At 39.8% G+C, this 576716-nt stretch overlaps 1 protein-coding gene across 1 annotated transcript; it reads left to right on the top strand.

The window, feature by feature from the left end:
- The first annotated feature begins 113667 nt into the window (after positions 1-113667).
- Positions 113668-114896, top strand: LOC149849056 (uncharacterized). Its single transcript, XM_090006811.1, has 2 exons — positions 113668-114074; positions 114749-114896. The coding sequence occupies exons 1-2, from the start codon at positions 113668-113670 to the stop codon at positions 114894-114896; spliced, it is 555 nt and encodes a 184-aa protein (XP_089862937.1).
- Positions 114897-576716: the final 461820 nt, after the last annotated feature.

Raw genomic sequence — 576716 nt, 5'->3', positions numbered from 1 at the left:
GGTTCATAGCCATGAACTGCTTATAGGGCACGACTGTCACTGGAACTGGAGAGGGAGTAGGAACCGGAGTCTCCCGCTCCTGAGAGGTCTGCATGTTCTCTCCCATAGCACACATGGCCTCAGCCTGCCTGCCCACAACCTCGGCCAGGTTGCTCACGGTGTCCATGATACGATCACAACGTTCGCACCAAGCCATCTTAAACAAAAAAAAGAAGGCTCATATAACCAAAGAGCAGATGCTAGAACAAGATTTCATTATACGATCAAAGATGCATACATATTTTTAGTACAAGCCAAAATTACCCTCTATAACAGGGTTACAAAATACACTCCTCCGTAACAACAGGAGACACTGACTCAGTGTCCTAACAAAACATTTATATCAGTGCGACCGCTCTCACTTCCTACTAGTGTAGAGGTCACGGTAGCTGTCTCGATTCCCGCACCGTCTTCGCTTCGGACGAGGAGGAGAAGAAGGTGTGTACTCGGGTAAATCTGACGGAGTATGTGAATCTCCCACTGGGTCAGCTGCCAGGTCTTCCAGTCCACGCCGGCACTCAGCCTCAATATGCCCTTTAAGGCCACAGCAAGGGCAATGACACCATTCACGTGGACAAATCTGTCCCTCATGACAGACTTTACATCTCGCACACGGAGGTGCCGGTGGTGCCATCATTTGAACACCTCGGGCCAAATGCTTCACCGCATGATCTAAGGATCTTACGCCTTGACATAGGTCATGCAGTGCTTCTAGGATCATTTCATACCTCGTGTCTGACGACATCTATCAAACCACATTTTGAAGCATGCATATGTAAACTAAGTAGCACAGGAAACAACAATAATCAACAGAATTAACTGAACCAAACATACTTACAGTGCGATGGACGATGCACGCAAAAGTCTTGGACCACACTTAAAGCTGCTCTGATACCAATCTCTGTGACGCCCCAAACCCGGACCTTGTAAAAACCCTTGGTTTTTTAGCAAAAAAAAAATTTTTTTGAAGAATACACAGAGTGAAAAACAACTAGCGGAAGTAAAGGAGGGAAAACAGGGGTAAAGCAAAGGCCGCAAGTCTGAGCGGGCCACAGTAAGAGATATAAACCACATGTCCATTTGTAAACACCCCAAATTTTCACCCTCATCCAGTGCTTACATTTCATGTGTCATTGCATATCATTGCATGCATTCGGCATATCATTTCATTGCATTGCAAAGCATTGCATGCCATTACATCTCATTTTCGAGATCTAGAACTCCTATTTTCAAAATATTAAATCCAGATTCGAGCTTTTTAAACTTTTCTTTCAAAATCAATTTTAAAACCTGGGGTTTTAATCAACATTATGTCATTCGCCAACCCCCAGGACCTTATATTTTGAAGTGTTTTTCTCATAAAACAATCTGGATTTGTTTTAAACTCAATTTTCAACTGATTTCAATTCTCAGATGAGACCCATTTAGGTGGTGTCGCTTCTGGATTCCTTTACTTGTCAAAAATCTCCAAAATTTTAGAGTCCTAGTTGGATCAGGACTCTTTTTCAGAATCCAGTCGGATCAGAACTCTACTTTTCAATACCTTTTTACCTGTTTTTGGAGAAAACCTTTTAAAATCTTTTGTTTTGACCAAAATCTTAGAGTCCTAGTTGGATCAGCACTCTTTTTCCAGAGTCCAGTCGGATCAGGACTCTTCTTCAGAGTTTTAATCAGATTAGGACTCTAATCTGTTACAACTATTTTATCCATTTTTAATCAAATCTTTCAAAATCTTTCAAAATGAGTCAAAAATTCAGAGTTCTAGTTAAACCAGGACTCTGTTTGAAGAGTTCTAGTTGAACCAGGACTCTGTTTGAAGAGTTCTAGTTGGATCAGGACTCTGATCCTGATTTCAATTTTGAGAGAATCTTTCAGAAATCTTTCAATCTACCAAAACTATTATACTTTTATCAAAGAATTTCAAAATTCTAAGGTTTTAGCCCAGAGTCCTGATCAAATCAGGAATCTACCCCCAGAGTCCTGATCGAATCAGGACTCTATCCAAAATTGGTTTTCATACTTCATTTTCACTGGTTTTTAAAAGCTTTGCCCAAATTTCATCATTTGCTTATCAGAAAACCAAAATTCTTAGAGTTCTGATCGAATCAGGATTCTTTCTCAGAGTCCTAATCAGATCAGGACTCTGAACCAAAACTTCAATTTCATCCTGTTTTTAACTATTTTCTTAAAATTCTCTCATTTGTTTTCTCAGAAAATCCAAAAATCTAAGAGTCCTAGTTCAATTAGGACTCTGTCCTCAGAGTCTCAGTTGAATCAGAACTCTGTTTTATTTCAACATTTGTTATTGTTTACATTGTTTTTACAAGTTCTTTCATCTGTTTTTCAGAAAATACCAAAAAATCTAGAGTTTCAGTCCGATCAGGACTCTGTCCCAGAGTCCCAGTCCAGTCAGGAGTCTGTTTTGAAGTCTGTTTTTACTTCCATTTTCGTTTCTTTCTATTTGTTTTTAAAATTTAGGTCATTTTGTAGAGTCCAGTTAATCCAGGACTCTATTTCAGAGTTCTGATTGAGTTAGGAGTCTAACCCTGACCGTATTTTCTGACTTATTTCATCATTTTGATAAAATCTTTTCAGAAACTCCTTCATTTGGCTTTTAAAACCCAAAATCTCAGAGTCCTATAAATCCAGGACTCTAACCCTGTAAGCCCCACTGTTTTTCTAAAAGATATTAAATGATATACATATATTTCACAATTGGGAAATTCTTGTTTCGGCACAAGCATTGCTCGTAAGTTTGGCAATTATCGCTTTCTGAGGTTCTGAATAGCATAGATTTGCTCTACGAGGTGATTCAGAGCAAACCGCGAGGAATCGAACCCCAATATTTGTAGATTTGATTTATATTATATTCATTTGGGTTCGCTTTGATTTTTGAGCCTAAACGAGGAAAATATCTTATTATTTCAAGTATTTGGCGAATAAGGGGTATATCGGTAATTATGAGTCTTACCGAGGCCCAATTTCGCCATAATTGGGAAATTAAATATACTTTATGATAGTTTATATTTTTATTCACATTATGTAATTTAAAATTTTAGTTTTTGAATTAGTTTAAATGAGTACATTTAAATACTCGTGGTATTGAGTTTTACAAAAAAAAAGAGAAGTAAATTGCAAATTACTAAAAACCTAGAAGAGGGTTTTTGAAAACACTTTTACATGGGGTGGGTTTTGACATTTAAAAAGGGTTGGCATGTGCTCCACCTCAGCCCATGTCCCTTTTAAAGGTTTATGAAAAACATAATTTGCAAAAAACTTACCTTTCATCGGCATTTTTGAAAAGTTTCAAAAATAGCTAATTTGGGGTCTTAAAACAGAATTTTGGGAAGTGGGTGGGCTCAGCCCACGATTTGGGGGAGTAGGCTGGGCGCCCCTTAGGAGGGGGTAGCCCCTACTTGTTTCAAAATAAAAAAAAATAAAAAAAAAGATGGCGATTTTTCTTTTGGAGTGGCTTGACCTTGACCTTGAAAGGTCAAGGCCAACCACTCCCCTTAAATTAAAGGGAGTGGTTGGGGGGGGGGGGGTACCTTGTACCTTAGACCCCCCCCCCCCCCCTATAGGTCCTTAGAGGAGGGTGGGGCGTGGGAGAGGGAGACCTCCAATCTCCCTTCCTTCCCTCCCCACCGTCCATCTCTCCTTCCGCTTTTTAAACAAGGGAAGGGAAGAGAGAGAGGGTCAACACCCTCTCTCTTCTTCCTCTTCTTCCTCTTCTTCCTCTTCTTCTCTCTCTCCCTCCCACTTGTGTTGTAGTTCCAGCTGGGCCAACCTTGCACGAGGTGAGCTTCCCCTTTCATGCTTTTCATTTAAGTTTTCAATTTTTTTTTATGCATTTCGTTTTCATTAATGGTTTTATTTGCCCTTTAGGGCTGGTTCTTGGTGGGACGTTGGGCTGAGCCTTCAATGGCCAGCCCAGGTTCCCTTGGTGGCCTGGGTGGGTCCGTTGTAGGTCTTGCAACTGGCTCACGAACTGACCCTAGGTCGGTCAGTCCGGTCCCCCCCCCCCTTCTTTTTTTTAGTTGCGCCAGCCATGGCTGGGGCGTGCAGCAGTCCCAGTCGGACTGCTGCAGCCCACCGGCTGGCAGGGTGGTCTGGGCCACTCTGGACCCAGACCTACCCGGGGTGGACTCACCTGTAGGGTGAGCCCACCATTGGTGAGCTCCCTCTCTTTGTTGGCCCAACCGAACCACCTGAGTGCTTTAGCACTCGGTGGTTTTTGCGTGGGAATTGACCCGCATGGTCAAAGGGGCCACAACCCTGGTCTGAGCCACCCTTTGGCTCGAACCAGAGGCCTGTGTGGGCCCCTTTTTTCCCCTTGATCGCTGCCTAGGAGCAGCTGAGGGTCGGGTGCACGTGGCACCCGGGCCACCTCCTTGGCGCACCCACTTGGTAGGCGCGCCAGGTAGGTGCGGCCTGGCTCAGCCCATGGTTGGGTTGAGCCAGGTGCTACAGACCTAGGGTCTGTAGCAGGTGGCTGTAACCCCCCCCCCCCCCCCCCCCCCCCTGACCTATTTGGCTGCTGTGCAGCTTGAGGCCGGGTGCTTAGAGCACCCGGGCCTGTGCTGGGCGCGCCCCTTGGTGGCGCGCTGGCCCACTTGTGGGCCTGGTCTGGACCCATGACTGGGTCAGACCAGGCGTGGCCTGCCCCCAGCAACCTCAGTTGCTGGGGTAGTCAGGCTGGGTCTGGACCCCCAGTGGTCCAGACCCCCACCTTGGTGAGGCGCCACCTAACCCGGGTGGGCGCCCCACCATAACCCCTCCTTTGGCGCCCCCTTGTGGGTTGCTGCGCACCCAGCGGGTGCCCTGGGTCTGGACCCACTTGTGGGCCAGACCAGGGGTGCCTATGGGGCACACTCCCATGTGCCCCAACCCCCTCCTTGTCAGCTGGGCCTGGACCAATAGGGTCCAGGCCAGATCGGTCGGTCTAACCCACTTGGGGATGTGTTTGGGTTAGCCGCACCCTCAAGGGTGTGGCTAAGGCGCAGCACCCTAGTCTGAACCCCGACTGGGTTCAGACCAGGGGCTTTCATGACCCAGCAGGGTCTGGTCTCGTGCGGACCAGACCTCGCTTGGGGTCTTGGTTGGCCCGTTGGTACCTGGGCTAAGCCTAGCACCCTTGGGGGCGCTTTAGGCTTAGCCGGGTGTTGACACACCCGGATTTGCCAATGTGGGCTGAAGCCATAGTGGCTGTCAGCCCCACTTGGACTGCCGCTGGGCTTGGACAAGGATGGCATGGCCCCCGTGGCCTGGCCACTTGTTCAGTCCCTCCGGGTTTTTGGTCCCCCGTTGGCGCCAAATCGGTACCGGGTGCCAAGTCACCCGGCCACCTTGCCGCCAGTGTGAGCAGCCCTTGTTGGACTCCGGCATGGGGTCCGGACCACTCGCGGGATTTGGCAAGATTGGCACGACCCCGTGGAGTCCCACGGGAACTCCCCCGTGAAGACTTTTGCCCTGCCGTGCCGATAGGCGATGTTTTGCCTTCAAGCGAAGTTCGTCGCTTGCAAGCAACGCTTGTTGCTGTTTCAGGCTTCGGTTGCTCGTAACACGCCGCCCCGTAGGAATGGTAGAAAGGCTGAGCTTGCGCGCGGTGTCGTGACTCACGCTTGCGTGGGTTTGTCCGGTTTTACAGACCTTTCAGGTTTCGGTCTTGTTCGTGCCCCAGTGGTGCGGACAATGTGCGGCCGCGCATCTGGACATGCCAATGTTATTCCCATTAGCATGGGATTAGGTTGGATTCTATCCCTTGACACTCGTGAGTATCGGGTTCACGAGGATCCCTGGTGGATGGCTTCGCTACACGAGTTTTGCCACGTTATGATAATTGTATGCATATTTGGAAGAAATACGTAGTCCAGGCTCGGGACGCTCCTCGCATGCCCCGTAACTACAGTATATGTATTTTGAGCCTTGCGTCGCTTAAAACTTGTAATTACGGTACCTTACCTGCTTATCGACGTATCGTTGCTCACAGCACGATACTTGGGCGAAATTACACCTGTGTGGGTTGTCCTGTTTCGTACGTGCAAGTCGACACGTCTTGACAAGTATGTCACTGGCTCAAGTGTCGAGTGCCTACCTGTTTGGCTTCCATTCGTATATCGACGGATATACACTGCACCAGAGGCGTGCTTTACACTCGACATGACATACACTTGGAAAGGAACTGAAAATATCGTAGGGTTTGACGCTTTTGACCTATTGAGGTCCTGAGACTCGGTTGGAGTCTACGGGCAATGGCCCGGGTTAGTGAGAATGTGCTCACATGTTCGTGTCGCCCGAGGCATAAAACAAAATGGTATATTATCATCATCACAGGCGATGTGCTCGTGGTAGCCGTGTGAGGCTGAGCACGTGAATGGGTAGGCCAAGTCCTCGGTTGCGTACCCTGCGGGGACCACGAGGCACGACTACCTCGAGAGGAGGTACGACTTGAAGTTTGAGCCTAAATAAGATAAACCTGCCGCGTCCCATTCACAATTTGGTCACCCAAGGAGAGGGTGAATGGTACAACCCCGAGTGACGTGTCGTTACTACGACTTGTTCTTTTGAGGAGCCGGTGTGCCCTCTAACCTCCAGTCACTCGGAGTTAGGGAGGTCAAGGTTGCCCTCTACAGGGACCTTTGCTACTGCAGTAGCACGGTGTGATCATCGCAAAATTTTTCCTCTCTTGTGGTTCCTCTCTCTTCCTTCTCTTTTCCTTTTCTAACCTCTATTTTCCTCCTTTTTGAAGGGAGAAAAATAAAAGAAAGAAAATAAAGAGAGAAGAGAAGAGAAAAGAAAGAGAGAGAGAAGAGGAACTCTTTTGCGGGGGTTTCACTTGACCTTGATTTGAAAATATTTAGCAAATAACTCGCCTCCGTTTTGAAATATATTGCGGGAAAATGGAGAGACGGGATTCGCTCGTCGGTACGAGGTTCGACCGTTCCTGGCGCCTTTACCAGGGGTAATCGAACCAAGGATCGAATCTATGCCTTTTGCTTTGCCTAAATATAATCTAAGAATTTATTCTAACTCTAAATGCACAAAGAATCGTACTTGTGCAACGCAAGGATTTATGCTCTTTTCGAAAATTGATTTGAAAATTTCCATTCTGAGATGAACTTGATAAGGGAGTGAAGAAATGGTTGAATCTAACTTAGAACTTGAGATAGATCAGAGAAGTTCTAAGTCTTTAAAGTAAATCAGAGTTTGGAAGGATAAATCTTGATTTTTGAGAAAGAATGACTTGAAGCTTTGAAATGAAAGGAAATGAAGTTTTAAATTTAGAAATGGACTTTGAATTTTGAACTTGAATTTAGGAAAGGAAATGAATACTTGAGATGGAATTGAATTTAGATTTTGAAGTTTGAAATTTAGAATTGGGAATGGAATTGGATCTTAAGATGGATTTGGATCTGAAATTTGAGATCCAAAGTAGAATTGGGTTCTGGATCCTAGAATGAATTTGGATCTGAAGTCTGAGATCCAAAGTAGAATTTGATTCTGAATTTTAAAATGGATTTGGATCTGAAGTCTGAGATCCAAGATAGAAGTTTGAGTTTTGGATCCTAAAGTAGAATTTGGATCTTAAGATGGATTTGGATCTGAAATCTGAGATCCAATATGGAGTTGGACTCTGGACCCTAAAATGGAATTGGATCTGGAGTTTGAGATCCAAAAATAGTACTGGGTTCTGGATCCTAGAATGGAGTGGATCTAAAGTCTGAGATCCAAAGTAAAATTGGATTCTGGATCCTAAAAGTGGAATTGGATCTGAAGTCTGAGATCCAAAGTAGAAATTGGATTTTGGATCCTAAAAATGAAATTGGATCTGAAGTCTGAGATCCGATATGAATGTTGAATCTTGGATCCTAAAATGGATTTGTTAAATTCAGAAGATGAATCAAGAACTTCCAAGTTTGAATTGAACTTGAAAAATGAAATTTAGAATTTGAATCTTGAATATACAAATGAATTTCAAAGTCAATTTAGACTTTGAATTTGAAGTTTGAATTTGGAATCAGAAGATGAAAAGAATCTCAAAGTTAAATTGAACTCTGGATTTGATTGGAGTTTTGAATATAAATTGAATTTGGAATTTAAAAGTCAAATTGAACTTTGAAATCTGATTTGTATTGGAATTTTTAAATATAAAATGAATTTTTGAAGTCTCAAAGTCAAATTGGACTTTGATATTGAAATCTAAATCTTTGAAATAAGATAGAAGAATGAATTGAAATAGAGATTTGAAGAAGGATATTTGAGATCACTTGGATTTTGAAAAGAATTTCGAAAATATGATGCAGTTCTATCCTAAATGATGAATGAATTTAAACTTTTGAAATTGGATTTTGAAAATTGTATTTCATTCTTTACATGAATTGAAATAAGATTGAAAATATAATACATCCTTGACTATGGTCATTGAATGTATTATATAATAATCTATATTTAAATTCAGGTGAAGAATAAAACATATTTTTATGCTTTTATAGAGTTTAAAATGAAATTAACTCTCAATATACCCTGACTATGGCCATTGGTATACATTTTGAGCTAATTTTAAGTTAAACTCTAATAAAAGAAAGAAATATTTGAAAATATGATGATTTTTGAAAAGAGGATCCAGTGTAGATTCAATGTTATTTTATAAAAGATAAAAATCCTAAGTTTTGTTTACATCCTAACTATGGCCATTGATGTAAATCATCAACTTAGGATTAATTACCTCTTATGAAATGGTGTACGTGCCATTCATGTTTCACCATTTGTGAGAATTTGAGAAATAAAGACAAAAATGCATGAAAACAAGCAATTCATGATATCTACAATACTCATTCATTCTATCTAAAACCGGAAATGTTAATTCTCATTAAGATCTAACTATTACATAAAATTTAAATTTATAACTCTAAGTAATGATATTTTCCATGTATTCCCTGCAAAACATTTAGTTAGCACAATGTAAAAGAAGTTTATGGAAGGAAATTTTACAAAATATCATGGTGAATGTAAATGAAGAAAGGATTTATACATATACCTAGGTGTTATGCACGTGAGGATGCCTGTATGAGTTAATACATGTGTTCAAAGAACATACATAATCAAACATATGTGAAACTAATCACAAGTGAATAATAAGGATGCTGATGCACCATGTGGGCATCGAGGGAAGGACCATCATGACTGGAGAACTATGTTATGTATGAGACAGATGGAGGATGGAATGAGGGCTGTACAATAGGTAATATATAGAGAAGGTGGACAGCCACCGCAGTGCTGGTACCTGATGTAGATACCAAGATAAAGCCACAACAGTATTTCGTTGTGGATATGTGAGAGCTACAGCAACATGTTATGTGAATCTTAAATGACATGCTATGTGTCTGCATTACAATGTGATGAGAAAATGTAATATATGAGGTACATATTATAAACACCCCAAATTTTCACTCACCTTCTTGACATCGCCCTCAATCATCATATTTCATTTTTTTCAGAAGCAATGAAGGGCAAAATGGTCATTTTCCAAGATTGAACTGAACAGAAAGTCCTAAATTTCATTCTTGAGCCTCAAAATTTCTATATTTAGGTTCAGAGACATCTTCAAATTGCAAAATTTCAAAATCCTTTTTCTGGACAAAAAGCTAGAATTTCCAAGTCCGAGCTCAGAGTGACATTTCATAGAACATGTCTTTGCATAGCATCGCATCATTTCACTGCATAGCATGTCAGTTTGAGATCCAAAACTCTTGATTTTCAAAATTGTCCATCCAGATTTGATTTTTAAACTTTTTCAAATTGATTTTTAACCCTGGGTATTCAAAATTACCAAATTTTCCCATTTTACCCCCAGGACTTTGAATTACAAAAATTTTTCTCAAGAAAAACAATCTGGATATTTGGATATTGATTTTAAAGATTTTATCTCAAAACTTTTTGCAAAAGATTTTAAATCTCTTTACAAAATTTTTTACTTTTATCCATATTTTGCCTTGAAAAACCAATTTTTCCAAATTCTTGAAAACAAATAATGTTTTATCTCGTATTTTCAAATAAATGGAGCAGGACCCGCCTTTGAACTAGCATCATACTCAGAATCTCAGGTAAGTTGTTTATTCTCAAGCGGGACCCACCCGAAGTTCATACCAATTTGCAAATTTTTCTTTTTAATTTCTCAATATTTATTTATTTATTTTTAGTTAATCGGCCCACACACATGTGGCACCCCAATTGAAAATAAAAGACTTTCAAAAACAAAACAAAACTTTATTTTCAAAAGGATTTTAAAAGTGGAGTGAGATGGCATTTCCATAAAAGCCTCTCATTTATGTCATTATTCATTTTTTTTATTTTTATTTCTTTTACTTCTTTTCATTAATTTGCTTACCTAAAATCTTAAAAGGAAACGGCCCAAACGGCGCCACAACCATATTTTCAAAAAATTTTCATTTTACCCAAAACTTAGGTAAATGAAACACATTTTTTTTTAAAAAAAATACAGCAGCGCCCTTTTGAAAAACGGCTACTTTAATGTTTCAGTTTCAAAATCTTCAACGAAGGTAACGGATTTTCAAAAAAAGGAAGTTGCGATCTTTTGAAAAAAAGAAAGAAGCACAACATCTTTAAAAGAGGGGGAGCCTGGCCGATGAGGAGAGGAAAATTTTGTGATTTTTTTTTGTTTTGTTGGGTTTTTGCAAGGGCTTTCTTCCCAGCAGCAAAAGACACAGGGATCCAACCAACCTCTACACCTTCTTCAACCTTCTACATACCTGCAGCTGCCTCTTTCTTCAATCCCATCAGCAAAAGGCTCCAACGACTGCTGTCCACCTTCTTCAGCCCAGCCGATTGCCATCCCCACTTCAACCACAGACCATCCAGCTTGAACAGGTCGCCCCTTTCCTTCAGCCCAGTGTGTCCATCCCCAGCAGCAAAGGATTCCAGCCGGCTGCATCTTCCTTCAACCCCAGCAGCAAAAGGTTCCAGCCAGTTGCAATTTGCTTCAGCTCACCTGCAGAAAATCCCATCCAGCAAGGCTCATCCTTCATCTTCTTCAGTCTAGCCACAGCAAGAGAGCCCAGCCAACGGTTCCTGCATCCCCACTTCAGCCCAGCCGCAGGATCAACCACCAGGCGTTTCAACGGTTCCTGCATCCCCACAAAACCCAGGTAAAAGACACTCTCTCTCTGCCATCATCCGTCATTGCCCATCTAGTTAGTGTGATCTCTCTCTCTCTGCGGTGTGATTGATCGTGGCCACCATCTTGGACACTTTTATCTCCGTTGGTTGAGCTTCTTCATCTGCTCTTTCTGAAAGAGTTAGGCTTTCATCATTGTTGACATATGTTTTGTGTTTGGTTCAGTTCTAAAATTACTATATATATCTTAGAATCACTTTTGAAGCGGATTCATAGCAGGACTTGGACATTGAGAACTTCAAGAAATTGGCTTTAACTATAGACTGTTGCTCTGTTGGGTAAATTTGAGGTTTTACCACGGGTATAATAGACGATCATGGCAAAAATTTCCTTGCAATTCGCTATTCTGCGGATCTTGTTGATGGGCAGCCTATCCATGTTTCTTCAAATTGTCTGCCTGTGAAGGCTGCAAATTTTGAACCAACAGGTCAATCTTTTCATTTCTGCTGCCCTTAAAATGCTTGGTTTCTGTGAAAAAGATGAAGCAGATGCTTTTGAGTCAAGTTTGCTAGATAAAAAAAAAAGGTCAGGGCTCTATACCTTCAGAATTTTATGGTGGTAAAGACAAGAAGTCTACAACCCAGTTGGATTCAATAAATTGGTATCTTACCTATATGTACAGGTCATTTGCAGGAGGTTTATTACCCACCTATATGTCATCTCATTCACTATTTCCTGCACCCGTGCCCTTCACAGCCGTTGGTTATACCTATCCATCATAGCTATGGTACACATGGCACATACATGCCACCCATCATCTACAATCAGTTTCAGCTCCAGCATTTTGCCCTACTGCAGCCCCTGTTGCTGCTATACCCACCTTTACTTGCCATATGATACATAGATCATTTGATTCCTTGAAATTTCCAATCAGATTTTAAGCTTTTGCTGAGAACACATTGAAATACTAGCTTAAAACCAGGTTTGGAAGCACTATGAGATGTGTTTTTATTGACTAAGTCTTGTTTTAATATGTATTACATCCTCTACATATTCATTGTATGTTGTACATCAACTTCCGGTCCTGTGGCAGGTAAATAGTTAGAAAGTGAAGTTAGGAAAAACAAAATTGCAGGTGAATTCAATTTTGTACAATATGGCTGTAATGCCAAGAGAACATCAATGACCTCCGGCTATATTGCACCAACACTCTCCTTCAGCCCAGCCGCAGCCCATCATCCATCATCCATCATCCATCTCCACTTCAGCCCAGCCGCCGCCCTTTTCTTTCAGCCCACCAGCAGAAGGTCCAGCAAGGCCTCCTTTCCAACTCTTTTCAACCCAACAGCAGAAAATCGATCCTTATCCGCTGCCTACAGATCACTTGGTGCAGGGGATCTACAAGAATGTTTGTATCGTCAAGTCTTGGCTCAATATACATCTATAAACTTGGTGGTGGTGGAAATTTAAGATAATATCACCAACATTTATATGATTTCTGCAAATGTGGTCCGAGAAACTTCTCCTTTTTCTATGTGGGAAGGTTTGGGTTCTGTAGCTTGAAAGAAAATATTTTCTGCTGCTGCCAATCTGCCATGGTTTGGATGTGATATTGTTTTTTTTTTTTGAGACTTATTTTTGGTCAGCTAGTCTAATCTTTCTTGCTAAACAACTCTTTTGGCTAAGGGTTCTGGATTTTGATATGTTACCAACAGAGAGCAGTGATCAAGCTTTTGATGATGATAGCTAGTATTGTGGTGCCATTAATGATGTTGATGAGTTCGAAGATCTTTTGGAAAGCTGTCCTCCAAACCAATCATTTATGCCTCGAAGCTGATCTGATTTCTTGTTGAGAACTGCGGATGTAAAACAAGAATATCATTGATCTCTGTGTTCAGTTTTCTGATTGCAAGAATTATTGCCATTCACCTGTTGCTTCATCCACTGCAGCATATTTCATGCACATATCCATTTTCTGCTGTGGGTGTGCAGTCTTGATAATCGGCTATGTTCATGAACGGATATATCCATATCCGTTCATGATCTGTATGCCATCTTTTACAGGCTTCGTTATTGATATATAGGGAAGCTCCATACCCATTTTTATTGAAAATTATCTTGTAATTTGAGAAATACAGCTGTGCAAAATCCCCTACAGAAACTGTATATACCTGTATTTTCTAATTTTACCCATTATATGGAATTTCCATTAAATATGTATATTTTCTCATTATATATATATATATATATATATATGTATATGTATATCTATTATATATCTACCTATATGGATACGTATATATGTATATATATATGTAAATATATATATATACATATATATATACTTATATATATGTATATATATCCCTTCATGTGCATTTGTTATCACATATTTTTTTCTTTTCCTTTTCTTTTTTGTAAATGCATCTTCATTATCATATATCATTTATCATAAATTCAAGTATTTCTATATTTACCTATATATCTTTGTTGTATATAGTATATATACCCATTTCCTTGGCTATCTGATACTAACTCTCATTTTGCAGGAAAATATAGAAGATGCTGATTCCTTGGCTCCATTTCATTTTTTTTTACTTTATGTTAGCAATGTAATAATCCAATGTAAACCTTGGAATAAGATTTACTTTTACTGCTTAGATTAGGCCGCATCTCATATAGCTTGATTTCAGTAATATCCTGATTCTATGATGCATATATCTCAATTTTCCAAATTCACCGTGGATGAACACGAATGGCACGTGCACCAACTCTTAGAGAGTTGATGAACTCGGTGGAGTCCATATTTACGGCCCTAGTCGGAATATGGACGAGACCCAGATCCATCATCTTTCTACCAGTCACATTGAGCCTACACTCTTGGGCTATCTTAAAAATGCACATCATATTTCTAAATTTTCAAAATATTGTGAATTAACTCAAGTAAACTCTGAACATATTCATGGCCACAGTCAGAATATGTGAAGGATTTACTTTGGCTTAATCCACATTTTTCCAACTAATTTTTCAGAAATCTTTTCAAAGTGCATTCATTCATGCAAATCATCTGCATTAACGGTTTTTCTCATGATTTTTTTAAGAGATTTTCACTTCATGGAATCGATTTCTCAAGAAACTATGATGATATTCGAAGTTGGATTTTACAAATCAAAGTTTTCCCGTGAATTTCCTTAAAAGGTTATTTTCCTAAGATCCATTTTCAAAAAGGAATTTTCATCTTTCTCAAGAATAAAAAGTTGATTTTCAGACATTTCAAAGACAAGATTCTCAAGAATTCAATTTCCTAAGTTTTGAATTTCCTTCTCCAATGAGTTTTTCCTACAAAATTTTCTATCATTTTCCTAAGAAAATTCTCAAAGTTCGAGTTTTCCCAACAAGTGCTTTCCTTTTTAAATGTTCATCTTTTCTCAAAAGTTCCTACAGTTTTCCTGAGATTCTCATTTCTTCATGGTTTTCTAAACTTTCTCAAAATTTTCCTGAGATTCTCATTTCTTCGTGGTTTTCCAAGTCTTTCTAAACTTTCTCAAAATTTTCCTGAGATTCTCATTTCTTCATGGTTTTCTAAGTATTTATAAACTTTCTCAAGATTTTCTCGAGATTTTCACTTCTTCAAGATTTTCCAACTCTTTATAAACTTTCTCGAGATTTCAAACCTTCTTCGTTTGAGTTTTCCTGAGAGATTGATTTCCATCTTTTCCTGAGAAATGCTTTTCAACTCCAAATGTTTTCTAATCATATATCATATTTTCCAATTTACATTTTCCAAAATTCTCATAGCACATGCCTGAATTCTCTGTGCATTTAGGATAGAATACAATTTCAATGATTTTACTAAGTCAAGCACAATTTTGGTCCTTGGTTCGATTACCCCTGTTAAAGGCGGCAGGAACGGTCGAACCTCGTACCGACAGGTCGAGCCCCATCCCATGGATTTTCCCGCAATTTTCAAAACCAAGGCGAGTATTTCAAAACAATTTCCAAAATCCGGTCAAGTCTGAATCGCGAAAGCATTTCCCTCTCTCTTCTGCAAGAAAGGGAAGACGGGAAAAATTTTGCGACGATAACAGGTTTGGCAACCGAGATGGGACCTGTCCTTGTCTGACCAAAAGTGTGCTTAACTTAGTTCAATTATCGAAATTGTGTTCACAAAATGTCAGCACTTTTACTTTTGATATCATGCGAACCTAGGAGCCTAGATTCTGACCTAGCTGACATTGACTGCATATAGCCTAGGCATGGTTTGGTAGGACCAGATTGAGGAGATATTTTCATGTTCACATAGACTTAGGTCTAAATACAACTCTCCTCAATTTTGGATTTGAATGCAAACAATGTATGCTTCTTCAAAGATTTTTCAAAAATCTATCTCTCTAGGACTTAGAGCCCTCTATTTCTTGTATGTGATCAATATTTCAAACCTCAATTACCTATCATTACCCGGTCTTCACGTTGCTGGGCTCTCTTCCAGAACCCTAGTTCGGGACAGAGCCTCACAACTGGGCCACTTATTTGGGTTGACGCCCCCCTACCACGTACCGCGGGCCACAGTCCGAAGTATATCGGTAGGCGCTCAAGGATGTTGGAAAACCTTACTTAGAACCGGAGTTGAGATTATATGCTACGTACCTCGGATTTCGATTCGGGTATATCGGCATAACTGGATTAGACAAAGATGATCTGAACTTAGAGTTAGGATTAAGGTCCTACAGCTGTTTTCAAAATGATGCATTTAGAGTCAGCCTTTTAGGGAGTGCTCTATGTGCATAAATGTTTGTGCAGGATGTAATTGTTCTTATATTACCTCTATTTTCCTATATTTTTCCCAAAAATATTTTCAAACACCCATATTTCTCATCTTTTCCTTTTATTTTCTCAAACCCTGGACGATTTTCCCAAATATCCAATTTCCTTCAAAACTCCAGGTGATTTTTCATTCTCCCATTCTACTGGATCTCGAATTTCCAGCTGCATTTTATCCTGCCTGCAATTTTCCCAAAATCATATATTTTCTCTCATTGGATTTTCAATTCTTTTGTCTATTTGCAAAAATTCTTCATCTTATTTTCCTCGTGCATACCTTGACTATTGCGGTGGAAATTGTTTACCCACTTGCCTTCTCCTTATTCTAAATCTGTTTGCGGATTGTTTTTCCAAGAGATATCTCTTTCCTTCAAAATGGTGTTTTCCTCGTGGTTGACGACCTCGCCTAGGTAACAAGGCACATTTTCCGTTGTTATTTCTCTTGCAGAGAATGACAACACAATTGTCGTGATTTCAACGACGACTCCATCCCTAGTAATGGGATATTCTTCCAATTGTCTACCATATCATCAATTATCGTTATTTTACTTAAAATTTTTCTCCCTAGTTACACTGGGGCATTTTTTTCAAAAATTTATCTCAAAACCTCCTGTATGCAGGCAGGATAAACCAATCTCTCATTTTGCATATATATGCACTCATTTGCATTAATTTTGCATTCATTTACATTTCATGTGCATTTGCATTTCATTTTGCATTAATTCTGCATCCATTTTATTCCCCTTCAGGTTAAGGGATAAACCTCAGATTTCCCCTTCAGGTTAAGGGATAAACCTGAATCATTTTCCATGATTTTCCAATTTCTATTCATATCCCCGTTCAGGATAAGGGGTTAATCCTGAAAATCAGACCACATACATCTAAATATGATGGTCTTTTTCATTGCAAGTCAAATAATCCAGTCCGCGAACTGGCCATTATCAAAACTTTCAATCTCGGCTCTCGCACTATCGATTTTCAAAAATTCAATCTTCTGATTAAAGATTTTCCTTTGAGATTCGAGCTCTGACTCGAACTTCCCAGCTTTCTTTTGAAGCTTTGAGTTTTAACTCAAGTTTTCTTTCCTTCAAGACCTAAACTTCTCAGTTTTCCTTTGAGATTCGAGCCCCGACTCGAACTTTCCCACTTTCCTCTGAATATCTGAGTTTCGACTCAAAAATCTAAATTGGCCTAGTTTTTCCTTTGAAGATTTGGGTTTTGACCCAAACTTTATCTCCTTAGAAACCCAACTTCCTAGCTTTCCTTCGAAGGCTCGAGTTTCGACTCGAATCTTCCATCTTTCCTTGTAAAACCTGAGTCCTGATTCGGATGGTCTTTCAAAATCCAACATTATGCTAGGACTTACCTTCAAAATTCCAACTTCGTATTGGATTTACCTTTGAAATTGAGTACCATCGTCATGGATGTGTCAACTCGGATGTCAAGCGATCTCTTTTACTAAGGATTTCAAGAACACTTTGTCAATTTGTCAATCAATTACCTGTTGATTTCAGAATGTTATTTCACAAAATTTTACTTCAGTTTACCTTTAGTACTACTTCCAAAAGAGTGAAACTTTTGCGAAAAGAGATTCAAAATTCAAATTCTTTCTATTGGCCAACCAAAAGGATGAAGGATAAATCCTCGATATGGCCAGAAAAGAAGATTCAATGTTTTGCAAAGCCATAGATGATTGATATTGATCGCAGTCAATGACACATTTTTAAAGACCATTCTTGTGAAAATGAGGCAATGGAAATATCCTGAGCGCTAGAAAAAGAGAGAATTCATCCAAGCCCTGTCTCCTCAAAATCACCTAAGCTGTAATTAAGTATCCGCAAAAGGGATCTCTCACTTGTCGTCAAGATGAAGGCGAATTAAGCGAGTAGACCCCCAGGGCCAAAGAAGATTTGAAACATCTCCAAGATGACGGAGTTTGCGACGGATTCTTCCAGGGAAAGTCCAAAGCACTGTCGAGATGAAGGCAGATGCGATGAACCTCCCGACAATCCCCAAAAGATATTCAATTTCAGCTATTACCCAAAGATCTCCAAGCCAATGAGCCAATATCATCAACATGACCCCTGAGGCAAAGAAGGATCGAAACATCTCCAAGTTGACGGAGTTTGTGACGTACCCTTTTCAAAAAAGAGAGATAGAGAGGAAAAAGAAAGAAAGAAAAGTCAAAGACATCTCCAAAATGAAGGAGAATGCAACCAAAAACCAAAAGAGCGCAGAAAGAATATCATGAGAGAAGCTCTCAGGATATCAAACTGCCACATTTATCAAGAATCTTCTTTAAATTTGTGAAATTCTATTATCAATATCCTTTCATAGATTGCTTTCATGATATCAAACTCTCTTTCCTGTTCATATCAAGGAAATTGATAACTTCTTTAAAGAAAGTCAATCGCAAACAATTTGGATTCCAAATCTTGATTCTATGAAGTCAATCCTGTTTAGAGGTAATACTTCAGGCAGAAAAGAAGGAATATTTTTGCAACAATGAGCATCATTTTCAATTACTTTGAATCAACAAAATTTTCAACATTTTGACAATATTTTCTAGCTATCCTGATGTTAAGTGAGAGCTTGATGTCCATATTGATGCATCTTGACCCCTTTGAGAGAGTTTCCTTTGTCTTCTTTCACATTGTTGAAAGATTAGCCTTATCTTCGAAAGGATAGCCTTTATCATCTTTCACGTTGTTGAAAGATTAGCCTTCTCTCCGAAAGGATAGCCTTTATCATCTTTCACGTTGTTGAAAGATTAGCCTTCTCTCCAAAAGGATTACCTTTATCATCTTTCGCATTGTCGAAAGAATTGCCTTATTCCTTTGGATTACCTTTATCATCTTTCACGGTGTTGAAAGATTAGCCTTATCTCTGAAAGGATAGCCTTTATCATCTTTCACGTTGTTGAAAGATTAGCCTTATCTCCGAAAGGATAGCCTTTATCATCTTTCACGTTGTTGAAAGATTAGCCTTCTCTCTGAAAGGATTACCTTTATCATCTTTCGCGTTGTCGAAAGAATTGCCTTATTCCTTTGGATTGCCTTTATCATCTTTCGCGTTGTCGAAAGAATCGCCTTATTGCCTTTGTCATCTTTCGTGTTGTCGAAAGAATCGCCTTATTGCCTTTATCATCTTTCGCGTTGTCGAAAGAATCACCTTGTTCCTTTGGATTGCCCTTGTCATCTTTCACGTTATCGAAAGAATCGCCTTACTCCTTTGGATCGCCTTATCATCTTTCGCGTTGTCGAAAGAATCACCTTGTTCCTTTGGATTGCCTTTATCATCTTTCGTGTTGTCGAAAGAATCGCCTTATTCCTTTGGATTACCTTTGTCATCTTTCGCATTGTCGAAAGAATCGCCTTGTTTCTTTGGATTACCTTTGTCATCTTTCGCGTTGTCGAAAGAATCGCCTTATTGCCTTTGTCATCTTTCGCATTGTCGAAAGAATCGCCTTGCTCATTTGGATTGCCTTTGTCATCTTTCGCGTTGTCGAACGAATCGCCTTATTGCCTTTGTCATCTTTCGTGTTGTCGAAAGAATCGCCTTATTGCCTTTATCATCTTTCGCGTTGTCGAAAGAATCGCCTTATTGCCTTTATCATCTTTTGTGTTGTCGAAAGAATCGCCTTATTCCTTTGGATTACCTTTGTCATCTTTCGCGTTGTTGAAAGACTCGCCTTATTCTTTTGGATTACCTTTGTCATCTTTCGCGGGGTCGAAAGACTAGCTTTATTCCTTTGGATTACCTTTGTCATCTTTCGCGGTGACGAAAGAATCGCCTTTCTCCTTTGGATCGCCTTTGTCATCTTTCGCGTTGTCGAAATACTCGCCTTATTCCTTTGGATCGCCTTATCATCTTTCGCATTATTGAAAGAATCGCTTTATTCCTTTAGATTGCCTTTGTCATCTTTCGCGTTGTCGAAAGAATCGCCTTACTCCTTTGGATTGCCTTATCATCTTTCGTGTTGTCAAAAGAATCGCCTTGTTCCTTTGGATTACCTTTATCATCTTTCGCGTTATAAAAAATCGCCTTGTTTCTTTGGATCGCCTGCGTTCATCTTTCGCATTGCCGAAAGAGTTGCCTTATTCTTCGTTGAAAAAATTGCCTTATTCATCTTTTGCGTTGTCAAAAGAGTTGCCTTACTCTTCTCCGAAAGAGTTTGCCTTGTCTGTCTTTCGTGTTGCCGAAAGAGTTGCCTTATCAAAAGATTGCCATATCCATCTTTCGCGTTGTCGAAAGAGTCGTCTCACTCCTTACCTTATTCATATTTCACGATGATGAAAAAATCACCGGATCGTCTTGATCATTTTCCAAAATTGCCTCTTACAATTCCATTTCCATCGCCTCGTTCATCTTCAAGAAAAGTTGTCTTATTCACCTTCCAATATTCTATTTTCCGCCCAATTAGGTCAAGGGTACAAACCTGAGTCTCATTTCGATGAGATATTCCATTCCCCAATCTGGTTAAGGGTCAAACCTGAGCTTCGTTCCATACGAAGCATTTTCTGTCCCATCCACGTCAAGGGCATAAACCTGAATTTCACTCTCACAGAGTGAGTCTTTCCTCTTCATTTCTCAATTTCATATCTACCATCTTCCTCGGACTAATTTTCTTCATACCCAATCAGATCCTTCTAACTGGGGCATTTTTTTATATATAGCCCAAATTTGGTGTGTTTTCTTTGCCACTAAGCTCGACCATAAGCTGGCTTAGTAGCAAAGAGGGGCATCTGTAAACACCCCAAATTTTCACTCATCTTCTTGACATCGCCCTCAATCATCATATTTCATTTTTTTCAGAAGCAATGAAGGGCAAAATGGTCATTTTCCAAGATTGAACCGAACAGAAAGTCCTAAATTTCATTCTTGAGCCTCAAAACTTCTATATTTAGGTTCAGAGACATCTTCAAATTGCAAAATTTCAAAATCCTTTTTCTGGACAAAAAGCTAGAATTTCCAAGTCCGAGCTCAGAGTGACATTTCATAGAACATGTCTTTGCATAGCATCGCATCATTTCACCGCATAGCATGTCAGTTTGAGATCCAAAACTCCTGATTTTCAAAATTGTCCATCCAGATTTGATTTTTAAACTTTTTCAAATTGATTTTTAACCCTGGGTATTCAAAATTACCAAATTTTCCCATTTTACCCCCAGGACTTTGAATTACAAAAATTTTTCTCAAGAAAAACAATCTGGATATTTGGATATTGATTTTAAAGATTTTATCTCAAAACTTTTTGCAAAAGATTTTAAATCTCTTTACAAAATTTTTTACTTTTATCCATATTTTGCCTTGAAAAACCAATTTTTCCAAATTCTTGAAAACAAATAATGTTTTATCTCGTATTTTCAAATAAATGGAGCAGGACCCGCCTTTGAACTAGCATCATACTCAGAATCTCAGGTAAGTTGTTTATTCTCAAGCGGGACCCACCCGAAGTTCATACCAATTTGCAAATTTTTCTTTTTAATTTCTCAATATTTATTTATTTATTTTTAGTTAATGGGCCCACACACATGTGGCACCCCAATTGAAAATAAAAGACTTTCAAAAACAAAACAAACTTTATTTTCAAAAGGATTTTAAAAGTGGAGTGAGATGGCATTTCCATAAAAGCCTCTCATTTATGTCATTATTCATTTTTTTTATTTTTATTTCTTTTACTTCTTTTCATTAATTTGCTTACCTAAAATCTTAAAAGGAAACGGCCCAAACGGCGCCACAACCATATTTTCAAAAAAATTTCATTTTACCCAAAACTTAGGTAAATGAAACACATTTTTTTTGAAAAAAAATACAGCAGCGCCCTTTTGAAAAACGGCTACTTTAATGTTTCAGTTTCAAAATCTTCAACGAAGGTAACAGATTTTCAAAAAAAGGAAGTTGTGATCTTTTGAAAAAAAGGAAGAAGCTCAACATCTTTAAAAGAGGGGGAGCCTGGCCGATGAGGAGAGGAAAAATTTGTGATTTTTTTTTGTTTTGTTGGGTTTTTGCAGGGGCTTTCTTCCCAGCAGCAAAAGACACAGGGATCCAACCAACCTCTACACCTTCTTCAACCTTCTACCTACCTGCAGCTGCCTCTTTCTTCAATCCCATCAGCAAAAGGCTCCAACGACTGCTGTCCACCTTCTTCAGCCCAGCCGATTGCCATCCCCACTTCAGCCGCAGACCATTCAGCTTGAACAGGTCGCCCCTTTCCTTCAGCCCAGCGTGTCCATCCCCAGCAGCAAAGGATTCCAGCTGGCTGCATCTTCCTTCAAACCCAGCAGCAAAAGGTTCCAGCCAGTTGCAATTTGCTTCAGCTCACCTGCAGAAAATCCCATCGAGCAAGGCTCATCCTTCATCTTCTTCAGTCTAGCCACAGCAAGAGAGCCCAGCCAACGGTTCCTGCATCCCCACTTCAGCCCAGCCGCAGGATCAACCACCAGGCGTTTCAACGGTTCCTGCATCCCCACCAAACCCAGGTAAAAGACACTCTCTCTCTGCCATCATCCATCATTGCCCATCTAGTTAGCGTGATCTCTCTCTCTGCGGTGTGATTGATCGTGGCCACCATCTTGGACACTTTTATCTCCGTTGGTTGAGCTTCTTCATCTGCTCTTTCTGAAAGAGTTAGGCTTTCATCATTGTTGACATATGTTTTGTGTTTGGTTCAGTTCTAAAATTACTATATATATCTTAGAATCACTTTTGAAGCGGATTCATAGCAGGACTTGGACATTGAGAACTTCAAGAAATTGGCTTTAACTATAGACTGTTGCTCTGTTGGGTAAATTTGAGGTTTTACCACGGGTATAATAGACGATCATGGCAAAAATTTCCTTGCAATTTGCTATTCTGCGGATCTTGTTGATGGGCAGCCTATCCATGTTTCTTCAAATTGTCTGCCTGTGAAGGCTGCAAATTTTGAACCAGCAGGTCATTCTTTTCATTTCTGCTGCCTTTAAAATGCTTGGTTTCTGTGAAAAAGATGAAGCAAATGCTTTTGAGTCAAGTTTGCTAGATAAAAAAAAAGGTCAGGGCTCTATACCTTAAGAATTTTATGGTGGTAAAGACAAGAAGTCTACAACCCAGTTGGATTCAACAAATTGGTATCTTACCTATATGTACAGGTCATTTGCAGGAGGTTTATTAGCCACCTATATGTCATCTCATTCACTATTTCCTGCACCCGTGCCCTTCACAGCCGTTGGTTATACCTATCCATCATAGCTATGGTACACATGGTTGTCACTTACTTTCAGCCCTGCACATACATGCCACCCATCATCTACAATCAGTTTCAGCTCCAGCATTTTGCCCTACTGCAGCCCCTGTTATTGCTATACCCACCTTTACTTGCCATATGATACATAGATCATTTGATTCCTTGAAATTTCCAATCAGATTTTAAGCTTTTGCTGAGAACACATTGAAATACTAGCTTAAAACCAGGTTTGGAAGCACTATGAGATGTGTTTTTATTGACTAAGTCTTGTTTTAATATGTATTACATCCTCTACATATTCATTGTATGTTGTACATCAACTTCCGGTCCTGTGGCAGGTAAATAGTTAGAAAGTGAAGTTAGGAAAAACAAAATTGCAGGTGAATTCAATTTTGTACAATATGGCTGTAATGCCAAGAGAACATCAATGACCTCCGGCTATATTGCACCAACACTCTCCTTCAGCCCAGCCGCAGCCCATCATCCATCATCCGTCATCCATCTCCACTTCAGCCCAGCCGTCGCCCTTTTCTTTCAGCCCACCAGCAGAAGGTCCAGCAAGGCCTCCTTTCCAACTCTTTTCAACCCAACAGCAGAAAATCGATCCTTATCCGCTGCCTACAGATCACTTGGTGCAGGGGATCTACAAGAATGTTTGTATCGTCAAGTCTTGGCTCAATATACATCTATAAACTTGGTGGTGGTGGAAATTTAGGATAATATCACCAACATTTATATGATTTCTGCAAATGTGGTCCGAGAAACTTCTCCTTTTTCTATGTGGGAAGGTTTGGGTTCTGTAGCTTGAAAGAAAATATTTTCTGCTCCTGCCAATCTGCCATGGTTTGGATGTGATATTGTTTTTTTTTTTTTAGACTTATTTTTGGTCAGCTAGTCTAATCTTTCTTGCTGAACAACTCTTTTGGCTAAGGGTTCTGGATTTTGATATGTTACCAACAGAGAGCAGTGATCAAGCTTTTGATGATGATAGCTAGTATTGTGGTGCCATTAATGATGTTGATGAGTTCGAAGATCTTTTGGAAAGCTGTCCTCCAAACCAATCATTCATGCCTCGAAGCTGATCTGATTTCTTGTTGAGAACTGCGGATGTAAAACAAGAATATCATTGATCTCTGTGTTCAGTTTTCTGATTGCAAGAATTATTGCCATTCACCTGTTGCTTCATCCACTGCAGCATATTTCATGCACATATCCATTTTCTGCTGTGGGTGTGCAGTCTTGATAATCGGCTATGTTCATGAACGGATATATCCATATCCGTTCATGATCTGTATGCCATCTTTTACAGGTATATAGGGAAGCTCCATACCCATTTTTATTGAAAATTATCTTGTAATTTGAGAAATACAATTGTGCAAAATCCCCTATAGAAACTGTATATACCTGTATTTTCTGATTTTACCCATTATATGGAATTTCCATTAAATATGTATATTTTCTCATTATATATATATATATATATCTATGTATATGTATATCTATTGTATATCTACCTATATGGATACGTATATATGTATATATATATATATATACATATATATATACATATATATATACTTATATATATGTATATATATCCCTTTATGTGCATTTGTTATCACATATTTTTTTCTTTTCCTTTTCTTTTTTGTAAATGCATCTTCATTATCATATATCATTTATCATAAATTCAAGTATTTCTATATTTACCTGTATATCTTTGTTGTATATAGTATATATACCCATTTCCTTGGCTATCTGGTACTAACTCTCATTTTGCAGGAAAATATAGAAGATGCTGATTCCTTGGCTCCATTTCATTTTTTTTTACTTTATGTTAGCAATGTAATAATCCAATGTAAACCTTGGAATAAGATTTACTTTTACTGCTTAGATTAGGCCGCATCTCATATAGCTTGATTTCAGTAATATCCTGATTCTATGATGCATATATCTCAATTTTCCAAATTCACCATGGATGAACACGAATGGCACGTGCACCAACTCTTAGAGAGTTGATGAACTCGGTGGAGTCCATATTTACGACCCTAATCGGAATATGGACGAGACCCAGATCCATCATCTTTCTACCAGTCACATTGAGCCTACACTCTTGGGCTATCTTAAAAGTGCACATCATATTTCTAAATTTTCAAAATATTGTGAATTAACTCAAGTAAACTCTGAACCTATTCATGGCCACAGTCAGAATATGTGAAGGATTTACTTTGGCTTGATCCACATTTTTCCAACTAATTTTTCAGAAATCTTTTCAAAGTGCATTCATTCATGCAAATCATCTGCATCAACGGTTTTTCTCATGATTTTCTTAAGAGATTTTCACTTCATGGAATCGATTTCTCAAGAAACTATGATGATATTCGAAGTTGGATTTTCCAAATCAAAGTTTTCCCGTGATTTTCCTTAAAAAGTTATTTTCCTAAGATCCATTTTCAAAAAGGAATTTTCATCTTTCTCAAGAATAAAAAGTTGATTTTCAGACATTTCAAAGACAAGATTCTCAGGAATTCAATTTCCTAAGTTTTGAATTTCCTTCTCCAATGAGTTTTTCCTACAAAATTTTCTATCATTTTCCTAAGAAAATTCTCAAAGTCTGAGTTTTCCCAACAAGTGCTTTCCTTTTTAAATGTTCATCTTTTCTCAAAACTTCCTACAGTTTTCCTAAGATTCTCATTTCTTCATGGTTTTCTAAACTTTCTCAAAATTTTCCTGAGATTCTCATTTCTTCATGGTTTTCCAAGTCTTTCTAAACTTTCTCAAAATTTTCCTGAGATTCTCATTTCTTCATGTTTTTCTAAGTATTTATAAACTTTCTCAATATTTTCTCGAGATTTTCACTTCTTCAAGATTTTCCAACTCTTTATAAACTTTCTCGAGATTTCAAACCTTCTTCGTCTGAGTTTTCCTGAGAGATTGATTTCCATCTTTTCCTGAGAAATGCTTTTCAACTCCAAATGTTTTCTAATCATATATCATATTTTCCAATTTACATTTTCCAAAATTCTCATAGCACATGCCTGAATTCTCTGTGCATTTAGGATAGAATACAATTTCAATGATTTTACTAAGTCAATCACAATTTTGGTCCTTTGTTCGATTACCCCTGTTAAAGGCGGCAGGAATGGTCGAACCTCGTACCGACAGGTCGAGCCCCATCCCATGGATTTTCCCGCAATTTTCAAAACGGAGGCGAGTATTTCAAAACAATTTCCAAAATCCGGTCAAGTCTGAATCGCGAAAGCATTTCCCTCTCTCTTCGGCAAGGAAGGGAAGACGGGAAAAATTTTATGACGATAACACATATACAGAGCTTCACTGTGAAAACTTGGGTGATATGACATATATTTGCACAACAGTACGCTAAAAAAAATGAATGGCCTATATTATGAAGATGTTTTGACATACTCCATCAATCGAATACTAAATTCAACCTGAGGAAGGACATATAATGGACAACACGTAGATATATATAAAAAAAATGATGTACAGAGATGTAGTTAAGAGGACAATAACATTATATTTGCAATCTAAGGTGAAATGGGACAGAGCAGTGTTATGTTACGAACCTGCTATGGGTACAATGTTGTATAGGGGTGTAGATGCAAAAGACTATGAAGGGATTGTGAAAGCATTCAAATTTGTCAAACTCACAGACAGGACTCTCTATTGTCTGAGATGCAGCCCTGAATCCAGTTGGCTCTTTAAAATGTTCAGCATTCCTTTAGAGTTGGCGCCTCCATGCCAGTTCAGTCTTATGAAGAAGGATATAGCAGTTGCAGCATGTATAGGAGCGATAGCTTTTGATCTTTGCCAGCATAACCCCAATGATCCAACACTTGGCAGATGCTGCTGTTTTTGGATTTGTAATTTTAACTAGGATCAGAGGCTATCGAACAACTCTCTTGAATCACAAAAATTTTGGAACTTGATGTACATGTATCCATTTCAGAAAGCTCTTGAGCAATGTCCTAAAAAATCTTATGAGGTCTTTTGTAAACTGTAGCATTTCTTGGTTTTCCTCCTTCTTCAGACCAGTCTGATTGTTTGGAACTGAAAATAAAAGGTAACCATGCCTCAATTAAATCAATTGATCCACTGGAAATGGATCCTGGACTCTCTAGAGTCAGCAAGTATACTCGAAGATAATGATTTTTCAGATCCACCAGAAATTTATAACTTGCCATAGTCAATTCCAAAGATGAGCCACCTTTAAGGATCTGGAAAACTTACAAGGAACCTGATGCAGATTCATTAGTAGGAAAGGGTATAGGCTGTCTAGATTTCGCATATTCTAAAAATATAACCCAGCCATCGAGAAACTTGCCATCTATTCCCTTAATTCCTTCAGCAGCTTCCTCTATTGTGGCATATATAACAAATCCATATTCCTTAGAACAGCCAGAGACCCTGTCTGTGATAACTCTTGCATGGACTACTTGACCAAATCTGGAGAATGCTTCCCTAAACATCTCAGTTGTGGTACGCTTGCTAAGCCCTGAAACTTATTGCATAAGTCAGACACTAAGATGACATGTATGGCTTATGCTGAATGTAAATGAAGCAGAATTTACAAGAAGCAACCAAAGGTGAATACTGTTGAATCAAGATTTGAATGATTCTTCGAGCAACTGCTGGTAAAATTCTGAGTCATCAAGCAGTTCAGAGTTGAAATCCACATTTGCTAGCTCATACTTTGATTGGAAGCATGTAATTTGCCTTCAAAAAGCAACTGCACCAGTCGCCTTTGATGTCTTTTCTGCCATTCGTCAATTGAGCTATCTTTGAACGATACAGTCCTGGACTGCCTTATTGAGATTTGTGATCATTCCCTCTTGAAACTTCAAGCAACTCTCCATTGTTGGGTTTGGTTGAGACTAACGGCACTTTATAAATTTCATCCATCACTCCATCTGTGATGCAGAACGAGGACCTTAAGGATTCCTGCGGTTATTTGTGTGAACTTGAGAATGCTTTCAGACCCTGCCATAGGATAGGCTGGACTGCTGCTCGCAGTTTACCCAAGCCAACTTCTTTGAGATCTTTGCCGTCAGACCCAGAGATGCTAGGAACAGGAGTCTGGGGAGGGCCTTGCTTGTTTTAAGTGATCAGCACTTTGACTTGTTGTTCAGAAGGAAGATTCGATCTTTAAAAGAAGCTGTATACTTGCTGCCCTTACTAGCAGAATTGAGGCATTACCCACATACCAACTGACATATCATGGGCCCATCAGGTAATATGCTAACTGAGATGCTGAAAACATAGCAATTGCCCAGCTTATGAAAGACAATAATAAACTATAGTTATGAACCACGTTGATCTTAAAACATATACAGGAGAATTCATGGCAAGTTGCTGTGAAATAGAGCCTCATGGTGATGGCAAATTATGCCTTATTTGTATTGCAGCAAAGAGTTTGATCATGAGCTATACTTTCCTTCGTCCCTTCTGAAGCATCAGCATTGGACCCTTTCAGGAGCCCTAATCCTCTCTGAGCATAGACAGACCATTCCAGTGATATGCCCTTATGAATCTAATGGTGTGGAGTATGTGTAACGCCCCAAAATCGTCGACTTGAAACCTTTTATGAAAAAGGTTGAAAGCTTTGAAATCAATCATTTATCAGAGTTTAAAACAGAAGTTCAGCGGAAGATCAGGTTCAAAACAACAAGTCCCTAGACCTTGGGCACATTACAACAAAAAAAAACAGATTCCCCTTTACAAACCGATTTGCAGTTCAAATATATATTTTATTGAAAGGAAAAGAAGAACCACATTTTGGTAATACAGTTTTAGAAATGCAGAGTTGTAATCAAAAGAGATGCTTTCAAAGAAACCTTATACCGCATCTATCAAAAGTATCCCCAGGAGCGCAACGTCAGGAAAGGGCATTGCCTTGAATTCATCGCGTCATCGTGCCATCGCAAGCTGTAAAACATGTTCACCACCTGTCCATGAAATGGGTCAGTCTCACAACAGACTAGTAGGGGTGCAAAGGACAAGAAAGAGCAAAAGCTGCAATAAGTAAGATAAACGCTAGCTAAAGCAGGAACAAGCAAGACTAGCAAATCTAATCAAACATGCTATGGGGTAAGCAAGGCTCTAGTAAGGCAAACAGCTACGTACAAGAGCAATAAGGATTATAGTGCTGAACAAGCAACTATAGCAATCCCACAGATATAATAGGTGAAGAGTGACTAACTCTATCCACCAGCCAAGTATTCATAACAACACTCGTAATACATATACAAGTACCATAGGATGGCTCGGTCCATCGACAAGTGATTATATTAATCGTGAAGCACAAGCTATTGCACTACAAGAAATTCATAAGCTACACAGGATAAGCAATCAACTAGTATGAGAAGCTAGTTATTACTAAGCAAGGAACTGCGTAAGCAGTTTAACCAACAAGAGTAACCCTCGACAGACGTACCTAGCTCAACGAGTAGTATGCCGAACTATCGAGCTAACAAGCAAGCAAGCAACGCACGTCACAACATGCATATCTCATGATCATGTGTATGAGTTATATCTTGTCTCATTACTGAGTAGGCCGTTGTGGGTACGCACAAGGCAAAACGTAGAAACAGCCGAGATCGATTCGGGGGTCCATTATGCTATGTATTTTATTATACCCCGAATGACTGACTGAGTCCGCTTCCTAAGGGGACGGTCTGTGACCAAGAGAGTAAACCCCCAAAGGCAAACAAAGGCCCAATGGATGCGCATCCGTACTTCTGCAGAAGTGGCCCAAAGGATTTCCCCTAACCTCCGATGACTAGGGAAGGTCGGATCTTTGCCCGAGATTGCCATATATGACTGTCCATCGGAGTTTTGTACCATCCATCCTCTCTCTTGATGAACCGTCCCGAATGAGCACGACGGAGGGTTTCTTAACTGCCGTCCCATTCTCATGCTCTGGTCTTCCAACTCAATCGAGCATCTTGCCTGTGAAGGCGCATGATTATTATTTAGGTGGGTTATACGCGCCATTGCGCGTTCGAGGCAAGCACACAATTCACATCTTACTCACCGTAGTACGCATCGTACCTATTCAAATGTATAATCACGATGAAAGGGGGGTCAATCCCCAGTGAGGGTAGAAACATCACTCTTGTGATCTCAAACACATGCCCTTGCATGTTCGAGGCAGACATAGACCTCTCATCCTACTCATCGTAGTACGCAACGTACCTGTTCAAAAGTACAACCACGATGAGAGGGGTGTGGATCTCTCGCAGGAAATCCCAATGCTTCTGCTTTACAAAAGCCCACAGTGAACTCATTCTAGTTCCAACTGATCATGCTCGGATCCTATAGACAATCGCGAGCAACCTGCCTATTAGGCGAAAACAATATAACAGGATTAGCTTAATGTGTCAATACACGTTTAGAGGTTTCTATAGACCTCTCATCCTGCTCTTCGTAGTTCAACCATATCGTACGTGACTAAGGGTACAACTACAAGAGGAGGAACATGGATCCCTTGTAAGAGATCCAACAATACCTTCGCGAAGGAAGGAAAGTGCTACAATCTTGATTGAACCAGAAAACCTAGAAACTAGGTCTCGCATCAGAAGTGAGGTAACGCCGATCTATTGATGGCGCAAGTACCTCGCTACGATCCCCGCCCTACACGGGCACAGGATCTTAAACAAGGTTATCTAAGTCATATCGAATAGGTGAACTAAGGTTGTAACACACCTATCCCGAATGCATCGATTTGGGAGATCTGGCCGCTATCACCTTACAAGCTATACATTCCTGAAAAATAGGATCGCAGCTAAGACCATCGTCTTTGGAGAACCGAAGTGCATAAGTGTGTGTCGAGACCTTTAAGACAAGTGAAACGATATACACTATACACTCAAAGCTGCACTCAGGGAATGCAAGCTGACAAGAGGCAAACTCATGCACATACTAATACAAAAGCACAACGAGGGACAAGACTCGGTGGGCGAAGCCGCACCGCGAGGATAGAACACTAAAGCTCCACACGAGGTATGAGATCATACCTCGATCATCGTAACACACAAGCAAGCAACTCGTGAGGTATGAGATCCTATACTGACTACGCAAGTGTAAAGGACGACTCACGAGGCATGGGGTTGCACCTCGATAACGATAAGCGTAAGCAAGAGAGAGAGCATCCGACAGAGATAAAAATACATGCATGAGCAAGGATACAGCAAGGTAAGGACAAACACAAGCAAAAGGCAAGTGCAAGAGCAAGCACGACAATACAAGAAAGTAAAGCACGAAGAGTAAAGCGAGAAGCAATGGCCATGGCGCATAAAGCGCAGGGCAACAAGTAATTGCAGGAAGTAAGGTGCAAGAACGTAAAGGAGGACCAAGCATCCTGGAGAACAAGGCAAACATAAGCAAGTAAATGCCAGGGCGCAAAGCGCGGGGCAACAGGAAAGTAAAGTGCGGGAAAGTAAAGAGGACAAAGATCGCGAAACCGCGTCTTTGAGTTAAAAGACATGGAATGTGAAGACAGAAATGGAAAGCCTAAGCACATATAGCGCGGCAGCGATAGAAAGGAAAGTGCAGGAAAGTAAAGAGGACAAGGATCGAGAAACTGCGTCCTTGATGGTAAAGACATACGTATGTATATTATACGTATACATATATCTCCTCTTTTAGTTATCTTTCTTATTTTAGCATTTATCAGTTCATTGTCCTTTCACGCAAAAATCCCCTACCTTAAGGGGTTGCGAGTCCTCGTACGCATGCAGCGTAGGCAAACAAGAGCTCGAGCCATAGAGGGCGAGCTGGATCCACCGTTCAACCTAGAGAGCTTAGATCGTTAGCATATGCCGAATATACACAAGCAACAAGGCAGCAAGGCCTCCTGCCTGCAGGAGGCAGATGCAGGGACTTTGCATCCTATAGGGGTGCCAGAGGCAGGGGCCTCAGCCCTGCTTGGCAACGGCAGCAGAGGCAGGGAGCAGAAGCTCCCTGTCTGCCAGGCACGAAGAAAAAGGCAGGGGAGGGAGCAGAGGCTCCCTGCCACACCTGCCACAACAAGGCAGGGGGGACACCCCCTGTCAAAACACGAGACAGGGGTGCAGCCCCCTGCCGGCAGAAAGAACAACGCAAGGGGGCAAAGCCCCTTGCCAGAGAACAACACAGAGATGCAGGGGGCAAGCCCCTGCTCGAAAGCAAAAAAGCAGGGGGCTTCGCCCCCTGCTGGCATAACGCAGAAGGCAAGGGGGCCTCGCCCCCTGCCGACACAACGCAAGAGGCAGGGAGACAGAACCCCCTGCCGAGGAGCAACAGATGGTGCAGGGGGGCTCCGCCCCCTGCAGGGGAAACAATCGAAGGCAGGGGGCCCAGCCCCCCCCTGCCGGCAAACAAAAGAAGGCATCAAGGCAGGGGGACCCCTCCCCCTACCGAGAACCAAACAAAAGAGCAAAGGGGCTCAGTTCCCCTGCTGACCCACTGCAAGAAGGCAGGGGGGTAACCCCCTGCCGACAAGAGGCGACAGGGGGCTCAGCCCCCCTGTCGACCAACAGCAAAAAGGCAGGGGGGTTAACCCCCTGCCAGAACAAGAGGCGACAGGGGCTCACCTCCCCTCTGTCGACCAACAACAAAGAGTGGCAGGGGGGTTTAGCCCCCTGCCAGAACAAGAGGCGACAGGGGCTCACCTCCCCTCTGTCGACCAACAACAAAGAGTGGCAGGGGGGTTTAGCCCCCTGCCAACAAGCGGTGATGACAGGGGGCTCAGCCCCCCTGTCGATCCACCCAGCACACAGGAGAAAAGAGGGGAGGGTTATACCTCCGAAGACCGCAGCGACGGGGGAGGAGCTGAGTGGAAACGAGTGGCGAATCGCCGGCGCTCAGCGACTGCAGGGAGGAACGCAGGTCGTCGTCGGCTGAGGATCGTCGACAGAACTCTCGGACTCACCAGCGACAGGAGGCTGGTGGCGACGCTAGCTGGCGGCGAAAGGGGAGTAGAGAGGGGAGGCTGATGGCAAGGAACCCTCGCTCGAAGGGTGAGAGGCGAAGAGGAGACAGCAAGGGTGAGGCGACGATCGTCGGCGGCTGCAGCACCTAGGACGGCGGTCGTGGCTGACGGCGAGTCGTCGGTGCTCGAGGTCGTTGGTGGCTGGGGATGACGGTTGCGAGTAGCCGACGACTGAGGGGAAGACAGCACCTCCCGGCAGCAGCTGCAGGGAGAAACAACAGCAAAGGGGGAAGAAACAGGTGACCGGCGGCGAGTCGATGGCGCTCATTGGCCGCAAGGAGGATAGCCTGTAACGCCCCGGATTTTCAAAACAAAGCTAAGTTAAAATTTTCATGGATTTCTTTTTTTTCTTTGCAGCGAAATAAGACGATAATGAGTCGTCGGTTTTAGAAAACTCCGAGCACGTTGCAGGTATGTGGCCAAGCAACTCATTGACCACCAAAGTGTTCCATTTTATCGAAAGCACATGTTTATTACAACACTACTGCTTAGAAAAGCAGTGAAGGTTCAATAAAAAGGAAGCAGTACAACTCTGTCTAGAGAAACCCTGGAACTTGATGCCGCCTTGCTCCGCATATCGCCACGCAGGTTCAACACCTGAAATCCCCATTAAACGGGGTCAGAACCACTAATGGTCTGGTAAGTAGGCAAACACCTATCTATTCAACTCAAGTAAATGCATAGACCACTCAGGGTCGCAGTTCGTAATACGACGCTCAAGCCTCCATGACTTAGCGTATATCGCACAAGCCTCATCAGGGCTATGAGTTGAACATCCACGCAAGTCGTCATGACTTCGCATAAGCCTCTTCAGGGCTGTGAGTTAGAATAACCTCTCAAGTCTCTACGACTTAGCCTTGACTTCCTCAGAGTCACGAATGGATGTCTAGCTCAAGCCTTTATGCTTGGCACATCCGTATCCTACGAATCTAAGGACAGCTCTTCGAGCTTCACTTAGTCGTACGGATATCAATGGGGTTCTTTCCCAATCGGTCCAGTAGTATACCGACTATGACACCTTCATAAAGGTTATGCAGGACTGACTCAACAACGTCATCCACTCATACATTCAAAATAGCGCTGTACCTAAGCTAATGCTTTGTTTCGATAATTGCACCTCCCCCTGGGCTTAGGGGACTCATATCTGGGCGACAACGCGATGATCTGGGGGTTGATTATTCTATGTATTTTAGATACCCCAGAGGCCTGTTGACCCCATCCCCCTAGTAGGACGGTACAGCATACCGGAAGAGATCCTTACTAGGTATCCGAATGCATTCTGCTACTGCAGTAGTTGGGTTCAATCCTTTGATATTTAAGGATAACCACGACCTCCATACCTCTGAGTGACGAAGGCCATCAATGAACTCTATCAGGTTCGGGTGAAATATATGTCACTCAAGGCTGCGCCATCACCGTCTTCCTCGGTGAGAAATTCTGAAAGGGGCCTGCCGGTCTTACAATTACTTGACGAACATTGCATGCCTATAGGGCAGCCTTTGAGAAGTATGTACCCGACCCCAATCAACCACACGGCTTTCACCGTGGAACAAAGGTTTTTATTCATATGCATGCTTAACTCTGCTCTCGGCACTTCGGCCTTGACGAGCACTTCACCTTTTTCGGTGGAAACAACACACTCCGGCTCAGCGGCCCTTACGAGTCTGGCTGTCTGATAATTCTTAATGAGCATGCACATGACTCGATCTCTACGGATCGGCTACTCGGCGTATTTTTATGCAACGAGCTCAGGACCTTGTCAAGGCGCTACCACTACTTTGGCGCAACGGCTCTTACAAGTATGATGCCCTTGCAGGTGTCAGGGAGACGAGTCATTCTGACATCGTTCCCACAAAGGACATCATTGTGCCACTTAACTGGTTTTGGCAGCTCTTCTGCCAACCATTCTGTCAACACCTTCTCTGCTCTACCGGCAGTGGTGCGACGAACCCTTCTACATCATAGAAGGCGTTCCATAACTGGGTAGCACTTCTGCTACGTTCTTTCTGAGCCATTCTTAGCTCCTTCAAGAATTTCAGCAGCACTTCCTCTCTTTTACGGAGAAAGCGTGCGTTTCTTTTATCCGTTTCAGCGGCATCTCCCCTCTTTGGTGGGAAGTCGCTACGCTTAACTCGGGAAATGGATGCGCACCGTTGTGCGTACTTTGCATCCATCAAGGTTGCAGGAACCTTGGGCCATAGTCAGGCCATACGTAATTGATTTAGTCTTTACGTAAAGAGCATTTTTCCAAAAGGCGAAGCCTTTCCAATAGGGGCTTCATTCGTCAAGCAGAATCTTGTACGAGGAGCGGTAAGGGAATCGCATGGGCGATTTTGGAGTTTATCTCCGTTTGAACGCTCACTTACGCGCCATATATGTAATATAAGCAGAAACCTGTGCTTTATACAGCGGCGGCGTAAAGGAAATGCATATACTATTGTTCAGGGTGTGTAACTGAACGAAATATTCTACATATATAACAAAACAGGAGCCTTGGCATCGTTCGACGCGACGACGTAAGTAAATACATTGCAGAAAGCAGGAGCCTTGGCATCGTTCGACGCGACGGCGTAAGTAAATGCATAATCGGAAGTGCAGTAATCGGAAGTACAGAAAGCAGGGAGCCTTGGCATCATACGACGCGACGGCAAAGGTAAATTACATGGCCTGTGCGATATATGACGCGTCGGCAGTATCAGCAGATATACACCTAGATCTGTATCCAACGATAGTTACGAGGCGAGCGAGTGAACACCGAAGTGTCCTAGAGGGCTCAACCAAGAACTAGGGTGAGATACTATTTTGAAGAACGCATATACTGCGTATTCGAACATATATATCCGACGATAGTTACGAGGCGAGCGCGTAAACACCGAAGTGTCCTAGAGGGCTCAACCAAGAACTAAAGCAAGATACTACTTCAGAAAGTATATGCTATATACAAACAATCAAATACTTGAGAGAGATGGTTTAATGAAGCGAACTTACTTCAATTTGAGGAAGAAATGACTCCGATTGCTTCAAACGCTTCGAACGAGGCTCGACTTCGAAAAAGGATCAACTTCGAACTTTGGACGAAAAAGGACTTGGACTTTGACTTTGAACCAAACCAGGTTCAAGTCAAGTCAACTGGGTTCAGACTTAGGTCAAGTAGGTTCAGACCTAGGTCAGGTGGGTTAGGACCAGGTCAGGCAGGCTCAGACCAGGTCAAGCAGGCTCAGGCTAAGTCAGGCAGGCTCAGACCAGGTCAGGTGGGCTCAGGTGGGCTAGGCTAGGTAGGGGAGGTTTGGAAAAGGAGGAGAGAGAGAGGGGTTGGCGATTTTCTAAAGGAGATCGGGGTCCTCTATTTATAGGTTCTGAAACTTGGGCCCCAAGTTTCAGAATCCCCTCTTTACCCTTGGGCTTTTCTGAGAATCCCTTCCATGGAAGGTGCTAGAAGGAGCTGGAAGGCTCTGGAAGGTGCTGGAAGGTGCTGGAATATTCTAGAATCTTCTAGAATATTTTCTGAGAAATATTTCTATGGGTCCCACCCATATTTCTGTGGGTCCCGCAAGAATTTCGGGTTTTCGGCGATTTTTTTCCGAAAAATTCTGAGTACGCCATTATCTTCGTATTGATGCCACTAAGAAAGTTGGCTCGCAGGAATCCTTTGATTTTGTTCAGATAGGAAGTTATGGCTTCCAGAGTGTTTGAGCATATATTCGCGATTCGACGAATATCCTAAGTGTAACTGGCTCGCAGGAATTGATTCGTTTCGCATTCTGAGAAAAATGCCATTTTTACCGGTAAATGCCTCATGAATTTTATTCAGATATTTTCTGAAAAATTGCGGGTCTTACATCGCCGATCGCCGGAACTCAGAGGCTGTCGTCGGCAAGCCAGCCGGACGGAGAGGAGGCGCAGTCGACAGCAGACAAGGCCGGCGGCGAGTCGCCGGCGGCAGCACTCACCGATGACGGTGAAACGAGGGAGAGGAGTGGAGATGGTCACCTGAGCTCAAAGGCCGTCGTCGGCTGAGGACACCGGCGACGGGGAGGTCGGCAACAAAAAGGGGGAAATGCCGATGGCTGCGATCTCCGGCGACGGGGAGGCAGCGAGGGATGCTTGCGTCGCCGGGAAGGCTGCCAGAACTCAAAGGGGAGGCGGCTGGACGGAATCGCTCGCCGGCACCTCCGATCGCCGGCTGCAGCGTGAGGGGGGAGATCGGACCAGAGGAGAGAGAGAAGGGGCGAGGGTTTTTGAACCCTTGCCCGAGACGCCTGCGTCTTTTTAAAAGACGCAGGTTCTCGAGAGTTCGAGAACCCGGGTCCGGGTTCGGGTTCGGGCTCGGGTCAAGCTCGGATCCGGGTCCGACAAGCCCAGACCCCCGACACGTGTCCGACACGTGCAGGGCACGTGTCTGACACGCGTCGGACACAAAAATTTTTTTTTTTTCACGGGCTTTACATCCTACCTCCCTTAAAAGAATTTCGTCCACGAAATTTCATAGGAAGGTGATCTGCCTAGACCGCAGCCTAAGGAAACTAGGTAGATTAGGATGCACGTGCGCACACGAACCCCCAAACACAAAAGCTTCTGAAGGGATCAGGACAACACATAATGATTCCCAAAGAAAGGTTCGAAGCCAACAACTTGATCGAACAAAACGTATGTGTGACATCATTAATAGCTTGTCTTCACAAGAGTTCTCATGGAGAGCCATAAAAAGAAAGGGAGTTTAGCAGAAGGCTACAAGAAAGGTTATTCGCTATCTTCAAGGATGAAGAGACACGATGAGTCATCAAAGAAAATGAGTCTAGTAGAAGACCATAAGAAAGGTTTAATCATTAACTTCTACTTGATGCGATAAGGGATGAAGAGACAAAACGAGACATTGCTCTAGCTGCGTTCCTTGAACAGGGTCTCTAAATCATCGTCAAGACATCGTGTGTCACACTCGCAAACTCTAACAAACTCTGTGTCATGAATAAACACAATATATATACTCTCTCAAGGCCTAATGCGGCCAACTGCCACCTATCAAGACTCACTTAAGGCGACATACTTTCTCATAAAAGTTCACCCTTCCAAAAGAAGGTCAAAAACATGATCAAGATCTAAAAATCAATACAGATCTAATTCTCACATCTGAGTTGCGCATATAATCACATTATAACAGAAAGCCAAATCTATAGATTCATAACAGGCTATATCAATCAATATCAGAAGATCAACATAATTCACCATAACCTTTTCATGGCAATCAAAGTCACACAAGTTCCCCGCCTGGGAAACGTACGACCTCACAAGGGATTACCGCTCTAGATGGTATACCTGGTCTTGGACAGTACACTTCCTCACAGTTCACCGTCTCCGCGGCTACCCGCTCTTGGACAGTGTATATCCTCACAGAGATTCTACCACTCTAGCCGGGTTACCAGATCTTGGTCATACGAACCCTCACAGAAAACCCTTGGGAACCCAAACCTCAACAAAGGCCATAATCAAAGAAAATCACTGCGATAGACGCGTCAACACAAATGACCGCTCACAGGGTCGATAGCCACAAATAATCAATAAGATCCACGCCGAATCACCTGGTCTGGGAAAATATACGACCTCACAAGGAATTACCGCCCTAGATGGTATACTTGGTCTTGGACCATACACTTCCTCATAGTTCACCGTCTTCGCGGCTACCCGGTCTTGGACAGTGCACGTCCTCACAGAATTCTACCACTCTAGTGGGTCACCTGATCTTGGTCATACACTTCCCTCACAGATAATGCATTGGAGATCAGATCCTCAACAAGCGTCATACATAGTGATACATGCTTCAATACAATCGACTAATCAAAACAATTGACCGCACTCGGGGTCAGCAACCACCAATATGGGCATAAGCATATATACCAACAATATGCATCGTATCACTTCACATGGCAGAGCGAAACACAGAATCACACATTCTTCCAACAATTTTTATCACGTGGCATATCAATCACATCACATAGAAGATTGAAACTACACAACTCATTAATGCCACAAGAAACATTATACCCTCAAATAGGACCTTCAAGCATGCGCAATCAAAGCATAAATTCTAGACACAGAAATACGCAAATTTATGAATCAACTTAACTTCAACTTACGTAACTCCTACGTAATCCAATAAATTCACAGGATTCAAGTTGTATGTGCAAATACTCTGATCATTGCATCATCATATGCATCCACAATTCTTACCTCGAAGCACATCGCATTCGACCACTTCAGCACGCACATATCTACAAGACATCTTAATCCAATATTCGTGATACTCATCAATCATGCTATACAAAGATGATATAATCACACAACCAATCAAAATGCAAAACCCTGCAACACAGTTATGTAGGCGTGATGTATCATCAAACTACTAATCATTTGTAGTCGGGAGGTGTCATATATCTAAATGATCTAAACTAATGATTTGTAGGCGTACAAGTCAAACACCTAAAAGTTAATCATCTATAGGCGTAACGAGTCAACTACCCAAAAACTAATCAGTTGTAGGCGTGACACGTCATTCACCTAATAAGCATCACAATCATTAAGATCACAAGGACACCAAAGTCACACGAAAATTCATTGATAAGCTTTTACTTAACAAAAATACACAAAAAAGTCTAAAACTAAGACTAACAAAGGTGTCTACTCGACGATTTCTATGTGTTCTGTTGCTACTGCTGAGGAGGTTAGGGCGTACTGCCCACTCGCTGGAGGTCATCGACCTTCTTAATGCGACAATCATGGATAAAGTGGCCCATCCTGCCACAATAAAAACAGCCACCAGAGGCTCGGGGACATGCCTGTCCACAGTGAACACGATCACATCTCAGACACTTTGGGTTTAACGGTCGTTGAGGCTCATTTTCTTCACTTAGTTTCTGCCTTTTAGCAGGTCGACGTTTGTTATCAGCACTATCTTCGGCAGACTTTCTGTCGCGACATTGCTTAAAGTGGCAAACTTCAGTAGAATGACCCACCTTTCCGCAAAAATAACAACCATCGAGGTCCCAAAGGCACATCGGATCAGACAAAACATGAGGGTTGATACTACGCCCTAGATTGGTGCTCGTGCAAACCAACCTATCAACCTTATGATCCAGGTTCTGGACCATCACTTGGAGCTTCTCAACTGCTCCGGTTAATGCGTCTATAGATTTGATCAGTTTATTGAACGACATCTAAGCAAAAACACATTCTTTAATTAAAATAACTACAAAACAATTTAAGAGAAATAGATACTCACAGTAAGATGTAGATGGCGGATGATCAAGGATTACCACTTTTCCTGTTGCTCTGATACCAAAAGCTGTAACGCCCCAAAATCGTGGACTTGAAACCTTTTATGAAAAAGGTTGAAAGCTTTGAAATCAATCATTTATCAGAGTTTAAAACAGAAGTTCAGCGGAAGATCAGGTTCAAAGCAACAAGTCCCTAGACCTTGGGCGCATTACAACAAAAAAAAACAGATTCCCCCTTACAAACCGATTTGCAGTTCAAATATATATTTTATTGAAAGGAAAAGAAGAACCACATTTTGGTAATACAGTTTTAGAAATGCAGAGTTGTAATCAAAAGAGATGCTTTCAAAGAAACCTTATACCGCATCTATCAAAAGTATCCCCAGGAGCGCAACATCAGGAAAAGGCATTGTCTTGAATTCATCGCGTCATCGTGCCATCGCAAGCTCTAAAACCTGTTCACCACCTGCCCATGAAATGGGTCAGTCTTACAACAGACTAGTAGGGGTGCAAAGGACAAGAAAGAGCAAAAGCTGCAATAAGTAAGATAAACGCTAGCTAAAGCAGGAACAAGCAAGACTAGCAAATCTAATCAAACATGCTATGGGGTAAGCAAGGCTCTAGTAAGGCAAACAGCTACGTACAAGAGCAATAAGGATTATAGTGCTGAACAAGCAACTATAGCAATCCCACAGATATAATAGGTGAAGAGTGACTAACTCTATCCACCAGCCAAGTATTCATAACAACACTCGTAATACATATACAAGTACCATAGGATGGCTCGGTCCATCGACAAGTGATTATATTAATCGTGAAGCACAAGCTATTGCACTACAAGAAATTCATAAGCTACACAGGATAAGCAATCAACTAGTATGAGAAGCTAGTTATTACTAAGCAAGGAACTGCGTAAGCAGTTTAACCAACAAGAGTAACCCTCGACAGACGTACCTAGCTCAACGAGTAGTATACCGAACTATCAAGCTAACAAGCAAGCAAGCAACGCACGTCACAACATGCAAATCTCATGATCATGTGTATGAGTTATATCTTGTCTCATTACTGAGCAGGCCGTTGTGGGTACGCACAAGGCAAAACGTAGAAACAGCCGAGATCGATTCGGAGGTCCATTATGCTATGTATTTTATTATACCCGAATGACTGACTGAGTCCGCTTCCTAAGGGGACGGTCTGTGACCAAGAGAGTAAATCCCCAAAGGCCAACAAAGGCCCAATGGATGCGCATCTGTACTTCTGCAGAAGTGGCCCAAAGGATTTCCCCTAACCTCCGATGACTGGGGAAGGTCGGATCTTTGCCCGAGATTGCCATATATGACTGTCCATCGGAGTTTTGTACCATCCATCCTCTCTCTTGATGAACCGTCCCGAATGAGCACGACGGAGGGTTTCTTAACTGCCGTCCCATTCTCATGCTCTGGTCTTCCAACTCAATCGAGCATCTTGCCTGTGAAGGCGCATGATTATTATTTAGGTGGGTTATACGCGCCATTGCGCGTTCGAGGCAAGCACACAATTCACATCTTACTCACTGTAGTACGCATCGTACCTATTCATATGTATAATCACGATGAAAGGGGGGGGGGGTCAATCCCCAGTGAGGGTAGAAACATCACTCTTGTGATCTCAAACACATGCCCTTGCATGTTCGAGGCAGACATAGACCTCTCATCCTACTCATCGTAGTACGCAACGTACCTGTTCAAAAGTACAACCACGATGAGAGGGGTGTGGATCTCTCGCAGGAAATCCCAATGCTTCTGCTTTACAAAAGCCCACAGTGAACTCATTCGAGTTCCAACTGATCGTGCTCGGATCCTATAGACAATCGCGAGCAACCTGCCTATTAGGCGAAAACAATATAACAGGATTAGCTTAATGTGTCAATACACGTTTAGAGGTTTCTATAGACCTCTCGTCCAGCTCTTCGTAGTTCAACCATATCGTACGTGACTAAGGGTACAACTACAAGAGGAGGAACATGGATCCCTTGTAAGAGATCCAACAATACCTTCGCGAAGGAAGGAAAGCGCTACAATCTTGATTGAACCAGAAAACCTAGAAACTAGGTCTCGCATCAGAAGTGAGGTAACGCCGATCTATTGATGGCGCAAGTACCTCGCTAGGATCCCCGCCCTACACGGGCACAGGATCTTAAACAAGGTTATCTAAGTCATATCGAATAGGTGAACTAAGGTTGTAACACACCTATCCCGAATGCATCGATTTGGGAGATCTGGCCGCTATCACCTTACAAGCTATACATTCCTGAAAAATAGGATCGCACCTAAGACCATCATCTTTGGAGAACCGAAGTGCATAAGTGTGTGTCGAGACCTTTAAAACAAGTGAAACGATATACACTATACACTCGAAGCTGCACTCAGGGAATGCAAGCTGACAAGAGGCAAACTTATGCACATACTAATATAAAAGCACAACGAGGGACAAGACTCGGTGGGCGAAGCCGCACCGCGAGGATAGAACGCTAAAGCTCCACACGAGGTATGAGATCATACCTCGATCATCGTAACGCACAAGCAAGCAACTACGCAAGAAACTCGTGAGGTATGAGATCCTATACTGACTATGCAAGTGTAAAGGATGACTCACGAGGGATGGGGTTGCACCTCGATAACGATAAGCGTAAGCAAGAGAGAGAGCATACGACAGAGATAAAAATACATGCATGAGCAAGGCAACAACAAGGTAAGGACAAACAAAAGCAAAAGGCAAGTGCAAGAGCAAGCACGACAGTACCAGAAAGTAAAGCACGAAGAGTAAAGCGAGAAGCAAAGGCCATGGCGCATAAAGCGCGGGGCAACAAGTAATTGCAGGAAGTAAGGTGCAAGAACGTAAAGGAGGACCAGGCATCCTGGAGAACAAGGCAAACATAAGCAAGTAAATGCCAAGGCGCAAAGCGCGGGGCAGCAGGAAAGTAAAGTGCGGGAAAGTAAAGAGGACAAGGATCGCGAAACCGCATCCTTGAGTTAAAAGACATGGAATGTAAAGACAGAAATGGAAAGCCTAGGCACATATAGCGCGGCGGCGACAGAAAGGAAACTGCAAGAAAGTAAAGAGGACAAGGATCGCGAAACCGCGTCCTTGAAGGTAAAGACATACGTATATATATTATACGTATACATATATCGTCCTCTTTTAGTTATCTTTCTTATTTTAGCATTTATCAGTTCATTGTCCTTTCACGCAAAAATCCCCTACCTTAAGCGGTTGCGGGTCCTCGTACGCATGCAGCATAGGCAAACAAGAGCTCGAGCCACAGAGGGCAAGCTGGATCCACCGTTCAACCTGGTGTTATCGTCGCGAAATTTTTCCCCCGTCTTCCCTTCCTTACGGAAGAGAAAAAGGGAAGGAAACGCTTTCGCGCCTCAAACTTTGACCGGATTTTGGAAATTGTTTTGAAATACTCGCCTCCGTTTTTGAAAATTGCGGGAAAATCCATGGGATGGGGCTCGACCTGTCGGTACGAGGTTCGACCGTTCCTGCCGCCTTTAACAGGGGTAATCGAACCAAGGACCAAAATCGTGCTTGACTTAGTTAAATTATCAAAGTTATGTTCTATCCTAAATGCACAGAGAATTCAGGCATGTGCTATGAGATTTTGGAAAATGCAGCTTGGGAAAACATGATGTATGCTTGGAAAATATTTGGAGTTGAAAAGATTCTCTCAGGAAAAAGCTGAAAGTCAATTTCTCAAGAAACTCAGATGGAAAAGATTTGAAATCTCAGGAAAGTTCATAAAGACTTGGGAAAATTATGAATGGTTGAAAATCCTGGGAAAATGGAAGTGATTCTTGAGAAAAGATGAACCTTTTGAAAAGGGAAACACTTCTTAGGAAAACTTGGACTTTGAGAGTTTTCTTAGGAAAATGATGGAAGATTTATAGGAAAACTCATTGGAGAAGGAAATTCAAAACTTGGGAAATTGAAATCCTGGGAATTTTACCTTTTGAAATACTTGGAAATCGATTTTGGATCTTGGAGAAAGTTGGGAAATCCCCTTTGAAAATCTTAAGATAACATTTTCCAAGGCAAACTGTGGAAAACTTGTCTTTGGAAAACCGATTTTTTTTAAAAAAAATCCTTAGAGTTTCTTGAGAAATCGATTTCTTGAGAATGAAGTTTTCTTGAGAAAATCTTGAGAAAATCAATGATTTCATGATGCAAATGACATGAGTGAATGAATGCACTTTGAAAAGATTTTCTAAGAGATTTGTTGGAAAAATGTGCATTAAGTCAAGATAAATCCTTCACATATCCTGACTGTGGCCATGAATATATTCAGAATTTAGTTGATTTGATGCACATGATTTTGAAAACTTTGGAAATATGATGTGCATTTTTAAGATAGCCTAAGAGTGTAGGCTCAATGTGACTAGTAGAAAGATGATGGATCTGGGTCTCGTCCATATTCCGACTAGGGCCGTAAATATGGATCCCACCGAGTCCATCAACTCCCTGAGAGTTGGTGCACGTGCCATTCGTGAACATCCATAGTGCTTTTGAAATAAAATGCATGAATCATATAATCAGGATATTGCATAAATTCAAACTATATGATATGCATCCTAGTCTAAGCAGGAAATTAAATCTCTTATTCCAAAATTTATATTATTACATCACTAATCAAATGAAATAAATGGAAATTGCAGACTTCAGCTCCTTCTTTTGAATGTCCCTGCCAAACTTGAAATAAGGTTAGCTCAAATATGTGGGTTTTTCCAAGATTTTCCAATAATATTATGAAATTATTGGATTTAATTGGATATAAACCCTAACCTCATGCTTCCTTGATATTTTGAAATGATGCAAATGTAAGAAATTCAGTAGAAAACAATTTGAAATTCGGCATTGGGGTCAAAATGACCAAAATACCCCTAATTATAAAGTTATGCCTTTAAAATCAGGGTTTTTTTTTTGAAGGAAAACTTGGTAAAATTGAGATTTTGAAGTTCAAATTGAATCAAATGATGATAAAATGCAGTAAGAGATATGATGACATGCTGCTAGACACATTAAGACTGTAAAATCAGAATTTGGTATTTTGCAATTTATCAAAATAACGAATTTCGCTTGTTTTTCGCTTGGATCTGGGTCCTGCGGAACCCTGTTTTGGTATTATGGATGATCCGAACCTCAAATGGATTCCAAATTACACCAAATTCGGTATGAAGCATCTAAACACTTTGATAAACAACCTAGAATGCTAAAATTCACGAAATGATATGATTTGAAATGCTAAAATTTAAAGAAAATCCTAAAATGGTGGATTTTGCCTATGGATCCGAACCAAATGCAATGCCTAATATGATAATGCAAGATTTACACCATGGAAACTTCTGATATTTTGCAGACTGCTAAAAGACCCGAAATGAAACATTTTTGGTTTTTATAGCCTCGGGATTTGAGCCATAGTGAATTCAGAAACAGGGATTTAATTCTGACAGAGGTAAAAATCACCCTGATCGATTGTAAAATGCCAAAAAAATATATAACGGCCATGGAAATTTGTGAAATTAATCAGAGTCATGCACGACACCTACATGAACAACTTTCATGTTTATGACTTTGGCATTTGATCAACGGAAACATAGATAAAAATATAACTATTTCTGCCTAAACTAACAGACCAGACAAATGTAGCAAAACATAAGACTGACAAGAAAAATCTGAAGCAGGGTTCAACACTGTTCTAAAAATTACAGGATTTTAGATTCAAACAGAGGACATCTCGGACACCACTTTCACTTTTTACAGTTTCGGATTTGAAGCAACACACAAAGAGAAACCATAGCCCTAAGTCGATCCAAGATCTCAGAGGCCCAAATTAGGCTCTGACACGTGTCCCGAACTCTCGGATGTTTGTCAGTCACAAAAAAATCATAAAAATCTGAAAAAATCATATTAAAAACTAGACATTCTCCCGAGTTCAGGGCATTTTTAGGATCGAAAATAGGATCTCCCAGGAGGGAGCACTCGATTTTACAAGTCGGCAAAAGGGTTTTCAAAACGCATCCCGGGTTACAAAACCCGACTTACCATTTTGGATGTTTACCGCAGTAAACAAATTCAAATGGCTCCGAATTTTTGGCAAAATTTCAGGGACACCTAGGGTCGCATTCCGTGATTTTTTTGGGATTTTTAATAAAAAATAAATGCATGAAATGACGTGTGGACTGACTGACAAAAACAGAGACCTACTGAAAATAAGCAGAATTGAAATAAAGGCTAAATTAATCCTAATTAATTCATGAAATATGCTAAATGAATGAAATAAAATGCAAATTAAACCTAGCTAACTACATGCATGTTAAAATCATCAAGGAAGCATAATGACACATTTTTATGTATGTCGTTTTATGAGAATAGCTCAATCCATCCCTCGGATGAGCTCTTTCTTCAAACGACTCCCGATTCGGATTATAGCATCACATCAAGGGGAAAAGAAGTGCACCTTGCTTCGTTACGCAGCGTAGGAGCTCCTGAAAGGGTCAGCTATCACGAGATTCCTTCGTCCTTCGCTCCAAGCTTCGGATGGTTCACAAAAATCGACCTCTGTTGGAATCGAATTCGCCACGGCACGAGCTCTACTCCACCTTCTTCAATGCGCCAAAGGGGGCACGATTTCCAAAGTTCAAAAGTTGGATTTTCCAAGTTCACAAGAGCTAAAAAATTGATCCCCCAAGGCTGGGCGTGAACCCTTGTTTTTATAATTTTTCTGAAAATTTTTGAAATTCAAACAGGCTGGATCTGAGCCCTCCATGTGGCGCCATCTCAGGGGGTGCCATCTGGGGGTTTTGAAATTCGAATTTGCCTTTTGCAGGGAGCCCTCAGATGGCGCCACCTCAAAAGGCTATTTTGATTTTTTTGAGAAAATAAAAATGGAAATTTTTGTGGTTGAGACACCTCAGCAGGGGGAATTTGGAATTTTTAAAAAGTTTGCTTGATTCTCTCTGCAGGGAACTCCCAGAAGGCGCCACCTCAGAGGGTGCTCTCTTGGAATTTGAAATTCAAACTCACCTTTTGTAGGGAGTCCTCAGGTGGCGCCACCTCATGGTGGGCTACCTTTATTAAAAATAAAATAAAAATAAAAAATGGAGCCAAGTGGAGTCCTGGAATGGTGCCACCTCAAAAGGTGTTTGACACATGTCAGAAGGACAGAGCAGTGGGCTCAGAAGGCGCCACCTCAGAGGAATTTGAATTTTGCTTTTTCTGGTGAAAGGAGATCTGGACATGTGGAGGACAAGTGTCAGCTGTCTGGAGAGGCTTTCTCAAATGGCGCCACCTCAGGGGGAATTTGAAATTCAAATGGAGGTTGGCTCTGGAGGAATGGAGGATGGACATGTGGCGCCACCTCAGGGTGGCTCCTACAATGCCATGTGGCAAGAGGGAGGAAAAGGAGGGAAAGGGACATGTGTCTCCTACTTTTTTGAAAAAAATAGGGAGAGGACATGTGTCCTCTACTTTTTCTGAAGGAATGAGAAGGAGACATGTGTCACCTTCTTTTCCTGAAAGAAGTAGAAGACGACACGTGGCAAAGGGGAGAGAAGGTGGGCCAAGCCATGTGGCGCCATCTCAGACAGGATGAAAAAGGTAGGAGTTCTTGATTTTCGCCACCTATGGGGGTTTTTGAATATTTGAATTCTAGCTTTTCTGAAGAAAGCAGGAAATGACACATGGCACTTGCCTTTTTCTGAGGAAATGAGGACTTGCCATGTGTCCTCTGCAGGAGACACTCCAGATGGCGCCACCTCAGAGGAGACAAGCCTACCTTTTTTGTAGGAATTTAGGAGTGATACATGTCTCCTACTTTTCTGAGAAAAGTAGGAAGAGACATGTGTCAGGCTACTTTTCTAGAAGGAAGGAGGGGTTGACACGTGTCCTCTGCAGAAGACACACTTCAAGTGGCGCCACCTCAGAGGAGACAAACTCTACTTTTTCTAGACAGGACAACCTATGACACTTGGCATCTCCTGGTAGTCTTTGAAATGACACATGGCGCAGGATGGATAGGGTGACGCATGGCAGATAAATGGGATGACATGTGGCGGCTTCTGAAGGTACCCCCACACTGACACTTGGCATGGAAATGGGAGGAGAGAGAAATGACAAGTGGCACCAATCTAGGGGACAAGGCTCCTATATTTTTGGGTTTTTCGAATTTCAAATTTTCAGAAGGGGAGCTTGTGTGACACCACCTCAGTGTGGGTCCCACATTGCTTCTTTATTGAAATAAGGATAAAACAACTTCTTTTTGGAATTTTCATAAAATCTGGACTAATGGGCAAAACAGGAATTTTGGAAAGAGTTGGCCCTTGTAGGGCGATTTTGTAAAAGAAAGATATTTGAAATTGTCAAAAAGGGCAAAATCTGAGGTGAAGTGACTCAAATCCATATTGAAAACTATCCAGATGGTTTTCCTGAGGAAATATTTTGAAATTCAGAGTCTTGGGGGTAAAATGGGAAAAATTGATAATTTTGAAGACCCAGGGTTTTGAAATCAATTTTGAAAAGAGTTGAAATTCTAATCTGGAATGAAGATTTTGAAATCAAGAGTTCTGGACCTCGAAATGACATGCTGTGCAGTGCAGTGATTTGAAACGCTCATGCAATGATATGCAATGTCATGTCTTATGTAATGCAATCTTGAATCAAGACTTGGAGATGCCTGTCTTCTGTCAGGAATAAAATTTTGAACATCTGAGCTAAAATAGGGAGACTTTGAGAGTTCCAGATGAAATTTGGACTTTTACAAGGTTCGAACTCAGAAAATGACCATTTTGCCCTCCGGCAATTTCAAAGGCTGAATGTTGATGATTAGTGAAAATGTCGGGGGAGTGAGTGAAAATTTGGGGTGTTTACAGATGCCCCTCTTTGCTACTAAGCCGGCTCATGGCCGAGCTTAGTGGCAAAGAAAAAAACACACCAAATTTGGGCAATATGAGAAAATGCTCCAGTTAGAAGGATCTGACTGGGTATGGAGAAATTAGCCCGAGGAAGATGGTAGATATGAAGCGGAGAATAAAGAGGAAAGATTTGCTCTATGAGAGTGAAGTTCAGGTTTATGCCCTTTGGATGGGATAGAAATACCTCGCATGGAACGAAGCTCAGGTTTGACCCTTAACCTGATGGGACAGAAATACCTCGCATGGAACGAAGCTCAGGTTTTGACCCTTGACCTGATTGGGGAATGGAATATCTCATCGAAATGAGACTCAGGTTTGTACCCTTAACCTGATCGGGCGGAAGATGAAATACCTCTTTGATTGAGGCTCAGGTTTGTACCCTTATCCTGATCGGGCGGAAAATGGAATACCTCTTTGATCGAGGCTTAGGTTTGTACCCTTATCCTGATCGGGCGGAAAATGAAATGGAATCCTCGAAGGAAGAGACCATGATGGAACCTTTGGATTTTGCACAATAAATCCAATAGGGTTTTTGCAAAAGGAAGGAAAATGGGGTCCCTAAAGCTTGAAAAGGGATTGGTTTTGGGCGTCTCATTGCTGAGACTAAAATTAGCTTTTGAAATTGCCTTTTGCGGGAAATGATTGGTGGTTCGACCTCGAACCGAAATGGGACTGTCTATGGTGGGACAGTGGGGACACAGGGAAGTGTGCAAATTTGAGAGTTCATGCTCTCAAAGAAGGGAAGGAATCAAGTCCTTAGGAGGGATTTAAAATTGGTGTCAGGATGCATCGAAGACGGACATCAAGCTCTCACTTCATATCAGAATAGCTAGAAAATATTGTCAAAATGTTGGAAATTTTGCTGTTGATTCAAAATATTTGAAAATGTTGCACATTTTTGCAAAGATATTCTTTCTTTTCTACCTGAAGCATTACCTCCAAACAGGGTTCACTTCGTAGAATCGAGATTTGAAACCCAAATTGCTCGCAATTGACCTTCTTCAAGGAAGTTATCAATTTCCTTGATATGAACAAGAAAGAGAATTTGATATTATGAAAGCAATTGATGAAAGAATACTGATAATAGAATGTCACAAAGTTAAAGAGGATTCTTGATAAATTTGGCAGTTTGATATCCTGAGAGCTTCTCTCTTGATAGTCTTTCTGCACTTTTTTTTTTTGGCTCTCTGGGTTTTTTCTACATTCTCCTTTATTTTGGAGATATTCTTACTTTTTCTCTCTTTCTTTTTCCTCTCTTTCTCTCTTTTGGGAAGGGTACGTCACAAACTCCTTCAACTTGGAGATGTTTCGATCCTTCTTGGATGATGGGTTCGGAGATCTTTGGGCGATAGCTGAAATTAAATATCTTTTAGGGATTGTCGAGAGGTTCATCGCATCTGCCTTCATCTCGACAGTGCTTTGGACTTTCCCTGGAAGGATCCGTCACAAACTCCGTCATCTTGGAGATGTTTCGAATCTTCTTTGGCCCCGGGGGTCTACTCGCCTAATTCGCCTTCATCTTGACGACAGGTGAGAGATCCCTTTTGCGGATACTTAATTGCAGCTTAGGTGATTCTGAGGAGACAAGGCTTGGGTAAATGCTCTCTTTTCTAGCACTCAGGATATTTCAACTGCCTCGTCTTTACAAGAATAGCCTTTAAAGATGCGCCATTGACTGCGATCAATATCGATCATCCATGGCTTTGCAAAACATTGAATTTTCTTTGCTGGCCATATCGAGGATTTATCCTTCATCCTTTTGGCTGGCCGATAGAAAGAATTTGAGTTTTGAATCTCTTTTCGCGAAAGCTTCACTCTTTTGGAAGTGATGCTGAAGGTAAATTAAGATAGAGATTAGTGCAATAAAAGATTCTGAAATCAACAATTGATTGACAAATTTGACAAAATTTTCTTGAAATCCTTGGTGAAAGTGAGTATTTGAAATCCGGCTCAACACATCCGTGACGAAAATTCTCCTCTCTTTTCCTCAAAGGAGGTGACTATCAGTTCACTGGGAACAATATCAGTTCAATTAAGAACGACCATCGGTTCGCTGGAAACAATATCAGTTCAATTAAGAACGCCCATCGGTTTGCTGGGAACAATATCAGTTCGATTAAGAACAACCATCAGTGGGAATAATATCAGTTCAATTAAGAACGACTATCAGTTCACTTGAAACACTATCAATTCGATGAGGAACGACTATCAGTTCGCTTGGAATACTATCAGTTCAATGAAGAACGACTATCAGTTCACTTGGAACACTATCAGTTCGATGAAGAACGACTATCAGTTCACTTGGAACACTATCAGTTCGATGAAGAACGACTATCAGTTCACTTGGAACACTATCAGTTCGATGAAGAACGACTATCAGTTCACTGGGAACACTATCAGTTCGATGAAGAACGACTATCAGTTCACTTGGAACACTATCAGTTCGATGAAGAACGACTATCAGTTCACTTGAAACAATATCAGTTCAATGAAGAACGACTATCAGTTCACTTGGAACACTATCAGTTCAATGAAGAACGACTATCAGTTCACTTGGAACAATATCAATTCACTTGGAACACTATCAGTTCAATGAAGAACGACTATCAGTTCACTTGAACACTATCAGTTCAATGAAGAACGACTATCAGTTCACTTGGAACACTATCAGTTTGGTTAGAACACTATCAGTTCGATGAAGAACAACTATCAGTTCACTTGGAACACTATCAGTTCGATGAAGAACGACTATCAGTTCACTTGGAACACTATCAGTTCAATGAAGAACGACTATCAGTTCGTTTGGAACACTATCAGTTCGCTTGGAACGACTATCAGTTCAGTGAAGAACGACTATCAGTTCGTTAGGAACACTATTAGTTCAATAAAGAACGACTATCAGTTCGTTTGGAACACTATCAGTTCAATGAAGAACAAGGACCATTATAGAGAGTTGAATCGCTTCTATGAATGGTTTCAGGATTATCCCCTTATCCTGAACGGGGAATGAAAATTGGATGACCTGGCGATCAAAATTGAGAATTTTGGTGATTTTAAAATTGGGAATTGGGTGACCCGGAGATCGAAATTGAAGAATTGGATGACCCGAGGGTCGAAATTGAAGAATTATGGAAAATGATTCAGGTTTATCCCTTAACCTGAAGGGGAATGGAATTGGGTGCATAGTCAATGCAAATGCAATGCACATGCACATGAAATGCAAATGAAGTGCAAATGAATGCAAATGAGTGCATATATATGCAAAATGAGAGAATGGTTTATCCTGCCTGCATACAGGATGTTTTGAGGTAAAGATAAATTTTCCAAAAAAATGCCCCAGTGTAACTAGGGAGAAAATTTTGAATAAAAGAAGGATAATTGATGAATAAGGCGACAAGCTTCTTGACTGATAGATGTCCTCAAGATATTCTTCACAAGAGAGACATTATGAAAAGGAAGAGGAAGTAAATAAGACGACACCAAGCTATTGAAAAATTCGATGACTTTATTGATGCTTTAAAATCAAGGAAAGAGAATGGGACTACATTATTCTTTTGAAAAAGCAAGATGGGAAATGGGAAATTGTTGGCATTGTCATCTTCTTGAATGATTGTAGAAAAAATCTTTGTCAGGATGACTAGTCTTCCTTTTCATCTTCAACGAGGAGCTTCTTGTCAATGCAGTCTTGAACAATGTTCTTAAGGACGAAGCAGTTTTCTGTATCATGCCCTACTGCTCGATGAAACTTGCAAAACTGTTCTTTGAATCTGCCCATAATTGTTGGAGGATCACTGGCTTTAGGCAACCGAACAAGGTCTTTCTCAAGCATATACTCGAGTATACTCTCGAGTGTCTGATCCAGAGGGGTAAATTCTCGATCAGTTCTCCAGTCCTTGCGCTTTGATTTTTCCTGATCTTTCTTTTGATGCTGAGGGCTGGATTGGAGAGGTTTATCACTGTTGATGTCCTTCCCCTTTTGCTTTTTGATTCTCTCCAAACTATGATCATTCTTGTTGCCTTTGCTATTATTGAAAGATTTGTCCGCAAAAGTGAAGTGAGCCTTCTTCTTTTGTTCACCTTGAGAGTTATTCTTGGAAAATGTGAAGCCTTCATAGACTCCATTCTCCACACTCAACTCGAGCCATTCTGCTCGTTCAATGAGTTCAACGAAAGATTTGGATGGTGAGGTAGAAATTAATCCTCTCAGAGGTTGCAAAAAATTATTGAGGATCAATGATAAAGCATGTCTTTCTGATATAGGATCCCTCATTTTGTTGCAGGTCTCTCTCCATCTGCGAATGAAGTCCCTTGCCTTTTCATTTTCATTCTGCCTTAGGTTGCAGAGATGGCTCAATGTTGGGAGCGCTTCAGTATTGAACAAGAATCGTTCAACGAACAAATTCACGACTTTGTCGAACTCTTTCAGTTCTATAGGATTGACATGTTCCGCGTACCATTTGGCTGCGACTCCTTCCAGGCTGCGGGGAAAGCATAAGAACAATGCTCTGTTGTCTCTCTTGAACCTAGAGCATTCAGCGAAGAACATGGCGAGATGGGCTTTTGGGTCGCCAGAACCATCGAACTTGATGAATTTTCGGGGAAGATTCTCCAGATCATCATCCCCTTCTAAACCGTCGTAGAAGTCCTCGCTGGTGAAGACTTTATTGCCCTTGTCGCGGGCTTGCAGATCCTTGACCACTCTGGCCATTTCTCTGAATTGTGCTTGCAGGGGCTCTTCTGCGACCTGACTTTTTGATTTGTGACTCCTTTGGCCACATTTATGAAATGCCGGAGGCACCTCATATTCTTCATCGGTATCATCTTCGTCTGAAGTATCTTGAACATTCTCCTCAGAGGACTTGGTTGACCTCTTGGCCACACGATCTCTAATTCTCTGACTGAATGGATTTTTGTCTGAGCTGGTGCCAGCCTGCTCACTCATCATCCTCTTCATCATCTTCTGAAACATTGCGTACATCTGAGGGTCGATACCATCATCTTCTGGCTGCTCTTGGTCTTTGTCTGACCTTGGCGAATTCATCTCTCCTTCTGATGTTGATGAGTAACTGATACGCTGAATTGGTGCGGTCTTCTTCCCTGACCTTGTCTGAACCATCAAATGTTGCGAAGGCTCTCTGCAGGATAAGGTCTTGATTAGACTCTGAGGAAAATTTTGGATTGGGAAGAAAATTATATGGTGAACAATTGGAAGAATATCCCATTACTAGGGATGGAGTCGTCGTTGGAGTCACGACAATTATGTTGTCATTCTTTGTAAGAGAAATGAACAACGGAAAATGTGCCTTGTTACCTAGGCGAGGTCGTCAACCACGAGGAAAATACCATTTTGAAGGAAAGAGATACCTCTTGGAAAAACAATCCAGAAACAGATTTAAAGTAAGAAGAAGGCAAGTGGGTAAACAATTTCCACCACAATAATCAAGGTATGCATGAGGAAAATGCGGTGAAGAATTTTGCAAGTAAACAACAGGATCGAAAATCCAATGAGAGAAAACATATGATTTTGAAAAATTGCAGGCAGGATAAAAATGCAGCTGGAAATTCGAGATCCAGTAGAAAGGGAGAATGAAAAATCACCTGGAGTTTTGGAAGAAAAGGGATATTTGGGAAAAACCATCCATAGTTTTAGAAAATAAAGGAAAATATGAGAATATGGATATTTGGAAAGATATTTTTGAAAAAAATATGAGAGAAATAAAAGTAGCATACAAACTCACATCCTGCATAAACATTTATGCACATTCAGCACTCCCTAAAAAGCTGACTCTAGATGCATCATTTTGAAAACAGCTGTAGGACCTTAATCCTAACTCTAAGTTCAGATCATCTTTGTCCAATCCAGTTATGCCGATATACCCGAATCGAGATCCGAGGTACGTGGCATAGAATTTTCACTCCGGTTCTAAGGTAAGGTTTTCCAACATCCTTGAGCGCCTACCGATATATTTCGGACTGTGGCCCGCGGTACGTAGTAGGGGGGGGGTTAACCCAAATAGGTGGCCCAGTTGTGAGGCTTTGTCCCGAACTATGGTTCTGGAAGAGAGCCCAGCAACGTGAAGACCGGGTAATGATAGGTAATTGGGAGGTTTTGAAAAATGATCACATGCAAGAAATAGATGGCTCTAAGTCCTAGAGAGATAGACTTTTGAAAATCTTTGAAGAAGCATACATTGTTTGCATTCAGATCCTAAATTGAGGAGAGTTGTATTTAGACCTAAGTCTATGTGAGCATGAAAATTTCTCCTCAATCTGGTCCTACCAAACCATGCCTAGTCTATATGCAGTCAATGTCAGCTAGGTCAGAATCTAGGCTCCTAGGCTCACATGATATTGAAAGTAAAAGAGCTGACATTTTGTGAACATAATTTTGATAATTTAACTAAGTCAAGCATAATTTAGGTCAGACAAGGACAGGTCCCATCACGGTCGCCAAACCTGTTATCGTCGCGAAATTTTTCCCCCGTCTTCCCTTCCTTGCGGAAGAGAAAAAGGGAAGGAAACGCTTTCGCGCCTCAAACTTTGACCGGATTTTGGAAATTGTTTTGAAATACTCGCCTCCGTTTTTGAAAATTGCGGGAAAATCCATGGGATGGGGCTCGACCTGTCGGTACGAGGTTCGACCGTTCCTGCCGCCTTTAACAGGGGTAATCGAACCAAGGACCAAAATCGTGCTTGACTTAGTTAAATTATCAAAGTTATGTTCTATCCTAAATGCACAGAGAATTCAGGCATGTGCTATGAGATTTTGGAAAATGCAGCTTGGGAAAACATGATGTATGCTTGGAAAATATTTGGAGTTGAAAAGATTCTCTCAGGAAAAAGCTGAAAGTCAATTTCTCAGGAAACTCAGATGGAAAAGATTTGAAATCTCAGGAAAGTTCATAAAGACTTGGGAAAATTATGAATGGTTGAAAATCCTGGGAAAATGGAAGTGATTCTTGAGAAAAGATGAACCTTTTGAAAAGGGAAACACTTCTTAGGAAAACTTGGACTTTGAGAGTTTTCTTAGGAAAATGATGGAAGATTTATAGGAAAACTCATTGGAGAAGGAAATTCAAAACTTGGGAAATTGAAATCCTGGGAATTTTACCTTTTGAAATACTTGGAAATCGATTTTGGATCTTGGAGAAAGTTGGGAAATCCCCTTTGAAAATCTTAAGATAACATTTTCCAAGGCAAACTGTGGAAAACTTGTCTTTGGAAAACCGATTTTTTTAAAAAAAATCCTTAGAGTTTCTTGAGAAATCGATTTCTTGAGAATGAAGTTTTCTTGAGAAAATCTTGAGAAAATCAATGATTTCATGATGCAAATGACATGAGTGAATGAATGCACTTTGAAAAGATTTTCTAAGAGATTTGTTGGAAAAATGTGCATTAAGTCAAGATAAATCCTTCACATATCCTGACTGTGGCCATGAATATATTCAGAATTTAGTTGATTTGATGCACATGATTTTGAAAACTTTGGAAATATGATGTGCATTTTTAAGATAGCCTAAGAGTGTAGGCTCAATGTGACTAGTAGAAAGATGATGGATCTGGGTCTCATCCATATTCCGACTAGGGCCGTAAATATGGATCCCACCGAGTCCATCAACTCCCTGAGAGTTGGTGCACGTGCCATTCGTGAACATCCATAGTGCTTTTGAAATAAAATGCATGAATCATATAATCAGGATATTGCATAAATTCAAACTATATGATATGCATCCTAGTCTAAGCAGGAAATTAAATCTCTTATTCCAAAATTTATATTATTACATCACTAATCAAATGAAATAAATGGAAATTGCAGACTTCAGCTCCTTCTTTTGAATGTCCCTGCCAAACTTGAAATAAGGTTAGCTCAAATATGTGGGTTTTTCCAAGATTTTCCAATAATATTATGAAATTATTGGATTTAATTGGATATAAACCCTAACCTCATGCTTCCTTGATATTTTGAAATGATGCAAATGTAAGAAATTCAGTAGAAAACAATTTGAAATTCGGCATTGGGGTCAAAATGACCAAAATACCCCTAATTATAAAGTTATGCCTTTAAAATCAGGGTTTTTTTTTTGAAGGAAAACTTGGTAAAATTGAGATTTTGAAGTTCAAATTGAATCAAATGATGATAAAATGCAGTAAGAGATATGATGACATGCTGCTAGACACATTAAGACTGTAAAATCAGAATTTGGTATTTTGCAATTTATCAAAATAACGAATTTCGCTTGTTTTTCGCTTGGATCTGGGTCCTGCGGAACCCTGTTTTGGTATTATGGATGATCCGAACCTCAAATGGATTCCAAATTACACCAAATTCGGTATGAAGCATCTAAACACTTTGATAAACAACCTAGAATGCTAAAATTCACGAAATGATATGATTTGAAATGCTAAAATTTAAAGAAAATCCTAAAATGGTGGATTTTGCCTATGGATCCAAACCAAATGCAATGCCTAATATGATAATGCAAGATTTACACCATGAAAACTTCTGATATTTTGCAGACTGCTAAAAGACCCGAAATGAAACATTTTTGGTTTTTATAGCCTCGGGATTTGAGCCATAGTGAATTCAGAAACAGGGATTTAATTCTGACAGAGGTAAAAATCACCCTGATCGATTGTAAAATGCCAAAAAAATATAAAACGGCCATGGAAATTTGTGAAATTAATCAGAGTTATGCACGACACCTACATGAACAACTTTCATGTTTATGACTTTGGCATTTGATCAACGGAAACATAGATAAAAATATAACTATTTCTGCCTAAACTAACAGACCAGACAAATGTAGCAAAACAGGGGACTGACAAGAAAAATCCGAAGCAGGGTTCAACACTGTTCTAAAAATTACAGGATTTTAGATTCAAACAGAGGACATCTCGGACACCACTTTCACTTTTTACAGTTTCGGATTTGAAGCAACACACAAAGAGAAACCATAGCCCTAAGTCGATCCAAGATCTCAGAGGCCCAAATTAGGCTCTGACACGTGTCCCAAACTCTCGGATTTTTGTCAGTCACAAAAAAATCATAAAAATCTGAAAAAATCATATTAAAAACTAGACATTCTCCCGAGTTTAGGGCATTTTTAGGATCGAAAATAGGATCTCCCAGGAGGGAGCACTCGATTTTACAAGTCGGCAAAAGGGTTTTCAAAACGCATCCCGGGTTACAAAACCCGACTTACCATTTTGGATGTTTACCGCAGTAAACAAATTCAAATGGCTCCGAATTTTTGGCAAAATTTCAGGGACACCTAGGGTCGCATTCCGTGATTTTTTTGGGATTTTTAATAAAAAATAAATGCATGAAATGACGTGTGGACTGACTGACAAAAACAGAGACCTACTGAAAATAAGCAGAATTGAAATAAAGGCTAAATTAATCCTAATTAATTCATGAAATATGCTAAATGAATGAAATAAAATGCAAATTAAACCTAGCTAACTACATGCATGTTAAAATCATCAAGGAAGCATAATGACACATTTTTATGTATGTCGTTTTATGAGAATAGCTCAATCCATCCCTCGGATGAGCTCTTTCTTCAAACGACTCCCGATTCGGATTATAGCATCACATCAAGGGGAAAAGAAGTGCACCTTGCTTCGTTACGCAGCGTAGGAGCTCCTGAAAGGGTCAGCTATCACGAGATTCCTTCGTCCTTCGCTCCAAGCTTCGGATGGTTCACAAAAATCGACCTCTGTTGGAATCGAATTCGCCACGGCACGAGCTCTACTCCACCTTCTTCAATGCGCCAAAGGGGGCACGATTTCCAAAGTTCAAAAATTGGATTTTCCAAGTTCACAAGAGCTAAAAAATTGATCCCCCAAGGCTGGGCGTGAACCCTTGTTTTTATAATTTTTCTGAAAATTTTTGAAATTCAAACAGGCTGGATCTGAGCCCTCCATGTGGCGCCATCTCAGGGGGTGCCATCTGGGGGTTTTGAAATTCGAATTTGCCTTTTGCAGGGAGCCCTCAGATGGCGCCACCTCAAAAGGCTATTTTGATTTTTTTGAGAAAATAAAAATGGAAATTTTTGTGGTTGAGACACCTCAGCAGGGGGAATTTGGAATTTTTCAAAAGTTTGCTTGATTCTCTCTGGAGGGAACTCCCAGAAGGCGCCACCTCAGAGGGTGCTCTCTTGGAATTTGAAATTCAAACTCACCTTTTGTAGGGAGTCCTCAGGTGGCGCCACCTCATGGTGGGCTACCTTTATTAAAAATAAAATAAAAATAAAAAATGGAGCCAAGTGGAGTCCTGGAATGGTGCCACCTCAAAAGGTGTTTGACACATGTCAGAAGGACAGAGCAGTGGGCTCAGAAGGCGCCACCTCAGAGGAATTTGAATTTTGCTTTTTCTGGTGAAAGGAGATCTGGACATGTGGAGGACAAGTGTCAGCTGTCTGGAGAGGCTTTCTCAAATGGCGCCACCTCAGGGGGAATTTGAAATTCAAATGGAGGTTGGCTCTGGAGGAATGGAGGATGGACATGTGGCGCCACCTCAGGGTGGCTCCTACAATGCCATGTGGCAAGAGGGAGGAAAAGGAGGGAAAGGGACATGTGTCTCCTACTTTTTTGAAAAAAATAGGGAGAGGACATGTGTCCTCTACTTTTTCTGAAGGAATGAGAAGGAGACATGTGTCACCTTCTTTTCCTGAAAGAAGTAGAAGACGACACGTGGCAAAGGGGAGAGAAGGTGGGCCAAGCCATGTGGCGCCATCTCAGACAGGATGAAAAAGGTAGGAGTTCTTGATTTTCGCCACCTATGGGGGTTTTTGAATATTTGAATTCTAGCTTTTCTGAAGAAAGCAGGAAATGACACATGGCACTTGCCTTTTTCTGAGGAAATGAGGACTTGCCATGTGTCCTCTGCAGGAGACACTCCAGATGGCGCCACCTCAGAGGAGACAAGCCTACCTTTTTTGTAGGAATTTAGGAGTGATACATGTCTCCTACTTTTCTGAGAAAAGTAGGAAGAGACATGTGTCAGGCTACTTTTCTAGAAGGAAGGAGGGGTTGACACGTGTCCCCTGCAGAAGACACACTTCAAGTGGCGCCACCTCAGAGGAGACAAACTCTACTTTTTCTAGACAGGACAACCTATGACACTTGGCATCTCCTGGTAGTCTTTGAAATGACACATGGCGCAGGATGGATAGGGTGACACATGGCAGATAAATGGGATGACATGTGGCGGCTTCTGAAGGTACCCCCACACTGACACTTGGCATGGAAATGGGAGGAGAGAGAAATGACAAGTGGCACCAATCTAGGGGACAAGGCTCCTATATTTTTGGGTTTTTCGAATTTCAAATTTTCAGAAGGGGAGCTTGTGTGACACCACCTCAGTGTGGGTCCCACATTGCTTCTTTATTGAAATAAGGATAAAACAACAACTTCTTTTTGGAATTTTCATAAAATCTGGACTAATGGGCAAAACAGGAATTTTGGAAAGAGTTGGCCCTTGTAGGGCGATTTTGTAAAAGAAAGATATTTGAAATTGTCAAAAAGGGCAAAATCTGAGGTGAAGTGACTCAAATCCATATTGAAAACTATCCAGATGGTTTTCCTGAGGAAATATTTTGAAATTCAGAGTCTTGGGGGTAAAATGGGAAAAATTGATAATTTTGAAGACCCAGGGTTTTGAAATCAATTTTGAAAAGAGTTGAAATTCTAATCTGGAATGAAGATTTTGAAATCAAGAGTTCTGGACCTCGAAATGACATGCTGTGCAGTGCAGTGATTTGAAACGCTCATGCAATGATATGCAATGTCATGTCTTATGTAATGCAATCTTGAATCAAGACTTGGAGATGCCTGTCTTCTGTCAGGAATAAAATTTTGAACATCTGAGCTAAAATAGGGAGACTTTGAGAGTTCCAGATGAAATTTGGACTTTTACAAGGTTCGAACTCAGAAAATGACCATTTTGCCCTCCGGCAATTTCAAAGGCTGAATGTTGATGATTAGTGAAAATGTCGGGGGAGTGAGTGAAAATTTGGGGTGTTTACACCTGGAGAGCTTAGATCGTTAGCATATGCCTAATATACACAAGCAACAAGGCAGCAAGGCCTCCTGCTTGCAGGAGGCAGATGCAGGAACTTTGCATCCTGCAGACAAGGGTGCCAGAGGCAGGGGCCTCAGCCCTGCTTGGCAACGGCAGCAAAGGCAGGGAGCAGAAGCTCCCTGTCTGCCAGGCACGAAGAAAAAGGCAGGGGAGGGAGCAAAGGCTCCCTGCCACACCTGCCACAACAAGGCAGGGGGGGGGACACCCCCTGTCAAAACACGAGACAATGGTGCAGCCCCCTGCCGGCAGCAAGAACAAGGCAAGGGGGCAAAGCCCCTTGCCAGAGGACAACACAGAGATGCAGGGGGCAAGCCCCTGCTCGAAAACAGAAAAGCAGGGGGGCTTCGCCCCCTGCTGGCATAACGCAGGAGGCAGGGGGGCCTCGCCCCCTGCCGGCACAACGCAAGAGGCAGGGGGACAGAACCCCCTGCCGAAGAGCAACAGATGGTGCAAGGGGCCTCCGCCCCCTGCAGGGGAAACAATGGAAGGCAGGGGGGCCCAGCCCCCCCCTGCCGGCAAACAAAAGAAGGCAGGGGGGCAAAGCCCCCTGCCAAGAGGCAACATCAAGGCAGGGGGACCCCTCCCCCTACCGAGAACCAAACAAAAGAGCAGGGGGGCTTAGTCCCCCTGCTGACCCACTGCAAGAAGGCAGGGGGGTAACCCCCTGCCGACAAGAGGCGACAGGGGGCTCAGCCCCCCTGTCGACCAATAGCAAAAAGGCAGGGGGGGTTAACCCCCTACCAAAACAAGAGGCGACAGGGGCTCAGCCCCCCCCTGTCGACCAACAACAAAGGGTGGCAGGGGGGTTTAGCCCCCTTCCAACAAGAGGTGATGACAAGGGGCTCAGCCCCCCTGTCGATCCACCCAGCACACAGGAGAAAAGAGGGGAGGGTTATACCTCCGAAGACCGCAACGATGGGGGAGGAGCTGAGTGGAAACGAGTGGCGAATAGCCGGCGCTCGGCGACTGCAGGGAGGAACGCAGGTCGTCGTCGGCTGAGGATCGCCGACGGAACTCTCGGACTCACCAGCGACAGGAGGCTGGTGGCGACGCTAGCTGGCGGTGAAAGGGGCGTAGACAAGGGCAGCTGATGGCAAGGAACCCTCTCTCGAAGGGTGAGAGGCGAAGAGGAGACAGCAAGGGGGAGGCGACGATCGTCGGCGGCTGCAGCACCTAGGACGGTGGCCGTGGCTGACGGCGAGTCGTCGGTGCTCGAGGTCGCTGGTGGCTGGGGATGACGGTTGCGAGTAGCCGACGACTAAGGGGAAGACAGCACCTCCCGGCAGCAGCTGCAGGAAGAAACAACAGCAAAGGGGGAAGAAACAGGTGACCGGCGGCGAGTCGCCGACGCTCGTTGGCCGCAGGGAGGATCGACGGAACTCAGAGGCTGTCGTCGGCAAGCCAGCCGGACGGAGAGGAGGCGCAGTCGACAGCAAACAAGGCCGGCTGCGAGTCGCCGGCGATAGCACTCACCGATGACGGTGAAACGAGGGAGAGGAGTGGAGATGGTCGCCTGAGCTCAAAGGCTGCCGTCGGCTGAGGACACCGGCGACGAGGAGGTCGGCAACAAAAAGGGGGAAATGCCGATGGCTGCGATCACCGGAGATGGGGAGGCAGCGAGGGATGCTTACGTCCCCGGGAAGGCTGCCGAAACTGAAAGGGGAGGCGGCCGGACGGAATCGCTCGCCGGCGCCTCCGATCGTCGGCGGCAGCGTGAGGGGGGAGATCGGAGCAGAGGAGAGAGAGAAGGGGCAAGGGTTTTTGAACCCTTGCCCGAGACGCCTGCGTCTTTTTAAAAGACGCAGGTTCTCGAGAGTTTGAGAACCCGGGTCCGGGTCCGGGTCCAGCTCGGATCCGGGTCCGACAAGCCTAGACCTTTGACACGTGTCTGACACGTGCAGGGCACGTGTCTGACACGAGTTGGACACGATTTTTTTTTTCATGGGATTTACAGTATGAGGTTGTAGTGAAGAAGAGTGCAGCGAAGTTCAACCACACAACAATATGCTGGGATAACCTGAAGGAATTGATCTCCAGGATAACTACAAAAGCCTGCCACCAAATGGATCCAGAAAGTGCAACCATCGATAGCTCTTCCATTTCCATTTCATCAACAGTAGATATAGATAGGCTAGCGACAAGTGTATGGAAACGGGGATCTCCTGTAAAATTTGAAATAACCATAAGTATGAGATTAGGGTGATAGCCTTCACAAGATCCCTGACCAATTTCTCTTGTTGATAATTCTTTTGAATTGGCTGTGAGGGATATTATAACTTCTTCATCTTCTTTGTCTTGATCTGAGATAGCAACACAACCCGAATCAGAAAGAAAAAAAGAATCAAACCATAGTATGATGCAAATAATTCAGTAGGACGATGATTGAATTTTTCTAAACAAGATAACCAGGGTATAATGGTGAGTGCTCTTTAACTCCTCCTCTACTTCTGAAAGCAGAAGTCTGTGGCAACACAGAGAAATTTGTCAAGATCAACGTTTAGACCTCATCTCTGCAATAAGAACCCAGAAATCAAATAGCATGGAATGTAGCTAGCATATGTGATCTGATCTCAGTGGGGCAACATGTAAATGGAATAGACAACATACCATGAACAGAAAAGTATAATCAAAAGGATGATCAAATGCCATGAAATCAGAAGATCGAAGGCAACCAGAGGATCAATCGGACGTGATGCAGTTATGATCAAATGGTTAAAGGAATATGATGCAGTGAAAACACAGGACATGTGATAAAACTGGAATATTAAGAAGTAAAACAGGCAATCAATGAGATACCACTGAACATGAGGTAATCAATGGCTAAAATAAAATAAAAGAAGATCATGCAACATACCTTGTGAAGACGCTGCGGAGTATAAGCAGTTGTAGTTATGCTGACTGGAAAATGCTTCTGAATGATAGCTCTAAAGGGCGTATCTACTTTCTTGGGAATGAATGGGCCACTCAAGTTATACTCTAGACGAAGGTATCATCCTTCTTTGTAGAACACCCTGTAAATACCTGCTATGTATATGTCCTTGATCAATGGTACCAATAAGTAGGGAGAAGGAGTAATTTCTCAGCTGGGTAACAAGAAAATCAGCATTTACAGGGATGTTTCTTCTTTTTTTTACTACCCAGAACAGGGCCTCTTGGGATCTATGAGGTGGATCAAAACCTTCAAGCATTGCAATCATCTTCAGTCAGTCCTTCTTCAGTTTTATCAAATCTTAGATCCGAATCCGTAACATAGAGAAATGAGATAGAGGTTCGAACAGTGTTGGACTGAGAACCAACTGGGAAGCCTTCCCTGCTCACGGACTTACCTGCCTCAAGAAACTAAACTTCTTTTTTGATTGAGGAAGATATAGCAGTGACATTCCACGTTAACACTAAAACCCAGAATATTGTCAATGAGATGGTCAATTTCTGGTTGAAAACAAGAGGTCATCCGATCGGGAAGCTAAAATGATGCGATGGAATCTCATAGAGTAAATCCGATCGGACACTAGATCAGATCGGACCTTACTGCGGAGACCATCCCTAAATACAGGATGATGATGAAAGAACACAGAATCGAAATGAACGCTATGGATAGAAAGTAAATATTGAAGCCAAAGACAAACCATAAAACACAGATGGAAACTTGATAATACAACAATTAATTTTAACATAATGAAGCCCATCATCAATGAACAAAAGTAAACGGGTATTAAATCGAGATTTGTACATCATGAACTGCTAAATAAATTGCAGATATTAGAGGGATCCAAAATAAATTGGGAATAGGAACATTCCAGCAACGTCACCCAAGCATGGATTGCAACGCGCAACTCAACATTACAAGGGACTTGGATGGGTCGATGATAAACAAAATTTTTCAGAAAATGAACAGAAACGGATTCAAATAAAATACTGGAAATAAACAGAGACTGTCATACGAACCACAATCCGATGATCAAAATGCCATTAAACCCTATTGAAACAGGACATCGACTAAAATGAGCTCAACAAAGAGCTGCTGGAGCGAAAAATGAATGAAATAATGTGTTAAATGACATGCTATGAACTAGGTATAAGTAAGAACTTATCAGCGAGATGTGTCACAAATAAAAGGGGAAAACAAACAATCGAACAAAATCAACAAAAACTAAAAAAAAACAAGGGGATCGATAAAGGCATTACTGGATCTAACATATTACAGCATAAGCAGATATTAGAAACAAGAATTTCATAAACAAATAGCAAAAGGGAAAAATAAAAGAAATGTAGGAACGTGTATGTTCCGTTTGTTGTAGCACAAGGATGGGCCGAAATAGCTGTGAGCGTTTCGAACCCTATCCATAGTGCGGTAATGAAATGATCAGCAAAAGGACGCAAGAAAAATTAGAGTTACAGATAGAAAAGGGAAGGGAACAACTTACGGAGATGCAGTGGTATGGTGAAGACGGGTCTTCAACTTGCTACTTGAGGAGAATCAGGGGAGATAGGAAGGTGAAGAAGGAGAAGAAGAAGAAGAAGAAAAAGAAGGAGAAGAAGGAGCATGGTGGGGTGAAACGCGGTCCGAAGAAGGGTTTTCGTTTGCCTCTTTTAAAGGGGAAGAAGGAGGATGCGGTTGGGGGTTTGTTGCAGATGGACGGAGATCAGGAGATGGAGGAGCTCGCACATGGGGGCGTGCGGCTGTTTGGAGAGGAGAAGTCGTAAGAGGGTTTTTGCCAGAGGGAGAACTCGAGAGGGTCTCCCCCCCCCCCCCCGAAACCCTAACTCGACTTTAAGGGTTTTACTTTAAAAAGAGGTCTTTTATAAAAAGATTTTTTTCTAAAGCGGGTTTCCAAAAACCATTTTTTTGCAATTTCCTTTATTTATTTTTTAATTTTTGTTCTATTCAATATTTTATCTTTTTTGTATTTTTGGAATGAAAATCTAAGATTTTACGAGAAAACAAAAATTAAACGCTATTTTTTTTGTATTTTTCTGAGAAATATTTACAAAAGTATCTTTCTGAGAATTTCATATCATTTCGGGAAAATTTCTTCAAAAAAAAAGGGGTTTGGACCCAGGTTTTGAGAAAAATGTTCAAGTTTTGACACTCGAATCGAGAATTACAACGTGATGGATCCAAACGGATGTCGGATGGACTGTCCGAGCTATTTAAAAAACTATTTTTGGTATTTTCTGTAAATTTAATTTAAAATTTGGACAATGAGACTCAGATTTGGATCTGGACAATGGATCCAGATCCGAAACCAAGTCAGACATATAAAATGAATTTAATTTCAGTAAGACTTGAGAAATGTATTGGAATTTATATTTAAAAATTGACTTAATTGCTTAGGAAATGATATCAGGGGCAAAAGGGGAATATTTAAAAGATTTTGAAAAATTTGGGGTATTCACAGATGCCCCTCTTTGCTACTAAGCTGGTTGGAAGCCGAGCTTAGTGGCAAAGATAACACTCCAAATTTTGAAAATGCCCCAGTCAGCAGATCTGAACTGGGTGTGGAAGAATTTATTTGAAAGACATGGCTTCTCAGACTTAAAACCTTATCCTGAATGGCTTGGGGGAGACGAAATCCTCGAAAAATGATATGACTGAATAATAGAAATGAGGAAATCGTGATGGGACTTTGGGTGAAGATCCCAAAATAATGAAAGGTAAGAATTTTGATTAAGTCTCGGGGGTGAGGCGAGATCAACCTTTGTGGAATGACTCAGGTTTAGCCCTTAACCTGGATGGGACGAAGATATATCAAGATAACTTGAATGGGGAAAGGAATATATGATGACTTTGATGGGACATTTTTGGCAAATGTCTCATGAGATGAAGCTCGAGTAGGATCCTATCCTAGATGGATATACAAAGCATGGATTCCTCGATGGGAAGAACCATGATGGGACTGGAAGAAAACACCTCGTCGAAACGAGAGAAACTCGTTGGAACGAGATTCAGGTTTAACCCAAACCTGAAAAGAAAGATACCTCGAGGGGCGAGGTTCAGACTTAACCCTTAACCTGAAGAGGACGACCAAATGGAATCCTCGAGTGAAGAGACCATGATGAGACATTCAGAGTTTGGACGAACAAATCCGAAAGGAGTTTGCGAAAGGAGGAAGATGAAATTCCCTGAAGCTCTGAAAAGAAATGGTCTTGGGCGTCTCATTGTTGAGACTGAAATAGCTTTTTTAATTTAATGACTTCTCACGGACAGTACAGGTTTTGACCCTTAACCTGAGTGAGAACAACCATACGGATTTCTCCAAAACCGTGATGGGACAAGAGAGATACCTTAACTGAATGGGGTAACTCTTCTGGGAATGTGAGAGATGGAAAATGAGAAGATGTGAGGCAATGAACGATGAATAAGGTAATAGGAGGCAAACCCTTTAAGGGCGTGAAAAGATGAATAGGGCGAACCTTTTATCAAGGAGACGAATCTCTTGACAAAGCGAAAGATGGAAGAGGGCAATTTCTTTGGACAGGAGAAGATAAAAGCGAAATATGAAGATGGCGATGAAGATGGCAATCCTTTTAGCAAGGAGAAGGTAAAATATGAAGATATAAAGATGGCGATTCTTTTGGTACGGAGAAGGCAAGTCTCTCGACAAAGCGAAAGACGGGGAAGGCAATCCTTTTAGAAAAGAGAAGGCGAGTCTCTCGACAAAGCGAAAGACGAGGAAGGCAATCCTTTTATCAAAGAGAAGGCGAGTCTTTCGACAAAGCGAAAGACGAAGAAGGCAATCCTTTTATCAAGGAGAAGGCGAGTCTCTCGACAAAGCGAAAGACGGGGAATGTAAACAACTCTAGATTGCATTCAAATGGATATTGAATCTTTATTTCATTCTTAGAATATCTAGAAAATTTTGCCAATAAGATAAATTTATAGTTGACTTCAACGCTTGAAAATGTGCACATGTGTGAAAAGATATTCCCTCTTTTACCTAGAGTATTTCCTCCATCGAGGTTAACTCCTTGGTTTTAAGAGTCAAATTCAAAATTTTAGCGCTGATGATTTTCTTCAAGGAAGTTATCCATTTCTCTGATATGAGAGGAGAAGAAATATTCTTAATTTCATAAAAACAAGTAGTGAAAGGATATTGATAAAAGAATTTCGCATAAGAAAAGACAACTTCTGGTCAATTTAGGCAGTTTGATATCTGGGTGTTTTCCCGTGATGATCTTTTTGCACTCCTTTTGAGTCATTGGGCTTTTTCGGGCTTTTTACATCATCCTTTATTTTGGAGATGTCCTGACTTTTCTCTCTTTTTCAGGGAAGGGTACGTCACAAACTCCTTCATCTCGGAGATGCTCCGATCCTTCTTTTTCTCAGGGATTATATATGATATTGGCTCAAAGGTCTTTAGATGATAGCTGAAATCAAATATCATTTAGGGTTTGTCGGTAGGTTCATCACACTCGCCTTCATCTCGACAGTGATCTGAACTTTCCCTGGAAGGATCCTTCACAAACTCCTTCACCTCGGTAGATGATCCAAATCTTCTTTGGCCCCGGGGGTCTACTCGCCTATTCGTCTTCATCTTGACGACAATTGAGAGATCCCTTTTGCAGATATTTGATTGCAGCTTTAGAAATGAGAAGATATGGATTAAGTGGATTCTTTTTGTAGCTCAGGATATTTCCACTGTCTAATTGCCAGAAAATCATCTTTAAAGATGTGTCAAAGCTATGATCAATATCAATTCGTTTCTGGCTTTTCAATGTCATCGAACATTTCTTTTGCCAATCATACCGAGGATATTTCTCTCATCCTTTTGGTTGATCAACAGGGAAAAGATTTGAATTTTACCTCTTTTTTGCAAAAAGTTTCATCCTTTTGGAAAGAATACTAGAGGTAATCAGAGGCGATTCTTCTGTGCAGTAAGAATATTTAGAATCAACAAATGCTTTTAGCAAATTGGCAAAGTTTTCGAGAATTCTTCGTGAAATAATCACTCAATATAAATTTTGATACGACCTTTAGTTGCAATTTATGGTTTTGGACATTCTGACCAGTAAAACTAGGACCTTTCATTTAACGACCAGCGAAGTAGCTAGAACCTTTCATTTAATCACCAGCGAAAACTGGGACCTTTTATTTAACGACCAGCGAAGTAGCTGGAACCTTTCATTTAATGACCAACGAAAACTGGGACCTTTTATTTAACGACCAGCGAAGTAGCTGGAACCTTTCATTTAATGACCAGTAAAAACTGGGACCTTTCATTTAACGACCAGCGAAGTAGCTTTAACCTTTTATTTAATCATTTAACGACCAGCGAAGTAGTTGGGACATTTCATTTAACGACCAGCGAATTAGCTGGGACATTTCATTTAACGACCAACGAAGTAGCTGGGACATTTCATTTAACAACCAGCGAAGTAGCTGGGACATTTCATTTAACGACCAGCGAAGTAGCTGAGACATTTCATTTAATCATTTAACGACCAGCGAAGTAGCTGGGACATTTCATTTAATCATTTAACGACCAGCGAAGTAGCTGGGACATTTCATTTAATCATTTAACGACCAGCGAAGTAGCTGAGACATTTCATTTAATCATTTAACGACCAACGAAGTAGCTGGGACATTTCATTTAATCATTTAACGACCAGCGAAGTAGCTGGGACATTTCATTTAATCATTTAACGACCAGCAAAGTAGCTGGGACATTTCATTTAATCATTTAACGACCAGCGAAGTAGCTGGGACATTTCATTTAATCATTTAACGACCAGCGAAGTAGCTGGGACATTTCATTTAATCATTTAACGACCAGCGAAGTAGCTGGGATATTTCATTTAATCATTTAACGACCAGCGAAGTAGCTGGGACATTTCATTTAATCATTTAACGACCAGCGAAGTAGCTGGGACATTTCATTTAATCATTTAACGACCAGCGAAGTAGCTGGGACATTTCATTTAATCATTTAACGACCAATGAAGTAGCTGGGACATTTCATTTAATCATTTAACGACCAGCGAAGTAGCTGGGACATTTCATTTAATCATTTAATGACCAGTGAAGTAGCTCGGACATTTCATTTAATCATTTAACGACCAGCGAAGTAGCTGGGACATTTCATTTAATCATTTAACACCAGCGAAGTAGGTGGGACATTTCATTTAATCATTTAACGACCAGCGAAGTAGCTAGGAAATTTCATATAATCATTTAACGACCAGCGAAGTAGCTGGGACATTTCATTTAATCATTTAACGACCAGCAAAGTAGCTGGGACATTTCATTTAATCATTTAACGACCAGCGAAGTAGCTGGGACATTTCATTTAACGACCTTTGATTTAAGATTGAGACTTTTGAAAGACAACCAGTATGAGGACTGAACTTGATCTTTAGATTTAAAAACTTTAGCAAAATAACCAGTGCGAGCACCGGGTTTTTTCAACTGAGAGTCACGAAGGAGACCGGCATTCTTAAGATATTTAGAGATTGAAGCAGGAATGATTGCCGGGGTTTCAGGATTATCCCTTATCCTGAAGGGGAAATATAAGATTTTATGAAGAGATAACCTGAGACTTGAATTTAGAAGGGATATGACAAGATTTAGAATTTATGATCTATGATTTAGATGGACCAGGTATGTGACAGGAAATATAGAAAGAATAAACGTTGAGAAGACAGAAGGATATAGAACTTTGAAAAAAATGTAGAACATTCAAGGGAATTGATTTATTTTTGTAAAAAGAATTCTCACAGGTAGCATGGTTGCCCCTATGAGTGATCTCAGAATTATCCCTTATCCTGAATGGGAAAAAGAATAGAATTTAGAGAGAAATTGATATAAATTTAGAAATCAATAAAGATCAATAAAAACTTGTATTTTGCAAAAAGAATTCTCGTAGGTAGCATTGTTGCCCCTACGAGAGGTCTCAGGATTATCCCTTATCCTGAATGGGAAAAAGAATTTAAGGAATTTTAATAAAGAGAAATTGATATAAATTTAGAAAATCAATGAAGGTTGACGAAACTTGTATTTACAAAAGAATCCTCATAGGTAGGGTTATTGCTCCTACGATGGGTTTCAAGATTATCCCTTATCCTGAATGGAAAAAAGAATAGAATTTAAAGAGAAATTGATATAAATTTAGAAATCAATAAGGATCGATAAAACTTGCATTTGCAAAAAGAATTTTCATAGGTAGCATTGTTGCCCCTACGAGAGGTCTCAGGATTATCCCTTATCCTGAATGGAAAAAGAATTTAAGGAATTTAAATGAAGAAAAATTGATATAAATTTAGAAAATCAAATGAAGGTTTACGAAACTTGTATTTACAAAAGAATCCTCATAGGTAGTGTTATTGCTCCTACGAAGGGTCTTAGGATTTTCCCTTATCCTGAATGGGAAAAAGAATTCAAGGAATTTAAATGATGAGAAATTGATATAAATTTAGAAAATCAATGAAGGTTGATGAAACTTGTATTTACAAAAGAATCCTCATAGGTAGCGTTATTGCTCCTACGAGGGGTCTCAGGATTATCCCTTGTCCTGAATGGGAAAAAGAATAGAATTTAAGAAAATTTAATGAAGGGAAATTGATATAAATCTAGAAAATCAATAAAGATTGGCAAAACTTGTATTTACAAAAGATTCCTCATAGGTAGCGTTATTGCTCCTACGAGGGGTCTCAGGATTATCCCTTATTATGAATGGGAACACCTCGGACAACGAGGGTCAGGTTTATCCCTTAACCTGAGGGGAAAACAAGAATAAAGGAAATACCTCATGGGAAAGCGGCATCAGGTTTATCCCTTAACCTGAAAGGGTAATGATAAAATTTTAATAGAATTGAGGAAAATTTGATAAAACTCGATAAAACTTGATAAAATTGATGTAAACTTGATAAAGATATGAATAAAATGAATGAAATTGATAAAGATATTCAAATTAACTGAAAATTTATAAGATTTAAGAGAAAAAGAAGTTTTTCTGATCCTGCCTGCATATGAGATCTTGAAAGAAAAATGTTTATTTAAAAGATAAGTGAGAAATCATTTTGGGAAGAAAATCTACTGCAAGAAGAATGATCAGTGCGAGGTCTGATCCTTTAAAAAGGGAATCATCATGAGAGATCATCATGAGGTTTGATTTCGAGGATAGTGGTTTAAAAAACCAATTTTGAAAGAGAAAACAAAAAACAAGGTGATGAATTTGAAGACAAATGGTTTTCAAAACCTAATTTGGAAAAGGAAAAATCAACATGTTGGTTTATTTAAATGGGATTTAGATCAAAATATTTGAATTTTTGAAGACTTTTGCAGAAATTTTTGAGATTTTATGATTTTAAAAATCCTCATAGGCAATATCATTTCTCTCATGATGGAGGAAAATGAATTTTGAAAATAGATGACAAGGATTTAAAATTTTTGAAAAATAGCAGGCAGGATCAAAAAGAATTTGAAGAAATCAGAAGAAGAGACAGTACACCTGTGTTTTAAAAGGGGAAATTTTGAAATAATATATACCTAGGGTTTTGGAGAATATAAGGAAAATATAAAATATCATGCAATCACAGATATACAAACAAAAAAAAAGATGTACAAACAACACTCCCTAAAGCTGACTCTATATGCAATATTTGAAATGGCTGATAGGATCTTAATCCTAACTCTAAGATTTATATCATCTGATTCCAATCAAGGTACGCCGATATACTCAAGCCGAAGCTCAAAGTACGTGGCATATAAAGATATCTCTCAAGTTCTAAGGTAATGGCTTCCCAACATCCTGGAGCACCTATCGATATACCTCGGACTATGGCCCTTAGGTACGTGGTAGGGGGGCGCGAACCCAAATAAGTGGCCCAGTTGTGAGGCGCTCTCCTGAACTATGGTTCAGTGAGACAGCCCAGCAACGTGAAGACCGGGACAATATAGGTAGGGATGTTTTCAAAAACATGTTCAACATGCAATAAAATCAGAAGGCTCTAATGCAAGTCCTAAAGAGATGAAATTTAAATGAAAAGAAGCATACACTTGCATACATTGTTTGCATTCAATCCCTAAAATTGGGGAGAGTTGTATTTAAGACCTAAGTCTAATGTGAACATAGAATAATCTCTTTAATATAGTCCTACCAAACCATACTTAGATCCTATATGCAAAATAATGTCAGCTTAGGACAGAGTCTAGGCTCCTAAGGTTTGCATGAAAAATGAAGCTGACATAGAAGAATAAAGACTTAGATAATATCAAAGCAAAGCAAAGACATAGATTCAACCGGACGAAGACGGGTCCCATCACGGTCGCCAAAACTATGATCATCGCAAAAATTTTCCTCTCTTGTGGTTTCTCTCTCTTCCTTCTCTTTTCCTTTTCTAACCTCTATTTTCCTCCTTTTTGAAGGGAGAAAAATAAAAGAAAGAAAAGAAAGAGAGAAGAGAAGAGAAAAGAAAGAGAGAGAGAAGAGGAACTCTTTTGCGGGGTTTCACTTGACCTTGATTTGAAAATATTTAGCAAATAGCTCGCCTCCGTTTTGAAATATATTACGGGAAAATAGAGAGACGAGATTCGCTCGTCGGTACGAGGTTCGACCGTTCCTGGCGCCTTTACCAGGGGTAATCGAACCAAGGATCGAATCTATGCCTTTTGCTTTGCCTAAATATAATCTAAGAATTTATTCTAACTCTAAATGCACAAAGAATCATACTTGTGCAACACAAGGATGTATGCTCTTTTCGAAAATTGATTTGAAAATTTCCATTTTGAGATGAACTTGATAAGGGAGTGAAGAAATGGTTGAATCTAACTTAGAACTTAAGATAGATCAGAGAAGTTCTAAGTCTTTGAAGTAAATCAGAGTTTGGAAGGATAAATCTTGATTTTTGAGAAAGAATGACTTGAAGCTTTGAAATGAAAGGAAATGAGGTTTTAAAGTCAGAAATGGACTTTGAATTTTGAACTTGAATTTAGGAAAGGAAATGAATACTTGAGATGGAATTGAATTTAGATTTTGAAGTTTGAAATTTAGAATTGGGAATGGAATTGGATCTTAAGATGGATTTGGATCTAAAATCTGAGATCCAAAGTAGAATTGGGTTCTGGATCCTAGAATGAATTTGGATCTGAAGTCTGAGATCCAAAGTAGAATTTGATTCTGAACCTTAAAATGGATTTGGATCTGAAGTCTGAGATCCAAGATGGAAGTTTGAGTTCTAGATCCTAAAGTGGAATTTGGATCTTAAGATGGATTTGGATATGAAATCTGAGATCCAATATGGAGTTGGACTCTGGACCCTAAAATGGAATTGGATCTGGAGTTTGAGATCCAAAAATAGAACTGGGTTCTGGATCCTAGAATGGAGTGGATCTGAAGTCTGAGATCCAAAGTAAAATTGGATTCTGGATCCTAAAAGTGGAATTGGATCTGAAGTCTGAGATCCAAAGTAGAAATTGGATTTTGGATCCTAAAAATGAAATTGGATTTGAAGTCTGAGATCCGATATGAATGTTGAATCTTGGATCCTAAAATGGATTTGTTAAATTCAGAAGATGAATCAAGAACTTCCAAGTTTGAATTAAACTTGAAAAATGAAATTTAGAATTTGAATCTTGAATATACAAATGAATTTCAAAGTCAATTTAGACTTTGAATTTGAAGTTGAATTTGGAATCAGAAGATGAAAAGAATCTCAAAGTTAAATTGAACTCTGGATTTGATTGGAGTTTTGAATATAAATTGAATTTGGAATTTAAAAGTCAAATTGAACTTTGAAATCTGATTTGTATTGGAATTTTTAAATATAAAATGAATTTTTGAAGTCTCAAAGTCAAATTAAACTTTGAAATTGAAATCTAAATCTTTGAAATAAGATAGAAGAATGAATTGAAATAGAGATTTGAAGAAGGATATTTGAGATCACTTGGATTTTGAAAAGAATTTCGAAAATATGATGCAGTTCTATCCTAAATGATGAATGAATTTAAACTTTTGAAATTGGATTTTGAAAATTGTATTTCATTCTTTACATGAATTGAAATAAGATTGAAAATATAATACATCCTTGACTATGGTCATTGAATGTATTATATAATAATCTATATTTAAATTCAGGTGAAGAATAAAACATATTTTTGTGCTTTTATAGAGTTTAAAATGAAATTAACTCTCAATATACCCTGACTATGGCCATTGGTATACATTTTGAGCTAATTTTAAGTTAAACTCTAATAAAAGAAAGAAATATTTGAAAATATGATGATTTTTGAAAAGAGGATCCAGTGTAGATCCAATATTATTTTATACAACATAAAAATCCTAAGTTTTGTTTACATCCTGACTATGGCCATTGATGTAAATCATCAACTTAGGATTAATTACCTCTTATGAAATGGTGTACGTGCCATTCGTGTTTCACCATTTGTGAGAATTTGAGAAATAAAGGCAAAAATGCATGAAAATAAGCAATTCATGATATCTACAATGCTCATTCATTCTATCTAAAACCGGAAATGTTAATTCTCATTAAGATCTAACTATTACATAAAATTTAAATTTATAACTCTAAGTAATGATATTTTCCATGTATTCCCTGCAAAACATTTAGTTAGCACAATGTAAAAGAAGTTTATGGAAGGAAATTTTACAAAATATCATGGTGAATGTAAATGATGAAAGGATTTATACATATACCTAAGTGTTATTGTAAACACCCCAAATTTTTACTCTTATCGAGTGCTCACATTTCATGTGTCATTGCATATCATTGCATGCATTCGGCATACCATTTCATTGCACTACATGTCACTACATGACATTACATCTCATTTTCGAGATCCAGCACTCCTATTTTCAAAACATTCAATCCAGATTTGAGTTTTAAAGCTTTCTTTCAAAATCAATTTCAAAACCTGGGTTTTTAGTTAACATTCTATCATTTTCCAACCCCAGGACCTCATATTTCGAAATATTTTCTCAGAAAACAATCTGGATTCATTTCAAACTCAATTTCAATTGATTTCAATTCTCAGATGAGACCCATTTAGGTGATGTCGCTTCTGGATTTCTTTACTTGTCAAAAATCTCCAAAAATTTCAGAGTCCTAGTTGGATCAGGACTCTTTTTCCAGAGTCCAGTCGGATCAGAACTCTACTTTTCACTACCTTTTTACCTGTTTTCGGAGAAAACCTTTTAAAATCTTCTGTTTTGGCCAAAATTTTAGAGTCCTAGTTGGATCAGGACTCTTCTTCAAGAGTCCAGTCGGATCAGGACTCTTCTTCAGAGTTTCAATTGGATTGGGACTCTAATCTTTTACAACTATTTTATCTATTTCAATCAAATCTTTCAAAATCTTTCAAAAAGAGTCAGAAACTCAGAGTTTTAGTCAAAACAGGACTCTGATCCTGATTTCAATTTTGAGAGAATCTTTCAGAAATCTTTCAATCTACCAAAACTATTACACTTTTATCAAAGAATTTCAAAATTCTGAGGTTTTATCTCAGAGTCCTGATCAAATCAGGATTCTACCCCAGAGTCCTGATCGAAGTAGGACTCTATCCAAAGTTCATTTTCTCTGGTTTTCAAAAGCTTTGCCCAAGTTTCATCATTTGCTCATCAGAAAACCAAACTTCTTAGAGTTCTGATCGAATCAGGACTCTTTCTTAGAGTCCTAATCAGATCAGGACTCTGAACCAAAATTTAATTTCATCATGTTTTTAACTATTTTTCAAAATTCTCTCATTTGTTTTCTCAGAAAATCCAAAAATATGAGAGTCCTAGTTCAATCAGGACTCTGTTCTCAGAGTCTCAGTTGAATCAGAACTCTGTTCTATTTCAATACTTGTCATTGTTTACATTGTTCTTTTGTCTGTTTTTCAGAAAATACCAAAAAAATCTAGAGTTTCAGTCCGATCAGGACTCTATCCCGGAGTCCTAGTCTAGTCAGGAGTCTGTTTTGAAGTCCGTTGTCATTTTCATTTTTTCATTTATTTCCATTTGTTTTAAAAAATTAGGTCATTTTGTAGAGTCCAGTTAATTCAGGACTCTATTTCAGAGTTCTAATCGAGTTAGGAGTCTAACCCTGACTGTATTTTCTGACTTGTTTCACCATTTTCGATGAAATCTTTTCAAAATTTTCTTTATTTGGCTTTTAAAACCAAAATCACAGAGTCCTAAGAGTTCAGGACTCTAACTCAGAGTTCCAGTTCACTTGAGACTCTATTTTAAAAAATCTTCAATTTTAAATATCGATTTTAACCCCTTTTCAAAACCATTTTCAGTGTTTATTTCAAAATTCTTTAAAACTCGATGTGGGCCCACTCAGTTGGCACCATATCCAGAGGAGTTCTAATCCAGTTAGGACCCCATGCCATTTCAAAACTTTCATTTTAAAAGTTTTCTTTTGAAAACTCCTTCAATTTCAAGTTTTAAAATCGCTTTTTGAAAAACTCAAGTAGGGCCCACTCGGGGTGGCGCCATATTTGAGTAAGTTAGGGCTAGACTAGGGTTAGTCATTGTACTAGTTAGGTTAGGGGTTTATAGGAGTCAAAATCAATTTTGAAAATCCATTTTATTTAAGTTTTAAACCATTGGTTTTTAAAGGTTTTAAATTCAAGTTTTTAAAACCAAATGTGGGTCCATACTAGGTGGTGCCACATTTGGACTTGCTAGGGTTTAATTAGGTGTTAATTAGGGATTAATTAGAGTCCATTTAGGTTAGAATTCTCTAAAAAAATCGTCCTCCCCATGTGGTTTATCAAAAACAATTAAAAAGAGTCCAAAAAATCAAAACTCTTCCTAACAAATCAAAAAAAAAAAAAAAATCTATAAATAGGGGACCTAAAGGGGGTCAAAGAGGGCTCTTTTTCTCTTAAATTTTCGTGGCCTCTCTCTCCTATCCAGCACCTCTACCTTCCTCCATTGCAGCTGCAGCCCCAAGGTGAGTTTATTTAATATTATTTTATTATTATTTTATTAGTTTTTTATGATTTTTCAATAGATTATGGAAACTCTTGTGTTCATGGATGTAACCATGGATTTCGTCAAAGAACCTCAAAATCGACCCAAGAAGATGATCTAACTCAGTTTGAGGGTGATTTCAAGGATTCTAGTCCATTAGAATCGATGAGAGGTACGTTTTTCATATTCTTAACCGACGAAACATGAGATTTACCCGTTAAATGGGTTAAATCCATGATTTCAAAGGTGAAAGCAAATTCCAGCCATTGATTCCCTGTATTTTATTTATTTATTTCTTTATTCATGTTTATTACACGTTTTCCAGGATAGAAATAATTTTTATTTTACTGTTTTATGGTTTATTTTATTGTTTTTCATTAGTTAATGCATATTTTCTCAAGTTTCTTAGATTTCTGTGTGTTTTTAGTTTAGAATAGAAAAGAGCATGCTGTTTCGGATTGAAATATGTGTTGTTAATTTCTTATTTTTTTATATGTTATGCATGCATATGTGATTGAACTACTGTAAAAAAATCAGAGATTTTGGACTTCGTGAACCCTGTCAGAAAAATCAGACATCAAGTCGGGTTTTTAAATCTTTAAAATCGGTGTTAAAATCAAGAAGGTAACTTGCTATTATGATATTTCTCTCATCCTATATCCGATTTTAGATCTGTAAAGTGCCATGGATTCACATTGATTAGATCTATCTACTGTGAAATTTTCGAAATTTTTTATTACTGTTTAGTATTTTTCCTCTGTCAGAGACTCTGATTTTCAATTTAAAACTCGTTAGGGTTTACCAAACCCCTAATCAGACTTGTGTTGGTCATAAATCCCAAACCACAGATCCGATTCATGATCTGTAAAAAGTGAGTATTATTATTTTTCTGTCTATTGTTTACTACGAAAATTTCAGAGATTTTTGTTTAGGTTTGCTATTTATTTCTGTATTTTCAATCTGAAATAGCCGTTTTAATCCCTGTTAAATGTGTTATGTTTTAGTTCGAATTGACGGAAGGGGATCTCCTTGATCCTAAGTGCTTTTTCAGATCTGTAAAAAATAAAAGTTCTGTTTTCCTGTCTATTTATTCTCTGTAAAATTTCATAGATTTCCATGGAGGTTTGACCCCTGGTTTGGGTCTTGGACTGAGACTGGTTGGTGAACTAAGTCAAAAATAGCATATTTTTAGGGTTTGATGCTATTTTCGGATTAATTTAATGCCAAAAAAATATTTTTATAATTATAATTTGATATTAGGGTTATAACAAGTGCAGGTACCAATTTTGAGGATTTTTAGAATCTGTTTGATGTTTGAATGGCTTGAATTGCAAAACAGGGCACCCGAAGAATTCCAAAACACTGAAAAAATCACAAAATTAGTGATATTCTTGGATTTTCGTGCATAAGCATATATGTTTAGGGTTTAATCATATTCATAATCATATTAGGATGCTTTAGGTTTGATTTGATGCTCATTTGATTTCATTTAGTGCATAAAACCTAAGTTTTTACCAAAATTTATTTCAGAAACCCTTGATTTCAAGGCCATAGTCTTGCTATTAGGGGCAATTTGGTCATTTAACCTAAATTTCGAAATCCCTAACCCTAATTTTAATATTTTTAATTATGTCATATCATATTTGGTTTGATTTATTTTCATTTGAACTTCAAAACTTGCATTCTACCAAATATCTTTCTAAAAAACCTAATTTCAAGGCCATAGTCTTGTTATTAGGGGTATTTTGGTCATTTTGACCCCAATTTCGAAAATTCAAATTTCATTTTCATATTTATTCAATTTTATTTCATATTTTATCAATTTTTATTTAAGGGAATCATGGAAAAGGCTTATATCTAGCAAAATCCAGCAATTTCCAGATATTGCTGGATAAATCTAGAAAAGCCCACATATATTCACTAACCTAACTTTTCAGTTTTGCAGGTATATTGAAGACTTTATTTTTCATGTATTTAAATTTCAATAGTGATGTAATTTGTAATTAAACTTTGGAATAAGAATTTACATTTCCTGCTTAGCTTAGGCTGCATTGCATATAGTTTATTTTCTTTTTAATAATGCTAATGTGTGATGGATGATGATTCATGCATATTCAAACTCACCATGGTCTACACGAATGGCACATGCACTAGCTTTTATGAAGTTTATAAACTTGGTGGAATTTGTATTTATGGCCATAGTCAGAATATGAAGGATATCTAGATTTATGATCTTCACATTAGCCACATTCAGCCTACACTATTAGGCTAACTTCAAAATGCACTGCATTTCTCAAAAATACAAAAAGTATTTCTCAATTCCTCAAATCCATATTCATTCATTTCATGCATTTGCCAATTCCAATTCAAATCTCAATTCAAAGAAGTTCATTTTCTCAAAAATTTCCTAAGTCTTATTCAAAAAAATCGATTTTCTCAAAATATTGATTTGCCAATTATATTTCAAGTATTTCCCAAGTTCCAAATTCGATTTTCTAAGTTATATTTTCAATTTCAAAGTTCTAATTCAAAGAAATCAAGTTTTCCAAAGTTATTTCACAATTCTCAAAATCGATTTTCACAAAAATCTCTTGAATACTTCAGAAATTGATTTTTACTTTTCTCAGAAGTACATTTCAAATCCCAATTCACGATTTTCCATGTGATATCTATTCTAAGTGTTTCAGTTATTCAAAGCAAATATCATGTTTTCAAACTTGCATTTTCAGAAATTCATAGCACATGCCTAATTCTATGTGCATTTAGAAATTAGAATATGATTTAGACAAGTTGAATAGAGCAGAGCAGTAGATTGATCCTTGGTTCGATTACCCCTGTTAAAGGTGGCAGGAATGGTCGAACCTCGTACCGACAGGCGAGTCCCATTCTACGGAATTTTCCCGCATTTTAAAACGGAGGCGAGTTATTTTCAAAAACTTTTTCAAAGGTAAGTTTGACTCGCAAAAAGTAAAAATTTTGCGATGATAACAGTTATGCACGTGAGGATGCCTGTATGAGTTAATACATGTGTTCAAAGAACATACATAATCAAACCTATGTGAAACTAATCACAAGTGAATAATAAGGATGCTGATGCACCATGTGGGCATCGAGGGAAGGACCATCATGACTGGAGAACTATGTTATGTATGAGACAGATGGAGGATGGAATGAGGGCTGTACAATAGGTAATATATAGAGAAGGTGGACAGCCACCGCAGTGCTGGTACCTGCTGTAGATACCAAGATAAAGCCACAACAGTATTTCGTTGTGGATATGTGAGAGCTACAGCAACATGTTATGTGAATCTTAAATGACATGCTATGTGTCTGCATGACAATGTGATGAGAAAATGTAATATATGAGGTACATATACAAAGCTTCACTGTGAAAACTTGGGTGATATGACATATATTTGCACAACAGTACGCTAAAAAAAATGAATGGCCTATATTATGAAGATGTTTTGACATACTCCATCAATCGAATACTGAATTCAACCTGAGGAAGGACATATAATGGACAACACGTAGATATGTATAAAAAAAATGATGTACAGAGATGTAGTTAAGAGGACAATAACATTATATTTGCAATATAAGGTGAAATGGGACAGAGCAGTGTTACGTTACGAACCTGCTATGGGTACAATGTTGTACAGGGGTGTAGATGCAAAAGACTATGAAGGGATTGTGAAAGCATTCAAATTTGTCAAACTCACGGACATGACTCTCTATTGTCTGAGATGCAGCCCTGAATCCAGTTGGCTCTTTAAAATGTTCAGCATTCCTTTGGAGTTGGCGCCTCCATGCCAGTTCAGTCTTATGAAGAAGGATATAGCAGTTGCAGCATGCATAGGAGCGATAGCTTTTGATCTTTGCCAGCATAACCCCAATGATCCAACACTTGGCAGATGCTGCTGTTTTTGGATTTGTAATTTTAACTAGGATCAGAGGCTATCGAACAACTCTATTGAATCACAAAAATTTTGGAACTTGATGTACATGTATCCATTTTAGAAAGCTCTTGAGCAATGTCCTAAAAAATCTTATGAGGTCTTATGTAAACTGTAGCATTTCTTGGTTTTCCTCCTTCTTCAGATCAGTCTGATTGTTTGGAACCGAAAATAAAAGGTAACCATGCCTCAATTAAATCAATTGATCCACTGGAAATGGATCCTGAACTCTCTAGAGTCGGCAAGTATACTCGAAGATAATGCTTTTCCAGATCCACCAGAAATTTATAACTTGCCATAGTCAATTCCAAAAATGAGCCACCTTTAAGGATCTGGAAAACTTACAAGGAACCTGATGCAGATTCATTAGCAGGAAAGGGTATAGGCTGTCTAGATTTCGCATATTCTGAAAATATAATCCAGCCATCGAGAAACTTGCCATCTATTCCCTTAATTCCTTCAGCAGCTTCCTCTATTGTGGCATATGTAACAAATCCATATTCCTTAGAACAGCCAGAGACCCTGCCTGTGATAACTCTTGCATAGACTACTTGACCAAATCTGGAGAATGCTTCCCTAAACTTCTCAGTTGTGGTACGCTTTCTAAGCCCTGAAACTTATTGCATAAGTCAGACACTAAGATGACATGTATGGCTTATGCTGAATGTAAATGAAGCAGAATTTACAAGAAGCAACCAAAGGTGAATACTGTTGAATCAAGATTTGAATGATTCTTCGAGCAACTGCTGGTAAAATTCTGAGTCATCAAGCAGTTCAGAGTTGCAATCCACATTTGCTAGCTCATACTTTGATTGGAAGCATGTAATTTGCCTTCAAAAAGCAACTACACCAGTCGCCTTTGATGTCTTTTCTGCCATTCGTCAATTGAGCTATCTTTGAACGATACAGTCCTGGACTGCCTTATTGAGATTTGTGATCATTCCCTCTTGAAACTTCAAGCAACTCTCCATTGTTGGGTTTGGTTGAGACTAACGACACTTTATAAATTTCATGCATCACTCCATCTGTGATGCAGAACGAGGACCTTAAGGATTCTTGCAGTTATTTGTGTGAACTTGAGAATGCTTTCAGACCCTGCCATAGAATAGGCTGGACTGCTGCTCGCAGTTTACCCAGGCCAGCTTTTTTGAGATCTTTGCCGTCAGACCCAGAGATGCCAGGAACAGGAGTCTGGGAAGGGCCTTGCTTGTTTTAAGTGATCAGCACTTTGACTTGTTGTTCAGAAGGAAGATTCGATCTTTAAAAGAAGTTGTATACTTGCTGCCCTTACTAGCAGAATTGAGGCATTACCCACATACCAACTGACATATCATGGGCCCATAAGGTAATATGCTAACTGAGATGCTGAAAACATAGCAATTGCCCAGCTTATGAAAGACAATAATAAACTATAGGTATGAACCACGTTGATCTTAAAACATATACAGGAGAATTCATGGCAAGTTGCTGTGAAATAGAGCCTCATGGTGATGGCAAATTATGTCTTATTTGTATTGCAGCAAAGAGTTTGATCATGAGCTATACTTTCCTTCGTCCCTTCTGAAGCATCAGCATTGGACCCTTTCAGGAGCCCTAATCCTCTCTGAGCATAGACAGACCATTCCAGTGATATGCCCTTATGAATCTAATGGTGTGGAGTATGAGGTTGTAGTGAAGAAGAGTGCAGCGAAGTTCAACCACACAACAATATACTGGGATAACCTGAAGGAATTGATCTCCAAGATAACTACAAAAGCCTGCCACCAAATGGATCCAGAAAGTGCAACCATCGATAGCTCTTCCATTTCCATTTCATCAACAGTAGATATAGATAGGCTAGCGACAAGTGTATGGAAACGGGGATCTCTTGTAAAATTTGAAATAACCATAAGTATGAGATTAGGGTGATAGCCTTCAAAAGATCCCTGACCAATTTCTCTTGTTGATAATTCTTTTGAATTGGCTGTGAGGGATATTATAACTTCTTCATCTTCTTTGTCTTGATCTGAGATAGCAACACATCCCGAATCAGAAAGAAAAAAAGAATCAAACCATAGTATGATGCAAATAATTCAGTAGGACGATGATTGAATTTTTCTAAACAAGATAACCAGGGTATAATGGTGAGTGCTCTTTAACTCCTCCTCTACTTCTGAAAGCAGAAGTCTGTGGCAACACAGAGAAATTTGTCAAGATCAACGTTTAGACCTCATCTCTGCAATAAGAACCCAGAAATCAAATAGCATGGAATGTAGCTAGCATATGTGATCTGATCTCAGTGGGACAACATGTAAATGGAATAGACAACATACCATGAACAGAAAAGTATAATCAAAAGGATGATCAAATGCCATCAAATCAGAAGATCGAAGGCAACCAGAGGATCAATCGGACGTGATGCAGTTATGATCAAATGGTTAAAGGAATATGATGCAGTGAAAACACAGGACATGTGATAAAACTAGAATATTAAGAAGTAAAACAGGCAATCAATGAGATACCACTGAACATGAGGTAATCAATGGCTAAAATAAAATAAAAGAAGATCATGCAACATACCTTGTGAAGACGCTGCAGAGTATAAGTGTAACTCCCCGGATTTCCAAAACAAAGCTAAGTTAAAATTTTCATGGATTTCTTTTTTTTTTTTCTTTGCAGCGGAACTTAGAAAAGCTTTTAGCAGCGGAATAAGACGATAATGAGTCGTCGGTTTTAGAAAACTCCGAGCACGTTGCAGGTATGTGGCCAAGCAACTCATTGACCACCAAAGTGTTCCATTTTATCGAAAGCACATGTTTATTACAACACTACTGCTTAGAAAAGCAGTGAAGGTTCAATAAAAAGGAAGCAGTACAACTCTGTCTAGAGAAACCCTGAAACTTGATGCCGCCTTGCTCCGCATATCGCTACGCAGGTTCAACACCTGAAATCCCCATTAAACGGGGTCAGAACCACTGATGGTCTGGTAAGTAGGCAAACACCTATCTATTCAACTCAAGTAAATGCATAGACCACTCAGGGTCGCAGTTCGTAATACGATGCTCAAGCCTCCATGACTTAGCGTATATCGCAAAAGCCTCATCAGGGCTATGAGTTGAACATCCACGCAAGTCGTCATGACTTCGCATAAGCCTCTTCAGGGCTGTGAGTTAGAATAACCTCTTAAGTCTCTACGACTTAGCCTTGACTTCCTCAGAGTCACGAATGGATGTCTAGCTCAAGCCTTTATGCTTGGCACATCCGTATCCTACGAATCTAAGGACAGCTCTCCGAGCTTCACTTAGTCGTACGGATATCAATGGGGTTCTTTCCCAATCGGTCCAGTAGTATACCGACCATGACACCTTCACAAAGGTTATGCAGGACTGACTCAACAACGTCATCCACTCATACATTCAAAGTAGCGTTGTACCTAAGCTAATGCTTTGTTTCGATAATTGCACCTCCCCCTGGGCTTAGGGGACTCATATCTGGGCGACAACGCGACGATCTGGGGGTTGATTATTCTATGTATTTTAGATACCCCAGAGGCCTGTTGACCCCATCCCCCTAGTAGGACGGTACAGCATACCGGAAGAGATCCTTACTAGGTATCCGAATGCATTCTGCTACTGCAGTAGTTGGGTTCAATCCTTAGATATTTAAGGATAACCACGACCTCCATACCTCTGAGTGACGAAGGCCATCAATGAACTCTATCAGGTTCGGGTGAAATATATGTCACTCAAGGCTGCGCCATCACCGTCTTCCTCGGTGAGAAATTCTGAAAGGGGCCTGCCGGTCTTACAATTACTTGACGAACATTGCATGCCTATAGGGCAGCCTTTGAGAAGTATGTACCCGACCCCAATCAACGACACGGTTTTCACCGTGGAACAAAGGTTTTATTCATATGCATGCTTAACTCTGCTCTCGGCACTTCGGCCTTAACGAGCACTTCACCTCTTTCGGTGGAAACAACACACTCCGGCTCAGCGGCCCTTACGAGTCTGGTTGTCTGATAATTCTTAATGAGCATGCCCATGACTCGATCTCTACGGATCGGCTACTCGGCGTATCTTTACGCAACGAGCTCAGGACCTTGTCAAGGCGCTACCACTACTTTGGCGCAACGGCTCTTACAAGTACGATGCCCTTGCAGGTGTCAGGGAGACGAGTCATTCTGACATCGTTCCAACAAAGGACATCATTGTGCCACTTAACTGGTTTTGGCAGCTCTTCTGCCAACCATTCTGTCAACACCTTCTCTGCTCTACCGGCAGTGGTGCGACGAACCTTTCTACATCGTAGAAGGCGTTCCATAACTGGGTAGCACTTCTGCTACGTTCTTTCTGAACCATTCTTAGCTCCTTCAGGAATTTCAGCAGCACTTCCTCTCTTTTACGGAGAAAGCGTGCGTTTCTTTTATCCATTTTAGCGGCATCTCCCCTCTTTGGTGGGAAATCGCTACGCTTAACTCGGGAAATGGATGCGCACCGTTGTGCGTACTTTGCATCCATCAAGGTTGCAGGAACCTTGGGCCATAGCCAGACCATACGTAATTGATTTAGTCTTTACGTAAAGAGCATTTTGCCAAAAGGCGAAGCCTTTCCAATAGGGGCTTCATTCGTCAAGCAGAATCTTGTACGAGGAGCGGTAAGGGAATCGCATGGGCGATTTTGGAGTTGATCTCCATTTGAACGCTCACTTACGCGCCATATATGTAATACAAGCAGAAGCCTGTGCTTTATACAGCGGCGGCGTAAAGGAAATGCATATACTATTGTTCAGGGTGTGTAACTGAACGAAATATTCTATATATATAACAAAGCAGAAGCCTTGGCATCGTTCGACGCGACGGCGTAAGTAAATACATTGCAGAAAGCAGGAGCCTTGGCATCGTTCGACGCGACGGCGTAAGTAAATGCATAATCGGAAGTGCAGTAATCGGAAGTACAGAAAGCAGGGAGCCTTGGCATCATACGACGCGACGACAAAGGTAAATTACATGGCCTGTGCGATATAAGACGCGTCGGCAGTATCAGCAGATATACACCTAGATCTGTATCCAACGATAGTTACGAGGCGAGCGAGTGAACACCGAAGTGTCCTAGAGGGCTCAACCAAGAACTAGGGTGAGATACTATTTTGAAGAACACATATACTGCATATTCGAACATATATATCCGATGATAGTTACGAGGCGAGCGCGTGAACACCGAAGTGTCCTAGAGGGCTCAACCAAGAACTAAAGCAAGATACTACTTCAGAAAGTATATGCTATATACAAACAATCAAATACTTGAGAGAGATGGTTTAATGGAGCGAACTTACTTCAATTTGCGAAAGAAACGTCTCCCGAATGATCCAACGCTTTGAACAAGCTTCGATCCTTCCGTCAAGAGGTCACACTAGGTCAGATGAAGTCGGCCTAGTTGAGAAAGAGGTAAAGCAGGTCAAGCTGCTTAACCTAAGTGGTTTGAACCAAACTGGGTTCAGTCCAAGTCAACTGGGTTCAGCAGGTTCGAACTCAACCCAAGTAGGCTAAGTCTGGGTTCAGAAATCCAAACCAAAAGTTGGACCAAAAGGGACTTTGACTTTGACTTCCAACCCAACTAGGTTCAAGTCAAGTCAACTGGGTTTGAGCTAGGTCAGGTGGGTTCAGACCTAGGTCAGGTGGGTTAGGACCAGGTCAGGCTGGCTCAGGCTAAGTCAGGTGGGCTCAGGTGGGCTAGGCTAGGTAGGGGAGGTTTGGAAAAGGAGGAGAGAGAGAGGGCTAGACGATTTTTCAAAGGAGGGGGGCTCCTCTATTTATAGATTCTGAAACTTGAGCCCCAAGTTTCAGAATTTCCATTTTAGTCCATAGCTTTTTCAGAAATTCCCTTTGATCTTATCCATCTGACTGCTTGATCTTATCCATCTGAGATATTTCCATGAGATATTTTCGTGGGTCCCATCGGATATTTTCTGAAGAATATTTCTGTGGGTCCCACCAACATTTTCGTGGGTCCCGCAAAAAAGTTGAGTTTTTGGCATTTTTTTCCGAAAAATTCTGAGTAGGCCATTATCTTCGTATTTATGCAACTAAGAAAGTTGGCTCGCAGGAATCTCTTGATTTCGAGCAGGGAGGAAGTTATGATCTCCAGAGCGTTTGAGCATATATTCGTGAAGATACGAATATCTTAAGTATATCTGGGTCGCAGGAATCGGTTCGATTCGCTTTACGGTAAAAATGCTATTTTTCACTGAAGAATGCCTCAGGAATTTATTCAGAGTTATCTGAAAAATTGCGGGTCTTACATCATTACCCCCTTAAAGGAATTTCGTCCGCGAAATTCAGTTAAGAGTACTAAGTGCGTAACTCGGGATATTTCTCCCATATGTTAGATTCATAATGTTGTTCACTTAGTTCAACATCGTATTTATTCCAATCATTACCTCATATCATGATTCCTGATCAATGAGGTATGTTTCTCATATCTGAGTTCAAATTATGCTACAACCACGATAGTTTGTTGAATCAATGTTCTTCCAACCGGCTATTTAACATAGCCATCTTGTGTAACTATTTCATACACACAGATCATTCTTCTAGAGATTAACCATATTGGAATAAGTCCCCTGTCAGACTACCTGGTATTGAAAACGTACCTCCTCACAGGTTCGCCCTCGTCAGACTTACCTGATATTGGATCAGTACACCCTCACAGAATCATACTAACCAAGCTACTGGTTTTGGAACATATACACTCACACGGAGCTGTATACCCTCACAGGCTCGCTCTGGCTAGACGATCTGATCTTGAATATGTAAAACCTCACAGGACTCTCTTCTTGGGAACAATTCCTCGATGGTTTATTTTATTAAGTGACTTTTATCGTTCTAATTACGCAAACTTAATTTCTCAATCATGGGGTCTATAGCCATCAACCTTTGGGCATAAGCACTTAAGATTTTATTTTGACAAATCCAAAATTTCTTTAGAGAGCAAGGATACATATCGATCCAGATGACCGTACAAAAGGTCATAAGCCACTTGTCTCAAGCATTCATTGGATCTTGTCTTTCAATCGCTTTTTACCCATTACAACTCTATCTATCAAGGTATCCAGATTCCTTGATATGGTCATCATTCGTGAGTTGTTCGGCTGTCACCGCATAGACACGACCTGCCACAGGTTTCTGCTCTATTCTGGATAGTGGCAGTCGTTGTTGTTGTATTTGTTGAGAGGGTCCTCCAGATCCCATATTTCTTCGTTGAAGATCTGAGGCCTTCTTGCGGCATTCGCTTACACGATGCCCTGGTTTGCCGCAATACAGGCAACCTCCCGTATCGCGAGGACAAACCCCTCCGGGATGATCTGAGCTACACCTTGGGTATCGAAAATTAGATTGTTGGTAGAGCTGATTGGCTTCTACCATCTGTAATGGCCGCTCGGCCGGTGGAGTAAAGTTGTTGTCTTGAAAATTCCTCTTATAAAAAGGTGGTCGTGAGTCCTGGCCACCTGATAACGTCCTCTTATTGTTCCGACCATCAACTATGGGCCTCTTTGCTATAATCACCTTAGATCGCGCCCAATCCTCGCTAATCTTTGAAGATGCTGCTACAGCAGCTTGAAAAGTCGAGGGCATACTTGTTATTACACGAGATCGCAACCCTTCTTGCAATCCATTTATATATTTATCGGCCCTTTCTTGGTCAGTATCGAATAACGTGGAGCAATATCGTTCAAGGTTTTGAAATTTAGTGGTATAGTCCATCAGACTCATAACACCTTGCTCCAATTCCAAAAACTCGATATTCTTTTTATTTCTGGAGTGTATCGGAAAGTAATTATCCAAGAAAGTTCTCCGAAAATCATCCCAAGGGATGACTTCAAGCTGAGAGAACTGGATTATCTTAGTGGTATCCCACCACTTTCGTGCATTATCCTTCAGCCTATATGTGCCGAAGTTAGTCTTTCTATCCTCTGGTACTCCCAATACCAGGAATGCACGCTCCGTCTCCTCGATCCAGCTTTCTGCGAGCTCTGGATCGGCACTACCAACGAAAACAGGTGGGTCGAGTTTGAGGAACTTTTCATAAGTCACTCCTTTCAGATTCTCATTGCGAGGTGGGGCTGGTGCTTGCCTTGAATGATGAATGACAGACACAATTCTGTTGTGTGTTTCCAGCAGGAAGCCCTGTGTATGGGACTCCTCACTCGGCATGGTTCTCCTCGTCCTAGGAGCCATTTTATCTATTCACACAAATACACCCAAATCAGAGAAAGTATAAAATTTATACTTACAGTGTGATACCGCAAACACGACGGATCTTGAACCAGGTTTCTCAGACTCATGCTTTGATACCAATTCTGTAACGCTTCGGATTTCCAAAATAAAGCTAAGTTAAAATTTTCATGGATTTCTTTTTTTTTTTTTCTTTGCAGCGGAACTTAGAAAAGCTTTTAGCAGCGGAATAAGACGATAATGAGTCGTCGGTTTTAGAAAACTCCGAGCACGTTGCAGGTATGTGGCCAAGCAACTCATTGACCACCAAAGTGTTCCATTTTATCGAAAGCACATGTTTATTACAACACTACTGCTTAAAAAAGCAGTGAAGGTTCAATAAAAAGGAAGCAGTACAACTCTGTCTAGAGAAACCCTGGAACTTGATGCCGCCTTGCTCCGCATATCGCTACGCAGGTTCAACACCTGAAATCCCCATTAAACGGGGTCAGAACCACTGATGGTCTGGTAAGTAGGCAAACACCTATCTATTCAACTCAAGTAAATGCATAGACCACTCAGGGTCGCAGTTCATAATACGACGCTCAAGCCTCCATGACTTAGCGTATATCGCAAAAGCCTCATCAGGGCTATGAGTTGAACATCCACGCAAGTCGTCATGACTTCGCATAAGCCTCTTCAGGGCTGTGAGTTAGAATAACCTCTTAAGTCTCTACGACTTAGCCTTGACTTCCTCAGAGTCACGAATGGATGTCTAGCTCAAGCCTTTATGCTTGGCACATCCGTATCCTACGAATCTAAGGACAGCTCTCCGAGCTTCACTTAGTCGTACGGATATCAATGGGGTTCTTTCCCAATCGGTCCAGTAGTATACCGACCATGACACCTTCACAAAGGTTATGCAGGACTGACTCAACAACGTCATCCACTCATACATTCAAAGTAGCGCTGTACCTAAGCTAATGCTTTGTTTCGATAATTGCACCTCCCCCTGGGCTTAGGGGACTCATATCTGGGCGACAACGCGACGATCTGGGGGTTGATTATTCTATGTATTTTAGATACCCCAGAGGCCTGTTGACCCCATCCCCCTAGTAGGACGGTACAGCATACCGGAAGAGATCCTTACTAGGTATCCGAATGCATTCTGCTACTGCAGTAATTGGGTTCAATCCTTAGATATTTAAGAATAACCACGACCTCCATACCTCTGAGTGACGAAGGCCATCAAGGAACTCTATCAGGTTCGGGTGAAATATATGTCACTCAAGGCTGCGCCATCACCGTCTTCCTCGGTGAGAAATTCTGAAAGGGGCCTGCCGGTCTTACAATTACTTGACGAACATTGCATGCCTATAGGGCAGCCTTTGAGAAGTATGTACCCGACCCCAATCAACCACACGGTTTTCACCGTGAAACAAAGGTTTTATTCATATGCATGCTTAACTCTGCTCTCGGCACTTCGGCCTTGACGAGCACTTCACCTCTTTCGGTGGAAACAACACACTCCGGCTCAGCGGCCCTTACGAGTCTGGTTGTCTGATAATTCTTAATGAGCATATACAGCGGCGGCGTAAAGGAAATGCATATACTATTGTTCAGGGTGTGTAACTGAACGAAATATTCTACATATATAACAAAGCAGAAGCCTTGGCATCGTTCGACGCGACGGCGTAAGTAAATACATTGCAGAAAGCAGGAGCCTTGGCATCGTTCGACGCGATGGCGTAAGTAAATGCATAATCGGAAGTGCAGAAATCGGAAGTACAGAAAGCAGGGAGCCTTGGCATCATACGACGCGACGGCAAAGATAAATTACATGGCCTGTGCGATATAAGATGCGTCGGCAGTATCAGCAGATATACACCTAGATCTGTATCCAACGATAGTTACGAGGCGAGCGAGTGAACACCGAAGTGTCCTAGAGGGCTCAACCAAGAACTAGGGTGAGATACTATTTTGAAGAACGCATATACTGCGTATTCGAACATATATATCCGACGATAGTTACGAGGCGAGCGCATGAACACCGAAGTGTCCTAGAGGGCTCAACCAAGAACTAAAGCAAGATACTACTTCAGAAAGTATATGCTATATACAAACAATCAAATACTTGAGAGAGATGGTTTAATGAAGCGAACTTACTTCAATTTGCGGAAGAAACGTCTCCCGAATGATCCAACGCTTTGAACAAGCTTCGATCCTTCCGTCAAGAGGTCACACTAGGTCAGATGAAGTCGGCCTAGTTGAGAAAGAGGTAAAGCAGGTCAAGCTGCTTAACCTAAGTGGTTTGAACCAAACTGGGTTCGGTCCAAGTCAACTGGGTTCAGCAGGTTCGAACTCAACCCAAGTAGGCTAAGTCTGGGTTCAGAAATCCAAACCAAAAGTTGGACCAAAAGGGACTTTGACTTCCAACCCAACTAGGTTCAAGTCAAGTCAACTGGGTTTGAGCTAGGTCAGGTGGGTTCAGACCTAGGTCAGGTGGGTTAGGACCAGGTCAGGCAGGCTCAGGCTAAGTCAGGTGGGCTCAAGTGGGCTAGGCTAGGTAGGGGAGGTTTGGAAAAGGAGGAGAGAGAGAGGGCTAGACGATTTTTCAAAGGAGGGGGGCTCCTCTATTTATAGATTCTGAAACTTGAGCCCCAAGTTTCAGAATTTTCATTTTAGTCCATAGCTTTTTTCAGAAATTCTCTTTGATCTTATCCATCTGACTGTTTGATCTTATCCATCTGACTGTTTGATCTTATCCATCTGACTGTTTGATCTTATCCATCTGACTGTTTGATCTTATCCATCTGAGATATTTTCGTGGGTCCCACCGGATATTTTCTGAAGAATATTTCTGTGGGTCCCACCAACATTTTCGTGGGTCCCGCAAAAAAGTTGAGTTTTCGGCATTTTTTTCCGAAAAATTCTGAGTAGGCCATTATCTTCGTATTTATGCAACTAAGAAAGTTGGCTCGCAGGAATCTCTTGATTTCGAGCAGGGAGGAAGTTATGATCTCCAAAGCGTTTGAGCATATATTCGTGAAGATACGAATATCTTAAGTATATCTGGGTCGCAGGAATCGGTTCGATTCGCTTTACGGTAAAAATGCTATTTTTCACTGAAGAATGCCTCAGGAATTTATTCAGAGTTATCTGAAAAATTGCGGGTCTTACATCATTACCCCCTTAAAGGAATTTCGTCTGCGAAATTCAGTTAAGAGTACTAAGTGCGTAACTCGGGATATTTCTCCCATATGTTAGATTCATAATGTTGTTCACTTAGTTCAACATCGTATTTATTCCAATCATTACCTCATATCATGATTCCTGATCAATGAGGTATGTTTCTCATATCTGAGTTCAAATTATGCTACAACCACGATAGTTTGTTGAATCAATGTTCTTCCAACCGGCTATTTAACATAGCCATCTTGTGTAACTATTTCATACACACAGATCATTCTTCTAGAGATTAACCATATTGGAATAAGTCCCCTGTCAGACTACCTGGTATTGGAAACGTACCTCCTCACAGGTTCGCCCTCGTCAGACTTACCTGATATTGGATCAGTACACCCTCACAGAATCATACTAACCAAGCTACTGGTTTTGGAACATATACACTCACACGGAGCTGTATACCCTCACAGGCTCGCTCTGGCTAGACGATCTGATCTTGAATATGTAAAACCTCACAGGACTCTCTTCTTGGGAACAATTCCTCGATGGTTTATTTTATTAAGTGACTTTTATCGTTCTAATTACGCAAACTTAATTTCTCAATCATGGGGTCTATAGCCATCAACCTTTGGGCATAAGCACTTAAGATTTTATTTTGACAAATCCAAAATTTCTTTAGAGAGCAAGGATACATATCGATCCAGATGACCGTACAAAAGGTCATAAGCCACTTGTCTCAAGCATTCATTGGATCTTGTCTTTCAATCGCTTTTTACCCATTACAACTCTATCTATCAAGGTATCCAGATTCCTTGATATGGTCATCATTCGTGAGTTGTTCGGCTGTCACCGCATAGACACGACCTGCCACAGGTTTCTGCTCTATTCTGGATAGTGGCAGTCGTTGTTGTTGTATTTGTTGAGAGGGTCCTCCAGATCCCATATTTCTTCGTTGAAGATCTGAGGCCTTCTTGCGGCATTCGCTTACACGATGCCCTGGTTTGCCGCAATACAGGCAACCTCCCGTATCGCGAGGACAAACCCCTCCGGGATGATCTGAGCTACACCTTGGGCATCGAAAATTAGACTGTTGGTAGAGCTGATTGGCTTCTACCATCTGTAATGGCCGCTCGGCCGGTGGAGTAAAGTTGTTGTCTTGAAAATTCCTCTTATAAAAAGGTGGTCGTGAGTCCTGGCCACCTGGTAACGTCCTCTTATTGTTCCGACCATCAACTATGGGCCTCTTTGCTATAATCACCTTAGATCGCGCCCAATCCTCGCTAATCTTTGAAGATGCTGCTACAGCAGCTTGAAAAGTCGAGGGCATACTTGTTATTACACGAGATCGCAACCCTTCTTGCAATCCAGTTATATATTTATCGGCCCTTTCTTAGTCAGTATCGAATAACGTGGAGCAATATCGTTCAAGGTTTTGAAATTTAGTGGTATAGTCCATCAGACTCATAACACCTTGCTCCAATTCCAGAAACTCCATCTTCTTTTTATTTCTGGAGTGTATCGGAAAGTAATTATCCAAGAAAGTTCTCCGAAAATCATCCCAAGGGATGACTTCAAGCTCAGAGAACTGGATTATCTTAGTGGTATCCCACCACTTTCGTGCATTATCCTTCAGCCTATATGTGCCGAAGTTAGTCTTTCTATCCTCTGGTACTCCCAATACCAGGAATGCACGCTCCGTCTCCTCGATCCAGCTTTCTGCGAGCTCTGGATCGGCACTACCAACGAAAACAGGTGGGTCGAGTTTGAGGAACTTTTCATAAGTCACTCCTCCCAGATTCTCATTGCGAGGTGGGGCTGGTGCTTGCCTTGATTCATGAATGGCAGACACAAGCCTGTTGAGTGTTTCCAGCAGGAAGCCCTGTGTATGGGACTCCTCACTCGGCATGGTTCTCCTCGTCCTAGGAGCCATTTTATCTATTCACACAAATACACCCAAATCAGAGAAAGTATAAAATTTATACTTACAGTGCGATACCGCAAACACGACAGATCTTGAACCAGGTTTCTCAGACTCATGCTTTGATACCAATTCTGTAACGCCCCGGATTTCCAAAACAAAGCTAAGTTAAAATTTTCATGGATTTTTTTTTTTTTTTTCTTTGCAGCGGAACTTAGAAAAGCTTTTAGCAGCGGAATAAGACGATAATGAGTCGTCGGTTTTAGAAAACTCCGAGCACGTTGCAGGTATGTGGCCAAGCAACTCATTGACCACCAAAGTGTTCCATTTTATCGAAAGCACATGTTTATTACAACACTACTGCTTAGAAAAGCAGTGAAGGTTCAATAAAAAGGAAGCAGTACAACTCTGTCTAGGGAAACCCTGGAACTTGATGCCGCCTTGCTCCGCATATCGCTACGTAGGTTCAACACCTGAAATCCCCATTAAACGGGGTCAGAACCACTGATGGTCTGGTAAGTAGGCAAACACCTATCTATTCAACTCAAGTAAATGCATAGACCACTCAGGGTCGCAGTTCGTAATACGACGCTCAAGCCTCCATGACTTAGCGTATATCGCAAAAGACTCATCAGGGCTATGAGTTGAACATCCACGCAAGTCGTCATGACTTCGCATAAGCCTCTTCAGGGCTGTGAGTTAGAATAACCTCTTAAGTCTCTACGACTTAGCCTTGACTTCCTCAGAGTCACGAATGGATGTCTAGCTCAAGCCTTTATGCTTGGCACATCCGTATCCTACGAATCTAAGGACAGCTCTCCGAGCTTCACTTAGTCGTACGGATATCAATGGGGTTCTTTCCCAATCGGTCCAGTAGTATACCGACCATGACACCTTCACAAAGGTTATGCAGGACTGACTCAACAATGTCATCCACTCATACATTCAAAGTAGCGCTGTACCTAAGCTAATCCTTTGTTTCGATAATTGCACCTCCCCCTGGGCTTATAGGACTCATATCTGGGCGACAACGCGACGATCTGGGGGTTGATTATTCTATGTATTTTAGATACCCCAGAGGCCTGTTGACCCCATCCCCCTAGTAGGACGGTACAGCATACCGGAAGAGATCCTTACTAGGTATCCGAATGCATTCTGCTACTGCAGTAGTTGGGTTCAATCCTTAGATATTTAAGGATAACCACGACCTCCATACCTCTGAGTGACGAAGGCCATCAATGAACTCTATCAGGTTCGGGTGAAATATATGTCACTCAAGGCTGCGCCATCACCGTCTTCCTCGGTGAGAAATTCTGAAAGGGGCCTGCCGGTCTTACAATTACTTGACGAACATTGCATGCCTATAGGGCAGCCTTTGAGAAGTATGTACCCGACCCCAATCAACCACACGGTTTTCACCGTGGAACAAAGGTTTTATTCATATGCATGCTTAACTCTGCTCTCGGCACTTCGGCCTTGACGAGCACTTCACCTCTTTCGGTGGAAACAACACACTCCGGCTCAGCGGCCCTTACGAGTCTGGTTGTCTGATAATTCTTAATGAGCATGCCCATGACTTGATCTCTACGGATCGGATACTCGGCGTATCTTTACGCAACGAGCTCAGGACCTTGTCAAGGCGCTACCACTACTTTGGCGCAACGGCTCTTACAAGTATGATGCCCTTGCAGGTGTCAGGGAGATGAGTCATTCTGACATCGTTCCAACAAAGGACATCATTGTGTCACTTAACTGGTTTTGACAGCTCTTCTGCCAACCATTCTGTCAACACCTTCTCTGCTCTACCGGCAGTGGTGCGACGAACCTTTCTACATCGTAGAAGGCGTTCCATAACTGGGTAGCACTTCTGCTACGTTCTTTCTGAGCCATTCTTAGCTCCTTCAGGAATTTCAGCAGCACTTCCTCTCTTTTACGGAGAAAGCGTGCGTTTCTTTTATCCATTTTAGCGGCATCTCCCCTCTTTGGTGGGAAATCGCTACGCTTAACTCGGGAAATGGATGCGCACCGTTGTGCGTACTTTGCATCCATCAAGGTTGCAGGAACCTTGGGCCATAGCCAGGCCATACGTAATTGATTTAGTCTTTACATAAAGAGCATTTTGCCAAAAGGCGAAACCTTTCCAATAGGGGCTTCATTCGTCAAGCAGAATCTTGTACGAGGAGCGGTAAGGGAATCGCATGGGCGATTTTGGAGTTGATCTCCATTTGAACGCTCACTTACGCGCCATATATGTAATATAAGCAGAAGTCTGTGCTTTATACAGCGGCGGCGTAAAGGAAATGCATATACTATTGTTCAGGGTGTGTAACTGAACGAAATATTCTACATATATAACAAAGCAGAAGCCTTGGCATCGTTCGACGCGACGGCGTAAGTAAATACATTGCAGAAAGCAGGAGCCTTGGCATCGTTCGACGCGACGGCGTAAGTAAATGCATAATCGGAAGTGCAGTAATCGGAAGTACAGAAAGCAGGGAGCCTTGGCATCATACGACGCGACGGCAAAGGTAAATTACATGGCCTGTGCGATATAAGACGCGTCGGCAGTATCAGCAGATATACACCTAGATCTGTATCCAACGATAGTTACGAGGAGAGCGAGTGAACACCGAAGTGTCCTAGAGGGCTCAACCAAGAACTAGGGTGAGATACTATTTTGAAGAACGCATATACTGCGTATTCGAACATATATATCCGACGATAGTTACGAGGCGAGCGCGTGAACACCGAAGTGTCCTAGAGGGCTCAACCAAGAACTAAAGCAAGATACTACTTCAGAAAGTATATGCTATATACAAACAATCAAATACTTGAGAGAGATGGTTTAATGAAGCGAACTTACTTCAATTTGCGGAAGAAACGTCTCCCGAATGATCCAACGCTTTGAACAAGCTTCGATCCTTCCGTCAAGAGGTCACACTAGGTCAGATGAAGTCGGCCTAGTTGAGAAAGAGGTAAAGCAGGTCAAGCTGCTTAACCTAAGTGGTTTGAACCAAACTGGGTTCGGTCCAAGTCAACTGGGTTCAGCAGGTTCGAACTCAACCCAAGTAGGCTAAGTCTGGGTTCAGAAATCCAAACCAAAAGTTGGACCAAAAGGGACTTTGACTTCCAACCCAACTAGGTTCAAGTCAAGTCAACTGGGTTTGAGCTAGGTCAGGTGGGTTCAGACCTAGGTCAGGTGGGTTAGGACCAGGTCAGGCAGGCTCAGGCTAAGTCAGGTGGGCTCAAGTGGGCTAGGCTAGGTAGGGGAGGTTTGGAAAAGGAGGAGAGAGAGAGGGCTAGACGATTTTTCAAAGGAGGGGGGCTCCTCTATTTATAGATTCTGAAACTTGAGCCCCAAGTTTCAGAATTTTCATTTTAGTCCATAGCTTTTTTCAGAAATTCCCTTTGATCTTATCCATCTGACTGTTTGATCTTATCCATCTGACTGTTTGATCTTATCCATCTGAGATATTTTCGTGGGTCCCACCGGATATTTTCTGAAGAATATTTCTGTGGGTCCCACCAACATTTTCGTGGGTCCCGCAAAAAAGTTGAGTTTTCGGCATTTTTTTCCGAAAAATTCTGAGTAGGCCATTATCTTCGTATTTATGCAACTAAGAAAGTTGGCTCGCAGGAATCTCTTGATTTCGAGCAGGGAGGAAGTTATGATCTCCAGAGCGTTTGAGCATATATTCGTGAAGATACGAATATCTTAAGTATATCTGGGTCGCAGGAATCGGTTCGATTCGCTTTACGGTAAAAATGCTATTTTTCACTGAAGAATGCCTCAGGAATTTATTCAGAGTTATCTGAAAAATTGCGGGTCTTACATCATTACCCCCTTAAAGGAATTTCGTCCGCGAAATTCAGTTAAGAGTACTAAGTGCGTAACTCGGGATATTTCTCCCATATGTTAGATTCATAATGTTGTTCACTTAGTTCAACATCGTATTTATTCCAATCATTACCTCATATCATGATTCCTGATCAATGAGGTATGTTTCTCATATCTGATTTCAAATTATGCTACAACCACGATAGTTTGTTGAATCAATGTTCTTCCAACCGGCTATTTAACATAGCCATCTTGTGTAACTATTTCATACACACAGATCATTCTTCTAGAGATTAACCATATTGGAATAAGTCCCCTGCCAGACTACCTGGTATTGGAAACGTACCTCCTCACAGGTTCGCCCTCGTCAGACTTACCTGATATTGGATCAGTACACCCTCACAGAATCATACTAACCAAGCTACTGGTTTTGGAACATATACACTCACACGGAGCTGTATACCCTCACAGGCTCGCTCTGGCTAGACGATCTGATCTTGAATATGTAAAACCTCACAGGACTCTCTTCTTGGGAACAATTCCTCGATGGTTTATTTTATTAAGTGACTTTTATCGTTCTAATTACACAAACTTAATTTCTCAATCATGGGGTCTATAGCCATCAACCTTTGGTCATAAGCACTTAAGATTTTATTTTGACAAATCCAAAATTTCTTTAGAGAGCAAGGATACATATCGATCCAGATGACCGTACACAAGGTCATAAGCCACTTGTCTCAAGCATTCATTGGATCTTGTCTTTCAATCGCTTTTTACCCATTACAACTCTATCTATCAAGGTATCCAGATTCCTTGATATGGTCATCATTCGTGAGTTGTTCGGCTGTCACCGCATAGACACGACCTGCCACAGGTTTCTGCTCTATTCTGGATAGTGGCAGTCGTTGTTGTTGTATTTGTTGAGGGTCCTCCAGATCCCATATTTCTTCGTTGAAGATCTGAGGCCTTCTTGCGGCATTCGCTTACACGATGCCCTGGTTTGCCGCAATACAGGCAACCTCCCGTATCGCGAGGACAAACCCCTCCGGGATGATCTGAGCTACACCTTGGGCATCGAAAATTAGACTGTTGGTAGAGATGATTGGCTTCTACCATCTGTAATGGCCGCTCGGCCGGTGGAGTAAAGTTGTTGTCTTGAAAATTCCTCTTATAAAAAGGTGGTCGTGAGTCCTGGCCACCTGGTAACGTCCTCTTACTGTTTCGACCATCAACTATGGGCCTCTTTGCTATAATCACCTTAGATCGCGCCCAATCCTCGCTAATCTTTGAAGATGCTGCTACAGCAGCTTGAAAAGTCGAGGGCATACTTGTTATTACACGAGATCGCAACCCTTCTTGCAATCCATTTATATATTTATCGGCCCTTTCTTGGTCAGTATCGAATAACGTGGAGCAATATCGTTGAAGGTTTTGAAATTTAGTGGTATAGTCCATCAGACTCATAACACCTTGCTCCAATTCCAGAAACTCCATCTTCTTCTTATTTCTGGAGTGTATCGGAAAGTAATTATCCAAGAAAGTTCTCCGAAAATCATCCCAAGGGATGACTTCAAGCTGAGAGAACTGGATTATCTTAGTGGTATCCCACCACTTTCGTGCATTATCCTTCAGCCTATATGTGCCGAAGTTAGTCTTTCTATCCTCTGGTACTCCCAATACCAGGAATGCACTTTCCGTCTCCTCGATCCAGCTTTCTGCGAGCTCTGGATCGGCACTACCAACGAAAACAGGTGGGTCGAGTTTGAGGAACTTTTCATAAGTCACTCCTTCCAGATTCTCATTGCGAGGTGGGGCTGGTGCTTGCCTTGATTCGTGAATGGCAGACACAAGCCTGTTGAGTGTTTCCAGCAGGAAGCCCTGTGTATGGGACTCCTCACTCGGCATGGTTCTCCTCGTCCTAGGAGCCATTTTATCTATTCACACAAATACACCCAAATCAGAGAAAGTATAAAATTTATACTTACAGTGCGATACCGCAAACACGACGGATCTTGAACCAGGTTTCTCAGACTCATGCTTTGATACCAATTCTGTAACGCCCCGGATTTCCAAAACAAAGCTAAGTTAAAATTTTCATGGATTTCTTTTTTTTTTTTCTTTGCAGCGGAACTTAGAAAAGCTTTTAGCAGCGGAATAAGACGATAATGAGTCGTCGGTTTTAGAAAACTCCGAGCACGTTGCAGGTATGCGGCCAAGCAACTCATTGACCACCAAAGTGTTCCATTTTATCGAAAGCACATGTTTATTACAACACTACTGCTTAGAAAAGCAGTGAAGGTTCAATAAAAAGGAAGCAGTACAACTCTGTCTAGGGAAACCCTGGAACTTGATGCCGCCTTGCTCCGTATATCGCTACGCAGGTTCAACACCTGAAATCCCCATTAAACGGGGTCAGAACCACTGATGGTCTGGTAAGTAGGCAAACACCTATCTATTCAACTCAAGTAAATGCATAGACCACTCAGGGTCGCAGTTCGTAATATGACGCTCAAGCCTCCATGACTTAGCGTATATCGCAAAAGCCTCATCAGGGCTATGAGTTGAACATCCACGCAAGTCGTCATGACTTCGCATAAGCCTCTTCAGGGCTGTGAGTTAGAATAACCTCTTAAGTCTCTACGACTTAGCCTTGACTTCCTCAGAGTCACGAATGGATGTCTAGCTCAAGCCTTTATGCTTGGCACATCCGTATCCTACGAATCTAAGGACAGCTCTCCGAGCTTCACTTAGTCGTACGGATATCAATGGGGTTCTTTCCCAATCGGTCCAGTAGTATACCGACCATGACACCTTTACAAAGGTTATGCAGGACTGACTCAACAACGTCATCCACTCATACATTCAAAGTAGCGCTGTACCTAAGCTAATGCTTTGTTTCGATAATTGCACCTCCCCCTGGGCTTATAGGACTCATATCTGGGCGACAACGCGACGATCTGGGGGTTGATTATTCTATGTATTTTAGATACCCCAGAGGCCTGTTGACCCCATCCCCCTAGTAGGACGGTACAGCATACCGGAAGAGATCCTTACTAGGTATCCGAATGCATTCTGCTACTGCAGTAGTTGGGTTCAATCCTTAGATATTTAAGGATAACCACGACCTCCATACCTCTGAGTGACGAAGGCCATCAATGAACTCTATCAGGTTCGGGTGAAATATATGTCACTCAAAGCTGCGCCATCACCGTCTTCCTCGGTGAGAAATTCTGAAAGGGGCCTGCCGGTCTTACAATTACTTGACGAACATTGCATGCCTATAGGGCAGCCTTTGAGAAGTATGTACCCGACCCCAATCAACCACACGGTTTTCACCGTGGAACAAAGGTTTTATTCATATGCATGCTTAACTCTGCTCTCGACACTTCGGCCTTGACGAGCACTTCACCTCTTTCGGTGGAAACAACACACTCCGGCTCAGCGGCCCTTACGAGTCTGGTTGTCTGATAATTCTTAATGAGCATGCCCATGACTCGATCTCTACGGATCGGCTACTCGGCGTATCTTTACGCAACGAGCTCAGGACCTTGTCAAGGCGCTACCACTACTTTGGCGCAACGGCTCTTACAAGTATGATGCCCTTGCAGGTGTCAGGGAGACGAGTCATTCTGACATCGTTCCAACAAAGGACATCATTGTGCCACTTAACTGGTTTTGGCAGCTCTTCTGCCAAACATTCTGTCAACACCTTCTTTGCTCTACCGGCAGTGGTGCGACCAACCTTTCTACATCGTAGAAGGCATTCCATAACTGGGTAGCACTTCTGCTACGTTCTTTCTGAGCCATTCTTAGCTCGTTCGGGAATTTCAGCAGCACTTCCTCTCTTTTACGGAGAAAGTGTGCGTTTCTTTTATCCATTTTAGCGGCATCTCCCCTCTTTGGTGGGAAATCGCTACGCTTAACTCGGGAAATGGATGCGCACCGTTGTGCGTACTTTGCATCCATCAAGGTTGCAGGAACCTTGGGCCATAGCCAGACCATACGTAAATGATTTAGTCTTTACGTAAAGAGCATTTTGCCAAAAGGCAAAGCCTTTCCAATAGGGGCTTCATTCGTCAAGCAGAATCTTGTACGAGGAGCGGTAAGGGAATCGCATGGGCGATTTTGGAGTTGATCTTCATTTGAACGCTCACTTACGCGCCATATATGTAATATAAGCAGAAGCCTGTGCTTTATACAGCGGCGGCGTAAAGGAAATGCATATACTATTGTTCAGGGTGTGTAACTGAACGAAATATTCTACATATATAACAAAGCAGAAGCCTTGGCATCGTTCGACGCAACGGCGTAAGTAAATACATTGCAGAAAGCAGGAGCCTTGGCATCGTTCGACGTGACGGCGTAAGTAATAGCATAATCGGAAGTGCAGTAATCGAAAGTACAGAAAGCAGGGAGCCTTGGCATCATACGACGCGACGGCAAAGGTAAATTACATGGCCTGTGCAATATAAGACGCGTCGGCAATATCAACAGATATACACCTAGATCTGTATCCAACGATAGTTACGAGGCGAGCGAGTGAACACCGAAGTGTCCTAGAGGGCTCAACCAAGAACTAGGGTGAGATACTATTTTGAAGAACGCATATACTGCGTATTCGAACATATATATCCGACGATAGTTACGAGGCGAGCGCGTGAACACCGAAGTGTCCTAGAGGGCTCAACCAAGAACTAAAGCAAGATACTACTTCAGAAAGTATATGCTATATACAAACAATCAAATACTTGAGAGAGATGGTTTAATGAAGCGAACTTACTTCAATTTGCGGAAGAAACGTCTCCCGAATGATCCAACGCTTTGAACAAGCTTCGATCCTTCCGTCAAGAGGTCACACTAGGTCAGATGAAGTCGGCCTAGTTGAGAAAGAGGTAAAGCAGGTCAAGCTGCTTAACCTAAGTGGTTTGAACCAAACTGGGTTCGGTCCAAGTCAACTGGGTTCAGCAGGTTCGAACTCAACCCAAGTAGGCTAAGTCTGGGTTCAGAAATCCAAACCAAAAGTTGGACCAAAAGGGACTTTGACTTTGACTTCCAACCCAACTAGGTTCAAGTCAAGTCAACTGGGTTTGAGCTAGGTCAGGTGGGTTTAGACCTAGGTCAGGTGGGTTAGGACCAGGTCAGGCAGGCTCAGGCTAAGTCAGGTGGGCTAGGCTAGGTAGGGGAGGTTTGGAAAAGGAGGAGAGAGAGAGGGCTAGACGATTTTTCAAAGGAGGGGGGCAACTCTATTTATAGATTCTGAAACTTGAGCCCCAAGTTTCATAATTTCCATTTTAGTCCATAGCTTTTTCAGAAATTCCCTTTGATCTTATCCATCTGACTGTTTGATCTTATCTATCTGACTGTTTGATCTTATCCATCTGACTGTTTGATCTTATCCATCTGACTGTTTGATCTTATCCATCTGAGATATTTCCATGAGATATTTTCGTGGGTCCCACCGGATATTTTCTGAAGAATATTTCTATGGGTCCCACCAACATTTTCGTGGGTCCCGCAAAAAAGTTGAGTTTTCGGCATTTTTTTCCGAAAAATTCTGAGTAGGCCATTATCTTCGTATTTATGCAACTAAGAAAGTTGGCTCGCAGGAATCTCTTGATTTCGAGGAGGGAGGAAGTTATGATCTCCAGAGCGTTTGAGCATATATTCGTGAAGATACGAATATCTTAAGTATATCTGGGTCGCAGGAATCGGTTCGATTCGCTTTATGGTAAAAATGCTATTTTTCACTGAAGAATGCCTCAGGAATTTATTCAGAGTTATCTGAAAAATTGCGGGTCTTACAATAAGCAGGTGTAGCTATGTTGACTGGAAAATGCTTCTGAATGATAGCTCTAAAGGACGTATCTACTTTCTTGGGAATGAATGTGTAAGACCCACAATTTTTCAGATAACTCTGAATAAATTCACGAGGCATTTTCAAGTAAAAATAACATCTGAACCCGAAATACAAATCAGATCGATTTGTACGAACCAGTTATACTTGAGATATTCGTCGCTTTGCGAATATATGCTCAAACACTCTAGAAGCCATAACCTCTTAACTAAACAAAAACAAAGGATTTCCTCGAGCCAACTTTCTTAGTTACGTCAATACGAAGAGAATGGCGTACTCAGAATTTTTCGGAAAAAAATCGCCGGAAACCCGAAATTCTTGCGGGACCCACGGAAATATTGGTGGGACCCACAGAAATATTCCTCAGAAAATATCTTGTGGGACCCACAAAATATCCTATGGAAATATCTAGTGGGCCCCACCTCAAAAGGAACCTCCTGGAATTAAAATAAAGCTCAGGGGCAAAAGGGGGATAAAAATTCCCAAGAGGAGGTGGGCTTGGGCTATAAATAGCCCTCCCCACTCTCTCTCTTCTCATAATTTCGACCCCCCCTCTCTCTCTTGCCTCCTCTCTCTCTCCTAAACCTCCCCTAGTGAGCCCAAGTGAGTCTGAGCCCACCTGACCTGGCCTGAACCCACCTGACCTGGTCTGAGCCTGCCTGACCTGGTCCTAGCTCACCTGACCTGGGTCTGAACCCACTTGACCTAGTCCAAACCTAGTTGACTTGACTTGAACCTAGTTGGGTTTAAAGTCAAAGTCAAAGTCCGTTTTGGTCCAGATTCCGGTTTGGATTTCTGAACCCAGACTTAGCCTACTTGAGCTGAGTTCGAACCTGCTGAACCCAGTTGACTTGGATTGAACCCTGTTTGGTTCAAACCACTTAGGTTGAGTAGCTTGACCTGCTCTACCTCTTTCTCAACTAAGTCAGCTTCATCTGACTTAGTCTGACCTCTCGAAGGAAGGCTCGAAGCCAAAGAAGCAACCCGGAGCCGTTTCTTCCACGATTTGAAGTAAGTTCGCTTCGTTGATCCATCTCTCTCAAGTATTTGATTGTTTGTATATAGAATATACTTTCTGAAGTAGTATCTTGCTTTAGTTCTTGGTTGAGCCCTCTAGGACGCTTCGGTGTTCACGCGCTCGCCTCGTAACTATCGTCGGATATATATGTTCGAATGCGCAGTATATGCGTTCTTCAAAAATAGTATCTCACCCTAGTTCTTGATTGAGCCTTCTAGGACACTTCGGTGTTCACTCGCTCGCCTCGTAACTATCGTTGGATACAGATCTAGGTGTATATCTGCTGATTCTGCCGACGCGTCTTATATCGCACAGGCTATGTAATTTACCTTTGCCGTCGCGTCGTATGATGCCAAGGCTCCCTGTTTTCTGTACTTCTGATTACTGCACTTCCGATTATGCATTTACTTACGCCGTCGCGTCGAACGATGCCAAGGCTCCTACTTTCTGCAATGTATTTACTTACGCCGTCGCGTCGAACGATGCCAAGGCTTCTGCTTTGTTATATATGTAGAATATTTCGTTCAGTTACACACCCTGAACAATAGTATATGCATTTCTTTACGCCGCCGCTGTATAAAGCACAGGCTTCTGCTTATACTACATATATAGCGCATAAATGAGCGTTCAAATGGAGATCAAACTCCAAATCGCCCATGCGATTCCTTGACCGCTCCTCGTTCAAGATTCTGCTTGACGAATGAAGCCCCTATTGGAAAGGCTTCGGTTTTTGGCAAAATGCTCTTTACGTAATGACTAAGTCAATTTCGTATGGCCTGGCTATGGCCAAGGGTTCCTGCAACCTTGATGGATGCAAAGTACGCACAACGGTGCGCATCCATTTCCCGAATTAAGCGTGGCGATTTTCTACCAAAGAGGGGAGATGCCGCTGAAATGGATAAAAGAAACGCACGCTTTCTCCGTAAAAGAGAGGAAGTGCTGCTGAAATTTCTGAAGAAGCTAAGAATAGCTCAGAAAGAACGTAGCAGGATACTCTGACATATAGCAGAGTGCTACCCAGTTCATGGTTTGCCTCTACAACGTAGAAGGGTTCGTCGCACCACTGCCGGTAGAGCAGGGGAGGTGCTGACGAAATGGTTGGCAGAAGAGCTGCCAGAACCAATGGAACGGCATAATGATGTCCGTTGATGGAACGATGCCAGATCGGCTCGTATCCTTGTGCCTGCAAGGGCACCTTGCTCGTAAGGGCCGCTGAGCCGGAGTAGAGGTTGCGCCTTGGCTAGGTTTGGACTCGTTGCGTAAAAATACGCCGAGTAGCCGATCTATTTAGATCGAGTCATATGCATGCTCATTGAGAACGGTTACACAACCAGACTCGTAAGGGCCGAAGAGCCAGAGTGTGTTGTTTCCACCCAAAGAGGTGTGATGCTCGTGGTGGCCGAAGTGCCAAAGAGCGGTGTTCTGCATGCATATGAATAAGACTTAAGGTCGCACATACCCCGCGGTTGAAGATCGTGTTAGGGGTACCCCCTCAGTAATGACTGTGTTGGGGAAGACTGAATGGGGTCGGGTACATACTCCCGTAGTGCTGAAAGCACGGGCTGCCTAAATGGCATGCAGATTCTGTCCAAGTAATTGTAAGACTGGCAGACCCCTTCAGGAATTATGCTCACTGTGGAATGACAGTGATGGTACAGCCTTGAGTGACATGTATTATACTTTGGACCTGATAGAGTCCACGATGGCCTCAGTCACTCATGGGTTTTGGGGTCGTGGTTATCCTTAAGATCTAAGGATTGAACCCAACTACTGCAAGTAGAGGATGCATCCGAATATGGGCCTAGTAGGGTTCTCCCAGTTGAAACACACTGCCCTACTATGGATAGGGTCAACAGGCCTCTGGGGTATCTAAAATACATAGAATAATCAACCCCCAGAACGTCGCGTTGATGCCCGGACAATAGCTCTACCTGCGTACCAAAGGCGGGAGCGGTTAATTATCGAAACAATGCATTAGATTAGGTACAGCGATGCTTTGAATGTATGAGTGGATGACGTGTTGAGTCAGTCCTGCATAACCTTTGTGAAGGTGTCATGTTCGGTATACTACTAGACCGACTGGGCAAAGACCCGTGTTGTATCCACACGACTAAGCGAAACTCGAGGAGTTGTCCTTGGATGCGTGGGATACGGATGTGCCAAGTATGAAGACTTGAGCTAGACATCACTTTGAGACCCGGAAGAGGTCATGGCTAAGTCGTGGAGACTTATGCGGCTATTCAAATTACAGCCCTGAAAAGGCTTGCTCTAAGTCATGAAGACTCGAGCGGATGTTCAACTCATAGCCCTGAGGAGGCTCCTGCGATATACGCCAAGTCTTGGAGGCTCGAGCGTCGTTATTGCGCATTGCGACCCTGAGTGGTCATTATCGTGCTTGAGTTAAATGGTTACATGATTGCATGCTTACCAGACCATCAGTGGTTCTGACCCCGTTTTATGGGGATTTCAGGTGTTGGACCTGCGTGGCGATATGCGGAGCAAGGCGGCATCGAGTTCCAGGGTTTCTCTAGACAGAGTTGTACTGCTTCCCTTTTTATTGAACCTACACTGCTTTCCTAAGCAGTAGTGTTGTAATAAACATATGTTTTCGATAAAATGCAACACTTTGGTGGTCAATGAGTTGCTTGGCCACATACCTGCAACGTGCTCGGAGTTTTCTAAAACTGACGACTCATTATCGTCTGATTCCGCTTCTAAAAGCTTTTCTAAGTTCCGCTGCAAAGAAAAAAAAAAGAAATTCATGAAAATTTTAACTTAGCTTTGTTTTGGAAATCTGGGGCGTTACAGAATGGGCCACTCAAGTTATACTCTAGACGAAGGTATCATCCTTCTTTGTAGAACGCCTTGTAAATACCTGCTATGTATATGTCCTTGATCAATGGTACCAATAAGTAGGGAGAAGGAGTAATTTCTTAGCTGGGTAACAAGAAAATCAGCATTTACAGGGATGTTTCTTCTTTTTTTTACTACCCAGAACAGGGCCTCTTTGGATCTATGAGGTGGATCAGAACCTTCAAGCATTGCAATCATCTTCAGTAAGTCCTTCTTCAGTTTTATCAAATCTTAGATCCGAATCCGTAACATAGAGAAATGAGATAGAGGTTCGAACAGTGTTGGACTGAGAACCAGCTGGGAAGCCTTCCCTGCTCACGGACTTACCTGCCTCAAGAAACTAAACTTCTTCTTTGAATGAGGAAGATATAGTAGTGGCATTCCACGTTAACACTAAAACCCAGAATATTGTCAATGAGATGGTCAATTTCTGGTTGAAAACAAGAGGTCATCCGATCGGGAAGCTAAAATGATGCGATAGAATCTCATAGAGTAAATCCGATCGGACACTAGATCAGATTGGACCTTACTGCGGAGACCATCCCTAAATACAGGATGATGATGAAAGAACACGGAATCGAAATGAACGCTATGGATAGAAAGTCAATATTGATGCCAAAGACAAACCATAAAACACAGATGGAAACTCGATAATACAACAATTAATTTTAACATAATGAAGCCCATCATCAATGAACAAAAGTAAACGGGTATTAAATCGAGATCTGTACATCATGAACTGCTAAATAAATTACAGATATTAGAGGGATCCAAAATAAATTGGGAATAGGAACATTCCAGCAATGTCACCCAGGCATGGATTGCAACGCGCAACTCAACATTACAAGGGACTTGGATGGGTCGATGATAAACAAAATTTTTCAGAAAATGAACAGAAACGGATTCAAACAAAATACTGGAAATAAACAGAGACTGTCATACGAACCACAATCCGATGATCAAAATGCCATTAAACCCTATTGAAACAGGACATCGACTAAAATGAGCTCAACAAAGAGCTGCTGGAGCGAAAAATGAATGAAATAATGTGTTAAATGACATGCTATGAACTAGGTATAAGTAAGAACTTATCAACGAGATGTGTCACAAATAAAAGGGGAAAACAAACAATCGAACAAAATCAACAGAAACTAAAAAAAAAAAAGGGGATCGATAAAGGCATTACTGGATCTAACATATTACAGCATAAGCAGATATTAGAAACAAGAATTTCAGAAACAAATAGCAAAAGGGAAAAATAAAAGAAATGTAGGAACGTGTATGTTCTGTTTGTTGTAGCACAGGGATGGGCCGAAATAGCTGTGAGCGTTTCGAACCCTATCCATAGTGCGGTAATGAAATGATCAGCAAAAGGACGCAAGAAAAATTAGAGTTACAGATAGAAAAGGGAAGGGAACAACTTACGGAGATGCGGTGGTATGGTGAAGACGGGTCTTCAACTTGCTACTTGAGGAGAATCAGGGGAGATAGGAAGGTGAAGAAGGAGAAGAAAAAGAAGGAGAAGAAGGAGCATGGTGGGGTGAAACGCGGTCCGAAGAAGGGTTTTCGTTTGCCTCTTTTAAAGGGGAAGAAGGAGGATGCGGTTGGGGGTTTGTTGCAGATGGACGGAGATCGGGAGATGGAGGAGCTCGCACATGGGGGCGTGTGGCTGTTTGGAGAGGAGAAGTCGTAAGAGGGTTTTTGCCAGAGGGAGAACTCGAGAGGGTCTCCCCCCCCCGAAACCCTAACTCGACTTTAAGGGTTTTACTTTAAAAAGAGGTCTTTTATAAAAAGATTTTTTTCTAAAGCGGGTTTCCAAAAACCATTTTTTTGCAATTTCCTTTATTTATTTTTGTTTTTTTGTTCTGTTCAATATTTTATCTTTTTTGTATTTTTGGAATGAAAATCTAAGATTTTACGAGAAAACAAAGATTAAACACTATTTTTTTTGTATTTTTCTGAGAAATATTTATAAAAGTATCTTTCTGAGAATTTCATATCATGTCGGGAAAATTTCTTTAAAAAAAAGGGGTTTGGACCCAGGTTTTGAGAAAAATGTTCAAGTTTTGACACTCGAATCGAGAAATACAACGTGATGGATCCAAACGGATGTCGGATGGACTGTCCGAGCTATTTAAAAAACTATTTTTGGTATTTTCTGTAAATTTAATTTAAAATTTGGACAATGAGACTCATATTTGGATCTGGACAATGGATCCAGATCCGAAACCAAGTCAGACATATAAAATGAATTTAATTTCAGTAAGACTTGAGAAATGTATTGGAATTTATATTTAAAAAGTGACTTAATTGCTTAGGAAATGATATCAGGGGCAAAAGGGGAATATTTAAAAGATTTTGGAAAATTTGGGGTGTTCACACACGGATTGCAATCCTTTACCCCTACGAAAGGTTTCTTCTGGCTGCGTGTCACCCGCAGGTGGTTTTCTCGTTCTGTAGCATCCCCGGTTACCACATTAGAAATTGAATAACCGACGCTGGGTGCATGACTCACAGAACTTGAGGGTTTTCCTTCGCATACCCGAAGGAGGTAAAAAGATGAACATAAGGACTAACCGAATAGACTGACTTACTGTAGTTGTTACTTTAGAGCAGTATACACTTTTGTTCCATTGCTACACTCTGTTGGTTGGTTCCTACTCTGTTTCTTAGCTGCTACCTTCTGTTGTCCAGTTTCTGTTTTGTTACTTTAGTGGCTGCACTGTTACTTACTTGTAGTTTTACAGTCTTGTGGCACGTGAACCTACCTGACACGCACTTGTACTTTTTTTTCAAATGCTTCTAACTGTTCCATCATGATAGTTATAGTCTAGTACTTAGCATACTTGTATCATGCTGCCTACTTTCTGTTTTTCCTTAAAAATGAAAATGTATGGATGGTTTCTCTCACCAGCTCGCAAGAGTACTGACCCCGTTTTATGGCGATACAGGTGACGAGTAGACGCAGGGTGATGCGACGATGCACAGCAGGAGCCTTGAGACCCACACTTTGCAGCAGATTTTGGGCTTCTTCTGGTTTTGGGGTTTTGAGGGGTTGTACCTCTCCTTTTTGTGAGATTGTTCCTTTTTGTACCCAGTCTCATTTTTGTATCATTGTAACTATTGTGGAAATGAAAAATACTTTACTTAGCTTGTGGTTTGGTTTTCTCACTATGGCTCGCTCAGACTTGCGACCTTTGCTTTGTCCCTGTTTCCCTCCTTTACTTCCGCTAGTTGTTTTTCACTCTGTATATCCCTTCAAAAAAAAAAATTTGCTAAAAAACCAAAGGTTTTTACAAGGTCGGGGTTTGGGGCGTCACAGATATTGGTATCAGAGCTGCAGTTTATAAGTGTGGTCCAAGACTTCTGCGTGCATTGTCCATCGCACTGTGAGTATGTTCTGAATTATTGCTTTCATTTGTTTTTTAATGATTTCTGGAGTATGTAGTTTGCATGCTTGATTAGTTACATAACTTGTTAGATGCCTGCTGATTCGAGGAATGAGCGAATGCTCTTAGCTCTTATCGACTTGATTCGAGGCATAGAGGCGCTCGATCAAGCGGTTCAGCGGATTGTGCGGAGTGCCCGGATACTTGCACATCCGGCACCTCCTTGTGGGAGATGTGACCAGTATCACGCGGGACAAATTTGTCCTCGTGCTTTGAGCATATGCCCCTACTGTGGCCTTAGGGGGCATATTGAGGTTGAGTGTCAGCGTAAGTTGGGCGATGAACTCGCGATGGGTAACGCTGAGACTGAGGAAAATGAGGCTCCTGAGGGCGGTCAGGCACAGTCAGCAGTTGACCCAGTGGGAGATGCACCGGTTGCACCAGGTTCTCCCGAGTACACGCCAGCTTACTACTCACACTTTGTTTCGCCCGAGTACACGCCAGTTTCACCTCCGTGGTCTCAGGCAGTGAGTCCAACTGAGTACACACCTGCTGCTCCTCCTCGTCCGATGCAGAGACAATACGGGAATCGGAACACCTACCGCAACTACTACACTCGTAAGCAGCGGTGATTGTGTTGTTCAGATGAGAACATGTGTGTTTGGAACACTGAGTCAGTGTTCATTTTGTAGATTTGCCTTGTTTTTGCATTGTTGCGGAGGTTTATGCTTTGTAACCCTGTTGTAGAAGGGTAATTTTGGCCTGTACTGGACATATGTATATTTTCCTTAGTTCAAGTAATGAAATTATGCTTCAACTTGTCTCTTTGCTTATACGTGTCTTCTTTTGTTAAGATGGCTTGGCGCGAGCGTTGCGATCGTATCATGGACACTGTGAGCAACCTAGCGGAGGTTGTGGGCAGGCAGGCCGAGGCCATGCGTGCTATGGGAGAGAACATGCGGACCTCTCAGGAGCGAGAGACTCCGGTTCCTACTCCCTCTCCATCTCCAGCGACAGCCGTGCCCTATAAGCAGTTGATGGCTATGAACCCTCCCTCCTTCGATGAAAGGTCTTCACCCGAGGCAGCCGAGGACTGGATACGAGAGATCGAGCGGATCTTTCGGGTGTTGCAGGTCAGTGATGATCGGAAGGTAGATTTTGGCACGTATCGGCTCCGGAAGGATGCCGAGAGGTGGTGGGCAACTACCTTGGATGTTAAGTTCGCAGGCGGTGCAGTCACATGGGAGCAATTCGTTGAGGTTTTCTACGCGGCCTACTTTCCTACCCACGAGCGCAGCCGAAAGATGCAGGAGTTCCTCGACCTTCAGCAGGGGAACTCTACTCTGGCGAACTGCATCACGAGGTTCAGAAGCCTGATGCGCTTCTGCCCTCACGTATACGTGACCGATAAGGAACGAGCGATGAAGTTCGTTTGTGGATTGAAGTTAGCCGTACGCCTGAGAGTGTTCACGCGTTCTCCCTCGACTCTAGAGGAAGCCCTGGAGACGGCTACACTTCTGGAGCAGGAGTGGACAGAATCCCAGAAGACTCCGCAGTCCAAGGGTAACCAGCAGCAACAAGGCCAAAAGAGTTGGTCTAAGAAGTGTTTATTTCAGCAGAATTCGGGTGGAAAGAAGTCCGCCCCGCCAGCAAAGAGGAACCGCAACAACAACAACCGGCAATGACAGAATCGTCAGCCACAGCAGCAGTAGAGACAGATGGTGGCAGCATCGGGTTGCCCAAAATGTCGGATGGATCATCCTGGCTGACCGTGTCCACGGGACCTCGGGGGATGCATCTATTGTGGCAAGATGGGCCACTACATCAAAGATTGTGGGAAGAAGCAGTCCGACGATCTAAGGAGGAACACGCCAGGAACGTCGCAGCCAGCACCTCAGTGACTTCCTCAGCAGCAGCAGCAGCCGCAACAACAACAGTCGTACCCACCGCAGCAATCTTCCCAGCAGAAGACGAGTAAGCAGAGGACGGTGGCAGGGCGTGCCTACGCAGCCACTATCGAGCAAGTGACCAAGGGAGAGTTGGTCCAAGGTACTATTCCAATAGCTGGTTATGCAGCTTTTACCTTGTTTGACTGTGGTGCTTCGCATTCTTTCATAGCTTCGAGATTTGCTGGTTCTTTGCCTATGTCTGCTGTGTTATTGAATTATCCGTTGGAAGTTCGTACACCGACTGGCGACCAATCCTTGTGTACTTTATACATCCCGAGCGTGGAGGTGTCAGTGGCAAGCCAGAACTTTCTAGCTGACTTGATCCTGCTAGACATGACAGAGTTTGATGTCATTCTAGGCATGGATTGGTTGTTTGAGTATCATACTCAAGTTCTGTGCAGAGAAGGCAATGTGGTTTTGTGCCCTCTTGATCGTCCGGTTTTGGAGATCAGCCTTGCTCGACCTATTCGAGATAGTCGTATGATTTCGTCGTTTAAAGTTCAGAAGTATCTGCGGAACGGGGGTACTGCTTTCTTGGTCAGTATCGCTCCAGTTGACTCGGTGTTAACCCCTATCGAGGATCTTGAAGTAGTTCGGGAGTTCCCCGATGTGTTTCCAGAGGAACTGCCTGGATTACCTCCGAAGCGTGAGATCGAGTTTTGTATTGAGTTGTTACCTGGAACGACTCCGATCTCAAAGGCACCATATCGTATGACTCCGGCACCAAATCTTCTTTGGCGCCAAGGGTCCACTCGCTTAATTTGCCTTCATCTTGGCGACAATTGAGAGATCCCTTTTGTGGATATTTAATTGCAGCTTAGGTGATTTTGAGGAGACAGGACTTGGGTAAATGCTCTCTTTTTCTAGCGCTCAGGATATTTTCACTGCCTCGTCTTTACAAGAATATTCTTTAAAGATGTGCCATTGACTGTGATCAATATCAATCACCTATGGCCTTGCAATAACACTGAATCTTCTTTGCTGGCCATATCGAGGATTTATCCTTCATTCTTTTGGTTGGACAATAGAAAGAATTTGAATTTTGAATCTCTTTTTGCAAAAGCTTCACTCTTTTGGAAGTAATGCTCAAGGTAAACTGAGGTAAAGATTTGTGTAATAAAGTTTTGAAATCAACAAATAATTTGATTGACAAATTGACAACATGCTCTTGAAATCCTTGGTGAAAGAGAGCACTTGAGGCCCGGCTTAACGCATCCGTGACGAAAATTATCCTCTCCTTTCCCCAAAGTAGGCGACTAACAATATCAGTTCAATTAAGAACGACCATTGCTGGGAATAATATCAGTTCAATTAAGAACGATCATTGGTTCGCTGGGAACTATATCAGTTCAATGAAGAACGACTATCAGTTCACTTGGGGGAACAATATCAGTTTGATTAAGAACGACTATCAGTTCACTTGGGAACAATATCAGTTTGATATAGAACGACCATCAGTTCACTTGGGAACACTATCAGTTCAATGAAGAACGACTATCAGTTCACTTGAGAACGCTATCAGTTTAATGAAGAACGATTATCAGTTTGCTTGGAACACTTATTAGTTGGATGAAGAACGATTATCAGTTCGCTTGGAACAATTATCAGTTCACTTGGAACACTATCAGTTCGATGAAGAACGAATATCAGTTCACTTGGAACACTATCAGTTCAATGAAGAACGATTATCAGTTCACTTGGGAACACTATCAGTTCGATGAAGAACGATTATCAGTTCGCTTGGAACACTATCAGTTCACTTGGAACACTATCAGTTCGATGAAGAACGACTATTAGTTCACTTGGAACACTATCAGTTCAATGAAGAACGATTATCAGTTCGCTTGGGAACACTATCAGTTCGATGAAGAACGACTATCAGTTCGCTTGGAACACTATCAGTTCACTTGGAACACTATCAGTTCGATGAAGAACGACTATCAGTTCACTTGGAACACTATCAGTTCAATGAAGAACGAGGACCATTAGAGAGTTGGATCGCTTCTATGAATGGTTTCAGGATTATCCCCTTATCCTGAACGGGGAATAGAAATTGGATGACCTGGCGGTCGAAATTGAGAATTGAGTGACCCAAAGGTCGAAAATTGGAAATTGAGTGACCTAGAGGTCAAAATTGAGAATTTGGTAATTGGATTTGAGAATTGGAATTTGAAATTGAAAATTGGGTGACCCTGGGGTCAAAATTGAGAATTGACTGATCCAAAGATTTGAATTGAAAATTGGTGGGCGAAATATCAAATTTGAGCAATTGACAGACCCTGAGGATCGAAATGACTTGGATCAACAAAGGAGAATGATGAGTTCGAGTTAGAGCTCGAATAAAACACAGAGATCACGAGTCGGAGCCCGGATCAACAAAAGAAAATGAAGAGCTCGAGTCAGGGCTCGAGTAAGGTAATGAGATCACGAGTCGGAACCCGGATCAACAAAAGAAAATGAAGAGCTCGAGTCAGGGCTCGAATAAGGTAATGAGATCACGAGTCGGAACCCGGATCAACACACGAAGATGAAGAGCTCGAGTCAGGGCTCGAATAAATAAAGAGATCTCGAGTCGGAACCCGGATCAACAAAAGAAAAATGAAGAGCTCGAATCAGAGCTTGAATAAGGTAAAGAGATCACGAGTCGGAACTCGGATCAACAAAGAAAATGAAGAGCTCGAATCAGAGCTCGAATAAGATAAAGAGATCTCGAGTCAGAACCCGGATCAACAAAAGAAGATGAAGAGCTCGAATCAGAGCTCGAATAAGATAAAGAGATCTCGAGTCGGAACCCGGATCAACAAAAGAAAAATGAAGAGCTCGAATCAGAGTTCGAATAAGGTAAAGTGATCTTGAGTCGGAACTCGGATCAACAAAGAAAAAATATGGACCAACTTGAAAGTTGGAGTTTGAAAGAAAAAGAAGCCTGAATCGGAATTCAGATTCTCAGAGAAGAACCCGGTTAGGGGATCAAAATTTTGCAAATCACCATTGTGGGGACTGGATTTTTGAAAAGAGGATTCTATCTGAAGAATTTTGAGGGAAAATCAACAGAGATTGTAAACTGGAGATTGATGATTAAGATGGGAAATCATTCATAGTCTCAGGATTTATCCCTTCTCCTGAATGGGAAGTGAATTGGGTGCATAATTAGTGCAAATGAAATGCACATGCACATGAAATGCAAATAAAGTGCAAATGAATGCAAAATTAATGCAAATGAGTGCATATATATGCAAAATGAGAGATTGGTTTATCCTGCCTGCATACAGGATGTTTTGAGGTAAAGATAAATTTTCAAAAAAAATGCCCCAGTGTAACTAGGGAGGAAAATTTTGAATAAAAGAAGGATAATTGATGAATAAGGTGACGAGCTTCTTGACTGGTAGATGTCCTCAAGATCATTCCTCATAAGAGAGACATTGTGAAAAAGAAGAAAAACAAATAAGATGGCTCCAAGCTATTGGAAAATTTGATGATTTTATTGATACTTTGAAATCAAGGAAAGAAAATGGAATTACATTATTCTTTTTGAAAAAGCAAGATGAGAAATGGGAAATTGTTGGCATTGTCATCTTCTTCAATGATTGTAAAAAAAAATCTTAGTCAGGATGACTAATCCTCCTTTTCATCTTCAACGAGGAGCTTCTTGTCAATGCAGTCTTGAACAATGTTCTTAAGGACGAAGCAGTTTTCTGTATCGTGCCCTACTGCTCGATGAAACTTGCAAAACTGTTCTTTGAATCTGCCCATAATTGCCGGAGGATCAGCGGCTTTAGGCAACCGGACAATGTCTTTCGCAAGCATATACTCGAGGATACTCTCGAGTGTCTGATCCAGAGGGGTGAATTCTCGATCAGTTCTCCAGCCCTTGCGCTTTGATTTTCCCTGATCTTTCTTTTGATGTTGAGGGCTGGATTGGAGAGGTTTATCAGTGTTGATGTCCTTCCCTCTTTGCTTTTTGATTCTCTCCAAACTATTGCCATGATCATTCTTGTTGCCTTTGCTATTATTGAAAGATTAGCCGCAAAAGTGAAGTGAGCCTTCTTCTTTTGTTCACCTTGAGGGTTATTCTTGGAAAATGTGAAGCCTTCATAGACTCCATTCTCCACGCTCAGCTCGAGCCATTCTGCTCGCTCAATGAGTTCAACGAAAGATTTGGAGGGTGAGGTAGAGATTAATCCTCTCAGAGGTTGAGAAAAATTATTGAGGATCAGCGATAGAGCATGCCTTTCTGATATAGGATCCCTCATTTTGTTGCAGGTCTCTCTCCATCTGTGAATGAAGTCCCTCACCTTTTCATTCTCATTCTGCCTTAGATTGCAGAGATGGCTCAATGTTGGGAGCGCTTCAGTATTGAACAGAAATCACTCAATGAATAGGTTGACCACCTTATCGAATTCTCGCAGCTCGATTGGATTAATATGCTCAGAGTACCACTTGGCGGCAGTGCCTTTTAGGCTACGAGGAAAACAGAGAAATAGGGCCCTATTGTCTCTCTTAAATTTGGAGCATTCGGCGAAGAACATGGCAAGGTGGGCTTTGGGATCACCAGAACCATCGAATTTAATGAACTTGCGGGGCAGATTTTCCAGATCTTCGTCTCCTTCTAGACCATCATAAAAGTCCTTGCTAGTGAAAACTTTCTTACCCTTGTCGCGGGCTTGCAGATCTTTGACCACTCTAGCCATTTCCCTGAATTGTGCTTGCAGGGGCTCTTCTGCAACTTGACTTCTTGGTTTGTGGCCCCTCCTTTGGCCACGTTTCTGAAATGCCGGAGGCACCTCATATTCTTCATCGGTATCATCTTCGTCTGAAGTATCATGAACATTCTCCTCGGAGGACTTGGTTGACCTCTTGGCCACACAATCTCTAATTCTCTGACTGAATGAATTTTTGTCTGAGCTGGTGCCAGCCTGCTCACTCATCATCCTCTTCATCATTTTCTAAAACATCGTGTACATCTGAGGGTCGATACCGTCATCTTCTGTCTGCTCTTGGTCTTTGTCTGACCTTGGCGAATTCATCTCTCCTTCTGATGTTGATGAGTAGCTGAAATGCTGTGATGATGTTTTCCTTCCGGACCTTGTTTGAACCATCAGATGCTGTGAAGGCTTTCTTGTGTTCTCTTTCTTTCTCTTTCTCTGCAGGACTCTGCAGGGCAAAGATAGGATCAAATTTTGAGGAAATTTTTTGGATTTTGAGAAAAATATGGTAGACCATTGGAAGATTATCCCATTACTAGGGATTGAGTCATCGTAAGGATTACGACAATTGTGTTGTCATCCTTTTGCAAGGAAAATAAACAATCGAAAATGTGCCTTGTTACCTAGGCGAGGTCGTCAACCACGAGGAAAACACCATTTTGAAGGAAAGAGATATCTTTTGGAAAAACAATCCGAAAATGGATTTAAAATAATGAGAAGTCAAGTGGGTAAACAATTTCCACCACAATAATCAAGGTATGCCTGAGGAAAATAAGATGAAGAATTTTGCAAATAGACAAAAAGGATTGAAAATCCAATGAGAGAAAACATATGATTGCAAGTAGGATAAAAAAATGCAACTGAAAATTCGAGATCCAGTGGAACGGGAGAATAGAAAATCACCTGGAGTTTTGAAAGAAATTGGATATTTGAGAAAATCATCCAGGGTTTGAGAAAATGAAGGAAAAGGTGAAAAATATGGATATTTGAAAATAGTTTTGGTGAAAATATGAAGCATAATCACATCCTGCACAAACATTCATGCACATTCAGCACTCTCTAAATACTTCAGATTTTACAGTCCTGATTTCAACTCCGGTTCTAAGGTAAGGTTTTCCAACATCCTTGAGCGCCTACCGATATACTTCGGATTGTGGCCCGCGGTACGTGGTAGGGGGGTGTTAACCCAAATAAGTGGCCCAGTTGTGAGGCTCTGTCCCGAACTAGGGTTCTGGAAGAGAGCCCAGCAACGTGAAGATCGGGTAATGATAGGTAATGGAGATTTTGAAAAATGATCACATGCAAGAAATAGAGGGCTCTAAATCCTAGAGAGATAGATTTTGAAAACTTTGAAGAAGCATACATTGTTTGCATTCAGATCCTAAATTGAGGAGAGTTGTGTTTAGACCTAAGTCTATGTGAGCATGAAAATATCTCCTCAATCTGGTCCTACCAAACCATGCCTAGTCTATATGCAGTCAATGTCAGCTAGGTCAGAATCTAGGCTCCTAGGTTCACATGATATTGAAAGTAAAAGAGCTGACATTTTGTGAACATAATTTCAATAATTGAACTAAGTTAAGCACAATTTTGATCAGACAAGGACAGGTCCCATCTCGGTCGCCAAACCTGTTATCGTCGCAAAATTTTTCCCGCCTTCCCTTCCTTGCGGAAGAGAGAGGGAAATGGCTTTCGCGATTGAAACTTGACCGGATTTTGGAAATTGTTTTGAAATACTCGCATCCGTTTTGAAAATTACGGGAAAATCCATGGGATGGGCTCGACCTGTCGGTACGAGGTTCGACCGTTCCTGCCGCCTTTAACAGGGGTAATCGAACCAAGGACCAAAATTGTGCTTGACTTAGTTAAATCATCAAAATCGTGTTCTATCCTAAATGCACAGAGAATTCAGGCATGTGCTATGAGATTTTTTAAAATGCCAGTTGGAAAAATATGATGTATGCTTAGAAAACATTTGGAGTTGGAAAACATTTCTCAGGAAAAAGGTGAAATTCAATTTCTCAGGAAACTCAGATAAAAGGGGTTTTGAAATCACGAGAAAGTTCATAAAGATGTGGGAAAATCATGAATGGATGAAAATCCTGAGAAAATAGAAAGAATTCTTGAGAAAAGAGTGAACATTTGAAAAGGGAAACACTTCTCAGGAAAACTCAGACTTTGAGTATTTTCTTAGGAAAATGATGGAAAATTTATAGGAAAACTCATTGGAGAAGAAAAAACTGAACTTGGGAAATTGAAATCCTGGGAATCTTACCCTTGAAATACTTGGAAATCGATTTTGATCTTTGAGAAAGGTGAGAGACCTCTTTTGAAAATCTTGAGAAAATAAACTTTTCCATGGAAAACTGTAAAAAGGACTTGACTTGGGAAAACCGATTTTGGAAAATCCTCAGAGTTTCTTGAGAAATTGATTTCTTGAGAATGAAACTTTCTTAAGAAAATCCTGAGAAAACCAATGATTTCATGATGCAAATGATATGAGTGAATGAATGCACTTTGAAAGATTTTTTGAGGAATTGGTTGGAAAAATGTGTATTAAGTCAAAATAAATCCTTCACATATTCTGACTGTGGCTATGAATATGTTCAGAGTTTAATCGATTTAATGCACAATACTTTGAAAATATTAGAAATATGATGTGCATTTTAAGATAGCCTAAGAGTGTAGGCTCAGTGTGACTAGTAGAAAGATGATGGATCTGGGTCTCGTCCATATTCCGACTAGGGCCGTAAATATGGATTCCACTGAGTTCATCAAATCCCTAAGAGTTGGTGCACGTGCCATTCGTATACATCCATAGTGCTTTTGAAATAATGTGCATGAATCACATAAACAGGATATTGCATAAATTCAAATTATATGATATGCATCCTAGTCTAAGCAGAAAATTAAATCTCTTATTCCAAAATTTACATTATTACATCACTAAATAAATGAAATAAATGGAAATTGCAGACTTCAGCTCCTTCTTTTGAATGTCCCTGCCAAACTTGAAATAAGGTTAGCTCAAATATGTGAGTTTTTCCAAGATTTTCTAATAATATTATGAAATTATTAGACTTAATTGGATATAAACTCTATTCTCATGCTTCCTTGATATTTGAAATGATGAAAATGCAAGAAATTCAGTAGAAAATAGTTTGAAATTCGAAATGGTGGTCAAAATAACCAAAATACCCCTAATATTAAAGTTATACCTTTAAAAACAAGGTTTTTGAAGGAAATTTTGGTAAAAATTGAGATTTTGAAATTCAAATTGAATCAAATGATGATGAAATGCAGTATGAGACATTATGACATGCTGCTAAACACATTAGGACTGTAAAATCAGAATTTGACATTTTGCAATTTATCCAAAATAACGAATTTTGCTTGTTTTTCGCTTGGATTCGGGTCCCGCGGGGCCCTATTTTGATATTATGGCTAAACCAAGCCTCAAATGAATTCCAAATTACACCAAATTCGGTATGAAGCATCTTCCTACTCTGATAAACAGCCTAGAATGCTAAAACTCACGAAATGATATGATTTAAATGCTAAAATTTAGAGAAAAACCTAAAGTGGACGAATTTCACCTACGGACCCGAACCAAATACAATGCTTAATATGATAATGCAAAAATTACACCATAAAAACCTTTGATATTTTGCATACTGCTAAAGGACCCGAAATTGTACATTTTTGGTTTTTACAGTTTCGGGATTTGAACTACGGTGAGTTCAGTAACGGGTATTTGGTTCTGTCGGAGATAAAATTGACCTAATCTAATATAAAAATGCTAAAAAAATAGAAAACAGCTATGGAAATTTCTGATATTTAACTGCGCTACTCACGACATATACAGGAACAACTTTCATGTTTATGACTTTGGCATTTGATCGACAGAAACACAGATAAAAATACAACTTTTCATGCCTGAAGCAACAGAACAAACAAATGTTACAAAACAGAGGACTGACAAGAAAAATCCGAAACAGATCTTAAAACTGTTCTAAAAATCAATAGCTTTCAGATGCAAACAGAGGACATCCCGGACATGACATTCACTTTTTACAGATTCAGATTTGGATCATTACCCAAAGAGAACCCATCTCCTTAAGGCGATCCAAAATCTCAAGGGCCCAAATCAGGCTCTGACACGTGTCCCGAACTCTCGGATTTTTGTCAGACATCAAAAAAAATCCAAAAACTCGGAGAAAATCATGTTAAAAACTAGACATCCTCCCAAGTTCAAAACATTTTTTGGATCGAATATCAAACTCCCACGAGAGAGATCTCGATTTTACAAGTCGGAAATGAGTTTTTAAAATGCATCCCGGGTAACAAAACCCGACTTACCATTTTGAATGTTTACCACAGTAAACAAATTCAAATCCTTCCGAATTTTTGGCACATTTCTAGGGAAACCTAAGGCCGCATACCATGATGTTTTTAGAATTTTTAATGAAAATTAAATACATGAAATAACGTGTGGACTGACTGACAAAAACAGAGAGTTACTGAAACTGAGCAGAATTGAAATAAATATCGAATTAAACCTAATTAACTTATGAAACATGCTAAATTAACGAAAAAAATATAAATTAAATTTAGCTAAATGCATGAATGCTAAAAATCATCAAGGAAGTATACTTGTATTTTTATATATGTTGTTTTATGAGAATAGCTCAATCCATCCCTCGGATGAGCTCTTTCTTCAAACGACACGTGAATCAAATCATGATATTATGAAATCAAGAGGAAAGGAGGTGCACCTTGTGTTTTTATGCAGCTTTGAAACTCTCGAGATGGACGGCTACCAACGGCTTCGTTCGTTCTTCGATCCGGGCTTCGGATGGTTCACGAAAATCGACCCACGTCTAGATCAAATTGGCCACAGCATGAGCAAGGTCGGTGCTTCACTGCACCTTCTCCACTGAGCTCAAAAGGGGGCGTGAATTCCAAAGTTCAAAATCGTGTTCTGAAGAAAATCTAGGTTGAATTTCATAGTCCAAAAGGAGCTCCCTTAGGCTGGGCGTGGGGCCTTGTATTTATAGAAATTTTTGGGAAATTTTGAAATTCAAAGAGGCTTAATCTGAGCCCTCCATGTGGCGCCATCTCAGGGCATGCCATTTTGATTTTTGAGAAAATAAAAATGAGAATTTTGTGGGTGAGACACCTCAGCAGGGGATTTTTTTGGAAATTTTCAAAATGTAGCTTGATTTTCTATGCAGGAGTCTCCCAAATGGCGCCACCTCATAGGGTGCTACCTGGGGTTTGAAATTCAAAATTTGTCTTTTGTAGGGAGCCCTCAGGTGGCGCCACCTCATGGGGCTATTTTTATTTTGAATAAAATAAAAAAATGAAAATTGAAGCCAAGTGGGGCTCTGGGATGGCGCCACCTCAAAAGGTTCTTGAGATTTGAATCTAGAAGCAGTAGGAGCATGCCATGTGGCATCACATCAGAGTGGCTCTGGACACGTGTCAGAAGAACAGGGCAGTGGGCTCAGAAGGTGCCACCTCAGAGGAGTTTGAATTCTACTTTTTCTGATGAAAGGAGATCTGGACATGTGGCAGTCCAGGATGGTTTCATACCTGACAAGTGTCAGCTTGCTGGAGGAGGTTCTTCAGATGGTGCCACCTCAGGGAAGAAATTTGAAATTCAAATGAGGTTGGCTCTGAAGGAATGGAGAGTGGACATGTGGCGCTACCTCAGGGTGGCTCCTAGAGTGCCATGTGGCAGTTGGGAGGAGCAAAGAACATGTGGCGCCCTCATAGACCATGTGGAAAAGGCAGAAGTCAGGATTTGTGCCACCTAGGCCTTGTCTGAAAATTTTTGAATGGTTTGCTTTTCCTGAAGAAGGCCAAGAGTGACATGTGTCTTCTACTTTTTCTGAAGGAAGCTAGAAATGACATGTGTCATCTACTTTTTTGAGAAAAAGTAGGGGAAGACATGTGTCATCCTGCTTTTTCTGAAAGAAGCAGAGATTGACACGTGGCAGAGGGAAGAAAAGAAGGCCCAAGCCATGTGGCGCCATCTCAGACAGAATAGAAAAGGTGAAGTTCAGGATTTGCGCCACCTCTGGAAGGATTTGAATGTTTGAATTCTAGCTTTTTCTGAAGAGAGCAGGAAATGACATGTGTCATTTGCTTTTTCTGAGAAGAGCAGAGAATGACACGTGTCACCTGCTGCAGGAGAGAATACCTCAGATGGCGCCACCTCAGAAGGAGACAACTCTACTTTTTCTTTAGGAAGCTAGGAGTGACACGTGTCTCCTACTTTTCTGAGAAAAGTAGGGAGAGACATGTGTCAGTCTACTTTTCTGAAGGAGGGAGAGGTTGACACGTGTCCTCTGCAGGAGACACACTTCAAATGGCGCCACCTCAGAGAAGACAAGCTTTACTTTTTCTGGACAGGACAATATATGACACTTGGCATCTCATGGTGACTTTGAATGACACATGGCACATGGTGAAGATGGTGGATACTGACACATGGCATGGAATGACATGTGGCGGCTTCTTAAGGTAGCCCCACACTGACCCTTGGCAGATAAATGGGAGGAGAGAGAAAAGACAAGTGGTGCCAATCCAGGGGACAAGGCTCCTATATTTTTGGGTTTTTCAAAGTTCAGGTTTTTCAAAAGAAAAGCCTATGTGACACCACCTCAGTGTGGGTCCCACATTGCTTCTTTATTGAAATAAGGACAAGACAACAAAACCTTTTTTTGGGAATTTTCACAAAATCTGGACTAATTGGTAAAACAATTTTTTTTGAAAAGAGTTGGCCCCTGTAGGGCGATTTTGTAAAAGAATGATAGTTGAAATAGTTTGACAAAAGGGCAAAATCTGAGGTGAAGTGATTGAAATCCATATTGAAAACTATCCAGATCGTTTTCCTAAGGAAATATTTTGAAATTCAGAGTCCTGGGGGTAGAATGGGAAGAATTAATAATTTTGAAGACCAAGGGTTTAAAATCGATTTTGAAAAAAGTTGAAATTCTAATCTGGATTGAAAATTTTGAAATCAAGAGTTCTGGATCTCGAAATGACATGCTGTGCAGTGCAGTGATATAAGATGCTCATGCAATGATATGCAATGCCATGTCTAATGCAATATAATCTTGAACCAAGACTTGGAGATGCCTGTCTCCTGTCAGGAATAAAATTTTGAATATCTGAGCTAAAAATAGAGAAATTTTGAGAGTTCTAGATGAAATTTGGACTTTTGCAAGGTCCGGGCTCAAAAAATGACCATTTTGCCCTCCGACGATTTCAGAGGCTGGATGCTGATGCTTGGTGGAAATGTTGGAGAGGTGAATGAAAATTTGGGGTGTTTACAGTAGGGTTTGACACTTTTGATCTATTGAGGTCCTGAGACTCGGTTGGAGTCTACGGGCAATGGCCAGGTTGGTGAGAATGTGCTCACATGTTCGTGTCGCCCTAGGCATAAAATAAAATGGTATAATATCGTCTTCACAGGCGATGTACTCATGGTGGCCGGGTGAGGCTGAGCACGTGAATGGGCAGACCAAGTCCTCGTTTGCGTACCCCGCGGGGACCACAAGGCACGACTACCTCGAGAGGAGGTACGACTAGAAGTTTGAGCCTAAATAAGATAAACCTACCGCGCCCCATTCACAATTTGGTCACCTAGGGAGAGGGTGAATGGTACAACCCCGAGTGACGTGTCGTTACTACGACTTGTTCTTTTGAGGAGCCGATGTGCCGTCTGACCTCCAGTCACTCGGAGTTAGGGAGGTCGAGGTTGCCCTCTACAGGGACCCTTGCTACTACAGTAGTACGGATTGCAATCCTTTGCCCCTGCGAAAGGTTTCTCCTGGCTGCGTGTCGCCCGCAGGTGGTTTTCTCGTTCTGTAGCATCCCCAGTTACCATATTAGAAATTGAATAACAGACGCCGGGTGCATGTCTCACAGAACTCGAGGGTTTTGCTTCGCGTACCCGAAGGAGGTAAAAAGATCAACATAAGGACTAACCAATCAGACTGACTTACTGTAGTTGTTACTCTAGAGCCGTATATACTTGTATTCAGTTGCTACACTCTGTGGGTTAGTTCCTACTTTGTTACTTTAGCTGTTACTTTCTGTTGTTTAGTTTCTGCTCTGTTACTTGTAGTTTTACAGTCTTGTGGTACGTGCACCTTCCTGACACGCACTTGTACTTTTATTCAAATGCTTCTAAATGTTCCATCATGCTAGTTATAGTGTGGTACTTAGCACACTTATAGCATGTTGCTTACTTTCTGCTTTTCCTTAAAAATGATAATGTATGGATGGTTTGTCTCACCAACTCGCAAGAGTACTGACCCCGTTTTATGGGGATACAGGTGACGAGTAGACGCAACGCGATGCGACGACACACAACAGTAGCCTTGAGACCCACACTTTGCAGCAAATTCTGGCTTCTTCTGGTTTTGGGGTTTTGAGGGGTTGTACCTCTCCTTTTTGTGAGACTAACCCTTTTTGTACCCAGTCTCGTTTTTGTATCATTGTAACTATTGTGGAAATTAAAAATACTTTACTTGTCTACTGTGGTTTGGTTTTCTCTACTGTGGCTCGCTCAGACTTGTGGCCTTTGCTTCACCCCTGTTTTCCTCTACTTCCGCTAGTTGTTTTTCACTCTGTATATCCTCAAAAAAAAAAATTTTGCTCAAAATCCAAGGGTTTTTACAAGGTCGGGGTTTGGGGCATCACAGAGATTGGTATCAGAGCCTGGTTTTATAATTGTGGTCCAAGACTCCTGCGTGCATCGTCCATCGCACTGTAAGTATGTTCTGAATAATTGCTTTCATTGCTTCTTAATGATTTCTGCTGTATGTAGCTTTGCATGCTTGATTAGTTACATAATTTGTTAGATGCCTGCTGATTCGAGGAATGAGCGAATGCTCGGAGCTCTTATCGACTTGATTCGAGGCACAGAGGCCCTCGATCAAGCGGTACAGCAGATTGTGCGGAGTGCCCGGATACTTGCACATCCGGCACCTCCTTATGGGAGATGTGACCAGTACCACGCGGGACAGATTTTTCCTCGTGCTTTGAGCGTAAGCCCCTACTGTGGCCTTAGGGGGCATATTGAGGTTGAGTGTCAGCGTAAGTTGGGCGATGAACTCGCGATGGGTAATGCTGAGACTGAGGAGAACGAGGCTCTTGAGGGCGGTCAGGCACAGTCAGCAGTTGACTCAGTGGGAGATGCACCGGTTGCACCAGGTTCTCCCGAGTACAAGCCAGCTTCCTACTCACGCTCTGTTTCGCCCGAGTACACGCCAGCTTCACCTCCGTGGTCTCAGGCAGTGAGTCCTTATGAGTACACACCTGCTTCTCCTCCTCGTCCGATGCAGAGACGATACTGGAATCGGAACACCTACCGCAACTACTACACTTGTAGGCAGCGGTGATTGTGTTGTTCAGATGAGAACACGTGTGGTTGGAACACTGAGTCAGTGTTCATTTTGTAGACTTGCCTTGTTTATGCATTGTTGCAGAGGTTTATGCATTATAACCCTGTTGTAGAGGGTAATTTTGGCTTGTACTGAATATTTGTATGCATCTGCTTTTTAAGTAATGAAATTATGCTTCAACTTGTCTCTTTGCTTATACATGTCTTCTTTTGTTAAGATGGCTTGGCGCGAGCATTGCGATCGTATCATGGACACCGTGAGCAACCTGGCCGAGGTTGTGGGCAGGCAGGCTAAGGCCATGCATGCTATGGGAGAGAACATGCGGACCTCTCAGGAGCGAGAGACTCCGGTTCCTACTCCCTCTCCAGTTCCAGCAACAGTTGTGCCCTATAAGCAGTTCATGGCTATGAACCCCCCTCCTTCGACGGAAAGTCTTCACCCGAGGCAGCCGAGAACTGGATACGAGAGATCGAGCAGATCTTTCCTGTGTTGCAGGTCAGTGACGACAGAAAGGTGGATTTTGGCACGTATCGGCTCCGGAAGGATGCCGAGAGGTGGTGGGCGACCACCTTGGATATCAAGTTCGCAGGCGGTGCAGTCACATGGGAGCAGTTCGTAGAGGTTTTCTACGTGGCCTATTTTCCTACCCACGAGCGCAGCCGGAAGATGCAGGAGTTCCTCGACCTTCAGCAGGGGAACTCTACTTTGGCGGACTACATCACGAAGTTCAAAAGCCTGGAGTGCTTCTGCCCTCACGTATACGTGACCGAGAAGGAAGGAGCGATGAAGTTCGCTCGTGGATTGAAGTTAGCCCTACGCCTGAGAGTGTTCACGCGTGCTCCCTCGACTCTAGAGGAAGCCCTGAAGATGGCTACACTTCTGGAGCAGGAGTGGACAGAATCCCAGAAGACTCCGCAGTCCAAAGGCAACCAGCAGCAGCAAGGCCAAAAGAGTTGGCCTAAGAAGCGTTTGTTTCAGTAGAATACGGGTCGAAAGAAGTTTGCCCCGCCAGCAAAGAGGAACAACAACAACAACCGCCAGCGACAACATCGTCAGCCCCAACCACAGCAGAGACAGGTGGTGGCAACATTGGGTTGCCCAAAATGTCGGGTGGATCATCCTGGCCGACCGTGTCCACGGGACCTCGGAGGATGCATCTATTGTGGCAAGATGGGCCACTATATCAAAGATTGTCGGAAGAAGCAGTCCGATGATCTAAGGAGGAACACGCCAGGAATGTCGCAGCCAGCACCTTAGCGACTTCAGCAGCAGCAATCGTACCCGTCGCAGCAATCCTCCCAGCAGAAGACGGGTAACCAGAGGACGGTGGCAGGGCGTGCCTACGCAGCCACTATCGAGCAAGTGACCAAGGGAGAGTTGGTCCAAGGTACTATTCCAGTCGCTGGTCATGCAACTTTTACCTTGTTTGACTGTGGTGCTTAGCATTCTTTCATAGCTTCGAGATTTGCTAGTTTTTTGCCTATGTCTGCTGTATTATTGAATTATCCGTTGGAAGTTCGTACACCGACTGGCGACCAGTCCTTGTGTACTTTGTACATCCCGAGCGTGGAGGTGTCTATGGCAAGCCAGAACTTGCCAGCCGACTTGATCCTGCTAGACATGATAGAGTTTGATGTCATTCTAGGCATGGATTGGTTGTTTGAGTATCATGCTCAAGTTCTGTGCAGTGAACGCAAGGTAGTTTTGTACCCTCCTGATCATCCGGTTTTGGAGATCAGCCTTGCTTGACCTATTCGAGACAGTCGTATGATTTCGTCGTTTAAAGTTCAGAAGTATCTGCGGAATGGGGGTATTGCTTTCTTGGTCAGTATTGCCCCAGTTGACTCGGAGTTGACCCCTATCGATGATCTGGAGGTAGTTCGGGAGTTCCCCGATGTGTTTCCTAAGGAACTGCCTGGATTACCTCTGAAGCGTGAGATCAAGTTTTGTATTGAGTTGTTACCTGAAACGACTCCGATCTCAAAGGCACCGTATCGTATGGCTCCGGCAGAACTGGAAGAACTGAAGCGTCAGTTGGAAGAGTTGATGGAGCAAGGGTTTATCAGAAACAGTGCATCGCCGTGGGGTGCACCTGTTCTGTTCGTGAAGAAGAAAGACAAATCCCTGAGGTTGTGCATTGACTACAGAATGCTCAACCAAGAGACGATTAAGAATAAGTATCCGTTGCCGAGAATAGAGGATCTCTTTGATCAGTTGCAGAGAGCGAGAACATTCTCGAAGATCGACCTCAGATCGGGTGATCATCAACTCCGGATCAGAGAAGAAGATGTCTCGAAGACAGCTTTCCGAACTAGGTACGGGTTGTACGAGTTCGTTGTGATGCCTTTTGGGCTCATGAATGCACCAGCAGCATTCATGGATTTGATGAATCGCATTTTTCGTCCGTTCGTGGATACGTTTGTGATCGTATTTATCGACGATATCTTGATCTACTCAGAGACCCCTGAGCAGTACCGAGAGCATCTGCGTATTGTGCTGGGAGTACTTCAGGAGCACAGATTGTTCGCCAAGTTCTCTAAGTGCGAGTTTTGGCTTCGACGAGTCATGTTTTTGGGTCATGTGATATCCAGTGATGGTGTATCAGTTGATCCGTCGTAGGTCGAAGCAGTGTTGGACTGGAAGCAGCCTCAGTCTGTTACAGATATCCGCAGTTTTCTCGGGTTAGCTGGATACTACCGACGTTTCATTCAGGACTTCTCCAGGATTGCGCTTCCTTTGACGAAGCTTCTGCGTAAGGGAGTCAAGTTTGAATGGACTGACTCTTGTGAAGAGAGTTTCCAGATCCTGAAGACGAAGCTGACGACCTCTTCGGTGTTAGCTTTACGTTCTGGTAGAGGCGGTTTTGTGGTGTACACAGACGCCTCAGGTACAGGATTGGGATGCGTGGTCATGCAGCACGGTCATGTTATTGCGTATGCTTCACGACAACTGAAGATTCACGAGAGGAATTATCCGATGCATGACTTGGAGTTAGCAGTTGTGGTGTTCGCCTTGAAGTCTTGGCGACATTACCTGTATGGAGATACATTCGAGGTCTTTTCTGACCACAAGAGTCTCAAGTATTTATTTTCCCAGAAAGAATTGAATATGAGACAGCGCCGTTGGCTCGAGTTTATCAAAGATTATGAGTTTACGTTGTCTTACCACCTTGGTAAGGTGAACGTCGTTGCAGATGCGCTTAGTCGCAAATCGAGCAGTGTTCTGGCTAGTCTTGTGTGGAGCCAGAAGTTGATCGAAGATTTCGTGGCTTGGAAGCCATTCGCGATCGGAGGTGGAACGATCAGATTGTCTGGGTTGGCCATTCGATCAGAGTTCTTGCCTAAGGTTATCGAGGTGCAGAAGCGAAACGCTCAATATCAGAAGTTTGTTGACCAAGCTCGTGAAGAGGGCTCAGTCTTTCGCATTGATGACAGCAGTTGTATCCGCATGAAGGATCGACTTTGGGTGCCAAATGACCCTGAGTTGAGGAAAGCGATTCTTGATGAGGCACATCTGTCGAAGTACACCGTCCATCCTGGTGGTACTAAGATGTTTAAGGACCTTCAGCGAAAGTATTGGTGGAACGGGATGAAGCGTGAAGTCGCAGCGTATGTTTCGAGGTGTTTGACTTGTCAGCAAATCAAGATCGAACACCAACGTCCTGGTGGTTCCATGCAGAGGATCGAGATTCCTCAGTGGAAATGGGAGGATATCACTATGGATTTCGTGGCAGAATTACCGCGAACCAGGCGAAAGCATGATGCGATATGGGTAATTATGGACAGACTCACCAAGTCCGCTCACTTTTTACCTATCCGGATCAGTCAGCTGCTTGAGAGCTTAGCATACTTGTATATCCGAGAGATTGTACGGTTACATGGTGTACCTACGTCTATCATTTCGGATCGTGATCCCAGATTCACGTCGCGATTGTGGGGACAATTGCAGTCAGCTTTGGGAACAAAACTAAAGTTCAGTACCGCTTTTCACCCTCAGACTGATGGCCAGTCGGAGAGGACGATTCAGACGCTAGAAGATATGTTGCGGGCTTGTATGCTCGACTGGAAGGGTGATTGGGATTCGCACTTGTGTTTGGTCGAGTTTGCCTACAACAACAGTTATCACGCTAGTATCGGTATGGCTCCATACGAGGCTTTGTACGGGAGACCTTGCCGATCGCCATCATATTGGGACGATATCAGCGATCGATCCAGTGAATCGCCGATTATCCTTCAGCACTACACTCAGCAAGCGCAGAAAATCCGAGAACGTTTGAAGGCAGCTCAGGACAGACAGAAGAGTTACGCCGATAAGAGGCGACAAGAGCTTCAATTTGATGTGGACGACATGGTTTTCGTGAAAGTATCACCGACGAAGAGCGTCTTTCGTTTCGGAAAGAAAGGAAAGATGAGTCCTAGGTACGTTGGGCCGTTCAGGATCCTTGAGAGGATCGGTGGAGCAGCCTATCGGATTGAGCTACCGCAGCAGTATGCTCAAATTCATAATGTTTTTCACGTGTCGATGCTGAGGAAGTACATTCCGGAACCATCGCACGTCATCCAATACGAAGATGTCGAAGTACAAGAGGACTTAACTGTGGCCGAGAGACCTGTTGAGATCGTTGATCGTCACGATCAAGTTCTGCGTACCAAGACCATTCCGTTGGTTAAGGTACGGTGGCAACACCATGACATTGAAGAATGCACATGGGAGCCAGAGGTCAGCATGAGGGAGAAATACCCTGATCTTTTTGTAGCCTAGCGTTCGTGATTTCGCGGATGAAATCCCCTTTTAGGAGGGAAGGATGTAAGCCCCACTGTTTTTCCAAAGGATTTTAATTAATATATATTTCCATTGTGGCAAAAAATCTTGTTTCGGCACGAGCAATACTCATAATTTTGGCAATTATCGCTTTCTGAGGTTCTGAATCGCGTAGATTCGCTCTACGAGGTGATTCAGAGCAAACCGCGATGAATCGAACCTCAATACTTGGGGATGCTATTTATATTGTGTTCATATGGGTTCGCTCCGATTTTTGAGCCTAAACGAGGAAAATATCTCGTTATATCAAGTATTTGGCGAAAAAGGGGTATATCGGTAATTATGAGTCATACCGAGGCCCAATTTCGCCATAGTTGGGGAATTAAATATACTTTATGATAGTTTAAATCTTAATTCACAAAATGTAATTTAAAATTTAAATTTTTAAATTAGTTTAGATGAGTCCATTTAAATACTCATTATATTGAGTTTTTACAAAAAAAAAAGAAAGTAAATTGCAAATTCGTAAAAACCTAGAAGTGAGTTTTTGAAAACACTTTTATATGAGGTGGGTTTTGGTATTTAGAAAAGGTTTGGCATGGGCTCCACCTCAGCCCATGTCATTTTAAGTGTTTATGAAAAAGATATTTAAAAAGAACCTCTTTTCAAAAAGAAGATTTTGAAAAGCTAGAAAAAATCCAACTTGGGGCCTTAGAATGGCATTTTTAGAAGTGGGTGGGTACAGCCCACGATTTGGGGGAGTAGGTTGGGCGCCCCTTAAGGGGGTAGCCCCTACTTGTTTCAAAAAAAAAAAAAAATGGCGATTTCTCTTTTGGAGTGGCTTGACCTTGAAAGGTCAAGGCCAACCACTCCCCTTAAATTAAGGGGAGTGGTTGGGGGGGTACCTTGTACCTTAGACCCCCCCACACATAGGTCTTTAGAGGAGGGTGGGGCGTGGGAGAGGGAGACCTCCCATCTCCCTTCTTTCCCTCCCCATCGTCCATCTCTTTTTTCCCCCTTTTTAAACAAGGGAAGGGAAGAGAGAGAGGGTCGACACCCTCTCTCTTCTTCCTCTCTTCTCCAACTTCTCTCTTTTCTCTCTCCCTCCCACTTGAGTTGTTGCTTCAGCTGGGCCAACCCAGCACTAAGGTGAGCTCCCCCTTTCATGCTTTTCATTTAAGTTTTAATTTTTTTTTATATGCATTTTGTTTTCATTAATGGTTTTATTGCCCTTTAGGGTTGGTTCTTGGTGGGACGCTGGGCTGAGCCTTCCATGGCCAGCCCAGGTCCCTTGATGGCCTGGGTGGGTCTGTTGCAGGCCTTGCAACTGGCTCACGGACTGACCCCAGATCGATCAGTCCGGGTCCTCCCCCCCCCCCCCCCCCCCTTTATTTTTTTTTCTTTAGCCATGCGCCAGCCATGGCTGGGGCGTGCAGCAGTCCCAGTCGGACTGCTGCAGCCCACCGACTGGCAGGGTAGTCTGGGCCACTCTGGACCCAGACCTACCCGGGGTGGACTCACCTGTAAGGTGAGCCTACCATTGGAGAGATCCCTCCCTTATGTTGGCCCAACCGAACCACCCGGGTGCCTTAGCACACGGTGGTTTTTGCGTGGGAATTGACCTGCATGGTCAAAGGGGCCACAACCCTGGTCCGAGCCACCCTTTGGCTTGAACCAGAGGCTTGTGTGGGCCCCCTTTTTGCCCCTTGCTCGCTGCCTAGGAGCAGCTGAGGGCCGGGTGCGCGTGGTACCCGGGCCACCCCCTTGGCGCACCCACTTAGTAGGCGCGCCAGGTAGGCATGGCCTGGCTCAGCCCATGGCTGGGTTGAGCCAGATGCTACAGACCTAGGGTCTGTAGCAGGTGGCTATAACCGCCCCCCCCCCCCCCCCTTTTACCTGTTTAGCTGTTGTGCAGCTTGAGGCCGGGTGCTTAGAGCACCCGGGCCTGTGCTGGGCGCACCCCTTGGTGGCGCGCTGGCCCCCTTGAGGGCCCGGTCTGGACCCATGACTGGGTCAGACCAGGCGTAGCCTGCCCCCAGCAACCTCAGTTGCTGGGGTAGTCAGGCTGAGTTTGGACCCCCAGTGGTCCAGACCCCCACCTTGGTGTGGCGCCACCTAACCCGGGTGGGCGCCCCACCATAACCCCTCCCTTGGCGCCACTTGTGGGCTACTGCGCACCCAGCGGGTGCCCTGGGTCTGGACCCACTTGTGGGCCAGACCAGGGGTGCCTATGGGGCACACTCCCATATGCCCCAGCCCCCTCCTTGTCAGCTGGGTCTAACCCACTTGGGGATGTGTTTGGGTTAGCCGCACCCTCAAGGGTGTGGCTAAGGCCCAACACCCTGGTCTGAACCCCAGCTAGGTTCAGACCAGGGGCTTTCGTAACCCAGCTGGGTCTGGTCACGTGAGGACTAGACCTCGCTTGAGGTCTTGGTTGGCCCGTTGGGCCCTGGGCTAAGCCTAGCACCCTTGTGGGCGCTCTAGGCATAGCTGGGTGTTGACACACCCGGGTTTGCCAGTGTGGGTTGAAGCCATTGTGGCTGTCAGCCCCACTTGGACTGCCGCTGAGCTTGGACAAGGATGTCAGGGCCCTCGTGGCCTGGCCACTTGTTCGGCCCCTCCTGGTTTTTGGTCCCCCGTTGGCGCCAAATCGGCACCGGGTGCCAAGTCACCCGGACACCTTGCCGCCAGTGTGAGCAGCCCTTGTTGGACTCCGGCATGGGGGTCCGGACCACTCGCGGGTTTCGGCAAGATTGGCACTACCCCATGGAGTCCCACGGGAACTCCCCCGTGGTGACATTTGTTGTTCCGTGCCGATAGGCAATGTTCGAGCCTTATAGCGGAATGCATCGCTTGTTAACAACGTACGTTGCCGCTTCAGGCTTCGGTTACTCGTACCCCGCATCCCCGTAGGGGTGGCCGTGCGGTTGAGCTTGCAAGCGGTGTCGTGACACACGCTCGCGTGGGGTTGTCCGGTTCTACAGACCTTTCAGGTTTCGGTCTTGTTCGTGCCCCAGTCGTGCGGCCGCGCATCTGGATATGCCAATGTTATTCCCATTAGCATGGGATTAGGTTGGATTCTATCCCTTGACACTCGTGAGTGTCGGGTTCGTGAGGATCCCTGGCGGATGGCTTCGCTACGCGAGTTTTGCCGTGTTATGATAATTGTACGCGTATTTAGAAGAAATACATAATCTAGGCTTGGGACGCTCCTCGCATACCCCGTAACTACAGTATATGTATTTTAAGCCTTGTGCCGCTCAGAACTTGTAGTTAGCGGTACCTTACCTGCTTATCAGCGTATCGTTGCTCACAGCACGATACTTGGGCGAAATTACACCTGTGTGGGTTGTCCTGTTTCGTACGTGCAAGTCGGCACGTCTTGACAAGTATGTCACTGGCTCAGGTGTTGAGCGCCTTCCTGTTTGGCTTCCATTCGTATATCGACGGATATACACTGCACCAGAGGCGTGCTTTACACTTGGAAAGGAACTGAAAATATTTTAGGGTTTGACACTTTTGACCTATTGAGGTCCTGAGACTCGGTTGGAGTCTACGGGCAATGGCCAGGTTGGTGAGAATGTGCTCACATGTTCGTGTCGCCCTAGGCATAAAATAAAATTGTATAATATCGTCTTCACTGGCGATGTGCTCGTGGTGGCCGGGTGAGGCTGAGCATGTGAATGGGCAGGCCAAGTCCTCGTTTGCGTACCCCGCGGGGACCACGAGGCATGACTACCTGGAGAGGAGGTACGACTGGAAGTTTGAGCCTAAATAAGATAAACCTGCCACGCCCCATTCACAACTTGGTCACCCAGGGAGAGGGTGAATGGTACAACCCCGAGTGACGTGTCGTTACTACGACTTGTTCTTTTGAGGAGCCGATGTGCCCTCTGACCTCCAGTCACTCGGAGTTAGGGAGGTTGAGGTTGCCCTCTACAGGGACCCTTGCTACTGCAGTAGTACGGATTGCAATTCTTTGCCCTTGCGAAAGGTTTCTCCTGGCTGCGTGTCGCCCGCAGGTGGTTTTCTCATTCTGTAGCATCCACGGTTACCACATTAGAAATTGAATAACATACGCCGGGTGCATGTCTCACAGAACTCGAGGGTTTTCCTTCGCGTACATGAAGGAGGTAAAAAGATGAACATAAGGACTAACCAATCAGACTGACTTACTGTAGTTGTTACTCTAGAGCCGTATATACTTGTATTCAGTTGCTACACTCTGTGGGTTAGTTCCAACTTTCTTACTTTAGCTGTTACTTTTTGTTGTTTAGTTTCTGCTCTGTTACTCTAGTTGTTGCACTGTTACTTACTTGTAGTTTTGCAGTCTTGTGGCACGTGCACCTTCCTAACACGCACTTGTACATTTATCCAAATGCTTCTAACTGTTCCATCATGCTAGTTATAGTCTGGTACTTAGCACACTTATAGCATGTTGCTTACTTTCTGCTTTTCCTTAAAAATGATAATGTATGGATGGTTTGTCTCACCAACTCGCAAGAGTACTGACCCCGTTTTATGGGGATACAGGTGACGAGTAGACGCAGCGCGATGCGACGACGCACAGCAGTAGCCTTGAGACCCACACTTTGCAGCAAATTCTGGCTTCTTCTGGTTTTGGGGTTTTGAGGGGTTGTACCTCTCCTTTTTGTGAGACTAACCCTTTTTGTACCCAGTCTCGTTTTTGTATCATTGTAACTATTGTGGAAATGAAAAATACTTTACTTGTCTACTGTGGTTTGGTTTTCTCTACTGTGGCTCGCTCAGACTTGCGACCTTTGTTTCACCCCTGTTTTCCTCCTTTACTTCCGCTAGTTGTTTTTCACTCTGTATATCCTCAAAAAAAAAAAAAATTGCTCAAAAACCAACGGTTTTTACAAGGTCGGGGTTTGGGGCGTCACAACCTTGATGGGACATTTTGAGAGAAATGCCTTATGAGATGAAGTTCAAGTATGACTCTGTCCTGGATGGATATACAAAGCATGGATTCCCGATGGGAAGAATCATGAGGGGACTGGAAGGAAACACCTCGTCGAAACAAGGAGAACTCGTTGGAACGAGTTTCAGGTTTAACCCAAACCTGAAAAGGAAGATACCTCGAGGGGCGAGGTTCAGGCTTAACCCTTAACCTGAAGGGGATGACCATACGGAATCCTCGAGTGAAGAGACCATGATGGGACAGGAGAGACACTTCAAAATGAATGAGACAACTCTTCTGAAAGATATAAACAACGCTAGGTTGTATCAAAATGGATATTGAATGTTCCTTTCATTCTTGGAATATCTAGAAAATTTCGCCAATAAGATAAATTTATAGTTGACTTCGACGCTTGAAAATGTGCACGTGTGTGCAAAAAGACATTCCCTCTTTTACCTAGAGTATTTCCTTCAACGAGGTTAACTTCTCGGTTCTAAGAGTCAGATTCAAAATTTTAGCGCTGATGATTTTCTTCAAGAAAATTATCTATTTCCCTGATATGAGAAGAGAAGAAATATTCTCAATTTCATAAAAGCAAGTAGTGAAAAGATATTGATAAAAGAATTTCGCATAAGAAAAGATGATTTCTGGCAATTTTGGTAGTTTGATATCTAGGTGTTTTCCCATGATGATCTTTTGCACTCTTTTTGAGTCATTGGGCTTTTCGGGCTTTTACATCATCCTTCATTTTGGAGATGTCCTGACTTTTCTCTCTTTTTCAGGGAAGGGTACGTCACAAACTCCTTCATCTTGGAGATGTTACGATCCTTCATTTCTCTCAGGAATTATATTGATGTTATTGACTCAAAAGGTCTATTGATGATAGCAGAAATCAAATATCATTTAGGGTTTGTCGGTAGGTTCATCACACTCGCCTTCATCTCGACGGTGATCTGAACTTTCCCTGGAAGGATCCTTCTCAAACTCCTTTATCTCGGTAGATGATCCAAATCTTCTTTGGCCCCGGGGGTCTGCTCGCCTATTCGCCTTCATCTTGACGACAATTGAGAGATCCCTTTTGCAGATATTTGATTGCAGCTTTAGAAATGAGAAGATATGGATTAAGTGGATTCTTTTTGTAGCTCAGGATATTTCCACTGTCTGATTGCCAGAAAATCATCTTTAAACACGCGCCATAGCTATGATCAATATCAATTCGTTTCTGGCTTTTCAACATCATTGAATATTTATTTTACTAATCATACCGAGGATATTTCTTTCATCCTTTTGGTTAATCAACAGGAAAAAGATTTGAATTTTACCTCTTTTTCGCAAAAAGTTTCACCTTTTTGGAAAGAATACTAAAGGTAATTTGAGGTGATTCTTTTTGTGTAGTAAAATGTTTGGAATCAACAAATATTTTTAGCAAATTGGCAAAGTTTTCAAGAATTCTTCGCGAAATAATTACTCAATATAGATTTTGATAGGACCTCGAGTTGAAACTGAGAAGGAATATTTAGATTTTTGTTTTGACCGACCAGCTCGAAAGCAGGATTTTTGGAAGTACCAGCTCGAAAGCAGGATTTGTTTGCCTGACCAGCTCGAAAGCAGGATTTTATGGAAGTACCAGCTCGAAAGAAGGATTTTGGTGGAAGTACCAGCTTGAAAGCAGGATTTTGATTGACCAACCAACTCGAAAGTAGGATTTGTTTGCCCGACCAGCTCAAAAGCAGGATTTGATTGACTGACCAGCTCGAAAGCAGTTTTTTGTTTGACCGACCAGCTCGAAAGCAGGATTTTGATTGACCGACCAACTCGAAAGCAGGATTTGTTTGCCCAACCAGCTCGAAAGCAGGATTTTGATTGACCAACCAGCTCGAAAGCAGGATTTGTTTGCCCGACCAGATCGAAAGCAGGATTTGATTGACCGACCAGCTCGAAAGCAGGATTTTGTTTGCCCGACCAGCTCAAAAGCTGGATTTTATTGACCGACCAGCTCGAAAGCAGAATTTGTTTGACCGACCAGCTCGAAAGCAGGATTTGATTGACCGACCAGCTCGAAAGCAGGATTTTTGGAAGTACCAGCTCGAAAGCAGGATTTGATTGCCCGACCAGCTCGAAAGCAGGATTTGTTGTTCGACCAGCTCGAAAGCAGGATTTTTGGAAGTACCAGCTCGAAAGCAGGATTTGATTGCCCGACCAGCTCAAAAGCAGGATTTGATTGACCGACCAGCTCGAAAGCAGGATTTTGTTTGCCCGACAAGCTCGAAGGCAGGATTTTATTGACCGACCAGCTCGAAAGCAGGATTTGTTTGCCCGACCAGCTCGAAAGCAGGATTTGATTGACCAACTAGCTCGAAAGCAGGATTTGATTGCCCGATGTTATCATCGCAAAATTTTTACTTTTTGCGAGTCAAACTGACCTTTGAAAAAGTTTTTGAAAATGACTCGCCTCCGTTTTAAAATGCGGGAAAATTCCGTAGAATGAGACTCGCCTGTCGGTACGAGGTTCGACCGTTCCTGCCACCTTTAACAGGGGTAATCGAACCAAGGATCAATCTACTGCTCTGCTCTATTCAGCTTGTCTAAACCATATTCTAATTCCTAAATGCACAAAGAATGAGGCATGTGCTATGAATTTCTAAGAATGCACATTTGAAAACATGATGTTTGCTTCAAAGATTGAAAAATATTTGGAAGATTCTTGGAAAAGATAACACTTGGAAAATCGTGAATCATGATTGAGATACTGTATTTAAGAAAGTGAAAATCGATTTCTGAAGAAATATAAGGATTTTGTGAAAATCGATTTTGAGAAATGTGAAATAACTTTGAAAAACTTGATTTCTTTGAATTCAAACTTTGAAATTGAAAATATAACTTAGAAAATCGAATTTGGAACTTGGGAAATACTTGAAATGTCATTGGCAAATCCATATTTTGAGAAGATCGATTTTGAATAAGACTTAGGAAATTTTGAAGAATTTGATTTCTTTGACTTGGAATTAGAAAATTCATTAAATGAATGAATATGATTTTGAGGAATTGAGAAAAACTCTTTGTATTTTTAAGAAATGCAGTGCATTTTGAAGTTAGCCTAAGAGTGTAGGCTGAATGTGGCTAATGTGAAGATCATAAATCTAGATATCCTTCATATTCTGACTATGGCCATAAATACGAATTCCACCAAGTTTATAAACTTCATAAAATCTAGTGTATGTGCCATTCTTGTAGACCATGGTGAGTTTGAATATGCATGAATCATCATCCATCACACATTAACATTATTTAAAAAAAATAAACTATATGCAATGCAGCCTAAGCTAAGCAGGAAATGTAAATTTTTACTCCAAAGTTTAATTACAAATTACATCACTATTGAAATTTAAATACATGAAATTAAAATCTTCAATGTACCTGCAAAACTAGAAAACTTTGTTAGTAATGATATGTTGGCTTTTCTAGGTTTATCTAGTAATATCTAGAAATTACTGGATTTTCCTAGATATAAGCCTTTTTGCCATGATTCCTTTAAATCAAAATTGATAAAATATGAAATAAAATTGAATAAATATGAAAATGGAATTTGAAATTTCAAAATTGGGGTTAAAATGACCAAAATACCCCTAATAACAAGACTATGGCCTTGAAATTAGGGTTTTCAGAAAGATATTTGGTAGAATGCAAGTTTTGAAGTTTAAATAAAAATAAATCAAACTAAATATGCTATGACATGATTAATAATATGAAAATTAGGGTTAGGGATTTCAAAATTTAGGTCAAATGACCAAATTGCCCCCGATAGCAAGACTATGGCCTTGAAATCAGGGTTTTTAGAAAATATTTTGGTAAAACTTAGGTTTTATAGACTAAATGAAATCAAATGAACATCAAATTTAACCTAAAGTATCCTAATATGATTATGAACATGATTAAACCCTAAAAATATATGCTTATGCACAAAAATCCAAGAATATCACAAAAACTGTGATTTTGGCAGTGTTTTTGGATCTTTCAGGAACCCGGTTTTGCAATTTGCTTAATTCAGCCATCAATCAGATTCAAAAATTCATAAAATTTGGTACCTGCACTTTTTATAACCCTAATATCAAATTAGAATTATAAAAATATTTTTTTGGCATTAAATTAATCCGAAAATAGCATCAAACTCTAAAAATATGCTCTTTTTGACCTAGTTCACCAACCAGTTTCAGTTTAGGACCCGAACCAGGGGTCAAACCTCCATGAAAATCTATGAAATTTTACAGAGATAAACTAGAAAGGAAAACAGAGATTTCTCAATTTACAGATTGGAAAAAGCATCTCCGGTTAGGGAGAAACCCTTCCGGCAATCTGAACTAAAATATAACACATTTACCAGGGTTAAAACGGATACTTCAGATTGAAAATACAGAAATAAATAGCAAACCTAAACAAAAATCTCTGAACTTTTATCATTGAATAATAGACAGAAAAATAATAATACTCATTTTTTATAGATCATGAATCGGATCAGTGGTTTGGGATTTATGACCAACACAAGTCTGGTTAGGGTTTTGGTAAACCCCAACGAGTTTTAAATTAAAAATCAGAGTCTCTGACAGAGGAAAAATACTAAACAGTAATAAAAAATTCTGAAAATTTCACAGTAAATAGATCTAATCAATGTGAATCTATGTCACTTTACAGATTTAAAATCGGATATAAGATGAGAAAAATATCATCACATCAAGTTACCTTCTTGATTTTAACTCCGATTTTAAAGATTTAAAAACCCGATTTGATGTCTGATTTTTCTGACAGGGTTTCCAAGGTCCAAAACCTCTGATTTTTTTACAATAGTTCCTTTAGACATGCATGCATCACATATAAAAAAATCAGAAATAAACAACAAATATTTCAATCTGAAATAACATTATATTTACTGTTCTAAATTAAAAACACACAGAAATTTAATAAACTTGAGAAAACATGCATTAATTAATGAAAACCAATAAAATAAAAACTAAAACAGTAAATAAAAATTATTTCTATGCTGGAAAACGTAAAATAGACATGAATAAACAAATAAATAAAATAAAATCAAGGAATCAATAGCTGGAATTTGATTTCACCATTAAACACATGGATTTGACCCATTAAAAGGGTAAATCATGTATTTTATTGGTTAATAATATAAAGAATCATGCTTAAATCACTTTTAATGGATTAAAATCCCTGTAAATCACACAAAACAGGGTTAGATCACCTTCTTGGACCTTTCTTGATGATTCTTGATGGTGATTCATGGTTGAATCCATGAAATAGATGGCATCCAAGGCTAATTCTAGGTTTAAAGCATTTAAAACATTAAATAAAATAAGAAAAAGAGAAAAAATTAATACCTTGGAGTTGCAGCAATGGAGGAAGGGCTGGAGAGGAGAGATAAGCTCCAAGAATCCAAGGAAGAGAGATTGGGAAAATCGTCCCCCCTATGTGGGCTTTTTATAATAAAAAAATTAGGTTTAAAAATGACCTTTTTGAAAATTTTTGGACTCTCTAAGGGGGGGGGGCGATTTTTGGGTGGAATGACCTAACTACCCCTAGCCTAAATTATCTAAACCAATGCCTAATTAACCCCTAGTCTATCCTAGAAATCCCCCAAATGTGATGCCACTTGGCATCCTTCACATTTGGGTTTTTAAAACACCTTTAAAAACATTTAAAAACACTAGTTTTAAAAACTAATTTTCAAAATGAGTTTTCAAAATGGTTTTGACTCTTCTAAACTTCTGACACTAACCAAGACACTGACTAACCCTAGTCTAGCCCTGACTTACTCGAATATGGCGCCACCCCAAGTGGGCCCTACTTGAGTTTTTCAAAAAAAATGATTTTAAAACTTGAAATTGAGAAAGTTTTCAAAAGATTTTCAAAAGTAAGCTTGAAATTAAAAGTTTTGAAATGACATAGAGTTCCAACTGGGTTAGAACTCCTCTGGATGTGGCGCCAACTGAGTGGGCCCACATCAGGTTTTGAGAAATTTGAAATAAATACTAAAAATGGCTTTAAAAAAGGGTTAAAATCAACAGTTGAAATTCAAAGTTTTGAAAATAGAGTTCTAAGCGAACTGGAACTCTGGGTTAGAGTCCTGAACTCTTAGGACTCTGAGATTTTGGATTTTAAAAGCCAAATGAAGGAGTTTCTGAAAAGATTTTATAAAAAATGATGCAATAAGTCAGAAAATACTGTCAGGGTTAGACTCCTAACTCAATCAGGACTCTGAAATAGAGTCCTGAATTAACTGGACTCTGAAATAGAGTCTTGATTTAACTGGACTCTGTAAATGACCTAATTTTTGAAAACAAATGAAAATGGAATAAAAGCAGACTTCAAAACAGACTCCTAACTGGACTAGGACTCCGGGATAGAGTCCTGATCGGACTGAAACTCTAGATTTTTTTTGGTATTTTCTGAAAAACGAATGAAAGAACTTGTGAAAGCAGTGAAAACAATAACAAATATTGAAATAAGACAGAGTTCCGATTCAACTGAGACTCTGAGGACAGAGTCCTGATTGAACTAGGACTCTCAGATTTTTGGATTTTCTGAGAAAATAAATGAGAGAATTTTGAAAATCAGTTAAAAATAAGATGAAATTGAAGTTTTGGTTCAGAGTCCTGATCTGATTAGGACTCTAAGAAAGAGTCCTGATTCAATCAGAACTCTAAGAATTTTGGTTTTCTGATAAACAAATGATGAAATTTGGGTAAAGCTTTTGAAAACCAATGAAAATGAAGTATAAAAATCAATTTTGGATAGAGTCCTAATTCGATTAGTACTCTGGGGATAGAGTCCTGATTTGATCAGGACTCTGAGCTAAAACCTCAGAATTTTGAAATTTTTTGATAAAAGTATAATAGTTTTGGTAGATTGAAAGATTTCTGAAAGATTCTCTCAAAATTAAAATCATGATCAGAGTCCTGATCCAACTAGGATTCTCTGAACAGAGTCTTGTTTTGACTAAAACTCTGAGTTTCTGACTCATTTTGAAAGATTTTGAAAGATTTGATTGAAAATGGATAAAAATAGTTGTAAAAGATTAGAGTCCCAATCCAGTTGAAACTCTGAAGAAGAGTCCTGATCCGACTGGACTCTTGAAGAAGAGTCCTGATCCAACTAGGACTCTGAAATTTTGGCCAAAACAGAAGATTTTAAAAGGTTTTCTTCAAAAACAGGTAAGAAGGTAGTGAAAAGTAGAGTTCTGATCCGACTGGACTCTGGAAAAAGAGTCCTGATCCAACTAGGACTCTGAAATTTTTGGAGATTTTTGACAAGTAAAGGAATCCAGAAGCGACACCACCCAAATGGGTCTCATCTGAGAATTAAAATCAATTGAAATTGAGTTTGAGATGAATCCAGATTGTTTTCTGAGAAAATATTTCGAAATATGAGGTCCTGGGGTTGGAAAATGATAGAATGTTGACTAAAAACCCAGGTTTTGAAATTGATTTTGAAAGAAAGCTTTAAAACTCAAATCTGGATTGAATGTTTTGAAAACAGGAGTGCTGGATCTCGAAAATGAGATGGGATGACATGCAGTGCTATGCAATGCGATGAAATGATATGCAAAATGTATGCAGTGATATGCAATTACATATGAAATGTAAGCACTGGATAAGGGTGAAAATTTGGGGTGTTTACAGATGCCCCTCTTTGCTACTAAGCCGGTTGTAAGCTGAGCTTAGTGGCAAAGAAAAACACACCAAATTCAGACTATAAAAAAAATGCCCCAGTTAGATAAATTTGACTGGGTATGACAGAATTAGTTCAAATGATGGTGGTAGATACAGCATAAAGAATAAAGAAGAAGATTCACCTCATCGAAATGAGGCTCAGGCTTAGCCCTTAACCTGGATGGGACGACAAATGAAATACTTCATCAGAATGAAGCTCAGGTTTAACCCCTTGACCTGAAAGGGGACGATACCTCGTGGAAAAACGAGGCTCAGGCTTAACCCTTAACCTGAAAGGGGACGATATACGGAGTCCTCGAATGAAGAAACCATGATGGGACCTTCGAATTTTGCACAATAAATCCGAGAGGGGTTTGCAAAAGGAAGAAAGGGGGTTCCCTAAAGCTTGAAAAGGGATTGATCTTGGACGTCTCATCGCTGAGACTGAATGGCTTTTAAGACAGATGACCTTTTTGCAAAAAATTCAGGTTTAACCCTTAACCTGAACGGGAACTGTCTATGGTGGGACAGTGGGGAACACAGGGAAGTGTGCTAATCTGAGAGCCCAGGCGCTCAAATTAAAACAAGAAGGGAAGGATCTTGAATGACTCCCATCATCCGATCCTAAAAGGGATAACAACAACGCCTGGATACATCAAAATAGACATCAAGCTCTCACTTCATGTCGAGATAACTTGAAAAGATTGCCAATAAGATAAAAATTGTGGTTAATTCAAGAATGATAAGCATATATATGAAAAATATTCCCTCTTGTCTACCTGAAGTATTACCTCCGACTGAGCTTAACTCAGTAGAATCAAGATTCGAATTCAAATATCATTGCCTTTGACTTTATCTCAAGGAAGCTATCAATTTCCTTGATATGGGCGGAAAAGAATATATTCTTGATATTGCGAGAGCTACTAGTGAAAGGATATTGATAAAAGAATTTCACAAAATTAAAGAAGATTCTTGATAGATTCGGCAGTCTGATATCCTGGGATTATCTTCTCATGATGATCTTTCTGCACTCTCTTTTTAACAGAATTGGAGCTCTCTTGGATTTTTCGGGAATTACATCATCCTTCATTTTGGAGATGTCCTGACTTTTCTCTCTTCTTTTTTTTTTTGAAGGGTACGTCACAAACTCCTTCATCTTAGAGATGTTCCGATCCTTCTTTTCTCTCAGGGATTATATTGACGGTTATTGGCTCATTGGTTGGGAATCTCTTGATGATAGCAGAAATTAAATATCTTTTAGGATTTGTCGGTAGGTCCATCACACTTGCCTTCATCTCGACGGTGATCTGGACTTTCCCTGGAAGGATCCGTCACAAACTCCGTCATCTTGGAGATGATCCAAATCTTCTTTGGCCCCGGGGGTCGACTCATCTAATTCGCCTTCATCTTGACGACAGTTGAGAGATCTCTTTTGCAGATATTTAATTGCAGCTTAGGTGATTGAGGAGACATGGAGATTGAGTGGATTTTTCTGTATCACTCAGGATATTTCGACTGATTTTATTTTCCAAGAATGATCTTAAAAAGTGTGCCATTGACTGCGATCAATATCAATCACTTATGGCTTTGCAACAACATTGAATTTTCTTTGCTGGCCATATCGCGGATTTATTCTTCATCCTTTTGGTTGGCCAATAGAAAGATTTTGAACTTTGAATCCTTTTTCGCAAAAGCTTTGTCCTTTCGGAAGTAATACTGAAGGTATTTCGAGGTACAATTTTATGCAATAAAGATTTTGAGATCAACAACTATTTTTCATGACAAATTGGCAAAATATTCCTGAAATCCTTAGTGAAAGAAATCACTTGAGATCTAAATGACACATCCGTGGCTAGATTCTCCTCTCCTTTCCCCAGAGGAGAGACTCAGGCTTGACCCTTACCTGAACGGGTAACAAAAGATACTCCTCTCTTCCCTGAAGAGGAGGTGTTTGTAAAACGAACTTTCGAAGAGAAATAGAGTTTTCGTCAAAACTCCCTATTTCTAGGCTTCTCTTATGGAAAGGGGGCCGCTAACAAAGATTGAAAGGATATCATAGAGGAACGAGTCGATCACACTCTCCCTGGAAAAAGGGTCCTCGACGATGGGGGTGGCCTAACAAAAGACATTTAGGGTTACAAGGAGGACGAGCTTCCGTCGAAACTCTCCCTGGAAAAAGGGTTCCTTGTGTGACAATAAAGATTGTTTTGCAAACTGTTCGTGAAGCACGAGTCCCTTCAAACTCTCCCTAGAAAAAGGGGTTCAACGAACGAACAATAAAGACATGCGAAAAGAAACGAGCTCCCTCAAACTCTTCCTGGAAAAAGGGTCCCTCGCAAGAGAAGTACTTGACGATTGATTTTGATAACTCAAAGAACTGCTTGATAACACGAATGACTAAAGGTCTAACAAAACTGGCAACCCGAATGTCAGATTAATAGAATGGAACGACCCAAGGGTCTGATACAGATTGTTTGGTTCGCAGGTTTGAAGATTAACATTGAGTCTGAACCCCAATATGAGATTTATGTTGCGACCAGTATGAAGACCGAATTTTAATAAAATACCATTACGAGCACTGGATTTTAAAGGATTACCAGTACGAGCACTGGATTTTGGAAGATTACCAGTCCGAGCACTGGATTTTGGAAGATTACCAGTACGAGCACTGGATTTTGGAAGATTACCATTACGAACACTGGGTTTTAAAAGGTTACCAGTACGAGCACTGGGTTTTTAAAAGATTACCAGTACGAGCACTGGGTTTTAAAAGGTTACCAGTACGAGCACTGGGTTTTAAAAGATTACCAGTACGAGCACTGGATTTTAAAAGGTTACCAGTACGATCACTGGGTTTTAAAAGGTTACCAGTACGAGCACTGGGTTTTAAAAGGTTACCAGTACGAGCACTGGGTTTTAAAAGGTTACCAGTACGAGCACTGGGTTTTTAAAAGGTTACCAGTACGAGCACTGGATTTTAAAAGGTTACCAGCACGAGCACTGGATCTTGAAGGGTCATCAATTGACGATGACTTGGACGATTTGACGGGATCTCAGGATTTATCCCTTATCCTGAATGGGAAATTCAATGCACTTGATGCAGATGAATGCAAATGAATGCATGCAAATGCAAATGGATGCAACTGAGTGCACACGCGTGCAAAATGAGAGATTTATTAGATCCTGCCTGCACACAGGTTATTTTGAATAAAAGACAACTTTATAACAAGAATGCTCCATTATATTCTGGGGAAGAGAGATATTTCGACAAAAGAATAATTGATCATTTATTGAAAGGAATTTTTGAAGAATACAAAAGATAGAATAGAGATTTTCTAGGTATAGAATTTCTTCAGATGTCGAGCATTAATGGGGTCAGACAGTTCTACCCCGTCTGCATTAATCAGACGATATGAATTACGGGGCAACGCTTCTTTCACCACGTAGGGACCTTCCCAGTTTGGTGACCATTTGCCACGTGGACGATGCTTGAGATGAGTCGTTGATCTAAGGACCAAGTCATTAACTTGGAATCTCCTTTTGATGACTGACTTGGCATATTGCCTTGCTATCCTCTGACGATAAGACTGAGCGTGCTCTGCTGCTTTGAGTCTTTTCTCATCGAGTAAATCCAACTGTACCAATCTCTGTTGCTGATACTGATCGAGTGGTAGCTCTAAAAGAGATGCGAACTTAAGGGCGGGCTTCTGAACATGAAGAGGTAACACCACCTCAGTCCCATAAACAAGTTCTGAAGGAGTCGCATTGGTTGGGGTTCGAATGGTAGTTCGATATGCCCAAAGTGCATCATGGATTTTCTCGTGCCAATCACGACCCGTCTCAACGGTTCTTTCCAAGATGCGAATCAAACTTTTGTTGGTTGCTTCTGCCTGACCATTTCCTTGTGGATAATAAGGAGCTGAAAAATGATGATGAATTCTGAATTTTGAACAAAAGATCTTCATTCTCTCATTCTTGAAATGAGTACCATTATCTGACACGATGTCGTGCGGTATACCGAAACGACAAAGAATGTTCTTATGAATGAACGAAACTACATGTCGACCTTCCACTGTACGCAGAGTGACGGCTTCAACCCATTTGGTGAAATACTCTGTTGCGGCAAGGAAATATTTATGACCATTAGAAGCTGAAGGAGAGATGGGTCCTACAACGTCGAAGGCCCACATAGAAAATGGCCATGGAGACACGACTGATTGCAAGTACGTGGCTGGCGCATGAATGGAAGGTGCGTGTATCTGACACTGAACGCACTTCTTCACAAAATGATAGCAGTCTTGCTGCATGGTTCTCCAATAGTATCTTGCCTGAATGATTTGTTTAACAAGGGTTTGGTAGCCGACATGACCACCGCAAATACCTTCATGTGCTTCTCGTACGATTTCTTTGGCTTCTTCTTCGTCTAAGCACCTGGAATACTCAGAACTGAACCCACGACGATAAAGAACATTGGCAAGGATAAAATAGCGGGCGGACATATGCTGAATTGCTTTTTTGCTCCTTCTTTGATAGTTCTGGGGGAAGCTCACCAGTTTCAATAAAGTTTTTAATATCTTGGTACCAAGGCTTCTTTTTCTGTTCCGCCTGGTTGACTTGCATTACCGGAACGAAGGCAGGTTGGTCAAGTCTACTAATTTCAAAAGAGCGACAGGATTCTCCATTTCTGAAAGACATAATGGAGCCCAAACTGGCCAAACCATCAGCTATTTGATTAAACTCTCTTTTGATATGGAAAAGCTGAAATTCATCGAAATTGTTGATAAGGGCTAAAACGATCTTTTGGTAAGGGAGCAACTTCTGATCTTTTACCTGCCATTCAGCTTTGACTTGGCTGACGACGAGCAATGAATCGCCGAAAGCGTGTACCCTCTGAACATTGAAGTCTTGCAAAATTCTCATTCCTTGTATTAAAGCTTCATACTCAGCCATATTATGGGTACATTGAAAATCCAATTTCAAAGAAAAGGGGATCATCTCTTTCTCTGGTGTGATCAGCAAGATTCCGATCCCTATGCCGGCCATATTCTTGGATCCATCGAGAAATAGATTCCAAACTGGGGATTGTTGGACATTACAGATCCGTTCATCGGGAAAACTATCCTCGATTTTAACTTCTTCTGCCAAAGGAAAATCTGCCAATTGGTCCGCAATTGCTTGACCTTTGATAGATTGCTGAGAAACATACCCCAGATCATACTGCATTAACAGGACTTGCCACTTAGCAATCCGTCCACTGAGAAATGGTTGTTCGAGAATATACTTGAGAGAATTAAGTTTTGAGAGAATCTTGACTTCTGATGCTAACAGGTAATGTCTCAACTTCTGACACATCCATACCAGTGCTAGGCATGTCTTCTCTATCTGAGAATATTTCTTCTCGTAATCAATGAAAGTCTTGCTTACATAATAGATGGCATGTTCAATCAAACTGCCTTCCTCATACTGTGCCAAGAATCCGCCACAAGCGGCTTGGTTAACTGAAACATATAGCAAAAGAGGCTTTCCCAATTCTGGTGGCTTCAGAACGGGCGGATTAAGAAGATATTTCTTGATACGTTCAAACGATTGCTGACACTCTGGTCCCCATTCAAATTTCACTCCTTTTCTGAGTAGATGATTGAAAGGTTCACATCTCATGGCAAGGTTGGATATGAATCTCCGAATTGATTGCATACGTCCCTGAAGACTACGTAATTCCTTAAGAGTAGTTGGAGGTGGCATGTCAATGATGGCCTTTGCTTTAGCGGGATCCATTTCTATCCCCTTTTTGCTGACCAAGAAACCTAGCAATTTGCCTGATTCAACCTCGAAGACACATTTCTGAGGATTGAGTCTCATTTTGTAAAGAATGAGTCGCTTGAAGACTTGACTTAAAGCATCGATATGATCTTCTTCTTCTTTGGATTTGACCAGGATGTCATCAACGTATGCATCCATAGTCTTGTGCATCTGATCATGGAAAATGGCAGTCATTGCACGCTGATAGGTTGCCCCAGCATTCTTGAGCCCAAACGGCATAACTGTATAACAGAAAATGCCCCATGGCGTAGTGAAGGATGTTTTGGATTGGTCACGAGCGGCTAACTTGATCTGATTATATCCGGAGTATCCGTCCATGAAGGAGAACATGGCATGCCCAGCCGTGCTATCAACTAGGAGGTCAATATTTGGGAGTGGATAGTCATCCTTCGGAGTAGCTTTATTGAGATCGCGAAAGTCAATACAAATTCGCACTTTGCCATTTTTCTTGGGAACTGCAACGATATTCGCCAACCAGTCTGGATAATCTATTGCTCGAATGAATCTTGCTTTAAGCAAGTCCTCAAGTCCTTCCTTGACCTGTTGCTCGATTCGAGGATCCATTTTTCTTAACTTCTGCTTAACAGGTTTCGCATCAGGCTTCAGAACGAGTCGATGTTCCACCAATTTAGGATCTAAACCCGGCATATCTTCATAAGTCTATGCGAACACTTCTTGGTACTGCTTGAGAAAGTCAATGAGCCTTTCCTTCTCATCTGTACTCAGACTGGTGCCGATCTTGAGAATTTTCGGACTATCTTCTGAACCAATATTGATGTCCTCAGTCGGGTCCTGGACTAGGGTCGATGGTTCATCTTGTTTCTGAATCGCTGCAAATTCTGGCAACTCTGGAAGCGACGAATCAAATTCTATCATTTCTTCTAACTGCTTTGTGACCTTACTGTCCTCTGCTCTTGCCCGGACCCGATGTATCCTTGCCGGTTTCAATAGGATTGAAGGATTGATGACTAATCTTTTTATCGGTTGAGAAGACATTCTGAAATTTTGAAAAGGAATAGCTTTTTAGAGAAAGTTCATTCATTATGACATAAATTGCATGAGAATAAAAAAGATAAGAACAATGAATTTTGAAGACAAATTGCAGAGGAATAAGAGAAAGATGACATCCAGATAGACGAGAAAATTGATAACTTTATTGAAGACTTGAAATGAAATAAGGACATTTAAAATGAACTGAAATAGGACATTGTCCCTACAAACTGCAGAAATCAAATGAATGAAATAGAAAAGACAGATGGTAGAAATTTTTTTAATGGATCCCTTTAACGAAGACAGTATTTTTGTGAGATCTTTTGCCCATGAATCCTAGTCCTGCCCTGCGCGGATGATGATCAGGGATCACTGGCTCTAGCCGGCCATCTCCGTTCTTGCCCAATCCTTTGAAAGGCTGATAACCATGCTTCAGTAATAGGTCAAATCCTTTCTTGGTTCTAACAAACTGCAGGAAAAGAGGATGGTCTTTGAAAGTACTGTAATCGAGACGACCTCCGATCTTAAAGAAATGTGGTCCTTGCCATTGGACCATCGCTGTTGTGTGGTTTGTCTCTGATGCTGCTTCTAACTTTAGCATTTCAAGGCTTTCACTGAGAACAACCTCTTCACTTTTCCTAATGCTGGGGATATCAGCAGTATAAGTTGGCCTAGGGATCATAGGCTGAGGTAGCCTCTGTTCAGGATCTTCCCCCAAAACAGTAGTTATCATGCCACCTTTAGACCATTTGATGCATTGATGCTCTCTGCAAAGTAGAACTGATGATTAGGCTTTTGAAGGAAATTTGGTTGGAGAAAAATATTTGTTGCGAATCTTGGTAGACAATTGAAATAATATCCCATTACTAGGGATTGAGTCGTCGCTGGAGTTACGACAATTGCGTTGTCATTCCTTTGCAAAAATAAACAACTGAAAAATATGCCTTGTTACCTAGGCGAGGTCGTCAAACCAAGGTGAAATGAAGATTAAAGGAATTTTATTGAAAATATGATTTTAATAATACACTTGACAAAGGGGAGGGGGAGAGACAATTTTCCACCACTCCTGATAATCAGAGGACACTCGAGGACCAGGAAAAATAGTAAGAGTGACAAAAGAATCCCAGCCATGTCTGGCAGAATGATATGCTCTGGACCACTGATCTGATGTGACATCAAACTCTGGCAAGATCCCTGATAGTAGACGAATTTCTACACGCTTCTGTCTCTAAGAGAACTGTCTGACACACCGCTCTGGATGGTAATATGCGCAGAAGAATCGGCCAAGTAGCTTGAACCTCTTGCCATATGTAAAGTATATCTGGGAGGTGACTCCTAACGATCAAAGTAGTCCCATACGACTTCTTCCTCCTGAAGGTTATCGATCAAGAATCGGTATCGCGCAGCTGGAAGAAGCTTTTCACCATTGTATCTGAATGAACTGACTCGAGCTGGCACATGCCGGAGGAACCAAGATTGCAATGCATAGGTGCACCCTTCGACTAGAATTGATTCTCCGAGTGTGAAATGGGTCAACCCTCGGTATAGAAAAGCGAGTGCGGCCATGGCTATAGAGAGGTGGCTGGTCTGTCGACTTCCCCACCTTCGCAGAAGTTGAACTATCCTGATATCCATGTAATTCTGTCCATCTGAAAAGAGAGCTAATCCCACAGTGCATAAGACCATCGCATGCTGGATTCTCTCTCGAGCTGTTCGAGATAAGGAACTGACTTCTGGAAATGTTCCATACTGTTTGTAGATTTCGAGCAGGTCCACATATTCATTTCCATCCTCCTCGATCAAGGGCCACGACTTGCATCCTGTCATGCAAGCTAAAGCGTCCTTAGGGTCCGGACCCTTAACATTAATCAGAACCTGTTTCTCCAATGGGTCTCCAGGCTGACCGGCTGGCTCGGGTAATCCCATAATCTCTGAAAATTCATCTATCAGTACCGTCATCTCGCCCCACGGGAACCAGAAGGTAGAAGTGCTCGGATTCCACCGCTCTGCTAGTGCATGGATCAAATTGCCGTTGACTGTCTACTTTCCCACCGCGGACTCCAGTTCTAGCCCACAATCGTCACAATGGTCCGGAAACATACGAGAGAAGTTCTTGAACCATGAGTAGTACCACCGGGGAAAGAAGGATCCAGTGCTGAGGACTCGATGTTCTGGAAGACCTTGTCGCACCTCGTAGGAGATGTAACCCTCGGGGAAGACTGAATCAAGCTGACTGGATGCCATCAGAATCGACTGGAAAACATGGAAAATTTGGAATAAGACTTTGGGAAAATAGAGAGACTTTTAAAAAAATGCAGGCAGGACAAAATGAAGTAGGAAATTTGAGATCCAGAAGAAAGGAGAAATAGGAAGTCACCTGGAGTTTTGAAGGAAATGGAGGAATTTTATGAAAATCGTCCAGGGTTTTAATGGAATATATAAAGAAGTATTTCATAAAATGAGATATTTGAAAACCGTTCAGGGTTTAAAACATGGACAGTACATGGACATAGATTGGGGAACTTTGAGAAATCGTCCAGTATTTTTAGAAAATTGGGAAAATATGGAAAATACAAAGAAAATGACTATAACATATTCAATCACATCCTGCATAAGCATGCACATACAACATTCCCTAAAAGCTGACTCTAGATGCACAAATTTTGAAATAGCTGTAGGACCTTAATCCTAACTCTAAGGTTCAGATCAACTGTGTCCAATCATGCTATGCCTATATACTCAAGCCAAGGCTCGATGTACGTGGCATAAAATCAATTCCTCCGGTTCTAGGTTCAAGTTTTCCAACATTCTTGAGCACCTGCCGATATACGTTGGACTATGGCCCTTGGTACGTGGCAGGGGGGTTTTCACCCAAATAGGTGGCCCAGTTGTGAGGCTCTGTCCCGAACTATGGTTCTGGAAGAGAGCCCAGCAACGTGAAGACCGGGACAATATAGGTAGGGTGGTTTTTTGAAAAATATGAGCACATGCAATCAAATCAGAAGGCTCTAAGTCCTAAAGAGATAGAAATTTTGAAATATTTGAAGAAACAAACATTGTTTTCATACAATTCCTAAATTGAGGAGTGTTGTATTAGACCTAAGTCTATGTGAGCATAAATAATTCTCCTCAATATGGTCCTACCAAACCATACCTAGTCTATATGCATTTCATGTCAGCTGGGTTCAAGTCTAGGCTCCTAGGTTCACATGATATCATAAAGCAAAGCTGACATTCCATGGAAATCGATTTTGACAATTTGAACTAAGTAGAGCATTAGATTGATCAGGCGAAGACAGGTCCCATCACGGTCGCCAAACCTGTTATCATCGCAAAATTTTTACTTTTTGCGAGTCAAACTGACCTTTGAAAAAGTTTTTGAAAATGACTCGCCTCCGTTTTAAAATGCGGGAAAATTCCGTAGAATGGGACTCGCCTGTCGGTACGAGGTTCGACCGTTCCTGCCACCTTTAACAGGGGTAATCGAACCAAGGATCAATCTACTGCTCTGCTCTATTCAGCTTGTCTAAACCATATTCTAATTCTTAAATGCACAAAGAATCAGGCATGTGCTATGAATTTCTAAGAATGCACATTTGAAAACATGATGTTTGCTTCAAAGATTGGAAAATATTTGGAAGATTCTTGGAAAAGATAACACTTGGAAAATCGTGAATCATGATTGAGATACTGTATTTGAGAAAGTGAAAATCGATTTCTGAAGAAATATAAGGATTTTGTGAAAATCGATTTTGAGAAATGTGAAATAACTTTGAAAAACTTGATTTCTTTGAATTCAAACTTTGAAATTGAAAATATAACTTAGAAAATCGAATTTGGAACTTGGGAAATACTTGAAATGTCATTGGCAAATCCATATTTTGAGAAGATCGATTTTGAATAAGACTTAGGAAATTTTGAAGAATTTGATTTCTTTGACTTGGAATTGGAAAATTCATTAAATGAATGAATATGATTTTGAGGAATTGAGAAAAACTCTTTGTATTTTTAAGAAATGCAGTGCATTTTGAAGTTAGCCTAAGAGTGTAGGCTGAATGTGGCTAATGTGAAGATCATAAATCTAGATATCCTTCATATTCTGACTATGGCCATAAATACGAATTCCACCAAGTTTATAAACTTCATAAAATCTAGTGTATGTGCCATTCTTGTAGACCATGGTGAGTTTGAATATGCATGAATCATCATCCATCACACATTAACATTATTTAAAAAAAATAAACTATATGCAATGCAGCCTAAGCTAAGCAGGAAATGTAAATTTTTACTCCAAAGTTTAATTACAAATTACATCACTATTGAAATTTAAATACATGAAATTAAAATCTTCAATGTACCTGCAAAACTAGAAAACTTTGTTAGTAATGACATGTTGGCTTTTCTAGGTTTATCTAGTAATATCTAGAAATTACTGGATTTTCCTAGATATAAGCCTTTTTGCCATGATTCTCTTAAATCAAAATTGATAAAATATGAAATAAAATTGAATAAATATGAAAATGGAATTTGAAATTTCGAAATTGGGGTTAAAATGACCAAAATACCCCTAATAACAAGACTATGGCCTTGAAATTAGGGTTTTCAGAAAGATATTTGGTAGAATGCAAGTTTTGAAGTTTAAATAAAAATAAATCAAACTAAATATGTTATGAAATGATTAATAATATAAAAATTAGGGCTAGAGATTTCGAAATTTAGGTCAAATGACCAAATTGCCCCCGATAGCAAGACTATGGCCTTGAAATCAGGGTTTTTAGAAAATATTTTGGTAAAACTTAGGTTTTATGCACTAAATGAAATCAAATGAACATCAAATTTAACCTAAAGTATCCTAATATGATTATGAACATGATTAAATTCTAAAAATATATGCTTTTGCACGAAAATCCAAGAATATCACAAAAACTGTGATTTTGGCAGTGTTTTTGGATCTTTCAGGAACCCGGTTTTGCAATTTGCTTAATTCAGCCATCAATCAGATTCCAAAATTCATAAAATTTGGTACCTGCACTTGTTATAACCCTAATATCAAATTAGAATTATAAAAATATTTTTTTGGCATTAAATTAATCCGAAAATAGCATCAAACCCTAAAAATATGCTCTTTTTGACCTAGTTCACCAACCAGTTTCCGTTTAGGACCCAAACCAGGGGTCAAACCTCCATGAAAATCTATGAAATTTTACAGAGATACACTAGGAAGGAAAACAGAGATTTCTCAATTTACAGATCGGAAAAAGCATCTCCGGTTAGGGAGAAACCCTTCCAGCAATCTGAACTAAAATATAACACATTTAACCGGGGTTAAAACGGCTACTTCAGATTGAAAATACAGACATAAATAGCAAACCTAAACACAAATCTCTGAAATTTTAGCAGTGAAGAATAGACAGAAAAATAATAATACTCACTTTTTAAAGATCATGAATTGGATCTGTGGTTTGGGATTTATGACCAACACAAGTCTGGTTAGGGTTTTTGGTAAACCCTAACGAGTTTTAAATTGAAAATCAGAGTCTCTGACAAAGGAAAAATACTAAACAGTAATAAAAAATTCTGAACATTTCACAGTAGATATATCTAATCAATGTGAATCCATAGCACTTTACATATCTAAAATCGGATATAAGATGAAAAAAATATCATCACAGCAAGTTACCTTCTTGATTTTAACTCGGATTTTAAAGATTTAAAAACCCGATTTGATGTCTGATTTTTCTGACAGGGTTCCCGAGGTCCAAAACCTCTGATTTTTTTACAGTAGTTCCTTTAGACATGAATGCATCACATATAAAAAAATCAGAAATAAACAACAAATATTTCAATCCGAAATAACATTATATTTACTATTCTAAATTAAAAACACACAGAAATTTAATAAACTTGAGAAAACATGCATTAATTAATGAAAACCAATAAAATAAAAACTAAAACAGTAAATAAAAATTATTTATATTCTGGAAAACGTAAAATAGACATGAATAAACAAATAAATAAAATAAAATCAAGGAATCAATAGCTGGAATTTGATTTCACCATTAAACACATGGATTTGACCCATTAAAAGGGTAAATCATGTATTTTATTGGTTAATAATATAAAGAATCATGCTTAAATCACTTTTAATGGATTAAAATCCCTGTAAATCACACAAAACAGGGTTAGATCACCTTCTTGGACCTTTCTTGATGATTCTTGATGGTGATTCATGGTTGAATCCATGAAATAGATGGCATCCAAGGCTAATTCTAGGTTTAAAGCACTTAAAACATTAAATAAAATAAGAAAAAGAGAAGAAATTAATACCTTGGAGTTGCAGCAATGGAGGAAGGGCTGGAGAGGAGAGAGAAGCTCCAAGAATCCAAGGAAGAGAGATTGGGAAAATCGTCCCCCCTATGTGGGCTTTTTATAATAAAAAAATTAGGTTTAAAAATGACCTTTTTGAAAATTTTTGGACTCTCTAAGGGGGGGGGCGATTTTTGGGTGGAATGAATTAACTACCCCTAGCCTAAATTATCTAAACCAATGCCTAATTAACCCCTAGTCTATCCTAGAAATCCCCCAAATGTGATGCCACTTGGCATCCTTCACATTTGGGTTTTTAAAACACCTTTAAAAACATTTAAAAACACTAGTTTTAAAAACTAATTTTCAAAATGAGTTCTCAAAATGGTTTTGACTCTTCTAAACTTCTGACACTAACCAAGACACTGACTAACCCTAGTCTAGCCCTGACTTAGTCGAATATGGCGCCACCCCAAGTGGGCCCTACTTGAGTTTTTCAAAAAAAATGATTTTAAAACTTGAAATTGAGAAAGTTTTCAAAAGATTTTCAAAAGCAAGCTTGAAATTAAAAGTTTTGAAATAACATAGAGTTCCAACTAGGTTAGAACTCCTCTGGATGTGGCGCCAACTGAGTGGGCCCACATCAGGTTTTGAGAAATTTGAAATAAATACTAAAAATGGCTTTAAAAAAGGGTTAAAATCAACAGTTAAAATTCAAAGTTTTGAAAATAGAGTTCTAAGCGAACTGGAACTCTGGGTTAGAGTCTTGAACTCTTAGGACTCTGAGATTTTGGATTTTAAAAGCCAAATGAAGGAGTTTCTGAAAAGATTTTATCAAAAATGATGCAATAAGTCAGAAAATACTGTCAGGGTTAGACTCCTAACTCAATCAGGACTCTGAAATAGAGTCCTGAATTAACTGGACTCTGTAAAATGACCTAATTTTTGAAAACAAATGAAAATGAAATAAAAGCAGACTTCAAAACAGACTCCTAACTGGACTAGGACTCCGGGATAGAGTCCTGATCGGACTGAAACTCTAGATTTTTTTTGGTATTTTCTGAAAAATGGATGAAAGAACTTGTGAAAGCAGTGAAAACAATAACAAATATTGAAATAAGACAGAGTTCCGATTCAACTGAGACTCTGAGGACAAAGTCCTGATTGAACTAGGACTCTCAGATTTTTGGATTTTCTGAGAAAACAAATGAGAGAATTTTGAAAATCAGTTAAAAATAAGATGAAATTGAAGTTTTGGTTCAGAGTCCTGATCTGATTAGGACTCTAAGAAAGAGTCCTGATTCAATCAGAACTCTAAGAATTTTGGTTTTCTGATAAGCAAATGATGAAATTTGGGTAAAGCTTTTGAAAACCAGTGAAAATGAAGTATAAAAATCAATTTTGGATAGAGTCCTGATTCGATTAGTACTCTGGGGATAGAGTCCTGATTTGATCAGGACTCTGAGCTAAAACCTCAGAATTTTGAATTTTTTTGATAAAAGTATAATAGTTTTGGTAGATTGAAAGATTTCTGATAGATTCTCTCAAAATTAAAATCATGATCAGAGTCCTGATCCAACTAGGATTCTCTGAACAGAGTCTTGTTTTGACTAAAACTCTGAGTTTCTGACTCATTTTGAAAGATTTTGAAAGATTTGATTGAAAATGGATAAAAATAGTTGTAAAAGATTAGAGTCCCAATCCAGTTGAAACTCTGAAGAAGAGTCCTGATCCGACTGGACTCTTTAAGAAGAGTCCTGATCCAACTAGGACTCTGAAATTTTGGCCAAAACAGAAGATTTTAAAAGGTTTTCTTCAAAAACAGGTAAGAAGGTAGTGAAAAGTAGAGTTCTGATCCGACTGGACTCTGGAAAAAGAGTCCTGATCCAACTAGGACTCTGAAATTTTTGGAGATTTTTGACAAGTAAAGGAATCCAGAAGCGACACCACCTAAATGGGTCTCATCTGAGAATTGAAATCAATTGAAATTGAGTTTGAGATGAATCCAGATTGTTTTCTGAGAAAATATGAGGTCCTGGGGTTGGAAAATGATAGAATGTTGACTAAAAACCCAGGTTTTGAAATTGATTATGAAAGAAAGCTTTAAAACTCAAATCTGGATTGAATGTTTTGAAAACAGAAGTGCTGGATCTCGAAAATGAGATGGGATGACATGCAGTGCTATGCAATGCGATGAAATGATATGCAAAATGTATGCAGTGATATGCAATTACATATGAAATGTAAGCACTGGATAAGGGTGAAAATTTGGGGTGTTTACACCCGACCAGCTCGAAAGTAGGATTTGTTTGCCCGACCAGCTCGAAAGCAGGATTTGATTGACCGACCAGCTCGAAAGCAGGATTTGTTTGACCGACCAGCTCGAAAGTAGGATTTGTTTGCCCGACCAGCTCGAAAGCAGGACTTTTTGGAAGTACCAGCTCGAAAGCAGGATTTGTTTGACCGACCAGCTCGAAAGCAGGCTTTGTTTGACCGACCAGCTCGAAAGCAGGATTTGTTTGACCGACCAGCTCGAAAGCAGGATTTGTTTGCCCGACCAGCTTGAAAGCAGGATTTGTTTGCCCGACCAGCTCGAAAGCATGATTTTTTGTTCGACTAGCTCGAAAGCAGGATTTGAAATGGTTAGAATGATTGACATTGATAGAGTTGTGACCCAAAGGTTTGAAACTGATGGATATTTGATGAAATTGTAACCCAAAGGTTTGAACTTGATATTCATTGATGAATTTGTAACCCAAAGGCTTGAAAAGGATATATATTGATGAAATTGTAACCCGAAGGCTTGAAAAGGATATACATTGATGAAATTGTAACCCGAAGGCTTGATAATAAAATACATTTGATTAAATCGATAGATTTTTTTATGAGAATTTAGGATATAATAAACAATGATTCAGGTTCATTCCTTAACCTGAAAGGGAAAAGAATATATTGTGAAGAGATAACCTGAGACTTGAATTTAGAAGGGATATGACGAGATTTATGATTTATGATTTAGATGGACCAGCACAGTTAGCTGTATGTAGTCCGATTTTTAGGATTAACCCCTTATCCTGAAAGGGGAAAAGAATAAAATTTAAGCAGATAGAAGGAAATAGAATTTGATGAAATATTGATAAAAAATGGAGAAAATTTTGAGGAAATTTATTTACTTTGTAAAAGAATTCTCACAAGTAGCATTTGTTGCTCCTATGAGCGATCTCAGGATTATCCCTTATCCTGAGAAAAGAATTCCTCGAATGTCGAGGTTTAGGTTTATCCCTTAACCTGAAAGGAGAAAGAAAAGAAAATTAATATAAATTTAGAAAATCAATTTGATGAAACTTGTATTTGCAAAAAGAATTCTCATAGGTAACATTATTGCCCCTACGAGAGGTCTCGGGATTATCCCTTATCCTGAATGGGAAAAAGAATAGAGTTTAAGAAAATTTAGTGAAGGGAAATTGATATAAATCTAGAAAATCAATAAAGATTGATAAAACTTGTATTTGCAAAAGAATTCTCATAGGTAGCATTATTGCTCCTAAGAGGGTTTTCAAGATTATCCTTTATCCTGAATGGGAACACCTCGGACAATGAGGGTCAGGTTTATCCCTTAACCTGAGCGGGAACACCTCGGACAAACGAGGGTCAGGTTTATCCCTTAACCTGAAAGGGTAATATGAAAGAATAGAATTTTTGGGGAAAATTAAAAGAGAAATTGAGACATTTACAAAATCGAGAAAAATTGAAAAATTGTCTTTATAAAAGAATCCTCATAGGTAGCATTCTTGCTCCTACGAGGGGTTCCAGAATTATCCCTTATCCTGAATGGGAACGCCTCGGACAAACGAGGGTCAGGTTTATCCCTTAACCTGAGCGGGAAAAAGAATAAAAGAATACCTCATGGGAAAGAGGCATCAGGTTTATGCCTTAACCTGAAAGGGTATATGAATTGATAAAATTTTAATAGAATTGAGGAAATATTGATAAACTCGATAAAACTTGGTAAAATTGATGTAAACTTGATAAAGATATGAATAAAATGAATGAAATTGATAAAGATATCCAAATTAACTGAAAATTTGTAAGATTTAAGAGAAAAAGGAGTTTTTCTGATCCTGCATGCACATGAGATCTTGAAAGAAAAATGTTTATTTAAAAGATAAGTGAGAAATCATTTTGGGGGAAGAAAATCCACCATAAGACGAATGATTAGCGCGAGATCTGGTCCTTTTAAAAAGGGGAATCATCATGAGAGATCATCATGAGGTTTGATTTTGAAAATAGTGGTTTAAAAACCAATTTTTGAAAAAGAAAACAAACACGAGGTGATGATTTTGAAGACAAATGGTTTTCAAAACATAATTTGGAAAAGGAAAAATCAACATGTTAGTTTATTTAAAAGGGATTTAGATCAAAATATTTGAATCTTTTGCAGAAATTTTATGATTTTGAAAATCCTCATAGGCAATATCATTTCTCTCATGATGGAGGAAAACAAATTTTGAAAATAGATGATAAGGATTTAAAATTTTTGAAAAATAGCAGGCAGGATCATAAAGATTTTGAAGAAATCAGAAAAAAAGGCAGTATACCTGGGTTTTTAAAAGAGGAAATTTTGAATAATATATACCCAGGGTTTTGGAAAATATAAGGAAGATATAAAATATCATACAATCACAGATATACAAGCAAGGATGCCCAAACAGCACTCCCTAAAAGGCTGACTCTAAATGCAATATTTGAAATAGCTTGTAGGACCTTAATCCTAACTCTAAGATTTAGATCATCTGATTCCAATCAAGGTACGCCGATATACTCAAGCCCAAGCTCGAAGTACGTGGCATATAAGATATTTCTCCGGTTCTAAGGTAAAGGCTTCCCAACATCCTTGAGCATCTACTGATATACCTCGGACTATGGCCCTTAGGTACGTGGTAGGGGGGCGCGAACCCAAATAAGTGGCCCAGTTGTGAGGCTCTCTCCCGAACTATGGTTCAGTGAGACAACCCAGCAACGTGAAGACCGGGACAATATAGGTAGGGATGTTTTCAAAAATATGATCAACATGCAGATAAAATCAGAAGGCTCTAATGCAAGTCCTAAAGAGATAGATTTTAAATGAAAAGAAGCATACACTTGCATACATTGTTTACATTCAATCCCTAAACTTGAGGAGAGTTGTATTTAAGACCTACGTCTAATGTGAACATGGAATAATCTCCTCAATATGGTCCTACCAAACCATACTTAGATCTTATATGCAATGATGTCAACTTAGGACAAAGTCTAGGCTCCTAAGGTTTGCATGAAAAATGAAGTTGACATAAAAGAATAAAGACTTAGAAAATATTAAAGCAAAGCAAAGGCACAAATTCGACCGGATGAAGACGAGTCTCATCTCGGTCGCCAAAACTGTGATCATCGCAAAATTTTTCCTCTCTTGTATCTTTCTCTCTCTTCCTTCTCTTTTCCTTTTCTAACCTCTATTTTCCTCCTTTTGAAGGGAAAAAAATAAAAGACAGAAAAGAAAGAGAGAAGAGAAAAGAAGAGAAAGAAAGAGAGAAGAGGAACTCTTTTGCGGGATTTCACTTGACCTTGATTTGAAAATATTTAGAAATTTAATTCGCCTCCGTTTTGAAATATATTGCGGGAAAAATGGAGAGACGGGATTCGCTCGTCGGTACGAGGTTCGACCGTTCCTGGCGCCTTTACCAGGGGTAATCGAACCAAGGATCGAATCTATGCCTTTTGCTTTGCCTAAATATCATCTAAGAATTTATCCTAAAGATCTAAATGCGCTAAGAATCATGCTTGTGCAATGCAAGGATGTATGCTCTTTTTGAAAAAATGTCTTGAAAATTTCCAAGTATTCTGAGATGAACTTGATAATGGAGTGAAGAAATGATTGAATCTAATTTAGAACTTGAGATAGATCAGAGAAGTTCTAAGTCTTTGAAGTAAATCAGAGTTGGAAGAATAAATCTTGATTTTGAGAAAGAATGATTTGAAGCTTTGAAATAAAAGGAAATGAAGTTTCAAAGTCAGAAATGGACTTTGAATTTAATCATGGATTTAAGAGAAGAAGATGAAATTTTGAAGTGATATTGAATTTGAATCTTAGAATGGATTTGAGAAAATCAAATGGTATTTAAAAATAGAAATGGATTTAGGAAGTTCAGATGAGATCTGAAAATGGAATTGGATTTGAAATCTAGAATTGGGAATGGAATTGGATCTTCAAATGGATTTAAGATCTGAAATCTGAGATCCAATGTAAAATTGGGTTCTGGATCCTAAAATGGATTTGGATTTGAAGTCTGAGATCCAAAGTGGAATTGGATTCTGGACCCTGAAATGGATTTGGATCTGAAGTCTGAGATCCAAGATGGAAGTTGAGTTCTGGATCTTAAAATGGATTTTGGATCTGAAGTCTAAGATCCAAGATAGAGTTGAATTCTGGATCCAAAAATGGAGTGGATCTGAAGTCTGAGATCCAGGATGAAATTGGATTCTGGATCCTAAGATGGATTTGAATATGAAATCTGAGATCCAATGTAGAATTGGATTCTGGATCCTAAAATGGAGTGGATCTGAAGTCTGAGATCTAGAGTAGAATCGGGTTCGGGATCCTAGAATGGATTTTGGATCTATAATCTGAGATCCAAAGAATGGAGATTTAAACTTGGAAATCTTGATCCAAGTTGAGATTAGGATCTATCTTTGGACTTGGAATTTTGATTTGAGATTTTGAACTCTGAATATATAAATGAATTTCAAAGTCAAATTGGACTTTAAATTTAAAAACTTGAATTTTGGAATTTTAGAAGATGAATCAAGAATCTCAAAGTAAAATTGAACTTTGAATTTGATTGGAGTTTTTGAATAAAAAAAATGAATTTGGAACTTTTGAATTTGAATATAAAGTGAATTTGAAATCTCAAAGTTAATTTGAACTTTGAGATTGAAAAAAATGAAATAGAATTTGAAAATGAAAGGATGAATTGGATTTTATAAGAATCGAGGATTGATTGAAGAAGATATTTACATCACTTGGAGTTTTGAAAAAGGAATTTTTGAAAATATGATGCAGTTCTATCCTAAATGATGAATGAATTTAAATTTTGAAATTGGATTTTGAAAATCGTATTTCATTTTTTACATGAATTGAAATAAGATTGAAAATATAATATATCCTTGACTATGGCCATTGAATGTATTATATAATAATCTATATTTAAATTCAGGTGAAGAATAAAACATATTTTTGTGCTTTTATAGAGTTTAAAATGAAATTAACTCTCAATATACCCTGACTATGGCCATTGGTATATCTATTGAGTTAATTTTAAGTTAAACCCTAATAAAAGAAAGAAATATTTGAAAATATAATGATTTTGAAAAGGATCCAGTGTGGATCCAGTGTTATTTTATAAAAGATAAAAATACTAAGTCTTGTTTACATCCCGACTATGGCCGTTGATGTAAATCATCATCAACTTAGGATTAATTTACCTCTTACGAAATGGTGCACGTGCCATTCGTGTTGCCATTTTTGAGAATTTGGGAAAAATAAAGGTAAAAGCATGAAAAACAAGCAATTCATGATATTTACCATGCTCATTCATTCTATCTAAAACTGAAAGCATAGAATTTTCATTATGCTCTATCTGTTACATTATTTGAATTGAATTTGAAAATGTCAAAGCTTCTAAGCCAAGGGAGAAGTCCTGCAAAACAAGCGTTAGCACAAAGAAGCTTATGGAAGAAAAACCTGCAAAATTTGTGTTGAATCTAAAGATGGGAATGATAAAAGGGTTCATATATACACCTATGTGCTATGCATGTGAGGATGCTTATATGGCTTAATACTTAGGTCCAAAGGAAACATATGATCATGAATGCATAAAGCTAATCCTAAGTGGATGGTGAAGACATTGATACATCATATGGACAATGAAGGAAGAACTGCTATGAATGGAAAATCACATATATACATATATATATATATATATATATATATATATATATATATATATATATATATATATATATATATATGTACACATTATGTGATACATGAAAATGAAAAGGATGATGAGAGAGGTGTCTAAATGCTAAAAGGTAAGGTAAGAATGATATATATATAACATGAGGGAAAGTGCAAAGTGATATATACTGTAAGTATGATGAAAATTTCTGTAGGGTTGCCCTAGAGACGAAATTCTGCTGTTGTTGATTCAATTTTTCCACCTGACTGCCCCAGATAGGATTTTCTTTGTGTGCATGTCCTGCAAGTGAGCTGCTTGTTCATATTGAGGTGATCTCAGGCTTGGGAAACTGCCATTTTGAATATATTATGGGGTGTATATACTACTGCTGTGGTGATGTTAGAGTGTAGATATGTGACAGTAGTAGTGGAAGATGATGGTGAGCTGGCTATTATGAAGGTGCAAAAAATGGTGATGCACAGTATGGTTTTACTAACACTAAGTCATGAGATGTTGTATTCAACTAACGGCTCTAATATGCTATATAGCTCAAATAGAAATGCTGGCATGCTATAATGAAATATGAGCAAAGCATTGAATATGTACTATGATATGCAGGCAATTGTAGAAACAGTGGAAAGCGAAAATGTGCAGGGGATCGAATGGGGTACTAACCTCTGTTTCCATGATGGCTGAACAGTTGACAGGAATCATCACCTGGACAAGCTGGAGACAACACCATCTTGAAGTTGTTGAAACTATTTTCATAGCCATCATCCGAACGATTGTTGTCAATGTCACCTTGAATTCTACAGGTATACCCTCTGAATTTCTTTAGGCAAATGTCAGCTCTAGCTTAACAGGTGGAGACGTGCCTTTGTTATCTTATCACGGCTATTTGTTGCACACTGAGCTCCCATGAAGATAGACTCTTCATTTTGGAAATGCTAGAACACATGAGAATTTAATCTGTAACAGAACTGGTTGCCAACAACCAAAGATAATTGTATTACAATTGAAGCTGGTGCTTAGATTTCTAAGAACAGAATTCGTGAGAATAAGAAACTTCGCTCCCCGGTCGTGACCAGATTGCTACCAATTGGCATTAAACACCGATTTAAAGAGTTTAACAACAACATCATATGAGGCCACTTAACCTTAAACAGATCTGGAATTTTCCAACATAGCCTAAACCTGAATTGTCACATTACCGATCATAGCATACACACAGATACTGATGTTTGCAAAAACGAATCTAAATATAGGAACAGTTGATTCATCGGATATGCTGAAAATCATTGCATCATCAGCAGGGACGCCGATCAATATGGTATCTGGTGAAATTTCAATATTACAGTAAAAAAAAATGCGATGGTGAACAAGAATAAAGTTATATTACACAGAGACACCTCCTGTATATGAAAGAAGATATCATGAGTCATTAATTTATTAAGAATGCAGTAAACAGGAGATATATACTGGATGGAATAGACAAAGCACCATCAGATATTGAAGATCCAAAGCCCTTCAGTTAAAACCAGAATTACCTGAACAACTCTCAATTATCGTGATATTTAGTAGCAATGATGAAGTACTGTAGTTCTTGTTTAATGATACATAAAACTTGTGGTTGCAATGTCACTTCTATCAGCTGTATTGAGGTTGATGCTTCTATGGTGCAGAATATGGTTGTTCTCTTCAATGGAACATGCCTTATCCTTGTCTGGAATCTTTTTAAGGCAATGGTGAATGGAATGTACTAGCTGAAATTCCTTCTCCTCCTGACTTCCCCACAAAGCATAGGTGAATCACGGGCAGACCAATAGGTCCCCTATATGCTGCTCGATTTTTTGCTCAATGACTACGCCAACATTATAGCTCAGGATTTGTGACGTGGAACCTGTATTCATCTCTATCAGCAGAGATCGATCAATGGCAACAAATGCTCTTTAATTCCTACATCACTATAATCTTTAATATGCCATAACACCTGCAAACCTGCAACTCGAAAAAGACATATCAGCAATGGTCCTGAAATAAAAATCACACAATATTAAATATAAATTCCCGAAGGGAGGTGGAGGTATTGGAAAAGTCAGAGGTAAAACTGACTCTCCCGCAACCTGAGCTTTCAAAGATACACTGACAAGATCAATATATTGTAAAATCTGTATAGAAGTCTGGGTACGCACTGTTACCTTCCCTTTTACATCAGTAAAACCTTGTTTGAAACTCCGACCCCAAAGTAATGCACTCGATTCTTCTTGAATGATGGTGAATTACTCATTTCCCAAAAACGCAAACTAAAGAATTATTAATGGTTGATATGTAGGGCTTATCAAATATCATCACCAACGGACTTACAAAAGGCATAATATGCTTAACAATCAGAAGAGGAAATGCTGGACGTAGTATGTAGGGTTTATTATAGCCATTCTGGGTATGACTCTTTAAACAATAATCCAGATTAGTCTCACCACTTAAGGTAAAAAAAAGATGGCAAAGTCTATTTTAAACATATGAAATAGGACATACTAATGCAGATGAGGTAAATGAGCAAAAGATACTAATCAGCTACTACAACCTGAATACAAATGAACCCATATCAGCATGTAAAAATATGAATGAGGATATAGGGGATTAACACAAGGTGAGGTGGGGAATATTGAAATGCTCGTTCAGGGCATTGAAACTATCAGCATCTGCACTGAAACTGCGCGGCGAATTTTCAGACATATTGCCAGCAATCTTGCTGGACCAAGAAAGGCCCGATTCCAGTGCGTGGATGTATCAAGAGGCTGGTACCCACGGATGCTGAAATGGCTCCACAGATGCTACACAGCCTTCGTTGTAGCCATGTTTCCCCGATTGCCAGGGACAACACGGGTGACAAAAGAGATGACATATGCTGGAAGCAATGAATGGATATCGAAAGATCGAATAATAAAAAAAAAATGAAATCAACAGAGCACTTAGATCAGGATGATGACCAAAACAGTAAGTGGTCAATGAAATCAAATACAGTAAAATGCTATCAACAGAAAGATTAAAAAGGTAACTAAAAAAAAAAATAGGGAATAAAGGGGAATGCGATGAATGAATTTTCAGACGAACCATCAATTATAAAATAAGGAGTTTAATGTGAATCGGGAACGCAAGCTCACTATGACTTTCAGGCATCGAAATCAAAGCAGAATTTAAAAAAATCAACGAAACAGTAATCTGAATACCAATAAGTGATTGAATACAAAATCCATTTACTAAAAGAAAAACTGGAAATCAGATGCAAGAGAAATAAAAAAGAAAAAAAAATAAACAAAATAAAATATAATGAACCATCTTGTGCAATGAAATTTAAGGCAGGAATACGATAAAATGGAACGAGCTACCAGTAATTTGATGCCATTAAAACAAGAGATCAAATACAAGAGACAAATTAAAAGGAAAAAAAAAGGAAAGAAGAAATTAGGTGTTGGAATCGATGGATTCCGTTAATGTTGCAATGGATGGATCGATCCGGCATTGCCGGTCGATTCCATCATTTTGCTTTGTAATAACAGAAAAGATATGAAGAGGAATAAAAATTAGAACAGGGAAATGCTAAAAACCAACGGAAAGGAAAAAAAAAAAGTAAAGGAAGGTGGTCACTTATCTGTAACTCTGCTGCCGGAATGATCGACTTTCTTAAGCCAAAGGGGAAAAAAAGCAAATAAATCAGAGGGAAGAAGAAGAGGAGAGGGGTGCGGTGGTGAAGAAGTGGGGGTCTGAGAGGAGGATGGAGAGGTTCTTTTAAAGAGGAGGAGGGTTCGGGAAGAAATTGGTTGAAGATGGGTGGAGGAGAGACAGATTGTTGGTGATGGACGAGGGAGGGGAAAGGTGCCATGGATCACCCGCGAGAAGGAGAAGGTCCTCCTATTCAATCCTCTTGCGAAGGGTTTTTACCGAAACCCTAAAAAAACGAGTTCAAAGGGGGCCCCTTTATTTTCAAGTTTTTGCAAAGAGGGGGCTCCCTAATAAATTTTTGCAAAAGAAGTTTTCTCAAAAACCCGATTTTTCAAAAGGGTGTTTTTCGAAAGGTTTTTGCAAAAGAATGGTTTTTAAAAGTGGTTTTTTCAAAATCAATTTTTTGTTTCTTTTCTATTTGTATTTTCCATTTTTTTGTATTTTTTTTAAAATAAAATCCTAAAGTTTTACGGGAAAACAAAGATTAAACACTAATTTTTTTGTATTTTTCTGAGAAATATTTACAAAAGTGTTTTTCCGAGAATTTCAGACCATTTCGGGGAAATTTCTTCAGAAGAATGGGTTTGGACCCAGGTTTTGAGAAAATGTTCGAGTTTTGACACTCAAATCGAGAAATACAACGTGATGGATCCAAACGGATGTCGGATGGACTGTCCGAGCTATTTAAAAACTATTTTTGGTATTTTCTGTAATTTTAATTAAAAAGTTGGACAACGAGACTCAGATTTGGATCTGGACAATGGATCCGTATCAAGTCAGAAATATAAAATGAATTTAATTTCAGTAAAACTTGAGAAATGTATTGGAATTTAGATTTAAAAGAGACTCAATTGCTCAGAAAATGACATCAGGGGCCAAAGGGTCATTTTTACAGAACTTTGAAAAATTTGGGGTGTTCACAGATGCCCCTCTTTGCTGCTAAGCCGGTTGAAAGCCGAGCTTAGTGGCAAAGATAACACTCCAAATTTTGAAAATGCCCCAGTCAGTAGGTCTAAACTGGGTGTGGAAGAATTTATTTGGGAAGATATGATTTTTCAGGCTTTAAAAACTTTTTCCTAAATGGCTTGGTCGAGACAAAATCCTCGAAAATGATATGACTGAATGATAAAAATGAGGAAATCGTGATGGGACTTTGGGCAAAAATCCCGAAACGATGAAAAGATAAGAATTTGGATCAAGTCTTGTAGGCGAGGTGAGATCATCATTTTGGAACGACACAGGTTTAACCCTTAACCTGGATGGGACAAAGATATATCAAGATAATTTGGATGGGGAAAGGAATATATGATGACCTTGATGGGACATTTTGAGAGAAATGCCTTATGAGATGAAGTTCAAGTATGACCCTGTCCTGGATGGATATACAAAGCATGGATTCCCGATGGGAAGAATCATGAGGGGACTGGAAGGAAACACCTCGTCGAAACGAGGGGAACTCGTTGGAACGAGTTTCAGGTTTAACCCAAACTTGAAAAGGAAGATACCTCGAGGGGCGAGGTTCAGGCTTAACCCTTAACCTGAAGGGGACGACCATACGGAATCCTCGAGTGAAGAGACCATGATGGGACAAGAGAGACACTTCAAAATGAATGAGGCAACTCTTCTCAAAGATATAAACAACGCTAGGTTGTATCAAAATGGATATTGAATGTTCATTTCATTCTTGGAATATCTAGAAAATTTTGCCAATAAGATAAATTTATAGTTGACTTCGACGCTTGAAAATGTGCACGTGTATGCAAAAAGACATTCCCTCTTTTACCTAGAGTATTTCCTCCAACGAGGTTAACTTCTCTGTTCTAAGAGTCAGATTCAAAATTTTAGCGCTGATGATTTTCTTCAAGGAAGTTATCTATTTCCCTGATATGAGAAGAGAAGAAATATTCTCAATTTCATAAAAGCAAGTAGTGAAAAGATATTGATAAAAGAATTTCGCATAAGAAAAGATGATTTCTGGCAATTTTGGTAGTTTGATATCTGGGTGTTTTCCCATGATGATCTTTTGCACTCTTTTTGAGTCATTGGGCTTTTCGGGCTTTTACATCATCCTTCATTTTGGAGATGTCCCGACTTTTCTCTCTTTTTCAGGGAAGGGTACGTCACAAACTCCTTCATCTTGGAGATGTTCCGATCCTTCATTTCTCTCAGGAATTATATTGATGTTATTGGCTCAAAAGGTCTATTGATGATAGCAGAAATCAAATATCATTTAGGGTTTGTCGGTAGGTTCATCACACTCGCCTTCATCTCGACGGTGATCTGAACTTTCCCTGGAAGGATCCTTCTCAAACTCCTTCATCTCGGTAGATGATCCAAATCTTCTTTGGCCCCGGGGGTCTGCTCGCCTATTCGCCTTCATCTTGACGACAATTGAGAGATCCCTTTTGCAGGTATTTGATTGCAGCTTTAGAAATGAGAAGATACGAATTAAGTGGATTCTTTTTGTAGCTCAGGATATTTCCACTGTCTGATTGCCAGAAAATCATCTTTAAACACGCGCCATAGCTATGATCAATATCAATTCGTTCCTGGCTTTTCAACATCATTGAATATTTATTTCACTAATCATACCGAGCATATTTCTTTCAACCTTTTGGTTAATCAACAAAAAAAAGATTTGAATTTTACCTCTTTTCGCAAAAAGTTTCACCCTTTTGGAAAGAATACTAAAGGTAATTTGAGGTGATTCTTTTTGTGTAGTAAAATGTTTGGAATCAACAAATATTTTTAGCAAATTGGCAAAGTTTTCGAGAATTCTTCACAAAATAATTACTCAATATAGATTTTGATAGGACCTCGAGTTGAAACTGGGAAGGAATATTTAGATTTTTGTTTTGACCGACCAACTCGAAAGCAGGATTTTTGGAAGTACCAGCTCGAAAGTAGGATTTGTTTGCCTGACCAGCTTGAAAGCAGGATTTTATGGAAGTACCAGCTCGAAAGCAGGATTTTGGGGAAAGTACCAGCTTGAAAGAAGGATTTTGATTGACCGACCAGCTCGAAAGCAGGATTTGTTTGCCCGACCAACTCGAAAGCAGGATTTGATTGATCGACCAGCTCGAAAGCAGGATTTTGTTTGCCCGACCAACTCGAAAGCAGGATTTTGATTGACCGACCATCTCGAAAGCAGGATTTGTTTGCCCGACCAGCTCGAAAGCAGGATTTTTGTTGACCGACCAACTCAAAAACAGGATTTGTTTGCCCGACCAGCTCGAAAGCAGGATTTGATTGACCGACCAGCTCGAAAGCAGGATTTTGTTTGCCCGACCAGCTCGAAAGCAGGATTTTATTGACCGACCAGCTCGAAAGCAGGATTTGTTTGACCGACCTGCTCGAAAGCAGGATTTTATTGACCGACCAGCTCGAAAGCAGGATTTGTTGTTCAACCAGCTCGAAAGCAGGATTTTTGGAAGTACCAGCTCGAAAGCAGGATTTGATTACCCGACCAGCTCGAAAGCAGAATTTGTTGTTCGACCAGCTCGAAAGCAGGATTTTTGGAAGTACCAGCTTGAAAGCAGGATTTGATTGCCCAACCAGCTCGAAAGCAAGATTTGATTGACCGACCAGCTCGAAAGCAGGATTTGATTGACCGACCAGCTCGAAAGCAGGATTTTGTTTGCCCGACCAGCTCGAAAGCAGGATTTTATTGACCGACCAGCTCAAAAGCAGGATTTGTTTGTCCGACCAGCTCGAAAGCAAGATTTGATTGACCGACTAGCTCGAAAGCAGGATTTGATTGCCCGACCAGCTCGAAAGCAGGATTTGTTTGCCCGACCAGCTCGAAAGCAGGATTTGATTGACCGACCAGCTCGAAAGCAGGATTTGTTTGACCGACCAGCTTGAAAGTAGGATTTGTTTGACCGACCAGCTCGAAAGCAGAATTTTTTGGAAGTATCAGCTCGAAAGCAGGATTTGTTTGACCGACCAGCTTGAAAGCAGGATTTGTTTGACCGATCAGCTTGAAAGCAGGATTTGTTTGACCGACCAGCTCGAAAGCAGGATTTGTTTGACCGACCAGCTTGAAATAAGGATTTGTTTGCCCGACCAGCTCGAAAGCAGGATTTGTTTGACCGACCAGCTCGAAAGCAGGATTTTTTTTCGACCAGCTCGAAAGCAGGATTTGAAATGGTTAGAATGATTGACATTGATAGAGTTGTGACCCGAAGGTTTGAAACTGGTGGATATTTGATGAAATTGTAACCCAAAGGTTTGAACTTGATATTCATTGATGAATTTGTAACCCGAAGGCTTGAAAAGGATATATATTAATGAAATTGTAACCCGAAGGCTTGAAAAGGATATACATTGATGAAATTGTAACCCGAAGGCTTGATAATAAAAGACATTTGATGAAATCGATAGATTTTTTTATGAGAATTTAGAATATAATAAACAATGATTCAGGTTCATTCCTTAACCTGAAAGGGAAAAGAATATATTATGAAGAGATAACCTGAGACTTGAATTTAGAAGGGATATGACGAGATTTATGATTTATGATTTAGATGGACCATCAAAGTTAGCTGTATGTAGTCCGATTTTCAGGATTAACCCCTTATCCTGAAAGGGGAAAAGAATAAAATTTAAGCAGATAGAAGGAAATAGAATTTGATGAAATATTGATAAAAAATGAAGAAAATTTTGAGGAAATTTATTTACTTTGTAAAAGAATGCTCACAAGTAGCATTTGTTGCTCCTATGAGCGATCTCATGATTATCCCTTATCCTGAGAAAAGAATTCCTCGAATCTCGAGGTTCAGGTTTATCCCTTAACCTGAAAGGGGAAAGAAAAGAAAATTAATATAAATTTAGAAAATCAATTTGATGAAACTTGTATTTGCAAAAAGAATTCTCATAGGTAACATTATTGCCCCTACGAGAGGTCTCAGGATTATCCCTTATCCTGAATAGGAAAAAGAATAAAGTTTAAGAAAATTTAGTGAAGGGAAATTGATATAAATCTAGAAAATCAATAAAGATTGATAAAACTTGTATTTGCAAAAGAATTCTCATAGGTAGCATTATTGCTCCTAAGAGGGGTTTCAGGATTATCCCTTATCCTGAATGGGAACACCTCGGACAACGAGGGTCTGGTTTATCCCTTAACATGAGCGGGAACATCTCGGACAAACGAGGGTCAGGTTTATGCCTTAACCTGAAAGGGTAATATGAAAGAATAGAATTTTTGGGGAAAATTAAAAGAGAAATTGAGACATTTACAAAATCGAGAAAAATTGAAAAATTGTTTTTACAAAAGAATCCTCATAGGTAGCATTATTGCTCCTACGAGGGGTTTTAGGATTATCCCTTATCTTGAATGGGAACGCCTCGGACAAACGAGGGTCAGGTTTATCCCTTAACCTGAGCGCGAAAAATAATAAAAGAATACCTCATGGGAAAGAGGCATCAGGTTTATCCCAACCTGAAAGGGTATATGAATTGATAAAATTTTAATAGAATTGAGGAAATATTGATAAACTTGATAAAACTTGGTAAAATTGATGTAAACTTGATATAGATATGAATAAAATGAATGAGATTGATAAAGATATCCAAATTAACTGAAAATTTATAAGATTTAAGAGAAAAAGGAGTTTTTCTGATCCTGCCTGCATATGGGATCTTGAAAGAAAAATGTTTATTTAAAAGATAAGTGAGAAATCATTTTGGGGGAAGAAAATCCACCATAAGACGAATGATCAGCGCGAGATATGATCCTTTTAAAAAGGGGAATCATCATGAGAGATCATCATGAGGTTTGATTTTGAAAATAGTGGTTTAAAAACCAATTTTTGAAAAAGAAAACAAACATGAGGTGATGATTTTGAAGACAAATAGTTTTCAAAACCTAATTTGGAAAAGGAAAAATCAACATGTTAGTTTATTTAAAAGGGATTTAAATCAAAATATTTGAATCTTTTGAAGACTTTTGCAGAAATTTTATGATTTTGAAAATCCTCATAGGCAATATCATTTCTCTCATGATGGAGGAAAACAAATTTTGAAAATGGATGATAAGGATTTAAAAATTTTGAAAAATAGCAGGCAGGATCAAAAAGATTTCGAAGAAATCAGAAAGAAAAGGCTGTACACTTGGGTTTTTAAAAGAGGAAATTTTTAATAATATATACCCAGGGTTTTGGAAAATATAAGGAAGATATAAAATATCATACAATCACAGATATACAAGCAAGGATGCGCAAACAGCACTCCCTAAAAGGCTGACTCTAAATGCAATATTTGAAATAGCTTGTAGGACCTTAATCCTAACTCTAAGATTTAGATCATCTGATTCCAATCAAGGTACGTCGATATACTCAAGCCGAAGCTCGAAGTACATGGCATATAAGATATTTCTCTGGTTCTAAGGTAAAGGCTTCCCAACATCCTTGAGCACCTACCGATATACCTCGAACTATGGCCCTTAGGTACGTGGTAGGGGGGCGCGAACCCAAATAAGTGGTTGTTCTCGTCGCAAAATTTTTCCCGTCTTCCCTTCCTTGCGGAAGAGAGAGGGAAATGCTTTCGTGATTCAAACTTGCCTCCATTTTGAAAATTGCGGGAAAATCCATGGGATGGGCTCGACCTGTCGGTACGAGGTTTGACCGTTCCTGCCGCATTTAACAAGGGTAATCGAACCAAGGACCAAAATTGTGCTTGACTTAGTAAAATTATCGAAATCGTGTTCTATCCTAAATGCACAGAGAATAAAGGCATGTGCTATGAGATTTGGTAAAATATAAGTTGGAAAACTATGATGTATGCTTAGAAAACATTTGGAGTTGAAAAGCATTTCTCAAGAAATCAATCTCTCAGGAAACTCAGACGAAAAAGATTTGAAATCTTGGGAAAGTTTATAAAAATTTGGAAAATCTTGAAGAAGTGAGAATCTCGAGAAAATCTTGAGAAAGTTTATAAAGACTTGGAAAACCATGAAGAGATGAGAATCTCGGGAAAAATGGAAGGAATTCTTGAGAAAAGATGAACATTTGAAAAGGAAAGCACTTATTGGGAAAACTCAGACTTTGAGAATTTTCTTAAGAAAATGATAGAAAATTTATATAAAAATTCTTTGGAGAATGAAATTCAAAACTTAGGAAATTGAATTTTTGAGAATCTTGTCTTTTGAAATGTCTGAAAATCAACTTGGATTCTTGAGAAAGATGAGAAATTCCTTTTGAAAATGTCTTAAGAAAATAATATTTTCAGGGAAAATCACGGGAAAACTATGATTTGGAAAATCCAACTTCAAAAACCTTCATAGTTCCTTGAGAAATCGATTTCATGAAGTGAAAATCTCTTGAGAAAATCATGAGAAAAGCATATGATGCAGATGATTTGAATGAATGAATGCACTTTGAAAAGATTTCTGAAAAATTTGTTGGAAAATTGTGGATTAAGCCAATGTAAAGCCTTCACATATTCTGACTGTGGCCATGAATATGTTCAGAGTTTATTTGAATTAATTCACGAGATTTTTTTGAAAATTTAGAAATATGATGTGTATTTTAAGATAGCCTAAGAGTGTAGGCTCAATGTGACTGGTAGAAAGATGATGGATCTGGGTCTCGTCCATATTCCGACTAGGGCCGTAAATATGGATTCCACCGAGTTCATCAACTCTCTAAGAGTTGGTGCACGTGCCATTCGTGTTCATCCACGGTGAATTTTGAAAATTGAGATATATGCATCATAGAATTAGGATATTGCTGAAATCAAACTACATGAGATGCTGCCTAATCTAAGCAGTAAAAGTAAATATTATTCCAAGTTTGATTAGTACATCTCTGACATAAATCAAAATAAATGAAATACATAGTGTAGAAAGAATCAACATCCTCCAAATTTTCCTGCAAAATGAGAGTTTGTACCAGATAACCAAGAAAATGAGTATATATATATAATATATACAACGAAGATATATATATATATATATCAAAATGCTAAAATTGGTGCTAAATGACATGTAACGATGGAGGTGTATTTATATGAGAAAATAGATACATGGATGCTCATATATGGAAATGAGTGCACATGAAGGGATATATATATATATATATATATATAAGCATATATATATGTATATATATATATATACATAACATATATATATATACATATATACGTATACATATAGGTAGATATACATAGATATACATATATATATATATATATATATATATACATATAATGAGAAAATATACATATTAATGGAAATTCCATATAATGGGTAAAATCAGAAAATACGGTATATACAGTTTCTGTAGGTGATTTCGCACAGCCGTATTTCCCAAATTATAATGTATTTCTCAGTAAAAATGGGTATGGAGCTTCCCTATATACCAATAATGAAGCGTGCAAAAGATTGTATAGATGTAACGCCCCGGATTTTCAAAACAAAGCTAAGTTAAAATTTTCATGGATTTCTTTTTTTTTCTTTGCAGCGGAACTTAGAAAAGCTTTTAGCAGCGAAATAAGACGATAATGAGTCGTCGGTTTTAGAAAACTCCGAGCACGTTGCAGGTATGTGGCCAAGCAACTCATTGACCACCAAAGTGTTCCATTTTATCGAAAGCACATGTTTATTACAACACTACTGCTTAGAAAAGCAGTGAAGGTTCAATAAAAAGGAAGCAGTACAACTCTGTCTAGAGAAACCCTAGAACTTAATGCCGCCTTGCTCCGCATATCGCCAAGCAGGTTCAACACCTAAAATCCCCATTAAACGGGGTCTGAACCACTGATGGTCTGGTAAGTAGGCAAACACCTATCTATTCAACTCAAGTAAATGCATAGACCGCTCATGGTCGCAGTTCGTAATACGACGCTCAAGCCTCCATGACTTAGCGTATATCGCACAAGCCTCATCAGGGCTATGAGTTGAACATCCACGCAAGTCGTCATGACTTCGCATAAGCCTCTTCAGGGCTGTGAGTTAGAATAACCTCTCAAGTCTCTACGACTTAGCCTTGACTTCCTCAGAGTCACGAATGGATGTCTAGCTCAAGCCTTTATGCTTGGCACATCCGTATCCTACGAATCTAAGGACAGCTCTCCGAGCTTCACTTAGTCGTACGGATATCAATGGGGTTCTTTCCCAATCGGTCCAGTAGTATATCGACCATGACACCTTCACAAAGGTTATGCAGGACTGACTCAACAACGTCATTCACTCATACATTCAAAGTAGCGCTGTACCTAAGCTAATGCTTTGTTTCGATAATTGCACCTCCCCCTGGGCTTAGGGAACTCATATCTGGGCGACAACGCGACGATCTGGGGGTTGATTATTCTATGTATTTTAGATACCCCAGAGGCCTGTTGACCCCATCCCCCTAGTAGGACGGTACAGCATACCGCAAGAGATCCTTACTAGGTATCCGAATGCATTCTGCTACTGCAGTAGTTGGGTTCAATCCTTAGATATTTAAGGATAACCACGACCTCCATACCTCTGAGTGACGAAGGCCATCAATGAACTCTATCAGGTTCGGGTGAAATATATGTCACTCAAGGCTGCGCCATCACCGTCTTCCTCGGTGAGAAATTCTGAAAGGGGCCTGCCGGTCTTACAATTACTTGATGAACATTGCATGCCTATAGGGCAGCCTTTGAGAAGTATGTACCCGACCCCAATCAACCACACGGCTTTCACCGTGGAACAAAGGTTTTTATTCATATGCATGCTTAACTCTGCTCTCGGCACTTCGGCCTTGACTAGCACTTCACCTCTTTCGGTGGAAACAACACACTCCGGCTCAGCGGCCCTTACGAGTCTGGCTGTCTGATAATTCTTAATGAGCATGCACATGACTCGATCTCTACGGATCGGCTACTCGGCGTATTTTTACGCAACGAGCTCAGGACCTTGTCAAGGCGCTACCACTACTTTGGCGCAACGGCTCTTACAAGTATGATGCCCTTGCAGGTGTCAGGGAGATGAGTCATTCTGACATTGTTCCCACAAAGGACATCATTGTGCCACTTAACTGGTTTTGGCAGCTCTTCTGCCAACCATTATGTCAACACCTTCTCTGCTCTACCGGCAGTGGTGCGACGAACCCTTCTACATCGTAGAAGGCGTTCCATAACTGGGTAGCACTTCTGCTACGTTCTTTCTGAGTCATTCTTAGCTCCTTCAGGAATTTCAGCAGTACTTCCTCTCTTTTACGGAGAAAGCGTGCGTTTCTTTTATCCGTTTCAGCGGCATCTCCCCTCTTTGGTGGGAAATCACTACGCTTAACTCGGGAAATGGATGCGCACCGTTGTGCATACTTTGCATCCATCAAGGTTGCAGGAACCTTTGGCCATAGCCAGGCCATACGTAATTGATTTAGTCTTTACGTAAAGAGCATTTTCCCAAAAGGCGAAGCCTTTCCAATAGGGGCTTCATTCGTCAAGCAGAATCTTGTACGAGGAGCGGTAAGGGAATCGCATGGGCGATTTTGGAGTTGATCTCCGTTTGAACGCTCACTTACGCGCCATATATGTAATATAAGCAGAAGCTTGTGCTTTATACAGCGGCGGCGTAAAGGAAATGCATATACTATTGTTCAGGGTGTGTAACTGAACGAAATATTCTACATATATAACAAAACAGGAGCCTTGGCATCGTTCGACGCGACGGCGTAAGTAAATACATTGCAGAAAGCAAGAGCCTTGGCATCGTTCGACGCGACGGCGTAAGTAAATGCATAATCGGAAGTGCAGTAATCGGAAGTACAGAAAGCAGGGAGCCTTGGCATCATACGACGCGACGGCAAAGGTAAATTACATGGCCTGTGCGATATAAGACGCGTCGGCAGTATCAGCAGATATACACCTAGATCTGTATCCAACGATAGTTACGAGGCGAGCGAGTGAACACTGAAGTGTCCTAGAGGGCTCAACCAAGAACTAGGGTGAGATACTATTTTGAAGAACGCATATACTGCGTATTCGAACATATATATCCGACGATAGTTACGAGGCGAGCGCGTGAACACCGAAGTGTCCTAGAGGGCTCAACCAAGAACTAAAGCAAGATACTACTTCAGAAAGTATATGCTATATACAAACAATCAAATACTTGAGAGAGATGGTTTAATGAAGCGAACTTACTTCAATTTGAGGAAGAAACGACTCCGATTGCTTCAAACGCTTCGAACGAGGCTCGACTTCGAAAAAGGATCAACTTCGAACTTCGGACGAAAAAGGACTTGGACTTTGACTTTGAACCAAACCAGGTTCAAGTCAAGTCAACTGGGTTCAGACTTAGGTCAAGTAGGTTCAGACCTAGGTCAGGTGGGTTAGGACCAGGTCAAGCAGGCTCATGCTAAGTCAGGCAGGCTCAGACCAGGTCAGGTGGGCTAGGCTAGGTAGGGGAGGTTTGGAAAAGGAGGAGAGAGAGAGGGGTTGGCGATTTTCTAAAGGAGGGGGGGTCCTCTATTTATAGGTTCTGAAACTTGGGCCCCAAGTTTCAGAATCCCCTCTTTACCCTTGGGCTTTTCTGAGAATCCCTTCCATGGAAGGTGCTGGAAGGAGCTGGAAGGCTCTGGAAGGTGCTGGAATATTCTAGAATCTTCTAGAATATTTTCTGAGAAATATTTCTCTGGGTCCCACCCATATTTCTGTGGGTCCCGCAAGAATTTCGGGTTTTCGGCGATTTTTTTCCGAAAAATTCTGAGTACGCCATTATCTTCGTATTGATGCCACTAAGAAAGTTGGCTCGCAGGTATCCTTTGATTTTGTTCAGATAGGAAGTTATGGCTTCCAGAGTGTTTGAGCATATATTCGCGATTCGACGAATATCCTAAGTGTAACTGGCTCGCAGGAATTGATTCGTTTCGCATTCTGAGAAAAATGTCATTTTTACAGGTAAATGCCTCATGAATTTTATTCAGATATTTTCTGAAAAATTGCGGGTCTTACATCATTACCCCCTTAAAGGAATTTCGTCCGCGAAATTCAGCTAAGAGTACAAGGTGAAGAGTTCAGGATATTTATCCCGCATATCCGATTCGCGCTCCCAAGTGCAATCATCGACTCCGTGATGTTGCCATCTTACTTTGACAAGTGGAATGACCTTTGTCCTTAGCACTTGCTCCCGTCGGTCCATGATCTCTACTGGCCTTTCTTCCACCGTCATATCCTCCTGGATGTCAATATCTTCATGTTGGATGACGTGGGAAGGGTCGTGAACGTATTTTCTAAGCATTGACACATGAAATACATTGTGTATCTGTGTATACTGCGGTGGCAATGCTACTCTGTAGGCGGTCTCTCCTATCCGGCTCAAAACCTCGAAGGGACCAACGAATCTGGGTCTGAGCTTCCCCTTCTTTCCGAAACGAAACACACTCTTGGTTGGGGAGACCTTCATAAAAACCTTATCTCCAACCGCAAAAGTGAGTTCCCTACGCCGCTGATCAGCGTAGCTCTTCTGTCGACTCTGAGCAGTCAGTAGCTTCTTCCTGATCATGTGGACCTGCTCAGTATAATGCTGCAACACTATGGGCGAGTCCAAGGTTCGCTCACCTACTTCACCCCAATGAATTGGTGATCTACAGGGTCGCCCGTACAAGGCTTCATACGGTGCCATCCCAATGCTAGCGTGGTGGCTATTATTATAAGCAAATTCAGCCAACGCTAGGTGGGAATCCCAATCACCTTTCCATTCTAGCATACAGGCTCTTAGCATATCTTCGAGAGTCTGTATGGTTCGTTCTGATTGCCCATCTGTTTGGGGATGGAATGCTGTACTGAACTTGAGTTTCGTCCCCAGGGCTCTTTAAAGCTGCTCCCAAAAGTGAGAGGTAAATTTCGGGTCACGATCGGATATGATCGAAATCGGCACTCCATGGAGTCTAACGATTTCCCGAATGTAGATCTCCGCCAATCGTTCAGTTGAGTATCGAGTGTTGATTGGCAGGAAGTGAGCAGACTTGGTGAGTCTGTCTACGATCACCCATATTGAGTCATGTTGTCTCTTGGACCGAGGCAATCCAACGATGAAATTTATCGTAATGCCCTCCCATTTCCATTCTGGAATCTCGATCCGTTGCATTTTTCCACCAGGTCGTTGATGCTCAATTTTTACTTGCTGACAGATTAAACACCTTGAGACAAATGTAGCCACATCCCGTTTCATACCCCTCCACCAGTACTTTCTCTGTAAGTCCCGAAACATTTTCGTACCTCCAGGGTGAATGGTGTATTTGCTGTTATGAGCCTCCTGGAGTACTTCCTGTCTTAGCTCAGGGTTATTTGGGACCCAAATCCTTTCTTTCATCCATATTCCTCCATCTTCTTTTAAATGGAAGAAAGTGTCATCTCTTTCGGCACGAGCTTTTAATTCCAAGTACTGGGGGTCCTTGAACTGTTCGGCTACAATGCGATCGAGGATCTCGATATGGATTGTCAGGCATGACAATCGAATCTTTCCTGGGTCAGCCAGGAATGGCTTCCAACTGACAAAATCCTCCATCAGCTTCCATTGTCCGGTGAGGCTGGCCAGAGTGCCAACAGTCTTGCGACTAAGGGCATCTGCTATAACATTCGCCTTTCCAGGGTGATAGGAAAGCGTGAATTCATAGTCTTTGAGGAATTCCAGCCATCGCCGTTGTCGCATATTGAGTTCTTTTTGAGAAAAGAGGTATTTTAGGCTTTTATGGTCCGACATGACCTCAAATTTCTCTCCATACAGGTAGTGTCGCCAGATTTTAAGCGCGAACACTACCGCGGCAAGCTCCAGATCGTGGGTTGGATAGTTTTTCTCATGAATTCTTAATTGACGGGATGCATAGGCGATTACTTTGCCATGCTGCATCAATACACAACCCAGACCCGTTCCTGAGGCATCGGTATAAGCAATGAAGCCTCCCTGACCAGAAGGTAAGGTAAGGACAGGGGCAGTGGTAAGCCTCTGTTTGAGAACCTCAAAGCATTCCTTACACTGGTCAGTCCATTCAAACTTGACTCCCTTTTTCAGTAATTTCGTCATTGGTACGGCGATTCAAGAGAAGTCCTGTATGAACTTCCGATAATATCCGGCAAGTCCAAGGAAGCTGCGGACCTCAGTGATATTTTCTGGCTGCTTCCAGTCTATCACAGCTTCGACCTTCGCAGGATCTACTGCGATTCCATCTTTTGAGATCACATGGCCAAGGAACATTACTTTGTCTAGCCAGAATTCACATTTTGAAAACTTGGCATATAACTGATTATCTTGAAGGGTTTTCAAGACGATTCTCAAGTGCTCCTTGTGTTGTTCCTCATTCTCTGAATACACGAGAATGTCATCAATGAAGACGATGACAAAAGTGTCTAAGTATGGTTTGAACACTCGGTTCATCAGGTCCATAAAGACAGCAGGCACATTTGTAAGTCCGAAGGGCATTACTACGAACTCATAATGGCCATATCTCGTTCTGAAGGCAGTCTTAGGTATATCCTCCTCCTTAACTCTGAGCTGATGGTATCCAGACCTGAGGTCGATCTTGGAGAACACTCTCGCTGTTCTGAGCTGATCGAATAAGTCCTCAATCCGAGGCAACGGGTACTTATTTTTAATAGTTGCCTGGTTAAGCATCCGATAATCGATGCATAACCGAAGGGATCCATCCTTCTTCTTTACAAATAGTACCGGGGCTCCCCATGGTGACATACTTGGTCGGATGAACCCTTGTTCCATCAGTTCTTCCAACTGACACTTCAACTCACTGAGTTCAGCTGGTGCCATACGATAAGGAGCTTTGGATATTGGCGCTGTTCCAGGTAAGGATTGAATTCCAAATTCAACCTCACGAAGTGGCGGAAGTCCTGGCAATTCCTCAGGAAACAGATCAGGAAACTCCCGCACTACTTCCAAACTCTCAAGGGGTTGGTCGTTGGATTTTTCCGCCGAGAGACTCAACAGGAAGGCCACACAACCCTTCCTAAGGTATTTTTGTACCTTAAGTGCTGATATGAGCCTTTTTTGTAGAACTGGTTTGGATAACCGGTATTCCATCTTAGGTAATCCGGGTCGAGATAGAATCACTCTGCCCTCGCGGCACAGAATCTTGGCATTATTCTGAGCCAACCAATTCATTCCCAGAATGACATCGTACTGTATCATATCGATCAGGATGGCGTCAGTAGGCAAGTGTTGCCCTGCTATCTCAATATCCAAATTTTTCACACACCGGATACATTTGGTGCGTGAACCCAACGGGTTATATACTTCGATCATTTTATCAATCGGTTGCACCGAGGCGTGGAGTTGTTCGGTGAAATCGTCGGAGATAAACGTATGAGTAGCACCACAATCAAACAAGACGTAAGTTGCATGTCCATTAACAGGTACGGTGCCTTCAATGAGGTCACCGGTTTCGACTTGTTCAGTCGTTACAGCGTATACACGACCTGCAGCAGGCCTTTGTTCTACTCTAGGTGGGGGTCGTTGGACTTGTGTTCGTTGTGGTACTTGTTGAGAGGGTCCGGCAGATCCGGCATTCCTCCTCTGCTCATCAACAAGCTTCTTCCTGCATTGTCTTGCAATGTGGCCCACTTTGCCACAGTAGAAGCATCCACCTGTGTCACGTGGACATGGTCCTCTTGCGTGATTAACATGGCATTTTGGGCAGTTTGGGTTGGACTGCAGGTTGTTTGGAGCCATGTTCTGCCTTGGCCTTACAACTTGTTGAGTGTTGTTCCCACCTTGGAACCTTTTCTTCTGAAAGGGTTGTCGTGAACCCTGGCCACTTGGAAACATTCTCTTCTTGTTCCCACCATCAACTATGGGCCTTTTTGCTATGATCACTTTTGATCGCTCCCAATCCACTTGTATTTTTGAAGTTGCTGCCACAGCCGTTTGAAACGTTTGGGGCATGCTGGTGATAACCCGTGACCTTAGCCCTTCTCGCAGTCCATTGATGTACTTGTCGGCCCTTTCTTGGTCGGTCTTAAATAACCGGGAGCAGTACCATTCAAGATTTTGAAATTTGGTGGTATAGTCAATCAGATTCATGCCACCCTGCTCCAATTCCAGAAACTCCATCTTCTTCTTGTTTCTGGAGTGTAATGGAAAGTAATTATCCATGAAAGCTCTCCGGAAGTCAGTCCAAGGAATGACTTCAACTTCCGAGAACTGGATAATCTTAGTGGTATCCCACCACTTTCGTGCGTTGTCTTTCAGCCTGTACGTGCCAAAGTTGGTCTTCTTTTCTTCTGGTACTCCCAGCACCAGGAAGGCACGTTCGGTCTCTTCGACCCAACTTTCTGTCAGTTCAGGATCGGCTCTACCAGCGAAGACTGGTGGATCGAGCTTGAGGAATTTTTCATAGGTTATTCCACCAAGGTTTTCGCTTCGAGGTGCGACTGGTTCTGGCCTTGTTTCTCGAATGGCAGTAACCAAATTGTTGAGTGTTTCCAGCAGAAATCCTTGAGTATGGGACTCCTCGCTTGGTATGGTTCTCCTCGTCGTAGGAGTCATTTATCTACCACATACAAACAACGTGTTTTAGTTTCATAATGTATATATGGAAGCAAAGTTTTATTTACTTAATATACATCACATTTACACAAGCATCGCCTTAAACAAAACGTCATGCCGCACTGGCAGACTTTTAGGCATTGAGAAACTAGGTACATGAGTCTATTGACTCCAAAACACTACCAGTCTCTTCTAGGAACTGGATTTCTTTCTTGACCCAAAGAACCCGAAGTATCGTTTACTTCCACATTGCCTTGGTGCATGCACAACTAGCTTTGGCTTGGGCGGCACTTCCGCACTCTCAAGCGACTCTTGTGGATAGATCAGTGATGCCGGTCCACTTGCCCATTCAGTGGCATCATGGCTCGGAGAATCCGAGACCATAACGGGATGATATAGGTTGTATCCCTCTTCCTGGCCATTCAGACTCGGCGTTGGTGTAGCCGCTCTGTTCCCCCATATAATAGTACTTTGATTCGAGGAATCTGAAATCATAATGGGATTATAGGAGTTGTTGCATCCCTCCTCCCAACTGTGCAAGCTAGGCGTACATGATGCCTGTTGATAGCCTTGCGATTGACCAAATCCCTCAAGGAAGTTCAAGTCAAATCCTACCAGAGATGGTAGTTCATCAGAAGTTGCTGGAGTATGGCTACTCTCTCTACTGGAGTAATGTGGCCCACTAACATGCGAGGTCTCATCCCTAAGACCAAGCGATCCCCGCCGACCCATATCGGCGGTATGCTTCATTTGGCATTCATTGACGGAATGCCCTTCTTCGCCACAATATTGACAGTCTTGGACTTCATATGGGCATACCCACTCATCGTGCATGATCCCGCAACGATAGCAGTATCCTCGGGAGTCGTGAGTTGCCATCTATACAAAGATGCACCCAGATCAGAACAAGAAGTATAAAATATACTTACAGTGCGATATAGTGGACAAGTCGGATCTCGAACCAGGTTTCTCAGACTCTTGCTCTGATACCAATTCTGTAACGCCCCGGATTTTCAAAACAAAGCTAAGTTAAAATTTTCATGGATTTCTTTTTTTTTTCTTTGCAGCGGAACTTAGAAAAGCTTTTAGCAGCGGAATAAGACGATAATGAGTCGTCGGTTTTAGAAAACTCCGAGCACGTTGCAGGTATGTGGCCAAGCAACTCATTGACCACCAAAGTGTTCCATTTTATCGAAAGCACATGTTTATTACAACACTACTGCTTAGAAAAGCAGTGAAGGTTCAATAAAAAGGAAGCAGTACAACTCTGTCTAGAGAAACCCTGGAACTTGATGCCGCCTTGCTCCGCATATCGCCACGCAGGTTCAACACCTGAAATCCCCATTAAACGGGGTCAGAACTACTGATGGTCTGGTAAGTAGGCAAACACCTATCTATTCAACTCAAGTAAATGCATAGACCACTCAGGGTCGCAGTTCGTAATACGACGCTCAAGCCTCCATGACTTAGCGTATATCGCACAAGCCTCATCAGGGCTATGAGTTGAACATCCACGCAAGTCGTCATGACTTCGCATAAGCCTCTTTAGGGCTGTGAGTTAGAATAACCTCTCAAGTCTCTACGACTTAGCCTTGACTTCCTCAGAGTCACGAATGGATGTCTAGCTCAAGCCTTTATGCTTGGCACATCCGTATCCTACGAATCTAAGGACAGCTCTCCGAGCTTCACTTAGTCGTACGGATATCAATGGGGTTCTTTCCCAATCGGTCCAGTAGTATATCGACCATGACACCTTCACAAAGGTTATGCAGGACTGACTCAACAACGTCATCCACTCATACATTCAAAGTAGCGCTGTACCTAAGCTAATGCTTTGTTTCGATAATTGCACCTCCCCCTGGGCTTAGGGGACTCATATCTGGGCGACAACGCGACGATCTGTGGGTTGATTATTCTATGTATTTTAGATACCCCAGAGGCCTGTTGACCCCATCCCCCTAGTAGGACGGTACAGCATACCGGAAGAGATCCTTACTAGGTATCCGAATGCATTCTGCTACTGCAGTAGTTGGGTTCAATCCTTAGATATTTAAGGATAACCACGACCTCCATACCTCTGAGTGACGAAGGCCATCAATGAACTCTATCAGGTTCGGGTGAAATATATGTCACTCAAGGCTGCGCCATCACCGTCTTCCTCGGTGAGAAATTCTGAAAGGGGCATGCCGGTCTTACAATTACTTGACGAACATTGCATGCCTATAGGGCAACCTTTGAGAAGTATGTACCCAACCCCAATCAACCACACGACTTTCACCGTGGAACAAAGGTTTTTATTCATATGCATGCTTAACTTTGCTCTCGGCACTTCGGCCTTGACGAGCACTTCACCTCTTTCGGTGGAAACAACACACTCCGGCTCAGCGGCCCTTACGAGTCTGGCTGTCTGATAATTCTTAATGAGCATGCACATGACTCGATCTCTACGGATCGGCTACTCGGCGTATTTTTACGCAACGAGCTCAGGACCTTGTCAAGGCGCTACCACTACTTTGGCGCAACGGCTCTTACAAGTATGATGCCCTTGCAGGTGTCAGGGAGACGAGTCATTCTGACATCGTTCCCACAAAGGACATCATTGTGCCACTTAACTGGTTTTGGCAGCTCTTCTGCCAACCATTCTGTCAACACCTTCTCTGCTCTACCGGCAGTGGTGCGACGAACCCTTCTACATCGTAGAAGGCGTTCCATAACTGGGTAGCACTTCTGCTACGTTCTTTCTGAGCCATTCTTAGCTCCTTCAGGAATTTCAGCAGCACTTCCTCTCTTTTACAGAGAAAGCGTGCGTTTCTTTTATCCGTTTCAGCGGCATCTCTCCTCTTTGGTGGGAAATCGCTACGCTTAACTCGGGAAATGGATGCGCACCGTTGTAAGTACTTTGCATCCATCAAGGTTGCAGGAACCTTGGGCCATAGCCAGGCCATACGTAATTGATTTAGTCTTTACGTAAAGAGCATTTTGCCAAAAGGCGAAGCCTTTCCAATAGGGGCTTCATTCGTCAAGCAGAATCTTGTACGAGGAGAGGTAAGGGAATCGCATGGGCGATTTTGGAGTTGATCTCCGTTTGAACGCTCACTTACGCGCCATATATGTAATATAAGCAGAAGCCTGTGCTTTATACAGCGGCGGCGTAAAGGAAATGCATATACTATTGTTCAGGGTGTGTAACTGAACGAAATATTCTACATATATAACAAAACAGGAGCCTTGGCATCGTTCGACGCGACGGCGTAAGTAAATGCATAATCGGAAGTGCAGTAATCGGAAGTACAAAAAGCAGGGAGCCTTGGCATCATACGACGCGACGGCAAAGGTAAATTACATGGCCTGTGCGATATAAGACGTGTCGGCAGTATCAGCAGATATACACCTAGATCTGTATCCAATGATAGTTACGAGGCGAGCGAGTGAACACCGAAGTGTCCTAGAGGGCTCAACCAAGAACTAGGGTGAGATACTATTTTGAAGAACGCATATACTGCGTATTCGAACATATATATCCGACGATAGTTACGAGGCGAGCGCTTGAACACCGAAGTGTCCTAGAGGGCTCAACCAAGAACTAAAGCAAGATACTACTTCAGAAAGTATATGCTATATACAAACAATCAAATACTTGAGAGAGATGGTTTAATGAAGCGAACTTACTTCAATTTGAGGAAGAAACGACTCCGATTGCTTCAAACGCTTCGAACGAGGCTCGACTTCGAAAAAGGATCAACTTCGAACTTCGGACGAAAAAGGACTTGGACTTTGACTTTGAACCAAACCAGGTTCAAGTCAAGTCAACTGGGTTCAGACTTAGGTCAAGTAGGTTCAGACCTAGGTCAGGTGGGTTAGGACCAGGTCAGGCAGGCTCAGACCAGGTCAAGCAGGCTCAGGCTAAGTCAGGCAGGCTCAGACCAGGTCAGGTGGGCTCAGGTGGGCTAGGCTAGGTAGGGGAGGTTTGGAAAAGGAGGAGAGAGAGAGGGGTTGGCGATTTTCTAAAGGAGGGGGGGTCCTCTATTTATAGGTTCTGAAACTTGGACCCCAAGTTTCAGAATCCCCTCTTTACCCTTGGGCTTTTCTGAGAATCCCTTCCATGGAAGGTGCTGGAAGGAGCTGGAAGGCTCTGGAAGGTGCTGGAAGGTGCTGGAATATTCTAGAATCTTCTAGAATATTTTCTGAGAAATATTTCTCTGGGTCCCACCCATATTTCTGTGGGTCCCGCAAGAATTTCGGGTTTTCGGCGATTTTTTTCCGAAAAATTTTGAGTACGCCATTATCTTAGTATTGATGCCACTAAGAAAGTTGGCTCGCAGGAATCCTTTGATTTTGTTCAGATAGCAAGTTATGGCTTCCAGAGTGTTTGAGCATATATTCGCGATTCGACGAATATCCTAAGTGTAACTGGCTCGCAGGAATTGATTCGTTTCGCATTCTGAGAAAAATGCCTTTTTTACCGGTAAATGCCTCATGAATTTTATTCAGATATTTTCTGAAAAATTGCGGGTCTTACAATAGAGATCATGAACGGATATGGATATATCCGTTCATGAATGTGGCTAATTATCAAGACTGCATACCTGCAGATAAAGAGGATGGGTTAATGCATGTATTGCTACACTAGCAATATACATGATCAAATTTTGATGTATATACAGAAATGATCTAAACGAATCCAAGGAATTAGATGAATGGAAATGAATAACGTCTAGATCTTAAAGACATTACATTGCTTGAATAAAAGAAATTTGAATATCATATTGTGACCACAATTCACAGCAAATCAAATGATGTCTTATTTTAAATCGTTGTAATTTTGAAAAGATTTTTATATGTAAAACATGTGAAAACCAGACATCAAATAATAAAAACCGGTTCTCAATAGTAGATGAGACCGGGTCGAACTCAGGGAACGGGAATTTTTTGTATTCAAACACACAAATCTAAACTAATCTTTATTGCCGTATTATTAAAATGTAAAATGTTCGAGTAACGTAAAAACAACTATCTATTACAACAAATGAATACCCTTCGTAGATGGCGTAAAGTGCAATATTTACAAACCCAATTAAATTCCTAATTCTAAACTGAAAAGTAAAAATCTTCTATTCTTTTGCTTTCCCGTGTCACGTAATCACTTCCGCTCCAATCCCTTGCAATCCTGCACAAGTCAAACGAAACACGAGCAGTACACGAAAGAAAAACAAAAACTAACTAACTAAATGTTAATACTGAAATGACAATTCATTAAGAAATTTTAAGACTAATTGTAATATCAAAAACTAACTAACAATATTTTCTTAACTAAGTAATACTAACTGCTAATTAACTAAGTAATCTAATTACAACTAACAGCTAACTTAATCACTATTATTTAATCAAAACACTTAGTAAAAATCAGTGAGACACTTAGTAAAACACACGTAAAATTCAGTGAAACTCAGTAATTCAAACAATGAAGTTCAATCAGTGAATTTTAACATCCCATATATGATACCATTACCAAACTGTAATAAACTTCAGATTTTCAAATTTAATCAAAATCCACTTAATATTCAACAAAACTCAAATCTGATATAGTTAATATCAGTAAAAAAATCTGGTAATCAGATTGAATTTTACTGATAGCAGTAAAAAGAATGTCTAAGATTGCATATCGATCCAATTGTTCACATGCCGAATTTAGATTTCCAATGGATATCAATTTGCTTTGGAAACAATCAGTGCTGGAAGACCTGTAAATCACGATTAGCCTAGAGGAATCCCGATTCCTCTTTAACTCATGGCTGAAACTCTCGATGTTACAGCTTACACAGGTGGAATCAGTTGGAAATCAAATGTTACAGCTATTGGAGATCAATAAAACACGACACTCAATTGAATTTCAACAATCGATCACCGAAAAAAAAACTTCAATAAAAATCAGTCAGTCACCGGAAAATCAGTAAAACTGAGTCACAATTCAGTCACCAGAAAAAAAAAACAGTAAAACTGATTAAAAAATCAGTATCTCTCTGGCTAACGCAGAGGATTCCGGCAGAGATTCAGCCGATTGCTGGAATTACTTTGATCAGTAATCCGATATTTTCAAATTGAAGTTCAAACAATTTAAATCAGGAATCAATTGGAGATACTCGATCCAGACATCTAATCGTTCACACTCAAACAATCAAGCACCAGAAGACTTATTCAGGCTGGACTTCATTTGCCGGAAATCAGATTTCAATTATTACGATCAACAGAATTTTGAACACAATTCATCTACTTCTGATATTGATTCAGATAATCAATATACAGCAATTCCTTCAGCAGATTCCGATCAAGATTTTTGATCGAGAATTAATGCAAGCATTTATCACAATTATTCCTCAGAACAAATATTCCGGCAGATCTCTGTTGATCACCGGAACTCTTTTGCAGATATTTTTTTTTTCTTTTTATGTTTTCTTTCTTTTTTTATCTTTTCCACATTAAAATTCAAACATTACGAAGATTAAAATTCAGAAAGAAGAAGAAGAAGTTTCAGAAACACTTACCGTGACTTAGGAGGGGTTAGAAGAGAGTTGATCCCCTCCCGTACACCATCGCCGGATTGAAGAAGCCTCCACCGGAAAAGAGAAGAGAGAAATAGGGAGAAGGGGAAGAAGGAGAGAAGAATGAGGTGGAGGGGAAGGGTTAGGAAAGAGAGCTTTGATGCACAAGAGAGAGACGAGGGAAAATTTCCCCCTCTGTCGATTTTTAAAGATGTGCAAACCGGTTTGTTTTATTTTTTTCAAAAATTAAAAAAAATTATTTAAAGAATTTTTTATTTACTAAAAACCTCAAAACTACTTTAATCCAAAGACTACTTCTTAAAAATATTTACACTAAACCTCATTTCAACTTATTTATTTATATATTTTTTTAACTAACTATATTCTCAACTCTAATTTTTAATTTTTATTTTATTTTTAGGAACTCAAAATGACAAACATTAAAATATTCATTAAATTGCAAAATAACACTAGTTTTCAAGCATTTTCTATTTTTAATTGATTTTAGCTCATTCACTCAAAACCAACATAAAATTGGGTTTTAAATAATTTTTTAATGAAATCATGCATATTTTTTATATGAAATAACCCTAAAATCTATGGATGATCAAATACCCCCATGCTTATGTTTTGCTAGTCCTCGAGCAAACTAGAAAAATGCAAGAAATCAAACTATCACCTAACTCACTTTCGTAGGAATCACGGTTGCATTTAACTCATGCAACAAGCCCTTTCAACACCTGGGTTACCTCAGTGGACGAGTAAGGTCTCATGAGGGTTTGCAGTGATGCTACCCATAAACATCTCTGTCATGTATGCATAATATTACACATCCTCACAAGTAGTAGGTAATTAAAGACTTTATTTTCACAAATATTTCCTGTTATTTCAAAATCAAAACATAATTAGAGTCTTTTATATACCACCACAGAAAAGAATTTCTTTCACTTTTCTAAATATCACAATTATTTATGTTTTATTCTTAGAAAATCCAATAAAAACATATTATTATTTACTTATCCTCACTCATATGTTTTCTACACAGGTTTTCTCAATCACACTTCTAAGCACTGAACTTATCTTTTTTTTTAAGCTCTTTTCTCTCTTTTCACGCTTTTTCTTTTTTTCTTTCACTTATTCTTCTCTTATAGCTTGCGTGTGGTCTGCTTTTATGCCTTGTGCAATGTCAATATCTTCTATACTTTTTTTAATGCATACCAAAAGATATCAACTAAGACATAAAAGTGACTTCATTCACCTTTATAACGTGAGAGTCAAACATTTCAACTTGTATCTGTTCTCAGCTACTTAGGATCACGAAGTTTTTCACTCTCCTTTTCGAAATGGAATTAAAAGTTTCAACTTACATCTAAGTTCCATCTACTAAGGATTGTAGAATTATCCAAAAAACCTAACGCATGCTTCTTCTTTTTCACTTTTTGAGCTCTTTTTTACGCTTTTGTTCATTTGCTTAGTTTTTCAAAAATAGAACTGTGCATATTCATATTTGTGATTCAAAATAAATTCTAACATGTATCTATCATCATTTCTTCAAAATCCGCATAAACAACCATAATTTTTAGATCTATGTCAGAAAAAAAATTTCGTGGGGCTTAAAAATCCTCTAAAAACATCAGATTTGAAATAACATTCATATAAGTTCAAACTCTTTCTTTAAAAATCTACTTTTTATGAGAGATGTGTAAACATGTGCAAGAACGTAGACAAAAATATTCAAGGTGTGCAAACTACACCCTCCCCCATGCTTGAATGACACTGTCCCAGTGGCACTCCCCCATGCTTATATGAAACTGCGTGAATGCACATGAGAGGAAATAAATGAGGGAAAAGAGTAGAAACAACTTGACATGAATTAAAATTGCATGTTCTATGAATATAATGAATGCAATGTATACATGACATGACATGAAAACCATGAATGAAACAAAAAGCCCATGAAAAACTCATGAATCAAATGAAAAAGGAAAAACAAAATAAAATCTATGAATTCTAAGCAAATCTAATAATATACAAGATATGGGTTGCCTCCCATAAAGCGCTAAGTTTCACGTCCCCAGCCAGACAGATCCCTGGAAAAATCTTCATCGTCCATGAGATCAATGGACATGAAGTCAGGCTCAATCGGGCTCTCTATGAAAAATAGTGTCATCTGTGACACTGCGCACTGTGTTCCCATCCTGTCTACCTCTAAATGGCTCAAAGAGCCCGATCCAACTCAAATCACCTATTTGATTCTTAAGTAATTCTAGGTGATCCTCTTCTAGTGATTCCTTATCCTCCTCAAGGGGTGGATCACTCAATAACCAAGCATATTCTGCTTCTACGAGGTCTTGAATGACATCAACCTCGAAAGAAGCCTCCTCAACAACAGGCCCCATAGCAGCACGAAAAATGTTCAGCCGCATCTTCCTATTTCCGAATGACACATCCATTGCACCAGTGCGGCAATTAATGCACGCGTTGGCGGTAGCTAGGAAGGGGCGACCGAGAATAATAGGGGTCTGTTGTGGGCTATCAACTCCCTCCATATCTAATATCACGAAGTCGACAGGGAAATAACAATCCTCCACCTTGACTAAAACATCTTCAAGTATCCCTCTTGGGATCTTGATAGATCTATCTGCAAGCTAAAGAGTCATAGGTGTAGGTTTCATCTCTTTCAATCCAAATTGGTCATAAAAGAAACCCGGCAAGATGTTAACACTTGCCCCAAGGTCGAGCAATGCATGCCCAACAGTGATGTTTCCTATGACACATGAGATGATAGGAGTCCCTGGGTCCTTAAGCTTAGGTGGGGTTTGGTGTTGCAATACTGCGCTTACCTGCCCAGTCAAATAAATCTTTTTCTGCACATGGGACCTCGACTTCCTTTTCTGCGTACAAAGCTCTTTGAGGAACTTTGCATATGCAGGGACTTGCTGAATAACATCTAGTAAAGGGAGGTTTATCTGAACGTGCTTGAATATCTCAAGCATCTCTTGCATGTTCACTCCGGACTTACCTAATGCTCTCGGCCTCTCTAACGCCTCAGGAAAGGGGGCTTTGGAAATATAGGATGGTGAAGGCTCAGACGGAAGAACCTTCTCGCTTTCCTGAGGTAAAACATTACTGCTTCTCACTTATCTTCTCTCTTTCTTCTGCAGCCTCCCTCGCTTGGTACTGCTTCCCACTCCTAAGAGTTACTACTTGAGCTTGCTCTTTATGTGCATCGGTCATATGCAAGCTACGCATGGGTTCCTTTCCCTTAGGGTTGACAATAGGCTGGCTAGGCAATGTCCCCTCACTTCGCCTGCTAAGCGCCTCGGCGAGTTGCCCCATTTGAGTCTCTAATTTTGCAATAGTCTGAGTATGTGAGCTCAAAGCTTGCAAAATCTTATCCTCAAAGGACTGACTATGCAAAGGCTCATGAGATTGGGGGTGAGTATAAACAGGTTGGACTAGGGGATAACTGGATCTTTGAAATCCAGGCGCATAACCGCCTTGACTGGGTTGACTCTGGGAAGGGTTAGGGGGTTGGATCTGTGAGTTGCGCCATGAGAAATTTGGATGGTTTCGCCAGACCGGGTTATAAGTGTTGGAAAATGGATTGGGTGCGGGCCTAGTGAAGTTTTGAGCCATCTGAGCTTGCTCTTGGACAAACTCAGAATACTGTGGCGCAACTGGGCACTCGAAGACATGGTGTGCAGGACTCGCACACAATGCGCACACCTGCATGGCAGGAGAGGGACCCAACAACAACTGATCTAATTTCTGGGACAGTTGGTCTACCTTGTTGCTCAACTCAAGGTTCATCCCTAACTCGAAAATACCTGCCTTCTTAATGCTATCCTGTGCAGGTGCAGCCCTATCGAACCGTGAGGCTGTCGCATGGTGCATCGAATTCTCGCTCAATGTCTCAAAAAGCGACCACACTTCATCCTCACTTTTGAGCATAAATGTGCCCCCACACGCGACATCGACCATCTGACGGTTCTTCTCAGTAAGACCGTCATAGAAATATTGCACCAGTTGCCAGCGAGGCACCTGGTGGTGGGGACACTTGCGGAGAAGATCTTTCAATCTCTCCCAAGACTCATGAAACTGTTCTCCCTCAATTTGGGAAAAACTGGTTATCGCTTTACGAAACTGGTTCGTCTTACCAATTGGGAAATATTTCTTTAAAAATTCTCTTTGCATATGTTCCCAAGTGGTAATTCGAACCATATCTAATGATTTTAACCAACTCTTCGCTTTGTCCTTCAGAGAGAAGGGGAACAAGGTCAACCTCATCGCATCGTCTCCAAAGTTGTTGATTCGCACTGTCGAGCAAATCTCTAAGAATTCGTCGAGATGACGGTATGGGTCTTCATTGCTAAGGCCATAAAATGAGGGTAGCATTTGGATTACACTGGCCTTAATCTCAAAATGATTCGCTCCTACATCAGGTCTTGTGATGCAGGAGGCGGGAGTATAGGTGTTAGGCATGAAGTACTCCCTAAGAGGATGAGTAATCTGCTGATTCTCAGCCATGGTTGCAGATCTCTGGGCTCTTCTAATAAGGGACTCGGGGTCCTCAATCAGCTCTACCAGCTCAGGGTCAAGTGAGCGTCGCCCTTGCATACACCTCGTAGTAGACCGGTGTAGCTCACATCCTAATCTTTGGGTTTTCTACCTAACTAACGCACTAAGCGGCCAAACCACGCAAACCACAAAGCAAGTAAACTAAAAACAACAAAAACTAAACAAACACCACCCAGTTACACATAACAGAGATTATGTAAAGAAATATAAAATCTATGTGTACGGTACCAATCGTACACAGTCACCTCTAAGGGGATCCTAGTAGGTAGGCTGTGCAGAAAAGTAAGCTTGTCTCTAAGATATACACATACGTGGTTCCAAACCTAAATGCAACAAACGCTTAGCAATAAAGCGAATACTAATATTACACTGTTCCCCAGCAACAGTGCCAAAAATTTGATGTCTTATTTTAAATCGTTGTAATTCTGAAAAGATTTTTATATGTAAAACATGTGAAAACCAGACATCAAATAGTAAAAACCAGTTCTCACTAGTAGATGAGACCGGGTCGAACTCAGGGAACGGGAATATTTTGTATTCAAACACACAAATCTAAACTAATCTTTATTGCCGTATTATTAAAATGTAAAATGTTCGAGTAACGTAAAAACAACTATCTATTACAACAAATGAATACCCTTCGCAGAGGGCGTAAAGTGCAATATTTACAAACCCAATTAAATTCCTAATTCTAAACTGAAAAGTAAAAATCTTCTATTCTTTTGCTTCCCCGTGTCACGTAATCACTTCCGCTCCAATCCCTTGCAATCCTGCACAAGTCAAACGAAACACGAGCAGTACATGAAAGAAAAACAAAAACTAACTAACTAAATGTTAATACTGAAATGACAATTCATTAAGAAATTTTAAGACTAATTGTAATATCAAAAACTAACTAACAATATTTTCTTAACTAAGTAATACTAACTGCTAATTAACTAAGTAATCTAATTACAACTAACAGCTAACTTAATCACTATTATTTAATCAAAACACTTAGTAAAAATCAGTGAGACACTTAGTAAAACACACGTAAAATTCAGTGAAACTCAGTAATTCAAACAATGAAGTTCAATCAGTGAATTTTAACATCCCATATATGATACCATTACCAAACTGTAATAAACTTCAGATTTTCAAATTTAATCAAAATCCACTTAATATTCAACAAAACTCAAATCTGATATAGTTAATATCAGTAAAAAAATCTGGTAATCAGATTGAATTTTACTGATAGCAGTAAAAAGAATGTCTAAGATTGCATATCGATCCAATTGTTCACATGCCGAATTTAGATTTCCAATGGATATCAATTTGCTTTGGAAACAATCAGTGCTGGAAGACCTGTAAATCACGATTAGCCTAAAGGAATCCCGATTCCTCTTTAACTCATGGCTGAAACTCTCGATGTTACAACTTACACAGGTGGAATCAGTTGGAAATCAAATGTTACAGCTATTGGAGATCAATAAAACACGACACGCAATTGAATTTCAACAATCAATCACCGAAAAAAAAACTTTAATAAAAATCAGTCAGTCACCGGAAAATCAGTAAAACTGAGTCACAATTCAGTCACCGGAAAAAAAAACAGTAAAATTGATTCAAAAATCAGTATCTCTCTGGCTAACGCAGAGGATTCCGGCAGAGATTCAGCCGATTGCTGGAATTACTTTGATCAGTAATCCGATATTTTCAAATTGAAGTTCAAACAATTTAAATCAGGAATCAATTGGAGATACTCGATCCAGACATCTAATCGTTCACACTCAAACAATCAAGCACCAGAAGACTCATTCAGGCTGGACTTCATTTGCCGGAAATCAGATTTCAATTATTACGATCAACAGAATTTTGAACACAATTCATCTACTTCTGATATTGACTCAGATAATCAATATACAAAAATTCCTTCAGCTGATTCCGATCAAGATTTTTGATCGAGAATTAATGCAAGCATTTATCACAATTATTCCTCAGAACAAATATTTCGGCAGATCTCTGTTGATCACCGGAACTCTTTTGCAGATATTTTTTTTTTCTTTTTATGTTTTCTTTCTTTTTTTTATCTTTTCCACATTAAAATTCAAACATTACGAAGATTAAAATTCAGAAAGAAGAAGAAGAAGAAGAAGAAGAAGAAGAAGAAGAAGAAGAAGAAGTTGCAGAAACACTTACCGTGACTTGAGAGGGGTTAGAAGAGAGTTGATCCCCTCCCGTACACCATCGCCGGATTGAAGAAGCCTCCATCGGAAAAGAGAAGAGAGAAATAGGGAGAAGGGGAAGAAGGAGAGAAGAATGAGGTGGAGGGGAAGGGTTAGGAAAGAGAGCTTTGATGCACAAGAGAGAGACGAGGGAAAATTTCCCCCTCTGTCGATTTTTAAAGATGTGCAAACCGGTTTGAACCGGTTTGTTTTATTTTTTTCAAAAATTTTAAAAAACTGTTTAAAGAATTTTTTATTTACTAAAAACCTCAAAACTACTTTAATCCAAAGACTACTTCTTAAAAATATTTACACTAAACCTCATTTCAACTTATTTATATATATATATATTTTTAACTAACTATATTCTCAACTCTAATTTTTAATTTTTATTTTATTTTTAGGAACTCACAATGACAAACATTAAAATATTCATTAAATTGCAAAATAACACTAGTTTTCAAGCATTTTCTATTTTTAATTGATTTTAGCTCATTCACTCAAAACCAGCATAAAATTGGGTTTTAAATAATTTTTTAATGAAATCATGCATATTTTTTATATGAAATAACCCTAAAATCTATGCATGATCACCAAACGAACAGAAAATGACTCTTTTGCTTAGCTTATTTCCACAAGTTGGAGCCTCACATCTATCATTATTGCAGTTGGATTTTAAAGGGCAAACGCTCAAATGCTAACAGCATCAGATGGGTGTATAGGGAAGTATGAGGTAAACATACAAACAATAGATTGGAGATGGATTATGATACCTAAGAAAAACATGAAGTTGTATAAAAGCCATAGCACTTTGATGGACTGTGGTGATGAGCATAAAGCCACAGTCTTCCACAATTCTAAATGAGCACATCTAGGTTGTGGATGAAAAGGCAATCAACGGTAAGGTATATAATCTATTCATGAACAGGTTGAGTAATATACAGGTTAAAAGGTTAATCCACCATGATATACTGAAAATGGCTATTAACAAATGTGCATGTAACCAGTATAGGTACTTCAGATAAAACGTATAGGGGAATAATTACTGCAGCTGAGCATTAATACAAGATGGCAACCTGATTTTCAGAAGTAGCTATGCTGCTAACACTGTATATACAAAATAGTGTACAGGTAGTAATGTTAATAGGCAAAAGACGAATGATAATATTATAATAGCTATGAGGTGGCAAAGATGTGCCGAGGTATGGCAATATGCTAAAGGGCGTCTAGTAAATCATTGGGAAAGATTAAATGACACTCTGTTAGCATATCCAGCAACGTGTTTATTAAATAAGGTGCCTGTGCAAATCAGACTTTAAGTTTCTTTCAACAGGGGTAAGCAAATTCACACCAGAATTTCATACAACTACAAATCGAAAATCACCTATAGGCTTTCTGAAAAACAGGAAGAAGAGAGGATTAATAAGATGGGAGATTCTAAAATGTGGTCTGCAGAAGTTACACAAATCCCTCAATAAAAAGACCCATTGTTGATGAAGAAGAAGTTGTTCTGAATCAGCACCAAGAAACAGCACCACAAAGGCCAAGAGGTTCACTGACTAAAGAGCGAGGATTCGTTACCATATATGGAACAGAGAGGAAAAAAAAAAAAAAAACAGAGGACGAGGAATACAACAAGGATAGCAAGCAAGAAAACCGTTAGCAAAATTGAAGAGAGATAGAGAGAGTACTGATCTTTTACCTTGGTTCAATAGAGGTTGCTAATGGAGAGGGAAACAGCCGTCAGAGGTGGGCCTTCTCCAAGGAAATCACAGCCTTCTCAGAGAAAACGCAGACCCCTTTTGTGTTGGGCCCTCTGCTGCTGGACTCAAAGAAGAGGCAGCAACCGTGTGGCTTCTGTTGAGGGGCTGAAGGGAAAGAGGGATCCGCTGGATCCCCTTGCTGCTGTGTGATCTGCGGCTGGCTTGAAGGAAAGAGGGAGCAGAAATTGCAGATCTCTGCGTCAGATGACTTGTAAGCTGAAGAAGAAAAGGGCAGCAACTTTTGAAAACGCTGGATGGAGTTCACGTTGGACCTCTGCTGGTGGACTGAAAAAGGGGCAGCAGCTAGATGAAAACTTGCTGCTTTCCTTGTTGCTGGGAAGAAAGCCTCCTGCGAAAACCCAAAAGACCAAAAAAATCAAAAAAAAATTCTCCCTCTTTCCATCGGCCAGGCTCCCCTTTTTAAAGATTTTCAGCTCCTCTTTTCAAAAGATCGGAGCTTTCCCCTTTTGAAAAATCGTTACGCTTCTCTTGAAAGTTTTTGAAACTGTAGAATTAAATGTAGCCGTTTTCAAAAGGGCGCCTCCTGTATTTTTCAAAAAAATTTCCTTTCATTTACCTAAGTTTTAGGTAAAATGAAACTTATTTTATTTTATTTATTTATTTATTTATTTATTTTTTTTGGAAGTTCGGCTGTGGTGGGCACGTTTAATGCTGCTTCCTTTTGAAAATAGCATCTCATGCAAGCAAAAAAAAAAATGAATAAATAAATGAAGGGTTTTTATGGAAATGCCACCTCAATCCACTTTTAAAATCCTTTTGAAAATAAAGTTTTATTTTGTTTTTGCAAATCTTTTTATTTTCAAGTGGGGTGCCACATGTGTGTGGGCCCAATAACTAAAAAAATAAATAAATAAATAACATTGAGAAATTAAAAAAAAAAAATTGCAAATTGGTGCGATCTCCGGGTGGGTCCCGCTTGAGAATAAGAAACTTACCTGGGAATCTGAGTATGATGCTAGTTCAAAGGCGGGTCCCGCTCCATTTATTTGAAAATACGAGATAAAACATTATTTGTTTTCAAGAATTTGGAAAAATTGGTTTTTCAGGGCAAAATATGGATAAAGTAAATGTAAAAAATTTTGTAAAGAGATTTAAAATCTTTTTGCAAAAAGTTTTGAGATAAAATCTTTAAAATCAATATCCAAATATCCAGATTGTTTTCCTTGAGAAAGATTTTTGTAATTCAAAGTCTTGGGGGTAAAATGGGAAAATTGGTAATTTTGAATACCCAGGGTTTTGAAAATCAGTTTTAAAAAGTTTAACAATCAAATCTGGATTGACAATTTTGAAAATCAGGAGTTCTGGATCTCAAAATGACATGTTGTGCAGTGAAATGATGCAAAGTGTTCATGCAATGCTATGCAAAGACACGTTTCTATAAAATGTCATTCTGAATCTAGAATTGGAAATTCTAATTTCTTGTTAGGAATAGGATTTTGAAAATTTGCAGTTTGAAGATGTCTCTGAACCTAAATATAGAAATTTTGAGGCTCAAGAATGAAATTTTGGACTTTCTGCAAGGTTCAATCTCAGAAAATAACCATTTTTCCCTTCATTGCTTCTGAAGAACTGAAATGTGATGATTGAGGGCGATGACAAGAAGGTGAGTGAAAATTTGGGGTGTTTACAGATGCCCCTCTTTGCTACTAAGCCGGCTTATGGTCGAGCTTAGTGGCAAAGAAAAACACTCCAAATTTGGGCTATATAAAAAAAAATGCCCCAGTTAGAAGGATCTAGCTGGGTATGAAGAAATTAAGCCCGAGGCAGATGGTAGATATAAAATGGAGAATAAAGAGAAAAGATTTGTTCTGGTAAGAGTGAAATTCAGGTTTTTGCCCTTAACCTGGATGGGACAGAAGATGCTGCGTATGGAATGAAGCTCAGGTTTGACCCTTATCCTGACTGGGGAATGAGATATCTCATTGAAATGAGATTCGGGTTTGTACCCTTAACCTGATCGGGCGGAAAATGGAATACCTCTTTGAATGAGGCTCAGGTTTATACCCTTATCCTGATCGGGCGAAAAATGGAATACCTCTTTGAATGAGGCTCAGGTTTATACCCTTATCCTGATCGGGTGAAAAATGGAATGGTATGATGGAACCTTCGGATATTGCACAATAAATCCGACAGGGGTTTTGCAAAAGGAAGGAAAATGAGGTCCCTAAAGCTTGAAAAGGGGTTGTTCTTGGGCGTCTCATTGCTGAGACTAAAATCAGCTTTTGAATTGCCTTTTGCGAGAAAATGATTAGTGGTTTGACCTCGAACCGAAATGGGACTGTCTATGGTGGGACAGTGGGGACACAAGGAAGTGTGCAAATCTGAGAGCTCACGCTCTCAAAGAAGGGAAGGAATCAAGTCCTTAAGAGGGATGTAAAATTGGTGTCAGGATGTGTCGAAAACGGATATCAAGCTCTCACTTCATGTCAGGATAGCTAAAAAATATTGTCAAAATATTGAGAATTCTGTTGTTGATTCAAAGTTTTTGAAAATGATACGCATTGTTGTAAAATATTCCTTCTTTTCTACCTGAAGCATTACCTTCAAACAAGATTCACTTCGTAGAATCGAGATTTGGAATTCAAATTGATTATGATTGACCTTCTTCAAAGAAGTTATCAATTTCCTTGATATGAACAGGAAAGATAATTTGATATTATGAAAGCAATTGATGAAAGAGTATTGATAATAGAATTTCACAAATTTAAAGAAGATTCTTGATAGATTTGGCAGTTTGATATCCTGGGAGTTTCTCTCATGATAATCTTTCTGCACTCTTTTGGCTCTCTTGGGTTTTGGCTACATTCTCCTTCATTTTGGAGATGTTCCGATTTTTCTCTCTTTCTTTTCCCTCTCTTTCTTGCTCTCTTTTTTTTGGAAGGGTACATCACAAACTCCTTCAACTTGGAGATGTTCTGATCCTTCTTTGATGTTATTGGCTCATGGGTTAGAGATCTTTGGATGATAGCTGAAATTAAATATCTTTTAGGGATTGACGGGAGGTTCATCGCATCTGCCTTCATCTTGACAGTGCTTTGGACTTTCCCTGGAAGGATTCGTCACAAACTCCGTCATTTTGGAGACGTTTCAAATCTTCTTTGGCCCCGGGGGTCTACTCGCTTAATTCACCTTCATCTTGACGACAAGTGAGAGATCCCTTTTGCGGCTATTTAATTGCAGCTTAGGTGATTCTAAGGAGACCAGGCTTGGGTGAATGCTCTCTTTTCCTAGCACTCAGGATATTTTCACTGTCTCATCTTTACAAGAATGGTCTTTAAAAATGTGCCATTGACTGCGATCAATATCAATCATTTATGGCTTTGCAATAACATCGGATCTTCTTTTCTAGCCATATCGAGGATTTATCCTTCGTCCTTTTGGTTGGCCAATGGAAAGAATTTGAATTTTGAATCTCTTTTCGCAAAAGCTTCACTCTTTTGGAAGTAATACTAAGGGTAAACTGAGGTAAAGATTTGTATAATAAAGATTCTGAAATCAACAAATAATTTGATTGACAGATTGACAAAATTTTCTTGAAATCCTTGGTGAAAGAGAGCGTTTGAGGTCCGGCTCAACACATCCATGACGAAAATTCTCCTCTCTTTTTCTCCAAAAAGAGAGACTTAGGCTTAGCCCTTACCTGAATGGGAAATGGGAAATACTCCTCTCTTCTCTGAAGAGGAGGTGTTTGCAAAACAAACTTTCGAAGAGAAATTAAGCTTTCGTCAAAGCTCCCTAATATTAGGCTTCTCTTATGGAAAGGGGCCGATAATAGTGAGGTCAGAAAATTGGGTCATGAAAGGAACAAGTCCATCACACTCTCCCTAAAAAGAGGGTCCTCCATGACGAAAATGGCCTAGTATGAAATTGAGGGGTCACAAGAAAAGCGAGTCTCCGTCGAGTCTCTCCCTTTATAAGGGTTCCTTGTGTAAAATTGGAAATTGTTTTGCAAACGGTTCACAAAGACGCAAGTCCCTTCAAACTCTCCCTGAAAAGGGGCTAAGTGAATGAATTGGATAGTATGCGAAAAGAACGAGCGCCCTCGAACTCTCCTTAAAAAGGGTCTCTCGCAAGAGAAAATGATTGAAATTGGATATTGAAATTGATTGACCCAAAGGTCAAAATTTGGAAATTGGAAAATTGATTGTTTGGAAATTGGATGACCGGACGGTCGAAATTGAGAATTGGTTGACCAAAAGGTCAAAATTGGAAATTGAGTGACCTAGAGGTCCAAATTGAGAATTTGGGTGACCCGGAGGTCAAAATTGGAAATTGAACTTGGAAAATTGGAATTGGGTGACCTAGAGGTCAAAATTGGAGAATTGAATGATCCAAAGATTTGAATTGAAAATTGGTGGGCAAAATATCAAATTTGAGAAATTGACTGACCCTGAGGATTGACATAACTTGGATCAATGCAGAAGAATGGATGGCTTAAGTCGGAGCTTGGATAAAGTAAAGAGATCACGAGTCGGAACCCGGATCAACAAAAGAAAATGAAGAGCTCGAGTCAGGGCTCGAAAGAGATCACGAGTCGGAACTTGGATCAACAAAGGAAAATAAAGAGCTCGAATCTGAGCTCGAATAAGATAGAGAGGATCTCAAGTCGAAACCCGAATCAACAAAAGAAAATGAAGAGCTCGAATAGGGTAGAGAGATCACGAGTCGGAACTCGGATCAACAAAGAAAGAATGAAGAGCTCGAATAAGGTAATGAGATCACGAGTCAGAACTCGGATCAACAAAGAAAACGAAGAGCTCAGGTCATAGCTCGAATAAAGAGATCTCGAGTCGGAACTCGGATCAACAAAAGAAAATAAAGTGCTCGAATTAGAGCTTGAATAAATAAAGAGATCTCGAGTCGGAACCCGGATCAACAAATGAAAATGAAGAGCTCGAATCTGAGCTCGAATGAGTAAAGAGATCTCGAGTCGAAACCCGGGTCAACAAATGAAAATGAAGAGCTCAAGTCAAAGCTCGAATAAGGTAATGAGATCACGAGTCAGAACTCGGATCAACAAAAGAAGATGATTTGAATAAAAACCCGAGTCAGAACTCAGTTTTCCAAGACCAACTTAAAAAGTTGGATTTTGAAAATGTACCCATTTGAACACTGGATTTTGGAATAATACCAGTTCGAGCGCTGGGTTTTGGTTCAGTACTGGTGATTATCTTTCGCTTTTGAATCATTAGGAATTGTGATGGGACTGTTTGTTGAAATCTCAATACTGACCGAATTGATGTTAATGCAATTGGATGCAAATGAATGCAAATTGATGCACATGAATGCACAAGTGCGTGAAATAAGGAATTTGTTTATCCTGTCTGCATACAGAACGATATTTTAAAAATGCCCCAGTGCAACTGGGAAAGAAAGTTTGATCATTATTTAAAGAAAATAGGAAGATTACAAAGGGAGAATAGAGGCTTCAAGTATAAAACTTTTTCAAGTGTCGAGCATTAATGGGATCTGGCAATTCTACCCCATCGGCGTTGATGAGCCGATATGAGTTGCGGGGTAATGCTTCTTTGACAACATATGGACCTTCCCAATTTGGCGACCACTTCCCGCCGGGATGATGCTTGAGATAGGCTATGGATCGAAGTACTAAGTTATTGACTTTGAATCTTCTTTCGATGACAGATTTCGCATACTGTCTGGCTACTCTCTGTCGATAGGATTGACCGTGCTCTGCTGCTTTTAGCCTTCTCTCATCGAGCAAGTCTAACTGCACCAGTCGCTGCTGTTGGTATTGATCAAGAGGTAATTGTAACAGTGATGCAAATTTCAAAGCGGGCTTTTGAACATGTAGCGGCAATACTACTTTTGTTCCATAGACCAGTTCTGATGGAGTAGCATTCGTTGGTGTGTGAATAGTGGTCCGATAGGCCCATAGTGCATTGTGGATCTTCAAGTGCCAGTCACGGCCTGTTTCCACGGTTCGCTCCAAGATACGAATTAAGATTTTTTTAGTGCCCTCTGCCTGACCATTCCCTTGAGGATAATATGGAGCGGAAAAATGATGATAGATCTTGAACTTTGAGCAGAATGTCTTCATTTTTTCATTCTTAAAATGACAGCCATTATCTGACACGATGTCATGTGGGATGTCGAAACGACAAAGGATGCTCTTGTGAATGAAAGAGATCACGTGTCGTCCTTCTACTGTGCGAAGAGTGATAGCTTCTACCCACTTGGTGAAATATTCTGTTGCGGCAAGAAAGTATTTGTGGCCATTTGAAGCAGAGGGAGTGATGAGACCTACGACATCGAAGGCCCACATAGAGAATGGCCATGGAGAGACAACGGATTGTAAATAAGTTGCCGGAGCATGAATAGAAGGTGCGTGTATCTGACATTGCACACACTTCTTCACATAATGATAACAGTCTTGCTGCATAGTCTTCCAATAGTAACCTGCTGTGATGATTTGCTTGACAAGGGTTTGGTAGCCGACGTGACCACCACAGATGCCTTCGTGTGCTTCTCGCACAACTTCTTTGGCTTCATCTTCATCTAAACATCTGGAATATTCTGAACTGAATCCACGACGATAGAGGACATTGGCCAGAATGAAATATCGGGTAGACATACGTTGGATTGCTCGCTGCTCTTTCTTTGAGAGTTCTAGAGGAAATTCGCCGGTTTCTATGAAAGTTTTGATATTGTAATACCAAGGCTTCTTCCTTTGCTCAACCTGGTTTACTTGTTCCGCTGGAAGGAAAGCAGGTTGGTCAAGTCTGCCAATTTCAAAAGAGCGACAAGATTCTCCATTTCTGAATGCCATAATGGAGCCTAAACTGGCTAGACTATTGGCCACTTGATTAAAATCTCTCTTGATATGGAAGAGTTGAAATTCTTCAAACTTGCTGACAAGAGCTGAAACAATTTTCTGATAGGGGAATAGTTTTTGATCTTTGACTTGCCATTCGGCTCAAACTTGATTGACAATAAGTAATGAGTCGCCGTAAGCATGCACTCTCTTAACATTGAAGTCTAGTAGGATCTTTAGACCTTGAATCAGGGCATCATATTCAGCCATATTGTGAGTGCATTGAAAGTCTAACTTGAGAGAAAATGGAATCATCTTTTTCTCTGGAGTGATTAATAGAATTCTGATGCCTATTCCGGCCATGTTCTTAGAACCATCGAAAAATAAGTTCCAGACTGGAGATTGCTGAATATTGCAAATTTGCTCATCAGGGAAGTCATCTTCGGCTTTCACTTTTTCTGCCAGAGAAAAATCCGCCAATTGATTTGCAATTGCTTGGCCTTTGATTGATTGCTGCGAGACATATTCTAAGTCATACTGCATCAATAAGACTTGCCATTTTGCGACTCGTCCGCTGAGGAAAGGTTGCTCTAAAATGTACTTTAGAGGATTGAGTTTGGACAAGATTTTGACTTCTGATGCTAGCAGGTAGTGTCTTAGCTTCTGACACATTCATACCAGAGCTAGGCAGGTCTTCTCTATGTGAGAGTATTTCTTTTCATAGTCTATGAAAGTCTTACTCACATAATAGATGGCATGCTCTATCAAGCTGCCTTCTTTGTATTGCGCCAAGAATCCGCCGCATGCGACTTGATTGACTGAGATATATAGCAAAAGAGGCTTTCCCAATTCTGGCGGCTTCAAGATGGGAGGATTGAGAAGATACTTCTTGATCCGATCGAACGATTGCTGACACTCTGGTCCCCATTCGAACTTCACTCCTTTTCTGAGCAAATGATTGAAAGGTTCACATCTCATTGCCAGGTTGGAAATAAACCGTCGAATTGATTGCATGCGTCCCTGAAGGCTACGCAATTCTTTGAGATTTTTCGGGGGTGGCATATCAATGATAGCCTTTGCTTTAGCTGGGTCAACTTCAATTCCTTTTTTACTGACCAGAAAACCCAACAATTTGCCTGATTCGACTCCAAAAACACACTTTTGTGGGTTAAGCCTTAACTTGTAAAGAATGAGTCGCTTGAAAACTTGGTCAAGAGCTTCGAGGTGATCTTCTTCCTCTTTAGATTTCACGAGGATATCATCAACATACGCATCCATGATTTTGTGCATCTGATCGTGAAAGATAACGACCATTGCTCGTTGATATGTTGCTCCAGCATTCTTGAGCCCAAAAGGCATGACCGTATAACAGAAAGTGCCCCAAGGCATAGTGAAAGAAGTTTTTGATTGGTCGCAGGCGGCCAACTTAATCTGATTGTAGCCGGAATATCCATTCATGAAAGAGAACATAGCATGTCCTGCCGTGCTGTCGACTAGAAGATCGATGCTTGGAAGTGGATAGTCATCCTTCAGAGTTGCCTTATTGAGATCTCTGAAGTCTATGCAGATCCTGACTTTGCCACTTTTATTTGGGACAACGACGATATTGGCTAACCAATCTGGGTAGTCAATAGCTCGGATAAATCCTGCTTTGAGCAAATCTTCAAGTCCTTCTTTGACTTGTTGTTCTATTCTGGGATCCATTTTTCTCAGCTTTTGCTTAACTGGCCTAACATCTGGCTTCAAAACGAGTCGGTGTTCAACCAATTTGGGATCTAAGCCCGGCATATCTTCATATGTCCATGCGAATACTTCTTCATGTTGCTTGAGAAAATTTGTAAGCCTTTCTTTCTTTTCCGGACATAGACTGGTACCAATCTTGAGAACCTTGGGTCTTGTACTAGAGCAGATGGTTTATCTTGTTTCTGAACTGAGGCGAATTCTGGTAATTCCTGAAGAGACTGATCAAATTCTGCATAATCATCTGACTGCTTTGCAACCTTGCTATCTCCTGTGCTTGCTTTGACTCGGTGAATTGCTGGCGACTTCTGGAAAGCCTTTTGATTGAGAACGAGTTTCTTAATTGTTCGGGAAGTCATTTTGAAATTTTGGAGGGGAAATTTGATTCGGATAAAATGACCCATCATAAGACAAACAATCATTTGAAAAGAATCATGCATAAAATGACATTGAATTATAAAATGAAGAGATAGAGAAGGAAGATAGATGGCATCCAGATAGACAAAGAAACTTGACATTTTATTGATTTGATTTGATCAAAAACACTAAGACATTTATTTTGAAAGGAATAGAAAGGAAATGCAACAACGATTCTCAATGTGCCCCTTTAACGAAAACAGTCTTCTTTGGTGAGCTCCCACCGGAAAACCCCAGTCCTGCTCTATGGAGATGATGCTTCTGGATCATTGGCTCGATGCGGCCATCTTCATTTTTGCCCAGTCCTTTGAAGGGTTGATAACCATGCTTCAGAAGTAAATCAAATCCCTTTCTTGCTTTCATGAATTGTGGGAACAATGGATGATCTTTGACAGTGTCGTAGCTGACACGACCTCCAATCTTGAAGAACTTGGGACCTCTCCATCGGGTCATGGCTATAGTGTGCAGGGATAATTCTGATGTTGCCTGGAGTATTTCCCGACTTTCTCTGAGACTGATTTCTTCACTCTCTCTGATGCTAGGAATATCTGCAGTGAATGATGGTCGAGGGATCATAGGCTGTGGGATCCTTTCTTCTGGGTCTTCTCCCAGTATCGTTGTAATCATTCCACCTTTGGACCACTTTACGCATTGATGCAGGGTGGAAGGCACTGCATTTGCATTGTGGATCCACGTTCTTCCGAGCAGCAGATTGTAGGTGGGTGGCACATTGACCACATGAAAAAGCACTGAATGTACCGAATAATTGATGAACACTTCTAGGAATATCTTGCCTTTAGCCATTTGACCATGATTGTCAAACCCATAGATGGTAATAGGATCTGGAATGTATTCTTCTTCCTTAATGCCTAGCGCCTTTTGCGGTCATTTTGGGACATATATTGAGGCTGCTGCCTCCATCAACTAGCACATGGGGTACTGTCATTCCCCTTACGCGAACGACGATGTAGAGAGCATTATTGTGAAAGGAATGAGGCTTTGGAAGGTCCTCATCCGAGAAAGTGATTGGCGCGTTGGTCATGGCCGAATTCACTATTTGTGCCATGTCTTCAGGAGTGGTACTGGGCTTAACTTTGATCTTTCTGAGCAGATCATCCAGTACTTGCTGATGCTTGCAGGAACTTTTGGCCAAGTCAAGAATGAAAACATTGGACAGAGCGGTCAGAGGCTTCAGACTTGAACTTTCTGGCCTGGGTTTGATGATTTGATTGAGGAAGTCAGGAATTCCCTTTGTCTTGGAGGTTGACTTTACAGGTGCTTCAGAAACTTTCGTCTTGCCGAATGCTGAAATTAGGTCCATCTTCTTATAAGCTGGAGCTGCTTGTCATAGCACTGACACCTGATGCTGAACTTGTAGATCTTGTGTGGAACACGGTTTGATGTGTTCGTGAGGTAAGAAGGGTTGTTCCGATACTACTGTTGTAGTGTGTGAAGGAAAAGGTTGCTTGAGAATATCCATTTTCTCTTCTTCTTCTCCTTCTACCAATAAATTCTTGTCAATAAGATCCTGCACAATGTTCTTGAGAATGAAACAGTTCTCAGTGCTATGTCCCACTGTTCTGTGGAACTTGCAAAATTGATCTTTCTATTTTCCCATAGGCACAGGGGGATCGGCCAGTCTAGGCAACTTGACAATTTCCTTCGACAGCATATACTCGAGTACATCTTCGAGTGATTGATCGAGAGGAGTAAACTTTCGGTCATAACTCCATCCTTCATGTTTAACTTTTTCACGCAGTTTCGGCCCTTGGTCTTATTAAGAAGGCTTACTGTATTGAGGAGCAGGCTTCATTTTCTGATCTCCTTTATTGTTGGAATTGCTTGCGCCGTAGCAGTAATCTTTCTTCTGCCCTTTATATTGATTTTTGTTGTTGTTGTTGTTATTAGCAGAGAAGGTGAAGTGAGCTTTCTTCTTCTGCTCACCTTGAGGGATGTTCTTGGAAAATGTGAAGCCTTCATAGACTCCATTCTCTACGCTCAGCTCAAGCCATTCTGCCCGCTCAGTTAGCTCAATGAAGGTTCGGGATGGTGCAGTGGAGATCAGTCCTCTTAATGGTTGTGAGAAATTGTTGAGGATCAATGACAGGGCATGTCTTTCTGAGATAGGATCTCTCATTTTGTTGCAGGCTGATCTCCATTTGTGAATAAAGTCCCATGACTTTTCATTCTCATTCTGCCTTAGATTGCAGAGATGACTCAGTGTAGGAAGCGCCTCTGTGTTAAACAAGAAGCGTTCAATAAACAAGTTTACCACTTTATCGAACTCCTTGAGCTCAATGGGGTTGATATGCTCAGCATACCACTTAGCTGCAACTCCTTCCAAGCTGCGAGGGAAACATAGAAATAGTGCTCTGTTATCTCTCTTGAATCTTGAGCACTCTGCGAAGAATGTGGCGAGATGAGCTTTTGGATCGCCAGAACCATCAAACTTGATGAATTTTCGAGAAAGGTTTTTGAGATCGTCATTCCCTTCTAAGCCGTCATAGAAGTCCTCGCTGGTGAAGACTTTCTTGCCCTTATCGCGGGCTTGCAAATCTTTAACCACTCTAGCCATTTCCCTGAATTGTGACTGCAGGGGTTCTTCTGTGACCTGGCTCTTTGATTTGCGGCTCTTCCTTTGTTCTCGACCACGTTTCTGAAATGCCGGAGGCACCTCATATTCTTCCTCAGTGTCTTCCGTTGATTCTGATTCATCTGAAATTTCTTCTGGCTGAACCTGCTTCTTGGAAGCCTTCTTATTCTTGTGTCCGTGGAACTTTTCTCTGAATTGATTCTTCTCTGCACTGGTCCCAGCTTGTTCACTCATCATTTTGTTCATCATCTTTCAGAACATGGCATACATTTGCGGGTCTATGCCATCATCCTCTTGTTGTTGATCTTGATTCACGGGATGATCCATTTCTCCTTCTGAGGCTGAGGAGTGTTGTTGTGATGCAGTTCCTCTTCCTGACCTTGTTCGAACCATCAAATGTTGCGGATGCTCTCTGCAGGGCAAAGACCTGATTAGATTCTGGAGGAATTGGCTTTTGGAAGAAATATTTGCTGGAAATATGGCAGACAATTTGAAAAAATTATCCCATTACTAGGGACTGAGTCGTCGCAGGAATCACGACAATTGTGTTGTCATTCTTAGAAAGAGAAATAAACAACGAAAATGTGCCTTGTTACCTAGGCGAGGTCATCAAACCACAATAGAAAGAGAGAGAATTTTATTGAAATGAGAAAACATGATTTTATTGATCTTGACAAAGAGGTGGAGGACAAACAATTTGCCACCATTCACGATAGTTGGCAGACACTCTAGGACCAGGAAAGATTTTAAGAGAAACAAAGGAATCCCATCCGTAGCGGGCAGAATGATATGCCTCGAACCATTGTGCGGAAGTGAGATCGAATTCTGCCATAGCTCCTGATAACATTCGGGCTTCGACGTACTGTTGTCTCTGGGAGAACTGTCGAACACATGTCTCTGGTTGGTAGTAAGTGCAGAAGAATGGTCCCAGCAACTTAAACCGCTTGCCATAAGCGTATGTGTATCTGGGAGGGGATAATTGTCGATCAAAATAATCCCAGACTACGTCATCTTCTTGAATGTTGTTGATCATAGACCGGTACTGTGCCACTGGAAGAAGTTCTTGACCATTATATCTGAAAGAGCTTGCTCGGACTGGAACATGCTGGAAGAACCAGGATTGAAGTGCGTAGATGCAACCTTCGACTAAGATGGATTCTCCAAGTGAGAAACGGGTCAGACCCCGATACAGGAAAGCGAGCGCTGCCATGGCTATGTAGAGCCGATTAGTCTGTCGACTTCCCCATCTTCTCATAAGCTGGATTATTCTGATGTCCATGTAGTTTTGTCCGTCTGGGAAGAGGGCTAATCCTACAGTGCATAGAACCATTGCATTCTGAATCCTTTCTTTAGCTGTCCTGGATAGCGAGCTGACTTTGACGAAGGTTCCGTACTGGCGGTACAACTCGAGCAGGTTGACATATTCATTTCCGTCCAACTGGATTAGGGGCCAGGATTGGCGGCCTGTCATACGGGCTAAGGAGTCTCGGGGGTCCAAACCCTTGACATTGATCAGGAATTGATGCTCCAACGGATCTCCTGGTTGACCGGCTGGTTCGGGTAACCCCATAATTTCTGAAAATTCATCCATTAAAACGGTCATCTCTCCCCATGGGAACCAAAATGTGCATGTCCGAGGATTCCATCGTTCCGCCATTGCGTGGATCAGGTTGCCATTGATGGTCTGCTTTCCAACTGCTGACGCCAATTCTAATCCGCACTCGCGTAAATGGTCTGGGAACATTCCGGAAAAGCTTTTGAGCCAGGAATAGTACCACCGGGGAATGAAAGTTCCCGTGCTAAGGGATCGATGTTCAGGACGACCTTGTCGCACCTCGTAGGAGATGTGACCTTCAGGAAAGATAGGATCGACTTGACTGGATGCCATCGAACTGAAAACAGAGCAATACTCGGAATCAAACTTAGGAAAATGTAGGAAATTTTGAAAAATTTGCAGGCAGGATATAAAAGGTAGCTGGAAATTCGAGATCCAGTAGAATGGTAGAATGAAAAACCACCTGGGGTTTTGAAAGAAATGAGATATTTGAGAAAATCATCCAGGGTTTGAGAAAGTAAAGGAAAAGGTGAAAAATATGGATATTTGAAAATAGTTTTGGTGAAAATATGAAGGAAATAAAGGTAGCATACAAACAATCACATCCTGCACAAACATTTATGCACATACAACACTCCCTAAAAGGCTGACTCTAGATGCATCACTTTGAAAACAGCTGTAGGACCCTAATCCTAACTCTAAGTTCAGATCATCTTTGTCCAATCCAGTTATGCCGATATACTCGAATTAAAATCCGAGGTACGTGGCATATAATTTTAACTTCGGTTCTAAGGTAAGGTTTTCCAACATCCTTGAGCGCCTACTGATATACTTCGGACTGTGGCCCGCGGTACGTGGTAGGGGGGTGTTAACCCAAATAATTGGCCCAGTTGTGAGGCTCTGTCTCTAACTAGGGTTCTGGAAGAGAGCCCAACAACGTGAAGACCGGGTAATGATAGGTAATGGAGGTTTGAAAAATGATCACATGCAAGAAATAGATGGCTCTAAAACCTAGAGAGATAGATTTTGAAAATCTTTGAAGAAGCATACATTGTTTGCATTCAGATCCTAAATTGAGGAGAGTTATATTTAGACCTAAGTCTATATGAGCATAAAAATTTCTCCTCAATATAGTCCTACCAAACCATGCCTAGTCTATATGCAGTCAATGTCAGCTAGGTCAGAATCTACGCTCCTATGTTCGCATGAGATAAAAAGTAAAAGAGCTAATATTTTGTGAACACAGTTTTGATAATTTAACTAAGTCAAGCACAATTTAGGTCAGACAAGGACAGGTCCCATCACGGTCGCCAAACCTGTTCTCGTCGCAAAAAATTTTCCGTCTTCCCTTCCTTGCGGAAGAGAGAGGGAAATGCTTTCGCGATTCAAACTTGACCGGATTTTGGAAAATGTTTTGAAATACTCGCCTCTGTTTTGAAAATTACGGGAAAATCCATGGGATGGGGCTCGACCTGTCGGTACGAGGTTCGACCATTCCTGCCGCCTTTAACAGGGGTAATCGAACCAAGGACCAAAATTGTGCTTGACTTAGTAAAATTATAGAAATCGTGTTCTATCCTAAATGCATAGAGAATTCATGCATGTGCTATGAGATTTGGTAAAATATAAGTTGGAAAACTATGATGTATGCTTAGAAAACATTTGGAGTTGAAAAGCATTTCTCAAGAAATCAATCTCTCAGGAAACTCAGACGAAGAAGATTTGAAATCTCGGGAAAGTTTATAAAGATTTGAAAAATCTTGAAGAAGTGAGAATCTCGAGAAAATCTTGAGAAAGTTTATAAAGACTTGGAAAACCATGAAGAGATGAGAATCTCGGGAAAAATTGAAGGAATTCTTGAGAAAAGATGAACATTTGAAAAGGAAAGCACTTGTTGGGAAAACTCGGACTTTGAGAATTTTCTTAAGAAAATGATAGAAAATTTATAGAAAAATTCTTTGTAGAAGGAAATTCAAAACTTAGGAAATTGAATTCTTGAGAATCTTGTCTTTTGAAATGTCTGAAAATCAACTTGGATTCTTGAGAAAGATGAGAAATTCCTTTTGAAAATGTCTTAAGAAAATAATATTTTTAGGGAAAATCACGGGAAAACTTTGATTTGGAAAATCCAACTTCGAAAATCTTCATACTTTCTTGAGAAATCGATTTGATAAAGTGAAAATCTCTTGAGAAAATCATGAGAAAAGCAGATGATGCAGATGATTTGAATGAATGAATGCACTTTGAAAAGATTTCTGAAAAATTTGTTGGAAAATTGTGGATTCAGCCAAAGTAAAGCCTTCACATATTCTGACTGTGGCCATGAATATGTTCAGAGTTTATTTGAATTAATTCACGAGATTTTTTTGAAAATTTAGAAATATGATGTGTATTTTAAGATAGCCTAAGAGTGTAGGCTCAATGTGACTGGTAGAAAGATGATGGATCTGGGTCTCGTCCATATTCCGACTAGGGCCGTAAATATGGATTCCACCGAGTTCATCAACTCTCTAAGAGTTGGTGCACGTGCCATTCGTGTTCATCCACGGTGAATTTTGAAAATTGAGATATATGCATCATAGAATCAGGATATTGCTGAAATCAAACTACATGAGATGCAACCTAATCTAATCTGTAAAAGTAAATATTATTCCAAGTTTGATTAGTACATCTCTGACATAAATCAAAATAAATGAAATACATAGTGTAGAAAGAATCAACATCCTCCAAATTTTCCTGCAAAATGAGAGTTAGTACCAGATAACCAAGAAAATGGGTATATATATATATAATATATACAACGAAGATATATATATATATATCAAAATTCTAAAATTGGTGCTAAATGACATGTAACGATGGAGGTGTATTTATATGAGAAAATAGATACATGGATGCTCATATATGGAAATGAGTGCACATGAAGGGATATATATATATAAGCATATATATATGTATATATATATACATAACATATATATATATACACATATATACGTATACATATAGGTAGATATACATAGATATACATATAATGAGAAAATATACATATTAATGGAAATTCCATATAATGGGTAAAATCAGAAAATACAGGTATATACAGTTTCTGTAGGTGATTTTGCACAGTCGTATTTCCCAAATTATAATGTATTTCTCAGTAAAAATGGGTATGGAACTTCCCTATATACCAATAATAAAGCATGCAAAAGATGGTATAGAGATCATGAACGGATATGGATATATCCGTTCATGAATGTGGCTAATTATCAAGACTGCATACCTGCAGAAAAAGAGGATGGGTTAAATGCATGTATTGCTACACTAGCAATATACATGATCAAATTTTGATGTATATACAGAAATGATCTAAACGAATCCAAGGAATTAGATGAATGGCAATGAATAACGTCTAGAGCTTAAAGACATTACATTGCTTGAATAAAAGAATATTGAATATCATATTGTGGCCACAATTCACAGCAAACCAAAAGGAACAGAAAATGACTCTTTTGCTTAGCTTATTTCCACAAGTTGGAGCCTCACATCTATCATTACTGCAGTTGGATTTTAAAGGGCAAATGCTCAAATGCTAACAGCATCAGATGGGTGTATAGGGAAGTATGAGGTAAACATACAAACAATAGAGTGGAGATGGATTATGATACCTAAGAAAAACATGAAGTTGTATAAAAGCCATAGCACTTTGATGGACTGCGGTGATGAGCATAAAGCCACAGTCTTCCACAATTCTAAATGAGGACATCTAGGTTGTGGATGAAAAGGCAATCAATGGTAAGGTATATAATCTATTCATGAACAGGTTGAGTAATATACAGGTTAAAAGGTTAATCCACCATGATATACTGAAAATGGATATTAACATATGTGCAAGTAACCAGTATAGGTACTTCAGATAAAACGTATAGGGGAATAATTACTGCAGCTGAGCATTAATACAAGATGGCAACCTGATTTTCAGAAGTAGCTATGCTGCTAACACTGTATATACAAAATAGTGTACAGGTAGTAATGTTAATAGGCAAAAGACGAATGATAATATTATAATAGCTATGAGGTTGCAAAGATGTGCCGAGGTATGGCAATATGCTAAAGGGCGTCTAGTAAATCATTGGGAAAGATTAAATGATACTCTGTTAGCATATCCAACAACGTGTTTATTAAATAAGGTGCCTGTGCAAATCAGACTTTAAGTTTCTTTCAACAGGGGTAAGCAAATTCACACCAGAATTTCATACAACTACAAATCGAAAATCACCTATAGGCTTTATGAAAAACAGGAAGAAGAGAGGATTAATAAGATGGGAGATTCTAAAATGTGGTCTACAGTAGTTACACAAATCCCTCAATAAAAAGACCCATTGTTGATGAAGAAGAAGTTGTTCTGAATCAGCACCAAGAAAAAGCTCCACAAAGGCCAAGAGGTTCACTGACTAAAGAGAGAGGATTCATTACCATATATGGAACAAAGAGAAAAAAAAAAAAAAGGACGAGGAATACAACAAGGATAGCAAGCAAAAAAACTGTTAGCAAAATTGAAGAGAGATAGAGAGAGTACTGATCTTTTACCTTGGTTCAATAGAGGTTGCTAATGGAGAGGGAAACAGCCGTCAGAGGTGGGCCTTCTCCAAGGAAATCACAGCCTTCTCAGAGAAAACGCAGACCCCTTTTGTGTTGGGCCCTCTGCTGCTGGACTCAAAGAAGAGGCAGCAACCGTGTGGCTTCTGCTGAGGGGCTGAAGGGAAAGAGGGATCTGCTGGATCCGCTTGCTGCTGTGTGATCTGCGGCTGGCTTGAAGGAAAGAGGGAGCAGAAATTGCAGATCTCTGCGTCAGATGACTTGTAAACTGAAGAAGAAAAGGGCAACAACTTTTGAAACGCTGGATGGAGTTCACGTTGGACCTCTGCTGGTGGACTGAAAAAGGGGCAGCAGCTAGATGAAAACTTGTTGCTTCCTCTGTTACTGGGAAGAAAGCCTCCTGCGAAAACCCAAAAGACCAAAAAAATCAAAAAAAAATTCTCCCTCTTTCCATCGGCCAGGCTCCCCTTTTTAAAGATTTTCAGCTCCTCTTTTCAAAAGATCAGAGCTTTCCCCTTTTGAAAAATCGTTACGCTTCTCTTGAAAGTTTTTGAAACTGTAGAATTAAATGTAGCCATTTTCAAAAGGGCGCCTCCTCTATTTTTCAAAAAAATTTCCTTTCATTTACCTAAGTTTTAGGTAAAATGAAACTTATTTTATTTTATTTTATTTTTTTTTGGAAGTTCGGCTGTGGTGGGCACGTTTAATGCTGCTTCCTTTTGAAAATAGCATCTCATGCAAGCAAAATAAAAAAAAATGAATAAATAAATGAAGGGTTTTTATGGAAATGCCACCTCAATCCACTTTTAAAATCCTTTTGAAAATAAAGTTTTATTTTGTTTTTGCAAATCTTTTTATTTTCAAGTGGGGTGCCACATGTGTGTGGGCCCACTAACTAAAAAAATAAATAAATAAATAACATTGAGAAATTAAAAAGGAAAATTTGCAAATTGGTGCGATCTCCGGGTGGGTCCCGCTTGAGAATAAGAAACTTACCTGGGAATCTGAGTATGATGCTAGTTCAAAGGCGGGTCCCGCTCCATTTATTTTATAAATACGAGATAAAACATTATTTGTTTTCAAGAATTTGGAAAAATTGGTTTTTCAGGGCAAAAATATGGATAAAGTAAATGTAAAAAATTTTGTAAAGAGATTTAAAATCTTTTTGCAAAAAGTTTTGAGATAAAATCTTTAAAATCAATATCCAAATATCCAGATTGTTTTCCTTGAGAAAGATTTTTGTAATTCAAAGTCCTGGGGGTAAAATGGGAAAATTGGTAATTTTGAATACCCAGGGTTTTGAAAATCAGTTTTAAAAAGTTTAACAATCAAATCTGGATTGACAATTTTGAAAAGCAGGAGTTCTAGATCTCAAAATGACATGTTGTGCAGTGAAATGATGCAAAGTATTCATGCAATGCTATGCAAAGACACGTTTCTATAAAATGTCATTCTGAATCTAGAATTGGAAATTCTAATTTCTTGTCAGGAATAGGATTTTGAAAATTTGCAGTTTGAAGATGTCTCTGAACCTAAATATAGAAATTTTGAGGCTCAAGAATGAAATTTTGGACTTTCTGCAAGGTTCAATCTCAGAAAATGACCATTTTGCCCTTCATTGCTTCTGAAGAACTGAAATGTGATGATTGAGGGCGATGTCAAGAAGGTGAGTGAAAATTTGGGGTGTTTACAGTGGCCCAGTTGTGAGGCTCTCTCCCGAACTATGGTTCAGTGAGACAGCCCAACAACGTGAAGACCAGGACAATATAGGTAGGGATGTTTTCAAAAATATGATCAACATGCAGATAAAATCAGAAGGCTCTAATGCAAGTCCTAATGAGATAGATTTTAAATGAAAAGAAGCATATACTTGCATACATTGTTTACATTCAATCCCTAAAATTAGGGAGAGTTGTATTTAAGACCTACGTCTAATGTGAACATGGAATAATCTCCTCAATATGGTTCTACCAAACCATACTTAGATCTTATATGCAATGATGTCAGCTTAGGACAGAGTCTAGGCTCCTAAGGTTTGCATGAAAAATGAAGTTGACATAAAAGAATAAAGACTTAGAAAATATTAAAGCAAAGCAAAGGCACAAATTCGACCGGATGAAGACGAGTCCCATCTCGGTCGCCAAAACTGTGATCATCGCAAAATTTTTCCTCTCTTGTATCTTTCTCTCTCTTTCTTCTCTTTTCCTTTTCTAACCTCTATTTTCCTCCTTTTGAAGGGAGAAAAATAAAAGACAAAAAAGAAAGAGAGAAGAGAAAAGAAGAGAAAGATAGAGAGAAGAGAAACTCTTTTGCGGGATTTCACTTGACCTTGATTTGAAAATATTTAGAATTTTAACTCGCCTCCGTTTTGAAATATATTGCGGGAAAAATGGAGAGACGGGATTCGCTCGTCGGTACGAGGTTCGACCGTTCCTGACGCCTTTACCAGGGGTAATCGAACCAAGGATCGAATTTATGCCTTTTGCATTGCCTAAATATCATCTAAGAATTTATCCTAAAGATCTAAATGCGCAAAGAATCATGCTTGTGCAATGCAAGGATGTATGCTCTTTTTGAAAAAATGCCTTGAAAATTTCCAAGTATTCTGAGATGAACTTGATAATGGAGTGAAGAAATGATTGAATCTAATTTAGAACTTGAGATAGATCAGAGAAGTTCTAAGTCTTTGAAGTAAATCAGAGTTGGAAGAATAAATCTTGATTTTGAGAAAGAATGATTTGAAGCTTTGAAATAAAAGGAAATGAAGTTTCAAAGTCAGAAATGGACTTTAAATTTAATCATGGATTTAGGAGAAGAAGATGAAATTTTGAAGTGATATTGAATTTGAATCTTAGAATGGATCTGAGAAAATCAAATGATATTTAAAAATATAAATGGATTTAGGAAGTTCAGATGAGATCTGAAAATGGAATTGGATTTGAAATCTAGAATTGGGAATGGAATTGGATCTTAAAATGGATTTAAGATCTGAAATCTGAGATCCAATGTAAAATTGGGTTCTGGATCCTAAAATGGATTTGGATCTGAAGTCTGAGATCCAAAGTGGAATTGGATTCTGGACCCTGAAATGGATTTGGATCTGAAGTCTGAGATCCAAGATGGAAGTTGAGTTCTGGATCTTAAAATGGATTTTGGATCTGAAGTCTAAGATCCAAGATAGAGTTGAATTCTGGATCCAAAAATGGAGTAGATCTGAAGTCTGAGATCCAGAATGAAATTGGATTCTGGATCCTAAGATGGATTTGAATTTGAAATCTGAGATCCAATGTAGAATTTGATTCTGGATCCTAAAATGGAGTGCATCTGAAGTCTGAGATCCAGAGTAGAATCGGGTTGGGGATCCTAGAATGGATTTTGGATCTATAATCTGAGATCCAAAGAATGGAGATTTATACTTAGAAATCTGGATCCAAGTTGAGATTAGGATCTATCTTTGGACTTGGAATTTTGATTTGAGATTTTAAACTCTGAATATATAAATGAATTTCAAAGTCAAATTGGACTTTGAATTTGAAAACTTGAATTTTGGAATTTTAGAAGATGAATCAAGAATCTCAAAGTAAAATTGAACTTTGAATTTGATTGGAGTTTTTGAATAAAAAAAAATGAATTTGGAACTTTTGAATTTGAATATAAAGTGAATTTGAAATCTCAAAGTTAATTTGAACTTTGAGATTGAAAAAAATGAAATAGAATTTGAAAATGAAAGGATGAATTGGATTTTATAAGAATCGAGGATTGATTGAAGAATATATTTACATCACTTGGAGTTTTGAAAAAGGAATTTTTGAAAATATGATGCATTCTAAATGATGAATGAATTTAAATTTTGAATTTGGATTTTGAAAATCGTATTTCATTTTTTACATGAATTGAAATAAGATTGAAAATATAATATATCCTTGACTATGGTCATTGAATGTATTATATAATAATCTATATTTAAATTCAGGTGAAGAATAAAACATATTTTTGTGCTTTTATAGAGTTTAAAATGAAATTAACTCTCAATATACCCTGACTATGACCATTGGTATATATATTGAGTTAATTTTAAGTTAAACCCTAATAAAAGAAAGAAATATTTGAAAATATGATGATTTTGAAATGGATCCAGTGTTATTTTATAAAAGATAAAAATACTAAGTCTTGTTTACATCCCGACTATGGCCGTTGATGTAAATCATCAACTTAGGATTAATTTACCTCTTACGAAATGGTGCACGTGCCATTTGTGTTGCTATTTGTGAGAATTTGGGAAAAATAAAGGTAAAAGCATGAAAAACAAGCAATTCATGATATTTACCATGCTCATTCATTCTATCTAAAACTGAAAGCATAGAATTTTCATTATGCTCTATCTGTTACATTATTTGAATTGAATTTGAAAATGTCAAAGCTTCTAAGCCAAGGGAGAAGTCCTGCAAAACAAGAGTTAGCACAAAGAAGCTTATGGAAGAAAAACCTGCAAAATTTGTGTTGAATCTAAAGATGGGAATGATAAAAGGGTTCATATATACACCTATGTGCTATGCATGTGAGGATGCCTATATGGCTTAATACTTAGGTCCAAAGGAAACATATGATCATGTATGCATAAAGCTAATCCTAAGTGGATGGTGAAGACATTGATACATCATATGGATAATGAAGGAAGAACTGCTATAAATGGAAAATCACATATATACATATTTATATATATATATACACATTATGTGATACATGAAAATGAAAAGGATGATGAGAGAGGTGTCTAAATGCTAAAAGGTAAGGTAAGAATGATATATATATATATATATATATATATAGCATGAGGGAAAGTGCAAAGTGATATATACTGTAAGTATGGTGAAAATTTCTGTAGGGTTGCCCTACAGACGAAATTCTGCTGTTGTTGATTCAATTTTTCCACCTGACTGGCCCAGATAGGATTTGCTTTGTGTGCATGTCCTGCAAGTGAGCTGCTTGTTCATATTGAGGTGATCTCAGGCTTGGGAAACTCCCATTTTGAATATATTATGGGCTGTATATACTGCTGCTGTGGTGATGTTGGAGTGTAGATATGTGACAGTAGTAGTGGAAGATGATGGTGAGCTGACTGTTATGAAGGTGCAAAAAATGGTGATGCACAATGTGGTTTTGCTAACACTAAGTCATGAGATGTTGTATTCAACTAACGGCTCTAATATGCTATATAGCTGAAATGGAAATGCTGGCATGCTATAATGAAATATGAGCAAAGCATTGAATATGTACTATGAGCAGGCAATTGCAAAAACAGTGGAAAGCGAAAATGTGCAGGGGATCGAATGGGGTACTAACCTTTGTTTCCATGATGGTTGAACACTTGACAGGAATCATCACCTGGACGAGCTGGAGACAATACCATCTTGAAGTTGTTGAAACTATTTTCATAGCCATCATCCGAACGATTGTTGTCAATGTCACCTTGAATTGTACAGGTATACCCTCTGAATTTCTTTGGGCAAATGTCAGCTCTAGCTTAACAGGTGGAGACGTGCCTTTGTTACCTTATCACGGCTATTTGTTGCACACTGAGCTCCCATGAAGACAGACTCTTCATTTTGGAAATGCTAGAACACATGAGAATTTAATCTGTAACAGAACTGGTTGCCAACAACCAAAGATAACTGTATTACAATTGAAGCTGGTGCTTAGATTTCTAAGAACAAAATTCGTGAGAATAAGAAACTTCGCTTCCCGGTCGTGACCAGATTGCTACCAATTAGCATTAAGCACCGATTTAAAGAGTTTAACAACAACATCATGTGAGGCCACTTAACCTTAAACAGATCTGGAATTTTCCAACATAGCCTAAACCTGAATTGTCACATTACCGATCATAGCATACACAGAGATACTGATGTTTGCAGAAACGAATCTAAATATAGGAACAGTTGATTCATCGGATATGCTGAAGATCATTGCATCATCAGCAGGGACACAGATCAATATGGTATCTGGTGAAATTTCAATATTAGAGTAAAAAAAAATGCGATGGTGAAGAAGAATAAAGTTATATTACACAGAGACACCTCCTGTGTATGAAAGAAAATATCATGAGTCATTAATTTATTAAGAATGCAGTAAATAGGAGATATATACTGGATGGAATAGACAAAGCACCATCAGATATTGAAGATCCAAAGCCCTTCAGTTAAAACCAGAATTACCTGAACAACTCTCAATTATCGTGATATTTAGTAGCAATGATGAAGTACTGTAGTTCTTGTTTAATGATACATAAAACCTGTGGCTGCAATGTCACTTCTATCAGCTGTATTGAGGTTGATGCTTCTTTGATGCAGAATATGGTTGTTCTCTTCAATAGAACATGCCTTATCCTTGTCTGGAATCTTTTTAAGGCAATGGTGAATGGAATGTACTAGGTGAAATTCCTTCTCCTCCTGACTTCCCCACAAAGCATAGGTGAATCACGGGCAGACCAATAGGTCCCCTATATGCTGCTCGATTTTTTGCTCAATGACTACGCCAACATTATAGCTCAGGATTTGTGACGTGGAACCTATATTCATCTCTATCAGCAGAGATCGATCAATGGCAACAAATGCTCTTTAATTCCTACATCACTATAATCTTTAATATGCCATAACACCTGCAAACCTGCAACTCGAAAAAGACATATCAGCAATGGTCCTGAAATAAAAATCACACAATATTAAATATAAATTCCGGAAGGGAGGTGGAGGTATTGGAAAAGTCAGAGGTAAAACTCACTCTCCCGCAACTTGAGCTTTCAAAGATACATTGACATGATCAATATACTGTAAAATCTGTATAGAAGTCTGGGTACGCACCGTTACCTTCCCTTTTACATCAGTAAAACCTTGTTTGAAACTTTGACCCCAAAGTAATGCACTCGATTCTTCTTGAATGATGGTGAATTACTCATTTCCCAAATACGCAAACTAAAGAATTATTAATGGTTGATATGCAGAGCTTATCAAATATCATCACCAACGGACTTACAAAAGGCATATTATGCTTAACAATCAGAAGAGGAAATGTTGGACGTAGTATGTAGGGTTTATTATAGCCATTCCGGGTATGACTCTTTAAACAATAATCCAGATTAGTCTCACCACTTAAGGTAAAAAAAAGATGGCAAAGTCTATTTCAAACATATGAAATAGGACATACTAATGCAGATGAGGTAAATGAGCAAAAGATACTAATCAGCTACTACAACCTGAATACAAATGAACCCATATCAGCATGTAAAAATATGAATGAGGATATAGGAGATTAACACAAGGTGAGGTGGGGAATATTGAAATGCTCGTTCAGGGCATTGAAACTATCGGCATCTGCACTGAAACTGCGCGGCGAATTTCTGGACATATTGCCAGCAATCTTGCTGGACCAAGAAAGGCCCGATTCCAGTGCGTGGATGTATCAAGAGGCTGGTACCCAAGGATGCTGAAATGGCTCCACAGATGCTACACAACCTTCGTTGTAGCCATGTTTCCCCGATTGCCAGGGACAACACGGGTGACAAAAGAGATGACATATGCTGGAAGCAATGAATGGATATCGAAAGATCGAATAATAAAAAAAAAAAATGAAATCAACAGAGCACTTAGACCAGGATGATGACCAAAACAGTAAGTGTTCAATGAAATCAAATACAGTAAAATGCTATCAACAGAAAGATTAAAAAGGTAACTAAAAAAAAAATAGGGAATAAAGGGGAATGCGATGAATGAATTTTCAGACGAACCATCAATTATAAAATAAGGAGTTCAATGTGAATCGGGAACGCAAGCTCACTATGACTTTCAGGCCATCGGAATCAAAGCAGAATTAAAAAAAATCAACGAAACAGTAATCTGAATACCAATAGGTGATTGAATACAAAAATCCATTTACTAAAAGGAAAACTGGAATTCAGATGCAAGAGAAAAAAAAAAGAAAAAAAAATAAACAAAATAAACAAAATAAAATATAATGAACCATCTGGTGCAATGAAATTTAAGGCAGGAATACGATAAAATGGAACGAGCTACCAGTAATCCAATGCCATTAAAACAAGAGATCAAATACAAGAGACATATTAAAAGGAAAAAAAAAAGGAAAGAAGAAATTAGGTGTTGGAATCGATGGATTCCCTTAATGTTGCAATGGATGGATCGATCTGGCATATATTGTCGGTCGATTCCATCATTTTGCTTTGTAATAACAGAAAAGATATGAAGAGGAATAAAAATCAGAACAGGGAAATGCTAAAAACCAACGTAAAGGAAGGCTTACAAAAAGAAAAGAAAAAGTAAAGGAAGGTGGTCACTTATCTGTAACTCTGCTGCCGGAATGATCGGCTTTCTTAAGCCAAAAGCAAATAAATCAGAGCGAAGAAGAAGAGGAGAGGGGTGCGGTGGTGAAGAAGCGAGGGTCTGAGAGGAGGATGGAGAGGTTCTTTTAAAGAGAAGGAGGAGGGTTCGGGAAGAAATTGGTTGAAGATGGGTGGAGGAGAGACAGATTGTTGGTGATAGACGAGGGAGGGGAAAAGCACCATGGATCACCCGCAAGAAGGAGAAGGTCCTCCTATTCAATCCTCTTGCGAAGGGTTTTTACCGAAACCCTAAAAAAACGAGTTCAAAGGGGGCCCCTTTATTTTCAAGTTTTTGCAAAGAGGGGGCTCCCTAATAAATTTTTGCAAAAGAAGTTTTCTCAAAAACCTGATTTTTCAAAAGGGTGTTTTTCGAAAGGTTTTTGCAAAAGAATGGTTTTTAAAAGTGGTTTTTTCAAAACCAATTTTTTGTTTCTTTTCTATTTGTATTTTCCATTTTTTTGTATTTTTTTTGAAATAAAATCCTAAAGTTTTACGGGAAAACAAAGATTAAACACTAATTTTTTTGTATTTTTTTGAGAAATATTTACAAAAATGTTTTTTCGAGAATTTCAGACCATTTCGAGAAAATTTCTTCAGAAGAATGGGTTTGGACCCAGGTTTTGAGAAAATGTTCGAGTTTTGACACTCGAATCGAGAAATACAACGTGATGGATCCAAACGGATGTCGGATGGACTGTCCGAGCTATTTAAAAACTATTTTTGGTATTTTCTGTAATTTTAATTAAAAAGTTGGACAACGAGACTCAGATTTGGATCCGGAGAATGGATCCGGATCAAGTCAGAAATATAAAATGAATTTAATTTCAGTAAAACTTGAGAAATGTATTGGAATTTAGATTTAAAAGAGACTCAATTGCTCAGAAAATGACATCAGGGGCCAAAGGGTCATTTTTACAGAACTTTGAAAAATTTGGGGTGTTCACAGCCCGATGTCGGTTATTCAAATTATATTGTGGTAACCGGGGAAGCTACAGACCGAGTTCAACCTCATGCGAGCAGTACACGGCTAGGAGAAAATACTCGCATAGGCAAGGATTGCAATCCATACTACTGCAGTAGTGAGGTCCTAAAAAGGTAACCTCGACCTCCCTAACTCTGAGTGACTGGAGGTCAAAGGGCGCAACGGCTCCTGTCAAAACATGTGTCGTAGTAACGACAAGTCACTCAGGGCTGTACCATCCACCCTCTCCCAAGGTGAACCATTTTGTGAATGGGGCGAAGCAGGTTTATCTTTCTTAAGGCTCATGTTCAATCATACCTCACCACGAGGAATTTGCCTCATGGTCCCCGCGGTGTACGCAAAACGAGGACTTGGCCTGCCCATTCACGTGCTCAGCCTCACGTGGCCAACAGAGCACACTGCTCGTGAAAGCAGTCATAACACCATATTATTCATTTCTGTTTTAGGGTATATCACACAAGAGTCCACTCAACAAAAGGGCCACTGCCCGGGGACTCCAACTGAGCCCACAACAAGTCCATTCATTATACATGCCCTATGGTGTTCAGTCTTTTCTTTTCAAGAAGTAAGGGCACGTGGTGCACTTACCAATGTCTCAAGCAAAGTACCTCCTCAGGGTACGCACTACTCAACAACTGTGTCAAGGTATGCCAAGTGCAAAGTGTAAGAATGTCACAAGTTCTATCTTTTGCACAAACATAACCACAAAGGCATTGCATATATCATTTCTGAGAGACAGTTAAGTGTACAAGCAAATACACATTTATATGCATATGATATTTCATCAATATTCCATTACGTAAAGCATTGTCTCTAAATCATTAACAATGGCACTCGCATATCCACAAACAAAGCGAAACAATACGAGTATGTACTGAACAATCAAGTGTGACCATGCATCGCAATTCAATGTAATAGTACGAGCTAAGCGAGTATATCTCAAGTGTGAGTAGTCATACATGAGCATAATATGACAAGTATACAACAAGCTAATTCAACATTGCAGAGCAACTTGCCTCATGATGAGACAGTTAGAAACATGTGGCCACGGTAAAACCGCTCTCGAACAAATCGAGACAACATTCAACGCACATATCTTTAATATAAGCGGGCTCATCTTGCAAAGTGGGTCTACAACCCAAAAATGACATGCTAAGGAGGTCTACGACCAGAATACACAGAGTATCGTTGTACAAACACTCGCATCTCATGAATCTCGTGACTATACAACGAGGGACAAATACCTCGAAAGGAGTGCAATAGCCGAGTGTTATGAACACTGATGTCTTCTTTTAAATCGTTGTAATTTTGAAAAGATTTTTATATGTAAAACATGTGAAAACCAGACATCAAATAATAAAAACCGGTTCTCACTAGTGGATGAGACCGGGTCGAACTCAGGGAACGGGAATATTTCGTATTCAAGCAAACAAATCTAAATTATTCTTTATTGCCGAATTATTAAATGTAAAATGTATGAGAAAATTAAAAACAACTAACTATTACAACAAATGAATACCCTTCGCAGAGGGCATAAAAAGCGATATTTACAAACCCAATTAAATGCCTAAATTCTAAAATAAAATAAAAGAAATCTTCTATCTTTATGTGCTTCGTGTCACATGTGCTTGAGCTCCACTCCTGTGCAATCCTGCACAAATCAAAAGAACACGAGCAATACACAATAAAAGAAATAAACTATACTAAAAAAATTATAAAATCTAAATGACACTTCTAATTAAAAATGATTACTAACTACTAATTGACATGAAATAAAATGCTAACTATTACAAAGATGCTAATAAAATCTACTACTAACTAATTGATTAATCTAATTACTAACTATTAATGAACTAACAAGTAACTATTGGTATATTAACTAAACAACTACAAGCTAATGAATTAATATTCTTTAAAATGAAGCATCAACAATCAATTCTCAATAAAACTCAAATTTGCTCCAGCTAACACTTAATGAACACATGCAATGAAGCTCATGAAAAATCAACATTGAAATTCAGTAAAAATCAGTAGTTAACAATCAGTAAAGATATAACGATCCACAATTAGTGAATCACATTGATCCAATCAACTGAAAATCACACCAGGAATCCAATTTATTCCGAAAAATAGTAACATCAATAGAAATAGTAGCTCAGCACTTAAACTGGATACAGATATCCAGTTTAACTGATCCACAACATAACCACCAATACCTGACTTCTGTTGTAGAGCAATCCAGAAAGCAATTTCACGGCAACTATGAGGTACCGATCAACTTTAATACTTACTGATTAATTGAGGTTAACCTTGATCAAGAGAGATCAGAAAAACCTTAGTTAATTCAGTCCATTCACCTGAAGCTAACACTCCAACAGTAACACTCTCACCGGAAAATGAATAACTAGTGAACTTCACGATGGCTTAAAAAAAAATTAAAAATGCTCTTCACGATGAAGCGAATCTGGCTTAAGCAAGAGATTCCAGCCAGTGATAGAGATCAAGGAGATTCAATCGGCTGGAATTACTGTCTTTCTCTGATTGATACAGGAAATCAATCTAGCCGATGGCTTTGGACACAATACTCGTCGGATTTTCAATTATTCCAGATCATCGCTGGAAAACCGTAATCAGCAGTCGATCAACACTCAGATAGATGATTATTGGAATTCAATCGATTGAAATTCCAATGATCTTCAGTTAGATCAGGCATCAACACAATTCTAACAAACTGGAATCAATCTAGTCATTCGGTCGATCAAAATCAGGCAGTCGATCGGTCAATCGATTGGATTTTCACATTCAATCACCGGAAAACATCAAATAAAACACACGGCCAGAGGAACTTTCAATTGTCGATGGATCCAGTAAAAAACCACGATTCTGATTGACATTCACAGGATATAACAAAGCATTCAATTTCTGAGCCAGAACATCAAATTCTATTCACCTGACTCTGCAGGAATCTCAAATTTGTTCACCTGACTACGGTGATGCTGTGCTTCAGATGCCTCTAATAGGTAGGGGATTCCGGCAGTATCTACGACAGATCCAGCGATTTCAGGCGATTGAACCTATATCCGGATTCCAGCAGGCTCTTTACGACAGTCCAAAGCTTCGATCGGTACCAGATCTTTCAAGAAGCTTTGAGAAAACAATTGATCGTCGGAAAAAAAAAAAACAGAAATCGATCCAGATGATCGATTGAATTTTTATAGAAATTTGTTAATTGATCTAGATCCAGACGATCTGGATGCTCCGGTGACAATTTCAGATCACTGTAAACTGAAATTTTAAATCATACTATCGGCAACCTTGAATCAGATTAAAACAACATTCAAATCATATTCTCAGTTTAAAAATTCAGATCAAAGTATCGACATATCAAACTATCAAATCTCTGATTTTTTTTCTGTTTTTTTTTTTTTATTTTTTTATTTTATTTTAATGCAGAAATGATTCACTAAAAATGCATATAACTACAAACTAAAATCTATTCTAAAGATTTCTGAAACAAAAACAGTAAATCAGAACAATTTTTTAACATGAGTTATGAATTCTTAACAGAAAATAAAATGAAAATTCAGAAAGAAGAAGAAGAAGAACACTCACCAAACCAGAGGGATTAGAAGAGAGGTTGGAATCCTCTCTCTTGCTTCAGCCGTTGTCGGAATTCTCCACCGGAAAGAGGATGAGAAAAAGAGGGGAAAATAGGGAGAAGGAGAAGAAGAGGTGGAGAAGAAGGGGAAGAAGAGAGGGCTTAGGCAAGAAAGAGAAGACAAGCTTCTCTTCCCCCCTACGTATCATATTTAAAGATTTGAACTTTTGTCCATAAGTCCATCTTCTTTTTAAAATTGCATTTCAAAACCTCTCTTCAAAAAGTTATTTACAAAACAACTCAAAATGACTATGTTTTAGAAATTGTAAAACTAAGTCTATTTTAAATCTAATTTTTTTATGATTTTCAAAAACTAAACTACTACAATTATGTCAAACACTAAAATATGCATAAAAATGTAAAATAACACTATTTTTCATGCATTTTCTATTCTTATATTATTTTAGCACATTTACTCGAAACTAACATAAAATTGGGTTTTTAAATCATTTTCTCATGAAATCATGCATATTTTTATATGAAATATCCCTAAAATATATGCATGATCAAATACCCCCATGCTTATGTTTTGCTAGTCCTCGAGCAAACTAGACAAATGCACGAAATCAAAACTATCAACTAACTCACTTTCGTAGGAATCACGGTTGCATTTAGCTCATGCAACAAGCCCTTTCAACCCCTGGGTTACCTCAGTGGACGAGTAAGGTCTCGTGAGGGTTTGCAGTGATGCTACCCACAAACATCTCTGTCATGTATGCATAATATTACACATCCTCATAAGCAGTAGGTAATCAAAGACTTTATTTTCACCAATATTTCCTGTTATTTCAAAATCAAAACATAATTAGAGTCTTTTATATACCACCACAGAAAAGAATATCTTTCACTTTTCTAAATATCACAATTATTTATGTTTTATTCTTATAAAATCCAATAAAAACATATTATTATTTACTTATCCTCACTCATATGTATCTATCATCATTTCTTCGAAATCCGCATAAACAACCATAATTTTTAGATCTATGTCAGAAAAAATTTTCATGGGGCTTAAAAATCTTCTAAAAACATTAGATTTGAAATAACATTCATATAAGTTCAAACTCTTTCTTTAAAAATCTACTTTTCATGAGAAATGTGTAAACATGTTCAAGAACGTAAACAGAAATATCAAGGTGTGCAAACTACACCCTCCCCCATGCTTGAATGACACTGTCCCAGTGGCACTCCCCCATGCTTATATGAAACTAAGTGAATGCACATGAGATGTAATAAATGAGGGAAAAGAGTAGAATGACCTAAGATAAATTAAAAATGCACGTTCTATGAATATAATGAATGCAATATATACATGAAAACCATGAATGAAACAACAAGAACATGAAAAACTCACGAAAAAGTAAAAACAAAATAAAATCTATAAATTCTAAGCAAATCTAATAATATACAAGATATGGGTTGCCTCCCATAAAGCGCTAAGTTTCACGTCCCCAGCCAGACGGATCCCTGGAAAAACCTTCATCATCCATGAGATCAATGGACATAAAGTATCAATCAATGAGGCTCTATGAAGAAAAGAGTGTCATCTGTGACACTACGCACTGTGTTCCCATCCCGTCTTCCTCTAAATGTGGGATCATGACTCTCTCGACATGAAGAACGGAAATTAGTCTCATCTGAGAGACTGGTCAAGAAATGAGAGTCTAGGACCGACCGACTATCAATGAATGCAACTTCAGACAAGTGGTGAATATGATTAGGCTTGACTTGGTCAAGCACCTTCTGCATCTGTACCTCTTGCTTACTAAAATGAATCAGTGATCTTAAAAGCTGAGAGAATGGGGCTTTATGAAATGATGATAACTGTAACAACTGAGGGCCTTGCCCCTTCTGCTGAGGTATCATGGAGATCGACTCGTTAGTAGAAATGATATGGGGCTCATGAGTGGATTCCTGAATGGGATGATACGCCTTCCCATATTGAAGGGATGTAACAAATTTGACTTGCTCATGATGTGAATCAGTGGGTTGCAAGTCAAATGACATGGAATCCTCTCTCTTTGAGACAACAAACTTACTAGATGGGTTCCCCTCACTTTGCCTATTAAAGGTCTCAACCAACTGTCCCATTTGAGTCTCTAGCTTGACTATTGACTGCGTATGGGAGCTCAAAACTTGTAATATCTTATCTTGAAACGATTGACTAGATGACGGCTCATGAGAATGGGGCTGAGTATAAGCAGGTTGGGCTAGGGGATGAACCTGTGGAAAAATGGGATGCGAGTAACCTTGTGAAGGGTTACTGTGTCTATACTGTGTCTGGGAGAGCTGATGGGATGGAGAAATGAACTGGTTTCACCAACCTGGGTTATATGATGGTATAAATGAATCCGGCATGGGTTTAGCGAAACCTTGGGCAACATTCATCTGCTCCTAAATGAATTCAGGATATAATGGCGTTGCCGGACAATCCGCAACACAGTGTGCAGGGCTAGCACAAAGCTCACACACTCTTTCTACTGGAATTTGCGAAGAATTGGCTAGGAGTTGATCTAACTTCCTAGTCAACTGGTCAACCTTGGTACACAATTCTAACTCGGACCTAACTTCGGAAATCCCAACTTTCCTAGGACCACTAGACAAAGATGTAGTCCTATCGAGCTGTGAAGACAAGGTATGATGCATCGTGTTTTCACTCAAGGTCTCAAATAGAGACCACGCCTCATCCTCACACTTGAGCATAAAAGTGCCCCCACAAGACGAATCAACCATTTGACGGTGCTTCTCAGTAAGCCCGTCATAGAAATACTGCACCAACTGCCAACGAGGCACTTGGTGATGGGGACACTTGCGTAGAAGATCTTTCAATCTCTCCCAAGACTCGTGAAACTGTTCTCCCTCAATTTGAGAAAAACTGGTTATAGCTTTACGAAACTGATTCATTTTACCAATTGGAAAGTACTTTTTGAGAAATTTACGCTGCATTCCTTCCCAAGTAGTAATACGAACCGTTTCAAGAGATTTTAGCCAGTGCTTGGCTTTATCTTTGAGAGAGAATGGAAACAAAGTCAACCTCATAGCGTCATCTCCAAAGTTATTGATTCGCACAGTCGAGCAAATCTCAAGGAATTCATCGAGATGATGATATGGGTCCTCATTGCTAAGGCCATAAAACGAAGGTAGCATTTGAATCACACTGGCCTTTATCTCAAAATGGCTTGCTCCTACATCAGGTCTCGTGATGCAGGAGGCGGGAGTATACGTATTTGGCATAAAGTACTCCCTCAAAGGACGGATCAAATGATAATCGTCAGCCATTGCGTACACCTTGGAGTAGACCGGTGTAGCACACGTCCAACTTTGGGTTTTCTACCTAACTAACGCACTAAGCGGCCAAACCACGCAAACCACAAAGCGAGTAAACTAAAAACAACAAAAACTAAACAAACATCACGCAGTTACACATAACAGAGATTATCCAAAAGAAATATGAAATCTATGTGTACGGTACCAATCGTACACAGTCACCTCTAAGGGGATCCTAGTAGGTAGGCTGTGCAGAAAAGTAAGCTCGTCTCTAAGATATGCACATGCGTGGTTCTAAACCTAAATGCAAACAAACACTAGGCAATAAAGTGAATACTAATATTACGCCGTTCCCCGGCAACGGCGCCAAAAATTTGATGTCTTCTTTTAAATCGTTGTAATTTTGAAAAGATTTTTATATGTAAAACATGTGAAAACCAGACATCAAATAATAAAAACCGGTTCTCACTAGTGGATGAGACCGGGTCGAACTCAGGGAACGGGAATATTTCATATTCAAACACACAATTCTAAACTATTCTTTATTGCCGAATTATTAAATGGAAAATGTACGAGTAAAGTAAAAACAACTATCTATTACAATAAATGAATACCCTTTGCAGAGGGCGTAAAAAGCAATATTTACAAACAGAATTAAATGCCTAAATTCTAAAATAAAAGAAAAACATCTTCTATTCTTGCACTTTCGTGTCACGTAATCGCTTCCGCTCCAATCCTGTGCTATCCTGCATAAATCAAATGAACATGAACAGTACCAGAGATAGAAATAGACTATACTAAACTAGATAAATGCTAAAAAAAATGTGAATCAAATTATGCAGGAAATCTAAATGACAAAATAAAATTGATTTCTAATTAAATCTAACTAACTACTTACTAATTACAAACTAAGTACAAATGCTAATTATCTTGCTTAACTAACAACTAACTCAATTAACTGATGGCTAACAGAAAAGTAAACTAATTACTAAAACAAAACATGAAATCAATGAAGTTAAAACAAAGAAAAATGATTGATTAGAAAAAAACAGGAAATCTACTTATAACAACTAAAAAAAAATACGAAATAAAGAAAAAATAGAAAATGGAATGATTAAAAACAAACACAGAAAAATGAATTGAAAAAAATATAGAAAATGAAATGTAAAAACAGAAATCGGAGGTTGCAAAACAGAAAATTAGAAAATGCAGAACATAGGAATTTACTGAAAAAAAAACACAAGAATTCAACAAAATGAGAAGGAAATGAATGCAAAAGAAAAAAACTGGAAAATGAATGTAAAAAGAAGAAATGACTTAATTGAAAAACAGAAAATAAAGAAATCCAAACCAAGAAGATCTCGTAGATTGAAATCAGGAAGTCAAAAGAAATTAAGAACAGAAATTTTTAGTAAATGAAAACAAAAATTCATGTAGATGTTTAATGTATTTCAAACTGATAATTCAAGCATACATTCGATTGGATTCATCCACATTTATTTAATCAATCCACTTCCACAGGAATTAGGTACTTGATTTATCGGAAGCAGACATTTGATTGCTGGATTTCAGCCATTTAATCCAGAAATCAGACAGTCGATCACTGAATTTTATCTGATTAATCTGTTGTATCGTGAATCAGAAAAAATAAAGCATATCAATCTTTGTTATTCATATAAACAACAGATTTATTTCTGCTGGACCGTTGCAGAGTAGTTCATGGCAAAGCAAGAAATTCCGGCAATGAAGAGAAATTCCGGCGATTGAATAGTGAATCGTGAGAGAAGATCACTATTCTGCAACGTATATAAATCATTCCGGCATCTAATCGCCTGATCAAGACTTCCTCAGAATTTATCAACGGTGACCTGGAACAGAACTACCTCTTGCCGAAAAACTGACATAAAACCAGAGGTTTTCTAATAGCTGCCGTAAATTTCAGGAAAAAAAACATTTGCTGGATATTATTTTGATCGATCCAGATGATCGATACTTCTTTATCAACATTTATTTATCGATTAAGATAATCGATATACAGAAATGATTCCAGCAGATCCAAATCAAGATTTTTTTTTTCACAAATTAATGCAAGTATTTATCAAAAATATTCACCAGAACAAATATTCCGGCAGATCCCTGTCGATTGCCGGAATTCCTTTGCAGATATTTTTTCTTTTTATGTTTTCTTTCTTTTTTTTATATTTTCCATATTGCTGATCAGCTAACATTCATACATTACAAAGAATGAAATTGAGAAAGAAGAAGAAGAAGAAGAAGAAGAATCTGAAGATGAAAAAGAAGAAGAAGAAGATGATGATGCAGAGTACTTACCAAACCAGAGGGGTTAGAAGAGAAGTTGGCCTCCACCATCCACGCCGTCGCCGGATTGAGTAGCCACCTCCATCGGAAAAGAGAAGAGAGATAGGGAGAATGGGAAGAAAGAGGTAAGAAAAACGTTGGAGGGAAAAGAGGGGAAAGGGGAAATGGACTGGTTTCGCCAACTTGGGTTATATGATGATGTAAATGAATCAGGCATGGGTTTAGCGAAACCTTGGGCAGCATTCACCTGCTCCTGAACGAATTCAGGATATAATGGTGCTGTCGGACAATCTGAAACACAATGTGCAGGGCTAGCACATAGCTTGCACACTCTTTCTACTGGACTTCTCGAAGAATTGGCTAGGAATTGATCTAACTTCCTAGTCAACTGGTCAACCTTGGTACGCAATTCTAACTTGGACCCAACTTTCCTAGGACCACTAGACAGAGATGTAGTCCTATCGAGCCGTGAAGACAAGGTATGATGCATCGTGTTTTCACTCAAGGTCTCGAATAGAGACCACGCCTCGTCCTCACTCTTGAGCATAAAAGTGCCCCCACAAGACGAATCAACCATTTGACGATGCTTCTCAGTAATCCCGTCATAAAAATACTGCACCAACTGCCAACGAGGCACCTAGTGATGGGGACACTTGCGGAGAAGATCTTTGTGAACACCCCAAATTTTTCAAAATTTTGTAAAAATGCCCCTTTTGCCCCTAACCTCGTTTTCTGAGAAAATCAAGTCGTTTTTCAGATTTTCTGAATTAAATTCCATATTGGTATATTCAAAATTAATTCCGGATCCGAATCCAGTACTTTAAATCCATATTTCCTCAAAATCCGGATCCAAACCCATTTATGAAGAAATTTTCTCAAAATAGTTTTTAAATTCTCAGAAAAATTCCCTTTTGTAAATATTTTTTGCAAAAACACAAAAAATTAGTTTTATCTTTGGTTTCTCGTAAAACTTTAGGATTTTATTCTAAAAATGCAAAAAAAATAATAATAATAACATAAAAAACTAAAAAATTGGAAAAAATTACAAGAAAAACGAAGGATTTTTTTTTAAGCCTTTTGAAGCCATCTTGCCGAAAACCTCATTTTTTAAAACCATTTTATAAAAATTGCCTAAAAAGGGGACCTCTTTTTGAAAAAAGAAAAAAATTACAACGGCCAATTCATGCGGGCTCGCTCTCCACCCTTCGATAACTGGTTTCTCCCTCTATCGCCCTCCATCTCCAACGAAGCCCTCATCCCTCTCTACCTTCAAACTCCAACAAATCCCATCTCGGTCGCCAAAAACTGTGATCATCGCAAAATTTTTCCTCTCGTAATATTCTCTCTCTTCCTTCTTTTTTTCCTTCCTAATCACTATTTCCTCCTTTTTGAAGGGAGAAAATAAAAGACAGAAAAGAAGAGAGAAGAGAAAAGAAGAGAAGAGAAAGAGGAACTCTTTTGCGGGGTCTCACTTAACCTTAATTTGAAAATATTTAAGAAAATAACTCGCCTCCGTTTTGAAATATTTGCGAGAAAAAACTGGGAGACGGGATCCGCTCGTCGATACGAGGTTCGACCGTTCCTAGCACCTTCACCAGGGGTAATCGAACTAAGGGTCGAATTCATGCCTTTTGCTTTGCTAAGAAATTATCTAAGAATCTATTCTAAGTCTAAATGCACAAAGAATCATGCTTGTGCAATGCAAAGATGTATGCTCTCTTTTAAAAAATGATTTTGAAATTTTCTAAGTGTTTCTGAGATGAAAATAGAGTGAAGAAATGGTTTTTGACTCAGAACTTAAGATTTAAAGTTCTAAGTTTTTGGAATAATCAGAGTTTGAAAATAAATCTTGACTTTGAAAGGAATGATTTCTGAAGTTGAAATAAAAGGAGAAGAAAGAAAATTTCAAAGTCATAAATGGATTTTGAATCAGAATATAGATGAATTGGAATTGAATTCTAACTTTTGAAATTTTGAAATAAAATGTGGGAAATCCAAAATAGAGTTGAGAAATGGAATTGATTTGAAAGTTGGAATTCAAGATGGAATTTGAATCCAAAGTATGGATTCTAAATTGAGATTAAATATGAATTTTGGATTTAAAACCCAAAATGAGAATTAGATCTGAAATCTAGGATCCAAGATGGAATTGGATACTATATCTTAAATGGGATTGGATCTGAAGTCTGGGATGGGATTTGGATCTGAAATCTGAGATCCAAAATAGAATTGGATTCTGAATCCTAAGATGGATTTTGGATCTGAAATCTGAGATCCGAGATGAGATTGAATTTTGGATCCTAGAATGGATTTGGATCTGAAGTCTGCGATCCAAAGTGAGGTTGGATTCTGGATCCTATAATAGAATTGGATCTGAAGTCTGAAATCCAAAGTGAAGTTGGATTCTGGATCCTAAAATAGAATTGGATCCAAAGTCCAAATCCAAAGTTAGATCCCAATCCCAACTTGGATCCAGTTTTAAAAAATGAGGTTTTCGGCAAGATGGCTTCAAAAGGCTTAAAAAAAAAAAATCCTTCATTTTTCTTGTAATTTTTTTCAATTTTTTGGGTTTTTATGTTATTATTTTTTTTTTTGCATTTTTAGAATAAAATCCTAAAGTTTTACGAGAAACCAAAGATAAAACTAATTTTTTGTGTTTTTGCAAAAAATATTTACAAAAGGGAATTTTTCTGAGAATTTAAAAACTATTTTGAGAAAATTTCTTCGGAAATGGGTTTGGATCTGAATTTTGAGGAAATATGGATTTAAAGTACTGGATTCGGATCCGGAATTAATTTTGAATATACCAATATGGAATTTAATTCAGAAAATCAGAAAAATGACTTGATTTTCTCAGAAAAATGAGGTTAGGGGCAAAATGGGCATTTTTACAAAATTTTGAAAAATTTGGGGTGTTCACAGATGCCCCTCTTTGCTACTAAGCCGGTTGAAAGCCGAGCTTAGTGGCAAAGACAACACTCCAAATTTTGAAAATGCCCCAGTAGGCAGATCTGAACTAGGTGTGGAAGAATTTATTTTGAAAAATATGGCTCTTTAGGCTTAAAACCTTATCCTGAATGGTTTTGGGGAGACAAAATCCTCGAAAATAATACGATTGAGTAGAAAACGAGGAAATCGTGATGGGACTTTGGGTGGAAATTCCGAAATGGTGGGAAATGAGAATTTTGATCAGGTCTCGTGGGTGAGACAAGATACTCTTTTTGGAATGATTCAGGTTTAGCCCTTAACCTGGATGGGACGAGGATATATCAAAAATGAACTGAATGAGGAAAGTAATACATGAGAACCTTGATGGGACATTTTTGGAAAATGTCTCGTGAAATGAAGCTCAAATATGATCCTATCCTGGATGGATATATGAAGCATGAATTCCTCAATGGGAAAAGCTATGATGGGACTGGAGGAAAATATCTCGTCAAAACGAGAAATCTTGTCGAAATGAGACTCAGGTTTAACCCAAACCTGAAAGGAAGATACCTCGCGAAGCGAGGTTCCGGGTTAACTCTTAGTCTGAATAGGAAAACTACCATACGGATTTCTTAAATGGAGAAACCATAATGGGACCTTTGGAACTTGGACGAACAAATCCGAAAGGGGTTTTACGAGAGGAGGAAAATATAGGGTTCCCTAAAGCTTTTAAAAGGGGAAGAAATTGGGCATCTCATTGCTGAGACTGAAATAGCTTTTTGAAATCAAATGACCTCTCGCAGAAAATTCAGGTTTTGACCCTTAACCTGAGTGGGAACCACCATACGGAATCCTTGACTGAAGAAACCGCGATGGGACAGGAAGAGATACTTCAACTAAATGAGGCAACTCTTCTGGAAAGATATAAACAACGCTAGGTTGCATCAAAATGGATATTGAATGTTTATTTCATTCTTGGAATAGCTAGAAAATTTTGCCAATAAGATAGAATTATAGTTGATTCAAATGCTTGGAAATATGCACGTATGTGCAAAGATATTCCCTCTTTTACCTAGAGTATTTTCCCCAAATGAGGTTAGCTCCTCAGTTCTAAGAGTCAGATTCAAATTTTTAGCGCTGATGATTTTCTTCAAGTAAGCTATCCATTTCCCTGATATGAGAATAGAAGAAATATTCTTAATTTCATAAAAGCAAGTAATGAAGAGATATTGATAAAAGAATTTTGCATGAGAAAAGATGACTTCTGGCAACTTTGGCAGTTTGATATTTGGGTGTTTTCCCACGATGATCTTTTTGCACTCTTTTTGAGTCATTGGGCTTTCCGAACTTTTTACATCATCCTTCATTTGGATGTATCCTGACTTTTTCTCCCTTTTTCGGGAAAGGGTACGTCACAAACACCTTCATCTCGGAGATGTTCTGATCCTTCTTTTGTCTCAGGGATTCTATTGATGATATTGGCTCAAAGGTCTATTGATGATAACAGAAATCAAATATCATTTAGGGTTTGTCGGTAGGTTCATCACATTCGCCTTCATCTCGACGGTGATCTGAACTTTCCCTGGAAGGATCCTTCACAAACTCCTTCATCTCGGTAGATGATCCAAATCTTCTTTGGCCCCAAGGGTCTGCTTGCCTATTCGCCTTCATCTTGACGACAATTGAGAGATCCCTTTTGCAGATATTTGATTGCAGCTTTAGAATGAGAAGATATGGATTAAGTGAATTCTTTTTGTAGCTTAGGATATTTCCACTGCCTGATTGCCAGAAAGTCATTTTAAAACATGCGCCATAGCCAAGATCAATATCAATTCGCTTCTGGCTTTTCAATATCATTGAAGATTTCTTTCATTGATCATATCGAGGACATTTCTTACATCCTTTTGGTTGATCAACAGGAAAATATTTGAATTTTACCTCTTTTTCGAAAAAAGTTTCATCTTTTTGGAAAGAAATACTGGAGGTAATCTGAGGAAATCCTTTTATGTAGTAAGAATATTGGAATCAATAACTGTTTTTAGCAAATTGGCAAAGTTTTCATGAATTCCTGTGTGAAATACTTTACTCGATATAGATTTTGATGCAACTTTTAGCTATATCTTTGATTTCGGAAATACATGACCAGCAAAAGCTGAAACCTTTGAAATACATGACCAGCGAAGGCTGGAACCTTTGAAATACATGACCAGCGAAGGCTGGAACCTTTGAAATACATGATCAGCAGAAGCTGGAACCCTTTTGAAATACACGACCAACGAAAGCTGGAACCTTTGAAATACATAACCAATAGATGTTGAGATTCTTTTAAAATACTTGACCAGCGAAAGCTGGAATGTTTGAAATACCTCACCAGCAAAAGCTAGAACCTTTGAAATACATAACCAATAGATGTTGAGATTCTTTTGAAATACTTGACCAGCGAAAGCTGGAATGTTTGAAATACCTGACCAGTAAAAGCTAGAACCTTTGAAATACATAACCAATAGATGTTGAGATTCTTTTTAAGTACTTGACGAGCGAAAGCTGGAACGTTTGAAATACCTGACCAGCAAAAGCTGGAACCTTTGAAATATTTGACCAGCAAAAACTGGAACGTTTGGAAGGTTTTAAGAATGATCGAAATTGGAAGATTATAACCCGAGGATTGAGAAAATGATGAAATTTTGAAAACATTGCATCCAGAGGTTGGAGAATTGATAGAATTGAGAGATTTGGAGATATGAAGGTTTGGAAATGATAGATTTGAGAGATTGAAACCCGAAGGTTTGGAAATGAGAGAATAAAGAAATCACACCCTGAAGGTTTGATTTGTGGAACAGGTTGATTTGGGAGCTCGACAATTGTGAGCTGGGACCTTTTGAGATATATGACCAGTGAGAGCTGGGTCTTTTGGAAATACATGACCAACAAAAGCTGGATCCTTTTTTTTTTTTGGGAATACATGACTAGCAAAAGCTGGAACGTTTGAAATGCATGACCAGCGAAAAAGCTGAGACGTTTGAAATACTTGACCAACAAAAGCTGGAACGTTTGAAATACATGCCCAACGAGTGTTGGATCTTTTTGAAATACCTAACCAGCAAAAGCTGGAACGTTTGAAATACCTGACCAGCGAGAAGCTGGAACGTTTGAAATACATGCCCAACGAGTGTTGGATCTTTTGAAATACCTGACCAGCAAAAGCTGGAACGTTTGAAATACCTGACCAGCAAGAAGCTGGAACATTTGAAATACATGACCAACGAGTGTTGGATCTTTTTGGAAATACCTGACCAGCAAAAGCTGGAACGTTTGAAATACCTGACCAGCGAGAAGCTGGAACGTTTGAAATACATGCCCAACGAGTGTTGGATCTTTTTAGAATACCTGACCAGCAAAAGTTGGAACGTTTGAAATACCTGACCAACAAGAAGCTGGAACGTTTGAAATATATGCCCAATGGATGTTAAAATCTTTTGAAATACCCGACCAGCGAAAGCTGGAACGTTTGAAATACCTGACCAGCAAAAGCTGGAACGTTTGAAATATATGACCAACGAGTGTTGAATCTTTTGAAATACATGACCAACAAAAGCTGGAACGTTTGAAATACCTGACCAGCAAAAGGCTGGAACGTTTGAAATACATGACCAACGAGTGTTGGATCAAATTTTGAGAGATTTAAGTCAGAACTTGAATTTTGTAGAAGAAAAGATTTTGATGAAAAGACTGAGTGTAGAAAGTCATTGGTGCGAGGATCGGATCCTCCAAATGAGCTCAATATATGATGGAAGATTTTGAGAAATACCCTAGTGCGAGAACTGGGTTGTAAAGATGAGCTAAACGAAGTGAAATTTTTAGAAAATAAAGATTCTTTGGTAAAAATTAATGGACCATCATAGTTTAATTGTATGTGGTCGACTTTTATGATTTTGTCCCCTTGTTCTGAGCGGGGGAAATAACAAAGAAAATACCTCATTGACAGGAGGCATCAGGTTTATCCCTAATCCTGAAAGGGTATTTTTAAAGATAAAAGTAGATGGAATTTTAATTAAGATTGAAAAAATTTGTTAAAACTGGACAGAAATGAGCAATAGCTTGATGAAAATTCGGTCAAACCAAAAAGTGAATCAAATGAAATGAAAATAAAGATCACAAGATCAATTGAGAATTAACAAAATTTAAGGAAAAAAAGCTTTTGTCTAATCCTGCCTGCATATGATGAAAGAAGAAGATTATAGATCAAAATAAAATGCCCCAGTATGATGGAGAAGAATGTAAGAATTGATAGAAAGATCATTATTTTATTGAAATTGCTCTTTGAAGAGTACAAAAGGCTTTAGAATGAACATTTCAGGTATAAAACTTCTTCAAATGCAGAGCATTGATGGGATCTGGCATTTCAACCCCGTCTGCATTGATCAGACGATAAGAATTGCGAGATAATGCTTCCTTGACCACATAAGGGCCTTCTCAATTAGGTGACCACTTGCCCCGTGGTCAATGCTTGAGATGAGTTGTCGATCTGAGCACCAAATCGTTAACTCGAAATTTTCTCTCAATGACGGACTTGGCATAGTGTCGAGCTATCCTTTGTCGATAAGCTTGAGCGTGTTCTGCTGCCTTGAGTCTCTTTTCATCCAGTAAATCTAGCTGCACCAATCTTTGCTGCTGATACTGATCAAGTGGAAATTCTATAAGGGAAGCAAATTTGAGAGCGGGCTTTTGAACATGGAGAGGCAATACCACTTCAGTTCTGTAAAAAAGTTCTGACGGAGTGGCATTAGTCGGAGTCCGAATGGTGGTTCGGTATGCCCAAAGTGCATTATGGATTTTCTCCTGCCAATCTCGACCTGTTTTCACAGTCCTTTCCAGAATACGAATCAAAATTTTATTGGTGGCTTCTGCTTGGCCATTCCCTTGAAGATAATAGGGAGTTGAGAAATGATGGGAAATTCTGAATTTAGAGCAGAATGTTTTCATCCTCTCATTTTTAAAATGGGTTCCATTGTCTGAGACAATATCATGTGGTATGCCGAAGTGGCAAAGAATGTTCTTATGAATGAAAGAAACCACATGGCAGCCTTCTACCGTGCGTAGAGTAATAGCTTCAACCCATTTGGTGAAATACTCTGTAGCAGCCAGAAAGTACTTGTGGCCGTTGGAAGCAGAAGGAGTAATCGGGCCCACGACATCAAAAGCCCACATAGAAAATGGCCAAGGAGAAACAACTGATTGTAGATATGTGGCCGGTGCATGAATGGAAGGTGCGTGCATCTGACATTTGACGCATTTCCTCACAAATCGATGACAGTCCTGCTGCATGATATTCCAATAGTACCCTGCTCGAACGATCTGCTTGACGAGAGTTTGATAGCCGACATGGCCACCACAAATCCCTTCATGTGCTTCTTGGATAATTTTCATAGCTTCTTCTTTGTCTAAACATCTGGCATATTCAGAGCTGAAACCACGGCGGTAGAGGACATTGGCCAGAATGAAATAACAGGTAGACATGCGTTGAATTGCACATTGCTCCCTTTTAGGCATTTCTCGTGGAAATTCACCAGTCTCAATGAAATTTTTTATATCTTGGTACCAAGGCTTCTCCTTCTGATTGACCTGGTTTACTTGCATAGTTGAAGTGAAAGCATGTTGCTCAAGTCTGCCAACTTCGAAAGAACGACATGACTTACTGCCTTTGAAGGATAAAATAGAGTCTAAGCTGGCTAAGCCATCGGCTATCTGATTATGCTCTCTTCTGATATGACTGAGCTGCAATTCTTCGAAGCTGTCCATAAGAGCTAAGACGATCTTCTGATACGGAATTAATTTGGAATCTTTCACTTGCCATTCAGTGTTAACTTGACTAACAACAAGTAGTGAATCACCAAAGGCATGCATTCTCTTTACATTGAAACTTTGCAGAATTTTGAGGCCTTGTATTAGAGCTTCATACTCGGCCATGTTATGAGTGCATTGGAAACCAAGCTTGAGGGAATAAGGGATCATTTCTTTTTCTGGAGTGATCAGCAAGACTCCAATCCCTATGCCAGACATATTTTTAGAGCCATCGAAGAACAAGTTCCAAACTGGGGGCTGTTGGATATTACAGATGTGCTCATCAGGAAAATCATCCTCTGCTTTAATTTCTTCTGTAAAAGGAAAATCTGCGATCGCTTGGCCTTTAATCGACTTTTGAGAAACATACTCTAAGTCATATTGCATTAGGAGGACCTGCCACTTTGCAATCCGTCCAGTGAAAAATGGTTGTTCCAAAATATATCTGAGAGGATTAAGTTTCGATAGAAACTTGATTTCAGAAGCCAACAAGTAATGTCTTAATTTCTGGCACATCCAAACCAGGGCTAGAGAAGTTTTCTCTATCTGAGAATACTTCTTTTCATAATCAATGAAAATTTTGCTCACATAGTAGATGGCGTGCTCTATCAGGCTGCCTTCTTCATATTGCACGAGGAGTCCACCACAGGCATTCTGATTGACAGAAATGTATAATAGGAGAGGTTTCCTCAATTTAGGCGGCTTCAAAACTGGTTGATTAAGGAGATACCGCTTGATGAGCTCAAATGAGAGCTGACATTCTGATCCCCATTCAAATTTAACTCATTTTCTTAGCAAATGATTGAAAGGTTCCCATCTCATGGCCAAATTAGAGATGAATCTGCGAATAGACTGAATACACCCTTGAAGGCTTCGCAGTTCCCTGAGATTAGTTGGAGGCGGCATATCAATAATGGCTTTTGCCTTGGCTGGATCCACCTCGATTCTTTTCTTGCTGATAATGAAGCCGAGCAGTTTGTCGGACTCCACTCCAAAAACACATTTCTGAGGATTAAGTCTCAACTTGTAGAGAATAAGTCTTTTAAAAACTTGCCTAAGAGCATCAAGGTGATCCTCTTCTTCTTTAGACTTAACCAGAATGTCATCCACATATGCATCCATATTCTTGTGCATTTGATCGTGGAAAATAACGACCATTGCCCTCTGATAAGTTGCCCCGGCATTTTTGAGCCCGAATGGCATTACAGTGTAGCAAAAGGTACCCCATGGTGTAGTAAATGAAGTCTTCGATTGATCACGAACGGCCAGCTTAATCTGATTATAGCCTGAATATCCATCCAAAAAAGAAAACATGGCGTGACCTGCTGTGCTATCGATCAACAGGTCAATGTTGGGAAGTGGATAATCATCTTTCGGGGTAGCCTTATTGAGATCCCTGAAATCTATGCAGATCCGAACTTTTTCGTTCTTTTTAGGGACTGCTATGATATTTGCTAACCAATCTGGATAATCAATGGCTCGGATGAAGCCTGCTTTTAGCAAATCTTCAAGTCCTTCCTTAACTTGTTGCTCAATTCGAGGGTCTAATTTCCTCAATTTCTGTTTGATTGGTCTGGCCTCTGGTTTCAACTTGAGTCGATGCTCAACCAGCTTGGGATCTAATCCTGGCATATCTTCATAAGTCCAGGCAAATACTTCTTGATGCTTCTTAAGGAATTGGATGAGTCTTGCTTTTTCTTCTGCTTTTAGACCCGAACCGATTTTGAGAATTTTCGGATCATCTTCTGACCCAATGTTGATATCTTCAGTTGGATCTTGAACCAAAGATGATGGTTCATTCTGCTTCTGAATGTGAGCAAATTCTGACAATTCCTGAATGGTGGAATCAAATTCGGCTGGCTCTTCGGTCTGCTCTGCTGCCTGACTGACCTCTGCTCTGTCTTTCATCTCAGGAAACCTTGCCAATTTTAGGTATTTCGGATTGATAATGAATTTCTTCATTGATTCAGGAGTTAATGGTCCTGAAAACGTAAGAAAGATTTTTAGGAGAAAGTACAAGTCAAAAACAAGCCTTTTGTACAAAGCAAAGAAATAATGGTACCGACAAAATATAAGATAAGAATGATAGATGCTCAGATGTGAGGAGAAAATTGATCTTTCATTGATTGGAAATGAAGTATTTACAAGACATTGACAAAAGAAATGGGATTGCGTCGTCCCTACAAGATTAACAAAAAGATAAGAAAAGAAAGCAGGAAAACTAAGGCATCATCTTCTTCATTTGCCTCCTCTGACAAAAATGGTCTTCTTGCTGGAATTCTGGCCGGTAAACCCCAACCCTGAATTGTCTGAATGCTGAACTGGAATGATAGGCTCTACTACGCCGTCTTCATTTTTCCCAATGCCCCGAAACGGCTGGTATCCATGTTTTATCAACAGATCGAATCCCTTTCTGGCTTTGGAAAACTGAGGAAATAAAGGATGATCTTTGAAGGAGGCGTAATTGATGCGTCCTCCTAACTTAAAGAAACAAGGTCCCTGCCATCGGACCGTGGCTGCAACGTTCTCTTCTTCCATGACATCTTTTAATTTCAGCATCTCTAAGCTTTCTCTGAGATTGATTTCATCTGCTTCTCGGATGCTAGGAATATCAGTCGTAAATGTTGGTCGGGGAATCATAGGCTGTGGTAGCCTCTCTTCAGGATCTTCGCCCAGGACAGTGGTAATCATTCTGCCCTTGGACCACTTTATGCACTGGTGGAGAGTCGACGGGACGACATTGGCATTATGAATCCATGTTCGTCCTAACAAGAGATTGTAAGTTGGTGGCACATTGACGACATGGAATAAGACGATGTGCACTGAGTAGTTTATGAAGATTTCTAAAAAGATCTTGCCTTTGGCAGTCTGCCCGTGATTGTCGAAGCCATAAATGGTGATAGGATCAGGCACATATTCCTCTTCTTTCAATCTCAGGGCCTTTGCTATCATTTCTGGGCAAATGTTTAAACTGCTGCCTCCATCGACAAGTATGTGCGGGACAGTCATGCCCCTGATCCTTATCACAATGTACAGTGCATTGTTGTGGAATGAATGAGGCTTTGGCAGGTCCTCATCTGAAAATGTTATAGGCGCATTGGTCATTGCCTGATTTACAATTTGCGCCATGTCTTCTGGCGTAGTACCCGACTTCACCTTAATCTTTTTCAGTAGATCATCTAGCTTTTCTTGATGCTTAGGAGAATCGTGAGTTAATTCGAAGATGGAAATGTTGAAGAGTGCTGTAATTGGCTTCTGAAAATCATCAGCCCGCTCTTCTGCTTCCTTAGAGGTTTCTGCTTCCTCTGCGCAGGCTTCTTTCTTAAGGAATCTTATCGGAAAAACTTGAGTTCTTTCGTTCTCAATTGGTATGCTCACTTGGTTAAGCAGCGAGAAGATATCCATCTTTTGGGATACAAGTTGATCCTGATGTAGAACCATTACCTGATGTTGGAGATTTAGTTCCTTACTAGAGCATGGATATATATGGCTCTGTGGAAGGAAAAAATGTTCTGAAATGGTTGATGTGGAATGTTTTGGGAATGGAGCAGATAAAATTTCCAGTTTGCCTTCCTCTTCATCTTCTACGAGGATGCTCTTGTCGATACAGTCCTGGACCAAGTGCTTCAAGATGAAGCAGTGCTCTGTATCATGCCCCATGGCTCTATGGAATTTGCAATATTGCTCTCTGTATTTCCCCATGATTACTGGAGGATCTGCAATTTTGGGCAGTTTTACCATCCCGTGGGACAGTAGGTATTCAAGCACTTTTTCCAGAGGTTGGTTCAAAGGAGTGAATTTCCGATCCCTACTCCAATTGATGTGCTTAGGTCTTTCCTGAAAGTCCCCTTTTTGTTGAGGACCGTTGGGGAGAGGCTTATCGCTGTTCTTAAAGAACTTTCCTTTTCTACCTCTATTCTGCTCGGGCTTCGTGCCACTACCGCTGTCATTCTTGCTGCTACTGCCCTGATTATCTTCGGGAACATCAGCTGAGTAGGTAAAATGAGCTTTCTTCTTTAGGTCCGGGATATTCTTGGCCAAAGCAACGCCTTCATACATTCCATTCTCTACCCCCATTTCGAGCCATTCTGCTCGCTCTGTCAGTTCGATAACGACTTGGAGGGGTATGGGAAAAGGAGACTTTTTAGAGGCTGACAGAAGTTGTTTACGATGACTTGAAGGGCATGCTCATCAGAAATGGGATTCCTCATCTTGTTACAAAGGCTCCTCCACTTGTGGATGAAATCTCTGGCCTTCTCATTGGGCTCCTGCTTTAGGTTGCACAAGTGGTTCAGAGTAGGTAGGGCTTTTGTGTTGAACAAGAAGCGCTCAACAAACATGTTGACGACTTTATCAAAATCCCTCAATTCGATGGGATTGACATGCTCAGCGTACCACTTGGCTGCTATCCCGTCCCGGCTGCGGGAAAAACAGAGAAATAGGGCACGGTTGTCCTCACTGAATTGGGGGCATTCGGCGAAAAACATTGCCAAATGGGCCTTGGGATCTTTGGATCCATCAAACTTAATGAATTTCTGGGAAAGATTCTCCAGATTGCTGTCCCCTTCCAAGCCGAGGTAGAAGTCTTGCCTGGTGTATGACCTTTTTCCTTTGTCACGGATTTGCAGGTCTTTGACTATCTTGGTCAAGGCTTAGATCGAATCCTCTGCGGGGGCCCCATACTTGGGCTTGTTTACTGACAGTGACTCTTCCACTGGCCTCTTTGATTGTCGCAGATGTTTCGGGATGTAAATCAGCTGCTCTTCTTCTTTAGAGACTTCTTCTGCTGACCCGGAATCCTCAGAAGTACTGTCACGCTGTACCTTCTGTTTGCTGATCTTAACGGGCTTTTTCATGGGCTTCTTCTTAACTTTGCTCTTAGAAGCCGCCTTCTTGGGACCGGCCTTAGCCTGCTCGGCCATCATCTTGGTCATCATTTTTTGAAAGACCCGATACATGGCTGGATCAACGTTGCTCTCATCCCCCGAGTCATGCTTTTTGGATAATCTAGGAGAATTCATCTCCTCTGGTTCGCTGTCACTGTGCCGTTGAGCAGCCTGCTTACCAGCCCTTGTCTGAACCATCTTCAGATGCCAAAGTTTTCCTGCAGAATATGGGAATGGTTAGAGTATGGAGAAGCCTTTGAAAACCAAAATTTTTGAGAAAAAGGAATGGAGGATTTCGGCAGACAATTTCAAGAGATTATCCCATTACCTGGGATTGGGTCATCACAAGATTTATGACAATTGTGTTACCATTTTGATGATAACGGAGAAATATGCCTTGTTACCTAGGCGAGGTTGTCAACCATGATAAAATATATTGAAGAAATGTGGGAGGAATGTCCCATTTACCTGAGATGAGGTTGTCACCAAAATTGTTACCATTTGTGCTATGAAACAAAATACAAGAAATAAAAATTTTGGCCAAAAAGTAATTTTTATTGATATTTTTAACATTCAAAGACAAAGAGAGGGTGGGCAGATAGTTTGCCACCACTCTTGATATTCAGATGATACATTTGGCCCAGGAAATACAGACAGAGAAACAAAGGAGTCCCAGGTATATTTAGTGACATGGTATGCCCCAGACCACTGATCCGACTGCAGGTTGAATTCTGGCATGTTGCCTGTCGAGAAGCGGGTGTTGGCACGAACCTGCCGCTGCGAAAACTGCCTGAGACATCGTTCCGACTGATAATCAACACAAAAGAAAGGGCCAGGCAATCTGTAGCGTTTGTCGCGAGCATAGGTGTAACGAGGAACAGTCTCTCTTCTGTCAAAGAAGTCCCAAACAATATCCTCCTGATGCAGTTTCTCGATCAAAGCTTGGCACTGAATGGCTGACTTCGGCTGCTTACTGTTGAATCTGAAAGAACTGGCCTTCGAGGGAATGTGTCGCAGAAACCACGACTGCAGAGCGTAAGTGCATCCTTCTACCAGAATGGTCTCTCCGAGGGCAAATCGAGCCAAGCCTCTGTAAAGAAAAGCCAAGGCTGTCATAGAAACTGATAGCGGATGGGTCTGCTTACTTCCCCATCTTCGAAAGAGCTGGGCAACTCTGATATCCATGAAATTCTGGCCATCTTGGAAGAAAGCTAATCCTACTGTGCATAGGATCATGGCATGCTGAATTCTGTCTTTCGCTGCTCGAGACAAAGTGTCAACCTCCTCGTAAGTTCCATACTTACGATAGAGTCCGAATAGGTCAATGAATTGATTCCCACCAATCTCAGTGAGAGGCTAGGATCTGCTCCCTGTTGCTCTGGCCAAGGCTTCTCGAACATCCACCCCTTTGATGTTGATAAAAAACTGTTGCTTGACAGGATCATCTGGTTGGCCACCTGGTTCGGGCAATCCCATAATATCATTGAACTCGTCCATTAGTAGAGTCATCTCTCCCCAAGGAAACCAGAATGTGCAGGTACGTGGATTCCACCATTCTGCCATAGCTTGAATAAGAGCTCCGTTGATGGTTCGCTTGCCTTTCGCTGATGCCATCTCTAACCCACAGTCATCTAAGTGGTCTGGGAACATACGTGAGAAGGTGGCAAACCAAGAATAATACCACTGATGGAAGAAAGGGCGAGACTGGATGACCCGTTGATCCGGGGATCCATCCTAAATCTGATAGAAGACATGATCTCGGGGAAAGACCGCATCGAGAGAATTGGATGCCATCGAAATGATACTGGGGCAAAGAAGAAATGAGGAGAATTAGATAAGATGCAGGACTTACGGATAGACTTTTTGAAGAATCAAACCTGGAAAATTTTGAAAAGATCGAGGAAATTTTTAAAGGAAGTTTCCAGGGTTTTGAAGAAAATTTGATCTAAAAGGAGAAAAGAAATGTAGATAGAGAGAAAAATATACTCCTGGGGGTTTTGAAAGTAAGGGAAAATTTTGAATAATACACCCAGGGTTTTTTTTTGAAAAAAAAGGTTTGATACATATACATGAAAGAATAAGAGAATTATCATACAACTAAAGCTGCACAAACAAGGATGCGCACACAACACTCCCTAAAGGCTGACTCTAAATGCAATATTTGAAATGGCTTGTAGGACCTTAATCCTAACTCTAGGATTCAGATCATTTGATTCCAATCAAGATACGCCGATATACTCAAGCCGAGGCTCGAAGTACGTGGCATAGAAATATTCCTTCGGTTCTAAAGTAAGGGTTTCCTAACATCCTTGAGCACCTACCGATGTACCTCGGACTATGGCCCTTAGGTACGTGATAGGGGGGCGCGAACCCAAATAAGTGCTCCAGTTGTGAGGCTCTCTCCCGAACTATGGTTCAGTGAGACAACCCAGCAACGTGAAGACCGGGACAATATAGGTAAGGAGGTTTTCAAAATATGCTCAACATACAAGAAATCAGATAGCTCTAATGTAAGTCCTAAAGAGATAGATTAAAAATGAAGAGAAACATACACTTACATACATTGTTTTGCATTCAATCCCTAGAATTGAGGAGAGTTGTATTTTAGACCTAAGTCTAATGTGAACATGGAATAATCTCCTCAATATGGTCCTACCAAACCATACTTAAATCCTATATGCAATGATGTCAGCTTAGGACATAATCTAAGCTCCTAAGTTTTGCATGAAAATGAAGTTGATATTTTGAAGAATAAAGACTTAGATAATGTCAAAGCAAAAGAAAAAGGCATTAAATTCGACCAGACGGAGACGAGTCCCATCACGATCGCCAAAACTGTGATCATCGCAAAATTTTTCCTCTTTTGTGGTTTCTCTCTCTTCCTTCTCTTTTCCTTTTCTAACCTCTATTTCCTCCTTTTTGAAATGAGAGAAATAAAAGAAAGAAAAGAAAGAGAGAAGAGAAAAGAAAAGAAAGAAGAAAAGGAACTCTTTTTGCGGGGTTTCACTTGACCTTAATTTGAAAATATTTAGCAAATAACTCACCTCCGTTTTGAAAATATTTGTGGGAAAATGGAGAGACGAGATTCGCTCGTCGGTACGAGGTTCGACCGTTCCTGGCGCCTTTACTAGGGGTAATCGAACCAAGGATCGAATCTATGCCTTTTGCTTTGCCTAAATATCATCTAAGAATTTATCCTAAAGATCTAAATGCACAAAGAATCATGCTTGTGCAATGCAAGAATGTATGCACTCTTTTGAAAAATGATTTTGAAATTTTCCAAGTGTTTCTGAGATGAAAATAGAGTGAAGAAATGGTTTTTGACTCAGAACTTAAGATTTAAAGTTCTAAGTTTTTGGAATAATCAGAGTTTGAAAATAAATCTTGACTTTGAAAGGAATGATTTCTGAAGTTGAAATAAAAGGAGAAGAAAGGAAATTTCAAAGTCATAAATAGATTTTGAATCAGAATAGAGATGAATTGGAATTGAATTCTAACTTTTGAAATTTTGAAATAAAATGTGGGAAATCCAAAATAGAGTTGAGAAATAGAATTGATTTGAAAGTTGGAATTTAAAATGGAATTTGAATCCAAAGTCTGGATTCTAAATTGAGATTAAATTTGAATTTTGGATTTAAAACCCAAAATGAGAATTGGATCTGAAATCTAGGATCCAAGATGGAATTGGATACTATATCTTAAATGGGATTGGCTCTAAAGTCTGGGATGGGATTTGGATCTGAAATCTGAGATCCAAAATGGAATTGGATTCTGAATCCTAAGATGGATTTTCGATCTGAAATCTGAGATCCGAGATGAGATTGGATTCTGGAACCTAGAAATGGGTTTCGGATCTGAGATCCAAGACAAGATTGGATTCTGGATCCTAGAATGGATTTGGATCTGAAGTCTGAGATCCAAAGTGAGGTTGGATTCTGGATCCTAAAATAGAATTGGATCTGAAGTCTGAAATTCAAAGTGAAGTTGTATTCTGGATCCTAAAATAGAATTGGATCTGAAGTCTGAGATCCAAAGTAGAATTTGATTCTGGATCCTAGAGTGGATTTTGGATCTGTAATCTGAGATCCAAAGAGTGGAGATTTATACTTGGAAATCTGGATCCAAGTTGGGATTGGGATCTAACTTTGGATTTGGACTTTGAAAGTCAAAATGGGACTTTTAAAGATGGATCTGGGTTTTGAAAACCCAGATTGAATTTAAAACTTAGAAGAAGACTTGAGTTTTGAAATTCAATCTCAAACCGTGATTGAAGATAAGAAGATAAACTTGATTTTGATTTTGAGAATGAATTAGAAACTTCAAAGATAAATTTGAACTTTGAAATTTTGAATTTTGAATTGGAATTTTGAATATAAAATGATTTTGAAATTCCAAAGTGAAATTGAACTTTAAAATTGAGATAGAATTGATGAGTTTGAAGTAGAAATTGAAGAAAAAGATGTTCAAAATCGCTTGGGTTTTTGAAAAGAAATTTTGAAAATATGATGTAATTCTATTCTGAATGATGAATGAGTTTGAATAATTTGAAATTGGATTTTGAAAAGCTATTTCATTCTTTAAATGAATTAAGAATAAGGTTGAAGATATAATATATCCCTGACTATGGTTATTGAATATATCATATAATAACCACATTTAAATTCAAGTGAAGAATAAAATACATTGTTGGTGCTTTTATAGAGTTTAAAATGAAATTAACTCTCAATATACCCTGACAATGGCCATTGGTATATGTTTTGAGCCAATTTTAAGTTAAACTCTAATAAAAGAAATAAATATTTGAAAATATGATGATTTTTAAAAAGGATCCAGTGTGGATCCAGTGTTATTTTATAAAAGATAAAAATACTAAGTCTTGTTTACATCCCGACTATGGCCATTGATGTAAATCATCAACTTAGGATTAATTTACCTCTTACGAAATGGTGCATGTGCCATTCGTGTTGCCATTTGTGAGAATTTGAGAAATAAAGCAAAATGCATGAAAAACAAGTAATTCATGATATTTTCAATGCTCATTCATTCTAATCTAGAAGCTGGAAATATAAATTCTCATTTAAGACCTAACTTATTACATCATTTAAAAATGAAAAATGCAACTCCCAAGTAATGACATTTTCCACATGTTCCCTGCAAAACACTTAGTGAGTATGGAAAGAATATCACCTTGATTTCAAAGATGCAAAATGAGATGCTCATATGGACAGATGAAAAGTGATATATGCCTATATACATATATGTATATATAGTCTATATGCAATGCAGGTGAAATATGCCAATCAGACACATGGTATAATTAAGTAGCTAGGAAATTGTAGGGAAATAACGCAGAGGATTCCTAAGACGTTGTTTATAATAGTGCAGCAGGGGTCTATAGGTATCTACCAGGTGGATTGTGAAGATTGAAAGGATGATGGTGAGTGGGATTGTTATGCAGATAAAAGGGGCAGAACAACTTATTGAGTTGCTATGAACAGATAAAAGGTGCAGCAGTTCTGTGAATTCCTGTGCAATTAAAGTGAATACAACAATTCCCTGAGCTTTTTGTAAAAAAGAAAGATGAAAGTTGCAGCAGCTTGGTGAACTCTTGTATCTTCTGCAACTGTTTCTAAAGTAGCAGAAGTTGAAAGACTCAAGTGTGATTCCCTCAACTCAGAATGACCTCTTACCAGACAAGTAATCAAATTCCCTTTCATAACTAGAGAAAGGATCTTCTACTGCCAGTGAATAAATAGTGTTATTAGTGTGGCTGGTATCATGATTTCCCTGGAAACTATGAATAGGATTACTATCTATGGCTGAGAAAATGCAATCAGCAAGGTCCTTTGTATTTCTAACTGGATCCACAGGAAATGTGCTACTGCAGCTCATACTTCCTGGACTTATTATCTCACGTCCTAGATAATTGGAAGTTGGTTGTACTGCTGAGACAAATGGGTGACATGTTGCACCAAGATGAACAACTGTAGGATCTGCTGTACACGGATTTATGCTGATTGAAGCATTTATTGGTAGAGACAAAAACTGAATGTGTGAATGTCCAAGCATTCACAGCCAGCGAGACATTTGATGAAGATGGTTAATGATTATTTAGTATAAAGAAATATGGATGCAAATGCAAACTACTGAAACTAGATTACAAAGATTGTAACAAATCAGGTGGAGCATATAATAGTGAGGTGAAATCTAGCAAGCTAAATTACCGGGGTTTTACTGTATCAGGTAATCAGACTTCAGAAAAGTCGTGCACACCTGAAAGAAAAGAAAAGAATGTGAGAAAGTGCATGGAAAATGTACTGCAATGTTGTACCTGTAAAAAGAGAATCAACTAAAAGAAAATCTCATAAGATGTGAACTAAATAAAAGAAATGAGAAGATGCAGAGATGCATAATCCACTCATATGGATAAGATTTTCTTGCTGGGATTCTTGGATTTAGTTCCAGTTGGAAAGTATGAGACTCCTAGAGCATTTGCGGTGGCACTGTGTGAAGTCATATATGAAAGTACCTTGTTAATAATAACTTCTGCAGCAAATTCAACATCATCGCCAGGTTTTAAATACTTTGGTCCTGTCTGATGAGGCATTTGCATATCATGACCTCTTCTTATAATGCAAATAAATCACAGAATGTCGTATGACCCTCCTGGGCCTGTTTGTCCCAACAACAATAGCTCTTACAGGAACCCAAAGTCCTGTCGTATCTTTATAGCAGAACACATTCATAGTGGGTATCGATCTTTTCCCTTTTCCAGTAAGGTAGCACTTCGAACATCAGAAATGGAACTTTGACACCATAATGAAAATGCGAGAAAGATAATCAAATAGAAAGGATTGCAATGCTACGAGAGATGAGTCAAATATCTAGCTTCCAAATTATATGTCTTGCAGGGAGTAAAATACCAAAGATTTAAATTAATGACTTTGTTCAACACAAAAGAAAACAACTTCCTCAGTGATGACCTTACAACAAATCAGTGCATTTCCAAGGTAATGCACATTAGTACAACTCCTACCAGCTCATCTTCAGTCGATGCTTTGAACAGTTTCTAACCAGTTATATATGCAGAAAAAAAAAGGTAGTTACACACTGTTAAAATCTATTGCAGCAGATGACTGAACGTAACCATCATAAGAGAAAGTAATGGGACGCACCTGCAAAGGACTAACCCCTTTCTAAAGTTATTTGATATGATGATTTCATCATTCAGAATTCTCTTGTTTAGCAGAAATTGCAAAAAAGAGAAGCAGGGCTTCTGTTCTATCCTGGAGACCTTTTCCTCACGGATGTGAATGGATCTCTGACTTTATAGAGTCCGGGAGGAAAGCACTCCTGCTGGATGTTACTGTTACCAGATGGAACTCCTTCGTCAGAGACGATGGAAATGCAGAGAAATTTAATACTTGATGTGGAAAATGATGTTTGTTGGAGGAGAAGATGGATTCGTGAGCGTGGATGCCCGCTTACAGATGATCGATCCTCCAGAAGCAAGGTTGATGCGCGAGACGAAGAAATGGATGGAGACTGAAGAAAAAGGGTGGATCCCTCGATAATGGATGAAGACCTCTTCTTAAAGAAGAGGTGGAAGGTTCCCGAAGGTGGTTCGTTGGAGATGGAGGATGGAGAGAGAAGAAGAGGGAAGCGCGGGAGGAGTCCGTTAGAAATCCTCCCTTTTTCCAAAAGGAGGTTTCCTTTTTAGGAAATTTTTTAAAAAAATGGTTAAGAAATGAGGTTTTTGGCAAAAATGGTTTCAAAAAGCTTAAAAATCCTTCGTTTTTCTTGTAGTTTTTCCAAATTTTTATGTTATTTTTCCATTTTTTTGCATTTTTAGAATAAAATCCTAAAGTTTTACGAGAAAATGAAGATTAAAACTAATTTTTTTGTGTTTTTGCAAAAATATTTACAAAAGGGAAATTTTCTGAGAATTAAAAGCTATTTTGAGAAAATTTCTTCAGAAAGTGCATTAGGATCCGGGTTTTGAGGAAATACGAATTTAAAACACTGGATTCGGATCCGGAATTGAATTTGAATATATCAATATGGAATTTAATTCAGAAAATCTTGAAGAATGACTGAATTTTAGCTTTGAAATTGCTTTGATTTTCTCAGAAAACGAGGTTAGGGGCAAGAGGGTCATTTTTACAAAACTTTGAAAAATTTGGGGTGTTCACAGATGCCCCTCTTTGCTACTAAGCCGGTTGAAAGTCGAGCTTAGTGGCAAAGATAACACTCCAAATTTACATCAACGGCCATAGTCGGGATGTAAACAAGACTTAGTATTTTTATCTTTTATAAAATAACACTGGATCCACACTGGATCCTTTTTAAAAATCATCATATTTTCAAATATTTATTTCTTTTATTAGAGTTTAACTTAAAATTGGCTCAAAACATATACCAATGGCTATAGTCAGGGTATATTGAGAGTTAATTTCATTTTAAACTCTATAAAAGCACCAACAATGTATTTTATTCTTCACTTGAATTTAAATGTGGTTATTATATGATATATTCAATGACCATAGTCAGGGATATATTATATCTTCAACCTTATTCTTAATTCATTTAAAGAATGAAATAGCTTTTCAAAATCCAATTTCAAATTATTCAAACTCATTCATCATTCAGAATAGAATTACATCATATTTTCAAAAATTCTTTTCAAAAACACAAGTGATTTTGAACATCTTTTTCTTCAATTTCTACTTCAAACTCATCAATTCTGTCTCAATTTCAAAGTCCAATTTGACTTTGGAATTTCAAAATCATTTTATATTCAAAATTTCAAAGTTCAAATTTAACTTTGAAGTTTCTAATTCATTCTCAAAATCAAAATCAAAATCAAGTTTATCTTCTTATCTTCAATCACGGTTTGAGATTGATTCTCAAAACTCAAGTCTTCTTCTAAGTTTTAAATTCAATCTGGGTTTTCAAAACCCAGATCCATCTTTAAAAGTCCCATTTTGACTTTCAAAGTCCAAATCCAAAGTTAGATCTCAATCCCAACTTGGATCCAGATTTCCAAGTATAAATCTCCACTCTTTGGATTTCAGATTACAGATCCAAAATCCATTCTAAGATCCAGAATCAAATTCTACTTTGGATCTCAGACTTCAGATCCAATTCTATTTTAGGATCCAGAATCCAACTTCACTTTGGATTTCAGACTTCAGATCCAATTCTATTTTAGGATCCAGAATCCAACCTCACTTTGGATCTCAGACTTCAGATCCAAATCCATTCTAGGATCCAGAATCCAATCTTGTCTTGGATCTCAGATCCAAAACCCATTTCTAGGTTCCAGAATCCAATCTCATCTCGGATCTCAGATTTCAGATCCAAAATCCATCTTATGATTCAGAATCCAATTCCATTTTGGATCTCAGATTTCAGATCCAAATCTCATCCCAGACTTCAGATCCAATCCCATTTAAGATATAGTATCCAATTCCATCTTGGATCCTAGATTTCAGATCCAATTCTCATTTTGGGTTTTAAATCCAAAATTCAAATTTAATCTCAATTTAGAATCCAGACTTTGGATTCAAATTCCATTTTGAATTCCAACTTTCAAATCAATTCTATTTCTCAACTCTATTTTGGATTTCTCACATTTTATTTCAAAATTTCAAAAGTTCGAATTCAATTCCAATTCATCTCTATTCTGATTCAAAATCCATTTATGACTTTGAAATTTCCTTTCTTCTTCTTTTATTTCAACTTCAGAAATCATTCCTTTCAAAGTCAAGATTTATTTTCAAACTCTGATTATTCCAAAAACTTAGAACTTTAAATCTTAAGTTCTGAGTCAAAAACCATTTCTTCACTCTATTTTCATCTCAGAAACACTTGGAAAATTTCAAAATCATTTTTCAAAAGAGAGCATACATCCTTGCATTGCACAAGCATGATTCTTTGTGCATTTAGATCTTTAGGATAAATTCTTAGATGATATTTAGGCAAAGCAAAAGGCATAGATTCGATCCTTGGTTCGATTACCCCTGGTAAAGGCGCCAGGAACGGTCGAACCTCGTACCGACGAGCGAATCCCGTCTCTCCATTTTCCCGCAAATATTTTCAAAACGGAGGCGAGTTATTTGCTAAATATTTTCAAATTAAGGTCAAGTGAAACCCCGCAAAAGAGTTCCTCTTCTTCTTTCTTTTCTTTTCTCTTCTCTCTTTCTTTTCTTTCTTTTATTTCTCTCCCTTCAAAAAGGAGGAAATAGAGGTTAGAGAAGGAAGAGAGAGAAACCACAAGAGAGGAAAAATTTTGCGATGATCACAATCTTTCAATCTCTCCAAAGACTCGTGAAATTGTTCTCCCTCAATTTGAGAAAAATTGGTTATAGCTTTACGAAACTGATTCGTTTTACCAATTGGGAAGTACTTTTTGAGAAATTCGTGCTGCATTCCTTCCCAAGTAGTAATATGAACCGTCTCAAGAGATTTTAGCCAGTGCTTGGCTTTATCTTTGAGAGAGAACGAAAACAAAGTCAACCTCATAGCGTCATCTCCAAAGTTATTGATTCGCACTATCGAGCAAATCTCAAGGAATTCGTCGAGATGACGATATGGGTCCTCATTGCTAAGGCCATAAAATGAGGGTAGCATTTGAATCACACTGGCCTTAATCTCAAAATGGCTCGCTCCTATATCAGGTCTCGTGATGCAGGAGGCGGGAGTATACGTATTTGGCATGAAGTACTTCCTCAAAGGATGGATCAATTGATGATCGTCAGCCATTGCGTACACCTTGGAGTAGACCGGTGTAGCACACATCCCAACTTTGGGTTTTCTACCTAACTAACACACTAAGCGGCCAAACCACTCAAACCACAAAGCGAGTAAACTAAAAACAACAAAAACTAAAAAAACACCAAGCAGTTACACATAACAGAGATTATGCAAAGAAATATGAAATCTATGTGTACGGTACCAATCGTACACAGTCACCTCTAAGGGGATCCTAGTAGGTAGGCTGTGCAGAAAAGTAAGCTCGTCTCTAAGATATGCACATACGTGGTTCTAAACCTAAATGCAAACAAACACTAGGCAATAAAGTGAATACTAATATTACGCCGTTCCCCGGCAACGACGCCAAAAATTTGATGTCTTCTTTTAAATTGTTGTAATTTTGAAAAGATTTTTATATGTAAAACATGTGAAAACCAGACATCAAATAATAAAAACCGGTTCTCACTAGTGGATGAGACCGGGTCGAACTCAGGGAACGGGAATATTTCGTATTCAAGCAAACAAATCTAAACTATTCTTTATTGCCGAATTATTAAATGTAAAATGTACGAGAAAATTAAAAACAACTAACTATTACAACAAATGAATACCCTTCGCAGAGGGCGTAAAAAGCGATATTTACAAACCCAATTAAATGCCTAAATTCTAAAATAAAAGAAAAGAAATCTTCTATCTTTATGTGCTTCGTGTCACATGTGCTTGAGCTCCACTCCTGTGCAATCCTGCACAAATCAAAAGAACATGAGCAGTACACATAAAAAAAGAAATAAACTATACTAAAAAAATTATAAAATCTAAATGACACTTCTAATTAAAAATGATTACTAACTACTAATTGACATGAAATAAAATGCTAACTATTACAAAGATGCTAATCAAATCTACTACTAACTAATTGATTAATCTAATTACTAACTATTAATGAACTAACAATTAACTATTGGTATATTAACTAAAACAACTACAAGCTAATGAATTAATATTCTTTAAAACGAAGCATCAACAATCAATTCTCAGTAAAACTCAAATTTGCTCCAGCTAACACTTAATGAACACATGCAATGAAGCTCATGAAAAATCAACATTGAAATTCAGTAAAAATCAGTAGTTAACAATCAGTAAAGATATAACGATCCACAATTAGTGAATCACATTGATCCAATCAACTGAAATTCACAACAGGAATCCAATTTATTCCGGAAAATAGTAACATCAATAGAAATAGTAGCTCAGCACTTAAACTGGATACAGATATCCTGTTTAACCGATCCACAACATAACCACCAATACCCGACTTCTGTTGTAGAAAAATCCAGAAAGCAATTTCACGACAACTATGAGGTACCGATCAACTTTAATACTTACTGATTAATTGAGGTTAACCTTGATCAAGAGAGATCAGAAAAATCTTAGTTAACTCAGTCCATTCACCTGAAGTTAACACTCCAACAGTAACACTCTCACTGGAAAATGAATAACTAGTGAACTTCATGATGGCTTAAAAAAAATTTAAAAATGCTCTTCACGATGAAGCGAATCTGGCTTAAGCAAGAGATTCCAGCCAGTGATAGAGATCAAGGAGATTCAATCGGCTGGAATTACTCTCTTTCTCTGATTGATACAAGAAATCAATCCAGCTGATGGCTTTGGACACAATACTCGCCGGATTTTCAATTATTCCAGATCATCGCCGAAAAACCGTAATCAGCAGTCGATCAACACTCAAATAGATGATTATTGGAATTCAATCGATTAAAATTCCAATGATCTTCAGTTAGATCAAGCATCAACACAATTCTAACAAACTGGAATCAATCTAGTCATTCGGTCGATCAAAATCAGGCAGTCGATCGGTCAATCGATCGGATTTTCACATTCAATCGCCGGAAAACATCAAATAAAACACACGACCAGAGGAACTTTCAATTGTCGATGGATCCAGTAAAAAACCACGATTTCGATTGACATTCACAGGATATAACAAAGCATTCAATTTCTGAGCTAGAACATCAAATTCTATTCACCTGACTCTGCCGGAATCTCAAATTTGGTCACCTGACTACGGTGATGCTGTGCTTCAGATGCCTCTAATAGGTAGGGGATTCCGGCAGTATTTACGGCAGATCCAGCGATTTCAAGCGACTGAACCTGTATCCGGATTCCAGCAGGCTCTTTACGGCAGTCCAAATCTTCGATCGGCACCAGAACTATCTTTCAAGAAGCTTTGAGAAAACAATTGATCGCCGAAAAAAAAATAGAAATCGATCCAGATGATCGATTGAATTTTTATAGAAATTTATTAATTGATCTAGATCCAGACGATCTGGATGCTCCAGTGACAATTTCAGATCACTATAAACTGAAATTTCAAATCATACTATCGACAACCTTCAATCAGATTAAAACAACATTCAAATCATATTCTCAGTTTAAAAATTCAGATCAAAGTATCGACAAATCAAACTATCAAATCTCGGATTTTTTTTTCTGTTTTTTTTTTATTTTTATTTTTTATTTTAATGCAAAAATGATTCACTAAAAATGCATATAACTACAAACTAAAATCTATTCTAAAGATTTCTGAAACAAAAACAGTAAATCAGAACAATTTTTTAACATGAGTTATGAATTCTTAATAGAAAATAAAATGAAAATTCAGAAAGAAGAAGAAGAAGAACACTCACCGAACCAGAGGGATTAGAAGAGAGGTTGGAATCCTCTCGCTTGCTTCAGCCGTTGTCAGAATTTTCCACCGGAAAGAGGATGAGAAAAAGAGGGGAAAATAGGGAGAAGGAGAAGAAGAGGTAAGAAGAGGTGGAGAAGAAGGGGAAGAAGAGAGGGCTTAGGCAAGAAAGAGAAGACAAGCTTCTCTTCCCCCCTACGTATCATATTTAAAGATTTAAACTTTTGTCCATAAGTCCATCTTCTTTTTAAAATTGCATTTCAAAACCTCTCTTTAAAAAGTTATTTACAAAACAACTCAAAATGACTATGTTTTAGAAATTGTAAAACTAAGTCTATTTTAAATCTATTTTTTTTATGATTTTCAAAAACTAAACTACTACAATTATGTCAAACACTAAAATATGCATAAAAATGTAAAACAACACTATTTTTCATGCATTTTTTATTCTTATATTATTTTATCACATTTACTCGAAACTAACATAAAATTGGGTTTTTAAATCATTTTCTCATGAAATCATGCATATTTTTATATGAAATATCCCTAAAATATATGCATGATCAAACACGTAGGACAAGACATATTGTTTGGATCATCGAACCAAAGCCTCCAGATAATCTACTTTCATGCAAACCAATACGCACACGGTTACAGTGAATCGTGTCACACACAAGTGTTCACATGCTTTACATTTGGCAAACCATACATAACAAAGAGTGCTAACTCCAATGTACTTATTGTAACAATGCACACATAACAAAATACATATTTAACTATTTACTATTGCCATCAAGGCGGCGACAGAGACAGTCGTTGTTAACGAGTAAAGTTGCAACTATGTCGTGCAATGTGGAAGGTACGGCTAGTCAACTAGCTATCTCGTACAAAGGACTACGAAACTATAAGGACGAAACCCGAACACTTGCTGTGCCGAAACCGCAGCAGCAACCACCCAACCTGGTTGTAGCAAGGCCAAACTCTTGCCTAACACCCGTAGAACAATCTGGCTAGAATGCAGCCCTAGTGCTGTAACCGCCCAACTCAGGAATGAAGTCTCCAAAACAACTATAAGGGTGATACCACTATGCGAACCTACGTGGCCCGCTGGTCTAGACAACTGCACAGACCTAGGCAACAGGATCATCCGGTCTTGTGTCACCGATACTAGTACAGTCCCATAGGCTGGAGTCTGGAGCTCTCTATTGAAATGAGAACACGAGACAAAAGGAAGGAAAAATCCAACAGTGGTGTTGGAACAGTTCCCAAAGGGGTCGGCAACCTTACCAACCACACAGATGTCAAATGACACTAAGCGCACACACGCATGCCCAGCTTGGGCTATGCTGCCTGATGATGCATGAAATGCACATCATGTTAACAAGTTATTCATGCATTTTGTAGTGAGATTAAGATTTTAAACCCATGTTTAGATGCATTTTGATAGTAAGAGGTTGTGGTTCGAATTTCAGAGAAATCAGAGTTAAAATGAGAGAGTTATGGCTATTTCAGTGTTCGGGCATGGATTTCGAGGTAGATCGGATCAATATCCGACCCAATTAGGCTATTTGGACCTTGGATCAACCTTTAGAAAGCCCAAATCCAACCCACACGCATATCCATACTCATTTAGAAAAAGTTTTACAGAAAACCCCCCAAAAAGTGGCGCAGGGTAAAAATTTTCATTATAACCTTGTTTTTGAAAATACCAAAAAGTATAAATATACTTTTTAGAAGAGCCCTAGACGTCTTTGGCATTGGGATTGACGCCTCTTGCAGTGATTCTAACTCCAGCCCCTTTACTACCTCTCATTCCATCACATTTTGCCTTGAAGACCGGTTTTTGCTTGGAAATCAAGCATTCTTCGATCTCTCTATTCATTTCTATCCATTGCTTTATCATCCTTGTTGCGTTTTGTTTACCATTTACTGTGTTTTTGCAGGTGTAGCAGAGGTGGAGACCATTAATCTTGCTTGGAAGTGTGAAACATCCCAACAAGATGAGCCGGCCCTACCTCCATCCGGTTTTCTGAGCCCTCCGATCTCGAATCGGCACCCGTTCCATCTTCGGTGGATTTCCAACGTGTTGCAGCTGTAGATACCCTATTCATGGTGATACTCCAGCATTCTCGAACCGTTCAGGACGACAAATCAAGGCCATTGTCCGCTCTCTTCTCCCCCACAATCGTTGGATCGCCCTTGAGGTTGAAAAGCATAACCATTTTCCAAGGTTTCTGGTCCAAGTGCGAAGATTGGATAATTGGCAAAAAGACAAAAATACCCTTGGCGTGCAACAGAAGACTGAATTGCTTTTCCATTTTATTTTAGTGTTAAATTATAATTGTTATTAGCCTTGTGATTGTAGACTGATATTGGTGATTAATAAATTAAATTTTTGAGAAATATTTGAGTAACTCCCGTTCCCTGTGGATTCGACCCGTACTTACCACTTCGTGGAAAGTCGGTTATTTACTTTTGGTTGACGATTTTCCCAAAGAGTTTATTGAAAAATATTGTTTTAAAAATACCACTTCCAAAATATCAAGCAAAATTTTGGCGTTGTTGCTGGGGAACGGGGAATTACTTATTTTATTTCTTAGAGTTTGATTTATTAATTTGTGTTAATTAGTTAGTTAGCTGTTTTGTTTTCTAGTTAGTAGGATTAGTAAGTGAATATAGGATTAACATAGTTAGTACATATAGGATTCACGTACTGCTTTTCTAGGATTCACCACATTTTTCATTCCGCAAGGAGCGATTAGACAGGTGGGTTTTAGAGAACTTAGTTTGTGAATTCCTGTATTTCTTTTTCCAGTAAAGTAGAATAGTTTACTTTATTATTTTATTCATTTAGTAGATAGTTCTGACATAGCTAGTTTAGCATATTTGCTTATTAGTTGCTTTATTTGTGTTATTTACATTTTAATATCTGTGTTAGTTTTAGTTTTAGTTTAGATTTATATCGTGTGCTTACATCTGGTCTTAGTATCAGTGTATGCAGGGGCGACGAGCTCTAGGAACCCCATTACATCCATTCGTTGACAACCCAGAGAGGATTTTACATTCTCCTCGAAGTTCGACAACAATGGCTGATATGGATCCTCCACCTCCACCCCCAGTTCATCCACGTCCTCTGAGGGAATACTTCATTCCCAGAGATTATGTCTAGGCATCCTGCATTCAGAGACCCGATGTAGGAGCGCCTCACTACGAGATTAAGGCCAACATTATTCAGATGCTCCCATCTTTCTATGGCCTTAGTCACGAGGATCCCTACCGGCACTTAGACGAATTCCTCGAGATCTGTTCTACTGTGAAGATACAGAATTTCGATGACGATGCTTTGAGGTTGACCTTATTCCCGTTTTTATTGAAGGACAAGGTCAAGTATTGGCTAAAGTCCTTAGATTCTGTAGAGATAGGGTCATGGGATCAATTACAGCAGGAGTTCCTTCAGAAGTATTTCCCCATTGGTCGTACGAACCAATACCGGAGAGCCATCACTAGCTTCTCAGAGCTAGATGGTGAGCACTTTCATGAGACCTGGGAGAGAATGAAGGATCTCCTCAGGAAGTGTCCCCATCATCAGGTGCCGAGATGGCAGCTGGTGCAGAGTTTTTACGATGGATTGTCTGACAGGAATCGTCAGATGATCGACTCTTCATGTGGGGGGACATTCATGTTGAAGAGCGAGGATGAAGCATGGAGGTTGTTTGATACATTGGCCGAGAATTCCCTCCACCATGCTTCGAGCTCTCATTCAGATAGAGCCACACCCAACATCCAAAAGAAAGCTGGTGTTCTTGAGATTGGTCCATCTACTACACTACAGTGCAAGGTAGACATGATTGCTCAGAAGCTGGACCAGCTTCTCTCAGGACCACCCACTACTCAGCAAGTGTGTACTCTGTGTGCCAGTCCGGCACATGAGATTACTGAGTGCCCTTTGGCAGCTCAGTATCCTGAATTTGTTTAAGAACAAGTTCAGGCAGCTCAGGGTTACGTCAGACCGCAGAACAACCCATTCTCATCTATATATAATCTGGGTTGGCGTAACCATCCCAATTTTTCATTGAAGAATCCACAGTCTTCCATGCAGATGCCTACATCCTCTCAGCCAGCTCGGCCGCCATCTTTTTCTCAGACATTTCCGAGGCCGAGCTATTCTCAGTCTTCTCCTTCGTTTTCTCCCCCGATTCCGCAGGAGTCTGCCCCGCAGACATCTTTTGAGGAGAGACTTCTCTAGGCATTCCAAGAGGTGAAAACCTCTAATCAGAATGCCTTCGAGAAGTGTAGCCAGATCTTGAGCTCACATACGCAGTCCATTGCGAAGCTAGAGTCGCAAATGGGACAGTTGGCAGAGGCTATCAGTAGGAGACCCGAGGGTACATTGCCGAGCCAGGCTATCATGAACCCAAAGGGCAAGGACCAGATGACCGGAGGCCTGTTTCATGTTGAGTCACAGCAGGAGGCCAAATCTGTTATGGCCCTGAGGAGTGGACGTGAGTATCACGTCGAGAGCAAAGAGAGTAGAGAGAGGATCGAGGAGCCAGAGACCATTGTTTCACCTTCGTCGGCTCAGCCATCATCATCTCCTTCACCTTCATCATCATTATCATCCTCAGTTCAGAAGAAGGATAGGAGTGAGCCTTCTCACAAAGAGGAGGAGCCAACCATGTATATTCCCCCACCACCCTATCCCAAAGCATTAGAGTCTCCTGGATTCAGAGGGAAGCAGGGCACGAAGATCCAGGACATGCTTGACATTTTCAAGCATGTGCAGTTCAACTTGCCTTTGCTCGATGCGATTCAGCAGGTGTCGGCTTATGCCAAATTCCTGAAGAAGCTATGTACTCAGAAGAGGAAATCCAGAGAGAGAGTTCCTAACAGGGTCCATCTGACTGAGCAGGTGAGTTCAGTACTTCAGCATCAGACACCACCGAAGCTCAAGGACCCTGGAGGCCCGATCATTGCTTGTACTATAGGGAACATCCGGATAGAACGCGCTTTGCTCAATCTTGGAGCAAGCGTGAACATTCTGCCCGAATATTTCTATGATTCTTTCAGGCTAGGAGAGATAAGATCAACTCCGATTACACTTCAGCTGACAGATCATTCTGTCAAGGTACCGAGAGGTGTCTTGGAAGACGTGCTAGTGAAGGTGGATGACTTTTATTTCCCCGTCGATTTCATCATCCTCGATATGGAAGGAGTGGATAGCCAGCACCAGACTCCGATCATTTTGGGCAGACCATTCTTGGCGACTTTCAATGCATGTATCAACTGTAGGACCAGAGCCATGGATCTCTCATTCGGCAACAGAAAGGTTAAGCTGAATATTTTCAATGCCGCGATGGGTCCAGCAGGAGACATGGTGTAAGGTCCGGGAATATTTTTGAGGAGTTTACTACTTACTTAATGTTGATATATATGCTTTCGTATAATTACGAGGTTATATTGCATAATTAAGTATATTTTGAATATGCCTTGTGTTTTGGCTTTGTACGCGCGACCCGAAAATCGCGTAAATATACTGTGTAAGTAAGAAGTGCCTAATACTGGATGAATTAACCTTTGAAATTTTAAGGGTTAATTTATAATATAATTTTATAGTTTGTCCCCGAATTTGGGACCTATACGACATAAAAGCCTTGTCAGTGCATGGGAATTACGAGTTTTGGACCCGAAATCATAATACGCTTAATTCTCGCGAACAAAAGGCAATTTTATTGAAAGGCCTTAACCATTTCGTATTAATTGAGGATAATTAGAGAACTGAATGATCTATTTGAATTTAACTAATATTTTAGTGCATTAATTAAGCGTAGTTTTAAAGTTTAACAAGTGGCGATTTTTGGTTCTGGAGCGGATCAATAAGATGAGGACCCAAATCCATTGGGCGTCCTCTCTAGTGGACATCCTTAGTCTTGGTTGACCAGCTGGTCAAGGTCTGACCAGCTGGGTGGCACTTTTGTGACATTTTGCATGGCATTTGAAAAGTAAGCCACTATTGGCCATTGCTTTTTCAAAAAGGCTCATAATGAAGCATTATGAAGGGCACACCTTTCAAAGAGAGAGCATGGGGCTGGCGCCCCATGGCATTTTTGCAAGGTTTTTAAATGAATTCAAATGCTGGAAAGAGATTGGGCATAGCCAAGGGGCAGCCCATGTTATTTCCTCAAGTTTTAAAGGTACTTTTAAATGGCACTTTTGAAAGAATTCTGAAAAGTTTTAAAACACCTACATGCATTGGGCGTGGGTTTCTAGGAGGGGGGCGTGGAGCACCCCAGCCCTCCATCCTAGCTGGGTAAATCCCAGTCGTCCATTAGTAAAACCCTACCTATTTAGTGTTGTGAAGAGAGAGAAAGAGGCATTGCCCTAGACGTTTTTCTTGAGGAGCTTCTCTCTCCTCCTCCCCTTTCTTCTCCAACGTGAGTGAGTGTAGAGTGAACATTGTTGCAACTCCAACCGTGTACACCTTCTCCTTCTTCTCCACTAAAGCCTCGAAGGTGAGACTTTCCATCTCTTCCAATGTGTGAAAAATATATATTTCGTGAGCTCCTTTTTCTCACCTATCCTTGTTGTTTTCAAATAAATAAATCCACTTGTTGTACTATAGAATTGCAGATTTTTAATAAGTATGCATTCATGCATCACGTGGTAAGTTTCGATTGAACAAATATTGTGCATTCTTGCATTTTTGTGGGATCTCCCTCTTACATATCTTAATGTGGGTTTCCGCTAAATAGCATTTAAGTTTTTGTTGCCCATTGTTGCTTTTGTTGAAGTAAGCATGCATGCATTGAAGTTGGGTTTTCAATTTAGCTATGTATTGGTGTTTTTGCATGATTTGTGAGCCTCCATTACATGTTTTAATTCAGCTTTGTAAATTTTAATGGTTGTGATTGCATGTGTTTTCTTTTCCCTATTTGAGGGGAAGTTGGGCGTTGGTTTCTCCTGGCCTGAGCACATGCTCAGACAAATGGGGAAGGCCCCGTTGAGCCTATGGCACGCCGAGTGCTGGGATAGCACTCGGGTGACCGGGGTGCGCTGGCGTCCATGCGCCCAGCACTGGCACCATAGGCGCCGACCCTTTTACCCTCCGTGGCTGGTGCGGCTGAAGCGCCCTGCACTACTCTGTGTTGGTGCATTTCTGCACCCTTCTGCTGGTCTGGACACTCTTGTCCAGACCATGCTTTCAGCATCGGACTCGAGCCTGCAGCAGATCTGAGTCATGCCGCATGCACCTGAACCGAACACGGTTCAGGTGTTGCACATATTTCTGCGTAGGCAAGTCTGGTTCAGACTTACCGTGGGCTTCTTGGCCCCTTTGGCGCAGACACAAGTCTGTTCCAGACTTATGTTTGGCCCCGTTACACCTGAACCAAACATGGTTCAGGGTGTTTTTCGTGGACTTGAGCTGGAGCAAGTCTAGACCCATTTCCAGACCTGCTGCTAAATGCTTTTGGACCCCATGGTCCAGCTGTCTAGGTCTGGACCGTTGTCCAGACCGGCGGGCTATTTGGGCATCGTAGGGTAGCAGCAACCTATTTGTGTAGGTTCGGAGTTGCGGCAGCACTTTGGCTGCGTTATCGGATTGAGTAGTGTCGCGGTTTTCGGGCCAAGGCGTGGCCTTGGTTGCAGCTTGTTTGCGGGGCTGTTGCGGTTGTTTGGGACAGCAAGTAATCATGACCTGCCTGTGTCATTTCATGGGTTCTTCGCATACTCTAGCCGCCTTAGATTCGCAGCACACCGCCTTATGCTCGATTAGGTTGCCGAATCCTCCTTTTCGCAAACACACTTGTTGTCGCTGCCATGGCAGCGAAACTAAAGAGTAAAATATATGACCTGATCCTGCGTTCTTGGTACTGTTAGTAGGCCTTCGAGCTGCAGCCTATGGGGGCTACAAGCACGCTTATAGCACGTGGTCCAATACCCCAATCACCTTGCGGTTTTGACTCGTTGTGTCACAACGAATAGTGCGCGCCAATCAAAAGTAAACTTATGTTTATTCGGTTATGATTGTCTGTAGTTGTGTTGAATTCATCGTCGTGGTACGATGGTCTCCCACTTGTGTCCGTGGGTTCGTCTTGCAATAGAATGTGATTTTCTTGCTAATGACACCCCATCGAAGGTTTCTAAATGAAATAAGGGTTTTGCGTAGTTAATGAACCGTTGGTTCATGTCAATGAAATAAATATAGTGTTGGCAATTCCCTTGTCATACGTGATTGTCATTGTGACGTTTTGTTATGCTTTTTGAAAAAAATTAAGGTTCTTACGATAGTGAGAAGTTGATAGCACTTCTCTTGCCGTACATGGCACGGCTCAACTACGTGATTATATACGTAATCGTCACAAGTGTATGTTTGCAAGAGATTATAATGAACTACGTACTATATATATATTGATAAACCCACCAATGTGGGTAGTGTCAATGCTTATCCCTGTACATGTGCTTGTTTCGCTTAGAATGCGAATTGTTGCAATTGATGCCTTCATGAATGCCTTCACATAATGTTATATTTACTTATGAAACCCATAGTGTATATCAACAAATTAATGCTATCATCATATTCGTTGTATTTGAATGTATGATTCAGCTTTGGGCAAATTATATGTTTTCCCTAAGCGTGAAGGGAGTTTGCGGCACACTTATGTATAGTCGCAGTCTTATGAGACCTATGCAACTGTTGGAACTCCTTGGCGAGTCCAGTTGCGGGCAATGGTCTCACTTAGAGAGACGAGCTCGCTTGTAGTTGCGATGCATGGTTTAAGAACCTTGGCACAGCTTCTGAGTCACACTTTACCGTGACAAATGCTTCTAACTGTCCCATCATAGCATGCAATGTCTGTATTGACAATTGACTAGTTCTCGCACTTGTGACATGGTGCACACACGTGTCCATATGTATCTGTATACAATTCACGATGTCACATCAATAACTTTATGTTCTGTGATGCGTACCTCTTCCGGTTGCCATCACTATCCTTGGTGGTTCTTTTGGGACCAAACCCATTTGGTCTAGGGGATTTGGTCCCAATAGTGTGCGGGATAGGGGACAGTACAGTTTGATGATTCGTCTCCTTCTTCAGTTGAACCCTTATGGGGTGTTACCACCTCGTCACGGGTGTTGCCGCAGTTCGGCGGCACAGCCCAAACCGGGCAGGCCTGTGTGCGCTTAGTGTCTTTTACATTAGTGTGGTTGGTAAGGCTGCCGACCTCTTTGGGAACTGTTCCAACATAGCTGTTGGATTCTTCCTTCCTGTTTGTCTCATTCTCCAATTTTGTCAGAGGGCTCCGGACTCCAGCCTATGGGGCTGCATTTATACCTACGACTCACAACCTGATGAACCTGCTATCTAGGTCTGTATCGTTGTCTAGACTAGCGGGCCACGTAGGTTTGCATAGTAGTATCACCTTTATGGTGTTTTGGAGACTTCAATCCCGAGTTGTGTGATTGGAGCACTTTGGCTGCAATCTACTTAGTGGTACTGCGACCTTTGGGCAAGAGTTTGGCCCTTGTTACAACCAAATTGGGTTGTTGCTGCTGCGGTTTCGGTGCAGCAGGTGTTCGGGCTTCGTTCTTGTAGCTTCGTAGTTTTTTGCATGCGATAGCGAGTGGCTAGCCGTACTTTCTCCATTTCATGACTAAGTTGCCACCTTACCCTTTCACAACAACTGTCTCTGTCACCGCCTTGATAGCAATAATAAGTAGTTAAATATGTATTTTGTTATGCATGCCATGTTATGCTAAATGCATCGGAGTTAGCACTCTCCGTTAGGTGTGGTTCGCCAAATGTAAAGCATGTGAACGCTTGTGTACGATGTGATTCAGTGTAAACCGTGTGAGACTAGATCATCTGAATGCTTTGGTTCGATGATTCGAACAATGTGTCTTTTCCTACGTGTTCATGACACTTGGCTATTGCACTCCTTTCGAGGTGTTTGTCCCTCATTGTATAGTCGCGAGATTCATGAGATGCGAATGTTTATACGACGATACTCTGTGTATGCTTGTCGTAAATCTCCTTAGCATGTCATTTTCGGGTTGTAGACCCACTTTGCGAGATGAGCTTGCTTATATTAAAGATACGTGCTTTGTATGTTGTCTCGATTTGTTCGAGAGCGGTTTCACCGTGGCAACATGTTTCTAACTGTCTCATCGTGAGGCACGTTGCTCTGCAATATTGTATTAGCTTATTTATGTACTTGTCGTATTCTGCTCATGCATGACTGCTTGCACTTGAGGTTTACTCACTTAGTTCGGACTATTTCATTGAAGTATGATACTTGTTCACACTTGATTATTCAGCACACACTCGTGTTGTTTTGCCTTGTTTGTGGATATGCGAGTGCCATTGTAATGTTTTAGAGACAATGCTTTATGTGATGTAATATTGATGAAATATCATATGCATATGAATGTGTATTGGCTTATACACTTATTTGTCTCTTAGAAATGTTATACAATGCCTCTGTTGTTTATACTTGTGCAAAGGGTAGAATCATGTGATACTCTTACACGTTGCACTTGGCACATCCTAACACAGTTATTGAGTAGAACATACCCTGAGGAGGTACATTGCTTGAGGCTTTGGTAAGTGCACCACATGCCCTTACTTCATGAAATGAAAAGACTGAACACCATAGGGTATGAATAATGATATGACTTGTTATGGGCTCAGTTGGAGTCTTCGGGCAGTGGCCCTTGTGTGATATACCCTAAAACAGAAATGAATAATATGGTGTTATGACTGCTTTCACGAGCAGTGTGCTCTGTTGGCCGCGTGAGGCTGAGCACGTGATCGGGCAGGCCAAGTCCTCGTTTTGCGTACCTTGCGGGGACCAAGAGGCAAATTCCTCGTTGTGAGGTATGATTGAACATGAGCCCTAAGAAAGATAAACCTGCTTCGCCCCATTCACAAAACGGTTCACCTTGGGAGAGGGTGGATGGTACAGCCCTGAGTGACTTGTCGTTACTAATACACGTGTTTTGACAAGAGCTGTAGCGCCCTTTGGCCTCCAGTCACTCAGAGTCAGGTGTGAACACCCCAAAATTTTCAAAATCTTTTAAATATTCCCTTTTTGCCCATGATATCATTTTCTGAGCAATTGAGCCACTTTTGAATCTAAATTCTAGTTCATTTTCCAAGTTTTACTGAAATTAAATTCGTTTTATATGTTTGACTCGATTTCGGATCCAGATCCATTGTCCAGATCCAAATCTGCGTCTCGTTGTCCAACTTTTTAAAAATTATAGAAATACCAAAAATAGTTTTTAAATAGCTCAGACAGTCCCTCCGACCTCCGCTTGGATCCATCGTGTTATATTCCTCGATTCGAGGTTTAAAACTCGAATATTTTCTCAAAACTCGGGTCCGAACCCATTTTCTGAAGAAATTTTCTCAAAAATAGACTTGGAAACCCTCTTTTGTAAATATTTCTCAAAAATATAAAAAAATTTGTTTAAATCCCTTTTTTTCTGTAAATTTTAGGATTTTATTCCAAAAATATCAAAAAAAAAAAACTTTTAAAACACCCCTTTTTTTTTTGAAAAAGAGGGCGAGAGAACCCCTATTTTGAAATTTTGAAAAACGTGAAGGGCCAGCTTTTCGAAAAAAATCAAATTTAAGGGGAGGGACCTGTAAAGCTTCCTTTTAGGGTTTTGAAGAGGAAACTTCGTAAGGAAGAAAAAGGGGAAAGATCGCCCTTCGGCCTCAGCCATTACGAACCCCCTGACTCTCGCCTCTCTCTCCCTCCATGGCCGACTCCCCCCATGTGCGACCCCCATTCTCATCCTCCATCCACCCTTCATCTTCAACCATTTCCCTCCTTCGCGAACCTCCTTCTCTCCTATAAAGGAACCATGCAACGAAAACCTTAGGCACCGCTTTTTCACCCCTCCATCGCCTCTTTCTTCCTTCCCTTTTTCTCTTACTCGCATTATTCTTTTCTCCTTTTGCATATTTTCAATTTTTTTTCCCATCGCCTGGGAGAAGTCGACCCTATGTTTCTCCATGCTTCTTCTCTGATTCTCCTCAAGTAGCAAGTGGAAGACCAGTTACCGCAGCCACCGCAGGTAAGTAACCGTTCTTTCCCCTTTTGTTTTTCCCTGCAAAGAGCCAACCCCCCAGGTGGGCTACGGTAAGTGGCCATTCTTGCTTTATTTTCTGAATTTTCTTTTGTTTTCCTATCTTAACATTCCATTTACGCACTAATGATGGTGCCCGATTGCTTGTGCGATCTCGGCCCATCCTCGTGCCACAGCAACGGGATTTCTGATCCTAACAACTTTCATTTCCCTTTTTTTTTATATATTTTGATCTAACTCGATTTTAGTTTCCTCTCTGATTTTGCTTTATTCGATTCATGTTCTTGCTTTTTAGCTTGATTACTATTTTCCTCTTAGTTACTTTGATTTTGGTTTTCAATTTTTGTTGATTTATGCTTTTGTCTCGATTCTTGTTTTCTTTTCATCTCTTGAGCTGTTTCTAATTTCAATTTGTGTTTATCGTTCTCACTATTTTGACTCCATTATGACATTCCCCATTTCATCGTGACTTCTTCATCAGCACCTCAAGGTTTACACACCCTGCCTTACTTTGCTTTCAATATTTCTGCAAGACTACTGTAATCATTCCCTCTACCGTGTGCATCTATGGGTGTGTTACAGAGGAGTTTCCCCTTTTTTCTTTTTTTTTATCATTGACGTGTGTTCTTCAGAAGTTGGCTAAGGTTATGGTCAAAGTAATTACTGCCAAAAGCAACTTCGATGTTCATCCAATGGAGCAATCCCCATGTTTCTTTCATATATCTTCTCTTGGATATTCAGTTTATCAATAAACCAGATCGGAAAATGGCTCATATCTGATATGTGGTGAAGACATTGAGGCTTAATATACAGTAAGCCTTGGGCAGTCTTACAAACATGGAAGTGGTCGGAGATCTGATCAGTTTTGAACCTGTTGATATTCTCGAGATTGGAAGATGGTCAGCGTCTGATGAAGAAGAATCCTGCTACAATATTATTTGCAGCAACATCACTGTAGTCTCACTGCATGTTTATGTCTTCTCTGACATGTTCCTGCTCATTTGTTATGTATCAGCATTGCATCAAGTGTTATGATTTCTAGATATATCTAGTTTACTGTATGAGCCCATTGATTCTCTGTATTTATGTTTCATTATATTTCCTGCACACTTTGTTCCGCAGTCAAAGAAGAAGTTTGAGATGGCTTAATATACCTGAAAGTAGGTATAAAGTGAAGTTATGTCCATGAGCAACAAGGGTAAAAGTGAAGATAAGAGCTTTAAGCTAATCAATGGAGGGTTGTTTCGCATTGTCCAAATAGCTACAAGTTTAAACAATCTTCAACCATATTTTCGGGCCTTGCTTAAACAAATAAAAATACATATATATATATATATATATATATATATATATATATATATATATAGCAGAAGTTGGTCATTTCCATTTTTTTCATTATCCTTCATCCTATTTCCTGTATTAGCATCTTTGCACCTTCAATCAGATAATCATCTCCCTTTTATTCTGAATGGCAAAAGTCGACCAGAGCTTAAAACACAGAGGTAAGCCTACATTCAATTTTAACACTGGCATTTGTATTCCATGGTTATGCAATATTTATTTTCGTATGGTTTGATGCTTCAGTTTTCTCATAGAAATTATCTAACAAACATGGTTGCTTTATACGCAGATAAGCCTGGCTAAGGTGTTACTTTGGGACACTCGGAATCTTCATTGTTGCACATCATCATAACCCTTGCATATTAAAGAGTTGATCTGCTAGGCCTGCCGAGGGGTCTGATATTCGATTTCACCATGAAACTCTGCATCCTTTTTAGGGATGATTTATGATCATCATGAATTGTTCAGCTTTGTTGTGAAGCCACCATGTGTTCGAGCCAAGAGGGTGAAGCTCGATTTAAGCTTTGATATGTTTGTTGACAATTTCCTGTTAAATATGAAGGTCAAGTACGAACAGATCCATTCTGCTCGTCTGGTCTTAAACAAGGTATGTTAAAGAGACAATGTTGCACGGAATTCCATGATAGATGGTTAAATTTTGGTTGATCATTTATGAAAAATCCTGTGGCCTCTCTATGAGTTAACATGATGAAGCCATTTCGTTGGGTTGCCTATAACTAAGTCAAGTCTAGAATGTATTTGAGCAATCGATCGAAGTTGGCGTGACTGATCATGCATATATTTTAGGGTTATTTTATATAAAAAATATGCATGATTTCATAAAAAAAATGATTTAAAACCTAATTTTATGATGGTTTTGAGTAAATGAGCTAAAATGAATTAAAATTAGAAAATGCTTGAAAAAGTAGCTTTATTTTGCAATTTAGTTAATAAAATAATTTTGGTTTTCTTTACAGAAAAGAAGAAAAAAAAATATTAAATATATAGATTAGAATAGTTATATTTTAGAAAAAAATAATAATCAAATGAGGTTTTGAGCTTTTTAGCAAATAAAAACTTTTAAATAGTTTATTTTAGATTTTTGAAAATAAAAACAAACCATTACACGGTTTGTGATTTTTGAAAACTGAAAAAAACTGAAAAAAAAATTATAATAACAAACCGGTTTAACCGGTTTGTTTTTTTTTTAAAAACTGAAAAAACAAATATATCACAAACCGGTTTAACCGGTTTGCATTTCTTTCAAAAATTGTTACAAACCGGTGAACCGGTTTGAAATTTTTTTAAAAACCCAAAAACGAAAAGAGCAAAGGCGTCTTCACCCTGTACGTCAGACCCTCTTCCCTTTCCCTCTCTTCCCTCTCTTCTCAGCAGCCACCACCATCGGCTGCTTCTTTCCCTACCTTCTCCTTCTCCCTCTTTCTCTATTCATTCTTCCAGCCGACGGTGGTGATGGATCCTCAATCCGGCGACGACGCACGGTGGATGACCGCCTTTCTTTCCTAACCCCTCTGGTAAGTCTTCTGTTCTTCTTCTTCTTCATCTTCTTCCGATTCTTCATCTTTTTCATCTTCTTCTTCTTCTTCTTCCGATCTGTCATCTTTTTCATCTTCTTCTTCTTCTTCTTCTTCTTCAGATTCTCTTCTTTTTCTTCATCTTGTATTTCATTTCTGTTGTGCTGTTTTACTTCTGAAAAAACAAAAATAAAAAAACATATATTCCCGATTTGTTTTTTGTTCATCGGCCGATACTTTACTTTGCAGTGATTCTTTAGCTAGATTTTGTTAAGTAATTCATAGTTTTGTGTAATGTTTTTTTTTTACAGCAGTACATTTTCAATTTTTGTTCAGTCATTAGTTGTTTAAAGCAATTTTTTTAATTTCCTGTTGTTTTCACCCTGTTTTCATTCATCGCACAGATTCTCATTGTTTTATATTTAATTTTCTGTAGGCATTTGTTTTGGATTTGTTTGCATCTGAATTTTCATCTCTGCTTGTCATTTCTGTTGCTTTATATTCTCGTTTTTTATTTCATATCTATATTGCTGCTTATTTTGCATTTTCCATTTCTGTGTTGATTCATTTCTGAGATTTCTTGCTGCTTGTTTCATTCCTTGTAATTCCTGTTTTGTAATTTCCTATTTTCAGCATATTCTATGTTTTGTATTTTCAGCATGTTCTATGTTTGTAATTTTAGTTTATCTGTTTTTTGAATGTTTTGTTTTTGTTTCTAATGTCTTCATTTTCTGTTTTTTTTGCTAGTGTTTCTGTTTTGTCCGTTTACTAAGTTTCTTGTTTTTCCTGTTTTTTTACTTGCTGTTTCCCTGTTTTTCACCTTCTAAATTCATTTTGCTAAGTTCCTGTCTCTTTCATTTCTAATTCCTGTTTTAGTTTTTCAATTTTTTCCTGTTTAGTTGAGTTGTTACTCATTTACCTTATAGTTTTTTTTATTGCAGTTTGTTCTTCAAGAATGTAGGTTTGTTTTTCATTTTATTGAACCTCTTGCCTTTCATTACATGCATTGTCTGTTTTTTTTTTTTTATATAATACATTTCAATTCATTTACATCTTTTCAGTATATCGTTAAGTTTCTGTATTTTTTATATTGCATTTTTCTGTGTTAATTAGGTGTTAGTTGTTAATTGAATTCTCTGTTTTGTGAGATTTGCTTAGTTGTCTTTTATGTTAGTTTTAGTTTTAGAATTATTTAGTTAATTACATTAGTTTAATATAGTTCTAATGGTCATTAGATTCTTTTGATGATATATTTCAGTGTTCTTAGCATTTAGCTAGTTTAATATTGTTTTTACTTCTATCTCTGGTACTGCTCATGTTCATTTGATTTGTGCAGGATAGCACGGGATTAGAGCGGAAGCGATTACGTGACACGAAGTACGAAGATAGAAGATTTTTACTTTTCAGTTTAGAAGTAGGAATTTGATTTTGGGTTTGTAAATATTGCACTTTACGCCCTCTGCGAAGGGTATTCATTTGTTGTAATAGTTAGTTGTTTTTACCTTTCTTGAACATTTTACATTTTAATAATACGGCAATAAAGATTAGTCTAGAATTGTGTGTTTGAATACGAAATATTCCCGTTCCCTGAGTTCGACCCGGTCTCATCCACTAGTGAGAACCGGTTTTTATTATTTGATGTCTGGTTTTCACATGTTTTTCATTTAAAAATCTTTTCAAAATTACAACGATTAAAAAGAAGACATCAGTGACCAAATCCACTTTCAAGTGGGTCGGATTCCTTGATTGCTCCTGACTTTGGAATAACTCTTCCAATTTTGGTTTTGTCAAAATGTCCAGTTTTGTCTCTCTTAAGCAATATGAACATTTCGAGATGAGATCTCGACCTATTTGGTGATCCGGAGTCTTAGCTACTGCCCAGCGCAAGGTGGACAATCAAGCATTGCTCAATTCGCTTTTAATCTAATTAATTTCTATGCTTACCAGGTATTTTCTCAATTTGTTCTTAAAGCTAACCCCTACAGTATAGCGTATCCATCTATGCTTGTATCTTTTCCTGTTATTGCATACCCTGTTCACCACCATGTATGTCCTTAATTCTAGCAATTGATGTTGTGTTTCCATAAGATTTAGTTGAGATGACACAGTCTAAGCTTCATTCGTTACATTTACATTAGATCCATCTCAATATACAGGTGGGATAATTTGTGGGGTCCTGTATGTCTGCTATCAGGACAATACTAATTTATCTAGAAGTTTCCCATCTAGACTATATTTTTAAGAACTTTTCATTTTCTGGATTGAATGGATAATCTGTTCACTGGGGTGATGATCTCAGTTTCCTGTGGTGACAAGCTGAAATTGTTGAAACCGAGCCCTACAATTTGGGAAGATCTGTTACTAGCATGAAGCAAATTTGCCAGGATTTGATTAGTCTGGATCTTAGCTTTGAAAGCAACCCATTAGAGGAGTATCGGCAGGGGGCCGCCCTACAATGATGATGGGAGTTGCTGGATGGTGGTCTCAACACTGATGGAGTTTGTGGATATGGCCTCTCTGGCATAAAAGCTGATAACAGAGAGATTTCTCCTGGATATATGAATGCCAATCCGAAGTTCAGTCTGACAGGGAAGTTGTCAGTCGCCCGGTCCGATCCTGTGAATGTTTTAGATCCTTGGAGGGTAAAGGATATCCTTTCAAAACAAGTTTTTGTCACCTTTAGAAGCCACCAGCAGGCCCTGTTGAAAAGCTCTTGGCTTTGAAAATTTTTAGCTTGGAAAGAGAACAGTGGGCAAGGCACAGAAGGATGATCAATCTTGCATTTCACCCAGGCAAGTTTTAAGGGGATGACACCTGCATTTGTTACCAGTTGCCATGAATTGATCAAGAGATGGGAGAAGTCAATTGATCAAGGATCAAGTGAATGGGATGTGTGGGTTGAACTCCAGAATCTTACAACAGACGTGATCTCAAGAACAAGCATTGGTAACGGCTATGAAAAAGGAAAATATGTATCTTGCTGTAGCTTTTGTATATCTCCATAAGCACAAACAGCCACCACACTTTACCTCCTGCATTATCCATTTCATACGAAACTTGATTTGTTGAAGGTTTGTACCCATTACAGGTTGCCAAGTTTGTAAGGTATATATCTATCCATCATCCACTCCAGTTCCCAACCACTTATCACCTCGTTGGATATGTCTCTGTAGTCTCTACTTACAGCATCCACCTCACAGCATCCTAAATCAAGAGACGAATGGCAATACAAGTTGGATCACTCTTCTACAAAATCCTTTTGATAGATCAATTTTGTTTTACTACTTTGAGTTGAACATTGGTACCGTGGTAAGTAAAAGTTAAATATCTACTGATTTATGCCACTCACAATCTGAAGTAATTGCTGCAGCTCCCCATCATAGCAACAAAAGGGCAGCTACCAACCTTCCACTGCCAGTGGAAACATTGCATTCTCAGTCAGGGAGTTATTATATTGTAGTATGCATCATTTTCATTTTCGTCACTGAAAAGATGTCCATCTTATTCCCTACGTGTTGAGTAGTTTACTTTACTGTATATGTCATATTGTTCTCACTAAAAGATAATATATTTTCTTCATTTGATCTAGGGAGGGACTTGTCTTGGCACTTTAAGTAGATGTCAGCTTGATTGATTTGTGTGTGTTAACTGCAAGTCTGCAATTGTTGCAGCCAGCAACATTACTGGAGCTGGCCTATTGGTTCATTATAATGATGAACGAAGAGCAATTATGAAAGGTTCTACTGTATCAATATCTGTTCTTCTGCTTCTGTCATGCCATTTTCTTTCTGTAAAATCTCATTGATATCAATTTGGTGTTCAACAATTGATTTAGCTAACCACCTCTCTCTATTCTCTCTACATACACTTCCACATGAACATTGGGTCCTGATTTCCATGTGTATTTAAGTAAATATACTATCATATACATCTAGACAAAGGTATCTTCTTTTCCATTTAAATGAGATACATTTCCTTATAAATAAATGCATTCCTCCATATGTATTTAGATGCACACATTCGTTTATACATTCTCCACCTAACTTAAGTATGGTATTAGGATTTTACTTGATATTTTCCATCATCCTTCATAGTTTGCCATTTTGCTCTGTATCAACTCTGTTTTACAGGAAATATATGGAAGATATGATCATTGGGGAGTTGTAAATTCAATATCATGTATTGTAATAGTTAGATCTTAAATGAGAATTTACATCTCCTGCTTTAGATAGAATGAATGGGCATCATAAATATCCTAAATTGCTTATTTTCATGCTCTTTACCTTTATTTTCCAAAATCTCACAATGATGAAACACGAATGGCACGTGCACCATTTCGTAAGAGGTAATAAATCCTAAGTTGATGATTTACATCAATGGCCATAGTCAGGATCTAAACAAAACTTAGTATTTTTATCTTTTATAAAATAATACTGGATCCACACTCGATCCTCTTCAAAAATCATCATGTTTTCAAATATTTCCTTCTTTTATTTAGAGTTTAATTTAAAATTGGCTCAAAATATATACCAATTGCCATAGTCAGGGTATATTGAGAGTTAATTTCATTTTAAACTCTATAAAAGCACAAAAATATGTTTTATTCTTCACCTGAATTTAAATATAGATTATTATATAATACATTCAATGGCCATAGTCAGGAATGTATTATATTTTCAATCTTATTTCAATTCATTTAAAGGATGAAATATGGTTTTTAAAATCCAATTTCAAAAGTTTAAATTCATTCATCATTTTGGATAAAACTGCATCATATTTTCGAAATTCTTTTCAAAATCCAAGTGATCTCAAAATATCCTTCTTCAAATCTCTATTTTAATTCATTCTTCTATCTTATTTCAAAGATTTAGATTTCAATTTCAAAGTTCAATTTGACTTTGAGACTTCAAAAATTCATTTTATATTTAAAAATTCCAATTCAAATCAGATTTCAAAGTTCAATTTGACTTTTAAATTCCAAATTCAATTTATATTCAAAACTCCAATCAAATCCAAAGTTCAATTGAACTTTGAGATTCTTTTCATCTTCTGATTCCAAATTCAAACTTCAAATTCAAAGTCTAAATTGACTTTGAAATTCATTTGTATATTCAAGATTCAAATTCTAAGTTTCATTTTTCAAGTTCAATTCAAACTTGGAAGTTCTTGATTCATCTTCTGAATTTAACAAATCCATTTTAGGATCCAGGATTCAACATTCATATCGGATCTCAGACTTCAGATCCAATTTCATTTTAGGATCCAAAATCCAATTCTACCTTGGATCTCAGACTCCAGATCCAATTCCATTTTATGATCCAGAATCCAATTTCTACCTTGGATCTCAGACAACAGATCCAATTCCATTTTAGGATCTAGAATCCAATTCTACTTTGGATCTTAGACTTCAAATCCAAGTCCCTTTTAGGATCCAGAATCCAACTCTAATTTGGATCTCAGACTTCAGATCCAAAATCCATCTTAGGGTCCAGAGTCTAACTCTATTTTTGGATTTTAGATCCTAAATCCATTTTAAGATCCAGAACCTATTTCAGGATCCAGAATCCAAACCCATTTCCCAATTCCAACTCTCAAATCCAGTTCCATTTCATTTCCAGATTTCAAATCTAAAGTCCATTTACAGATTACATCTGGATTTCTTAAATTCATTTTCTATTTTGGATTTCTCATATCCATCCTGATTTCAAATTTGAAATTCAAATTCAATTTCATTTTCCTTTCCTAAATCCAAGTTTAAAACTCAAATTCAACTTCAAAATCCATTTCTGACTTTGAAGCCTCATTTCTTATCTTTCATCTTCAAATCTTTCTCTTCAAAATCAAGATTTATTTTCCCAACTCTGAAGACTTAGAACTCCTCTGATCTATCTCAAGTTCTAAGTTAGATTCAATTATTTCTTCACTCCCTTACCAAGTTCATCTCAGAATACTTGGAAATTTTCAAAACATCTTTCAAAAAGAGCATACATCCTTGCATTGCACAAGCATGATTCCTTGTGCATTTAGATCTTTAGGATAAATTCTTAGATGATATTTAGGCAAAGCAAAAGGCATAGATTCGATCCTTGGTTCGATTACCCCTGGTAAAGGCGTCAAGAACGGTCGAACTTCGTACCGACGAGCGAATCCCGTCTCTCCATTTTTCCCGCAATATATTTCAAAACGGAGGCGAGTTAAATTTCTAAATATTCTTCAAATTAAGGTCAAGTGAAACCCCGCAAAAGAGTTCCTCTTCTCTCTTTCTTTCTTTCTTTTCTCCTCTCTCTTTATTTTCTTTCTTTTTTTTCTCTCCCTTCAAAAAGGAGAAAATAGAGGTTAGAAAAGGAAAAGAAAAGGAAGAGAGAGAAACAACGAAAGAGGAAAAATTTTGCGATGATCACAGTTTTGGCGACCGTGATGGGACCCGTCTTTATTCTAACAGATGTCAGCTACATTTCCATGCAAACCTTAGGAGCCTAGATTCTGTCCTAATGCTGACATTATTGCATATAGGATCTAAGTATGGTTTGGTAGGACCATATTGAGGAGATTATTTCATGTTCACATTAGACTTAGGTCTTAAATACAACTCTCCTCAATTCTAGGGATTGAATGCAAAACAATATATGCAAGTGTATGCCTCTTTTCATTTAAATCTATCTCTTTAGGACTTGCATTAGAGCCTTCTGGTTTTTATCTGCATATTGATCATATTTTCGAAAACATCCCTACCTATATTTGTCTCGGTCTTCACGTTGCTGGGCTGTCTCACTGAACCATAGTTTGGGAGAGAGCCTCACAACTGGACCACTTATTTGGGTTTGTGCCCCCCTACCACGTACCTAAGGGCCATAGTCCGAGGTATATCGGTAGGTGCTCAAGGATGTTGGGAAACCTTTACCTTAGAACCGGAGAAATATCTTATATGCCTTGTACTTCGAGCTTCGGCTCGAGTATATCGGCGTACCTTGATTGGAATCAGATGATTTAAATCTTAGAGTTAGGATTAAGATCCTATTTGCCATTTTAAATATTGCATATAGAGTCAGCTTTAGGGAGTGCTATTTGTGCATCCTTGCTTGTATGTCTATGATTGAATAATATTATATATCTTCCTTATATTTTCCAAAACCCTAGGTATATACTATTCAAAATTTCCTCTTTAAAACCCAGGTGTATTGTGTTTTTCTTCTGCTTTCTTCAAATTCTTTTTGATCCTGCCTGCTATTTTTCAAAATTTTAAGTCCTTGTCATCTATTTTCAAAATTTGTTTTCCTCCATCATGAGAGAAATGATATTGCCTATGAGGATTTTCAAAATCATAAAATTTCTTCTAAAGTTTTCAAAAGATTCAAATATTTTTCTCAATCCCTCTTAAATAAACTAGCATGTTGATTTTTCCTTTTCCAAATTAGGTTTTGAAAACCATTTGTCTTCAAAATCATCACCTCGTGTTTGTTTTCTCTTTTAAAATTGGTTTTTAAACCACTATCCTTGAAATCAAACCTCATGATGATCTCTCATGATGATTCCCCTTTTTAAAAGGATCAGACCTCGCACTGATCATTCTTCTTGTAGTGGATTTTCTTCCCAAAAATGATTTCTCACTTATCTTTTTTAAATAAACATTTTCCTTTCAAGATCCCATATGCAGGCAGGATCAGAAAAAACTTCTTTTTTTCTTAAATCTTATAAATTTTCAGTTAAATTTGATATTTTTTATCAGTTTCATTCATTTTATTCATATTTTTATCAAGTTTATATAAGTTTTATCAAGTTTTTATCAAGTTTATCAATATTTCCTCAATTCTATTAAATTATATCAATTGTTTGCCCTTTCAGGTTAAGGGATAAACCTGACCATCGTTGTTCGAGGTGTTCCCCCTCAGGTTAAGGGATAAACCTGACCCTCGTAGTCCGAGGTGTTCCCGCTCAGGTTAAGGGAAAAACCTGACCCTCGTTGTCCGAGGTGTTCCCATTCAGAATAAGGGATAATCCTGAAACCCCTCGTAGGAGCAATAACGCTACCTATGAGGATTCTTTTGTAAATACAAGTTTTGTCAATCTTTGTTGATTTTCTAGATCTATATCAATTTCCCTTCATTAAATCTCTTTAAATTCTATTCTTTTTCCCATTCAGGATAAGGGATAATCCTGAAACCCCTCGTAGGAGCAATAACGCTACTTATGAGGATTCTTTTGTAAATACAAGTTTCGTCAACCTTCATTGATTTTCTAAATTTATATCAATTTCTCTTTATTAAAATTCCTTAAATTCTTTTTCCCATTCAGGATAAGGGATAATCCTGAGACCCCTCGTAGGAGCAATAACGCTACCTATGAGGATTCTTTTGTAAATACAAGTTTCGTAAACCTTCATTTGATTTTCTAAATTTATATCAATTTTTCTTCATTCCTTAAATTCTTTTTCCATTCAGGATAAGGGATAATACTGAGACCTCTCGTAGGGGCAACAATGCTACATATGAGAATTATTTTTGCAAATACAAGTTTTTATCGATCTTTATTTATTTCTAAATTTATATCAATTTCTCTCTAAATTCTATTTTTTTTCCCATTTAGGATAAGGGATAATCCTGAGATCACTCATAGGGGCAACCATGTTACCTGTGAGAATTCTTTTTACAAAAATATCAATTTCCTCAAATGTTCTACATTTTTTTCAAAGTTCTATATCCTTCTGTCTTCTCAAAGTTTATTCTTTCTATATTCCCCATTCAGGATAAGGGTTTAATCCTGAAAATGGGACCGCATACAGCTAACTGTGCTGGTCCATCTAAACCATAGATCATAAATTCTAAATCTTGTCATATCCCTTCTAAATTCAAGTCTCAGGTTATCTCTTCATAAAATCTTCTATTTCCCCTTCAGGATAAGGGATAATCCTGAAACCCCGGCAATCATTCCTGCTTCAATCTCTAAATATCTTAAGAATGCCGGTCTCCTTCCCGACTCTCAGTTGGAAAAACTCGGTGCTCGCACTGGTTATTTTGCTAAAGTTTTTAAATCTAAAGATCAAGTTCAGTCCTCGTACTGGTTGTCTTTCAAAAGTTTCGAACTTAAATCAGGTCATTAAATGAAAAGTCCCAGCTACTTCGCTGGTCGTTAAATGATTAAATGAAAAGTCCCAGCTACTTCGCTGGTCGTTAAATGATTAAATGAAAAGTCTCAGCTACTTCGCTGGTCGTTAAATGATTAAATGAAAAGTCCTAGCTACTTTGTTGGTTGTTAAATGATTAAATGAAAAGTCCCCGCTACTTCGCTGGTCGTTAAATAAAATGTCCCAGCTACTTCGCTGGTCGTTAAATGAAATGTCCCAGCTACTTCGTTGGTCGTTAAATGAAATGTCTCAGCTACTTCGTTGGTCGTTAAATGGTTAAATGAAATGTCCCAGCTACTTCGCTGGTCGTTAAATGAAATGTTTCAACTCCTTCGTTGGTCGTTAAATGAAATGTCCCAGCTACTTCGCTGGTCGTTAAATGAAAGGTTCCAGCTACTTCGCTGGTCGTTAAATGAAAGGTTCCAGTTTTACTGGTCAGAATGTCCAAAATCATAAATTGCAACTAAAGGTTATATCAAAGTCTATATTGAGTGATTATTTCACAAAGAATTCATGAAAAATTTTCCAATTTGCTAAAAGCACTTGTTGATTCCAATACTCCTACTGCACAAAAGAATTACCTCAAATTACCTCTAGTATTTTTTTCAAAAAGGTGAAACTTTTTGCGAAAAAGAGGTAAAATTCAAATCTTTTCCTGTTGATCAACCAAAAGGATGTAAGAAATATCCTCGGTATGATTAGCGAAAGAAACATTCGATGACATTGAAAAGCCGGAAGCGAATTGATATTGATCATAGTTATGACGCATGTTTTAAAATGATTTTCTGGCAATTAGGCAGTGGAAATATCCTGAGCGATAAAAAGAATCCACTCAATCCATATCTCCTTATCCATTTTAAAGCTGCAATCAAATATATGCAAAAGGGATCTCTCAATTGTCGTCAAGATGAAGGCGAATAGGCGAGCAGATCCCCGGGGCCAAAGAAGATTTGGATCATCTACCGAGATGAAGGAGTTTGTGAAGGATCATTCCAGGGAAAGTTCAGATCACCGTCGAGATGAAGGCGAGTGTGATGAACCTACCGACAAACCCTAAATGATATTTGATTTCCGCTATCATCAATAGACCTTTTGAGCCAATAACATCAATATAATTCCTGAGAGAAATGAAAGATCAGAACATCTCCAAGATGAAGGAGTTTGTGACGTACCCTTTCCCTGAAAAAGAGAGAAAAGTCAGGACATCTCCAAATGAAGGATGATGTAAAAAGCCCGAAAAAGTTCAATGACTCAAAAAGAGTGCAAAAAGATCATCATGAGAAAACACTCAGATATCAAACTGCCAAAATTGCCAGAAGTCATCTTTTCTTATGCAAAATATCTGTTATCAATATCTTTTCTTTACTTGCTTTTATGAAATTGAGAATATTTCTTCTCTTCTCATATCAAGGAAATAGATAGCTTCCTTGAAGAAAATCATCAGTGCTAAAATTTTGAATTTGACTCTTAAAACCGAGGAGTTAACCTCGTTGGAGGAAATACTCTAGGTAAAAGAGGGAATGTCTTTTGCACACACGTGCACATTTTCAAGTGTTGAAGTCAACTATAAATTTATCTTATTGGCAAAATTTTCTAGATATTCTAAAGAATGAAATAAATATTCAATATCCATTTTGATACAACCTAGAGTTGTATACATTCTTCGTCTTTCGCTTTGTCGAGAGACTCGCCTTCTCCTTGATAAAAGGATTACCTTCTCCGTCTTTCGCTTTGTCGAGAGACTCGCCTTCTCCTTGATAAAAGGATTGCCTTGTCCGTCTTTCGCTTTGTGGAGAGACTCGCCTTCTCCTTGATAAAAGGATTACCTTCTCTGTCTTTCGCTTTGTCGAGAGACTCGCCTTCTCCTTGATAAAAGGATTGCCTTCTCCGTCTTTCGCTTTGTCGAGAGACTCGCCTTCTCCTTGATAAAAGGATTGCCTTCTTCGTCTTTTCGCTTTGTCGAGAGACTCGCCTTCTCATTGATAAAAGGATTGCCTTCTCCGTCTTTCGCTTTGTCGAGAGACTCACCTTCTCCTTGATAAAAGGATTGCCTTCCTCGTCTTTCGCTTTGATCGAAAGACTCGCCTTCTCCTTGATAAAAGGATTGCCTTATTCACCTTTTGCCTTGATCAAAATTTTTTTGCCTTCTCCTTGCTAAAAGGATCGCCTTCTTCATATTTCACATCTTGCCTTCTCCTTGCTAAAAGGATTGCCTTCTTCATATTTCATATCTTGCCTTCTCCTTGCTAAAAGGATTGCCTTCTTCATATTTCACATTTTGCCTTCTCCTTGCTAAAAGGATTTCCATCTTCATATCTTCATTACCTTCTCCTTACTAAGAGGATTGCCATCTTCATATATTCATATTTTATCTTCTCCTTATTAAAAGGATTGCCTTCTTCATATTTCACATTTTTGCCTTCTCCTTATTAAAAGGATTGCCATCTTCATATTTCACATCTTGCCTTCTCCTTGCTAAAATGATTGCCATCTTCACATCTTCATATTTTACCTTCTCCTTGCTAAAAGGATTACCATCTTCATCGCCATCCTCATATTTCGCTTTCACCTTCTCCTGTCCAAAGGATTTGCCCTCTTCCATCTTTCGCCTTGTCAAGAGATTCGTCTCCTTGATAAAAGGTTCGCCTTATTCATCTTTTACCCCATCAAAAGATTTGCCTCCTATTATCTTATTCATCGCCCATTGCCTCAGATCTCTTTATTCTCCATCTCTCACATTCTTAGAAGAGTCGCCTCATTTAGCTGAAGCATCTCTCCTGTCCCATCACGGTTTTTGAGAAATTCCGTATGGTTGTACCCACTTAGGATAAGAATCAAAACCTGTACTTCCTGCGAGAGATCATTAAATTCAACAGCCGATTTAGTCCCAGCAATGAGACGTCCAAATTTATCCATTTTTCAAAGCTTTAGGGAACCCCATTTTTCTTCCTCCTTTCGCAAACCCCTTTCGGATTTGTTCGTCCAAACTCCGAAGGTCTCATCACGGTTTCTTCATCCAAGGATTCCGTATGGTCATCCCCTTCAGGTTAAGGGTTAAGCCTGAACCTCGTGCCTCGAGGTATTTTCCTTTTTCAGGTTTGGGTTAAACCTGAGTCTCATTTCGACGAGGTGCTTCCTTCCAGTCCCACCATGGTTCTTCCCATCGAGGAATTCATGCTCTGTATATCCATCCAGAATAAAATCCTACTTGAGCTTCATCTCATGAGGCGTTTTCTCAAAAATGTCCCATCACTGTCATCATATATTCCCTTCCCCATTCAGGTTATTTTGAGATATATTCGCCCCATCCAGGTTAAGGGCTAAACCTGAGTCATTCTGAAAAGCTGATCTTGTCTCACCCGTGAGACTTGATCAAAATTCTTATCTTTCATCATTTCGGGATCTTCACCCAAAGTCCCATCACGATTTCCTCATCTCTATTATTCAGTCATATCATTTTCGAGGATTTCGTCTCCCCCAAGCCATTCAAGGATAAAGTTTTAAACCTGAAAACCATGTCTTTCAAATAAATTCTTCCACACCCAGTTCAGATCTGCTAACTGGGGCATTTTCAAAATTTGGAGTGTTATCTTTGCCACTAAGCTCGGCTTTCAACTGGCTTAGTAGCAAAGAGGGGCATCTGTGAACACCCCAAATTTTTCAAAATCTTTTAAATATTCCCTTTTTGCCCCTGATATCATTTTCTGAGCAATTGAGCCACTTTTGAATCTAAATTCTAGTTCATTTCTCAAGTTTTACTGAAATTAAATTCGTTTTATATGTTTGACTTTTTTATTGTCCAACTTTTTTAAAATTACAGAAATACCAAAAATAGTTTTTAAATAGCTCGGACAGTCCCTCCGACCTCCGCTTGGACCCATCGTGTTATATTCCTCGATTCGAGGTTTAAAACTCGAATATTTTCTCAAAACTCGGGTCCGAACCCATTTTCTGAAGAAATTTTCTCAAAAATAGACTTGGAAACCCTCTTTTGTAAATATTTCTCAAAAATATAAAAAAATTAGTTTAAATCCTTGTTTTTCTATAAATTTTAGGATTTTATTCCAAAAATATCAAAAAAAAAAAAGCTTTTAAAACACCCCTTTTTTTTTTTTTGAAAAAGAGGGCGAGAGAACCCCTATTTTGAAATTTTGAGAAACGTGAAGGGCCAGCTTTTCGAAAAAAATCAAATTTAAGGGGAGGGCCCTGTAAAGCATCCTTTTAATGTTTTGAAGAGGAAACTTCGTAAGGAAGAAAAAGGGGAAAGATCGCCCTTCGGCCTCAGGCATTACGAACCCCCTGACTCTCGCCTCTCTCTCCCTCCATGGCCGACTCCCCCCATGTGCGACCCCCATTCTCATCCTCCATCCACCCTTCATCTTCAATCGTTTCCCTCCTTCGCGAACCTTCTTCTCTCCTATAAAGGAACCATGCAACGAAAACCTTAGGCACCGCTTTTTCACCCCTCCATCGCCTTTTTCTTCGTTCCCTTTTTCTCTTACTCGCATTATTCTTTTCTCCTTTTGCATATTTTTAGTTTTTTTTCCCATCGCCTGAGAGAAGTCGACCCTATGTTTCTCCATGCTTCTTCTCTGATTCTCCTCAAGTAGCAAGTGGAAGACCAGTTACCGCAGCCACCGCAGGTAAGTAACCGTTCTTTCCCCTTTTGTTTTTCCCTGCAAAGAGCCTCCCCCCCCAGGTGGGCTACGGTAAGTGGCCATTCTTGCTTTATTTTCTGAATTTTCTTTTGTTTTCCTATCTTAACATTCCATTTACGCACTAATGATGGTGCCCAATTGCTTGTGCGATCTCGGCCCATCCTCGTGCCACAGCAACGGGATTTCTGATCCTAACAACTTTCATTTCCCTTTTTTTTTATATATTTTGATCTAACTCGATTTTAGTTTCCTCTCTGATTTTGCCTTATTCGATTCTTGTTCTTGCTTTTTAGCTTGATTCCTATTTTCCTCTTAGTTACTTTGATTTTGGTTTTCGATTTTTGTTGATTTATGTTTTTGTCTCGATTCTTGTTTTCTTTTCATCTCTTAAGCTGTTTCTAATTTCAATTCGTGTTTATCGTTCTCATTATTTTGACTCCATTATGACATTCCCCATTTCATCGTGACTTCTTCATCAGCACCTCACGGTTTACACACCCTGCCTTACTTTGCTTTCAATATTTCTGCAAGTCTACTGTAATCATTCCCTCTACCGTGTGCATCTATGGGTGTGTTACAGAGGAGTTTCCCCTTTTTTTCTTTTTTTTTTATCATTGACGTGTGTTCTTCAGAAGTTGGCTAAGGTTATGGTCAAAGTAATTACTGCCAAAAGCAACTTAGATGTTCATCCAATGGAGCAATCCCCATGTTTCTTTCATATATCTTCTCTTAGATATTCAGTTTATCAATAAACCAGATCGAAAAATGGCTCATATCTGATATGTGGTGAAGACATTGAGGCTTAATATACAGTAAGCCTTGGGCAGTCTTACAAACATGGAAGTGGTCGGAGATCTGATCAGTTTTGAACCTGTCGATATTCTCGGGATTGGAAGATGGTCAGCGTCTGATGAAGAAGAATCCTGCTACAATATTATTTGCAGCAACATCACTGTAGTATCACTGCCTGATTATGTCTTCTCTGACATGTTCGTGCTCATTTGTTATGTATCGGCATTGCATCAAGTGTTATGATTTCTAGATATATCTAGTTTACTGTATGAGCCCATTGATTCTCTGTATTTATGTTTCATTATATTTCCTGCACACTTTGTTCCGCAGTCAAAGAAGAAGTTTGAGATGGCTTAATATACCTGAAAGTAGGTATAAAGCGAAGTTATGTCCATGAGCAACAAGGGTAAAAGTGAAGATAAGAGCTTTAAGCTAATCAATGGTGGGTTGTTTCGCATTGTCCAAATAGCTACAAGTTTAAACAATCTTCAACCATATTTTCGGGCCTTGCTTAAACAAATAAAAATACATACATACATACATATATATATATATATATATATATATATATATATATATATAGCAGAAGTTGGTCATTTCCATTTTTTTCATTATTCTTCATCCTATTTCCTGTATTAGCATCTTTGCACCTTCAATCAGATAATCATCTCCCTTTTATTCTGAATGGCAAAAGTCGACCAGAGCTTAAAACACAGAGGTAAGCCTACATTCAATTTTAACACTGGCATTTGTATTCCATGGTTATGCAATATTTATTTTCGTATGGTTTGATGCTTCAGTTGTCTCATAGAAATTATCTAACAAACATGGTTGCTTTATACGCAGATAAGCCTGGCTGAGGTGTTACTTTGGGACACTCGGAATCTTCATTGTTGCACATCATCATAACCCTTGCATATTAAAGAGTTGATCTGCTAGGCCTGCTGAGGGGTCTGATATTCGATTTCACCATGAAACTCTGCATCCTCTTTAGGGATGATTTATGATCATCATGAATTGTTCAGCTTTGTTGTGAAGCCACCATGTGTTCGAGCCAAGAGGGTGAAGCTCGATTTAAGTTTTGATATGTTTGTTGACAATTTCCTGTTAAATATGAAGGTCAAGTACGAACAGATCCATTCCGCTCGTCTGGTCTTAAACAATGTATGTTAAAGAGACAATGTAGCACGGAATTCCATGATAGATGGTTAAATTTTGGTTGATCATTTATGAAAAATCCTGTGGCCTCTCTATGAGTTAACATGATGAACCCATTTCGTTGGGTTGCTATAACAAAGTCAAGTCTAGAATGTATTTGTGCAATCGATCGAAGTTGGCGTGACCAAATCCACTTTCAAGTGGGTCGGATTCCTTGATGGCTCCTGACTTTGGAATAACTCTTCCAATTTTGGTTTTGTCAAATTCGAGACGAGATCTTGACGTATTTGGTGATCCAGAGTCTTAGCTGCTGCCCAGCGCAAGGTGGACAATCAAGCATTGCCCAATTCGCTTTCAATCTAATTAATTTCTATGCTTACCAGGTATTTTCTCAATTTGTTCTTAAAACTAACCCCTACAGTATAGCGTATCCATCTATGCTTGTATCTTTTCCTGTTATTGCATACCCTGTTCACCACCATGTATGTCCTTAATTCTAGCAATTGATGTTGTGTTTCCATAAGATTTAGTTGAGATGACACAGTCTAAGCTTCATTCGTTACATTTACATTAGATCCATCTCAATATACAGGTGGGATAATTTGTGGGGTCCTGTATGTCTGCTATCAGGACAATACTAATTTATCTAGAAGTTTCCCATCTAGACTTTATTTTTAAGAACTTTTCATTTTCTGGATTGAATGGATAATCTGTTCACTGGGGTGACGATCTCAATTTCCTGGGGTGACAAGCTGAAATTGTTGAAACCGAGCCCTACAATTTGGGAAGATCAGTTACTAACATGAAGCAAATTTGCCAGGATTTGGTTAGTCTGGATCTTAGCTTTGAAAGCATCCCATTAGAGGAGTATCGGCAAGGGGCCGCCCTACAATGATGATGGGAGTTGCTGAATGGTGGTCTCAACACTGATGGAGTTTGTGGATATGGCCTCTCTGGCATAAAAGCTGAGAACAGAGAGATTTCTCTTGGATATATGAATGCCAATCCGAAGTTCAGTCTGACAGGGAAGTTGTGAGTCGCCTGGTCCGATCCTGTGAATGTTTTGGATCCTGGGAGGGTAAAGGATATCCTTTCAAAACAAGTTTTTGTCACCTTCAGAAGCCACCAACAGGCCCTTTTGAAAAGCTCTTGGCTTTGAGAATTTTTAGCTTGGAAAGAGAACAGTGGGCAAGGCACAGAAGGATGATCAATCTTGCATTTCACCCAGGCAAGTTTTAAGGGGATGACACCTGCATTTGTTACTAGTTGCAATGAATTGATCAAGAGATGGGAGAAGTCAATTGATCAAGGATCAAGTGAATGGGATGTGTGGGTTGAACTCCAGAATCTTACAGCAGACGTGATCTCAAGAACAACCATTGGCAACGGCTATGAAAAAGGAAAACATGTATCTTGCTGTAGCTTTTGTATATCTCCATAAGCACAAACAGCCACCACACTTTACCCCCTGCATTATCCATTTCATATGTAACTCGATTTGTTGAAGGTCTGTACCCATTACAGGTTGCCAAGTTTGTAAGGTATATATCTATCCATCATCCACTCCAGTTCCCAACCACTTATCACCTCGTTGGCTATGTCTCTGTAGTCTCTACTTACAGCATCCACCTCACAGCAATCTATATCCAGAAACGGATGGCAATACAAGTTGGATCACTCTTCTACAGAATCCTTTTGATAGATCAGTTTTGTTTTACAACTTTGAGTTGAACATTGGTACCGTGGTAAGTAAAAGTTAAATATCTAATGATTTATGCCACTGACAATCTGAAGTAATTGTTGCAGCTCCCCATCATAGCAACAAAAGGGCAGCTACCAACCTTCCACTGCCAGTGGAAACATTGCATTCTCAATCAGGGAGTTATTATATTGTAGTATGCATCATTTTCATTTTCGTCACTGAAAAGATGTCCATCTTATTCCCTGCGTGTTGAGTAGCTTACTTTACTGTATATGTCATATTGTTCTCACTAAAAGATAATATATTTTCTTCATTTGATCTCGGGAGGGACTTGTCTTGGCACTTTAAGTAGATGTCAGCTTGATTGATTTGTGTGTGTTAACTGCAAGTCTGCAATTGTTGCAGCCAGCAGCATTACTGGTGATTACTGGAGCTGGCCTATTGGTTCATTATAATGATGAACGGAGAGCAATTATGAAAGCTTCTACTGTATCAATATCTGTTCTTTTGCTTCTATCTTGCCATTTTCTTTCTGTAAAATCTCATTGATATCAATTTGGTGTTCAACAATTGATTTAGCTAACCACCTCTCTCTATTCTCTCTACATACACTTCCACATGAACATTGGGTCCTGATTTCCATGTGTATTTAAGTAAATATACTATCATATACATCTAGATAAAGGTATTTTCTTTTCCATTTAAATGAGGTACATTTTCTTATAAATAAATGCATTTCTCCATATGTATTTAGATGCACACATTCGTTTTACATTCTCCACCTAACTTAAGTATGGTATTAGGATTTTACATGATATTTTCCATCATCCTTCATAGTTTGCCATTTTGCTCTGTATCAACTCTGTTTTACAGGAAATATATGGAAGATATGATCATTGGGGAGTTGTAAATTCAATATCATGTATTGTAATAGTTAGATCTTAAATGAGAATTTACATCTCCTGCTTTAGATAGAATGAATGAGCATCGTAAATATCCTAAATTGCTTATTTTCATGCTTTTTACCTTTATTTTCCAAAATCTCACAATGATGAAACACGATTGGCACGTGCACCATTTCGTAAGAGGTAATAAATCCTAAGTTGATGATTTACATCAATGGCCATAGTCAGGATCTAAACAAAACTTAGTATTTTTATCTTTTATAAAATAATACTGGATCCACACTGGATCCTCTTCAAAAATCATCATGTTTTCAAATATTTCCTTCTTTTATTTAGAGTTTAATTTAAAGTTGGCTCAAAATATATACCAATGGCCATAGTCAGGGTATATTGAGAGTTAATTTCATTTTAAACTCTATAAAAGCACAAAAATATGTTTTATTCTTCACCTGAATTTAAATATAGATTATTATATAATACATTCAATGGCCATAGTCAGCAATGCATTATATTTTCAATCTTATTTCAATTCATGTAAAGGATGAAATATGGTTTTTAAAATCCAATTTCAAAAGTTTAAATTCATTCATCATTTAGGATAGAACTGCATCATATTTTCGAAATTCTTTTCAAAATCCAAGTGATCTCAAAATATCCTTCTTCAAATCTCTATTTCAATTCATTCTTCTATCTTATTTCAAAGATTTAGATTTCAATTTCAAAGTCCAATTTGACTTTGAGACTTCAAAAATTCATTTTATATTTAAAAATTCCAATTCAAATCAGATTTCAAAGTTCAATTTGACTTTTAAATTCCAAATTCAATTTATATTCAAAACTCCAATCAAATCCAAAGTTCAATTGAACTTTGAGATTCTTTTCATCTTCTGATTCCAAATTCAAAGTCTAAATTGACTTTGAAATTCATTTGTATATTCAAGATGCAAATTCTAAATTTCATTTTTCAAGTTCAATTCAAACTTGGAAGTTCTTGATTCATCTTCTGAATTTAACAAATCTATTTTAGGATCCAGGATTCAACATTCATATCGGATCTCAGACTTCAGATCCAAAATCCAATTCTACCTTGGATCTCAGACTCCAGATCCAATTCCATTTTAGGATTCAGAATCCAATTTCTACCTTGGATCTCAGACTCCAGATCCAATTCCATTTTAGGATCTAGAATCCAATTCTACTTTGGATCTTAGACTTCAGATCCAAGTCCCTTTTAGGATCCAGAATCCAACTCTAATTTGGATCTCAGACTTCAGATCCAAAATCCATCTTAGGGTCCAGAGTCTAACTCTATTTTTGGATCTTAGATTTTAGATCCTAAATCCATTTTAAGATCCAGAACCTATTTCAGGATCCAGAATCCAAACCCATTTCCCAATTCCAACTCTCAAATCCAGTTCCATTTCATTTCCAGATTTCAAATCTAAAGTCCATTTACAGATTACATCTGGATTTCTTAAATTTATTTTCTATTTTGGATTTCTCAGATCCATCCTGATTTCAAATTTGAAATTCAAATTCCATTTCATTTTTCTTTCCTAAATCCAAGTTTAAAACTCAAATTCAACTTCAAAATCCATTTCTGACTTTGAAGCCTCATTTCTTATCTTTCATCTTCAAATCTTTCTCTTCAAAATCAAGATTTATTTTCCCAACTCTGAAGACCTAGAACTCCTCTGATCTATCTCAAGTTCTAAGTTAGATTCAATTATTTCTTCACTCCCTTACCAAGTTTATCTCAGAATACTTGGAAATTTTTAAAACATCTTTCAAAAAGAGCATACATCCTTGCATTGCACAAGCATGATTCCTTGTGCATTTAGATCTTTAGGATAAATTCTTAGATGATATTTAGGCAAAGCAAAAGGCATAGACTCGATCCTTGGTTCGATTACTTCTGGTAAAGGCGCCAGGAACGGTCGAACCTCGTACCGACGAGCGAATCCCGTCTCTCCATTTTTCCCGCAATATATTTCAAAACGGAGGCGAGTTAAATTTCTAAATATTCTTCAAATTAAGGTCAAGTGAAACCCCGCAAAAGAGTTCCTCTTCTCTCTTTCTTTCTTTCTTTTCTCCTCTCTCTTTATTTTCTTTCTTTTATTTCTCTCCCTTCAAAAAGGAGAAAATAGAGGTTAGAAAAGGAAAAGAAAAGGAAGAGAGAGAAACAACGAAAGAGGAAAAATTTTGCGATGATCACAGTTTTGGCGACCATGATGGGACCCGTCTTCGTCCGGTTGGATATATGCCTTTGCTTTGCTTTTATAATCTAAGTCTTTATTCTAACAGATGTCAGCTACATTTCCATGCAAACCTTAGGAGCCTAGATTCTGTCCTAATGCTGACATTATTGCATATAGGATCTAAGTATGGTTTGGTAGGACCATATTGAGGAGATTATTCCATGTTCACATTAGACTTAGGTCTTAAATACAACTCTCCTCAATTCTAGGGATTGAATGCAAAACAATATATGCAAGTGTATGCTTCTTTTCATTTAAATCTATCTCTTTAGGACTTGCATTAGAGCCTTCTGGTTTTTATCTGCATGTTGATCATATTTTCGAAAACATCCCTACCTATATTTGTCCCGGTCTTCACGTTGCTGGGCTGTCTCACTGAACCATAGTTTGGGAGAGAGCCTCACAACTGGACCACTTATTTGGGTTTGCGCCACCCTACCACGTACCTAAGGGCCATAGTCCGAGGTATATCGGTAGGTGCTCAAGGATGTTGGGAAACCTTTACCTTAGAACCGGAGAAATATCTTATATGCCACGTACTTCGAGCTTCGGCTCGAGTATATCGGTGTACCTTGATTGGAATCAGATGATCTAAATCTTAGAGTTAGGATTAAGATCCTATTTGCCATTTCAAATATTGCATATAGAGTCAGCTTTAGGGAGTGTTATTTGTGCATCCTTGCTTGTATGTCTGTGATTGAATAATATTATATATCTTCCTTATATTTTCCAAAACCCTGGGTATATACTATTCAAAATTTCCTCTTTAAAACCCAGGTGTATTGTCTTTTTCTTCTGCTTTCTTCAAATTCTTTTTGATCCTGCCTGCTATTTTTCAAAATTTTAAATCCTTGTCATCTATTTTCAAAATTTGTTTTCCTCCATCATGAGAGAAATGATATTGCCTATGAGGATTTTCAAAATCATAAAATTTCTTCTAAAGTTTTCAAAAGATTCAAATATTTTTCTCAATCCCTCTTAATTAAACTAACATGTTGATTTTTCCTTTTTCCAAATTAGGTTTTGAAACCATTTGTCTTCAAAATCATCACCTCGTGTTTGTTTTCTCTTTCAAAATTGGTTTTTAAACCACTATCCTTGAAATCAAACCTCATGATGATCTCTCATGATGATTCCCCTTTTTAAAAGGATCAGACCTCGCACTGATCATTCTGCTTGCAGTGGATTTTCTTCCCAAAAATTATTTCTCACTTATCTTTTTTAAATAAACATTTTCCTTTCAAGATCCCATATGCAGGTAGGATCAGAAAAAACTCCTTTTTTTCTTAAATCTTATAAATTTTCAGTTAAATTTGATATTTTTTATCAGTTTCATTCATTTTATTCATATTTTTATCAAGTTTATATCAATTTTATCAAGTTTATCAATATTTCCTCAATTCTATTAAATTATATCAATTGTTTGCCCTTTCAGGTTAAGGGATAAACCTGACCCTCGTTGTTTGAGGTGTTCCCCCTCAGGTTAAGGGATAAACCTGACCCTCGTTGTCCGAGGTGTTCCCGCTCAGGTTAAGGGAAAAACCTGACCCTCGTTGTCCGAGGTGTTCCCATTCAGGATAAGGGATAATCCTGAAACCCCTCGTAGGAGCAATAACGCTACCTATGAGGATTCTTTTGTAAATACAAGTTTTGTCAATCTTTGTTGATTTTCTAGATCTATATCAATTTCCCTTCATTAAATCTCTTTAAATTCTATTCTTTTTTCCATTCAGGATAAGGGATAATCCTGAAACCCCTCGTAGGAGCAATAACGCTACTTATGAGGATTCTTTTGTAAATACAAGTTTCATCAACCTTCATTGATTTTCTAAATTTATATCAATTCCTCTTTATTAAAATTCCTTAAATTCTTTTTCTCATTCAGGATAAGGGATAATCCTGAGACCCCTCATAGGAGCAATAACGCTACCTATGAGGATTCTTTTGTAAATACAAGTTTCGTAAACCTTCATTTGATTTTCTAAATTTATATCAATTTTTCTTCATTCCTTAAATTCTTTTTCCATTCAGGATAAGGGATAATCCTGAGACCTCTCGTAGGGGCAACAATGCTACCTATGAGAATTCTTTTTGCAAATACAAGTTTTTATCGATCTTTATTGATTTCTAAATTTATATCAATTTCTCTCTAAATTCTATTCTTTTTCCCATTCAGGATAAGGGATAATCCTGAGATCACTCATAGGGGCAACAATGCTACCTGTGAGAATTCTTTTTACAAAAATATCAATTTCCTCAAATGTTCTACATTTTTTTCAAAGTTCTATATCCTTCTGTCTTCTCAAAGTTTATTCTTTCTATATTCCCCGTTCAGGATATGGGTTTAATCCTGAAAATGGGACCGCATACAGCTAACTGTGCTGGTCCATCTAAATCATAGATCATAAATTCTAAATCTTGTCATATCCCTTCTAAATTCAAGTCTCAGGTTATCTCTTCATAAAATCTTCTATTTCCCCTTCAGGATAAGGGATAATCCTGAAACCCCGGCAATCATTCCTGCTTCAATCTCTAAATATCTTAAGAATGCCGGTCTCCTTCCCGAATCTCAGTTGAAAAAACTCTGTGCTCGCACTGGTTATTTTGCTAAAGTTTTTAAATCTAAAGATCAAGTTCAGTCCTCGTACTGGTTGTCTTTCAAAAGTTTCGAACTTAAATCAGGTCATTAAATGAAAAGTCCCAGCTACTTCGCTGGTCGTTAAATGATTAAATGAAAAGTCCCAGCTACTTCGCTGGTCGTTAAATGATTAAATGAAAAGTCTCAGCTACTTCGCTGGTCGTTAAATGATTAAATGAAAAGTCCTAGCTACTTTGTTGGTTGTTAAATGATTAAATGAAAAGTCCCCGCTACTTCGCTGGTCGTTAAATAAAATGTCCCAGCTACTTCGCTGGTCGTTAAATGAAATGTCCCAGCTACTTCGTTGGTCGTTAAATGAAATGTCTCAGCTACTTCGTTGGTCGTTAAATGGTTAAATGAAATGTCCCAGCTACTTCGCTGGTCGTTAAATGAAATGTTTCAACTCCTTCGTTGGTCGTTAAATGAAATGTCCCAGCTACTTCGCTGGTCGTTAAATGAAAGGTTCCAGCTACTTCGCTGGTCGTTAAATGAAAGGTTCCAGTTTTACTGGTCAGAATGTCCAAAATCATAAATTGCAACTAAAGGTTATATCAAAGTCTATATTGAGTGATTATTTCACAAAGAATTCATGAAAAATTTTCCAATTTGCTAAAAGCACTTGTTGATTCCAATACTCCTACTGCACAAAAGAATTACCTCAAATTACCTCTAGTATTTTTTTCAAAAAGGTGAAACTTTTTGCGAAAAAGAGGTAAAATTCAAATCTTTTCCTGTTGATCAACCAAAAGGATGTAAGAAATATCCTCGGTATGATTAGCGAAAGAAACATTCGATGACATTGAAAAGCCGGAAGCGAATTGATATTGATCATAGTTATGACGCATGTTTTAAAATGATTTTCTGGCAATTAGGCAGTGGAAATATCCTGAGCGATAAAAAGAATCCACTCAATCCATATCTCCTTATCCATTTTAAAGCTGCAATCAAATATATGCAAAAGGGATCTCTCAATTGTCGTCAAGATGAAGGCGAATAGGCGAGCAGATCCCCGGGGCCAAAGAAGATTTGGATCATCTACCGAGATGAAGGAGTTTGTGAAGGATCATTCCAGGGAAAGTTCAGATCACCGTCGAGATGAAGGCGAGTGTGATGAACCTACCGACAAACCCTAAATGATATTTGATTTCCGCTATCATCAATAGACCTTTTGAGCCAATAACATCAATATAATTCCTGAGAGAAATGAAAGATCAGAACATCTCCAAGATGAAGGAGTTTGTGACGTACCCTTTCCCTGAAAAAGAGAGAAAAGTCAGGACATCTCCAAATGAAGGATGATGTAAAAAGCCCGAAAAAGTTCAATGACTCAAAAAGAGTGCAAAAAGATCATCATGAGAAAACACTCAGATATCAAACTGCCAAAATTGCCAGAAGTCATCTTTTCTTATGCAAAATATCTGTTATCAATATCTTTTCTTTACTTGCTTTTATGAAATTGAGAATATTTCTTCTCTTCTCATATCAAGGAAATAGATAGCTTCCTTGAAGAAAATCATCAGTGCTAAAATTTTGAATTTGACTCTTAAAACCGAGGAGTTAACCTCGTTGGAGGAAATACTCTAGGTAAAAGAGGGAATGTCTTTTGCACACACGTGCACATTTTCAAGTGTTGAAGTCAACTATAAATTTATCTTATTGGCAAAATTTTCTAGATATTCTAAAGAATGAAATAAATATTCAATATCCATTTTGATACAACCTAGAGTTGTATACATTCTTCGTCTTTCGCTTTGTCGAGAGACTCGCCTTCTCCTTGATAAAAGGATTACCTTCTCCGTCTTTCGCTTTGTCGAGAGACTCGCCTTCTCCTTGATAAAAGGATTGCCTTGTCCGTCTTTCGCTTTGTGGAGAGACTCGCCTTCTCCTTGATAAAAGGATTACCTTCTCTGTCTTTCGCTTTGTCGAGAGACTCGCCTTCTCCTTGATAAAAGGATTGCCTTCTCCGTCTTTCGCTTTGTCGAGAGACTCGCCTTCTCCTTGATAAAAGGATTGCCTTCTTCGTCTTTTCGCTTTGTCGAGAGACTCGCCTTCTCATTGATAAAAGGATTGCCTTCTCCGTCTTTCGCTTTGTCGAGAGACTCACCTTCTCCTTGATAAAAGGATTGCCTTCCTCGTCTTTCGCTTTGATCGAAAGACTCGCCTTCTCCTTGATAAAAGGATTGCCTTATTCACCTTTTGCCTTGATCAAAATTTTTTTGCCTTCTCCTTGCTAAAAGGATCGCCTTCTTCATATTTCACATCTTGCCTTCTCCTTGCTAAAAGGATTGCCTTCTTCATATTTCATATCTTGCCTTCTCCTTGCTAAAAGGATTGCCTTCTTCATATTTCACATTTTGCCTTCTCCTTGCTAAAAGGATTTCCATCTTCATATCTTCATTACCTTCTCCTTACTAAAAGGATTGCCATCTTTATATATTCATATTTTCTCTTCTCCTTATTAAAAGGATTGCCTTCTTCATATTTCACATTTTTGCCTTCTCCTTATTAAAAGGATTGCCATCTTCATATTTCACATCTTGCCTTCTCCTTGCTAAAATGATTGCCATCTTCACATCTTCATATTTTACCTTCTCCTTGCTAAAAGGATTGTCATCTTCATCGCCATCTTCAAATTTCGCTTTCACCTTCTCCTGTCCAAAGGATTTGCCCTCTTCCATCTTTCGCCTTGTCAAGAGATTTGTCTCCTTGATAAAAGGTTCGCCTTATTCATCTTTTACCCCATCAAAAGATTTGCCTCCTATTATCTTATTCATCGCCCATTGCCTCATATCTCTTTATTCTCCATCTCTCACATTCTTAGAAGAGTCGCCTCATTTAGCTGAAGCATCTCTCCTGTCCCATCACGGTTTTTGAGAAATTCCGTATGGTTGTACCCACTTAGGATAAGAATCAAAACTTGTACTTCCTGCGAGAGCTCATTAAATTCAACAGCCCATTTAGTCCCAGCAATGAGACGTCCAAACTTATCCATTTTTCAAAGCTTTAGGGAACCCCATTTTTCTTCCTCCTTTCGCAAACCCCTTTCGGATTTGTTCGTCCAAACTCGGAAGGTCCCATCACGGTTTCTTCATCCAAGGATTCCGTATGGTCGTCCCCTTCAGGTTAAGGGTTAAGCCTGAACCTCGTGCCTCGAGGTATTTTCCTTTTTCAGGTTTGGGTTAAACCTGAGTCTCGTTTCGATGTGGTGCTTCCTTTCAGTCCCACCATGGTTCTTCCCATCGAGGAATGCATGCTCTGTATATCCATCCAGAATAAAATCCTACTTGAGCTTCATCTCATGAGGCGTTTTCTCAAAAATGTCCCATCACTGTCATCATATATTCCCTTCCCCATTCAGGTTATTTTGAGATATATTCGCCCCATCCAGGTTAAGGGCTAAACCTGAGTCATTCTGAAAAGCTGATCTTGTCTCACCCGTGAGACTTGATCAAAATTCTTATCTTTCATCATTTCAGGATCTTCACCCAAAGTCCCATCACGATTTCTTCATCTCTATTATTCAGTCATATCATTTTCGAGGATTTCGTCTCCCCCAAGCCATTCAAGGATAAAGTTTTAAACCTGAAAAACCATGTCTTTCAAATAAATTCTTCTACACCCAGTTCAGATCTGCTGACTGGGGCATTTTCAAAATTTGTAGTGTTATCTTTGCCACTAAGCTCGGCTTTTAACCGGCTTGGTAGCAAAGAGGGGCATCTGTGAACACCCCAAAATTTTCAAAATCTTTTAAATATTCCCTTTTTGCCCCTGATATCATTTTCTGAGCAATTGAGCCACTTTTGAATCTAAATTCTAGTTCATTTCTCAAGTTTTACTGAAATTAAATTCGTTTTATATGTTTGAATAGATTTTGGATCCAGATCCATTGTCCAGATCCAAATCTGAGTCTCGTTGTCCAACTTTTTTAAAATTACAGAAATACCAAAAATAGTTTTTAAATAGCTCGGACATTCCCTCCGACCTCCGCTTGGACCCATCGTGTTATATTCCTCGATTCGAGGTTTAAAACTCGAATATTTTCTGAAAACTCGGGTCCAAACCCATTTTCTGAAGAAATTTTCTCAAAAATAGACTTGGAAACCCTCTTTTGTAAATATTTCTCAAAAATATAAAAAAATTAGTTTAAATTCTTGTTTTTCTGTAAATTTTAGGATTTTATTCCAAAAATATCAAAAAAAAAAATAGCTTTTAAAACACCCCTTTTTTTTTGAAAAAGAGGGCGAGAGAACCCCTATTTTGAAAATTTGAAAAACGTAAAGGGCCAGCTATTCGAAAAAAATCAAATTTAAGGGGAGGGCCCTGTAAAGCTTCCTTTTAGGGTTTTGAAGAGGAAACTTTGTAAGGAAGAAAAAGGGGAAAGATCGCCCTTCGACCTCAGCCATTACGAACCCCCTGACTCTCGCCTCTCTCTCCCTCCATGGCCGACTCCCCCCATGTGCGACCCCCATTCTCATCCTCCATCCACCCTTCATCTTCAACTGTTTCCCTCCTTCGCGAACCTCCTTCTCTCCTATAAAGGAACCATGCAACGAAAACCTTAGGCACTGCTTTTTCACCCCTCCATCGACTCTTTCTTCCTTCCCTTTTTCTCTTACTCGCATTATTCTTTTCTCCTTTTGCATATTTTCAGTTTTTTTTTCCCATCGCCTGGGAGAAGTCGACCCTATGTTTCTCCATGCTTCTTCTCTGATTCTCCTCAAGTAGCAAGTGGAAAACCAGTTACCGCAGCCACCGCAGGTAAGTAACCGTTCTTTCCCCTTTTGTTTTTCCCTGCAAAGAGCCTCCCCCCCAAGTGGGCTACGGTAAGTGGCCATTCTTGCTTTATTTTCTGAATTTTCTTTTGTTTTCCTATCTTAACATTCCATTTACGCACTAATGATGGTGCCCGATTGCTTGTGCGATCTCGGCCCATCCTCGTGCCACAGCAACGGGATTTCTGATCCCAACAACTTTCATTTCCCTTTTTTTTTATATATTTTGATCTAACTCAATTTTAGTTTCCTCTCTGATTTTGCCTTATTCGATTCCTGTTCTTGCTTTTTAGCTTGATTCCTATTTTCCTCTTAGTTACTTTGATTTTGGTTTTCGATTTTTGTTGATTTATGTTTTTGTCTCGATTCTTGTTTTCTTTTAATCTCTTGAGTTGTTTCTAATTTCAATTCGTGTTTATCGTTCTCATTATTTTGACTCCATTATGACATTCCCCATTTCATCGTGACTTCTTCATCAGCACCTCACGGTTTACACACCCTGCCTTACTTTGCTTTTAATATTTCTGCAAGAATACTGTAATCATTCCCTCTACCGTGTGCATCTATGGGTGTGTTACAGAGTAGTTTCCCCTTTTTTTCTTTTTTTTTTATCATTGACGTGTGTTCTTCAGAAGTTGGCTAAGGTTATGGTCAAAGTAATTACTGCCAAAAGCAACTTCAATGTTCATCCAATGGAGCAATCCCCATGTTTCTTTCATATATCTTCTCTTGGATATTCAGTTTATCAATAAACCAGATCGGAAAATGGCTCATATCTGATATGTGGTGAAGACATTGAGGCTTAATATACAGTAAGCCTTGGGCAGTCTTACAAACATGGAAGTGGTCGGAGATCTTATCAGTTTTGAACCTGTTGATATTCTCGGGATTGGAAGATGGTCAGCGCTTGATGAAGAAGAATCCTGCTACAATATTATTTGCAGCAACATCACTGTAGTATCGCTGCCTGTTTATGTCTTCTCTGACATGTTCCTGCTCATTTGTTATGTATCGGCATTGCATCAAGTGTTATGATTTCTAGATATATCTAGTTTACTGTATGAGCCCATTGATTCTCTGTATTTATGTTTCATTATATTTCCTGCACACTTTGTTCCGCAGTCAAAGAAGAAGTTTGAGATGGCTTAATATACCTAAAAGTAGGTATAAAGCGAAGTTATGTCCATGAGCAACAAGGGTAAAAGTGAAGATAAGAGCTTTAAGCTAATCAATGGTGGGTTGTTTCGCATTGCCCAAATAGCTACAAGTTTAAACAATCTTCAACCATATTTTCGGGCCTTGCTTAAACAAATAAAAATACATACATATATATATAGCAGAAGTTGGTCATTTCCATTTTTTTCATTATCCTTCATCCTATTTCCTGTATTAGCATCTTTGCACCTTCAATCAGATAATCATCTCCCTTTTATTCTGAATGGCAAAAGTCGACCAGAGCTTAAAACACAGAGGTAAGCCTACATTCAATTTTAACACTGGCATTTGTATTCCATGGTTATGCAATATTTATTTTCGTATGGTTTGATGCTTCAGTTGTCTCATAGAAATTATCTAACAAACATGGTTGCTTTATACACAGATAAGACCTGCTGAGGTGTTACTTTGGGACACTCGGAATCTTCATTGTTGCACATCATCATAACCCTTGCATATTAAAGAGTTGATCTGCTAGGCCTGCCGAGGGGTCTGATATTCGATTTCACCATGAAACTCTGCATCCTCTTTAGGGATGATTTATGATCATCATGAATTGTTCAGCTTTGTTGTGAAGCCACCATGTGTTCGAGCCAAAAGGGTGAAGCTCGATTTAAGCTTTGATATGTTTGTTGACAATTTCCTGTTAAATATGAAGGTCAAGTACGAACAGATCCATTCCGCTCGTCTGGTCTTAAATAAGGTATGTTAAAGAGACAATGTAGCACGGAATTCCATGATAGATAGTTAAATTTTGGTTGATCATTTATGAAAAATCCTGTGGCCTCTCTATGAGTTAACATGATGAAGCCATTTCGTTGGGTTGCCTATAACTAAGTCAAGTCTGGAATGTATTTGAGCAATCGATCGAAGTTGGCGTGACAAAATCCACTTTCAAGTGGGTCGGATTCCTTGATTGCTCCTGACTTTGGAATAACTCTTCCAATTTTGGTTTTGTCAAAATGTCCAGTTCTGTCTCTCTTAAGCAATATGAACATTTCGAGACGAGATCTCGACGTATTTGGTGATCCGGAGTCTTAGCTGCTGCCCAGTGCAAGGTGGACAATCAAGCATTGCTCAATTCGCTTTTAATCTAATTAATTTCTATGCTTACCAGGTATTTTCTCAATTTGTTCTTAAAGCTAACCCCTACAGTATAGCGTATCCATCTATGCTTGTATCTTTTCCTGTTATTGCATACCCTGTTCACCACCATGTATGTCCTTAATTCTAGCAATTGATGTTGTGTTTCCATAAGATTTAGTTGAGATGACACAGTCTAAGCTTCATTCGTTACATTTACATTAGATCCATCTCAATATACAGGTGGGATAATTTGTGGGGTCCTGTATGTCTACTATCAGGACAATACCAATTTATCTAGAAGTTTCCCATCGAGACTTTATTTTTAAGAACTTTTCATTTTCTGAATTGAATGGATAATCTGTTCACTAGGGTGACGATCTCAGTTTCCTGTGGTGACAAGCTGAAATTGTTGAAACCGAGCCCTACAATTTGGGAAGATCTGTTACTAACATGAAGCAAATTTGCCAGGATTTGGTTAGTCTGGATCTTAGCTTTGAAAGCATCCCATTAGAGGAGTATCGGCAAGGGGCCGCCCTACAATGATGATGGGAGTTGCTGGATGGTGGTCTCAACACTGATGGAGTTTGTGGATATGGCCTCTCTGGCATAAAAGCTGAGAACAGAGAGATTTCTCCTAGATATATGAATGCCAATCCGAAGTTCAGTCTGACAGGGAAGTTGTCAGTCGCCCGGTCCGATCCTGTGAATGTTTTGGATCCTGGGAGGGTAAAGGATATCCTTTCAAAACAAGTTTTTGTCACCTTCAGAAGCCACCAGCAGGCCCTGTTGAAAAGCTCTTGGCTTTGAGAATTTTTAGCTTGGAAAGAGAACAGTGGGCAAGGCACAAAAGGATGATCAATCTTGCATTTCACCCAGGCAAGTTTTAAGGGGATGACACCTGCATTTGTTACTAGTTGCCATGAATTGATCAAGAGATGGGAGAAGTCAATTGATCAAGGATCAAGTGAATGGGATGTGTGGGTTGAACTCCAGAATCTTACAACAGACGTGATCTCAAGAACAACCATTGGTAACGGCTATGAAAAAGGAAAACATGTATCTTGTTGTAGCTTTTGTATATCTCCATAAGCACAAACAACCACCACACTTTACCTCCTGCATTATCCATTTCATATGAAACTCGATTTGTTGAAGGTCTGTACCCATTACAGGTTGCCAAGTTTGTAAGGTATATATCTATCCATCATCCACTCCAGTTCCCAACCACTTATCACCTCATTTGCTATGTCTCTGTAGTCTCTACTTACAGCATCCACCTCACAGCATCCTATATCCAGAGACGGATGGCAATACAAGTTGGATCACTCTTCTACAGAATCCTTTTGATAGATCAGTTTTGTTTTACTACTTTGAGTTGAACATTGGTACCGTGGTAAGTAAAAGTTAAATATCTACTAATTTATGCCACTCACAATCTGAAGTAATTGCTGCAGCTCCTAATCATAGCAACAAAAGGGCAGCTACCAACCTTCCACTGCCAGTGGAAACATTGCATTCTCAATCAGAGAGTTATTATATTGTAGTATGCATCATTTTAATTTTCGTCACTGAAAAGATGTCCATCTTATTCCCTGCGTGTTGAGTAGCTTACTTTACTGTATATGTCATATTGTTCTCACTAAAAGATAATATATTTTCTTCATTTGATCTAGGGAGGGACTTGTCTTGGCACTTTAAGTAGATGTCAGCTTGATTGATTTGTGTGTGTTAACTGCAAGTCTGCAATTGTTGCAGCCAGCAGCATTACTGGTGATTACTGGAGCTGGCCTATTGGTTCATTATAATGATGAACGGAGAGCAATTATGAAAGGTTCTACTGTATCAATATATGTTCTTTTGCTTCTGTCTTGCCATTTTCTTTCTGTAAAATCTCATTGATATCAATTTGGTGTTCAACAATTGATTTAGCTAACCACCTCTCTCTATTCTCTCTACATACACTTCCACATGAACATTGGGTCCTGATTTCCATGTGTATTTAAGTAAATATACTATCATATACATCTAGATAAAGGTATCTTATTTTCCATTTAAATGAGATACATTTCCTTATAAATAAATGCATTCCTCCATATGTATTTAGATGCACACATTCGTTTATACATTCTCCACCTAACTTAAGTATGGTATTAGGATTTTACTTGATATTTTCCATCATCCTTCATAGTTTGCCATTTTGCTCTGTATCAACTCTGTTTTACAGGAAATATATGGAAGATATGATCATTGGGGAGTTGTAAATTCAATATCATGCATTGTAATAGTTAGATCTTAAATGAGAATTTACATCTCCTGCTTTATATAGAATGAATGAGCATCGTAAATATCCTAAATTGCTTATTTTTATGCTTTTTACCTTTATTTTCCAAAATCTCACAATGATGAAACACGAATGACACGTGCACCATTTCGTAAGAGGTAATAAATCCTAAGTTGATGATTTACATCAATGGCCATAGTCAGGATCTAAACAAAACTTAGTATTTTTATCTTTTATAAAATAATACTGGATCCACACTGGATCCTCTTCAAAAATCATCATGTTTTCAAATATTTCCTTCTTTTATTTGGAGTTTAATTTAAAATTGGCTCAAAATATATACCAATGGCCATAGTCAGGGTATATTGAGAGTTAATTTCATTTTAAACTCTATAAAAGCACAAAAATATGTTTTATTCTTCACCTGAATTTAAATATAGATTATTATATAATACATTCAATGGCCATAGTCACGAATGTATTATATTTTCAATCTTATTTAAATTCATGTAAAGGATGAAATATGGTTTTTAAAATCCAATTTCAAAAGTTTAAATTCATTCATCATTTAGGATAGAACTGCATCATATTTTCGAAATTCTTTTCAAAATCCAAGTGATCTCAAATTATCATTCTTCAAATCTCTATTTCAATTCATTCTTCTATCTTATTTCAAGGATTTAGATTTCAATTTCAAAGTCCAATTTGACTTTGAGACTTCAAAAATTCATTTTATATTTAAAAATTCCAATTCAAATCAGATTTCAAAGTTCAATTTGACTTTTAAATTCCAAATTCAATTTATATTCAAAACTCCAATCAAATCCAAAGTTCAATTGAACTTTGAGATTCTTTTCATCTTCTGATTCCAAATTCAAAGTCTAAATTGACTTTGAAATTCATTTGTATATTCAAGATGCAAATTCTAAATTTCATTTTTCAAGTTCAATTCAAACTTGGAAGTTCTTGATTCATCTTCTGAATTTAACAAATCTATTTTAGGATCCAGGATTCAACATTCATATCGGATCTCAGACTTCAGATCCAAAATCCAATTCTACCTTGGATCTCAGACTCCAGATCCAATTCCATTTTAGGATCCAGAATCCAATTTCTACCTTGGATCTCATACTCCAGGTCCAATTCCATTTTAGGATCTAGAATCCAATTCTACTTTGGATCTTAGACTTCAGATCCAAGTCCCTTTTAGGATCCATAATCCAACTCTAATTTGGATCTCAGACTTCAGATCCAAAATCCATCTTAGGGTCTAGAGTCTAACTCTATTTTTGGATCTTAGATTTTAGATCCTAAATCCATTTTAAGATCCAGAACCTGTTTCAGGATCCAGAATCCAAACCCATTTCCCAATTCCAACTCTCAAATCCAGTTCCATTTCATTTCTAGATTTCAAATATGAAGTCCATTTACAGATTACATCTGGATTTCTTAAATTCATTTTCTATTTTGGATTTCTCAGATCCATCCTGATTTCAAATTTGAAATTCAAATTCCATTTCATTTTCCTTTCCTAAATCCAAGTTTAAAACTCAAATTCAACTTCAAAATCCATTTCTGACTTTGAAGCCTCATTTCTTATCTTTCATCTTCAAATCTTTCTCTTCAAAATCAAGATTTATTTTCCCAACTCTGAAGACTTAGAACTCCTCTGATCTATCTCAAGTTCTAAGTTAGATTCAATTATTTCTTCACTCCCTTACCAAGTTCATCTCAGAATACTTGGAAATTTTCAAAACATCTTTCAAAAAGAGCATACATCCTTGCATTGCACAAGCATGATTCCTTGTGCATTTAGATCTTTAGGATAAATTCTTAGATGATATTTAGGCAAAGCAAAAGGCATAGATTCGATCCTTGGTTCGATTACCCCTGGTAAAGGCGCCAGGAACGGTCGAACCTCGTACCGACGAGAGAATCCCGTCTCTCCATTTTTCTCGCAATATATTTCAAAACGGAGGCGAGTTAAATTTCTAAATATTCTTCAAATTAAGGTCAAGTGAAACCCCGCAAAAGAGTTCCTCTTCTCTCTTTCTTTATTTCTTTTCTCCTCTCTCTTTATTTTCTTTCTTTTATTTCTCTCCCTTCAAAAAGGAGAAAATAGAGGTTAGAAAAGGAAAAGAAAAGGAAGAGAGAGAAACAACGAAAGAGGAAAATTTTTGCGATGATCACATCAAAAAGGTCGAGGTTACCTTTTTAGGACCTCACTACTACAGTAGTATGGATTGCAATCCTTGCTTATGCGAGTATTTTCTCCTAGCCATGTGCTGCTCGCATGAGGTTGACTCGGTCTGTAGCTTCCACGGTGTGAACACCCCAAATTTTTCAAAATCTTTTAAATATTTTCCTTTTTGCCCCTAAATTCATTTTTTTTTTTGAGCAAATGAGTCATTTTTAAATCTCAATTCTAGTTCGTTGCTCAAGTTTTACTGAAATTAAATTTGTTTTATATATTGGACTCGATTTCGGATCCAGATCCATTGTCCAGATCCAAATCTGAGTCTCATTGTCCAAAATTACAGAAAATATCAAAAATAGTTTTTAAATAGCTCGGACAGTCCATCCGACATCCATTTGGATCCATCACGTTGTATTTCTCGATTTGAGTGTCAAGACTCGAACATTTTCTCAAAACCTGGGTCCAAACCCCTTCTTCTGAAGAAATTTCCCCGAAATGGTCTGAAATTCTCAGAAAAATACTTTTGTAAATATTTCTCAGAAAAATACAAAAAAATTAGTGTTTAATCTTTGTTTTCTCGTAAAATCTTAGATTTTTATTCCAAAAATACAAAAAAATAAAAATATTGAGAAAAGAACAAAAAAATCAGAAATAAATGAAGGAAATTTCAAAAATGGTTTTTGGAAACCCGTTTTGGAAAAAAACTTTTTAAAGAGGCCCCTTTTGTGAAAAACTTTTTTTTTGTTTAAGAGTCGAGTTAGGGTTTTGAAAACCCTAACTCTCGCCTTCTCCCTCTCTCACCCTCGATCCTCCATGGCCGATCGCCCCTCTCCATAGCCTTCCGGAAGCGCCCATGTGCCTCCAACCACTTCTCGAAGCCTCCAGCCACCATCCATCTGCAACAAACCCCCATCTCCTCCTCCGCAAGCCACCCATCGCCAACAACTTCATCTTCAGCCTCTCATCCCCCAACTGAATCTTCCTCCTCTCCCTTTAAAAGAAGCACGCATAGGCCTCTTCTCCCTATCCGTTCTCACCCCAGCACCCTCCTTCCTTCTTCACCACCGCACCCCTCTTCAATCCACCGGTTTTCACCCTACCACTGCATTCCTCCTTCATTCTCTCTGATCGGATCTTCACCCCAGTATGTCCCCCCTTTCAGCTTTTCCTTTCAATCCATCTTCACCCCATTAACATCAAGCATCCATCCATTCCATCGGTTTCCATCCATCGACTTTATCCTCCTTCCTCCTTCAGAATTTCTGCAAAGCAAGCAGCTGCCGCCGACTCCTCCTTCACGGTGTTCCTTCCCTAGAGCTCCTGCAACCCCAAGTAAGTGCCATTCTTCCCCTCATTTTTTTGTTTTTGTTTTTATTATTTTTCTGATTTCCCTTGCTCTCATTCCCTTAAAAAGCACATCTGGTAGCGTCGGATTGCCTATGGCAATATCGACCTACCTCCGTGCAACATCAATGGAGTTTGTGAACTCCAATATTTTCCATCGTTTTTACTTTTACATAGCTTCCATTCTTTCTTTTTCCCGTTCTGCATTTTAGTTTCTTTTCGTTACCTGTTGATTATTGAATTTTCACTTTTATTTGATGACCAAGTTGATCTGGATGATCACAGGGGTTTTTGAGTTAACCTTCAAGTTTCAATTTAATGTTTAATCTCTGTTTTCTGTGGATGAAAATTGAATGATCACGGTCTTATCTTGTCACAGAAAAATTATCGTTGAATGGGATTCGATTCATGTGAATAATATGTGCACTGCATCTCTTTTGTTACACAGTTTGTCATGTTCTTGGTTTTTAAAAAAAAAAAAAAAAAAAAAGAAGCTCTTCTATTATAAAACCATCTATGGAATTATTGGGAAAATGTCTGACTCATCACTCGTTGATGATTTAGAATACCCCCCCCCCCCCCCTCCATTTGATCACATGGTCCAGCAGCTATGTGCTCCATCATATTCCTCTTTAATGATTTAGGAATGTCTTGCATATTTAAACCCATCAGTTTACGTATCTAGGTCACTCCCATCTTCATCCCATCATCGTCGTTTGCTGGTACTTCCATGTTTAAGTATCATGTTCCGATTATCTCTCAGAATCACTAAGTTATATTCTGCTTGAAGCCTCAATAGGGATGGATTGGCTAGGTATAACATAAATGTCATCCTGTCTTGCAGCACATAGGGAGAATCACATTAAGCCCTCATCCTTTTATGTCCAGTAGCATATTTTCATCCCTAGGATTACGCTCTGTTTGTGCAGTAACCATCCAGCTGTTGCATTTTTTTTATTTAGTGGGCATCATTTTACCTCCATCGTCAGACATTTTATTTGCTCTCCCAGCATCTGCATCATTTGATTCATATTGCATCCCATTTCATTCATAATTACCATTCATTTCGCATGTGCTCATTTCACATTTTCATTCAATAAAACCTTGATTTACACTATATCGTCTCTTCATATCAGATTTGTTTTCCAATGTATCTGCATCCATTTTGCCTGGCGTGGATATATTTTCAACTTTACATTCCATTTCTTGACTCACATCTCCCACATTTTTTTAGTTTTAATCTATTTGAAGTTCTGTTTTCTATAAATCACAACTGTGATTCCTGATGTAAAAATGCCTACTCGAGCTTCATCTCCTGCTGTAGCCCCACGGCCTTTGTAGCAGTACATTGCTACCGTCACCTCTATGTGCAGCCCCACTGCGCACCAACTCTGCATATTATATCAGTCTTATGATCTTTTCAGCTTAGTATCTCAAAATAACAAAAAAAAAAAAGGGGAAGTGGAGATGGTAAGTTGCTCCAGCATGGTATATCTGGGGTAATTTGGTTTTGTTGGATTTTTGAATATTCATTGTTACAACAAGGAATCAGATCAATTGATGCCTTCACCTGCTGGGATTGCCTCAAAATGAGAGGGCCCTTTGGTGCATTTCTTAGTTCTAACCAAAGCCTACACTCTAGCATAAAAGCAGGAAATGACTCAGCAGATGATATCTTCAGAATTCCTCCAAGGACCAAGACTTTTAAAAGCTCAAGTAAATTCTGTACTTCAGGTGGGTATGTTCAAAGAATCAAAGTGATTTAGCAGGTAATCCCAGACTCAACAAGTTAAAATTGCTCAACCCATGCAGCAGCATCTCCCTTTGCCTGCCACGTACCTGTATTATTTTTATTTTTTTTATTTTTCTCTGCAAATGATTTATGTTCATGTTTCTATAGTCATTGGATTTGTTTAGTTGATTCTTGCTTCTGTTGGAGATGGAATGATGGATGAAATCTATAAAGTGCCGTTAGTCTCGACCAAACCCAACAATGGAGAGTTGCTTGAAGTTTCAAGAGGGAATGATTATAAATACCAATAAGGCAGTCCAGGACTATATCATTCAGAGATAGCTCAAATTGACGAATGGCAGAAAAGACACCAAAGGCGACTGGTGCAGTTGCTTTTGAAAGCAAATTACGTGCTTTCAATCAAAATGTGAACTAGCAAATGTGGATTGCAACTCTGAACTACTTGATGACTCAGAATTTTACCAGCAGTCGCTCGAAGAATCATTCAAATCTTGATTCAAAAGCATTCACCTTTGGCTGCTTTTTGTAAACTCTGCTTCATTTATATTCAGCTTAACCACCTTACACCTGCAGCAGCACATGACATCGTAGTATCTGACTTGCACAATAAGCTTCAGGTTAGTATATCCATGTCATTCACTTTGACTGTTTATTTCATTTACTGATCCATTTGTTATATTTTATCATAGGTTTGTTGTTGTGTATACATTACTGATCATGCTGTCGTTTAGTATTATCCCCTTTCCTGTAAGGTCATTAGCTTTGGTGGTTTATGTTGCAAATGCAAATCATAAGTTTCATTTAGTTTTGATATTTTTGTGCTTATATCTGTCATCAAGCAATATTGCTGGCATTGTTGTTCTCTTTCACCATGGTCTGGATGACTGTATTTTTTTTTATTATTCTCTGCATTGGTTTTCAAAAGCATTATCCCCATCAATTTCCTACAATTTTATTTTAGCAGAGGAAGAGAATTTATGGTTTCATTGTGGATTCTTTGATCAGCATTAGTTTTCCTTGATCACAGGGGATTGCATATTGATTCTAATATGTATAAATCTATGACCCGAAGCATTATGTTTGGTGCGATAACTAATAAGTGGGTTTTGTGCATAGTTAAGGATTATCCCAAGGAAAACTCATAGGTGAACAGAACCCTGGTTGTCATTGTGGGGCTACAAGCACTCCACTATGGGGAAATGGATCACCTGATGAGCCAATGTTGTGTAGTGCGTATGAATCAAGGCGGAAGACCAAATGCTACTCAGGTGAATTGTATATCACTGTAGACTCGTGAATCCATGTCAGTTGATGCCAAAAACAATAACAACTTTTGAGTACATACTTTCATACCTTTATAACCCAGTACTGTGAGACTTCCACCTGTAGCACACTATTCACCCTATTCATGGCTTGTTGCTGTTGGTGTAAAAAAAAACCATTAACATATCCATATTTGCCTATCGACACCCATTCCAATACTTGCCTTCACCATCGCAATATTCAGTTGCAACTTGGGTGTCATTTGTTGTGCAAACCACAACATCCACCTAAATAGCCACCTTTATTTCCCACCTTACCTGAATATATTCACGGCACCACAAGCATTTCATATTGTTCAGCCTCCACCTGTCACCACTTGTACTTAACACAATTCTCATGTTAATATTGCCACATTCATAGCAATCATACTCCATCAGCACACACATGAAACCCTTCATCCCATTACATGTCCTGTTTAGCATCCATGCATTCCAGTTTGGTGTTGTATGTTGTAAAGTATTTCTTAAATAATCCGGCATGAAGATTAAAGGCAATCTAAACAGGTCATAAAAGGAATTTTGCTGTACTGAGCATCCATATCCTTTGATTTCTCATTTCGGCACAGGGATTTTATGGGATTTCTGGAATCTGTTTAACTCACTTGCTCTGTGATTTGAATGTAAATCCATATCTTCTACGACTGTGATCTCGTTGCTTGTATTGTATGGTTTAACAGGCCATATTTCCCGCAGAATGTTACATTACAGAATTGCTTTTGCAGCAATAAAAATTCACTATAGTGTGCCTTCATTATATTGCTCTTGTATGATTCGTGGTTACTTACGCTTTGGGCTTGATTCATATATATATTTATATATATATACATATATACATATATATACATTTGATTCATTCAATAGTCACTACCATATCATCCACTATGTCAACCCTTCACATTCATCATTCCACTTATACATATATATATATATATGTATATATACATATATGTGTATATATATACATTCATATCCTCATACATATATGTATATAAGTATACATACACATGAATATATATATATAAATACATATCAATTTTCATCTTTTCCACATTTTTAGACCCCAAATATCTTGACATAGGAACAATTTTGCCATTGATATCTATATAACATGTACAGTTTCCTTTCATTTTTCATACTAATCAAGTGTTTTACAGGAGAATATGAAGAAAAGATCATTACTCAGAGTTGTAAATTCAATTTCATGTATTGTAATAAGTTAGAGCCTTAATGAAAATTTACATTTTCATGTTTTAGATAGAATGAATGGGCATAGTAGTGTCATAAATTGCTTATTTTCATGCTTCTTCCTTCATTTTCCAAAATCTCACAAATGGGGAACACGAATGGCACGTGCACCATTTCGTAAGAGGTAAATTAATTCTAAGTTGATGATTTACATCAATGGCCATAATAAGGATGTAAACAAAACTTAGAATTTTAATCTTTTATAAAATAACACTGGATCCACACTGGATCCTCTTCAAAAATCATCATATTTTCAAATATTTCCTTTTTTTATTAGAGTTTAACTTAAAATTGGCTCAAAATATATACCAATGGCCATAGTCAGGGTATATTGAGAGTCAATTTCATTTTAAACTCTATAAAAGCACAAAAATATGTTTTATTCTTCACCTGAATTTAAATATAGATTATTATATAATACATTCAATGACCATAGTCAAGGATGTATTATATTTTCAATCTTATTTCAATTCATGTAAAGAATGAAATACGATTTTCAAAATCCAATTTCAAAATTTAAAATTCATTCATCATTTAGGATAGAACTACATCATATTTTCAAAAATTCCTTTTCAAAACTTTAAGTAATGTGAATATCTTCTTCAATCAATCTTCAATTCTTGTATAATCCAATTCATCTTTTCATTTTCAATTCTATTTCATTTTCAATCTCAAAGTCCAATTTAACTTTGAGATTTAAAATTTATTTTATATTTAAAAAATTCCAATTCAAATCAGATATTCAAAGCTCAATTTGACTTTGAAATTCCAAATTCAATTTATATTCAAAACTCCAATTCAAAGTTCAATTTAACTTTGAGATTCTTTTCATCTTCTAAATTCCAAATTCAAGCTCCAAATTCAAGTCCAATTTGACTTTGAAATTCATTTGTATATTCAAGATTCAAATTCTAAATTTCATTTTCCAAGTTCAATTCAAACTTGGAAGTTCTTGATTCATCTTCTGAATTTAACAACTCCAAATCCATTTTAGGATCCAGGATTCAACATTCATATCGGATCTCAGACTTCAGATCCAATTCTCACTTAGGATCCAGAACCCAATTCTATTTTAGATCTCAGGTTTCAGATCCACAATCCACTTAGGATCTAGAACCCAATTCTACTTTGGATCTCAGACTTCAGATCCAATTCCATCTTAGAGTCCAGAGTTCAACTCTACATTGGATCTCAGACCTTAGATCCAAAATCCATCTTAGGATCCAGAACCCAATTCTATATCGGATCTCAGATTTCAGATTTTAAATCCATTTTAAGATCCAATTCCATTCCCAATTCTAGATTTCAAATCCAATTCCATTTTCAGATCTCATCTGAATCCATTTCTATTTCCTATACCATTTGGATCTCTCAAGACTGTCCTGATTTCAAATCTTAAAATTTCATTTCCAAATTTTATCTCTTCTCCTAAATCTAAGTTCAAAGTCCATTTTTCTGACTTTGAAATTTCCTTTCTTTCCCTTTTATCTCAGCTTTAATCATTCTCTTTCCAAAATCAAGATTTATTCTTCCAACTCTGATTTACTTCAAAGACTTAGAATTTCTCTGATCTATCTCAAGTTCTAAATTAGATTCAATTATTTCTTCACTCCCTTACCAAGTTCATCTCAGAATACTTGGAAATTTTCAAAACATCTTTCAAAAAGAGCATACATCCTTGCATTGCACAAGCATGATTCTTTGTGCATTTAGATCTTTAGGATAAATTCTTAGATAATATTTAGGCATAGCAAAAGGCATAGATTCGATCCTTGGTTCGATTACCCCTGGTAAATGCTCCAGGAACGGTCGAACCTCGTACCGACGAGCGAATCCCATCTCTCCATTTTCCCGCAAATTTTCAAAACGGAGGCGAGTTAAATTTCCAAATATTTTCAAATTAAGGTCAAGTGAAATCTCGCAAAAGAGCTCCTCTTCTCTCTTTCTTTCTTTCTTTTCTCTTCTCTCTTCTTTTCTCTCTTTTATTCTTCTCCCTTCAAAAAGGAGGACGATAGAAGTTGGAAAGGAAAAGAGAAGGAAGAGAGAGAAATCATGAGAGAGGAAAAATTTTGCGATGATCACACCCGGTTAACACACTATAAGTTGAATAACAGACGCCGGGTGCATGTCTCACAGAATGCGAGGTTCCTTCGCGTACCCGAATGAGTAATCAGAAGAACTTAAAGACTAACCAATCAGCTGACTTACTGTAGTTGCTACTTTACTTAGTTTGTGCTTCAGTTGCCTTCCTTGTTCAGTTGTTACTTTGGCTGCCTTATTGTTCAGCACTTGGTATTGTTTGTTACTGCCTTGAGTGCCTGCTTTACAGTTATTTCAGCTATTATTATAGTCGCTTGCTGCTTAGTACTCGTTACCGTTCAGATTGGCTGTTTTAGTTACTTGTTGTATGACTGCTCTGGTTGCTTGTTCGTTTCCAGCACTTGTTACGATTACTACAGCTTGTTACCTTTCAGTTGACTTGTACTTGTCTCCTTTTTGCACTTACCTGACACCGTTCATAGCACATTTGATTATATGTTCTTTGATGCATACTTTACCAGTTGATATGGATTGTGTAATGAATTAGCGTAGTTATTGCTCTATGAGTAGTTTTGTACTCTTGCTCATGCTATGTATTGTCATGTATTGCTATGCTTCGTTTTCCACACTTTGGTATATTGTGTTTGGTTTGTCTCACCAGCTCGAAAGAGGACTGGCCCCATTTTATGGGGATACAGGTTGCTTAGGTGTACGATGGAGCTCGATGTGCTGCAGCGGACTCTGAACCCACACTTCTGACACTAGTTGGATCTTGGCAGTTTTGTTTTGTATAAGGGAAATGATTTGTACTATTTGTAAATCTATTTAATAAAAAGTTGTTTCCTTTTCTGTTGTTCTCTGTAGCCCGCCCAGAGTTTCCACTTGTTTTCCCTTTCAAGATTTTCCGCACTTGTGCTCTCTGGTTTTCAAAAAAAAAAAATCCTAAAAATCCAAAGGATTTTCCGAGTAGAAATTCTGGGGCGTTACAGTTATGGTATCAGAGCAGTGTTTTAAAAGAGTTAAAGAAGTGTGGTTCAAGTCTCTGCAAGCATCGGCCATCGCACTGTGAGTATCTCTAATTCAGTTTTGTTGTTTCATGACTTGTTCTGTTTGATTTGCTGACTTTGTGTGCTTTTCGGGTGTCATTTGATGTGAGACCCCATTTCGTGTTTAAGCCTCGTGTATCGGGCTTAAGTTATTGATTGTTGGAAGCTAAGGGTTCATTCGCGCTTGTGGACCTAGTTTTCCAAGCTGTTTCGAGTAGACTCCTGTGAGAGTTGAAGCTTTTGAGTTGAGATCTAGGGGACTACTTGCGTAGTTCGCCCTTCTCGTTCCACATTGTGTGGTAGAGACGATTGATTTATTATAGTGATGGTCGAACTATCATCCTAGTCATGTTAAGGATGAGATGGCTTGATTACGTATGCTTTTGAGAGCGTAATGCTTATAGTGGCAGTGATAAATAGCATCGTGTGAATCTCCTTTATGATATGATCGTGTTGCTATCTGAATAGAATTATTGAGAGCATGCGACGGATGATTAGATCCAATGTATGATTTTGGTTCATGGAAGCTTGATTGAAGGAATGTGTGATTCCTTGTTCTGTTGTGCCATGTGAAGTAATGTGATACATGTTGTTTTATGTGTGATTCTACTTCCTGTTTTCCCTTGAGTAGTAATACGATGTGTGTTGTTAGTCAGTGTGCCTAAACCCTTGTTAGTGGTTTCTGAGTCAATTGTCTTGATTAATCAATTGTATTGATGTATTACTGCGTATGCATCTGTGAGGGTATGTATGACCAAGACCAGGTAATTCGACTAGCATGGTGAATCTCTGTGAGGAAACACTGTCCAAGATCGGGTAGCCACGGAGATGGTGAACTGTGAGGAAGTGTACTATCCAAGACCAGGTAAACCATCTAGGGCAGTAAATCCGTGTGAGGTTGTACGTTTCCCAGATCTGGCGATCTGACGGGTAACTTGTGTGATTTTGATCTCCTGATACTAATGGATATAGCTAGTTGTGATCTATAAGTTGACCTTTCTAGCAATAGCGGCCTGATATGGTGTCGCTCAAGATTGTAGAGGGAACATACTTGCTTGTTGGGTTGTTGCCCGATTTTGTTACAATGTGACTTTTGTTTTGAATTGTGATGAATGTTGCCTGATTTTGTGTGTTGGGTGCTCATGATTTCTGTATGATTGTGGCGATTATCGCTTAGTGAGCAGGGTTGTTAGACCTCTTGATTGATTTGTTGTGTCTTTTCGTCATGATAGATGACTCAGAAAACTAGATGCAATGATATTTTGAGTGTTGTGAACAACCTTGCAGAGGTTGTGCAACGACAAACGGTAGCGATTCAGCAGTTGGATGTGAATCTTCAGCTCGTAACCCAAGATAGGCAGAATAATAGTGCAGAAACCTATAAGCTATCCATAGATTTGAATCTCCCTACTTTTTAGAACGAGACCGACCCTTAGATTGTCGAGCCATTGATACGTGAGAGAGAGCAGAAGCGTCAAAAAATATCTTAGAACCGCCAGCATAAGCGATCCCAGCGATCGATTGTCCAGCGAAGCGACCACAGCGACCGGAAGTTCAGTGGAAGTGTCGCCGATGCGACATAGATCATGCTTTTGGAACTTGTCCTCTCTTGGATGACAAGTGTTTTAAGTGTGGACAACCCAAGCATGTTGCCAAGTTTTGTCCCAAGAAGTCTACAGGAGACTTAGTTGTAGCCGATTAGGCGTTGTCAGACGAGATCTGACCATTTTGTTGTTACTCCTTGTTTTGCGATTTCGTGGACGAAATCCTTTTTAAGGAGGGTAGGATGTAAGGTCCAAGAATATTTTAAGGAGTTTACCGCTTACTTAATGTTAATATGTATGCTTTCGTATAATTACGAGGTTATATTGCATAATTAAGTATATTTTGAATATGCCTTGTGTTTTGGCTTTGTACGCGCGACCCGAAAATCGCGTAAATATACTGTGTAAGTAAGAAGTGCCTAATACTGGATGAATTAACCTTTGAAATTTTAAGGGTTAATTTATAATATGTTTTTATAGTTTGTCCCCGAATTTGGGACCTATACGACATAAAAGCCTTGTCAGTGCATGGGAATTACGAGTTTTGGACCCGAAATCATAATACGCTTAATTCTCGCGAACGAAAGGCAATTTTATTGAAAGGCCTTAACCATTTCGTATTAATTGAGGATAATTAGAGAACTGAATGATCTATTTGAATTTAACTAATATTTTAGTGCATTAATTAAGCGTAGTTTTGAAGTTTAACAAGTGGCGATTTTTGGTTTTGGAGCGGATCAATTAAATGAGGACCCAAATCCATTGGGCGTCCTCTCTAGTAGACATCCTTAGTCTTGGTTGACCAGCTGGGTGGCACTTTTGTGACATTTTGCATGGCATTTGAAAAGTAAGCCACTATTGGCCATTGCTTTTTCAAAAAGGCTCATAATGAAGCATTATGAGGGGCACACCTTTCAAAGAGAGAGTATGGGGCTGGCGCCCCATAGCATTTTTGCAAGGTTTTTAAATGAATTCAAATGCTGGAAAGAGATTGGGCATAGCCAAGGGGCAGCCCATGTTATTTCCTCAAGTTTTAAAGGTACTTTTAAATGGCACTTTTGAAAGAATTCTGAAAAGTTTTAAAACACCTACATGCATTGGGCATGGGTTTCTAGGAGGGGGGCGTGGAGCACCCCAGCCCTCCATCCTAGCTGGGTAAATCCCAGCCGTCCATTAGTAAAACCCTACCTATTTAGTGTTGTGAAGAGAGAGAAAGAGGCATTGCCCTAGACGTTTTTCTTGAGGAGCTTCTCTCTCCTCCTCCCCTTTCTTCTCCAACGTGAGTGAGTGTAGAGTGAACATTGCTGCAACTCCAACCGTGTACACCTTCTCCTTCTTCTCCACTAAAGCCTTGAAGGTGAGACTTTCCATCTCTTCCAATGTGTGAAAAATATATATTTTGTGAGCTCCCTTTTCTCACCTATCCTTGTTGTTTTCAAATAAATAAATCCACTTGTTGTACTATAGAATTGCAGATTTTTAACAAGTATGCATTCATGCATCACGTGGTAAGTTTCGATTGAACAAATATTGTGCATTCTTGCATTTTTGTGGGATCTCTCTCTTACATATCTTAATGTGGGTTTCCGCCAAATAGCATTTAAGTTTTTGTTGCCCATTGTTGCTTTTGTTGAAGTAAGCATGCATGCATTGAAGTTGGGTTTTCAATTTAGCTATATATTGGTGTTTTTGCACGATTTGTGAGCCTCCATTACATGTTTTAATTCAGCTTTGTAAATTTTAACGGTTGTGATTGCATGTGTTTTCTTTTCCCTATTTGAGAGGAAGTTGGGCGTTGGTTTCTCCTGACCTGAGCACATGCTCAGACAAATGGGGAAGGCCTCGTTGAGCCTATGGCACGCCGAGTGCTGGGATAGCACTCGGGTGACCTAGGTGCGCTCGCGTCCATGCGCCCAGCGCTGGCGCCATAGGCGCCGACCCTTTTACCCTCCGTGGCTAGTGCGGCTGAAGCGCCTTGCACCACTCTGTGTTGGTGCGTTTCTGCACCCTCCTATTGGTCTGGACACTCTTGTCTAGACCATGCTTTCAGCATCGGACTCGAGCCTGCAGCAGACCTGAGTCATGCCGCATGCACCTGAACCGAACATGGTTCAGGTGTTGCGCATATTTCTGCGTAGGCAAGTCTGGTTCAGACTTGTCGTGGGCTTTATGGCCCCTTTGGCGCAGACACAAGTCTATTCCAACTTATGTTTGGCCCCGTTACACCTGAACCAAACATGGTTCAAGATGTTTTTCGTGGACTTGAGCTGGAGCAAGTCTGGACCCATTTCCAGACCTGCTGCTAAATGCTTTCGGACCCCATGGTCCAGCTGTCTAGGTCTGGACCGTTGTCCAGGCCTGCAGGCCATTGTGGCACCGCAGAGCAGCAGCAACCTATTTGTGTAGGTTCGGAATTGCGGCAGCACTTTGGCTGCGTTATCGGATTGAGTAGTGTCACGGTTTTCGGGCCAAGGCGTGGCCTTTGTTGCAGCCTGTTTGTGGGGCTGTTGCGGTTGTTTGGGACAGCAAGTAATCATGACCTGCCTGTGTCATTTCATGGGTTCTTCGCATACTCTAGCCGCCTTAGGTTCGCAGCACACCGCCTTATGCTCGATTAGGTTGCCGAATCCTCCTTTTCGCAAACACACTTGTTGTCGCTGCCATGGCAGCGAAACTAAAGAGTAAAATATATGACCTGATCCTGCGTTCTTGGTACTGTTAGTAGGCCTTCGAGCTGCAGCCTATGGGGGCTGCAAGCAGACTTATAGCACGAGGTCCAATACCCCAATCACCTTGCGGTTTTGACTCGTTGTGTCGCAATGAATAGTGCGTGCCAATCAAAAGTAAACTTATGTTTATTCGGTTATGATTGCCTGTAGTAGTGTTGAATTCATCGTCGTGGTACGATGGACTCCCACTTGTGTCCGTGGGTTCGTCTTTCAATAGAATGTGATTTTCTTGCTAATGACACCCCATCAAAGGTTTCTAAATGAAATAAGGGTTTTGCATAGTTAATGAACTGTTGGTTCATGTCAATGAAATAAATATAGTGTTGGCAATTCCCTTGTCATACGTGATTGTCATTGTGACGTTTTGTTATGCTTTTTGAAAAAAATTAAGGTTCTTACGATAGTGAGAAGTTGATAGCACTTCTCTTGCCGTACATGGCATGGCTCAACTACGTGATTATATACGTAATCGTCACAAGTGTATGTTTGAAAGAGATTATAATGAAATACGTACTATATATATATTGATAAACCCACCAATGTGGGTAGTGTCAATGCTTATCCCTGTACATGTGCTTGTTTTGCTTAGAATGCGAATCGTTGCAATTGATGCCTTCATGAATGCCTTCACATAAAGTTATATTTACTTATGAAACCCATAGTGTATATCAACAAATTAATGCTATCATCATATTCGTTGTATTTGAATGTATGATTCAGCTTTGGGCAAATTATATGTTTTCCCTAAGCGTGAAGGGAGTTTGCGGCACACTTATGTATAGTCGCTGTCTTATGAGACCTATGCAACTGTTGGAATTCCTTGGCGAGTCCAGTTGCGGGCAATGGCCCCACTTAGAGAGATGAGCTCGTTTGTAGTTGCGATGCATGGTTTAAGAACCTTGGCACAACTTCTGAGTCACACTTTACCATGACAAATGCTTCTAACTGTCCCATCATAGCATGCAATGTCTGTATTGACAATTGACTAGTTATCGCACTTGTGACATGGTGCACATACGTGTCCATATGTATCTGTATACAATTCACGATGTCACATCAATAACTTTATGTTCTGTGATGCGTACCTCTTCTGGTTGCCATCACTATCCTTGGTGGTTCTTTCGAGACCAAACCCATTTGGTCTAGGGGATTCGGTCCCAGTAGTGTGCGGGATAGGGGACAATACAGTTTGATGATTCGTCTCCTCCTTCAGTTGAACCCTTATGGGGTGTTACCACCTCGTCACGGTTGTTGCCGCAGTTCGGCGGCACAGCCCAAACCGGGCAGGCCTGTGTGCGCTTAGTGTCTTTTACATTAGTGTGGTTGGTAAGGCTGCCGACCTCTTTGGGAACTGTTCCAACATAGCTGTTGGATTCTTCCTTCCTGTTTGTCTCATTCTCCAATTTTGTCAGAGGGCTCCGGACTCCAGCCTATAGGGCTGCATTTATACCTACGACTCACAACCTGATGAACCTGCTATCTAGGTCTGTACCGTTGTCTAGACTAGCGGGCCATGTAGGTTTGCATAGTAGTATCACCTTTATGGTGTTTTGGAGACTTCAATCCCGAGTTGTGTGATTGCAGCACTTTGGCTGCAATCTACTTAGTGGTACTGCGACCTTTGGGCAAGAGTTTGGCCCTTGTTACAACCAAATTGGGTTGTTGCTGCTGCGGTTTTGGTGCAGCAGGTGTTCGGGCTTCGTTCTTGTAGCTTCGTAGTTTTTTGCATGCGATAGCGAGTGGCTAGCCGTACTTTCTCCATTTCATGACTAAGTTGCCACCTTACCCTTTCACAACAACTGTCTCTGTCACCGCCTTGATAGCAATAATAAGTAGTTAAATATGTATTTTGTTATGCATGCCATGTTATGCTAAATGCATCGGAGTTAGCACTCTCCGTTAGGTGTGGTTCGCCAAATGTAAAGCATGTGAACGCTTGTGTACGATGTGATTCAGTGTAAACCGTGTGAGACTAGATCATCTGAATGCTTTTGTAACGCCCCGGATTTCCAAAACAAAGCTAAGTTAAAATTTTCATGAATTTCTTTTTTTTTTTTCCATTGCAGCGGAACTTAGAAAAGCTTTTAGCAGCGAAATAAGACGATAATGAGTCGTCAGTTTTAGAAAACCCCGAGCACGTTGCAGGTATGTGGCCAAGCAACTCATTGACCACCAAAGTGTTCCATTTTATCGAAAACCACTTGTTTATTACAACATCACTGCTTAGAAAAGCAGTGTAGGTTCAATAAAAGTAAGCAGTACAACTCTGTCTAGAGAAACTCTGGAACTCGATGCCGCCTTGCTCCGCATATCGCCACGCAGGTTCAACACCTGAAATCCCCATAAAACGGGGTCAGAACCACTGATGGTCTGGTAAGCATGCAGTCATACATCCATTCAACTCAAGTACGATAATGACCACTCAGGGTCGCAATGCGCAATAACGACGCTCAAGCCTCCAAGACTTAGCGTATATTGCAAGAGCCTCCGTAGGGCTATGAGTTGAACATCCGCTCGAGTCCTCATGACTTAGAGCAAGCCTTTTCAGGGCTGTGATTTGAATAGCCACTTAAGTCCCCACGACTTAGCCATGACCTCTTCCGGGTCTCAAAGTGATGTCTAGCTCAAGTCTTCATACTTGGCACATCTGTATCCCACGCATCTAAGGACAACTCTTCGAGCTTCGCTTAGTCGTGCGGATACAACACGGGTCTTTGCCCAGTCGGTCCAGTAGTATATCGAACATGACACCTTCACAAAGGTTATGCAGGACTGACTCAACACGTCATCCACTCATACATCCAAAGCATCGCTGAACCTAAGCTAATGCATTGTTTCGATAATTAACCGCTCCCGCCTTTGGTACGCAGGTAGAGCTATTGTCCGGGCATCAACGCGACGTTCTGGGGGTTGATTATTCTATGTATTTTAGATACCCCAGAGGCCTGTTGACCCTATCCATAGTAGGGCAGTGTGTTTCAACTGGGAGAATCCTACTAGGCCCATATTCGGATGCATCCTCTACTTGCAGTAGTTGGGTTCAATCCTTAGATCTTAAGGATAACCACGACCCCAAAACCCATGAGTGACTGAGGCCATCGTGGACTCTATCAGGTCCAAAGTAAAATACATGTCACTCAAGGCTGTACCATCACTGTCATTCCACAGTGAGCATAATTCCTGAAGGGGTCTGCCAGTCTTACAATTACTTGGACAGAATCTGCATGCCATTTAGGCAGCCCGTGCTTTCAGCACTACGGGAGTATGTACCCGACCCCATTCAGTCTTCCCCAACACAGTCATTACTGAGGGGGTACCCCTAACACGATCTTCAACCGCGGGGTATGTGCAACCTTAAGTCTTATTCATATGCATGCAGAACACCGCTCTTTGGCACTTCGGCCACCACGAGCATCACACCTCTTTGGGTGGAAACAACACACTCTGGCTCTTCGGCCCTTACGAGTCTGGTTGTGTAACCGTTCTCAATCAGCATGCATATGACTCGATCTAAATAGATCGGCTACTCGGCGTATTTTTACGCAACGAGTCCAAACCTAGCCAAGGCGCAACCTCTACTCCGACTCAGCGGCCCTTACGAGCAAGGTGCCCTTGCAGGCACAAGGATACGAGCCGATCTGGCATCGTTCCATCAACGGACATCATTATGCCGTTCCATTGGTCCCGGCAGCTCTTCTGCTGACCATTTCATCAGCACCTCCCCTGCTCTACCGGCAGTGGTGCGATGAACCCTTCTACGTTGTAGAGGGCAAACCATGAACTGGGTAGCACTCTGCTATGTGTCAGAGTATCCTGCAATGTTCTTTCTGAGCTATTCTTAGCTTCTTCAGAAATTTCAGCAGCACTTCCTCTCTTTTACGGAGAAAGCGTGCGTTTCTTTTATCCATTTCAGCGGCATCTCCCCTCTTTGGTAGGAAATCGCCACGCTTAATTCGGGAAATGGATGCGCACCGTTGTGCGTACTTTGCATCCATCAAGGTTGCAGGAACCCTTGGCCATAGCCAGGCCATACGTAATTGACTTAGTCTTTACGTAAAGAGCATTTTGCCAAAAAGCAAAGCCTTTCCAATAGGGGCTTCATTCGTCAAGCAGAATCTTGAACGAGGAGCGGTCAAGGAATCGCATGGGCGATTTGGAGTTGATCTCCATTTGAACGCTCATTTATGCGCTATATATGTAGTATAAGCAGAAGCCTGTGCTTTATACAGTGGCGGCGTAAAGAAATGCATATACTATTGTTCAGGGTGTGTAACTGAACGAAATATTCTACATATATAACAAAGCAGAAGCCTTGGCATCGTTCGACGCGACGGCGTAAGTAAATACATTGCAGAAAGCAGGAGCCTTGGCATCGTTCGACGCGACGGCGTAAGTAAATGCATAATCGGAAGTGCAGTAATCGGAAGTGCAGAAAACAGGGAGCCTTGGCATCATACGACGCGATGGCAAAGGTAAATTACATAGCCTGTGCGATATAAGACGCGTCGGCAGAATCAGCAGATATACACCTAGATCCTTATCCAACGATAGTTACGAGGCGAGCGGGTGAACACCGAAGTGTTCTGAAGGGCTCAACCAAGAACTAGGGTGAGATACCATTTTAAAAACGCATATACTGCGTGTTTGAACATAGATATATCCGACGATAGTTACGAGACGAGCGGGTGAACACCGAAGTGTCCAAAAAGGGCTCAATCAAGAACTAAAGCAAGATACTACTTCAGAAAGTATATTCTATATACAAACAATCAAATACTTGAGAGAGATGGATCAACGAAGCGAACTTACTTCAAATCGTGGAAGAAACGGCTCCGGGTTACTTCTTTGGCTTCGAGTCTTCCTTCGAGAGGTCAGACTAAGTCAGATGAAGCTGACTTAGTTGAGAAAGAGTTAGAGTAGGTCAAGCTACTCAACCTAAGTGGTTTGAACCAAACAGGGTTCGATCCAAGTCAACTTGGTTCAGCAGGTTCGAACTCAGCTCAAGTAGGCTAAGTCTGGGTTCAGAAACCCAAACCGGAATCTGGACCAAAAAGGACTTTGACTTTGACTTTAAACCCAACTAGGTTCAAGTCAAGTCAACTGGGTTTGGACCAGGTCAAGTGGGTTTAGACCTAGGTCAGGTGGGTTAGGACCAGGTCAGGCAGGCTCAGGCTAAGTCAGGCAGGCTCAGACCAGGTCAGGTGGGCTAGGCTAGGTAGGGGAGGTTTAGGAGAGAGAGAGAAGGCAAGAGAGAGAGGGGGGGTCGAAATTATGAGAAGAGAGAGAGTGGGGAGGGCTATTTATAGCCCAAGCCCACCTCCTCTTGGGTTTTTCCATGCCCCTTTTACCCCTTGGCTTCTTTTAAATTCCTGGAGGTTCCTTTTGAGGTGGGGCCCACAAGATATTTCCATAGGATATTTTGTGGGTCCCACAAGATATTTTATGAGGAATATTTCTGTGGGTCCCACCAATATTTCTGTGGGTCCCGCAAGAATTTCGGGTTTCCGGCAATTTTTTTCGAAAAATTCTGAGTACGCCATTATCTTCGTATTGATGCAACTAAGAAAGTTGGCTCGCAGGAATCCTTTGATTTCGTTCAGATAGGAAGTTATGGCTTCCAGAGTGTTTGAGCATATATTCGCGTTTCGACGAATATCCTAAGTGTAACTTGCTCGCAGGAATTGATTCGTTTCGCATTCTGAAGAAAATGCCATTTTTAGCGGTAAATGCCTCATGAATTTTATTCAGATATTTTCTGAAAAATTGCGGGTCTTACATCATTACCCCCTTAAAGGAATTTCGTCTGCGAAATTCAGCTAAGAGTACAAGGTGAAGAGTTCAGGATATTTATCCCGCATATCCGACTCGGGCTCCCAAGTGCAATCATCGATTCCATGATGCTGCCATCTCACTTTAACAAGTGGAATGACCTTCGTCCTTAGCACTTGCTCCCGGCGGTCCATGATCTCTACTGGCCTTTCTTCCATCGTCATGTCTTCTCGAATGTCAATATCTTCATGTTGAATGACGTGAGAAGGATCATGAACGTACTTTCTAAGCATTGACACGTGAAATACATCATGTATTTGCGCGTATTGCGGTGGCAATGCTACACGGTAGGCAGTCTCTCCGATTCGGCTCAAAACCTCGAAGGGACCAACGAATCTGGGGATGAGCTTCCCCTTCTTTCCAAAACGAAACACACTCTTGGTTGGAGAGACCTTGATAAAAACCTTATCTCCAACCGCAAAAGTGAGTTCCCTACGCCGTTGATCGGCGTAGCTCTTCTGTCGACTCTCAGCAGTCAGTAGCTTCTTTCTGATCATGTGGACTTGCTCAGTATAATGCTGCAACACAATGGGCGAGTCCAAGGTTCGCTCACCCACTTCACCCCAATGGATTGGTGATCTACAGGGTCGTCCATACAAGGCTTCATACGGCGCCATTCCAATGCTAGCATGGTGGCTATTATTATAAGCAAATTCAGCCAACGCTAGGTGGGAATCCCAATCACCTTTCCATTCCAGCATACAGGCTCTTAGCATATCTTCAAGAGTTTGTATGGTTCGTTCTGATTGCCCATCTGTTTGGGGATGGAATGCTGTACTGAACTTCAGTTTCGTCCCCAGGGCTTTCTGAAGCTGCTCCCAAAAGTGAGAGGTGAACTTCGGGTCACGATCAGATATGATCGAAATCGGCACTCCATGGAGTCTAACGATTTCCCGAATGTAGATCCCTGCCAATCGTTCAGTTGAGTATCGAGTGTTGATTGGCAGGAAGTGAGCAGAATTGGTGAGTCTGTCCACGATCACCCATATTGAGTCATGTTGTCTCTTGGATCGAGGCAATCCAACGATGAAATCCATCGTAATGCCTTCCCATTTCCATTCTGGAATCTCGATCTGTTGCATCTTTCCACCAGGTCGCTGATGTTCGATCTTAACTTGCTGGCAGATCAAACACTTTGAGACAAACGTAGCCACATCACGTTTCATACCCCTACACCAGTACTTCCTCTGCAAATCTCGGAACATCTTCGTACCTCCAGGGTGAATGGTGTACTTGCTATTATGAGCCTCCTGGAGTACTTCCTGTCTTAGCTCAGGGTTATTTGGAACCCAAATCCTTTCTTCCATCCATATTCCTCCATCTTCTTTCAAATGGAAGAAAGTATCATCTTTTTCAGCACGAGCTTTCAATTCCAAGTACTGGGGATCCTTGAATTGTTCGGCTACGATGCGATCGAGGAACTCAATGTGAATCGTCAAACATGACATTTGGATTCTGCCAGAATCAGCCAAAAATGGCTTCCAGTTGACGAAATCCTCCATCAACTTCCATTGTCCGGTTAGGCTGGCCAGAGTGCCAACAGTCTTGCGACTAAGGGCATCCGCTACAACATTCGCCTTTCCAGGGTAATAGGAAAGCGTGAATTCATAGTCTTTGAGGAATTCCAGCCATCGCCGTTGTCGCATATTGAGTTCTTTTTTGAGAAAAGAGGTATTTTAGGCTTTTATGGTACGACATGACCTCAAATTTCTCTCCATAAAGGTAGTGTCGCCAAATTTTAAGTGCGAACACTACCGCGGCAAGCTCAAGATCGTGGGTTGGATAATTTTTCTCATGGACTCTCAACTGTCGTGACGCATAAGTGATTACTTTGCCATGCTGCATCAACACACAACCCAGACCTGTTCCCGAGGCATCGGTATAAGCAACGAAGCCTCCCTGACCAGAAGGTAAGGTAAGGACAGGGGCAGTGGTAAGCCTCTGTTTGAGAACCTCAAAGCACTCCTTACACTGGTCAGTCCATTCAAACTTGACTCCCTTTTTAAGCAATTTCGTCATCGGTACGGCGATTCGGGAGAAGTCTTGTATGAACTTCCGATAATATCCGGCAAGTCCAAGGAAGCTACGGACCTCAGTGATATTTTCTGGCTGCTTCCAGTCCATCACAGCTTCCACCTTCGCAGGATCCACTGTGATTCCATCTTTTGAGATCACATGACCAAGGAACATCACTTTGTCTAGCCAGAATTCACATTTTGAAAACTTAGCATAGAGTTGGTTATCTTGAAGGGTTTTCAAGACGATTTTCAAGTGCTCCATGTGTTGTTCCTTGTTCTCAGAATATACGAGAATGTCATCAATAAAGACGTTGACAAAGCTATCCAAATATGGTCTGAATATCCGGTTCATTAGATCCATAAAGGCAGCAGGCGCATTAGTGAGTCCAAAGGGCATTACTACGAACTCATAATGGCCATATCTCGTTCTGAAGGCAGTCTTAGGTATATCCTCTTCCTTTACTCTAAGTTGATGGTATCCAGACCTGAGGTCGATCTTGGAGAACACCCTCGCTGTTCTGAGTTGATCGAATAAGTCCTCAATCCGAGGCAACGGGTACTTATTTTTAACAGTTGCCTGGTTAAGCATCCGATAATCGATGCATAACCGAAGGGATCCATCCTTCTTCTTTACAAACAGCACTGGGGCTCCCCACGGTGACACACTAGGACGGATGAACCCTTGTTCCATCAGTTCTTCCAACTGACACTTCAACTCACTGAGTTCAGCTGGCGCCATTCGATACGGGGCTTTGGATATCGGCGCTGTTCCAGGTAAGGATTGAATTCCAAATTCAACCTCACGAAGTGGCGAAAGTCCTGGCAATTCCTCAGGAAACACATCGGGAAACTCCCGCACCACTTCCAAACTCTCAAGGGGTTGGTCATTGGATTTTTCCACCGAGAGACTCAACAGGAAGGCCACACAACCCTTCCTAAGGTATTTTTGTACCTTAAGTGCTGATATGAGCCTTTTCTGTGGAACTGGTTTGGATAACCGGTACTCCATCTTAGGCAATCCGGGTCGAGATAGAATCACTCTGCCCTCGCGGCACAGAATCTTGGCATTATTCTGAGCCAACCAATTCATTCCCAGAATGACATCGTACTGTATCATATCGATCACGATGGCGTCAGTAGGCAAGTGTTGCCCTGCTATCTCAATATCCAAATTTTTCACACACCGGATACATTTGGTGTGTGAACCCAACGGGTTATATACTTCGATCATTTTATCAATCGGTTGCACCGAGGCGTGGAGTTGTTCGGTGAAATCGTCAGAGATAAACGTATGAGTAGCACCACAATCAAACAAGACGTAAGCTGCATGTCCATTAACAGGTACGGTGCCTTCAATCAGGTCACCATTTTCGACTTGTTCAGTCGTTACAGCATATACACGACCTGCAGCAGGCCTTTGTTCTATTCTAGGTGGAGGTCGTTGAAACTAAGAACGTTGTGGTGCAGGTCGAGAGGGTCCGGCAGATCCGACATTACTCCTATGTTCATCTGCAGCCTTCTTGGCGCAATCCCTTATAAAGTGGCCCATCTTGCCACAATATAAGCACCCACCAATGTCACGAGGACATGGCTTTCCAGGGTGGTTCATACGACACCTTGGGCAGCTGAAGTTGGACTGCTGACCATTCGGAGTTGGGTTCTGTCTTGGCCTCACGACTTGTTGAGTGTTGTTCCCTCCTTGGAACTTCTTCTTTTGAAAGGGTTGTCGTGAACCCTGGCCACTTGGGAACGTCCTTTTACGATTCCCACCATTCACTATGGGCTTCTTTGCTATGATCACTTTAGATCGCGCCCAATCCTCTTGGATTTTTGAAGCTGCTGCTACCGCAGCCTGAAAAGTCGAAGGCATGCTTGTTATCACTCGAGATCGCAGCCCTTCGCGCAGACCATTCACATATTTGTCGGCCCTTTCTTGGTCTGTTTCGAACAATCGAGAGCAGTAGCGCTCTAGATTCTGAAATTTGGTGGTATAGTCCATTAGACTCATACCGCCCTGTTCCAACTCCAGAAACTCCATCTTTTTCTTGTTTCTGGAATGCAACGGGAAGTAGTTATCCATAAAAGTCCTCCGAAAGTCAGTCCAAGGAATGACTTCGACTTGTGAGAACTGGATAAGTTTAGTGGTATCCCACCACTTCCGTGCATTGTCTTTCAACCGATACGTGCCAAAGTTAGTCTTCTTTTCCTCTGGTACTCCCAGTACTAAGAAGGCACGTTCTGTCTCTTCGATCCAACTCTCCGCGAGCTCAGGATCGGCTCTGCCAATGAAAACTGGCGGGTCAAGCTTGAGGAACTTCTCATAAGTCACTCCTCCCAGGTGCTCGTTTCGTGGTGCGACTGGTTCTGGCCTCGTTTTACGGATGGCTGTAACCAGGTTGTTGAGTGTCTCTAACAGGAATCCTTGCGTATGGGACTCCTCGCTTGGTATGGTTCTCCTCGTCGTAGGAGCCATTTATCTATGCACACACAAGCACTTGTTTTTAGTTTCTCAATGTATATATGGAAGTAAAAAGCTTTATTTACTTAATATACATCATATTTACACAAACATAGCCTTAAACAAAATGTCATGCCGCACTGGCAGACTTTAGGCGTTGAGAAACTATATACATGAGTCTACTGACTCCAAAGCATCACCAATCTCTTTAAGACTTGGATTTCTTTGATGATGACGAACTCCAAAAGGTCCATCTATTGCCACATGACCTTGGAGCAGGCACTACTAGCTTTGGCTTGGGCGGCACTTCCGCACTAGCAAGCGAATATTGGGGATATATGAGGGACTCCAGTCTACTTTCCCAGTCAGCAAGATCAAGACTCTGGGAGTCTGGAATAATGATTGGCGAACAGAAAGAATCCCCCCTTTTGTTCCTGCCATTTAAGCTCGGCGTATGTGATGCCGGATGGTAGCTTGGCGAGTGATAGACCTCCGCAGGGAAGTTCAAATCAAAATCCCTCAGCCTTGGTAATTCATCAAAAGATGTTGGGGTATGGTTGCTCCCAACACTAGAGTGATGCGGTCCACTGACACGCGAAGTCTCATCCCTAAGACCCTTTGAAGCCCGCCGACCCATATCGGCGGTATATTTCCTTTGGCATTCGTTGGCGGAATGCCCATCTTCGCCACAATATTGGCAGTCTTGGACTTCATACGGGCATATCCACTCATCGTGCATGACCTTGCAGCGATAGCAGTATCCACGCGAGTCATGAGTTGCCATCTATACAAAGATGCACCTAGATCAGAACAAAAGTATAAAAACATATACTTACAGTGCGATATCGGGACTATGACGGATCTTGAACCAGGTTTCTCAGACACATGCTTTGATACCAATTCTGTAACGCCCCGGATTTCCAAAACAAAGCTAAGTTAAAATTTTCATGAATTTCTTTTTTTTTTTTCATTGCAGCGGAACTTAGAAAAGCTTTTAGCAGCGGAATAAGACGATAATGAGTCGTCAGTTTTAGAAAACCCCGAGCACGTTGCAGGTATGTGGCCAAGCAACTCATTGACCACCAAAGTGTTCCATTTTATCGAAAACCACTTGTTTATTACAACATCACTGCTTAGAAAAGCAGTGTAGGTTCAATAAAAGGAAGCAGTACAACTCTGTCTAGAGAAACCCTGGAACTCGATGCCGCCTTGCTCCGCATATCGCCACGCAGGTTCAACACCTGAAATCCCCATAAAACGGGGTCAGAACCACTGATGGTCTGGTAAGCATGCAGTCATACATCCATTCAACTCAAGTACGATAATGACCACTCAGGGTCGCAATGCGCAATAACGACGCTCAAGCCTCCAAGACTTAGCGTATATCGCAAGAGCCTCCGTAGGGCTATGAGTTGAACATCCGCTCGAGTCCTCATGACTTAGAGCAAGCCTTTTCAGGGCTGTGATTTGAATAGCCGCTTAAGTCCCCACGACTTAGCCATGACCTCTTCCGGGTCTCAAAGTGATGTCTAGCTCAAGTCTTCATACTTGGCACATCCGTATCCCACGCATCTAAGGACAACTCTTCGAGCTTCGCTTAGTCATGCGGATACAACACGGGTCTTTGCCCAGTCGGTCCAGTAGTATACCGAACATGACACCTTCACAAAGGTTATGCAGGACTGACTCAACACGTCATCCACTCATACATCCAAAGCATCGCTGAACCTAAGCTAATGCATTGTTTCGATAATTAACCGCTCCCGCCTTTGGTACGCAGGTAGAGCTATTGTCCGGGCATCAACGCGACGTTTTGGGGGTTGATTATTCTATGTATTTTAGATACCCCAGAGGCCTGTTGACCCTATCCATAGTAGGGCAGTGTGTTTCAACTGGGAGAATCCTACTAGGCCCATATTCGGATGCATCCTCTACTTGCAGTAGTTGGGTTCAATCCTTAGATCTTAAGGATAACCACGACCCCAAAACCCATGAGTGACTGAGGCCATCGTGGACTCTATCAGGTCCAAAGTAAAATACATGTCACTCAAGGCTGTACCATCACTGTCATTTCACAGTGAGCATAATTCCTGAAGGGGTCTGCCAGTCTTACAATTACTTGGACAGAATCTGCATGCCATTTAGGCAGCCCGTGCTTTCAGCACTACGGGAGTATGTACCCGACCCCATTCAGTCTTCCCCAACACAGTCATTACTGAGGGGGTACCCCTAACACGATCTTCAACCGCGGGGTATGTGCGACTTTAAGTCTTATTCATATGCATGCAGAACACCGCTCTTTGGCACTTCGGCCACCACGAGCATCACACCTCTTTGGGTGGAAACAACACACTCTGGCTCTTCGGCCCTTACGAGTCTGGTTGTGTAACCGTTCTCAATGAGCATGCTTATGACTCGATCTAAATAGATCGGCTACTCGGCGTATTTTTACGCAACGAGTCCAAACCTAGCCAAGGCGCAACCTCTACTCCGGCTCAGCGGCCCTTACGAGCAAGGTGCCCTTGCAGGCACAAGGATACGAGCCGATCTGGCATCGTTCCATCAACGGACATCATTATGCCATTCCATTGGTCCCGGCAGCTCTTCTGCCGACCATTTCGTCAGCACCTCCCCTGCTCTACTGGCAGTGGTGCGACGAACCCTTCTACGTTGTAGAGGGCAAACCATGAACTGGGTAGCACTCTGCTATGTGTCAGAGTATCCTGCTACGTTCTTTCTGAGCTATTCTTAGCTTCTTCAGAAATTTCAGCAGCACTTCCTCTCTTTTACGGAGAAAGCGTGCGTTTCTTTTATCCATTTCAGCGGCATCTCCCCTCTTTGGTAGGAAATCGCCACGCTTAATTCGGGAAATGGATGCGCACCGTTGTGCGTACTTTGCATCCATCAAGGTTGCAGGAACCCTTGGCCATAGCCAGGCCATACGTAATTGACTTAGTCTTTACGTAAAGAGCATTTTGCCAAAAAGCAAAGCCTTTCCAATAGGGGCTTCATTCGTCAAGCAGAATCTTGAACGAGGAGCGGTCAAGGAATCGCATGGGCGATTTGGAGTTGATCTCCATTTGAACGCTCATTTATGCGCTATATATGTAGTATAAGCAGAAGCCTGTGCTTGATACAGCGGCGACGTAAAGAAATGCATATACTATTGTTCAGGGTGTGTAACTGAATGAAATATTCTACATATATAACAAAGCAGAAGCCTTGGCATCGTTCGACGCGACGGCGTAAGTAAATGCATAATCGGAAGTGCAGTAATCGGAAGTGCAGAAAACAGGGAGCCTTGGCATCATACGACGCGACGGCAAAGGTAAATTATATAGCCTGTGTGATATAAGACGCGTCGGCAGAATCAGCAGATATACACCTAGATCTGTATCCAACGATAGTTACGAGGCGAGCGGGTGAACACCGAAGTGTTCTGAAGGGCTCAACCAAGAACTAGGGTGAGATACCATTTTAAAAACGCATATACTGCGTGTTTGAATATAGATATATCCGACGATAGTTACGAGACGAGCGGGTGAACACCGAAGTGTCCAAAAAGGGATCAATCAAGAACTAAAGCAAGATACTACTTCAGAAAGTATATTCTATATACAAACAATCAAATACTTGAGAGAGATGGATCAACGAAGCGAACTTACTTCAAATCGTGGAAGAAACGACTCTGGGTTACTTCTTTGGCTTCGAGCCTTCCTTCGAGAGGTCAGACTAAGTCAGATGAAGCTGACTTAGTTGAGAAAGAGGTAGAGTAGGTCAAGCTACTCAACCTAAGTGGTTTGAACCAAACAGGGTTCGATCCAAGTCAACTGGGTTCAGCAGGTTCGAACTCAGCTCAAGTAGGCTAAGTCTGGGTTTGGGTTGGACTGCAGGTTGTTTGGAGCCATGTTCTGCCTTGGCCTTACAACTTGTTGAGTGTTGTTCCCACCTTGGAACCTTTTCTTCTGAAAGGGTTGTCGTGAACCCTGGCCACTTAGAAACATTCTCTTCTTGTTCTCACCATCAACTATGGGCCTTTTTGCTATGATCACTTTTGATCGCTCCCAATCCACTTGTATTTTTGAAGCTGCTGCCACAGCTGTTTGAAACGTTTGGGGCATGCTGGTGATAACCCGTGACCTTAGCCCTTCTCGCAGTCCATTGATGTACTTGTCGGCCCTTTCTTGGTCGGTCTCAAATAACCGGGAGCAGTACCGTTCAAGATTTTGAAATTTGGTGGTATAGTCAATCAGATTCATGCCACCCTGCTCCAATTCTAGAAACTCCATCTTCTTCTTGTTTCTGGAGTGTAATGAAAAGTAATTATCCATGAAAGCTCTCCGGAAGTCAGTCCAAGGAATGACTTCAACTTCCGAGTACTAGATAATCTTAGTGGTATCCCACCACTTTCGTGCGTTGTCTTTCAGCCTGTACATGCCAAAGTTGGTCTTCTTTTCTTTTGGTACTCCCAGCACCAGGAAGGCACGTTCGGTCTCTTCGACCCAACTTTCTGCCAGTTCAGGATCGGCTCTACCGGCGAAGACTGGTGGATCGAGCTTGAGGAATTTTTCATAGGTTATTCCACCAAGGTTTTCACTTCGAGGTGCGACTGGTTCTGGCCTTGTTTCTCAAATGGCAGTAACCAAATTGTTGAGTGTTTCGAGCAGAAATCCTTGAGTATGGGACTCCTCGCTTGGTATGGTTCTCCTCGTCGTAGGAGCCATTTATCTACCACATACAAACAACGTGTTTTAGTTTCATAATGTATATATCGAAGCAAAGTTTTATTTACTTAATATACATCACATTTACACAAGCATCGCCTTAAACAAAACGTCATGCCGCACTGGCAGACTTTTAGGCATTGAGAAACTAGGTACATGAGTCTATTGACTCCAAAACACTACCAGTCTCTTCTAGGAACTGGATTTTTTTCTTGACCCAAAGAACCCGAAGTCTCGTTTACTTCCACATTGCCTTGGTGCAGGCACAACTAGCTTTGGCTTGGGCGGCACTTCCGCACTCTCAAGCGACTCTTGTGGATAGATCAGTGATGCCGGTCCACTTGCCCATTCAGTGGCATCATGGCTCGGAGAATCCGAGACCATAATGGGATGATATAGGTTGTATCCCTCTTCCTGGCCATTCAGACTCGGCGTTGGTGTAGCCGCTCTGTTCCCCCATATAATAGTACTTTGATTCGAGGAATCTGAAATCATAATGAGATTATAGAAGGAGTTGTTGCATCCCTCCTCCCAACTGTGCAAGCTAGGCGTACATGATGCCTGTTGATAGCCTTGCGATTGACCAAATCCCTCAAGAAAGTTCAAGTCAAATCCTACCAGAGATGGTAGTTCATCAGAAGTTGCTGGAGTACGGCTACTCTCTCTACTGGAGTAATGTGGCCCACTAACATGCGAGGTCTCATCCCTAAGACCAAGCGATCCCCGCCGACCCATATCGGCGGTATGTTTCATTTGGCATTCATTGGCGAAATGCCCTCCTTCGCCACAATATTGACAGTCTTGGACTTCATATGGGCATACCCACTCATCGTGCATGATCCCGCAACGATAGCAGTATCCTCGGGAGTCGTGAGTTGCCATCTATACAAAGATGCACCCAGATCAGAACAAGAAGTATAAAATATACTTACAGTGCGATATAGTGGACAAGTCGGATCTCGAACCAGGTTTCTCAGACTCTTGCTCTGATACCAATTCTGTAACGCCCCAGATTTTCAAAACAAAGCTAAGTTAAAATTTTCATGGATTTCTTTTTTTTTTCTTTGCAGCGGAACTTAGAAAAGCTTTTAGCAGCGGAATAAGACGATAATGAGTCGTCGGTTTTAGAAAACTCCGAGCACGTTGCAGGTATGTGGTCAAGCAACTCATTGACCACCAAAGTGTTCCATTTTATCGAAAGCACATGCTTATTACAACACTACTGCTTAGAAAAGCAGTGAAGGTTCAATAAAAAGGAAGCAATACAACTCTGTCTAGAGAAACCCTGGAACTTGATGCCGCCTTGCTCCGCATATCGCCACGCAGGTTCAACACCTGAAATCCCCATTAAACGGGGTCAGAACCACTGATGGTCTGGTAAGTAGGCAAACACCTATCTATTCAACTCAAGTAAATGCATAGACCACTCAGGGTCGCAGTTCGTAATACGACGCTCAAGCCTCCATGACTTAGCGTATATCGCAAAAGCCTCATCAGGGCTATGAGTTGAACATCCACGCAAGTCGTCATGACTTCGCATAAGCCTCTTCAGGGCTGTGAGTTAGAATAACCTCTTAAGTCTCTACGACTTAGCCTTGACTTCCTCAGAGTCACGAATGGATGTCTAGCTCAAGCCTTTATGCTTGGCACATCCGTATCCTACGAATCTAAGGACAGCTCTTCGAGCTTCACTTAGTCGTACGGATATCAATGGGGTTCTTTCCCAATCGGTCCAGTAGTATACCGACCATGACACCTTCACAAAGGTTATGCAGGACTGACTCAACAACGTCATCCACTCATACATTCAAAGTAGCGCTGTACCTAAGCTAATGCTTTGTTTCGATAATTGCACCTCCCCCTGGGCTTAGGGGACTCATATCTGGGCGACAACGCGACGATCTGGGGGTTGATTATTCTATGTATTTTAGATACCCCAGAGGCCTGTTGACCCCATCCCCCTAGTAGGACGGTACAGCATACCGGAAGAGATCCTTACTAGGTATCCGAATGCATTCTGCTACTGCAGTAGTTGGGTTCAATCCTTAGATATTTAAGGATAACCACGACCTCCATACCTCTGAGTGACGAAGGCCATCAATGAACTCTATCAGGTTTGGGTGAAATATATGTCACTCAAGGCTGCGCCATCACCGTCTTCCTCGGTGAGAAATTCTGAAAGGGGCCTGCCGGTCTTACAATTACTTGACGAACATTGCATGCCTATAGGGCAGCCTTTGAGAAGTATGTACCCGACCCCAATCAACCACACGGTTTTCACCGTGGAACAAAGGTTTTATTCATATGCATGCTTAACTCTGCTCTCGGCACTTCGGCCTTGACGAGCACTTCACCTCTTTCGGTGGAAACAACTCACTCCGGCTCAGCGGCCCTTACCAGTCTGGTTGTCTGATAATTCTCAATGAGCATGCACATGACTCGATCTCTACGGATCGGCTACTCGGCGTATTTTTACGCAACGAGCTCAGGACCTTGTCAAGGCGCTACCACTACTTTGGCGCAACGGCTCTTACAAGTATGATGCCCTTGCAGGTGTCAGGGAGACGAGTCATTCTGACATCGTTCCAACAAAGGACATCATTGTGCCACTTAACTGGTTTTGGCAGCTCTTCTGCCAACCATTCTGTCAACACCTTCTCTGCTCTACCGGCAGTGGTGCGACGAACCTTTCTACATCGTAGAAGGCGTTCCATAACTGGGTAGCACTTCTGCTACGTTCTTTCTGAGCTATTCTTAGCCCTTCAGGAATTTTAGCAGCACTTCCTCTCTTTTACGGAGAAAGCGTGCGTTTCTTTTATCCATTTCAGCGGCATCACCCCTCTTTGGTGGGAAATCGCTACGCTTAACTCGGGAAATGGATGCGCACCGTTGTGCGTACTTTGCATCCATCAAGGTTGCAGGAACCTTGGGCCATAGCCAGGCCATACGTAATTGATTTAGTCTTTACGTAAAGAGCATTTTGCCAAAAGGCGAAGCCTTTCCAATAGGGGCTTCATTCGTCAAGCAGAATCTTGTACGAGGAGCGGTAAGGGAATCGCATGGGCGATTTTGGAGTTGATCTCCATTTGAACGCTCACTTACGCGCCATATATGTAATATAAGCAGAAGTCTGTGCTTTATACAGTGGCGGCGTAAAGGAAATGCATATACTATTGTTCAGGGTGTGTAACTGAATGAAATATTCTACATATATAACAAAGCAGAAGCCTTGGCATCGTTCGATGTGACGGCGTAAGTAAATACATTGCAGAAAGCAGGAGCCTTGGCATCGTTCGACGCGACGGCGTAAGTAAATGCATAATCGAAAGTGCAGTAATCGGAAGTACAGAAAGTAGGGAGCCTTGGCATCATACGACGCGACAGCAAAGGTAAATTACATGGCCTGTGCGATATAAGACGCGTCGGCAGTATCAGCAGATATACACCTAGATCTGTATCCAACGATAGTTACGAGGCGAGCGAGTGAACACCGAAGTGTCCTAGAGGGCTCAACCAAGAACTAGGGTGAGATACTATTTTGAAGAACGCATATACTGCGTATTCGAACATATATATCCGACGATAGTTACGAGGCGAGCGCGTGAACACCGAAGTGTCCTAGAGGGCTCAACCAAGAACTAAAGCAAGATACTACATCAGAAAGTATATGCTATATACAAACAATCAAATACTTGAGAGAGATGGTTTAATGAAGCGAACTTACTTCAATTTGAGGAAGAAACGACTCCGATTGCTTCAAACGCTTCGAACGAGGCTCGACTTCGAAAAAGGATCAACTTCGAACTTTGGACGAAAAAGGACTTGGACTTTGACTTTGAACCAAACCAGGTTCAAGTCAAGTCAACTGGGTTCAGACTTAGGTCAAGTAGGTTCAGACCTAGGTCAGGTGGGTTAGGACCAGGTCAGGCAGGCACAGACCAGGTCAAGCAGGCTCAAGCTAAGTCAGGCAGGCTCAGACCAGGTCAGGTGGGCTCAGGTGGGCTAGGCTAGGTAGGGGAGGTTTGGAAAAGGAGGAGAGAGAGAGGGGTTGGCGATTTTCTAAAGGAGGGGGGGTCCTCTATTTATAGGTTCTGAAACTTGGGCCCCAAGTTTCAGAATCCCCTCTTTACCCCTTGGCTTTTCAGAAAATCCCTTCCATGGAAGGTGCTGGAAGGAGCTGGAAGGCTCTGGAAGGTGCTGGAATATTCTAGAATCTTCTAGAATATTTTCTGAGAAATATTTCTGTGGGTCCCACCCATATTTCTGTGGGTCCCACCCATATTTCTGTGGGTCCCGCAAGAATTTCGGGTTTTCGGCGAGTTTTTTCCGAAAAATTCTGAGTACGCCATTATCTTCGTATTGATGCCACTAAGAAAGTTGGCTCGCAGGAATCCTTTGATTTTGTTCAGATAGGAAGTTATGGCTTCCAGAGTGTTTGAGCATATATTCGCGATTCGACGAATATCCTAAGTGTAACTGGCTCGCAGGAATTGATTCGTTTCGCATTCTGAGAAAAATGCCATTTTTACCGGTAAATGCCTCATGAATTTTATTCAGATATTTTCTGAAAAATTGCGGGTCTTACAGCCGCCCAGCTCTCCAATGCATGTCTCTTATTTGAAAACCTTTGAAACTCTATCAAAAATGCCATTGAGTGGTTTCATAAAAGCCTTTATTGTTTGTAAAAATTACATGGGCTGCCGAAGGCTAGCCGCTCAACTCATCCAACCAAATTTAGCTTGAATTAGTTCAAATTAATTTTAAAAAGACCATGGGGCTCCAGCCCCATGCTCCCCTTCTTGGAAATGCACCCCTCATGATGAGCTCCATGCCTCATCATGAGGTCTTGAATCAAGTGTGTGGCCAATAGTGGCCCACCCTTTTCAAGCCATGCAAACCTTTTTCAACAATGCCACCCAGCTGGTCAACTACTGACCAGCTGGTCCACCATGACCAAAATCATCCTCCTAGAGGGGCACCACTTAGGTTTGGGCCACCTCTAGTCGATCCGTATCCAATATCCAAAATCGCCAAATGCACTATATTCCAAAACAATGCTTATTTTATGCTTTTAAATATTAAATTAACTTCAATAAATCATTTAGTTATTTTCAAACCCTCAATTAACATGGAATGTTCAATGCCTCTTAAGAAAATTCTTCTTCGTTTGCAAGAAATAGGCTTATTACGACTCGCGTTCAATCATAGAGCAAATCTCGTAATTCACATACACTGACAGGGTTTTTCGTCGTATAGGTCCCAAATTCGGGGACAAACTATACAAATATAATATAAACTTATCCTTAAGTTTTCATAGGTTAATTCGTCCGGAATTAGGCTCTTCTTGCTTACACACTGAACTTACGCGATTTTCGGGTCGCGCGCACAAAGCTAAAATACAAAGCATAGTCAATTTATACTTAATTACGTGCTATAGCCTCATAAACACACGAAAGTATACATATCACAAAGCAAACAGTAAATTCCTCAGAAAATTTTGCGGGTCTTACATCCTACCCTCCTTAAAAAGGATTTCGTCCGCGAAATCACAAAACAACAAGCAACAACAAAATGGTCAGAACTTGGAAATATGCTTTGGTTGTCCACACTTGAAACACTTGCCATCGTAACGAGGACAAGCTCCAAAAGCATGATCTTTGTCGCATCGTCGACACTTCCGTTGAACATTCGATCGCTGGGATTGCCTTCGCTGGCGATTCTGAGATACTTTCTGACGCTTCCGCTCTCTAGTAGGTGGCGAAGACTTCGTCCTACTAGGATTCCTCTCACTCGTAATCGCAAAAACTTGAGTTTGTGACTCGGCTTGGTCTTCATCCAACCGAGTAGTTACCTCAATAGCTTCTTCGAGCGACTTTGGCCCGCTAGTGAACACTTTGGTTCTCAAAGTAGGCCTCAAACCATGAGCGAATTTTATTGCTCATTCATCTTTCGTGACGTAAACATTCGGAAAGTATCGTTCCAGACAACGAAACTTCGTAATATAGTCGGACAAAGTCATAGTTTCTTGTTGCAGATCCAGAAATTGTTGCATCTTCTTACTGCGTTCATGCTTTAGAAAATATGCCGAGTTAAAAACTTCGACAAACTCATCCCACGTAACATTCGTGTCATTGAATCTGATCGAAGAGACAGTATCCCACCACTTCTCAGCGTGGTCTTTCAAACGATAAGTACCAAAATTCACCTTAAGCTCCTCTGGGACATCCAAAACACGAAAAATACGTTCTATCTCACGTATCCACGACTCAGCAGCTTCAGGGTTTGTCTTACCCTCAAAAGCAGGAGGATCCAATTCCATGAATCGCTTATAGGTAACTGTGCTCGTGTTATGCCCACCTTGGGCTACGTGCTGAAGATTCACACACATCTATTGCATCGCAACCACTTGCTGCTGCATAACCTCCGCAAGGTTGTTCACATTGCCCATAATAGCGTTGCGTCTGGTCTTCCAAGTCATCTATCATGACAAAAAGACACAATAATGAATTGATAGGTCTGACAACCGTGCTCGTGAAACAATAATCGCAACAATCAAACAAAAACCATGAGCACACAACACATTATTCAGACAAAAGCCACATCACAATTCAATCGTGCAACACAACACAACATACAAGCATGTTCTACGAACGAACTCAAGCGACACCATACCAGGCCACTATCGCTAGAAAATCACCATTCTAGATGACAATCGTTAGAGAATCACCACTCTAACACATCAAAACGAGGAGAATCATCACTTGCATGACATCGTCAATCATAACATCGTTAGGGAATCACCACCCTAGCAACATCATTACAGAATCACCACTCTAACAACATCATCAGAGAATCACCACCCTGATGGCATTGCTGGAGAATCACAACCCCAGCAACATCATTAAGAAATCACCATCCTAATGGCATCGTTAGCGAGTCACCACGCTAACGGCATCGTCAGAGAATCACCACACTGACAACATTGATGGAGAATCACCACCCCAGGAACCTCATTAGGAAATCACTATCCTAATGGCATAGTTAGAGAATAACAACCCTAACGGTACTGCTGGAGAATCACCACCCCAGCTGTATCACTGGAGAATCACCACTCCAATGACCTTCATTAGAGAACCACCACTCTAATGGCATCGCTAGAGAATCACTACCCTAGCGGTATTACTGAAGAATCACCACCCCAGTAGCGTCATTAGGGAATCACCACCCCAATGGCATCATCAGAGAATCACCACTCTGATGGCATTATTAGAGAATCACCACCCTAACGGTGCTATCGAAGAGTCACCACTTCAACAACATAGTTGGCACTACCAGGAATCACCTTATGAGCCAACGCACCACAATCCTCCAGACAGTGGTGGGGGAAACAAAAATCCCCGCAATGCTCTCTCGCAAGCAACAACACCCTGATGATCGGTGTTAAACTATCTCCAGAACACGACCCTCTCAGGAGTCAAATGCCATCACCTGCAACACAAACGCAGCATGCCAAGCGCGTAACAACAGATACGTTCCCATCACCAAGAATGACTGGGGATCAGAAGCATCCTCCAACGGGATACACAGAGGCTCAATTGGCACAGACAAGGCTTCAGCCTTCTGTCCAAAAAGGTCATATCCAGCAAGATACCATTTATCAAAGAGAGGGTTACAAACAATTCCAACGAAGTTGGAAAATAGGGAAAACATCCACTCAGAGCCTCACACAACGATTCTTATCGAAGCTATCTCACCTATAACATGATTAGAATAAAAGTTCGATCGTCGCTATTGTTTATCAATCGTCTCCACCAACACGATGTGGAACGAGAAGGGCAACTACGCAAGTAGTGCCCTAGATCTCAGTCAAGAACTCCAACTCTCGCAGGAGTCAACTCGAATCAGCTTGGGAAACTATATCCACAAGCGCAAACGAACCCTTTAGGTTCCGACAATTGATGCATTATGCCAAAATATAAGGCTTAACACGAGATTGTGTCTCACAGCGAACGACACTAGGAAGGCACACAATTTTATCTAGACAAGCAGAATAAGCAATGAAACGACAGAAGTATAATTCTACTGAATTAGGCATACTTACAATGCGATGGTCGATGCGTGCAGAGACTTGAACCACACTTCTGTATTACTTTTAAAACACTGCTCTGATACCAATTGCGATGCCCCCAGAATTCCCGACTTGTAAAATCCTTAAAATCCTTTGGATTTTTGGGTAAACTTTTTTTTTTTTAAAAACAATTACGCAAATGCGGAAGTACCAAAAAGGAAACAAGTGAGAAAACCTAGGCGGGTCGCAGGAGTGAAACAACACTGAATTGAAACAGCTTTACATAATACTTTTTACAAAATCGTACAAATCATTCCCTTTTTTTTTTACAAAAACAACAACTGCCAAGATCCTTGATGGTTCAGAAGTGTGGGTTCACGTCCGCTGCCGCACATCGAGCTCCATCGCACGCCTATAAGCAACACTTGTATCCCCATAAAACGGGGTCAGTACTCTTTTGAGCTGGTGAGACAAACCAAAACACAATATACCAATGTGTGGAAATCGAGAGTACAATTTATCAAGAAACACATAGCATACTAATTTACAATAATTGAGCAGTTACAGCATGAGCAAGTATAAAGCAATGATAAAACTACACATGGAGCATTACGAGATAACTACTATCATTAACATGCTTTTGGAACGTAATTAGGCAAATCATGAGAAAATAACTATGACTAATCATTTCACACTTCATAGCAATTAGCATCGTATGCATCAAAGAACATAATTAACCAATGTATTAACATAGAGAAAATATGTCATGCAGAACAGATAGTTTGCCTTGATTTGCACGTAGGTACAAGTATGCATATGTGCATCGTGCCTCGAGTTTGTGAACCAGCAATGATGTGATCCAAACATTGCGTATTACGATGAGACAGTTAGAAACATTTTGCCACAGAAGGGCAGCTCTAGAAACCAATCAAGAGGCGAGCAAAAGCACTATAAAACTTGTATCTTTAACATAAGCGAGCTCATCTCGCGAGGTGGGTCCATCGCCCGCAACAAAACTCGCCAAGGAGTTCCAATTATCGCATAAGACCATAATCCCAAACATGTATCTCGAGAATCCCTTCGTACTTAGGGAAATACATCGAATCTACCAGAGTGATTCGTGCAATCAAATATAAAAAGCACGACCATGTGACTACATTCATTTGATGACATGCATCTAGGTTTCGTAGTTATGCAAAAACCTTATTTTACTTAAAGGCATTTAACAAGGTATCATTTGTAAATATATTGCGTTCTATGCCAAGGCGAACACATGCATAAAGATATGCATATATATTACCCACATTGACGGGTTTAACAATTCTATGCGCTTTGCTACAATATCTTGCAACACATAGCTCGTGATGATTTGCTTAAATAAACACGTAATTTATGCCGTTGTTACGTGCTAATGTGTGTGGCCGGGTACAATAAGTGAAGTGCCATAATTGAATCATTCAGCTAGACGAGCCTCTTCAATATGTAAAAACCTTATTTATTAAAAAGTCATTACATTTAATCGTATGAATGGGTTTATCATTTTGGAGCGCATGCATAACCATTTTTATGTGAATTCGTATATGGACAACGCGTACTGGTCGCACAAAACGTAACTAGTCCAAATACTTAATGTATTCATTGGGATATTGGATCCCTCATCATAAGCACGCTTGCAGCCCCATAGGTTGCAGTTCGGAGGTCTGCTAACAACGCTTAAACGCGCAACGACGGGAAGAAAAAATTATCCAGCTGCTGTGACCACCAGCCACCCGGTGCCATGGGGAACCATGCGCACACAGCAGGCCCGACTTGGGCAGCGCTGCTGAACCGAAGTGGAGACAGCTAGCTATGCTGTCACAAAGTCACTGAAACCGATCCAAAGATGAAAACAGCAGGTTGTGCTATCACGCAACCCGCAAGAGCCGAACACCCTGGACCGAATGGGTCAGGTCCAAGGAAGGGCCACGGTGCGGATCGCAGCAAACGAAGGACAACCTCGAGTCTAGACTGCTTAGTCCAGACACACGCCGGGTTGGCCCAAACAGTAGGGAGGTCTGGACTGGGCGTTCAGACCAGATGTGGCTCAGCCACCCAAAACCCGGTCTAGGTCTGGACCAATTGGTCCAGACCATGGAGGTTGTGCTCAAGCTGGAGCACGGTCTGGACCAAGTGTCCAGACTCTGGCTGGGCTCAGCCAGCACCAAAAAAGGTGGGGTGCAGGCCTACTGCCTGCACCCAGCTGCAGCCTATCAGCTGCATGGCTGCAGCAAGGGCCAAAAACCCAAAACGAACAGTGCAGGGCTTAACGCCCCAAACAGAAAAACATGAAGGGCATGTCGCCCAACCGAACTCAGCTCAGACCTTTGACAGGTCTGGACCATATTCGGTCCAGACCATGTCAGGCCTACGGTCAACCGGCCCATACCCACCCGATTTGGTGGGTTCGGCCAAGGTTCACGCTGAACCAAAAAGAGAAAAAGAAAAAGGATGGGGCGCCCAGGCTGACCCGTTTGTGGTCGGCCTGGGATGCACCCTGCTGGACACGTTCAGCCGAACCAAAAATAAAACATATGGCCAGGGTGTCCAGGGCCAAACGAACATAAATAAAAGAAGGAAAGGAAATGGTGCGCTCCACCATGGCTCGGCCCATTTATCCCAAGCCAGCAACACCCAACAAGGGGCTAACCCGAATGAGCAGGGTTGCTGGACTTGTGCCAAAACGTGGCCTCCTTGCCAACCAAACGACCCCTTAGTGGCCTAGATTCGCTGCCATGGCTGGGTAGGAAACATAGGCAACATCGAGGCAAGCAACAATAGCGTATAGTGAAAGAACTTGCAATGCAAAACAAGGGCCTAATGCATGCCAACATTCTTGTTAAAATCCACCATTATAAAAGGATCCTACCACTACTTTGCACAACAACATGTATGAACGCATGCTCAATAAAATCCACAAATACCATGCATGAAAATGTACTTAATAAAATCAACAAACATGAAATAAAAACCGAAAAACAAATGCATGAAGACATCCTTAACCGAAAAACCACATTTTTGCATATGTGTAATGGAAACTCACGAAAATGCAAGAGCACAACGAGCTTGCTCAGTCGAAATCCACGATAGGTGTAGGGGAAGAGGCGTCTCACCTTCGAGGCTTTAGTGAAGATGGAGAGTGTGCTACGGTTGGAGCTGCAACTAGGTACTCACTCACACTCACAATCTCTCTCTCTCACATTTTGGAGAAGAAGAGAAGGGGAGAGAGAGACTCCAAGGAAAATCGCCGAAGAGAATGCTCTCTTTCTCTCTCTTAATGCCTTAAATATGTAGGGTTTCTAGAATGGACGGTTGGGATTGAATGAGGGTAGATGGAGGGCTGGGGTGCTCCACGCCCCCCCATAGCCGCCCAGCTCTCCAATGCATGTCTCTTATTTGAAAACCTTTGAAACTCTATCAAAAATGCCATTGAGTGGTTTCATAAAAGCCTTTATTGTTTGTAAAAATTACATGGGCTGCCCAAGGCTAGCCGCTCAACTCATCCAACCGAATTTAGCTTGAATTAGTTCAAATTAATTTTAAAAAGACCATGGGGCGCCAGCCCCATGCTCCCCTTCTTGGAAATGCGCCCCTCATGATGAGCTCCATGCCTCATCATGAGGTCTTGAATCAAGTGTGTGGCCAATAGTGGCCCACCCTTTTCAAGCCATGCAAACCTTTTTCAACAATGCCACCCAGCTGGTCAACTACTGACCAGCTGGTCCACCATGACCAAAATCATCCTCCTAGAGGGGCACCACTTAGGTTTGGGCCACCTCTAGTCGATCCGTATCCAATATCCAAAATCGCCAAATGCACTATATTCCAAAACAATGCTTATTTTATGCTTTTAAATATTAAATTAACTTCAATAAATCATTTAGTTATTTTCAAACCCTCAATTAACATGGAATGTTCAATGCCTCTTAAGAAAATTCTTCTTCGTTTGCAAGAAATAGGCTTATTACGACTCGCGTTCAATCATAGAGCAAATCTCGTAATTCACATACACTGACAGGGTTTTTTCGTCGTATAGGTCCCAAAACTCGGGGACAAACTATACAAATATAATATAAACTTACCCTTAAATTTTCAGAGGTTAATTCGTCCGGAACTAGGCTCTTCTTGCTTACACACTGAACTTACGTGATTTTCGGGTCGCGCGCACAAAGCTAAAATACAAAGCAGAGTCAATTTATACTTAATTACGTGCTATAGCCTCATAAACACACAAAAGCATACATATCACAAAGCAAATAGTAAATTCCTCAGAAAATTTTGCGGGTCTTACATCCTACCCTCCTTAAAAAGGATTTCGTCCGCGAAATCACAAAACAACAAGCAACAACAAAATGGTCAGATCTCGTCTGACAGCGCCTAATCGGCAGCAACTAAGTCTCTCGTAGACTTCTTAGGACAGAACTTGGAAATATGCTTTGGTTGTCCACACTTGAAACACTTGCCATCGTAACGAGGACAAGCTCCAAAAGCATGATCTTTGTCGCATCGTCGACACTTTCGTTGGACATTCGATCGCTGGGATTGCCTTCGCTGGCGATTCTGAGTTACTTTCTGACGCTTCCGCTCTCTAGTAGGTGGCGAAGACTTCGTCCTACTAGGATTGCTCTCACTCGTAATCGCAAAAACTTGAGTTTGTGACTCGGCTTGGTCTTCATCCAACCGAGTAGTTACCTCAATAGCTTCTTCGAGCGACTTTGGCCCGCTAGTGAACACTTTGGTTCTCAAAGTAGGCCTCAAACCATGAGCGAATTTTATTGCTCGTTCATCTTTCGTGACGTAAACATTCGAAAAGTATCGTTCCAGACAACGAAACTTCGTAATATAGTCGGACAAAGTCATCGTTTCTTGTTGCAGATCCAGAAATTGTTGCATCTTCTTACTGCGTTCATGCTTTAGAAAATATGCCGAGTTAAAAACTTCGACAAACTCATCCCACGTAACATTCGTGTCATTGAATCTGATCGAAGAGACAGTATCCCACCACTTCTCAGCGTGGTCTTTCAAACGATAAGTACCAAAATTCACCTTAAGCTCCTCTGGGACATCCAAAACATGAAAAATACGTTCTATCTCACGTATCCACGACTCAGCAGCTTCAGGGTTTGTCTTACCCTCAAAAGCAGAAGGATCCAATTCCATGAATCGCTTATAGGTAACTGTGCTCGTGTTATGCCCACCTTGGGCTACGTGCTGAAGATTCACACACATCTATTGCATCGCAACCACTTGCTGCTGCATAACCTCCGCAAGGTTGTTCACATTGCCCATAATAGCGTTGCGTCTGGTCTTCCAAGTCATCTATCATGACAAAAAGACACAATAATGAATTGATAGGTCTGACAACCATGCTCGTGAAACAATAATCGCAACAATCAAACAAAAACCATGAGCACACAACACATTATTCAGACAAAAGCCACATCACAATTCAATCGTGCAACACAACACAACATACAAGCATGTTCTACGAATGAACTCAAGCGACACCATACCAGGCCACTATCGCTAGAAAATCACCATTCTAGATGACAATCGTTAGAGAATCACCACTCTAACACATCAAAACGAGGAGAATCATCACTTGCATGACATCGTCAATCATAACATCGTTAGGGAATCACCACCCTAGCAACATCATTACAGAATCACCACTCTAACAGCATCATCAGAGAATCACCACCCTGATGGCATTGCTGGAGAATCGCAACCCCAGCAACATCATTAAGAAATCACCATCCTAATGGCATCGTTAGCGAGTCACCACGCTAACGGCATCGTCAGAGAATCACCACACTGACAACATTGATGGAGAATCACCACCCCAGGAACCTCATTAGGAAATCACTATCCTAATGGCATAGTTAGAGAATCACCACCCTAACGGCACTACTGGAGAATCACCACCCCAGCTGTATCACTGGAGAATCACCACTCCAATGACCTTCATTAGAGAACCACCACTCTAATGGCATCGCTAGAGAATCACTACCCTAGCGGTATTACTGAAGAATCACCACCCCAGTAGCGTCATTAGGGAATCACCACCCCAATGGCATCATCAGAGAATCACCACTCTGATGGCATTATTAGAGAATCACCACCCTAACGGTGCTATCGAAGAGTCACCACTTCAACAACATAGTTGGCACTACCAGGAATCACCTTATGAGCCAACGCACCACAATCCTCCAGACAGTGGTGGGGGAAACAAAAATCCCCGCAATGCTCTCTCGCAAGCAACAACACCCTGATGATCGGTGTTAAACTATCTCCAGAACACGACCCTCTCAGGAGTCAAATGCCATCACCTGCAACACAAACGCAGCATGCCAAGCGCGTAACAACAGATACGTTCTCATCACCAAGAATGACTGGGGATCAGAAGCATCCTCCAACGGGATACACAGAGGCTCAATTGGCACAGACAAGGCTTCAGCCTTCTGTCCAAAAAGGTCATATCCAGCAAGATACCATTTATCAAAGAGAGGGTTACAAACAATTCCAACGAAGTTGGAAAATAGGGAAAACATCCACTCAGAGCCTCACACAACGATTCTTATCGAAGCTATCTCATCTATAACATGATTAGAATAAAAGTTCAATCGTCGCTATTGTTTATCAATCGTCTCCACCAACACGATGTGGAACGAGAAGGGCAACTACGCAAGTAGTGCCCTAGATCTCAGTCAAGAACTCCAACTCTCGCAGGAGTCAACTCGAATCAGCTTGGGAAACTATATCCACAAGCGCAAACGAACCCTTTAGGTTCCGACAATTGATGCATTATGCCAAAATATAAGGCTTAACACGAGATTGTGTCTCACAGCGAACGACACTAGGAAGGCACACAATTTTATCTAGACAAGCAGAATAAGCAATGAAACGACAGAAGTATAATTCTACTGAATTAGGCATACTTACAATGCGATGGTCGATGCGTGCAGAGACTTGAACCACACTTCTGTATTACTTTTAAAACACTGCTCTGATACCAATTGCGATGCCCCCAGAATTCCCGACTTGTAAAATCCTTAAAATCCTTTGGATTTTTGGGTAAACTTTTTTTTTTTTAAAAACAATTACGCAAATGCGGAAGTACCAAAAAGGAAACAAGTGAGAAAACCTAGGCGGGTCGCAGGAGTGAAACAACACTGAATTGAAACAGCTTTACATAATACTTTTTACAAAATCGTACAAATCATTCCCTTTTTTTTTTACAAAAACAACAACTGCCAAGATCCTTGATGGTTCAGAAGTGTGGGTTCACGTCCGCTGCCGCACATCGAGCTCCATCGCACGCCTATAAGCAACACTTGTATCACCATAAAACGGGGTCAGTACTCTTTTGAGCTGGTGAGACAAACCAAAACACAATATACCAATGTGTGGAAATCGAGAGTACAATTTATCAAGAAACACATAGCATACTAATTTACAATAATTGAGCAGTTACAGCATGAGCAAGTATAAAGCAATGATAAAACTACACATGGAGCATTACGAGATAACTACTATCATTAACATGCTTTTGGAACGTAATTAGGCAAATCATGAGAAAATAACTATGACTAATCATTTCACACTTCATAGCAATTAGCATCGTATGCATCAAAGAACATAATTAACCAATGTATTAACATAGAGAAAATATGTCATGCAGAACAGATAGTTTGCCTTGATTTGCACGTAGGTACAAGTATGCATATGTGCATCGTGCCTCGAGTTTGTGAACCAGCAATGATGTGATCCAAACATTGCGTATTACGATGAGACAGTTAGAAACATTTTGCCACAGAAGGGCAGCTCTAGAAACCAATCACAAGGCGAGCAAAAGCACTATAAAACTTGTATCTTTAACATAAGCGAGCTCATCTCGCGAGGTGGGTCCATCGCCCGCAACAAAACTCGCCAAGGAGTTCCAATTATCGCATAAGACCATAATCCCAAACATGTATCTCGAGAATCCCTTCGTACTTAGGGAAATACATCGAATCTACCAGAGTGATTCGTGCAATCAAATATAAAAAGCACGACCATGTGACTACATTCATTTGATGACATGCATCTAGGTTTCGTAGTTATGCAAAAACCTTATTTTACTTAAAGGCATTTAACAAGGTATCATTTGTAAATATATTGCGTTCTATGCCAAGGCGAACACATGCATAAAGATATGCATATATATTACCCATATTGACGGGTTTAATAATTCTATGCGCTTTGCTACAATATCTTGCAACACATAGCTCGTGATGATTTGCTTAAATAAACACGTAATTTATGCCGTTGTTACGTGCTAATGTGTGTGGCCGGGTACAATAAGTGAAGTGCCATAATTGAATCATTCAGCTAGACGAGCCTCTTCAATATGTAAAAACCTTATTTATTAAAAAGTCATTACATTTAATCGTATGAATGGGTTTATCATTTTGGAGCGCATGCATAACCATTTTTATGTGAATTCGTATATGGACAACGCGTACTGGTCGCACAAAACGTAACTAGTCCAAATACTTAATGTATTCATTGGGATATTGGATCCCTCATCATAAGCACGCTTGCAGCCCCATAGGTTGCAGTTCGGAGGTCTGCTAACAACGCTTAAACGCGCAACGACGGGAGGAAAAAATTATCCAGCTGCTGTGACCACCAGCCACCCGGTGCCATGGGGCACCATGCGCACACAGCAGGCCCGACTTGGGCAGCGCTGCTGAACCAAAGTGGAGACAGCTAGCTATGCTGTCACAAAGTCACTGGAACCGATCCAAAGATGAAAACAGCAGGTTGTGCTATCACGCAACCCGCAAGAGCCGAACACCCTGGACCGAATGGGTCCGGTCCAAGGAAGGGCCACGGTGCGGATCGCAGCAAACGAAGGACAACCCCGAGTCTAGACTGCTTAGTCCAGACACACGCCGGGTTGGCCCAAACAGCAGGGAGGTCTGGACTGGGCGTTCAGACCAGATGTGGCTCAGCCACCCAAAACCCGGTCCAGGTCTGGACCAATTGGTCCAGACCATGGAGGTTGTGCTCAAGCTGGAGCACGGTCTGGACCAAGTGTCCAGACTCTGGCTGGGCTCAGCCAGCACCAAAAAAGGTGGGGTGCAGGCCTACTGCCTGCACCCAGCTGCAGCCTATCAGCTGCATGGCTGCAGCAAGGGCCAAAAACCCAAAACGAACAGTGCAGGGCTTAACGCCCCAAACAGAAAAACATGAAGGGCATGTCGCCCAACCGAACTCAGCTCAGACCTTTGACAGGTCTGGACCATATTCGGTCCAGACCATGTCAGGACTACGGTCGACCGGCCCATACCCACCCGATTTGGTGGGTTCGGCCAAGGTTCACGCTGAACCAAAAAGAGAAAAAGAAAAAGGAAGGGGCGCCCAGGCTGACCCGTTTGTGGTCGGCCTGGGATGCACCCTGCTAGACACGTTCAGCCGAACCAAAAATAAAACATATGGCCAGGGTGTCCAGGGCCAAACGAACATAAATAAAAGAAGGAAAGGAAATGGTGCGCTCCACCATGGCTCGGCCCATTTAGCCCAAGCCAGCAACACCCAATAAGGGGCTAACCCGAATGAGCAGGGTTGCTGGACTTGTGCCAAAACGTGGCCTCCTTGCCAACCAAACGACCCCTTAGTGGCCTAGATTCGCTGCCATGGCTGGGTAGGAAACATAGGCAACATCGAGGCAAGCAACAATAGCGTATAGTGAAAGAACTTGCAATGCAAAACAAGGGCCTAATGCGTTCCAACATTCTTGTTAAAATCCACCATTATAAAACGATCCTACCACTACTTTGCACAACAACATGTATGCACGCATGCTCAATAAAATCCACAAATACCATGCATGAAAATGTACTTAATAAAATCAACAAACATGAAATAAAAACCGAAAAACAAATGCATGAAGACATCCTTAATCAAAAAACCACATTTTTGCATATGTGTAATGGAAACTCATGAAAATGCAAGAGCACAACGAGCTTGCTCAGTCGAAATCCATGATAGGTGTAGGGGAAGAGGTGTCTCACCTTCGAGGCTTTAGTGAAGATGAAGAGTGTGCTACGGTTGGAGCTGCAATTAGGTACTCACTCACACTCACAATCTCTCTCTCTCACGTTTTGGAGAAGAAGAAAAGGGGAGAGAGAGTCTCCTAGGAAAATCGCCCAAGAGAATGCTCTCTTTCTCTCTCTTAATGCCTTAAATATGTAGGGTTTCTAGAATGGACGGTTGGGATTGAATGAGGGTAGATGGAGGGCTGGGGTGCTCCACGCTCCCCCATAGCCGCCCAGCTCTCCAATGCATGTCTCTTATTTGAAAACCTTTGAAACTCTTTCAAAAATGCCACTGAGGGGTTTAATAAAAGCATTTATTCTTTGTAAAAATTACATGGGCTGCACAAGGCTAGCCGCCCAACTCATCCAACCGAATTTAGCTATTTGAATTAGTTCAAATTAATTTCAAAAAGACCATGGGGCGCCAGCCCCATGCTCCCCTTCTTGGAAATGCGCCCCTCATGATAAGCTCCAAGCCTCATCATGAGGTCTTGAATCAAGTGTGTGGCCAATAGTGGCCCACCCTTTTCAAGCCATGTAAACCTTTTTCAACAATGCATCCCAGCTGGTCAACTACTGACCAGTTGGTCCACATTGACCAAAATCGTTCTCCTAGAGGGGCGCCACTTAGGTTTGGGCAACCTCTAGTCGATCCGGATCCAATATCCAAAATCGCCAAATGCACTATATTCCAAAACAATGCTTATTTTATGCTTTTAAATATTAAATTAACTTCCATAAATCATTTAGTTATTTTCTAACCCTCAATTAACATGGAATGTTCAATGCCTCTTAAGAAAATTCCCCTTTGTTTGCAAGAAATAGGCTTATTACGACTTGCAATCAATCGTAGAGCAAATCTCGTAATTCACATGCACTGACGCTGTTTTTTCGTCGTATAGGTCTCTGTGAACATCCCAAATTTTCCAAAAAATTCCAAAAATTTCCCCTTTTTCCCCTGGGTCCATATTTTGAATAATCAGGTCAATTTTTGATAAAATTTTCATTCATTTCTCGAATTCGTTAGAATCCGGGCTCAATTTTCATTTCTAACCCATTTTCTGAAGGATTTTTTAAATAACAACGTTAAAACTCTTGAAAAACCCTTCTTTTGTAAGTATTTTCAAAATTTTACAAAATATTTCGAAAATCCTTATGTTTTCTCGTAAGTCTCAGAGATTTATCTTAAAAACACCAAAAAATGTGGAAAATGCGGATAGAAAACAACAAAAAATCTGAAAAATTAGAAAATACGCCGTTTTAACCCCTTTTGAAACTTGTTTTGCTAAAAACCTCATTTGAAAAAAAAAACATTTTTTATGAAAAATCCTTTTGATGGAGCCCCTTTTAGGAAATTGGGGGAAATGGTAACGGCCCCCTCCCGCTCTCGAACTCTCTCCCTCCTTCGCACCTTCTTCCTCCTCCACTCATCTCCAACCTCCCTTCTTCCCGAACCTTCCCTTTTTCCTCTTTAAAAAGATCACATAGGAAGACCTCAAAATCATCCGTTCTCACCCCTCCATACACAACCCCTTCTTCTTTTTCTTCTTTTTCCCTGTTCCTTTCCCCAAGCGACTGAAGATTGGCTACCATTCAAGAGGCACCCCCCCCCCCCGTAAACACCCCAAATTTTCATCCTTATCCAGTGCTTACATTTCTTGTGTCATTGCATATCACTGCATGAATTCAGCATACCATTTCATCGCATTGCATGGCATTACATGTCATTACATCTCATTTTCGAGATCCAGTACTCTTGTTTTCAAAATATTTTATCCAGATTTGAGTTTTTAAAACTTTTCTTTCAAAATCAATTTTAAAACCTGGGTTTTTAATCAACACTATGTCATTTGCCAAACCCCAGGATCTTATATTTTGAAGTATTTTCTAAGAAAACAATCTGGATTCATTTCAAACTCAATTTCAATTGATTTCAATTCTCAGATGAAACCCATTTAGGTGGTGTCACTTTTAGATTTCTTCATTTATCAAAAATCTAAAAAATTTTAGAGTCCTAATTGGATCAGGACTCTTTTTTCCAGAGTCCTAGTCGGATCAAAACTCTACTTTTCACTACCTTTTTACTTGTTTTCGCACAAAACCTTTCAAAATCTTCTGTTGTGGCCAAAATTTCAGAGTCCTAGTTGGATCAGTTCTCTTCTTCAAGAGTCCAGTCGGATCAGGACTCTTCTTCAGAGTTTTAATCGGATTAGAACTCTAATCTTTTACTGCTATTTTATCTATTTTCAATCAAATCTTTCAAAATCTTTCAAAATGAGTCAGAAACTTAGAGTTTAAGTCAAAACAGGACGCTGTTCAGAGAGTCCTAGTTGGATCAGGACTCTGATCCTGATTTCAATTTTGAGGGAATCTTTCAGAAATCTTTCAATCTACCAAAACTATTACACTTTTATCAAAGAATTTTAAAATTCTGAGGTTTTATCTCAAGGTCCTGATCAAATCAGGACTCTACCCCAGAGTCCTGATCAAAGTAGGACTCTATCCAAAATTGATTTTCATACTTCATTTTCACTGGTTTTCAAAAGCTTGGCTTAAATTTCATTCTTTTCTTACCAGAAAACCAAAACTTCTTAGAATTCTGATCGAATCAGGACTCTTCCTCAGAGTCCTAATCAAATCAAAACTCTGAACCAAAACTTCGATTTTATCCAATTTTTAACTGTGTTTCAAGATTCTCTCATTTGTTTTCTCAGAAAATCCAAAAATCTGAGAGTCCTAGTTCAATCAGGACTCTGTCCTCAGAGTCTCAGTTGAATCAGAATTCTGTTTTATTCCAGTATTCGTTATTATTTTCACTGTTTTGACAAGTTCTTTCATTTGTTTTTCAGAAAATACCAAAAAAAAAAAATCTAGAGTTTTAATTCGATCAGGACTCTGTCCCGGAGTCCTAGTCCAGTCAGGAGTCTGTTTTGAAGTCTGTTTTTATTCCATTTTCATTTATTTCCATTTGTTTTCAAAATTTAGGTCATTTTACAGAGTCCAGTTAGTTCAGGACTCTATTTTAGAGTTCGGTCGAGTTAGGAGTCTAACCCTGACTGTGTTTTCTGACTTATTTCATCATTTCTTGATAAAATCTTTTGAAAATTCTTTCATTTGGCTTTTAAAAATCTAAAATCTCAGAGTCCTAAGAGTTCAGGACTCTAACCCGTTGTTCCAGCTCGCTTGAGACCCTATTTTCAAAAACCTTGAATTTCAAATATTGATTTTAACCCCTTTTCAAAGCCATTTTAAGTGTTTATTTCAAAATTTTCAAAATCCGATGTGGGCCCACTCAGTTGGCACCATATCCAGAGGAGTTCTAACTCAGTTAGGATCCTATGCCATTTCAAAAATTTCAATTTCAAAGTTTGCTTTTGAAAAGCTTTTGAAAACCCCTTTAATTTCAAGTTTTAAAATCATCTTTTTTGTAAAAACTCAAGTAGGGCCCACTCGAGGTGGCGCCATATTCAAGTAAGTCAGGGCTAGACTAGGGTTAGTCGGTGTCTTGGTTAGTGTTGGAGGTTTAGAAGAGTCAAAACCCTTTTGAAAAAAAATCATTTTGAAAGTTAGTTTTTAAAACTAGTGCTTTTAAAGATTTTTAAAAGATGTTTTAAAAACCCAAATGTGAAAAATGCCAAGTGGCATCACATTTGGGGATTTTCTAGGATAGTCTAGGGGTTAATTAGGCATTAGAGTAGATAATCTAGGGTAGGGGTAGGATAGTCTTTTCACCCCAAAATCGCCCCCCCTTTAGAGTCCAATTTTCTTAAAAAACTTGATTTTTAAAAACCTAAAAAAAATCTTTATAAAAGGGAGCATAGGGGGGGACGATTTTTAGGATTCATCCTTGAGGTTTCTTGGAGCTTCTCTCTCCTCTCCATCCCTTCCTCCATTGCTTCAACTCCAAGGTAAATTTTCTCCACCTTTTCTTATTTTATTTAATGCTTTTTAATGATTTAAACCTAGATCTAGGCTTGGACACCCCTCCTTATGAAGATCCAACCATGGTTTCACCTCAAGAACCATCAAGAACGGTCCAAGAAGGTGATCTAGCCCTGTTTTGTGTGTTTTACAGAGATTTTAATCCATTATAATTGATTTTAGCATTAGTCTTTACATTATTAACCAATAAAATACATGATTTACCCTTTTAATGGGTTAAATCTATGTTTTAAAGGTAATATTGAATTCCAGCCATTGATTCCCTGATTTTATTTTATTTTCATGGTTTATTCATGTTTGTTTTACGTTGTATAGCATATAAATAATTTTTATTTACTGTTTTATGGTTTATTTTATTGTTTTACATTAATTAATGCATGGTTTTTAAGTTTCTTAAGATTTCTGTGTGTTTTATGTTTAGAACAGTAAAAATAATGTTATTTCGGATTAAAATACTTGTTGTTTATTTCTGATTTTTTTATATGTGATGAATGCATATGTGATTAAACTACTGTAAACAAATCAGAGGTTTTGGACCTCGGGAACCCTGTCTAAAAAATCAGACATCAAATCGGGTTTTTAAAGCTTTAAAATCGTGGTTAAAATAAAAAAGGTAACTTGCTGTTATGATATTTCTCTCATCTTATATCCGATTTTAAATCTGTAAAGTGCCATGGATTAACATTGATTAGATCTATCTACTGTGAAATTTTCATAATTTTTTATTACTGTTTAGTATTTTTCCTCTGTCAGAGACTCTGATTTTCAATTTAAAACTCGTTAGGGTTTACCAAAACCCTAATCAGACTTGTGTTGGTCATAAATCCCAAACCACAGATCCGATTCATGATCTGTAAAAAGTGAGTATTGTTATTTTTATGTCTACTATCTACTACTAAAATTTAAAATATTTTTGTTTAGGTTTGATATTTATGTTTGTATTTTCAATCTGAAATAGCCGTTTTAATCCCTGTTAAATGTGTTATATCTTAGTTCAGTTTGCCGGAAGGGTTTCTCCCTAACCGGAGATGATTTTTCCGATCTGTAAATTGGGAAATCTCTGTTTTCCTTCCTAGTTTATCTCTGTAAAATTTCATAGATTTTCATGGAGATTTGACTCCTGGTTTGGGTCCTAACCTGAAACTGGTTGGTGAACTAGGTCAAAAAGAGCATATTTTTAGGGTTTGATGCTATTTTCGGATTAATTTAATGCCAAAAAAATATTTTTATAATTCTAATTTGATATTAGTGTTATAACAAGTGCAGGTACCAAATTTGATGAATTTTGGAATCCGATTGATTGCTGAATTAAGCAAGTTGCAAAACAGGATCCCTGAAAGATCCAAAAACATTGCTAAAATCACAGTTTTTGTGATATTATTGGATTTTTGTGCATAAGAATGTACTTTTAGGGTTTAGTTATGTTTTAAATCATATTAGGGTGTTTCATATTTAATTTTGTGGTAATTTGATTCCATTTAGATTTTAAAACTAAAGTTTTTACCAAAATCTATTTCAGAAAACCCTGATTTCAAGGCCATAGTCTTGCTATCAGGGGCAATTTGGTCATTTTACCTAAATTTCGAAATCCCTAACCCTAATTCTCATATTTTAATCATGTTCTTTCATATTTAGATTAGTTTATTTTCATTTGAACTTCAAAACTTGCATTTTACCAAAGATCTTTCTGAAAACCCTAATCTCAAGGCCATAGTCTTGTTATTAGGGGTATTTTGGTCATTTGGACCCCAATTTCGAAATTTCATATCTTAAATTCATGTTTATTCAAGTTTAATTCATATTTTTATAATTTTGATTTAAGGGAATCAAGGAAAAGGCTTATATCTAGCAAAATCCAGCAATTTTCAGATATTGCTAGATAAATCTAGAAAAGCCCACATATATTCACTAACCTAACTTTCTAGTTTTGCAGGTACATTGAAGACTTTATTTTTCATGTATTTAAATTTCGATAGTGATGCAAATTAAATTAAATTTGGAATAAGAATTTATATTTCCTGCTTAGCTTAGGCTGCATTGCATATAGTTTATTTTCTTTTTAATAATGTTAATGTGTGATGGATGATGATTCATGCATATTCAAACTCACCATGGTCTACACGAATGGCACATGCACTAGCTTTTATGAAGTTTATAAACTTGGTGGAATTCGTATTTATGGCCATAGTCAGAATATGAAGGATATCTAGATTTATAATTTTCACATTAGCCACATTCAGCCTACACTATTAGGCTAACTTCAAAATGCACTGCATTTCTTAAAAATACAAAAAGTATTTCTCAATTCCTCAAAATCATATTCATTCATTTCATGTATTTCCCAATTCCAATTCAAATTCCAAGTCAAAGAAATCAAATTCTTCAAAATTTCCTAAGTCTTATTCAAAATCGATTTTCTCAAAATATGGATTTGCCAATGACATTTCAAGTATTTCCCAAGTTTCAAATTCGATTTTCTAAGTTAGATTTTCAATTTCAAAGTCTGAATTCAAAGAAATCAAGTTTTCCAGAGTTAGTTCACATTTCTCAAAATCAATTTTCATAAAAACCTCTAGATTCTGCAAAAACATCGATTTTTACTTTCTCAGAAGCACATTTCATTTCCCAATTCACGATTTCCCATGTGATGTCTATTCTAAGTACTTCAGTTATTCAAAGCAAACATCATGTTTTCAAATATGCATTTTCAGAAACTCATAGCACATGCCTGATTCTTTGTGCATTTAGGAATTAGAATGTGATTTAGACAAGTTGAATAGAGCAGAGTATAAGATTGATCCTTGGTTTGATTATCCCTGTTAAAGGTGGCAGGAACGGTCGAACCTCGTACCGACAGGCGAGTCCCATTCTACGGAATTTTCCCGCATTTTAAAACAGAGGCGAGTTATTTTCAAAAACTTTTTCAAAGGTCAGTTTGACTCGCAAAAGTAAAAATTTTGCGTTGATAACAGGTTTGGCGACCGTGATGGGACCTGTCTTCGCCTGATCAATTTAATTCTCTACTTAGTTCAAGTTGTCAAAATCGATTTCCATGGAATGTCAGCTTTTAATTTATGCTATCATGTGAACCTAGGAGCCTAGACTTGAACCCAGCTGATATGGATTGCATATAGACTAAGTATGGTTTGGTAGGACCATATTGAGGAGGAAATTATTCATGCTCACATAGACTTAGGTCTAATACAACACTCCTCAATCTAGGTTTGATTGAAAATAATGTTTGCTTCTTCAAAAAAATTCAAAATCTCTATCTCTTTAGGACTTAGAGCCTTCTATTTGTTTGCATGTGCTCATATTTTTTCAAAAAACCACCCCACCTACATTGTCCCGGTCTTCACGTTGCTGGGCTCTCTTCCAGAACCATAGTTCGGGACAGAGCCTCACAACTGGGCCACCTGTTTGGGTGAAAACCCCCCTGCCACGTACCAAGGGTCATAGTCCAACGTATATCAGCAGGTGCTCAAGGATGTTGGAAAACTTGAACCTAGAACCGGAGAAATTGATTTTATGCCACGTACATCGAGCCTTGGCTTGAGTATATAGGCATAGCATGATTGGACACAGTTGATCTGAACTTTAGAGTTAGGATTAAGGTCCTACAGCTATTTCAAAATTTGTGCATCTAGAGTCAGCTTTTAGGGAATGCTGTATGTGCATACTTGTTTATGCAGAATGTGATTGAATGTGTTATTTCCTTTTTATATTTTCCCAATTTTCTAAAATACTGGACGATTTTCTCAAAATTCCCCAATCTATGTCCATGTACTGTCCATGTTTTAAACCCTGGACGGTTTTCAAATATCCCATTTTATGAAATACTTCTTTATATATCTCAATAAACCCTGGACGATTTTCCAAATTTCCCTTAATTTTCTTCAAAACTCCAAGTGATTTTCCATCCTCACTTTCGTCTGGATCTCGAATTCCTACTTCATTTTATCTTGCCTGCAATTCTCTTTCAAAATTTCTGTATTTTCCCAAGTCTTATTCCAAATTTTCCATGTTTTCCAGTCTATTCTGATGGCATCCAGTCAACTCGATTCAGTCTTTCCTGAAGGTCACATCTCCTACGAGGTGCGACAACGTCTTCCAGAGCATCGAGTCCTCAGCACCAGATCCTTCTTTCCTCGGTGGTATTATTCATGGTTCAAGAACTTCTCTCGTATATTTCCAGACCACTTGGACGATTGTGGGTTAGAACTGGCATCCGCAGTGGGAAAGCAGACAGTCAACGGCAATTTGATCCACGCACTAGCAGAGCGATGGAATCCGAGCACTTCTACCTTTTGGTTCCCGTGGGGCGAGATGACGGTACTGATGGATGAATTTTTAGAAATCATGGGATTGCTCGAGCCAGCCGGTCAGCCTGGAGATCCATTAGAAAAGCAATTTTTGATTAATGTCAAGGGCCTGGACCCTAAAGATGCCTTAGCTCGCATGACGGGACGCAAGTCTTGGCCTTTGATCGAAGAGGATGGAAACAAATATGTGGACCTGCTCGAGATCTACAAACAGTATGGAACATTTGCGAAAGTCAGCTCCTTATCTTGAACAGCTCGAGAGAGAATTCAGCATGCGATGGTCTTATGCACCGTGGGACTCGCTCTCTTTCCAGATGGACGGAATTACATGGATATCAGAACAGTTCAGCTTCTGCGAAGATGGGGAAGTCGACAGACCAGCCGCCTCTCCATAGCCATGGCCGCACTCGCCTTTCTATACCGAGGGTTGACTCGTTTCGCACTCGGAGAGTCGATCCTAGTCGAAGGGTGCACCTATGCCTTGCAGTCTTGGTTCCTCCGGCATGTGCCAGCCCGAGCCAGTTCATTTAGATACAATGGTGAAAAGCTTCTTCCAGTTGCTCGATACCGATTCTTGATCGATAACCTTCAGAAGGAAGAGGTCGTATGGGACTACTTTGATCGTCAGGAATCACCTCCCAGATATACTTACGCTTATGGCAAGCGGTTCAGGCTACTTGGCCCCTTTTTCTGCGCATACTATCATCCGGAGCGGTGTGTCAGACAGTTCTCTCAGAGGCAGAAGCGCGTAGAGATTCGTCCACTAGCAGGGGTTCTGCCAGAATTCGACCTCGCATCAGATCAGTGGTCCGGAGCATACCATTCTGCCAGACATGGCTGGGATTCCTTTGTCAATCTTACTATTTTTCCTGGCCCTCGTGTGTCTTCTGATTATCCGGAGTGGTGGAAAATTGTCTGTCCCCCTCCCCTCTGTCAAGTGTATTATTGATAAAATCATGTTTTTTCCTCAATAAAATTCCTTTATTTTACATCTCATCTTGGTTTGACGACCTCGCCTAGGTAACAAGGCATATTTTCAGTTGTCTATTTTGCAAAGAATAAACAGCGCAATTGTCGTAATTCCAGCGACGACTCAATCCCTAGTAATGGGATATTATTTCAATTGTCTACCAAAATTCTCAACAAATATTTTTCTCCAACCAAATTTCCTTCAAAAGCCTAACCATCAGTTCTACCTTACAGAGAGCATCGGCAACATCTAAAAAAATACTCGTGATACTCGATGGTTCATACAAGATCCGGAAAGAAAACCTTATCAGTTGAAGGCATTGCATACTCAGCCGCTTCGGAAGAGGAAATGGACTCCCCCCGATCAGCTAAAAATCAGGGACAGCAGGTTGAGGATGACATTGATCCTCAAATGTATGTTATGTTCAAGAAAATGATGACCAGGATGCTGGCAGAGCAAGCTGAAGCCAGCACTGAGCAGAAGGATAAGGGTCATGCCGCCAAGAATGTGAAAAGTATCAAAAGGCAGAATCGCCATGAGGAAGTATCTGATGAGACAGAATCAGCTGACGACATTGACAAGGAATATGAAACTTAGCATGAATTCAAAAGGTCGACTCAGGGGCAGGGGTCGGCTTACAAATCCAAAAATCAGTCTGTTGATGACCCTACTCAGTCGCAACTAAAAGATATGATGAAAATGGTCAAAGATCTGCAGGCCCGCGACAAGGGAAAGAAAGTCTTCACCAGCGAAGACTTCTATGATGGCTTGGATGGGAACGACAATCTGGATAATCTCCCTAGAAAATTTATCAAGTTTGATGGTTTTGGCGACCCTAAGGCTCATCTCGCCATGTTCTTCGTTGAATGCTCTAGATTCAAGCGAGATAATCGGGCACTCTTCCTTTGTTTCCTTCACAGTCTGGAGGGAACAGCAGCCAAGTGGTATTCATAGCATGTCAACCCAATTGAGCTGAAAGAATTCGATAAGGTGGTGAACATGTTCATCGAGCGATTCCTCTTTAATGCTGAGGCGCTCCTGACCCTCAGTCATCTCTACGGCCTAAAACAGAAAGAAAATGAAAAAGCTAGAGACTTCATCCACCGCTGGAGGTCGGCTTGTAATAAAATGAGAGATCCCATATCAGAGGGGCACGCTTTGTCCCTAATTCTGAGTAACTTCTCGCAACCGCTGAAAGGCCTCATCTCCACCGCACCGTCCAGAACCTTTATCGAATTAACAGAGCGAGCCGAGTGGCTCGAGTTGAGTATGGAGAATGGCTTCTATGAAGGTTTCACTTTCACCAAGAACAGCGGCCAGAACGAGTCAAAGAAGAAGACTCATTTCACTAATTCTGTCAGTAATAATAAATGGAATCATCGCAAGGGACAGAATAGAGACTTCTGTTATGGGGCAGGAGGTTCAAACAGGAATGATCAAAAAGGGAAGCCGATCCCGCAATTCAGCAAGCCGCTAGAGCAGGGACCAAAACCCCGAGAGAAAGTAAAGCATGAAGGATGGAGCTATGACAGGAAATTCACTCCATTAGATCAATCACTCGAGACTGTGCTCGAGTACATGTTGACCAAGGAGATGGTCAAGTTGCCAAGGCTGGCCGATCCTCCCATTCCTATGGGAAAATTCAAAGACCAATTCTGCAAGTTCCACAAAACAGTGGGGCACAATACCGAGAATTGCTTCGTTCTCAAGAACATAGTTCAAGATCTTATTGACAAGAATCTTCTGATAGAAGGTGCCGAAGACGAGAATATAGATATTTTGAAAGAGCCATTTCCTCGTCATTCTACAGTAGTCATCACCGAACAGTCGTTTCAACCATAAGAGCATATCAGGCCGTGCTCTGAAAAGGATATGCAAGCTCAGCATCGGGTCCTGGTATTGCAGCAGGCTCAATCCAAGGCTCAGAAGATGGATCTCATCTCAGCCTTTGGCAAGATGAAAGTGTCTGACAAGCCCGCTGGGGTATCTCCTGAGGTAGCCAGAAGAATGCCATGGCTCCCTAAACATTTTGTTAAGTCCGCCCCCAAGAAAAGTGAGACATCTGCGCCAAAGCCAATCACAGCATTATCCAATGTTTCAATTTTGGATTTAACCCAGGCCTCTGCCAAGCATCAGCAGGTGTTGAGCGATCTATTGCAGAAAATCAAGGTGAAACCGAGCATAACTCCAGAAGACATGGCCCACATAGTCAATCAGGCCATGACTAATGCTCCAGTTACTTTCTCCGATGAGGATCTCCCTAAACCTCATGTGTTCCATAACAATGCTCTGTATGTTGTGGTTTGAACCAGAGGGATGACAGTTCCTCACGTGCTGATAGATGGAGGCAGCAGCCTCAATATATGCCTTGAAATGACCGCCAAAGCTTTGGGCATAAAAGAAGAAGAGTACATCCCGGATCCAATCACCATTTATGGGTTCGACAATCATGGCCAAACAGCGAAAGGAAAAATCTTCCTGGAAATCTTTATTGACTACTCGGTCCATTCAATACTCTTTCACGTGGTCAATGTGCCGCCCACCTATAATCTGCTTCTCGGGAGAGCATGGATCCACAACACAAACGCAATACCATCTACTCTGCATCAGTGCATCAAGTGGTCAAAAGGTGGTATGATCACGACAGTCTTGGGCGAGGATCCGGAGTAGAGACTGGCACAACCCATGATTCCCAGACCCTCTTTCACTACTGATATCCCTAGCATTAGAGGGATTGAAGAGGTCAGCTTTGAAGAGAATTCAGGAATAATACAGATGACAGAGCAACCCGAGCATACAGTGGCTGCGACCCGATGGGGAGGCCCACAGTTTTTCAAGATTGGAGGACGAATTGACTACAGCACACTTAAGGGTCATCCTCTATTCTCCCAATTTATGAAGGCTAAAAAGGGATTTGATTTACTAGTAAAGCACGGCTATCAACCTTTCCAAGGTTTAGGCAAAAATGAAGATGGTCGTCTTGAACCAGTGATTCCTCAGCATTGCCCTAAGAGGGCCGGATTGGGCTTTAATGGCCGAAGATCTCAGAAAGGCACTGTTTTCATTAAGGGAACGCATTAGAAGAATTCATTCGTCTTTCCTTTTCTATTCTTTTGTCGGGATGATGTCCCATTTCATTTTCATCATTGTCATTTTGATCAATTCTATCTTTCAATAAAGTTGCAAGTTTCCTTTATCTATCTGGATGCCATTTGTCTCTTTACTTCTCATTATCAAATCTTTGCAAAATTGTCATTACTTTGATCTCTTATTTTTCCAATTATCTTCTCAATAAAAGCAATTTGTTTTATGATGAGCGATTTCCCTGAATCAATTTACTCTCCAATTTTCAGAATGTCTTCCCAATCTATCAAGAAGCTCGTCTTTAATCCAAATACCTGTTCAAAGTCAGCAGTAATTCATCAAGTCAAAATAAGAACAGAATGCAGACAGACTTCAAAGCAGTCAGAAGAGTCCGTAGAGTTTGATTCAGCTCTTCAAGAATTACCAGAATTTGCATCAGTTCAGAAACAAGACGAGCCATCATCTTTAGTTCAGGATCCGACTGAGGACATCAATATCGGATCAGAAGATGATCCTAGAATTCTCAAGATTGGCAGCGGTTTGAGTCCCGGAGAGAAAGAAAGGCTCACTAATTTTCTCAAGCAGCATAAAGAAGTATTTGCATGGACTTATGAGGATATGCCAGGTTTAGATCCTAAATTGGTGGAACATCGCCTCGTTCTAAAGCCTGATGCGAAATCAGTTAAGCAGAAGTTAAGAAAAATGGATCCTCGAATCGAGCAACAGGTCAAGGAAGGACTGGAAGACTTACTCAAAGCAGGATTCATTCGAGCAATAGACTATCCTGATTGGTTGGCGAACATCGTAGCAGTTCCCAAGAAGAATGGTAGAGTTCGAATCTGTATCGACTTCCGTGATCTCAATAAAGCCACTCCAAAAGATGATTATCCACTCCCAATTATTGATCTCCTAGTCGATAGCACGGTTGGGCATGCTATGTTTTCCTTTATGGACGAATACTCCGGATATAATCAGATCAAGTTGGCCGCTCGTGACCAATACAAAACATCCTTCACCACGCCATAGGGCACTTTCTGTTACACGGTTATGCCTTTTGGGCTTAAGAATGCTGGAGCCACTTACCAGCGTGCTATGGCCGTCATTTTCCATGACCAGATGCATAAAATCATGGATGCATATGTCGATGATATTCTGGTGAAATCCAAAGAAGAGGAAGATCACATCGAAGCTCTCAATCAAGTCTTCAAGCGACTCATTCTTTACAAGATAAGACTCAATCCACAGAAATGTGTTTTTAGGGTCGAATCAGGCAAATTGTTAGGCTTTCTGGTCAGCAAAAGGGGGATAGAAATGGATCTCCCTAAGGCCAAGGCTATCATTAACATGCCGCCTCCGACTAATCTCAAGGAATTGCGTAGCCTTCAGGGACGCATGCAATCAATTCGGCGATTTATATCCAATTTGGCCATGAGATGTGAGCCTTTCAATCATTTGCTTAGAAAAGGAGTGAGGTTCGAATGGGGACCAGAGTGTCAGCAGTCGTTCGAACGCATCAAGAAGTATCTTCTCAATCCTCCTGTTTTAAAGCCGCCAGAATTAGGGAAACCCCTATTGTTATATATTTCAGTTAATCAAGTTGCTTGCGGCGGATTCTTGGCGCAATACGAAGAAGGCAGTTTGATAGAACATGCCATTTATTATGTGAGCAAGACCTTTATTGATTATGAGAAGAAATACTCTCAGATAGAAAAGACATGTCTAGCTCTGGTATGGATGTGTCAGAAATTGAGACACTATTTGTTGGCATCTGAAGTCAAAATTCTATCTAAATTAAATCCTCTCAAGTACGTTCTTGAACAGCCATTTCTCAGCGGACGAATTGCCAAATGGCAAGTCCTATTGATGCAATATGATCTGGAGTATGTCTCCCAACAATCTATCAAAGGCCAAGCAATTGCAAATCAATTGGCAGATTTTCCTCTAGCAGAGGAAGTTAAAGCCGAGGATGATTTCCCCGATGAGCGGATCTGCAATATTCAACAATCCTCAATTTGGGATTTATTCTTCGACGGTTCCAAGAATATGGCAGGCATAGGAATCAGAATTCTGCTAATTACACTAGATAAGGAGATGAGTCCCTTTTTTCTCAAACTGGATTTTCAGTGCACTCACAATATGGCCGAGTATGAAGCTTTGATACAAGGTCTGAAAATTCTATAGGATTTTAATGTCAGAAGAGTGCATGCTTATGGCGATTCTTTGCTCGTCGTCAATCAAGTCCTAGCCGAATGGCAAGTGAAAGATCAGAAATTACTTCCTTACCAGAAAATTGTCTCAGCTCTTGCCAACAAGTTCGAAGAATTCCAACTTTTCCATATCAAAAGAGACTTCAATCAAGTTGCAGATAGCTTAGCCAGTCTGGGATCCATCATGTCTTTCAAGGGTGGAGAATCTTGTCGCTCATTTGAAATTGGCAGACTTGATCAACCCGCTTTCGTCCCAGTAGAGCAGATAAACCAGGCTGAGCAAAAGAAGAAGCCCTGGTACCATGACATTGAAAATTTCATTAAAACTGGCGAATTTCCCCCAGAATTCTCAAAGAAGGAGCAGCGAGCAATTCAGCGCATGTCTGCTCGATGTTTTATTCTTGCCGATGTTCTTTATCGCCGGGGATTCAGTTCAGAATATTCCAGATGTTTGGACGAAGAAGAAGCCAAAGAAGTTGTGCAAGAAGCTCACGAAGGTATTTGCGGTGGCCATGTTGGCTATCAAACTCTCGTCAAACAAATCATCCGAGCAGGATATTACTGGAGAACCATGCAACGAGATTGCTATCATTTTGTGAAGAAGTGCGTTCAATGTCAGATGCATGCGCTTTCCATTCATGCGCCGGCGACATACTTGCAATCTGTCGTCTCGCCATGGCCATTTTCCATGTGGGCTTTCGATGTTGTAGGCCCCATCACTCCTTCAGCTTCCAATGGTCATAAATATTTCCTTGCCGCAACAGAATATTTTACTAAGTGGGTAGAAGCAGTCACTCTACGCACAGTAGAAGGCCGGCACGTGGTTTCTTTCATCCACAAGAATATCCTTTGCTGTTTCGGTATACCGCATGATATTGTGTCAGACAATGGCAGTCATTTCAAGAATGAGAGAATGAGAACATTCTGCTCAAAGTTCAGAATTCATCATCATTTTTCCGCTCCTTATTATCCTCAAGGAAATGGTCAAGCAGAGGCCACCAATAAGATTCTGATTAGAATCCTGGAGCGAACCTTGGAAACAGGCTGTGACTGGCATGAAAAGATTCATGATGCGTTGTGGGCATATTGAACCACCATTCGAACTCCAACTAATGCTACTCTGTCACAACTTGTCTACGGAACTGAAGTAGTACTGCCTCTACATGTTCAGAAACCTGTTCTGAAATTTGCATCACTTCTAGAATTACCTCTTGATCAATATCAGCAACAGCGGCTAGTACAACTTGATTTGCTAGATGAGAAAAGGCTCAGAGCAGCAGAGCATGCTCAATCGTATCGTCAAAGGATAGCCAGAAAATATGAAAAGTCTGTCGTCGAAAGAAAATTTCGAGTCAATGATCTAGTGCTCAGATCAACGACTTATCTCAAACACCGCCCAGGTGGCAAGTGGTCACCCAATTGGGAAGGTCCCTATGTTGTCAAAGAGGCATTGCCTCGTAACTCCTATTGGCTCATCAATGCCGATGGAATGGAATTACCTGATCCTATCAATGCCCGACATTTGAAAAAATTCTATACTTAAATCATGCCCTATTCTTTGTAATTCCTTCAAAATTTTCTTCAAATAATGATCAATATTCTCTTTTTCCAGTTACACTGGGGCATTTTTTTCTCAGTTTATCTACAAATACCCAGTATGCAGGCAGGATCAAACAAATCTCTCATTTTGCACGCATGTGCACCCATTTATATTCATTTGCATTTGCATGCATTCGCATTCATTCGCATTCATCTGCATTCGTTTGCATCAATTTGCATTGAATTCCCCATTCAGGATAAGGGGTAAATCCTGAGGCCCCGACAGTTGTCCAAGTTGTCGTAAGAGTAAAGACTGAAAACCTTCCATCAAAATCAATTAGTAATTCTTCAGAATCCAGTGTTCGTGCTGGTAATTTTTCAAAAAATCCAGTGTTCGTGCTGGTAAACTTTTAAAACCCAGTGCTCGTACTGGTAACCATTTAAAACCCAGTGCTCGTACTGGTAACCATTTAAAATCCAGTGCTCGTACTAGTAATCTTTCAAAATCCAGTGCTCGTACTGGTAATTTTCCAAAATCCAGCGCTCGTACTGGTAATCTTTCAAAACCCAGTATTCATACTGGTAATCTTTCAAAACATAATGCTTGTATTGTCACATTTTCAAAATCCGGTGTTTTGCACTGGTACACTTTAAAATTCAGTGTCCATTAATTTAGTCTTCCTCAGGAATTCGAGTTCCGACTCGAATTTCTTTGCCTTCTAACCGGTTTAGTCTTCCTTTGGGGTTCGAGTTCCGACTCGAATTTCCTTTCCTTCTAATTAATTTGGTTTTCCTCAGGAATTCGAGTTCCGACTCGAATTTCTTTTCCTTCCAACCGGTCTAGTTTTTCTTCAGGATTCGAGTTCCGACTCGAATCTTCTTTCCTTCTAGTTAACCTAGTTCTCCTTCGAAGATTCAGGTTCCGACCCGAGTTTTCTTTTCCTTCAGAGTTGGTCTAGAAGATCTGAGTCCCGACTCGAATTTTCTTTCAAAATCAAATTCATCTAGTTTTCCTTGAAGAGTTGAATTCCGATTCGAATCTTCCCTCAAGAACCCAGTTTAGCACCTGGTCCATTCAAAGCTCACAAGTTGGAACCATTCCTTCTTAAGCTATGATCCTTAGGTTGAATTCCTATGGAATTGATAGTTCATAGGTCGAACCCCTGCTGAATCAATGTCATTCTCAACTGAAGCAATGTCGTTCTTAGGCTGAATCCCTACAGAACCCATGTCATTCCCAGTAAACCAATTCACAATTTTGACCTCCAGGTCATCCAATTTCCAATTTCCAATTTCAAATTTCAAACTTCAAATTTCAAACTTCAAATTTCAAATTTCCAATTTCGACCTTTAGGTCAATCAAATTTCAAATTTTGAATTTCAAACTTTGAAATTTTCGATTTCCAGATTTTCAACTTCCAATTTCAAATACCAAATTTCAGAATCCAAAAAATCAAAATTCCAATTTCCAAATTCGACCCTCTTGGGTCACCCAATATCCAAATTCCAATAATTTTCTCTTGCGAGAGACCCTTTTTATAGGGAGAGTTCGAGGGAGCTCGTTCTTTTCGCATGCTATCCAATTCGTTCACTTAGCCCCTTTTTAGGGAGAGTTTGAAGGGACTCGTGTCTTTGTGAACAGTTTGCAAAACAAAATTCTAAATTTCACACAAGGAACCCTTTTTATAGGGAGAGACTCGACGGAGACTTGCCTTCCTTGTGGCCCAATAATTTCAGACTAGGCCATTTCATTGTGAAGGACCCTCTTTTCAGGGAGAGTGTGATGAACTCGTTCCTTCATGACCAATTCACTGACCTCACCAATACCGGCCCCTTTCTATAAGAGAAGCCTAATGTTAGGAAGTTTTGACGAAAGCTTAATTTCTCTTCGAAAGTTCATTTTGCAAACACCTCCTCTTCAGGGAAGAGAGGAGTAATTTCTAATTCCAATTTTTGAATCGTCTCCTTTGGGGAAAGGAGAAGAGAATTTCTGTCATGGATGGGTTGCGTTGTGCCTCAAATGCTCGCTTTCACAAGGGATTTCAAGAAAATTTTGCCAATTCGTCGTCGAATATTTGTTGATTTCAAAATCTTTATTGCACAAAAACATTACTTCAAAATACCTTCAGTATTACTTTCGAAAGGACAAAGCTTTTGCAAAAAGGATTCAAAATTCAAAATCTTTCTATTGGCCAACCAAAAGGATGAAGAATAAATCCCCGATATGGCCAGCAAAGAAAATTCAATGTTGTTGCAAAGCCATGAGTGATTAATATTGATCGCAGTCAATGGCACATTTTTAAAGACCATTCTTGAAAAATAAAGCAGTCGAAATATCCTGGGTGACATAGAAAAATCCACTCAATCTCCATATCTCCTCAATCACCTAAGCTGCAATTAAATATCTGCAAAAGGGATCTCTCAATTGTCGTCAAGATGAAGGCGAATTAAGCGAGTCGACCCCCGGGGCCAAAGAAGATTTGAATCATCTCCAAGATGACGGAGTTTGTGACGGATCCTTCCAGGGAAAGTTCAGATCACCGTCGAGATGAAGGCGAGTGTGATGAGCCTACCGACAAACCCTAAAGGATATTTAATTACTGCTATCATTAAGAGATTTCCAACCAAAGAGCCAATAAACTATCAAGATAATCCCTGAGAGAAAAGAAGGATCGAAACATCTCTGAGATGAAGGAGTTTGTGACGTACCCTTCCAAAAAAAGAAAAGAGAGAAAAGTCAGGACATCTCCAAAATGAAGGATGATGTAATTCCCGAAAAATCCAAGAGAGCTCCAATTCTGTCAAAAAGAGAGTGCAGAAAGATTATCGTGAGAAAAGAATCCCAGGATATCAGACTGCTGAATCTATCAAGAATCTTCTTTAATTTTGTGAAAACTCTTTTATCAATATTCTCTCACCAATAGCTCTCGCAATATCAAGAATACTTTCTTTCCCGTCCATATCAAGGAAATTGATAGCTTCCTCGAAAGAAAACCAATTGCAAGCAATTTGAATTCGAATCTTGATTCTACGGAGTTAAGCTCAGTCGGAGGTAATACCTTCGGTAGACAAGAAGGAATATTTTCACACCAATGTGCATCACTTTCAATTATTTTGAATCAACAATAATTTTCAACATTTTGACAATATTTTCTAGCTATCCTGGCATGAAGCGAGAGCTTGAGGTTCATCTTTGGCGCATCCTGACATCAGTTGTTATCCCTTTTAGGACTTGATTACGGGAGTTTTCAAGATTCCTTCCCTTCTTTGGTATAATCTGAGCGCACGGGCTCTCAGATTCACACACTTCCCTGTGTCCCCACTGTCCCACCATAGACAATCCAATTTTGGCTTGAGGTTAAGCCACCAGTTTCAGCAAAAGGCAATTTCAAAAGCTATTTAGTCTCAGCAATGAGACGCCCAAAATCAAACCATTTTCAAGCTTTAGGGACCTCAATTTCCTTCCTTTTGCAAAACCCCTATCGGATTCATTGTGCGAAAATCCGAAGGTTCCATTACGGTCTCTTCTTTCGAGGATTCCGTTCATTTTCTGCCCAATCAGGTTAAGGGTATAAACCTGAGCCTCCTTTGATGAGGTATTTCATTTTCTGCCCAATCAGGTTAAGGGTATAAACCTGAGCCTCCTTTGATGAGGTATTTCATTTTCCACCCAATCAGGTTAAGGGTATAAACCTGAGCCTCCTTTGATGAGGTATTTCATTTTCTGCCCAATCAGGTTAAGGGTATAAACATGAGCCTCCTTTGATGAGGTATTTCATTACCCGATCAGGTTAAGGGTATAAACCTGGGCCTCCTTTGATGAGGTATTCCATTTTCTGCCCGATCAGGTTAAGGGTATAAACCTGGGCCTCCTTTGATGAGGTATTCCATTTTTTGCCCGATCAGGTTAAGGGTATAAACCTGGGACTCCTTTGATGAGGTATTCCATTTTCTGCCCAATCAGGTTAAGGGTATAAACCTGAGCCTCCTTTGATGAGGTATTCCATTTTCAACCCGGTCAGGTTAAGGGTAAAGCCTGAGCTTCGTTCCATACGAAGTATTTCCTGTCCCATCCAGGTCAAGGGCAAAACCTGAATCTTACTTTCTTTTGAAATAAAATTTTCTCCTTATTCTCCATTTCATATCTACCATCATCATTTGAATTAATTCTTGCATACCCAGTCAGATTCATTTAACTGGGGCATTTTTATAATCCAAATTTGGTGTGTTTTCTTTGCCACTAAGCTCGGCTTTCAACCGGCTTAGCAGCAAAGAGGGGCATCTGTAAACACCCCAAATTTTCATCCTTATCCAGTACTTACATTTCTTGTGTCATTGCATATCACTGCATGAATTCAGCATGCCATTTCATCGCATTGCATGGCATTACATGTCATTACATCTCATTTTCGAGATCCAGTACTCTTGTTTTCAAAATATTTAATCCAGATTTGAGTTTTTAAAACTTTTCTTTCAAAATCAATTTTAAAACCTGGGTTTTTAATCAACACTATGTCATTTGCCAACCCCTAGGATCTTATATTTTGAAGTATTTTCTCAGAAAACAATCTGGATTCATTTCAAACTCAATTTCAATTTATTTCAATTCTCAGATGGAACCCATTTAGGTGGTGTCACTTTTGGATTTCTTCATTTATCAAAAATCTCAAAAATTTTAGAGTCCTAATTGGATCATGACTCTTTTTCCAGAGTCTTAGTCGGATCAAAACTCTACTTTTCACTACCTTTTTACTTGTTTTCGCAGAAAACCTTTCAAAATCTTCTGTTGTGGCCAAAATTTCAGAGTCCTAGTTGGATCAGGACTCTTCTTCAAGAGTCCAGTCGGATCAGGAATCTTCTTCAGAGTTTTAATCGGATTAGAACTCTAATTTTTTACTGCTATTTTATCTATTTTCAATCAAATCTTTCAAAATGAGTCAGAAACTTAGAGTTTAAGTCAAAACAGGACGCTGTTCAGAGAGTCCTAGTTGGATCAGGACTCTGATCCTGATTTCAATTTTGAGGGAATCTTTCAGAAATCTTTCAATCTACCAAAACTATTACACTTTTATCAAAGAATTTTAAAATTCTGAGGTTTTATCTCAGAGTCCTGATCAAATCAGGACTCTACCCCAGAATCCTGATCAAAGTAGGACTCTATCCAAAATTGATTTTCATACTTCATTTTCACTGGTTTTCAAAAGCTTGGCTTAAATTTCATCCTTTTCTTACCAGAAAACCAAAACTTCTTAGAATTCTGATCGAATCAGGACTCTTCCTCAGAGTCCTAATCAAATCAGAACTCTGAACCAAAACTTCGATTTTATCCTGTTTTTAACTGTGTTTCAAGATTCTCTCATTTGTTTACTCAGAAAATCCAAAAATCTAAGAGTCCTAGTTCAATCAGGACTCTGTCCTCAGAGTCTCAGTTGAATCAGAATTCTGTTTTATTCCAGTATTCGTTATTATTTTCACTGTTTTGACAAGTTCTTTCATTTGTTTTTCAGAAAATACCAAAAAAAAAAAATCTAGAGTTTTAATTCGATCAGGACTCTGTCCCGGAGTCCTAGTCCAGTCAGGAGTCTGTTTTGAAGTTTGTTTTTATTCCATTTTCATTTATTTCCATTTGTTTTCAAAATTTAGGTCATTTTACAGAGTCCAGTTAGTTCAGGACTCTATTTTAGAGTTCGGTCGAGTTAGGAGTCTAACCCTGACTGTGTTTTCTGACTTATTTCATCATTTCTTGATAAAATCTTTTGAAAATTCTTTCATTTGGCTTTTAAAAATCTAAAATCTCAGAGTCCTAAGAGTTCAGGACTCTAACCCGGAGTTCCAGCTCGCTTGAGACCCTATTTTCAAAAACCTTGAATTTCAAATATTGATTTTAACCCCTTTTCAAAGCCATTTTAAGTGTTTATTTCAAAATTTTCAAAATCCGATGTGGGCCCACTCAGTTGGCACCATATCCAGAGGAGTTCTAACTCAGTTAGGATCCTATGCCATTTCAAAAATTTCAATTTCAAAGTTTGCTTTTGAAAAGCTTTTGAAAACCCCTTTAATTTCAAGTTTTAAAATCATCTTTTTTGTAAAAACTCAAGTAGGGCCCACTCGAGGTGGCGCCATATTCGAGTAAGTCAGGGCTAGACTAGGGTTAGTCGGTGTCTTGGTTAGTGTTGGAGGTTTAGAAGAGTCAAAACCCTTTTGAAAAAAAATCATTTTGAAAGTTAGTTTTTAAAACTAGTGTTTTTAAAGATTTTTAAAAGATGTTTTAAAAACCCAAATGTGAAAAATGCCAAGTGGCATCACATTTGGGGATTTTCTAGGATAGTCTAGGGGTTAATTAGGCATTAGAGTAGATAATCTAGGCTAGGGGTAGGATAGTCTTTTCACCTGAAAATCGCCCCCCCCCTTTAGAGTCCAATTTTCTTAAAAAACTTGATTTTTAAAAACCTAAAAAAAATCTTTATAAAAGGGAGCAAAGGGGGGGACGATTTTTAGGATTCATCCTTGAGGTTTCTTGGAGCTTCTCTCTCCTCTCCAGCCCTTCCTCCATTGCTGCAACTCCAAGGTAAATTTTCTCCACCTTTTCTTATTTTATTTAATGCTTTTTAATGATTTAAACCTAGATCTAGGCTTGGACACCCCTCCTTATGAAGATCCAACCATGGTTTCACCTCAAGAACCATCAAGAACGGTCCAAGAAGGTGATCTAGCCCTGTTTTGTGTGTTTTACAGAGATTTTAATCCATTATAATTGATTTTAGCATTAGTCTTTACATTATTAACCAATAAAATACATGATTTACCCTTTTAATGGGTTAAATCTATGTTTTAAAGGTAATATTGAATTCCAGCCATTGATTCCCTGATTTTATTTTATTTTCATGGTTTATTCATGTTTGTTTTACGTTGTATAGCATAGAAATAATTTTTATTTACTTTTTTATGGTTTATTTTATTATTTTACATTAATTAATGCATGGTTTTTAAGTTTCTTAAGATTTCTGTGTGTTTTATGTTTAGAACAGTAAAGATAATGTTATTTCGGATTAAAATACTTGTTGTTTATTTCTGATTTTTTTATATGTGATGCATGCATATGTGATTGAACTACTGTAAACAAATCAGAGGTTTTGGACCTTGGGAACTATGTCGAAACAATCAGACATCAAATCGGGTTTTTAAAGCTTTAAAATCGTGGTTAAAATCAAGAAGGTAACTTGCTGTTATGATATTTCTCTCATCCTATATCCGATTTTAGATCTGTAAAGTGCCATGGATTCACATTGATTAGATCTATCTAATGTAAAATTTTCATAATTTTTTATTACTTTTTAGTATTTTTCCTCTGTCAGAGACTCTAATTTTCAATTTAAAACTCGTTAAGGTTTACCAAAACCCTAATCAGACTTGTGTTGGTCATAAATCCCAAACCACAGATCCGATTCATGATCTGTAAAAAATGAGTATTGTTATTTTTATGTCTACTATCTACTACTAAAATTTAAAAGATTTTTGTTTAGGTTTGATATTTATGTTTGTATTTTCAATATGAAATAGCCGTTTTAATCCCTGTTAAATGTGTTATATCTTAGTTCAGTTTGCCGGAAGGGTTTCTCCCTAACCGGAGATGATTTTTCCGATCTGTAAATTGGGAAATCTCTGTTTTCCTTCCTAGTTTATCTCTGTAAAATTTCATAGATTTTCATGGAGATTTGACTCCTGGTTCGGGTCTTAACCTGAAACTGGTTGGTGAACTAGGTCAAAAAGAGCATATTTTTAGGGTTTGATGCTATTTTCGGATTAATTTAATGCCAAAAAAATATTTTTATAATTCTAATTTGATATTAGGGTTATAACAAGTGCAGGTACCAAATTTGATGAATTTTGGAATCCGATTGATGGCTGAATTAAGCAAGTTGCAAAACAGGATCCCTGAAAGATCCAAAAACATTGCTAAAATCACAGTTTTTGTGATATTATTGGATTTTTGTGCATAAGAATGTACTTTTAGGGTTTAGTTATGTTTTAAATCATATTAGGGTGTTTCATATTTAATTTTGTGGTAATTTGATTTCATTTAGATTTTAAAACTAAAGTTTTTACCAAAATCTATTTCAGAAAACCCTGATTTCAAGGCCATAGTCTTGCTATCAGGGGCAATTTGGTCATTTGACCTAAATTTCGAAATCCCTAACCCTAATTCTCATATTTTAATCATGTTCTTTCATATTTAGATTAGTTTATTTTCATTTGAACTTCAAAACTTGCATTTTACCAAATATCTTTCTGAAAACCCTAATCTCAAGGCCATAGTCTTGTTATTAGGGGTATTTTGGTCATTTGGACCCCAATTTCGAAATTTCATATCTTATATTCATGTTTATTCAAGTTTAATTCATATTTTTATAATTTTGATTTAAGGAAATCAAGGAAAAGGCTTATATTTAGCAAAATCCAGCAATTTCCAGATATTGCTGGATAAATCTAGAAAAGCCCACATATATTCACTAACCTAACTTTCTAGTTTTGCAGGTACATTGAAGACTTTATTTTTCATGTATTTAAATTTCAATAGTGATGTAAATTAAATTAAATTTGGAATAAGAATTTACATTACCTGCTTAGCTTAGGCTGCATTGCATATAGTTTATTTTCTTTTTAATAATGTTAATGTGTGATGGATGATGATTCATGCATATTCAAACTCACCATGGTCTACACGAATGGCACATGCACTAGCTTTTATGAAGTTTATAAACTTGGCGGAATTCGTATTTATGGCCATAGTCAGAATATGAAGGATATCTAGATTTATAATCTTCACATTAGCCACATTCAGCCTACACTATTAGGCTAACTTCAAAATGCACTGCATTTCTTAAAAATACAAAAAGTATTTCTCAATTCCTCAAAATCATATTCATTCATTTCATGTATTTCTCAATTCCAATTCAAATTCCAAGTCAAAGAAATCAAATTCTTCAAAATTTCCTAAGTCTTATTCAAAATCGATTTTCTCAAAATATGGATTTGCCAATGACATTTCAAGTATTTCCCAAGTTTCAAATTCGATTTTCTAAGTTAGATTTTCAATTTCAAAGTCTGAATTCAAAGAAATCAAGTTTTCCAGAGTTAGTTCACATTTCTCAAAATCAATTTTCACAAAAACCTCTAGATTCTGCAAAAAAATCGATTTTTACTTTCTCAGAAGCACATTTCAAATCCCAATTCATGATTTCCCATGTGATGTCTATTCTAAGTACTTCAGTTATTCAAAGCAAACATCATGTTTTCAAATATGCATTTTCAGAAACTCATAGCACATGCCTGATTCTTTGTGCATTTAGGAATTAGAATGTGATTTAGACAAGTTGAATAGAGCAGAGTATAAGTTTGATCCTTGGTTTGATTACCCCTGTTAAAGGTGGCAGGAACGGTCGAACCTCGTACCGACAGGCGAGTCCCATTCTACGGAATTTTCCCGCATTTTAAAACGGAGGCGAGTTATTTTCAAAAACTTTTTCAAAGGTCAGTTTGACTCACAAAAGTAAAAATTTTGCGATGATAACACCCCCTTCTTCAGTTAAAGCCCTGCGATCAGCAGAACCATAAGCAAAGAGACGGGAGGAAAGATCGCCCGATCAACCAAAACTGTAAGCGAACGTCTCTATTCCTTTCCTCCCATCCTTTCATGTAATTTCCCCTTTCTTTGAGTTTCCCTGTGTGACCTAATTGTAAGCCTCATGTGTGGTGCTGGGCTGCATAATTGTAGCACCGACCCACACATGGCAACATCAACGGAATATATATATATATATATATATATTCCAACAAAAAAAAAATCTTTCTTTTTCTTCCATTTTTTTTAATTGTTTAGCATTGATTCTTTCATTCATTTATTTATTTATCGAGTATTACCATCCAGTATATCTTTTTCAATCCCAAGTCGACTGTGGTACCCCATCTGGCAAACCTTCTTCTTCATTTTGTAAGGCTTTCTGATGATTATTTACCATTATCTAATGTTTATCATTTGTTTTGACTTTATTTCCATCATAGCATCACAAATGTATCTGGCTACGATTTTGTTTTCGTTGCTGTTAGATTCATTTTCACCTGGATTTCCTGTAACTGATTTTTCCCCCCTTTTTTTTCTTTTTCTTTTGTTCTTTTTCTTCTTTCCTGACGCTAATCCCCCTTTGATTTCCTGCACTTGCTTCATTTATCACCTTATGTGTGGTCATTCCTCTTCAGTGCTCATCGATTGTTTAAACTTCATGTTTATTTGACTACGAACGGTGGTTGGGTATGATTTGGCTATCAATGTCACAATATCATAGTTCTGAACTGCAATACATTTAGAACCCTCCCTTGATGGCTATGTCCAATAAAAGATTCCTCCACTAGAAATCTTCTATTATGGGACGTTTGAGAAATGGATGCCTTGATTGATGCAATAGTCATTTTGTTTTCTTTTTTTTTTACCACATATCGTGATCCATCCATGCCGACTGACATATCTGGATTTTGCTTCCAGATTGTGTAAAGTTCAACTGGATCATATATTTTCTATTAATTCTTGTTGATCTTTTTTTTCTTTTCTTTTATTCCAGTTCGTAACATCCTCATGTTTGTTCATTAGTGTATATTTCCATCCCTTGGTTTAGTTTGTTTTCTCTATTTCCATCACATATATTTGGAGCAATGACGTCTCCTCTGCATCCAATGCCATAGTAAAGCCATGACCCTCATTTGATTTCACTGTGAAATCGGAAGTTACCTTTGATACAGAGATGCTTTGTGCAGGCTGTAAAAGTCAGATTGAGTTTGGTTGTAGGATGTGTCTTTATTCTGTCCATCAATATCCTTGCTTCCTTTCCCACTAGCATCATATCCTTAGATCTTGATTCATTAGTTTTACCTAGCAATTGAGAGAGTCTGGGACATAAGCATCGGAATGGTGTTACGTCTTTTCTCATCTCACTAAGCATCATACATCTTCTTGCTTTATCAATTGACAGGCATTCAATCTAACTCTTCACACCCAATTTAGCCGACCACTTCATTTGGTTTATTTGTTTGTTTTACAAGTTAGGAGAGCATGCTTTTACCTGGCCCACATTCTTTATGTTGGATTAAGATGCACATACCTTCATTAGATTGCTAATTACTGTTGAAACACCATGCCCCATGCTATGTACATTCTGTAGTTTATCATTCCTGCTAGCTTTCTTTATAGCACAGTATCTGCCCCATGGCATCTACTTTCATTCGCCTAAAGTTTGTGTCAATGGGTATTAGAATTCATGTATTTCTTCCTTTAGACACTGCCACATTTGCCTGTAATAAAAAAAAGGGGGTAACGATGGAAGATAAAAGATTTTATTCCTGAGTTTATACAGAGAAGATCTGTGAGTAAAAGTCCTAGGGTCTAGCCACTGCTGATGGTCGTCGTCATGACCTGCATATGGTAATCAGTTCTGTCGTGAAGTCTTGGTGATGGTCGAATTCTGGGCATTGTTACATAACCAGTTGAGCACTTTAATTGGCTAAGACAAAGTACCAGGTAAAACCCAGGGAAATGAGAATCCATCATTTTTTTTTATTGTTACCTATTTCTGGTCATCAGCAACATTTGTTTTATCTTCACCTGTGTTGTTGAACTTTTTTTCATTCCCATCATTGTATTTGGCATCTAAAATAGTATATCTGCACTAACGTATGATTTTTTGCATATCATTGTTCTTCATCCCTGCACCAAATCCATAACCCTGCATAAAAAAAAAAAATCATGCAATGAGTAGCTGTCATTCCATCTGGTGTACTCATGGCATAGCATGTTGTGATGGTCTGTACTTTCATAAGTGCACTCTCCAGCAACACACCCTGTGTTACCAGCTGCTATACCTTCACATTTTTACACTTGCATCATGTGCATGTATATACACTTGTAACAGCCCCTGTACACAACATCCTGCTGATGAGCATACCAGGTGCACAGGTAAGAATCAATTTTTTTTTAAACAAGAATGGCCCAGCCCATAAAAGCTTGAGATAGATATCTCTCTATGTTGGCTTGAGGACTGATGTTATCTAAAGAAGGGATAGGTCCGAAATGGTTTTTTTTTTTTTTTGGTAATTTCATTTCAGTTGGATTTGATTTGTTTTTCTTAAGTTTACAGCGAATGTGATACATGAAACATCTAGTGTGAGTTCGGTTTCACAACTCCATTTTTGAGTTTAGCAAAAAAGGCCCTCAAAGCCAGATGCTCTCTTGTTCAATCATCATTTTTTTTCGTCACCATTAGGAAGGTAAGTTCAGTAAAGGGGTGTACAGAGTGCTGAAAGTATATTACTTATTTCCATTAATCATATGTTAGTGCTCGATCTTGCTCGTTACATGATGTATAGAATTCCTTTCAAGTCTTTAACTTCTGCCTTCAAATTACTCTGGATCAGCCGTATATTTACGTGTTCACCCGTATATTTCCCTCTTATGTTCTAGGATCAAAACTGTTAAACTGCACTTTCTTCTCAATGTATCCCCTGGCATATTGCTGCATATATACACACTTCTTCATGCACCATGTCCATGCCACCATTGCATCTTAATAAAAGCATCTACCAGCGTTTGCAATCACCATTATGATCAATCATGCCATTGCATTCATGTTTATGCATTTTCACAACATTCATCACCATATCACGATCAATCTGTCACCTATATTGCAATAGGTGCTCTTCATTAAGACAATGTATTATATAGATGTCCTAGAATTCATGGTTAGTTTAGGATTTGGTATATGCACTTTTGCTTTCTGTATATTTTTCTCATTTAGGCATCATCATATGCATTCTAGCCTTTTAATTTCTTTTCATATTTTGTATATTACTTTATGCTAAATCAAATTTTGCAGGAATTATGTAGAAAGGTTTGTTTTCCTTCTTAATTTAGGAATTCTTAATTTCAAACCCATTCAATAATGTAATAGTTGGATTATAATAAAGAATTTACATCTCTTGTCTTAGATTAGAATGTATGAGCATATAAATAATACTTGTCTCATATTAATTTTCTTTTTCATTTCAAAATTTCACATGATGGAACACAAATGGCACGCGCACCATTCTGATAAGAGGTGATTAAATCCTAAGTTGATGATTTGCATCAATGGCCACAGTCAGGATGTAAACAAAACTTATGATTTTCATCTTTTATAGAATAACACTCGATCCACATGGGATCCTCTTCAAAAATCATCATATTTTTTAAAATATTTTCTTCTTTTATCAAGGTTTAAATTAAAATTAATTCAAAATATATATCAATGGCCATAGTCAGGATATATTGAGAGTTAATTTCATTTTAAACTCTATAAAAGCACCAAAATATATTTTATTCTTCATCTGAATTTAAATATATTATTCTATAATACATTTAATGACCATAGTCAGAAGTGTATTATATCCTCAATCTTATTTGCATTCATTTAAAGAATGAAATATGATTTTCAAATCCAATTTCACATTCTTTAGATTCATTCATCATTTAGGATAGAATTGCATCATATTTTCAAAATTCTCTTTCAAAACTCCAAAAGATTTTTGAGTATTTCATTCATTTCTCAAATGAATTCTTAATTATAGATTCAAATTCAATTCTATCTCATTTCAAGATTCAAAACTCAATTTAAAAGTCCAATTTGACTTTGAAATTTCAAAATCATTTTGTATTCAAACTTCAAATTTCCAATTCAAATCAAAATTTCAAAGTTCCAACCCATTTTGAAATTCCAAATTCATTTTCAAGAGTCAAATTCAAACTCAAATCAATATCTCAAAATCAATTTCAAAGTTCAAATTTAGCTTTGAAATTTCTGATTCATCTTCTAATTTCAAATTCAAAATTATTCTTCGAAATGCTTCTCAATTCAAAATCAAGGTTTTGAGATTGATTCTGAATCTCAAAATTTGTCTCTTCCTAAAATTTAAAATTCAATCTAGGTTTTCAAAACCCAGACCATTCTTCAAAAGTCCCATTTGGACTTTCAAAATCCAAAACCAAAGTTAGAACCCAATCCCAACTTGGATCCAGATTTCCAAATACAATCTCCACTTTTGGATCTCAGACTTCAGATCCGAATTCCATTCCAGATTTCGGATCCAATTCCATCTTGGATCTCAGACTTCAGATCCAAATTACATCTTGGATTCTACATCTTGGATCCAATTCCATTTAGGATTCCAGAATTCAACTTTATCTTGGATCTCAGATTTCAGATCCAATTCCCATTTAGGATTCTAGATCCAGAATTCAACTACATCTTGGATCTCAGACTTCAGATCCAAATCCATTTAGGATGCCTGATTTCAAATCCAAGTCTATCTTGATTTCCAAATTCCAAAAACCAATTCCGTCTCTCATATTCCATCTTGATCTCTTAAACCCAATTCTATTTGAATTTCTCAAATCTCATTTTGATTTCAAAGCTTCAAATATAGAATTCAATTCCATTTCAAATATTCATTTCCTCTCCTAAATCCAAGTTCAAAATTCTAAATCCAAAGTTCATTCCTGACTTTGAAACTTCCTTTCCTTTACCTTATTAGCTCAGCTTCAAAACATTCTTTGCAAAGTCAACATTTATTCTCAAACTCTGATTATTTCAAAGACTTAGAACTTCAAAATATCTTTCCTGATCTATCTCGAGTTCTAAGTTAAATTCAACTATTCAGAAATCATTTCTTCATTCCATCATCACATTTTCACTTGGAAAATCTCAGATTTCCAAAATCATTCTTTTCAAAAGAGCATACATCCTTGGATTGCACAAGCATGATTCTTTGTGCATTTAAACTTAGAATGAATTCTTAGATAATCTTTTAGCAAAGCAAAAAGGCATAAATTCGACCCTTGGTTCGATTACCCCTGGTAAAGGCGCCAAGAACGGTCGAACCTCGTACCGATGAGCGAATCCCATCTCCCGATTTTTCCTGCAAATATTCTAAAAACGGAGGTGAGTAATCTTTTAAAATCTTTTCAAAAATTAAGGTCAAGTGGGACCTTCGCAGAAGATTTTCTCTCTCCTTTCTTTTCTTTTCTCTTCTCTCTTCTCTTCTGTCTTTTATTCTCCTTCAAAAAGGGAATATAGGTTAGAAAAGCGAAGAGAAAGAAAAAGAGGAACGAGAGGAAAAATTTTGCGATGATCACAGATTTGGCGACCAAGATGGGACCCGTCTTCATCCGATCGAATTTTTGCCTTTTGCTTTGCTTTGATATTCTCTAAGTCTTTATTCTACAAATGTCACCTTCATTTCCATGCAAACCCTAGGAGCCTAGACTCGGTCCTAAGCTGACATCATTGCATATAGGATTTAAGTATGGTTTGGTAGGACCATATTGAGGAGATTATTCCATGCTCACATTAGACTTAGGTCTGAAATACAACTCTCCTCAATTCTAGGGATTGAATGTAAACAATGTATGCAAGTGTGCGCTTCTTTTCATTTAAATCTATCTCTTTAGGATTTGTATTAGAGCCATCTGATTTCTTGCATGTTGAACATGTTTTTGAAAACATCCCTACCTATATTGTCCTGGTCTTCACGTTGGTGGGCTGTCTCACTGAACCATAGTTCGAGAGAGAGCCTCACAACTAGACCACTTATTTGGATTCGCGCCCCCCTACCACGTACCAAAGGGCCATAGTCTGAGGTATATCGGTAGGTGCTCAAGGATGTTGAGAAGCCATTACCTTAGAACCAGAGAAATATTTTTATGCCATGTACTTTAAGCTTCAGCTTGAGTATATTGGCATACCTTGATTGGAATCAGATGATCTAAATCTTAGAGTTAGGATTAAGGTCCTATCAGCCATTTCAAATATTGCATTTAGAGTCAGCTTTAGGGAGTGCTGTTTGTGCATCCTTGTTTGTACATCTGTGATTGTGTGATATTTTATATTTTCCTTATATTTTCCAAAACCCTGGGTATATATTATTCAAAATTTCCTCTTTTTAAAACCCAGGTGTATTTTTCTTTTCTTCTTCTGGTCTCTTCAAATTCTTCTGATCCTACCTGCAAATTTTTCAAGTTTTAAATCTTTGCCATTTATTCTCAAAATCATTTTCCCTCCTATTTTTTTCTAATGTATCTTCTGATTCTATTTTTCTTGATTATCTTTTCATAAATAAGATCTCTTTCCGTCAAGAGATATCTTTTTCAAATAGCATTATCCTTCATGTTTTAATTGATTACTCTCCCTCATAGAACAATAATGCAATTGTCATAAATTCTGTGGCGACTCAATCCCTGGTAATGGGATATCATTTTGTTGACCTAATTCCTTCTTTTGTCAAAATTTCTTTCAAAAATTCTTTATTTTAAATATCTCATTTTTAAAGTTCTCCTATTTTTCTCAAATAACATTCTTTAAATATTATTCATCCTTCCCAGTCATACTGGGGCATTTTTTTTAATATATAGATATATAAATTCATATTTCAAAAATCTGTTTGCAGGCAGGATCAAACAAACTCTTTTTCTCAAATTCTTATCAATTTTTCGTTTATCAATCTTTATCACTCTTATCAGTTTTATTCATCTTTATCAATTTTATCAATTTTATTGATTTTCATCCATTTTTACTAATTCTTCTTGTCAATCTTATGTCAATTACCCTTTCAGGTTAAGGGATAAACCTGATGCCGCTTTCCCATGAGGTATTCCTTTTTTCCTTCTTTTTCCCACTCTGGTTAAGGGATAAACCTGATGCCTCTTTCCCATGAGGTATTCCTTTTTTCCTTCTTTTTCCCACTCAGGTTAAGGGACAAACCTGAATTTCCTGCTCAGGTTAAGGGATAAACCTGAACCTCGTCCCACGAGGTCCTTCTTCCTTCAGGATAAGAGATGATCCTGAAGTCTTTTTTTTTTTCATCGTCCTCCGAGTATCCTCAATTTTTCCATCAAATTTTATCAATTTTACCAGATCTTTGTCAATCTTTGTCAATTCTTTATTAATTCCAATTCTTTATCAATTTTATTGATTCTTTATCATTTGTTATCAATTCTTTTAATTCTTTAATTTTATTCTTTTTCCCTTTCAGGTTAAGGGATAAACCTGAATCATCTTCCATAATTTCTTTAATTTTCATCAAATTCTTAATTTTCTTTCTATCTTTTCCTTTTAAAGATTCGGGTTCCTTCTTGGGTCTTCCTTTTATCTTTTCTTTTGAAGTTTTGAGTTCTGACTCGGGCTTCCCTTTGGTTCTAATGCTCGCATTGGACCAATCGTTTTCTTTTATCTTTTATCTTTTCCTTTTAAAGATTCGGGTTCCGACTCAGATCTTCCTTTTATCTTTTCTTTTAAAGTTTCGAGTTCCGACTCGGGCTTCCCTTTGGTTTTAATGCTTGCATTGGACCAATCGTTTTCTTTTATCTTTTATCTTTTATCTTTTCCTTTTAAAGATTCGGGTTCCGACTCGGGTCTTCCTTTTATCTTTTCTTTTGAAGTTTCGAGTTCCGACTCAGGCTTCCCTTTGGTTCTAATGCTCACATTGGACCAATCGTTTTCTTTTATCTTTTATCTTTTCCTTTTAAAGATTCGGGTTCCGACTCGGGTCTTCCTTTTATCTTTTCTTTTGAAGTTTCGAGTTTCGACTCGGGTTTCCCTTTGGTTCTAATGTTCGCATTGGACCAACTATCTTCTTTTATCTTTTCCTTTTAAGATTCGGGTTCCGACTCGGATCTTCCTTTTTATCTTTTCTTTTGAAGTTTCGAGTTCCGACTCTGGCTTTCCATTGGTTCTAATGCTCGCATTGGATCAATTGTTTCCTTTTTTATCTTTTCCTTTTAAAGATTCAGGTTACGACTCGAGTCTTCCTTTTTATCTTTTCTTTTGTAGTTTCGAGTTCCGACTTGGGCTTCCCTTTGGTTCTAATGCTCACATTGGACCAATCGTTTCCTTTAAAAAATCGAGTTCCAAAGCTCGGGTTTTCTTTTATCTTTTCCTTTTAAGATTCGGGTTCCGACTCGGGTCTTTCTTTTTTCGTTTGAAGTTTCGAGTTCCGACTCGGGCTTCCTTTTGGATCCAATGCTCGTATTGGGACCAATCGTTGCGTCAAAAATTCAAGTTTTCAAACTCAATTTTCTCTTTTATCATTTATTTTGAAGATCCGGGTTCTGACTCGGACTTTCCTCCTTATATGTTCCATTTTCTTTTTAAATATCTGAGTTCCGACTCGGACTCTTCTCTTTTTTAAAAACCCAACTCTCAGGCTGGTCCATCTTTCTTTTTTAATATCCGAGTTCCGACTCGGACTCCTCTTTTAAGCTTCAGGTTTATTCTCTTTAAAATTCCTTCATTCCCCTTCAGGTTAAGGGATAAACCTGAGTTTCCCGTTCAGGATAAGGGATAATCCTGAAACCATTAATAGAAGCAGTGTAGCCTTCTATAATGGTCCTTTCAAATTTAGTCTAACACTGGTCTTTCATCAAAATCCAATTCTCACATTGGTCCTTTCAAATCCAGTCTAACACTGGTCCTTCATCAAATCCAATTCTCACATTGGTCCTTCCCAATCCTTCCAAATTCCAATTTCTCAAATTAGTCCTTCAAATTTCCAGTTTTACACTGGTCCTTCAAATTCCAATTGGTCCTTTATCAAATTCAAATGTTTTCATTGGTCCTTCCAAATTCCAATTTCTCAAATTGGTCTTTCAAAATTCCAGTTTTACACTGGTCCTTCAAAATTCCAATGTTTACATTGGTCCCTTCAAATTCCAATTTTCTCAAATTGGTCCTTCAAAATTCCAGTTTTACACTGGTCCTTCAAAATTCCAATGTTTACATTGGTCCTTCAAAATTCCAATATTTACATTGGTCCTTCCAAATTCCAATTCCTCAAATTGGTCCTTCAAAATTCCAGTTTTACACTGGTTCTTCAAAATTCCAATGTTTACATTGGTCCTTCCAAATTCCAATTGCTCAAATTGGTCCTTCAAAATTCCAGTTTTACATTGGTCCTTCAAAATTCCAATGTTTACATTGGTCCTTCCAAATTCCAATTTTTCAAATTGGTCCTTCAAAATTCCAATGTTTATATTGGTCCTTTAAAAAAATCCAATTTTCTCAAATTGGTCCTTCAAAATTCTAGTTTTACGTTACTCTTTCAAAATTCCAATTTTCGTAAATTGGTCCTTCAAGTTCCAGTTTTTACACCAGTCCTCCAAAATTTCAATTTTCACAAATTGGTCCTTCTCAAATTCTAGTTTAACACTGGTCCTTTACCAAGATCTTTATCAAAATCTTTTTTGTCAAAAAAAATCCTTTATCAAAATCCTTCTCAAATTCCAGTTTAACACTAGTCCTTTACCAAAATTCTTTTACCAAGGTCCTTTACCAAAATTCTTTAACTTAACCACATTTTTATATTGGTCTTGTAAAATCCAGTCTTACTGATCAAAATTGCCAAAATCAAAATTTTCAGCTAACGGTCCTATCAAAATCTATATTGAGTGATTATTTCACAAAGGATTCTCGAAAACTTTGCCAATCTGCTAAAAATGTGTTGATTCCAATATTTCACTGCACAAAAAAATCACCTCAGATTACCTCTAGTATTCTTTTAGAAAAGGGTGAAGCTTTTTGAGGAAAAGAGTAAAATTCAAATCTTCTCTCTGTTGATCAACCAAGAGGATGTAAGAAATATCCTTGGTATGATTAGCGAAAGAAATATTCAATGATGTTGAAAAGCTAGAAGAGAATTGATATTGATCATAGCTATGACGCATGTTTAAAGTTGATTTTCTGGCAATCAGGCAGTAGAAATATCCTGAGCAATAAAAAGAATCCACTCAATCCATATCTCCTTATTCATTCATTTAAGCTTCAATCAAATATCCGCAAAGGGGATCTCTCAAATGTCGTCAAGATGAAGACGAGTATGCGAGTTCGACCCCCGGGGCCAAAGAAGATTTGAATCGTCTCTGAGATGAAGGAATTTGTGACAGATCCTTCCAGGGAACGTTCAAATCACCGTCAAGATGAAGGCGACTGCGCTGAACCTCCCGACAAACCCTAAAAGATATTTGATTGCTGCTATCATCAAGAAATTTTTTTGACCAATGAGCCAATATAATTCCTGAAAAAAAGAAGAATCGGAGCATCTCCAAGATAAAGGAGTTTGTGACGTACCCTTCCCCGAAAAAGAAAGAAAAGCCAGGACATCTCTAAAATGAAGGATGATGTAAGGAACTTCCCCCAAAAACCTAAGAAAGTTCAATGTCTCAAAAAGAATGCTCGAAAGATCATTATGGAAAAAGCCCCAGGATATCAAACTGCCAAAATTGCCAAAAATCATCTTTTCTCATGCGAAATCCTTTCATCAATATCTTTTCACTGCTTGCTTTTATGAAATTAAGAGTACTTCTTCTCTATTCATATCAAGGAAATTGATAACTTCCTTGAAAAAACTCAACAACTTCAAAATTTGAATCTGACTCTGGAATCCGAGGAGTTAACCTTGTTTTGGAAGAAATACTCTAGGTAAAAAAAGGGAATATCTTTCGCACATACGTGCACACTTTCAAGCATTTGAATCAACTACAATTTCATCTTATTGGCAAAATTTTCTAGTTATCCAAGAATGAAATAAATGCTCCATATCTATTTTGATGCAACCTAGCATTGTTTGTATTTTTCAAAGAGAGTTGCCTCGGTGATGTATTTCTCTCAGTCCCATCATGGTTCTTCCCATCGAGGAATCCATGCTTTGTATATCCATTTCAAATAAATATTATACCTAAACCTCGTCTTACAAGGTATTTTTCAAAAATGTCCCAGTATGCTCTTTCAAAAATCTTTGTCCCATCCAGGATAAGGGCTAAGCCTGTGTCTTTTCAAAAATTCTTATCTTTGTCTCAGCCATAAGACTTCTTCAAAATCTCTCCTTCTTACCATTTCGGGATATTCATCCCAAAGTCCCATCACGATTTCCTCATTTTTTCTTCTATCCAAAATTACTTTCTTCTCGAGGATTTCGTTTTCTTCCCAAAACCTTTCAGGATAAGGTGCCAAACCTGAAAAATAATGTTTTACAAAGCCAATTCTTCCACACCCAGTTCGAACCTTCTGACTGGTGCATTTTAAGAAAATTTGGCGTGTCTTCTTTGCCGCTAAGCTCGGCTTACAACCGGCTTAACAGCAAAGACGGGCATCTGTGAACACCCCAAATTTTCCAAAAAAATTAAAAAATTTCCCCTTTTGCTCCTGGGTCCATATTTTGAATAATCAGGTCAATTTTTGCTAAAATTTTCATTCATTTCTCGGATTCGTTGGAATCCAGTCTCAATTTTCATTTCTAACCCATTTTCTGAAGGATTTTTTAAATAACAATGTTAAAACTCTTGAAAAACCCTTCTTTTGTAAGTATTTTCAAAATTTTACAAAATATTTCGAAAATCCTTATGTTTTCTCGTAAGTCTCAGAGATTTATCTTAAAAACACCAAAAAATGTGAAAAATGCCAAAAGAAAATAACAAAAATTCCAAAAAAATTGAAAATACGCCGTTTAAACCCCTTTTGAAACTTGTTTTGCTAAAAACCTCATTTGAAAAAAAAACATTTTTTATGAAAAATCCTTTTGATGGAGCCCCTTTTAGGAAATTGGGGGAAATGGTAACGGCCCCCTCCCGCTCTCGAACTCTCTCCCTCCTTCGCACCTTCTTCCTCCTCCGCTCATCTCCAACCGCCCTTCTTCCCGAACCTTTCCTTTTTCCTCTTTAAAAAGAGCACATAGGAAGACCTCAAAATCATTCGTTCTCACCCCTCCATATGCATCCCCTTCTTCTTTTTCTTTTTTTTCCCTGTTCCTTTCCCCAAGCGACTGAAGATTGGCTACCATTCAAGAGGCACCCCCCACCCCCTTCTTCAGTTAAAGCCCTGCGATCAGCAGAACCATAAGCAAAGAGACGGGAGGAAAGATCGCCCGATCAACCAAAACTGTAAGCGAACGTCTCTATTCCTTTCCTCCCATCCTTTCATGTAATTTCCCCTTTCTTTGAGTTTCCCTGTGTGACCTAATCGTAAGCCTCATGTGTGGTGCTGGGCTGCATAATTGTAGCACCGACCCACACATGGCAACATCAACAGAATATATATATATTCCAACAAATTTTTTTCTTTTTTCTTTCTTTTTCTTTCATTTTTTTTAATTGTTTATCATCGATTCTTTCATTCATTTATTTATTTATCGAGTATTACCATCCAATATATCTTTTTCAATCCCAAGTCGTCCGTGGTACCCCATTTGGCAAACCTTCTTCTTCATTTTGTAAGGCTTTCTGATGATTATTTATCATTATCTAATGTTTATTGTTTGTTTTGACTTTATTTCCATCATAGAATCACAAATGTATCTGGCTACAATTTTGTTTTTGTTGTTGTTAGATTCATTTTCACCTGGATTTCCTGTAACTGATTTTTCCCCCCTTTTTTTTTCTTTTTCTTCTTTCCTGCCGCTAATCCCCCTTTGATTTCTTGCACTTGCTTCATTTATCACCTTATGTCTTGTCATTCCTCTTCAGTGCTCACCGATCGTTTGAACTTCATGTTTATTTGACTACGAACGGTGGTTTGGGTATGACTTGGCTATCAATGTCACAATATCATAGTTCTGAACTGCAATACATTTAGAACCCTCCCTTGATGGCTATGTCCAATAAAAGATTCCTCCACCAGAAATCTTCTATTATGGGACGTTTGAGAAATGGATGCCTTGATTGATGCAACAGTCGTTTTGTTTTCTTTTCTTTTTTACCACATATCGTGATCCATCCATGCCAACTGGCATATCTGGATTTTGCTTCCAGATTGTGTAAAGTTCAACTGGATCATATATTTTCTATTAATTCTCGTTGATCTTTTTTTTCTTTTCTTTTATTCCAGTTCGTAACATCCTCATGTTTGTTCATTAGTGTATATTTCCATCCCTTGGTTTAGTTTGTTTTCTCTATTTCCATCACATATATTTGGAGCAATGACGTCTCCTCTGCATCCAATGCCATAGTAAAGCCATGACCCTCATTTGATTTCACTGTGAAATTGGAAGTTACCTTTGATACAGAGACGCTTTGTGGACGTTGTAAAAGTCAGATTGAGTTTGGTTGTAGGATGTGTCTTTATTCTGTCCATCAATATCCTCGCTTCCCCTCCCACTAGCATCGTATCCTTAGATCTTGATGCATTAGTTTTACCTAGCAATTGAGAGAGTCTGGGATTCATTTGGTAGACATAAGCATCGGAATGGTGTTACGTCTTTTCTCATCTCACTAAGCATCATACATCTTCTTGCTTTATCACTTGACAGGTGTTCAATCTAACTCTTCACACCCAATTTAGCCGACCACTTTCATTTGGTCTATTTGTTTGTTTTACAAGTTAGGAGAGCATGCTTTTACCTGGCCCACATTCTTTATGTTGGATTAAGATGCGCATACCTTCATTAGATTGCCAATTACTATTGAAACACCATGCCTCATGCTATGTACATTCTCTAGTTTATCCATGGCATCTACTTTCATTCGCCTAAAGTTTGTGTCAATGGGTATTAGAATTCATGTATTTCTTCCTTTAGACACTACCACATTTGCCTGTAATAAAAAAAAAGGGGGTAACGATGGAAGATAAAAGATTTTATTCCTGAGTTTATACAGAGAAGATCTGTGAGTAAAAGTCCCAGGGTCTAGCCACTACTGATGGTCGTCCTCATGAACTTCATATGGTAATCAGTTCTGTCGTGAAGTCTTGGTGATGGTCGAATTCTGGGCATTGTTACATAACCAGTTGATCACTTTAAATGGCTAAGACAAAGTACCAGGTAAAACCCAGGGAAATGAGAATCCATCATTTTTTTTTTATTGTTACGTATTTCTGGTCATCAACAACATTTGTTTTATCTTCACCTGTGTTGTTGAACTTTTTTTCATTCCCATCATTGTATTTGGCATCTAAAATAGTATAACTGCACTAACGTATGATTTTCTGCATATCATTGTTCTTCATCCCTGCACCAAATCCATAACCCTGCATAAAAAAAAAAATCATGCAATGAGTAGCTGCCATTTCATCTGGTGTACTCAGGGCATAGCATGTTGTGATGGTCTGTACTTTCATAAGTGCACTCTCCAGCAACACACCCTGCGTTACCAGCTGCTATACCTTCACATTTTTACACTTGCATCATGTGCATGTATATACACTTGTAACAGCCCCTGTACACAACATCCTGCTGATGAGCATACCAGGTGCACAGGTAAGAATCAAATTTTTTTTAAACAAGAATGGCCCAGCCCATAAAAGCTTGAGATAGATATCTCTCTATGTTGGCTTGAGGACTGATGTTATCTAAAAAAGGGATAGGTTCGAAATGGTTTTTTTTTTTTTTGGTAATTTCATTTCAGTTGGATTTTATTTGTTTTTCTTAAGTTTGCAGCGAATGTGATACAGGAAACATCCAGTGCGAGTTTGGTTTCACAGCTCCATTTTTGAGTTTAGCAAAAGAGGCCCTCAAAGCCAGATGCTCTCTTGTTCAATCATCATTTTTTTTCGTCACCATTAGGAAGGTAAGTTCAGTAAAGGGGTGTACAGAGTGCTGAAAGTATATTACTTATTTCCATTAATCATATGTTAGTGCTCGGTGTTGCTTGTTACATGATGTATAGAATTCCTTTCAAGTCTTTAACTTCTGCCTTTAAATTACTCTGGATCAGCCGTATATTTACGTGTTCACCCGTATATTTCCTTCTTATATTCCAGGATCAAAACTGTTAAACTGCACTTTCTTCTCAATGTATCCCCTGGCATATTGTTGCATATATACGCACTTCTTCATGCACCATGTCCATGCCACCATTGCATCTTAATTAAAGCATCTACCTGCGTTTGTTGTCACCATTATGATAAATCATGCCATTGCATTCATGTTTATGCATTTTCACAGCATTCATCACCATATCACGATCAATCTGTCACCTATATTGCAATAGGTGCTCTTCATTAAGACAATGTATTATATAGATGTCCTAGAATTCATGGTTAGTTTAGGATTTGGTATATGCACTTTTGCTTTCTGTATATTTTTCTCATTTAGGCATCATCATATGCATTCTAGCCTTTTAATTTCTTTTCATATTTTATATGTTACTTTATGCTAAATCAAATTTTGCAGGAATTATGTAGAAAGGTTTGTTTTCCTTCTTAATTTAGGAATTCTTAATTTCAAACCCATTCAATAATGTAATAGTTGGATTATAATAAAGAATTTACATCTCTTGTCTTAGATTAGAATGTATGAGCATATAAATAATACTTGTCTCATATTAATTTTATTTTTCATTTCAAAATTTCACATAATGGAACACGAATGGCACGCGCACCATTCTGATAAGAGGTGATTAAATCCTAAGTTGATGATTTGCATCAATGGCCAAAGTCAGGATGTAAACAAAACTTAGGATTTTCATCTTTTATAGAATAACACTGGATCCACACGGGATCCTCTTCAAAAATCATCATGATTTTTAAAATATTTTCTTCTTTTATCAGGGTTTAAATTAAAATTAATTCAAAATATATATCAATGGCCATAGTCAGGATATATTGAGAGTTAATTTCATTTTAAACTCTATAAAAGCACCAAAATATATTTTATTCTTCATCTGAATTTAAATATGATTATTACATAATACATTTAATGACCATAGTCAGAAGTGTTTTTATCCTCAAAGTTATTTGCATTCATTTAAAGAATGAAATATGATTTTCAAATCCAATTACACATTCTTTAGATTCATTCATCATTTAGGATAGAATTGCATCATATTTTCAAAATTCCCTTTCAAAACTCCAATAGATTTTTGAGTATTTCCTTCATTTCTCAAATCAATTCTTAATTATAGATTCAAATTCAATTCTATCTCATTTCAAGATTCAAGATTCAAAACTCAATTTCAAAGTCCAATTTGACTTTGAAATTTCAAAATCATTTTGTATTCAAACTTCAAATTTCCAATTCAAATCAAAATTTCAAAGTTCCAACCCACTTTGAAATTCCGAATTCATTTTCAAGAGTCAAATTCAAACTCAAATCAATATCTCAAAATCAATTTCAAAGTTCAAATTTAGCTTTGAAATTTCTGATTCATCTTCTAATTTCAAATTCAAAATTATTCTTCAAAATGCTTCTTAATTCAAAATCAAGGTTTTGAGATTGATTCTGAATCTCAAAATTTGTCTCTTCCTAAAATTTAAAATTCAATCTGGGTTTTCAAAACCCAGACCATTCTTCAAAAGTCCCATTTGGACTTTCAAAATCCAAAACCAAAGTTAGAACCCAATCCCAACTTGGATCCAGATTTCCAAATACAATCTTCACTTTTGGATCTCAGATTTCGGATCCAATTCCATTCCAGATTTCGGATCCAATTCCATCTTGGATCTCAGACTTCAGATCCAAATTACATCTTGGATTCCACATCTTGGATCCAATTCCATTTAGGATTCCAGAATTCAACTTTATCTTGGATCTCAGATTTCAGATCCAATTCCCATTTAGGATTCTAGATCCAGAATTCAACTACATCTTGGATCTCAGACTTCAGATCCAAATCCATTTAGGATGCCTGATTTCAAATCCAAGTCTATCTTGATTTCCAAATTCCAAAAACCAATTCCGTCTCTCATATTCCATCTTGATCTCTTAAACCCAATTCTATTTGGATTTCTCAAATCTCATTTTGATTTCAAAGCTTCAAATATAGAATTCAATTCCATTTCAAATATTCATTTCCTCTCCTAAATCCAAGTTCAAAATTCTAAATCCAAAGTTCATTCCTGACTTTGAAACTTCCTTTCCTTTACCTTATTAGCTCAGCTTCAAAACATTCTTTGCAAAGTCAACATTTATTCTCAAACTCTGATTATTTCAAAGACTTAGAACTTCAAAATATCTTTCCTGATCTATCTCGAGTTCTAAAATTAGATTCAACTATTCAGAAATCATTTCTTCATTCCATCATCACATTTTCACTTGGAAAATCTCAGATTTCCAAAATCATTCTTTTCAAAAGAGTATACATCCTTGCATTGCACAAGCATGATTCTTTGTGCATTTAAACTTAGAATGAATTCTTAGATAATCTTTTAGCAAAGCAAAAAGGCATAAATTCGATCCTTGGTTCGATTACCCCTGGTAAAGGCGCCAGAAATGGTCGAACCTCGTACCGACGAGCGAATCCCGTCTCCTGATTTTTCCCGCAAATATTTTAAAAACGGAGGCGAGTAATCTTTTAAAATCTTTTCAAAAATTAAGGTCAAGTGGGACCTTCGCAGAAGATTTCCTCTCTCTCTTCTTTCTTTTCTTTTCTCTTCTCTCTTCTCTTCTGTCTTTTATTCTCCTTCAAAAAGGGAATAGAGGTTAGAAAGGCGAAGAGAAAGGAAAAGAGGAACGAGAGGAAAATTTTTGCGATGATCACAGTCCCAAATTTGGGGATAAACTATACAAATATAATATAAACTTACCCTTAAATTTTTAGAGGATAATTCATCCAAAATTAGGCTCTTTTTGCTTACACACTGAACTTACATGATTTTTGGGTCGCACACACAAAGCTAAAATACAAAGCATAGTTAATTTATACTTAATTACGTGCTATAGCTTCATAAACACACGAAAGCATATATATCAACTCAAAGCAAACAGTAAATTCCTGAGAAAATTTCACGGGTCTTACAGTTTTCCCCATCAAGGAATCCATACTTTGTATGTCCATTCAAATAAGGATTATACCTGAACCTCATTCCACAAGGTATTCTTCAAAAATATCCCATCGTGGTCTTTCAAATATCTTTGTCCCATTCAGGTTAAGGGCTAAACCTGAGGCTTTTAAAAAATTCTTATTTTTGTCTCAGCTATGAGACTTCTTTAAAATCTCTCCTTTTCACCATTTTAGGATATTCATCTCAAAGTCCCATCTTGATTTTCTCATTTTCTTCTGTCCAAATTATTTTCATTCTCGAGGATCTCATTTTTTCCCAAAACCTTTCAGGATAAGGTATCAAACCTGAGAATAATGTTTTACAAAAATAAATTATTTCACACTATGATCATCGCAAAATTTTTCCTCTCGTATATTCTCTCTCTTCCTTCTCTTTTTCCTTTCTATCCTCTATTTCCTCCTTTTTGAAGGGAAAAAATAAAAGACAGGAGAAAGAGAGAAGAGAAAAGGAAAGAAAAGAAGAGAAGAGAAGAGGAACTCTTTTGCGGGGTCTCAATTGACCTTAATTTTGAAGATATTTAAGAAAATAACTCGCCTCCGTTTTGAAATATTTGCGGGAAAACTGGGAGACGGGATCCGCTCGTCGGTACAAGGTTCAACCGTTTCTAGCGCCTTTACCAGGGGTAATCGAACCAAGGGTCAAATTCATGCCTTTTGCTTTGCTAAAATATTATCTAAGAATTTATCCTAAGTCTAAATGCACAAAGAATCATGCTTGTGCAAATGCAAGGATGTATGCTCTTTGGAAAAATGATTTTGAAAATTTCCCAAGTGTTCCTGAGATGAATCTGATGATAGAGTGAAGAAATGGTTTTTAACTTTAGAACTTAAAATTTAAAGTTCTAAGTTTTTGGAATAATCAGAGCTTGGGAAAATAAATCTGGATCTTAAGTGGTATGGTTTTTTAAGTTGAAATAAAAGGAGAAGAAAGCAAAATTCAAAGTCATAGATGGACTTTGATTTAGGATTTTGAATCAGGATAGAGATGGAATTTGGAATATAATTTGAATTTCATTTGTAAAGCTTGAAATCAGAGAAATCTAAATAGAATTGAGAGATGAAATTTGATTTAAGAATCGGAATTGAGAATAGAAGTTGATTTGAAATATGGAATTCAAGAGGGAATTTGAATCCAAAGTCTGGATTCTAAATAGAGTTGAGATTCAAAATTGAATTCTGGGTTTAGAATCCTAAATGGGAACTGGATCTGAAATCTGAGATCCAATGATGGAATTCGGATCTGAAGTCTGAGATCCGAGATGAAATTGTATTCTGGATCCTAAATGGAATTTTGGATCTGAAGTCCGAGACCCAAGATGGAATTGGATTCTGGATCCTAAAAAATGGATTTTGGATCTGAAATCTGAGATCCAAAGTAGAATTGGGTTCTGGATCCTAAATGGAATTTGGATCTGAAGTCTGAGATCCAAGGTGAAGTTGGTTTCTGGATCCTAAATGGAATTTGGATCTGAAGTCTGAGATCCAAAAGTGGATATTGTACTTGGAAATCTGGATCCAAGTTGGGATTAAGATCTAACTTTGGATTTGGATTCTGAAAAGTCTAGATAGGACCTTTAAAGATGGATCTGGGTTTTGAAAACCCAGATTGAATTTAAATTTTAAGAAGGGTCAATTTTTGAGATTTAGAATCAATCTCGAACTTTGATTTTCAACCTAATTTGAAATCAAAAGAGGTTTCAAAGTTAAATTGAACTTTGAAAGATGGAATTTTGAGATATCTGAATTTGAATTTGAATTTTGAAAATGAATCTTGGAATTTCAAAGTTGATTGAATTTCAAATTTGGATTTTTGAATTTGAAGTTTGAATTTGGAATTTAGAGAGTGAACCAAGAATTTTAAAGTTAAATTGAACTTTGAATTTGATTTCAAAGTCAAATTTTAGACTTTGAAGATGAGATAGAATTGATGAAATTGAAATAGAATTTGAAGAAAAGATATTCACAATCACTTGGGTTTTTAAAAGGGGAATTTGGAAAACATGATGTGATTCTATCTAAATGATGAATGAAAAAGATTTGAAATTGGATTTTGAAAAAGCTATTCCATTCTTTAAATAAATTAAGAATGAGGTTGAAGATATAATATATCCCTGACTATGGTCATTGAATATATTATATAATAACCACATTTAAATTCAAGGGAAGAATAAAATACATTTTTGGTGCTTTTATAGAATTTAAAATGAAATTAACTCTCAATATACCCTGACTATGGCCATTGGTATATATATTGAATTAATTTTAAATTAAATTCTGATAAAAGAGGAAAATATTTAAAGAAAATATGATGATTTTTTAAAATGATCCAGTGTGGATCCAGTGTTATTTTATAAAAGATAAAAATCCTAAGTTTTGTTTACATCCTGACTATGGCCATTGATGTAAATCATCAACTTAGGATTAATTACCTCTTACGAAATGGTGCACATGCCATTCATGTTTCACCATTGTGAGATTTTGAGAAGTAAAGGCAAAAAAAGCATGAAAACAAGCAATTCATGATATTTACAATACTCATACATTCTAATCTAGAGCAGAAAATGTAAATTCTCATTATAGTCTAGCTATTACATCATTTGATGGAAATGAAAGTCCTACTCTAAGAAGACAAGTAACACTTCTCCATGTATCTCCTGCAAAAGATGAGTTAGTACATGATGTGTATGGGAAATGATTTATATAACATCACCTTGATCTAAAGGCATAATTTGATGAAATACTTATGCATGTCAATGAAGATGCAATATAAATGATAAAATATGCACTAGAATGATGTTTGTGAATTAATGAAGGATGGAGATATAGTGAAAATATTGATGCGAAAGGATAATGGAAGAGGCTGCAGTATTATGGATACACAGGGATTTAGTAAGTGGTAATATATAGTGCAGAGAGATATTAGGTAGTGAGTGTAAGAGGTGACCTATGGTGCATTGGCACTACTGTGGGTATGCAAGAAAGTGCATCGTGCTGCTGCAAATGATAAAGGTGCTGAAAATGGAAGCAAGATGTTTCAGCCAGTAGACCTACAGGTGAAGGTAATGTGACAAGTGGAGATGGGGTATATGGTGTGTGATGAAAGTAGGTTGAAAATAGAGAAGTAGTAATGAATAGTGAATCTTATAGCAGATGCAAACGAAGATGGGATGAAGGCTATAGCAGGGAATTTGTGAAGAACATGTTAATATGCTAGAATGAAATCACCACAGCAGATAAGCCTGCTGATGGCGAATTGGAACAGGGGGAAATGGAATAGGATGGACAAGATAGCACACTTCGGCAGAGTGCCACTTGAGCTGCTATGCTGTGGGGACGTATTTGACAGGACACTTGTGAAAGGGTATGGACTGTGAAGTGAAGGTGTTAGGGAGTGAGAGCACTGTGTGTGAATATAACAGGAAAGCACAATAGGGAGTGTTCATAACGATGGCAATACGCTGTGTTGCGATAGCGAGAATATGCAGGGAGGGAAGAAGAAGCTAACATATAGCTGTTTATGTAGATTTGCTGCTATAAGCACATAAGGCATGGGTGTTGTAGGTGCGGGAGATGATTAACAGTGGATATTGGTAAGTAGTATGACTATGAATGCAGCCGTGGCCTCCAAAGGTAAGTGCAAGTAAGTAATAATAGGTGATACTAAGGGACTTTTGCAGAGAAACGCAAATGGGATGACATATAGTCAAATGGTACAGGGATGATGCTGGGAGTGCTGTAGAAGCAAGGTATCCTAGTGACATTATATAGAGGTTGTGCTATTTATGAATGGTGAAATGATTGGGAAAAGGCTGATAGCAAAGGTATTGTACTGTGAAGGATGGTAGATGGCTTGTTGTAGATGCAGCAGTAGGAATCGCAAATGGTGCTATTATGATAAATAGTACCATTTGTAGAAAATGCAGAGGAGGTGGCAGTGATGCTCTAATGGAGGGTACACATGCTGTATGGGGAGATGGAAACATGGGCCGTGAAATGTGTATATATGGGATGAAGGGAAGCACTAACCATATCACTTGCAAAAAGTGTATTGTGCACCTGTGGGCAGCTTCATAACTCAAGGCACAAACCCCAATACATCAGCTTGTAAGGTGTGGACTCGAGATTAAGGAGGCAATGGGTTTTATCAGAATTGACAGGAATAACAAGTGGACAGGGCTGGGATGTGAGTGAAGTGGAAAATGATGATTAGCATCTTTGCAGATGTCTAAAAATGGAACCTCAACAGTGCCTGCGTGCTGCTGTGAACGTCAATAAGGTAAAACACAGCAGTCCATGGGCACTGTTGTGAACATGTGAGAGGCTACAGCAGTGCCAAGCACTGTTGTAGGTGTGTGGAAAGCTAAATAACAGGCAGCCTGGTATAGGGAGGGTCCAAGTAAGCAAGGCAAATGGGATCACATAAGCTTTATTGGAAACTGGTTTGCTAAGGGCAGTTTAATAAGTAAAAAGGAAAAAAAAAAACAGAAAGGAAACAAAGAAGAAAACAAATGATAGGTGAAACTCCCCAAGGAGGTTATTGACTGGTCGCATGATCCTTTCAACTAGCCTGTGGGAGCACCAAGCACCTGTTGATATATCAATCTTGAGAGAGAGCGGCTGTGCCATCAAGAAAATCTGAAGCTGGGATCCCAGATATCCGTTGAGGATTCAAACTTTTTGCTACTTCACTAAACCAGTCCCATGAATCTCCAACCATCTTTAGCCAGACAAAATTAAACAGACGTATCAATTTCTTCATACAGACCTTGTCCATGAGTGACCAAATGATGCACAATGTTGACGAGGTCGAGGCTCGGCATCTGGTCATTAGATGCCTCTGCATATATCCTCGCCATTGTCTGATATATCCACTGTATTAATCACAAGAGCAAGAATCGTAGTCCCAGCCCTCTCTTTTCTATTTTTTTTTTAATCTAAAATTTGAACTAACTTCTTTAATGATAGCCTCACTTCTAAAGAAACATAGCATTCACTACTGGTTTTGATAGCCTTTTCTAAATTGCTGGAGACAAAAGGATCACAACAAACTCTAAGCCATGGGGCAACAGACGTATGCTCCCCCCCCAATGTGGACCTGCAACTAGCTGAACAACATTTTTTGTTTATTTTATTTATTTATTTATTTTTTGGCACGCTAGGATGCTCGGCTAAGGTGGGAGAAACAGGGTAGGCAAATCCTACTGACAGAGCAAAAAAATAAATAAATAATAAAAAAATTAATAAAAAAAAAATCACTCCAATGGTTTCCAAGTGGTAGGGCATCACCGACACAATTGCCTCCTTTCCATCACCTTGGGAGAACTTTAATTGTACCAACAATGTTGACACAGGGCGAAGAGGGGTTAACATTCTCATCAACCATCCCAGCATAAGAAAGATCTTGGGAAGTATTGCTGCAGATGAAATGGTTTCTTATGGTAATAGATGTCAGAACCTGTTGCAGTGTTGTGCTAAGAAACTTGGAACTCCTATTCCAGCATAACAATTCCTTCCTTGTTGTTTTCAATAAATGTGACACCATGCAAGAGCAAGTGAAAAGGGAGAAAACACCACAGGCGAATCCAGACGCCATAGGTAATCAAGAGATATAGCCTTCACGTAATCTTGCTCTTAATATCAGAAAGTTTCAGCTCTTGAAGCAAATTGTCTTAACCTTCTATGACTCTCTAAAGAAGTATACAATACAATCGAAAGAAAAACAATTGTATGACAATTATAAACTTAGAAAATTTTATGCCACATCTTTTCAGTGGGGCATAGGATGCCCCTTCCTCTGTAAAAAAAAAAGGGAGGATACAGGATGAACATCACATAGTTACAGAAAAGAAACAAATAAAACTTGCAAAATGAGAAGGGGGAAAACTAGATGATACGCTGGGCTTAAATTTACAGAGAGAAACACGGGATTGCAAAATGAAATATAATCAATAGGTGCAAAACATAGCAGTGATGTGCAAGGTAATATGTCAAAGCAAAAGAAACCGAGAGTCTGACATCAAAGCAAGTCTTAGGAGGTCCTAATGCAGATAATAAACAACAGAAATCAAATGTAGATATGGAGATCAAGATGAGAAAAGAAATTAGATCGATCATTGACAGAATTGCAACAGACATCCGATTAATTTGATCTAGATCCTTGATCGAATCGGAGATCAGTAGATCAGATTATCACACTGTCGCCTGATTTTGATACTTTCATTGATCAGTTTAAAACAAAATGGACGAGGCTATGTGGATGAATGAACAAAAAACAAAAAGAAAAAAAAAGAAAACATAATATACACTTTTTTTTTTGGAACATTTATTACAACAAGAAAATGAGGATGAAACACCTAATCAGAAAAACTGGAAGAAACGCAAAGACCCAAGAAGATGTTGGGATGATACCATCCCATTATTGTTGCACAGAAGTGTGTTAAAGTTGCACAGGCAACTCAACGCCACCAGTGGTGCTTTAGTGGGGCAAAAAAACAAAAAAAAGAAAGAACAGTATAGTTCAAAAGAAATCGTAAAGAAGAGAGGAAAAGAAACAAAGAAGAGGAAGAAAAACCGTGAGAAATAAGCGATGCTATTAAATGAGAATTGCCAAGAAGAAAAGCAACCAGAGGGAAGGCAGATGGTGACTTACCTGATCTCCTTGCGGGGATTTTGAAGGAGAAAGGAGATCTTCCTTCAGCCACTTCAGGAAAGACCGGAGGGAGGTCGAGAGGAGAAGGGTGATCGATGGATAATGTGAAGAAGATGGGCTTCTTTCCTTCAAGAGAGAGAGATGCTCGAGAGTAATACACAGAGGGAACGAAGGCCGAATTTCCTCGATGCCTCACCCCTTCTCCTGCACCTCTTCTTACTGAGGGAAGAGGAAGGATCGGGAAGGTGGGAGGCCATTATGCATCAATGGTTGAGATCATGCCGCGGAAGGAGTCCGTTGGAGCTTTTCCTCTTTTCCAAAAAGAAGATTCCCTTTTAAGAAAATTTTTGTAAAAATGGTTAAAAGTGAGGTTTTCAGAAAAATCAACTTAAAAAGCTTCAAAACCATTTCTTTTTTTTTGTGTGTGTGTTTTTGCAAAAATATTTACAAAAGGGAATCTTTCTGAGAATTAAAAGCTATTTTGAGAAGACTTCTTCAAAAAATGGGTTTATATCCGGATTTTTGGAAATATTTGAGGTTTACAACCTCGAACTGAGAAATATAGGGTCGTGGATTCAAGAGGATGTCGGATGAACTGTCCGAGTCATTCAAAACCATTTTTTGTAATTTTAATTTGAAAATCGGACAACGAGGCTCAGATTTGGACCTAAAACACTGGGTTTGGCTTCGAAATCGATTTTGAATGGAATTTGATCCAGAAAATCCGAAGAACAACTGAAAATTAGCTTTGATTTTCTCCGAAAAATGGGGTCAGGGGCAAAAAGGTCATTTTATAAAACTTTGAAAAATTTGGGGTGTTCACACACACCCAGTTCAGACCTTCTAATTGGGGCATTTTTAAGAAAATTTGGTGTGTCTTCTTTGCAGCTAAGCTCAGCTTACAACCGGCTTAGCAGCAAAAAGGAGCATCTGTGAACACCCCAACTTTTCTAAAAAATCCAACAATTCCCTTTTTGCCCCTGGCTCCATCTTCTGAATAATAATCAGGTCAATTTTTAATCAAAATGTCCAATCATTTCTTGGATTCACGGGAATCCAGATTCAATTTTTATTTCTGACCCAAATCTCGGATCCAGATCGGATATCCGGATCCAATTCTGATCTCGAATCTCTTATTGTCCAAAAAATCAAAAACAATTATTCTTTGAATCTTATTGAATGTTTTATCTGGATCCAATCTCAATTCGAGATCCAAAATCCATATTTTCTCAAAATCTTGGATCTAAATCCATTTCGGGGGTCATTTTTTTTGAAATAAATCATGTATTTTATGAAAAAATCTATTTTAGAAAAACTTACAATTTCAAAGCAAATATTTTATAAAAATCTTTCAAAAACCTCGTTTTGGATCCCATCTTCATAAAATCCTCTGTATTTTCTTCATATCTTTAGAATTTTTATCAAAAAAAATATATAAAGAAAAATTTCTGGAAAATACACCATTTTCTAAGAAAAACTTGTAGATAAGCCCTCTTTTTGAAAAATCTTAAAAAAGAAGAGTCACCTCTCTGAAAAATATCAAAAAAAGAGAGACCCGTTGGAAAAATTTTCCAACAGTCTCGGCTTTTAAAAATGACCCTCACATGGTCGATCAATCCATCATTTTCACCGCTCCAAAGCCTCTTATTCTCGCTCCTTCCTTCTCTTCTTCCTCTAATCCCCCTTTTCCTTTATCTGTCGGCTAAAGCAAAAAGTTGCCTGCCACCTCAGTATCCCAGCGGGAGCACGCACCATAGAAGACCGCTTCTTCACCCCACCGTTTCACGATCTGTTCCTGCTTCTCTTTCTCTTGTTTTCCCTTTATCCCCTCTTCTCCTGATCTTCTCTCTTCCTCTCTGATCGAGCGAAGGAAATCCGAATCTCTGCAGAATTATAGGCAAGTAAAACGCTTCTCCATCCATTTTGATCTCCTGCAAAAGTTCTTTTCTCTTTATTGCATTTCCTTTTGTTTTAGATCTTATCTTATGTTCTTCTCTTCTCTTCCCTTTTCTCCTTGTAATTTCGGATTTTCCTTGTTTTTCTTTTAGTTTTCCTGTTTAACCGCCCCATTAGAGCACCCCTGTAGCATTGATTTTGCCTATAGCAAACATCAATCTACGTAAATATGCAATATTAAAGAGGAACAAATGTGTTCCAATATTTTCCTGTTTTGTAATTTATTTCTCGTTCCCTTTTTTCTATTAGATGCAATAATTTTATGTAAGCTCGTTTCAGCCTCAATCTGATTTTCCCGTGGATGCATTGCTTTATGTTCATATCTCGATTTCCCTTTTAAAATTTTGTGTGGTGCTCTCTTCTTTAATGTCAGAGTTCTTATTTTGTTATCTTATGATTTTCGATCATTTGCTCACATCTAGAGTTTTAACTAGCACTGTTATTTCCCTTTTCATAATATATGCCACATTCATGAGCTACGTTTACCATGAAAATGCATCACACATTCGTTCCATCGTCTCTATTTTACATTCACAGGGTATGTGTCTGGTGCTTGATTTTAGGGTTTATGTTTTTAGCGTCATCACATTATCACAGTTCAATCCCTGTTTGTTCTTTATTCTTATCTCTTTTTCTCTCATTAGTTCAATTTCCTGGTTGCAATCAGCTTGCATTTTTTTTTTCTCTCTCCTTTGATTTTGTTTGATTTTCTGTTTATATGTTGAGTATCCTTGATTTTAGATTTTCTATTTTGAATATCTGCTGATGTTAATTGTCTGCTATGTTTCTGACCTCTCGTTCCTTGTTTCATGTTGTTCATTTGGTTATCACTCATATAACCCTCACATTCAGCATCCTCACATTATTTACCATCTCATCATCCTCTTGTTGCAAACCCTCTTCATCCGCCCCTTTAGTTTTATCGTTAGCACCTGTTTAGATCACCATCACGTTAGGAATTCTGCATCATGACAATATCTCATCATCTGTACATTTCCCTTTTCTAGTATCCATGGATTCCACTTATGGTAATGTGATGAAACGCATCCAATGCCCGTCCAGCATCAGCATTCCAATAGTGAACTACTCTCAGCCCTGTGAGATCCTCATGTCAGAATTATAGCCTTAGATCTTCTCCTAAATGATAAGCTTGTCAACTAAGTCTAATATAGAGTTGGCTTCACTAATGGGCGATGAGAAAGACTTGTAACAATACAGGCAATATGGCCTTGATTAACCCATCTAGAGACCCCTCATCTGCAGTGGTTTCATCAGATTTATTCTTAGCAGGAGTTCAGTTTTGAATCTAAGCTTCAAGACCTGCTAGATGGATGGCATTTGGTGGTGAAGATCCCCTTTTCCTATTCACCGAGGTGTTCTCCTTTAAAAGAGAATGGAGCCAATCGGGATTTAGTATCTTAATGTGGGTGATATGATGTTGGAGGTGTCTCTGCTGCTAATATCACCTTACAATAGGTGCATACATTGTTGTTATCTTCAAGCACAGTCAACCGTCCTGATATGAAACAATGGTAAGTGTGTCTAAGGTGTCTTGATGCTCGTTTTCTTCAATATATGTTCATCACGATGTGTGAAGTGGTTTAAATACTACAGGCTTCCATTGGTTCAAATTGTATATCTAATGGTTCATTTTTTTTTCTCTTTTCAAACCCATTTCAAGGTCACTTGATGCCAAGAACTTTCTGATTGAATGGTAGTGGGTAATTGGATATCTTTGTGTATTAACTGGAGGTATATGTTTCTCTGTCATTAACATGCCCAATCAGACGTGTATACCTGGGCATATTTTATCGTTTCACATTCTAGACTAAGAGCAAGTTCTCTCTCACCTCTTTGCTCATCCTGTCACAAGGTCGATTCAGGACATGGGCAAGATCGATAGCAGGCTCAAGTGTTTAAAGCAAAGCTTATTGGACAGATACTCCCCCCCCCCTCCTGATGCCATATTTCACCTGCGTACATTTCCCCCCACACTTACTATCCACATTCCAGCATTTGTTACAGAATACCATGCTTTGGTGGAGAGCCCAATGAAAAAGTTCCAGTGAACTGCCAGTTAATCAGCAATGGCCATGTAGATGTTCTTTCTGCATAGAAGAAGCTAAAGGCTCTCCATTGCAAAACTATAGAGAAAGATATCTAGACGCGAGGTCAATGGAAGCAAAAAGGTGTTTCAAATATCCCTGAGCTGGCCACACAGCAGTATCAAAATGTCCTCTGGGTGTCAAGTGCATCCTCTGAAGAAGATCATCCATGTAGAAGCTGTCCTCTAGGTGATCTTTTGAAAAATTCATTTCTGGTTGATGTTGCTACTCTAACACCCCATGCACACACAACCCTTCACAGCACAGTTAAGACCCTCAATTGCACACCACATAGCCTTCATATATTATGTATCCATTGCTACACAACAAATACAACATCCACAAACATTCAATACTTTCCTGCAAAAGCTACTATTCAATAGCACCATATTCACTGCTACGCCATGCTACTCACTACACTTTTAGCATAGCACCCTGTTATGTTTTCCTGCACTTGGTCAGCAAATATACTTACCTCACTATCACCCACCTGTTCACCACTCAATAATACAGTATATCACCACTCCCATCACCTACAACTGCTCCAACATAGCACCCTAGCTGCACTCTTGCAGCATCACCTCCTTCACCTTACAGCATGCTGCCTCCTACACGGCTATGTACTTGCCCTGCATATGCCCACCTTACCTTTCTCATCCTTTACACAGTCCAAAACTCCATCTATGCAGCACCTTTACCACTACATTTCAACTATACTAACTGCATCCTTTAGACATTCATATTCTTTAACCACAACCCTACCTGTAGATTGCACCTATACCAGGCATTAATGTAGTACCATCATATTTTGTGTGTAATATCCATCATTTGCAGCATCTTTTCTCACTCATTACACATCAATCTACCAGTCGAAATTTTCACAAGGGTCTTGCCATATATGTTTTCACAGTACAAAATTCAAAGTATCTCACAATGCATCTTCTGTACAAATGCACATGGTGTACACCTTGTCAGCCCACAATGCTGCCTCCCCACGTCTATTACAGTCTTCTTAGCAACTTCATAGCATGTTGCCTATAATATCCTAGTTGGTGATTTGCATCTAACATGGCATTCATACCCATCATCTATCTACCATTTACACTTACCCTGTTACTACCCAACCAACTATATCCCCTTTGAAATTTCCATTCACCTACTTTCCCAACCCACTGCTACCATCCTATTGCCTTCATATCTTTCACAACCACCCATTTCACTATCCTCACCACCATTAATAACCGTTGTCACCATCTTGCAGGAAATTATCTTCTGTTGAAGCACCCATCACCAGCTACCCTCTTGCACTATGCTTCATAACACTTTACCTATCAAACACATTGCTCAATTTCCTTCTCCATTATCCCATGTTGCAATCCTTTAAGTATACATGAAACACCTCCCCATTAGGCATCTATGTTCACTCCCATAGGCACTTTAAGCAAACCTATAAAGCCTTTCTCATTTCGCACAAATATCGTCATATGCACCACAAAATTTCATTTTCTCACTAGCTTAGAGTGTATATTAGCATACATTCCATCATTTGCATATAACCTGATACTCCTCTATATGTATATCTTTATTCTTGAGCTCACTGGTTTTTGCAGGAATTAGGTAGAAAATGTCATTTTCCTTCTTAGTCTAGGAATTTGAATTTAAATTCATTCCAATGATGTAATAGTTAGATTATAATGAGAATTTACCTTTTCCTGTACTAGATTAGAATGTATGAGCATGCATATATCTTAGAAATTGCTTGTTTTCATATCATTTTTCTCTTTTATTTAAAAAAAAAATCACGAATGGGAACACAAATGACACGTGCACCATTTTAATAAAAGGTGATTAAACCCTAAGTTGACGATTTACATCAATGGCCATAGTCAAGGTGTGAACAAAACTTATGGTTTTCATCTTTTATGGAATAATATTGGATCCATACTGGATCTTTTTAAAAAATCATCATGTTTTCTAAATACTTTCTTCCTTTATCAGAGTTTAACTTAAAATTAGCTCAAAACATATATCAATGGCCATAGTCAGGATTTATTGAGAGTTAATTTCATTTTAAACTCTATAAAGGCACTAAAATATGTTTTATTCTTCATACGAATTTAGATATGATTATTATATGATACATTTTATGACCATAGTCAGAAATGTATTATATCTTCAATCTTATTTCAATTCATTTAAAGAATGAAATATGTTTTCCAAAACTCAATTTCAAATTCATTCATCATTTAGGATCGAATTGTATCATATTTTTCAAAATTCTTTTTCAAAATTCAAGTATTTTTGAGACAATTCTTCAAATACCTTCTTCCTTTCTTAAATCAAATTCTTATTTATAAATTCAAATTCATCTTTTCAATTCTATCTCATTCCAAAAATTCAAAATTCAATTTCAAAGTCCAATTTGACTTTGAAAATTCCGAATTCATTTCTATATTCCAGATTCAATGTCCAAATTCAAAGTTCAATTCAACTTTGAAAATTTAGATTCATTTCCATTTTCAGGATTCGATTTTAAATTCAATTCAATATTCAAAATCAAAATTCAAAGTTCAATTCAACTTTGAAATTTCCAGATTCATCTTCTGATTTCAAAATTCAAGTTTAAAAATCAAAGTTTCATTCTCTATCCTTCTTCCCAAATTTTGAAAATTGATCTAGGATTCCTCAAATCCCATTTTAAGTTCTATCTGGGTCCCCAAAATCCAGATCCATCTTCTAATGCCATACTGGATTCCAGACTTCGGATCCAACTTCATTTAGGATTCCAGATTCCAGATTCAACTCCATTTTGGATTCCAGACTTCGGATCCAATTCCATTTAGGATTCTAGATTCCAGATTCCAGATTCAACTCCATCTTAAATTTCAGACTTCAGATCCAATGCCATTTAGGATTCCAGATTTCGGATTCAAATCTGTCTTGAAATCTAGATCTAAAAATCCAATTCTGCTTTCAAATTCCACCTAGACCCAAGATCCATTCTGATTTCAAACTTTAAATCTAGAATTCCATTATATTTTTTTCAAATTCCATCTTGACCCTCAATTCTAGATCCATTTTTGAAATCCATATTCGACTTTCAATTCTTATCTTCTAAACTTCCTTCTTCAAATTCAGGTTCATGTCAATCTTGATTATTTCAAAACTTAAGATCTATTCCAAATCTTAAGTTAGAAAATCTAACTTCTCCAAGTCCGTCTTCAACTTTCAAAAACCCTTTCTTCATCATATTCTTCATAATTTCAAAATCACTTGGATAAAATTTCCAAAATATTCTCAAAAGAGCATACATCTTTTGCATCTACACAAGCATGATTCTTTGTGCATTTTCTAGACTTAGAATAAATTCTTAGACAATATTAAGGCAAAGAAAAAAAGCATAAATTTGATCCTTGGTTCGATTATCCCTGGTAAAGGCGCCATGAATGGTCTAACCTCGTACCGACGAGCGAGCCCCGTCTCCCAATTTTCCCACAAATATTTCAAAACGGAGGCGAGTAATCTTTCAAAATCTTTTCAAAATTATGGTCAAGTCAGACCTTCGCAGAAGAGTTCCTTTCTTTTCTTTCTTTTCTTTCTTTTCCTTTCTCTTCTCTCTTCTTTTCTGTCTTTTATTTTCCCTTCAAAAGGAGAAATAGAGGTTAGAAAGGAAAAAGAGGAGGAAAAGAGAGAAGGAATACAAGAGGAAAAATTTTGCGATGATCACACATGTCTTCGTAACGAATGATATGCGATGGGTCGACACATGAAAAACATTGTGAATGTGGGCATACTGTTGAGGTAGCTCAACACGATATGCCACTTTACCGATCCTCGCCAAAATCTCGAATGGTCCAACGTATCTAGGACTCAACTTCCCTTTCTTACCGAAATAGGAACACACTCCTGGTCGGTGAAACTCTGACAAAAACCATGTCGCCAACTTCGAATGATAACTCACGTCGTCTCTTATCGGCATAACTTTTCTGTCTATCTTATGCTGCCTTCAAACATTCTTGGATCTTCTACACTTGCTGAGTGTAGTGTTGAAGAACAATCGACGATTCTCTAAATTTGTCGCTGATATCGTCCTAATAAGATGGTGATTAGCAAGGTCTCCCATACAATGCTTCGTACAAACCCATCCCGATACTAGCGTGATAATTGTTATTGTACGCAAATTCAACTAAACACAGGTATAGATCACATTCACCTTTCCAATCGAGCATACAGGCTCGCAATATATCTTCTAGCATCTGAATAGTCCGCTCGGATTGTCCATCCGTCTGAGGGTGAAAAGTTGTACTAAACTTCAACTTCGTACTCAAAGCAGACTGCAATTGACCCCACTGTAAGACCCACAATTTTTCAGAAAATATCTGAATAAAATTCATGAGGCATTTACCGGTAAAAATAGCATTTTTCTCAGAATGCGAAATGAATCAATTCCTGCGAGCCAGTTATACTTAAGATATTCGTTGCTTTGCGAATATATGCTCAAACACTCTGGAAGCCATAACTTCCTACCTAAAAAAAATCAAAGGATTTCCTCGAGCCAACTTTCTTAGTTACGTCAATACGAAGAGAATGGCGTACTCAAAATTTTTCAGAAAAAAATCGTCGAAAACCCGAAATTTTTGCGGGACCCACTAAAATGTTGGTAGGACCCACAGAAATATTCATCAGAAAATATCTTGTGGGACCCACAAAATATCCTATGGAAATATCTAGTGGGCCCCACCTCAAAAGGAACCTCTTGGTATTAAAAACAAGCTAAGGGGCAAAACGGGAATGGAAAAATCCTTAAAGGAGGTGGGCTTGGGCTATAAATAGCCCTCCCCACTCTCTCTTTTCTCATAATTTCGACCCCCCGTGTCTCTCTTGCCTTCTCTTTCTCTTCTAAACCTCTCCTAGTGAGCCCAAGTGAGTCTGAGCCCACCTGATCTGGCCTGAACCCACCTGACCTGGTCTAAGCCTGCCTAACCTAGTCCTAGCTCACCTGACATGGGTCTGAACCCACTTGACCTAGTCCAAACCTAGTTGACTTGACTTGAACCTAGTTGGGTTTAAAGTCAAAGTCAAAGTCCTTTTTGGTCTAGATTCCAGTTTGGATTTCTGAACCCAGACTTAGCCTACTTGAGCTGAGTTCGAACCTGCTGAACCCAGTTGACTTGGACCGAACCCTGTTTGGTTCAAACCACTTAGGTTGAGTAGCTTGACCTGCTCTACCTCTTTCTCAACTAAGTCAACTTCATCTGACTTAGTCTGACCTCTCGAAGGAAGGCTCGAAGCCAAAGAAGCAACTCGGAGCCGTTTCTTCCACGATTTGAAGTAAGTTCGCTTCGTTGATCCATCTCTCTCAAGTATTTGATTGTTTGTATATAGCATATACTTTCTGAAGTAGTATTTTGCTTTAGTTCTTGATTGAGCCCTTTTTGGACACTTCGGTGTTCACCCGCTCGTCTCGTAACTATCGTCGGATATATCTATGTTCAAATATGTAGTATATGCCTTTTAAAAATGGTATCTCGCCCTAGTTTTTGGTTGAGCCCTTCAGAACACTTCGATGTTCACCCGCTCGCCTCGTAACTATTATTGAATACGGATCTAGGTGTATATCTGTTGATTCTGCCGACGCGTCCTATATCGCACAGGCTATGTAATTTACCTTTGTCGTCGCGTCGTATGATGCCAAGGCTCATGCTTTCTGCAATTTACGATTACTGCACTTCTGATTATGCATTTACTTACGTTGTCGCGTTGTATGATGCCAAGGCTCCTGCTTTCTGTAATGTATTTACTTACGCCGTCGTGTTGAATGACACCAAGGCTTCTGCTTATACTAAATATATGGCGCGTAAATGAGCGTTCAAATGGATATCAACTCCAAATCGCCAATGTGATTCCCTGACCGCTCCTCGTTCAAGATTCTGCTTGACGAAAGAAGCCCCTATTGGAAAGGCTTCGCTTTTTGGCGAAATGCTCTTTACGTAAAGACTAAGTCAATTACGTATGGCCTGGCTATGGCCCAGGGTTCCTGCAATCTTGATGGATGCAAAGTATGCACAACGGTGTGCATTCATTTCCTGAGTTAAGCGTAGTGATTTCCCGCCAAAGAGGGGAGATGCCCTGAAATGGATAAAAGAAACGCACGTTTTCTCCGTAAAAGAGAGAAAGTGCTGCAGAAATTTCTGAAGAAGCTAAGAATAGCTCAGAAAGTACGTAGCAGAATACTCTGTCATACAGCAAAGTGCTACTCGGTTCATGGAATGCCTTCTATAACGTAGAAGGGTTCGTCGCACCACTGCCGATAGAGCAGGGGAGGTGCTGACGAAATGGTTGGCAGAAAAGCTGCCAGAACCAGTTGAACGGCATAATGATTTCCGTTAATGGAACGATGCCAGAACAGCTCGTATCCCTGTGCCTACAAGGGCACCTTGCTCGTAAGGGCCGCTGAGCTGGAGTAGAGGTTGCGCCTTGACTAGGTTTGACTCGTTGCATAAAAATACGCCAAGTAGCCGATCTATTTAGATCGAGTCATATGCATGCCCATTGAGAACGGTTACGCAACCAGATTCGTAAGAGCCGAAGAGCCAGAGTGTGTTGTTTTCACCCAAAGAGGTGTGATGCTCGTGGTGGCCGAAGTGCCAAGAGCGGTATTCTGCATGCATATGAATAAGACTTAAGGTCGCACATACCCCGCGGTTGAAAATTGTGTTAGGGGTACCCCCTCAATTGATGACTGTGTTGGGGCGGACTGAATGGGGTCGGATACATACTCCCGTAGTGCTAAGGCACGGGCTGCCTAAATGGCATGCAGATTCTGTCCAAGTAATTGTAAGACTGACAGACCCCTTCAGGAATTATGCTCACTGTGGAATGACAGTGATGGTACAGCCTTGAGTGACACGTATTTTTACTTTGGACCTGATAGAGTCCACGATGGCCTCAGTCACTCATGGGTTTTGGGGTCGTGATTATCCTTAAGATCTAAGGATTGAACACAACTACTGCAAGTAGAGGATGCATCCGAATATAGGCCTAGTAGGGTTCTCCCAGTTGAAACACACTGCCCTACTATGGATAGGGTCAACAGGCCTTTGGGGTATCTAAAATACATAGAATAATCAACCCCTAGAACGTCGCGTTGATGCCCGGACAATGCTTCGCCCACGTACCAAGGGTGGAAGAGGTTAATTATCGAAACAATGCATTAGCTTAGGTTCAGCGATGCTTGAATGTATGAGTGGATGGTCGTTGCTGAGTCAGTCTTGCATAACCTTTGTGAAGGTGTCATGATCGGTATATGACTGGACCGACTGGGCAAAGACCCGTGTTGTATCTGCACGACTAAGCGAAGCTCGAGGAGCTGTCCTTAGATGCGTGGGATACGGATGTGCCAAGTATGAAGACTTGAGCTAGACATCCCTTTGAGACCCGGAAGAGGTCAAGGCTAAGTCATGAAGACTATAGCAGATGTTCAACTCATAGCTCTGAGGAGGCTCTTGCGATATACGCTAAGTCTTGGAGGCTTAAGCGTCGTTATTACAAACTGCGACCCTGAGTGGTCATCGTATGTGCTTGAGTTGAATGGACGCATGATTGCTTGCTTACCAGACCATTAGTGGTTATGACCCCGTTTAATGGGGATTTCAGGTGTTGGACCTGCATGGAGAATTGGTATCAAAGCATGTGTCTGAGAAACCTGGTTCAAGATCTGTCATGTTACGATATCACACTGTAAGTATATGTTTTTATACTTTTGTTCTGATCTGGGTGCATCTTTGTATAGATGGCAACTCATGACTCGCGCGGTTACTGCTATCGTTGCAAGTTCATGCACGATGAGTGGATATGCTCGTATGAAGTCCAAGACTGCCAATATTGTGGCGAAGATGGGCATTCCGCCAATGAATGCCAAAGGAAATATACCGCCGATGTGGGTCGGCGGGCATCAAAGGGTCTCAGGGATGAGACTTCGCGTGTCAGTGGACCGCATCACTCTAGTGTTGGGAGCAACCATACCTCAACATCTTCTGATGGATTACCAAGGCTGAGGGACTTTGATTTGAACTTCTCTGCGGAAGTCTATCACTCGCCAAGCTACCATTCGGCATCACATACACCGAGCTTAAATGGAAGGAACGAAAGAGGGGATTCCTTTCGTTCGTCGATCATTATTTCAGACTCCCAGAGTCTTGATTTTGCCAACTGGGAGAGTGGACTGGCTTCCCTCATGTATCTCCAATATTCGCTTGAGAGTGCGGAAGTGCTGCCCAAGCCAAAACTAGTTGTGCCTGCACCAAGGACATGTGGCAATAGATGGACCTTTATGAGTTCATCCTCGTCAAAGAGATCCAGGTCTTAAAGAGACTGGTGATGTTTTTGAGTCAGTAGACTCATGTATATAGTTTCTCAACGCCTAAGTCTGTCAGTGCGGCATGACGTTTTGTTTAAGGCGATGCTTGTGTAAATGTGATGTATATTAAGTAAATAAAGTTTTTACTTCCTCATATACATCAAGAAACTAAAAACAAGTGCTTGTGTGTGCATAAATAAATGGCTTCTACGACAAGGAGAACCATACCGAGCGAGGAGTCCCATACGCAAGGATTCTTGTTGGAAACACTCAACAACCTGGTTACAGCCATCCGTGAAACGAGGTCAGAACCAGTCGCACCATGAAACGAGAACCTGGGAGGAGTGACTTATGAGAAGTTTTTCAAACTTGACCCACCGGTTTTCATTGGCAGAGCCGATCCGGAGCTCGCAGAGAGTTGGATCGAAGAGACAGAACGTGCCTTCTCAGTACTGGGAGTACCAGAAGAGAAGAAGACCAACTTTGGCATGCACCGGTTGAAAGATAATGCACGGAAGTGGTGGGATACCACTAAACTTATCCAGTTCTCACAAGTCGAAGTCATTCCTTGGACTGACTTTCGGAGGACTTTTATGGATAACTACTTCCCGTTGCATTCCAGGAACAAGAAAAAGATGGAGTTTAGGAGTTAGAGCAGAGCGATATGAGTCGAATGGACTATACCACTAAATTTCAAAACCTAGAGCGCTATTGCTCTCGGTTGTTTGAAAAAGACCAGGAAAGGGCCGACAAGTATGTGAATGGTCTACGTGAAGGGCTACGATCTCGAATGATAACGAGCATGCCTTCAACTTTTCAGGCTGTAGTGGCAGCAACTTCAAAAATCCAAGAGGATTGGGCGCGATCTAAGGTGATCGTAGCAAAGAAGCCCATAGTGAATAGAGGAAATCGTAAGAGGACGTTCCCAAGTGGCCAGGGTTCACGACAACCCTTTCAAAAGAAGAAGTTCCAAGGAGGGAACAACACTCAACAAGTCATGAGGCCAAGACAGAACACGACTCTGAATGGCCAACAGTCCAGTTTCAGCTGCCCAAAATGTCGTGTGAACCACCCTGGAAAGCCTTGTCCTCGTGACATTGGTGGTTGCCTTTATTGTGGCAAGATGGGCCACTTTATAAGGGATTGCACCAAAAAGGCTGCAGATGAACAGAGGAGTAATGCCGGATCTGCCGGACCCTCTCGACCAGCACCATAGCGTTCGCAGTTCCAACGACCGCCCCCTAGGATCGAGCAAAGGCCTGCTGCAGGTCGTGTATATGCTGTAAATACTGAACAAGTTGAAAATGGTGACATGATTGAAGGCACCATACCTATTAATGGACATGCAGCTTACGTCTTGTTTGATTGTGGTGCTACTCATACCTTTATCTCTGACAATTTCACCGAACAACAACACGCCTCGGTGCAACCGGTTGATAAAATGATCGAAGTGTATAACTCATTGGGTTCACGCAGTGTTATCATCGCAAGATTTTTCCCCTCCCTTGCGAGAGAGAAATGAATTTCGCGAGTCAAACTCGACCAAAGTTTTGAAAATTGTTTTGAAAATTTACTCGCCTCCGTTTTGAAAATTTGCGGGAAAATTCCGTAGAATGGGATCCGCCTGTCGGTACGAGGTTCAACCGTTCCTGGCGCCTTTACCAGGGGTAATTGAACCAAGGATCAATTACGTGCTTTAACTCGACTCAAATATCTAAATTATGCTCTATTTTTCCTAGAATGCACAAAGAATCAGGCTTGTGCTATGAAATTTTGAAAATAATACAAGTTTGAGAAACATGATGTTTGCTTTGGAAAATTGAAATATGCTGGAAAAATGATTGGAAAAGTACTTGAAATTGGGATTCATGGGAATATCATTGAAGTTCATTGGAAATTAGAAATTTGCATTGGAAAGTGATTTCTCAGGAAAACTTGAACTTTGGAAAATCGATTTTGAAATTTGGAATTGCTTTTCTGAGAAAATGGATTTGAGAATCTTGAGAAAATCAGAAAATTCATTGGAAAATGATTTTTAAAATGGAAAATGGATTCTCAAGAAAATGGGAACTCTGAGAAAATCGATTTCTGAAAACTTGGGATTTTGAAATTTGAGAATTTTAAAACATTGGAAAATATTGATTTGAATTTGGGAAATGCTTTGAAATGTCATTTGAAAATTTAGAATTCTGAGAAAATCTAATCCTGAGAAACTTGGAAATTCTTGAGAAAACTGAATTTTTTTGAAATTGAAATTGGAAAATGAGTTTGAAAAGAATGCAATTTGAATGAAATGAATGAATGAATATGAATTTGAAGGGAAATTTCAATTGAGGAATTGGGAAATCCTTTTGAAGTTTTGAGAAATGGAGTGCATTTTTGAAGTTAGCCTAAATGTGTAGGCTGAATGTGGCTAATATGAAGATCATAAATCTTGGTTTTCTTCGTATTCTGACTATGGCCATAAATACGAATCCCACCGAGTTTATAAACTCCATAAGAGCTTGTGCACGTGCCATTCGTGTAAACCATAGTGAATTTGGAAAAATGTGCATGAATGATGCATCAGATATCAGAATTTGCAGAAATTAAACTATATGCAATGCAATCTTATTCTAAGCAAAAAATGTAACTCTTATTCCAAATATTACATTTCTTTTACATTGAATTGAAATAAAAAAAATAAAAGCTAAATCTTCTTCTTGAATGTTCCTGCAAAACTAGAAAACAAGGTTAGCACAAAAATGTAGGTTTTTCTGAATTTATCCGAAAATATGAGAAATTATCGGATATTATTCAGATATAAACCCAGATTCATAACCCCTTTGATATAAACATGATAAATAATGAATACATTTTGAAAATAAACTTGAAAATTCGAAATTGGGGTCAAAATAACCAAAATACCCCTGATGACCTTGAAATCAGGGTTTTCTGAAAGAAATTTTATAAATTTTAGAATTTTGAAAATAAAATGAAATAAATCAAATACAATATGATAAAATATGATGATATGCATGAAAATTTATGGAATTATAAATTGAAATTTCGAAATTATGGTCAAAATGACCAAAATACCCCCGATAACAAGACTATGGCCATGAAACCAGGGTTTTCTGAAAGAAATTTTGCAAAATAAAAAAATATGAAATGCAAATGACATTGAAATTAACCCTAATATGATTCTACATGCTCATGTACATGATAAAAACCCTAAAATGGAGAAAATACCATAAAATATCAAATTTAACCTGATTTTTGCTTGATTTTCGCTTTTGAATTTAAAGATAAACTAACACATGAAGCAAATGAACTTGAAATTAAACCAAATTTGGCATGGACACCTAAAATAACCCTATAAACAGAATGGAGTTCGAAAATCTATTTTTTTTGTATTTTTAAATATAGAAATTCAAGTAAAAACCCTAACTTTTGTGATTTTTGCCTAAAATGTTGATTCTAAAGGGGATTTAGGATATCAAATTTCCATAAAATTATACCAAATTTTACGGGGTGATATAGGACAGTAAGGCAAGGATTTTTTCATTTTACACTTTCTGGTTTTGACCTATGGTCGGAGCTGTGCCACTCCGGCAAGTCGGATCGGAATCCGGCGACTCTAGGATTTGGGGGAAACAGACAGGTTTCAGTAGAAAACATGGGAAAAATGGAAGACAGATGGGAAAAAGGGTGAAATTGTGGGAACATGTCCCTGACAAACAGAGTAAGATTTGATCTTTTGACACCATTGGGATTCTGGTTATGGTTTGGAAAAGGCCATACTGTTATCAGAGACCTAAATCTCTAAGATTTCTGGACATTGGAATCTGTTAGACAGAAAGAGAAAATCTGGGAAAAATACTGAGAAGGATCCAAAAATTCCCAAATTTTGGGAAATGACAGGAATTAATGTTAGGAATATCTTTTGTGTTGAAAGTTTTTGCAAACAAGCTACATATTGGGCGGACTTGATGCATTAGGGTCTGTCTATACCCTGACAAAGGAAAATTGAGATTTTCCCAGGGGTCTAGGAAATCCGATTTTTGACAGTGGTCAAAATTAATTGGAAAAACCTCAAAATTTCCAAATAATTAGTAGATTCAATCATGAATCTACTGTGATTTTTGGAGGATGATCCGGATCTCCCACAATGGTGGTACCGGAGGTTCTTGTCTGCTAAAGCGCAAACTGGAAATTCAAAAAGACAGAAAACCCGATATAGAGTTTGATTTGTTTAATAGGGATGTAAATCTCAAATGGATTTCGATTTTTTTGCAGAATATCACAAACAGATAATTGTAACTATCACAAAAATTTTAGGATTTTTGAATGAAAAGTTTTATATGAAATCATAGCTAAAGTGGATATCTAAAATAAAACATGATGAACTATCAATTAAATTGAGCTAAATAACAAGAAACGGAGAAATGAGACTAAATGCAATACATAAAACATAAAATTTATCTAAAACATGGAATGAAACATGAAAAATTCAGGGAGACACAAATCATATTTATTTTTATGGCTATGAGAATGGAGGATCTGGTCTATTGATTGGACGGATCATTTTCCCTCAATAGCAACAACATGAAACAAGGAAAACAAATGAAAATAATAATATAAAAAAAAAACAAAAAAAACAAAATGAATATCTTACCTTGGGTTAGTTTGGATCAATTGGAGGAGGCTGCACCAATTGAAGGAAGATGACACCAACTGAAAAGGGATTTTTCCTTGTATATGCTGGACCAGCTATTGGGCGTGAAGGTGGTTGAAGCTGGGTAGGGGTCCGGCTAGAGGAGCTCTTGGAAGAGGTGGCTGTTACAAGACGGAGTTTGATGATGGCTGCTGTAGGTGGCTGGAACCGATTGCAGAGAAGGCTTCCAAAGTGCTGGGGGTGTTGAAGCTGTGGTGGAGATGTTGGAGCTGCTATGCTGCTGTGGAGGTGGTGAAGGTGGAACAATGGAGGTTGCTGCTGATAGCTTGAATCCGGAGGAGCTGCCAAGGAAGCACCGGCTGGGAAAGATGGGGGTGAAGGAGGAGGCTTGGTTGCTGTGGTGCCTGAAGCCAAGGTGCTGCTGGAGGTTGCAAGGGGAGGTTGCAAGGGCTGGGCTGAGAGAGGCTGCAGTTGGGGTAGCCGTATGATGAAGATGTTGGAGATGAACCGGCTGGCTGAAAGGGTAGTAGGCTGCTACAGTTGGTGATGCTGCTGGAAGGAGGACTGCCTCAAAATGGAGGAGTTGCAGTGGCTGTGTTGCTCTTGGAGAGGTGGAAAGTTTTCTGTGTTATGAAAACCAAAGGAGAGATAGAGAGAGGGAGGGAGAGAGAGGCGTGAAGTTGATCTTGAATAGCCACCGTATGCCTCTTTTTCTCTTAGTTTTTTTAAGACAACTTAGGTTTTGATAAATTCAAAACCTAAGTTTCTAATAATAGCTAATGCCTTTAATGAATAGCATACGTGAATGGCTGGGAGAGGAAAGAAAGAAAAAAGAAAAGAAAGAAAGAAAAAGGAAGAAGAAAGAAAGAAAAGAAAGAAGGGAAGAAAAGAAATAAAATAAAAAGAAAAGAAAACGAAGGAAAAAGAATAAAGGAAGGGTGGTCGACCCCCTTGTGGGTCCCACCTTAGGAAGAATAAAATAATAATAATAAAAAAAATAAAACAAACGAAAAATAAAGAAAAAGGTAAATTTTTTTGTCTTTTCTTATAAATTAAAACAAGAAAATGCAAATGAATGGACCATCTCAGAGCGGGTCCAAATTCCACTTTTGAAATTCATTTTGACGATTAAAGGGGTAAAATAGTCTTTTCAAAAAATTTCTAGACGAAACCAGCTATTTTTTTGCAGTTTTTGAAACAAGCTCGGATTTTGAAGTTCAATACCTCGTTAGGAAGCAAATCCATTGTAGAATTTGAAAATTTAATTTTGAAAGAAATCCAGATTGTTTTTTAAGAGAAAATACTTCCAAATTTATTTCCAGATGAAACGAGCTATTTTTGGCAGTTTTTTAAATGAGCTCGGATTTTGAAGTTCAATACCCCGTTGCGAAGCAAATCCAGTGTAGAATTCAAAAATTTGAGTTTGAAATAAATCCAGATTATTTTTCTTGAGAAAATATTTCCAAATTTAGACTCCCGGGGGTAAAAATGTCAATTTTGAAAACCCGGGGTTTGAAATTGATTTCTGAAAGCTTTTAAAACTCGATCTGGATTGAAATTTATAAAACTGGAGTTCTGGACTTCGAAAATGAAATGAAATGTGATGAAATGTTATGAAATGCTGAGAAATGATATGAAATGATGAGAAATGACATGAAATGACATGCGAAATGCAGACCCTGAATGAAGAATTTTGGATGTTAGACCCCGATTGACACTTGTACCAGTTCAAAAAGCATTAAAATTGATAAAATTTGCAAAATAGCTCAAGAAATGGTTTTCGGGACTCTACTGGGTTAGAGTGACACTGAAAATTGGGGTTTGAGCTGAATTAAACTAAAATGAGCTGGATTGAGCTGGGTTTTAGAGTTTCAGAACTCAAGTGAACTAACCAGACATTGACTCAACTGACCTTTCCGGCTAAATTTTCAAGAAAAGCTGCCATTTTTAGAGAAATTGTACGGAATGGTCACTGAAGCGAAGTGAATTACGAATCTGAGCTGGGTTTGAGCTATAACAAAGGTCAGTAATACTGACATGAACTAAAATCAAAGCTCGAACACTAGCTCAATTGACTGAACTCAGCTCAATTTCAGCTGAAAGAACTGAAACAGGCTAAAATGGGCTCCTAGACACTTGGACATGGTTTTGAATTGAAACTAAAGCATTTGAACTTCTGGTGAGCTCAAGTTAGACTCTGGGGAATATGACCAACTGTGAATGACTGACTCAGAGACAATTGGCTTAGATTTGAGTGAGCAATGAGCTAATTTCTGAAGAAATGATCCCATTTTGGCAGGAATGGTCAGAAATGAAAATGGTCTGTTCATTATGAGCTCAGATGAGCTTGAAATGACTGATATTCTAACTGTTTTGAACTGACCAACAAGCTTGGTTGACTCCAACTGACTAGGGTCCGGGATGACCTAGGGGTAGAATGGTAATTTTCCTAATGAAAGTTGGTAAAATGTTGATTTTTTGAAACTGACTCAGGATTTGACTCCTACACTGACCTAACAGGGTTGACATTGCACAAGGAGGATTGTTTGAAAGTGGATGAGGAAAATTTGGAGTGTTTACAGATGCCCCTCTTTGCTACTAAGCCGGCTTGAAGACGAGCTTAGTGGCAAAGAAAAACACACCAAATTTGGGCTATAAAAATGCCCCAGTTAGAAGGATCTGACTGGATATGAAAATATTAGCCCTGATGAAAATGGTAGATATGAAATGAAGAATGAAGAAGAAAATTTTACTTCAAAAGAAGTGAGATTCAGGTTTTGCCCTTAACCTGGATGGAACGGGAAATACCTCGTGTAGAAACGAAGCTCAGGTTTAACCCTTAACCTGACCGGGAAATGAAATACCTCATCAAAGAAGGCTCAGGTTTGTACCCTTATCCTGATTGGGAGGAAAATGAAATACCTCATCAAAGGATGCTCAGGTTTGTACCCTTATCCTGATTGGGCGGAAAATGAAATACCTCATCAAAGGAGGCTCAGGTTTGTACACTTATCCTGATTGGGAAGAAAATGAAATACCTCATCAAAGGAGGCTCAGGTTTGTACCCTTATCCTGATTGAGCGAAAAATGAAATACCTCATCAAAGGAGGCTCAGGTTTGTACCCTTATCCTGATTGGGCAGAAAATGAAATACCTCATCAAAGTAGGCTCAGGTTTGTACCCTTATCCTGATTGGGCAGAAAATGAAATACCTCATCAAAGGAGGCTCAGGTTTGTACCCTTATCCTGATTGGGCAGAAAAATGAAATACCTCATCAAAGGAGGCTCAGGTTTGTACCCTTATCCTGATTGGGACAAAAATGAAATACCTCATCAAAGGAGGCTCAGGTTTAACCCTTAACCTGATCGGGAAATGAAATACCTCATCAAAATAAGGCTCAGGTTTGTACCCTTATCCTGATTGGGCGGAAAATAAAATACCTCATCAAAGGAGGCTCAGGTTTGTACCCTTATCCTGATTGGGAGGAAAATGAAATACCTCATCAAAGGAGGCTCAGGTTTGTACCCTTATCCTGATTGGGCGAAAAATGAATGGAATCCTTGAAGGAAGAAACCATGATGGAACCTTCGGATTTCCGCACAATGAATCTGATAGGGGTTTTGCAAAAGGATGAAATTGGGGTCCCTAAAGCTTGAAAAGGGGTTTGATTTTGGGCGCCTCATTGCTGAGACTAAATAACTTTTGAAATTGGTGACCTTTTGCGAGAAAATGATTGGTGGCTTAACCTCAAGCCGAAATTGGACTGTCTATGGTGGGATAGTGGGGACACAGGGAAGTGTGCGAATCTGAGAGCCCATGCGCTCAGATTATACCAACAGAAGGGAAGGAATCTTGAAAACTCCCGTTATCAAGTCCTAAAAGGGATAACAACTGATGTCAGGATGCGCCAAAGATGAACCTCAAGCTCTCGCTTCACGCCAGGATAGCTAGAAAATATTGTCAAGATATTGAAAATTGTTGTTGATTTAAAATAATTGAAAGTGATGCACATTGTTTTGAAAATATTCCCTCTTTTCTACCTGAAGTATTACCTCCGACTGGGCTTAACTCCGTAGAATCAAGATTCAAATTCAAATTTCTTGCAATTGACTTTCTTTCAAGGAGGCTATCGATTTCCCTGATATGAACAGAAAAGGGAGTATTCTTGATATTGTGAAATCAATTGGTGAAAGAATATTGATAATAGAATTTCACAAAATTAAAGAGGATTCTTGACAGATTCGGCAGTCTGATATCCTGGGATTCTTTTCTCATGATGATCTTTCTGCCCACTTTTTTTTTTTCTTTTTTGGCAGAATTAGAGCTCTCTTAGGCTTTTGGGGATTTTATTACATCATCCTTCATTTTGGAGATGTCCTGACTTTTCTCTCTTTTTTTTTTTTTGGAAGGGTACGTCACAAACGCCTTCATCTTGGAGATGTTCCGATCCTTCTTTTTCTCTCAGGGATTATATCGACGGTTATTGGCTCATTGGTTGGAAATCTCTTGATGATAGCGGAAATTAAATATCTTTTAGGGTTTGTCGGGAGGCTCATCGCAGTCGCCTTCATCTTGATGGTGCTCTGAACTTTCCCTGAAAGGATCCGTCACAAACTTCGTCATCTTAGAGATGATTTAAATCTTATTTGGCCCCGGGGGTCTACTCGCCTAATTCGCCTTCATCTTGACGACAATTGAGATATCCCTTTTGCAGATATTTAATTGCAGCTTAGGTGATTGAGGAGATATAGGGATTTAATGGATTTTTCTGTATCACCCAGGATATTTCGACTGCTTTATTTTCCAAGAATGATCTTTAAAAATGTGCCATTGACTACGATCAATACCGATCACTTATGGCTTTGCAACAACATTGAATTTCCTTTTGCTGGCCATATCGAGGATTTATTCTTCATCCTTTTGGTTGGCCAATAGAAAGATTCGGAATTTTAAATCCTTTTTCGCGAAAGCTTTGTCCTTTCGGAAGTAATACTGAAGGTATTCTGAGGTAATGTTTTTGTGCAATAAAGATTTTGAAATCAACAAATATTTAATGACAAATTGGCAAAATTTTCTTGAAATCCTTGGTGAGAGCGAGCATCTGAAGCACAACGCAACGCATCCATGACAAAAATTTTCTTCTCCTTTCCCCAAAGGAGAAGATTCAGAAATTAGAAATAGGAATTACTCCTCTCTTCCCTGAAGAGGAGGTGTTTGCAAAACGAACTTTCGAAGAGAAATTAAGCTTTTGTCAAAACTTCCTAACATTAGGCTTCTCTTATGGAAAGGGGGCCGGTAATGGTGAGGTCGGTGAATTGGTCATGAAGGAACGAGTCCATCACACTCTCCCTAAAAAGAGGGTCCTTCACGATGAAATGGCCTAGTATGAAATTGTGATCACAAGGAAAGCGAACTTCCGTCGAAGCTCTCCCTGAACTAAGGGTTTCTTGTATGAAATTGGAATTTTGTTTTGCAAACGGTTCACATAGACACGAGTCCCTTCAAACTCTCCCTGAAAAGGGGCTAGGTGAACAAAGGATAGCATGCGAAAAGAACGAGCTCCCTCGAACTCTCCCTGTAAAAAGGGTCTCTCGCAAGAGGAAATGATTGAAATTGGTATTCGGTGACCAAAAGGGTCGAAATTGGAAATTGAAATTTTGAAATTTGAAATTTGATATTTGAAATTGGAAATTGGAAATTGGAAATTGGAAATTGGAAATTGGAAATTGGAAATTGGAAATTGGAAATTGGAAATTGGAAATTGGAAATTGGAAATTTGGAATTTGGAAATTGATATTTAGAAATTGGAAATTGGAAATTGGAAATTGGAAATTGGAAATTGGAAATTGGAAATTGGAAATTGGAAATTGGAAATTGGAAATTGGAAATTGATTGACCCGAAGGTCGAAATTGGAATTGATTGACCCAAAGGTCGAATTTGAAAATTTGACAATTGGTTGACCCGAAGGTCAAAATTGGAAATTTGGAAATTGATTGACCCGAAGGTCGAAATTAGAATTTTGGAAATTGGTTGACCTAGAGGTCTCAAATTGGTAATTGGGTGGCCCAAGGGCCAAAATTGGAATTGGAAATTGGAATTTTGAATTTGGAAATTGGAAATTTGGAAATTGATTGACCCGAAGGCCAAAATTGGAAATTAGTTTATTGGGAACAACATGGGTTCAATAGGAATTCAGCCTAAGAACTATCAATTCCATAGAAATTTAACCTAGGGATCACATCGGTTCAGCAGAGGTTCAATCTACGAACTATCAATTCCATAGGGATTTAACCTAAGGACCATAGTCTAAGAAGTAAGGATTCAACTTGTGAGCTTTGAATGAATCAGGTGCTAAACTGGATTTTAAGGGAAGATTCGAATCGGAATTCAAATCTTCAAGGAAAAACTAAATGAATTGGGTTTTGAAAGAAAATTCGAGTCGGAACTCTAAGTTTCTAGACCAATTCTAGACATTTGAATTGGATTTGGAAGAAAATTCGAGTCAGAACTCTAATTTTCTAGACCAATTCAGAAGGAAAAGAAAATTTAGGTCGTAACTTGAATCTTCGAAGGAAAACTGGATCCATTGGAAGGAAAGAAAATCCGAGTCGGAACTCGAATCCTGAAGGAAAACTAGACCGGTTAGAAGGAAAGAAAATTCGAGTCGGAACTCGAATCCCGAGGAAAAACTAGACTAATTAGAAGGAAAAAAAATTCGAGTCGGAACTCGAATCCCGAAGGAAAACTAGACCGGTTAGAAGAAAAGAAAATTTGAGTCGGAACTCGAATCCCGAAGGAAAACTAGACCGGTTAGAAGGAAAGAAAATTCGAGTCGGAACTCGAATCCCGAAGGAAAACTAGACCGGTTAGAAGGAAAAGAAATTCAAGTCGAAACTCGAATCCCGAAGAAAAACTAGACTAGCATGGATTAGGTTTGAAAACATTAACCAGTAAACCAGATTTAGAAAGTTTGACCAATAAAAATTGGATTTTGAAAGTCCGACCAATAACAATTGGATTTTGAAAGATGTACCAGTGTGAATACCGGATTTTGGAAATGAACCAGTATAAGTACTGGATTTTGAAAATGGATCAGTACGAATACTGTTTTTGGAAGAATTACCAGCACGAACACTGGATTTTGAAGATTTACCAGCACAAACACTGGATTTAGAAAATTTTACCAGCACGAACACTGGTTTTTTAAAATCTTACCAGCACGAACACTGAATTTTTGAAAATTTACCAGCACGAACACTGGATTTTGAAAATATACCCAACTGATTCTGATGAGAGATTTTTAATCTTCATCCTCTCGATGACTTAGACAAATTCGGGGTCTCAGGATTTATCCCTTATCCTGAATGGGTAGTTCAGGTTTATCCCTTAACCTGAAGGGGAAGTGAATTTGATGCAATTGAATGTAAATGAATGCAAATGAATCCATGTAAATGCAAATGAATGCAAATGTATGCAAAATGATGTAAATGAATGCACATGCATGCAAAATAAGAGATTTGTTTGATCCTGCCTGCATACATGATGTTTTGAAGACAATTTTCAAAATAATGCCCCAGTATAACTGGGGAGTGAGAAGTTAGATGAAAGGATAAGTAATTGATATTTGAAGAATGCTTTCTGACTTTGGATTGATTCTGGGACTCTGAAGAGGGTCATTCCTCATGAAAGAACATTTTGCAGAGAAGGAGAATAAAAGGTGACATCAAGTTTATGAGGAAAATGGGTAATTTATTCAATCATTGAAGAGCAATAACAAGTTGGTAAGAAAACTGGGACTGTATTGTCCTTTTAAAATGACTAAAAGCAAAATGATTAAAGATGACATAGCCTTGACATTATCAGTTTCTTGGAAAACTTGATCAGGATGGCCAACTGGTATCTTCCTCATTTTCAACAAGGATCTTGTCGACGCGATCTTGAATGATGTTCTTCAGGACGAAACAATTCTCAGTGTCATGCCCTACTGCCCGATGAAATTTACAGAATTTTTCTTTGAATCTGCCCATGACTATTGCAGGATCAGCTACTTTAGGTAAACGGATCATATCTTTTGCGAGCATGTATTCCAGAACACTCTCTAGTGTCTGATCCAGAGGGGTGAACTTTCAATCCTTTCTCCAATCCTTATGCTTTGGCTTTTCTTGACCTTTCTCTTTATGTTGAGGACTAGATTGAAGAGGCTTATCATTGTTGGAGAACTTTCCTTTTTGGCCCTTAGATCCCTCTGAATAGCTATCATGATTGCAATCATCGGCAAAAAGAGTAAAGTGAGCCTCTGGAGATCCGACCATATCTTTTGTGAGCATGTATTCCAGGAAACTCTCGAGTATTTGATCCAATGGGGCCATCTTGCGGTCCTGGTTCCGACCGTCATGCTGTACTTTTTGCTGATTGCTTGACTTCTGTTGAGACTTGGCTGAGATAGTTGACCAATATTCTTTCTCATTCTCAACGAAGAAATTCTTGTCGATATAATCTTGGACAATGTTCTTGAAGACAAAACAGTGGTCGGTATCATGCCCTACCGCCCGATGGAATTTGCAGAACTGGTCCATAAATCTTCCCATGATTGTGGGAGGATTTGTGACTTTTGGGAGTTTTACCAATTCTTTGATCAATATATATTCAAGGATTTCATCGAGAGACTGCTCGAGAGGAGTAAACTGGCGATCGTAACCCCAGCCGTCCCGCTTTATCTTTTCTTTCTGTTGACTCAATTTTTCACTCTGCTTAGAAGATTTCTCTTTCTGACTTGTATGATTGCCTTTGCTATCTTTGCAATCATCGCGGTTGGCATTAACGAAGAAGGCGGAGTTCATCTTCTTTTTTGGATCTTGATTATTTCTGACAGGAGTGATGCATTCGTAGAGGTTTTTGCTCGCGAAGACCTTCTTGCCCTTGTCACGGTCTTGCAAATTTTTAATCACCTCAGCCATTTTCTTCAACTGCACTTAGACTAGATCATCCATTGCTTGACTCTTCAATTTATAGGCTATCCCTTGTCTATGGGGGGATCTTTGAAATGCTTGTTGAGCTTCATATTCTTCATCAGTGTCCTCTACTGATTTCCCCTCATTTGTTGTATCAGCATCCTGAATAGGCTTCTTAGACAACTTCAAAACCCTTTTGACTACCTGGCCCTTTGCCTTCTGCTTGACTTGGGTCTTCTTTGCACTGGCTTCAGCTTGTTCTGTCAGCATCTTGCTCATCATCTTTTTGAACATGACATATATCTGAGGATCCATGTCATCCTCAACCTGCTGCCCTTGATTTTTGCCCGAGCGCGGGGAATCCATCTCTTCGTCTGAGGCTGTTGAATATGCGATGCCTTCGACTGGTGCAGTTTTCTTCTCTGACCTTGTCTGAACCATCGAATATCACGAATGCTCTCTGCAGGGCAAAATTGGTGATTAGGCTTTTGAAAGAGATTTTGATTGGAAGAGAATATTTGCTGAGAATTTTGGTAGACAATTGAAAGAATATCCCATTACCAGGGATTGAGTCGTCGTTGGGATTACGACAATTGCGTTGTCATTCCTTTGCAAACAAAATAAACAACTGAAAATTATACCTTGTTACCTAGGCGAGGTCGTCAAACCAAGAATTGAAGAATTTCCAAGATTTTATTTATTGAAAGGAAAACATGATTGTATCAATAATAAACTTGGGAAAGAGGGAGCGGACAAACAATTTGCCACCACTCCTTATAACTGGCAGAGACACGAGGACCAGGAAAAAGTGGAAGAGTAACAAAAGAGTCCCAGCGATATCTGGCAGAATGGTATGTTCCGGACCACTGTGCTGATGTAAGGTCGAACTCTGGCACGACTTCTGATAGCAGTCGCATCTCTATGTGCTTCTATCTCTGAGAAAACTGTCGAACACACCGCTCCGGATGATAGTAAGCACAGAAGAATGGACCAAGCAACTTGAATCTCTTGCCATATGCATAGGTGTATCTGGGAGGCGATAATTCTCGATCAAAATAGTCACACACCACTTCTTCTTCCTGCAGATAATCGATCATGAATCAGTACCGCGCAACTGGAAGAAGTTCCTTGCCATTGTATCTGAACGAACTAGCTCTGGCTGGTACATGCTGAAGGAACCAAGACTGAAGAGCATAAGTACATCCCTCGACTAAGATGGACTCTCCAAGTGTGAAACGGGTCAGTCCTCTGTATAGAAAAGCAAGCGCGGCCATGGCTATCGAAAGACGGCTGGTCTGTCGACTTCCCCATCTCCTCAGAAGCTGAACTATTCTGACATCCACATAGTTCTGTCCGTCTCGAAAGAAAGCAAGTCCCACAGTGCACAAAACCATCGCTTGCTGAATTTTCTCTCGAGCTGTTCTGGACAGCGAGCTGACTTCTGCGAATTCTCCATACTGTCGGTAGATCTCGATCAGGCTCACGTACTCATTCCCATTTTCTTAAATCAGTGGCCAAGACTTACGCCCTGTCATGCGAGCTACGGCATCTTTGGGGTCCAGACCCTTGACATTGATTAGAAATTGCTGCTCTAATGGATCTCCAGGTTGACCGGCTGGCTCCGGCAGTCCCATAATCTCTGAGAATTCATCCATCAGTAGTGTCATCTTGCCCCACGGGAACCAAAATGTGCAAGTGCACGGATTCCACCGCTCTGCCAGTGCATGAATCAGATTATCGTTGACTGTCAACTTTCCCACTACAGATGCTAATTCCAACCCGCAATCGCTCAAGTGGTCCGGAAACATACGAGAGAAGTTTTTAAACCAGACATAGTACCACCGGGGGAAGAAGGGTCTGGTGCTAAGAGATCGATGCTCAGGAAGACTTTGTCGCACCTCGTAGGAGATGTGACCCTCAGGAAAAACAGAATCGAGCTGACTGGATGCCATTGGACTGAAAGACAAGAAGACTGGAATTAGACTTTGGAAAAATACAAGAATTTTGAAAATTGCAGGCAGGATAAAATGAAAGCTGGAAATTCGAAGTCCAGAGGAACGAAAGAATGGAAAATCTCCTGGAGTTTTGAAGGAAAAGGTGGATAATTTAGAAAAATCGTCCAGGGTTTTTGAGAAAAAGGAGATATTTCATAAAAGATGAAAAATGAGGTATTTTGGAAAATTGTTCGATATTTTGGAAAAATTGGGAAAAATATGAGAAAATAAGGCGAAAATGAATATTATACATTCAATTACAAACAATTATGCACATACAGCAATCCCTAAGAAGCCAACTCTAAATGCATTGATTTTGAAAGAGCTTTAGGACTCTAATCCTGACTCTAGGCTCAGATCAACTGTGTCCAATCATGCTATGCCGATATACTCGAACCGAGACTCGATGTACCTGGCATAAAAATTCAACTTTGGTTCTAAGCTTGTGTTTTCCCAACATCCTTGAGCGCCTGCCGATATACGTTGGACTATGGCCCTTGGTACGTGGCAGGGGGGCGTTAGCCCAAATAAGTGGCCCAGTTGTGAGGCTCTGTCCCGAAGTATGGTTCTGGAAGAGAGCCCAGCAACGTGAAGACCGGGTAGACATAGGTGGGGTGGTTTTTGAAAAATGATCATATGCAGACAAATAGAGAGAGTTCTAAATCCTAAAGAGATAGAATTTTGAAATATTTGAAGAAGCAAACATTGTTTTCATACAAGTCCTAGATTGAGGAGTGTTGTATTTCAGACCTAAGTCTAAGTGAGCATGCATAATTCTCCTCATTATGGTCCTACCAAACCATGCCTAGTCTACATGCAATCCATGTCAGCTGGGTTCAAGTCTAGGCTCCTAGGTTCACATGATATCAGGAATTAAAGCTGACATTCCATAGAACATAATTTTGATAATTGAGCTAAGTTAAAGCACATAATTGATCAGGCGAAGACAGGTCCCATCACGGTCGCCAAACCTGTTATCATCGCAAAATTTTTCCCCTCCCTTGCGAGAGAGAAATGAATTTCGCGAGCCAAACTCGACCAAAGTTTTGAAAATTGTTTTGAAAATTTACTCGCCTCCGTTTTGAAAATTTGCGGGAAAATTCCGTGGAATGGGATCCGCCTGTCGGTACGAGGTTCAACCGTTCCTGGCGCCTTTACCAGGGGTAATTGAACCAAGGATCAATTACGTGCTTTAACTCGACTCAAATATCTAAATTATGCTCTATTTTTCCTAGAATGCACAAAGAATCAGGCTTGTGCTATGAAATTTTGAAAATAATACAAGTTTGAGAAACATGATTTTTGCTTTGGAAAATTGAAATATGCTGGAAAAATGATTGGAAAAGTACTTGAAATTGGGATTCATGGGAATATCATTGAAGTTCATTGGAAATTAGAAATTTGCATTGGAAAGTGATTTCTCAGGAAAACTTGAACTTTAGAAAATCGATTTTGAAATTTGGAATTGCTTTTCTGAGAAAATGGATTTGAGAATCTTGAGAAAATCAAAAAATTCATTGGAAAATGATTTTTAAAATGGAAAATGGATTCTCAAGAAAATGGGAACTCTGAGAAAATCGATTTCTGAAAACTTGGGATTTTGAAATTTGAGAATTTTAAAACATTGGAAAATATTGATTTGAATTTGGGAAATGCTTTGAAATGTCATTTGAAAATTTAGAATTCTGAGAAAATCTAATCCTGAGAAACTTGGAAATTCTTGAGAAAACTAAATTTTTTTGAAATTGAAATTGGAAAATGAGTTTGAAAAGAATGCAATTTGAATGAAATGAATGAATGAATATGAATTTGAAGGGAAATTTCAATTGAGGAATTGGGAAATCCTTTTGAAGTTTTGAGAAATGGAGTGCATTTTTTAAGTTAGCCTAAATGTGTAGGCTGAATGCGGCTAATATGAAGATCATAAATCTTGGTTTTCTTCGTATTCTGACTATGGCCATAAATACGAATCCCACCGAGTTTATAAACTCCATAAGAGCTTGTGCACGTGCCATTCGTGTAAACCATAGTGAATTTGGAAAAATGTGCATGAATGATGCATCAGATATCAGAATTTGCAGAAATTAAACTATATGCAATGCAGTCCTATTCTAAGCAGAAAATGTAACTCTTATTCCAAATATTACATTTCTTTTACATTGAATTGAAATAAAAAAAATAAAAGCTAAATCTTCTTCTTGAATGTTCCTGCAAAACTAGAAAACAAGGTTAGCACAAAAATGTAGGTTTTTCTGAATTTATCCGAAAATATGAGAAATTATCGGATATTATTCAGATATAAACCCAGATTCATAACCCCTTTGATATAAACATGATAAATAATGAATACATTTTGAAAATAAACTTGAAAATTCGAAATTGGGGTCAAAATAACCAAAATACCCCTGATGACCTTGAAATCAGGGTTTTCTGAAAGAAATTTTATAAATTTTAGAATTTTGAAAATAAAATGAAATAAATCAAATACAATATGATAAAATATGATGATATGCATGAAAATTTATGGAATTATAAATTGAAATTTCGAAATTATGGTCAAAATGACCAAAATACCCCCGATAACAAGACTATGGCCATGAAACCAGGGTTTTCTGAAAGAAATTTTGCAAAATAAAAAAATATGAAATGCAAATGACATTAAAATTAACCCTAATATGTTTCTACATGCTCATGTACATGATAAAAACCCTAAAATGGCGAAAATACGATAAAATATCAAATTTAACCATATTTTTGCTTGATTTTCGCTTCTGAATTTAAAGATAAACTAACACATGAAGCAAATGAACTTGAAATTAAACCAAATTTGGCATGGACACCTAAAATAACCCTATAAACAGAATGGAGCTCGAAAAACTATTTTTCTTGTATTTTTAAATATATAAATTCAAGTAAAAACCCTAAATTTTGTGATTTTTGCCTAAAATGTTGATTTTAAAGAGGATTTATGATATCAAATTTCGATAAAATTTTCCCACATTTTATGGGGTGATAGAGGACAGTAAGGCAAGGATTTTTTCATTTTAAACTTTTTGGTTTTGACCTATGGTCGGAGCTGTGTCACTCCGGCAAGTCGGATCGGAATCCGGCGACTCTAGGATTTGGGGGAAACAGACAGGTTTCAGTATAAAACATGGGAAACATGAAAGACAGATGGGAAAAAGGCTGAAATTGTGGGAACATGTCTCTGACAAACATAGGAAGATTTTATCTTTTGACACCATTGGGATTCTGGTTATGGTTTGGAAAAGGCCATACTGTTATCAGAGACCTAAATCTCTGAGATTTCTGGACATTGGAATCTGTTAGACAGAAAGAGAAAATCCGGGAAAAATACTGAGACAGATCCAAAAATTCCCAAATTTTGGGAAATGACAGGAATTAATGTTAGAAATATCTTTTGTGTTGAAATTTGGGCGGACCTGATGCATTAGGTTCTGTCTATACCCTGACAAAGGAAAATTGAGATTTTCCCAGGGGTCTGGGAAATCCGATTTTTGACAGTGGTCAAAATTAATTGGAAAAACCTCAAAATTTTCACATCATTAGTAGATTCAATCATGAATCTACTGTGATTTTTGGAGGATGATCCGGATCTCCCACAATGGTGGTACCGGAGGTTCTTGTCTGCTAAAGCGCAAACTGGAAATTCAAAAAGACAGAAAACCCGATATAGGGTTTGATTTGTTTAATAGAGATGTAAAGTTCAAATGGATTTCAATTTTTTTGCAGGATATCACAGACAGATAATTGTAACTATCACAAAAATTTTAGGATTTTTGAACGAAAAGTTTTATATGAAATCATAGCTAAAGTGGATATCTAAAATAAAACATGATGAACTATCAATTAAATTGAGCTAAATAACAAGAAACGGAGAAATGAGACTAAATGCAATACATAAAACATAAAATTTATCTAAAACATGGAATGAAACATGAAAAATTCAGGGAGACACAAATCATATTTATTTTTATGGCTATGAGAAGGGAGGATCTGGTCCATTGATTGGACGGATCATTTTCCCTCAATAGCAACAACATGAAACAAGGAAAACAAATGAAAATAATAATATAAAAAAAAAACAAAAAAAACAAAATGAATATCTTACCTTGGGTTAGTTTGGATCAATTGGAGGAGGCTGCACCAATTGAAGGAAGATGACACCAACTGAAAAGGGATTTTTCCTTGTATATGCTGGACCAGCTATTGGGCGTGAAGGTGGTTGAAGCTGGGTAGGGGTCCGGCTAGAGGAGCTCTTGGAAGAGGTGGCTGTTACAAGACGGAGTTTGATGATGGCTGCTGTAGGTGGCTGGAACCGATTGCAGAGAAGGCTTCCAAAGTGCTGGGGGTGTTGAAGCTGTGGTGGAGATGTTGGAGCTGCTATGCTGCTGTGGAGGTGGTGAAGGTGGAGCAATGGAGGTTGCTGCTGATAGCTTGAATCCGGAGGAGCTGCCAAGGAAGCACCGGTGGGAAAGATGGGGGTGAAGGAGGAGGTCTGGTTGCTGTGGTGGCTGAAGCCAAGGTGCTGCTGGAGGTTGCAAGGGCTGGGCTGAGAGAGGCTGCAGTTGGGGTAGCCGTATGATGAAGATGTTGGAGATGAACCGGCTGGCTGAAAGGGTAGTAGGCTGCTACAGTTGGTGATGCTGCTGGAAGGAGGACTGCCTCAAAATGGAGGAGTTGTTGTGGCTGTGTTGCTCTTGGAGAGGTGGAAAGTTTTCTGTGTTATGAAAACCAAGGGAGAGATAGAGAGAGGGAGGGAGAGAGAGAGAGAGAGGCGTGAAGTTGATCTTGAATAGCCACCGTATGCCCCTTTTTCTCTTAGTTTTTTTAAGACAACTTAGGTTTTGATAAATTCAAAACCTAATTTTCTAATAATAGCTAATGCCTTTAATGAATAGCATACGTGAATGGCTGGGAGAGGAAAGAAAGAAAAAAGAAAAGAAAGAAAGAAAAAGGAAGAAGAAAGAAAGAAAAAAAAGAAGGGAAGAAAAGAAATAAAATAAAAAGAAAAGAAAATGAAGGAAAAAGAATAAAGGAAGTGGGCTGGAAGGTGGGCTAGGGTGGTCGACCCCCTTGTGGGTCCCACCTTAGGAAGAATAAAATAATAATAATAAAAAAATAAAACAAACGAAAATAAAGAAAAAGGTAAATTTTTTGTCTTTTCTTATAAATTAAAACAAGAAAATGCAAATGAATGGACCATCTCAGAGCGGGTCCAAATTTCACTTTTGAAATTCATTTTGACGATTAAAGGGGTAAAATAGTCTTTTCAAAAAATTTCTAGACGAAACGAGCTATTTTTTTGCATGTTTTGAAACGAGCTCGGATTTTGAAGTTCAATACCTCGTTAGGAAGCAAATCCAGTGTAGAATTTGAAAATTTAATTTTGAAAGAAATCCAGATTGTTTTTCAATAGAAAATACTTCCAAATTTATTTCCAGACGAAACGAGCTATTTTTGGTAGTTTTTGAAATGAGCTCAGATTTTGAAGTTCAATACCCCGTTGCGAAGCAAATCCAGTGTAGAATTCAAAAATTTGAGTTTGAAATAAATCCAGATTATTTTTCTTGAGAAAATATTTCCAAATTTAGACTCCGGGGGGTAAAAATGTCAATTTTGGAAACCCGGGGTTTGAAATTGATTTCTGAAAGCTTTTAAAACTCGATCTGGATTGAAATTTATAAAACTGGAGTTCTGGACTTCGAAAATGAAATGAAATGTGATGAAATGTTATGAAATGCTGAGAAATGATATGAAATGATATGAAATGATGAGAAATGACATGAAATGACATGCGAAATGCAGACCCTGAATGAAGAATTTTGGATGTTAGACCCCGATTGACACTTGTACCAGTTCAAAAAGCATTAAAATTGATAAAATTTGCAAAATAGATCAAGAAATGGTTTTCGGGACTCTACTGGGTTAGAGTGACACAGAAAATTGGGGTTCGAGCTGAATTAAACTGAAATGAGCTGGATTTTGGAGTTTCAGAACTCAAGTGAACTAACCAGACATTGACTCAACTGACCTTTCTGGCTAAATTTTCAAGAAAAGCTGCCATTTTTAGAGAAATAGTACGGAATGGTCACTGAAGCGAAGTGAATTACAAATCTGAGCTGGATTTGAGCTATAACAAAGGTCAGTAATACTGACATGAACTAAAATCAAAGCTCGAACACTAGCTCAATTGACTGAACTCAGCTCAATTTCAGCTGAAAGAACTGAAACGGGCTAAAATGGGCTCCTGGACACTTGAAAATGGTTTTGAATTGAAACTAGAGCATTTGAACTTCTGGTGAGCTCAAGTTAGAATCTGGGGAATATGACTAACTGTGAATGACTGACTCAGAGACAATTGGCTTAGATTTGAATGAGCAATGAGCTCATTTCTGAAGAAATGATCCCATTTTGGCAGGAATGGTCAGAAATGAAAATGGTCTGTTCATTATGAGCTCAGATGAGCTTGAAATGACTGATATTCTAACTTTTTTGAACTGACCAACAAGCTTGGTTGACTCCAACTGACTAGGGTCCGGGATGACCTAGGGGTAGAATGGTAATTTTCCTAATGAAAGTTGGTAAAATGTTGATTTTTTGAAACTGACTCAGGATTTGACTCCTACACTGACCTAACAGGGTTGACATTGCACGAGGAGGATTGTTTGAAAGTGGATGAGGAAAATTTGGGGTGTTTACAGATGCCCCTCTTTGCTACTAAGCCGGCTTGAAGACGAGCTTAGTAGCAAAGAAAAACACACCAAATTTGGGCTATAAAAATGCCCCAGTTAGAAGGATCTGACTGGATATGAAAATATTAGCCCTGATGAAAATGGTAGATATGAAATGAAGAATGAAGAAGAAAATTTTACTTCAAAAGAAGTGAGATTCAGGTTTTGCCTTTAACCTGGATGGAACGGGAAATACCTCGTGTAGAAACGAAGCTCAGGTTTAACCCTTAACCTGACCGGGAAATGAAATACCTCATCAAAGGAGGCTCAGGTTTGTACCCTTATCCTGATTGGGAGGAAAATGAAATAACTCATCAAAGGAGGCTCAGGTTTGTACCCTTATCCTGATTGGGCGGAAAATGAAATACCTCATCAAAGAAGGCTCAGGTTTGTACCCGTATCCTGATTGGGAAGAAAATGAAATACCTCATCAAAGGAGGCTCAGGTTTGTACCCTTATCCTGATTGGGCAAAAAATGAAATACCTTTTCAAAGGAGGCTCAGGTTTGTACCCTTATCCTGATTGGGCAGAAAATGAAATACCTCATCAAAGGAGGCTCAGGTTTGTACCCTTATCCTGATTGGGCAAAAAATGAAATACCTCATCAAAGGAGGCTCAGGTTTGTACCCTTATCCTGATTGGGCAGAAAAATGAAATACCTCATCAAAGGAGGCTCAGGTTTGTACCCTTATCCTGATTGGGACAAAAATGAAATACCTCATCAAAGGAGGCTCAGGTTTAACCCTTAACCTGATCGGGAAATGAAATACCTCATCAAAATGAGGCTCAGGTTTGTACCCTTATCCTGATTGGGCGGAAAATGAAATACCTCATCAAAGGAGGCTCAGGTTTGTACCCTTATCCTGATTGGGAGGAAAATGAAATACCTCATCAAAGGAGGCTCAGGTTTGTACCCTTATCCTGATTGGGCGGAAAATGAATGGAATCCTCGAAGGAAGAAACCATGATGGAACCTTCGGATTTCCGCACAATGAATCCGATAGGGGTTTTGCAAAAGGATGAAATTGGGGTCCCTAAAGCTTGAAAAGGGGTTTGATTTTGGGCGCCTCATTGCTGAGACTAAATAACTTTTGAAATTGGTGGCCTTTTGCGAGAAAATGATTGGTGGCTTAACCTCAAGCCGAAATTGGACTGTCTATGGTGGGACAGTTGGGACACAGGGAAGTGTGCGAATCTGAGAGCCCATGCGCTCAGATTATACCAACAGAAGGGAAAGAATCTTGAAAACTCCCGTTATCAAGTCCTGAAAGGGATAACAACTGATGTCAGGATGCGCCAAAGATGAACCTCAAGCTCTCGCTTCACGCCAGGATAGCTAGAAAATATTGTCAAAATATTGAAAATTGTTGTTGATTCAAAATAATTGAAAGTGATGCACATTGTTTTGAAAATATTCCCTCTTTTCTACCTGAAGTATTACCTACGACTGGGCTTAACTCCGTAGAATCAAGATTCAAATTCAAATTTCTTGCAATTGACTTTCTTTCAAGGAGGCTATCAATTTCCCTGATATGAACAGAAAAGGGAGTATTCTTGATATTGTGAAAGCAATTGGTGAAAGAATATTGAAAATAGAATTTCACAAAATTAAAGAGGATTCTTGACAGATTCGACAGTCTGATATCCTGGGATTCTTTTCTCATGATGATCTTTCTGCCCACTTTTTTTTTTTCTTTTTTGGCAGAATTAGAGCTCTCTTAGGCTTTTGGGGATTTTATTACATCATCCTTCATTTTGGAGATGTCCTGACTTTTCTCTCTTTTTTTTTTTTTGGAAAGGTACGTCACAAACTCCTTCATCTTGGAGATGTTCCGATCCTTCTTTTTCTCTCAGGGATTATATCGACGGTTATTGGCTCATTGGTTGGAAATCTCTTGATGATAGCGGAAATTAAATATCTTTTAGGGTTTGTCGGGAGGCTCATCGCAATCGCCTTCATCTTGACGGTGCTCTGAACTTTCCTTGGAAGGATCCGTCACAAACTCCGTCATCTTAGAGATGATTCAAATCTTCTTTGGCCCCGGGGGTCTACTCGCCTAATTCGCCTTCATCTTGACGACAATTGAGATATCCCTTTTGCAGATATTTAATTGCAGCTTAAGTGATTGAGGAGATATAGGGATTTAATGGATTTTTCTGTATCACACAGGATATTTCAACTGCTTTATTTTCCAAGAATGATCTTTAAAAATGTGCCATTGACTGCGATCAATACCGATCACTTATGGCTTTGCAACAACATTGAATTTCCTTTTGCTGGCCATATCGAGGATTTATTCTTCATCCTTTTGGTTGGCCAATAGAAAGATTCGGAATTTTAAATCCTTTTTCGCGAAAGCTTTGTCTTTTCGGAAGTAATACTGAAGGTATTCTGAGGTAATGTTTTTGTGCAATAAAGATTTTGAAATCAACAAATATTTAATGACAAATTGGCAAAATTTTCTTGAAATCCTTGGTGAGAGCGAGCATCTGAAGCACAACGCAACGCATCCATGACAAAAATTTTATTCTCCTTTCCCCAAAGGAGAAGATTCAGAAATTAGAAATAGGAATTACTCCTCTCTTCCTTGAAGAGGAGGTGTTTGCAAAACGAACTTTCGAAGAGAAATTAAGCTTTTGTCAAAACTTCCTAACATTAGGCTTCTCTTATGGAAAGGGGGCCGGTAATGGTGAGGTCGGTGAATTGGTCATGAAGGAACGAGTCCATCACACTCTCCCTAAAAAGAGGGTCCTTCACGATGAAATGGCCTAGTATGAAATTGTGATCACAAGGAAAGCGAACTTCCGTCGAAGCTCTCCCTGAACTAAGGGTTCCTTGTATGAAATTGGAATTTTGTTTTGTAAATGGTTCACATAGACACGAGTCCCTTCAAACTCTCCCTGAAAAGGGGCTAGGTGAACAAAGGATAGCATGCAAAAAGAACGAGCTCCCTCGAACTCTCCCTGTAAAAAGGGTCTCTCGCAAGAGGAAATGATTGAAATTGGTATTCGGTAACCAAAACGGTCGAAATTGGAAATTGAAATTTTGAAATTTGAAATTTGATATTTGAAATTGGAAATTGGAAATTTGGAAATTTGGAAATTGGAAATTGATATTTGGAAATTGGAAATTGGAAATTGGAAATTGGAAATTGGAAATTGGAAATTGGAAATTGGAAATTGATTGACCCGAAGGTCGAAATTGGAATTGATTGACCCAAAGGTCGAATTTGAAAATTTGACAATTGGTTGACCCGAAGGTCAAAATTGGAAATTGATTGACCCGAAGGTCGAAATTAGAATTTTGGAAATTGGTTGACCTAGAGGTCTCAAATTGGTAATTGGGTGGCCCAAGGGCCAAAATTGGAATTGGAAATTAGAATTTTGAATTTGGAAATTGGAAATTTGGAAATTGATTGACCCGAAGGCCAAAATTGGAAATTAGTTTATTGGGAACAACATGGGTTCAATAGGAATTCAGCCTAAGAACTATCAATTCCATAGAAATTTAACCTAGGGATCACATCGGTTCAGCAGAGGTTCAATCTACGAACTATCAATTCCATAGGGATTTAACCTAAGGACCATAGTCTAAGAAGTAAGGATTCAACTTGTGAGCTTTGAATGAATCAGGTGCTAAACTGGATTTTAAGGGAAGATTCGAATCGGAATTCAAATCTTCAAGGAAAAACTAAATGAATTGGGTTTTGAAAGAAAATTCGAGTCGGAACTCTAAGTTTCTAGACCAATTCTAGACATTTGAATTGGATTTGAAAGAAAATTCGAGTCAGAACTCTAATTTTCTAGACCAATTCAGAAGGAAAAGAAAATTTAGGTCGTAACTTGAATCTTCGAAGGAAAACTGGATCCATTGGAAGGAAAGAAAATTCGAGTCGGAACTCGAATCCTGAAGGAAAACTAGACCGGTTAGAAGGAAAGAAAATTCGAGTCGGAACTCGAATCCCGAGGAAAAACTAAACTAATTAGAAGGAAAAAAAATTCAAGTCGGAACTCGAATCCCGAAGGAAAACTAGACCGGTTAGAAGGAAAGAAAATTTGAGTCAGAACTCGAATCCCGAAGGAAAACTAGACCGGTTAGAAGGAAAGAAAATTCGAGTCGGAACTCGAATCCCGAAGGAAAACTAGACCGGTTAGAAGGAAAAGAAATTCAAGTCGAAACTCGAATCCCGAATAAAAACTAGACTAGCATGGATTAGGTTTGAAAACATTAACCAGTAAACCAGATTTAGAAAGTTTGACCAATAAAAATTGGATTTTGAAAGTCCGACCAATAACAATTGGATTTTGAAAGATGCACCAGTGTGAATACCAGATTTTGGAAATGAACCAGTATAAGTACTGGATTTTGAAAATGGATCAGTACGAATACTGTTTTTGGAAGAATTACCAGCACGAACACTGGATTTTGAAGATTTACCAGCACAAACACTGGATTTAGAAAATTTTACCAGCACGAACACTGGTTTTTGAAAATCTTACCAGCACGAACACTGAATTTTTGAAAATTTACCAGCACGAACACTGGATTTTGAAAATATACCCAACTGATTCTGATGAGAGATTTTCAATCTTCATCCTCTCGATGACTTAGACAAATTCGGGGTCTCAGGATTTATCCCATATCCTGAATGGGTAGTTCAGGTTTATCCCTTAACCTGAAGGGGAAGTGAATTTGATGCAAATGAATGTAAATGAATGCATGTAAATGCAAATGTATGCAAAATGATGTAAATGAATGCACATGCATGCAAAATAAGAGATTTGTTTGATCCTGCCTGCATACAGAATGTTTTGAAGACAATTTTCAAAATAATGCCCCAGTATAACTGGGGAGTGAGAAGTTAGATGAAAGGATAAGTAATTGATATTTGAAGAATGCTTTCTGACTTTGGATTGATTCTGGGACTCTGAAGAGGGTCATTCCTCATGAAAGATCATTTTGCAGAGAAGGAGAATAAAAGGTGACATCAAGTTTATGAGGAAAATGGGTAATTTATTCAATCATTGAAGAGAAATAACAAGTTGGTAAGAAAACTGGGACTGTATTGTCCTTTTAAAATGACTAAAAGCAAAATGATTAAAGATGACATAGCCTTGACATTATCAGTTTCTTGGAAAACTTGATCAGGATGGCCAACTGGTATCTTCCTCATTTTCAACAAGGATCTTGTCGACGCGATCTTGAATGATGTTCTTCAGGACGAAACAATTCTCAGTGTCATGCCCTACTGCCCGATGAAATTTACAGAAATTTTCTTTGAATCTGCCCATGACTATTGCAGGATCAGCTACTTTAGGTAAATGGATCATATCTTTTGCGAGCATGTATTCCAGAACACTCTCTAGTGTCTGATCCAGAGGGGTGAACTTTCAATCCTTTCTCCAATCCTTATGCTTTGGCTTTTCTTGACCTTTCTCTTTATGTTGAGGACTAGATTGAAGAGGCTTATCATTGTTGGAGAACTTTCCTTTTTGGCCCTTAGATCCCTCTGAATAGCTATCATGATTGCAATCATCGGCAAAAAGAGTAAAGTGAGCCTCTGGAGATCCGACCATATCTTTTGTGAGCATGTATTCCAGGAAACTCTCGAGTATTTGATCCAATGAAGCCATCTTGCGGTCCTGGTTCCGACCGTCATGCTGTACTTTTTGCTGATTGCTTGACTTCTGTTGAGACTTGGCTGAGATAGTTGACCAATATTCTTTCTCATTCTCAACGAAGAAATTCTTGTCGATATAATCTTGGACAATGTTCTTGAAGACAAAACAGTGGTCGGTATCATGCCCTACCGCCCGATGGAATTTGCAGAACTGGTCCATAAATCTTCCCATGATTGTGGGAGGATTTGTGACTTTTGGAAGTTTTACCAATTCTTTGATCAATATATATTCAAGGATTTCATCAAGAGACTGCTCGAGAGGAGTAAACTGGCGATCGTAACCCCAGCCGTCCTGCTTTATCTTTTCTTTCTGTTGACTCAATTTTTCACTCTGCTTAGAAGATTTCTCTTTCTGACTTGTATGATTGCCTTTGCTATCTTTGCAATCATTGCGGTTGGCATTAACGAAGAAGGCGGAGTTCATCTTCTTTTTTGGATCTTGATTATTCCTGACAGGAGTGATGCCTTCGTAGAGGTTTTTGCTCGCGAAGACCTTCTTGCCCTTGTCACGGTCTTGCAAATTTTTAATCACCTCAGCCATTTTCTTCAACTGCACTTGGACTAGATCATCCATTGCTTGACTCTTCAATTTATAGGCTATCCATTGTCTATGGGGGGATCTTTGAAATGCTTGTTGAGCTTCATATTCTTCATCAGTGTCCTCTACTGATTTCCCCTCATTTGTTGTATCAGCATCCTGAATAGGCTTCTTAGACAACTTCAAAACCCTTTTGACTACCTAGCCCTTTGCCTTCTGCTTGACTTGGGTCTTCTTTGCACTGGCTTCAGCTTGTTCTGCCAGCATCTTGCTCATCATCTTTTTGAACATGACATATATCTGAGGATCCATGTCATCCTCAACCTGCTGCCCTTGATTTTTGCCCGAGCGCGGGGAATCCATCTCTTCGTCTGAGGCTGTTGAATATGCGATGCCTTCGACTGGTGCAGTTTTCTTCTCTGACCTTGTCTGAACCATCGAATATCACGAATGCTCTCTGCAGGGCAAAATTGATGATTAGGCTTTTGAAAAAGATTTTGATTGGAAGAGAATATTTGCTGAGAATTTTGGTAGACAATTGAAAGAATATCCCATTACCAGGGATTGAGTCGTCGTTGAGATTACGACAATTGCGTTGTCATTCCTTTGCAAAGAAAATAAACAACTGAAAATTATACCTTGTTACCTAGGCGAGGTCGTCAAACCAAGAATTGAAGAATTTCCAAGATTTTATTTATTGAAAGGAAAACATGATTGTATCAATAATAAACTTGGGAAAGAGGGAGCGGACAGACAATTTGCCACCACTCCTTATAACTGGCAGAGACACGAGGACCGGGAAAAAGTGGAAGAGTAACAAAAGAGTCCCAGCGATATCTGGCAGAATGGTATGTTCCGGACCACTGTGCTGATGTAAGGTCGAACTCTGGCACGACTCCTGATAGCAGCCGCATCTCTATGTGCTTCTATCTCTGAGAAAACTGTCGAACACACCGCTCCGGATGATAGTAAGCACAGAAGAATGGACCAAGCAACTTGAATCTCTTGCCATATGCATAGGTGTATCTGGGAGGTGATAATTCTCGATCAAAATAGTCCCACACCACTTCTTCTTCCTGCAGATAATCGATCATGAATCAGTACCGCGCAACTGGAAGAAGTTCTTTGCCATTGTATCTCAACGAACTAGCTCTGGCTGGTACATGCTGAAGGAACCAAGACTGAAGAGCATAAGTACATCCCTCGACTAAGATGGACTCTCCAAGTGTGAAACGGGTCAGTCCTCTGTATAGAAAAGCAAGCGCGGCCATGGCTATCGAAAGACGGCTGGTCTGTCGACTTCCCCATCTCCTCAGAAGCTGAACTATTCTGACATCCACATAGTTCTGTCCGTCTCGAAAGAAAGCAAGTCCCACAGTGCACAAAACCATCGCTTGCTGAATTTTCTCTCGAGCTGTTCTGGACAGCGAGCTGACTTCTGCGAATTCTCCATACTGTCGGTAGATCTCGATCAGGCTCACGTACTCATTCCCATTTTCTTCAATCAGTGGCCAAGACTTACGCCCTATCATGCGAGCTACGGCATCTTTGGGGTCCAGACCCTTGACATTGATTAGAAATTGCTGCTCTAATGGATCTCCAGGCTGACCGGCTGGCTCCGGCAGTCCCATAATCTCTGAGAATTCATCCATCAGTAGTGTCATCTCACCCCACGGGAACCAGAACGTGCAAGTGCGCGGATTCCACCGCTCTGCCAGTGCATGAATCAGATTGCCGTTGACTGTCAACTTTCCCACAGCAAGATGCTAATTATAACCCGCAATCGCTCAAGTAGTCCGGAAACATACGAGAGAAGTTTTTAAACCAGACATAGTACCACCGGGGGAAGAAGGGTCTTGTGCTAAGAGATCGATGCTCAGGAAGACTTTGTCGCACCTCGTAGGAGATGTGACCCTCAGGAAAAATAGAATCGAGCTGACTGGATGCCATTGGACTGAAAGACAAGAAGACTGGAATTAGACTTTGGAAAAATACTAGAATTTTGAAAATTGCAGGCAGGATAAAATGAAAGCTGGAAATTCGAAGTCCAGAGGAACAAAAGAATGAAAAATCTCCTGGAGTTTTGAAGGAAAAGGTGGATAATTTAGAAAAATCGTCCAGGGTTTTTGAGAAAAATGAGATATTTCATAAAAGATGAAAAATGAGGTATTTTGGAAAATTGTTCGGTATTTTGGAAAAATTGGGAAAAATATGAGAAAATAAGGTGAAAATGAATATCATGCATTCAATTACAAACAATTATGCACATACAGCAATCCCTAAGAAGCCAACTCTAAATGCATTGATTTTGAAAGAGCTTTAGGACTCTAATCCTGACTCTAGGCTCAGATCAACTGTGTCCAATCATGCTATGCCGATATACTCGAACCGAGGCTCGATGTACGTGGCATAAAAATTCATCTTCGGTTCTAAGCTTGTGTTTTCCCAACATCCTTGAGCGCCTGCCGATATACGTTGGACTATGGCTCTTGGTACGTGGCAGGGGGGCGTTAGCCCAAATAAGTGGCCCAGTTGTGAGGCTCTGTCCCAAACTATGGTTCTGCAAGAGAGCCCAGCAACGTGAAGACCGGGTAGACATAGGTGGGGTGGTTTTTGAAAAATGATCACATGCAGACAAATAGAGAGAGTTCTAAATCCTAAAGAGATAGAATTTTGAAATATTTGAAGAAGCAAACATTGTTTTCATACAAGCCCTAGATTGAGGAGTGTTGTATTTCAGACCTAAGTCTAAGTGAGCATGCATAATTCTCCTCATTATGGTCCTACCAAACCATGCCTAGTCTACATGCAATCCATGTCAGCTGGGTTCAAGTCTAGGCTCCTAGGTTCACATGATATCAGGAATTAAAGCTAACATTCCATAGAACATAATTTTGATAATTGAGCTAAGTTAAAGCACATAATTGATCAGGCGAAGACAGGTCCCATCACGGTCGCCAAACTTGTTATCATCGCAAAATTTTTCCCCTCCCTTGCGAGAGAGAAATGAATTTCGCGAGTCAAACTCGACCAAAGTTTTGAAAATTGTTTTGAAAATTTACTCGCCTCCGTTTTGAAAATTTGCGGGAAAATTCCGTGGAATGGGATCCGCCTGTCGGTACGAGGTTCAACCGTTCCTGGCGCCTTTACCAGGGGTAATTGAACCAAGGATCAATTACGTGTTTTAACTCGACTCAAATATCTAAATTATGCTCTATTTTTCCTAGAATGCACAAAGAATCAGGCTTGTGCTATGAAATTTTAAAAATAATACAAGTTTGAGAAACATGATGTTTGCTTTGGAAAATTGAAATATGCTGGAAAAATGACTGGAAAAGTACTTGAAATTGGGATTCCTAGGAATATCATTGAAGTTCATTGGAAATTAGAAATTTGCATTGAAAAGTGATTTCTCAGGAAAACTTGAACTTTGGAAAATCGATTTTGAAATTTGGAATTGCTTTTCTGAGAAAATGGATTTGAGAATCTTGAGAAAATCAGAAAATTCATTGGAAAATGATTTTTAAAATGGAAAATGGATTCTCAAGAAAATGGGAACTCTGAGAAAATCGATTTCTGAAAACTTGGGATTTTGAAATTTGAGAATTTTAAAACATTGGAAAATATTGATTTGAATTTGGGAAATGCTTTGAAATGTCATTTGAAAATTTAGAATTCTGAGAAAATCTAATCCTGAGAAACTTGGAAATTCTTGAGAAAACTGAATTTTTTTGAAATTGAAATTGGAAAATGAGTTTGAAAAGAATGCAATTTGAATGAAATGAATGAATGAATATGAATTTGAAGGGAAATTTCAATTGAGGAATTGGGAAATCCTTTTGAAGTTTTGAGAAATGGAGTGCATTTTTGAAGTTAGCCTAAATGTGTAGGCTGAATGTGGCTAATATGAAGATCATAAATCTTGGTTTTCTTCGTATTCTGACTATGGCCATAAATACGAATCCCACCGAGTTTATAAACTCCATAAGAGCTTGTGCACGTGCCATTCGTGTAAACCATAGTGAATTTGGAAAAATGTGCATGAATGATACATCAGATATCAGAATTTGCAGAAATTAAACTATATGCAATGCAGTCCTATTCTAAGCAGAAAATGTAACTCTTATTCCAAATATTACATTTCTTTTACATTGAATTGAAATAAAAAAAATAAAAGTTAAATCTTCTTCTTGAATGTTCCTGCAAAACTAGAAAACAAGGTTAGCACAAAAATGTAGGTTTTTCTAAATTTATCCGAAAATATGGGAAATTATCGGATATTATTCAGATATAAACCCAGATTCATACCCCCTTTGATATAAACATGATAAATAATGAATACATTTTGAAAATAAACTTGAAAATTCGAAATTGGGGTCAAAATAACCAAAATACCCCTGATGACCTTGAAATCAAGGTTTTCTGAAAGAAATTTTATAAATTTTGGAATTTGAAAATAAAATGAAATAAATCAAATACAATATGATAAAATATGATGATATGCATGAAAATTTATGGAATTAGAAATTGAAATTTTGAAAATTATGGTCAAAATGACCAAAATACCCCCGATAACAAGACTATGGCCTTGAAACCAGGGTTTTCTGAAAGAAATTTTGCAAAATAAAAAAATATGAAATGCAAATGACATTGAAATTAACCCTAATATGATTCTACATGCTCATGTACATGATAAAAACCCTAAAATGGCGAAAATACCATAAAATATCAAATTTAACATGATTTTCGCTTGATTTTCGCTTCTGAATTTAAAGATAAACTAACACATGAAGCAAATGAACTTGAAATTAAACCAAATTTGGCATGGACACCTAAAATAACCCTATAAACAGAATGAAGCTCGAAGATCTATTTTTGTTGTATTTTTAAATATAGAAATTCAAGTAAAAACCCTAAATTTTGTGATTTTTGCCTAAAATATTGATTCTAAAGGGGATTTAGGATATCAAATTTCCATAAAATTTTCCCAAATTTTATGGGGTGACAGAGTACAGTAAGGCAAGGATTTTTTCATTTTACACTTTCTGGTTTTGACCTATGGTCGGAGCTGTGCCACTCCGGCAAGTCGGATCGAAATCCGGCGACTCTAGGATTTGGGGGAAACAGACAGGTTTCGGTAGAAAACATGGGAAAAATGGAAGAAAGATGGGAAAAAGGCTGAAATTGTGGGAACATGTCCCTGACAAATAGAGTAAGATTTGATCTTTTGACACCATTGGGATTCTGGTTATGGTTTGGAAAATGCCATACTGTTATCAGAGACCTAAATCTCTGAGATTTCTGGACATTGGAATCTGTTAGACAGAAAGAGAAAATCCGGGAAAAATACTGAGAAGGATCCAAAAATTCCCAAATTTTGGGAAATTACAGGAATTAATGTTAGAAATATCTTTTGTGTTGAAAGTTTTTGCAAACAAGCTATATATTGGGCGGACTTGATGCATTAGGGTCTGTCTATACCCTGACAAAGGAAAATTGAGATTTTCCTAGGGGTCTGGGAAATCCGATTTTTGACAGTGGCCAAATTAATTGGAAAAACCTCAAAATTTCCAGATCATTAGTAGATTCAATCATGAATCTACTGTGATTTTTTCAGGATGATCCGGATCTCCCACAATGGTGGTACCGGAGGTTCTTGTCTGCTAAAGCGCAAACTGGAAATTCAAAAAGACAGAAAACCCGATATAGGGTTTGATTTGTTTAATCGGGATGTAAAGCTCAAATGGATTTTGATTTTTTTGCAGGATATCACAGACAGATAATTGTAACTATCACAAAAATTTTAGGATTTTTGAACGAAAAGTTTTATATGAAATCATAGCTAAAGTGGATATCTAAAATAAAACATGATGAACTATCAATTAAATTGAGCTAAATAACAAGAAACGGAGAAATGAGACTAAATGCAATACATAAAACATAAAATTTATCTAAAACATGGAATGAAACATGAAAAATTCAGGGAGACACAAATCATATTTATTTTTATGGCTATGAGAAGGGAGGATCTGGTCCATTGATTGGACGGATCATTTTCCCTCAATAGCAACAACATGGAACAAGGAAAACAAATGAAAAAAATAATATAAACAAAAAAAACAAAAAAAACAAAATGAATATCTTACCTTGGGTTAGTTTGGATCAATTGGAGGAGGCTGCACCAATTGAAGGAAGATGACACCAACTGAAAAGGGATTTTTCCTTGTATATGCTGGACCAGCTATTGGGCGTGAAGGTGGTTGAAGCTGGGTAGGGGTCCGGCTAGAAGAGCTCTTGGAAGAGGTGGCTGTTACAAGACGGAGTTTGATGATGGCTGCTGTAGGTGGCTGGAACCGATTGCAGAGAAGGCTTCCAAAGTGCTGGGGGTGTTGAAGCTGTGGTGGAGATGTTGGAGCTGTTATGCTGCTGTGGAGGTGGTGAAGGTGGAGCAATGGAGGTTGCTGCTGATAGCTTGAATCCGGAGGAGCTGCCAAGGAAGCACCGGCTGGGAAAGATGGGGGTGAAGGAGGAGGCTTGGTTGCTGTGGTGGCTGAAGCCAAGTTGCTGCTGGAGGTTGCAAGGGGAGGTTGCAAGGGCTGGGCTGAGAGAGGCTGCAGTTGGGGTAGCCGTATGATGAAGATGTTGGAGATGAACCGGCTGGCTGAAAGGGTAGTAGGCTGCTACAGTTGGTGATGCTGCTGGAAGGAGGACTGCCTCAAAATGGAGGAGTTGCAGTGGCTGTGTTGCTCTTGGAGAGGTGGAAAGTTTTTTGTGTTATGAAAACCAAGGGAGAGATAGAGAGAGGGAGGGAGAGAGAGAGAGAGAGGCGTGAAGTTGATCTTGAATAGCCACCGTATGCCTCTTTTTCTCTTAGTTTTTTTAAGACAACTTAGGTTTTGATAAATTCAAAACCTAAGTTTCTAATAATAGCTAATGCCTTTAATGAATAGCATACGTGAATGGCTGGGAGAGGAAAGAAAGGAGGAAAGAAAGAAAAAAGAAAAGAAAGAAAGAAAAAGGAAGAAGAAAGAAGGGAAGAAAAGAAATAAAATAAAAAGAAAAGAAAATGAAGGAAAAAGAATAAAGGAAGTGGGCTGGAAGGTGGGCTAGGGTGGTCGACCCCCTTGTGGGTCCCACCTTAGGAAGAATAAAATAATAATAATAAAAAAAATAAAACAAACGAAAAATAAAGAAAAAGGTAAATTTTTTTGTCTTTTCTTATAAATTAAAACAAGAAAATGCAAATGAATGGACCATCTCAGAGCGGGTCCAAATTCCACTTTTGAAATTCATTTTGACGATTAAAGGGGTAAAATAGTCTTTTCAAAAAATTTCTAGACGAAACGAGCTATTTTTTTGCAGTTTTTGAAACGAGCTCGGATTTTGAAGTTCAATACCTCGTTAGGAAGCAAATCCAGTGTAGAATTTGAAAATTTAATTTTGAAAGAAATCCAGATTGTTTTTCAAGAGAAAATACTTCCAAATTTATTTCCAGACGAAACGAGCTATTTTTGGCAGTTTTTGAAATGAGCTCGGATTTTGAAGTTCAATACCCCGTTGCGAAGCAAATCCAGTGTAGAATTCAAAAATTTGAGTTTGAAATAAATCCAGATTATTTTTCTTGAGAAAATATTTTCAAATTTAGACTTCCGGGGGTAAAAATGTCAATTTTGGAAACCCGGGGTTTGAAATTGATTTCTGAAAGCTTTTAAAACTCGATCTGGATTGAAATTTATAAAACTGGAGTTCTGGACTTCGAAAATAAAATGTGATGAAATGTTATGAAATGCTGAGAAATGATATGAAATGATGAGAAATGACATGAAATGACATGCGAAATGCAGACCCTGAATGAAGAATTTTGGATGTTAGACCCCGATTGACACTTGTACCAGTTCAAAAAGCATTAAAATTGATAAAATTTGCAAAATAGCTCAAGAAATGGTTTTCGGGACTCTATTGGGTTAGAGTGACACTGAAAATTGGGGTTCGAGCTGAATTAAACTGAAATGAGCTGGATTGAGCTGGGTTTTAGACTTTCAGAACTCAAGTGAACTAACCAGACATTGACTCAACTGACCTTTCCGGCTAAATTTTCAAGAAAAGCTGCCATTTTTAGAGAAATAGTACGGAATGGTCACTGAAGCGAAGTGAATTACGAATCTGAGCTGGGTTTGAGCTATAACAAAGGTCAGTAATACTGACATGAACTAAAATCAAAGCTCGAACACTAGCTCAATTGACTAAACTCAGCTCAATTTCAGCTGAAAGAGCTGAAACGGGCTAAAATGGGCTCCTGGACACTTGAAAATGGTTTTGAATTGAAACTGGATCATTTGAACTTTTGGTGAGCTCAAGTTAGACTCTGGGGAATATGACTAACTGTGAATGACTGACTCAGAGACAATTGGCTTAGATTTGAGTGAGCAATGAGCTCATTTCTGAAGAAATGATCCCATTTTGGCAGGAATGGTCAGGAATGAAAATGGTCTGTTCATTATGAGCTCAGATGAGCTTGAAATGACTGATATTCTAACTGTTTTGAACTGACCAACAAGCTTGGTTGACTCCAACTGACTAGGGTCCGGGATGACCTAGGGGTAGAATGGTAATTTTCCTAATGAAAGTTGGTAAAATGTTGATTTTTTGAAACTGACTCGGGATTTGACTCCTACACTGACCTAACAGGGTTGACATTACACGAGGAGGATTGTTTGAAAGTGGATGAGGAAAATTTGGGGTGTTTACACGCACCAAATGTATTCGGTGTCTGAAAAATTTGGATATTGAGATAGCAGGGCAACACTTGCCTACTGACGCCATCCTGATCGATATGATACAGTACGATGTCATTCTGGGAATGAATTGGTTGGCTCAGAATAATGCCAAGATTATGTGCCGCGAGGGCAGAGTGATTCTATCTCGACCCGGATTGCCTAAGATGGAATACCGGTTATCCAAACCAGTTTCACAGAAAAGGCTCATATCAGCACTTAAGGTACAAAAATACCTTATGAATGGTTGTGTGGTCTTCCTGTTGAGTCTCTCGGTGGAAAAATCCAACGATCAGCCCCTTGAGAGTTTGGAAGTGGTGCGGGAGTTTCCCGATGTATTTTCTGAGGAATTGCCAGGACTTCCGCCACTTCGTGAGGTTGAATTTGGAATTCAATCCTTACCTGGAACAGCGCCGATATCCAAAGCCTCGTATCGAATGGCGCCTGCAGAACTCAGTCAGCTGAAATGTCAGTTGGAAGAACTGATGGAACAAGGGTTCATCCGTCCGAGTGTATCACCGTGGGGAGCCCCGGTGCTGTTTGTAAAGAAGAATGATGGATCCTTTCGGTTATGCATCGATTATCGGATGCTTAACCAGGCAACTGTTAAAAATAAGTACTCGTTGCCTCGGATTGAGGACTTGTTCGATCAGCTCAGAACAACGAGAGTGTTCTCCAAGATCGACCTCAGGTCTGGGTATTATCAACTCAAAGTTAAGGAAGAAGACATACCTAAGACTGCCTTCAGAACGAGATATGGCCATTATGAGTTCGTAATAATGCCCTTCGGACTCACTAATGCGCCGGCTGCCTTCATGGATCTGATGAACCGAATATTCAGACCATATTTGGATAGCTTTGTCATTGTCTTCATCGATGACATTCTCGTATATTCAGAGAACAAGGAACAACACGAGGAGCACTTGAGAATCGTCTTGAAAACCCTTCAAGATAACCAACTCTATGCTAAGTTTTCAAAATGTGAATTCTGGCTAGGCAAAGTGATGTTCCTTGGTCATATGATCTCGAAAGATGGAATCGCAGTGGATTCTGTGAAGGTGGAAGTTGTGATGGACTGAAAGCAGTCAGAAAATATCACTGAGGTTCGTAGCTTCCTTGGACTTCCCGGATATTATCGGAAGTTCATACAAGACTTCTCCCGAATCGCCGTACCCATGACGAAACTGTTGAAAAAGGGAGTAAAGTTTGAATGGACTGACCAGTGTAAGGAGTGCTTTGAGGTTCTCAAACAGAGGCTTACCACTGCCCCTGTCCTTACCTTACCTTCTGGTCAGGGAGGCTTCGTTGCTTATACCGATGCCTCGGGAATAGGTCTGGGTTGTGTGTTGATGCAGCATGGCAAAGTAATCGCCTATGCGTCTCGTCAGTTGAGAATTCATGAGAAGAACTATCCAACCCACGATCTTGAGCTTGCCGCGGTGGTGTTCGCGCTTAAAATCTGGCGACACTACCTATATGGAGAGAAATTTGAGGTCATGTCGGACCATAAAAGCCTAAAATACCTCTTTTCTAAAAAAGAACTCAATATGCGGCAATGGAGATGGCTGAAACTCCTCAAAGACTATGAATTCACGCTTTCCTATCACCCTGGAAAGGCGAATGTTGTAGCAGATGCCCTTAGTCGCAAGACTGTTGTCACTCTGGACAGCCTCACCGGACAATGGAAGTTACTGGAGGATTTCGTCAATTGGAAGTCATTTTTGGCTGATTCTGGCAGAATCCAATTTTCATGCTTGATGATCCACATCGAGATCCTCAATTGCATCGTAGCCGAACAGTTCAAGAATCCCTAGTACTTGAAATTGAAAGCTCGTGCTGAAAAGGATGATACGTTCTTCCATTTAAAAGAAGATGGAGGAATATGGATGGAAGAAAGGATTTGGGTTCCAAATAACCCTGAGCTAAGACAGGAAGTACTCCAGAAGGCTCATAATAGCAAGTACACTATCCACCCTGGAGGTACAAAAATGTTTCAGGACTTGCAGAGAAAGTACTGGTGGAGGGGTATGAAGCGTGATATGGCTACGTTTGTCTCAAAATGTTTGATCTGCCAGCAAGTAAAGATCAAACATCAACGACCTGGTGGAAAAATGCAACAGATCGAGATTCCGGAATGGAAATGGGAAGGCATTACGATGGATTTCATCGTTGGATTGCCTCGATCCAAGAGACAACATGATTCAATTTGGGTGATCGTGGACAGACTTACCAAGTCTGCTCACTTCCTGTCAATCAACACTCAATACTTAACTGAACGATTGACAGAAATCTACATTCGGGAAATCGTCAGACTCCACGGAGTGTTCATATCGATCATATCTGATCGTGACCCAAAGTTCACCTCTCATTTCTGTGAGCTGCTTCAGAAAGCCCTGGAGACAAAACTCAAGTTCAGAACAACATTCCATCCCCAAACAGATGGGCAATCAGAATGAACCATACAGACTCTTGAAGATATGCTAAGAGCCTGTATGCTGGAATGGAAGGGTGATTTGGATTCCCACCTAGCGTTGGCTGAATTTGCTTATAATAATAGCCACCACGCTAGCATTGGGATGGCACCATATGAAGCCTTGTACGGGCGACCCTGTCGATCACCAATCCATTGGGGTGAAGTGGGTGAGCGAACCTTGGACTCGCCCATTGTGTTGCAACACTACACTGAGCAGGTATACATGATCAGAAATAAGCTACTGACTGCTCAGAGCCGACAGAAGAGCTACGCAGATCAACGGCGTAGGGAACTCACTTTTGCGGTTGGAGATAAGGTTTTTATCAAGGTCTTTCCAACCAAAAGTGTGTTTCATTTTGGAAAGAAGGGAAAACTCAACCCCAAATTCGTTGGTCTCTTCGAAGTTTTGATCTGAATCGGAGAGACTGCCTACCGTGTAGCATTGCCACCGCAATACGCGCAAATACATGATGTATTTCACGTGTCAATGCTTAGAAAGTATGTTCATGATCCTTCTCACGTCATTCAACATGAAGATATTGACATTCAAGAAGATATGACGGTGGAAGAAAGGTCAATAGAGATCATGGACCGCCGGGAGCAAGTGCTAAGGACGAAGGTCATTCCACTTGTTAAAGTGAGGTGACAGTATCATGGAATCGATGATTGCACTTGGGAGCCCGAATCAGATATGCGGGATAAATATCCTGAACTCTTCACTTTGTACTCTTAACTGAATTTCGCGAACGAAATTCCTTTAAGGGTGTAATGATGTAAGACCCGCAATTTTTCAGAAAATATCTGAATAAAATTCATGAGGCATTTACCGGTAAAAATAGCATTTTTCTCAGAATGCGAAACGAATCAATTCCTGCGAGCCAGTTATACTTAAGATATTCGTCACTTTGCGAATATATGCTCAAACACTCTGGAAGCCATAACTTCCTACCTAAACAAAATCAAAGGATTTCCTCGAGCCAACTTTCTTAGTTACGTCAATACGAAGAGAATGGTGTACTCAGAATTTTTCGGAAAAAAATCGCCGAAAACCCACAATTTTTGCGGGACCTACGAAAATGTTGGTGGGACCCACAGAAATATTCCTCAGAAAATATCTTGTGGGACCCATAAAATATCCTATGAAAATATCTAGTGGGCCCCACCTCAAAAGGAACCTCTTAGTATTAAAAAGAAGCTAAGGGGCAAAACGGGAATGAAAAAATCCTTAAAGGAGGTGGGCTTGGGCTATAAATAGCCCTCCCCACTCTCTCTCTTCTCATAATTTCGACCCCCCCTCTCTCTCTTGCCTTCTCTTTCTCTCCTAAACCTCCCCTAGTGAGCCCAAGTGAGTCTGAGCCCACCTGACCTGGCCTGAACCCACCTGACCTGGTCTGAGCCTGCCTGACCTGGTCCTAGCTCACCTGACCTGGGTCTGAACCCACTTGACCTAGTCCAAACCTAGTTGACTTGACTTGAACCAAGTTGGGTTTAAAGTCAAAGTCCTTTTTGGTCCAGATTCTGGTTTGGATTTCTGAACCCAGACTTAGCCTACTTGAGTTGAGTTCGAACCTACTCAACCCAGTTGACTTGGACCGAACCCTGTTTGGTTCAAACCACTTAGGTTGAGTAGCTTGACCTGCTCTACCTCTTTCTCAACTAAGTCAGCTTCATCTGACTTAGTCTGACCTCTCGAAGGAAGGCTCGAAGGCAAAGAAGCAACTCAGAGCCGTTTCTTCCACGATTTGAAGTAAGTTCGCTTGGTTGATCCATCTCTTTCAAGTATTTGATTGTTTGTATATAGCATATACTTTCTGAAGTAGTATCTTGCTTCAGTTCTTGATTGAGCCCTTTTTGGACACTTCTGTGTTCACCCGCTCGTCTCGTAACTATTGTCGGATATATCTATGTTCAAATACGCAATATATGCGTTTTAAAAATGGTATCTCGCCCTAATTCTTAATTGAGCCCTTCAGAACACTTCGGTGTTCACCCGCTCACCTCGTATCTATCGTTGGATACAGATCTAGGTGTATATCTGCTGATTCTGCCTACGCGTCCTACATCGCACAGGCTATGTAATTTACCTTTGCTGTTGCGTCGTATGATGCCAAGGTTCATGCTTTCTGAAATGTACGATTACTGCACTTCCGATTATGCATTTACTTACGCTGTCGCGTCGTATGATGCCAAGGCTCCTGCTTTCTGTAATGTATTTACTTACGCCGTCGTGTTGAATGATACCAAGGCTTCTGCTTATACTAAATATACGGTGCGTAAATGAGCGTTCAAATGGAGATCAACTCCAAATCGTCAATGCGATTCCCTGACCGCTCCTCGTTCAAGATTCTGCTTGACGAAAGAAGCCCCTATTGGAAAGGCTTCGTTTTTTGGCAAAATGCGCTTTACGTAAAGACTAAGTCAAATACGTATGGCCTGGCTATGGCCCAGGGTTCCTGCAATCATGATGGATACAAAATACGCACAACGGTGTGCATCCATTTCCCGAGTTAAGAGTAGCGATTTCCCGCCAAAGAGGGGAGATGCCGCTGAAATGAATAAAAGAAACGCACGCTTTCTCCGTAAAAGAGAGGAAGTGTTGCAGAAATTTCTGAAGAAGCTAAGAATAGATCAGAAAGTACGTAGCAGGATACTCTGTCATACAGCAGAGTGCTACCCGGTTCATGGAATGCCTTCTACAACGTAGAAGGGTTCGTCGCACCACTGCCGATAGAGCAGGGGAGGTGCTGACGAAATGGTTAGCAGAAAAGCTGCCGGAACCAGTTGAACGGCATAATGATGTTCGTTGATGGAACGATGCCAGAACGACTCGTATCCCTGTGCCTACGAGGGCACCTTGCTCGTATAGGCCGTTGAGCCGGAGTAGAGGTTGCGCCTTGACTAGGTTTGGACTCGTTGCGTAAAAATACGCCAAGTAGCTGATCTATTTAGATCGAGTCATATGCATGCTCATTGAGAACAGTTACGCAACCAGACTCGTAAGGGCCGAAGAGCCAGAGTGTGTTGTTTCAACCCAAAGAGGTGTGATGCTCGTGGTGGCCGAAGTGCCAAGAGCGGTGTTCTGCATGCATATGAATAAGACTTAAGGTCGCACATACCCCGCGGTTGAAAATCGTGTTAGGGGTACCCCCTCAGTTGATGACTGTGTTGGGGCAGACTGAATGGGGTCGGGTACATACTCCCGTAGGGCTAAGGCACGGGCTGCCTAAATGGCATGCAGATTCTGTCCAAGTAATTGTAAGACTGGCAGACCCCTTCAAGAATTATGCTCACTGTGGAATGACAGTGATGGTACAGCCTTGAGTGACACATATTTTTACTTTGGACCTGATAGAGTCCACGATGGCCTCAGTCACTCATGGGTTTTGGGGTCGTGGTTATCCTTAAGATCTAAGGATTGAACCCAACTACTGCAAGTAGAGGATGCATCCGAATATAGGCCTAGTAGGGTTCTCCCAGTTGAAACACACTGCCCTACTATGGATAGGGTCAAGAGGCCTCTGGGGTATCTAAAATACATAGAATAATCAACCCCCAGAACGTCGCATTGATGCCCGGATAATGCTTCGCCCGCGTACCAAGGGTGGAAGAGGTTAATTATCGAAACAATGCATTAGCTTAGGTTCAGCGATGCTTGAATGTATGAGTGGATGGCCGTTGCTGAGTCAGTCCTGCATAACCTTTGTGAAGGTGTCATTATCGGTATACGACTGGACCGACTGGGCAAAGACCCGTGTTGTATCTGCACGACTAAGCGAAGCTTGAGGAGCTGTCCTTAGATGCGTGGGATACTGTTATCGTCGCGAAATTTTTCCCATCTTCCCTTCATTGCGGAAGAGAGAGGGAAACGCTTTCGCGATTCAAACTTGACCGGATTTTGGAAATTGTTTTGAAATACTCGCCTCCATTTTGAAAATTGCGGGAAAATCCATGGGATGGGGCTCGACCTGTCGGTACGAGGTTTGACCGTTCTTGCCGCCTTCAACAGGGGTAATCAAACCAAGGACCAAAATTGTGCTTGACTTAGTTAAATCATCAAAATCATATTCTATCCTAAATGCACAGAGAATTCAGGCATGTGCTATGATGTTTTGGAAAATGAAAGTTGGGAAACATGATGTATACTCAGAAAACCTTTGGAGTTGAAAGATATTTCTCAGGGAAAAAGATGAAAGTCAATTTCTCAGGAAACTCAGATGAAAAGGATTTTGAAATCACAAGAAAGTTCCTAAAGATGTGGGAAAATCATGAATGGTTGAAAATCCTGGGAAAATAGAAGTGATTCTTGAGGAAAAGGTGAACGTTTGAAAAGGGAAACACTTCTCAGGAAAACTCAGACTTTGAGAATTTTCTTAGGAAAATGATGGAAAATTTATAGGAAAACTCATTGGAGAAGGAAAACTGAACTTGGGAAATTGAAATCCTGGGAATCTTACCCTTGAAATACTTGGAAATCGATTTTGATCTTTGAGGAAAGTTGGAAACTTCTTTTGGAAATCTTGAGAAAATAACCTTTTCCATAGAAAACTGTGGAAAAGCTTGACTTGGGAAAACCGATTTTGAAAATTCTCAGAGTTTCTTGAGAAATCGATTTCTTTGAGAATGAAGTTTTCTTAAGAAAATCATGGGAAAACCAGGGATTTCATAATGCACATGATATGAGTGAATGAATGCATTTTGGAAGATTTTCTAAGAAATTTGTTGGAAAAATGTGTATTAAATCAAAATAAATCCTTCACATATTCTGACTGTGGCCATGAATATGTTCAGAGTTTAATTGATTTAATGCACAATATTTTGCAAACTTGGGAAATATGATGTGCATTTTAAGATAGCCTAAGAGTGTAGGCTCAATGTGACTGGTAGAAAGATGATGGATCTGGGTCTCGTCCATATTCCGACTAGGGCCGTAAATATGGATTCCACCGAGTTCATCAACTCCCTAAGAGTTGGTGCACGTGCCATTCGTGAACATCCATAGTGCTTTTGAAATAAAATGCATGAATCATATAAACAGGATATTGCATGAATTCAAACTATATGATATACATCCTAGTCTAAGCAGAAAATTAAATCTCTTATTCCAAAATTTGCATTATTACATCACTAAATAAATGAAATAAAAGAAATTTCAAACTTCAACTCCTTCCTTTGAATGTCCCTGCCAAACTTGAAATAAGGTTAGCTCAAATATGTGGGTTTTTCCAAGATTTTCCAATAATATTATGAAATTATTAGATTTAATTGGATATAAACCCTAATCTCATGCTTCCTTGATATTTGAAATGATGTAAATACAGGAAATTTGGTGGAAAATAGTTTGAAATTCAAAATGGTGGTCAAAATGACCAAAATACCCCTAATTATAAAGTTATACCTTTAAAATCAGGGTTTTTTGAAGGAAAACTTGGTAAAATTGAGATTTTGAAATTCAAATTGAATCAAATGATGATGAAATGCATGATGAGGCATGATGACATGCTGCTAAACACATTAAGACTGTAAAATCAGAATTTGACATTTTGCAATTTATCCAAAATAACGGATTTCGCTTGTTTTTCGCTTGGATCAGGGTCCCCCAGGGCCCTGTTTTGATATTATAGCTAAATCGAACCTCAAATGGATTCCAATTTACATCAAATTCGGTATGAAGCATCTACCTACTTTGATAAACAGCCTAGATCGCTAAAAATCATGAAATGATATGATTTAAATGCTAAAATTTGAAGAAAATCCTAAAATGGGTGGATTTTGCCTATGGACCCGAACCAAATGCAATGCTTAACATGATAATGCAAGATTTATACCATGAAAACTTCTGATATTTTGCAGACTGTTAAAGGACCAGAAATGGAACATTTGTGGTTTTTACAGCCTCGAGATTTGAGCCATGGTGAGTTCGGTAACAGGGATTTGGTTCTGATGAAGGTAAAATCGACTTAATCTGATATAAAATACTAAAAAAATAAAAAACAGACATGGAAATTTCTGATATTTAACAGAGTAACTCAAGACACCTACATGAAAAACTTTCATGTTCATGAATTCCGCATTTGATCAACATAAACATGGATAAAAATATAACTCTTCATTCCTAAATAGACAGAACAGACAAATGTGACAAAACAGAGGATTGACAAGAAAAATCCAAAAAAGGTATCACAACTATTCTAAAAATCACAATATTTCAGATGCAAACAGAGGACATCTCGGACATAACATTCACTTTTTACAGTTTTGGATTTGGAGTAATACCCAAAGAGAACCCATCGACCTAAGTCGATCCAAAGTCTCAAAGGCCCAAATCAGGCTCTGACACGTGTCCCGTACTCTCGGATTTTTGTCAGACATTAAAAAAAATCCAAAAAATCTGAGAAACTCATGTTAAACACTAGGCATCCTCCCAAGCTCAGAACATCTTTCGGATCAAAAATCGGATCTCCCATGAGAGAGATCTCGATTTTACAAGTTGGAAAAGAGATTTTAAAATGCATCCCGGGTAATAAGACCCGACTCACCTTTTTGAACGTTTACCATAGTAAAAGAATTAAAATCTCTCCGAATTTTTGGCACATTTCTAGGGACACCAAGGGGCGCATTCCATGATTTTTTTGGAATTTTTAATAAAAAATAAATTCATAAAATAACATGTGGACTGACTGACAAAAACAAAGAACTACTGAAACTGAGCAGAATTGAAATAAATGCTAAATTAATCCTAATTAATTCATGAAACATGCTAAATTAACGAAATAAAATGCAAATTAAATCTAGCTAAATGCATGAATGCTAAAAATCATCAAGGAATCATAATCATGTATTTTTATATATGTCGTTTTATGAGAATAGCTCAATCCATCTCTCGGATGAGCTCTTTCTTTAAACGACTATTGAATCAAATCATGATATGAAATCAAGAGGAAAAGAGGTGCACCTTGCTTCATTACGCATCTTTGAAACTCTTGAAAGGGACTGCTACCAAGGGCTTTGTTCGTCCTTCGCTCCGGGCTTCGAATGATTCACCAAGATCGACCTACTGCACCTTCTCCACTGAGCCAAAGAGGGGCGTGAATTCCAAAGTTCAAAAATCGGGTTTTGAAGAAAGTTTAGGTTGAATTTCAAATTCCAAAAGAAAGCTCCTTAGGCTGGGCGTGGGGCCTTGTTTTTATAGAATTTTCTGAAAAATTTGAATTTCAAACAGGCTCAATCTGAGCCCTCCATGTAGCGCTATCTCAGGGGGTGCTATTTTGATTTTTGAGAAAATAAAATGGGAAAATTTGTGGGTGAGACACCTCAGCAGAATTTGAAAATTTTCAAAATTGGGTTTGCTTGATTTTCTCTGCAGGAGGCTCCCAGATTGCGCCACCTCAGAGGGTGCTCTCTTGGAGTTTGAAATTCAAAATTTGGCTTTTCTGAAGGCTTCTCAAATGGCGCCACCTCAGGGGGTATTTTTATTAAAAATATAAAATAAATAAAAGAAATGAAGCCAAGTGGGGCTCTGGATTGGCGCCACCTCAAAAGGAGGTTTGAGGTGTAAAGTTGGAAACAGTAGGAGCATGCCATGTGGCGCTACCTTTGGAAGCTCTTGACACATGTCAGAAGGACAGGAGTGGAAGAAGCAGACTGTGCCACCTCAGAGGAATTCAAATTCTACTTTTTTGCAGGAAAGGAGAGGCTGACATATGGCGCCACCTCAGGGTGGTTCCACACTGCCATGTGGCAAGAGAACAGAAATGGAAGAAGCAGAATGCGCCACCTCAGAGGGGGGTTTTTCTACTTTTTCTGATGCAGGGAGGTCTGGACATGTGGCAGACAAGTGTCAGCTGTCTGGAGGAGTTTTCTCAAATGGCGCCACCTCAGAAGAAGATTTGAATTTCAAATGGAGGTTGGCCCTGGAGGAATGGAGGATAGACATGTGACAGTTCCTCAGAGTGGCTCCTACAATGCCATGTGGCAGGGGAATAGGAGCAAGGAACATGTGGCACCCTCATAGACAAAGTAGAAAAAGGTAGAACTCCAGGATTTTCGCCACCTCAGCCTGGAGTTTGAATATTTGAATTGTTGCTTTTTCTGAAGGAGGCAGAAAATGACATGTGTCCTCTACTTTGTCTGAGAAGAGCAGAGAATGACATGTGTCAGTCTGCTTTTTCTAAGAAGAGCAGAGAATGACATGTGTCATTTGCTTTTTCTGAGAAGAGCAGAGAATGACATGTGTCATTTGCTTTTTCTAAGAAGAGCAGAGAATGACACGTGTCACCTGCTGCAGGAGAGAATACCTCAGATGGCGCCACCTCAGAAGGAGACAACTCTACTTTTTCTGGAGGAAGCTAGGAGTGACACGTGTCCTCTACTTTTTCTGAAGGAAGCTGGAGATGACATGTGTCATCTACTTTTCTGAGAAAAGTAGAAGGAAGACATGTGTCATCTGCTTTTTCTGAAAGAAGCAGAGAATGACACGTGGCAGTTACTTTTTCTGAGGAAATGAGAGATTGACATGTGTCCTCTGCAGGAGACACACTTCAAATGGCGCCACCTCAGAGGAGACAAGCCTTACTTTTTCTGGACAGGACAACACATGACACTTGGCATCTCAGGGTGATCTATGGAATGACACATGGCGCAGGGTGAAGATGGTGGACACTGACACATGGCATGGAATGAAGTGGGTGTCTAATGTCATGTGGCGGCTTCTTAAGGTAGTCCCACACTGACACTTGGCAAATAAATGGGAGGAGAGAGAAAAGACAAGTGGCACCAATCCAGGGGACAAGGCTCCTATATTTTTGGGTTTTTCAAAATTCAAAATTTTCAAAAGAAAAGCCTGTGTGACACCACCTCAATGTGGGTCCCACATTGTTTCTTTATTGAAATAAGAATAAGACAGTAAAACCTCTTTTTGGAATTTTCATAAAATCTGGACTAATCGGTAAAACAGAAATTTTGAAAAGAGTTAGCCCCTATAGGGCGATTTTGTAAAAGAATGATAGTTGAAATAGCTGACAAAAGGCAAAATCTGAGTTGAAATTTATTGAAAATTATCCAGATTGTTTTCCTGAGGAAATATTTTGAAATTCAGAGCCCTGGGGGTAAAATGGGAAGAATTGATAATTTTAAAGACCCAGGGTTTTGAAATCAATTTTGAAAAGAGTTGAAACTCGAATCTGGATTGAAAATTTTGAAATCAAGAGTTCTGGACCTCGAAATAACATGCTGTGCAGTGCAGTGATATGAAATGCTCATGCAATGATATGTAATGCAATGTCTTATGCAATAGAATCTTGAACCAAGACTTGGAGATGCCTGTCTCCTGTCAGGAATAAAATTTTGAACATCTGAGCTAAAAATAGAGAAATTTTGAGGGTTCCATATGAAATTTGGACTTTTGCCAGGTCCGGGCTCAGAAAATGACCATTTTGCCCTCCAGCGATTTCAGAGGCTGGATGCTGATGCTTGGTGGAAATGTTGGAGAGGTGAATGAAAATTTGGGGTGTTTACAGATACGGATGTGCCAAGTATGAAGACTTGAGCTAGACATCCCTTTGAGACCTAGAAGAGGTCAATGCTAAGTCGTGAAGACTATAGCAGATGTTCAACTCATAGCCCTGAGGAGGCTCTTGCGATATACGCTAAGTCTTGGAGGCTTAAGCGTCATTATTACGAACTGCGACCCTGAGTGGTCATCGTATGTGCTTGAGTTGAATGGACGCATGATTGCTTGCTTACCAGACCATCAGTGGTTCTGACCCCATTTAATGGGGATTTCAGGTGTTGGACCTGCGTGGCGATATGCGGAGCAAGGCTGCGTCGAGTTCCAGGGTTTCTCTAGACAGAGTTGTACTGTTTCCTTTTATTGAACCCATACTGCTTATTCAAGCAGTGATGTTGTAATAACCATGGGGTTTCCGATAAAATGGAACACTTCGGTGGTCAATGAGTGGCTTGCCACATACCTGCAACGTGCCCGGGGTTTTCTAAAACCGATGACTCATTATCGTCTGATTCCGCTGCTAAAAGCCTTTTAAAGTTCCGCTGCAAAGAAAAAAAAAGAAATTCATGAAAATTTTAACTTAGCTTTGTTTTGGAAATCTGGGATGTTACACCCACAGTCGCGATGTGAACCGGGGATCACGATCAGAAATAATCGATCTCGACACACCATGCAATCGTACGATCTCCCTGACATATAGGTCAGCTAAACTCTCGAGAGGTTGACTGATCCTGATAGGTAAGAAATGGGCAGACTTGGTGAGTCTGTCAATGACTACCCAAATCGCATCATGCTTATGTCTTGTCTGCGGCAAACCTTCCACGAAATCCATTGTAACATCTTCCCACTTCCACTAAGGAATCTCAATTCTCTGCATGGAACCACCAGGACGCTGGTGTTTCACCTTGACCTGCTGACAAGTCAAGCATCTCAAAACGTACGTTGCTATCTTGCGCTTCATACCATTCCACCAATACTTCCGTTGCAAATCCTTAAACATCTTCGTTCCACCTGGATGAATCATATATCTCGACATGTGAGCCTCATCAAGTATCTCTTTCTTCAGCTCAGGGTCGCTCGAAACCCAAAGTCGATCTCTCATACAAATACCGCCATCATCTGACACACTAAAGAACATATCTTCTTGTCTAGCCAGGGCTAGAAACTTACCATACTGGTCATCAAGCTTCTGAGTCTCCACTATTCTAGGCAAAAACTCTGATCGAATGGTCAGACCAGACAGTCTGATCGATCCGCCCTCAATAGAAAAAGGCTTCCAAACTATGAAATCTTCAATCAGTTTCTGGCTCCACACGAGACTAACCAGAACACCACTCGACTTGCGACTAAGTGCATCTGCCACTACGTTCGCCTTACCAGGGTGGTAAGACAACGTAAAGTCGTAATCCTTGATAAACTCGAGCCAACGTCGTTGTCTCATGTTCAACTCCTTCTGAGAGAACAGATACTTGAGACTCTCATGGTCTGAAAAAACCTCGAACGATTCCCCATACAAATAATGTCGCCAAGGTTTCAAAGCAAACACAACTGCTGCTAATTCCAAATCGTGTGTCGGGTAATTCCTCTCATGAGTCTTCAACTGTCTTGAAGCATAAGCAATCACCCTGCCGTGCTGCATTAGCACGCAACCCAATCTTGTACCAGAGGCATCCGTGTACACCACAAAACCACCTCTGCCTGAAGGTAAAGCTAACACCGGCGAGGTTGTCAGCTTTGACTTCAAGATCTGAAAACTGTCCTCACAAGCGCTATTCCACTCGAACTTGATGCCCTTACGCAAAAGCTTTGTCAACGGTAAAGCAATCCTCGAAAAGTCTTGGATGAATCATCGGTAATATCCTACCAACCTGAGAAAACTGCGAATCTCTGAAACATTCTGAGGCTGTTTCCAGCCTAAAACTGCTTCAACCTTCGCTGAATCAACTGACACTCCATCCTTGGATATCATGTGACCCATAAACATAACTTGCTTAAGCCAAAACTCGCACTTGGAGAACTTGCCAAACAACCGATACTCACAAAGTATACTCAAAATGATACACAAATGTTCTTGATGCTGCTCAGGACTCTTTGAGTAGATCAAGATGTCGTCAATAAACACGATCACAAATGTATCTACAAATGGATGAAAAATCTGGTTCATTAAATCCATGAATGCAGCTGGTGCATTCGTGAGGCCAAAAGGAATCACCACGAACTCATATAAGCCATACCTCATTCGAAAAGTTGTTTTCACAATGTCTTCCTCTCTAATACGAAGCTGATGATAATCTGACCTGAGGTCAATCTTCGAGAAAATCCTTGCTCTCTGCAACTGATCAAAAAGGTCTTTGATCCTGGGTAACGGGTATTTGTTCTTAATCGTCGCTTGGTTGAGCATCCGGTAGTCAATGCACAACCTTAGAGATCCATCCTTCTTCTTTACGAACAACACTAGTGCTCCCCACGAGGAAGCACTAGGTCGAATGAAACCTTGTTCTAAAAGCTCTTCCAACTGGCGCTTCAATTCTTCAAGCTCTACCGGAGCCATACGATAAGGTGCCTTGGAAATAGGAGTCGTTCCAGGCAACAACTCGGTGCAAAATTCGATCTCTCGCTTCGGAGGTAAACCAGGCAATTCGTTTGGAAACACATCGGAAAACTCCCAAACCACATCTAAGTCTTCGATCAGAACTATCTCAGATTCAATTGGGGTAATACTGACCAGAAATGCAGTACCCGCATTCTGCAAATACTTTTGGGCTTTGAAGGAAGAAATCAAACGGCTATCTCGCAAGGGTCAAGGAAGCTTGATCTCCAAGACAGGACGATCAGGCTGAAAAAGAACAACCTTGCCTTCTCGATAGAAAACTTGAGCATGATACTCAAATAACCAATTCATGCCTAGAATGACATCAAACTCAGTCATGTCTAGTAGGATCATGTCAGCTAGCAAGTTCTACCCTACCATTGAGACCTCGATGCTCAGAATGTAGGAATCACAAAAGGACTTATCACCTGTTGAAGTACGAACCTCCAACGGGTAATTCAAAGACTCTTCGGTCAAAGGCAAAGTTCTAGCAAATCTAATAGCTATAAAAGAATATGAAGCACCACAATCAAATAACGTAAAGGCTGCATGACCCACAACCAGAATAGTACCTTGGACCAACTCGCCTTTGGTCACTTGCTCCACTGTTGTTGCGTAGGCACGTCCTATAATGGCTTTCTGGTTGCCTTCCTTCTGCTGATGTTGTTGTTGCGGCTGATATGACTGAGGTTGTCTCGGCTGTGTGAACACCCCAAATTTTTCAAAAAAAAATTATAAATATTCTCTTTTTGCCCCTGACCCCATCTTCTGAGAAAATCAAAATTTCCATGTTGATATATCCAAACTCGATTTTCAGATCCCACCCAGACTTCTAAATTCCATTTTGATTTCTTAAATCCAAAATTCCATCCTGATTTCAAACTTCAAATCCCGAATTCAATTCCATTTCAAAGATTCATTTCCTCTTCTAATTCCAGGTTCAAAAATTTTAAATCCAAAGTCCATTTCTGACTTTGAAACTTCCTTTCTTCCCCTTTTATCTCAGCTTCAAAATCATTCCTTTCAAAGGTCAAGATTTATTCTCCCAAAACTCTGATTATTTCAAAGACTTAGAACTTCAAAATATCTTTTCTCGATCTATCTCAAAGCTATAAGTCAGATTCAACTATTCAGAAAGCATTTCTTCATTCTATCATCACATTTTTACTTGAAAAATTCCAGATTTCCAAAATCATTCTTTTCAAAAGAGCATACGTCCTTGCATTGCACAAGCATGATTCTTTGTGCATTTAGATTTAGAATAAATTCTTAGATGATATTTTAGCAAAGCAAAAAGGCATAAATTCGACCCTTGGTTTGATTACCTCTGGTAAAGGCGCCAGGAACGGTCGAACCTCGTACCGACGAGCGAATACCGTCTCCCGATTTTCCCACAAATATTTTCAAAATGGAGGCGAGTTATTTTTTTTTGAAAAAAAAAATCAAAAATTAAGGTCAAATAAGACCTTTGCAGAAGATTTCCTATCTCTTCTTTCTTTTCTTTTCTCTTCTCTCTTCTTTTTTGTCTTTTATTTTCTTCCTTCAAAAAGAAAGAAATAGAGTCTGAAAAGGAAACACTACAACAAAGCAGTAGATTAGCGACGACCACATTCCGTCGCTAACCATGTTAGCGACGGATTAGCGACAACGTGGCGACAGTATGCTTACGTCGCGAATATTTCGACGCTAACTGGCGATGGAATTATTCCGTCGCTAGGTCCGTCGCTAATTGCGACCGACTAACGAGCGCTGTATTCCGTCGCCAATCTGCCGGTACTAAACGGCGACCACGGCTTGGCGACGGATTTACGTCCGTCGCTAGTCCGTCGCTAGATTTATATGGATAGCGACGGATGTTTCCGTCGCTAATCCGTTGCAAAAACGAAAAAAAATTAAAAAAAATATTTGAAAATTAAATACCGAGAACCGTACAATTTCTATTTCCTGTATAATTTATATTTCCTGTAAATAAAAAACAAACCGCACAAAAAATTTCATATAACAAGAATCTACAACAATTAATCGTTCCACCTTAAAATTAACAAGTTTAATTATTTACAATTCAACAATTACAATTAGGAAACATAAAAAAATAGAACTTCTTCAACACAGTCCTCTAATCATCGCCAAGATTTTGTGCGTCTTCTTGTTCATTGTCTTTATCTGTCCCTTCAGCTCCACTACGCTGATTATCGCTAGCAGCCTACACAAGAAAAGAACAGTCAGTATTGATAAACAAAATATAATGAAATAAATTACACACTATATGTGATTCTATCATGTGCTCATGTGTGATCTAAGGCAATAAAAAAACTCTATATGTGATTCTATCATGCTCATATGTGCTCTAAGGCAGACAAAAAGTTATATATATATATATGTGATTCTATCATGCTCATATGTGTGCTAAGACAGTCAAAAAATTGAATATGTGATTATAGCATATTCATATGTGTTCTAAGGCATCTAGAAAAACTCTATATGTGATTCTACCATGCTCAGATGTGCTTTAAGGCAGGCAAAAAACTATATATGTGATTCGATCATGCTCGTATGTGTGCTAAGGCAGTCAAAAAATTGAATATGTGATTATAGCAAGCTCATATGTGCTCTAAGGCAGGCAAAGCAAAAAAATTTATATGTGATTCTATCATAAATGATATATAGCATGTTCATATGTGTTCTAAGGCAGTAAAAAAACTCTATATGTTATTATAGCATGCTCATATGTGTGCTAAGGCAGTCAAAAAACTGAATATGTGATTATAGCATGCTCATATGTGCTCTAATGCAGTCAAAAAAACTTTATATGTGATTCTATCATGCTCATATGTGTTCTTAGGCAGGCAAAAAAACTTTATATGTGATTATAGCATGCTCATATGTGCTCTAATGCAATAAAAAAACTCTATATGTTATTATAGCATGCTCATATGTGCTCTAAGGCAGTAAAAAAACTGAATATGTGATTATAACATGCTCATATGTGTTCTTAGGCAGGCAAAAAGTTATATATGTAATTCGATTATGCTCATATGTGTTCTAAGGCAGACAAAAAACTGAATATGTGATTATACTTGAGAGGGACCTGGAATCGAAGAGCCCCTATCCTGAAGAGCGGCCTTGATCTCATTTCGGAGAAAGGGGGCGACAGTGTATTGGAAGTAGTTATTCAGTGATTCATTAACGATCTGGCGTACATCATCACCGGAAAGAATAGTCGGCTGCTTGGAGCTTATGTCGGCGCAAGAAGTCGGTGAGCCGTAACTGGAAGAACCAATAACTGGTGAAGTGTTCATATTACTCCCAAACCCGAACACGCGACCTTTTTTGGGTTCACCTGCTGCAGTCACCCATGCTGTAGGATCAAATGATGGATGCTGAGTAGCATCATCGCCATATCGCTCTACCATCTGTTGCTCATATGCCTCCTACAAAATAATGTTTAAAGTATTCATTAATAATTAATGATAACATTATGATAACTTGCATATATATTGCAATGATTATTAATAGAATTAATACATACCGTTGTCGTTCTCGCTTTCTCTGATACGAAGACTCCCGTGGTCTTCCGTTTATGTGTTTCTACAAACACATCCTTATATGGTACACTGCCTCCTTTTTCTGCTTCATGCGAAGTTAAATGACAAAAGATTTAGTACACAAGTTTGCAACAATACTTATAAAATTAATATTATATATTGATGAGTTACCATTTTCTTTAGGTGGCTCCCAAATGTCATAGATCCACCTGTGTGTAGATGGGCTTCGGGCATCTTCGATCGATTTTGTGCAGCCTTCGCAGAGCGATTTCTAAATGCATCTCCCGCCCACTTATCGCACATTTTATCCCAGTAATCTCTCCTGATAGTAATAGGACCATGGCCCTTCCACAGTAATGGATCATCTACTACGCCAGATGTTTTTTTTGCTGTAGTCTTCATAGTGTGCAGTATGTCTGCAAATCGATTGGCAGCCATCTTCTGCCACACCTTCCTTGCATCATTTTCTTCCACCGTAGTTGCGAAGCGATTCGAAGCCTACAAATATTTTCAGAAAGTTAGTAGACATTGCTTAAATAAATTAAATATGAAACACATTAACTATGAGGAACAACTGTATACCATGAATGAGGACCACAATCTGTCTAACACCTCCTTTGGGTACTCTTTCCATTGAGCAACTGGTCTTGGTAGATGTTGAAGAAGTGAATTCTTAATCTCCCGTACTACTTCTTGTGGCTCAAACCTCGTGCTGCACATGAATTGTTACACAGTAAATATCAATATAAAATATTTAAAAGATATGCAATAATTGAAAACAAGATACTTACGGTCGATTATCGATATACACTATTCGAATGAGTGTTCTTGTGCCAGCCTGAGAAGACCCTGTTTCTTGTGTTGGCTGTTGACTTGTGTGATCAACTGGTGTAGGTGGGTCATGTACAGGCGCAACATCATCTGTAAAAAAATACATTAGAAATTCTCAGAATGCGCATTTGAACTAATCAAGCATCCAATTAGTTATATGATATACCTATCACAGGAGCCCATGAAGATGAAGGCTGAGCCTGGCTACTACTGGATGAGCGACCATTATAACCTCCATGAACCATATTCTAACAAATAACATATGTCATACAATACATTCAAATAATTCACATCAAGTATTACAATGCATTCAAGTCATTCACATCAAGCATTGCAATGCATTCAAATAATTCAAATCATTCACATCAAGTATTGCACTAATTCAAATCATTCACATCAAGTATTGCACTAATTCAAATCATTCGTTGCATAAATTATAATACATTCAAATAATTGAAATCATTCACATCAAGTATTACAATGCATTCGAATCATTCGTATCAAGTATTACAATACATTCAAATAAAAATTTTAATCATTCACACAAGTATTGCAATACAACTCACATCAAGTGTTACAATGCATTCAAGTCATTCACATCAAGCATTGCAATGCATTCAAATAATTCAAATCATTCACATCAAGTATTGCACTAATTCAAATCATTCGTTGCATAAATTATAATACATTCAGATAATTGAAATCATTCACATCAAGTATTACAATGCATTCGAATCATTCGTATCAAGTATTACAATACATTCAAATAAAATTTTTAATCATTCACACCAAGTATTGCAATACAACTCACATCAAGTATTACAATGCATTTAAATAGAGGTTTGTAGTATAAGATTTTGCTCACTAGCTTGAGAATTCTTCCTCGTCACTAGTTTGACTTTCTTCTTCTTCTTGTTCTTCTTCTTCATTGTTTGCCCATCCACTTGGTACATCATTTGGATCACATTCCTCTATGAATGTTTCATCGGCCAATGGAGATATGACATGCATATCATGCGCAACATCGTGACCATAAGCGAAGTCATAGACATCATCTGATTGATAGTAATCACTGTCTTCAGCTAACTCATCTTCTTGTAACTGATCATACTCGGGGTATAGTTTGGATTTCACCTTGCAAACTGCCCACCATTAATTTCTATCTGACTGTTTTATACTCGGATATGAAGTATAATAAACTTGTTGAGCTTGCGAGGCTAATATGAATGGTTCATATGTTCCAAACCTGGATTTATGATTCACCTCCACAATGCCTGAAGCTTTGTCGAGTCTTGTTGCAGTTGGATCAAACCAATGACACTTGAATATCGTAACCCTGTTATTCATGCCTAAGTAAGTCAACTCCATTATTTCCTCTATAACACCGTAGTAATCATGTTCATTTTCACCGTAGCTGCTACCCTTGACACACACGCCACTGTTTATCATTGATTTGTTTATACCGTAGTCTTTTGTATGGAATCGATAACCATTTACGATATACCCGTTGTAGCATTGCACAACTTTGGTCGGACCATTTTCTAAATCACATATTCCTTGATCTTTAACATCACCATCGCGAACCTACGCACAGACATAAACAATGATTGTGATCACGATCAATTAAGTAACTTAGTGTTGCTTATAAGTACAAAATTTATGTTAGCTTCTTTACCAACTGTTTCAACCACTCCACAAACTTAGTTTCACGTTCTTTTTGTACTTCTGTATCAGTGAGATGTGAAACTTCGCTTTGCAACTCCAGATCAAATCGTCTGCAAACCACAAATACTTATATTACCGAGCCATGTATCCACATATAGAACATAAAAGGATTTATAATTGAGTTGCATATACATATACTTACTCGATGTATGGGTCGATCACTGAGCAATTAAAAAGAATATAGATGTGTGCTGCATCTTGCTCTCGATCTGTCAATAGCCTTGATCGGCAACTACCAAATGCATGCCCAAGTGGTTGAAATATCGATAGCTTGTCAGCTACAGTTACTTGTTCTCCATCATCGTTACGGGGCGGGCATGTGTAACGTGTTGGAATATGAGGTTCGAAGTACATAGATGAGAAATTTGAAATCTCTTCTAAAGTGTACTGTAAACACCCCAAATTTTCACTCACCTCCCCGACATCTTCACCAAGCATCAACATCAAGCCTTTTTGAAATCGCTGAAGGGCAAATGGTCATTTTTTGAGCTCGGACCTTACAAAAGTCTAATTTTCATCTGCAACTCTCAAAATTTCTCTATTTTTAGCTCAGATGTTCAAAATTTTACTCCTGACAGGAGACAGACATCTCCAAGTCTTGATTCAAGATTACATTTCATAAGACATGACATTGCATATCATTGCATGAGCATTTCAAATCACTGCACTGCACAACATGTCATTTCGAGGTCCAGAACTCTTGATTTCAAAATTTTCAATCCAGGTTAGAATTTCAACTCTTTTCAAAATTGATTTCAAAACCCTGGGTCTTCAAAATTATCAATTTTCCCATTTTACCCTCAGGACTCTGAATTTCAAAAAATTTCCTCAGGAAAACCATCTGGATAGTTTTAATATGGAATTCAGTCACTTCATCTCAGATTTGGCCCTTTTTGACAATTTCAAATATCTTTCTTTTACAAAATCGCCCTACAAGGGCCAACTCTTTCCAAAATTCCTGTTTTGCCCATTAGTCCAGATTTTATGAAAATTCCAAAAAGAAGTTGTGGTTTTATCCTTATTTCAATAAAGAAGCAATGTGGGACCCACACTGAGATGGTGTCACACAAGCTTTCCTTTTGAAAATTTGAATTTTGAAAAACCCAAAAATATAGGAGCCTTGTCCCCTGGATTGGTGCCACATGTCACGTTCCCTCTTCTGCCACGTGTCAGTGTGGGGCTACCCTAAGAAGTCGCCATGTCATCCCAATTATCTGTCATATGTCACCCTATCCATCCTGCGCCATGTGTCATTTCAAAGACTACCAGGAGATGCCAAGTGTCATAGGTTGTCCTGTCTAGAAAAAGTGGAGTTTGTCTCCTCTGAGGTGGCGCCACTTGAAGTGTGTCTCCTGCAGGGGACACGTGTCAACCTCTCCCTCCTTCTAGAAAAGTAGCCTGACACATGTCCTCTCCCTATTTTTTTCAGAAAAGTAGGAGACATATGTCACTCCTAAATTCCTACAAAAAAGTAGGCTTGTCTCCTCTGAGGTGGCGCCATCTGGAGTGTCTCCTGTAGAGGACACATGGCAAGCTCTCATTTCCTCAGAAAAAGCAAGTGCCACGTGTCATTTTCTGCTTTCCTCAGAAAAACTAGAATTCAAATATTCAAAATCCCCATAGGTGGCGAAAATCAAGAACTCCTACCTTTTTCATCCTGTCTGAGATGGCGCCACATGGCTTGGCCCACCTTCTCTCCCCTCTGCCACGTGTCATTCTCTGCTTCTTTCAGAAAAAGTAGAGGACACATGTCTTCTCCCTACCTCTTTCAGAAAAGTAGGAGACACATGTCACTCCTGGCCTTCTTCAGAAAAAAGCAAACCATTCAAAATTCAAACAAGGCACTAGGTGGCAAAAATCCTGAGCTCTGATTTTTCCAGATGGCCTGAGATGGCGCCACATGTCCCTTTCCCTCCTTTTCCTCCCTCTTGCCACATGGCATTGTAGGAGCCACCCTGAGGTGGCGCCACATGTCCACCCTCCATTCCTCCAGAGCCAACCTCCATTTGAATTTCAAACTCCCCCCTGAGGTGGCGCCATTTGAGAAAGCCTCTCCAGACAGCTGACACTTGTCCGCCACATGTCCAGACCTCCCTGCACCAGAAAAAGTAGAAAAAAACCCCCATGAGGTGGCGCATTTTGCTTCCTCCTTTCATGTTCTCCTGCCACATGGCATCGTAGGAGCCACTCTGAGGAAATGCCACATGTCAGCCCCTCCTTTCCTGCAGAAAAGCAAAATTTCAAACATTTGAACTCCCCAGAGGTGGCGCCACATGGCATGCCCCTACTGTTCCAACTTTACACCTCAGAACACCTTTTGAGGTGGCACCATTCCAGGACTCCACTTGGCTCCATTTTTATTTTTTATTTTATTTTTAATAAAGGTAGCCCACCATGAGGTGGCGCCACCTGAGGACTCCCTACAAAAGGTGAGTTTGAATTTCAAATTCCAAGAGAGCACCCTCTGAGGTGGCGCCTTCTGGGAGCTCCTTGCAGAGAGAATCAAGCAAACTTTTGAAAAATTCCAAATTCCCCCTGCTGAGGTGTCTCACCCACAAAATTTCCATTTTTTATTTTTCTCAAAAAATCAAAATAACCTTTTGAGGTGGCTCCATCTGAGGGCTCCCTGCAGAAGACAAATTCGAATTTCAAACCCCTCAGATGGCACCCCCTGAGATGGCGCCACATGGAGGGCTCAGATTGAACCTGTTTGAATTTCAAAATTTTTCAGAAAAGTTATAAAAACAAGGGTTCACGCCCAGCCTAGGGGGGGGGAGATCATTTTTTAGCTCTGGTGAACTTGGGAAATCCGACCTAGCCTTCCTAACATCTGATTTTGAACCTTGGAAATCGTGCCCCCTTTGGCGCATTGAAGAAGGTGGAGTAAAGCTCGTGCTGTGGCCAATTCGATTCCAACAGAGCTCGATTTTGGTGGACCATCCGAAGCTCAGAGCGAAGGACGAAGGAAGCTCGTGATAGCTGCCCCTTTCAAGAGCTCCTACGCTGCGTAACGAAGCAAGGTGCACTTCTTTTCCCATTGATGTGATTCTATAATTCGAATCGGGAGTCGTTTGAAGAAAGAGCTCATCCGAGGGATGGATTGAGCTATTCTCATAAAACGACATATATATAAATGTTTTGTTATGCTTCCTTGATGATTTTTAACATTCATATAGTTAGCTAGGTTTAATTTGCATTTTATTTCATTCATTTAGCATATTTCATGAATTAATTAGGATTAATTTAGCATTTATTTCAATTCTGCTTATTTTTAGTAGGTCTCTGTTTTTGTCAGTCAGTCCACACATCATTTCATGCATTTGTTTTTTATTAAAAATCCCAAAAAAATCACGGAATGCGCCCTTAGGTGTCTCTAAAATTTTGCCAAAAATTCCGAGCCATTTGAATTTGTTTACTGTGGTAAACATTCAAAATGACAAGTCGGGTTTTGTTACCCGGGATACGTTTTGAAAATCATTTGCCGACTTGTAAAATCGAGATATCCCTCATGGGAGATCCGATTTTCGATCCGAAAAATGTTTTGAACTTGGAAGAATGTCTAGTGTTTAATACGATTTTATCCTATTTTTCTGATTTTTTTTAATGTCTGAAAAAAATCCGAGATGTCGGTACACGTGTCAGTGGCTAATTTGGGCCTCTGAGATCTTGGATCGACTTAAGACTATGGTTTCTCTTTGTGTGTTGCTCCAAATCCGAAACTGTAAAAAGTGAAAGTAGTGTCCTCTGTTTGAATTTGAAAGCCTATAAATTTTAGAACAGTGTTGACCCCTGCTTCGGATTTTTCTTGTCAGCCCCCTGTTTTGCTACATTTGTCTGTTCTGTTAGTTTAGGCAGGAATAGTTATATTTTTATCTGTGTTTCCGTTGATCAAATGCCGAAGTCATAAACATGAAAGTTGTTCATGTAGATGTCGTTCATAGCTCTGATTAATTTCATAAATTTTCATGGCCGTTTTGTAATTTTTTAGCATTTTACATCAGATTAGTGTGATTTTTACCTCTGTCTGAACTAAATCCCTGTTATTGAACTCACCATGTCTCAAATCCCGAGGCTGTAAAAACCAAAAATGTTCCATTTCGGGTCTTTTAGCAGTATGCAAAATATCAGAAGTTTCCATGGTGTAAATCTTGCATTATCATATTAGGCATTGCATTTGGTTCGGATCCATAGGCAAAATCCATCATTTTAGGACTTTCTTTGAATTTTGGCATTTAAATCATATCATTTCATGATTTTTAGCATTCTAGGCTGTTTATCAGAGTGTTTAGATGCTTCATATCGAATTTGGTGCAATTTGGAATCCATTTGAGGTTCGGATTATCCACAATACCAAAACAGGGTCCCGCAGGACCCGGATCCAAGTGAAAAACAAGGGAAATTCGTTATTTTGGCTAAATTTCAAAATGTCAAATTCTGATTTTACAGTCCTAATGTGTTTAGAAGCATGTCATACTGTATTTCATCATCATTTGATTCAATTTAAATTTCAAAATCTCAATTTTACCAAGTTTTCCTTAAAAAAAACCCTGATTTTAAAGGTATAACTTTATAATTAGGGGTATTTTGGTCATTTTGACCCCAATTCCGAATTTCAAACTATTTTCTACTGAATTTCCTGCATTTACATCATTTCAAATATCAAGGAAGCACGAGAATAGGGTTTATATCCAATTAAATCCAATAATTTCATAATATTATTGGAAAATCTTAGAAAAACCCACATATTTGAGCTAACCCAATTTCAAGTTTGGCAGGAACAATCAAAAGAAGGAGCTGAAGTCTGCAAATTTCTTTTATTTCCTTTATTTAGTGATGTAATAATTTTGGAATAAGAGAGTTAATTTCCTGCTTAGACTAGGATGCATGTCATATAGTTTGAATTTATGCAATATCCTGATTATATGATTCATGCATCTTATTTCAAAAGCACTATGGATGTTCACGAATGGCACGTGCACCAACTCTTAGGGAGTTGATGGACTCGGTGGGATCCATATTTACGGCCCTAGTTGGAATATGGACGAGACCCAGATCCATCATCTTTCTACTAGTCACATTGAGCCTACACTCTTAGGCTATCTTAAAATGCACATCATATTTCCAAAGTTTTCAAAATCATGTGCATCAAATCAACTAAATTCTGAATATATTCATGGCCACAGTCAGGATATGTGAAGGATTTATCTTGACTTAATGCATATTTTTCCAACAAATCTCTTAGAAAATCTTTTCAAAGTGCATTCATTCACTTATGTCATTTGCATCATAGAATCATTGATTTTCTCAAGATTTTCTCAAGAAAACTTCATTCTCAAGAAATCGATTTCTCAAGAAATTCTAAGGATTTTTCAAAAATCGGTTTTCCAAGACAAGTTTTTCCACAGTTTTCCCAAGAAAAGGATATTTTCTTAAGATATTCAAAAGAGTTTTCCAATCTTTCTTCAAGATCCAAAATCGATTTGCAAGTATTTAAAAAGGTAAAATTCCCAGGATTTCGATTCCACAAGTTTTGAATTTCCTTCTCCAATGAGCTTTCCTATAAATCTTCCATCATTTTCCTAAGAAAACTCTCAAAGTCCAAGTTTTCCTAAGAAGTGTTTCCCTTTTCAAAAGGTTCATCTTTTCTGAAGAATCACTTCCATTTTCCCAGGATTTTCAACCATTCATAATTTTCCCAAGTCTTTATGAACTTTCCTGAGATTTCAAATCTTTTCCATCTGAGTTTCCTGAGAAATTGACTTTCAGCCTTTTTCTTGAGAGAATCTTTTCAACTCCAAATATTTTCCAAGCCTACATCATGTTTTCCCAAGCTGCATTTTCCAAAATCTCATAGCACATGCCTGAATTCTCTGTGCATTTAGGATAGAACATAACTTTGATAATTTCGCTAAGTCAAGCACAATTTTGGTCCTTGGTTCGATTACCCCTGTTAAAGGCGGCAGGAACGGTCGAACCTCGTACCGACAGGTCGAGCCCCATCCCATGGATTTTCCCGCAATTTTCAAAAACGGAGGCGAGTATTTCAAAACAATTTCCAAAATCCGGTTAAAGTTTGAAGCGCGAAAGTGTTTCCTTCCTTTTTCTCTTCCGCAAGGAAGGGAAGACGGGGGAAAAATTTCGCGACGACAACAGGTTTGGCGACCGTGATGGGACCTGTCCTTGTCTGACCTAAATTATGCTTGACTTAGTTCAATTATCAAAATTATGTTCATAAAATGTCAGCTCTTTTACTTTCAATATCATGTGAGCCTAGGAGCCTAGATTCTGACCCAGCTGACATTGAATGCATATAGCTTAGGCATGGTTTGGTAGGACCATATTGAGGAGATATTTTCATGCTCACATAGACTTAGGTCTAAACACAACTCTCCTCAATTTAGGATCTGAATGCAAACAATGTATGCTTCTTCAAAATTTTCAAAATCTATCTCTCTAGGACTTAGAGCCCTCTATTTCTTGCATGTGATCATTTTTCAAAACCTCCAATTACCTATCATTACCCGGTCTTCACGTTGCTGGGCTCTCTTCCAGAACCATAGTTCGGGACAGAGCCTCACAACTGGGCCAACTATTTGGGTTAACACCCCCCTACCACGTACCGCGGGCCACAGTCCGAAGTATATCGGTAGGCGCTCAAGGATGTTGGAAAACCTTACCTTAGAACCGGAGTTGAAATTCTATGCCACGCACCTCGGATTTCGATTCGGGTATATCGGCATAACTGGATTGGACAAAGATGATCTGAACCTAGAGTTAGGATTAGGGTCCTACAGCTGTTTTCAAATTGATGCATCTAGAGTCAGCCTTTTAGGGAGTGCTGAATGTGCATAAATGTTTGTGCAGGATGTGATTGTATGTATGATTTTCTCAATTCTTTATATTTCCCAATGTTTTTCAACTCATTAGGTCTTTTTCCAAATATCCTTATTTTCCACGAGATCTTTTCTCAAACCCTGGATGATTTTTTCAAATATCCCATTTCTTTCAAAACTTCAGGCGATTTTTTTATTCTACCTTTCTACTTGATCTCGAATTTCTAGCTGCATTTTTATCCTGCCTGCAAAATTTTTCAAAATTTCTCACATTTTCCTAAGTCTCATTCTGAGTCTTTCTCTGTTTTCAGTTCGATGGCATCCAGTCAAGTCGATCCTATCTTTCCTGAAGGTCACATCTCCTTCGAGGTGCGACAAGGTCGTCCTGAACATCGAGCCCTTAGCACCGGAACTTTCATTCCCCGGTGGTATTATTCCTGGCTAAAGAGCTTTTCCCGAATGTTCCCGGACCATTTGAGCGAGTTGCGGATTAGAGCTGGCATCAGCAGTCGGAAAGCAGACCATCAATGGCAACCTGATCCATGCAATGGCGGAGCGATGGAATCCTCGAACGTGTACCTTCTGGTTCCCGTGGGGAGAAATGACCGTCTTAATGGATGAATTTTCAGAAATCATGGGGTTGCCAGAACCAGCCGGTTAACCAGGAGACCCCTTAGAGCATCAATTCCTTATCAATGTCAAGGGTTTGGACCCCCGAGACTCCTTAGCTCGTATGACAGGCCGCCGATCTTGGCCCCTGATCCAGTTAGAAGGAGATGAATATGTTGACCTACTTGAGTTGTACCGCCAGTACGGGACCTTCGTCGAAGTCAGCTCGCTATCAAGAACAGCCAAAGAAAAGATTCAGAATGCAATGGTTCTATGCACTGTAGGACTGTCCCTTTTCCCAGATGGATAGAATTACATGGACATCAGAATAATCCAACTTATGAGAAGATGGGGAAGTCGGCAAACCAATCGCCTCTCTATAGCCATGGCAGCGCTCGCCTTCTTTTATCGAGGTCTGACTCGATTCTCACTTGGAGAATCCATTTTAGTTGAAGGATGCATCTACGCACTTCAGTCCTGGTTTTTCCAACACGTTCCAGCCCGAGCAAGCTCTTTCAGATACAATGGTCAAGAACTCCTTCCAGTGGCGCAGTACCGGGCTATGATCAACAACATTCAAGAGGATGACGTAGTTTGGGACTATTTTGATCGGCAGCTATCTCCTCCCAGATATACCTACGCTTATGGCAAGCGATTCAAGTTGCTGGGACCTTTCTTCTGCACTTACTACCAACCAGAGAGATGTGTTCGGCAGTTCTCCCAGAGGCAGCAGTACGTCGAAGCCCGACTGTTATCAGGAGTTATGGCAAAATTTGATCTCACTTCCGCACAATGGTCCGGGGCATATCATTTTGCCCGCTACGGCTGGGATTCCTTTGTCTCTCTCAAAATCTTTCCAGGTCCTAGAGTGTCTGCCGACTATCGTGAATGGTGGCAAATTGTTTGTCCCCCACCTCTTTGTCAAGATCAATAAAGTCATGTTTTCCCCATTTCAATAAAATTTTCTTTCTCTTTCTATTGTGGTTTGACGACCTCGCCTAGGTAACAAGGCATATTTTCGTTGTTTATTTCTTTTGCAGAAGGAATGACAACACAATTGTCGTGATTCCCATGATGACTCAGTCCCTAGTAATGGGACATCTTTTCCAAATTGTCTACCATATTTTCAGCAAATATTTCTTCCAAAAACTCAATTCCTTCATAATCTAATCAGGTCTTTGCCCTGCAAAGAGCATCCATACCATTTGATGGTTGAGACAAGATCAGGCAAAAGAACCACAGCATCCCAATACTCGTCAGTCTCGGAAGAAGAAATGGGTTCCCCTCGATCCGAGAAGAGTCAAGAGCAGCAGCAAGAAGATGACGGCATAGACCCTCAGATGTATGCCATGTTCAGAAAAATGATGAACAAAATGATGAGTGAGCAGCCCGGGACCAGCTCAGAAAGGAACCCATTCAGAGAAAGGTTCCATGGTCGCAGGAGTAAGAAGGCTCCCAAGAAGCAGATCCAGCCAGAAGAGATTTCAGATGAATCAGATTCAACTGAAAACACAGATGAAGAATATGAGGTGCCTCCGGCATTTCAGAAGCGTGGCCAAAGTAAGAGCCGCAGGTCAAAAAGCAGAGATAAAGAAGAGCCTTTGCAAGCGCAGTTTAAAGAAATGGCCCGAGTTGTCAAAGATCTGCAAGCCCGCGACAAGGGCAAGAAAGTCGTCACCAGTGAGGACTTCTATGACGGCTTAGAAGGGGATGATGATCTGGAGAATCTCCCCCGAAAATTCATCAAATTCGATGGTTTTGGCGACCCAAAAGCTCATCTCGCCACCTTCTTTGCTGAATGCTCTCGGTTTAGAAGGGATAACCGAGCATTGTTTCTATGCTTCCCCCGCAGCTTGGAAGGAGTTGCAGCCAAGTGGTATGCTGAGCATATCAACCCCATCGAGCTCAAGGAGTTCGACAAAGTTGTAAATCTATTCATTGAACGCTTCTTGTTCAACACAGAAGCGCTGCCTACATTAAGTCATCTCTGCAATTTGAGACAGAACGAGAATGAAAAAGCACGGGACTTCATTCACAGGTGGAGATCAGCCTGTAATAAGATGAGAGATCCTATCTCGGAAAGGCATGCATTGTCCTTAATCCTCAACAATTTCTCGCAGTCGTTAAGAGGATTAATCTCCACAGCGCCGTCCAGGACCTTCATTGAGCTGACTGAACGAGCCGAATGGCTCGAGCTAAGTGTGGAAAATGGAGTCTATGAAGGCTTCACCTTTTCCAAGAACAACTCCCAAGGTGAGCAGAAGAAGAAAACTCACTTTACTTATTCTGCCAGCAACAACAACAAAGGTCGAAATCAACACAAAGGGCAGAAGAAAGATTACTGCTACAGCTCCGGCAGTTCAAACAACAAGGATCAGAAAGCAAAGCCTGCTCCTTAGTACAGCAAGCCTCCTCAGCAGGATCAAGGGCCGAAACTGCGTGAGAAGACCAAACATGAAGGATGGAGTTACGACAGAAAGTTTACTCCCCTTGACCAATCACTCGAAGATGTGCTCGAGTACATGCTATCGAAAGAGATGGTCAAATTGCCCAGATTGGCCGATCCCCCTGTGCCCATGGGGAAATGGAAAGATCAGTTCTGCAAGTTCCACAGGACAGTGGGACACAACACCGAGAACTGCTTTGTTCTCAAAAACATCGTGCAAGATCTCATTGAAAAGAATTTATTGGTAGAAGGAGAAGAAGAAGAGAAGATGGACATTCTCAACCACCCCTTCCCTTCGCACACCACAGCAGTAGTGTCTGCACAACCCTTTCTACCGCATGAACATATCAAGCCATGTTCTGCGCAAGATCTCCAAGTTTAACATCAGGTGACGGTGCTACGACAAGCAGCTCCAGATTCCAAGAAGATGGACTTAATTTCAGCATTCGGTAAAATGAAAGTTGCGGAAGCACCTGTGAAGTCAGTTCCCAAATCAAAAAGAACTCTTGACTTCTTCAAGCAAATCGTTAGACCCAGGATGGAGAATTCAAGTCAGAAGCCTCTGACCGCTTTATCCAATGTCTCCATCCTTGACTTGGCCAAGAATTCTAGCAAGCACCAGCAAGTACTGGATGATTTACTCAGAAAAATCAAAGTTAAGCCCAGTACCACTCTTGAAGACATGGCACAGATTGTGAACTCCGCCATGACCAATGCGCCAATCACCTTTTCAGATAAGGACCTTCCAAAGCCTCATTCCTTTCACAATAATGCTCTTTACATTGTCGTTCGAGTCAGAGGAATGACAGTTCCCCATGTGTTGGTCGATGGAGGCAGTAGCCTCAACATATGTCCCGAAATGACCGCAAAGGCATTAGGGATCAAGGACGAGGAATACATTCCAGATCCCATCACTATCTATGGGTTTGACAATCATGGTCAAACGGCCAAGGGCAAGATATTCCTGGAGGTGTTCATTAATTATTCAGTGCATTCAGTGCTTTTCCACGTGGTTAACGTACCACCAACCTACAACTTGCTACTCGGAAAGACATGGATTCACAATGCTAATGCAGTGCCTTCTACCCTCCATCAATGTGTAAAGTGGTCAAAAGGTGGAATGATTACCACAATACTGGGAGAAGACCCAGAAGAAAGGCTCCCGCAGCCCATGATTCCTCGGCCATCATTCAATGCAGATATTCCCAGCATCAGGGAAAGTGAAGAGATCAATCTCGGGGAGAATCGAGAAATACTTCAGGCACCATCAGAGCCATCTCTGCACACAGTAGCCACGACACAATGGAAAGGTCCTCAATTCTTCAAGGTTGGAGGTCGAATCGACTACAGCACCATTAAGGATCATCCCTTGTTTCCTCAATTCATGAAGTCAAGAAAGGGATTTGATTTACTCCTGAAGCATGGCTATCAACCCTTCAAGGGACTTGGCAAGAACGAAGATGGCCGCATCGAGCCAATGATCCAGAAACATCGTCCCCACAGGGCAGGATTGGGGTTCTCCGGAGGAAGCTCGTCAAGAAAGACTGTTTTTGTCAAAGGGGCACAATGAAGACCATTTGTTATTTCCTTTCTATTCTTTTCCAAATAAATGTCTCATTTTACCAATGTCATTGATCAATTCAATCAATAAAATTCCAAGTTTCTTTGTCTATCCGGATGCCATCTACTCCCTTTTTGTCTGTCTCATCATTTTATAATTCAATGCTATTTTATGTATGGTTCTCTTCAAATGATTGCTTGTCTTACTATAGGCCAATTTGTCTGGACCAAAATTTCTTCTCCAAAATTTCAGAATGACCTCTCGGACAATCAAGAAGCTCATTCTCAATCCCAAGGCCTTTCAGAAGTCAACAACAATTCACAGAATCAAAGCAAGCACCAGAAATGACAAGAGTGCAAAACAGTCTGATGATTGTGCAGAATATGATCAGTCTCTTCAGGAATTATCGGAGTTCGCCGCAGTTCAAAAGTAGGACGAACCATCTCCTCTAGTACAAGATCCAACTGAAGGTGTCAATATCAGGTTCAGAGGAAGATCCGAAAATTCTCCAGATCGGAACCAGTCTGAGTCCAGAAGAAAAGAAAAGGCTTATAGATTTTCTCAAGCGGCATGAAGAAGTGTTCGCATGGACGTATGAAGACATGCCGGGCTTAGACCCCAAATTAGTCGAACACCGTCTTGTCTTAAAGCCGGATGCTAAGCCAGTCAAGCAGAAGCTGAGAACAATAGATCCTAGAATAGAACAGCAAGTCAAGGAAGGACTTGAAGATCTGCTCAAAGCAGGATTTATTCGAGCTATTGACTACCCAGATTGGTTAGCCAATATCGTCGTAGTCCCAAAGAAAAGTGGCAAAGTAAGGATCTGCATAGACTTCAGAGACCTCAATAAGGCAACTCCGAAGGATGACTATCCACTTCCAAGCATCGATCTTCTAGTCGATAGCACGGCAGGACATGCCATGTTCTCTTTTATGGACGGATATTCCGGCTACAATCAGATCAAGTTGGCCGCCCGCGACCAATCCAAAACTTCTTTCACCACGCCTTGGGGCACTTTTTGCTATACGGTTATGCCTTTTGGGCTCAAGTATGCTGGAGCAACATATCAACGGGCAATGGCTGTCATCTTTCATGATCAGATGCGCAAAATCATGGATGCGTATGTTGATGATATTCTCGTGAAATCTAAAGAGGGAGAAGATCACCTCGAAGCCCTTGATCAAGTCTTTAAAAGACTTATTCTTTACAAGTTAAGGCTTAACCCGCAAAAGTGTGTCTTCGGAGTCGAATCAGGCAAACTGTTGGGTTTTCTGGTCAGTAAAAACGGAATTGAAGTTGACCCGGCCAAAGCAAAGGCTATCATTGATATGCCTCCCCCAAAGAATCTCAAAGAATTACGTAGCCTTCAAGGACGTATGCAGTCAATCCGGCGATTCATTTCCAATTTGGCAATGAGATGTGAACCCTTCAACCACTTACTCAGAAAAGGAGTTAAGTTCGAATGGGGACCAGAGTGTCAGCAATCGTTCGATCGGATCAAGAAGTATCTTCTTAATCCTCCCATCCTGAAGCCGCCAGAATTGGGAAAACCTCTTTTATTATACATCTCAGTTAATCAAGTTGCATGCAGTGGATTCTTGGCGCAATACAAAGAAGGCAGCCTGATAGAGCACGCCATTTATTACGTGAGCAAGACTTTCATAGATTATGAAAAGAGATACTCTCAAATAGAGAAGACCTGCCTAGCTCTGGTATGGATGTGTCAGAAGCTAAGACACTACCTGCTAGCATCAGAAGTCAAAATCTTGTCTAAACTCAATCCTCTCAAGTATATCTTAGAGCAACCTTTCCTCAGCGGACGAGTCGCAAAATGGCAAGTCTTACTGATGCAGTATGACTTAGAATATGTCTCGCAGCAATCAATCAAAGGCCAAGCAATTGCAGATCAATTGGCGGATTTTCCTCTAGCCGAAGAAGAGAAAGCCGAAGATGACTTCCCTGATGAGCAAATTTGCAATATCCAGCAATTTCCAGTCTGGAATTTATTTTTCGATGGTTCTAAGAACATGGCGGGAATAGGCATCGGAATCTTACTAATCACTCCTGAGAAGGAGATGATTCCATTTTCTCTCAAGCTAGACTTTCAATGCACTCACAACATGGCTGAATATGAAGCCCTAATTCAAGGTCTAAGGATTCTATTAGACTTCAATGTCAAGAGAGTACATGCCTACGGTGACTCATTACTTGTTGTCAATCAAGTTCGAGCCGAATGGCAAGTCAAAGATCAGAAGTTATTTCCCTATCAGAAAATTGTTTCAGCTCTCGTCAGCAAGTTCGAAGAATTTCAGTTATTTCACATCAAGAGAGATTTTAATCAAGTGGCTGATAGCCTAGCCAGCTTAGGCTCCATTATGGCATTCAAGAATGAAGAATCTTGTCGCTCTTTTGAAATTGGCAGACTTGACCAACCTGCCTTCATTCCAGCGGAACAGGTAAACCAGGCTGAGCAAAGGAAGAAGCCCTGGTATTATAACATCAAAACTTTCATAGAAACTGGCGAATTTCCTCCAGAACTCTCAAAGAAAGAGCAGCGAGCAATCCAGCGTATGTCTACTCGATACTTCATTTTGGCCAATGTCCTCTATCGTCGTGGATTCAGTTCAGAGTATTCCAGATGCTTAGATGAAAACGAAGCCAAAGAAGTCGTGCGAGAAGCACACGAAGGTATTTGTGGTGGTCACGTTGGCTACCAAACCCTTGTCAAGCAAATCATCAGAGCAGGTTACTACTGGAAGACTATGCAACAAGACTGTTATCATTATGTGAAGAAGTGTGTGCAATGCCAGATACACGCACCTTCTATTCATGCTCCGGCAACTTATTTACAGTCTGTTGTCTCTCCATGGCCATTTTCTATGTGGGCCTTCGATGTCGTAGGTCCCATCACTCCTTCAGCTTCAAATGGCCACAAATACTTCCTTGCCGCAACAGAATATTTCACCAAGTGGGTAGAAGCCATCAGTCTCCGCACAGTAGAAGGCCGACACGTGGTCTCTTTTATTCACAAGAACATCCTTTGCCGTTTCGGTGTCCCGCATGACATTGTGTCAGACAATGGCAGTCATTTCAAGAATGAAAAGATGAAGACATTCTGCTCAAAATTCAAGATCTATCACCATTTTTCCGCTCCATATTATCCTCAAGGGAATGGTCAGGCAGAGGCCACCAACAAGATTTTAATTCGTATTTTGGAGCGAACTGTGGAAACAGGCCGTGACTGGCATGAGAAGATCCACGATGCACTGTGGGCCTATCGGACCACCATTCGTACACCAACGAATGCTACTCCATCAGAACTGGTCTATGGAACAGAAGTAGTATTGCCGCTACATGTTCAGAAGCCCGCTTTGAAATTTGCTTCACTTCTGCAATTACCTCTTGATCAATACCAGCAGCAGCGACTAGTGCAGCTAGACTTACTCGACGAGAGAAGGCTAAAAGCAACAGAGCATGCTCAATCCTATCGCCAGAGAGTAGCCAGGCAATATGCGAAGTCTATCATCGAAAGAAGATTCAAAGTCAATGATTTAGTACTTCGATCCACAGCTTATCTCAAGCATCGTCCTGGCGGCAAATGGTTGCCAAATTGGGAAGGTCCCTATGTTGTCAAAGAAGCATTACCCCGCAACTCATATCGGCTCATCAATGCCGATGGAGTAGAATTGCCAGATCCTATCAATGCTCGACACTTGAAAAAGTTTTATACTTGAAACATTTATTCTCCTCTTGTAATCCTTCCTGTTTCCTTCAAATAATGATCCAACTTTCTTTCCCAGTTACACTGGGGCATTTTAAAATTTTATTCTATACGCAGGCAGGATAAACGAATTCCTCATTTCATGCACAGGTGCATTCATATGCATCAACTCATATTCATTTGCATTCAATTGCATTAACAACAATCCGGTCAGTATTGGGATTTCAACAAACAGTCCCATCACAATTCCTAATGATCCAAAGATCATCGCCAATACTGAACCAAAACCCAGCACTCGAACTGGTATTATTTCAAAATCCAGTATTCAAGCTGGCACATTTTCAACTTTTTGGAAAAACCGAGTTCCGACTCGGGTTTTTATTCAAATCATTTTCCTTTGTTGATCCGGGTTCCGACTCGTGATCTCTCTACTTTATTCGAGCCTTGACTCGATTTATTCATTTTTCTTTGTTGATCCGGGTTCCGACTCATGATCTCTCTACTTTACTCGAGCTTTGACTCGAACAAATCATTTTCCTTTGTTGATCCGGGTTCTGACTCGTGATCTCTCTACTTTACTCGAGCCTTGACTCGAACAAATCATTTTCCTTTGTTGATCCGGGTTCCGACTCGAGATCTTTTCGAGCTTGTCATTCTCTTTTGTTGATCCGGGTTCCGACTCGTGATCTCATTACCTTACTCGAACCCTGAATCGAGTTCTTCATTTTCTTTTGTTAATCCGGGTTCCGACTCAAGATCTCCTTATCTTACCCAAGATCTAACTCAAGTCCTTCATTTTCCTTTGTTGATCCGGGTTCCGACTCGTGATCTCATTATCTTATTTGAGCTCTGATTCAAGCCTTCCATTTTCTTTTGTTGATCCGGGTTCCGACTCGAGATCTCTTTAGTCATTCAAACTCTGAATCGAGTTCTTCATTTTCTTTTGTTAATCCGGGTTTCGACCCGAGATTTCTCTATTCATTTGAGCTCAGATGCGAGCTCTTCATTCTCTTTTGTTGATTCGGGTTCCGACTCGTGATCTCTCTATTCATTTGAGCTCAGATGCAAGCTCTTCATTTCCTCTGTTGATTCGGGTTCCGACTCGTGATCTCTATATTCATTTGAGCTCAGATGCAAGCTCTTCATTTCCTCTGTTGATTCGGGTTCCGACTCGTGATCTCTATATTTTATTCGAGCTCTGACTCGAACTCATCATTCTCTTTTATTGATCCAAGTCATTTCAATCATCAGGGTCTGTCAATTGCTCAAATTTGATATTTTGCTCTCCAAATTCCAATTTAAATCTTCAAATCAGGCAATTCTCCAATTTCGACCTCTGGGTCCCCCAATTTTCAATTCTCAATTTCAATTACCAATCTCAATTTCGACCTTCGGGTCAATCAATTTCCAATTCTCGACCTTCGGGTCAATCAATTTCCAATTCTCGACCTTCGGGTCTATCAATTTCCAATTCTCGACCTTCAATTTCCAATTTTTGACCTTCGGGTCAATCAATTTCCAAATTTCGACCTTCGGGTCAATCAATTTCCAATCTTTGACCTTCATTTCCAAATTTCGACCTTCGGGTCAATCAATTTCCAATCTTTGACCTTCATTTCCAAATTTCGACCTTCGGGTCACCCAATTTCGACCTTTTGGTCAATCAATTCTCAATTTTGACCTTTTTGGTCAAATCAATTTCCAAATTTCGACCTTCGGGTCACCCAATTTCGACCTTTTGGTCAATCAATTCTCAATTTTGACCTTTTTGGTCAAATCAATTCTCAATTTCGACCATCAGGTCATCCAATTTCGACCTTCGGGTCATTCAATTTTCAGCAACCAATTTTCCAATTTTCAATTTCGACCTTTGGGTCAATCAATCTCAATATCCAATTTCAATCATTTTCTCTTGCGAAAGACCCTTTTAGGGAGAGTTCGAGGGAGCTCGTTCTTTTCGCATGCTATCCAATTCGTTCACTTAGCCCCTTTTCAGGGAGAGTTTGAAGGGACTCGCGTCTTTGTGAACCGTTTGCAAAACAATTTCCAATCTCACACAAGAAACCCTTTCAAAGGGAGAGGCTCGACGGAGACTCGCTTTCCTTGTGACCCCCCAATTTCATACTAGGCCATTTTCGTCATGAAAGACCCTCTTTGCAGGGAGAGTGTGATGAACTTGTTCCTTTCATGACCCAATTTTCAGACCTCACTATTATCGGCCCCCTTTCCATAAGAGAAGCCTAATATTAGGGAGCTTTGACGAAAGCTCAATTTCTCTTCGAAAGTTCGTTTTGCAAACACCTCCTCTTTAGGGAAGAGAGGAGTATTTCCCATTTCCCATTCAGGTAAGGGCTAAGCCTGAGTCTCTCTTTTTGGGGAAAAAGAGAGGAGAATTTTCGTCACGGATGCGTTGAGCCGGATTTCAAATACTCACTTTCACTAAGGATTTCAAGAAAATTTTGTCAATTTGTCAAATTATTTGCTGATTTCAGAATCTTTATTGCACTAGTCAGTTTACCCTCAGCATCACTTCCAAAAGAGCGAAGCTTTTGCGAAAAGGGATTCAAAATTCAAATTCTTTTTATGGGCCGACCAAAAGGATGAAGGATAAAGTCCTCGATATGGCCAGAAAAGAAGAATCAATGTTATTGAAAAGCCGTAGATGATCGACATTGATCGCAGTCAATGGCACATCTTTAAAGACTATTCTTGTAAGGACGAAGCAGTGGAAATATCCTGAATGCTAGAAAAGAGAGAATTCACCCAAACCCTGTCTCCTCAGAATCACCTAAGCTGCAATTAAATATCCGCAAAAGGGATCTCTCACCTGTCGTCAAGATGAAGGCGAATTAGGCGAGTAGACCCCCGGGGCCAAAGAAGATTCGAAACATCTCCAAGATGACGGAGTTTGTGACGGGTCCTTCCAGGGAAAGTCCAAAGCACTGTCGAGATGAAGGCAGATGCGATGAACCTCTCGACAATCCCTAAAAGATATTTAATTTCAGCTATCACCCAAAGATCTCCAAACCCATCGTCCAAGAAGGATCGAAACATCTCCAAGTTGAAGGAGTTTGTGACGTACCCTTCCCAAAAGAGAGAAAGAGAGGAAAAAGAAAGAGAGAAAAAGTCAGAACATCTCCAAAATAAAGGAGAATGTAGCAAAAAAACCCAGAGAGCCAAAAGAGTGCAGAAAGATTGTCAAGAGAGAAGCTCCCAGGATATCAAACTACCAAATTTATCAAGAATCCTCTTTAACTTTGTGAAATTCTATTATCAATATTCTTTCATCAATTGCTTTCATAATATCAAATTCTCTTTTCTGTTCATATCAAGGAAATTGATAGCTTCCTAGAAGAAGGTCAATCACAAGCAATTTGGATTTCCAATCTCGATTCCACGAAGTGAACCATGTTTGAAGGTAATGCTTTGGGTAGAAAAGAAAGAATATCTTTGCAACCATGTGCGACATTTTCAAAAATTTTGAATCAACAGCAAAATTTCCAACATTTTGGCAATATTTTCTAGCTATCCTGACATGAAGTGAGAGCTTGATGTCCGTTTTCGATGCATCCTGACACCAATTTTAAATCCCTCCTAAGGACTTGATTCCTTCCCTTCTTTGAGAGCATGAACTCTCAAATTTGCACACTTCTCTGTGTCCCCACTGTCCCACCATAGACAGTCCCATTTCGGTTCGAGGTCGAACCACCAATCATTTTCTCGCAAACGGCAATTTCAAAAGCTGATTTCAGTCTCAGCAATGAGACGCCCAAGATCAATCCCTTTTCAAGCTTTAGGGACCCCATTTTCCTTCCTTTTGCAAAACCCCTGTCGGATTTACTGTGCAAAATCCGAAGGTTCCATCATGGTCTCTTCCTTCGAGGATTCCATTCATTTTCCGCCCGATCAGGATAAGGGTACAAACCTGAGCCTCAATCAAAGAGGTATTCCATTTTCCGCCCGATCAGGATAAGGGTACAAACCTGAGCCTCCATCGACGAGGTATTCCATTTTCCGCCCGATCAGGATAAGGGTATAAACATGAGTCTCATTCAAAGAGGTATTTCATTTTCCACCCGATCAGGATAAGGGTATAAACCTGAGCCTCAATCAAAGAGGTATTCCATTTTCCGCCCGATCAGGATAAGGGTACAAACCTGAGCCTCAATCAAAGAGGTATTTCATTTTCCGCCCGATCAGGATAAGGGTACAAACCTGAGCCTCAATCAAAGAGGTATTCCATTTTCCGCCCGATCAGGATAAGGGTACAAACCTGAGCCTCATTCAAAGAGGTATTCCATTTTCCGCCCGATCAGGATAAGGGTACAAACCTGAGCCTCGATCAAAGAGGTATTCCATTTTCTGCCCGATCAGGATAAGGGTACAAACCTGAGCCTCAATCAAAGAGGTATTTCATTTTCCACCCGATCAGGATAAGGGTACAAACCTGAGCCTCACTCAAAGAGGTATTTCATTTTCCGCCCGATCAGGATAAGGGTACAAACCTGAGCCTCAATCAAAGAGGTATTCCATTTTCCGCCCGATCAGGATAAGGGTACAAACCTGAGCCTCGATCAAAGAGGTATTCCATTTTCCGCCCGATCAGGATAAGGGTATAAACCTGAGCCCCATTCAAAGAGGTATTTCATCTTCCACCCGATCAGGTTAAGGGTACAAACCTAAGTCTCATTTCAATGAGATATTTCATTCCCCCAATCAGGTTAAGGGTCAAACCTGAGCTTCGTTCCATGCGAGGTATTTCTGTCCCATCCAGGTTAAGGGCAAAAACCTGAACTTCGCTCTCATAGAGCAAATCTTTCCTCTTCATTCTTCGCTTCATATCTACCATCTTCCTCGGGCTAATTCCTTCACACCCAGTCAGATCCTTCTAACTGGGGCATTTTTTTATATAGCCCAAATTTGGCGTGTTTTTCTTTGCCACTAAGCTCGGCCATGAGCTGGCTTAGTAGCAAAGAGGGGCATCTGTAAACACCCCAAATTTTCACTCACCTCCCCGACATCTTCACCAAGCATCATCATCAAGCCTTTTTGAAATCGCTGAAGGGCAAATGGTCATTTTCTGAGCTCGGACCTTACAAAAGTCTAATTTTCATCTGCAACTCTCAAAATTTCTCTATTTTTAGCTCAGATGTTCAAGATTTTACTCCTGACAGGAGACAGACATCTCCAAGTCTTGATTCGAGATTACATTTCATAAGACATGACATTGCATATCATTGCATGAGCATTTCAAATCACTGCACTGCACAGCATGTCATTTCGAGGTCCAGAACTCTTGATTTCAAAATTTTCAATCCAGATTAGAATTTCAACTCTTTTCAAAATTGATTTCAAAACCCTGGGTCTTCAAAATTATCAATTTTTCCCATTTTACCCTCAGGACTCTGAATTTCAAAAAATTTCCTCAGGAAAACCATCTGGATAGTTTTAATATGGAATTCAGTCACTTCATCTCAGATTTGGCCCTTTTTGACAATTTCAAATATCTTTCTTTTACAAAATCGCCCTACAAGGGCCAACTCTTTCCAAAATTCCTGTTTTGCCCATTAGTCCAGATTTTATGAAAATTCCCAAAAAAAGTTGTGGTTTTATCCTTATTTCAATAAAGAAGCAATGTGGGACCCACACTGAGATGGTGTCACACAAGCTTTCCTTTTGAAAATTTGAATTTTGAAAAACCCAAAAATATAGGAGCCTTGTCCCCTGGATTGGTGCCACATGTCACGTTCCCTCTTCTGCCACGTGTCAGTGTGGGGGCTACCCTAAGAAGTCGCCATGTCATCCCAATTATCTGTCATATGTCACCCTATCCATCCTGCGCCATGTGTCATTTCAAAGACTACCAGGAGATGCCAAGTGTCATAGGTTGTCCTGTCTAGAAAAAGTGGAGTTTGTCTCCTCTGAGGTGGCGCCACTTGAAGTGTGTCTCCTGCAGGGGACACGTGTCAACCTCTCCCTCCTTCTAGAAAAGTAGCCTGACACATGTCCTCTCCCTATTTTTTTCAGAAAAGTAGGAGACATATGTCACTCCTAAATTCCTACAAAAAAGGTAGGCTTGTCTCCTCTGAGGTGGCGCCATCTGGAGTGTCTCCTGTAGAGGACACATGGCAAGCTCTCATTTCCTCAGAAAAAGCAAGTGCCATGTGTCATTTTCTGCTTTCCTCAGAAAAACTAGAATTCAAATATTCAAAATCCCCATAGGTGGCGAAAATCAAGAACTCCTACCTTTTTCATCCTGTCTGAGATGGCGCCACATGGCTTGGCCCACCTTCTCTCCCCTCTGCCACGTGTCATTCTCTGCTTCTTTCAGAAAAAGTAGAGGACACATGTCTTCTCCCTACCTCTTTCAGAAAGGTAGGAGACACATGTCACTCCTGGCCTTCTTCAGAAAAAAGCAAACCATTCAAAATTCAAACAAGGCACTAGGTGGCAAAAATCCTGAGCTCTAATTTTTCCAGATGGCCTGAGATGGCGCCACATGTCCCTTTCCCTCCTTTTCCTCCCTCTTGCCACATGGCATTGTAGGAGCCACCCTGAGGTGGCGCCACATGTCCACCCTCCATTCCTCCAGGGCCAACCTCCATTTGAATTTCAAACTCCCCCCTGAGGTGGCGCCATTTGAGAAAGCCTCTCCAGACAGCTGACACTTGTCCGCCACATGTCCAGACCTCCCTGCACCAGAAAAAGTAGAAAAAACCCCCCTATGAGGTGGCGCATTTTGCTTCCTCCTTTCATGTTCTCCTGCCACATGGCATCGTAGGAGCCACTCTGAGGAAATGCCACATGTCAGCCCCTCCTTTCCTGCAGAAAAGCAAAATTTCAAACATTTGAACTCCCCAGAGGTGGCGCCACATGGCATGCCCCTACTGTTCCAACTTTACACCTCAGAACACCTTTTGAGGTGGCACCATTCCAGGACTCCACTTGGCTCCATTTTTATTTTTTATTTTATTTTTAATAAAGGTAGCCCACCATGAGGTGGCGCCACCTGAGGACTCCCTACAAAAGGTGAGTTTGAATTTCAAATTCCAAGAGAGCACCCTCTGAGGTGGCGCCTTCTGGGAGCTCCCTGCAGAGAGAATCAAGCAAACTTTTGAAAATTTCCAAATTCCCCCTGCTGAGGTGTCTCACCCACAAAATTTCCATTTTTTATTTTTCTCAAAAAATCAAAATAACCTTTTGAGGTGGCGCCATCTGAGGGCTCCCTGCAGAAGACAAATTCGAATTTCAAACCCCTCAGATGGCACCCCCTGAGATGGCGCCACATGGAGGGCTCAGATTGAACCTGTTTGAATTTCAAAATTTTTCAGAAAAGTTATAAAAACAAGGGTTCACGCCCAGCCTAGGGGGGGGAGATCATTTTTTAGCTCTGGTGAACTTGGGAAATCCGACCTAGCCTTCCTAACATCTGATTTTGAACCTTGGAAATCGTGCCCCCTTTGGCGCATTGAAGAAGGTGGAGTAAAGCTCGTGCTGTGGCCAATTCGATTCCAACAGAGCTCGATTTTGGTGGACCATCCGAAGCTCAGAGCGAAGGACGAAGGAAGCTCGTGATAGCTGCCCCTTTCAAGAGCTCCTACGCTGCGTAACGAAGCAAGGTGCACTTCTTTTCCCATTGATGTGATTCTATAATTCGAATCGGGAGTCGTTTGAAGAAAGAGCTCATCCGAGGGATGGATTGAGCTATTCTCATAAAACGACATATATAAAAATGTTTTGTTATGCTTCCTTGATGATTTTTAACATTCATATAGTTAGCTAGGTTTAATTTGCATTTTATTTCATTCATTTAGCATATTTCATGAATTAATTAGGATTAATTTAGCATTTATTTCAATTCTGCTTATTTTCAGTAGGTCTCTGTTTTTGTCAGTCAGTCCACACGTCATTTCATGCATTTGTTTTTTATTAAAAATCCCAAAAAAATCACGGAATGCGACCTTAGGTGTTGCTAAAATTTTGCCAAAAATTCGGAGCCATTTGAATTTGTTTACTATGGTAAACATTCAAAATGGCAAGTCGGGTTTTGTTACCCGGGATACGTTTTGAAAATCATTTGCCGACTTGTAAAATCGAGATATCCCTCATGGGAGATCCGATTTTCGATCCGAAAGATGTTTGGAACTCGGGAGAATGTCTAGTTTTTAATATGATTTTATCCTATTTTTCTGATTTTTGTTAATGTCTGACAAAAATCCGAGATGTCGGTACATGTGTCAGAGCCTAATTTGGGCCTTTGAGATCTTGGATCGACTTAGGGCTATGGTTTCTCTTTGTGTGTTGCTCCAAATCTGAAACTGTAAAAAGTGAAAGTAGTGTCCAAGATGTCCTCTATTTGAATCTGAAAGCCTGTAAATTTTAGAATAGTGTTGACCCCTGCTTCAGATTTTTCTTGTCAGCCCCCTGTTTTGCTACATTTGTCTGTTCTGTTAGTTTAGGCAGGAATAGTTATATTTTTATCTGTATTTCCGTTGATCAAATGCCGAAGTCATAAACATAAAAGTTGTTCATGTAGATGTCGTTCATAGCTCTGATTAATTTCATAAATTCCCATGGCCGTTTTGTAATTTTTTAGCATTTTACATCAGATTAGTATGATTTTTACCTCTGTCTGAACTAAATCCCTGTTATTGAACTCACCATGTCTCAAATCCCGAGGCTGTAAAAACCAAAAATGTTCCATTTCGGGTCTTTTAGCAGTATGCAAAATATCAAAAGTTTCCATGCTGTAAATCTTGCATTATCATATTAGGCATTGCATTTGGTTCGGATCCATAGGCAAAATCCATCATTTTAGGACTTTCTTTGAATTTTGGCATTTAAATCATATTATTTCATGATTTTTAGCATTCTAGGCTGTTTATCAGAGTGTTTAGATGCTTCATACCGAATTTGGTGCAATTTGGAATCCATTTGAGGTTCGGATTATCCACAATACCAAAACAGGGTCCCGCAGGACCCCGATCCAAGTGAAAAACAAGCGAAATTTGTTATTTTGGTTAAATTTCAAAATGTCAAATTCTGATTTTACAGTCCTAATGTGTTTAGAAGCATGTCATACTGCATTTCATCATCATTTGATTCAATTTGAATTTCAAAATCTCAATTTTACCAAGTTTTCCTTAAAAAAAACCCTGATTTTAAAGGTATAACTTTATAATTAGGGGTATTTTGGTCATTTTGACCCCAATTCCGAATTTCAAACTATTTTCTACTGAATTTCCTGCATTTACATCATTTCAAATATCAAGGAAGCACGAGAATAGGGTTTATATCTAATTAAATCCAATAATTTCATAATATTATTGGAAAATCTTGGAAAAACCCACATATTTGAGCTAACCCAATTTCAAGTTTGGCAGGAACAATCAAAAGAAGGAGCTGAAGTCTGCAAATTTCTTTTATTTTCTTTATTTAGTGATGTAATAATTTTGGAATAAGAGAGTTAATTTCCTGCTTAGACTAGGATGCATGTCATATAGTTTGAATTTATGCAATATCCTGATTATATGATTCATGCATCTTATTTCAAAAGCACTATGGATGTTCACGAATGGCACGTGCACCAACTCTTAGGGAGTTGATGGACTCGGTGGGATCCATATTTATGGCCCTAGTCGGAATATGGATGAGACCCAGATCCATCATCTTTCTACTAGTCACATTGAGCCTACACTCTTAGGCTATCTTAAAATGCACATCATATTTCCAAAGTTTTCAAAATCATGTGCATCAAATCAACTAAATTCTGAACATATTCATGGCCACAGTCAGGATATGTGAAGGATTTATCTTGACTTAATGCATATTTTTCCAACAAATCTCTTAGAAAATCTTTTCAAAGTGCATTCATTCACTTATGTCATTTGCATCATAGAATCAATTGATTTTCTCAAGATTTTCTCAAGAAAACTTCATTCTCAAGAAATCGATTTCTCAAGAAATTCTAAGGATTTTTCAAAAATCGGTTTTCCAAGACAAGTTTTTCCACAGTTTTCCCAAGAAAAGAATATTTTCTTAAGATATTCAAAAGAGTTTTCCAATATTTCTTCAAGATCCAAAATCGATTTCCAAGTAATTAAAAAGGTAAAATTCCCAGGATTTCGATTCCACAAGTTTTGAATTTCCTTCTCCAATGAGCTTTCCTATAAATCTTCCATCATTTTCCTAAGAAAACTCTCAAAGTCCAAGTTTTCCTAAGAAGTGTTTCCCTTTTCAAAAGGTTCATCTTTTCTCAAGAATCACTTCCATTTTCCCAGGATTTTCAACCATTCATAATTTTCCCAAGTCTTTATGAACTTTCCTGATATTTCAAATCTTTTCCATCTGAGTTTCCTGAGAAATTGACTTTCAGCCTTTTTCCTGAGAGAATCTTTTCAACTCCAAATATTTTCCAAGCCTACATCATGTTTTCCCAAGCTGCATTTTCCAAAATCTCATAGCACATGCCTGAATTCTCTGTGCATTTAGGATAGAACATAACTTTGATAATTTCGCTAAGTCAAGCACAATTTTGGTCCTTGGTTCGATTACCCCTGTTAAAGGCGGCAGGAACGGTCGAACCTCGTACCGACAGGTCGAGCCCCATCCCATGGATTTTCCCGCAATTTTCAAAAACGGAGGCGAGTATTTCAAAACAATTTTCAAAATCCGGTCAAAGTTTGAAGCGCGAAAGTGTTTCCTTCCTTTTTCTCTTCCGCAAGGAAGGGAAGACGGAGGAAAAATTTCGCGACGACAACATGTATGCCTCACAAATAGAGCCTTCTACTCTGGCTTTATTACGAACCTTTTTTTTTAGGTCGAACATGCATCTGACAATAATATATATTTCAAATTTTAAATATCTATCATTAAAGAGACAAATATAAAAAAACATATACCTTTCAAATGGGTACATTCATCGATATTGCACAGGGCCACCAACCCTTAGTTCATATGGCAGATGTATGATCAAATGTTCCATAACATCGAAAAATGCTGGCGGAAATATCTTTTCTAGCAGACAAACAGTGGTGATGACAGAGTCCTCGAGATTCTTTACATCTGATACAACGACCTCCGATGCGCACAATGTTCTGAAAAATCCGCTCAACTCAGACAATACCCCCCATATAGGTTTGTCTAACATATCATGGAATGCTAGGGGTATCAATCGTTGCATAAAGATATGACAATCATGGCTCTTCAACCCATATAACTGTCCATCGTCAATCTTCACAGCCCGAGCAATGTTAGAGACATATCCATCTGGAAATCTCAGTTGTCTCAACCATTGACATACATGTTTTATTTGATCAAGTCCGAGCACGTACTTCGCCTTTGGTTTCAGTACTTTACCATTATACTCTTTGAGTTCCAATTCTGGTCTTTTACATATTAATTTTAAATCCATACGGGCCTTCGGATTATCCTTCATTTTTCCTTTAATATTCATTACTGTATTGAACACATTATCAAACACATTTTTTTCTACATGCATCACATCCAAATTATGTCGTATCAATAGGGTCGGCCAATACGGTAGTTCCCAAAAAATAGATTTTTTCGTCCAATTGTGATCCTTCCCAAATCCACGGAAGGGTGTAGGACTGCGGGCATCTGATAATACATCTGGAAAGTATCACAATCTTCTTAGAATCTCTATGCCGGACAATCTTGAGGATGGACCTTCCATTTCAGTTGTGCCTGCTTTAAATGCATTCTTTTGACGTCGGAACGAATGATCGCTGGGTAGAAATCGACGATGGCACTCAAACCAGCAAGGCTTCCTTCCATGCCTCAATCTAAAAGCTTTGGAATCCTCCATGCAGTACGGACAAGCCAACCTCCCATGTGTGCTCCAACCAGATAACATACCATATGCAGGGAAGTCACTGATTGTCCATAGAACAGCGGCCTTCATGTTGAAATTTTGTTTTTTGTGGGCATCATACGTGGTAACACCGTCATCCCACAGTACTTTTAGTTCATCAATCAATGGCCTTAGATATACATCAAGATTTTGGCCAGGTGAGGTCGGATCAGGGATCAACAGAGACAAGAAAAGATTTGGACGTTTCATACACAAGCTTGGTGGAAGGTTGTATGGAGTTACAAATACTGGCCAGCATGAGTATGGAGTTGATCTACCCCCAAATGGATTAAATCCATCTGTACATAGACCGAGTCTAACATTTCACACTTCCATTGCGAAGTTCTGATGAGTACGATCAAAGTGCTTCCAAGCTTCAGCGTCAACAGGATGCGTGATCTTATTTTCATCGTGTCGAACTTTATTTGCATGCCATCTCATGTGTTTAGCTGTCCTTGAAGACATATACAATCGCTACAATCTAGGAGTGATAGGAAAGTAGCGGAGTGACTTGTATGAAACTTCCTTTGATCTCGTGCTACCATTGCCTCTTGTCTTTGGCTTGAACCGAGAATGCCCACATGACGGGCATGATATGTCATTTTCCTGCTCTTTGAAATACAATATGCAGTGATTTGGACAAACATCAATCTTTTTGTAACCCATACCTAGAGCGTTGACCATAACTTTCGCACGATAGAAATTTTGTGGCAATTTCTCATCTTTAGGCAATATACTCTTCACAATCATGCACAAACGGTCAAAACATGATTGACTCAAATTATACTCGGACTTCAAATTCATTAGTTGAAGAACTGCAGACAAGATAGTGTGACTCTCACAACCGTTCCAAAGTGGCTCATCAGCATCTCTGAGTAAATCATAAAATCTACTAGCTGCATCGTTTGGTGATTCTTCATCTACGGCAGTTCTTATATCACTAGAACTCATAGCAGAACCGAGTTCTGTTCCTGCGGCATCAAATATCAAATTTGTATATGGATTATCGTGCACCACATTCACCCGTGCATCAAAATCGTTTCTAAATTGTTCTCCATGAAACGTCCAGTTCTGATAATCACTCACAAAACCCTTCCTGTATAGGTGATGTCTAACGCCATGAGGTTCTACAAATCGATTATTTTTACAAATCTTGCAGGGACACCTAATCCGACCTGTGGGATCTACTGTACTGACACTTGTCGTTGCAAATTCAATAAAACTGTCAACACCATCCACATATTCATGCGATAACTCATTGTCCACTATCCTACGGTACATCCATTCACGGTTTGCAGTCATTTTGTCGTATGATGTTACGAATAGTATCCTAACCAGTTAAAAGAGAACCATCAGAATGCTATGATGAAGAAAATATCAAATTTATCATGCAATATATGATGTCATACAATCACAAGAATTATGATGCATGCATTGATAACTTAATATTTTCATGTGCAAACTATTCATGACACGATACATTCATTTGAAGCATGCTTTCAGTATACAATTTCACATGGAAGACATAATCAAATTGAAAGTAACTACATGTAAGCATGAATACAATCACATCAAACATTGCAATACATCGAAATAAACATCGAAATAATTCATATCAAACAAATGTCAAACATGTACCTGCAGCAAACACACTTCAATATCCCACTAACTACTACCATGCCTAGCATGGACTCCGTACTCCAAAAATAAGAACACTTCCATATTCATACATTAAAATCATGCTCAGCATGATCTCCGAACTCCAACAAAGCAGTCATAAATATCAACAACTAAGTGAGTGTGTGAACAATAAAGTGTTACATTCAATAAATTAAATAACATGTGATGCGCTTGCATCACTTACTCACCACGGGTATTTACCCGATTTGCATTGTTTTTGTCACTTACTTACCACGGGTGGCGGGGCACAAGCGAGTTTCGTTGAAAAATCTGCACAAAAAAATACTGTTTTAAAATGAAGTCACCACGGAAAAAAAACTGTTCTGGCAAGGGGTCGACTCCCCTGTTGTTCCGACAGGGGGTCGACCCCCTTACGAAACATAGGGGGTTAACCCCCTACCGAAAAACGCAGAGGGTTAGCCCTCTGCAAGAAACGCAGGGGGTTAACCCCCTTCCGGAAAACGCGAGGGTTAACCCCCTGCCGGAAACGGCAAGGGACGCAGGGGGTTAATCCCTTGCGTTTTCCGGCAGGGGGTTAACCCCTTGCGTGAACCGGGAGGGGGTTAACCCCCTGCCGGAAACGACAGGGGGTTAACCCCCTGTGTGATCCGGGAGGGGGTTAACCCCCTGCCGGAAACGGGAGGGGGTTAACCCCCTGCGGTAGGGGGTTAACCCCCGGCGTGAAAATGGGGGTTAACCCCCTGCGTGAACCGGGAGGGGGTTAACCCCCTGCCGTTTCCGGCAGGGGGTTAACCCCCTGCCGTTTCCGGCAGGGGGTTAACCCCCTGCGTGAAAATGGGGGTTAACCCCCTGCCGGACGGGAGGGAGTTACCTTTCTCCGGGCGGCGAACGGTGTGACCGGCGAACGGCGGGAGCGGGACCGGCGAACGGCGAACGGCAGGAGCAGCGAAAGAAGAAAAGGAAAAGCTGCCTGGGAGTAGCGTTATTCGAAAGTTAGCGACGGCTTAGCGACGGATTAATTCTGTCGCTAAGCCAACGTGAAATCAAATTCGCGAAAAAAGCGACGGAACATAGTCCGTCGCGTCGTCCGTCGCTACATAGCGACAGACTAGATTCCGTCGCTACATAGCGACGAACTAGATTCCGTCGCTAACGTCGTCGGTAAATGGTGCGATCGTAACGACAAAACAGTCCATCGCAACATCCGTCGCTAATTAGCGACGGAGTAGGCGACGGACTATCTTCCGTCGCTATTTTCATAAGATTCATTAATTATAGCGACGAATATTTGTCGCTCGCTAATCCGTCGCTAATTAGCGACGGAATATTTCCGTCGCAAACGGCCGTCGCTAACAACGTATTTTCTTGTAGTGAAAAGAGAAGGAAGAGAGAGAAACACCAAGAGAGGAAAATTTTTGCGATGATCACAGTTTTGGCGATTGAGATGGGACACGTCTCCGTCTGGTTGAATCTATGCTTTTGTTTTGCTTTGATATTATCTAAGTCTTTATTCTTCAAAATGTCAGCTTCATTTTTCATGCAAACCTTAGGAGCCTAGACTCTGTCCTAAGCTGACATCATTGCATATAGGATTTAAGTATGGTTTGGTAGGACCATATTGAGGAGATTATTCCATGCTTACATTAGACTTAGGTCTGAAATACAACTCTCCTCAATTTTAGGGATTGAATGCAAACAATGTATACAAGTGTATGCTTCTCTTCATTTTAATCTATCTCTTTAGGACTTGCATTAGAGTCATTTGATTTCTTGCATGTTGAACATGTTTTTAAAAAACATCCCTACCTATATTGTCCCGGTCTTCACGTTGCTGGGCTATCTCACTGAACCATAGTTCAGGAGAGAGCCTCACAACTGGACCACTTATTTGGGTTCACGCCCCCCTACCACATACCTAAGGGCCATAGTCCGAGGTATATCGGTAGGTGCTCAAGGATGTTGGGAAGCCATTACTTTAGAACCGGAGAAATATTTCTATGCCACATACTTCGAGCTTCGGCTTGAGTATATCGACGTATCTTGATTGAGATCAGATAATTTAAAAACTTAGAGTTAGGATTAAGGTCCTACAAGCCATTTCAAAATACTGCATTTAGAATCAGCCTTTAGGGAGTGTTGTGTGCGCATCCTTGTTTGTGCAGCTTTGGTTATGCGATGTTTCTCTTATTTTTCTTATATATGTGTATCAAACCTTTTTCAAAAACCCTGGGTGTATTATTCAAAATTTCCCCTTAGTTTGAAAGACCTCAGGTGTATATTTTCCTCTACCTACATTTCTTTTCTCTTTTAGATCAAATTTTTCTTTAAAAACCCTGGAAAATTCCTTTAAAATTTCCTCAATCTTTCAAAAATTTCCAGATTTGTATCTATTCTTCAAGAGTCTATCCGTAATTCCTGCATTCTATCTAATTCTTCTCATTTTTCATTGCCCTAGTATTATTCCAATGGCGTCCAATTCTCTCGATGCTGTCTTTCTCGGAGATTATGTCTTCTATCAGATACAGGATGGATTCCCGGATCATCGGGTCATCCAGTCTCATTCCTTCTTCCCTCGGTGGTATTATTCTTGGTTCGCCACCTTCTCGCATATGTTCCTAGACCACTTGGATGACTGTGGGTTGGAGATGGTATCGGTAGTGGGTAAGCGAACCATCAATGGAAGTTTGATTCAGGCTATGGCAGAACGATGAAATCCACGTACCTGCACATTTTGGTTTCCGTGGAGAGAGATAACTCTACTGATGGACGAATTCAGTGATATTATGGGATTGCTCGAACCAGCTGGTTAGCCAAATGATCCTGTCGAGCAGCAGTTTCTGATCAACATCAAAGGGGTGGATGTTCAAGCAATTGTTAGAGATTGCTTGTCCCCTTCTTCTGTGTCGATTATCAGTCAAAAAGTTGTCTCAGACAGTTTTCGCAGCGGCAGGTTCGCGCCAACATTCACTTCCTGACGGGTAACATGCCAGAGTTCAATCTGCAGTCGGATCAGTGGTCTGGGGCATACCATGTCACCAAATATACTTGGGATTCCTTCATTTCTCTATCTGTATTTCCTGGATCTAATGTATCTTCTGAATATCAAGAGTGGTGGCAAATTGTCTGCCCACCCTCTCTTTGTCCTTGAATTTACATTAATAAAGATTAGTTTTGTTCTACTGAAAAGCTTTTTTGGGCCAAATTTTATTCCTTTTATTTGTTTTATAGCATAAAATGGTCACAAATTCTGGTGACGACCTCATTCCGGGTAAAAGGGACATTCCTCCTACTTCTCTTCAATATCTTTCATCATGGTTGACGACCTCGCCTAGGTAACAAGGCACATTTTTTCCGTTATCATAAAAATGGTAACACAATTATCACAAGTCTTGTGATGACCCAATCCCGGGTAATGGGATAATCTCTTAAAATTGTCTACCAAAACCCTTCATTCTTTCCTCAAAAATTATGGTTTTCAAAAAGTTTCTTCCATACTATAACCATTCCCGTATTCTGCAGGAAGACTTTGGCATCTCGAGATGGTTCAGACTAGAGCTGGTAAGCAGACTGTTCAGCAACACAGCGACAGCGAGAAAGAGGAAATGAACTCTCCCATATCATCCAGGGGACATGACTCAGGGGAAGAAAGTGTTGTTGATCCTATCATGTACAAAGTATTCCAGAAAATGATGTCAAAAATGATGGCTGAGCAGGCCAAGGCTGGTCCAAAGAAAGCAGCTTCTAAAAGCAAAATCAAGAAGCCCATAAAAAAGCCTGTCAAGATAAGTAAACAGAAAATACAACGTGACAGCACTTCTAAGGACTCAGAGTCAGCGGAAGAGGGATCTAAAGAAGAAGATTTGATATATATCCCGAAGCATCTGCGACAGCCTAAGAGGGCAGTTGAAGAGCCTATAGCAGTAAGCAGACCCAAGTATGGGGCCCCCGCGCAAGATCCAATCCATGCACTAATGTAAACACCCCAAATTTTCACTCTCATCCAGTGTTTATATATTTCATGTGTCATTGCATATCATTGCATGCATTCGACATACCATTTCATTGCATTGCATAGCATTGCATGTCATTACATCTCATTTTCGAGATCCAGCACTCCTGTTTTCAAAATATTTAATCCATATTCGGGTTTTAAAACTTTTCTTTCAAAAACAATTTTAAAACCTGGGTTTTTAATCAACATTCTGTCATTTGCCAACCCCCAGGACCTTATATTTTGAAATGTTTTTCTCAGAAAATAATCTAGATTCGTTTTAAACCCAATTTTCAACTGATTTCAATTCTCAGATGAGACTCATTTAGGTGGTGTCGCTTCTGGATTATTTCATTTATCAAATTTCTCAAAAATTTCAGAGTCCTAGTTGGATCAGGACTCTATCTTTTTATCTTTTTAAAACATTTTCAAAACTCTATTTTGATTTTAAACCAGTTATGGTCATATCCCTTGTCCATTTCCTCCGTTCTGGCCAAAATCTTAGAGTCCTAGTTGGATCAGGACTCTTTTTCCAGAGTCCCAGTCGGGTCAGAACTCTACTTTTTAGTACCTTTTCTACCTGTTTTGGAGAAAACCTTTCAAAATCTTCTGTTTTGGCTAAAATCCCAGAGTCCTAGTTGGATTAGGACTCTTCTTCAAGAATCCTAGTCAGATTAGGACTCTTCTTCAGAGTTTCAGTCGGACTAGGACTCTGTCTTTTGTCACTATTTTTACTTGTTTTTAACCAAATCTTTCAAAATGAGTCAAAACTCAGAGTTTCAGTCAAAACAGGACTCTGTTTAGAGAGTCCTAGTTGGATCAGGACTCTGATCCTGATTTCAATTTTGAGAGAATCTTTCAAAAATCTTTCCATCTATCAAAACGGTTACACTTGTATCAAAAAATTTTAAAATTCTGGGATTTTATCCTAGAGTCCTGATAGAATCAGGACTCTGCCCCAGAGTCCTGATCGAATCAGGACTCTATCCAAAATTGGTTTTCATACTTCATTTTCACTGGTTTTCAAAAGCTTTGCCCAAATTTCATCATTTGCTTACCAGAAAAACCAAAAATTCTTAAAGTTCTGATCGAATCAGGACTCTTTTTCAGAGTCCTAATCAGATCAGGACTCTGAACCAAAACTTCAATTTCATCCTGTTTTTAATTGTTTTTCAAAGTTCTCTCATTTGTTTTCTTAGAAAATCCAAAAATTTGAGAGTCCTAGTTCAATTAGGACTTTGTCCCCAGAGTCTCAGTTAAATCAGAACTCTATTTTATTTTAATATTTGTTATTGTTTTCACAAGTTTTTTTATCTGTTTTTCAGAAAAATACCAAAAAAATCTAGAGTTTTAGTCCGATCAGGACTCTGTCCCGGAGTCCTAATCCAGTCAGGAGTCTGTTTTAAAGTTTGTTTTTACTTCTATTTCATTTATTTTAAAAAATTAGGTCATTTTGTAGAGTCCAGTTAATCCAGGACTCTATTTCAGAGTTCTGACTGAGTAAGGAGTCTAACCCTGACTGTATTTTCTGACTCGTTTCACCATTTCTGATAAAATCTTTTCAAAAACTCCTTCATTTGGCTTTTAAAATCCAAAATCTCAGAGTCCTAAAATTTCAGGACTCTAACCCGGAGTTCCACTTCGCTTGAGACTCTATTTTTAAAAATTCTGAATTTCAACTATCGATTCTAACCCCTTTTCAAAGTTATTTTCAGTGTTTATTTCAAATTTTTCAAAACCTGATGTGGGCCCACTCAGTTGGCACCATATCCTGAGGAGTTCTGACCCAGTTAGAACTCTATGCCATTTCAAAACTTTTAATTTCAAGTTTACTTTTGAAGATCTTTTGAAAATTCTCTCAATTTCAAGCTTTAAAATCGTTTTTGAAAAATCAAGTGGAGCCCACTCAAGGTGGCGCCACATTTGTAAAAGTCAGGGTTAGACTAGGATTAGTCAATGTCCTACCTAGGTTGGATGTCTAGGTGAGTCAAAATTTAATTTTAAAAAACCCCTATCTTCACTCTAGTTTCTAACTTTGATTTTAAAGTTTTAAAAAATTAGGTTTTTGAAAAACCCAAATGGCACCACATTTGGGGTCTTTAGGTCAATTAGAGGTCTAATTAGCAGTCTTAGGTTAGTTAGGGGCTTAATTAGAAAGGTCAAGAGTCAAATTCAATTAGGAAAAATCGCCCCCCACTAATTGTTTGAGATACGTTTTTAAAAGGGACAAAATTGGAATTAATTACCCTTTTTTTTAACCTATTTTTTTTTCTATTTAAAGAGGCTAGAGGAGAGGTCGACCCCTAAGGATTTCTCAGCAGTTTATTGGACCTTCTCTCTCCTCCCAGCTGCTCCCTCCATTGCTGCACCATCCAAGGTAGGATTCCTTAGTATTTTTGATAGTTTTTATTATTTTTTTATGATTTTTCAATGGATTTAACCATTGGCACCTCCTTTTTCATGGTTTAAACCATGGAATCACCATCAAGAACCTCAAGTTCAATCCAAGAAGATGATCTAAACCTATTCCATGCTGTTTTTCAGGATTCTAATCCATTAGAATCGATGAAAGGTATGTTTTCTACGTTCTTAACCAAAGAAACGTGAGATTTACCCGTTAAATGAGTTAAATCCATGATTTCAAAGGTAAAAGCAATTTCAGCCATGGATTCCCTGTGTTTTATTTATTTTTTTACTTATTCATATTTATTACATGTGTTCCAGCATAGAAATTAATTTTGTTTTATTGTTTGGGTATTATTTTATTTGTTTTCATTGATTAATGCATGTTTTATTAAGTTTTATTAAATTTTTGTGTGTTTCAAGCTTAGATCAGTAAAGATCATGTTAGTTCGTATTGCAATACTCACTATAAATTTCTAATTTTTTTATATGTGATACACTGATATGTCAGTGAACTACTGTAAAAAAATCAGATGTTTTGGGATTCGGAAACCTTGTCAAAAAAATAAAAGATTAAACCATGATTTTAAATCGTTTAGAATCGTTATTGAAATTCATAGGCAACTTGCAGTTGTGTTATTTTTCTCATCTGATATCCGATTTGAGATCTGTAAAGTGCAGTGGATTTATGTTAATGTGAACTATTTACTGTGAAATTTTTATAATTTTTTGTCTCTGTTTAGTATTTTTACTCTATCAGAGAGTCGGATTTTAAATTTAAAACGCGTTAGGGTTTTCCAAAACCCTAATCAGACTTGTGATGATCATAGATCTCAAACCGTAGATCTGAATCATGATCTATAAAAAAGGAAGTTTATTATTTTTGTGTCTACTGTTTACTTCTAAAATTTAAGCAATTTTTTATGAAGGTTGCTATTTGTTTCTGTATTTTCAACTGGAAGTACCTGTTTTAACCAATGTTAGATTCGTTATATTTTAGTCCAGATTGCCGGATGGGTTTATCCCTCATCAGAGATGGTTTTTCCAATATGTAAAAAGAAAATTTTCTGTTTGTCTGTCTAGTTTACCTCTGTAAAATTGTAAAAATTTTTATGGTGATTTTCACCTGATTCGGGTCTAACACTGAAACTGGTATGTGACCATGGATAAAAATATCATATTTTAGGGTTTTAATGGAATTTTCGAATGTGAATAATGTCAAAAATATATTTTTATGATTCCAATCTGATTTTAGGGTGATAACAAGTTCAAGTACCGATTTTTATCAATTTTAGAATCTATTTGATGCTTGAATGGATCAAATAGCAAAACAGGGTACCTGTAGGATCCCGAAACACTGCCAAAATCATGATATTTGTGATATTTCTTGATTTTTGTGTATAAGTTCATATTTTTAGGATTTGTTCATGTTTAGAATCATATTAGGATGTTTCATGTTTGATTTTATGTATATATCAATCATAAATCCCAAGTTTTTGCCAAAATCTATTTCAGAAAACCCTGATTTTAAGGCCATAGTCTTGCTATCAGGAGCATTTTGGTCATTTGACCTCAATTTCGAAATTCTAAACCCTAATTTTCTCATTTTATATCATATAACATCATATTTGGTTTGATTTATCTTCATTTGAATTTTAAAAGTTGTATTTTACAAAATATCTTTCTGAAAACCCTGATTTCAAGGCCATAGTCTTGCTATCAGGGGCATTTTGGTCATTTGACCTCAATTTCAAAATTCTAAACCCGAAATTTCTCATTTTTTATCATATAACATCATATTTGGTTTGATTTATCTTCATTTGAATTTCAAAAGTTGTATTTTACAAAATATCTTTCTGAAAACCTTGATTTCAAGGCCATAGTCTTGCTATCAGGGGTATTTTGGTCATTTTGACCCCAATTTCGAAATTTTCAGATTCCATTTTCATATTTTTTCAATTTTATTTCATATTTCATTAAGTTTATATCAGGGAATCATGGAAAAAGGCTTATATCTAGCAAAATCCAGCAATTTCCAAATATTGCTGGATAAACCTAGAAAAGCCAACATATCTTCACTAATCTATTTTTCTAGTTTTACAGGGACATTGAAGACTTTACTTTTCTGTATTTAAATTCAATTAGTGATGTAAATTGTAATTAAATTTGAATAAGAATTTCAATTCCTGCATAGAATAGGATTTGCATTGCATATAGTTTTAAACTTTGATATATAACTGTAATGTATGCCAATTCATGCACATTCTTTGCAAATCCACTGTGGTTTACACAAATGGCACGTGCACTAGCTCTTAGGGAGTTGACAAACTCGGTGGAATTCGTATTTATGGCCATAGTCAAAATACGAATGAGACCCAGATTTGTGATCTTCGTATTAGCCACATTCAACCTACACTCTTAGGCTAACTTCAAAATGCACTGCATTTCTCAAAAATACCAAAGGATTTTCTCAATTCTTATAAATCAAGTCTTTCAAATCCATATTCATTCATTTCATTCATTTGCAAATTCTGATTTCAATTCAAAGAAATCAATTTTCTCAAAATTTCTTAAGTCTTTCTCAGAAATTGATTTTCTCAAAAGTTTGAGCTTTCAAATGGTATTTCAAGTATTTATCAAGTTCAAATCATGATTTTCCAAGTTATATATTCAATTTCAAAGTCTAAATTTAGAAAAATCAAGTTTTCCAAAGTTACTTGAAATTCCTCAGAAATCCATTTTCTCAAAACACTTGGATTCTTCAGAAATCGATTTTCATTTTCCTTAGAAATATTCTCTCAACAAGGCTCACGATTTTTCAAATGATATCTTTTCCAAGAATTTTTCAATTATTTCAAATCTCAGAAGCAAACATCATGTTTTCAAATCTGCATTCTCATAAAATCATAGCACATGCCTAATTTTTTGTGCATTTAGGAAATAAAACACGATTTAGACAAGTTGAGTAAAGCTAAGCACACTATTGATCCTTGGTTCAATTACCCCTGGTAAAGGCGTCAGGAACAGTTGAACCTCGTACAGACAATCGAGTCCCATTCTTCGAAATTATCCCGCATTTTAAAACGAAGGCGAGTTATTTTCAAAATCTTTTTCAAAGGTCAGTTTGATTTGCAAAAGTAAAAAATTTTGCGATGATAACAGGTTTGGCGACCGTGATGGGACCTGTCTTCGCCTGATCAATTGTGTGCTTGACTTAGTTCAAATTGTTAAAATCGTGTTCCATGGAATGTCAGCTTTTACTTTTTGTTATCATGTGAACCTAGGAGCCTAGACTTGAACCCAACTGACATGGATTGCATGTAGACTAGGTATGGTTTGGTAGGACCATATTGAGGAGGAAATTTTCATGCTCACATAGACTTAGGTCTAATACAACCCTCCTCAATCTAGGTTTGTATGAAAACAATGTTTGCTTCTTCAAAAATTTTAAAATCTCTATCTCTTTAGGTTTTAGAGCCTCTTGATTTTCTTGCATGTGCTCATGTTTTCAAAAACCACCCAACCTATCTTTACCCGGTCTTCACGTTGCTGGGCTTTCTTCCAGAACCATAGTTCGGGACAAAGCCTCACAACTGGGCCACCTATTTGGGTGAAAACCCCCCTGCACGTACCAAGGGCCATAGTCCAACGTATATCGGCAGGCGCTCAAGGATGTTGGAAAACTTGAACCTAGAACCAGAGAAATTGATTTTATGCCACGTACATCGGGCCTTGGCTCGAGTATATAGGCATAGCATGATTGGACACAGATGATCTGAACCTTAGTGTTAGGATTAAGGTCCTACATCTATTTCAAAACTGGTGCATCTAGAGTCAGCTTTTAGAGAATGTTGTATGTGCATACTTGATTGTACAGGATGTGATTGAATGTCAGTTTCTTTCATTATATTTTTCCATAAGTTTTTCTAAAAACATTGGACGATTTTCAAAAGTCCCCAATTTTTGAATCTGTTTCCACATACTATCTAAAAATTTCTATTTTATTCAATCCCTCGATGATTTTTCCAAATTCTTCTCTATTTCCTTCAAAACTCCGGGTGATTTCCATCCTTCCTTTCTCCTGGATCTCGAATTTCCTGCTTTATTTTTATCCTACCTGCAATTTTTCAAAATTCCTGTATTTTCTTGAGTCTTATTCCAAATTTTCCATGTTTTTCAGTCGGATGGCATCCAGTCAACTTGATTCAGTCTTTCTTGAGGGTCACATCTCCTACGAGGTGCAACAAAGTCTTCTTGAACATCGAGTCCTCAGCACCGGATCCTTCATTCCCCGGTGGTATTATTCATGGCTCAAGAACTTCTCTCGTATGTTTTCGGACCATTTGAGCAATTGTGGATTGGAGCTGGCATCCGTAGTGGAAAAACAGACAGTCAACGGCAATTTGATCCACACACTAGCAGAGCGGTGGAACCCGAGCACTAGTACCTTCTGGTTCCCTTGAGGGGAAATGACTTTATTAATAGATGAATTCTCAGAGATTATGGGATTACCTGAACCAGCTGGTCAACCAAGAGATCTATTGGAGAAACAGTTTTTGATCAATGTCAAGGGTCTGGATCCCTGAGACGCTTTAGCCCGCATGACAGGACGCAAGTCTTGGCCATTGATCGAAGAGAATGGAAATGAATTTGTGAACCTGCTCGAAATTTACAGACAGTATGGAGCATTTGTGGAAGTCAGTTCCTTATCTCGAACAGCTTGAGAAAGAATCCAGCATGCGATGGTCTTGTGCACTGTGGGATTAACTCTCTTTCCAGATGGACGAAATTACATGAATATCAGGATAGTTTAACTTTTGCGAAGATGGGGAAGTCGACATACCATCCGCCCCTCTATAGCTATGGACGCACTCGCTTTTCCGTACCGAGGGTTGACTCATTTCACACTCGGAGAATCAATTTTAGTCGAAGGGTGCACCTATGCATTGCAATCTTGGTTCCTCCGGCATGTGCCAACCCGACCCAGTTCATTCAGATACAATAGGGAAAAACTGTTGCCAGTTGCGCGATACCGGTTTTTAATTGACAACCTTTAAGAGGAAGAAGTCGTATGGGACTACTTTGATCGTCAGGAATCACCTCCCAGATATACTTATGCATACGGCAAGCGGTTCAGGCTACTTGGTCCATTCTTCTGCGCATACTACCATCCAGAGCGATATGTCAGGTAGTTCTCTCAGAAACAGAAGCGCATAGAAATTCGTCTATTATCAGGGATCTTGCCAAAGTTCGATCTCACATTATATCAGTCGTCCGGAGCATACCATTCTGCCAGACATGGCTGGGATTCTTTTGTTACTCTCACTATTTTTCCTGGTCCTCGAGTGTCCAATGATTATCAGGAGTGGTGGAAAATTGTTCGACCCCCTCCCCTTTGTCAAGTTTATTATTAATAAAATCATGTTTTTCCTTTAATAAAATTCCTTTAATTTTCATCCTATCTTGGTTTGACGACCTCGCCTAAGTAACAAGGCGTATTTTCAGTTGTTTATTTTGCAAAGAATAGCAGCGCAATTGTCGTGACTCCAGCGACGACTCCATCCCTAGTAATGGGACATCCTTCGAATTGTCTACCAGATATTCAGCAAATACTTCCTATTCAAAACCATTTTCAGCAGCTAATCCTCAGTTTTGCCCTACAGAGAGCACTTGCATCCTTACATGGTTCAGACGAGGTCCGGAAAGAAAACCGCGCCAGTCCAGATTATCAGTTTTCCGTCAGCTTCAGTGCAAGAAATGGCCTCTTCACAATCTGCCGGAAATGAAAATCAGCAAGCTAATGATGATATCGACCCACAGATGTATTCATTGTTCCAGAGAATGCTGAGTAAGTTATTGACTGAAGAAACATGAGCTAGCTCAGGAAAAACCCACAATAAGAAAAAGGTCAAAGGCCAAACAGTGAAAAAGAATGTGAAGATCACTAGGAAGCAGAATCGTCACGAAAAAACATCTGATGAGGCAGAATCGGCAAAAGATACTGATGAGGAATATAAAACTCAACAAGCAGTTAGAAAGTCTACTCAAAGGCAGGGGTCAGCTTATAAATCTGGGAATCAGTCTGTCAATGACCCTACTCAGCCACAACTCTGAGATGTGATGAAGATGGTCAAGGATCTGCAGGCCCGTGACAAGGGCAAAAGGGTCTTCACAAGTGAAGATTTTTATGACGGACTAGATGGGGATGATGATCTTGACAATCTCCCCAAGAAATTTATCAAATTCGATGGTTCGGGTGACCCAAAGACACACCTCGCCCTTTTCTTTGCAGAGTGTTCCAAGTTTAGAAGGAATAATCGATCTCTGTTCCTTTGTTTTCCCCGCAGTTTGAAGGGTATTGCAGCGAAATAGTATTCGGAACACATTAACCCGATAGAGCTGAAAGAGTTTGACAAAGTGGTCAATTTGTTTATTGAGCGCTTTTTATTCAATGTCGAAGCCCTCCCGACTCTCAGCCACCTCTGCAGTCTGAAGCAGAAAGAAAATGAGAAAGCCAGGGACTTTATTCATAGGTGGAGATCCGCTTGCAACAAGATGCGTGATCCGATATCAGAGGGACACGCACTATCTTTGATCCTGAGTAACTTCTCGCAACCCCTAAGGGGACTAATTTCCACCTCCCCATCCAAAACCTTTATAGAACTGACAGAACGAGCCGAATGGCTTGAGTTGAGTATGAAAAATGGCTCTTATGAGGGCTTCATGTTTAGTAAGAACAACGGTCAGCAGAAATCGAAGAAGAAAACCCATTTCACATACTCTGCCAATAATAGCAAGAATCAGAACAAAGGAAGTGGGAAAGATCACAGTTATGGTTTCGGAGGGTCAAATCCCAACAAAAGTGATCAAAAAGGTAAATTGATCCCTCAGTATGACAGACAACCACAGCAGACTCTTGATCAGGGGTCGAAACCTTAAGAAAAGCCAAAGCGTGAAGGCTGGAGTTATAATCGCAAGTTTACCCCTTTGGATCAGTCCCTCGAAACAGTGTTAGAGTATATGCTTGGCAATGACATGATTAAGCTCCCAAGGGTAGCTGATCCACCAAAAGTTATGAGTAAAATGAAGGATAGATTCTGCAAGTTCCACCGAACAGTGGGACACGACACTGAGAACTGTTTCGTTCTCAAAAACATCATACAAGATTATATTAATAAAAACCTATTGGTGGAAGGGGCCGAAGATGAGAAGATGGAAATACTAAATCAGTCGTTCTTTCAGCATTCGACTGCAGTGATATTTGATCATCCTTTTCAGCCACAAGATCATATCCAACCATGTCCTAGCAGCGATATCGATGTACAACATCAGGTATTAGTGTTGCATAAGGTCCAGTCTAATTCTCAGAAGATGGACCTTGTTTCTACCTTCAACAAGCTGAAAGTTTCGAAGGAACCTACCAGAGTATCTCCAGAGAAAAGAATGTCATGGTTTCCCAAGGGCTTTATCAAACCTGTTTCAGAAAGAGGGAAAGCATCAGAAGAAAAGGTCGATACAATGCAAAGACCAATCACTGCCCTCTCTAATATCCCTATTCTTGAGTTGGTGCGTGCCTCTCCCAAGCATCAGCAAGTCCTGGATGATTTATTGCGGAAAATCAAGGTCAAGCCAGACACCACGCCTGAAGACATGGATCAGATCGTTAATCAGGCCATGACCAATGCTCCCATAACTTTCTCAGATGAGGATCTGCCCAAGCCTCACGCATTTCATAACAATACTCTGTACATTGTAGTACGAACCCAGGGAATGACGGTACCCCACATGCTCATAGATAGAGGCAGTAGCCTCAACATTTGCCTTGAAATGACTGCCAAGTCTCTGGGTATAAAAGAAGAAGAATACACGCCGGATCCGATCACCATTTATGGATTTGATAATCACGAGCAAACAACAAAGGGCAAGATCTTCCTAGAAATATTTATCAACTACTCTGTTCACACAGTGCTTTTTCATGTTGTCAATGTGCCGCCAACGTATAATCTTCTACTGGGGCGAACATGGATTCACAATGCCAATGCAGTGCCATCCACCCTACACCAGTGTATTAAGTGGTCTAAATGTGGCATGATCACTACTGTCCTGGGAGAAGATCCAAAAGAAGGTTGCATCAGCCTATGATTCCTCGGCCAACCTATACTGCTGACATCCCTAGCATCAGGGAAAGCAAAGAAGTTGTTCCTAGCGAAAGTCTGGAAATGTTAAAACTAGAGGCAGCACCAGAGGCGAAGTATACTACAACGATGGTCCAATGGCAAGGGCCACATTTCTTCAAAATCGGAGGTCGTCTTGATTACAGCACTTTCAAGGACCATCCTCTTTTCCCGCAGTTTGTAAGAGCCAAGAAAGGGTTTGACCTGTTACTGAAGCATGGTTATCAGCCTTTCAAAGGTTTGGGCAAGAACGAAGATGGCCGGCTAGAGCCAGTGATCCCTGATCATCATCCGCGCAGAGCAGGATTGGGATTCATGGGCAAAAGATCTCACAAAAATACTGTCTTCATTAAGGGGATTCATTAAAAGCTCCTACCATCTGTCTTTCTCCTTTTCATTCATTTGATTTCTGCAGTTTGTAGAGACAATGTCCCATTTCAGTTCATTTTAAATGTCATCATTTAGTTTTAAGTCTTCAATAAAGCTATCAATTTTCTTGTCTAATCGGATGCCATCTTTCTCTTACTTCTCTGCAATTTGTCTCCAAAATTCATTGTTCTTGTCCTTTTTCATTTCATGCAATTTATGTCATAATGAATGAACTTTTTCTAAAAAGCTACTCCTTTTCAAAATTTCAGAATGTCTTCCCAATCAATAAGGAGATTAGTCATCAATTCGTCAATCACATCAAAACCTGCAAAGATTTATCGGGTCAGGGCAAGAGCGGAGGACAGTAAGGTCACAAAGCAGCCAGAAAAAATGGCAGAATTTGATTCATCACCTCCAGAGTTGCCAGAATTTGCAACGATTCAGAAACAAGATGAGCCATCGACCCTAGTTCAGGATCCAACTGAAGACATCAATATTGGTTCAGAAGATAGTCCTAAAATTCTTAAGATCGATACCAGCCTAAGTACAAATGAGAAGAAAAAACTCATCGATTTTCTCAAGCAGTATCAGAAAGTGTTCGTATGGACTTATGAGGATATGCCAGGGTTAGATCCTAAATTGGTGGAACATCGCCTCGTCTTGAAGCCTGAGGCGAAACCAGTTAAGCAGAAGTTAAGGAAGATGGATCCTTGAATCGAGCAGCAGGTCAAGGAAGAACTTGAGAATTTACTTAAAGAAGGATTCATTCGAGCAATAGATTATCCGGATTGGTTGGCAAACATCATAGCAGTTCCCAAGAAGAATGGTAAAATCTGAATCTGTATCGACTTCAGTGATCTCAATAAGGCTACTCCAAAGGATGACTATCCGCTCCCAAATATTGATCTCTTAGTCTATAGCACGGCTGGTCATGCCATGTTCTCTTTTATGGATGGGTACTCCGGATATAATCAAATCAAACTGGCTGCTCGTGACCAATCCAAAACATCCTTTACTACGCCATGGGGCACTTTCTGTTACACTGTCATGCCGTTTGGGCTCAAGAATGCTGGAGCAACCTATCAACGCGCAATGGCCGCCATATTCCATGACCAGATGCACAAGACCATGGATGCATACGTTGATGATATCCTAATCAAATCCAAGGAAGAAGAAGACCACATTGATGCTTTAAGTCAGGTCTTCAAATGACTCATTCTTTATAAGCTAAGACTCAACCCTCAGAAGTGTGTCTTCGGAGTTGAATCCGGCAAGTTATTAGGCTTCTTGGTCAGCAAAAAGGGAATAAAAGTTGATCCCGCCAAAGCAAAGGCCATCATTGATATGTCACCTCCAACTACTCTCAAAGAATTACGTAGTCTTCAGGGATATATGTAATCAATTCGGAGATTCATATCCAATCTTGCCATGAGATGTGAGCCTTTCAATCATTTACTTAGAAAATGAGTGAAGTTTGAATGGGGACCAGAGTGTCAGCAATCGTTTGATCGTATCAAGAAATATCTTCTTAACCCACCTAATCTGAAGCCACCGGAATTGGGAAAACCTCTTTTGCTGTATGTTTCAGTTAACCAAGTTGCTTGTGGCGGATTCTTGGCACAGTATGAGGAAGGCAGTCTGGTTGAGCATGCCATCTACTATGTAAGCAAGACTTTTATTGACTACGAGAAGAAGTACTCTCAGATAGAGAAGACATGTCTAGCACTGGTTTGGATGTGTCAGAAGTTGAGACATTACCTGTTAGCATCAGAAGTCAAGAATTTCTCAAAACTTAATCCTCTCAAGTATATTCTTGAACAACCATTTCTCAGTGGACATATTGCCAAGTGGCAAGTCCTTTTGATGCAGTATGACTTGAAATATGTTTCTCAGCAATCTATCAAAGGCCAAGCAATTGCAGACCAATTGGCAGATTTTCCTTTGACAGAAGATGTTAAAGTTGAGGATGATTTCCCCGATGAGCGGATCTGCAATATTCAATAATCTCCAGTTTGGAATCTATTTTTCGATGGATCCAAGAACATGGCCGGCATAGGAATCAGAATATTACGGATCACACCAGAGAAAGAGATGATCCCCTTTTCTCTAAAACTGGATTTTCAATGTACCCATAATATGGCTGAGTATGAAACTTTAATACAAGGTATGAGAATTCTGCAAGACTTCAATGTTAAGAGAGTACACGCTTTCGGTGATTCACTGCTCGTCGTTATCCAAGTCAAAGCTGAATGGCACGTAAAAGACCAGAAGTTGCTTCCTTATCAAAAGATTGTTCTAGCCTTCATCAACAATTTTGATGAATTTCAGCTTTTCCATATCAAAAGAGAGTTTAATTAAATAGTCGACGGTTTGGCCAGCCTAGGCTCCATTATGTCTTTCAGAAGCGGAGAATTCTGTCGTTCTTTTGAAATTGGCAGACTTGATCAACCTGCCTTCACTCCAGTGATGCAAGTTAATCAGGCGGAACAAAAGAAGAAGCCTTGGTACCAAGATATTAAAAATTTCATTGAAACTGGGGAGTTTCCACCAGAATTATCAAAGAAGGAGCAAAAAGCGATTCAGCATATGTCTGCCCGATATTTTATTCTTGCCAATGTTCTTTATCATCGTGGGTTCAGTTTTGAGTATTCCAGGTGCTTAGATGAAGAAGAAGCCAAAGAAGTCGTGCGAGAAGCGCATGAAGACATTTGCGCTGGTCATGTTGGCTACCAAACCCTTGTTAAGCAGATCATTCGAGCATGATATTATTGGAAACCCATGCAACAAGATTTCTATCGCTTTGTAAAGAAGTGTGTTCCGTGTCAGGTGCACGCACCTTCTATTCATGTGCCAGCTACGTACTTGCAATCAGTCGTGTCTCCATTGCCATTCTCTATGTAGGCCTTCGATGTCGTGGGTCCCTGTTATCGTCGCAAAATTTTTCCCGTCTTCCCTTCCTTGCGGAAGAGAGAGGGAAACGCTTTCGAGCTTCAAACTTGACCGGATTTTGGAAATTGTTTTGAAATACTCACCTCCGTTTTGAAAATTGCGGGAAAATCCATAGGATGGGGCTCGACCTGTCGGTACGAGGTTCGACCGTTCCTGCCGCCTTTAACAGGGGTAATTGAACCAAGGACCAAAATTGTGCTTGACTTAGTTAAATCATCAAAATCATGTTCTATCCTATATGCACAGAGAATTCAGGCATGTGCTATGAGATTTTGGAAAATGTAAGTTGGAAAACATGATGTATGCTCAGAAAACCTTTGGAGTGGAAAAACATTTCTCAGGAAAAAGGTAAATTTCTCAGGAAACTCAGATGAAAAAGGGTTTTTGAAATCATGAGAAAGTTCATAAAGGTGTGGGAAAATCATGAATAGTTGAAAATCCTGGGAAAATAGAAGTGATTCTTGAGAAAAAGGTGAACATTTGAAAAGGGAAACACTTCTCAGGAAAACTCAGACTTTGAGAATTTTCTTAGGAAAATGATGGAAAATTTATGGGAAAACTCATTGGAGAAGAAAAACTGAACTTGGGAAATTGAAATCCTGGGAATCTTACCCTTGAAATACTTGGAAATCGATTTTGATCTTTGAGAAAGGTGAGAGACTTCTTTTGAAAATCTTGAGAAAATAACCTTTTCCATGGAAAACTGTGGAAAAACTTGACTTGGGAAAACCGATTTTGGAAAATCCTCAGAGTTTCTTGAGAAATCGATTTCTTGAGAATGAAATTTTCTTAAGAAAATCACGAGAAAACCAATGATTTCATGATGCAAATGAATGAATGAATGCACTTTGAAAGATTTTCTAAGAAGTTTGTTGGAAAAATGTGTATTAAGTCAAGATAAATCCTTCACATATTCTGACTGTGGCCATGAATACGTTCAGAGTTTAATTGATTTAATGCACAATACTTTGAAAATATTAGAAATATGATGTGCATTTTAAGATAGCCTAAGAGTGTAGGCTCAATGTGACTAGTAGAAAGATGATGGATCTGGGTCTCGTTCATATTCCGACTAGGGCCGTAAATATGGATTCCACCGAGTTCATCAACTCCCTAAGAGTTGGTGCACGTGCCATTCGTGTACATCCATAGTGCTTTTGAAATAATATGCATGAATCACATAAATAGGATATTGCAGGAATTCAAACTATATGATATGCATCCTAGTCTAAGCGGGAAATTAAATCTCTTATTCCAAAATTTATATTATTACATCACTAAATAAATGAAATAAAAGGAAATTGCAGACTTCAGCTCCTTATTTTGAATGTCCCTGCCAAGCTTGAAATAAGGTTAGCTCAAATATGTGGGTTTTTCCAAGATTTTCCAATAATATTATGAAATTATTGGATTTAATTGGATATAAACCCTATTCTCATGCTTCCTTGATATTTGAAATGATGTAAATGCAGGAAATTTAGTAGAAAATAGTTTGAAATTCGAAATTTTGGTCAAAATGACCAAAATACCCCTAATTATAAAGTTATACCTTTAAAATCAGGGTTTTTTTTAAGGAAAACTTGGTAAATTTGAGATTTCGAAATCCAAATTGAATCAAATGATAATGAAATGCAGTATGAGGCATGATGACATGCTGCTAAACACATTAGGACTGTAAAATCAGAATTTGACATTTTGCAATTTATCCAAAATAACGAATTTCGCTTGTTTTTCGCTTGGATCCGAGTCCCGCGGGGCCCTGTTTTGATGATATGGCTAAACCGAGCCTCAAATGAATTCCAAATTACACCAAATTCAGTATGAAGCATCTTCCTACTCTGATAAACAGCCTAAAATGCTGAAAATCATGAAATGATATAATTTAAATGCTAAAATTTAAAGAAAATCCTAAAAAGGGTGGATTTCGCCCATGGACCCGAACCAAATGCAATGCTTAATATGATAATGCAAACTTTACACCATAAAAACTTCTGATATTTTGTAGACTGCTAAAGGACCCGAAATGGAACATTTTTGGTTTTTACAGTTTTGGGATTTGAGCCATGGTGAGTTCGGTAACAGGGATTTGGTTCTGACGGAGGTAAAATCAACCTAATCTAATATAAAATGCTAAAAAAATAGAAAACCGCCATGGAACTTTCTGATATTTAACAGAGCTACTCACGACACCTACATGAACAACTTTCATGTTCATGACTTTGGCATTTTATCAACAGAAACATGGATTAAAATATAACTTTGCCTTCCTAAATCGACAGAACAGACAAGAGTGACCAAATAGGTGACTGACAAGAAAAATCAAAACGGATATCACACTATTTTAAAAATCACAGGCTTTCAGATGCAAACAGAGGACATCCCGAAAATGACATTCACTTTTTACAGATTTGGATTTGGAGCTATACCCAAGGATAACCCATAGCCCTAAGTTGATCCAAAGTCTCAGAGGCCCAAATCAGGCTCTGACATGTGTCCCGCACTCTCGGATTTTTGTCAAATAATAAAGAAAATAATAAAAATATGAGAAAATCAGGTTAAAAACTAGACATCCCTCTGAGTTCAGAACATCTTTTGGATCGAAAATCAGATCTCCCATGAGGGAGATATCGATTTTACAAGTCGGAAAAGACATTTTAAAATGTATCCCGGGTAATAAAACCCGACTCACCCTTTTGAACGTTTACCGTAGTAAACGAATTCAAATCTCTTTGAATTTTTAGAACATTTCTAGGGACACCTAAAGGCAAATTCCATGATTTTTTTGGAATTTTGAATGAAAAATAAATGCATAAAATGACATGTGGACTGACTGACAAAAATAGAGAGCTACTAAAATTGAGCAGAATTGAAATAAATGCTTAATTAAACCTAATTAACTTATAAAATATGCTAAATTCATGAAATAAAATACAAATTAAATCTAGCTAAATGCATGAATGCGAAAAATCATCAAGGAAGCATAATTATGTATTTTTATATATGTCATTTTATGAGAATAGCTCAATCCATCCCTCGGATGAGCACTTTCTTCAAACGACACCTGAATCAAATCATGATATGAAATCAAGAGGAAAAGTGGTGCACCTTGCTTCGTTACGCAGCTTTGAAACTCTTGAAAGGGACTGCTACCAAAAGCTTCGTTCGTCCTTTGATCCGGGCTTCGGATGATTCACCAAGATCGACCCACGCTTGAATCAAATTGGCCACAGCACGAGCAATGTAGGTACTTCACTGCACCTTCTCCACTGAGCCCAAGGGGGCGTGAATTCCAAAGTTCAGAATCGTGTTCTGAAGAAAATCTAGGTTGAATTTCAAAGTCCCAAAAAAAGCTCTCTTAGGCTGGGCGTGGAGCCTTGTTTTTATAGAATTTTTCTGAAAAATTTGAATTTCAAACAGGCTCAATCTGAGCCCTCCATGTGGAGCCATCTCAGGGGAAGCTATTTTGATTTTTTTGAGAAAATAAAATGGGAAAATTTGTGGGTGAGACACCTCAGCAGAATTTGAAAATTTTCAAAATTGGGTTTGCTTGATTTTCTCTGCAGGAGGCTCCCAAATTGCGCCACCTCAGAGGGTGTCATCTGGGAGTTTGCAATTCAAATTTGGCTTTTCTGAAGGCTTCTCAAATGGCGCCACCTCAGGGGGCTAATTTTATAAAAAAAATAAAATAAATAAAAGAAGTGAAGCAAAGTGGGGCTCTGGAATGGTGCCACCTCAAAAGGAGGTTTGAGGTGTAAAGTTGGAAACAGTAGGAGCATGCCATGTGGTGCTACCTCTGGAAGCTATTGACACATGTCAGAAGGACAGGAGTGGAAGAAGCAGACTGTGCCACCTCAAAGGAATTCAAATTCTACTTTTTCTGCAGAAAAGGAGATGCTGACATGTGGCGCCACCTTAGGGTGGTTCCACACTGCCATGTGGCAGAAGAACAGGACTGGAAGAAGCAGAATGCGCCACCTCAGAGGGAGGGCTTTTTTACTTTTTCTGATGCAGGGAGGTCTGAACATGTGGCAGACAAGTGTCAGCTGTCCGGAGGAGTTTTCTCAAATGGCGCCACCTCAGAAGGAGATTTGAATTTCAAATGGGGGTTGGCTCTGGAGGAATGGAGGATGGACATGTGGCAGTTCCTCAGAGTGGCTCCTACAATGCCATGTGGCAGGAGGGAGGAGCAATTAATATGTGGCACCCTCATATTCAAAGTAGAAAAAGCAGAATCCAGGATTTGCGCCACCTAGGTCTTGTCTGAAAATTTTTGAATGGTTGCTTTTTCTGAAGAAAGCCAAGAGTGACACGTGTCCTCTACTTTTTCTGAAGGAAGCTAGAAATGACACGTGTCATCTACTTTTCTGAGAAAAAGTAGGGGAAGACATGTGTCATCCTGCTTTTTCTGAAAGAAGCAGAGATTGACACGTGGCAGAGGGAAGAGAAGGAGGTCCAAGCCATGTGGCGCCATCTCAGACAAAATAAAAAAAGGTGAAATTCAGGATTTGCGCCACATCTGGAGGGATTTGAATGTTTGAATTCTAGCTTTTCCTGAAGAGAGCAGGAAATGACATGTGTCATTTGCTTTTTCTGAGAAGAGCAGAGAATGACATGTGTCATTTGCTTTTTCTAAGAAGAGCAGAGAATGACATGTGTCAGTCTGCTTTTTCTGAGAAGTGCAGAGAATGACATGTGTCAGTCTGCTTTTTCTGAGAAGAGCAGAGAATGACATGTGTCACCTGCTGCAGGAGAGAATACCTCAGATGGCGCCACCTCAGAAGGAGACAACTCTACTTTTTCTGGAGGAAGCTAGGAGTGACACGTGTCTCCTACTTTTCTGAGAAAAGTAGGGAGAGACATGTGTCAGGCTACTTTTCTGAAGGAGGGAGAGGTTGACATGTGTCCTCTGCAGGAAACACACTTCAAATGGCGCCACCTCAGAGGAGACAAGTTTTACTTTTTCTGGACAGGACAACATATGACACTTGGCATCTCATGGTGACTTTGAATGACACATGGCGCAGGGTGGATACTGACACATGGCATGAAATGACATGTGGCGGCTTCTTAAGGTAGCCCCACACTAACACTTGGAAGATAAATGGGAGGAGAGAGAAAAGACAAGTGACGCCAATCCAGGGGACAAGGCTCCTATATTTTTGGGTTTTTCAAAGTTCAAATTTTTCAAAAGAAAAGCCTGTGTGACTCCAACTCAGTGTGGGTCCCACATTGCTTCTTTATTGAAATAAGGACAAGACAACAACCTTTTTTTTTTTGGGAATTTTCATAAAATCTGGACTAATTGGTAAAACAAAAATTTTTGGAAAGAGTTGGCCCCTGTAGGGCGATTTTGTAAAAGAAGGATAGTTGAAATAGCTAACAAAAGGGAAAAATCTGAGGTGAAGTGGCTGAAATCCATATTGAAAACTATCCAGATCGTTTTCTTGAGGAAATATTTTGAAATTCAGAGCCCTGGGAGTAAAATGGGAAGAATTGATAATTTTGAACACCCAGGGTTTTGAAATTGATTTTAAAAAGAGTTGAAATTCAAATCTGGATTGAAAATTTTGAAATCAAGAGTTCTGGACCTCGAAATGACATGTTGTGCAGTGCAGTGATATGAAATGCTATGCAATGCTATGCAATGACATGTCTTATAAAATGTACTCCTGAACAAAGCTTGGAGATTTCTGTCTCCTGTCAGGGGTAGAATTTTGAACATCTGAGCTAAAAATAGAGAAATTTTGAGAGTTGCAGATGAAGTTTAGACTTTTGCAAGGTCCGGGCTCAGAAAATGACCATTTTGCCCTCCGGCGATTTCAGAGGCTGGATGCTGATGTTTGGTGGAAATGTTGGAGAGGTGAATGAAAATTTGGGGTGTTTACAGATGCCCCTCTTTGCTACTAAGCCGGCTTGTGGCCGAGCTTAGTGGCAAAGAAAAACACACCAAATTTGGGCTATATAAAAAAAATACCCCAGTTAGAAGGATCTGACTGGTTGTGAGGAGATTAGCCCGGTGATCATGGTAGATATGAAATGGAGAATGAAGAGGAAAGATTCACTCTGTGAGAGTGAAATTCAGGTTTTTGCCCTTAACCTGGATGGGACAGAAATACCTCGCATGGAACGAAGCTCAGGTTTGACCCTTAACCTGATTGGGGAATCAAATATCTCATAAAATGAGATTCATGTTTGTACCCTTAACCTGATCGGGTGGAAGACGAAATACCTCTTTGATTGAGGCTCAGGTTTGTACCCTTATCCTGATCGGGCGGGAAGTGAAATACTTCTTTGAGTGAGGCTTAGGTTTATACACTTATCTTGATCGGGCAGAAAATTGAATACCTCTTTGAGTGAGGCTCAGGTTTATACCCTTATCCTGATTGGGCGGAAAATGGAATACCTCATTGAATGAGGCTCAGGTTTATACCCTTATCCTGATTGGGCGAGAAAATGAATGGAATCCTCGAAGGAAGAGACCATGATAGAACCTTCGGATTTTGCACAGTAAATCCGACAGGGGATTTGCAAAAGGAAGGAAAATGGGGTCCCTAAAGCTTGAAAAGGGATTGATTTTGGGCGTCTCATTGCTGAGACTAAATAGCTTTTGAAATTGCCTTTTGCGGGAAATGATTGGTGGTTCGACCTCGAATCGAAATGGGACTGTCTATGGTGGGACAGTGGGGACACAGGGAAGTGTGCGGATCTGAGAGCTCACGCTCTCAAAGAAGGGAAGGAATCAAGTCCTTAAGAGGGATTTAAAATTGGTGTCAGGATGTATCAAAAATGGATATCAAGCTCTCACTTCACGTCAATATAGCTAGCAAATATTGTCCAAATATTGAGAATTCTGTTGTTGATTCAAAATTTTTGAAAATGTTGCACATTGTTGCAAAATATTCCTTCTTTTCTACCCAAAGCATTACCTCAAACAAGGTTCACTTCGTAGAATCGAGACTTGAAATCCAAATCGCTTGCAATTGACCTTCTTCAAGGAAGCTATCAGTTTCCTTGATATGAACAGGAAAGAGAATTTGATATTGTGAAAGCAGTTGATGAAAGAGTATTGATAATAGAATTTCACAAATTTAAAGAAGGTTCTTGCTAGATTTGGCAGTTTGATATCCTGAGAGCTTCTCTCATGATAATCTTTCTGCACTCTTTTGACTTTCTTAGGTTTTGGCTACATTCTCCTTCATTTTGGAGATGTTCTGACTTTTTCTCTCTTTCTTTTTTTTCTCTTTCTCTCTTTTTTTCGGAAAGGGTACGTCACAAACTCCTTCAACTTGGAGATGTTTCGGTCCTTCTTTGACGGTATTGGCTCATGGGTTAGAGATCTTTGGATGATAGCTGAAATTAAATATCTTTTAGGGATTGTCGAGAGGGTCATCGCATCTGCTTTCATCTTGACAGTGTTTTGGACTTTCCCTGGAAGAATCCGTCACAAACTCCGTCATCTTGGAGATGTTTCAAATCTTCTTTGGCCCCGGGGGTCTACTCGCTTAGTTCGCCTTCATCTTGACGACAAGTGAGAGATCCCTTTTACGGATATTTAATTGCAGCTTAGGGGATTTGGAGGAGACAGGGCTTGGATGAATTCTCTCTTTTCCTAGCACTCGGGATATTTCCACTGCCTCGTCTTTACAAGAATAGCCTTTAAAGATGCGCCATTGACTGCGATCAATATCGATCATCTACGACTTTTCAATAACATTGAATCTTCTTTTCTGGCCATATCGAGGACTTATCCTTCATTCTTTTGGTTGGCCAATAGAAAGAATTTGAGTTTTGAATCTCTTTTCGCAAAAGCTTCACTCTTTTGGAAGTAATGCTGAAGGTAAATTGAGATAGAGATTAGTGCAATAAAGATTCTGAAATCAACAAGTAATTTGATTGACAGACTGACAAAATTTTCTCGAAATCCTTGGTGAAGGAGAGCATCTGAGGTCCGGCTCAATGCATTCGTGACGAAAATTCTCCTCTCTTTTTCCCAAAAAGAGAGACTCAGGCTTAGCCCTTACCTGAATGGGAAATGGGAAATACTCCTCTCTTCCCTGAAGAGGAGGTGTTTGCAAAACGGACTTTCGAAGAGAAATTGAGCTTTCGTCAAAACTCCCTAATATTATACTTCTCTTATGGAATGGGGGCCGATAATAGTGAGGTCTGAAAATTGGGTCATGAAAGGAACGAGTCCATCACACTCTCCCTAAAAAGAGGGTCCTCCATGACGAAAATGGCCTAGTATGAAATTGGGGGGTCACAAGAAAAGCGAGTCTCCATCGAGCCTCTCCCTTTAAAAGGGTTCCTTGTGTGAAATTGGAAATTGTTTTGCAAACGGTTCACAAAGACGCGAGTCCCTTCAAACTCTCCCTGAAAAGGGGCTAAGTGAACAGAATTGGATAGCATGCGAAAAGAACGAGCTCCCTCGAACTCTCCCTAAAAAGGGTCTCTCGCAAGAGAAAATGATTGAAATTGGATATTGAGATTGATTGACCCAAAGGTCGAAATTGATTATTGGAAATTGAATGACCTGACAGTCGAAATTGAGAATTGGTTGACCGAAAGGTCGAAATTGGGTGACTCGAAGGTCGAAATTGAAAATTGAGTGACCCGAAGGTCAAAATTTGGAAATTGAGTGACCCGAAGGTCGAAAATTGGAAATTGATTGACCCGAAGGTCGAAAATTGGAATTTGAATGACCCGAAGGTCGAAGATTGGAAATTGAGTGATTCAAAGATTTAAATTGGAATTTGGAGGGCAAAATATCAAATTTGAGCAATTGACAGACCCTGATGATCGAAATGACTTCGATCAACAAAGGAGAATAATGAGTTCAAGTCAGAGCTCGAATAAAAAACAGAGATCACGAGTCGGAACCCGGATCATCAAAGAAAATGAGGAGCTCGCATCTGAGCTCGAATGAATAGAGAGATCTCGAGTCGGAACCTGGATCAACAAAAGAAAATGAAGAGCTCGAATGAATAGAGAGATCTCGAGTCGGAACTCGGATCAACAAAAGAAAATGAAGAGTTCGAATCTGAGCTCGAATGAATAGAAAGATCTCGAGTCGGAACCCGAATCAGCAAAAGAAAATGACAAGCTCGAGTCTCAGCTCGAATGAATAAAGAGATCTCGAGTCGGAACCCGGATCAACAAAAGAAAATGAAGAGCTTGAATCTGAGCTCGAATAAGGTAATGAGATCACGAGTCGAAACCCGGATCAACAAAAGAAAATGACAAGCTCGAATCTGAGCTCGAATAAAGAGATCTCGAGTCGGAACCCGGATCAACAGAAGAAAATGATTTGAATAAAAACCCAAGTCGGAACTCGGTTTTCCAAAAAGTTGGGATTTTGAAAATGTACCAGTTTGAACACTGGATTTTGAAATAATACCAGTTCGAGCGCTGGGTTTTTGGTTCAGTATTGGTGATTACCTTTCAATTTTGAATCATTAGGAATTGTGATGGGACTGTTTGTTGAAATCCCAATACTGACCGAATTGTTGTCAATGCAGTTGAATGCAAATGAATATGAATTGATGCATATGAATGCACAAGTGTGTGAAATGAGGAATTTGTTTATCCTGCCTGCATTCAGAACAAAAATTTTTTAAAATGCCCCAGTGTAACTGGGAAAGAAAGTTTGATCATTTTTTGGAGAAAATAGGAAGGATTACAAGAGGAGAATAAATGTTTCAAGTATAAAACTTTTTCAAGTGTCGGGCATTAATGGGATCCGGCAATTCTACCCCATCGACATTGATGAGCCGATATGAGTTGTGGGGTAATGCTTCTTTGACAACATAGGGACCTTCCCAATTTGGCGACCATTTGCCGCCGGGACGATGCTTGAGATAAGCTATGGATCGAAGTACTAAATCATTGACTTTGAATCTTCTTTCGATGATAGACTTCGCATATTGCCTGGCTACTCTCTGGCGATAGGATTGAGTGTGCTCTGCTGCTTTTAGCCTTCTCTCGTCGAGTAAGTCTAGCTGCACTAGTCGTTGCTGTTGGTATTGATCAAGAGGTAATTCTAGAAGCGATGCGAATTTCAAAGCGGGCTTTTGAACATGTAGCGGCAATACTACTTCTGTTCCATAGACTAGTTCTGATGGAGTAGCATTCGTTGGCGTACGAATGGCGGTCCGGTAGGCCCATTATGCATCGTGGATCTTCTCATGCCAGTCACGGCCTGTTTCCACAGTTCGCTCCAAGATACGAATTAAAATTTTGTTGGTGGCCTCTGCCTAACCATTCCCTTGAGGATAGTAGGGAGCAGAAAAATGATGATAGATCTTGAACTTTGAGCAAAATGTCTTCATCTTTTCATTCTTGAAATGACTTCCATTATCTGACACGATGTCATGTGGGATGCCGAAACGACAAAGGATGTTCTTGTGAATAAAAGAGACTACGTGTCGGCCTTCTACTGTGCGAAGAGTGATAGCTTCTACCCACTTGGTGAAATATTCTGTTGCGGCAAGGAAGTATTTGTGGCCATTTGAAGCAGAAGGGGTGATGGGACCTACGACATCGAAGGCCCACATAGAGAACGGCCAAGGAGAAACAACGGACTGCAAATAAGTTGCCGGAGCATGAATAGAAGGTGCGTGTATCTGGCATTGCACACACTTCTTCACATAATGATAACAGTCTTGCTGCATGGTTTTCCAATAGTAACCTGCTCTGATGATTTGTTTGACAAGGGTTTGGTAGCCGACGTGGCCACCGCAAATGCCTTCGTGTGCTTCTCGCACAACTTCTTTGGCTTCGTCTTCATCCAAGCATCTGGAATACTCTGAACTGAATCCTCGACGATAGAGGACATTGGCCAAAATGAAGTATCGAGTAGACATACGCTGGATTGCTCGCTGCTCTTTCTTTGAGAGCTCTGGAGGAAATTTGCCAGTTTCTATGAAAGTTTTGATGTTGTAATATCAAGGCTTCTTCTTTTGCTCAGCTTGGTGTACTTACTCTATTGGAAGGAAAGCAGGTTGGTCAAGTCTGCCAATTTTGAAAGAACGACAAGATTCTCCATTTTTGAATGCCATAATGGAGCCTAAACTGGCTAGACTATCGGCCACTTGATTAAAATCTCTCTTGATATGGAATAGGTGAAATTCTTCAAACTTGCTGACAAGGGCTGAAACAATTTTTTGATAGGGAAATAGCTTCTGATCTTTGACCTGCCATTCGGCTCAAACTTGATTGACAACGAGTAATGAGTTGCCGTAAGCATGTACTCTCTTAACGTTGAAGTCTAGTAGAATCTTTAGACCTTGAATCAGGGCTTCATATTCAACCATATTATGAGTGCATTGAAAGTCTAACTTGAGAGAAAATGGAATCATTTCTTTCTCAGGAGTGATTAATAGAATTCTGATGCCTATACCGACCATGTTTTTGGAACCGTCGAAAAACAAATTCCAGACCGGGCATCGCTGGATGTTGCATATTTGCTCATCTGGGAAATCATCTTCGGCCTTCACTTCTTCTGCCAAAGGAAAATCTGCCAATTGATCTGCAATTGCTTGGCCTTTGATCGACTGTTGCGAGACATATTCTAAGTCATATTGCATCAGTAAGACTTGCCATTTGGCGACCCATCCGCTTAGGAAAGGTTGCTCCAAGATGTATTTGAGAGGATTGAGCTTGGACAAAATTTTGACTTCTGATGCCAACAGGTAGTGTCTTAGCTTCTGACACATCCATACCAGAGCTAGGCAGGTCTTCTCTATTTGAGAGTATCTCTTTTTATAATCTATGAAAGTCTTACTCACATAATAAATGGCATGCTTTATCTAGCTGCCTTCTTTGTACTGCGCCAAGAATCCGCCACATGCGACTTGATTGACTGAGATGTATAGTAAAAGAGGTTTTCTCAATTCTGGCGGCTTCAGGATGGGAGGATTGAGAAGATACTTCTTGATTCGATCGAATGATTGCTAACACTCTGGTCCCCATTCGAACTTCACTCCTTTTCTGAGTAAGTGATTGAAAGGTTCGCATCTCATCGCCAAGTTGGAAATAAATCGTCGGATTGATTGCATACGTTCTTGAAGGCTACGCAATTCTTTGAGATTTTTTGGGGGTGGCATATCAATGATAGCCTTTGCTTTGGCTGGGTCGACTTCAATTCCCTTTTTACTGACCAGAAAACCCAACAGTTTGCCTGATTCGACTCCAAAGACACATTTTTGCGGGTTAAGCCTTAACTTATAAAGGATGAGTCGCTTAAAGACTTGATCAAGAGCTTCGAGGTGATCTTCTTCCTCTTTAGATTTCACGAGGATATCGTCAACATACGCATCCATGATTTTGCGCATCTGATCGTAAAAGATAACGGTCATCGCTCTTTGATATGTTGCTCCGGCATTCTTGAGCCCAAAAGGCATAACTGTATAACAAAAAGTGCCCCAAGGCGTAGTGAAGGAAGTTTTGGATTGGTCGCCGGCCGCCAACTTAATCTGATTGTAGCCGGAATATCCGTCCATAAAAGAGAACATAGCATGTCCTGCCGTGTTGTCGACTAGAAGATCGATGCTTGGAAGTGGATAGTCATCCTTCGGAGTTGCCTTATTGAGGTCTCTGAAGTCTATGCAGATCCTGACTTTGCCACTTTTCTTCGGGACAACGACGATATTGGCTAACCAATCCGGGTAGTCAATAGCTCGGATAAATCCTGCTTTGAGTAAATCTTCGAGTCCTTCCTTGACTTGTTGTTCTATTCTAGGATCCATTTTTCTCAGTTTTTGCTTGACTGGCTTAGCCTCTGGCTTCAAGACGAGACGGTGTTCGACTAATTTTGGGTCTAAGCCCGGCATATCTTCATATGTCCATGCAAACACTTCCTTATATTGCTTGAGAAAATTTGTAAGTCTTTCCTTCTCTTCCGAACTCAGACTGGTTCCGATCTGGAAAATTTTGGGATTTTCCTCTGAACCGATATTGACATCTTCAGTCGGATCTTGTACTAGAGGAGATGGTTCATCCTGTTTCTGAATTGCGGCGAACTCTGGTAATTCCTGAAGAGACTGATCATATTCTGCACAATCATCTGACTGCTTTGCACTCTTGCCCTCTTTGGTGCTTGCCTTGACTCTGTGAATTGCTGCTGACTTTTGAAAAGCCTTGGGATTGAGAACGAGCTTCTTGATTGTCCGAGAAGTCATTCTGAAATTTTGGGTAAGAAATTTGGTTCAGATAAATCGGCCTATCGTAAGACAAGCAATCATTTGAAGAGAACTTATGCATAAAATGGCATTAAAATTATAAAATGAAGAGATAGACGGAAAGGAGATAGATGGCATCCGGATAGACAAAGAAACTTGGAATTTTATTGATTTTGAATTGATCAAAGACATTGATAAAATGAGACATTTATTTTAAAAAGAATAGAAAGAAAGTAACAAATGTTCTTCAATGTGCCCCTTTGACAAAAACAGTCTTCTTTGACGAGCTTCCTCCGGAGAACCCTAGTCCTGCTCTGTGGGGATGATGCTTTTGGATCACTGGCTCGATGCGGCCATCTTCATTTTTACCCAGTCCCTTGAAGGGTTGATAACCATGCTTCAGGAGTAACTCAAATCCCTTTCTTGCCTTCATGAATTGAGGAAACAACGGGTGATCCTTAATGGTACTGTAGTTGATCCGGCCTCCAACCTTGAAGAATTGAGGGCCTCTCCATCGGGTCATGGCTACCGTGTGCAGAGATAGTTCTGATGATGCCTGGAGTATTTCTCGATTCTCTCCGTGACTGATCTCTTCACTTTCCCTGATGCTGGGAATATCCGCAGTGAATGATGGTCGGGGAATCATGGGTTGTGGGAGCCTTTCTTCTGGGTCTTCTCCCAGTATTGTGGTAATCATTCCACCTTTTGACCACTTCACGCATTGATGGAGGGTGGAAGGCACTGCAATTGCATTATGAATCCACGTCCTTCCGAACAACAAGTTGTAGGTGGTTGGCACATTAACCACATGGAAAAGTACTGAATGTGTAAGACCCTCGATATTTCTGAGAAAAATTGATATGAAATATGTTTCAGTGTTGGTAAATCCTCGTATTATTGAGAGAATTGCTCATAATTTATGTATTTATTGCTTTCTGAGGTTTTGAATCCTGTAAACTTGCTTTACGAGGCGATTCAGGGCAAACCACGATGAATCAAACCTCGATATTACTAGATTAGATCTATAATGTATCTAATTAGACTTACCTCGAATTTGGAACCTAAACGAGAAAAAAATATCTCGTTATTTCATGTATTTTGGTGAAAGGGGTATATCGGTAAATACGAGTCGGATCGAGGCCCGAATTCGTCGGAACTAGAGATCTAAATACGTAATATTGAAATTTAGGTCTTAAAATTATGAAATATAATTTGGAAATAAAGCATTTGAATTGTTTAAATCTAACTTTTAAATAAGAAAGCAATTAGGAGTTTTAAATAACTAAATAGCAATTTTTATAAAACCTAATTGAGGTTTTTCAAAAAGTTTAAAGGAAGAAGCTTGTTGTTGGCATTATTAGAAAGTGATTAGCATGGGCCCCACCTCATCCCATGCTACCTTAATTTAAATTAAAAAGAATTTCAAAAAAATGCACTTTGTAAAGTGTTTTTGAAAAGTTTGCAAAAAACACAAAATTTGGGGCTTATTTTGGAAATAGGGGAAGTAGTTGGCTAAAGAGCCAACGTTTTTTTCAAAAAGGGCTGGGAGCCTCTAGGGGGTATCGCATACCCCCTTTAATGAATGTCATTTCAAAGAAAAAAAAAAAGGAGAAGGTTTGAAAAAAAAAAAAAGTCAAGCAAGGGACAATGACCCTTGATTTTAGGAAAGTGGGTGAAGGGTTAGGTAAGAGTGGTTGGACCCTTGAAAGGGGTCTTTCAAGGGTCAAACCTAGGCATCCTAGAGAGGGGGGGGGGGGGGGGGGGGGCGTGAGATGGGAGGACCACTCATCTCCTACTCCCAATCTCAGCCACTCATCTCCCTTTTTGCCTATTTAAGGGCTTGAGAGTGGGAGGAGAGAGAAAATGTCTCTCTCTTCCACTCCTCTCCTTCTCTCTTCTCCTTTCCTTCACCATTTTTCCCCAGCTAGCTTCTTCTTTTTCCTTAGCTTGTGTGCTGTGTGTGTGTTAGAGTGGCTCAGCCCCAGCTAGAGGAAAACCTCTATCGTCTTCTCCAAGGTGAGTTTTCCATTTGGCATTTTCGTTTTAATGGATTAGCTTCCGGTTCAAGGCATGACCCACAAAACCGATTTGCTTGCATGTGAACCGAAGGATTTTGTGGTGGATTAGATCCACAGGGTTCCTTTTCTTATTTTAAGTGGTTGTTCTTAATTTGGAAATATCTCTCATGAAACTCGTTTACTTTCGATTCACCCGTTTCCCGTTTTACCGATTTTTCTGAGAGACCTCCGGTAAAATGGTCGTATCCCCCTGGATACAGGTCGGATTGAAGCGTTCTTGGGTATTCTGGAAAGGGAAGACAGATTTCTAAAACTTTTCAGTTAAAAACTTTGTCTGATTCGGCAAGTAAGGCCGCCTAAAATCAGCGTCATTTGCTGATAGCGTTTTCCATCAGCAACCCAGAAACGTCCCGGATGGCGCCCGGTGTTTCTGTAGTAACTCCATGACCGTTTATCGAAATGCAGATTTTTTGGGCTCGGGGGAAAGATATCGAATAGCTCCACGAGTTTTATGTTGAGCATTTTTGCTGGAACAGCCCATAGACTCCCCGAAAATGGAAGCCTTTTGGCTCCAGTTTACAGGGAAACGTATATATATAAGTATATAGTTTTCTTTGGGGTTTTGGTGTTTTTTTGTCCTCCGTTTGCATGGTGGGACAGTGCCTCCTGTCCGGTCTGTACCCCTCTGGGGGACAGACCCAACTAGGGCACACTGGTCCGAGCACGATCTCGGCCAAGTGCACCTAGCTGGACTCGCTTTGGCGCAGCTTCTTGCTGCCGGGTGCTAGGCGCCCCACCTTGTTTTTTTTGGCGCACCTACTTTGTGGTGCGTTGGGCCATGGTTTGGCCTGGTCTGGACCCATGTGTGGGTCGGACCACGGGGTACAAACCCCCAGCTGACAGCCTCTTCCTGACCAAGACGGTCTGGACCCACAGGGACCAGACCATGCCCTTTGGTCTGCCCCACCCGATTTGGGTGTTGGGCGCACCCATGGTGCGGGCCCAACCTGCGTCCTGGTCCGAGCCCACCTTTGGGATGGACCAGGGGCATTTGCTGGGCACACTATGGAGTGCCCCAACCCCCGTTTTGCCCAGCTGGGCCTGGACCCATAGGGTCTAGGCCTAGCCGGTTTGACCCAGCCTGTCGGCTATGGGCTTTTGGGCTAGCCGCACCCCATATGGGAGCAGGCTAAGCCCGGCTCCTTGGTCCGAACCCACTGGGATCAGACCAGGGGCTCTCCCGTGACCCTAGCTGGGTCTGGTCCTTGTTGGATCAGAGCCGCTGAGTGGTCTTGGACCGGCCCAAGTGGTCCTAGCCTTGCCGAGCCCACCACGGGGCTCTCCTTTTGCTTAGCCGGGTGCGGGTGCACCCGGGTGAGCTTGGTGTTGGCCTTTGGGCCAGTGCTGCAGCCTAGCAGCACTTGGTCTGCACATGGGGTGCAGACCAAGGTCGATGTAGGTCTAGTGGCCCTGTCACAGCATGCCCCACACGCGCCTCGCTCATTTTTCTCTGTTCGGCGCCAAGTTGGCACCGAGTGCTAAACACCCGTCAACCTGGTTGCCACTTGGGCAATCATGTGTGGGACCCCGACACTGGGTCTGGACTGTTAAGCTGGCTCTTTTGGGTTGTCATCCATTGAGTTTCCATGAAAACTCACTGGTGGCGGCATCCGCCCCTTCGTGTCGCCAACCCATGAACGGTGGGATTAGCCCTAAAGTGAGAAGTGTTGCTTGCACGCAACGAGATCCTTGCAGCCTCAGGTTTCACTTGCTCATATCCCCCTGTCCCATCGTGGCAGCGAGGTGGTTGAACTCAAGACTAGTGTCACGCCACACACGTGCGTGTGTTTGTTCGTTTCGTCGGACCTTTCTGGAAGATAATCATGTTCGTGCCCCATTGTACGGGCAGAGCGTGGTCTTGCCTTGGGAATCGATAATGCAATTCCTGTTCGAATGGAATTAAGTTGGGTCTCGCTCTCGACACGCTTGGTTGTCGATTTCGTGAAGATCCTTCGCCGAAGGTTTCACTATGTGAGATTTGCAGTAATACGATGGATGATATATGCTGTAACGCCCCGGATTTCCAAAACAAAGCTAAGTTAAAATTTTCATGAATTTCTTTTTTTTTTCTTTGCAGCGGAACTTAGAAAAGCTTTTAGCAGCGGAATCAGACGATAATGAGTCGTCAGTTTTAGAAAACTCCGAGCACGTTGCAGGTATGTGGCCAAGCAACTCATTGACCACCAAAGTGTTCCATTTTATCGAAAACATATGTTTATTACAACACTACTGCTTAGGAGAGCAGTGTAGGTTCAATAAAAAGGAAGCAGTACAACTCTGTATAGAGAAACCCTGGAACTCGATTCCGCCTTGCTCCGCATATCGCCAAGCAGGTCCAACACCTGAAATCCCCATAAAACGGGGTCAGAACCACTGATGGTCTGGTAAGCATGCAATCATGTAACCATTCAACTCAAGTACGATAATGACCACTCAGGGTCGCAATGCGCAATAACGACGCTCAAGCCTCCAAGACTTAGCGTATATCGCAGGAGCCTCCTCAGGGCTATGAGTTGAACATCCGCTCGAGTCATCATGACTTAGAGCAAGCCTTTTCAGGGCTGTGATTTGAATAGCCGCATAAGTCTCCACGACTTAGCCATGACCTCTTCCGGGTCTCAAAGTGATGTCTAGCTCAAGTCTTCATACTTGGCACATCCGTATCCCACGCATCTAAGGACAACTCTTTGAGCTTCGCTTAGTCGTGCGGATACAACACGGGTCTTTGCCCAGTCGGTCCAGTAGTATACCGAACATGACACCTTCACAAAGGTTATGCAGGACTGACTCAACACGTCATCCACTCATACATTCAAAGCATCGCTGTACCTAGAACTAATGCATGGTTTGATAATTAACCGCTCCCGCCTTTGGTACGCAGGTAGAGCTATTGTCCGGGCATCAACGCGACGTTCTGGGGGTTGATTATTCTATGTATTTTAGATACCCCAGAGGCCTGTTGACCCTATCCATAGTAGGGCAGTGTGTTTCAACTGGGAGAATCCTACTAGGCCCATATTCGGATGCATCCTCTACTTGCAGTAGTTGGGTTCAATCCTTAGATCTTAAGGATAACCACGACCCCAAAACCCATGAGTGACTGAGGCCATCGTGGACTCTATCAGGTCCAAAGTAAAATACATGTCACTCAAGGCTGTACCATCACTGTCATTCCACAGTGAGCATAATTCCTGAAGGGGTCTGCCAGTCTTACAATTACTTGGACAGAATCTGCATGCCATTTAGGCAGCCCGTGCTTTCAGCACTACAGGAGTATGTACCCGACCCCATTCAGTCTTCCCCAACACAGTCATTACTGAGGGGGTACCCCTAACACGATCTTCAACCGCGGGGTATGTGCGACCTTAAGTCTTATTCATATGCATGCAGAACACCGCTCTTTGGCACTTCGGCCACCACGAGCATCACACCTCTTTGAGTGGAAACAACACACTCTGGCTCTTCGGCCCTTACGAGTCTGGTTGTGTAACCGTTCTCAATGAGCATGCATATGACTCGATCTAAATAGATCGGCTACTCGGCGTATTTTTATGCAACGAGTCCAAACCTAGCCAAGGCGCAACCTCTACTCCGGCTCAGCGGCCCTTACGAGCAAGGTGCCCTTGCAGGCACAAGGATACGAGCCGATCTGGCATCGTTCCATCAACGGACATCATTATGCCGTTCCATTGGTTCCGGCAGCTCTTCTGCCAACCATTTCGTCAGCACCTCCCCTGCTCTACCGGCAGTGGTGCGACGAACCCTTCTACGTTGTAGAGGCAAACCATGAACTGGGTAGCAATCTGCTATATGTCAGAGTATCCTGCTACGTTCTTTCTGAGCTATTCTTAGCTTCTTCAGAAATTTCAGCAGCACTTCCTCTCTTTTACGGAGAAAGCGTGCGTTTCTTTTATCCATTTCAGCGGCATCTCCCCTCTTTGGTAGGAAATCGCCACGCTTAATTCGGGAAATGGATGCGCACCGTTGTGCGTACTTTGCATCCATCAAGGTTGCAGGAACCCTTGGCCATAGCCAGGCCATACGAAATTGACTGTCATTACGTAAAGAGCATTTTGCCAAAAACCGAAGCCTTTCCAATAGGGGCTTCATTCGTCAAGCAGAATCTTGAACGAGGAGCGGTCAAGGAATCGCATGGGCGATTTGGAGTTTGATCTCCATTTGAACGCTCATTTATGCGCTATATATGTAGTATAAGCAGAAGCCTGTGCTTTATACAGCGGCGGCGTAAAGAAATGCATATACTATTGTTCAGGGTGTGTAACTGAACGAAATATTCTACATATATAACAAAGCAGAAGCCTTGGCATCGTTCGACGCGACGGCGTAAGTAAATATATTGCAGAAAGCAGGAGCCTTGGCATCATACGACGCGACGGCAAAGGTAAATTACATAGCCTGTGCGATATAAGACGCGTCGGCAGAATCAGCAGATATACACCTAGATCCGCATCCAACGATAGTTACGAGGCGAGCGGGTGAACACCGAAGTGTCCTAAAGGGCTCAACCAAGAACTAAAGCGAGATACCATTTTGAAGAACGCAAATACTGCGTGTTTGAACATAGATATATCCGACGATAGTTACGAGACGAGCGGGTGAACACCGAAGTGTCCAAAAAGGGCTCAATCAAGAACTAAAGCAAGATACTACTTCAGAAAGTATATTCTATATACAAACAGTCAAATACTTGAGAGAGATGGATCAACGAAGCGAACTTACTTCAAATCGTGGAAGAAACGGCTCCGGGTTGCTTCTTTGGCTTCGAGCGTTCCTTCGAGAGGTCAGACTAAGTCAGATGAAGCTGACTTAGTTGAGAAAGAGGTAGAGTAGGTCAAGCTACTCAACCAAAGTGGTTTGAACCAAACAGGGTTCGATCCAAGTCAACTGGGTTCAGCAGGTTCGAACTCAGCTCAAGTAGGCTAAGTCTGGGTTCAGAAATCCAAACCGGAATCTGGACCAAAAAGGACTTTGACTTTGACTTTAAACCCAACTAGGTTCAAGTCAAGTCAACTGGGTTTGGACCAGGTCAAGTGGGTTCAGACCCAGGTCAGGTGGGTTAGGACCAGGTCAGGCAGGCTCAGGCTAAGTCAGGCAGGCTCAGACCAGTTCAGGTGGGCTCAGGTGGGCTAGGCTAGGTAGGGGAGGTTTAGGAGAGAGAGAGAAGGCAAGAGAGAGAGGGGGTCGATTTTTATGAGAAGAGAGAGAGTGGGGAGGGCTATTTATAGCCCAAGCCCACCTCCTCTTGGGAATTTTTATCCCCCTTTTGCCCCTGAGCTTTATTTTAATTCCAGGAGGTTCCTTTTGAGGTGGGGCCCACTAGATATTTCCATAGGATATTTTGTGGGTCCCACAAGATATTTTCTGAGGAATATTTCTGTGGGTCCCACCAATATTTCCGTGGGTCCCGCAAGAATTTCGGGTTTTCGGCGATTTTTTTCCGAAAAATTCTGAGTACGCCATTCTCTTCGTATTGACGTAACTAAGAAAGTTGGCTCGAGGAAATCCTTTGTTTTTGTTTAGTTAAGAGGTTATGGCTTCCAGAGTGTTTGAGCATATATTCGCAAAGCGACGAATATCTCAAGTATAACTGGTTCGTACAAATCGATCTGATTTGTATTTCGGGTTCAGATGTTATTTTTACTTGAAAATGCCTCGTGAATTTCTTCAGAAAGATACTGAAAAATTGCGGGTCTTACATCATTACCCCCTTAAAGGAATTTCGTCCGCGAAATTCAGTTAAGTGTACTAAGTGCGTAACTCGGGATATTTCTCCCATATGTTAGATTCATAATGTTATTCACTTAGTTCAACATCATATTTATTTCAATCATAACCTCATATCATGATTCTCGATCAATTGAGGTATGCTTCTCATATCTGAGTTCAAATTATGCTACAACCACGATAGTTTTGTTGAATCAATGTTCTTCCAACCGGCTATCAATATAGCCATCTTGTGTAACTATTCCATACACATAGATCATTCTTCTAGAGATTAACCATATTGGAATAAGTCCCCTGTCAGACTACCTGGTATTGGAAACGTACCTCCTCACAGGTTCGCCCTCGTCAGACTCACCTGATATTGGATCAGTACACCCTCACAGAATCATACTAGCTAAGCTACTGATTTTGGAACATATACACTCGCACGGAGCTGTATACCCTCACAGGCTCACTCTGGCTAGACGATCTGATCTTGAATATGTAAAACCTCACAGGACTCTCTTCTTGGGAACAATTCCTCGATGGTTTATTTTATTAAGTAACTTTTAACGTTTTAATTACGCAAACTTAATTTTTCAATCATGGGGTCTATAGCCATAAATTTTGGGCATAAGCACTTAAGATTTTTATTTGACAAAAATTACTTTACAGAGCAAGGATACATATCTATCCAGATGACCGTACACAAGGTCATAAGCCACTTGTCTCAAGCATTCATTGGATCTTGTCTTTCAATTGCTTCTTACCCAACACAACTCTATCTATCAAGGTATTCAGATTCCTTGATACGATCATTATCCGTGAGTTGTTCGGCTGTCACCGCATAGACACGACCTGCCACAGGTTTCTGCTCTATCCTGGGTAGTGGCAGTCGTTGTTGTTGTATTTGTTGAGAGGGTCCTCCAGATCCCATATTTCTTCGTTGAAGATCTGAGGCCTTCTTGCGGCATTCTGTTACACGATGCCCTGGTTTGCCGCAATACAGGCAACCCCCTGTATCGCGAGGACAAACCCCTCCGGGGTGATCTGAGCTACACCTCGGGCATCGAAAATTAGACTGTCGGTAGGGCTGATTGGCTTCTACCATCTGTAATGGCCGCTCGGCCGGTGGAGTAAAGTTGTTCTCCTGAAAATCCCTCTTATAAAAAGTTGGTCGTGATTCTTGGCCACCGGGGAACGTCCTCTTGTTGTTCCCATTACTTGCTACCGGTCGCTTTACTACGACCCCTTTGCATCGCTCCCAGTCTGCACTAATCTTTGAAGCTGCTGCCATAGCGGCTTGAAATGTTTGGGGCATGCTAGTTATGACTCGAGATCGTAGCCCTTCCCGAAATCCATTGATATATTTATCGACCCTCTCTTGGTCAGTATCGAATAACCGAGAGCAGTACCGCTCAAGGTTCTGAAACTTGGTAGTATAGTCGATAAGACTCATACCACCCTGCTCTAGTTCCAGAAACTCCATCTTTTTCTTATTTCTGGAGTGCAACGGGAAGTAGTTATCCAAGAAAGTTCTCCGAAAGTCAGTCCAAGGAATGACTTCGACTTGTGAGAACTGGATAAGCTTAGTGGTATCCCACCACTTTCGTGCATTATCCTTCAGCCTATATGTGCCGAAGTTAGTCTTTCTATCCTCTGGTACTCCCAATACCAGGAATGCCCGCTCTGTTTCCTCGATCCAGCTTTCTGCAAGCTCTGGATCGGCACTGCCAACGAAAACAGGTGGGTCGAGTTTGAGGAACCTTTCATATGTTATTCCTCCAAGGTTCTCATTGCGAGGTGGGGCTGGTGCTTGCATTGATTCACGAATGACAGACACAAGCCTGTTGAGTGTCTCCAGCAGGAAGCCCTGCGTATGGGACTCCTCGCTCGGCATGGTTCTCCTCGTCCTAGGAGCCATTTTATCTATTCACACAAATACACCCAAATTAGAGAAAGTATAAGATTTATACTTACAGTGCGATACCGCAAACATGACGGATCTTGAACCAGGTTTCTCAGACTCATGCTCTGATACCAATTCTGTAATGCCCCGGATTTCCAAAACAAAGCTAAGTTAAAATTTTCATGAATTTCTTTTTTTTTTCTTTGCAGCGGAACTTAGAAAAGCTTTTAGCAGCGGAATCAGACGATAATGAGTCGTCAGTTTTAGAAAACTCCGAGCACGTTGCAGGTATGTGGCCAAGCAACTCATTGACCACCAAAGTGTTCCATTTTATCGAAAACATATGTTTATTACAACACTACTGCTTAGGAGAGCAGTGTAGGTTCAATAAAAAGGAAGCAGTACAACTCTGTCTAGAGAAACCCTGGAACTCGATGCCGCCTTGCTCCGCATATCGCCACGCAGGTCCAACACCTGAAATCCCCATAAAACGGGGTCAGAACCACTGATGGTCTGGTAAGCATGCAATCATGTAACCATTCAACTCAAGTACGATAATGACCACTCAGGGTCGCAATGCGCAATAACGACGCTCAAGCCTCCAAGACTTAGCGTATATCGCAGGAGCCTCCTCAGGGCTATGAGTTGAACATCCGCTCGAGTCTTCATGACTTAGAGCAAGCCTTTTCAGGGCTGTGATTTGAATAGCCGCATAAGTCTCCACGACTTAGCCATGACCTCTTCCGGGTCTCAAAGTGATGTCTAGCTCAAGTCTTCATACTTGGCACATCCGTATCCCACGCATCTAAGGACAACTCTTTGAGCTTCGCTTAGTCGTGCGGATACAACACGGGTCTTTGCCCAGTCGGTCCAGTAGTATACCGAACATGACACCTTCACAAAGGTTATGCAGGACTGACTCAACACGTCATCCACTCATACATTCAAAGCATCGCTGTACCTAGAACTAATGCATTGTTTGATAATTAACCGCTCCCGCCTTTGGTACGCAGGTAGAGCTATTGTCCGGGCATCAACGCGACGTTCTGGGGGTTGATTATTCTATGTATTTTAGATACCCTAGAGGCCTGTTGACCCTATCCATAGTAGGGCAGTGTGTTTCAACTGGGAGAATCCTACTAGGCCCATATTCGGATGCATCCTCTACTTGCAGTAGTTGGGTTCAATCCTTAGATCTTAAGGATAACCACGACCCCAAAACCCATGAGTGACTGAGGCCATCGTGGACTCTATCAGGTCCAAAGTAAAATACATGTCACTCAAGGCTGTACCATCACTGTCATTCCACAGTGAGCATAATTCCTGAAGGGGTCTGCCAGTCTTACAATTACTTGGACAGAATCTGCATGCCATTTAGGCAGCCCGTGCTTTCAGCACTACAGGAGTATGTACCCGACCCCATTCAGTCTTCCTCAACACAGTCATTACTGAGGGGGTACCCCTAACACGATCTTCAACCGCGGGGTATGTGCGACCTTAAGTCTTATTCATATGCATGCAGAACACCGCTCTTTGGCACTTCGGCCACCACGAGCATCACACCTCTTTGGGTGGAAACAACACACTCTGGCTCTTCGGCCCTTACGAGTCTGGTTGTGTAACCGTTCTCAATGAGCATGCATATGACTCGATCTAAATAGATCGGCTACTCGGCGTATTTTTACGCAACGAGTCCAAACCTAGCCAAGGCGCAACCTCTACTACGGCTCAGCGGCCCTTACGAGCAAGGTGCCCTTGCAGGCACAAGGATACGAGCCGATCTGGCATCGTTCCATCAACGGACATCATTATGCCGTTCCATTGGTTCCGGCAGCTCTTCTGCCAACCATTTCGTCAGCACCTCCCCTGCTCTACCGGCAGTGGTGCGACGAACCCTTCTACGTTGTAGAGGCAAACCATGAACTGGGTAGCACTCTGCTATATGTCAGAGTATCCTGCTACGTTCTTTCTGAGCTATTCTTAGCTTCTTCAGAAATTTCAGCAGCACTTCCTCTCTTTTACGGAGAAAGCGTGCGTTTCTTTTATCCATTTCAGCGGCATCTCCCCTCTTTGGTAGGAAATCGCCACGCTTAATTCGGGAAATGGATGCGCACCGTTGTGCATACTTTGCATCCATCAAGGTTGCAGGAACCCTTGGCCATAGCCAGGCCATACGAAATTGACTTAGTCATTACGTAAAAAGCATTTTGCCAAAAACCGAAGCCTTTCCAATAGGGGCTTCATTCGTCAAGCAGAATCTTGAACGAGGAGCGGTCAAGGAATCGCATGGGCGATTTGGAGTTTGATCTCCATTTGAACGCTCATTTATGCGCTATATATGTAGTATAAGCAGAAGCCTGTGCTTTATACAGCGGCGGCGTAAAGAAATGCATATACTATTGTTCAGGGTGTGTAACTGAACGAAATATTCTACATATATAACAAAGCAGAAGCCTTGGCATCGTTCGACGCGATGGCGTAAGTAAATACATTGCAGAAAGCAGGAGCCTTGGCATCATACGACGCGACGGCAAAGGTAAATTACATAGCCTGTGCGATATAAGACGCGTCGGCAGAATCAGCAGATATACACCTAGATCCGCATCCAACGATAGTTACGAGGCGAGCGGGTGAACACCGAAGTGTCCTAAAGGGCTCAACCAAGAACTAAAGCGAGATACCATTTTGAAGAACGCAAATACTGCGTGTTTGAACATAGATATATCCGACGATAGTTACGAGACGAGCGGGTGAACACCGAAGTGTCCAAAAAGGGCTCAATCAAGAACTAAAGCAAGATACTACTTCAGAAAGTATATTCTATATACAAACAGTCAAATACTTGAGAGAGATGGATCAACGAAGCGAACTTACTTCAAATCGTGGAAGAAACAGCTCCGGGTTGCTTCTTTGGCTTCGAGCGTTCCTTCGATAGGTCAGACTAAGTCAGATGAAGCTGACTTAGTTGAGAAAGAGGTAGAGTAGGTCAAGCTACTCAACCAAAGTGGTTTAAACCAAACAGGGTTCGATCCAAGTCAACTGGGTTCAGCAGGTTCGAACTCAGCTCAAGTAGGCTAAGTCTGGGTTCAGAAATCCAAACCGGAATCTGGACCAAAAAGGACTTTGACTTTGACTTTAAACTCAACTAGGTTCAAGTCAAGTCAACTAGGTTTGGACCAGGTCAAGTGGGTTCAGACCCAGGTCAGGTGGGTTAGGACCAGGTCAGGCAGGCTCAGGCTAAGTCAGGTAGGCTCAGACCAGTTCAGGTGGGCTCAGGTGGGCTAGGCTAGGTAGGGGAGGTTTAGGAGAGAGAGAGAAGGCAAGAGAGAGAGGGGGTCGATTTTTATGAGAAGAGAGAGAGTGGGGAGGGCTATTTATAGCCCAAGCCCACCTCCTCTTGGGAATTTTTATCCCCCTTTTGCCCCTGAGCTTTATTTTAATTCCAGGAGGTTCCTTTTGAGGTGGGGCCCACTAGATATTTCCATAGGATATTTTGTGGGTCCCACAAGATATTTTCTGAGGAATATTTTTGTGGGTCCCACCAATATTTCCGTGGGTCCCGCAAGAATTTCGGGTTTCCGGCGATTTTTTTCCGAAAAATTCTGAGTACGCCATTCTCTTCGTATTGACGTAACTAAGAAAGTTGGCTCGAGGAAATCCTTTGTTTTTGTTTAGTTAAGAGGTTATGGCTTCCAGAGTGTTTGAGCATATATTCGCAAAGCGACGAATATATCAAGTATAACTGGTTCGTACAAATCGATCTGATTTGTATTTCGGGTTCAGATGTTATTTTTACTTGAAAATGCCTCGTGAATTTCTTCAGAAAGATACTGAAAAATTGTGGGTCTTACATATGCGTATTGGGAAAATACGTATTTCCAAGCCCTGGTCACTCATCGCGTATACCATAGCTATCATATGTACATTTTGAGCTTTGTGCCACTTAGAAATAATGAATTGTGCCATTATATATATATATATATATATATATATATATATATATATATATATATATATATATATATATATATATATATATTGTTTGTATCATGGCTTTGGCTTGATACTCGTGCGATTAATTGTGACTCTGTTTCGCACGTGCACGTTGGCACATCTTGTTCATATGTCACTAGCTTTGGGTTGTCGAGTGTTACTGTTGTTTGGCTCTTATTCGTATGTTGGTGAAAATACAGTGCCCCAGAGGTGTGCTTCAACCTTGACGTGACACACACTTAGAAAATGGAACACCATTTGGGTATTAACACAGTTTGACCCATTGAGGTTTGGGACTCGGTTGGAGTCTTTGGGTAGTGGCCCACGATCGTGAGAGAGCTCACGTACTGTGATACCCTAGAAATGGAAATGGTAGTGATGTGAGATCGTTTTCACCGGCAACATGCTCTTCTTGGGTCGTTTGAGGCCGAGCTTGTGGGTGACATGGCTAAGACCTCGCTGCATACCCCACGGGGACAGCAAGGCATTTGTAAAGTTTAAATCTGTGCAAGGAGGCACAAGTTGGATACTGGATATGCTCGCATTGTTTTTGCAAATACGAAATTACGATCACTTGTTTACCGTTGTGTGGATTGCCACTTAGCTCTTGCACGTGTTCTCACGTGAATAGTAATGAGATACGTAAATATTATTATTTACGTTTGACGGTTGAGCAATTATACCTTGTAGTTATTGACATGTATGTTATATGGATTGTATGCGACATCAGTACGCATACGTATGCGGTGATTCACCCTTGGCATTAAGCTAATGTTTATCACATCTCTGATTGTTATATATGGTTATCGCCTTCGTTGGTAAGGCTCTTCATTATGCTGATAGTGTTGGAACACGTAAATGACCGAGTGTGTCCTCGGCATTTCTGCTCGTGTTGCCCTGCGGGGAACACCAGGTCCGGACGGACCTAAGTACCTCGAAAAGAGGAATTGTGACTGGATATGCAAATTTTGCCTAGGCGTGGTTTGGTGTGCACGATGATTTTCGTCATCGTAATGGCTCTTTTAATTAAGTGCTTTACTGCTTAAATGTCTAATTAGTTTCGTATGCACTTGTATTGGGCATACAACTTACCGCCTGATCTGTCCCGTAAGTACAAAGGGGACTTGTAACGTATTTTAAAAATATATGTTTGTTTTGAGATGAGTTACGGTGGTGATGGACCCACCTCATGAGTCGAGCTCACTTATGTAAGAAATGGGTGGTTGCACATGCTTTCACATCTTGTGAGATTCCTTTCATAAATTCTCAGATTATGGTTCTGACACTGGTTTGAAAGTTGTGGGATGTTTGAACTCCGTAGCGAGTTCTTGTGGGTGATAGACCCATCTCGTGGGTTGAGCTCACTTGTGCTGAGGACGTGTGGTTACACATATTTTTCCTTGTAGTATATTCTATGGGTTTTGAATGTATAATTGATGAACATTCATAGTTGCCCCATAATGTGAATGCTAAACGTTTGATCATAATAGTGCTGCTTATCCTTGAGCGTGATGCTAGAGTTGCAACTTCTTTGCTTACTCGCTTAGATGGTTGTCGTCACTGTCTAAGTTGTTAGTGTTCGACACTGTCGTTTATCACTTAGCAGTATTCGCTACCTTGCTTACTTACTCAGATGTTTGACGTTACTGTCTAAATGTTTTAAGGCTTGACTTTGTCGCTCATCACTTAGTATTATTTTCACTACACTGCTCGTGTTAGTACTGTTCTTGTGCTTGTCTCGTGCTTGGTTCCTTAGTTGCTTGTTGTTCAGCAGTTGTTTGGCTCAGCCCTTTGTTTTGCTTAGTTCCCTCGTTTCATTGTCCAGTAGTTGCGTGTTTTGTTTTTCCTTTTTCAGTTTGTTGTAGTAGTTGTACTTGCTACTTTCACTGTTGCTTAGACTTGTAACATGTACACTTGCTTACTTGACACACACACTTGTACTTTGGTTTAAATGTTTCTAATTGTTCCATCATGTTGGCAATAGCCTGTTACTTGTAGTTTTCAAGCATGACATATCTGTATCTTGTTTCATGCTTTATACCTTATGCTTTTCCTTAGAAATGATAAATGTATGGATGGTTTATCTCACCAGTTCGCAAGAGTATTGACCCCGTTTTATGGGGATACAGGTGTTTGGCTTCTAGTGGTGCGATGGAGCTCGATGTGTGGCAAAGGACTGAACCCACACTCTAGAACTTGAAGATCTTGGCAGTGGTCTTTGAAAAAGGGAAATGATGTATATTGCTCACGTATCATTTTGTAATAAATAAAATGTTTCTTCTTGTTGTTTCTTCCTGTGACCCGCTCAGAAATTTCCAACTGTTTTCTCTTGCCAGTTTTCCTTTTTGCGCAATGCTTTAAAAAAAAATTACTCTGAAATTTTAAGGATTTTCCAAGTTGGGATTTTGGGGCGTCACAGAATGCACCGAATAGTTGATGAACACTTGCAGAAATATTTTGCCTTTGGCCGTTTGACCATGGTTGTCAAACCCATAGATAGTGATGGGATCTGGAATATATTCTTCATCTTTGATCCCTAATGCCTTCGCTGTCATCTCGGGACAAATATTGAGGCTACTGCCTCCATCGACCAGCACATGTGGTACTGTCATTCCCCTGACTCGAATGACGATGTACAAAGCATTATTATGAAAGGAATGAGGCTTTGGGAGGTCCTCATCCGAGAAAGTGATCGGTGCATTGGTCATGGCGGAGTTCACAATCTGTGTCATGTCTTCAGGAGTGGTATTGGGCTTAACTTTGATTTTCCTGAGTAAATCATCCAGGACTCGCTGGTGCTTGCTAGAATTCTTGGCCAAGTCAAAAATGAAAACATTAGATAGAGCGGTCAGAGGCTTTTGACTTGAATTCTCCAGCCTGGGTTTGATGATTTGCTTGAGGAAGTCAGGAGTTCCCTTTGACTTGGGGTCTGACTTTACAGGCGCTTCTGAAACTTTCATCTTGTCGAATGCTGAGATTAGATCCATCTTCTTAGAATCAGGAGCTGCTTGTCGTAGCACTGACACCTGATGCTGAACTTGTAGATCTTGTGTGGAACACGGCTTGATGTGTTCGTGAGGCAGGAATGGCTGTGCGGACACCACTGCCGTGGTGTGCGAAGGGAAGGGGTGATTGAGAATGTCCATTTTCTCTTCTTCTTCTCCTTCCACTAGAAGATTTTTTTCAATAAGATCTTGTATAATGTTTTTTAGAACAAAGCAGTTCTGAGTGTTGTGTCCCACTGTCCTGTGGAACTTGCAAAATTGATCTTTCCACTTCCCCATGGGCACGGGGGGATCAGCCAATCTTGGCAACTTAACCATCTCTTGTGACGGCATATACTCGAGCACATCCTCGAGTGTTTGGTCAAGAGGAGTAAATTTTCTGTCGTAACTCCATCCTTCATGTTTAGTTTTCTCACGCAGTTTCGGCCCTTGATCCTGCTGAGGAGGCTTGCTGTATTGAGGAGCAGGCTTTGCTTTCTGATCTCCTTTGTGGTTCGAACTTCCTACGCCATAGCAGTAATCCCTCTTCTGCCCTTTATACTGATTTCTGTTGTTTTTGTTGTTGTTGTTGTTGGCAGAATAGGTGAAGTGAGTTTTCTTCTTCTGCTCACCTTGGGGGTTGTTCTTGGAAAAGGTGAAGCCCTCGTAGACTCCATTTTCCACACTTAGCTCGAGTCATTCGGCTCGTTCAGTCAACTCAATGAAGGTACGGGAGGGTGCGGTGGAGATCAATCCTCTTAAAGGCTGCGAAAAGTTGTTGAGGATTAGGGACAGTGCATGCCTTTCCGAGATAGGATCTCTCATTTTGTTGCAGGCCGATCTCCATCTGTGGATAAAGTCCCGTGCTTTTTCATTCTCATTCTGCCTGAGATTGCAGAGATGACTCAATGTAGGAAGCACTTCTGTGTTGAACAAGAAGCGTTCGATGAATAGGTTTACTACTTTGTCGAACTCCTTGAGTTCGATTGGGTTGATATGCTCAGCATACCACTTGGCTGCAACTCCTTCCAAGCTGCGGGGGAAGCATAGAAACAGTGCTCGGTTGTCCCTCTTGAACCTCGAGCATTCAGCAAAGAAAGTGGCGAGATGAGCTTTTGGGTCGCCAGAACCGTTGAACTTAATGAATTTTCGGGGGAGATTCTCCAGATCATCATCCCCTTCTAGGCCGTCATAGAAGTCCTCACTGGTGAAGACTTTCTTGCCCTTGTCACGGGCTTGCAGATCTTTGACAACTCGGGCCATTTCCTTGAATTGTGCTTGCAAAGGCTCTTCTGCATCTCGGCTCTTTGATCTGCGGCTTTTTCTCTGTTCTCGGCCCCGCTTCTGAAATACCGGAGGCACTTCATATTCTTCATCTGTGTTTTCGGTTGAGTCTGTGTCATCTGAGATTTCTTCCAGTTGGACCTGCTTTCTGGAAGTCCTCTTATCCCTTGGGCCATGGAACTTTTCTCTGAATGGGTTTCTTTTCGAGCTGGTCCCGGGCTGCTCATTCATCATTTTGTTCATCATCTTTCGAAACATGGCATACATTTGAGGGTCTATGCCATCATCTTCTTGTTGCTGCTCTTGACTCCTCTCGGATTGGGGGGAACCCATCTCTTCTTCCGAGGCTGACGAGTACTGCAGTGTTGTTGTCCTTTTGCCTGATCTTGTTTGAACCATCAAATGTTGTGAATGCTCTCTGCAGGGCAAAGACCTGATTAGATTCTGTAGGAATTGGTTTTTTGGAAGAAATATTTGCTGAAAATATGGTAGACAATTTGGAAAAGATGTCCCATTACTAGAGACTGAGTCATCGCGAGAATCACGACAATTGTGTTGTCATTCTTTTTGCAAAAGAAATAAACAACGAAAATATGCCTTGTTACCTAGGCGAGGTCGTCAAACCACAATGGAAAGAGAGAAAATTTTATAGAAATGAGAAAATATGATTTTATTGATCTTGACAAAGAGGTGGAGGACAAACAATTTGCCACCATTCATGATAGTCGGCAGATACTCTAGGACTTGGAAAGATTTTAAGAGAGACAAAGGAATCCCAGCCGTAGCAGGCAGAATGATATGCCCCGGACCATTGTGCGGAAGTGAGATCGAACTCTGCCATGACTCCTGATAACAGTCGGGCTTCGACGTACTGCTGCCTTTGGGAGAATTGTCGAACACATCTCTTTGGTTGGTAGTAAGTGCAGAAGAAAGGTCCCAGCAACTTGAACTGCTTGCCATAAGCGTATGTATATCTGGGAGGGGATAATTGCCGATCAAAATAGTCCCAAACTACGTCATCTTCTTGAATGTCGTTGATCAAGGATCGATACTACGCTACTGGAAGGAGTTCTTGACCATTGTATCTAAAAGAGCTTGCTCGGGCTGGAACATGTTGGAAGAACCAGGATTGGAGCGCGTAAATGCAACCTTCAACTAAAATGGATTCTCCAAGTGAGAATCGAGTTAGACCACGATATAGGAAAGCAAGCGCTGCCATGGCTATGGAGAGACGATTGGTCTGTCGACTTCCCCATCTTCTCATAAGCTGGATTATTCTGATGTCCATGTAGTTTTGTCCATCTGGAAAGAGGGATAATCCTACCATGCACAAACCATTGCATTCTGAATCCTTTCTTTAGCTGTCCTGGATAGCGAACTGACTTCAACGAAGGTCCCGTACTGGCGGTACAACTCGAGCAGGTCAACATATTCATTTCCGTCCAACTGGATTAGGGGCTAGGATCGGCGGCCTGTCATACGAGCTAATGAATCTCGGGGGTCCAAACCCTTGACATTGATCAAGAATTGATGCTCTAACGGATCTCCGGGTTGACCGGCTGGTTCTGGTAACCCCATGATTTCTGAAAATTCATCCATTAAAATGGTCATCTCTCTCCACGGGAACCAGAAGGTACACGCTCGTGGATTCCATCGCGTGGATCAGGTTGTTGTTGATGGTCTGCTTTCCGACTGCTGATGCCAGCTCTAATCCGCACTCGCTCAAATGGTCCGGGAACATTCGGGAAAAGCTTTTTAGCCAAGAATAGTACCGCCGGGGAATGAAAGTTCCGGAGCTGAGGGCTCGATGTTCGAGACGACCTTGTCGCACCTCGTAGAAGATGTGACCCTTAGGAAAGATAGGATCGACTTGATTGGATGCCATCGAACTGAAAATAGAGAAAGACTCAGAATGAGACTTAGGAAAATGTGGAAATTTTGAAAAACTTTGCAGGCAGGATAAAATGCAGTTGAAAATTCAAGATCTAGTAGAAAGGTAGAATGGAAAAACCACCTGGAGTTTTGAAAGAAATGGTATATTTGAGAAAATCATCTAGGGTTTGAGAAAAAGACCTTGTGGAAAATAAGGATATTTTGAAAAAGGCCTAATAAATTGGAAAACATTGGGAAATATAAAGAATTGAGGAGATAACATACAATCACATCCTGCACAAACATTTATGCACATTCAGCATTCCCTAAAAGGCTGACTCTAAATGCATCATTTTGAAAACAGCTGTAGGACCCTAATCCTAACTCTAGGTTCAGATCATCTTTGTCCAATCCGGTTATGCCGATATACCCAAACCGAAATCCGAGGTACGTGGCATAGAATTTCAACTCCGATTCTAAGGTAAGGTTTTCCAACATCCTTGAGCGCCTACCGATATACTTCGGACTGTGGCCCGCGGTACGTGGTAGGGGGGTGTTAACCCAAATAGTTGGCCCAGTTGTGAGGCTCTGTCCCGAACTAGGGTTCTGGAAGAGAGCCCAGCAACGTGAAGACCGGGTAATGATAGGTAATGGAGATTTTGAAAAATGATCACATGCAAGAAATAGAGGGCCCTAATCCTAGAGAGATAGATTTTAAAAACTTTGAAGAAGCATACATTGTTTGCATTCAGATCCTAAATTGAGGAGAGTTGTGTTTAGACCTAAGTCTATGTGAACATGAAAATATCTCCTCAATCTGGTCCTACCAAACCATGCCTAGTCTATATGCAGTCAATGTCAGCTAGGTCAGAATCTAGGCTCCTAGGTTCGCATGATATCAAAAGTAAAGAGCTGACATTTTGTGAACATAATTTCAACAATTGAACTAAGTCAAGCATAATTCTAATCAGACAAGGACAGGTCCCATCATGGTCGCCAAACCTGTTATCGTCCCAAATTTTTTCCCGTCTTCCCTTCCTTGCGGAAGAGAGAGGGAAACGCTTTCGCGCTTCAAACTTGACCGGATTTTGGAAATTGTTTTGAAATACTCGCCTCCGTTTTGAAAATTGCGGGAAAATCCATAGGATGGGGCTCGACCTGTCGGTACGAGGTTCGAGCGTTCCTGCCGCCTTTAACAGGGGTAATCGAACCAAGGACCAAAATTGTGCTTGACTTAGTTAAATCATCAAAATCGTGTTCTATCCTATATGCCTAGAGAATTCAGGCATGTGCTATGAGATTTTGGAAAATGTAAGTTGGAAAACATGATGTATGCTAAAAAAACCTTTGGAGTGGAAAAACATTTCTCAGGAAAAAGGTAAATTTCTCAGGAAACTCAGATGAAAAAGGGTTTTTGAAATCATGAGAAAGTTCATAAAGGTGTGGGAAAATCATGAACAGTTGAAAATCCTGGGAAAATAGAAGTGATTCTTGAGAAAAAGGTGAACATTTGAAAAGGGAAACACTTCTCAGGAAAACTCAGACTTTGAGAATTTTCTTAGGAAAATGATGGAAAATTTATGGGAAAACTCATTGGAGAAGAAAAACTGAACTTGGGAAATTGAAATCCTGGGAATCTTACCCTTGAAATACTTGGAAATCGATTTTGATCTTTGAGAAAGGTGAGAGACTTCTTTTGAAAATCTTGAGAAAATAACCTTTTCCATGGAAAACTGTGGAAAAACTTGACTTGGGAAAACCGATTTTGGAAAATCCTCAGAGTTTCTTGAGAAATCGATTTCTTGAGAATGAAATTTTCTTAAGAAAATCACGAGAAAACCAATGATTTCATGATGCAAATGAATGAATGAATGCACTTTGAAAGATTTTCTAAGAAATTTGTTGGAAAAATATGTATTAAGTCAAGATAAATCCTTCACATATTCTGACTGTGGCCATGAATATGTTCAGAGTTTAATTGATTTAATGCACAATGCTTTGAAAATATTAGAAATATGATGTGCATTTTAAGATAGCCTAAGAGTGTAGGCTCAATGTGACTAGTAGAAAGATGATGGATCTGGGTCTCGTCCATATTCCGACTAGGGCCGTAAATATGGATTCCACCGAGTTCATCAACTCCCTAAGAGTTGGTGCATGTGCCATTCGTGTACATCCATAGTGCTTTTGAAATAATATGCATGAATCACATAAACAGGATATTGCAGGAATTCAAACTATATGATATGCATCCTAGTCTAAGCGGGAAATTAAATCTCTTATTCCAAAATTTACATTATTACATCACTAAATAAATGAAATAAAAGGAAATTGCAGACTTCAGCTCCTTACTTTGAATGTCCCTGCCAAGCTTGAAATAAGGTTAGCTCAAATATGTGGGTTTTTCCAAGATTTTCCAATAATATTATGAAATTATTGGATTTAATTGGATATAAACCCTATTCTCATGCTTCCTTGATATTTGAAATGATGTAAATGCAGGAAATTTAGTAGAAAATAGTTTGAAATTCGAAATTATGGTCAAAATGACCAAAATACCCCTAATTATAAAGTTATACCTTTAAAATCAGGGTTTTTTTTTAAGGAAAACTTGGTAAATTTGAGATTTCGAAATCCAAATTGAATCAAATGATGATGAAATGCAGTATGAGGCATGATGACATGCTGCTAAACACATTAGGACTGTAAAATCAGAATTTGACATTTTGCAATTTATCCAAAATAACGAATTTCGCTTGTTTTTCGCTTGGATCCGGGTCCCGCGGGGCCCTGTTTTGATGATATGGCTAAACCGAGCCTCAAATGAATTCTAAATTACACCAAATTCGGTATGAAGCATCTTCCTACTCTGATAAATAGCCTAAAATGCTGAAAATCATGAAATGATATAATTTAAATGCTAAAATTTAAAGAAAATCCTAAAAAGGGTGGATTTCGCCCATGGACCCGAACCAAATGCAATGCTTAATATGATAATGCAAACTTTACACCATAAAAACTTCTGATATTTTGTAGACTGCTAAAGGACCCGAAATGGAACATTTTTGGTTTTTACAATTTTGGGATTTGAGCCATGGTGAGTTCGGTAACAGGGATTTGGTTCTGACGGAGGTAAAATCAACCTAATCTAATATAAAATGGAAAAAAAATATAAAATAGACATGGAAATTTCTGATATTTAACAGAGCTACTTACGACACCTACATGGACAACTTTCGTGTTCATGACTTTGGCATTTGATCAACAGAAACATGGATAAAAATATAACTTTGCCTTCCTAAATAGACAGAACAGACAAATGTGACCAAACAGGTGACTGACAAGAAAAATCCAAAACAAATATCACAACTGTTTTAAAAATCAAAGGCTTTCAGATGCAAACAGAGGACATCTCGAACATGACATTAACTTTTTACAGATTCGGATTTGGAGCTATACCCAAGGATAACCCATAGCCCTAACTTGATCCAAAGTCTCAGAGGCCCAAATCAGGCTCTGACATGTGTCCCACACTCTCGGATTTTTGTCAAATAATAACGAAAATCAGAAAAATATTAGAAAATTAGGTTAAAAACTAGACATCTCCTTGAGTTCAGAACATCTTTCGGATAAAAAATCGGATCTCCCATGAGGGAGATCTCGATTTTACAAGTCGGAAACGATATTTTAAAATGTATCCCGGGTAATAAAACTCGACTCACCCTTTTGAACGTTTACTGCAGTAAACGAATTCAAATCTCTTTGAATTTTTGGAACATTTCTAGGGACACCTAAGGGCGCATTCCATGATTTTTTTGGAATTTTTAATGAAAAATAAATTCATGAAATGACGTGTGGACTGACTGACAAAAACAGAGAGCTACTGAAATTGAGCAGAATTGAAATAAATGCTTAATTAAACCTAATTAACTTATAAAACATGCTAAATTCATGAAATAAAATACAAATTAAATCTAGCTAAATGCATGAATGCTAAAAATCATCAAGGAAGCATAATTATGTATTTTTATATATGTCATTTTATGAGAATAGCTCAATCCATCCCTCGGATGAGCTCTTTCTTCAAACGACACCTGAATCAAATCATGATATGAAATCAAGAAGAAAAGAGGTGCACCTTGCTTCTTTACGCAGCTTTGAAACTCTTGAAAGGGACTGCTACCAAGGGATTCGTTCGTCCTTTGATCCGGGCTTCGGATGATTCACCAAGATCGACCCACGCTTGAATCAAATTGGCCACAGCACGAGCAATGTAGGTACTTCACTGCACCTTCTCCACTGAGCCCAAGGGGGCGTGAATTCCAAAGTTCAGAATTGTGTTCTGAAGAAAATCTAGGTTGAATTTCAAAGTCCCAAAAAAAGCTCTCTTAGGCTGGGCGTGGAGCCTTGTTTTTATAGAATTTTTCTGAAAAATTTGAATTTCAAACAGGCTCAATCTGAGCCCTCCATGTGGCGCCATCTCAGGGGGTGCTATTTTGATTTTTTTGAGAAAATAAAATGGAAAAATTTGTGGGTGAGACACCTCAGCAGAATTTGAAAATTTTCAAAATTGGGTTTGCTTGATTTTCTCTGCAGGAGGCTCCCAAATTGCGCCACCTCAGAGGGTGTCATCTGGGAGTTTGCAATTCAAATTTGGCTTTTCTGAAGGCTTCTCAAATGGCGCCACCTCAGGGGGCTAATTTTATAAAAAAAATAAAATAAATAAAAGAAGTGAAGCCAAGTGGGGCTCTGGAATGGTGCCACCTCAAAAGGAGGTTTGAGGTGTAAAGTTGGAAACAGTAGGAGCATGCCATGTGGCGCTACCTCTGGAAGCTCTTGACACATGTCAGAAGGACAGGAGTGGAAGAAGCAGACTGTGCCACCTCAGAGGAATTCAAATTCTACTTTTTCTGCAGGAAAGGAGAGGCTGACATGTGGCGCCACCTTAGGGTGGTTCCACACTGCCATGTGGCAGAAGAACAGGACTGGAAGAAGCAGAATGCGCCACCTCAGAGGGGGGGCTTTTCTACTTTTTCTGGTGCAGGGAGGTCTGAACATGTGGCAGACAAGTGTCAGCTGTCTGGAGGAGTTTTCTCAAATGGCGCCACCTCAAAAGGAGATTTGAATTTCAAATGGGGGTTGGCTCTGGAGGAATGGAGGATGGACATGTGGTAGTTCCTCAGAGTGGCTCCTACAATGCCATGTGGCAGAAGGGAGGAGCAATTAACATGTGGCGCCCTCATATTCAAAGTAGAAAAAGCAGAATCCAGGATTTGCGCCACTTGGTCTTGTCTAAAAATTTTTGAATGGTTACTTTTTCTGAAGAAAGCCAAGAGTGACACGTGTCCTCTACTTTTTCTGAAGGAAGCTAGAAATGACACGTGTCATCTACTTTTCTGAGAAAAAGTAGGGGAAGACATGTGTCATCCTGCTTTTTCTGAAAGAAGCAGAGATTGACACATGGCAGAGGGAAGAGAAGGAGGTCCAAGCCATGTGGCGCCATCTCAGACAAAATAAAAAAAGGTGAAATTCAGGATTTGCGCCACCTCTGGAGGGATTTAAATGTTTGAATTCTAGCTTTTCCTGAAGAGAGCAGGAAATGACATGTGTCATTTGCTTTTTCTGAGAAGAGCAGAGAATGACATGTGTCATTTGCTTTTTCTAAGAAGTGCAGAGAATGACATGTGTCAGTCTGCTTTTTCTGAGAAGTGCAGAGAATGACATGTGTCAGTCTGCTTTTTCTGAGAAGAGCAGAGAATGACATGTGTCACCTGCTGCAGTTGAGAATACCTCAGATGGCGCCACCTCAGAAGGAGACAACTCTACTTTTTCTGGAGGAAGCTAGGAGTGACACGTGTCTCCTACTTTTCTGAGAAAAGTAGGGAGAGACATGTGTCAGGCTACTTTTCTGAAGGAGGGAGAGGTTGACATGTGTCCTCTGCAGGAAACACACTTCAAATGGCGCCACCTCAGAGGAGACAAGTTTTACTTTTTCTGGACAGGACAACATATGACACTTGGCATCTCATGGTGACTTTGAATGACACATGGCGCAGGGTGGATACTGACACATGGCATGAAATGACATGTGGCGGCTTCTTAAGGTAGCCCCATACTGACACTTGGAAGATAAATGGGAGGAGAGAGAAAAGACAAGTGACGCCAATCCAGGGGACAAGGCTCCTATATTTTTGGGTTTTTCAAAGTTCAGATTTTTCAAAAGAAAAGTCTGTGTGACACCAACTCAGTGTGGGTCCCACATTGCTTCTTTATTGAAATAAGGACAAGACAACAACCTTTTTTTTTTTGGAATTTTCATAAAATCTGGACTAATTGGTAAAACAGAAATTTTTGGAAAGAGTTGGCCCCTGTAGGGCGATTTTGTAAAAGAAGGATAGTTGAAATAGCTAACAAAAGGGCAAAATCTGAGGTGAAGTGGCTGAAATCCATATTGAAAACTATCCAGATCGTTTTCTTGAGGAAATATTTTGAATTTCAGAGCCCTGGGGGTAAAATGGGAAGAATTGATAATTTTGAACACCCAGGGTTTTGAAGTTGATTTTAAAAAGAGTTGAAATTCAAATCTGGATTGAAAATTTTGAAATCAAGAGTTCTGGACCTCGAAATGACATGTTGTGCAGTGCAGTGATATGAAATGCTATGCAATGCTATGCAATGACATGTCTTATAAAATGTACTCCTGAACAAAGCTTGGAGATTTCTGTCTCCTGTCAGGGGTAGAATTTTGAACATCTGAGCTAAAAATAGAGAAATTTTGAGAGTTGCAGATGAAGTTTAGACTTTTGCAAGGTCCGGGCTCAAAAAATGACCATTTTGCCCTCCGGCGATTTCAGAGGCTGGATGCTGATGCTTGGTGGAAATGTTGGAGAGGTGAATGAAAATTTGGGGTGTTTACAGATGCCCCTCTTTGCTACTAAGCCGGCTTGTGGCCGAGCTTAGTGGCAAAGAAAAACACACCAAATTTGGGCTATATAAAAAAAATGCCCCAGTTAGAAGGATCTGACTGGTTGTGAGGAGATTAGCCCGGTGATCATGGTAGATATGAAATGGAGAATGAAGAGGAAAGATTCACTCTGTGAGAGTGAAATTCAGGTTTTTGCCCTTAACCTGGATGGGACAGAAATACCTCGCATGGAACGAAGCTCAGGTTTGACCCTTAACCTGATTGGGGAATCAAATATCTCATAAAATGAGATTCAGGTTTGTACCCTTAACCTGATCGGGCGGAAGAAGAAATACCTCTTTGATTGAGGCTCAGGTTTGTACCCTTATCCTGATCGGGCGGGAAGTGAAATACCTCTTTGAGTGAGGCTCAGGTTTATACCCTTATCCTGATCGGGCAGAAAATGGAATACCTCTTTGAGTGAGGCTCAGGTTTATACCCTTATCCTGATTGGGCGGAAAATGGAATACCTCATTGAATGAGGCTCAGGTTTATACCCTTATCCTGATTGGGCGAGAAAATGAATGGAATCCTCGAAGGAAGAGACCATGATGGAACCTTCGGATTTTGCACAGTAAATCCGACAGAGGATTTGCAAAAGGAAGGAAAATGGGGTCCCTAAAGCTTGAAAAGGGATTGATTTTGGGCGTCTCATTGCTGAGACTAAATAGCTTTTGAAATTGCCTTTTGCGGGAAATGATTAGTGGTTCGACCTCGAACCGAAATGGGATTGTCTATGGTGGGACAGTGGGGACACAGGGAAGTGTGCGGATCTGAGAGCTCACGCTCTCAAAGAAGGGAAGGAATCAAGTCCTTAAGAGGGATTTAAAATTGGTGTCAGGATGTATCAAAAACGGGTATCAAGCTCTCACTTCACGTCAAGATAGCTAGAAAATATTGTCAAAATATTGAGAATTCTGTTGTTGATTCAAAATTTTTGAAAATGTTGCACATTGTTGCAAAATATTCCTTCTTTTCTACCCAAAGCATTACCTCCAAACAAGGTTCACTTCGTAGAATCGAGACTTGAAATCCAAATCGCTTGCAATTGACCTTCTTCAAGGAAGCTATCAATTTCCTTGATATGAACAGGAAAGAGAATTTGATATTGTGAAAGCAGCTGATGAAAGAGTATTGATAATAGAATTTCACAAATTTAAAGAAGGTTCTTGCTAGATTTGGCAGTTTGATATCCTGGGAGCTTCTCTCATGATAATCTTTCTGCACTCTTTTGGCTTTCTTGGGTTTTGGCTACATTCTCCTTCATTTTGGAGATGTTCTGACTTTTTCTCTCTTTCTTTTTTTTCTCTTTCTCTCTTTTTTCGGAAAGGGTACGTCACAAACTCCTTCAACTTGGAGATGTTTCGGTCCTTCTTTGACGGTATTGGCTCATGGGTTAGAGATCTTTGGATGATAGCTGAAATTAAATATCTTTTAGGGATTGTCGAGAGGCTCATCGCATCTGCCTTCATCTTGACAGTGCTTTGGACTTTCCCTGGAAGGATCCGTCACAAACTCCGTCATCTTGGAGATGTTTCAAATCTTCTTTGGCCCCGGGGGTCTACTTGCTTAGTTCGCCTTCATCTTGACGACAAGTGAGAGATCCCTTTTGCGGATATTTAATTGTAGCTTAGGTGATTTGGAGGAGACAGGGCTTGGATGAATTCTCTCTTTTCCTAGCACTCGGGATATTTCCACTGCCTCGTCTTTACAAGAATAGCCTTTAAAGATGCGCCATTGATTGCGATCAATATCAATCATCTACGACTTTTCAATAACATTGTATCTTCTTTTCTGGCCATATCGAGGACTTATCCTTCATTCTTTTGGTTGGCCAATAGAAAGAATTTGAGTTTTGAATCTCTTTTCGCAAAAGCTTCACTCTTTTGAAAGTAATGCTGAAGGTAAATTGAGATAGAGATTAGTGCAATAAAGATTCTGAAATCAACAAGTAATTTGATTGACAGACTGACAAAAGTTTCTCGAAATCCTTGGTGAAGGAGAGCATCTGAGGTCCGGCTCAATGCATTCGTGACGAAAATTCTCCTCTCTTTTTCCCAAAAAGAGAGACTCAGGCTTAGCCCTTACCTGAATGGGAAATGGGAAATACTCCTCTCTTCCCTGAAGAGGAGGTGTTTGCAAAACGGACTTTCGAAGAGAAATTGAGCTTTCGTCAAAGCTCCCTAATATTATACTTCTCTTATGGAAAGGGGGCCGATAATAGTGAGGTCTGAAAATTGGGTCATGAAAGGAACGAGTCCATCACACTCTCCCTAAAAAGAGGGTCCTCCATGACGAAAATGGCCTAGTATGAAATTGGGGGGGCACAAGAAAAGCGAGTCTCCGTCGAGCCTCTCCCTTTAAAAGGGTTCCTTGTGTGAAATTGGAAATTGTTTTGCAAACGGTTCACAAAGACGTGAGTCCCTTCAAACTCTCCCTGAAAAGGGGCTAAGTGAACAGAATTGGATAGCATGCGAAAAGAACGAGCTCCCTCGAACTCTCCCTAAAAAGGGTCTCTCGCAAGAGAAAATGATTGAAATTGGATATTGAGATTGATTGACCCAAAGGTCGAAATTGATTGTTGGAAATTGAATGACCCGAAGGTCGAAATTGGATGACCTGACAGTCGAAATTGAGAATTGGTTGACCGAAAGGTCGAAATTGGGTGACTCGAAGGTCGAAATTGAAAATTGAGTGACCCGAAGGTCAAAATTTGGAAATTGAGTGACCCGAAGGTCGAAATTTGGAAATTGATTGACCCGAAGGTCGAAAATTGGAATTTGAATGACCCGAAGGTCGAAGATTGGAAATTGAGTGATTCAAAGATTTAAATTGGAATTTGGAGGGCAAAATATCAAATTTGAGCAATTGACAGACCCTGATGATCGAAATGACTTGGATCAACAAAGGAGAATAATGAGTTCAAGTCAGAGCTTGAATAAAAAACAGAGATCACGAGTCGGAACCCGGATCATCAAAGAAAATGAGGAGCTCCCATCTGAGCTCGAATGAATAGAGAGATCTCGAGTCGAAACCTGGATTAACAAAAGAAAATGAAGAGCTCGAATGAATAGAGAGATCTCGAGTCGGAACCCGGATCAACAAAAGAAAATGAAGAGTTCGAATCTGAGCTCGAATGAATAGAGAGATCTCGAGTCGGAACCCGAATCAGCAAAAGAAAATGACAAGCTCGAGTCTCAGCTCGAATGAATAAAGAGATCTCGAGTCGGAACTCGGATCAACAAAAGAAAATGAAGAGCTCGAATCTGAGCTCGAATAAGGTAATGAGATCACGAGTCGGAACCCGGATCAACAAAAGAAAATGACAAGCTCGAATCTGAGCTCGAATAAAGAGATCTCGAGTCGTAACCCGGATCAACAGAAGAAAATGATTTGAATAAAAACCCGAGTCGGAACTCGGTTTTCCGAAAAGTTGGGATTTTGAAAATGTACCAGTTTGAACACTGGATTTTGAAATAATACCAGTTCGAGCGCTGGGTTTTTGGTTCAGTATTGGTGATTACCTTTCAATTTTGAATCATTAGGAATTGTCATGGGACTGTTTGTTGAAATCCCAATACTGACTGAATTGTTGTCAATGCAGTTAAATGCAAATGAATATGAATTAATGCATATGAATGCACAAGTGCGTGAAATGAGGAATTTGTTTATCTTGCCTGCATTCAGAACAAATTTTTTTGAAAATGCCCCAGTGTAACTGGGAAAGAAAGTTTGATCATTATTTGGAGAAAATAGGAAGGATTACAAGAGGAGAATAAATGTTTCAAGTACAAAACTTTTTCAAGTGTCGGGCATTAATGGGATTCGGCAATTCTACCCCATCAGCATTGATGAGCCGATATGAGTTGTGGGGTAATGCTTCTTTGACAACATAGGGACCTTCCCAATTTGGCGACCATTTGCCGCCGGGACGATGCTTGAGATAAGCTGTGGATCGAAGTACTAAATCATTGACTTTGAATCTTCTTTCGATGATAGACTTCGCATATTGCCTGGCTACTCTCTGGCGATAGGATTGAGCGTGCTCTGCTGCTTTTAGCCTTCTCTCGTCGAGTAAGTCTAGCTGCACTAGTCGCTGCTGTTGGTATTGATCAAGAGGTAATTCTAGAAGCGATGCGAATTTCAAAGCGGGCTTTTGAACATGTAGCGGCAATACTACTTCTGTTCCATAGACTAGTTCTGATGGAGTAGCATTCGTTGGCGTACGAATGGTGGTCCAGTAGGCCCATAATGCATCGTGGATCTTCTCATGCCAGTCACGGCCTGTTTCCACAGTTCGCTCCAAGATACGAATTAAAATTTTGTTGGTGGCCTCTGCCTGACCATTCCCTTGAGGATAGTAGGGAGCAGAAAAATGATGATAGATCTTGAACTTTGAGCAAAATGTCTTCATCTTTTCATTCTTGAAATGACTACCATTATCTGACACGATGTCATGTGGGATGCCGAAACGGCAAAGGATGTTCTTGTGAATAAAAGAGACTACGTGTCGGCCTTCTACTGTGCGAAGAGTGATAGCTTCTACCCACTTGGTGAAATATTCTGTTGCGGCAAGGAAGTATTTGTGGCCATTTGAAGCAGAAGGGGTGATGGGACCTACGACATCGAAGGCCCACATAGAGAACGGCCAAGGAGAAACAACGGACTGCAAATAAGTTGCCGGAGCATGAATAGAAGGTGCGTGTATCTGGCATTGCACACACTTCTTCACATAATTATAACAGTCTTGCTGTATGGTTTTCCAATAGTAACCTGCTCTGATGATCTGTTTGACAAGGGTTTGGTAGCCGACGTGGCCACCGCAAATGCCTTCGTGTGCTTCTCGCACAACTTCTTTGGCTTCGTCTTCATCCAAGCATCTGGAATACTCTGAACTGAATCCTCGACAATAGAGGACATTGGCCAAAATGAAGTATCGAGTAGACATACGCTGGATTGCTCGCTGCTCTTTCTTTGAGAGCTCTGGAGGAAATTTGCCAGTTTCTATAAAAGTTTTGATGTTGTAATACCAAGGCTTCTTCTTTTGCTCAGCTTGGTGTACTTGCTCTGTTGGAAGGAAAGCAGGTTGGTCAAGTCTGCCAATTTCGAAAGAACGGCAAAATTCTTCATTTTTGAATGCCATAATGGAGCCTAAACTGGCTAGACTATCGGCCACTTGATTAAAATCTCTCTTGATATGGAATAGCTGAAATTCTTCAAACTTGCTGACAAGGGCTAAAACAATTTTCTGATAGGGAAATAGCTTCTGATCTTTGACCTGCCATTCGGCTCAAACTTGATTGACAACGAGTAATGAGTCGCCGTAAGCATATACTCTCTTAACGTTGAAGTCTAGTAGAATCTTTAGACCTTGAATCAGGGCTTCATATTCAGCCATATTATGAGTGCATTGAAAGTCTAACTTGAGAGAAAATGGAATCATTTCTTTCTCAGGAGTGATTAATAGAATTCTGATGCCTATACCGACCATGTTTTTGGAACCGTCGAAAAACAAATTCCAAACCGGGCATCGCTGGATGTTGCATATTTGCTCATCTAGGAAATCATCTTCGGCCTTCACTTCTTCTGCCAAAGGAAAATCTGCCAATTGATCTGCAATTGCTTGGCCTTTGATCGACTGTTGCGAGACATATTCTAAGTCATATTGCATCAGTAAGACTTTCCATTTGGCGACCCGTCTGCTTAGAAAAGGTTGCTCCAAGATGTATTTGAGAGGATTGAGCTTGGACAAAATTTTGACTTCTGATGCCAACAGGTAGTGTCTTAGCTTCTGACACATCCATACCAGAGCTAGGCAGGTCTTCTCTATTTGAGAGTATCTCTTTTCATAATCTATGAAAGTCTTACTCACATAATAAATGGCATGCTCTATCAAGCTGCCTTCTTTATACTGCGCCAAGAATCCGCCACATGCGACTTGATTGACTGAGATGTATAGTAAAAGAGGTTTTCCCAATTCTGGCGGCTTCAGGATGGGAGGATTGAGAAGATACTTCTTGATTCGATCGAATGATTGCTGACACTCTGGTCCCCATTCGAACTTCACTCATTTTCTGAGTAAATGATTGAAAGGTTCGCATCTCATCGCCAAGTTGGAAATAAATCGCCGGATTGATTACATACGTCCTTGAAGGCTACGCAATTCTTTGAGATTTTTCGGGGGTGGCATATCAATGATAGCCTTTGCTTTGGCTGGGTCGACTTCAATTCCCTTTTTACTGACCAGAAAACCGAACAGTTTGCCTGATTCGACTCCAAAGACACATTTTTGCGGGTTAAGCCTTAACTTATAAAGGATGAGTCGCTTAAAGACTTGATCAAGAGCTTCGAGGTGATCTTCTTCCTCTTTAGATTTCACGAGGATATCGTTAACATACGCATCCATGATTTTGCGCATCTGATCGTGAAAGATAACGGTCATCGCTCTTTGATATGTTGCTTCGGCATTCTTGAGCCCAAAAGGCATAACTGTATAACAAAAAGTGCCCCAAGGCGTAGTGAAGGAAGTTTTGGATATGTCGCGGGCGGCCAACTTAATCTGATTGTAGCCAGAATATCCGTCCATAAAAGAGAACATAGCATGTCCTATCGTGCTGTCGACTAGAAGATCGATGCTTGGAAGTGGATAGTCATCCTTCGGAGTTGCCTTATTGAGGTCTCTGAAGTCTATGCAGATCTTGACTTTGCCACTTTTCTTCGGGACAACGACGATATTGGCTAACCAATCCGGGTAGTCAATAGCTCGGATAAATCCTGCTTTGAGTAAATCTTTGAGTCCTTCCTTGACTTGTTGTTCTATTCTAGGATCCATTTTTCTCAGTTTTTGCTTGACTGGCTTAGCCTCTGGCTTCAAGACGAGACGGTGTTCGACTAATTTTGGGTCTAAGTGTAATACCCAAAATTTTTAATGATTTATAAATTCTGAAGAAAATTCAAGTTTTAATTTTTATTTATTCTGAATGTGAATTATAGTGTTAAAACCCTTATTTTTATGGTTAGTATTGTTCAAAGTAAAGATCTGAATATATATTTAAAATCCTGATAAAATTTTGTTGAGGCTTGTTCAAAAATCAGAATTCAGGGACATTCTAGTCATTAATCAAATTGTCAAAGGGTAGCTTAGTAATTTGCCAATTCAGTGGCATTTTTCGGTAAAATACCCAACTATATAAGGTCAAAATAGTAATCTTTCTTTTAGGATATTTTCAGGGAATTAATAAAATTGTCAGGGACGAAAAT

The sequence above is a fragment of the Nuphar pumila genome, chromosome 1 (genome assembly GCF_984573655.1).
Source record: "Nuphar pumila chromosome 1, dmNupPumi1.hap1.1, whole genome shotgun sequence".
In the NCBI taxonomy this organism is placed as follows: Eukaryota; Viridiplantae; Streptophyta; class Magnoliopsida; order Nymphaeales; family Nymphaeaceae; genus Nuphar; species Nuphar pumila.
Note: the sequence above shows the minus strand (reverse complement) of the source record. Positions and strands in the feature narration are given on the sequence as shown.

Excerpts from the sequence above, each read along its gene's own strand:
- LOC149849056 (XM_090006811.1), top strand. The coding sequence starts at position 113,668 with ATGGCTATGAACCCTCCCTCCTTCGATGAAAGGTCTTCACCCGAGGCA. Across the intron at positions 114,075-114,748 it reads AAGTTCGTTTGTGGATTGAA|CTTCGAGATTTGCTGGTTCT; the intron begins GTTAGCCGTACG and ends ATTCTTTCATAG.